The sequence below is a fragment of the Heterocephalus glaber genome, unplaced genomic scaffold, assembly GCF_053883595.1.
Source record: "Heterocephalus glaber isolate CG9 unplaced genomic scaffold, H.glaber_assembly_v1.0 deba00001460, whole genome shotgun sequence".
NCBI lineage: Eukaryota > Metazoa > Chordata > Mammalia > Rodentia > Bathyergidae > Heterocephalus > Heterocephalus glaber.
Genome location: NW_028258307.1, coordinates 10,369,333 through 10,856,919, shown reverse-complemented (window position 1 = coordinate 10,856,919; position 487,587 = coordinate 10,369,333). Strand labels below are relative to the sequence as shown.

At 41.0% G+C, this 487,587-nt stretch overlaps 3 protein-coding genes, 2 long non-coding RNA genes and 1 pseudogene across 31 annotated transcripts; 4 read left to right on the top strand and 2 right to left on the bottom strand.

Annotated features, from left to right (window-relative positions):
- The first annotated feature begins 16,053 nt into the window (after window positions 1-16,053).
- Window positions 16,054-83,451, top strand: Sh2d4a (SH2 domain containing 4A). Of its 9 annotated transcripts, XM_087216880.1 has the most exons (11): window positions 16,095-16,323; window positions 18,564-19,008; window positions 20,927-21,319; window positions 31,775-31,934; window positions 33,380-33,536; window positions 49,601-49,681; window positions 53,026-53,137; window positions 55,826-56,027; window positions 59,030-59,160; window positions 74,402-74,622; window positions 78,502-83,451. In XM_087216880.1, the coding sequence occupies exons 3-11, from the start codon at window positions 21,139-21,141 to the stop codon at window positions 78,598-78,600; spliced, it is 1,344 nt and encodes a 447-aa protein (XP_087073006.1). In that variant the 5' UTR covers window positions 16,095-16,323; window positions 18,564-19,008; window positions 20,927-21,138; the 3' UTR covers window positions 78,601-83,451. The 9 variants fall into 9 exon arrangements, with proteins under 9 accessions (XP_087073012.1, XP_087073006.1, XP_087073005.1 ...); XM_087216879.1 differs by lacking the exon at window positions 18,564-19,008; XM_004848245.3 differs by lacking the exon at window positions 18,564-19,008 and having other exon boundaries at window positions 16,108-16,323; window positions 75,053-83,451.
- A 620-nt stretch (window positions 83,452-84,071) lies between these two features.
- On the bottom strand, window positions 84,072-400,855 carry Csgalnact1 (chondroitin sulfate N-acetylgalactosaminyltransferase 1). 9 transcript variants are annotated; one of them, XM_087216875.1, is made up of 11 exons: window positions 400,758-400,831; window positions 250,484-250,640; window positions 250,156-250,243; window positions 233,199-233,345; window positions 171,637-172,514; window positions 126,508-126,724; window positions 114,077-114,178; window positions 98,246-98,424; window positions 97,292-97,386; window positions 88,664-88,745; window positions 84,072-85,972 (listed from the first exon to the last, which is right to left on the bottom strand). In XM_087216875.1, the coding sequence occupies exons 5-11, from the start codon at window positions 172,256-172,258 to the stop codon at window positions 85,683-85,685; spliced, it is 1,587 nt and encodes a 528-aa protein (XP_087073001.1). In that variant the 5' UTR covers window positions 172,259-172,514; window positions 233,199-233,345; window positions 250,156-250,243; window positions 250,484-250,640; window positions 400,758-400,831; the 3' UTR covers window positions 84,072-85,682. The 9 variants fall into 9 exon arrangements, with proteins under 9 accessions (XP_087073001.1, XP_087073002.1, XP_087073003.1 ...); XM_087216876.1 differs by lacking the exon at window positions 233,199-233,345 and adding an exon at window positions 203,787-203,891; XM_087216877.1 differs by having other exon boundaries at window positions 250,156-250,239.
- Window positions 196,225-197,180, top strand: LOC147826902 (mitochondrial import inner membrane translocase subunit Tim9 pseudogene; annotated as a pseudogene).
- Window positions 344,470-400,530, bottom strand: LOC147826901 (uncharacterized). 2 transcript variants are annotated; one of them, XR_015453395.1, is made up of 2 exons: window positions 378,456-400,530; window positions 344,470-376,625 (listed from the first exon to the last, which is right to left on the bottom strand). It is a non-coding gene; the product is annotated as an uncharacterized LOC147826901 (long non-coding RNA). The 2 variants fall into 2 exon arrangements; XR_015453396.1 differs by having other exon boundaries at window positions 378,611-400,530.
- A 4,097-nt stretch (window positions 400,856-404,952) lies between the features above and the next one.
- LOC147826900 (uncharacterized) lies at window positions 404,953-427,282 on the top strand. Of its 3 annotated transcripts, XR_015453393.1 has the most exons (6): window positions 404,970-405,048; window positions 411,162-411,262; window positions 411,784-411,867; window positions 418,669-418,795; window positions 419,409-419,489; window positions 427,110-427,282. It is a non-coding gene; the product is annotated as an uncharacterized LOC147826900 (long non-coding RNA). The 3 variants fall into 3 exon arrangements; XR_015453392.1 differs by lacking the exons at window positions 411,162-411,262; window positions 411,784-411,867 and having other exon boundaries at window positions 404,953-405,048; XR_015453394.1 differs by lacking the exons at window positions 411,162-411,262; window positions 411,784-411,867; window positions 427,110-427,282 and adding an exon at window positions 423,656-424,919 and having other exon boundaries at window positions 404,953-405,048.
- An 8,243-nt stretch (window positions 427,283-435,525) lies between these two features.
- Window positions 435,526-464,801, top strand: Ints10 (integrator complex subunit 10). Of its 8 annotated transcripts, none has more exons than XM_004848249.4 (19): window positions 435,526-435,756; window positions 436,141-436,208; window positions 437,423-437,526; window positions 438,222-438,361; window positions 440,198-440,279; window positions 440,718-440,858; window positions 442,378-442,549; window positions 444,048-444,217; window positions 445,075-445,208; window positions 449,206-449,359; window positions 450,504-450,586; window positions 451,690-451,842; window positions 453,678-453,786; window positions 456,403-456,482; window positions 457,585-457,747; window positions 458,990-459,083; window positions 461,116-461,190; window positions 462,038-462,115; window positions 464,413-464,801. In XM_004848249.4, the coding sequence occupies exons 1-19, from the start codon at window positions 435,628-435,630 to the stop codon at window positions 464,567-464,569; spliced, it is 2,286 nt and encodes a 761-aa protein (XP_004848306.1). In that variant the 5' UTR covers window positions 435,526-435,627; the 3' UTR covers window positions 464,570-464,801. The 8 variants fall into 8 exon arrangements, with proteins under 8 accessions (XP_004848306.1, XP_004848305.1, XP_012928902.1 ...); XM_004848248.4 differs by having other exon boundaries at window positions 449,203-449,359; XM_013073448.3 differs by lacking the exon at window positions 461,116-461,190.
- The last annotated feature ends 22,786 nt before the right edge of the window (window positions 464,802-487,587 follow it).

Below are 487,587 nucleotides of genomic sequence, written 5' to 3'. Positions count from 1 at the left end.
TGCCCTCAAGAGGATTTCAAAATAGCTTCCCATATAAAGTTTAGATTATGTGAGGACTGATGGTGTCAATTCAAGGAATTTAAAATCTTTAAGAGTTGTGCTACCATCACTGCATGCAAAAGAACTCCTTGCACTCTTGATGTCTAAAGGAAACTTATTTTCTACTCTACTATTTATTCCACTCTCCCTTCCTAATGATTCAAGAGAGCTTGTAGTTTAACAATTGATCTTTTAACTTCCACTCACTCTTATTTCAGCCCAAAGATTGTAACACTTTAGATATTTGGTTTCCCTTTGGTATAATCTTCCTTCTTATTTTGCTATTTTGCCTTACAACCTTAGAAATGCTTAGACTGTCCAGTGAGGGCCGTGGGTCAGTGTTAGAGTTGCTTCTTAATTTTAGACAAAGGATAGTCTTTACTCTGTCATGCTTCTGATATTGATGGTGTAACTGTGTAAACAGCTTTTAAAGAGCTATTAGAACTGTCTTTGTGTGGCCTTGTAAGTCTTAACCACAAGACCATAAAATGGCAGAGCCATTTGCATATACTACCAGGATGATGATAAGGGACAACGAGAGGGTTAGTAGTATCCTGGCACCAAGACCCGACTCCAGGATTTTTAATGATAATCTATTATTTTATTGATGTGTCAGAATTTAATGAAATGTCTACTGGATGCCAGGTACTTTATAAGAATTTGTGATTACAACAAGGAATAAGACAAATTTTACCTTTAAGAAATTTATAGCATAAAAACTCATTCCAATTTGCTCTTCATAAAATATTGAGCGAGTCTTTCAAAGAGTGTATAACAAGTGTGATGGGATAGCACTCAAAAATGTTATATAATTTTGGGGGCCAGGGTTTTAGCTCAGTGGTTTCACTGACTGCTGCACAAGCACAAGGACCTGAGTTTGATCCCCAGTACCAAAAAAAAAAGTTATATAATTTTACAGGGGAGGAGAAAAAGATATCAGGAAATGCTTTGTGGAAGAGGCAAGGCCTGTGGATGAGAAAGATTAGAATTAAATATTAGATTACTTTTGTTTTTGTCTTATGGAGTGGGGCTGGCAGTATGGAATGGAAAAGGGAAAAGCATCCAAGGCAAAAGAGATGCCATTGAACAAAGGCAGAGAAGCTAAAAATAGCATCGAGGTGCAAGAAAAATTATTTAGTGTTTTCGAAGCCAAAATTGTGAGTCGGGGTGGGATTAAGCAGTAAAGACAGACACAAGCTCACTGTGAGGATATGGAGCTTTGACTCTACTCTCCTAGTAATGGTTTTGAGATGAACTAATCTAATTGGCTGAATATTTTTAATGTTCCCTTTTTGTGTTATGAATAAGGTTGACTTAGAGAGGGAAAGATGGGAGAAAGGAGGTGGAAGGAGACTAGGCCAAGTAGAAATTTAAAAAGAAACGATGAGATACTGGACTAGTGGCAGCAAAATGGGAGAGGCTGTGAAGAATTCAAGAAATATTTAGGTAGTAGAACGGACACAACTTGATTAGAATTAACATGGAATGAATAGTAAAGGAGAAGCAGAAAAATAACTCGAGGGACCAGTTGATGCAAGCAACTAAAAGAGACTAGAATAAAGGCAAAAATATGAACTCTGTTGGTGCATGTGGAGTTGACATGCAGGTGAAATGTTTTTGTGGGTGTGTCCATCAGGTATTTTAGTATTTTCCCCAGGTGTCAGCCTTGGGAAAAAAGTCTGGATTACAAGTGCAGATTTAAGGGTATGATCATACATGTGGGTTTGAAAAATACAAGTAGATGAAGTCGCCAAGCAGGGTCATAAAGACTTTAAAACCAGAGAAGTCAGAGCCTGAAGGATAATACCCTTAGGAAAACAACATTTAAAGGGAAGTGAAAGAGCAGAAAAGGACTGATTAAAAGTCTAAAGAAGATCAAGGGAGTGGGAATTCACAGAATCTAAGAGTTGCAAAGGTTGAGAGAAAGGGGACATTTCAGGGATAAAAGCAGCAAGTGGGCACAGCAGGAGAAGTATTTATTCATGGTCACTGGACTTGTGAATGATCTGCCACTGTAACAGCAAAATCCATGGAGGACCAGTTTGGGATTCTTGAGTTATGGGCCAAGGTTTGATAACAATGGGTTGGTGATGAATAGCAAATAAGAAATGGAAATGATTAGTTAATTATTTCAAGAACTTAGCTTGAGAAGCAGATGATAGTAATTTAAGGGAGTCTAGAGAAGGATTTCTAGGAAGGGAGAAGCTTGCATTGAGATCTGTCAAAATAAAGATTCAGAGAACAGAAAAGAGAGGATATGGCAGCTATACTACTCAAAAGAAACAGCAATGGATGTGTTAAGTACAGAAATAAGGAGGACGATCTTCAGAGACTGAAGGCACTGCAATGGGGGCAAAAGAGACATAGATGTGTTTGGAGGTAGATACGCTCTTAGGTAGGGGGATGAAAAGCTAAGAGAGATGATAGGAGATGTTCGTCATATTTTACAGCATCCATGAATCTTTTGAACATCCCTATACAGCTGAAAAGTTTCCAACATTATCGATCTTGCCTCCCACAGGTAGAAACCAGGACTCATTCTCCTGGCACCCCTTGCTGCTGTATGCTCTACCTTCCATAAGTCAGATGCTTCTTCCAGGGCTGCTGACTTGGAAGGGACCAATGTGAGGAGGTAGGCACATGCAGACTTCAAGTTTTGCCAAGCACGATGGAGAAGTGTCCCCTGTGGTCACACTAGAAACAGAACTTCGGGCTCACACTTTTGTGCATCATGAATGCATTGTGCTAGCAGAGGTTTGGGTTCAGGCAGTGGTATTTACAATGGCAGCCCTCATGCTCAAGGCTGGGTCATTTCTAAGATGATTTTCTAGACCATCAGGAGATTTCTTTAAAATATGACATTCAATCAGCAGACTGAGTACTGTTGTCTGCTACAAATAACTCTGAGAGTAAGTTGAAGCATCACTCTTCTCAATGGAGAAGACCAGGTCCTTTGTTAAAAATGAGAGGCAAGGGGTTTGATAAGGACAATGATTGCTGGAGAAGTCAATGAGATCATCAGGTGAGGAACTGATTCAGAGGTGACTGAAGCATTGATGGGAAACTTAGAGTCCAGTGTTGATGATCAAGCTGAAGTGAGAGCCACAGATTTGCAGTAGCTTTTGTCTTTATGGTGATGTGATTTTCTTTTTTCCTGAAGAATCAGGTAGGGAATTGAGAGAATTTAAAGTGACAGTAAAAAGTCAACCAAGAGGGCCAGGGATTTAGCTCAGTGGTGCCAACGCCTGTCTTGCAAGCACAAGGTCCCAAGTTTGATCCCTGATACCAAAACGATTCAAAACAAAACAAACAAAAACATAAATCAACCAAGAGATCTGTACTAGGAGAAAAGAAAGTGCAAAAGGGAGCTGAAAAGACGGTAAATTTGGAAGAATGAAGGGAATAAAAGTTCCTTAGACCTTAAGAAGAGGTACAGTGTGAGTGGATTAATGGGAAATCTGGGAGAATTGGAAACTTTCTCCAGAAGTTACAATGTTGAAATATTAGACTTCAGAGGTAGAGAACATTGAGGCTATGAAGAGATCTAAGGTAGTAGAGAATATATCTAGAATTGAAAGAGACTCAGAAATCTGCATGATATGCTGCTGGGGGTGTAGCTTCTAGCTGGATGGTGAAATTTCCTAGGAATTGGAGTGAAGAAAAAGACTTTATATTAGATCATAAGATTATGAGTGAGAGACAATGTTTGGGAGCTGAGTAGATAACTGTGCTGATGAATGATTCAGTCTTATGGTCTGAAATGCACATGGAATGAACCGTAACACGAGAGCTGAATAGCAATATATCAGAAACCACATGGAAGGTGAAAGGAGATTTAGAAAGAGATGTATCAAGAAATAAGAATCATGAAACTCCAGAGGAGTAATAAAACAAATAAGTGGGTCAGGGGAGGTGGGGTGGTAGTGAGGTCTTCACTATGCTACATTAAGAGGTGATAATTGCCACAAGGAGACAAGCCAGACTTGGTGAGCAGTAACTGGCCTCAAATCTCCGATGTTCCTACTTTATCAAGGTATGTTTAGAGCTAAAATTAATTCATACCCCCATGAGACTCCCTCAGAGAACTGAGGATACCCCTAGCCTTCTTTTTGTTCAGTTCTTTAACTCATTTCAATTATTCACTCTTCCCTAGAAAAACAATGGACTTGGTTGCAATCGATGCCATCCTAAAATGGGCACTCAAAATAAAATGAAATTCTGCAGATGATGAAACATCTAATCTTTCTTTTCTACAGCCTGGAACTGTCTCAGCTGAGCCAAGAAAAGATGATGACCTCACTCTCTGTGTAGTTCCTCTTCTCTCTCCTTTCCCTGTCAGTGGGCTCTTGCCAAACAAAAATGTGGTTTATAGTGATAAGGAGAACAGTATTGATGATGATGATGATGAAACTTAAAGCAAGCTGTCGGTGACAGATATCTTATGAAACTAGCACTCATAATACAGGTTGTAGGTAGAAAGTTCATTTTGTTTTGTTTTTGTTTCTGTTTTTAATCTAAACCTTTTATATAAAACAAAGACTATCTGACTTGCTCAGGGACCTGCTGTCCCAATGTCCAGATTATTCCCTGGTTTAAATCAAGTAGCATAAGCTATGAGCATTAATATGACTTTCAGAGATGCCTAACTTATTTCTACATAATGGTCCATATATTGAGAAATTCTGACTCACAAAAAGACACAGCAGAAAGAAATAGTCAACATCTTGTTCCTATTTGGGATTATATTGTCTGTTATAACATTAGGATTAATGAAAAATAAAATCCATAAAAATAGACTTTCAGTTCATTTACAGTTACAAATTGAGCTTTTTAAATGTGAACCGATGACATCTTCTCTGGCAAACAGACTAAATGATTGTGTAGATAGTAAGAATATGTAAGAAGAACAAAGTAAATAAAAGTTAACAAACAGGAGGATATATAGTTTAGGGAATATGAGTGGTTCACTGCTATAAGATCTAATTTGAGTCCATTTCTCTTTAGTGTCTATACTCATTCATTTGATGTTAAACATGGTAGAAATGAAATTATTTAATAGTTATGAGTAATGCATGATTTTCATAGTTTTGAGAAGTAGAGGAAATGCCAAATAAACTAATTAGAAACATGGAAAACCACATAAAACATTACACAAAGTCCTCAAATGTGTACTTTAAAGTAAGTAAAGCTACTGGTAATTACAGATTCACAGAAGATAGGGAAGGAGGCAATTTGTGCAAAGTTCACTAGAGTGATACATGGGAGATTTAGCTTCAAAGTTAGCATGCACAATGTATTGCCCTTCCTGGTTTTCAGTGAGCATTTGGAGGGACTAATCCTAATAACTTGGGTCAAATATTCAAATGATTACACACACACACAACAAGTTAGATGGAAGGAAGGGTAAAGGGATGGATGGAAGAAGGTAGAAAAGGAAGGAAGGAAAGGAAGGAGGTAGGGAAGGAAAAAGAGAAGTCCTTGCAGAAAGCACAGTTTATGATTTGTCCAAACACTCCATGTCTTCAGAAACAAGTCATCCCAGGACACAGGGGAATTAATTCATATACAATTTTGAGTTTCCTTGACCATGCTGTTCATCTTCTGGAGAGATCTGTATTGAACTGTGTGATCCTGTTATACTAATGGGCCTCAATGAAGCATACCTCCCAGTATGCATGTCCTTGTGTACATTGGCTCCAGGCTTCACCCTGTGGCTTGCTTCAGCCAATGAGACATTAGCCACTGTCCTGTGTATGGGGTGGGGCTGGAGGGCTCTTGAACGGCTACCACTTCCATGTGAAGAAGCCAGCCTAGTCTCCTTGACGACGACAGGCCACATGCAGGAGAAGCCCAGTCATCCCATCCTGTCCCAGGTTCCAGCTGTCCGAGAGTGAACCCAGTCAAGGCCAGCAGAATAACCACTCAGTTAACCACCAACTCATGAGAAATATTCAAATGTTACTACTTGAAGCCACTAAATTTGGAGAATGTTTGTTATGCAGCAAAAGTTAATTGATACAAGTTGGAAAGGTTAGACCAGGTGACTCAAAATTTTGAATTAAGAAAATATTTTTAAAATCCTGGAGCCTTAAAATTGTACATGCTTAGCATCACAGACAAGTCCAACTGTCTCTGTGACTCTGCCCCCAAGAATTTCAACCATTCCCTTAGCATTAAGATGTAGGAAGAAGATAATTTAAAATAAATGTTATGTTCACCATTGGGGTTTACCGTAAATGAGATGAAAAGACAATAAAATATAACATGTGGACAAATTATGCTGCTCAGGCTAATTTCCTTCCAGGACATCTATTTGGGTCTTGATGTGGAGATTTTAGTCATAGGCTCTCAAAGAGGATGAGCACAAGGTAATATAACACACAGTTTTCTAAATGAGGACCAAGAACTGCTGAGTCTCTGTGCTTCTCTTTTATCTCTCACCACAACAGCCTGTGTGATGTTTGAGTCCTCGAATCTTGGATTTTCTAAGATTTATGAGGCTTTCTGTGCTTGGGCAAGTGGGATGGCTGAGTTGGATGACAATGGAGTCATAAATGCTTAACAAATTTAGTAGTAGCATTGATGTAGGGCCATCTAGCTTGGTGAGAGGCCTCTAATATTCTGGAGGGAGATGATTTCCCAAACCAACAAAGAAATTAGAAATTCATCCAAAAGGAAGAAATAATTGTAGTTGGTTACTGGCTAACTCATATACATTGCTTTCATTGGTTCCCTTGATTTCCAATGATACAGCAATGCACGGGTTGTACAATGTACTCTAATTCTCTATGGTATTAACTTAAAGCACATGAACGAACGCTGTTTCCTGTGTTCTTTCTCACACTGGCCTCTCTCCCTATTTCTGACTAGTACTGAAGCATGGAAGTTCTATCCGTTGGTGTCTTTTGTGTTCATTCTCTTCTCTCCATTCCTGCTATCATAATTGAAACCATATTATCACTTGATTTGAACAGCTCACCCTTAATCTCTTTGCTTATCTGTAAACTTTCAAGTTAATCTTCCTAAACCACAGCATTCTCCACCAAAGGCTCATCAACATTTAATTAAAAAAGTCTGCGAGTTTGGTTCTACATTTCTGTTTCACTTCAGTGTGGCCCGTAGTACCTCGCTGGTCATATCTTTCCTAACTCCAGCTCGCTGGAAACACAATTCTCTATATGAGGTTGTCTTTCTTACCTCCAAGTCTTTCCTTTTAGAATCTTCTTGTCTGTAATGCCTGTGCTTATTTCTGCTCAACTAAGTCAGATTCCTCCTTTAAGGAGCATTTGCAACTCCAGGTCCTCTGAGAAAACCCTGGTGATTTCCCCAAGTTGATGTAATCAATCTCTCGAACACCCAGAGCTTTGGCTCTGTAGCTTTTCTGGTACTTACACTCTCTATCCTTTAACAAAATCATTGTAATTTTTTTTACTCATAATATTTCCTCCTTTTAGCTGGCATGCTCAATGCCATTAGCTTGAATCTTTTTATTACCTTCCAGCAATAATAGGGATTTACAACATGTTTGAGGAACAAATAGAAGCCATCATTCATTTCCCTTTCACTTTATTAATGGAAACTATACACCACCAGTGTTTATGCATGTTGAATAGGAAGAAAAAGAAAACAGGAAGTAGCTCCCTCTGTTCTATTTTTTTTGCCCTACCAGCAAAAAGGTTCATGAGAAATAAACATAACTCTGAGAAAAGGTTGTGAGCAGTTAAGTAAAACAGAATTCTACCCCAACAGGGTATTAAGTTACATTAAGAGAGATTAAAAAGGGAATTCTCTCATGAGCATTTTCAAATCACACTAGGAGCCACGTCAAAGGAATACTACATTGATTGCCTTGATTGATGTACTCAGAAATTCATCTTTTTGGTATCATCAGCCCTTCATTTATCATAAGAGGGATATAAAATAAATAAGATACACAAGCTGTGATCTGAGGTAATGTACAAGCTAGTTGGGAAACCAAGAACAATGAAAATGTTGAATAGTAACTTATGATGATATATCAATAAAATTGTAAGACCAGTTATATAAGTGATCATTATTCTGGGTCAGAGTTCTAGAAATGTTATATTTCAAAACAGCATTTACTCAAATGCATGTCACTGACATGGTAGAGATAAGAGATTTATATCATTGCGTGTAATGAATGATAGTTTGAAAAATAATAAAACTTCAACAAAAAATAAAACAGAAGCATGTGATTCTGTGTTGGGCTAGTAATTGCACCTCTGTGAGGTCGTCCTCTTCTTTCACAAAGAATGGCACTCATATCAGTACATTCAAGTTACCCAAGCCACTCCTGGGCTTAAGAGAATTCCACAAAGCATAGTGATAATTTCTTAAGCTAATGAACCACTTAGGTTTAATTTCCAAAATGAACTTTGCCAGACCATGCAGGGAGGCAGTTTCTCTCTGCACTGCCCAAGTTTAGGTTAATTCATTCATTCAAACATATGACATGCATACTATATACTAGGCACTGAGTTGGCTCTGGTGATACGAACAAATAAGGCAAAGTTATGTTCTTTTTGATGCATGTAATCTAACAGAGAAGGGTGAGGGAGGGGAGCACTGGGGACAGCACCAAGAAGAAGGGCGAGCCAAGGACCCAGTGTTAGCAGACCCCCACTGTCGCAGTGACTGTGTAAGCCTAGACAGCCATTGAATTGCCTTTATTCCCAGCGTTCTCATTCATCAGTTAAGATCAAAAGACCTGCTCACCAAACATATTGTGAGGAATGAAGGAACTAACAGCTTGAAAGTGCTTTACAAAGTTAACCTATTCCAGTTTATGGTGTAGCCATGTATAACCACTCAGAGGACCAGAAACTATATCTGACCTTTAAGTGTCTTCCGTTTAGTGCCATGTTACTTGCTTAGAGTCCAGCTAGGGAATATTTATTTTTAAAAACATTGAGATTTGGGTCTTTCATTCCTGGGTATCTAATTTGACTTTTCATTTAGGTAGTCTAGGAGGGCAGCTCACCATATAGCAAAACTCACAATACAATTCATGCTTTTAAGCATGTCTGTCCTTCTGTTAAAGATTCTCAAAATATCTGGACATCAGATGGATTCTAGCTTGCTGCGTGAGCCACTCTTCTACAAGAAAGGAGTGGGGATTGGAGGCTAAAAATTTGACTGTGTTATATGTTTATTTTTTAGTCTCCTCCATTCTCCTTACTCTTCTGGTGTTGATTTCTCTGTCTCCTCATTTTCCCTAGTCCTCTCTTTTTTTCTTATGCTTTTCTCTCCACTCACACTCCATAATTTGACCTAGGAAACACGTGGATCTGATTGGTTGTTGCATCCCTACCTGCTTATCACAGAGTGGAGTCACAGCCTGGGCTCTGCTTTCTCCATAAAGAGCTCCAAAGCTTGGTGTGTGACCCACAGCTGGGAGCCCAGGCTTCCTCCAGAGCAGAGTGGAGCCTGCACACCCCTGGGCTGCCTCAAAAACACGCAGCTGTACAGGATGCTCCAGTCTGCTTCTTCAATAAGAGAGGTGCTCTGTGTTTGGAGACCAGATTGGATTTGTCTTCACTTTGCCTCCAGAGTTCACTGAGGTAATGAGCTAGTTATTTTAATGCAGTGTAATAACTATGCCAAGACTGCAGAACAGGAGCTCTTGGAATTCTTGTTTCTCGGTAAGGTGAACTAACTCTGTGATGTTTAACCTTTGTCCTGTTTTTTTTTCCAGCTGTAACATAAATCTAGATAATGTCTAGATGCCTCCTAACCCCAAAACTTGTACAATTTATTGTCTCTTAAAGGGGACTTGGAAAATGTAGTGCTCATTTCTAGTGAGAGTCGGCTAGTGTGGCCATATCAGCTCTCTATCGATAGAAACCTTTTCTCCTAAGAACTCAGGAGTCTTTCCTCTCTCATATTTCTGTATTTGTAGTTAATCTGTCATTTGTTGGCCATGTCCTTCTACTAGAAGCTATACTGGATGTTGCATGCTTTTCCTTGTCAAGTAAAAACCAGCATGTCTGTAAAAAACAACTTTCTGTTTCAAACTGAATTAAATAATGCTCTTTTCTATTGAGATTAATAAGCTGGCTATTACACATGCACTTGGTGTCCCTTTGCCCAGGGGCAGCCTGAACTTCATTTTTCAGTAGAGAAGAATCTTCAGGCAAGTATCCCTGGGGCAAATGCTTTGATGAGGACATGGGAGTTCTAGGGAGCAGGATGGTGCAACCCACAGGAAAAATGGACAATGAGTGAGGATGGCGACAATGGGGTATGGGTAAGAGAATCATTGTGGCCTGAGGGGACTTTAGAGTTTCATAAGTAGGAAGCAGTGAAAGGGAGAAGAGAAGCAAAATTTATATATACCGGGAATCCATAAGGGACCAGACACTGTCATCACACTCAATTTTCTCCCTATAAAATGACAGGCTGGGTCAGTGGAACATTTATCCCAGACTAATTTCTAGGACTTAGGATCAGAATCAAGAAAATGAGCATCCTGCCCCCTGTATATTTTAATGATGTCCAGGGGCTGCTGTTCCTAGTCCTTCAAATTTTCTCTTCAAAGCTTATTTTGTTTCCATGATTTCCCACCTTGGCTGCCCATTAGGATCTTTCTGGATACTTTGAGAAAATGCTGTCTGCTCCATACCATTCTAATCAAATAAGCCTCTAGGGGGAACAGACAGAGACAAATTTTTTTCTTTTAAAGTCTCTCTTGGTTATTTTAAAATTTGCTTGAAAATTACCACCATACTCACAGTAAACTTATTATAAAACTAATATGAATTTTTGCACTTTTTGCAAAAATTGCACACAAGGGAGTAGTTAGGAAATCAAAACTCAGCTCTGGGTCTGATCCAAAGAAGAGATGATTTTTTTAGGGGGGGGTTACCGGGGATCGAACTCGGGACCTTGCACTTGCAAGGCAGGCGGCGGAACCACTGAGCTAAATCCCCAGCCCGAGAGATGATATTTTGATTTTTATTGTACCTAATAGATCTACTCAAAGCTACCTGGGAAGACCCAAGGAATGCTGGAATACTACGAGGAACTTGCTTCTGCTGTTTCTCATAGCTTTGACTTGTGAAATTGCCATGGTTACCAGAGGCTACTTGAAGATGTCTCTGATCATGTGGGTAGGTGTTGTCTAATTCTACCCCCGTCTTCAACCCAGCAGTTCTCCGGGTCACAGGCTTTTTCTCACTGCATTATAGAAGTACACGAATCCAGAAAGGTCTTCCTAGTCAGCCAGACTGGATTCTAAGAAAACAATTCCATGAAGGTATCTCATAAAAAAAAGAATAATTGACTCAAAGTTAATGTAAAGACCAATGATTTATCTTGGTATTTATGAAGATAAAACAATAAATGCCTCCACAGGGTCATAAAGGAATGACAATAGCTCAAAATCAAATCAAACTGCTGTCAGAGAGCTAAACACATAGTAGATTATTAGTACATTTAATTTTTTATGGTTGATGGATTGGAAGAAGTTTTATTTTGAGATCTGACCAACTTTTAGTAAAGTTTACATGTTTTCATATTTTCTATTCATATCTAGGTCACATTCACTGAGGAACAAATGTATAACTTACCTCCTAAAGAGTTAAAAAAGTTACTGAGCTTTCTGATGCTGATAAGGAAATATGACGGGAAAATATTACTGGTGCATATTCTTCCTTTTTCTTTTTCTTTTTCTTTCTATCTGATGATACTAGAGATTCAATCCAGGCCCTTTGCACTGAGCTACGTCCCTCGCCCTTTCATAAATTTTGTTTTGAGACAGGGTCTCATTAAGTCCCAAAGTTGACCAGACTACTCTCAAACTTGTGATTCTCCCGCCTCAGCCTTCCAGAGTGCTGGGATTACAGATGTGTGCTATTGCACCCAGCTTTCACTTTCTTCTGTACTGGAAAAATTTGAAGATAACTTTTATTTTCTGGAGAACTGAAACATAAATTGACCTTTAATTTAGAAAGAGTGAAAAGTATCCTCTCATCTTTCTGAGAGGGTTGCTGTTCTCCAGTGACAACTCCAGGGGCAACTTATACATTGCAGTCTCTGTACTGCTCCCCCCACGCCAGCTCTACAAAAACCACACTGTGTGATTGTGTTTCACAGTCCTGGGCAGCAGTGTTCCCAAGTAGCATTCTAAAAGAAATGCCAAGGAACACAGCCATCAAAATATAGGCTGTTTGTTTCATACCTGTTACTATAAATAAGTGACAACGTAAAAATCTTACTACATTGTAAATAGATGTTTAGCTTTTTGAGCACAAGAGAGATGGAAAGGGAACAGTGAAAGAAATGGAGGAAAACTCTTGGTTCCAAGTTCCACGAACGATTGCAATATTTTTGTACAGTCTGTGTCAGTTTGGGCTAACATTCATTCAACTAACATGCACTGAATGCCAATGCCTACCTTCTACACTGGGTAGGATTCAGATTTTCCAGTAGGATACAGTCCTTACCATCACGGTATTTATGATTTTGAAGGGGACCTAAATATACAGATAGCTCGTGTACATGGCAGCAATCTGTCGTAATGACTTTCTCTTCACTAGACACAATACCGGACATCCCCAACCAAAAGGAGAGGTTTATTCTGGCTCACGGTTTTTAGAGGATTCAGTCCACAGTAGGCTGGTTCCCCGGCAGAAAGGACAAGGCAGAAAGGACTCATGGAGGACATCTGCTCATGACAGGGCAGGCAGGAAGCTGAGAGAGAAGGGAGGAGTCAGGGAGGGAATTACATCCTTCTGAGTCCTGTCCCATCCCAGTGACCCTCCTCTTCTGGCCAGGCCCTCCTCCTACCAGTACATTCCGCCATGGATTCCTCACTGGATTACTCCACTGATGAGTACTGGGCCCCCATGATCCTCCAGTCACATGAGGCTTTTGAGGAACATTCTAGATCTAAACCATAACAATATGGCAGTGCCATGGCCACAAGGACGCAAACTGTCAACTCTCAGATGTCACCCAGTGTTACCATAGGGCCTGGCACCTGGAAAGTGTTCCTGGAGTGGCTCTTGGATGTGTTCACTGCTAAATTTTGACAAGGACAATTTTTAAATTGTACTTATAAGAAAAACTGCAGCTTTAGGACACAAAAGCTATTCAAGCTTTTTTCCCTTCCAGGGAAAATTCCTTAGAGTCTCAAAGACAAAAAAATCTGTAAACTGAGCTCTGGGCCTGTGCTTCCTGCCTTGTTTTGAAAATTCTTTTTGTGTGGATGGAAGTCAGCCAACCTGAAATGCCCCTTAGGTGGAATAATTCAATGTTCCTCTCTCTGCTTTAGGGAAAAATCCTTGAACCCTGTCCCACATTACTGCATGCCTGGGACTAGCCTAAGCACATCGCCTGTGTTGTCTCATTTAATCTCATAACAACTGAATGCACTGAGCAGTGCTGCTATCTAGAAGGAGAAACGGAGGTACACAGAGGTGCACAATGAGACAGCTGTCATAAAGCCAGGCTTGGTGACAATGCCCATAATCCCAGCTCTCTGAGAGGCTGAGGCAGAAAGATTGGAAGCTCAAGCCCAGCCTTAGCAATTTAGTGTGTTTATTTGTGTGTGTGTGTGTGTGTGTAGGGGGCGGTAATAGCTCAGTGCAAAGGCCTGGGTTCAATCTACAGTACAAGGCGGCTTGTCAGGTCATGGGTAAAGACTAAGTGTACTCGAGAGTAACTGCCTATTATCAGTGTCCTGGGGGATTTTTCCTGGCTGACCACCACCCTTTGAAGTTCTCTTTAATTTTTTTTAATTAGTGCACGTTTGGAACATCAGAGTTACAATACTTTTAGGGAACTAGTATGCAGATATAGCATATCTTGGTCATTTTGGGTTCCTTTACTCCTCCTCCCAGCCTCCTCCTCCTCCCTATCCCTTTTCCCATCTCCAACAAGTCTATCTTTTTGTTGCCTATCATTTCTCCTTTTTTAATTCTTAATTTATGTTTTAGGCTTCTCATGTAAGAGAACCATATGATACCTAACTCTCTGTGTCTGTCTTATTTCACGTCTATGGCCACACCACCCTGAACGCGCCCGATGTCATCTGTCTTATTTCACTTAACAATAAGTATATGGTCTCAAGCTCCATTCCTTTTCCTGCAAATGGCAGATTTCATTCTTCTTACTCCATTCTGTATATACACCACATTGTCTTCATTCATTTGTCTGTTGATGGGCATCTAGCCTTTGGTCAGAGCTTCGCTATTGTGTGTAGTGAGTCACACTGCTATAAACATGGGTGTGTGGTATGTGTGTATCAATACAGTGTGATGTCTTTGACTCATTTGGGAATATAGTATCAAAAGTATAGCTGAGTCAAATTGCCAGCCACTTGGTATCATACACGCAGAGTTGTTTGCTTGCTACTGACCAAATCAAAGTAGGTCATTTTTTTTTTTTGGTAAAAAGGTTAAAGGATTTGTTCAAAGCCAGTTCTGCAGAGATGGAAGGGCCTACTTGCTTCAAATCACCATATCCCCATGTACAGGTGGGTTAGAGTTTTTATAGTAAGGAACAGAGAGGAGGGGAGCACAGAGAGACAATGAGGGTCTCCATGCTTGCTTTATAATTTTCCGCCATCTTCAGCTCACCGGTCCCTTTCTTGGGAATCGAACTCAGGGCCTCGTGCTTTCCAGGCAGGCACTGTGCCTCTGAGGTACATCTCTGGCCCGTGGATTCCTTTCTTGTGGAGAGGAACCTGGACTCCTGCCTCCTCAGGCCAGCACTTGCATATTCTTTTTCTGGGCTGACATGAAGAGGAGGTGTTGGATACATGCTCAACGGGAGGAAGTCTGGAGAAACTGCATATTTCTATAAGAAAACAATCTAATTTTCAAAGTTCTAATTTGCAATGCTGAACCTAAGCAGCTGTAACAAAATGAAATCACCACTGTTAGCTTTTCGAGGACTCTCCATAGTAATTTCCATAGTGGAAAATTTCCACCTTTGATGTTCTGTTTTAAATTTTTATTAATTTTAATTTTTATTAATACATGTTTGGAGTACACAATGGTAATATGCATTGTGGGGAGTTGGCACAAATGCATAACACATCTTTATTTTTGAAAGTCCTTTTCCCTCTCTCTCCCTCTCCCTCCATCTCTTTGGTGCTCTACCTGTTTGCAAAAGATGTATCTCCCTGTTTCTCATTACTGTATCTACCTTTGTCTTTCTGTAACTGTTCTGTCCAGGAAGTGCTAGGATTCAGCTCACTAGAGGCAAATCACAGCCGGAAGCACTTCTCACTTAGCAGGGGCAGCAGTTTAGACAGTATCCTGGGATGTTTCTGAATAGCTGGGTCTCTTTCCTGAGCATGTGAGGACATCTCTGCCCCACAGCTGTGACTCCCAGGCCATCTGCAGTCTGGAGAGGCAGGACTGAGACCGACTTCGTGTTCAGCCTGCACGCCTGGCTCCTGAATAGCCCAGGTGGCTGTGTGGAGTTCTGCTGTCTGCACCCTGTTTATTGTTTCGCCCCAGCACCCACAATCTGGGGGTCCCCAAGCCCGCCATTTCCCTCCCCACATTCTGGACGTTCCTCTACAGTGGGAAATGCTCTCCAACCTTTCCACTCTGCTTCTGCTCAACTCTCCTCCAAGATTTCCTTCGGCTGCCCCTCGTCAGCCTCCTGCCCTCTGGGTGACCAGCCCAGGCCTTTCTAGCTTCGATTCATAAGGTTCCTTTACCTTCTTGCCTTTTCTCCAGTTTTCTATTGCTTCCTCTTGCAGTAGGCTTTAGTCTCTTACTTCCTGGCCTTTCTCCTTCTTGACTTGTCCTGCAAAGCCACACCTATACTGACAAATGTCCGAGTTTGGGCCTACGGAACGGAGTAACCTAGAAGAGTCGTGGACTCCTTAGCGCGCGCTCTGCAGGGCCAAACGCGCCGGACCTTTGTTATTAATAAAAGTTTCAGGGCCCGAGAGAGAAGCGGCACGGCAGTCACAGGCTGCAGGCACCACCCGCTTAACTAGGGGAGGAGTGCGGGTGGCCCTGCCGCCCCGAACCGGCCAGCCAGCCTGAGATCGCGCGGGCCGCCAAGCCTCCCGGCAAGGGCCCAGAGCGTCTCCAGCGCCCGCGTGGGGCGCGGCGAGAGCAGTCAGCCACCCGGGCACTGGGCGCGGCGGGGCGGGCCGGACGCAGAGCGCCCTCCCGGCACGGCTGTTTGTCCAGCAGCCTGCAGCGCTCCTAGGCGCCGCTGCTTTTCCCCACTCTGCCCTTCAGCGACAGCCTCTGGCGGCCCAAGTGGACGTGGCAGGTTGTCCGGTCACCTGCCCAGGTGAGCCCAGGCGCCGGGGACAGGGCAGAGGCTGGAAAGGGGAACCTGGAGAAATCTAGGTGTGTGTGTGTGTGTGTGTGTGTGTGTTTGTGTGTGTGCGCGCGCGCGCTCGCTCGCAGGGGAAGCGGGTCTTCGAGGGGCAGCGTGGGAGGCGGGCGGCGAGGCGAGGCCAGGGTCCCTGCCATGGCGCTCCCCTCCCAGTCCCTCCTCCGCGCCGGGCGGGCTCAGGGGCGGAGGGAGCCGAGAGCGCGGCCGGTGTCCGGTGTCGGTGTCTGATGTCTGGAGCCGCGTGCTGGGTGCTGGGTGAGTGGGGCAGGAGCCCCCGGAGGAAGCGCGAGGGGCCTCGGGCGTGCTCCCGGCAAGTTTGCGATCTGGGCGCGGCGCTTGCTCACTCCGGGCAGGGCCCGGGAGCTGGGCAGCCCGCGTGGCCGCATGGGAGGATCTGAGTAGTGTGGGGTTTCTAGACGGTGGTAATAACTCAGCGTCCGGCTGTGCGCGCCCTGCTGTCGCAGCCTCCCGCGTCCTCTGTGTGCGCGACAGCCCGCTCCTCTCCGGCGGGTGGACCTGCAGGCAGCGCTGGCACGCTCACAGGGTAAGGCCTTGTGGACCTGCTAGGCGGAGATCCTGGGAACCGGTTTCTGCCTGCGCTGGCTGCACTCCCAGCACCTTCCCTGAGAAAGCACCCAGGGGCGCCCCCACGCGGGGCCTGGGCACGGTGGGCGAGGTGGGTGCGGCCGCATTGCCCTATTGGGTAGGGGACCCAGTTGAAGACTGACCCAAAAAAGCCCCCCAGCCAGTTGGGCCATGGCCTTCCTCACCTGAGTGAGCACCCTTGACCTCTCCTACTCTGGGGGTTCGTGGGTACCCTAAGGAGTCACAGTTCATACGTTTTCTGAGTGGTCTCTCTTTTCCCAAGCGTCTCACAGAAGCAAGGTGGCATCTGCCTCCTTCTAAGCAAAGATTCTCTTTGCCTACCAAAAGGCTTTCATTTGATTGCTTGTGTAAAAGAAACAACGTGGATACGATTTTTTAATTGAATAAATAAGCGGAAGACATAGTTGGGCATCAATTGGCACAAAAGTGGAATTTTCTAGGTAAATCTGCAGTTGCAGTAATTTCACATTTCTGAAGAATGATTCATATTTGCAAAATTTACCAAATTGCAGTCCTCTGTGCTAATTCATTTTATCCTCAACACAGCCCTTTGGCAGGTAGCTTAGTAAAATTAATTTAAATAAAGCAAATGAAAGTCCAAAAACAGAACTGCCTGTTTTAAATGAATCACAAATCAAACCATATTATTAACTTGAAAAATATACCACCCATACTTCAATTTTTTATGATTTAGGCTGTGTCTCGGACGTTTTTGTTTTTTAGGTCTCAGATTTATTAAAAACACCATTGTATCACTGAAGGGTGGCTATGGAATGTGTGAAAATCAGGTCCGATGTATGGGTATTGTGGAAAACTGAACTGGCCCTATGGGCCTTTACAAATTGGTCTTGGTATAAATGGCAGGTGTGGGCTTGTTGCTGGTCTTTTCTCTCTTTTAAGAAAGGGGCCACAGAAGAAGAAAACTGAGTTAGCTGAGCTTTTCTTTTTATTGGCTCTGGAATAACTGGAAGAGGGTGGGAATTGGAGTGTGAATCAGCATTGGTTGTGACTGTTTGTCCAGTTAGGGAGTGAGAGTGGGGAAAACCCTGGTTAATTTCCTCATTTCTCTTTCCGGTACCCTGGCTCTATGTGTCTTCATAACTTCACATTGTATTATATTATATTATATTATATTACCCCCGGATTATGTAGATTCTCAGACTGAACTGGACTTAGGTTCATGGCTGGGCAAAATGAGCCCAAGGCTATGAAGTGACAGCCCAAAGTGATAAGCTTCAGGCCTGCTGGTTAGGTACCCTGTGGGCACGTTGCCTGCTGTGCACTTGGCCATGGGAAAGCCTCGAGGTGGAGGGAGAGTTCCTTCACACCAGGTGGACTCTCGGGCACAGAGTGGCGTGCATACCCAGCAGCCTGGCCACAGACAGTTGTCCAGTGGGTTGCCTGGGTACTTCCTGAGGACACCTGTGTCTTTTCTTCCAGATTGACCAGTTAATTTTAATGCTAGAAAGCCATGTTTGCTACAAAAGGAGAAATAAAGCAAAATGAAAACTGAAAGAGCGTGGGCGTTTTGTCACAGGTGCCATGGAATTCTTCCCCACAGCGCTGTACCCTTTGCTCTGTTTCAGGCGGTTGGTCAGAAGGGGACAGCAGTGGAATAAGTGGCTGGTGAATAAACATCGGCACCAGGGCCACTGTGGCTATCAGAGCCCTGCTGTCCCTCCTGGCTGGGATGTTTTCGATACCTAGGAACTTACCTGCAGTTGACCAGGTTGGAGCTGTTGGTCCTGAGAGGCACTTGAGTCAAGTACCCTCCATTCAGCAGTACCTTACTGTGGGGATTTGCAGTTCTTCCCTCTGAAAGTTCACATGGGACACCACAAAGTGATGAGGTGCTGATTCTGGGTCAAAGACACAAAAAAGCCTTCTGTGCTGTGGGATACAGCAGCACAGTTATCATCTCAAGCTGCCTACCTGTGCCACATCCCAGCTAATGAACCTCTGGGCTCCATCTTCCACCTTTGTGAAATGGGACTGAACTCAAGTGCTGCTGCCAGGATGCAGTGAGTTAAGGCATGTAAAGTGCTCACGGGAGTGAGCGTGGGAAGTGTTGGCTTTGTCACTAGGGTTGCTCTGGGCAAGGGGGAAGGGAACAATGTGAACTGGGCACTTGAAAGATGTTAGGTTTTAACGACCCAACCCTGGAGTAGGATGCACCCCATTCAAAGTGCAGAGAAGCAGACTCACACTTCACTGGTCACTCATTTTCGGCCCTGCTTTATTCCTGTGGGAGTCAACCACTGCAGTCATGGAATGTGCCCACATAAGAATGTTTCCTGGAATGTTAAGGAGTCATTCACTTTGCTTAAAATCGATACATCAGGAAATCATTACTAGATGTCACTTCTGTGCTGTGGAAGTTTTTGAGGGTCATCCCAAAGCAAAAAAAGACATTAGCCAGAGGGCCCGGGAGGGGTGGAGGGGCATGATTGACTGAGATGGTCAGTGACACTGCTTTTATTTTTTTTCAAATGTTCTTTAGTATTTTGTTCCATTTGGATGCTGGTAGTCAAATGCTATGGGAGAGTACAGGGTGCAGGAAGAAGGGTGTAGTGTCAATGGCGTACACACCTCTCTGGTCCCTGTCTACTGAGTGTGCTCATCTCGAAAGGTTGTAAGAAGCAACTGTGCAAAGGAGAGGAGGAAGAGGGGAAGGAAAAGCCCCCAGGTGCTGATGGGAGCCTTAAAAACCTAGCTGTACACCAAAGTGAAGGAAATAAGAGGCTCCAAAGCCACTGTGTCCATCGTATGGCTGAGGGACCAGTAAGTCTCATGTTTGAGAGCATTTGAATTTAGCATAGAGAAACAAGATATTTGAGAGGGTGTGGCTAGAGAGTGAGATTATTGCCACATTGTAAACACGAAATTAAAAATCGAGTTTTTAGAACATAGGCGATCTTGAATCATAGTAAGGCATTGAAACAAATAAAATATCGGTTTTTTTCCAGAATGGAAAAATATAAACATAATTTCCTTTCTATGATACAAAAATGAAGGTTTTTGTTTTTTTTTCCTCAATTGAACCAAGTGGAAGTGTGTAAAGTAGAATGAGACCTAGCGGATTTGCTGCCTTACCTTACCTCTACCCCTACCTCTGAACCTACCATGTGTTCCCATGCCCATAGCATCTTTTAAAATGCACTTTCTAGTAAACTTTTCCAAATCAAAAATCCTTTGTTATGAACCGCATGACCTCTTCCTTCCCCCAGTGTATCTGACCTGTCGATTTAGATTTTATTAAATTAGGTTATCTGGAAAAGGTACGCCTAAAACCTGGTGCCCTTCCAGAACACATGAATGTTCTCTTTTCCTCCTGTTCTGCTCTCATGGCTTTAGCAGCCTGCCTGGAAATTGTAGCACCCTTTTTGAAGTTGAAAGCTCACCATTGCATCTTTTTAGCACTACTTTTAAGGAAAATGCAAAAAACTGCATGATGGTCTAATTTTTATTTCTGTTTTTGTCTTCTTTGAGCAAGGCTCTGTTTTGGTTTGGTTTGGGGTGAGTGCCAGTGTGAAATCTCACAAATAGTATTTTCTTTTGAAATAGGTTGTTTGAAGAGAGCCTTCAAATTTCTTCCTGGGGCTTTTTTGGTCAATTTTTTTTTCAGCCACACAGTCGGTGGGTTTGTAGGCTCTGAGGTAATAATGTGTTTGCCCAGTTGGGAGAAGTCCAAACCTCTGTTGGATTTTTGTTTCCCTGAGATTGACCCGTATAAAGTTAGGGTTTGTTCTACGTTTTTGATAAAGTATCTTTGGAAATTATGGGATAGAGGTTACACAAACTCTTCACAAAGTGTACCTCAGCTTTTCTTCTCTTTCTCCCTGAAATGAAAAATGATACTGTATTTCCTCCAAGCTTTATGTAGAAGCATGTGTCTGCCCAGCTTCTTTGCATTTTAATGCCGACTGATTTGGGCTGTTGATCTTTGCAGGATCCTTGAGCGGCGTTTAAGACAGGGTGTTTGGTGCCAGCTCCCAGGAGCCAGTTTGCAGAATTCCTATACCAGAGTCAGTCCAGATTGCGGGGTTGTGAGTCTCCGGGAGAGACTGTGGAGGTGCCCAAGTGCCACCCTGGGTGGAGCACATCTGCACGCCATTTTCAGGAACTTTTGCCACAGGTGTAAAAGACTCTTGACCTGCTAAGATGCTGAGACAGATACTGTCGGAGATGTACATAGATCCCGACCTTCTGGCGGAGCTCAGTGAAGAGCAGAAACAGATCCTGTTCTTCAAGATGAGAGAGGAACAGATCCGGCGATGGAAAGAAAGAGAAGCAGCCATGGAAAGAAAGGAGTCTGTGCCAGTGAAATCCAGACCAAAGAAAGGTAAACCTAGCCACTGCTTCACTGTGTTAGCAGAACAGATCCAGGCTTGTAACAGTTCACACCAGTCACAAGCTAGCCAGGTGTGAGTTGGAACTTGGTAGATGAATCCTAAATGTTATTGAGACAAAAGTAGTGCAGTTTATCAGCTTGAAACCTGCATATGCAGGTGAGCACAGAACTTAGCATGGAGTTGCAGAGCCAAATGCAAATCTCTTACTTGAAACTAGACTGACTCTCGACTGCAATCAGAAGTCACCTCTAGGGACTGGGGATGTAGTTCAGTAGTAGAGCACTTGCTTAGCATGCATGAGGCCCTGAGTTTTACCCCCAGTCTCCTCTGGGGTTTGACCTGAGGGGTATTAATTTAGGAAAGGTCTCTACCTCCTTATTGTTGTAGAGCATTCAAAGTATTTATATCAGCATCTTTACAGTCATTGTATTTGTGTTTCTTAGACCTCAAGAGATTGTACATTATTCATTTTAGGGAATACCCCCTCTTAAAATGTAAGGAGCTGCTATAAGGGAAAATTTCATAGTGTTATTTTTTTAAGGGCACTAAATTTTTCAAACATACTCCTTTGTAACTGAAGGAATCCCTGTAGTTTCAGAGGGTTCCTTTGAGGCCATGAGGGAGAAATTCTTTCTATGCGAGGATCTATCGTATATATGAGCAGACATTGAAAAGCACACACAAAGTCCTGCCCCTTTCTACCCTCAACACCCCCCAACCCATACACACAGATTCTCTCATAGGTGACCAGCTAAGTTGTTAAAAACTGTGTGGTTTCCAAGGTTGGTTACAGAGGCACTGAAGACCAATTTCTTCTTCTTATTTTTTATTGAACAAAGGAAAGTAAATTTTATAAAATCACTCAGGTTTTCAGAGACTGAGAAAATAAATCTTATTTGCATGCTTGGTATACACATAAGTTCAAAACGAAAGTCAGCTTAGTCACTTTTGCCTTACACTGTCTTTCACTCAATTTTCTTTCAATGAAGCTTTTATACTGATAAAGAAATAAACATGAGTATCTCATTTGTTATTATATTATAATATAAAGTGAGTACCTATAATCGCAGGTTCTGCTGATGTTTCAGTGTTTCTATGAAGCACTTTACATATATTCGTCTTCACACAATTTCTACAAAGTCAGTTTTTATTATCCAGCTTCATAGATGAAGAAACCCAGACTCAGGGCAGATGGCACTATGTTGCAAAGTCACTTCAATACATGTCCAGATCTGTCTGATTTCATATTGTACTCTCCAAAATAGAATTTTCCTTCAATAAGTAACATGTCCAGCCTGAAGCATAAGCCTTTGTCTTTTCAAACTAATTTTCACACCCCCTTGCATTCCTTAGTGAGAACTTATCAGATATAGCTGGGTCCCTTCTGGGCACCATGGTCATTGTGAACATAATATGTCGGTGTGGTGGGGTAACCTTGAGGAAGTGGGAGAGCTGAAAGACTCTTGCCCCTAAAGTCAATGGCCATAATCCTTTAGTAGACTGAGGGCTTCTTGTGCTTGGTAAGTTGCTCTACTTGTGATAACTTAAGATAATAATTTCAGTTTCCTTGCTTAAATTTTTGCTTTGTAGAATTTTGAATCTACCTTTCAGAAAACCTGTGCTATTTTTACAGTTAAATGACAATGAACAAAGTATGTTGATATACGTGGTGACAGTTCTATCACTATTTGGGGTCAAATGTTTATTACCCCCTTAACTTTGTTAACACCTGGAAAAATGTAGCTTGCATTAAACCAACTCCTCTTCTGATAACAGAAGGAGGAAAGATTTCTCCCACTTCCCCTAAACACAGTGCACTACTCCATTCTTCTATCTTCCTCTGGCTTTGAAGTAAAGCCTCAGACAGGCCAAGGTGGTACCATCCTGGCAGGTGCTGCTTAGAGGTGCTGAGTTAGGGACCTACTAAGCCTGTGGCCTTTGTGAGCTGAGACTTTGTGTGCATTTCCTCCTTTCACATCTGTGCTCTCTGCCTCCCCAGTCTATACTTAACCCCTGGCTTACTCTGAGCTAAATTCTGTTTTTTCATAGCAGTTGGTAGCCAGGTTATGGCTTTGGAGTTTGACATTTTCTCTGAATATAGCATATGATGTTCATCCCCCATTTCTTAACACCTTTCTGCTCATCACTCAGAAGTTCTTTCATTGTCATCTGGTCTTTTATTTCCCTCTCTGTAAATAGATAGGCCACTATGATGAAATTTCAGAGGCCATCACTACTGTGTTTGTGTATTGCATAGCATAGGAACGTGGCTATCGCTTCGTAATCGGGCTAATGTAGGAGGGGCTGGAAAACAAGCAAGATATGGATTTAAGCAGTAATAGAGCAGATCGTTCCTGATTTCGACAGTGGGAAATGTGATTCTTACAGTGGGAGAATGGTACAGAGCTCCTGTGCTTGCTGGGGAGCAGCTAGAGGGCTGGTGTTGTGCTGCCCACTGCTGTGGCCGGGCTGTGGCCACTGAGTATGTGGCATGTGTCTGAGCTGAGGTGTGCCAGATGTGTAGGCTGCTGGATTTCAAAGACTTGGTAGGAGGAAAGTAAAAATCACACTAATAAGTATACATTTATTATGTATTGAAACGATAATATTGTGGCTGTCATGCGTAAAGCAGAATCTATTATTAAAATTAATTTCACTTGTTTGTTTCATTTTTTTAATGTGGCAACTAGGAAAGTTATAATTAAGGATGTGGTTCACATTTAGACAGTGTAGTTCTGAACAATACTGGTTGCTCTGGCTAGCATTTATTAAGCTGTGTATCAGACTCTTAGCTGAATGCTTTAATATATTATCTCATTAAATAATAACAACCAAGCCTGAAGCATGACTTACTATTTACATTTAATCAGTAAGAAGAGTGAAGCTCAGGGCCATTCACTCACTTGCTCAGGGAAAAGAACTGGTAATTGAGAGCCCAAACAGACACTGAGTCTGATTCTCCCAAAACTGGCACTCTGAGCCAGCATGCTGCATGTGAAGCTTAACCGGGGCTTCATAAATAAATGACTGCTGTCTGAAGGTGCCTTGCACATGTCTAAAACATATGCTTGTGTTGGGGACCTGTCAAGGAGTCTTCTCCCCGTGTGTCTTTATTGAGTAACACAAGCAGAAGGTGGCCACTTACAGAGGGCTTTCCAGGACTGGTCCCAGTTGAATGAATGGGATCTAATGCAGCAGGCTGGGCTCTGCTGATTGTGCTGGGTAAAGGAGGGGCTGCGTTGTGCACCCTTAAAACAGATTTGGACTTGTGAACCTTCATTTGCTGGGTTCTCATTGTTACCAGAGAAAAGTTCCTTTATGCAAAGCCTTCCTTTTTCATGACAAACATGATGAAGCCATTGGTTTGTGCCACACCAGCAGTGTGTACATCCTCCTTCCCTCCTCTCTTGGGCCCTGGGCTTTCAATGAGACGGGCAGCATCCCAGGCTCTGAGGGGAGTTAGTTCTGGGCTTCTCCCCTCTGCAGCTGCATCTGACTATTAAGATGCTTCTCGGCTTCTCCTTTGGTCTTCCTCATGGGTCTCTTGTTCTTTCCCTGTTGCTTTTTCATCTCTGACTAAATATCTGTGTTCTTCAAGGGGTGACTCCCTCTACACTGGTAGTTTGTAACTTTCCCATGGGGTCGGGGGGTGTCGGGTTGCTCAGAGACTCTTTTGAAAATGTATAGAAAACTTGGGCCTAGGAAAATGCACGCTGACAACATTTTGTGTAGCATTTCACAATGTTCACAGGTCTTAATGCTCATCCCAGACTCCCAGGGCTTCTCAGGCCCCTGGTGAAGGTTAAGAGTCTATATTATCTCCTGGGGGCAACTCCTATGTCCCCAGATGTTAAGTACCACTAATGTGCCAGTGACTCAAGCCCATATCTCCAAGTGAGGCTTCTCCCCGAGCTTTGGTGTCAGTGTCAGTTATCTAGTGAGCCTTCTGCTCAGATGGCCCATGTGCCCTGAAAGCTGACTGCAAAACCAGATTGACCAGCACCACCCCAACTTTCCCTGCTGCTCCCTACCACCCTCCGGTCCTGCCTCTCGCGCTGTCCCTGCTCTATCCCTAGTCCCCGAAGCCAGCAACCCAGGAGCCACTCTGCTCATGCCCTGACCCTCACCCTCCCACCTAGTCACTGTGTCCTACAGATTTACTTCTGATCCATTCCACAGAGCTTTCCTCCTGCCAAGGGGTTGGTCTGTTAGTACGACCCATTTATGTAAGCGTTGCATTTATGTTACTTGATTTAATCTTCACCAGAATCTGGTGAGGTAAGTGTTGTCCCCTTTATTCTTACAAATGAGAAAACAAACTTGCCACACTCGGTGGCCTATATCTATAATCCCAGCACCTGGGAGGCTCAGGCAGAAGGATTGCAAGTTTGAGCCCAACCTGGGCCACTCAGTGACCTAGTGAGACATTGTCTCAAAATTTAAAAGAAATATATAAAAGGACTGTGGAGGAGCTTAGTGCAAAGGCACTGCGATCAAGCCCCCAGCACCAGAAGAAAACAAAGGACTTCAGATGCAATTTTATGAGAGAGTGTTTAAAGCAGGATTTGAACTGAGGTCCAGCTCCTTAACACATCTGTTCTCTACCACTGGACCGGACCTCTCGCCCCCTGCTTTAGTGCCTGTCTCGCTGAACACTGGCTAACAACTGAGCTTGTCCCCTCTGGTCCTGAGCTCCATGGACTCAGCTGGTCCCTCCCTCTGTTCTAGTGCTTCCTTCTGCTGTTCTACTGAAGGTCTCATTTATCTGGCCCACCATGGGCCTCCCAGAACTGGAGCACCCTGTTGCTTCCTCAACCTCCTATTGTCTCTGAAATAAGCATAAAAATTATTAAAAATTTTTACAGATTGACTTTGGCATTAATAATGCCAAGATTGTTACCCAGGTTAGCAAATACAGCAAACAATGGGGAAAACGAGTTGTACATAATTTGAGGAAGCCCTGAGAAGAGCATGGGGCTGGATATAGCCTTTTCATTCCCTGCCTCGTCCCTGTCCCCGTGGGATGGGAAGAACATGACAGTAACCCTACATCCCAACTTGCCCAGCAGAATCCTGTTTATATTTTCTGTCTCAGCATCCCTTTTGGTTGGCTCCCTTTTCATACAGTGTCTCAGTTTGGAGTACACATTACAATGCTGCCCTAAATGCAGGCTTTGCAGTCTCGAAGGCAAGTTGGAATTCTGATCCTAATATTCAATAGCTCTGTGATCCTAGGCAAGTTACTTAACTTCCTTGAGCTCCAGTACCCTGATCATAAAATAGGGCTAATAATGGCCAAGGGTGGTTTTTAGTGACAGACATGGCACAGGCATCAAGCAGTCAGAGGGAACGTGGTCATAGCACAGGGGTCCTGGGAACCCCACCAGCCAGCATTCGTCTTTGGTTCCTGGACCAGTTCTGGGGCGTGGGTTTCTAAAAGATGGGCCAGAGAAATGGAAGGCACTACTTGGCGCATTGCGGTGGTGGTTCATGGAAGTCAATCAGTATTTTACTAACCTTGTCACTGGCGGGTGCTATACTTATATCAGCATGGGTGAGACCTCCACTGTATTCACAATCAGCCCTTTGTATCATTGGGTTACACATCTGTGAGGTTAACCAAATTAGAATAGAAAATATTTTTTTAAAATTATGTCTGTACTGAACATGTACAGTCTTTACTTTTCCTTGTCATTCTTTTACAAATGTACTATAACAACTATTTATATAGTATTTATGCTGAATTAGGCAATAGGTCATCTAGGGATGATTTAAGTGTCCTGGGGGGTGAGTGTAGGTTTTGTGTAAGCACCACATCATTTTACATAAGGGCCTCGAGTGCCTGTCGATTTATTTATGTTTTTGTTTGTGTAGTTATTTTTCAGTGCTGGGGATATCACCCCGGACTTTGCCCATGCTAAGCAAGTGCTATGCCATGGAGCTACAGCCCCAGCCTGTCCAAGATTTTGGATTTTGGTATCTGCAGAGGGTTCTGGAACCAGTCCTCCATAAAGGGATGCCTGTAACATGTGAGGTCATTATCACAGTTGCTGACGTGTCATATGAGGCTACTGGTGTTGATTCTGTCTGGCTTCGGTTGTCTCAATCCTTGGTCTTCTCTGGATGGGAAGAGTAGAAGGTCCTCTTCCTTTCTCTTGATATGTCTCCCTCTCCTTCCATTCTACACACGCACATTCTACTATGGCACTCCATCTGAGTTAGGTCTAGTCATGGTGAGACCAGGTCCTCATTCCCTGAGGGCCAGTCTTAGTCTTGGGGCCTGAGACTGTCCCTCACCATGCCTGAGGATGTGGTCCACACCGATGGCCAGCTGTCTCCCTCTTGCATACCTGTGGACTAACCATATATGGGACACATCAGACACCAGTGCTGTGGGTGGCATCAGACTGTCCTATAACACTGAAATAGCCTAGGACATGTGCCACTCCATTTTTATGTGACATTTTACAATGTTGTCCCATTAGAGGTTTCATATGTGCTTCAAGCAGGGAAGATGTCTCTGAGAGCAGACTTCTTTGCAGAATGAGCTGTGAATGCGTGTCCCTGCTTGGAGGTTCTTTCAGGTGTAGTACTAAGCAGGCTGACCTACTTTTCTAGAAAAGGTCGTTTTAGAGGACCCTTTAGGGAACCTGAGACAGCAAAGGTGAAGAGCACTGCAGTGCATAGACATGAATCAAGGACTGGGTGGGAGCAGATACTTTATAATTATATAGAAGTGCCATGCAGAGGTCCCTCCCTCATGTCCACCAGTTTAAGAGTGTGTTACATGATTTCAAGGTGAAGTAGACGGAAAATCCAGGCTACCTGGTCGGTGTTAACTTATGAAAGGATTCAGTGTTTCTCCCACCAAGACCCCTTACGTTCATACTTTTAGCTTTTGTTTTGTTTTGTGTTTTGTCTTTGGAGACATGACTTTACTGTGTAGCCCAGGCTGACTTTGGACTTGTGGTGATCCTCCTACCTCAACCTCTGGAGTGCTAGGATCACGCGTGCGCCACTACACTCAGCTTGTACTTTACCTTAAAGAGGTGCACTGGGCAGAAATGTGCTTCTCTTCACACCTGTTATCAGACTGGACCTTTACTCATCTTGTTTTCTATCCTTTCTTTTTTACCTATTTTCTGTGACTCCTTTTACCCACCATTTCCCTGACTTGATCAGCAGCACCCTTACTCTCTCTCATCCCAACAACCCAGGTGTAAACCCTGCCTGCGTTTCTTCTATTAAAGAAATTTTTCAACTGTCATTGCTCTTAAACTCTGTTCTCTACCCTTTCAGCCTATGGAATTCTTGGAACATAAAAGGTGCTCCATGAATATCTGCAGAATACATGGCTGAATCCCGTTTCCTCCTCACAAACGGACTCCTCCATACCACATACCTGCTGCCTGCCTCAGTTCTCACCAGCCCTTCTGTCCTGCACCAGTCTCCTGTCCCCACCTGTCTCCATGTTACTATGCTCTCTGACGCCCATGGCTGCATAAGATCCTCCTTAATCCATATCGTCCCTTCCCCTTTCTCTCTCAGCTGCACGCCCCCATCTCCTTCCACATTATTTCATTGTCTTGGGCATCAGAATGTCCTGCCTTATTCATTTATTTATTTTTAAACCAGGACTTCCATTTCTCTCCCCTTTCTTCTGCCTCCTGAATGAAGTATATGCTTTTCCTAGCTCTTCTAGGCTTCATTCTTTTTGTGAACCCAGCAATGCCACTGGCTTCCATAAGAGCATCTATAAGGCCGTCTCCAAATGCACACAGCCAATCTCGACCTCACTTCTGAACTCAGATTCTGTATTCCAGATACCTCCCAAATATGTCCATGTGGTTTCTAGTAAAACAAAAAATGCTTTATTCTGAATTTCCAAGCAGCTCCTTATCTTACTCTTCAACCAGATTTATTTTCTTGATGTCACTATTTCCACCCAACTCCCACTGTCTCATCATCTGTGAGTCCTTCCTTGAATCCAGCCATGTGTCTTTGTGTAAAGCTCTCCAATTAGAATGTAGGCTTCCCAAGGGCAAGGACTGGCTTGTCTCATCATGAGTGTTAGCCTGGATCTACCTCAGTGCCTCCTAGTTAATAACAAATCATTACGTAAGTAGCCTGATGCCTTGCCCTTTCTCTCCTAGGGTCTGGGTTACTTGCAGGGGAATGGCCCTACCTGTTCGATCCCTGGTCTATCACCTGTGTGCCTGGCTCTGCATCTTGTTCACGGTAGAAACCCCATTTCTCCCATGTAGAACAAAGCCCAGCAATGGCCTCAATAGTCCTTCCCTCATCTTGGAATAAAGTCCAGGGTTTCAGAGTTGCTAGAGGGGCTTCCTTATCCTCCAGCAACTTCAGGGAGTGGTGGGAAACCACTTAAAGCTCCTCCAGTCTCTGAAGTTTCTGACCTTTGTGGGAGCTCTTGCAGGTGAGGAGTCAGACAGTACCATCAGTGCTACTTTGCCAGATGCCCAGCCTTGAGCACCTGGCCAAGTGTGACATTTACACCTAGTTCTCTTTCTTCTCACCACTATTTATCTTCACCATACTCTCACAACCGCCCTCCTTTTAAAACTTCTGGACTCTGGTTCTCTCCTTTGCCTTTCCTCTCAGCTCCTAAGCACCCTCCCCTGCTCATCTGCAACCCTGGGATTTCTCTCCCACTGTGGGCAAGACATCTTCCTGAGTTGTCTCTGCTGCCTGCCCACTGCAAGGCTCACTGGAGACTGTGTGCCTACAATTTGAGGCTGAGATGCAGAATCTCTTGGCTCTTCTTCTTTACCTACCCTGGTACTTTGCCCCTGTCCTCTCTGAGTGTCTTTCTCCTGATGTTAACACACACACACACACACACACACACACACACACACACACACACACATGAATAGAGTTACTTAGGTGACGGTTGAGAAGTGGACATAATAAAAACATGATTAGTTGTCCTGAGAGAGCATAATAAAAGGAGTTTTATGAGGTATGACAGTTTTCGAAGGTTAATGAACCATTTTGAAACAGCACCAGCATCAGGGCCCATCCCCCAGGGCACGGGATCTATCACTCTTTCTCCACTTGTGGAAACAGTGGCAGGGACATCCCCTTGTGAATGATACATTTACATCCTTTTGTAGTGGAGATGGAGTCTATTTTCCTTTTTCCCTAAGTGCTCTGTTTAGAACTGTCTTAGACAAGTTCCCCGAGAAGAGTAGAATGTGAAATAAAAGTGGAGTCTGGATTCACAGACTGCTTGTGTGATGCACTCTGAGCCAACAATATGTTATACATCAACAATACACTGCCATTTTCATTGGAGACCTTGATCTTCTCAGTGTAAGAAGACAAGACAAAATCCCAGTATAAACTTCCAACTATCGAGCCTGGCCAACTATGGCCTACTTCTAACTATGGCCTAACTATGGCCAACTATGTGTTCCTGTTGGGCGCCCCATATCACACACTCAACACCACTGGCTGGTTTCAGTCTCAGCTAGGACAACTTTGGATCACAATGACCTTGAGTGTGTTCACCCTGGGACCTTTAGATCTAAAAGTTGTTCCTCTTGGACTCTCCTAAGCACACTCCACCTTCCCTTGGTTTTAGGGTTGCTGCCCTGTGTGGCTATATTTCAGGAGCACAGGGACTAGAATGTAGTACAACCCCTGAGGCCAGTTGTAAACAAGGGTTATTTAAGTAGCTTCACCAAGTATCATACTACCTGCTAGTATTATCTTCTCTCAAACCTGTGTGAATCTCAAGGCAGCCATATAAGTAAATAATAGGCTGGCTGAAGATAGTAGTTAACCTCCATTGAACTCCTATTATGTGGCAGGTGCCAGGGGCAGTACTTGTCATCACTAGCCTGGCTGGTCTTCACTGTATTCCTATATAGCAGATATTAGTCTTCCCATTTTATAGATGAGGACATTGAATCTTCAGGAAATTAAATATTTTGCCCAAGTTACACAGCTAGTAGTTGGTGGGGCTAGGACTTGAACACAATGCAGCCTGACTCTAAAATGATACTTTTTACACACTGGTGAAGATGCTAATGACTGCGGAAACACCAAACTCCAGAGCAACTGTGTAATTCTGGGTTACAGGGCGATTCTTAGACTTAGGCTTAAGAGGTTGTGGTATTCAATGCTAAAGGCTACCCTAAAGGGTAATGCATACCATAAATGCTTTTCTTTCATTTTATCATCTTCACTTTCAAAGTGGACATGAGTAAGAGCCATACTCATGATATTTTTAAACAAATAGGACTATCAACCACTACTCACTGCCACCCCTCCCATTGGTACCTATGAATTCAGTTTATTCCTGAGATTAGAAATTCTTTGCCTCATGTAATCCCCCACCCTAAAGACCCTTTGTGACTGGGAAACAGTATTCCATAAAGAAAGGTATTTATCCAAGCCAAATCTTGTCTTGTTTGCAGAGAATGGCAAATCGGTCCATTGGAAGCTGGGAGCTGATCATGAAGTGTGGGTCTGGGTGATGGGTGAACACTCCCTGGACAAACCCTATGACAAGCTCTGCAATGAAATCATTGCTGAGAGGGAGCGGCTGAGAGCAGAGAAGGAAGCAGAAGAGCTCAGGTGGGAGACTGCAAACCAGTGAGACTGGCTGGATTTTAACAGACACTGCACAGATGCCTCTGGCTCACAGTACCTGGAGGAAGAGCAGGGTGGGATTACAGGGCTGTGAAAATTATTTTAGATCTTTCTGCAAAGTTTCTTCACATTTTCAGTGATTCTCTTTATTCCCACAATGCTCTCAAGTCAGCTGGCTCCTTTGCCACTTGGCATCCCAGTGCTAGTCTGCATGAGTATGCAGCTTCTCCACTGATCATCACTGGTTTCATAGAACAGTGCAGGCATCATAGTGAGGCATCAGGAGCATCAGCAAGAAGTACAATGATCGTCCAAACTTCAGGCCTCCAAAGATGAAGATTGCTTAGATGTGGGCAGCTGGATACACAGGCTCTTTAGTTGCTCCACTGTGTCAGGCATTGGGAATTCAAAGAGAGACAGGAAGCTTCCAGGCTAGAAGGAAAAACAGGAAGATGCAGCACCAACTGCAGCTGATGAAGGCTGTGCTGCCAGTTGTGGTTAAGATATAGATGGAGAAGTAACCTAGACTAGGTAAGGGTCTATCATTCCAATCCACACAAGAGGTGAATTCTAAGCTGAGCTGAGCCTTGAGGAATAAGCTGAGTTTCTAGCTACAGAAGGGTCAGGATGGACAGGATGGCGTAATTAAGATCCCCTGAACTTGACTTTAAACAGCTTCAGGGTAATGGTGAGTTCTTTGGAGTGTTTAGAGTATACCTGGGCAAGTGGTAGGAGACAGAGGGCCACGCTGTGAGGCACCTCAAATCCCCGGGTGTAGGGGTCAGGACCTTCTTCTGGGGGCAGTGAGGTTTTGAAAGGGACACGATGTAATCAACTGGACATAAAAGAAGGTGACTTGGAGGGCACACTGAGGCAAGCGGTGATCCTCTGTGTTACCCAGAGTGGCCTCTGCAAAGTCCTGTTCCCTTGGCCGCCTCCTCTAGCTCTGGGCAATGGTGTTGATAGCGTACTCTGAGCTGGAAAGCTGGAAATAGGAACAGACATGAAGACCTGTTTAGTCCCTAAGGGCTGGGGGTGCTGCTCCCAACTCGTGTGATCTTAAAAGGTAGTGGGAGGATTTGGTGCTGATCTTAGGAAGGCAGTGTACTCTAGCAGGCTAACTTCTGAACCAGGAGTTGGGCAGACCTGGGTTCAAATCCTGGTTGTGTCCCTGGAAGGTATTAGATAAATTATAAGATTTTTTTTGAGCTTCTTTACAAAGCACCTAAAACAAAGCCTTCCTGATAGGTTTATTGTGAAGATTTAGTTCATGTCTTTAAAGCACCTAGCAAAGAGCCTGGTAGATTATTAGCACTGTAATCACCAATCTGTTTCTGGTTTTCCTATAGTTTAAAAGTAGACATTTGGTGTGGAAAAGCTGCCCATGCTGAAGAATGCTTTTTGCTCATTTTGCTCTGATTTCTCCTCAGAAAATCTCAGTCCAACAAATTCACCAATAGTCTGAAAACAAAATCACATTACTACAATCTGCTGGCACCAAATAACATGTGTGATAGAGCAGCAGAAAAGGAGGAAGTGAGGCAAACATCCAGACCGACACCAACCTTCAAAGAAGACAAAACCGAAGTGAGTCGTGTGTGTCTGCAAATGTGCAGAATTCCAGAACGGGGGAGATGCAGATATTGGGGCCATTAGACAAACGTAACCATAGTCAGGACCTTCAGCTGGATTTCCTGAGAAAAATACCTTCCACCTCTAAGGTCTTGGCATTCATTGCATTTTGGGGAAACTGGCTCATGAAAAAGATAAAGCACCCCTCTTTTGTGGGACTGAACATACTAAGAGATCTAGAAATACAGTTTGGTATTTAAAGATAGTTTCAGATTTTTCCTCATTAAATGCGTTCTCGAACAGAGGCCAACAAACTTGTCTGTAGAAGGCCACACAGTAAACAGTGTAGGCTTTGTGAACAGAGGTGAATGAACATGGCTGCGTTCCAGTGGAACTTCACTTCAAAACCTAGTCACAGGACTGGATTGGATGTATTTGAGATTTACATTCTGTTTGATTGAGGCCCCCTGCCCCCCTTCTTTTACAGATTCAAAATGTAAGTGTCTTTTTGGGTTTCATGGATTCTGCCTGTGATTGCGGGGAACAGTTATTTCTCCAACACAATACAATTTTATCCTCAGAACTATTAACGAATTCTCTTGTGGTGCAGGTGGTTCAGAAAGCTCTAACATAATTTGCTGCTTGGATTATAGTTTGAAAGGACAACAAAAAATTCTATTATGAAGTGCCTTTTTCTGCCAGAAGTTTAATTACACTGTGAATTAATGGGATTTGCAGTTGTTTGACTTCCTTTCCAGTCTTCAGTCTTGCCACACTGGTGGTGTGTACTCTTGATGTCTTTGAGGCTATCAAGTGGGGATATAGTATCTGTGCTGACTGCTTTATGGGGCTGGTAATATTCTTATAATTAACATGGCTCCAGAGTTATTATACGGCAAGGCAGACACAGACTGGTGAGAGCGTCTTGATGCTCATAGGATTATGAAATAGTCTGCTTGTATTTGTCCATTTTATAGATGAGGAAACTGAGGCTTGAGCAACCTACCCAAAGTCTTATTCACACTGAGGTCTACAGGCACACTAGGTCACTCCTTAATATTAGCTCTTGTTCTTGATTACCTCATTAATACGAGACATGTAAAGAAGCTTCATAAAGCACTGCAAAGACAAGGTTCAAAATATTTAGTGCAAAATTCTAAACTTTGTTTTATGTCTCAGGGTCAGCCCTGAGGACTTTCTTCATATGTCCGTAAGGCACCCAAGCTTTCCCAGGCCTGGTATGTACTCAGCATGTTTAATACCACCCTCCCAAGCAGCCCCCTTTCTAACAACCTAAAAAAAAACAACAGCAGCAACAACAAAAATCCTCCTAAAGAGCATTAGTAATGTATACTTACCTTTGAGCTTGAATTACAGTATTTTCTAGTAAGTTTTTTTTGAAAGTAGGACAAAAGATTAAAATTGAAACTAAACAGATACCATCATTGTCATTCTTCAAGTATAACAGTACAGGGAGAATGGTGTTGCTCTATTCCTTAGAGGTCTATTTAAGGTCAAATGGAAGGAGTTGGGGGCAGAGGAGACAGAAACCTTTAGGTACAAAGAATATGGAAATGAATGAGTGAAGGAATTTTATACTTCCGCTTTTTGTCTTTCCCCATGTCAGAGAAGATCTGCCAGCATCACCCATGACGTTTGCTGAAGTTCCCTTTGTTGGCAGCTGCTGAAGAAGGCTGATGATCATCCCAGCTAGTGTAGACATTTAGATAGCAGGCCACCATCCACTTAATGGTAGATTTACATGTTTATTTTAAGCCCTGTGTTGCTATAGTAGGCTGGATACTGTCCCCTAAAATTCATGTCTATCCATAACCTCAGGATGTAAACTTATTTGGAAATAGGTCTTGCAAATGGAATTAAGTTGAGGATCTCAGGATGAGATCATCCTGGATTTAAGGTGGGCTCTTAATCTGATAACAGTTGTCCTTATGAGAGAAAGGAAGAGACAGATTTGAGAGACAGAAACACAGGAAGAGGTCAAGTGGAGACAGAGGAAGAACCATACTGCTCACATTGGTAGTTCTGGATAGAAGGTTGTCTTATGTGTAATTGTAAAGTACATACAATTTAATTTAGAGTTTGCAAAGATTTTTCTCACACAGTTCTTTCATTTCACATTCATTTTGCAATACTCCTGTGAAGTAAGTAGGGCAAGTATTAGCATTTCTTTTGTACAATGACGAAACAGGTGTTCAAAGAGACTGCATGATTTGCCCCTGAATCGCAGACTTGAAGGTTCTTGCTTTTGCATGTCTCCTTTGGATCCCACTGTTACCATAACTCTGACATATTTAAATCAGAGCTCATTTCCTTCCCTCAGACTTCCTTCAGATGCGAACTCTGGTGGGAAATCAAAGCTAGAGTGCTGAGATTCCTCCCATGTATTTCCAAAATGCAGTTCGGGTTTTCAGCAAAGATCTCCAAGTTTCAGGCTATCATTTATTTTAATTCTAATGTCTAAAGCACAGTGTGTTTAAAATTCCATTATCATACAAGGCCTAAGGTCCACTATAAAAAAAATCTCCAAACAATTTTTATTGAACTTAGTGATCATAATGCTTGTCTGCCCAACCATGGGAGGATTTAAAGAGTCACCAATCTTCTAGGATTATAAGCCACACTCAAGGAAAACCAGCGATGGATTTACTAAAGTAGCCTTATTAGACTTGCGATAAATTTCTCCATGCAGATCAGCATCAGAAACTGTGCCCTATATTCTAATAAAGTACTCCAGCCCAAATTTTCTCCTGGTGTGGTCCAAAGTTTCCTTGGGGCTGTGGAGAGTGGTGAAAGTTAAATTCAACCCCAGCACTGATGCACATTCACCGTGATAGAAGCCCTTGTGGGAGAGTTGCTTATTTACAGGATGTTGTGCATCTAGTTAATCATGGCTCTGATATTTGTGCCAAAGGATAAAAGCAGACTGAATTCCTGCCTCAGCATTGGCCAGTGTTTTTTAGCTGTGCTCTCATTACCTTATGAAAGGATTGAGGCAAACATACAGATTGGCCTATTAACTTGGAACCTGTCTCACAGTTTCTTCTTTATTATCCTCCCTCTTTACCCACTAATATTTTCTGTTTGGTACCAGGGATCAAACTCTGGACCTTGCGCTTGCGAGGCAGCCGGCAGAACTAAACTAACTGAGCTAAATCCCCAGCCCCCCATTAATATTTGAATAGGATGAAATCTGATTAAAAGAATCCCAAGGCTAACTTCAAGAGAAAAAAAACAGCACATCAAAGGAGTGTAGCTAAGCCAGGCACAGTGGCAAATACCTGTAATCTCAGCTACTTGAGAGGCTGAGGCAAGAGGATTGCAAGTTCAAGGCCAACTTGGGCAGCATAAGGAGAACCTGTTTCAATACATAAATGCATAAATGAATAGGGCTGGGATGGAGCCCAATACTCCTTGGATTCAATCTTGAGTACCACAAAAGGGAAAAAGAAAGAAAAAAGAAGGTGAGAAAGCGAGCAAGCAAGCAAGAGAGTATGGCCCGGAACCAGGCTTGTTAGTTGGTGAAACAGGTAGATCTTGGTGTTTGTCAGGGGGGTGGGGGGACAATGGTTGGGATGAGGAACTTGGCATTTTGGGTCTGTGTAGCCCTGTACCATTCCCAAAAGACTTACATTTACTGTTTCACTTCAGCCTCACGCAACCATCAAAAGAGTGAGACAGATATTTTTGTTCTCCCAGTGAGGGAGTCAAGGATAATGGTCTGTGCAAAGCACAGCTTAGAGAGGGACCTGGTGCTGCTCACTTCAGGTCCATTTCCTTCTCTGCCCAGTCTCTGCGTCTGTATCAGCGTAGTCATCCTGCCCTGGTTAGGGTTCGTTTGTGGCCTTCTTTTCCTGCTTTAGGCAGGAATGCTGTAGCCTTGCTGTTCTTAGCTTTGGATTAAATGAAACTATCCAATAAGAAATGGTGAAGAAAGGGCAAGAGGAGGCAGTGAGGAAGCAGTGGAGAAATAGGCAGGGTTAGATCTACTGCCTGAAACCTTGAGCCAGCCTGATTCACACATGGTGCTTTCCTAAGGCCACAGCTGTCGCCTTCCAATTCCCTCCCTGGTGGGCTTCTGATCCTCAGGATGCAGGAGTGAAACCCTCAGCATGGGTGGCACATTTGTTTGGGGTTGGCTGGGGAAGTCTCTCTGTCTTTTCCAGCATCTATTTCTCATCTATAAGAATGAGGACTTAAAAATACCTGCTTTAGAAGGATTCTAAGTTGGAGCCCAGCCTAGGCAACTTAGCAGCCTAGTGAGAGCCTGTCTTGAAATTTAAAAAATATATAAAAAGGGGCTGGGCATGCAACTCATTGCAAAGGCCCTGGGTTCAATCCCCAGTACCAAAACCAAAACCAAACCAAACCCAACAAAATAAAACAACAACAACAACAAAAAGAACCTACCTTGTTTATCTCATGGATTTTGGGGTAAAAAAAATCCATGAGATAATGTATTTAGAGATGCAAATCAGAGGAATCGGTGACTAACACCGGAAGCCTGGCCTCCTGCATGCCAGTCTCCTCCAAGGACTGCACACCTTACTATCTTGCCCTGTGGGGCTGGGTTGCCTTAGTCTCTGATTCTCTGAGGAATACTCATCCAGGGTTCCACCTGTGTGATGATGGAAGTTATGGAGCCACAAGGGAGACATAAGACAAGATCTTCTCCCTTTGGGAGTCTTAATCCCACTGTGGAGAAGAGAAGCAGTTAGAAGCATAGAACGAGACAATATTTAACCAGGCCCCAGGTGGGGAGGGGCCCGCTGGTTTGGGGAGGGCAGGGATGGAGAGGAGGGGGCGTGCTAGAAAAGTATAGAGCCCTGGGGGGAAAGGAATCTGCAGTCCTGGAGTGCAGAACATCAGGGAGAAAGAAAGTGCAGAGCATTCTGTATGTGCAAATATAGGCACGACAGCCCAACTGGATCATGTACTTTGGCTCCAACGCAGGAAATGAGTAGATGGTGAGAGTTCACATTCTGGAAGTGGGAATAGGCGTGTCCCATGTATTAGTTTTGGGTTGTTGTCATAACAAAGAGCCAAACTTGGTGGCTTAAAATAGGCCATTTCTCACCTCAGAGCTCTTCAGGTCAGAAGTCTGGCATGGCTGAGTTCTCTGTTTAAGGTCTCATGAGGCCAAAATCAGAGTGTTGGCCACAAAAAGCTCTTGTTGGGAGGCCCTGGAGAGGAATCTGGTCCTGGGCTTATTCAGATTGCTGGTCAGATGGGCCAGCTGACGGCTCTGCTTCCTGGCTGCCAACCAGGGGACAGTCCTCGCTCCCGGAAGCCCCTGCATCCTTCTTTTTCTTTTCATGTGGACCCCACCAGGAAGGGTGAATCAAGTCCCTCTCCTTTCTAGAATTTTTCTGACTTCCCATTCTCTCTCTCTCTCTCTCTCTCTCTCTCTCTCTCTCTCTCTAACTGGAGAAAGTTCTCTGCTTTAAGGGCTTGTGCTATTAGATCATCCTGTGAGATAACCCAGGATCCTATCCTTATTGTAAGGTCCATAGTTTGTAATTAACATCTGCAAAGTTCCTTTTGTATAATAATAGACTCATAGGTTCTAGGCATTAGATTATGGATATTTTTTTGGGGGGGTCATTCTGCCTATAGCCCCTTTCGGAAATGGACTCAGTAGTCCAGATCTGCCATCCCTATCTAAAACATCTAGGACAAAATGTGTTTCATGTTTGAGATTAGTTAAGATTTTTTTAAAAGAATACTGTGCATCTACTATATAATAGATACCCCCTAGCAAGGACTGGACATCATTTTATGATCAAACATAAATATTGTGAATACCCTCATGTTAGTTCAGGTCAGGCTTTCTCTTCCCTATGAGAGATACATTTTCAGAGTTTTTTTTGGATTTCAGGACTGTTAATAAAAGATTGTTTTTGAGCTTGGATAATGTAATGAGACCAAGTATAATGATTAAGTGCAGTCAGAGGGGCCAGGTTTCCTTCCTCTGTTTCTGCCAGTTTGTTTTCCTTATCTACAAAATGAGCTTTTGCACTGTATGGCAACAACAGAGCCTAAGTATGGAACTGCCTATGCCTGCACCTAGGGCAGACATCGCTAATTGATTGCTGCACTCTTTCCAGATGAGCCAGAGCAAGGCCTCATTCACATCCTGTCGGCAGTCCGTTCCAGGCAGCCCTACCACGCTTTATGAGTTAGCTGTACAAGTGGAATCTTATTGCTCAGATGATTCCTCACAAGCTTCCTTCTAGCACCAAACATTCATGTCCTAAACCAACACCATGCTTGCATGACCTGAAGAGAATCTTCTCTCATATCCCTGGCTGTTCTATAGGATTTCTATACAGTTTTCATGGACAAGCCATACCATGGGGTCTGGACTTTCATGTCTAAGCAGCAGTTTGGCAGGGATATGATGTGCAAGGGCAAGGTTAACTCAGTATCAGTGCTGTGAATACAACACAAATTAATGTCAAGAGGCCATCCTGTCTGGAGCTCCTTTCCACCACAGTTCTCCTCACCCGGCACTCAAAAACCTGTCCCTTGGCCCACCTGAGCTACTCTTCTCACTTCTCAAAAACATAGAGAGCCACACTCTTCCCTCCATGGAACAGTTCCTGAAGATTTCTAAAATACTAAACAGCCAATCTGTAGGTTTGCTTTTGGATTATTTCCTACATGTGTAATTTGAGCCAAAGCTTCATTAGACAATGGTTTCATTCAAGATAGCCCCTTCAGAGCAGTGAAAGATTTCTCTCAACTCTGGGAGTGGAGCATTTCTGCTTCACCCTGATAGCCACAGAAATAAATCTGGGGGTCCTGGGCAGTTATTTGACCCCCTGCTATGATGTTGAGAAAAGTTGAGGTCCAGTATCAGAGCATATTTCTATGCACCCAAGATAACTGCTACAAAAGATTTTCAAAAAGCAGATATTGAAACAGATGCAGTGGCACATGTCTGCAACTCCAGCTACTTGGCAGGTTGAGGTGGGAGAATTGCAAGTTTGAGGCCAGCCTGGACAACATAGCAAGACTTTGTCTCAAAAGAGAGGGGGAAAAAGGGGGCAGCACTGAGCAGTCAATCCCCAGAACCACCAAAAATTTTTACTTTTCTAAATTAAAATTTTTATTTTACTAAGTAAGCACCCCAAATTAAGACGACCCAATTAAGTGCGAGATACCCGGAAGCTGTGCTGTTAACACAGTAGTAGAAGACATATAGTCTGGGAATGTTAGTTTCTGCCCTTACAGGGAGCTCTGTGACTTGGGACACATTGTCCCCTGCAGTCCTTCAGTTATAAGCTGCTGTGCTTCTCTAGAGCCCAGCCTTACTTCTTCTCATTTCTCAGATGGTGAGTTGGAGGCAAAGGGAGGCTGGCTGGTTTGTCCACACCGAGGGAAGGCTGAAATAACACCCGGATTAGAACTGAGTATGTGGGTTTCCCTCTACAAAGCTGCTGCCTTCTATGAAATACCTGCCTTGTCCTTGTCTCTGGCAGGGACACGAAGCTAAGGGATCTCAGAGAAGATGCTGGGCTTCATACTCGGTGAGAGTGCTGTCGTTCTGAGCACTCAGTGTCTGAGCACTGCCCAAGGTGATGGTCAGTCTTAGGGCTTAGCTCTCATGCAACCAGCTCTGGAGATATGTAGGCTGGGAAGCAGAATCCATTCCCAGTCAAAGACAGGTGTGATGGGGAGCCAGTGGGCTACAGAGAAGATGACAGGCAGGCATTGTGTGAACAGGCTCAGCCCTGCAGGGGGAGTTGGATGGGAACCGGGAGCACCCTGCAGCCCCTGCAGCCCGGGGGGACTGTCAGTATAGACAGCACTCTGAATGTGCTCCACATGTCTCCCCTGTCCTGCAGGAGAACCCAGGAGGGAACGGAGCGGTGCTGAGTGTGACCAGGAGAATGGCAGTACATGCTAATGCAAAGATAAGGCCCTTTGTGTTTCTCTGCTTATGTGTAATTTGTAGGCTGAGAACTCATTGCTCAGTGGACTGACTGTCCTTGTTCCTGAAAGAGACCTTGAATAAATGTATATCTGTTCATTTTAAGGTTTTATTTTCAGAGAACTATTCACTATTTTTACAGAAATGGCCTTCAGAGTCGGCCACTCAACAAAATAGGAGATTAAAAAAGAACACAAACACCTGGATTTCAAACCATTACAAGGAAAATAAGCAAGGAGATTAAAAAGCCTTGAGCAAGAGTCTTCTCAGCCACATCTTCTTTAACCAGATGGAGTTAGAGATGAAACCTTTTGCCTCTCCACCCCTACGCAGTGCTCCTCCACATGAACATATGAACACACACCCAGCACACATATTGCATGCACACATGTGTGTGCACTTTCCACACTTCCCCATGGCTCTGATACTTGCTTTTAAATCCATCATTTCACTATGACAAAGTAGTGATAACAGAAACAATCCACTAAGATGTACATTGCAGTTGTAAACTTGACACTGAAGCTGTGGTGGATTTAGTTATATTTTTAAGTGTTATTGTAACTCAAACAGCATGTTCCTATAAGTAGACAGCAATTAAGGAGCCGCCTGTAGAAAAATTTTAAGAGATAACAAAAAAGTTTCCTTTAGGTTTCCCTTCTTTTTTTTTTTTTCCTTAAATTATTTATTGGTACATTTTAGGTAAACAGTATGTTTACATTTATCCTTGGGTGCTTGTACCTGTACACGATGCATCTTGGTTCTTATTTTTTCCCCATTACCTGTGCACCCTTCACCCCCTCCACCCTTCCCTATTTGCAAAGACTTTGTTTCCATCTTTTTTCTTTTCTCCTAATTTTTCCTTTCCCTTCTTCCCTTTCCTCTTCCCCTCCCACCACCCCTCCCCCTTTGGGCCTTTTCTTCCTATTTCAAATGATCAGTTATTCACTTTAATCATTTTCATCCTTATTTACACTTTCAGCTTCTCACACTTAGGTTTGTGTTCTTGCACACCTCTCCTCCCAACCAATTAACCAGCGATTTCTGGACACTGGATTTTAGTTGTTTTTGCTTCTATAAAGGAGTGATTCAAAAGTGAGTTTCTAAGATCAGATGACTTCTTTGGAAGAAAAGAAATGAATATGCTGAATTGATTTTTGGTTCCTTACTCATCTCGAAGTGCTGTTGCATGGCAGTGAAAGTTTAGGGTTCCACGTGGCTTGTGCTTCCTCTAAAGGTGAAAGAAAAAAAACTGTTCAAGGTGATCAGGCAGCAGTGAGCGCTGGAGCTCGGTGAGAAGGCAGGGTTGAGGAGCCTGGACCCTCACCTCAGTGCAGACACCTTGAGCTTGGAGCCGGTGGAACCATCGTGGTGTTGCCTGGATCCACCCTGCAGGCAGCCACATTGCCGGGGAGGTTGGGTACATGCTTATAATGAACAGAATGAGAAAATCCATTTCTCAAATGCAGGCTAGAATGTTGAGGATTGAATTGGATCTGAAGAAAGAGGAGGGACAGTCCTATCTCTAGTCAGTAACTGTTTTCCATGATGTATATCCACCTCTAGTACACAGGCAGGAAGCATTTTGATGTTATTTTTGTCAGAGATAAGGTATTGGTGTATCAGGTGGACACAGATGGGGAAAAGTTATGCTTACCGTACTGATTTGAGAGTGGACCCACAATTGGAGACTTATACAATTCCCTGAGTACTTTCCATATGACTAACAGAATGTCATGGTTGTTTGCAGAATGAAATTTTATATAAGGTAGAGGTACAAAATGGTAGCACTGAAGTCATTCAAGCTGCTGTGATTGATTTAAACAAAAAATGAAAATAGTATCTTAAATAAAAAGCTGAACATAGACTCAATTAGAAAAGAGGAAACAGATTTCTAGTTTTCAGCATTGTGCATTACAAAGCTGGTAAGTCACCTTTCTTTTGTTACCATCTTCCTAACCTACGACTGTATTGCAAGCGATATTAGTGGCGATTCACTGTGCAATCCTTAGAAGTAGTGTACTAGGAAGAGAAGAAGAAAGAGAAGGCATCCTGAGTCAGGGGCCCTGAGGTCAACGTCAGCACTTTGAAACCAATCATTTAACTCCTTGCAATTAATCTATAAACTGGAGGGTACAGTAGCTACATGTCATTAGGTTAATGTCAGAGTCAAATGAAACAGGATAGATGAAAACAATATTTTACAATGTACTATGTATGACATGAAAGTTATTTTCTATTATTATTTGAAGCTACATCCCTAGGTTCCATTGCATCAAGTTGTCCTGAATCAGTAAGAATTTTAAGACTGAATAGTTTCTCAACAGCCTTTTATTAGTTTATTCTTGTACTTTACATTTAACAATTCATTTATTTCCTTCACTTATCTTCTTTTTCTTTTTCATAAATAAGAATGCTAAGTGTGACCCTGCAAACTCTTGTATGAAGTGCTTTTCCCCAGCAGCCCTTCCCAGCTCTGCATCATTCCATTTCCTGCTGTCCAAGTCTGTTGCTTGCACGTTGATGTATGAGGCTGGAGGGAAGTGCAATAGAAGTGAACTTGTATTTATCTAGTATGACAGTTCGATATTCAGTGTTGAAAATGAACTCAGATATAAAGATGATATAGTATTCAAGGTGTGTCTTTGAGGCACACATCATATTAGAATTTGCTCCGTGTGTGCGTGTGTGTTACACAGGTGTATTTTGCACTGAGCTACATCCTCATTTTCCCTCCCCTCCTCTTTAAAATCTTGAGACAGGGTCTTGCTAAGTCACTAAATTGCCCAGGGTGAGCTTGAACTTGCCATCCTCCTGCCTCGGCTTCTCAGAGTGTAGGGATAACAGGCATGTGGCATCTCATTCAGCCTGAGTTTGCTGTACTTTTAAGTCAGAGTATTCAGTGGTCCCTGGCATGGATTTTAATGGTTTCCTCAGGTCTCTATTGTCCTGATTCATGTTTTGGTATAATCACTCCATAGGGAACAGGCATCATATTTTCAGTAATAAAATTTAAATTTATTATCTTTCTTTTCAACTTGTTGGTCTGTTAGCCTTAGGAAAATCTCTCTCCCCCAATCACTATTTGTAAATTTATCAAAGCACAGTTTTATTATTGTGCCACTCCTGTTATTGTAGAAGCAAAAGTTAAGTCTTGGTATGCTCAAAAGTTTGTTCGTGTTTTGGTCATGATGGGGAAATTCTCTTTTTATTCAAAATGTCATGGAAGAGGATAATCTGATTATTTCAGGGACCTGGTTCACAAAATGAGTGATTTGTAGACCGCTGATGTTCAGAATACTTGAATACAGTCTGATTTGATGAATAGTACATCAGATTGTGTATCTTTAATAATAGTGAACATGTTCATTCATTCACCAAGTGTTTATGAAGTTCTACTAAGTGCAGCTCACTGTTCTGTTGGCTGGAGGTCTAGACGGCAGTGAGTACAGCTGGCTTGGTATTTGCCTCATGGAGGTTACTATTCTCTCCATCACCCTGTTATCTTGGATCTCAGAGGTGTCAGAAAAGGGGTGAGTAAATAGTGTTGTCTTCTCAAAAATGAAAACTTGATTTTTCTCCTGCTAACTCTCCATTTTCATCTTTAGCACAAAAATTGAATGCTTAAAGACTTCTGTTTATTGGAACTTTCTGGTTTGAATAAAAGGCATTTGGTATTTGTCTGACTGCATAACTCTAATTTCAAACAAAGTGAATATTAAGTTAAAAGCCAGAACGAATGGCTTTCCAAACCAGTTTTAAAAGCAAATACAATTAGAATAATCCTTTTCCTATGACACCTATTCTCTGGAGAAATAATCTGTAGTTATGTGATATTGATGTCAGCAGCATCTCTTTGTAACCCATTTGCTTATGTAGATTGAATTGCTGTATTTCTGAGTTTAACTGTATTTTAAAATTACTATGCTTTGGCCAATCTGGGTGGGATACACTCCCAGATCTATTCAGGATCTTCATTCTGACTTGGGAGTCTGCAGGAGGTCCACTCCCTCTGATATTATTAGCATTCAATTTCTCTCTTTATTTTGGGGAGCTTTTGCATACATATTCATAGTGGTGTTTATTTTTATAAAGAGCAACTATGAAGCAGGTAAGATTTCTTTGTTTTTTGTTTTTGTTTTTTGGTACGAGGATCGAACTCAGGTCCCTCCGCTTGCGAGGTAGGCGGTGGAACCACTGAGCTAAATCCCTGGCTCCAGATAAGATTTCTTTAACCCTGCCCCTAGAGTGTCAGCAGCTTCCAAAATCTCTAACATAACAGATGGACAATAACAGTAGAGGCTGGTGTAGGTAAGTGCACACATGGGCTTTGACTGGCAGACCCCATGTAAGGAGCAAGCCTTAGACACAGAGGTGACATGGGCTCAAGTCCCTCTTATCACCTTACCTCCTTGGAAAAGGGATACTTACCTACTCTGACACCTGACAGGAAGGTCAAGTGGTGTATTAGACTTGAAAGTGCTTTGTAAGCTGAAATTATACAGATAGCTTTCTCTTTGTATAGGAATAACTATGGGGGTCAGTCCCTGGAAAAGAGCATCACATGGATGCTTCAGGGAGGACATTGTGCCTTTTCCAAGAAGCCTCTTCCTTTGGAAATGCGTAGAGTGGTAGTGATGTTTCTGAGGTGGTTTCCCTCTGGTATTGGCAACATAATTCATTACTTTTGTGCCTGTTAACCGGCTGTGTTTTATTAAGGAGAGTTTCTTTTTGATCACATTATTTTCGGTCTGTTACATTTTACTTGATGATTTATAGAGCATGTAAGTGTATCTGAATGAACCTGCTTTGTGCAAGTCTTATGTACTTCATATTATTTTAATACTTTAGAATAATGGCAAATCTTGGTTCACCTTGCAAACCAGATTTTTTAATAAATGTTGTTCTTAGTATGTGTGAATATTTTCGGTTTTATAGAATGCTCTAACATATGGAAGTATTTGAAGAGAAGAAGCATCCATCTCTGGGGTGGTTGCTATCTTACTAATTCTATGCTAAAACTCTTCTATTAAGGAATCAGGGTGTGAACTTGGGTGTACTGAAAACAGAACCACAACCTCACAGACAAAGAAGGCATGGCATCCCTACCCAGCACATGTACCAGGCGTTGATGGCCACGGTGATCACTTTATCCCTGGTATCAGGTCCTTCAATTCACACTGTCTGGTACACACGTCTGTGCTTAGTTTTGGGTTTTTGAAAGAATATTACTGACCTTGGAATATATGAAAAAAACCAAAGCAGTGAGCCCGTTGAAAGGGCTAGTAAGAAAAGGCACATGCTGATAAGAAAAAAATTTAAGATAAGTTTTAAAAAGTAAGTGGTGAGAAAAAATTTTTTGTGCATATGTGAGATGAGTCATTCAATTGAAGGAATAGTTCTGAGGGACAGAGTAACTGGGACAACATGTTTAAAGTGTTGTGCCCATGCAGTTGACATTATGTGGTAAGAGACAAGATGGGGGGGAACATTTGACAAAACAGAAAACCCTTTTGAATAGATGGCTTAGAAGACTCCTATCAAATGCCTGTCCCCCTGGTGCTAATTCAGGAAAAAACTAAGAGTTTGTTTAGAGTTCAAAGGCTGAGCGCAAGGAAGATGCTGCTGACAAAATCTTGGTCCAAGACTCCACTTGTTTGATGGGTATGCTAGTCCACTTTCATCACCACAGAACCCTGAGACAGTCAGTTTACACAGAGAAAATGTTTATTTTGGCTCACAGATTTGGAGGTTTCAGTCCACAAGTGGCTGGTTTCATTGTTTTGGGCCTTCGGTGAGGCAGCACTCATGGTGGGAGCACATGGCAGTGCGGAGCCACTCAACTCATGGCCAGGAGACAAAGAGACACAGAAGAAGGGGCTGGGATCTGACAGTCCCCTTCAAGAGCATGCACCTAACGAATTACAGACCTCTCACTAGGCCTTACTTCTATCTCCTGATAGTGGCACGGGCCTTTGGGAACATTTAGGATCCAAACTGTAGCAACAGCTCCAGGTTCTTCTCGTTCTGAGTACAGCTAGCATCTGTGGAGCTCTTACCTACAGAATGTGAGGACGTGTCAAGGGAGGATGGTTACCGCCACCGAGACCAGTGGTCCTTGTAACCATCCCCATGGGCCTTGGATCAGTGAGGAGAAGAGAGTGAGCCTGTTTCCACAGCTCACATTTCTTATTTTAGAAATGCCTTCAAAGATTCTCAGTTATCGTGGATTTTGAATGGACTTGTACAAAACCTGTTGGAACACTTCTAACTTGCTCATAATTAAAGGAACTGGTTATGGTACTGTTCTTTGTTAGATGAAAAGTGTGCTTTCACAGTATTACAATGAGAAAAGAGTGAAGGGAGGAGATGGTACGTAGTGATGGGGTAACCTCTGGACTTACTGCTTTGCCAAGTAATAAGCAGACGAAAGCTTTCGATCCACGCCTCATTTTCTCATCACTTCAATGTCCACAGAGTGGAAAAAGCATAAACTCTGGCCCAAAGCAGGTATGTGGTCCTGAGCAGACTACACAACTCCTCTGAGTCTCGGGTTCTTCATCTGAGAATTGGGCATTGTGTTGCCCACCCACCAGAGATGTTGCCTGAAGTAAAAATAACTTAATAAATCATTAATACAGCACCTGGCCATAATAGGTCTTTAGTGATAGTAGCCATTCATTAAAGTAGAATTAATTGAATCACCTGTGATGAGTAAAAATAGCTAAGAAGAGAGCTCAGGACATGCTACTAAAATTTATCGTGGCCAATTTCATCAGCTAAACTTTTGAAACAGAAAGACCCATTTTGTGTAATGGACAACACCCAATATAATTTTTCTCTTCTAACGTGCAGGAAGGGTGTTCTGGCTCAGGGGGGATCAGCTCCACACAGTTGTTCATGGCCTCAGGTTTTGGTGACCCCAAGGTCCTTTGCGATAACGTGGCTGTCACCATTGCGACTCAAGGAGGGGGAAAGGGCCAGGAGGAGTGTGTGAGGAGGGTTAAGGGCCTGGATAGAAATGGCGAATGCAGTTATCACATGCGTTGTGTTGAGCTAGTGTATTCGCCTGAACACACCTCACTGCCAGGGCAGCAGTGTCTCTGGGTAGCCCTGTGCCCAGTGGCTGTGAAAAGGGCATTACTGCAAGAGCTGGCAGTCTCTGCCACACTGATTTCCACGCAGCATAGTAGTGACCCCACAACACCCTCCGGAGTCCTCACTGAATATTGCTACTGACCTTTTGCTGATAATTTGTTAACGATTTCTGATCTGTGCCAAAATTTAAGACAGAGTCCTCAGTTACAAGGCATATAAATCATGGTGATGTGTGTGTGGGGGGGCGATATGAGGCTGTTACAGAGCACGTGGCCACCTATGCTGGGACTTAGTTCAGGCCTGTGCTCAGGCGAGGGACGAGGTGATGAGAGCTTGGGTGACTGAGCAGGTCTCCAGAGCTATCTGTTGTGATCCTGCCAGCCTGGTCACAATGCCAGAGAGGCCAGTGCTTGCCAGGGAGGAATGACTCTAGGGGATCCAGGAAATGGATCTGGGAAGTTCCCTCCTGGGAAACCCACCTGCAGCAGGGTACACCTAGCTACTGAGTAACAAGGGCAGAGAGAGAGCAGGGCTGTGACCCAGGCAGGGCTCTCAGGCACTAAGTGGGTGTCCGGGGCATATCTGCAGTCCTGGAGGGAGGCCCAGTGTTATGTAGCTAAATGCTGGAGACTGAGGTGTTGCTCTTTTCTGAGCAAACACAGGGTATACAGAGATCAAGCAAGAGGGGAATTTAACCTAGGAGGTAATGTTGGTGTCTAGGAGACACTGCAAGGCCTCCGGGGGCAGATAGGAGTCAGACACGCCGAACTCTCGGACCCCGGCTCTTCGGCGGTGCTCCGTTTCTGTGCCCTGCTACATGAGGTCGCCGAGGCTTCTCCTGCCTGCTCCTCAGGTCAGGTTTGGCTCAGGAATTCAAGGGCCACTAGGAAGGGAAATGTTGGTGTCTACAGCTGTGATGGTGGGGGACAACAATAGTGAATGTTGAAACTAGGAAAGCATTGACAGATTAGCTTCTGAAATGGCATCGCAGCTCTAAATGCTACAAAAATGTGTTTCATTTAATTTTTAGTCACCCTCCAGTCCTTCAAGAAATGTTCAACAAATGTTGGCAGATTCTATCAATTGTATGAAGGCTTATGGATTTCACCAGGTAAAAGACTTAAATTCTGTCTTCAGGGGGCTAAACGCACAGCCATTTCCACTAATGTGCTGCAAATTAGTTAATTAGTCTCATGCAGAAATGAAATGAAGCGGCAGAATGTGAAATCTGTCTCAAAAGCTGCAAACGCAGCTATTTATCATTACCCATTTAGCTGGAGTTGGGAACTTCTTGGATGTCGTGGAGAGAACAGATGCCAGAACTGAGCTTGGAACGCCTCACTCGGAAGCTAAGGCAGAGGCGAGATCCTGAGCTGCCGCAGATGTGGAGGGAAGGCTGATTTCAGAGTGATAAATGGCAGGCTCGGCTTGGCAGCCACCGGGAATTCAGTGAAGTCACTCGTGTGCCCGTTGTTTCCGTGCACCTGACCCTTGAGGGAGCAGCGTCTGGGCTGTCCATGTCCACTAAGCCAGAGCTCCTGCAGGCACTCAGTCACTTCCCTGTGCATCCAGATGGGACATTCTCCCGGCAGGCCCAGCCCCTCCCCACCGTGCTGCGTTGTCATCAGATCATACACTGCTCAAGGCAAATGAGACATAGACTGGCACTTGGGAACTGCAGTTGGATTCGACCCACAGAAAGTCTGGACAAGTAGGATAAGAAGGTTCTAAACACCCCAGTCCTGAGACTGGGCTGTGGAGGGGCCCACCCAGTCCTGCGGCCTCCATGACTGATTCCCTGATTTCTCCACAGAGATGTGTGGGGACTGAGATAGATTGCAGTTTTGAGACTTAAAGAAATTATGATGAAATTTTGGAATCCTGTGCCCTATATGCATAACAGTGAGCCCTCTATCCAAGAGTTCCATGTCTGGGGATTCAACCAATTGCAGATCCGAAATGTTTGAAAACAACATTGCATGTGTACTGAACATCTACAGACTTTTCTGGTCATTATTTCCTAAACAGGACAGTATAATAAGATGGATGTGGTGGCTCAGGGCTGTAATCCCAGCACTTCAGGAGGTTGAAGCAGGAGGATGCAAGTTCAAGCTCAGCATGGCAATGCTGGAGACCCTAATATAATAAATATTTATAGCATTTACAATGTATTAGGTGTTACAAAAGATGATTAGAGTACGTGGGAGGCTGTACATTTATGTAAGGGGCCTGAGTATACAGACATTTTGATATTTTCAAGGGTCCTGGAACCAGTCCCTTGTGGGCACCAACAGCTGTACGGACCTTTTCTAAAACAACAGCAATAAAAGATCTAAAGGAAATTTTCAGCAGCACTGCCCAGGTTGCATTATATCACCTTAAATGATGACAGTTGAGAAAGCCAATCCATGTTCTCATTCAAAATTGAGTGCCATTTGTGCTAGGCACTGATGTGGAAATGGGAGACACATTTTTGGCACAGCTTAGATAAAATTTCTGACCTCAGGAAGCTTGTTTTCTGAGTAGGGGAGACAAGTACTAAATCTGTGGAGTCAGTTGATCCTAAGCGCAGTTGGCGAAACCAAAACAGGATGCAGGGGCTGAGGGAGGCTGGAGGATGGGAAGGGTGTTTGAGAGGGGGTCCCAGAGGCTGTTCGAGAAGGAGACACTGGCGCAGAGAAGGAAGGGCCCAGGGAACAGCAGGCTCTTGAGGCGGAGCGTGCCTCGTGGTGTTAGGAAGTGCTGGATAACTGGAGAGAATGAAGGAGCAGAGCATTCCCCAGGCTTCTCTAGAACCCAGGTAATGAAATAGTTTCCTGCTCTAGAGATTGAATAACTAAAGAGGTCAGTGCCAGATCTCAGCGGCTGTTACTCTGCGAAGCTCATTAATGTTGTCTCCTTCCCCATTGTGCCCTGTAATTATGCTGCAGATTTGAAGTAGGAGCAGATGTACTAAACACAGTACCCTCAGGCATCAGCTGTGTGCTTCCTGAATGATTGTGCACTTACCATTCCTCCTCCATCGTTCTCACTTCTTGCTTATCCTTTTTAAAATTCTTGCTTAACCTAAGCCACAGTATCCATAATGATTCTAGTTTGAGGTTATAACTCTGCTTCCTAGTCCCTTAAAAATAAATACATATGCATGTGGGAGATGAACAGAGCTTCACTTTTAAGTTCTTTCTGTTTAAGCTTGGAAATTGCTAGCAGCACTTTTATGTATTTCAGACTTGTAAACAGCTTCCATGAGGGATGGCAAATTTTAAGAGTCATCTCAGACAACAAAAGTGTTCTCTGGTTTTCATCATGCACTGTATTGGCAAACAGAGGCACCTCACTCTAGGCAAGAAAACAATGTAAGAAAAAATAGATGCACAAAAGTTTAGTTACATCTGAAGTACAAATTTATGAATCACAACTACATTCACTGTGGTTTATGACTTCCGATGGTGATCAAAAACAAGTTTTACAACATCAAGCTGTAGATTTTAGTTGTGGTGAAATAATTTCACCTTTATCTTTCTGCAGGAAAATACAGAAAAATAAATCCTGTCCCTTGTGAAGAAGGACATAAGGCCAGGCTTTGCTGGCCCGCTCAGCCTGCTTTATTTCTTAGCTAACCAAGGCTTTTATTGATTCACCAACTTGTAAATTCAGTTTTGTTATGAATACTCAGAAGGCTATATCCAGATTTTAAAAAAAAATTTTTTTTAGGTCTAAGTGATTTGATGTGTTCATTTCTCTTCAGGATAAAGTGAATCCCCTTGATTGCACTTAACGCCCCAGAGCAGTGTACTTAAAAATGGTAAAGTTAGTAAATTTTGTTGTGTATATTTTACTACAGTTAAAGAAAAGAATTCCCTTTTAAAAGAAACACTCACATTTATTATTCTGTATTTTTCCTTTTAAAGGGTTATTTTTGAAAAATATTTTTCTGGTTGGTTTTGAACAAAAAATACTTTTTGAACCATGTGAGAGTGTGTGTAATGTAACATTTTGGGACGCATGGTTCCACAGCATGTGGAGACCTGGCTGAGATGGCTCTGGGAATGGCCAGTCTTTCTGGGGAACGGTCAGCCACTGCAGAGTGGTGTTCACACGGGCACCGTGAAATGGAGGGTGTACTTCAGGGAAGGATATTTGGACTATTCATTGAGCTCTTACTATGTGTTATCCTCTGTGCCTTGCATTTTCTAAAATTCATCTCTCACTATATCTCTACCAAATAGTCTTCCTCATTTTACTTAGGGGGAAACAGCCTGCAAGAGGTGCAGTGAGGTCCCTGGAGGAATGCAGACAGGTAGCAGCAGTACCAGCTTCCGGTATTGTGGACGTCAGCTGCCTCCCCAGTGGCCCAGAGTTTAATGAAGGTTGGGTTTGTGTAGCACCCTCATCCTGGCAGGAAACTATTGGATTTGCTCACCAGTGGTTGTTTATGTTCTTTTTTTTTAACAGAAGAAAGAATCTGTGAAGGTAAAACAAGATGAAGAAGTAAAACAAATAGATGACGAGAAAACGAAGCAGATTTATCAGAGCTGGAAGGAAGATTCAGAGTGGCAGGCATCTTGTAAGTACCCAGGGGCTTCAGTGGCATCTTTGAGCCTCTCAGCTGAATCTTTTACAAAATAAAATGATTCATCTAGGACGCACTGAGAGCGAGTCATCAAGTAATGTCTTAACACTGAATTGTACTTGAATGTTCTTACCAATGGATTACTAAAATGTTTATGAGCTCCTTTTGACTAGCAGAATGGTTCCTAATTCATCTTTGTACCACCAGAATGATGATATATCTAGGTAACGGAATGGTATCTAGCTATGAAAAACATGCTTTGGAAGAGTTCTTAATGACTTGGGAATATACCTTTATATCTTTATCTTGGAGAAGTAAAACATTTAAAAACAGCATAAAAAAAATCACTACTTTTGAAAGCCTAAGTTATGAAGGGAAAGAACTGAAAGATTATTAACATTAATTTTCGTAGAGAAGTGGGATTTAAGATCATTGATTTAATGGCCAATAATTACATGAAAACACGTTCAACATTGCTGGTTATTCAAGAAACGCAAATTAAAACAACACTACGATTCCATCTCACTCCAGAAAGAATGGCTGTCTTCAAGAAATCAACCAGTTACAAATACTAGAGAGGGGCCGGGAATTTAGCTCAGTGGTTCCAGCGCCTGCCTCGCAAGCACAAGGTCCTGAGTTCCATCCCCAGTACAAAAAAAAAAAAAAGAAACAAATACTAGAGAGGTTGCATGGAAAAAGGAACCCTTGTTCTTCGTTGGTGGGAGTGTAAGCTGGTACGACCACTATGGGAATCAGTATGGAAATTCCTCAAAAAAAGTAAAAATAGAAATTCTGTTTGACCCAGCTATTCCCCTTCTAGATATCTTCCTGAAAGAGTTAGAAGCATCCTATTACAGTACTACATACATACCCATGTTTATAGCAACACATTTCATAATAGCTAAATCTTAGAAGCAGCCTCTATGTTCATCAACAGATGAACAAATAAAGAAAATGTGATGTTTATACATGACAGAGTGCTACTCTACCATAAAGAAGGTTGAATTTGCGTTATTTGTAGGAAAATAGATGCACCTTGAGACCACAATGTTAGGTGAAGTAAATCAGACACATAAGCTTAACTATCCCATGGTTTCTCTTATATGAGAAACTCAACATATAAATAAAGTGCAAAATAAAAAATAGATAATAGGGCTGGGGATTTAGCTCAGTGCCACTGTGCCTGAGTTTGATCCCTGGTACACACACACACACACACACACACACACACACACACACACACACAAAATAGGGAGATAGATTTTTCTCAGACGGGAAGGAGATCAAGGGATCAAGAGATCTGGAGGGATGGAGAAGGGAAGGGGATGACAGAAGAATTAAGATGTGATATGTACATGTGCCAATCCCTATGAGGAATGTAATCATTATATACTGCAAACATGTACTAATAAAAATTACAAATACTATTTGAATTTTTACTTCTCATTCTTCTGGTTTGAGTTTCCCCCCCTAAATTTTCAACAGTGAATACATTCTTTAGAAGTTTTATTTTATTCTTAATCCACACATACTCATTGTTCTGATGAGGTATAGCATGATGTTTGGGTACATACAACTTTGTGATGTGAAGAACATAGGGATAATAAGCTGGATGTATATGTTCCACTAGTGCCTCTGACCCAGAGACCCCTTGCTAAGGTGGCATTGCCAAAGATAAACCCCATAGGAGAATAAGCCAATGCCAATGAGGGCTGAGCACAGGACACTTCAGAGAGCTAGAATTCAGGTTTCAGAAAGGATTAGGGTATCATGGACAGAGAAGTCTAAACTTTCCTTGAGGCAGGTCAATCAAGAGACCAGAAGTGGTAGTATTTGTAGGATATTGAAAATCTTAAATTGGTTTCCAGTCTCGTTACAACAAATGCCATTAAAATATTTTGGGGGAAACAAAAATATTTGCAAGATCCAATCAGTGACCATCTGTGCTATCCACTGAAATCCAGTATAAGGGGATATTTTTGCTATCTCTTTGAAGTCAAATTTAACAGAATTTGACCAGTAATGTCTGCAGTATAAGTACACTCAGTAAAAATTATTTTCCATTCTAAATTAGTCTTTAACACTATGTGGCTAAAACAGCCCCAAATCCCCTGTGTATTACAAAGTGATACTAAAAGGCAGCCTTGCAGTGTACTTTATCGGCACTGAGATGTTCTACAATGATCTAGAACATACTTAAGGTTAAGCACCCCTTTATTTTTTCTCATGTGGCCAATTCACATGTGTTTCAGCTCACAGCAAGCCTGGCTGCTCTCTGCCCTGTCCCCAGCCACATGGCACAGAGTGGTCCTGCCTGCCAGGTTTCTGCTAGGGCCTCAGGGCCATTGCACCCTGAACACGAGTGTGTGAGGGATGTGGCCCTGGCCTCTCTTTATTCCTTGCCCCTGTTTCTTTGAATCCTTGCTCAACTGGGGCTCCAGGAAATTCTTGCCCTTTCCTCTGCCTCTCAAAACCCCCAACTCCCAAATGAAGAGAGGAATTCTTCAGGGACTCTTGGGTGAGCCCTAAGATCTGGATAATAGGCATCGAGATAGTGACTGTTCATTAATATAAACATGCGATGGTCTCTGCAGCGCCTGCTCCATGCTCTCTTGTGCATTCCCGAGTCTCCCCGTCTCTGTAGGCTGATGAAGGCCTTTCTCAAACCTGTCGTTGTTCTAGTGCGGAAATCCAAAGCAGCTGATGAGAAGAGACGCTCCTTGGCTAAGCAGGCCCGGGAAGACTACAAGAGGCTGTCCCAGAGAGGAAGGAGTGGCGAGGGGCTGCAGAGCCCCAGTGGCCCACAGAAGCCCAGGAGACCTCCCCTCCCACCCAAGCCCCAGTTCCTGAGCCCAGGGGGCTGCCCTCCTCCAAAGCTGCTCGGGTAAGAAGCCACGTGATGGCTTTGTGCAGAGCTTGAGATGTGCCGATTAAAGACCAGTGTGCCAGGAGACCAGCGGACCAGCCAGCTGCTCATGTCTTTATCCTCACCACTGACCCTCTCTGGGAGTGCTGGTGTGGCCTTCACCCCCTTACCTGTGAAATATCTACAATATAATAATAACAATAATGATAATAATAGTAATCATACTATATTGCCAATAATATGGTGAAAATGAGCATCCAGTTAGATGACTTCCTGTGCCCCTCACCCTCCCAGTGGCAGCAGGCGGGCCAGTGAGGGGCAAAGGGGACACTGGGTTTCTTAAACCGTCAAGATGCTCTTCATATAAAAGAATAAACAGAGCCCTAAGGGCTTGCTGACTTCCACCTGACATCACTAGGACATTTCCTTGCTGAAAAGTCAAGGTCTGATGACTGTCCTTATACTGAGAAATGCAGCCAGGTTCAGATTTTGAGAATTTGGAAATTCTCTATTTTCTGACCATGGTACCTTTACCTCCTAGATTGTAGGGGCATTAGGAAAACAATTTTGGGGGGCAAACTTTTGAAGAAAAGTACGATAGTATAGCAGAAACCACCTACCCTTCATGTCTACTGATTATGAAGTTCTTTTTTTTCCTGGATACTGATACAGTATTTTTAGATAATTTAATTGTTATTTATTTAAGGGTGCTGGGAATTGAACCCAGGGCCTTACACATGCTAGGAAAGTGTTCTACCACTGTACTACACTCCCAACCCTAATATTTAGAGAGAAAATATCTCAAATCAGTTATTGATTGAATGATCCTGAATTTCCACAGCCTTGCTTTCTGAAATGAAAACTAAAAATACTTCTTTGTCAGGTGCATGGTGAAATGAAAAACAAGCAAAAATCTCCCTTTGCTTGGAGCCAATAGTTATTTTTAAGCTTCTTTCTTTCTTAATGGGGATTATGACCTCAGAGGAGACATGAAGGTGGACCTTTACCTCTACTGTAATTTTTTCTACTTAGTCTACTGAAAGGTTCTATTTTGAGACATAAGCACCAATTCTAAATGACCATGTTCTACAAAGTGACAATCTGGGGAATGATTTTTTTTCCTTGTGGAGGATAAAACAAGAAAGACAGGAAGAGTGTGTCCCCTTAGTCCCAGGCCACACAGCTACATGGACCTCCTGTTTCACAGGGGCTCATCTGTGTGCCCGCTGGCCACAGAGCCTGGCCCAGGGCTGTCGGTGGAGCTGCCCACTGTTCCCCAGAGTCTCAGGTAGTGTGGGAATGCGACTTGCCACATGTCCCTGTGCTACAGTGGTTTTAGAGCAGAGTGTATTTGATTGAATGGCAATGAAGTGGTCTATAAAAAAAGGAGCACTTCTCATAAGCTATGCTCGACTCATCTTTTCCAACTTCAGACACTGTCTGAAGTGCTCTTTGTGTGTCAGGCTGGATGGGCTTAGGCCAGGCCCCTACAAACCATGATGGCCAAGGACCCAGGAGCCAGCCCCGGAGTGGACAGAGACCGGCTCTCCCATGTCTTTGGTGCTTTGCTCTGCCTTCAAGGATTTTCTGGAGAAAATGAATCTCATTTGGAAGCTATTTTATGAAAATGTATCATACAATTTCATGTATATCCAGTGGCTACTTCTTGGGGAAGTCAAATATTATAGGATATTTTCTCCAAAATTCTCTGGAAATCATGAGATAATATCTACATGTCCATGTGTCTATCCGGCCTTCGTGTCACATGGAACTGATGCTAGTGTGTATTACTACAAAAAGCATAAAGAGCCTCAAGTTAACTTATATTACAGGAAATTCCAATTGCTTGGCCAAACATTTTGCCATTGTTGTTTTTAAATTGAATTTGGCTCAGTGGGCTATTATGTAGGACTTGGAAATATGTTTACTACATTGTAACTTTGCTTTTTGTAGTGGAATCCACTCACATTCCAGATCTTGAGCTCTGCTACTGAATTTATTCAAAATGATTACGTTTCTTACTTTTTCTTCCTAATCCTCAAGCAGTCTTCTTCCTCATACTTTATCTTTCTGAGACTATATTTTAGCAGAACTAAATCTCTTCAAAGTGTGGGAGAGAAAGCAATTTGGGAAGGTTAGTGGAAACAGAAAAAGAGGAGAAAATCAAGTAACAAAAATGTTAGGGAAGAAATTTGTCTTAACACATGTGATTTGTTTGCAAGTGTATACACTGCAGGAAAATACTTTTGGGGGTATTTTCCAAAGTTTTAATGGTTCTGTTTAATTGGGAGTTAATGGACCTTCTAATTCCTATTAAAAATGAATTTAAATATTATGTGTTAACACAGCAGTGGCTCATACCTAAGACTAACCATTTAGGACTGGAAGCCAAGTGACAGATTAATGTTCTTCCCTCTGTCTGCTTTAAGGAGTTGTATAATGGTGGTTTGTAGGGGGTCCGAGGTCCCATTAGCTCGGGCCATGGAATTAGATGTTGGAATGGATATAATACTCGCTTGTTCTGTCTCAGTGTTTCTCTCCATCTCTTTCTGTCTCCATCCTTGTTTCTCTCTCTCTCTGTCTTACACACACACACATACACACATTTGTCCCTCCATATCTGCAATGAATTCTTAACAGGGCCCCCAAATGTATCAAAATCTGAAGTCTCAAATTCCTTATATACAGTGGCATAGCATATACCATGTATACATCCTCCTGTATACTTTAAATCATCTCTAGACTACTTGTACTGCCTAATACATTGTAAATGCTATCTAAGTATTTATATTATATTGTTTAGGGAGTAAATGACAAGGAAAAATGTCTGTACGTGTTCACTACAAACACAATTCCTTTCTTTTGGATATTTTTGATGGTCTGTTGAATCCAAGGATGCAGAACCCAGTATACAGAGGGCTGACAATATATAATGTGTGTGTGTATGTGTGTGTGTGTGTGTGTGTGTGTGTGTGTACATATACTTAACTCTGATCTGGAAACTGTCTTACACATAACAGAAATCAGGGAGTGACGAGGGCGGTGTCTAGCTCTGCCCAGGAGGACATCATCCAATGGTTCAAGGAGGAGCAGCTTCCCTTCCGAGCTGGCTACGAGAGGACCTCAGACACCATTGCGCCCTGGTTCCATGGTGAGTGAGGAGATCTCCTCAGAGAGTGGCCGAAAGGCTGCTAATCCACCAGGACGGCAGGGAGAAAAAAAGCTTCCTTTTATTTGTGCTGTGCAAAAAAGAGTCAAATTATGTTCACAAAGCAGTTTTGCAGAGGTTTTCAGGGAGCCGCCTTCTCAGGACTGTTTAGAAAGCAGTGGAGATTCATAGTCACCGCATGTGCCAAGGGCTAATTCATCACCACAAACACAACCCTCAGGGCAGGTGGGAACCACCGGGCTTCGTGCTGACTCACAGAGGGCATTTGATCATGATGCCAGCACACAGCAACCTTCCTTCCGCCCAGATAGCAGCTGTGGCTGTTGGATGTGGTAGGGGAGGGAGTTGGTAGGCAAGAGGTCAGGCTCCCACCTAGCCCTCCATTCGGCAGTTGCATGACCGTGAGCAAACTATTTTCTTTCTCTGTAGCAGATCAACTTATTTGAGCTTCATTTTCCTCATCTTTTCATTGAAGGAATTGAACTTTGTGATCTTTAATTGAAAACTCCCTGGCTTTGATTCCTTGTTTCTGGTATGTAGCTAAGGCTGCAAGGTGGATTTATGGGATTTAGAATAGGTAACAGCTAATAAATCATTTCTGTATTTAACCCAAGAGACTTGATTAATTGAAGCTCTTTCTATGCAGCTCATACTTCACCATCCTTCACTTTCTTAGATTTCAAGAAAAGTTGATGCCTTCCCAAAGCTCTCAGTTGGCTTCTGTAAGGTCTGTGGCTGGGGTTAAAGTTTAAAGTGTAGCTGAGTGCTGGAGCACTTACCTAGCATGCACAAGGCCCTGGGGTTCACTGCCTACCACCACAGGCCTGCAAAAAAAAATCTAGGGTTCAATCGGACCAACTGTCTAAATATACACCAAAAGATGCTTTAATTTTTTTAAAATATTGATGTTCCCCCTCTAAGCACACTTCTCCTGGGGTACCTTGGTCTGAATTATCTTTAAGGCATTTCTCATTCAAGTAGCATTATTGCTTATGTAAATAGACCATAAGAAATCAGCTCCCAAATACATAGCATGCAAACTCTTTTGGCAAGAACAAAATTATTTCTGATAGCATTTCTCCTAAAAGGCTGCTTCTGCAGCCAGAAGGTTATGGGAGAATGGTCTGGAATCCCTTGAAAATATGTATTTTTCAGCGAGCTGACTTTGGTCATTGTCCGTTCCTGGAAGAGGCCCCTCCACTCCCAGGGTTTGTGTCACAGCCTCCTTTCTTTCTGATCTGCTTGGAAGACATTGTTGTCAAAGATAGGCAGAAAGAACCCTGGCCAGTGACCTGGGTGTTTGCTGTTGCTGTCTCTGCTGTCTGATGGCGCCTCTTCTCCTTTTAAGATAAACACTGAGGAAATCAAGCACTTTGTCACTTCTGTGTTGTTGGGCAGAGGATGCTGTCATCTTTGATTACAACAGTGGGAGTTGTTTGTAATGTCAGCGAATAAAAAATTGTAAGTGTTCATTGATGTTATTAAAAAACTCTCGTACTTGAACTGGCATTTCTATTACAAACAGTTGCTGAAAGAGAGGAAATCACAGTTGGGCTAAAAGTCCAGTTGGAACTGCAGTTCAAAAATATAAACTGTGGAGTTTTACATATAATAACCTATAAAATGTGCCATTGTTATTGATTTATTCTCATTTATACAAATTTTTTTCATAGTTATGAGCAAAATAAATATTATGATAATAAGTGAATGCACAAGTCAATATAAACCCTTATCTTCAGTTTTTAGAAAGCAGAATTGTATGTTTCCATGATAAAGAGATGATGGGTCATACTTCATCTATATGAAATACAGTTGTTTACTGATCAGGAAGCCTGTCTTGTGCCATTGGTGTGGTGGCTCCTTACTGGTTCACAATCTTTTTGTCCTTGTCATTTACTTTGTGAAATAAACCTCTAAAGATGCTGTTTTGCTCACCTTAATCTTCACTCCTCAAAAATTTGTACTTTCATCTTTTTCTCTTCCTTAAGTTTTAATTGAGGATGGGATTGGGTAAGAGGGGGAGGGAAATGAAGACTGCTGAATTTGTGGCTTTTGTGGCTGGGTGGAAGGTGGCCGTGCTATCCATGGAGAGAAAGAACATAGGAGGAAAGGAGAGTTGGGAAGGGGAGAAGAGAAGAGAGGAGGACGGACCGTTTGTGGTATGATGGTGTGTAATATGTTTGGGGCACTCAAGTGAAAGTATCATTCGGTAATCGGATGAATGGATCAGTGCTGAAGATAATAAATTGGAGTCACTAGCATGTAATTAAAAACATGGGAGAGAATGCGATGTTCTAGGCATGAGTTAGGAAGAATGAGAGGAGAGGAGGGCCGAGGACGAACCATGGGGAGCACGAACTGAGGGGCCTGCACAGGTGCCGTGAGGACCCGCAGCAGACACCCCTGATCTTGGCCCGAGGCCTCCTTTATCACTTAGGGTCCTGGTGTGTAGCTCCTAAGTGTCCTTGAGGATGCCTACCCTGTGATTAGTGAAATAATGGTCTTGTCTCTGGATTCCTAGATGTAAAATTTTGATGAAAATCTCAAGGCCAAGAGATCCTGAAATGAAGGTGCTGAACTCTACTTCCTGTGATATAGATACACAAAGTCTCCCCACATCTACTCCTCCATCAGCAAGAATTTAAACTTTCTCCATTCACTAGAAGCATTCATAGAAGCACTGGGTCTCAGATTTCACTGGACTTTTGGTCCCACAAGGGCACTTGGGCAAGAACCTTGTGATAGCCTGTTTTCTGTTGCCATAACAAAATACCTTAGGTTGAGTAATTGATGAAGAAAAGAGGTTTATTCTGCACTTAGTTCTGGAGGTTCAAGGGCATGGATTTGCATCTGCTGAGCTTCTGGTGCCCTGTTCATGGAGGAGAAGAGGAAGGGAGATGGCAGTGTGCAGAAGGGCCAAACATGTGGGCGGCCTTCCTTTAGAACCCACTCTTGCAAGAACTAACTCATTCTTGTGAGTGCAAGGACTCACTGCGCAGTCTCAGGGAAGAGGCGTAGAACTCTCATTTTATCTTGAAGTACCGGAGATTGAAGTCAGGGCCTTTGGATTGAGCTACTTCCATCCCCATCCTTTTCTTGTTTTTTGAGACAGGATCTTGCCAAGTTGCTAAGCTGCCCAGGCTGGGCTCGAACTTGCCGCCCTCCTGCCTCTGCCTCCTACAGTGCTGAGATTATAGGCATGTGCCACCACACCAGGTGACTGATCCCTCTTAATGACTTAATTTTCTCTGGGAGGCCCCGGCTGGCACTGAGGACTGAAGCCTCAGCATGAGTTTTGCTGGGGACAAACCTCATTCAGAGGGTTGCAGATCCCCCATTGAGCTCTCAAGCTCCTTGTCACTTTTGTTAATTTTCCACAGGGATAAAGCACAGTGCTAGCTTTCACTTGGGTTGATTCTGTATTAGGAAGCAGAAGGAATGAAGCTGACTGGCTGGCCGTCTGGAGGCTGCCTCCCATGTTCCTGGAGGGCTGGGCACTGATCCGGCCCTGTGCGCTGGGTCCTCTGTCCAGATGGGCAGTCTCGCCCTGCTCTGTGTGGCCACAGAACTGTGGACATAGACGCCCCAACAGGGGCGGTGGGGGGCCTTCCGAAGGAACTGTGTAGTTGGTGTTTTTCTAATTTCTCGATATTTTAAAATATGGTAATTTTACCTAATCTGGATGTTCCACACTCGCGGTTTGGAGGACTGTGGAGTACCCTGCCTCGCGGAGGCCCTTCCATGGGACAAGCTCTGGGTGGCACCGTGTCATGGATAACAGGGTGCGTGGTGTCGGTCTCTCTTCCGGCCTCCTCTCTCACCCTGACTGCTCTCCAGCTTTCCACTGCTGCCCTCCATCCTCCACACCATCAAACTGAACTGCTCCCCAGGGCCCTCTGATGCCTCCTTGACCTGCATCTGTCTCCTGCTTCCAGCCACCAAACCATCTCTCCCACCCCGTTCATGGTTCCCTCTACTCCCTGCCTCCTGTCTGTTCCCCCAAACACTGCACTTGTTCCTATCGTAGGGCTTGGCTGTTGTTCTTCTAAATGTTTCTGTAGCCGATTTCTTAAGAAACTGGCTCATGTGACTATGTCAAGTCCAAAAGCTAATGAGATAGGGCAGCCTAGAGAAGCAGAGAATGGTGCTTTGACCCAAAGACCATCTGAGGCAGAATTGTTCTTACTCAGAGAAGGTCAGCTTTTGTTCTGTTAAGGCCTTCAACTGATTAGATGAGGCCCACCCACACAATACTTTACTAAGTATTCACCCACTTAAATATTAATTTCACTCAAACAAACACAGAAATATCTAGAATAAGTTTTGACCAACTATCTGGACATTATGGCCCAATCTAATTGACATATAAAATTAATCACTAGAGTAACTGTTGTGGCAAGATTTTGTTGGCCTGCATGCAATCAACAACATTCATGTTAGGAATCGTCTCTTGAATAGCAGCTGGATTTAAATTTTCAGAGTGTAGTTGGATAAGATCAGCTTTTAAAAAATCCTCAAAACTACAGTAATGGAAAGAATTGTATGAATTCAGTTTTTTCCCATTTCCTCATTTGAAAATTATGTTTCTTGTGAAATACTATAAACACAAAGTACTAAGAAAAATTTAACTAACACTATGATGTAGGAAATGTTAGACCTATTCTGCAGATGTGTTGAATGTTAACAGCCATATTTACTTTATCTCTAGTTTTTAAAATAAAATATGACAGACAGCATTAAGGTCCCTGTGTTACTGCTTTCTGTATTCCATGTCCTCCTCTCTGGCAATGGTAAACCACTCTTCTGAGGCTGCTTCTCATCCATATTCTATACTATAAATATATAAACAGAGTCTGCCAAAAAAATGTATACACACTTCAGGAAAAGAAAAACTTGTATAAATATTTCAGTATTAAATTTATTGAGACATCATGAGATTAATATAAGTTACTTTGGGCCTCTGCAGTTATAAAATGTGCTCAAAGTGGTGTCATTCACTTCCAGATATTTATTAGAATGGCAAACTGCTGCCTGGGTAACCTTGCTCATTGGGATTGCTGCACATGCATTTTCAACTTCTTCTCTAAGGGCTGGGAGTGTGGTGGGTTTTCTATGATATATGACATCCTGTGGGGTCCCCCATAGGAGGGTAACACCACCTGTTGAAAAAACTTCACACTATTTTTCTTTTCCCAAAGTTTGTATACATTTTTTGGCAGGCTCTGTATATATATGCTTCTCTAAAAAATGCAGCATTATGTTTAATATCTACATGCTATCATGTTACACACAATGTTTTCTCTCAATATTAGGTTGTCTGGACTTGTCTTTTTTGCTAAATGGAGGCTGGTTCATTCATTTTGCATAGTGTTTTATTATATATATATTATACATATACAGATGTATTATTACTTATTCATCCCTTCTACATTTGATATGTTTTTTCTATTACAGAAAATGATGTAGAATGCACCCTTGAGCATGTCTTGTTGTACACATATATGATAATTTCTTCAGAGAATATATCCAGGAGTGGAATTGCTGGGAGGTAGGGTACGTGTATTTTTAATTATACAGTTTGAGCTTCCTTAATCCAAAAATCCAAAATCTGAAATGCTCTGAGCCAACATTTGCTCCAAAAATTTCAGATTTGGGGTCATTTCAGATTTCAGATTTTTGGAGGAGGGATGATCAACTGGTAAAGTCTATGCAAACGTTCCAAAATCTGAAAATCTCTGAAATCTGAGACACTTCTGACCCCAAGTATTTCTGTCAAGGGACCCTCGACCTGCACTGCAAACTGCAAGAAGCGCTCCAAAGTGACCACACTGTACACGCTCCCACAGCAGTGCCCGGGTTTCTGTCTCCCCACGCCTGTGCGTGGCACTGCTAGATTTCGCTTTCCATCCAGTGCATGGTGCACAGGCACACACTCTGGAATCATCTCAGAGTTCGCCATGAGAGATGTTGAGGCTGAGTGGCTCAGTGTTTGCTGGCTAGATGGGTGTTTTCTATAATCATTCTGCAGATCTTTCGAACATTTCCCCACTGAATTGATTTTTTATACTGATTTATATGACTTTATATATTCTGGATGTTAATCTTTTGTCAATTATGGGTTACATGTACCTCCCCCTGGTCAGAGATTTATCTTCTAACTTCCTGGCATATTTTGAAGCACAGTTTATTCTTTTAATTTCAATGACATTGAGTTCAGCTCTTTTTCCTTTATGGTTGTTGCTTGTTTTTATCATGCCCCACCCACTTATAATTTATTTTTGCTTATGAGATGAGGTATGGAGACCTTAGTTATTTAGATAGTATTTGTTAAAGTACATGTTAGGTAAGGTTTTCCCATTTAACCATTTCAAAGTGTACAGGTCAGTTGGGTCTGTTGTTCATGCCGTGTCTCGCTGTCTGGTTCTAGGCTGTCTCTATGCCCAGGACCAGCCTGAGGTGCAGACTCCCTGGTCTCCTCACATCCTTCCTAATCCTGTGTATTCCTTGGGCTTGTGCAGTTACTTTCTCATCTTTGCGGGACATGCAGTTGTTGAATGTCCTAGTCTTTCACGTGTAGCTCCCAGAAGGGAGAAAGAGAGAGAGAGAGAGAGAGAGAGAGAGAGAGAGAGAGAGAGAGAGAGAGAGAGAGAGAGAGAAAGGAGGTGTGAGTTTTCGAATATAATGACCAGATCCCTGAGGCTTGAGGTTTTTCTGCTATTAATGAGGACAATGATTAATACATATCATGGGTTTGTTTTTATGAAGCAGATTGGCTCATCCATGCGCTGCGCTCAGCATCGCCCCGGTACACACCATTTCTGCCGGGGCTTCCAGGATTGAGCAGCTGAGGATGTGCTCTCCCTTCCAGTCCTGCCTGCCCTCACCATACTCCTAACCCTGCCACAGCCTGTCATTCTGGCTAACGATATGGTCTACATGGCACAGGCAGTGCTTTAGGAAAATAGATCTTAATTACTGCAGAAACTGCCCTGTGCCGTGTCCACTGAAACTTATTCAGGGCCTGTCCTTAAAGAGCCAGGAGGTCATGTCAGAAGGAAACAGGAATTTGAAAGAACACAGGCCACCAGCCCACGCGCAGAGAAGGAAGCTATTGGGAAGTCCACAGGGCAGGCTGAGGCAGGAGAAGGCTGAGCTGGGCTGGGAGGAAAAGCAGGGAGGTGCGGATGGATAATCTTGGTCTATTTCCTTATGGAGATCACTTTCTTTGTTTTTGTTACCCTTTCTCCTTCTCCTGTTTTCAGTTGAGGCATTTCTTGACTCTTGAATCTGGTCTTCGTTTTTGCTCATTTTATCCTCGTATCTGGTGACTGTATCACAGTAGTCTTTACGACAGACCTTTTGGTCTTTGATGTTTGTATAGTAAGTGATAAAGGCTCGAAAGTCCTCTGACTATCTGTAGCATCCGCTGACTGACAAAGTTCATCCTACGTATTATGGCTCCTGATCATGAGTCTGCAAAGTGTGTAGGTTTATAATTAATTACACCCAGTAACATGCTCTGAAATCCCAGAGAAAGGGTCAAAGCATAAATAAAATTGAAGATCTGTCTAGAAACCCACAGATTCATTTCTTCGTTCTGGCTGCCAACATTTTCCCAGTCCTGTTAAATAGCAGGGAGTAGGAGCTGAGTAATTGGCAGGGGCTTGGACGGGAAGGTGGGCCGAGAGATAGAAATAAATATACAAACAAATTTCTGATGTAGGTATTTGCCAGTTGTTTCTGTTGCTGGAGAATTTGCATATTTGCTTTATGCGTGCATGGCTGATCATTTTCCCTCTGAAGTGTAATTAATAATTTCTTATTCAAATGTGATATGAGTAGACTGCTGATGAAATAGCTCTATCCTCATTTCTTGTGGATGTCTTTTGCAGTCATGCTATATAATTGAGCCTGTCCTCTAAATGCTTTAATCCCAGTAGTTTATATTTTAAGCTACTTAAAAAAGAAAATCTCTTTAACTTTGGTGCATCACCGGTGTAGTTCAGACTGCAGCTATTTTGACTGCACTCATTTTCAACACATCCCACTGGCTAGCTCGCTCTCGCTGGGAGGTAAATCGTCTCTATCTCTGTGGGAGCAGTTGTGCTCTGGAACTTCAGTTCCCTGGAGACGATTATCAGGTGGTGGCCTGTGTTCCTCCACTCCTCCTTGCCTGGCAGTTTGTCATCTTCCATCTCCTTCAGCACTGCAACCAGACACCAGCCCAGCCTGAATGTACCTCACTGAAAACTCAGCCTCCAAAAAGGCTCACAGATGCTTGCTGAGATATCTTTCAGGCTGAGACCTTAGCACACCTGTGAATTGATGCCCATAGGTGATCTGGGCTCCAGTGACTTTTCTGTGGAGTGGTGATTTCTTATTCATGGGGCCATCAAAATGCTGCCCACCCCTCACAAAAGCATCTGTCTTCCCGAGTATGAATTACTGACTTATGTAACTTCTCGAAGCCTTTGTGCCTAAGCCTCAGAAGAAGGTCTGCAGCTGGCCTCATTTACACACGGAGCCAGTAGGCTGTGGTCAGCAGCAAGAATAGGTTACTGCTGTGGACGGCAGGGAAGGGCAGCTGGAAGCCCTTTCCTGGTGGTCACTGCCCTGAACTTTTGAGGGACCAGTGAGGCTCCTTTGAGTGTCACCCTACGTATTTGTCTGGATTGTTCTCTGTGGTTGTCCTGTGTAACTACCGCCTATTTGTTCAGTTTGTTTACTCTGAAAGTAGCTGGAGAAGATTAAAGAGAAATCAGCTACTGCATGGATTTATCCTGGGAAGAACTAGCTGTTCTGTGGAAAATGCTATGCATTGCTGTTGTCTTCTAGACAGCTCTGAATTTTCTTGTAAATGAATAAGTGCAGCAAACTTGCTGGAAAAATGTGGCCATTTTTCTGTTAATACTGAGGTCCATGAATCAGGTCCGTGAATCCTCGTTCTCTCTTTCTTTTCCCGTGCTGGGGATCGAACCCAGGGCCTTTGCACTAAGCTACGTCCTCAGCATTCTTCCCTTCCCCTCCCTTCCCCTCCTGTCTCCTTCTCTCTCCTCCTGTCTTCTCCCATCCTCTTCCCTTCCTTATTCTTTGTCTTTCTTTTTCTCCTGGTTAATTCTGAGTTGAGAAATGGCCCAGGTTGGGCTGGAACTTGCGACCCTGTTGTTTCAGCCTCCCAGAGTGCTGTGTGCCTCACCACACCCAGCTGAACCCCTTTTTCTTGAAATTTTGCAAATGATGTGCTCAAGTCTTCATCCTGATACCAGTCCTAGGGTGTCAAGGCCCTGTGTCCAGGCCCACACTTCCTGTTACAAACGCCAGGACACTAGTCTTTTAGTTCCCGACTGTGTTCGTGTTGAGTCCTGAGGTTACCTAGAGGGACATCATAGGCCAGGGGTGGAGGGTGTGTGAGAGGCCAAGGAGAGTGACTGCTTTTTGGTGCCAGTTAGGGTTTCATGCAGAGAAGGGGATTCTGCTGTGTGGTGTAGTATTATTGGGAGACTTCCATTTGTCCACATGTGCTTTCTTGTGGATCTCTCCCGCCATGCCAAATGATGTTGGACACTGATTCCTTATGCCAGGGGAAGGGAGGCAGTGAAGTAAGTAGTGATCGAGAACACATCTCCAGGGCCACACTACCTGGCTTCATGTCGAGTCCCCACCCACTAGCTGTGTGCCCTTCGGCAAGTCTTATGACCTCTGTCCTTCCATCTGTCTCCTGTGTGGTGAAGATGCCTGAGGATTTAATACATGCAAGGACTCAGAGCTGTGTGGGGTACAGAGCAAGCCCAGGTAGTAAGTGTCAATCCCTAAGATAGTGAAGAGAGAACAAATAGTGCAAATCATTCTAATTTTGAATCATTAAGGAAACATTTCCAGTAATGTAAGAGTAATTTCCAGTAATGTGTTTTAAGAGCTCTGACCATTTTCCTCATCCCTGACCTCAAGGGGTGAGAGTTTATGGGTGCTTTCACCTCTTTCTAGATTGAACCTCAGGCAGGCCCCAGATCCTCTCCAAAATGCTGCCCTTCAGTGCAGAAGGTTAAAGAAAGCAGCAAGTGTAAGGAGCTTGTGTGTGCAGTTACAGTGCTTTCTTCCATGTGCAGGATGCAGGGGACAAGGTGTGCACTCAGAGGCAGACTGAGCTGCTGTGTGGAATCAGCCCTTCTTGCAGTCAGTTCCTTCACTCTTCCCTTCCCTGGGGAGACTGTAGTGTGGGACTTTGAGGTCCCTCTGGGGTATTATCTTCAACTGCTCCTCCTCTCACTCTTCCTGGGGGTAGCCCAAGAGGCAGGGACTGCAGGACAGATGACGGAAGGAAGGGGAGATGCCAGGGCGAAGAATCCAGGGCAGGCACAGGGCCAGCAGCTCCACAGTGGCTCCAAGGGGAGGGGAGGAGATGCTGCAGCCTGGGGTGTCTGCGGCCTCTGAGTCCTTGGAACTTGAATCCTGAGCTTGGGAGAGTGAGAAAGAGCACTGGGGATCTTCCCCAAGCCCAGGCAGATCACACTCAACTGTCACTGAGAAATGCATCTTTGTTTAGTGCCTCTTTGTGAAATAGGCACACATTTTATTTTCAGCTCATTCCAGGACTATTTCCTGAGTCAAGCAGTTTATAAAACAAAACACTAGAGTGGGAGATCAGGATGTGGAGCCATCACTAACCCTATAGCCTTGGGACTTCCCCTTTCTACCTTAATTTGCTCATCTGTAAAATAGGATGATAGCAATATCAGGTCTGCTTATTTAGAGTAGTTGGAGGATTCAGTGAAAACATAAAAGGTAAAGGGGAAACATTGTGCTGGGGTAGTGCAGGGATAGGTATTCAGGGTGGGTGTGTGGGTAGGAACTGGCTCTGGGCTCAGACTGCCTGGGCACATCCAACCTTCTCCTGGCCCACCCCAGTGATCCTAAGTTCTGCAGCTTCCTGTGACACAGGTTGGAGGCTTTTGTTGACGCTACTATTACTACCTCATTGCAGGCTTGCTGTGAAGATTAAACAAGGTATTCATACTTTGAGTCATTATTTGGTTATCTTTCATTTGACTTTTCTACTCTATTTTTCAGATGCAGGAAGTAGGTTGTACACCTGGTGATACTTCAGAGAAATATGGCATGCACACCTTGTCCCTGGCATAACAGTTGTCAGACTAGAGGCAGTGGCTGCTGAGAAGTGTTCTAGAGAAGTCAGAAGCTCAGTTGAGAGACAAAAGTGTTCCTTAGACCTTTTCTAGGCATCTTCCAAGCGGCAGTTGTGGAGGGTGTCATTGAAATTCAACCTGATAGTTGCCCTCTGAAGCGCATAAGGAAGTAGAGGAGGGCAGGGCAGTGGGGCAGAATGTGCTGGGAGTGCCCTGACCAGGCTGAGTACCAGGTGAGCATTCCGGTGGAGGTGAGGGCCAGGTGCTCCACAGGCCTGGAGGAAACTGTCTTACTGCACAACCAGGAGTCCAAATACTCCATGTCCTTGTGTTGGACCTTTCAGAGTGAGTAGGAGTTTTTCAGGAGGAGGTGTAAAGAGGGGCATCCCACTCACCTACCTTTTTCCTGTGGGGCAGTCATTGGCTCTTGGATTTCCAGCTAGGGCCTTGGTAGGGCTTGTGAGCTACTTCAAGTCTCGTAGGAGTCTGTGACTGTACTCTGTATGAAAAGTGCTTCTTCCGGGCTTGGCCTACCTGGGCCAAACCTTTACGTTTCAGAGGGCTAAAGCTACTCAGTACAGAGAAGTAGCCAGAGCACATGTGGCTCTCCACATCAACATTAGTGAAAACTAAATAAAATTAAAATTGAGTCATCAGTGATACTAGCTAGCTTCATTTAAGGGTCTCAGTGGTCACTTGTGGCTAGTGGCTACCACATGGCCAGCACAGGGGACATTTCCACCATTACAGGAAGTTGTTGTCGCATACAGGAAGTTGTTGCTCTGGAGGGAGCCCTGGCATCACACAGAGGGGAGTGAGTGGGGCATTTCTCCTGCTTGCCCTCAACTCCAGCTGTGTGAAGCTGCATGCTGAGTGTGCAGGCTCCCCAGGAGACCTTGTGCAGGGACATCTGCTGTGGTTCTGATGCTTTTTGCCTCCATCCAGCTTTAAGAAAGATCATGGATTGTCCTGGTAAAAATGTGGCTCATTAAATTGGTGAAGTAAATCTCTCATATCCCTTTTACTAGCACAGAATCCCTCCCGTGACCTCAGATCAGAGATCTGGTCGGAGGACTTAAGTGTCAGGGCCGTGAGGGGGCGAAGATCACTGCTTTGGAATTTGTAGTGAGTGAGGGGAAGCCAGGGATGATCAACACCGAGGGGAGATTCCCACGTCCACAGCCAACTGTACCTGGCATCAGAGTCTGCTTTGCACTCAGGAGCTCCCAGCCTGGGTAGACACTGCCCAGGGCTTGGTAGTGGTCACAGCCAGGGTGCCCTGAATGCACCCTTTGCCATGAAGCCTTTATGACAAAATCATATACACCAACCTGCACTTTTAGATCCACCAACAGAGTGTGCTCCTAAGGACCAAAAACCCATCACAAAGCAAAAAAAAAACGGAGAGAAATCACCTGCTTGGATCCCACAAAGCTCAGGGCCAATGAAGCTCACCTTTGAACCTGCCCCCTCTCTGTGGTGTACTCGGAGTTTCCATTACAACCTGAGATTTGCAAGAACATTTTATTGTGTTGTGGTATCTCAGGAACTTAGATAGTGCTAGTATAGTGTGTCAGGAGTGATGACAGAGATTACAGTGGTTAGGAGGCCTGCAGGCACCATGATTTATGGGTACTATCTGAGCTGATCTGAGAAGGAATTTTACCTTAGCCCGGGTTTGGTTATAATTTTCCAGAATAGCTTTCACTGTAGGAATCTAAATACATCTGAATAGCTTCCAGGTTTTATAAATTACAACATCTGCTCCATCTGTTGCAGGAACTTGAAATTTCAGAGTTAGCTTGTCGGTAAAGGTTGTAGGGAGACAGAACTCGTTTCTAGAGCCAGTAGGATTCTGCCAATCATATTTTCATGAGCCTTTCATTCTGAAGGGGGATTTCTCGTGCCAGAAAAGAATATGAGGTTTGGTAAAAAAAAATAATACAGTTAATGTTAAGAATTTCTTACAGTGAAAGCTACATTGCCATTAATCTCCTTCAAAATACTCCTTCTTACTCCAAATCCACTTATCTCACCTTTCTTGGAAGTTTCTGAAGCAATTCTGGGAGTCCTCTTTTGTGGGTAGTTGTCTGTTCTAACTGCCTCAATGTCCTGAGTTGATTCAAAATGTTTACCTTTCACGGTCATTTTGACTCTGGGAAAGAGTCCGAAGTTGCACAGTGCCAGACCCAGTGAATAAAGTGGGTGAGGAGCCACTGTAATGTTTTCATGAGTCTGCCTTTCCATTGGACGTCAGGTAGTCAGCAGTAGCAGTCACCATATGTTGTGATCGCTCCTTATGTCCCCGCTTTCTCAGTCTAATATGGTGTCTTCAGACCTCTATCACAGGAGGTCACTGCACAGCTGGTTGCTTGTTTCTGTGCTTCCACTTCTGGTTGCCACGTGTAACTTATCAGTGGCACCAGCTATGTTTGGGAAGGTGAAATAGACCAATAACATGAGCAGAAGCCTCTGTCTCCTGGACTCAGCCACCATTTGAACCCCTTAGAGGGTCAGCATCTGCATCGGGAGGCTTGCTCGGGCCACCCAGGTCGGTCTACATCTTAGCAGGCCAGTCTCATGAGGGAAAAGGCAGGCAGGCAGCTGGGGGGATATGTACCATAGACACGCATCGACATCCAGCTGAGTCAGTGCAGGAGAGCTGGGCACATGGAAGAGATGACACAGATTTTCTTCTGTTTCAGCGTCTTTCCTTCCTGTGCGCAGACTAAGGTGCTGAGACTTTCCCCAAATCTTAGCGCTCGACCTGAGCTCTCATACTGGGCTCAGTGTGGGGGACCTGCACCCCCACCCTTCTGAATGGTGCCTGGGAGAAGAGCAGGTGGCGCTGGGGGATCATCTTGGCTGGGGAGAACAGGCAATTTATCTCCTCCTCTCATTAAAAGTCTGTTTACAGAAAAGAGAACAGAAATGGTTTCATTTTACACTGTACTATAGGAGATTAGGGTTCACTTCTTAATTACTAAGAATTGGAAGGCCTACCCATTGCCTTTTCATGAGGAGGTTTTTTGCTTGCTTGCTTTCCTAATAATGAGGTACTAATCACTGGGGAGCTAATTGTGGAACAGGCGAAGTCCAGAGCTTCAGTTTACTGAAATGGAAAAGGACGTGAAGGGAGTGCTGCTCCTTCCTCCCAAATCAGAGCTCACTGAATAATTCAGCAAGTTGCTATGTTGGTGTTCCTTTTGTATGTTTACAACATTATCTATTCATCTGAAGAATTACAATAGGAATGAGGGGAACTTTGGAACATGAATCAAACCTCCTAAGTTGGGGAAAAGCTGGTGCAATTCATGCATCAAACTGACTCTCTGTATATTCTTATGCATAAGAAGTTACTCCTTCATATGTACATATTCCTGTAGATGCCGATGGATGTATGCATGGAGGAGCAATTGCAGTGGAAGGCATTTTGTAGACCAGAGTCCATCATGATTGTGTCACTAAATTGCTGAACCTCCTAGACCAGGCCATGTCACCTTTAGCACTATCAACACTGTGCACTGGCTACATCTTGGTAGTATGAGGCTGTCCTGTGCATTGAAGGATGTTTAGTGGCATCCCTGGCCTTTGTCTACTGGATGAGATTCCCAGTCCCATCCATGAAGACCAAAAATATCTCTCAGACATCATCCTGGTTGAGAGCCACTGTTCTATTCCAAGTGACATCATTGTCTAAGCCGCTGAGTCCTTTGTCATCAGTAGACTGTGAGGGATTGCACAGAGCATCTTAAGTCTCCCTCCAATCTGACAGCACCCCTCCCAGTGTGACCATCAAGGTGTCCTGCCATGTTTGGCTCCTGAGCTAAATGCCACCTGTGCATACAACTGGGAATGTGTTCTCCTTAAAGCTAACATAGCTCTCATTTTACTATCCACTTGCCTGTAGAATCTCTCACTTGTCCAGTTATCAAATGTACCTGAATATTTTACTATATTCCTAAACCCAAAATATAGTTACAGTGGCTCTGGTTTTTTTTTTTCCACTAAACTTTATCTATAAAGAAGACAACTCAGGATTTGGCTGAAATACCTGTTTGTTTGTTTTCTCCTTCCCACAGGAATTCTTACACTAAAAAAAGCAAATGAGCTCCTGAGCACAGGCGTGCCAGGCAGTTTTCTGATCAGAGTCAGTGAAAAGATCAAAGGCTATGCCCTATCCTACCTGTCAGAAGAGGGCTGTAAGCACTTCCTCATAGATGCCTCTGCAGACTCCTACAGCTTCCTGGGTGTGGACCAGCTGCAGCATGCCACCCTGGCAGATTTGGTGGAATATCATAAGGTAAAGTGATTCATAAACTCAGTTTGCTTTGTAAATTACTGTCCTACAGCGGCTATAACAAAGAAAGGCAATTACAAGCAAAGTAATTGAGATCAGTCATGAGAGGATTCATCTTTGATAATTCTCTCCAATAATAAGGATTCTTAATTGCATTTCTTTTATCACAAAACCTAGTTCTTCCTCAAATACTCAAGGAAACCCCACTGGGGCAGAGACTATCAGAGATGCTAACCAAGCTGTGCACATACTCACCACACCTGAGAATAGTCTTAAGTTAGAATTCAAGCCCTAGAGAAAAAGACAGCATGGAGATGAGAATCTCTTTAAAGGGTATCATAAACCAGCAAAGCTCTGTATAAACCAAGGATTGAGGAGGTAGCAAGGGCACCCACAGTGCAACCCATCCTGACTCTGTCCTTCTGGTTGACAGGAGGAGCCCATAACCTCCTTGGGGAAGGAGCGCCTGCTCTACCCCTGTGGTCAGCAGGAGCAGCCCCCTGACTACCTGGAGCTCTTTGAGTGACAGTGTCCATCCGGGTCACCCACGACTTTCGGCTGGGCTTTCCTCTTGACTTTTGTGTATGAAGCCAAAGTCACCCCGCAGTGGAGCCAATACAGAAAGTGTCCCTGAAATCCTCCTTGAAATCTCTCTTCTGCACAGACACTGGAGTCTAACATCAAGGAAAAACCACCTCTGTTTCCTCTACACTCTGAAAGTAAAGACGGAAGAGTCCTGATTTCAGCCATGACCTAACATGAAGGATGCGATGTTAATAATGGACATAATATAAAACAAACACAGAAGAAACTGCAACCTTTTAGGAATTTGAGTGTTCAAAACCAGTAGCTTGTGTGAACTTTTTGTGTGACTTCTCCATTCCCTCTTTGTATCTCAAAAGAACTCAGGGCCCTGCTCATATGAAATTCCACCTTGGCATGGGAATGCTGACAAAGAAGCCCTTACTGTTGGCTGCCAGGATCCTCAAAACATACCTTTCTCACTATGGGTATGGGAAGCAGAAAAATAACTCACAAGTGTAAAGCGTATTGGACATTTAAAAATGTAGAATGAGAGGCTTAACACATATAAAATACATATGGATTGGAGTAAAGCGAGCAAGCATCTATAAGTTTGTTTCCTCATTCTGAGGAATGGGGACAGTGCTTGTGCTGTCTCAGTGATGCATTGACAAAAACACAATAAGTCAGCTGTTTAGATACTACTTGTGGGTCGGATCATTTCCCAAAAAGATACCTTGGAGTCCTAACTCCCTATATGTGACAGTGACCTTGTTTAGACAAGGTCATTGCAGATGGAGATAATTTAAGATGAGGGTAGGACCTAAATCAATCGCTAGTATCCTCACAAGGAGAGAGAGATTTAGAAACACAGACACACATGGGGAAGATGGCCATGGGACAACAGAGGCAGACAGGAATGCTGCTGCTGCTGGGCAAGGACACCAGGGATTAGGGGCGACCCCCAGATGCCAGGAGAGAGGCAGGGAGCAGATTCTCTCTAGAGCTTTGGGAGGAGACATGGCCTTGTGGACACCTTCTAGCTCCCAGGACTGAGAGAGAAAAAATATCTACTTTCAGTCACTGAGTTTATGGTAATGTATTACACAGCTCCAGAAAGCTAATACAGTAGCTGATGTAATTATGAATCTGCACACCTCATAGACTCATTCATAGCTGCACAGTCATAATGAACTAAACATGGGCGATGGGAAAACCTTCCAGCTAAGTAGTCAGCCAGGAGTCCTATGTCCCATAGCACTGCTAACCACAACCTCTCGCAATCTGTGGTTGAACACTCATCAAAGAGGACAACTTTGGACAGAGACTGGGAGGCTGTACTGCTCAATATCACTTTTTTTTTGGAGGATGGAGATTTACTTATAGCACAGGCCTAACTTCATGCATCAGCATTCATTAAAATTGTCTCTCTGATGGTGCTGCAGTGTGTTCATGACATTGTCAGTTGTGTGGCACACTCATGCCCAGTGTAAAATGTGACCAGAGAAGAGGCTGGTGTGTGTTTCAATGAAAAAGCTTTTAAACATACCATGGTTAATTGTTTCTTGAAGTGTTTCCCATGGTTTCTATGGTTAGGGTTTTATAAAAACTCTTAGCTTTTGTACCTGTGAGTCAACCATTATGCAGAAACCTCCCTTCTGTTGGAAACTTTCTGTTTCCATCTCTTCCCACTATTTTCTGTATGATTTTGGACCAGTTTCTCTACTTCTCTGTTTTTGCTTCTGAAAGGAGACATTTTAAGCTGGGTGGTCTTTATTATTTTCATCCAGCTCTCAAATCTTAAGTTGTATTACTCACTGAAATGAATGAAATAACCCTATAGTCACAATAGTTATGAAGATGCATAAGATTTCAGCATCACATAAGTATGACTAGGTACACCTACACTACATGATGGAAGATTGAGAAAACAGGAAATGACCCCACTGAACTAACCTAATATTACAAGGGAGAAGGTACTTGAGTTTTATACTATTTTCCTGTTGATGATTGATACTCAGAGAAGTAAAGTATCTAGTGTCTGATGATATGATGGCCAGGAGTAATGCTTGAAATTCTTTGGGAAAGAGAATGGTTTGTAAATTCAGAAATTGACTTAAGTGGGGTTAAAGAGGCCAGGATTCAGTGTCTAATTCTATTGATGGTCCAAGGTGACATCCAGACCCTGGCCCTGGTCTCCTCTTTCTATTGCCTTACAAGCCCAGCTTCCTGACTCACCTCCCCAAAATCTCTTGGTCAGGGATGTTGCTCCCACGTTACTGCCCAGGTTCTCAACCCCAAGGACTTCGACCTGCAGACTTCAGAGTCTTTGAGTCTGCTCTCAAATGCTATTCTATATCTGAGCTGATTCTTCTCTCCCTCAATAAGACTCTGGAATCTCCCTCCTTCAGTTATCTCAGGTTTTCTGGTCACTGCTTTTGTATCACCAGAGCCTCTCTCCCAATCAGATCATCTGTAGGGCCCCTAGTTCTCGTCTCCTGCCCTATCCTGCCGTGCTAAATTGCACAGGAAAGCTTGCTTGTCCCTTCATGTCACCAGTAATGGTAGGCTTTGTCAAGATGTGTGAGTTGGCTCCAGCCTTGGCCTGGGAAGTGGAAAAGCACAGGTATAGTTAGGGAGAAAGAGGATCAAGAGAGAGAAAACATGAAGACGGGGAATGGACAGGCCACCAAAAATATCTCCAGGGCACTTATATTTCAAAAGTTGCCTATCTGAGCTAATGCTTTGGAATCAAACTACCCTTTTAGTATAACAGCATATACTAATATGACATGAAATTTGCTTTTAGGTTAAAAAGAGAAAAACTTTTGGCTTAAATTTTTGCAATTGCCCCTTCTATAGAGGTATCTTTCTTAATGCACTAGAATCCCAGTATGTCGCTTTCACACACTCATATGTTGGGGCCCCTGCTATTTGGTACACAGAGAAGATGCAGTGGTGGTTATGGGATATCATGGGTATATGTCCATGGGAACTTATTTGCTTTCATTTTTGTTGGTAACATGGTTAACACTTTCAAGCCAAAGTACATGTCTTTCTTAGAACACAAGTTCTGTACAATCATATCTTTCAGTCATACTTCTATGCGAACCGTGTTTTTCTCCTCAGGATAGCTATAAATCTTAGCTTTCTCTTGGCCTTCTGTTTGAGTAATCTCTTCCTCGTCGTTTTCATTTATTCTTTCTGATGGACTTTAGAACTGCTCGTCTCTGTCATTTCCACACAAAAGATTAAATTTTCTGCAATATTAATTCTGTACTTTTGTATCTCCAGTGTGGATTTTAGTACTACCGTTACATTTCCTGTTTAATTGCCATCCTTCCTTCTCTCCTGATGTAGGGATCTTTACCTCTCACTGCTGCCCAAGACTGGAAACTACCAGGAAGCTTAAGTAAACAAGGTACTCTCATTTTAATCTGTGATAAAAAGATTATCTGATAATTAAGTAGCTGGATAGAGAGAAAACCTGGAAGGTGCGGGTTTGGATCCTACCCGTATCATTAGCTATGTGGAATCTTGAAAAAAAAAATATTAGTAAGCCTGTGTGAGCTTCAATTTCTTCATCCCTAAAACAGGAGTTATTAAAGTCAGCTGGTTCTGAGGATTAGGCAAGAAATGTGTTAAGTGCCTGCCATAGAGAACTATTTCCCTGAACAGTAATCATTCCCAGGGAGGTGCAGGGCCAACAAGGCCAGCATCCATGCCCGCCAGACCCTCTTTATTGACAGTTTATGTAACCAACAGGATGTGAACCCAAGTGGCCTACTTCCTAGAGTTTCTGGGATGATTTTTAAGTAGAAAATGACTGACAACTCCCAGGTGACTGGTATCCTAAAACTGGCCCTTCACAAACTGACTCAGTTGCTCATGGATTACTGATCACAAATCCCCAAATGTTTGCCTCCCTTTTAGAATAGAAGACTTATTACTTTGGGACTTACTCTGTCTGTCTCGCCAGTAGATTAGGTGGAGCCAGGCTAAGCCTAATGGCTAGTGGGGGTGAGGCCCCATTGCCTTTGTCCATCTGAGTAACCTTTGGATTTTCTTCTGCTAGCAGGATGCACTGTATAAAGTCTTGTCATCAATTGTGTCAAGAGCCAGTAACTCCCCACAGCACTGGGCCCCAGGAACCAGACACAATGGTGAATGCCCTCTCCTTTGAGGGCAGGGAAACTGTCTTAATGGCGTGGCAGAGCCCTAGCAAATGCTTCCCAACCAGGCCACTCCTATTTCTGACAGCCCCACACACCACTGATCTGATTTTCACCTGGTTTTATTTGAGGTTAGAAACTAGAAGAAAGAAAAGTTTGTTAAATTAAAATTTCCCTTAGCCTTTGCTTGATTTTGAGGGTTTTTCTATTTGTTTGATTTTTAAAATTCTTTTCAAATGGGCTTCAAAGCTTTATTGTGCTTTGAATGTCACTTACTGTTTTTAAACACAAGTTGGACAGTGGGGTTAGATGCTACAAGGTCAGGACAGAGGGTGAGAGCTGCCTGCACTCTACTTACTGTAGTCCAGCCTACGGTGTTGGACTCTCTAGCTGCTGAGAAATGAGAAACAAGTCCATGTCACCAAATGGCCCACACCAGCTCGAGGCAGAGGTTGCAGGAGGTGGCCTGGCCATCCCTGACTCTCAGGTGACTGTGGAGAAAGGCATGTAGACCACTCTTCTCCCCAGAGTAACATCTGCCCACCCAGGCTGTGACCTTCCCCATGCCTGCCCTCCCTTTTACTCCACCTCCAGTCTCTGGTCCACTCTTTCTAGAACTGCCAAAAAGCCAGATGCAGCCCAGGGGATCCAGAGAGCACGTTGTCCAGCGCCTCAGCAATGCAGAGAACATCTGAAAGGCACCTCTGCCGACAGGAAAGAACATATTCTGTGTGCTGGAAAAAAACACCACCCAAAACCCTAACCAACTGGCACAGTCCTCACAGCTTTGGCAGCAGCAGCAAAGCCCTGGGCCCTGCCAGGAGAAATAGCTTTGAATTAAAATATAAAGCTGATCAGAATATGGATCACACAAAGCTGCCAGGTATCTGATGTGTGTTGTGCAGGAAACACACCCATCCTACTGAGAAGCTGCCCAAGGTCATTAGCTCCCCTAAACAGCTCTCAGAAACAGTATTAGGTCCTATTTTTTTTTTAGGTCCTTTTTTTTTAAACACAAGTAGTCCCACTTGCTCCCTGCTCCTACTCAAGAAGGTTTTAAAATTTCATATCTTGGAATTCTGCATGAGAGCTGCTCCTGGATCACTGTGTTAACAAATTTTCATTCCTTATTTGGACATCTCAGCAGGGCTGGAGATGTGGGGGCAGAGAAATGGTGGGAAACCAAGGCAAAAAGAGGACAGGCTCTGGACCCTTTCCAAGGCCAGAACTCTTTTCTCCCCCTGGAGTCGGCCATGGGATAGAACGATCACATCACATAGGGCTCACTTGATTCTGGCTGAGCCTCTTTCTGGACAAATCTTTTAACATTTCCAAACTTCAATTGTCTGCACCAGGAAAATGGAAGTAATGGTATTGTGAACATAAGGTTCCTGGCTATATTCCTTAATTCAAAAACATCTAATGCCTCCCAACTGCCTAGAGAAACCCTCAACTCCAAATTATTGAGCACAGAAATTAAGGTAGAAATTATCCATTGCATTTTACACTCCTAGTACTCTTCTCTGTGGTGTAGTGTTTTCAGAATGACGAAAACAATCTCTAATGCATGGTTGGTCCATAGTGGCCCTCTGATTTCATCCAGGAAGTGCTGGGCATATTGAGCTCAACACTTGCCAGATACAGTCATAAATGAGGAGTTGTGTGCTGAATACTAACTAGACATACACAACTGTGTGCCTGTTATGTGTGACATGTCCTGAATACATTATCCATATTGACTCATATAACCTTCACAATAATCCTATTAGATGTGATTGCATTCATTATTTATTACCCTGACTGAGAAAACTGAGGTACAGAAATATTAAGTGACTCATTTAAGATCATGTAAGTTTCAAGTGAAAGAACTAGAATTTGAGGAGCGGCATGGTACACATGCCTGAAATCCCAGCACTCAGGAGGCTGAGGCAAGAAGATCCCAAGTTCAAATTCAGCCTAGGCCACCATAGCAAGGCCCTGTCTTTAAAAAAAATTGGACTGTGGATGCAGCTCACTAGTAGAGTGCTTGCCTGGCATGCACGAGGCCTGACTTCAATTTCCAGTACCACAAGAGAAATGAAATAATATATAAAAAAAGAAATAAAATTTACAGCTAGGCACGGTGGCACATGCACCTATAATCCCAGCACTAAAATAGGGGTATCACAAATTGGAACCTAGTCAAGGCAACTTAGTGATTTAGAGAGTCTGTACAAAGGCCCTGGGTTCAATCTCCAAGTACCACAAAAAACCACAAACAAACAAAGATTGGAACTTGAATCCTGGTTGTCTGGCTGGAAAAGCCATGATGATATTAACCACCCACTGTACTGAATTCTGGTAAGATTAGATAAAATTAGACATCAGATGATTTTTCTTGAAAACAAATTCATAGAGCAGGTTCTGGGTACTTATTTGCATAGGTCAGATTCTCTCATTACTGATGTGTGGAAAGAGGCAAGTTGACCACATTATGACTAGCAAGAGGGGCTGGAAGGTAGAAAACTGGAGGCAAAATAGCACAAGGAGGCCGGGTACCTTCCTTGGAGGCAGTGGTGTTGGTAAATAATTAACAATAGGTTGGGGGGAAAGGTGTGTGTGGGGGGGGGTAGCAAGGCTTGATTAGTAAGTAGCATTTGCCAAATGCCAATATGCATGGCATAAATACTACTATGGCTTATTTCAAGATGCCAACCTGTCTTGGGGGAGAAACTGGGAAAAGATGCTAATTGGCTCTGATGCAGCTACATCAGTGCCAGTGGGGGAGACTCCAAGAATATTCTAGACTCAAGCTCAGAAAGATATTTGGTTAACAGGCAACTGATAGGAGGTAGATACAGCACGAGTGTGCAGAGTAGGAAAGGGTCTGCACCCAGCCCAAGCCTCAGCGTTTCCTGGCAGCATCCTCCCTGTGCAAGATACAACGTGCAGAGTCCTTCAAACTAGTTTCATTACTGCTTTCCTTTGCTGTGTGAGTTTTAACTTTCAGCATCCTATTTATGCATCAGTGGGGCCTTTTCTTTCACTTATGTCTCAGGCAGACCATGGAGACAGATCACTTGCCTGTATTTTCCAAGAGCCTTGTCCTTCGATAAAGCTGCTTTACCTGGCTAAGCTTTCAAAAGAAATAAAGAATCGAGTAGGTTATTTACCTCTTTGGCCACTCTCAGTAATTTTTAAACCTCAGTTCTTATCCACTGTCCTGGCCATCTGTGCCATGCAATGTAAACAAGCACAAAGGGCTGATTAGCCTGCAGAGCACAGGCCAGCACCGCAGAGTGGAGAAACTCTTAGACCCACCCAATTTCATGGTGTATATATTTGATCACTGCCACCAGGCTTGTTGGAAATGCATCCTCCTGACCCTGGTCAGTCACAGATCCATCCGGACCACTGTTGGGACAGGCCAGACAGTGTCCTGAAGACTCTAGTATCACCACAGTATATGAAAATATTAAGTACAGAGTGGAAAGGGGCCTTGGAAAGCACTACTGCTTTTCTGAATTTCCTGTAATTCAAAAGGCCAAGTACAATGTATCAACAGTTCAGGCTTTTCATTACGGTCTTCTTCTTCCTCTTGGTTGGTGTTGATTCCCAGGGACATCTGACAGTGACTGGAGGCAGCCATTTCCCTTCTAGGTGTCTAAAGACATCACATTACAGTGATATATGCATACCTGTATTTACAGCAGCACAATTCATAATAGCTAAATCTTGGAAACAGACTGTACGTCCATCAACAGATGAATGGATAAAGAAAATGTGGCATTTATACACAATGGAAATACTAATTTTCATAAAGAAAGTCAAATTTGAGTCACTTGTAGGAAAATGGATGCACTTTGAGACCACATTGTTAAGTGAAATAAATCAGAAACACAAGCTTAAATACAGTGGACCCTTGACTTATGAACTCAATTTGTTCCTGGGGGCTGGTTGTAACTCAAGTTGGTAAACTGAAAGCTCAGGCTCCTCTACACAGCCTTAAAAGTCTCTCTCCTGTATAAGGGCAGATCTCAATGTCCTTAGAGAGACATTGGCCCAGGATTTCTCAATTAACCCCACAAAGGAAAAGGATGTTGTAATGTTCCTTCCAGAACTCTTTAAGGATTAAATCTGTACCTGGAACCACCTGGAAGCACAAGTGGCCAGCATTTGATTTGTAACTCAAGACCCATAACTGAAGTTAAAGGTAAAATTCTGGTCATAACCCAAGTTGTTTGTATGTCAGGCTGGTTGTCACTCAAGGGTCCATTGTATTGCATGATTTGACACATATGAGAAACCCAAAATACGAACACAGAGAAAAATACAAAATAGATAATATCTCTCCCAAATGGGAAAGCAATCAAGGGATGGAGGGAGGTGGGGAGGGCAAGGAAGGAAAGGGGAGGAGAAAAGGAATTAAGATGTGCTCTGTACATGCAGCAACTCCACGCAAGGAATGGGGATGCCATCAACCATGAAGGGGGGGGGAGAGGAAGAAAGAGAGAAAGAGAGAGGGAGAGAGAGAGAAAGAAAGAAAGAAAGAAAGAAAGAAAGAAAAAAGAAAGAAAGAGCGAGCTTCGCAGCTTTGTAGGAGATACTTCCTGCATCTATTGGCTAGAGGCCAGGGAGAAATGCTCTTAAATGTCCTACAATGCCTAGGACAACCCCACCAATCACACCCACCAAGGAGTTATCTTGAGAAGTTCTGATTTGTGCGTAAAAAATGCTTTCCAAAAATTAAAGACATGGCATTATTATTCCAAGAAGAAATCAAATCCACAAATCATATTTTATTAGCTGTGCAATGCCACCTTCTATTCATGTCTTGCGTTTTAATTAAATTTTATGAACTATCAGTACAAATCAATACAATGCCTTTTCTTATACCAACAGCTTGAATGCTCTTGAAGCTTTTAAACAATGAGTTTACTGTAGGCAAATAGAAGGAAAGGAATCAGAGAGATAATTAGCTCATGCACCTGGTGCTGGCTAATAAATAAATAATCCTCACATGGATGTAGAAACCACTCAATGTTAACGGTACTTATTTTTTTAAAAACACTTTGAAACTGTAATAAATGCAATATTCAGAAGCCTCTTGGTGACTGAGTAGAACTGCTTAATTTTAAAAATAATTAAGTTACTTCCACCTAGCCTGGGGTGAGTGAACATGTAGCAAAAACTTCCATCTCACTGGACTCTGGCAGGTAGATTGAGTTTTTTTTTCTCCTGCTTTTCTTCTTATGGAAGCCAGAAGCCAGGAAGAGCACCCTGCTTTGAAAAGAGATTGTTTGGTTCGTAACTTTGGTTTATTTCAACAGGTAAGAAAGTGACTTTTAAATATATCAAGGTATCATCAGTCGGAATGCATTTCCTTTTCGGTTAAGGTCAAAGTGTCTTCTCCTTTTCCTCCAGTGTTCAGCTGTTCTCCCTCCTGCACATTCTTCAGATAAAATATCTACACACCTCTTTCTCAGTGGCCCCAGCTGGGCTTCCCCTTGGTCTCAAGGCCCTCAGTGCCAGACAGTATCTACATTTGGCAAGTCCTCGGATGTGCTATCAATCTATCAATCTGATCTTCTGAGCTGAAAGTTCTCACAATGCATCTAAAAAATACCTTCTTAAAAAACATAAACATATATATGCTAACTTGTGCTCTCTTAGTAAGGCTTGCAAATTGGTAATTAAATAAGCAGAATATAACTCACAAGCAAAAAAAAGTGCATTTTTAAATAAACAAATAGAGATGGTTAAAAAGATGACCAAAAAGATAAGCAGATTATTTTTGGTTAATCTTGGGGGGAAATGACACAGTATCTATGCTTCCTGCTCCATCTGGTCCATCTGATTTTGCCTGCGGTCCTCATGGTGCTCATGAGAGTGGATCTCCATGTTGGACTTGGTTTCTTCTGCAACCTTCCGAGACATTGGCATTCCTACAACTAAAGCCTCACTGATAGAAGAATCATTCATATAAGGAGAAATGTGCTTGCCTTTCACTCTAATGAACTCTTTACAAAACTAGTCTTAATTCATGAATATTTCAATAGGCATAGAAAACAACAGATCTCATTTTGTTGTACACACAATCAAAACCTGCTCACCATCAGGCTTATCATCTCCCAATCATTCTGCCTTTGTCACACTTCTCGGGTCCATTTGGGTTATGTTTGCAGGCACAGTGGAGATTTTAATTCCTCTTGCATAAAGCCAAATAGAGAGAAATTGAAGGCTCTCTGTTCTCATCTCCTACTAATCCGTCAGATTCTTTTTGCGCCCTTTATGGCAGTCTTTTCCTTGTTGCAAACATTATTATTATTATTTATTTTTGGTAATTGCAAAAGGAAAAAAAATGTCTCTCCGAATCCAGCCCCTAGGAGTTTATGTTTTTTTGCTGCTGATCTTCTGTTTCTGTTTGCGAAGGTGAGCCTCTATCTCGTGCCGGAAGACCAGCATCCCCAGCTGCCCATGGGACGCCTCGTTCATGGCCTTGGACTGCATGCACATCTTGTACTGCTCAGGGGTCAGCTCATCCACACAGCGCTTCTCGTGCCACAGGTGGAAGAGTCCCCGAACGGGAGTCCTCACCACTATGAGGTTGCTATGGAGATACTTTCGATACAGGTGCACGTCCTCTCCGCCCCAGCCTTTGATATCCAAATCAAACCCACCTGTCGGAGAGAACACACTGTTTAATAGCACCATAGGGGCGAATCTTACCTATCTTGGGTCCCCCACACTGCGCAGGTACAGAACTTTCCATGAGGAGCCATTGCGGGGTGTGCTCTACAGCTCCTCCAAGTTACTGAGTGGCCAACAGGTCAAGAGAGCCTGGAAATGCCCAACAGAAATGAGCTTCCTGGCAGACAGCACAGGTTTCTGGAGACAGCAAGACCCTGACCTGGAGCTAAGAGCTTCAGCAGCATCCCTACTTTTGAACTTGAAACCTCCCAATGCAAATACTTGGGCTTCTGTCTGGATGTGGCAGGCAGAATATACAGGGGCTTCCAGGGCATAGGAATGAGAGGAGATTTCAGAATGGAAGGATCATGCCCCCTTAAAAGCTCTTCTTTTCACAGATGGGAATGGCCTTGAGAGACTGCTTGATGGTAAAGTGAGTCGTTTTAAGGGGACTGGCCTCAGAGGTGGTTCTGATGTTTTACCAAAGAAACTGTATATAATGAATCCTACTGCAAAGTCTGTCATGGTCCGCTGAGGTCTCATCTTTGTAAACTTTGTAGACATCCTTCTCTAACCTAAGGCCCAGTGGGTCCCATGTAGAACCAAAGAAGCACTGGCTTTTTTGTCGTTGCTCCTTTCTCATCTAGGAGATTTATTCAGCTCTTGCAAGAAACGGCAAAGTGATTTTCAACATCTCTCCTCAGACACTCTCCTGTGGGTCTTTCACTCCCTGCACACTCCAGTCACGCTGCTCTGATTATAGCTGTGGCTGCAACTGGGAGCAGGGCTCAGGCACCGGAAACCACAACCAACCAAGGAACCCCTGATGACAGGGCTGATGACTGATGTGGCCTCTCAGTTAGGAGGCAGGCAAAGAAAAGGGACCAATTGTGACTCATGGGGCCAGAATTTGTGTCTTAGTCCTTTTAGAAGCTGCCACTTAAACGCTCAAATTTTAGGTTTTTATCTCTCAGTGAAGTATCATAACCAAGTAAGGTAGTTATGTATGGACCAGTGCTTGGATAACTGTAGGCGATTTATTACTGTTACTATTATCATTATAGCTTATTAAACACAAGGCGCACAAGCAGTACAAGAACAAGGCACCAATAAGTACAAGATTGCAAAGATGGGGTCTACCAGGACGCAGAGCTCTGAGGTCACAGCAGGGGCTTCCTCTTGAGGATGGGCGCCCTTCCCAGCCTGCCACACCCCATCTTTTGGAGCACAGTGACATTCATCTTTAGGAGAATCCAATATGATAAACATATCAGGATGAATCCAAATTTGATAAGCCTATGCATCCTCACAGATCATCTCTTCACAAAGAGTGAGGAAACGGTTTCTTGAAATGGGAATCTTTGGAAAATGTTGGTTAATATCATTTTGGGGAATCTGAATGGACATAGTAATTTAGGACTATTTAGAGGCATCAAGGAACACCTGTGGTCAGTTGTTGGGTGTCCTTAGAGCAGCCACCACTCAGACCAGACCCCAGTGGTCTGGTACCTCTTGTGGGACTTAACCTAAAGGTTGTTTGACCCCCCTCTGCCCTTTCTTCCTCTTTCTCCCTCTCTCCCTCCCTTCTTTATTTCCCTCTCCCTGCTTCCATCTGTGGTCTTTCCCCCGTGATCTGAGATAACAGGTACAGCATATACCACCATGCCCTCCCTTTGTCTTTTCCCTTCCTTTCCTTTCTCTCCCTTTCTTCCTCCCTTTCTCCTCCCTCCCTCTCTCCCTCTGGTCACTCTCTCCCAGAGCCTCACCCCTGCTAGACAAGGGCTCTACCACTGAGCCACACCGTCAGCCCTTCTATTTAACCTGCAGTCCAGGTCATTACTGAAAAAAAAACCACCAAAAAAACCCTGAGGCTGCTCCTATTCCCTGCTTTGAAATCAAGAAGTTTAGAAACTCCTTGGCCTTGGGCCTGAGGCAAAGGTGGGAGACAAGAGAGAGCAGAATGCAGTTCCTGGGGGCCTTGGAAGAGGCACTCCAGAGCCTCCCTGGCCACTCAGAGCCCAGGTCCAGGTTCCCAGCTGGTTATTTCTCCCCCTAGTGGTGTGGAATCCCATTCTGTTCTCTGCAGAGGTGTACGCATAAATACTGCTAAGGGGAGGTGGTGAGGTATTTCCAGGGGCACCCTCTGTGCTTATGCCATGTGCCTCACTTGCTGTGTGGCCTGGGGTGGTCCCTCTACCTCTGAGAGCCTGGGTCTGTTTAGCTGAAACCTGCATTTTTGCTCTATGCTCTGGAAACTCATGGATGTGTATACACGCGTGAATGTGTGTATGTAGTGGTACAACCGCACACTCAGGCTGGGCTTGGTGACATCTAGAACTTTTCCCACATTCCAAGAGACTCAGGTGGTCTGCACAGGAGGGCCCCCAGCCAGGACCCAAGCTGGAGCAGGACATGCCCAAGAATTGGCCTCAAAACTGCATTTGTACAGCACAGGGTGATATCTGGGGTCAGCAAGGGATGCTGGTGGAGGTTACAGGGACAAAAGTGCTGTAGACTCCCAAGGCCCCTCTCATCTACCCTGCAAAAGTGACAGGAGGAACACATTTTTAAAGGAAATGGCACCACCTTGACCACCAACTCCTGAGAAACCTGCTGGATTCCCTCAAGGGCTGTGTGCGGAGCGGCCTCCAGGTGGCAGTAGAGATGCAGCTGTGTCTCACCTATGTTGATGAAGTCTGAGCGATACTGACATGTCATCCCAAATCCAAAGTCTCTCCAAAATCCAGTTTCCTTCTTTATGACCTGCAAAGAAAGCACGGTCAGACTGGTGCATAAAACAGAGTATTCACAAACTCACGTGAACAGCATCCCATACAGAGCCCGGCCCAGTCCTGAGAAACAGCCAGCCACAGTCCCGAGTGGGAAAGAGATGCACCCGAGCCCATACAGACAGGAGCACTGTAACCTCACCCGGCCCGGAAAAGGGCCTTGTGAATTTTGGTTTTGGGATCTCTGGCTGGAATGTTTCTACACACACACACACACATACACACACACTGGCCCCATACCAGTGCCAGCTAGAAGCCCAGGCCCTGGCCCCTCACACAGGCCTGGGCAGGGAGTCAGCACAGGCTCAGGAAGTTGAGAGAAAGGATAGAGCACAGCCTGGAATTCAGCTGCCCTGGCACAGCCCACAAACAGGACTCCCTCGAGGAATAAAATGATGTCCCCAGAGACTGTACAGTCGTGTCCTGGCTCTCCAATTCTGCTACCTCTCTCTCAGGTAGAAAAGGGACACTCAGAGGGCCAGGTTCTGAAGAAAGACTCAGCTCATCCACCCCGACACAACTTTAGAACCCAGCTGCTCTGGAGGGCCCACACAGAGGTGCCGGCCTGCAGGGCGGCCGAAAGGCCATCCAAGCAACAACTATCTATTAAAAAAAAAAAAAAAAAAAAAAAAAAAGACCTGGCTTCGTTCAGTCTCTTACTTTGCAAGAAAATTTCCCATAGATTTTGCCAAGGTAGCGCAACATTGGGAAATTTTTATATATTTTTTGGGCAGAGTTGATTCTGGGTATTGTTTTGAGATCAAAATAGTTATTTTTTGGGATTTGTTCTTGTTGTTTGTATAGGTGCTCCAAGAAAAGAAAGTTTCTTTCCCTGGCACAGAGCAAGGGAGGCTGCAGCAGGGGCCCATTCTGGATGTCTGGCTCTGTTGGCCACCAATCTGAAATAGCAACATGACAGGGGAGAGGGGCAGCTGGCAGAGTCTTGTCCAAACTTGACCACTGATGAGCCTTCTCACCTCAGGCAGGTCCCAACACGTCTGCAAGCCCTGGTTTTCTCTGCTGTAAGATGAGGGGGGTGAGTGAGCTAAATCACCCCCAAGGATGGTTCCACCTTTAACATCTGAACATCATATCGCTGTTATTCCATCTTCTGGAAGCTTTGACATGGCATAAATTATTTTTGATGAACAGCTTGAAGAGGGGTTGAGGAAGCTTAAAAATTCTTTTACACTGGAACCTCTGAAACCATCTTATTTTCACCACAAGCTACAGGTAAATGCTGCCTACACGACTGTTAATGTGCATCGAGATCACCTAAGGAAAACCTGAGCCAGTGAGGTTTGTGGACCATGTTCTCCTATAGTCATATTTCTCCAAAACCCACTTCAGACAAATGGCTGTGTACAATGCCTCCCACAGGACAAGAAAATTTCATTAGTGCCAGCTGGAAGGATTCTTCAAGGCAGGAAAGTCTGGAAAAATCTACACTGGGTCATCTTTTAAAAATGGATTAGTACTCCCTGTGCTGGCCTGGATGCAGACAAGTCCCTCTAAGCTTCTGGACAAAAAGGGAGTTGGAGAGAAGCTCTAGTGTCCAGACTTTAGCTGTTTGGCTGAGGAATACATGGAATTTCAAAAGAGAAAGCTCCACACAGGAAAGGCAATTGCCCAGGGATTGGGAAGAAGAAAGAGAGTCTCCCAAGACTCTGGACTGAGTCCATGTAGTGCCTGACAAGGCTGAACAAGCTGAAGGGTGACCCTCACCTGAGGACAGTGTGACAGTGACACACTGATTTATGACCTGGGGAGCAAGCTATAGAAACAGGTACTAAAGTTGGGTTTAAAGCTGGCAAGCTGCAAAAAGCCGCTATGTAAAGGGCTCATTGAAATACAGCCCTTTTGGAAACCCATTTGGTTGTGCCCACAGCATATAATTTAGGGCAAGATGGAGTTCACTTATTAGAGGTTCCGCCACCGCAGCTGGCCATGCTGCTAACTGGAATGCTGCCCTCACCAAGCAGCTTAGTGCAGTGAGCCTCTTGAGCTCCTGTCCAATACTGCCACATTCCCACAGAAAGCCCTGCATGGCTTCTGGGTGCAGGGAGAATAAAATCCTTTAGTTCTCTTGGCCCTGCCTGCCTCACCCCATTCCCCTCCTCTCATTCTCCCTATTATACACAGCCCTGTTCCCACCCCACCACCAAACTCCCTAGGGTCACAGGCATCCATGGCAGGACCCCTACAGTTCACTGCCTGGTCACCCTTCCTCTGCTGCTCAGAGTAATTATCCTGATCCCTCTGACCAGCGTCGGTACACCTGCCAGCCACATGTCTCCCTCTCCCTCTCAGCCTGGTCTGCCTTCTCTGTAACACTCATGGCTTCCTGAAGATACTGCTGATGCGTGTGCTGCTTCTCTGTGGGTGGTCTTCAACCATCACTATGAGTGAATGTAGAAGTCCAGTCTTGGCCTCATTGGCTGCTGCATCTCCAGCCCCAGAACATTGTCCAGCACACAGCCAACAATCCGTAGATACTTCCTTGCTGAACAAAGGGGGTCCAGTCCTGGGCAGAGGTGGTTCCCTCCCAGGGAAACAGACATGCTTCAAGGAGGAGACACTGTCGGCAAGCACTTCAGCAAAGGACAGGAAATCCAGGGTGTCAACTCTCAGAACCGTGTGGCTCTAGATCAACAGGCAAAAACTGTTTTCACTTTCTTGGGGCCTAAGGTAAAGGGCTTGGTTCCTCAGGAACTTTGCCTTGGGCATAAGGAGCTCTACTAGGATGCTCTCTCTATTTGAGCATCAAAATACAGTTACCAATGGGGTCAACAATGCAGAAGGAGAAAATCCTAAAAAAAAAAAAGATTTAATTTGAAAAAAATCTCTTCTTGTCCTGAATTATACTGTCTTCAAGTGCTATTATTATAATATTATTATTATTATCTTTTGAAGTACTAGGGATTGAACCCAGAGGCACTCTGAAACTGAACTATATCCATCCCCAGCCCATTTAAAAATTTTTTAATTTTGAGACAAGATCTCATAAGTCGCCCAGGCTGTCCTTAAACTTCTGATCCTCCTGTCTCGGCCTTCCGAGTTAGCTGGGATTATGAGTGTGCACCACTATTCCGGCATGCCAACCTCATCTTTATAATGTGTTTCAAAAGCCCTGGCCTCATCCCACTCTCTTTGCACGCCTTCCCTCCCCACCTCAGAGCATGCAGGGCCTGAGTCCTCTGCAGAAGGACAGTTATCAGGCTGGCTTTCCCACAGGAAGTTTGCAGAGCCACAGCTCTGTGGGTGATCCACATGAAGGGTGATTATTTTCTGTTAGGACCAAAACACAAAGCACAAATCAGCGTCTCTCCCCAGAGCTGTGGAAAGTGTCCACCTTGCAGTTGCACAGGGAGCTGGAAGGCAGGCAGCACCTGGCTGCCTTAACGGGAATGGGGCTGCCTTGGACAACTGCCCATGAGGCAAGCTGGACCCTGAAATAGTAAATAACAAACACTCAGGCAGAGTATCTCCTCTAAAGCAGGCTTTACAGAGCCCCAGGACTGGTCTGGCCAGCCTTGGATTCACCAGGGACCCCTGTGAGCTGGACTGGGTATGGGGATGAGACCCACGCAGTCACACAGGGCCCCAGGCTTAGAAGACCCCACTCTTGCTGTTACTGTCTGAAAATTCTATAATACTTTTGGGAAAAGGGTCTCCATTTTCATTTTGCTCTGGGGCATATGACTTATGCAGCAGGTCCTTCCCTGTGAGCACTGAGCACCATGAGCTGTGAGCATTGCTGGGTCTGCCTGGGGACTGCACTGTATATTTTTTATTAGCCTGAGGGCTCCGTGATCACTATGCATAGGATCCAGGAGGGCTGCACGTCCTCTTCTTGTGGCCTCCTGCTACAGGGCTAGAAAGACTTGTTCACCTTCAATCAGCCTACTGCAGTCGAGTCCAGAGCAATCCTAAGATTGCTGTGGCAATCTCAGATCCATTTCTTGAAAAATAAGTACTTTGGAGCCACTCAAAGAATTCATTTAAGGATGAACTCAAAAGCCTCCTCCTTCCAGGTTTGTACTAAGTCACATTTTTCTGCAAGTCTTCTTTTATCATTATCTGCATAAAAATGATTTTTTTTTGGTACCAGGACATGAATTCAAAGCGTCCTCAGTGATCGACATGCTCAGCTCTCTTTTTTATTTTGAGACAGGGTCTCACCAAGTTGCTAAGTTGGCCAGGTTGGTCTGGAACTTGCAGTCCTCCTCCCCCAGCCTCTCAGAGTACTGGGATTACAGGCGTGTGCCAACATGCATAGCTATGATTGGGTCTTCTAGGTGTGCCATGCTGAGCAGGATGCTCTCATTTCCAGGATCTAGACTCTCTGTCATGTTCCAAGCACTCTGCAGGCAAAGGATGTATCTCCTGTCCCTCAGCACCCTCAGTCCAGGCTCAGCTCCAAGACTTGGCACCTGAGTTCCCGCCTCGGCCACTCAGCAGCTGTGGGAGTCTGAACAAGTGACAGAAGCACTCAAATTCCTCCTGGATGAACTGAAAACAATGATGCCTTACATAATGTGGGATAATGTGGGCACACAGTGGGCTCATGAAAGGGCAATGAATAATATTATTTTTGTTACTTAGTGAGTGTATGCTTTTGGAATAAATAACAATATACTGCAAGGATGTACTGGATGGACTATGCTCGGTAGGCAATTGTAAAAGGCTGAAGCCTGGATCAGCAGTAGTATATTGGTAGAAGGGAGTTGGAGGGGGTGAAGGCAGGAGCCAGCATACTGTTCACCCTCTGACCAGGGCAACACATGGCCATCAGGCTTAAGTGATGGGATCACCATGGGGCAGACAGACATGCTGTGTCAGACACTGAGGATACTAGAACTGGTGAGAGGGCCCTGAAGTGCAAGGACAGTCCAAGGACTAGGAGCAGGTGTGGCTTGCAGGACTGCAGCAGGGCTGGCTTGGGGGTCTATTGAGCTGGTACCAGGTGCCAGGTGGTGAGTTTATGGAGATTTTGTATGTAATCAGGTTGGGAATTTGTGGTGGACAATTAATCCCAACAAGGAATCAGGGCTTGTGGTGCCAAACTGGAGCCAGCTAGGGCCAGCTCACAAGGATGTGTGAGCTGTGTCTGGTGATGTCATATGGTAACCCAAGATAGGTCATGGTGGCAATATTTATGCCATGGAAATTGGCAAATGCCATCAATCAGGGCTCCATTCCCTCTTTCAGAGAGTGGGTTGTTAAACATTTACCAGCAGGTGACTGGCTTTATGCTATAAAGGATTTTTTTAATAGAAATAATTGGTGTTTTTGAAACATTTCTCTAGCAGAGGGTAAAGGGAAATTTGGAGTATAGAGGAGGGTCAGAATCTAAACATAGAACCAGTAGGTTCTTCCTGCAGGGACCTAATGAAGAACTAAAAATGTGTGACCAGAAGAGTGAAATGCCTAAAGGATACATTTACTTAAATTATAATCATACCTTTCTCTGCAAGTTGTGTCTACATTACAGCATTGGCAAGTTTTATCTCACATTTTAAAGCTTAAAAGATTATACGTTAGTATAAAATCCCATGATGTCACTTATTACTAATGATCTGTACTCAAAGGTAAAGAAACAAGTTGTCTGAACATACAGAAAAATCATAAATTTGTTCCTTTGCTTGTATCTGCAGCCAAACTATAAAATGACAGCAGCAATAGTCATGAGACGAAATAACCAGCACACTGACAAATGAGGTCATATTTGCAGGGCTGCTGGGGGAGGTTGTCTCTTATTTGCATAAGTAAGTAACTTTTATTACAGTCGCATTTTAGACCTGTGTTCCCCTTCATCTGTGATTCTGATGTATTCCAGGGGAAGGCTATCAGGATTTGTTAATATATGTGCAGCATCTTTTTCAAGACTGAGCCAAAATGTACCCTCAGGAGGAATCCTTTCCTAATTTATCTACCTCTGGTCATTACTTTTTATTTTATACCTTCTTATCACCTACATACTCTGCCTCCATTATATTAATTTCTGCAGTTTGATGTTCACCTTTGGAGTTTTTGTCAGGATATTTTCTTTACACTTCAGCTCTCATCTTGATCTTCAGCAAATCTATTTCCACTTCACTAGTGTGAAAAATCCTGGCTTGGGGCTGAGCTCTTCCACAGGCTAGTTGTACAATCTTGGACTAGTTATCCCTCCTTGATAGAAAGAAAAAGTAAGCAAAATCTCTCACAGAGCCCCTGAGGGTATATGAAACATTTGCCGTCCTCCAGCAGCAGGTGGATTCGCCTTTGGGAGGGAGCATGTGCTTATGAAATGCTTTGTCCAGCAAACAGCATACTCATATTTTTCTTTTAGGGTTCTTTTAGGATTGGCCAACTTTCAAGTTGCTGTGATTCATTAGCCTAAATAATCACAAATACTGAACTAGGAAAGTTATGAGGTCCGCGTGTTTTCAGAAGTAAATGTCAAAGGATGCAGGACAATTCAGAGCCTCTAGTGTGCACTCAAGGATTCTGAGTTGTTTCTGCCTTGACCACTAAGTCTGAGGATCTGAGAGACCTGCTGAAGCGGGATGTCTCTCTGACTTGCCGGTGTACCTCCTTCTCTGCAGAAGTAATAATGGAAGGATAAGACTTACAGGTTGTGAAATGAAAAGAGCTCCTTGGAAGCAAATAAAGTGTTCATGAGTTTGGACTGGAAACATTAATCACATCTGATGTCAAATTTAAAACCAAAGGAACACTGATTGATTGAAAGAAAACGAATGCTGTCTCTATCCTATTTCCCTCTTAAACTCTTAGGAAAGGAAACAAGAAGTTTCTGACTCCACGGGGGAGATACTGCTTGTAAGAAGATGAGAATTGGTTCTTGGGGAGTAAAAATGAGTGCTTTTTTATGTATGAAGCACAGATACAGATACAGCACATCGACAGATACACAGAACATCTATGATGTTAAAATATCACGGGGAAAGAGCGTGCTCTCTTCCCTGGTGTGCCACCCGGGTTGAGCCACTGAAACCAAGTGCGAATGTGAGGGAGAAACACATCCAGTTGTACACTAAGGTGCCCAAAGCATCCATGCTCTGGAAAGGCTCATCACTTCAGCTGCCAGAGGTTAACCGAATGCAGGAAAGTGAGGGGCATAGGATGGGCCTGCAGAGAACAGGTTTTGCTACTTCTGGAAGCTTAAACCCAGAGTCAGTCGCCTAAAAGAATTTCCTGGAAATACATGAAATCCATATTTACAGCGGAAACCTGTTTACTCTCGTGTGGCACAGGGGCAAGAGAGACTTGGTCATATCTATCTTCACATTCTGCACCGGAGCTCCTTTCTCCTCCCTGCGGGGTATTCAGTGGGGAGCAACTCGGCTTTGCCACAACAGGAGGTAGAGCTACCCAAGACAAGGATAACGGCCTGCTGAGACTCAGCCTAAGCCCGAACACAGCTGTGCACAAGCCAGCCAACATCCCTGCAGGAAAGACCACAGCCCAGCATGCAGATGCTGGCAGTAATAGAGTAGTCCTCCCTTAGCTGAGGTTGCAGCTACCAAAATCAATCACAGTCTAGAAATGTTCAATGAAGAACTGCAGCAATAAGCAATTCATGAGTTGTAAATGACGTTTACTGTATTTTCATTATTACTCTATTGTTATTTCTTACTGTGCCTAATTTGCAAATTAAAACTTTATTACAGGGATGTGTATGTGGGGAAAAGCAGGGTACATAGAGGGTTTAGTACTAGCTGAGGTTTCAGGCATCTACTGGGGGTCTTGGAACATATCCTCCACAGGTCAGAAGAGCCTGTGTAATGGGAAGTTGAGTCTGGGAGGGGCATGGCCACACGCAGCACAGAAATCACCTTTCAGTTGGCCTCATCCCCCTGCTGCCTGTGCTGCTCCCCTGGGGAATGGATGTGGTGACACAGACATCACTGTTCACGGAGACTCTGGAGACTGCATGGCTTCCCTACCCATCATTCTGCAGGCAGGATCTTGACTGAAGCAGAGGAGTCCCTCCTCGACTCCTCCTCCTCAGACAGCCACCTTGCCATGACTCCTCTGATGTCAATGTGCACCCAGGCACAGTGATGGGCACCAATGGTGACAGTGGGGAAGGCCAAGGGTCAGGGACGCACCCCCATGGGCCTGGGGTTGTCCACCCCTTTCTAACATCTATTTTCCACCTCACAATGGAAACATAAATCTCACACCTTTCTTTCCTGGCAAGATTTTTGAAAATGTGCTCCAGCCATAATGGAGTAATACGAGTTCCCCCAAACCATAGAAGAAAACTATGAAGGTGTGAAATTACCTTCCTGGAAGGTAGTGTTCCTATTTATTTTCCACTTTTAAATATTGCAAGAACTTTTAATCAACAAGACGCTGGGAGCAAAGGCCAGAACATCTCCCAAACTTAAAAGCTACTAAGGGAATCACTCCACAGATTTCCACTCGCCTTTCCTCACGGTCAGGTGCCCCTGGTAATGAGAGAGACATGAAAGGGAGTCACAAAAAGGCATCTGAGGGGTAATTACTCACCAGCTGCTGTTCCAGAGGTGGGATGGCATCGTGATGGCCGTAGATTATACCAGGGTTGTACTGACTAAAGAGGACTGGATAAAACACCTTCTTCCCTACAAACCAGAAAACACACATTGGCTAAATGTGACAGATTCAACTATTCATTTTGTTCATTGACATTCAGCCCTCTGCAACATCCCAGATATTTACATCCACTTTTCTTTTTTCCTTTCTCTCAACTCCAGATGCTAGAAGTGTAGCACTGGGTGGACTACGGATGCTTGAATATTTCCGTCTTCCCAGCACAGAAACAGTATGTAAAATATTAACAGTCAGTGGCTCTGGCCCTGGCATCCTCCAGAAGGAGTGGGTGTGGCTCAGAGTCGGGGTGCCCTTCCCCCAAAGCTGGCTCCCGAGGCCATCTTCAGGGCTGCCGGGGAGCCCAAGGGGACTCTGAGCAGAAGCAGACTTGGACAGCCCAGGTCAGTTGCCCTTCACCAGTTTACATGGAAGAATGTCTGTATTTTAGCAACTGACTTGGCCATGCCAGTAGCTCTTAGCTGATTATCAGCTCTGCCTGAGTCAAGCTTATGGAAGCAGTTTTCATATTGTGGGTTCTTCCTGCCCACAGCCCTCCCTCCCTTGGTATTTGCTCACAGGTATTTTTTCCCCTTTGAACCCAAGCAGCTTGTCCAGGTCCAAGTCCTCCCCACATTTTCTCCTGTGGATGATCCAGAAAAAACAGGACAGGGGTGAGACACTCAAACTTGATGCAAAGCCCTGAAATTAGTGTTTCACAGGCCTGCCATCCAGCACCCATTGGAAAAAGTCAAACCAGATGACTGTCTTTTTCGTTGTCACAGGGATAAAACGGGTTCACTCTGAAGGAAGACTCAGAGTAAACTGTGCAGCAAAAAATGCCTGGGGTGAGGGCCCTGAATGCACCCTGGACGAGAAACAGAAGCCCCAGACCTGGCTGTGTGTTCAGCCTGCACGTGTTGAGGAACTCTGAGGTGAAATAAATGTCCACGTCACAGAAAAATAGAAGGACGTTGCTGCCCTTCCAGAAACGGGCTCCGACATCGAGTCCCTTTCCCCGGGAAAATTCTCCATTCAGTTGGATGAATGTGAAGTTCCTGAAGTTGGCAGCTCTAGAAGGGAAGAGAAAAGGAAGGTCAGGTTCAGTCACTCCCGTGTCCATGCTGGCCAGGCTGCTGAATTCACACGGACAGGGACATCCACCTCTTGCTTTTTCTTCTGCAACCCCAAGGGCACTGGGACCACACAGGCATTGCCGGTACAGAATGGACCCAACTCAACAGAAACCACTAGGATTAGACAAACCAAGAATACCTAGAAAACTTTTAATCAGATTTTATTTCTTGTTTCTCTGGCAATTTCCCCATATGGAAATCTGTACTATCATCTGTAGTGAATGCTCTTTGTAAAGGAGAAAACCTGAAGCAGTGAAACTAGGAGCACAGTTTAGGAAAATCTCTATGCTTTCTCCAGCACCCAAATGAACCCACTCAGCCCAGGACATGAAATCACTATGGAAAGGCCTCTCCCACCATCTTCTCATCTGTATTCAAATCCACAAACCAGACAAAATGTTCTTGAGATGTATCTGTCTCAGTGCAGATTGAACCCTGGATTCCTTCCCCACCCTCAGGTAAAGAAGTAGAGCAAGGCAGGAAAAATGACTGGTTTGAAGTCAGAAGGCAAGAACAGCCTCAGACCTGACTTGTTGTTTATTAGCTCCTTGAGGCAGGCAAGCTCATTAATCTGCCTGCACCCTAGTTGCCTTATCTGCAAAATGGGAATAATAACACCTTCCTTAACTATTTCTCAGAGTGACTCGTTAGATAAGCGATGCCAAGAACACAAGGCATGCTTCAAGTACCAGCTATTGCTGTCATTAGCACTGGCGAGAATTCCCAGGCTTTGCATGGTGAAGCCAAGATATTTCCAAGAAACAGCGGAACCTGCCGAAATGCAGTGTCTTGAGCAAAGCAGAATGCATTTAGTGCAAGTGGGACAGGCACTGTCTTCCATCAGATATCACAAGAGGACCAGTTCCTGTCTCCTACCTCTTGCCAACATCATTGTTCTTTTCACAACAGTTTCCTCTACCCTCCCTCCCCTACCTGGTCCAGCCCCACCATTTCCCAACTTTTCTCTAGTCTTGCTGTGTTTAAAAGGCACGGGAGCCCATTTCTATTTTTAAAAGACTGGATGTATTCCCAGCAACTATCTTGGTTACAAGGTCAAAACAAATATAGTCATCAACTTTAAACATGCTAAGTTGTACTGGCATCTGGTGATTTAATAGGTAGAACCAGTTCTGCTCTCGCTTCTTTGACTTGTCCTCTTTCAGATCTGAGAAGGAGCTTGATTTTTTTATCTAGGGAATCTGTGGGCCCAACCTTAGCTGAGTCCGATGCTAGACAGACCTTTCAAGATAGAGATCAAGGCAAGAGGCCTTAGGATGAGAAGAGCACTCATCTATGAGTCAGGAAGCCTATATCTAGGGCATATAAGATGTACCTGGTCAACACCAGGTACTCACTCGTTGTTTCTGAATTAAAGAGTGAATGCATGAATGGTTCTAACTCTTGCTCTGCCTCTAATTTTTTCAGGACGGCACTCTCTCTCTTGCCTTGGTTTCATTATCACAAATCCATTGGTTACAGAGCTCTAAGATCCTTTTACAATCTGTTACTTTCTTTTTCTATGATCCTGTATTCACTTCAGCCCTGCTCTGTCTCTGAGCAATTCTCCTCTTTCAGAACTTTATCTGAGAACCCTTTCTCAGGATACATGAGCCTCAGTTCATATTCTGTTGTTAGCAGCACTGAAGTTATGCTCCAGAGCTTTTTGAGTATTAGGTCTGGCACTAAAGACAGCACCACTTCCCTGTTTTCAATGACATGTAGGTGGCAGGGGTCTCTGAAAGGGACCTTTGTATCGCCCAGCGCTTTCTACAGCCCAGCTGCTGTACATAAGCTCAATCCATTTCTCCATTCCTGTTTGTTCAGTTGCTAAGGAAGCTTTCCCCACAACACAGGCCTGGATTTTCACCTGTTCGTCTAAGGGCCTCTCCAGTCAGGTCTCAAAGGTGTTTGTCACCACCCAGAGTGCTTCCGTGCTTTAACAGCCCGTGAGAGTTCTCTTTCTTCAAGTTTACTGCCTTGGGAATCCCTGCTCCTCTGACCACAGAGATGTCTGCAGCTAATGTGCAGAGAAGAGAGGACATTCCAAAGCATAATGAAGGAGACAGCCCTTATTCATTTGGGTTGAATCTGACTCATAATTCAGGTACCTCTTCTGGGAGGGTTTCCAGAATAAACCACTAGAGACTTCAAACCTAAAAATACTTTTTATTTGAACAATAGCAAGTAACTTTTGCTAAGGCAAGAGGCATGCAGTTTCCTTAATACACTGCATTAAAGGAACACCAGGAATTTCCCCTTCTAATCATTTGTATAGATACATCAAATATTTATGAATGCTAAATCATATTGAACAGTTAAGAATACAAGGCAGCAGTAGATACTAAACTAGCAGTGTTGAAGGTATGACAAGCCTGTGGGTGATTAATCACGAAGGAATGCTAGAGAGAAGGTTGAATGCTACAAAGAGAAGACTAACAATCTAGTACATATACCTGCCTAGCACAGAAATTAATCTACTTCGTTCTGCACAAAATCCCCTAAGCCTTAGCTTGCACTGCCCCCTAATATATGCTGTTCTCTGCTCCACCATAGCAGAGGGCTGGGGCAAGGGGCCTGGACTAGCATAATACTCACTGGAGAAAGGAGAGGGAACAGCTCATGGGGTTTGAGATGGTTATAATTTGGAAGAATCAAGTTTAAAAAAATCTTCAAACATCAGCCTCTATGCTTCAGTGTATTGCTTCAAGATAGAATTCAGAAGTATGGGTACTGGGGAGCCCTTTATCTGGTCTATCACAAAAGGCAATTTCTATCCTTTCTCTTCATTCAACCTCTCTACAAGGATGAGACCCTCCATGCTATTTCTGAGGCACTATCTACTCTGAAAACGCACATCAATCCACACTCCAGTGTGTGCACAGGCCACAGCATCCCTCACCAGGACAAGTCTGAGAGTGATGGCCCAGGGGATGGATCCCTCTGTCCACGCCTTGTTTCCCTGGAGCATGTGCGGAACCAGTCCACAATGGCACTGGCCATCCCCTGTGCACACAGCACTCTGACCCCTGTGGCCTTGCCTGGCTTCCTCATCCACCCCAAGCAACCAGGCCAGGAGGCAAAGTACCCCATGACTGCTGGCCTGGCAGCCTGGATCCATGCTGGCCCCTTTCCAAAGCCCTGACAACTCGCCAGGTCCCGATTGGGCAGCAGGATGTGAGTCCACACAGAAGGCAGGGTGAGGACAGGGGCATGGCTGGTGTGGGAAGACCGTCAGCCAGTCACAGGCATGGGGAGGCCCAGAGTGCTAAATGTGTCATACATCTGTGGTTTCCCGCCTGGCCATCAAGGGCTTTAAGTCCATTTTCTTTAACAAACAATTAGGAAGAACCATTCCTTTTGCTTCCTGGCCACTGGGAAAGACCTCTGATAATCACTAAGCTCTCTGTGGGGAAAGGGAGCTGAGCTGGAAATAGAAGAGAAAGAATCAGGACAACTTCACTTCCTCCCTTTTCCAAAGCAGACAGAAGAATATATCCCCAAACCTCCTGGGCCCAGAAGTGGGGCACCCTCATCTCAAACTCACCAGCACAAGCCATGTGCCTCAAAAACACAGGCTGCAGCAGGATGACTAGCAATTGGCTTCTTCAAGCAAGTCAGGCCCCTTATCTCCACATTTTCATTGTGAAACACTGCTCATGGGGCACAGGGCCTGCACTGCTAGATGAAAGTGCACCCTGTCCATGCAGCAAGGCAATGACATGTCGGCTTGAAATACTGATTTGCCCAACAGTGTGTGGTAGGGTGGATCAGGGGTTATCCACACCATGGCTACAGGGCTACAACCCTACATGCAGACTGCTCAACTGCACAGTCAGGTACCAGGCTTGGTTCTCTGTCACCCCTTCCCACAGTGACCAGCCAGGAATAGATGTGCATGGTTGCCTAGCCACCAAGGCAGGGGCCAGCAGGGCCTCCTGTAGCTGCTGAGTGTTTCCTCCTCAGCATGTGCTTTCTTCATCCACTGCTGCGAAAATCTCATTCATTCAAGACCCATGGCTCATTTCAGGTCCATCCTGAAGGAGGTGCTGTCTGGGGATGCCTGTCCCTTACCAGGAAGGCACAGCCTGCTCAGGGGCCCCCAGGGAAGCCTCACTGTAAATAGACCCACACCACATCCCATATCAAAAAGAAGCTGTGACCAATGGATTCTGAATGATAGGCACAAACCTTAGCTTTTAAGAAGATGGAAAATAACAGAAAACCAGACAGCTGAGAAAAATAAGATGAAAACTGGTTTGAAATATTTAATTTTACCCAGCCAATGTAACAAAATATTTAGTGACACGCCCAGAGTCATGATGGAGTAAGACATGGGCTTTATCGTCATAGAATGGGGGTACTAATGTTAGATAATGTCCTATTATGAATCTAAGTACCCAATCCAAAAGACTATATGATTTGCTCATAATTATTTGTTCTTTTTTTTCTTCTTCAATCATATTATTAACTGATGAAACTCTTGAATTTCCCACTCAATTCCTTCTTCAATATAATCAATCTGGTGCACAGGGACTCCTTGGCTACACATCATCATTTTTATAGAGGTTATAAAGAGCAAGAGGCTGCTCCTACTGGAGATTTAATTTCCCTAATTGACTTGCATTTCCCAGAATTGCTGGATTAAACATGATAAAAGATCTTGCTGTCTAATATGATTTACCCTAATACGACTTTTTCCCACAACTGCAAGGAAATTCTCTTAATATGACACTTTGCACAATACCCCTTTATTAGGAAAAAAAACCCTTTAGAAATATACTCAGAGACTAGTGTTAAAGCCAATGTATAGTTTAAAATTTAATTATAGCTCTAAATACAAAAAATTATGAGCTCTACTTACTGAAGACATGTGAATGCAATGAAGAATTTGAAACTAAATATGTTATCACCTAGTTTTTTACAGTAAGCACTTTCAACAATCAATTTAGAATTCCCTAGATTCTGAGCTTCCACAAGCTGGTTTTAGCAAGATTCTTTGGGGAACTCTGTCTTTGGGTTTCCACTGGTTCTACAATTTCACATGAAAATGAAGAATGGCTCATTAAGAGGAGCAAATGATGTGCTTAAAGCCCAGAGTGGCTGGTTGTGATGCAGGACCCAGTTTATTAGAATTCACCTCGTTCAGGCCATATGTGCAGACTGCCATTTCTTTCTTCTTCACTGCAGGCATATTATTTCCCTTTTGTTTTGAATAAGAAAATCAAAGTCGTCATCGGCAGCTAACAAATTTCCTGATGCTCAAAAAAAGAAATTCAAAGGTTTGGCACCCATCATGCAGTTTAGAATAAAAAATAGGGGGTGGGTGGCTACATGACCAGAACACCAACTTTCCTGCCTCAGCTGCAGTGCATCAGGAAGCGAGGCTTCCTCCCCATTTAGGGAGCCCTCACTCCCTGCCCCGGGGGAAGCGGTCAGCCTGGGGGGGGAAGGACAGCATCACACAGACCGCGGGTGTCACTGTGGGGATGCACAATCTTTCATGCACCCACAGCTTCTCCTTGCTCCGTAATGCATGGATATATGATTTGATACACACTTCCTGCTTCTGCTTTTGGTCTTCACCCTAAGGCACGCTTTTCCTGCCTGCATGTCACCCATGTGTACAACACTGGGGACCTTCTTCTCTAGGCCTGGAGGCGGCTCCCCCAGCACAGCACCTGTGCATGGTGGATCCTGTGCTGTACTCTATGGATTTTCTTATCCTATGGATTTTCTTATTCTGGATATTTCATGTAAGTGAAATCATGCATTATTGATTTTTTGGGTCTGCCTTCATTCATTTAGCTGAATGTTTTTGAAGATTATTCACAATGGAGCATGTATCAATACTTCGCTGCTTTTTATGGCTGAAAAATGCTCCATTGGATGAATATAATGCATTTTATTTATCGATTATCAGCTTGAACATTTAGATTGTTTACACCTTTTGGATATTGTGAACAATGCTGCTATGAACATTTATCTATGATTATTTATGTGAATACATATTTTCCATTCAATTGGGTAAATTCTTGGAACTGGAACTGCTGGGTAGGAGGTAATTCTACATTTAACTATTTAAAGAACCGCCAAACTGTATTCCACGATAGCTGCACCATTTTACATTTCCAACAGCAATGGACAAGAGTTCCAATTTCTTCACATCCTCAGTGAGACTTATGACTGACTTGGATATTAGCCATCCCAGGGGTATGATTTACACTGTGGCTTGACCTGTATTTCTCTAACGACAAATGATGGTCACCATCACCACAAAGTATTCATTGGCCATTTATATACTGTCTTTGGATAAATGTCCATTCAAACCTTTTGTCCATTTTTCAATTGAGTCATTTGCCTTTTTACTGTTGAATTATAAATGTTCTCTCTATATACTTAATACTAAACCCTTATTAGATTTGAGTTGCAAGTATTTTCTCCCACTAGGTAAATTGTCTTTTTATTTTCTTGGTTACACAAAAGTTCAATTTATCTGCTTGTTCTTTAGTTGTTTGTGCTTTAGATGTCCTATCTATGAAACCATTGCCTAATCTAAGGTTATGAAGAGTCAGTTATAGTTTTTACATTTAGGCTTTTGAGCTATTTTGATTCATTTTTTATATGATGTGATATAGATATACTACATATAGATGACAACTTTTATTCTTCTGGATGTGGATGTCCAGTTGTTCTAGAACCATTCCTGAAATAACTATTCACTTCACATGATACTGGCTCTCCTGCTAAAAATTGACTATAAATTTCTAAGTTTTTTCTTGACTCTCAAATTCTATTCCATTAAACAATATGTCTATCCTCATTCCAGTACCACAATTTATAATACTATCATTTTATAAGTAGTTTTGAAATTTGGATGTGAGTCCTTCAACTTCGTTGTCTCTCTCAAGATTGTTTTGGCTGTTTTGGGTCCCTTGCATTTCCATGTGAATTTTAGGATAAGCGTGTGCATTTCTACAAAAAAAGCCAGATGCATTTCAGTAAGAATTGTATTGAGAACCTCAAATCAATTTGATGAATACTGCATCTAAACAATATTGTCTGTACCAAACCATGAACATGGGATGTCTTTCCATCTATTCTGCCCTTTTAAAAAATTCTTTCCTATGATGTGTTACAGTTTTCAGAGTAAAAGTCTTGCACTTCTTTTGTTAAATGTATTTCTAAGAATTTTATTCTTTTTGATGCTGTTAGAGTTCAATATTTTCTTAATTTCATTTTCAGACTGTTCATTGCAAGTACACTGAAACACAGTTAACTTTGTGCATAGATCTCATTGCTCACAACTTTGCTGATTTTGTCTATTAGCCCCAACTGTTTTTTATGGCCTTTTCATAATGTTCTATCTATAAGATCAGGTCACTTGTGAATAGAAATAGTTTCATTTCTTCCTTTCCAGTCTAAATGTTCAATTGTCCTTGCAAGACCTTTAGTAAAATGGTGAATATAAATGTTATGATTTGTGTTTCGATGTCCACCCCCCCAAAGCCTCATGCAGTCATAAGTGAGGCTTTTTCAGAGGTGGCTGGATCTACAGTGTGTGACACTGGAACTGATTCATGGTGCCATGCTCAGCTCAAGAGCACTAGGATTAAAGGTGTGAGTGCTACCTGCCCTGAGCAGTCTGGATAAGATAAAGGGGGAAGAAGGATACTGTTAAAATTCTTTGTTGCTTTTGCTGTCTTTTGCATGCAATGAACTGTTTCTCCTCTGTGAAGGCCCTCTGCCATGCCACTCTGCCTTGGAGCCAGCCAACTATGGACTGAAACCTCTACAAACTGTGAGCTAAATAAACCTTTTCCCTTTAATTTTGGGTGTCAGGTATTTTGTCTCAGCAATGAGAGAGACATAACTATGATAACTAATGAGAGCAATAATATTTTCTCTCATAGCTAGAGATGTTTGGGTATCATTTCTGATCTTATGGGGAAAGCTTTTAATAATTCATCAAGTCTACTCTTTTTATGTGAGTTGGTGTACACATTTATGCCCCTTATAAAGTTGAAGTTCTAGTCCTAGCAAGTTCAGTGCTGTTATCATGAAAGAGTGTTGGATTTTTGTCACATGCTTTTTCTATGTATTCTGAGTTGGACACATAGTTTTGATTCTTCAGTGTATTAATATGATATAATATGATAATAAATAAAAAATTGCGTTTTATATATTATGCTAAGCTTGCATTCTTGGGATAAACCTCAGTTCGGTACAGGGCATAATCCTTTTTTATAAAAAGTGCAAGAGTCAGTTTGCTAGTATTTTCTTGAGAAATTTTGCATTTATATTTATAAGAGATATTGGTCTGCCATTTTCTTGCTTTTTGATGCCTGTGGTTAGGCTCAGGGAAGTATTTGCTGAACAGAATAAGTTGGGAGGGGTTGCCCCCCTCTTCTGAGAAGAGACTGGTTAATTCTGTAGATAGCGGGTAGAAATCAGCCATGAATCAATTTGTGCCTGGATTTTCTTCACAGAAAATTTTGTTTTATTGTATTATGGGCTGAGGTTAAACCTAGGATCTTATGAATGTTACCCAAGTGGTCTAGCCCTGAGCTATACTCTCAGTTACCTTTGTGGGGAATTTTTTACTAAATCAATCCTTTTACTAGTTATAGCTCTAGTCAGATTTTCTATTTTTCTCTTGGAAAAGTCCTTAATTTCATTGAACAGCAAGCAACAACATGTTCCTCAATTTCCAATTCCCTTTCTTCTCTGATGTTACTGTACTACAAATTTCATCTTTGCACACTGTATGTTCATCAGTACAGATTTATTATTATTGTTTCATGTAATAAATCACTTAAATCAGCAAAAAAATGAATCACAAGCAAAAATACATTGATATTTACTTCTGTCTTTACCCTATTTACCCTGTCTTTACCCTACCCTACCTTACTGCCCTTACCCTATACCCTCATTTTAGCCCTAAAGACTCTTTTTAGTATTCTAGGGCATGTTTGCTATAGATAAAATCTCTCAGTTTTTATCCAGAAATATCATGTTTCTCTCTCATTTCTGAAGGATAGCTTTGCTGTTTAAAGGCTAACAGTTCTTCCTTCAGGATTTTAATATGCCATTCCACTTTTTGGCTTCCAGTGCTTCTCCTCTTGGTAATTGTATCACGGACACCAGATGAGTGACTTCTTTCACTTTTTAAAAATGCTTTCTCTTTGTCTTTGACTTTCAAGAGTTTGAATATGATATGTCTAGTGTAGATTTCTTCGAGTTTATTCTTCTTAGATTTTACTGAGATTCTTGAATGTATGAATAAACATCTTTCATCAAGTTGAGAAATTGTTTGCCATCATTTCTTCAAATATTTTTATGGCTCTTTTTTCTCTCCTCTTTTTTGACTCTCATTATGTGTATAATAGCTTGTTCATTTTCCTCATTTTTTTCCTTTCTGTTTCTCAGACTGGATCACTGTAGTTGATCCATCTTAATGTTTGTTGATTCTTTCTTCTGCTTCTTTAAACATGATGTTGATCATCTCTTAGTGAAATTTTAATTTTACTGATAACTCTTCAACTTCATAACTTGTTTTCTTCATTTTAAAAATGTTATACCTCTTTATCACTATTCTCTTATTTGATGAGACATACTAGTCATACTTTTCCTAAGTTCTTTAAATGTAGTTTCTTTAATATAGCTGATTTAAAGTCTTTGATGGTAAGTACAATGTCTAAGCTTCCTCAGAGATGATTTCTAATTTTTTTTCTGTGCATGGGCCATTATTTCTTTACATGTCTCATATTTTTTGTAAAAAAACAAAAGTGGACATTTAAAATAATGCAATGTGGCAAACATGGAACTCAGAATCTCTCTCCTCCCTCCAATTTACTGCTACTTATTTATTTAGTGAATTTCCTGAAAAAATCTTGTAAAGTCTGTAGCCTATGTTGTGTGTGACCACTTAACGCTGGACAAAGATTTCCTTACGTGCCCAGAACCAGTGAGCCTCCTCATCTCAGGGATAAACTCGGTACAACAAGGTAGCACACCTTCAGCCCCAAATCCAGCATCTGAAAATTTCCCTTCACTTGCTCCTCACACAGAGCTTTGAGGTCAGCTCCAGGTGAGCCCTCAGGGCCCAGTCAGGTCTTTCCTCTTCAAAACCCCTGTGGACATCTCATTTCTCAGCTTTGTTTGAGCTTTTTCAGTTAGTCTGTTGGCCACTATCTTAGGCAGCCACAAAGTTAAACACTTTCAATAATTGATTTTGACAAATACCCTTCAACCCCAAAGAAAAGGTCTTTTGCATGGGAAGCTCCAAACCAGGTCAGTAAAGACAACCTGTGAGTGGGGTTTTCCAGGGAAACCTGGGCAGTCCAGATGACAGTTCTCTGCTGATGCTTTCAGGATCTTCACTCCTATTCTGCCCCTCTGGTGACTCTAGGCTGTGTTGCTTGTTTGCTATGTTTGTGGCTGTTGGCTGCCAAGGTCACTACAGAGCTGGGGTGGGGGTGCAGAAAGTTACAATTCCAGAAAGTTCTCTTTCACATCAAACTCAGTCCTTAGATAAATGCTCTCTAGATTGTTACAAACTCTGGTTAATTTTTAGAGTTGTGAAAAAGTTGATTTTTTAAATCACTGTTCTCACTGGTTTTGAATATCTGTGGAAGTTTTTATATCAAGATCTTCACTGATATCACCCTTCCTCTTTTAACTGACGCAGTGCATTCCATTGTGTGATCTTAATATCACTTACTCTTTTTTTGGTAATATATTTTCCTCCAATTTTTATTTTGAAAAATTCTAAACCGTCAGAGAAGTTGTAAAAATAGTATAGTAGGTGCCACTTAGCCTTCACCAAGTGTTGACATTTTGCCATATTTGCTTTCTATCTCTCTCTGAACCATTGGGGAATTAGTTACAGACCTCATGACAACTTCACCTTCGAAGACATGTACCTGCTAAGAGCCAGGATGCTCTCCTCTGTAACACTGTGAAGTGTAATAATCATACTCCGGAGATTTAGCCTTGTCACTACCTTTCATCTAGATGCCATGTTCAGATCCCCCAAAGAACAACTCAGACTGCAGGCGCGAGTCTCTAAAGAGCTGGTCCACGGGGCGGAGCTTGCTTGGCCCCCCTCCAGGAGAGCTAGGCAATGAGCTGACCACAGTCCTGAGACACTGCCTGGATCACTGAGGTGCTGATTCAACGCCTCTGCTTGTTTGAGCCCAGGACTCTTTATCCTCATGGGAGGGACTCACCATGCAGCCTATTTAATTTAAGCAGATGAGATTTTCAAAATTTCATTGTTTAAAAAAAGCCAGAAACAAAAACAATGCTGCTCGAATCTCAGAGGAGCAGCTGGGGATGTAGCTGAGTGGTAGAGAATTGGTCTAGTCTGAGTGAGGTCTGTGGTTAAATTTCTAACACGAAAAGAAAGAAAAATATTTCCAGGAATGGGGCTTTTCTTCTAGAATGTCCTAATGAAATCAACCTGAGGGATCTGTCAGTCAGATCACTTCAAAGGGACATGACATGCTGATACACAAGACTGCAAGGCAGGTCCCCAGCAACAATAACCAAACTATAGCCTCATCCCATCACACACTGTGCAGAGCAGTGCCTCATTTCTAGTACCTCGATCTCAGACATGACCCCTCTGAAACAGGCCTGTGTCCTGAGCCCCTGTCCTCATGACTGGATAAGATGAACTCACAGTGTGTTAAATGTCAACTCATACCAATTCATCCACAAGTTCCACTTAAAAAAAAAGTTCCTATTACACAGCTACAACCCAATATCCACAAAGGTCAGTGTTTCTCAAAGCGTAGCCCATGGACCATGCACATCAGCATTGTACACAGAACCAGGTGGAAATGCTGGCTTCCAGGCTCCATTGCAGGCCTACTGACTCAGAATTTCTAGGGGCTGGATGCCAGAACTTGCATTTTTAAAGGCACCCCGGCTTACTCTGAAGCATATTTATATCTGAGGAGTGCTGTGCCAGGCTTTCACCTGAGATAAAAGGAAGATTGGAAGTCTGTGGATTAACACTCAAGTATTGAAAACTGATTTGCATTGTTGTCCATGGCAGTGGCTTATAAACATTTTAACCAGCATCCTTACAAAGGAATATATTATACATTATAACACAGCACCTGAACACAAAAGCATATGCACTGAAATTAAAGTTTCATGAAATGTTATTTACACTTACTACCCATGATTCATCCTGATTTTTTTTTTTGGTACCGGGGATAGAACTCGGGACCTTGCACTTTTGAGGCAGGTGGAGGAACCACTGAGCTAAATCCCTGGCCCCATCCTGATATTTTTTATCCTATTCTATTTCACTTTTTAAAATCATTGGACATAGTTCACTAAATTAATTTTGCAATCCTCTCATGAACCACAAACTGGAGTTTGCAAAACACTGATCCATAACAATCAGTTGCAATAGAAAGTTAACAAAGTCAGAATAAGCCTAGGGAGAGAGTGTGTAAAATGCTGCAAACTTGTTATTAAATATGATTTTATTTTTAGATACTCTTTTTTTTTTTTGGTACCAGGGATCAAACTCAGGGCCTTGCAAGGCAGTTGGCGGCACTACTGAGCTAAATCCCCAGCCCCTAGATACTCTTAACATGCATACATTTAGCTGGATTTAGAACAGTTTAATCACAATACCATTCTCCAAATGAAATAAATTTCATTGAGTCTGATTACAAATCTTATTATCTTCAAGTAACAATTATGGATTTTAGTAGGGGACACATAGGAGTGAAAAGCCTGATGCTATGTGAAACCGTGAATCCTGGACTTTAACCAGCGAGGCTTCTAGGGTGATCCTGAGTAACAACCTCGAAATGGGGCTAACGAGAGCATTTCTCTCAAAAGGCTGCTGTAAATATTAAATAATTCATGCAAATAATACTGATAATAGCTATTACTAATCAAAAATAAAATGCCCTTGTATTAAAGTTTTGCTACCTTAAAAGCATGACAAAAATATTCAAATAAATCCTCATATAAGTTTACATATTACTATTTGCCCAGGTTTATTAATTAACTGGCATTACCTTTCCCTCGATAAACAAACTTTGAACACTTTTTGTTTAAGGTGCCATGCTAAGAGCTGGAGATAGCAAGAGACAGGAGACATAGTACCACCTACTGAGGAGCTTATAATTTAATTGCAAAGTTAGGACAGTAAAAATAAATGTAAGTCACTAAAGCAGGTCCATGTACCAAATGCGAGGTGCAGAAAGTGAGGAGAGTTGGAGTTCACAGAGGGAAGGATGTGGAATCAGGGACAGCTTCTTAGAGGAGACATCAATTGGGATGGAAGGGTGGGGAGGTTTGAGCGAATAAATGTAAAGGAGAGTAGAAGGAATCCCAGTGGGTCTGCTCATTTGGTTGGTCAGCACTACAAGTAAAGATAAGGTTCAAAATAACAACCAGTTTAGGTAACACAAAGCAATGGGTGATGTGGGAAGACATATCTCTGAAAGGCAGAGTGTTGTGTGGCCATGTGGTGTCAACTCGGGGCTGCATTCCCATGAGAGGTGGCCGGACCAACGCAACACCATGGGAGGGGGAAGGATGTGTCCCAAAGCATCAGTGACAGCAACGCAATAGACATCACCAGTTAACCGAATGAGGCCATCAACACAGAAAAATGGGATTCAAATTAATTTTGTCAATGTTTATATAGCATTCACTACTTTAAAGCACCAACGGACCCCATGTCTAGTATGAAGTTCTCTGCATGGTAGAGACTGGTCTCTGGATGTTTTCCAAAGTTTTAGGTGATCCATCCCTATGATGCAAATCATTTCATTTCTGTCCTTCAGATTCTATGCATTCTTTGCTCACCAAGAAACTTTCTGGCTAAGAATTCTGTTTCCTGGTAACTTGATACGGAGAAGAATCCCATGATAAAACTTAAGTATTCTCATCACTAGAAAGAGTATTTCCCAGAACATACCTAAACTATCAATTAGACTCACATAAATTTTGTTATGTGTAACCATCAGCAAATGTCTGATTATCTTTTGGTGTGTGGGAAAGGTGTCAGACCTAATAGCAGAGAGCTTGTCCAGTCTAGCTGCTCATTAGAATCACCTGGATAGATACTTAAACTACCTCAGAATGGTTCTCATTCCTGGCTGCATATTTGAACTAGGAAACTTAAATCTATGTCCAGAATACTGGTGGAGATGTTTAAAGCCACCCACAGGCAGAGAACATGATTCTAATCACTCATAGTTTTCATTCTAGGCATAAATGACAAGGATACTGTAATGCATTGAAGTTGAGATTTGTTTCATTTACATCTAGGATATTGAAGTATTTTATTCTATTTTATCTCCTTTAGACACTATCCTTAGCTTTATATTGTAGAGTAGTTTTAAACTCTTAACTCTTTATTGCTTTAGAATGGGGGATAGCAATTTTTTTCTGTAAAGGGCTAGATGGTAATTGTTTAGATTTTGTGAGTCTTACAGTATCATAACTTCTCAATTTTGTAGTTGTAACACAAAAGTATCCCTAAATAACAGGTAAACAAATGGACCTAACTGCATTCCAATAAACATTTATTTACAAAACAAATGGCAGACAAAATTTGGCCCGTGAGCTATAGTTTGCTATCTCTGCTTTAGAATATTTGAAAAACTATAACAAGCATTCTGATCTTGCATCCACTGATACAAAACTAGTTTTAAAAAAAAGCATGGAAAAATATATGGAAAGTACTCTCAATCTTGCAATCTTATCCTTCAACTATCATCCTATTACTATTTACCAGAGATTCAAAATAAAAAGTCCTAATTATATCTAAACTATATGAACCTATTCAGACTATTTCTGCCACTACTATTGATCACCATCAAAGGTTCACTTACACAGAAAGTACCCACCTGACTGGTCACTCAGCTAAGCCCTGTAAACCTCCAGGGCAAGCTAAAGGGGAGCAGGATGGTCCCATTCTGGCTTCCTCACTGGTACAGGAAGCCATGGGAGTTATTTATTTTGGTAGAGAAAAAAAATCCATCTATGGTGCTTTTGAACATATTCCCCACACAAATAATGAATGAGGTACAAATATACAACCTTGGGTCTAAAAGGTCTGGTTAAATAATTTCTGTTCAACTGAGTAGTTTCAATCAAGGATGCCATGCCAGTCACCCCTTCTGGCTTCCCCTTCACATCTCTAAATACATAATGAATGAAAAGCGAAAGGCTGAGACCCTTTGCCATGTAGATGAGATGTGAACATGACAATCACTCTTGACTTGTGAAGCTGTGGCTGCGACAGAGCTCAATATACATCTGTGCTCTCCCTGAGTCCTACTCTCAGCGATCTCAGGGCCCAGAATCTCTGGGAGTGATCACCTTGGGTCATGTGGGAGCCCACGGAAGCCCACGCTCCCCTGCACAATGAAGACCAGCATCAGGCAGGTGGCCTCCTGGGAAGGAGGATACTGAATTTTCCTATACTAGACCAGCCATTAATCTCCCAGTTTCCCCGGTGTTAAGGAAAATAAAACTAAGGATTGAGTGTGTACTTCTGCACTTGGTGACCATGACACTCCTTGTCTCTGCTCCAGGCTGTACTCACTTGGAAGTGTTTTCAAGTATTCCTTTGACTTCATTCATTTCTTCTTTCCCAAAGTAAACAACGGTGAGATGAATTCTCCCATCTTGTTGGATGCACATTTCCCTGGAAAACAAACCTCATATATGTCAGTATGTTTGGTTCCTGCTTTCACCTTAGTAGGCAAGGCAAAAAGAAAGAACAAAACAAAACAAAACAAAAATGCTTTTGGGAATGGGAGTAAAAGGCAAAAAGGTTTGAAGTACTAAGTAAATTGCCTAGAAAGTGGAGATTGGGATCCAAGATGTTTCTGGTTGATCATCACAATTTCTGGAATTTGTATTTACCTTATCAAGAAAACAATGAAATTTAAATATTCAGATTTGGCAAATGGAAACTCAGATGCAAGACACCACAGGTCCCACCTGCCTCAGGCCTTGCCACAGGCAGTCACATGGTATCAGGGAAAGAGTGCTGGATCCTCACCCCCAGAAGAAGCCTCTGAAATACAGAAGTCATAATTCCACATTCCAGATGAGAAGGCTGAAGTCCAGAGAGGGAAAGACTTCTGTGCTTGTCAGTGGCTCTCTTTGGTGGTGTGGGCCAAACAGTCTCAAGGACTGAATGAGCCAAGGCAGAGTCATGCTTTTGTTTAGGATAATAGAAATCCATGCAAACATCCATCCAGTGATAGGACTGTCAACAAAATGACAAGGCCAAAACATGGTCGATGCATCTCACCCTCCCCAAGCAGATGCCATCGCCTTCACTGCTGGCCCCATTCTCCTCTCTGTGACTGATGAACCCCAGCTCCTGGCACCTGATGTTTGAGGGTCCTGACGAAGCAATCACTTGGCTCAGCCCTCTCAGGGCCAGGCCTGGCTTGACCTATTTCCCCAAAAGCTCATCTGTTGTTTGCTAATGTTTTAGTTTCTCAGAAGTAACACCAGCTAATCTGGTGAGGCCTTCTGCTAAGTTTACTCCATATATGTATGTGTACGTGTGGAAATATATATGAGTGTGCTTGTACATGTATGTGTATATAAGGGTATATATCTGTATTATGTCATGCTTAGGGATATGTGTGTGTCTGTGCATATGCATAATTTTAACAGGAATTTTCCAGAAGCAAGTTAATGAAAAGGTTCTACTGAGATGGTTTTGTGATATTTTGATACTTTGCATGTTCTTCCATTTTGTTCTTGTGTTGACCACTGTCTTTCATCCCCAAAGAACAATCCACATCAAACCTTTCCAGAAATATTAGAGCTCTACTTGCAGAGGCCAAGTTCCTCAAAATGAAGTGGCCACCTTCTGGGGGTTGCTGGGAGAATCCAAAGAAATAGCAGTAATGGTTTCTGGCTTTGGAAAACTTACCTGGGAAATAAAATGAACTCAAAATAATCATATCGCTTGGAACACTGAAAAATGTGTAAGGGGTTCAAGAGGTATGGCAAATCCTACAGGCTGGCACGGCTAGGGCCCTGAAGGATGGGCAGGGTTGAGAAAGGTGGAGAGAAGAAGGAAGAGGATCTAGTAGAAGAACTATCCGGGAAGCCCATACTGACACTGGACGGAAGGCACACAGGGCTCAGTCTGGTGCAGGCATGGTTCTAAGAATTCTGTTTCTTTTTTGTGAACAAAAGTAGAAGCAGCTTTGAGAATGCAGAGTGTTGGTGGAGCAGTCAGTAGAAAGCCAGGCACTGGCAGCAAAAGCTGAAGTGCGATGATGTGCTTCATAACCAAGAGCTCCTCCACAGACACAGTCCCGGCAAACAATCTCCACCTACCATCAACAGAAGTCTACACATGAAAGACCTCTTTGGCACATCTCCAGGTATAGCTTTACTTTCCCCTGCCAAGCCAGAAGAAAAACACATTGGGCTAGGCACCGGGGAAACTGTACTTTAAAACTGTGTGTGCAACTGGAATAAAAAAGCCATCGTGCATCAGGAGAGGCTCACCTGCTGAACTTAGTTGAAAAAAGCCCTTTCATTTTTCCAATAACATTTTTACTGTCTCCCTCTATGGTATTTTAACACCCATTCCCAGCAATTCCTGATTTTAAGAAATAAAAGAGAATCCCAGCACTCTGGGAAGTTGAGGCAGGAGGACTGCAAGTTCAAGTCTAGCCTGGGCAACTTAGTGACTTAGCAAGACCCTGTCTAAAAATAAATTTAAAAATAAGTAAAAAGGGCTAGGAATGCAGTTCAGTATGAAGCCTCTAGGTTTGATCCCCAATATCACAGATACACAATTTTATTTTTCTTTTCTAAAGAAAAATAAGAAAAATTAGAGATGTGCCGGACCTTTCACTCTCATGATCAGGTGAGACAGTAGCTCAAAAAGGGAAAGTAGACCAGGTATTCATGTATTACTTCATTCATTCATTCATTCAACAAACCTTTGTTGACAACATACCATGTATGTGACAGGTACTTTACCAGGGGATCTTAAGAACTGAATGAGACAGATACGTCTGCCCTTGGGGAGTTCTATGTCTACCCTTCAAGACTAAGGCTATCCACAATGAAATGAGCAAATGTCTTGTGAGAGTAGCACCCCAGCAGTGTGTAGACACAGTCATTGAGTCTGAATGCTCTCTATATTTCTAAAATCCATCTTCACTCAACCCCATCCCCTGGGAGGCCATGTGTGAGAAAGTACGGATATGGGTGACGGTGTACATGAGTATGTCTTTGCTTTGGTGATAAAAGGTTAAAAAATAAAGTCACAGGGACGAGACAAGAGGAAAATCTTACAGCTTTGTGCCATTGATTATTTGTACCTGGACACTGACATCCAGATCCCTGGAGGTGACTTCTGTGCCTCTATGGGCACAGAGACACTGTTGCAGTGCTATAAATGAAACCTCTGTAACCACCTCAGGGAGTCCGGCCTCTAGCACCAAAGCCCTGGGTTCCATTCCCCATACTGCAAACAAAACAACCCCTCCACCCCCACCAAAAAACAAACAAACAAAAGAGCAGTCCCGGCCTTTCTTTGCTCTCTGGCTTTGTTTCTCACCATGTGATTTTTCTCTTTCCTACTTGCTCCCATTTTGATGCCATTCATCCTCTGTCCTAACCAGAGCTCAACCAATGCTGGTGCCATGCCCTTGAATAAATCTCAAGTCTTTACATGTACTCAGTCTTAGGAATTTTATTGTAGTGATGGAAATCAGACTGATACATGCAATTTCAACAATAAACACCGAGTGAGCACAAGGGCTGTACAATGCACTATTCTCACTGGAGTACAAATTACAAAGGATCACCACATATAGTCCCCACTGGGGGACAATCAGCCAGTTTTGCCTGGGGATCTCAGGTTTTAATACTGAAGAGCCCACACACTAAGAAATCCCTACATCCCAGGCAAAATGGGACAACTGGTCACCCTACTTACCTCTGTAACTTTTTAGTTTTCAGAGGAATGAACAACTGAAGAGTTACAATTAATCTGGAATGAAATAACTTCTGTAACAGAGGGATAAAAAACCAAGAGGACACAGAGGAGAATGTGGTTAATTTCTGATGAGTGATGGGGAAAGGGGTATCAGGAGGAGGGAGCATCTCAGCTGAGCCCTGACAGGTGAGTAGGCTCCATTCAAGTTGGGAGGAGCAGAGAAAGGCTTTCACAGCTGAGTAATTGCATAGCTGGCAAGAAAGTCATGTCTCTATTCATTCCCAAGTCAATGTTTACTCAGATGTACCAGGTAGGAGAAGAAAATCTATTTGGACCTTAAGAAGTGTCCCATGCAAACAAAATGATACATACTACTAACCCATTAGTTCTCAGACTCTACCTATGTTGCTATGATATCAAGAAGAAAATTTCTCAGCCACAGAGAGACCATAAATAAGGAAAAGGTATATCTCTGGACACAGAGAGACTGGAAATAAGGAATAGGTATATTCCTGGAGAGGGGACAGGCGGTTAGTGAGTGCCTTCAGAAATGTTTTATTTCTTCCTTTTATTTCATAGGTCCTCTCTTCTCCCACCATGTCATGATCAATTAAAAGATCATTCTCCAAGTCCATTATCTATGTTATCACTTTTAAAAAATAAGAGTGAATTCTGACTCTCAAAAATCAAAGCAATTGGGACCTACTTTCTGCGTTGCCCATTTCAGAACAAAAATCAGATCATTTTCCAAGTAGCCAAGTTGTCTTAGATTCACGTTTCTATGCAACCTGTGACTCAAATCAACATCCATTTGTACAACTGATCTTAACCAAAAGGCCAAGAAAAGATCAAGATCCATTTCTGTTAAGCTCCCAAAGAGGAATCTTTACCCAAGTAAGGTATATGACACAGGTTAATGTATCTCAAATGTATTAATCATAACACTTTCTTTGGGCAACACTTGTGTATGATGGAGAGGCACAGGGGCTTAAGTAAGGTGGAGGATTATACCACACGAAACACAATACTACTATATTTCTTTTGAGAAACACAAAACCAGGAATTCATTGCTATCACAGTCCAACACTTGATGGTCTGAGGCCTTTCTGTTACCTACACTAGCCTAGCCAAAGGATATTCTAAAATCATAGCTTCATATTTATTTCCAGAAATTTCTAGAACCTGTTAAAGGTTCTATGATGACAAAGAGAGGACTGCTAAAGAAAAGTCATATAAAAATTTCTCTGATGCTTCATTAAAGTATCATAAATGCCTTAAGAGAGATGAGAGTAGAGGCAGAAGGAAAAAAGAAAGGAGTACAGTAAACCAAAAATAACGTACCCGGTCTGAGGAGGAACCCAGCAACATAAAAAATGGTTTTCAGTTCAGTTGGAAGAAGTCACAATAAAAAGCAAGCAAATTTGGAATGAATAGAGAAAAGTTTAAGGAAATCATGAGAAATATTTCCCACAGTTTTTTTTCCTGAGAACTCAGAGATAAAGACCCAAAGAAAACCTATAGCTTCATTATTATGAGCTTCTTCCTGGTTTAAAAAAAACACAATGATATAACAGACGAGCCTACAATCTATAACATGGAAGCTGAGAGAAACTCAACAGCCAGGAATAAAGGAAAGGATAGTTTCAAAGTCAAAACAAGGTGTTTCTTTTAAAACAAAGAAGAGCAGGTGGGTTGCAGTAGCCACTACACTACTGGGAAAAAGAGGAGAGGACCTAGATTTGCAGCCAGTTCTCCTGGTGAGCACCCTCTATTCCTGGCCACAGGCATAGGAGCCCTGTGATCCCAAGGGAGGAAGGTGGGACATTCACGGGATAGGGAATAACAGAGGGAGCCTGTGAGGTTGCCATGTGGGCCATGATGAAAGCACTAATGAAGAAGCTTGCTGAAGGGATCGGCCAACCGCCCTCCAGGACCAAAGATGGCGTCCAGGGCACGTCAGCCTGGCATCACCAAGAGCAAAGAGGTCTGTGTTGCTCCTATGAGAGTGTTTATTTTTACTTGATGAGATGACAATATTTAAGTGTTAGCATCACAATTTTTGTAAATCCTAGGATTATCATTCATTCAGTGTTCACTGCCTCTTAAATAAAGGCCTTTACAGTCTACTGCTACGAAAGAGTTCCTCTCGCCCAACAACAGGCAGACTTCCTGTCATTAAATATTAGAGGCTAAAGTAAACTAGCCTACATTTTCCCTTTTCTCCTTGGCTGCCAGGAGTTTCAGAAACCTGGCATTTTGAAGTGTTTCAATTGTTTCTGTTAGCCCTAACTTCTAAGTGTACTTATCCTCTTTTCAGTCCTTGTACATGGAACTTCATAAAAATGGTTTTATTAAATTTGTATTTTTTTTGTAAACACAAATGATTTTAAGAGTTGTTAATATGGTTATCATATCAATGAGAAGAAAGCAAGCACTTGAGTCCATCTACCCTATGCATCCATGGCCAATTTTGTCCCCTGGGCCACCCCAAACACAGCTCTGGAGCATGACAACCTGGCCTTCAGGCCCCTGCATTTGCTCACAGCATCAGCCCCTCACCCAGGAGAGCTGTCATCTGCAGACCCAGGCTTCCCAGGGGCCACTCTGGATCTCAAGACCAGGCCTGCTCTCTTGGGAATTCCAAGTTCCACAAGTTCCACAAGTTCCACATCGAGTCCTCTGCCCAAGAACAACTGAAGACGTATTTATTCTCAGCCCTAATCGAGTGTGTCTTTTCTAGGTGAATACTTAGCAATTTATGCTGCAGTGAAAACCTAAAACTATCTGTTGAAATGAACCAAGAGGTTCCAGGGGACCCTCCTGGACAATACTTGCATTTTGTTTAGAAGGCACTAAAGGTGAGGTGCTGGGAACCACATGTAAAAGATTCCTCAGTCAATTCAGAGCCAAGCAGAGGGTGCTGATATTAGAAAGGCCATGTGCTAGAAGGATAATGTTTAAAATAAATCATCTCAAAGAGTGAGAATCACGAACTATATGCCAAAAAGAGTGGAAAATGGCAAAAAATCTTCCCATCAATAATAACCAATGAAAGGGACACATTTTTCTGCCATGATTTTATAAAGAGGAGGCCAAAGGAAGAAATGGAAGATTCCATCACAGCCTGATGAAGCTCCACTCAGCAGCCAGGGGCTGAGGTGGTGATAATGCAGCCCAGGGAGCTCCAGGGAGATCGCAGAGTCTCCAGTGCCCACCCCAGGAGCACGGTGCCTGCAGGGAGCAGGAAGAGCCACAGCAGGACGTCATGCTGTAACTACATAGTGGAGAAGGAACCTGGGTCTGTCCTAATTATGCTTTGTCAACTGACCCTTACAAAAACAGTGGATCTGACGTGAATAAAGAGGGGAAAAGATAACTGCCTTTAGTTGAGATCCCTCAAAAAACTAAAAGTAGAAATTCCACTCAATCCAACTATTCCCCTTCTAAGTATCTTCTTGAAAGTTAAAGACAGTGTTATGGGCACACCCATGTTTAAGCCAATGTCTTAAGTTAATAAACTACCGGGAAAAGAAGACAGGACCTAAATTTGCAGCAAGTTCTCCTGGTGAGCACCTAGCACAATTCATACTAGCAAAATTGTGGAAATAGCCTATATGTTCATCAACAGATGAATGGATAAAGAAAATGTGGTATTTATACACAATGAAGTACTACTCTGCCATAAAGAAAGATAAACTTGAGTCATTTGTAGGAAAATGGATGCACCTTGAGACCACAATGTTAAGCAAAATAAATTAGAAACATAGGCATAAATAGCGTGTGGATTTTCCTTACATGAGAAACTTAAAATATAAATTAAGAGCAAAATACAAGATAGATAACAGGAAATAGGGAGATAGATTTTTTTGGAAAAGGAAAGGGGATCAATAGATGGAAGGAGGAGAAGGGAGGGGAGGGGAAAGATGAAAAAAGAATGAAGATGTCTTATGCATATGAACCAACTCACCACAAGGAATGTACCATTATGTACATATACTAGTAAAAAATAAATTTTTTTAAACTAAAAAAAGATCTTTCATCACAGCATGAAGAAAAGGGAAAGGAATATTGAGAGCCAGATGACATATATAATATATATTTCTTCTATGCCCCATAGAACTATTAAAAGAGCTGCCAAAACTTGCTTTTTTTTTCTCTTTTTGACTTGAAGGAATAGAAAGTGCTGGTGGGGAAGAGGGTGGCAGGAGAAAAATGAATAAATTGAGCTGATTCTTTCTGGGGTTCCAGGCCTCACCCAGGGACCCACTGTGTGAGTCAAAAACATCTACCCAAGGAAGAGGCAGCTTCTCGACTAGAGGCATGTCTGCTCCAAGGCTCTGAGGAGCCACAAGAAGAATGCTCACAGTTTGGGTGAACTTTCTCTTCACCACTCACTCCATACCACAAGAAAAGTAAACAAAACAATATTCAGTCCTCAGAATCCAGCCAGGAGTAGATGTATTTGGTTCTCAGTCAGGATGAGAAGTGAGTCGAGGAAAATCCACTCATTTCATGGCAGAGCAAATAGGAAACCTGGTACCCTGCGTCTGACACACAGGAAAGATGAAAAGCAACATTGCTGCAACTTCATCCACAGAGGAAGAATACAGAAGAGGACAGAGAGAGATTTAAGTAATAGCATTCAAAACAAATGAAAATCTAGTGTGCAAGAAAGTATAACTCAGACAAAAGATCTTTTTTTGCAAATGCTTCACCCTTTAACAAAAATGTACATTCAATTTTTAAAAAGAGTTCAAAAAGGAAATGATAAAAACAACAAAATAAGACTAACAGGTACATTGTGTGCTCAGGAAATGCATCAATAGCCCAAACAAACAGAGGTATTAGATTGGAAGTAGCAAGGTACAGAGTAGATACACCAGAAAATCAAATTACTGACAGAAAGGGAAGGTTTAAGTGCATGCAGATGATAGACTGAGGCACTGAAAACCAGAGAGAAGCTAATAATGGAAATGTGTGAAATATACAATTGTGTCTGTGCAGCACAGACCCAACCAATGGAGCCGGAGTACCCTGAATAAAGCACCAATCTCCCTGACAGCCATGACCCACAAAACAAGGAAGACAGCTGCATTCCAGGCAAATGGCTACAGAACAATAGACACTAAGACCACACAGACTCTAGTTAACTTACAACAATCCAAGACACAAAAAGGGGATTCTTAGGCAAAAGTAAATCACTTTCAGGAGCAATAAAAATAAGGGTCTAAAGACTTCTCCGTGGTGTCAGTCAATGCCAGAAGAATGTCTACAAAGTCCTAAGGATCATATGCCCTACCCCAAGAACTTTAAGCCCAGCCACACCATCCTCACATGGTAAAGACAGCAGGCAGATACTACATGCTCAAGCACTTACCCTGTAAATATGGCCCATGAAATACAGCCCACAAGGAACGTGGAAAGGGAGATGTTACTGTAAGGGGACTGCTCATGAATGTACTAAACTCACTTACTGTAGACCTAGCACTTTGAAGAACAGCATGTAAAGGTTGCAAACCCCAGCAAGGTAATAATAGGAGACAGCTAGCAATTAGAAGATGGAACATGGAGGAAGGAGATAGTATTAACTGTGCTGATTTCTTATTCTTACTGTAATTTTTCAATTCATTCCAGTCTAAAATTAAAATACATTATAAAAATATGTAATAATTCCAACAATTTTGCAAAATCACTTTTAATTTTAGAGGGATCTCCTAGGAACTAATATCTCTTATAGTGAAAAGATTTTCTAAAAGCTGAGCAATTTTTTTTGGCTATCCTTCAAATTCTCTTCTAGAAATTTGAGAAAGGTAAAATTAGCACTGTGGGAGGCTGAGGCAGGAGGATTGTGAAGATTGAGGTCAGCACGTGCAACTTAGTGACTTACCAAGACCCTGTCACAAAATTTAAAGAACAAAAATTAGAAAAGTCTGGAGATGTAGCTCAGTGCAAGGCCCTGGGGTCCATCGACAGTACCACAAAAGAAAAAAAGGAAAGTTTAATTCTTTCATTAGAAATAGGATATATCTTACATAACAGTGAATTATTCCGAGCTAGCAATCTATTCTTCCTTCTGCATACATGCAAACAGAGGTGCCTGGACTAATGATCAACTAATATTAATAATGGTCCCTTCTAAGACCCGAAGTCCCTTATAAAGTAACTCAGTCCCTGTAGTGTGCTATATTACACATCTTATAAGGGCCAGTGTTCCTTCTACAAACTGAAAAGTCATGCTTAAATTATAAATGCCAAAAAAAAGCTTCCACTGGATTTTTAAATAAAATATAAAGCATAGGGTAACTATATAAAACTTCATAAAGCAAATAAATAGAAGGAAATAGAAATCACTCATAATATCACCTTCAGCGTCAACCACAGTTAATGGTTTCCCATCTTGGGTTGGAAATAACTTCAGAGAGACAACATCAAATATTTAATAAATAGTCCCTTATATTTTATATTCTCCCAGTAATTTTATGGTTGTATTAATTGCTTCTAAATATTTAATGGATTAGAGTTTATTTTAGTTTTTGGTGTGAGAGCATTTTTCCTGTTATGCTTGTTTAGTTAGCCAAATGCCATGTTTTGACTAATGCTTTCTTTGTGGATCTGAAATATCATCTTCGTCAAGCTCTCACCAAGGACAAGTGACCCTCAGAACAGAGTACTCTGTCACGCCCCACTTTTGGGGGGCGCTCAGGAACTCCCAGCCTGCAGAGCAATCTCAGCCTTCTGCTCTGGGGCCCTCTGTGTCCCTGTCCCCATTCCTTGCCTGTGTCTCCCACAGCACTTACTTCTGTGACAGCAGATTCTACATTGCAGGAAGACAGGCAGCACATCTGGAATTCCTCCTCACCTTTCACATCTGGGCAGAGTGCCTAGCACAGTCAACAGGCTCTCAAAACACCTTGTGCTTCCCTCACCCCTTCCTACCTGCATGCTGCAGAGGACACATTATTAGCAAAAGCCAGGAAACAATGCCTAGGATTTTTGTGTATTTTAAACATTAATTAGAATACATCCCATTTCACCATCCCCATTTTTGAAGACTTGCAAGTCACTACCTTTACTTTTTTCAACAACATTTCCCTTCTAGTTGTCTTCCTAATAGTAATTACTTGCAATCCTCATCACACTGAAGAAAGAGCTGATCACATATGCCCAAGAGAATTCTGCTCTTCCAGGACCCCTGAGGGCCACACTGAGGACCTGGCCTTGTACCCACTACCTCACCAAGTCCAGCATGTTCCATGACCAGACTGTGTGTTGAAGGTGCAAATTCCCTCTGATCAATGTTATCATTATGTATATCTAAAATGTACTAATAAATGTTTTGCTAAAAAAATGTAGCCCCCCCCAAAAAAGGTCCCTCAGAACTCTGAATCCGCCAATCTATGGGAAGTTTCCTAGCCAAAGCAACATGCTAGAACCTAGTCTTAGCAGCAGAGAGTAGGATCTGACTAACTGCCTACTGCCAACCACAGGTTCAATTGTTCTCAGGATGTAATGCTGAATCCACCAGTGACACTCTGCCATTTCAAAGAAGAAATGCAATACAAGTGCAGAAACACCAAATGGGCTGCATTACATCCACATCGTTTCAGTGCTAGAAACTCAGCAGTGAAGTGACTGTGCACAAAGAGATGAGCTCTGCAGGTTAGGAACAGATGGAAGTTGAGCCCACTCACCCTGGATTATAGCAGGGCTAAAGGCAAACCTGCAGCTAAGAAAACAGTAGTTCAGAGCCAGGGACCAGAAGAAATTTGGGGGATGTGAGAGCTTTGTACCTGGAGAAGAGACAGGGAGGTTACCATTCCCTTCTTTGGATCCTTGGAAGGTTAGGATGGTTATGAGGAAGTGGATTTGTTCAGTCCTTTCTCCAGGTGCTAGAACTGCATTCACTGGATGAAAGTTACAGGGAGGCCAACTCCAGGCCAAAACAATGAAGAGTTTTCCATCTTGGCCTAGTCTAGACAAGGGGGCAGCCTGCCTGCTGTAGCAGGTGTTACCTGGTCCACACACCTTGCCTAGAGAATCACAAGTCAGGATTCTCAATTAGGAGATCAGGAGGGATGACTTCAAAAATCTCTTCTAAACAGACTATTTGATTCTCCTATTAAATAGCTTAATTACAAATGGGTTTCTCTTTAAGTTAAAAAAAAGTGTGTTTATCAGCCAGAATTTTGAGAGATATCAACTACATTCTGCCTTTTAATAATGTGAACTCAATGATTAAAGGTTAAAAGTAAGCTTGATCTTCTAAGATTTATAATCAGATAATATGACTTTGTCTCTTTGAAATAAGTTGACAAAATAAGTTAGCTGGGGAACTTCAGTGAACATGTGGATTTGAGACATAAAGACTTAAAAGATTCAATTCTGTGCAGTAAGAACTTCCAGACACAGGAGTAAAAACTACATCAGTGCATCTGAGAATGAATGAAACTCTACTGAGCCTTACTGAGTAGCTAAAAATGAGCCCTGGAAACCTTCTTGGTATAGTTCTTGATTCAATCTCTTAGGAGATATAGCTTAGAATAAAAATAGGTTCTGATTCAATCCTTTCCAGTCACAGCTACAGCAAAAGGCCCTCTGCTGAGCAAGGGTCTCTATTAGCACAGGTCACTGCAGACAGGACCTGGGTCACCAGCCAGTTCCTCAATGCTCCTAAGACTGAGAATGTCACCTACGTGTCCTGAAGAGTCTCAGTCCCCAGTGTCCCCAAACATGAGCTCAAACTCAAGTTAAAACCAAACCTCACAGGCACTGGGTCATCTTTGTACATCCTGACGAAAACCCAGGCCTTCTCGTGTTCACTCCAAAGGTAAATATGCTTAGTGGGGAGTCTGACATGGCTCTAGGGAAAGGCAAATACAAACGATAAACTTCATTTGAAGAAAACATGGTTTGAGCAGGCAAGAGAAAGGGACCTTTGTAGTTGGCAGGGGAAATGAGGGAGATGACGGGAAATGATATCAGCGTTCTAACTCGCACTGCACTGCGCTGCGCTGAGGAAGATAAATACTACGTGCAAACAAACAAACCTGAAATTCTGCATGAACTGCCGGAACTTGTCTGCCCTTTTGGCTAAGGGCACGATAACGTTAATAAGTGTGCTGGCCAGGTTGAGCTTTTCCTTTTTCACTTTCATGATTGGGCCAAACGGTCGAAACAAGACAAGTCGTTTGAATTCGTGTTTGTGGTCCCCTTTGAAGGTGAGCTCATACAAAGTGCCTTTATCCTTTTCTGTTCGATAGATCCCTGTTAACAGAAAAACAAGGAAAGGTAGTTAAAAAAAAAATACCTTGCCTGCTGAGTGCCTTTATAACCAAGATCTAGCACAAAATGCCTCTAAAAATTAATATTAAATTTCTGCCTCCAACAATTATTAGAAAACTTAAGATGCTCCCAATTAAAAATACTATAAAAATAAAAATATTACCAGTTTAAAAATTACAGTTTTGTGACTTCACAAAACATGGGAAAATGCTTATGTTGGACACAAAACTGTATTTATATTGTTCAGTTATTCAAAAAAGGGCTTGTAGGAAATATGCCAAATAAGACTGATTATGATGCAGCATAGGATGTGTCTTTTCTTCTCTTATCCACATTTTCTGCAATATGATTAGAAGAACATGAGCACTATTGTGTATTTTAAATGTGTGTGCTAAAATGATGGATTAGAAATCATAGCTATTCAGATGCACCGATCATGGTGATCTCTTCAGGGCATCTCAGAGGAGCTCAGGGCCAGTCATATGGGTCATGCAGCCCTCTGGAAGCTTCTGGAAGTATTAAAGCAAGCAACACATAAAGCGCCCTGCACGGTGGACAAGCACACACCATACACCACACTTAGTTTCGCCTCTTCCTTTTTCCCTCTAAGCAGTGTGGCTCAGCACTTCAGAGTACATACATTCAAGCCAGACTCCTTGGGTTCAAATCCCCTAGGCCCCCAGATTTACTGTGGAAAATGAACCTTCCTGTGCCTCATTTTTCCCATAGGTTCCCATGTAAAGTAAATGCTTCAATACATGTCAAGGTGCTACAACAGCGTAGCACACAGTAAGCAATACATGTCCACCACCACCTTTGCCCTGCCTTGTTCTGTCAGCCTTGTTGCAACAGGGCATACCGAGAAGACACTTGAGCAGGAGAGAAGTCAATTTACATTCCTTTCAGATTATGTTCCACCTCACGCTAGTTACTGAAACTCCACCGAGTGTCACTTGTCAGGCTGAAGATGGCATCGCTGCATCTCAGTGGCAGGATGAGCCTCCCCAGGACCAGTGTGACAGAATTTCCCTGTCTAAAGAGCAAACAATTTCCCTGATGGCTAGGATCCATTTCCTGCCTAATATCATTGGTATGATAGGTGCTTTTTACGCAGTCAGAAAAAAGAAAAACAAATAAAATTCAACACATCACCAGAGAAGCTTTTAGTTTTGATTTATACCATGTTTTCTAGTCTATTTCTCCTCCTTCCTTTTAATCCTCATGTTTGTTGGAAAAAGCACCTCCTGGGCTTTGGGTCACCACAAAAATAAACCTCCAGGGAAAAATATGTCTGCCTCTGGTAAGTTACAGGCTTTCAAGGCTCCTCAGAAACCACTTCTCTTTCTTTCCTTACTCTCCCTGTCCTTTTCTTTTGTGGGAACCATATGTCTTCTTCACAAACACTGCCAAGTTCTCTTCTCTGTTCTTTCTCTCATAGGAGCTTTTCATCCTCCATCCCTGGCCTTACGGCCTCTTTGATCCTGTTCAAAGTCTGGGTCTTCCTGAGGCACAGGCAAGAGTCTGGTACTGGGAGTGTTCAAGATGGCCTCATTTCACACTGCTGTCCCACAGGCCCGCCTCAATCATTCAAAGGCACAATCCCCAGGCAGTGAGCACAGGTGATTTAAGGACACTGGCACAGAAGGACAAGGGCTAGGTTCATTTCTGGAGCCTGTGCTGTGTCTCTGGATAACAGGGCACAGTGAGCAACCACTCTCAGCATCAGGGAAGCCGGGAAAGCTCTGGTGAGCTCATGCTGGAAAAGAATTCAGTCTTGGTGCAGGGAGCAGTCACAAAAGACAGAGAGGTTTATTTCCTTGGAAGTTCAAAGGTCTTCTTCGAAAACCTTAAGTGGTTCCCTTCAAAGTCTGTTAATTCTTTCAGGCAATTAGTCCCCCTTGAGGAAACAGGCTCTTTTCCCACCTCAAATACCTAGAGCAGCTAGTTAACCACCAATTCCCAGGGTCCCAGTGAAGTGGGACTGAGTCAGAAAGGAGTCCCAGTTGGTCACAGAGGGTGCATCTGCATAAGTGGAGCAGGTCGGTGGCTGCATCTTGTCACATTTTTGTCTCTGGATGTCAGGAGCATCGCTTCCCCTCACAGCGATGAACCTGGAAAAGGCTGCTGACAGTTCTGCGCGCAGATAAACATGTATGTGGGCCGGGAGATTGTTTTTCCAATTGAGTCATTTTCTTTCTCAGCACTCGGATAAGAATCATTAATTTTAAAAAAATCTAGATCCACCGAGTTGAAAAGACAGAGAGCAATATATTCAAATCTGCCTCCAGAGACAGATTGCTGTTCATAAAGAATACCGAGACTCTTGTTAACAACGACTTCTATAACTACATAACATTATCCACCTCAGTGGTCACCACCAGCCTCAGCCCAGGTGGCAGAGATCGCAAGCCGAGCAGCCATGGTGTGGGGGTCTCAGGTGTCCCTCGCCTCCCTTCAGGAAGGTCACACCGAGATTTAAGGTGCTTTCTCATTGTATTCCACACACTGTGCCTTGAAACAGTTGTTACATCAACTTATTAACATGTTCCCTCATATGCTGCCTAATTATTTTAATTATGTCTTCTAAATCTGATTGCAGATCCTTTAATTTAATTTATTTTAAACAGAAGTTATCTAAAACACTCTTGCAACTTGGGTCCACCGAAACCCACAGCCGGTCATGACGCCCACACGTGCAACCTGGCGCACTGCACAGAGTGAGTGCTCACAGTTTGTCTTCTGTTAACACAGGGGACACCTACGAGAGTCCTTCTGCCTCCTGGACTCTTCAGTGGTGGAAACAAAAGCGGGGGGGGGGGAGACAAAGTATTCTGAGGAACACAGAGATTTTTAGCCTAGAAGTTGCCAGCTACACTTGGCAAATGCCAAATAAATCAGTCACACAAACACCTTCCTTGTACAGACCAAGGGTCCCTAATGAGAAAATTTGAAGTCAAACTTTTTAAACACAGACATATGATGCTCAAAAGGTTTTGGGTTTCGGATTTGGGTCGGGGGGGGCCCTGAACTTGACAAATTTCTGCCTCAGCCAACCGGAGTGCTAGGATTACAGGAGTGTGCCACCACGCCCAGCTTGGATTTCAGATTTTTGATTCATATTGGTTAAGTCTATGCAAATATTCCCAAATCTGAAAAACTCCAAAATTAGAAATACTTCTAGACCAAAGCATTTCAGATTAGGGATAGACTCCCTGTAATATTTTATATTATACTATCACTTTGTGTACCATGTAAATTAAAAATCAAAATAAGAATTTAGCAGCTATCTTGGATCTTCTTTAGACACCATGACTGGCACCTCTCTGTCCTTCCTTACCTCCACAGATGTTCAGCTTACTCTGCGTGTGGTGTTTCAGCTCCTTGTGAAAATATCCCAATTCCTGGTTTACCTTATTCAAGGGGCTGGGCTCTGGGACTCCCAACTAGACAAGGGCATCTCCAGGAGTCCAAGAAATAGCTCAGCGTCCAGCTACAAAGTCTACTCCTCCAGTAGGGAAGGCACTAAGAAGGTGCAGGCCCTCTCCACGTCCTGTCTTCACTTTGAAATCATGACATTGAAGAAGGAGGGTAATGCTCCTTACTGTCACATTCCTTACCTTCACTCGATGTAGGTGGACTCAGTTGGTCACCAGTGTTGCACTGCCAAGTCCATACAAGGTTGAGCCCATGCAAACACCCTGCCTGCAAAACCCCTCTCAAAAGTCCCATTCATTAATATCTTAGGAATGGCCCTCACCAGTTTCCTGTAGCCTGCAGAGTAAGTACCAATACCCGACCTAGCCTTCAAGACTCTCCATGCTACAGACGCAGTCTACTGTCTTCATTGCACATCTTTCTGCTGCCTCACATAAAATCTGGGCTGCAGTCAGGCTGGTGTCTGCTGAATCTTTGTAAGCATTCTCTCCCCTAGAGAAACTGGAGGTGGGAATGCAAAAATGGCTCAGGTGCTGGAGAAACCAGTGTGGCAATTCCTCAAAAAGTTAAATATATGTTCATAGCCATATTATTCACAACAGCGAACAGACAGAAACAACACAAATCTTCATCTATAGATGAATGGATAAACAAAATGTGGTATACATTCACATATGATGGAATATTATTCAACCCTAAAAAGAAATAAAATTCTGACATATGCTACAACAAGGACTAACCTCAAGGACATTATGCTAAGTGAAATAAGCTGGTCACATAAGGAAAATATTGTAGGGTTCCACTTTTATTTGAAGCACTAAAATTAGATAAAATCATACAGGCAAAAAATAGAACAGATATTACCAGGGGCTGGGGAAAATGAAAGCAGGGAATGTGGAGTTAGTGAATGAGTACAGAGCTTTCATTTGGAAAGATGGAAATATTTTATAATGGCTAGTGGTGATGGTTGTACAACAATTTCAAAGTAATTAGTATTACTGAATTGAATACTTAAAAATGATTAGTGATCAATTGCATGTGATGCACATTTTCCCACAATGACTGCTTTCCTTTAGTGAGGTCTTTATTTTCACACAGACACACATACCTCCACAGTCCAGTTCTTACTTTGGGCCCTTCTAAGTCTACTCCTCCCTCTCTGGGAAGAACTTCGTAACACTCTCAATTGCAAGTGACCCTTCATCTTCCAGACACCTCCGTATTACAGCATTTACACCTTCCCTTTCTGAACTACCTTTGTGGCACCTGAGAAAATGAAAGGACCACAAAATCCATCTGGTCCAGACAGATGGCAAACTGAACCTGGAGACGTGTGGCTTGCCTGGTCGACCAGCTGTACAGACCCAGGTCAAAAGCTTCCTGCCTAGAGTCACTTTCATACGCAGCACTAACAACCCAGAGAATAGAAAAGAATCAAGAACATGGAAACAGCTTTTGAGAAGTTCGAACGAGCAATATAAAGTCTTCGGTGAAATCCACTGTTCCTGGCTCATTTACCCACAGTTAATCCCTACATCCACTCTTACTGCTTTTCTTTTACTTTACCATCTAATTTTGATGGTTGTTAAATAGCAGTTACTTGAACTCCCGATCTGTAAAACATTGAAAGTAGTAAATTTTGAAAGAAGGGAAAAAGATATTTCCAACAAGAAAAAAACAAAAGTACAGCCATCCCTGTGGCTGCAGGAAATTGGTTCCAAGATCCCCAAAGATATTAAAATCTAAGAAAGACACTCAAATCCTTTCTATTAAATATTATTTGCATGAAACATACATGCATCCTCCCATATACATTAAATCACCTCTGGGTTCTACAAAATACCAGTTTTGAGGTGAATTCTATGTAAATAGTCATTAGACTCTATTGTTTGGGAATAATAACAAGAGAAAAGGAGGGCCTCTCCACCTGGTGGAGGGTTTGGATGCTCTGATAGACGATGTCACTCTAGAACTGAAGATTGAATGGGTGTTTGGCAAGACTACCAAGTCAGAGAGGGGACGCTAAAGAGAGATCCATAGCATAAGCAAAGATACTGAAAAAAACAAACACAAAAGAACTTTTTCTGTTTGGCAGATTTGAAGCAGTTAAGCAAGGCCGAGTACAATGGGGATGAGAGGAAGAGAGGTGGGAGATGTAGCTGGAGGGTCAAAGAGGCCACGCCATCTTTGTCCAAAGAAGCACCATCCCCTGTCTGGAGCACAGAAGAGCCAGCTTGGCGTTTTCACAGGGGAGAGAGGAGGTCTTGGGACAGTCACCGCACAGCAGTGTACAGGTGGATCACAGGGAAGTAGCTCAGGAGTTATGAGGAAGAAGCCATCTGGTGTGGCAGGAAATGACAAGGGCCTGAACAAAGATGGTGGCAGTGAAGATGTTGAGAAGGGGAAGAGGCTGCAACAAGTGGTTGGAGAGTGGGATGGCAGGGGAGGGACAGGAATCATGTAGCATGACTCCTGCTAGGTGAGAAAGGACTTATGGGCTAAGCTTTGGATGTGCTGATTTGAAGAGCTGTGTGAGTAGGTCTGATCTCAGCGGATGGGCCTTTTTAGACACACAGAGTTGGGCACTCCCACCATAGAAACTGAAGCTGTGGGTATGGATGAGATCACCAGAAGAGTCCACGGAGCAACAAGAGGGAGTCTAGAATGTCCGGAAACAATCTGCCCCTCATGTTTGTGGCACTGTTGAAAATAGCCAAGATATAATAGAAATAAGCATGCTTCGACAGATGAATGCATGAAGAAAAGGCGGTGTGGCTCTTCACAACGAAATGCTATTCAGTCTTAAGAAGCGATGAAATTCTGTCACAAGTTGACAACATAGGTGGAGTTAGGAAACGTTATGCCAAGTGAAATCAGCCAAACTCAGAAAGACAAATATTGAATGTACTTGCTTATATGTGGAGTCTAAAAAGTTGAATTCACAGAAACAGAGTGGAATGACAGTTACCAGGGGCTGGGAGCACGAAGGGAAGGGAAAGGGAAAGGGAAGATAAGGTGTGGGCCAAACAGAACAAAGTCTCAGTCAAACAGGAGGAGTAAGTTTAGTGATCTATTGCACTGAATGGTGACCACAGGCAGTAATGAGGCATTGTATGTTTCATAATTGCTAAAATAGATTTTTTAATGCTCTTAACACATATCATAAATTGGTGAAGTGATAGACATGTTAATTAGCTAGATTGAATCTTTCTCTGATACATATAAAAATCAAAGCATTACATTAAATGCTGTAAATATATTATTACTTATAAATTAAAAATACATTGGTCGGTGGAGAGATAGGATGGATGGACAGATGGATGCATGGATAGATGGACGTATGGAAAGAAAGAGAGAGAAGAGGGGAGGGGAGGAGAGTATAGGGGAAGGGAGGGGAGGGAAAGGAACAGGAAGGAGGGGAAGGCGAGGGAAGGGAAAGGAGCCAAGCACTGTGACAAAGATGAGGATGAAACTGGCTGGGACAATCATTGGTGATCTTACCAGTAATGGCTTCAGAGAAGTGGCAAGGATGCCAGCCAGGCTGGGGGAGATTGGAAAGTTGATGAGGAATGAAGTGGCAACAGTAAGTTTTTATTCCTTCATTGTCTTGCAGCTGTCAAGTTTATTCTTGTGTCAGGACCTTTGGCCTTTCTTTACCCTATGCCTAGGATGTTTTCCCCAGGTTCTGGCTCAGCTGGATTCTTCTCACCATTTAAGTCTCATCTTAAAAGCCACCTCCCAGTTTCACTCTCACAATCCCCCTTCCCCCATCCAGTCCCTTTGGCTCCTCTTTCACATTGCCTCATTCCGGTTTCTTCATGGTACATTAACTGAATGTGTTTACATACCTACCTATTTATTTCTGTTTCCTGCACTAGAAGGTCAGCTCTGTGTAAACCAGAACTCTGTGTCTGCAACCCTGATGAACATCTGTTGCACCAAAGAGAGGGTGGGAAAAAGAAAGGGGAAGATACTTGACTAAAAATGGAATAAACACAATGGAGTCAAAGCTGAAGGGACTTACAGAGCTGACTGAGTGTTTGCTCTTTAAAAAAACGAGAAGGAGAAACATAACTTCTTCATATGCCAAGAGGAAGGGACAAACAGAAATGGATAACTTGGGATATATGAATGCAGCAAGAAAGAAAGTGGTGATGGTATCTACAACTGTAAAAGGACTTGGTATGGGTAGAGAAAGTCCTTTGGTCCCCAAAGCAGGACAGGAGGTGGAGGGTGGGGTTCAGAGTCTGAGTCCACAGAGTGAAGGATTGAGGGTAGGATAGTGGACTTGGGAGGACAGCTGGAGGGCTGGGTTGGTGACAGTGGAGAATAGAACACGGAGCTGAAAAAGGATGTGGAAAGGCGTTACAAAACAACACACAGGTACAGCTGGGCTGGAGATCATGAATCTGCATCACCATCCACAGGGATGCTCAGGGGCTCTTCTCCAGCACCAGGAAGAGCCCAGGTAAAGGACAGACAAGATGGCGACCCACTGATCCAGGGCTTAGCTCCACAGGACAGGATGGAGGGCATGGAAGTCTTGTGCTAGAAAGCCCGAAAAGGCAGAGTTAAAGAACAAGAAAGGTTCCAACTGTTCATGTGGTGAAAGTAAACAACAAAGAAAGAGACTGCAGTCAGAAATATTCAAGGAAGGAACAGGAAAAATGGATTCTAAGGATGTTTAGGTGTAAGCTGTTGCAGGCAATAAACAGGCACAGGATGTGGCTACCTTGAAAATCAGGCTTTGTTGTCCCTTTTCTCTCAATGCTATCTCAAGTTGGCCAGATCCAGACCACAAGCTGCTCAAGACCCCGGGTGCATAGGATCTCTTTTTCAAATAAGTTCTTTTCTCATATTTTTTCCTTTCCCTTCTTTCCTTTCTCCTACTCCTCCCACTTCCCCTACTCCTTTGGATCTTTTCTTCCTATTTTATATTATCAATTATTTGTTTTAATCCTTATTTACACTTTCAGTTTCTCACATCAGAGAAACTATTCAGTATTTACACCTTTATTTCACTTAAGAGTATGGCCTCAATGTGCATCCATTTAGCCATAAATGTTTCTAGTTTCTCATTCTTTATGGCTGAGTAGTATTCCATTTTATTAAAAAATCCCACATCTTCTTTATCCAGTCTCCAGTTGATGGGCACTTGGGCTGTTTCCAAGCTTTATTACAAACTGTGCTGCTATAAACATGGGTGCACATATATCGGTGTGGTATGATTTTTTTTAAATTTAATTTTATTTGGTACATTTTAGGTATACAATATAATGACATTCATCATTGGAAATTTGCACCTTTACAAAATCCATCATGGTTCTTATTTTTCTCCCTTGTTCTGCCCACCCTTCAACCCCTCCATCCCTCTCTATCTACAGATTTTGTTTCCATTTTTTCATTTTCTCCTATCAATTCGATTCCCTTCTTTCCTTTCCCCTACCTGTACCACTTCCCCTTTGCCCCTTTTCTTGCTATTTCACATTATCTATTATACCTTTTAGTCCTTACACTTTCAGTTTCTCACACTAGAGAAACTATTCAGTATTTACACATGTGTCCTATTTATTTCACTTAAGAGTATAGCCTCAATGTGCATCCATTTAGCTATAAATATCTCTAATTTCTCATTTTGTATGGCTGAGTAGTACTCCATTTTACTAAAAAAACACATTTTCTTTATTCAGTCTCCAGTTGATGGGCATTTGCGCTTTTTCCAAGTTTTAGCTATTACAAACTGAGCCGCTATGAACATGAGTGCACATATATCACTGTGGTGTGATTCTTTTAATTCTTTGGGGAAGATACCCAGCAGGGGAATAGCTGGGTCAAATGGGACTTCAAGTCCTAGTTCTTCGAGGTATCTCCACACTGATTTCCACAGTGGTTGCACCAGTCTGCACTCCCACCAACAATGGAGAAGGCTTCCTTTCTCTCAACAACCCTGCCAACGTTTGTTATTGGTTGATTTCTTGACAGCAGCCATTCTTTTTTTTATTAATTTTATTGGTACATTTAAGGTATACAATATAATGACATTCATCATTGGAAATTTGCACCTTTACATAATCCATCTTGGTTCTTATTGTTTCCCCATTTCCCTGCTTTCCCATCAATCCCTCCACCCTTCCCTATCTACAAAGACTTTGTTTCCATTTTTTCTTTTTCTCATATTAATTCCATTCCCTTTTTTCCTTTCCCGTACCCCAACCAATTCCCCTTCTCCTTTGCACCTTTTCTTCCTATTTCACATTATCTATTATACCTTTTAGTCCTTATTTACACTTTAAGTTTCTCACACTAGAGAAACGATTTGGTATTTACATGCATGTCCAATTTATTTCACTTAAGATTTATCACCTCAATGTGCACCATTTAGCTACAAATGTCTCTAGTTTCTCGCTCTTTATGGCCAATACTCCACTTTATAAAAGAAACCCAAAACAACCACATCTTCTTTATCCAGTCTCCAGTTGATGGGCAATTGGGTTGTTTCCGAGTTTTAGCTGTCACGAATTGTGTTGCTATCAACATGGGTGCACATAAATCACTATGGTGTGATTACTTTAATTCTTTGGGGAAGATACCCAGCAGGGGAATAGCTGGGTCAAATGGGACTTCCAATCCTAGTTCTTCCAGGTATCTCCATACTGATTTCCACAGTGGTTGCACTGGTCTACACTCCCACCAGCAGTGGAGCAGGGTTCCTCTTTCCCCACAGTGCCACCAGCAACTGTTATTGGTTGATTTCATGATAGTAGCCATTCTTTCTGCAGTGAGGTGGAATCTCAGTGTTGTTTTCATTTGCATCTCTCAAATGAGCAGTGAGGTTGGACATTTTTTCATATGTTTATTTGCTATTTCTATTTCTTTGAGAAATATCTGTTCATTTCAGATGCCCATTTTTGGATTGGGTCTTTAAATTTGGGAGGTCTGATTTTTTTAAGTTCTTTATAGATTCTAGATAGTAGACCTCTGTATGAGGGACATCTGGTGAAAATTTCTTCCCACATTGTGGGTTGTCTCTTCACATTGTTGGTGGTTTCTCTTGCTGTGCAGAAGCTTTTTAGAAAGAAGAGATCCCACTTGTTGATTGTTTGGGCTAGTTCATGGGCAACTGAGGTTTTGTTTATAAAATCTTTTCCTACCCCAATGTCTTCAAGAGTTCTACCTAACCTCTCTTCCAGCCAGTTTAGTGTTTCTGTTTTAATATTTAGATCTTTAATCCATTTCAATTTTAGTTTAGTGCATGGTGAGAGATATAGGTCTAGTTTTAATCTCTGGCAAGTTGAAACCCAGTTTTTCCAGCACCATTTATTCAAGAGGCTATCTGTCCTCCAGTGAGAGTGTTTGGCTCCTTTGTCAAAGAGGATGTGGTTGAGTGTGTCTGGAGTTGTTTCTACATCTTCTAATCTGTTCCATTGGTCCTCAGGTCTGTTTCTTTGCCAGTACCATGCTATTTTTATCACAGTAGCTTTGTAGTATAGTTTCAAGTGGGGGGTTGTGATACCCTCTGCCATGTCTCTGTTACCTAGAATTGCTTTTGCTATTCTAGATTTCTTCTTGTTCCAAATGAATTTGTGGATTGTTTTCTCAAGGTCCGTGAAGTATGCTGGTGGGATTTCAATTGGGATTGCATTGAATCTATATAGCAGTTTTGGAAGTATGGCCATTTTCACTATGTTGATCCTTCCTACCCAGGAGCAAGGGATGATCCATTTTCTGCTATCATCTTCAATCTCTCTTTTCAGAGTGCTTTCATTTTCAGAGAAGAGGTCTTTGATTTTTTGTTGTTGTTGTTGTTAGGTTGATTCCTAGGTATTTCAGTTTTTTGGATGCTATTGTGAAAGGAATTGTTTGCCCTATTTCTCTCTCAGTGAGTCTGTTGTTCCTGTAGAGGAAAGCTATTGATTTTTGTGTGTTGACCTTGTAACCAGCTACTTTACTGAGTTTGGTTATTAAGTCTAGAAGACTTCTGGTGGCGTTCTTGAGGTCTTCTCTATAGAGTATCATGTCATCTGCAAATAATGACAATTTGACTTCTTCATTTCCTATCTTTATTCCTTTTATTTCTTTCTCATCTAATTGCTGTGGCTAATGTTTCCAAGACTCTATTGAACAGGAGTGGTGATAGTGGATATCCTTGTCTTGTTCCTGATTTTAGTGTGAAGGATTTCAGTGTTTGACCATTTAGTATGATATTGGCTGTTGGTTTTTCATAGATGGCTTTTATCAGATTGAGGTAGAGACTGTCTATTCCAATTTTTTCTAGGGTTTTTATCATAAATGCATGTTGGATATTGTCAAATGCTTTTTCTGCATCTACTGAGATGATCCTGTGGTTTTTGTCCTTGGCTCTATTGATACAGTGTATTATATTGATTGATTTGCATATGTTGAACCATCCCCGCATTCCTGGGATGAATCTCACTTGGTCAGAGTGTATGATCTCCTTGATGATCTTCTACATTCTATTTGTCAGTATCTTATTAAGAATTTTTGCATCTATGTTCATTAGTGAGATTGGCCTATAGTTCTCTTTTTCAGTGTGGTCTTTCTCTGCTTTGGGGATCAAGGCGATGCTTGCTTCCAGGCTAAATGTCTTGATATAAAATTCAAGAATTCAAGAATTCAGCAGTGAAGGCATCAGGACCCAGGCTTTTCTTAGTTGGTAAGTTTTAATTACATTTTCAATTTCATTGATTGATATTGCTTCGTTTAGAATTTTTAGGTCATCTTCATTCAACTTTGGTAATTCATGCATATCTAGGAATCTGTCCATTTCTTCTGTATTTTCCATCTTATTGGCATATAGGTTCTTGAAGTAGGTATTGATGATCCTCTGGATTTCTGCTGGGTCCATTGTAATTTCACCCTTTTCATTCCTAATTGCGTGGATTTGGGCCTTTTCTTTCCTTTTTTTTTCTTTCCTTTTTTTGATAAGGTTGGCTAAGGGTTTGTCAATTTTGTTTATTCTTTTGAAGAACCAACTCTTGCCTTCATTGATATTTTCTATTGTTGTCTTAGTCTCCACTGCATTGATTTCTGTCCTGATCTTTATAATTTCCTCCTTTGTATGAGCTTTGGGTTTATCCTGCTCTTCTTTTTCTAGAAACTTGAGGTTGAGCATCAGGTTTAATTGAGCTCGCTCTGTTTTCCTAATGTGAGTATTCACTGCTCTGACTTTCCCTTGTAAGATTGTTTTCATTGTGTCCTATTGATTCTGATATGTTGTATTGGCATTGTCATTTAATAGTAGGAACTGTCTGAGTTCTTCTTTAATTTCCTCTGTGACCCATTGGTTATTCAGAAGTGTGTTGTGCAGTTTCCATGTGTTTATGAAATTCTTGCTGTTTCTTTTGCTATTGATCTCCAATTTCATCGCATTGTGGTCTGGTAATATACAGGGGATAAACTGAACTCCTTTGCACTTACTTAAACATGTTCTATGAGTGAGTGTGTGGTCTATTTTAGAGAATGACCCATGTGCAGCTGAAAAGTATGTGTATTCTGATTTTGTGGGGTGGAACACTCTGTAAACATGTTAAGTTCATTGTTCAAGAATTTGATTGAGTTCTAGTATTTCATTGTTTATTTTTGTCTAGTTCATTTATCTATTTGTCAGAGTGGGGTATTAAGGTCCCCCATTACTATTGTATTAGTGCTTATATGATTTTTCATGTCCGTTAGTATTTGTTTTATATAGTTGGGTGCACTTATGTTTGGTGCATACATGTTTATGCTTGTCATCTCTTCCTCTTAGACTGTTCCCTTTACAAGGATGTAGTGTCCTTCTTTGTCTCTCTCAATCAGTGTTGGTTTGAAATCCACTTGATCTGCAAAGAGGGATAGCTACTCCTGCTTTTATTCGGGTTCCTGTTGCATGGAGTATTGTTTCCCATGCTTTAACATTCAGTCTATGAGTTTCTTTTTGAATTAAGTGTGTTTCTTCTATTGTTGGGTCTTGCTTCTTGACCCCATTCTGCCAGTCTATTTCTTTTAATTGGTGAATTGAGACTATTTCCTTTAAGGCTTGAAATATGTCACTCCAAGCTCTTCTTGCCTTGTGGATTTGTGTTGAGAAGTCTGTTGTGATTCTGAATGGGCATTTCTTTGTACATGATTTGTTTCTTTTCTCTAACTGCTTGTAGAATTTTGTTCTTCTGTTGGGATTCTGGAATCTTAACTATTACATATCTGTGTGTAGATTTTTTTTTGATCACAGCTAGTTGGATTCCTACATGCATCACTTATCTCTATGTCAAGTTCTTTTCCCCTATTTGGGAAGTTTTCTGTCATTACTTCTGTGAAGTTTTTTTTTATGTCATCTGCACTCTCTCCTATTTCTTCCCTGACTCCCATCACTCTGATGTTATTCTTCTTTGCATCGTCTAACAGCTGGATTGATTTCTCGTGGTCCCTTACATTTTTTAAAAAATTTTCTTTTCCTAGTCACTAATTGCAATCTTATCTTCTATATGTGAAATTCTATCCTCACATTGGCTCATTCTGCTGTGTAGACTTTCAATGGAGTTTTTAATCTCCTGGAAATCTGTTTGCATCTGTTTTATGGATCCCATTTGTTTCCTATGTTGGGATTCCATCGTATTCCTCAACTCCTCTATTTTTTTTATCTGTGTCTGCTCTAGATTTATTAATCATGTCTTGTACTATGGGCACAATCTCTGCTGTTATCTGAGAAATTATTTCTGATTTCATTTTTTCCAGGTCCTCTTTCATTGCCAGTTCAGGGAGTCCAAGTGGTTGAGTATCAGTCTGTTCCATCTTGTTTCCCTTTGGGGTCTCCTTAGGTGATCTGGAAGTCTGATTTTGAGACATATTTACATGTCTTCTCATTTCAACAGATGCAGCCTGCTGTGTCTTTGTTGAGGCGACTTTTTGCTCACCCAGTGTTCTTGAATTCTCATCGAGCCACCAAGCAGCCTTTACTCTGCTGCTCACCAGTACACCAATTCCTGGGTTCAGAGTGGTGGCCTTCTGGATCCCTGAGCTGACCTGTTGTCTGAGTGGGCTTCTTGCTGGGGCCTGTGAACACTTGCGATGGTATCTAGGCATGCCTCTCACTGGGGCCCCTATGTAGCTGTTGTCTGGGAGGACCTTTGGCTGGGGGCTGTGTACCCTGGTTCCTGTTGTCTGGGCAGGCTTTGGTTAGGATCACCATGAACTTATCAATCACCATGAACTTATCGGGCAAGCTTCTGGGTATTGCTTGTGTGCCTGTACAGCTCTTCTCCAGGCAGGTCCCTGGCTGTGGCCAATGGTATGGCGGGCCTCTGGCAGAAGCCCGTGTGCCCATGCAGCTGATAGCAGCCATTCTTTCTGGGGTGAGGTGGACTGTCCATATTGTTTTCATCTGCATCTCTCGAATGACCAGTGATGTTGAACATTTTTTCATATGTTTATTTGCTATTTTTACTCCTGAGAAATGCCTGTTCATTTCAGATGCCCAGTTTTGAATTGGGTCTTTAAATTTGGGGGGTCTGACGTTTGAAGTTCTTTATAGATTCTAGACAGTAGACCTTTGTCTGAGGAACAGCTGGTAAAATTTTTTCCCACATTGTAGGTTGTCTCTTAGCTCTGGTGGTTGCTTCTCTTGCAGTCCAGAAGCTTTTTAATAAGATGAGATCCCAGTTGTTGACACCTTCAGTTCTTATTATTCAAGACTTAGGAATTTCTTACTAATGTTTATTTTTCAAAGAATTCTCACAAATATCTTGATTGCAAAGTATTTTCCAAAGAGGCAGACATATTATAGATGGGCAAATCAAGGTCTCTGGAGGATTTAAGTAGGTGATCTGTTCAGTTGCACATGGTGTTCTCACAAACAAAAAGGCATGCGATTGTGAATTTAGTGCAGTGTTGTGGGTAAGCTCTTGCAAGGTAAACCAACTTTACCAACAAAATGATGTTCATCAACATTTTCTGTTCTCCTTTTTTTTGGTACCGGGGATCGAACTCAGGTCCTTGCGCTCGCAAGTGGCAAACTACTGAGCTAAATCCCTGGCCCCTCTCCCTTTCTTTTTAAAACTGACTTTTGAGAATTAAAAAAAAAACTCAAGGATGATACTTCAAAAAGCGAATCAAGTTTCCAAAGCATAAAAGAAAATTTGGTCTTAAAACTCATCCTTGAAGAGTAAGATAATGTATTATCGGTTGATTCATTGATATCCATTTCTTTGTTTTCTAGATATAGGATTAACAATCATACTTCTTCATAGGGCCACTGTGAAGATTAAATAAATTAATTCATGTACAACCTGCATGCTTGGTGCTTAAGAAGTATGCAGTGACATGAGCAATAACCATAACAACTGGCACTACTATTATTATCGTGTCATTCCATTTTGTTCCATTAATCATTTAATGTATTATTTCTCTTGGTCAAATAAGCCCAGAATCCAGAACAAGCACTTCCCCTTGCTGTCTAGTATTAAATATGCTTGAAAGCAGAACTCAATGACTTATTTTTAAAACTTGCCACTGTGGACCTAGGGATGTGAACATTTTTGCTATTATGGTAAAAAGCCCTGTGATATACATAAAAGCATAAGTAATATTTGAGTCAAGATTATTTTTAGCAATAAGGTAATAAGATGTTTAGAAGGTAATTTAATATGGTAATTTAGATGTTGAGAAGCCCATTTTCAATATATAATGTTGACCCCAAAGCTCTTGTTAGTTACCATGACTTTTTATGTGTCTATAGCCCACCTCTTTAACTATCCATGGTGATTAGCAAAGCTGGCTCCATATTACACATACACAATCACTAGTATTCACTAACACAACTAAGAATAGGGTCCCTCCCTTTGCCAGACATACAGAGTCCTTGGCTCCTGCAGTTGGGCTTCTGCGGATGGCCAGTGCCTTGTGAGAAACTGACCCTGGCTTCACCAACAACTTTGTATCACCTTCAATAAGATGACTCAGGGTTCTTAGTTCCTATTTTTAGGAATTGGTTTACAGTGTACATTCTAAGAACCTGCTCTGTGCTTCAAAGAACATCATAAGTTACATTTCTCATAAGCATTGATTTTATTTGATTCATTTAATTAGTCAGTGGTAGGAATTCAGTTTTGATTGACAAATAGGCTTAAGATAGACTCCACTGGACATTTGGGTAAGGTGTATGTACATTTCCAAGGAACTTCTAAGCTACAGGTAAACCATGACCAGCTGAAGGTGATCTTAAATATGTATGCACTGAACAATAAAAGCCTAAAAATACATAGAAAAAACACTGACAAAATTGAAAGAAGATATAAACAACTCCACAATTATAGTCAGGGACCCTCTCTACCAAGCAACTGATAGAACTACCAGACATAAAATCAGGAAATATAGAAGATGTGAATAATACAATGAACCAACAGGATCTAATCAACATATACAGAACACTCCACCCAACCATAGCATAAAGCATGCATTTTTCAAGCACTCATGGAACATATACTAGGATAGTCTGTATCAGCCTATAAAACAAACCAATAATTTAAAAATATACACAGTATGTTCTCTGATCATAAAGGAATCAAATCAGAAATCAATAATAGACAAGAAAATTACTTTATACTTGGAAATTAAACAAAATACTTCTCATAATTTACCAGCCAAAGAGAGAGTCTTAAAAAGTTTAAAAATACACGCAACTAAATAGTTAACTTGCAGTACAGATTAACTGTAGAAGAGTTGATGTTGTAGGACATCTATCAAGAATAATTATTTTGACCATCTGCCCCGCAAGCACAAGGACCTGAGTTTGATCCCCAGTACCAAAAAAAAAAAAAGAATAATTATTTTGAATTGATTGTAATCATTTTTTTCACACAGTAAACATACATGCCTGTTGCCTGCTATGGCACCCATAATAGTTAAAGTACTGGGAAAATGTGCCTGAGAACAATAGAGGGGCTGAGTCAATATTTGCTGAATGAGTCAGTGCTTGACTATCTCTCTGCCTCTACATCAGAAAGGCATGAGACAGGGATATTTGGAAAGGACAGGCCTACGGTTGGATGCTGGGGTCAAGTCCCAGGTGAGTGCTCTTGGACAAGGTACTCAGCCTTTCTTTGCTCACTCCTAAAATAAAAGCAGCCCTAATAAAATGTCTATTTTACACAGTTGTTGAGGTACATGTGTAGCACTTTAAACACAGACAAAATAGTTCCAGCACTTGTACATGTTAGCTAAAATATTATTTAGATAACTGAAGAAAGACTTCAATTTTCCACAATGGTATGAAGCCATGTGCTCATTAAAGAGAGGGTCAACTCTATTTCATAATGTTTGACAAAGAGCATCCCATTTCTAGGGATCTCATTCCTGGAATAATCACAGGCTTGGCCACTATTAGCTGCAAGGCTGTTCTACCTCTAGATGTGGTGATTTCTTTAGCCATAGCTCATAACTGCGGCTGCACAATGCAATCACCTGAGGGCTTTAAAAACACTGACATCCTGGCCCCACTCCCACAGATTCTGATTTAATTACTTTGTAGTGCGGCTGGGGCTCCCAAAGAGATTGCAACGTGCAGCCAAGTTTGGAAGGCATCGCTTCAGGGAGTATCATTTCAATGCTTCCACAATCTAGTGATTTCCATATGGAGGCAAAAATCACTCCCAGGCAGTCTCCAGGCACCAGTACTTGGCTAGTAACATACTGTTACTCTTCAAAGCAGTTCTACAAGTTAAGTAATGGCAGAAATAATGCCTCTCCCTTCTCTGCTGCTGAATTGCTCTATTATTATATATAGAATAAGCAAAGGAGTGTTAATGTTACCAAAGCATAAAGTGACAGAGATATTTATCTTTTGAAGGCTAATATTCAAATGAAACAGGAGTGGAAAACACTGAAATCAAGAAGCACTTCCTGTTCCTGTTCATTATTCTCCTTAAGAGCATCCTTCAGTGCATGCTGCATCTTTCCCTTGTGTGTAACAATAATGATTCTGATGGGCTTTGCTTTTCCCTGTACATAAAATCCTTGTCATTTTAGGTGATTAATGTTTGGATGGTGGAAATTCATATGGGAAGAACATGTAGAGGAAATACTGGGAAATCTTGAGTGTCTTATGAATGACTTATGCAATGGTGCTACAGACGCAGAATGCAAAGTTAAAACCTCAAAAGATAAACAGTATTATTAATGACTGCTATTATGAGATGGAGGTGGTTATGATGTGAGGAAATGGAACTGGAACAAATAGGAGAAAATATTGTACTTTGGGGTAGAGATCCATGTGTAAAACTTGCATGAAACTGTCTTCTGCGTTCAGGGCCCTGGCTGTCAATAAGTCTCCAATCATTACATCTGTCATCGACATATAAAACATACCTCAAGAGCCACCACTAAAAAGAACAAAAAAACTTTCAGTCTCTGTCCCTCCTTATGAGAGTCAGTTCTCTGGGTAGACCATGACAAAGGCATCTCGAGGACTAGAATACTTCTGAAAGTGCCACTGGAGGTCAGCAGTCCAGGTGCCTTGCAGGATTCCCTTGGGTTTTAATTAGTGTGAATATCTGATACAGCCTAACTCATTCTTTTTCTTCCATTAATCTACTGTAAAAACCTGGATGTCACTTCACTTTTCTTATTAATTCTGTCTTATTCTCCTCCATATATTTACTATGTAGGACTGGAGGCTTACAAAGAATTCTGGTGCCATGGAAAAGGTGTAAGAATTCCTACTCTGACCAATTAAATATGAAGAATTAAGAGATGTTCATGCAGATAAAGTTCCCCAAGTCAGGGCCAGGGATTTAGCTTAGTGGTACTGCCACCTGCTTTGAAAGCGCAAGGTCCTGAGTTCCATCCCCGGTAACAAAAAAGAAATGTTCCCCAAGTCTTGGATTGTTAGTATTCCTCATTAAATACTTTTGGAAGCAGTGAGATTTAACAAGGATGTAAAATGTATTTCTTGTCTTCAGTAAAGAAAAGCTCTAATGGACGATCACATGAATAAATGCCTGTCTTCAGGAGAGAACTGTGCCCCACACTGAGACTCTGCTAAAGAACTAGGTGTGCTTCACACATCTGGGAAGACAGATACCTCCTTGAAGAGTACAGACACCTAAGAGATCACTTCCCAGCCTGGCAAACTTACTTTCTTTGGTTTGAATTATAAACAACTCCAGCCACACACTATGCAGTTCCCCTCGTACTTAAATTCCGAATAGGTAGTGTACTTTATACAAACAGCCAAAAGCATGGATACTGAAGCATCCCCAGAAATTTCTAATTTTCTGAGGTTTCAGCATCTGGAGGTTTGTGCATCATGCATGTAAAATGTCTATTTAGAAAGAGAAACTCCTTTCTCTTTTTGTTTCATATCCCCACCAAGCTTACCCCAGGGATGGGTTATCTTTGCAATCAGGACTCACACCGATGACATGGGAGAACACAGAAGGACTCTGTATGCCCAGTAAACATCTACTCCAAAGTTTTTAAACAGCTACACCGCAGGCAAGATCCATGCAGCCCACTCTCATGCTAGGCTGTGCTGAGTCTCCCGCATGTGGAAGGAAGTGTACGTCAGCATGCTTAGCATATTCCTGACTCAAGCACCCAACATGTTCTCCTTTGTTGGAAACATCACACTGAAATTCTTTGCCTAAATTTTAGTGGCTGTCATTATCAGATAATAGCCTTTTCATCAGACTGGTTCTCATGCATGGTTAACAAATATCATACTTGCTCCTGTCAATCACATCTTACTCCCACCCAACTTTACTGACTATACCACCAATCCACTGGGCTCTTCCTTATCCCCTGGATGCCTCATGCCCATTTAGCCTGGTGTCCTGAGTGTTTGTCCTCACAATCATCATCTTATTCTCTGTCCTGTTTTTATCTTCAAGTATGTACGATAGCTTGTTTTCCCAACTACAGTAGAGATTACACCTTATTTAAAACATTTCTACAACATCCTGGATCCTGGAAAATGGTTTGACACTTCGGAAGGCCTCAATAAACACCTGTGGACAGGTGTGATCTTAAATAATGCCATGCAGCCTGGAATATGGTCACAGGTCTCTAACCTTTCCCTAAGATCATCATCAAAGGCTACTCAACTTCCCCTGGGAAAAGAGAGTCCCAAAGTGGGCTCAAGCATGCATGTTTGTAGTCAAAATTTTACAGCCAAAGTTATGTCATTGTTTCTGTATCTTCAATGTCCAGCACAGTCGCCAAAGCATAGAAAAAAGTGCCGAGCACATGCTGCTATGTGAGTGTAGGATGTGTTCTATTCCTAGAATACTGCTGCCCCAAGAGCAGAGTTTAAATCCACAAGCATGTATCAACCTTATTTTATGTGCACAGCTAGAAACTATGCAGGTTCAGACACAAAACATTTCCTCCTCAGTAACTTTTGAACACACTTAGAAGTTTTTGAGGGTTTCAAAATGCTGGCAAGAGTGATCTTCTTGTCTACACACTACAGCTACTTGATATACAGGCAAACAAATGCATGAATTCATACATCAGGTCTTTCAATCAACTGTGAATGCTTTATGTCTCTCTCACTTCTCTCTCTCTCTCATTCTGAAATATATGCACTCAGTGCACCATACCTACTGCTCTATAGCTTTCCTTCACTGCTAAATATCTCTGTCACCATTACCAAACAGAATTTTCTGTGATGATAGAAATGATCTCAACCAATGCTGTCAGATGGTCGAGACACTTGAAATGTCTCATATTAAAGACCTGAATATTTAATTTTATATGATTTTAGTTCACTTGAATTGTAAACAGCCACACGTGGTGATTCACTACCATGCTGGGCGGCACAGTTTTAGGTGGCACGGTCTCTATCTGAACCCCACATCATCTCCTACCTTTGTTCATCCCTCTGCAATCTTAGATGTGCCCTTGCCACTCCATTAAGATGTTCTCAGCAACCTGGGCCACCAATGACGTCTTGACATTCCAGCAGACACTGTGGGAACCACCTTTCCTCATAATTCAATGCTAATGTTCAATCTCTGCATCTAAAACTGCTTTCTTTCCTTGGCTTTTAAGGTGCTCATGTCCCTTGGTTTCCCCTGGTTTCCCTTGGTTTCCCACTGCCCTCTCTGGTTGTCTCCCCATGGTCTCCTTTAGAGGTGCCCTATTCTGCCTATCACTTAGCTGCAGCTGTCCTCAGAATTCTGATCTCTTTTTGCTCTAAACATCTGCCTAGAGAATCTCATCTACCTCCGCATTTGAAATTTACATCAATACCCTCATAATCCCAAATTCTAGAGGTTCAAACTAGATTTCTGTCTTGAGCTCAAACCCATATTCCAGCTGTCTTGACCATCTCCCTTGTGTCTCCCCAGACACGCCTCAAAACCATGCTTCCAAACCACACAGCCACCTTGTCAGTCTAACTCTGCCTCTTCAAGGGGCCATGAATGACACCAGCCACAAAGCTGCCCACACTGCCCACACCCCTCCTCCAGCGCACAGCAAGCTTTACATAAATCTTCACTGCTATGACTGTCTGGTCATCATCAAGCCCTATGGCTTCTGTTCCCTCAGAATCTCTAGAATCTTTCACTTCTTTATCCAATTCTGCTATGGTAGCTCAGGCTGACAATTTCTACCACTGGAGTCACTACAATAGCTGTCTGTAGAACCTCCAATTCATTATCCCCAGAGCAGTCATGGAGATATTTCTAACTATAATTTTGATAATATTGCCCTTCTGTTTAAGCCCCTTCAATGGCTCTTTGGTATCAACAACACCAAAGGTATGTAAAGTTAAGGAACTCTGTTATAACTCCTTCTCAGTGATGTTTTTGGCCTCATCTCAAAATACTCTGACCCCAGACCCAAAGCTTTATTTAAGTGGATTCCAGCCATATGATGTCAAAGCTCTGCTTTGCCTAGGGCTCTTTACACTGCCACTGTTGGCTTCTTGCCCAGCCTCAGTCTACTTTTGCTTCTCCCTCTCAGCTTCCTCTCATTCCTCAAGACTCGGCTCCAAATATTTTCCTCTGGGAATCAATCTTTCACACCCTACAAAAGGGTGTTTGATATTCTTACTAAAATGAGGTTGTTAAGATGAGCCCTAATTGATCTGAGGTGTTCTTGAAAGAAGAGGAAATTTGGAAACAGAGGAGAGATGCTAAGGATGTGCACTCACAGAGAAGGGATGTTGTGGAGATACAGCAAGAAGGTATAATCTGCAAACCAGAGATTCTTCAAAAGACACCAAGTCTGCAGACACCTCCAACTTGGACTTCCAGCCTCCAAAAGAGTGAGAAAATAAGTTTATGTTACTTACACCACTCAGTCTGTAGTACTTTGTTATGGCAGCTTAACAAAGGAATGAAATCAATGATAACAAACAACATCGGTTGCATAGGGTCTACCCTCCCAGAACATATTGTGTGTGTGTGTGTGTGTGTGCATGCACACGCACACACACTTCTATCTTACACCATGTGCATGCACATTCACTCTTGCCACCTCAGTCAGTAGCATTCTTATGGTTGCTCACGCTGCAGTCCTCTGTTCCCTGACTCTTCCCTCTCTCTTCTATCCAATAACAAACCATGCTGGCTCTGCTTTCAAAATATGCTCAGATTCTGAAAAGATTTAACCACCTATGCCACCACCCAGTCCTGGGTACTTTCACCTGCTGCCACCCTGTGCTTCCCTACAGTATATTCTCAACACAGCACCCCAAAATAACCCTTTCAAATCTTAAGTGACATCACTCCACCCTTCTGCTTGGGTATTTCCATCCTGCTGAGGATACAGGTGAAAACAGCCCTGTCTACAAGGCCTCAAGGCCCCTCCCCTACTTCCTGGACTTCATCTCTCCTCTCCTCTCCCTTGCAAGCTGGCCGCTCACACCTTCCTCCCACATGGCAGGTAGGCTCCTCCCACCTGGAACCCAGGGGCTCATTCCCTCACTCTAAGTTTCTGCTCAGATGTCACTTTTTCAAGGAAGCTTGTTTGCTGTTTCATTTAAGACTGTAGAGCCGGGTATGGTAGCACACACCTGGAATCCTAGCACTCTGGGTCCCCGAGGCAGGAGGATCATGAATTTGAGACCAGCCTAGGCAACTCAGTGACTCAGTAGGACCCTGTCTCAAAATTTAAAAATTAAAAATGTTCTGGTAATGCAGTTCAATGTGGAGATTGGGTTCAATCTCAGCACACATGCACACACACACACACACACACACACACACACACACACACACACAGATTGTGATAAATTTCCCAGAAACCTTGACCCTTAGACTTGTTTATTATTCCTCTAATAAGGGAATTACCTTTCTTCAGGCTATATAGTTTATTTTCTTAGTTTTATATTTACTGCCTCCCCCAAGTAGAATACAAGTTCTACAGCCAGACTTTTTGTCTGGATTTCACTTCTGGATCCCCAGTGCCTATGCAGTATATGACACACAGTAGTTGCTCAATAATACCTGTTGAAGGAATGCTAACTAAAAAGACTGCATGGTTACTTAATATCTGTACAAATGGATGTCAGGATTTACTACCTGTCTTCTTAGGAAGCCAAAGCAAAGAGAAATCTTTAACCATTATTTTTAGGGAAAAGAGTCAACCTACATTCAGATGCCAACTTGCGCTTTTTTATACACTTCCCTTTTGAAGAATTACCCCAATTTTTTTCCAGCTGACAACTCTAAAGAGCTTAAATTTTATTCCTGAAAGCTTTTGCTTTAACGTTTACTCATGTTTGGCCCCTAGAGACTCATCTATCATGTTAATATCTTCAAATACATCATTGGTTTTAAAAAGATAAATAATTTCACTGCAACCAGGACCTCAACAAGAACATTTTACCCCTCTAGCAGTAGCTATGGTGTCTGGAATTAAAAGAACAAATTTCTTTAACTGCAGCTCTTCAGAGTCAAACCGTCTTCAGAGCACTGGACTCCCTGTCTCCATGACAGGAAGTCCCAAATGCAGTCAACCCATGGAGGAGGAAGGTATGGCAAGACCATGTAGGGCCTCCACTTACAGCAAAGGGTGAGACAGTTGAGATCTGGGCCAGGGAAACTAGATTCTAATAGCAATTAACATGATGAATGGAAAGTCAATAAGAATAATGAGCAAAACTCTAGAGAAGAAAAATGGTCAGGCTTCAATAAACTCCAATGGGTGAGAAGCCACAGCCCTAAGAACACTGCCTGTGGAGCAGTTAAGGTGCTCAGTGCATGTCTACTCTTCACATTAGTTCGCAGTGTATAAGCGTCCTTTTACATGCCAACAGAACATACTTCTTATGCCATCCATCTTCCACTGAGACTTCTAATCAGAAAACACTGAAGGGATCATGATATCATTGAGCTCTCTAGTCAATAAAGGTTTGGAATCTTAAAAGTCCAAAGAATGAATGAAAACTCACATTCCAAGATATGCTGAAAGAATTGTGAATTGATATTAACAGCCATTCTAAAGCCCAAATTCTCCATATTATAGCCTTTCCAAGGGACACTGGCTCACTCCAGTGGGTACTCTATGCACCAAAAAGATAATTAATATACCATTCAGTACCACCACGGAAAACCACAACATTAACATAGGTTTAGATCAGAATTCTAACCTTGTGAAGAGAACTTCTCAAAGATCCTCACAAAAAATGTTTCTTTTTTTATATTAAATGATATTCTGGAGATAACCCCCAAAAGGATATGAATCAACCACTAGTCAGTGGTGTCTTAGGGAAGATCAACTGTAATTCAAGAATGTGTGACGAGCTAGAGAAGGAGTCTTAAAATTTTCTGGGGCTATAAAAAGGCTTTCCCTTAAAGCTCATCAACAAGTAACAAAAACAATAATACTAACTACTAATATTAGTATGCTATCCACTGCTGCGAAAAGATTATGTATACTAATCTACTTATTGCTTACCACACAACCCCACCAAGTGGGTATTAATGATGTCAATTTTTCAGATAAAGAAAGTGAGAATACGACAGAGTTAATCAAATGGTTAAGATTTAAATCCAGGCAGCCTGACTCCAAACTGAATTTATGAGGAGAGGTAGCAGCAGGTTGAGATCACTCAAAAAATATTCCCTGCCCACAAGTCACAGTAGAATTGGAGGGTTTTCATTTTACAGAGCCAGGATTCTTGAAAATTATATGTAGTTATGATTATGTGCAAAGAAGTTGAAGAAGAAATAATGGCCCCCATTGGAAGGGCAGAAAATGTATCTCCTACCAGCCGAAAATGGAGATGGCAGACCAGGTCACCTAAGAAGGTTCATAATGTGACCACATGGGGGATATGACACCAAGTGTTCTTGGAAGACAGAAAAGATAGGAAGTGAATCAAGTGAGAGAATCAACAGGATTACTAAAATGGAAATAATGGGCCTATTATTAGCTTTCCACTTTAAGAATTAAATCAAAGAGCTAAGGGTGTAGCTCAGTAGTAGAGCATTTGCCTGGTACCCATCAAGCCCTGGGTTTGAGTCCCAATATGGCAAAAAAAAAAAAAAAGCAATATCAAAATACCCAAAGATAAAGAGGAATAAAAATGTCAAGTGAAATCATCAAGAAATATCCACTGAATATTTATCATGGTGGTTACTTCTAGTCTCTAAATTAAAATCAAATAAAGAAAAACTTACTCATCACTCTGCAGAGTCTTGAAGGAGGCATTTTCCTCTCTCCTTTCCAAGTCCAATCTCCTACCTGTGGTTTTGTTCTTAGCCCCCTGTGAGTTCATTTGTTCATTCAACAATCAATGTCTACATAGGAGGCACTCTGCTTAGTGTTAGAGACAGCAGTACAAGAAATGGTCCCTCATTTCAGTCTAGTGGGGGACGGAGTGAACTTAATCACAGAACACAAATGCTATCAACAGGCTAGTGTGGGGGTGTTTGCACACTAATCAACAATCATGGGACACAAATGCTACAAACAGGGAGTGGGGGTCTTTGTACCCCTCAAGTCTCCCATATTGTGTTTTCTGGCTCTCTTTATGATGGCCTCTTCCCCTGGGTCTATTAAATATAGGTGAATGCCGTGAATTTTAAATTAAAAACCAAACCAAAAAAATCTCTCCTTCAACCTTTCCACTAGGACCCCTTTGCTTGGTAGCCAGCTGAGCTGACATCTGTCAGCCGTGATGACACTTTCACCCATTGTGTTAGTTACTTTCCTCTCATTGCTGAGACAAAATGCCCGACACCCAAAGTTAAAGGAAGAAAGGTTTATTTGGCTCACAGTGTGTAGAGGTTTCAGTCCATAATCAGCTGGCTCCAAGGCAGGGTGGCAGAGGGACAACAGTTCATGGCAAACAGATAGTAGCAAAGCAACACGAGAATTTAACGGTGTCTTTCTGCCCCTTTTATCTTGCTCAGATTTCTGGGATTAGGGCTCTTGCAAACCAATCTGTGTAGTGATTTAGTAATCACATGCCCTTAACCACAGCATCACCACTCTAGATTCAGCCACTGCATGAAGCTTTGAGGGGACATCTAGACCCAAACCACAACGCCCATACTTTCCAACCCTGTGTATTCTAACCAGTTTCTCGCCACACCTTGAATGGCCTGAACAAGAAGCAAATTCCTGCTCCAAGCTGAGAAAATGACCAACTGCCAGTGCGGACTGACTAATTACCACATAGGACAGCTGCGTTCACGGACCATCTGTTTCCTTGATGTCCCCAAAATATCTCTAACTCCTGGGACTGGCAGATAAGAGCCAGCAACACTCAGAAGGCAGCTTCAGTCAATAGCCCTGCTCTTCCATCTGACTTTCCAGTCCCCCTTGGAATGGCACATGGATGGCTCCTAACTGAGGTGTTCTAAATATATGGTGCAGAATACAGCCTGGGCCACAGATGGCAGGCGCCACAGGACAGAATGCCATCGCTCACACTGGCTTTCACAAACTGACTGTAAAACATATTTTGGGAAAGAAGGGAAAAGGGAGAGACAGTCTGCAAAATAAAAATAAAAAGGCACTGTTGACAGTAGGGTCTTTTTTTGAAGAGCAGGAAGAAAGGGTGTTTTGTTCTCTTTCCTCTCGCCATTTAAAACTCCTATTCATCTCCTGGGAGTCCTGGGAAGGCTAATAATAGTTAGCACATATCCTGAGATGCTCTGATAAGAAACACCAGAGTCCTGGTTCAGCCCAGCTGCTGTTTAGAGGCCATACGGAAGTGAAGCCCGTGTTCTTGTAAAGCCAACTGGTAAACCTTCCTTGTGCATCCTTCTCACAGCTCTCTCCAGCACACACACCTGGGGGAAGCAACAGGCTCCGGAGCTCTAGGCACAAGATTCTTCCAAAGATCCTTTAATCATCTTATTCCAAGCCACTGCACCTTTGCAGGCTGCCTTGTCAGTCTTGATAATTAGGGTAAAGATTAGAGAGGATTGAAAAGTGATCTGTAATTTTGTTTTTCTACCCTGGATTCTCCACATGGAACGGGCAACAGGAGCCCACCCTTCAAATTCTGTGTCTGTTTCAACTGCTCCATTATGTCACATCTGGGGAGTCAAACACTGTCTTCTTTTTTTGTCATTCCAACATAATTTAAGCTTTGTCATATCTTACTGTGAAGTATGACGGTAATAAATTCTCCAAGTAGACTACACCGAAAATATAACATCACTTATAATTCCACCATTTAGAAAACATTATATGCTTTGATATAGTATTTTTCTCAATATTTTCTTTATATACCTAAAACTTTGTAATTATTTTCATAATTAAAGTTATAGTTTTTCTCATGGACCCGAGTAACTTAATATTTATTGAACAGATGACATGTAGTTGTAATACTCCACTATATACATAGTACATAGTTTTAAAGTTCTCCCATTGTTATTTATCTGGGCTGTTTCTCATTATGATGAATATTCTTGATATAAATACTCAGACACTTTGGAGAATAAGCTTTCAGAAATTAAAGTACTTGGAAAAATTATCAGCATTTTGAAGACTCTTGATACAAGTTACCTTAGAGAATGGTTGTACCAATTCATATCATTATTTCTAAGTGTAAATTTTCATTTGGTTTACTCTCACTGATATCATATATTGGCCCTGTTTAAAATTGTAGCAATTTAATGTACAATTGTTAATTTTTCTCTACTTTCAGGTATGAAAAATTGAATACTTTATTATGTTACCAGATACAAGATACCTGTATCTCGTCTTTTGTGGTCTATTCATCCCTTTCACCTGCTCATCTTTCATGATGTTTATCTGGGTTTAAGTTTAAGCAAGAACTTGTGTTGTCTTCCTTATGTGTATATTTAATTAAATAATGTAAGGCCTTTTTACATTTCACTCTTAGTCTGTGTTTCCCAATAATTTGCAAAGGACATGACTGATTCTGAATAATTTTAGTACACAGGTGAAGGGTAATAAGACATATTTTTACATTCCATATACTTTATTTGAGGCCAGTATCTATGTTTTCATGATTCCAGTGTAAGACAGTTTGTGGGCAGAGGTTATAGAGATTAATGATTTCATTAAGCATGAAGGCCAGGCCAAAAGAATACTCTGCACTATTCAAACTCTACTTATTGACCATAAACATATTCATAATTTGAGAAAGTTCAGCCATGTACTTGAAAATGAGTGTTTACATTATAGGAACACTGGTAACTACTGACAATCTTCCAGGAAAGGTCTAGAAATTTATAGCAGCTAAGTAACAAGGTACTACAGGTATGAGATTGAAATCTCCTTTTCAGAGAAGTCCTTGTCTAGGGTCAGGAGCACAGAATTTATCCTGAGATGAACCAACATACCCTGGAATTATGCTGGATATGTAGTCGGATTCAGTAAATGTTTGCTGAATAAATAATTCTCTCAGGGTCACAACTCCTTTGTGTTTTCTGGTTCCAGCACACACCCTGTGTGCTCCTGATTCAGCTCACATCTGCTGCCTGTCTCCTAACCTCTCTTCACATCCAGCCACTTGAAACCAGTGCCACTACTTTGCTGGGCAGGGCTGCTGGCTGGTACCAATCCTTGCCCATGGCGGACTTGATGCCCTCATCGGACTTGGGTTTTGCCCCAAAGGCTTACATGATAATGGCATATTCTACTTCAAGACCAGCTGGAGGCCCAGCTGTGTTTTGGTCTGGTAGCTTTTCTATCCCACCAGCCCTGCTCCTGGGCCTCTCTTGCCAACAGCCACTGGCCGAGCAATGGCACAGATGCTTTTGGTTAGTATGCTGGAATGTCTAGCTTCCAACTAGTGATAACATATTGAGGAAATTATTTCCATGGTGGAAACATGTCTTTATGGTGATAAGCTCAGTATGATCAGAAACAATGTAAACAGAGATTTCTTTCTTATTTTTGTCTATTGAATTAATCTTGTAATAAAAATAAAATCCACGTCTTCCTTCTTTTGGCATCTGTACCCTCCCTCTTTGTCTGCTCATATTTGTGTTTAACATAGGAAGATAAGATTCAGCACTTACCTAAGTGGAAAAGAGATGATATCAATAAATACTATAGCTTCTTTAAATTCTTTATTAAAAAACCATTATAAAATAAAATATAAAAATATAAAATAAAAATGTTCATAATAGCTTCATTAAACCCTCTTGAGAAATATCTATGGAAAATCCTAGGATACCATAGTGAAATAAAAAGAATTAGCATCTACCAAGATATCTAGCATCCCTGCTACCCTTCTATCCACTGAGGAGCACTTCAGTCAGCCTTAACTATATTTAAAGCATTTTAATTAGTTTCCCAGCTTCTACTTTCTTTTCTTTTTGAGATAGAGATCGTATCTTACTGTTTTAAGTAATTAATTTACTTAGACATAATTTGCATGCCATACAATTTTCCATTAAAAGGACACTAGCCATTTTTTTAGTATGTTCAAAGTTGTGTGATCATGACTACATCTAATTTTAGAGCATTTTATCACCTTCCACCCCCACAAAGAAACTGTACTGGTTAGCAGTCACTCACCACACCCACACTTTTAGAGCCCTAGGCAACCACTAATGTACTCTAGCTCCCTGTAGATTTGTTCATTGTGGACATTTTATATAAATGGAATTACACATACGTGATCTTTCATGTCTGTTTTCTTTTAGTTACCATAGTGCTTTCAAGGGCCATCAATGTTGAAGCATGTATCAATCCTTCATTTCTTTCTAGGGACAAAACAGTTCCTGTTGTGGGTATATGGCATATTACATCGATGAGTGCATCCACTAATGAGCATTTGGGATGTTTCCATCTTTTGGCTGTTATGAGCAATGCTACTACAAACATTCATGTCTAAGTTCTTCTGTGAATGTATGCTTTCGTTTCTCAGGGGTATATGAGTCATATGGTTTCTCTGTGTTTAACATTTTGAAGAACTGCCAGACTATTTTCCAAACCTGCTTTATCTAATTCACTCTACCCTATCAGAGTGACCCATGTAGAAAGCAGATGTAACACGACATTTAGTTCCACGTGTCCTGCAGAATAAATGGCAAACAGTATATAAGCCCTTGACAATCTCACCCCTGTGTAACTCTTCAGGGCTGTCACCTTGCCATCTTTTCTTCTCCCAACATAGCCTATTATGTTCCTACTTAACACTCTAGTATTATCTGATTACCTGTAGTCCTCCGGATATACCATTGCTCGTACTTCTCCACGTCGGCTGCTGAAAACACTTCCTTTCTATAGGACACACACATGCACACACTTTTCACCTGAATCAATTTATCTCATATTCCAAAGTCAAGTTCAACAGTTATCTTTTCCTGTGATGCTCTTCACAACCAGTCCGCCCAACATACAGTGAATTCATTCTCTTTCTTTCCCGTACCGGTACTGTTTGTTTAACGGATGGCCCTGTGCTGTCATTAGTCATGTGGTTGGTTGGGTGTTCCTCTCCCTGGTCTCTGGGGTTTGGGAGGGGAAGGAACTACATATAATTTGTCCATCCTCAGCACTGACAATGCCTAAGGCCTGCTCAATGAATACAGACCATTTAATATCCAAGTCTTTAAAAATATCAAAGCATAAACCTCACTGTATCCCACGACACAGGATCTATTTCTTCATTTAACTAGCTATGAAGTTTCAAGCAGCATTTAACCTAATTACCTCCTCTTGCAATGCAATTTCCCCTGGCTCTAATCTCTGCAGTCAGTATCCTCCCTACAAAAACCTTCTGCTGAAGTCACCTCTGAGAACTGTGTTCTCCATACCAACTGATAAACCACATGGAACCCTCCAAGACTGGAAAGGTCAATTTCTGCCCTTCATCTGTGTCCACAGTTAAAACAAGAAATCGAGGACAAAAGAGAGCCAGTAAGACTCAGGCAATAATCTCCATGATAGAGTTACTCTTCTTGATTTACTCCTGTCCCATCTCAGATCTGCAAGCCATGGAATGGGAATAAAGTTGCCTGGGCACAAGGCTCAGCAGCCCCTTCACTCTGAAGAAGAACAAGCCCAAAGCCCCCCTGGATGCCCACTTCTCATAATCAACCTCAACAGGAATGAATGGTGGGGGAATGTAGGAAGCCTCAGACCATTCTCTTTCTTTTAGTCAAAATCCTCTCATTGCTGTCTCCCAAGGATTCCTTTTCTCCAGGGAGATCAAGAAAATCCTGACTTATGGTCCAGGGTCAGAGACAGTGCCAGCAAATACAAGGAGGTATTTCTACTTATAAATGGGACATGTTCACAACTTTATTTGTAAGTTTCTCAGAACATACAGAGGCAGCTAGTGGTGTATGCCTGTAGTTCCAGCACTCTGGGAGGCTGATGCAGGAAGATGACAAGTTGTAGCACAGCCTGGACAACTTATGAGACCCTGTCTCAACATAAAAAATAAAAAGAGGGCTAGGGATGTAGCTCAGTGTGAAGGCACCAGGGCTTTCAGGGAAAAAAATGAAAAGAATGCACAGAGGGGATGTGATCTGTTGTGATGAGGTGCTCAGATACCTCTTCAACCCTTTGTGCGCCTGTGGCATGGCATTTATGGTGTTTGATACACACTGACCCAAGCATATAACTGTGAGATCCATCCACAGTTACAATTTAGAAAGTCAGAATGACGTCTTACAGAGGCAGTGAGAGAGGGAATGTCCCTTCCACAAAACAGCAAAAGGCACGGGACAAGGGAGCAATAAGCCACTGGCAAAGGCTCCCTGGAGCCCAATTCTAGAAGGTGGGGATGGGCATGGGGGAGGGAAGGAAAGAGGGCTGACTGCCTGGGACAGGCCCCAGAGAACGGAGCACCAGAGATTCCAGAAGGGAATGCACAGCCTCCAGGGGTCTTTAAGTCTTGGCTTTATATCCCAACCACAGGTTTGTGTGGGGTGGGGATAAAGGGACAGAAATGACGGAGACTTCAGCCACCCACAGTTTCCAGGCAAGCAGGGGAGGGGACATGCAGAGAAAAGGCAGGTAGTGGAGGCAGGAATAAGATAGTATCTTTTGTCTCTTTCCACTCTCACATAGGACTGTATCAGTACAGGAATGCCATAAAGGGACTCCGGGAGGATTGAGGTAAAAGAAGAAAGGGATGGAAAATCATGACCCCAAATTCTCGCAGTGAGGGAGACATGGCTGATTCCACACCACCAATTTGGACCAGTTTGCTCATCAATTATAAATGGCTACCACAAGAATAGCTTTTATGAGAATATAGCATTTGAGAGAAGAAATCCAAGTGCCCAACACTATTAACACCAAAAACAAAACAAAACAGGAATGTGCTACAAGATGGGTTTTAAAAAACAATGGCATTTCTTTGACCCATGGCCATAGGACACAGATCACGGGGTTTGAGGTTTTTTACTCCAAGTAAATGTTCCACTAATGGACTTCCAGATTGGGGGTGTGACCACAGCATTCCCACGCATGAGTAAAATCGATACAACTCAGTTCTTGTAAACTGCTGGGTTGTGCACGATGGTGGGTATGAGGGCGTGAGGTTGGGAGAAGAGGCTATTGATTGGTAGGGCGATGCAGGTCCACAAAGTAATCAATAGGTTTTAAATTATTATTTAAAAAAGGGTTTCAGGCTTCAGCTCCAGAATATAACAGGCTGGAAGAAGCATCTCTTTAAAAAGAGCTGGACTAACTTCACGTGCAAGATTTGTTTTTTAAAGAGCTGAAATTATGAAGCAAATGGCTGATACAAAAGCTGAGGCTAAGATAATAACTCCAGCCCGGGGAGATAGATTCAACTGTCCACTGATGAGAAGAAATCTACAAAAAGATGAAGGTCCAGTGTAGGCTGGCAGGACAGTGAAGCCCCTTGAGATTTCCAAAAATTAAAAAATGAGAAGTCTACACCTGCTTCCATGCTCTTTCTCCTGGAACCCCTCTGGGTTCCCACAGAAAGGTCGGAGAGAACCTTAACAGAGGAAACATCATGCAGTTCTGGAGATGTGGGTACAGCAAGAAACTCCTGAACCCTCTTTACATTTTCTATGGAACAAAAACCTTAGTGGTGGAGGAAGAGGCAAAAGACATTCTCATCCTTAGGAAACTGGTGAGAATTCACTGCAGCTGGGAGAAATGAGGGCTAAAAGCCTTTCTCCTGAGATGAAACAGGAAAATACCCCAGGACCTGGCACCATGGTGTCTGCATGGTACTGAGATTTAATCAGAGTACCAAAGATAAGACCACTTTCCATATCTAAGCTAAAGAGCTTTGAGTCACAAGTCATAGCAGAACATTTGCCAGGGGTTTTTCCTTAGTTTTGTTTTTTTGTTTGTTTTGACAGCAGAATGATGTACAGAAGGTACAGAGAGATCTTCTCTGAGATACAGAGCAAAGGGAAGACCTACATGGCAAGGTTGAACAGCACGCAGGCAAAACAACCTCCACCCTCTAAACCCAAGGTATCACTAAATGAATCTGAAGCCTGTGGCTCAAGAAGGGTAACCATAGCAACAACAAACCTCAGACCTAGCCCAGCTCCTGACTGCAAAAAGTCCCCGACCTACCAAGTATAAGTTCTATTTACACTTTTTTTTTTAACCTGATTGGGGTACAAAAGCATGCCCATTTAACCATCCTGGTTTTTACTTCCGTCTACTGCTCAATACATTACACAAGTAAATGCTTCATTATAAAACACACTTCGTTCTAGATCATTTTGCTCAAATGTGTTTTGAGTATATTTAAGATAGGCTAGAACAAGCTATAATACTATTAAATGCACTTCAATTTAGGATATTTTCCATTTATGACACATTGGTAGACCATAACCACATTGTAAGTCAAGGAGCATCTGTAGATGAAATCACCTTCCTTGGTCCTGTCCTCCACCCTCATACACACTAAGGACCTGGGAGAAGGAAGTGCCATTTACAAGCATAATTTATTTACCTCAGTCCTTGCTGCCTATACAAGATGTGTAACTTTAAATAAAAATTACAAGGCATAGGAAGGGCAAGGAACATCCATACACAAAGCAATCATCAGACCCAGACTCAGGTATAACACACGTGCTAGAACTACCTACCAGGGAATTTAAAATAGGTAGGATAAGTATGTTAAAGATGCAAATGGAAAAAGTAGACAACATGTTTGGTCAGATGGGTTACTTCAGCAAAGAGATGGAAACTGCAAGAATCAAATGAAAATTCACGAAGTGCAAAATACAGCAATAGAGATGAATACTGTCTTTTAACTGGCTGATTAAGTCTATAAAAAATAGTTCATCTGAGGTAGTCAATAAAAATTATCCAAACTGAAACAGGAAAAGGTAAAAACAAAGAAACAAGAAATGCAACAACTGAGACACGCTCTCAAACAATGTGTCATACAACTGGAATTCGGAAAGAAGTGAGAAGGAACAGGGCAAACAAAATTTTTTGAAGAAAAACTGGCACAAAATTTTTGAAAATGAATGACAGGCACTAAAGTGCAGATCTAAGAAGTTCAGAGCACACCAAGCAGGAGAAATACAACAACAAACAAAACATAGACTGATTTAGTTAGCAGTGTTGTAAAGTAGTTTCCCTTATCTGTGAGGGATACATTTCCAGATTCCCATGGACAGCACCAAACCCTAAACAGACCAGTTTTTCCTATGTCTACATACGTACTCATGATAAAAATTAATTTATAAGTTAGGTATATTAAGAGGTTAAAAATAAAGTAAAACAATTATGTTGATATCCTGTAATAAAATGTATTTAAAACTTATGAATCCTTTTCTCTGGAATTTTCCATTTAATATTTTCAGACTATGGTTGGCTATGAATGACCACAACTGTAGAAAGGAAAAACACAAATAAGAGAAGATGACTATACCAAGGTGATTTTCCTATTTTTGTTCATTATGCCAATATGAAATAAAATACTAGCATCGGGGGAAGCTGGGTGAAGGGAACACCACTGGAACTCTCTCTGCTATTTTTAAAACTCTTCTCTAATCCTAAAATTATTTCAAACTAAAAAGGTTGCTAAAAGTGGCTTTACTATTAGAGTCTATGCAAGAATGAACTACTAATGCCTAGGAAAGAAAAGGAAAATATCTTTCTAAGAAAGCTACTCTTGCATTCTCATATACCCAATGCCCACTACGAGTTTGGATTTATTTCAGATTTGGAGTCCATCCCAGGAATCTAAGCAATATTCATGGTATTACATCAATGCAAAATATAGTCCCATCCAAACAATTTATGAGGCGTGATTGAAAAATATGGTTAATGCTTAAATTTATTACAGTAAAAAACATCATTGTCATTAATCCTGCTCAAATGACTCTCCTTTTTTTTTTTTTTTTTTTTTTTTGGTACCAGGGATTGAACTAGGGTCCTTGTGCTTGTGTAGCAGGCAGCGAAACCACTGAGCTAAATCCCTGGCCTAAATGACTCTCCTTTTGCTTTAAACATGCTTCTCCCATTGTTCTTTCCACTTCCTGAGGCACATCTGGAAGTCTTCTTTTGCGAATCTCCTTAGCTGTGTTTTCATGACTGCCTCAATGTCCTGAATTGATTTGAAACATCTACCTTTCATGGTAATTTTGGTCTTGAGAAAGAGCCAGAAGTCTCATGACTCCAGATCCAGTGAATAAGGTGGAAGAGGACTCTATGATGTTTTTATGAGCTTGCTTTTCCATGGGAGGCACTCCAAACAACATTTACCATGTTTCTGATCACACCTCATAAAGACACTGACAAAAGAGGACTTCCAGAGTTATTTGCATAACTCTTACATGCAGTACCAAAATGTAGAGCAACAGGAAACTACGGTACTGTATGGTACAGTATAATCAGCAAAAATTACAGTACTGTAGAAGAAGCCACCATAAGGCCACATTGCTATTCATGTTCCTGCATCATAAGTCCAAATGTGGGCTGTAAATCTGAGTGGCAGGTCATAAATCCAAACAGTGCACCTTGGTCTTCTGAACAATTGTTAAACAGATAGGTTTTTTAATGAGATCTATCTATTTATCTATCTATCTATCTATCTATCTATCTATCTATCTATCTATGGCATCTATCTAGTGCCATGTGTACAACGGGATACAGGAGCTGAAAGTATGACAAAATGTGAACTCCTCTCAAGAAGGGTATTGTATAATAGGGGTACTCAGAGAGCCAGGACACCGGGCTCCTCTATTCACCAGCAGCAAGACCTTGGGGCAGTTACACTTCTCAAAGTCTCACATAGCTCAGCTCCAAAATGGCAAAATGCAGAACACAAAGGCTGCTGAGGGCTGTGCAATCAATGAATAGGGAAAAACAGCTTTTCAATTACTGCTGCAAGAAGTCATTGGTAAAAAAAAATCTTGAATGAAGGTCTAGATGGAGAAGTGAGAAGTGCCCTCAAGCACAAGGTACTACTTTGGAAAGGATGAAAGGGGACTTGGAGCTGGAAGAATCAGAAAAGATTTCAGAGAGGAGAATGTAAAACTGGATACACAGAGAGCTGGGCTTCCCACTGAGGCAATCTGCTAAGAGGAATGTCAGGGCACCACAGGAAAGCGAAACCACTCACTGGCAGGAGAAGGGTAGGAAAGGCCGATGGGGAATGAAGTTCAGAAGGAAAGTTGGGATTTGATCATGGAGTCCTCCAAAACTGTCTACACTGTTGATTTATATAAAACTTGAAATGTATGTATATAGTATTGCACTTTCGAGAATATGACAGAAATTCAGAGTGGGTAAGTAAGCATGCCATGCAGTTATTTAAGAGCACTCAAACAGGTATTTTGAATTCAATATTTTCTCCTGGTTCTTTTAAGTCTCTTTCCTTTCTCCATAATGCTGCACTGATTCTGAAAGAACTTCAGTGTTTGAGCAGAAATAAAGCTTTTCACGATAAATGACTGTAGAACACTTGCTGTGGTTTGAGTTTCCCCTCAAAACTCATGTTGAAATTTAATTGCCACTGTTACAGAATTAAAGAAGGGGACCTTACAAGAGATTAAGTCAAGAGTGGATTAATGACATTATTGTGTGAGTGGGTGTCTGATACAAAGGATGAGTAGTTCTTCCCAGTTTGCTCTCTCTGTCTTGCACATGGTCACTTGCCCTTCTGCTTTCTACCATGTTATATGATGAAGCACGAAGCCCTCATTAGATGCTAGCATCATGCTCTTGGGCTTCTCAGCCTCCAGAACAGTGAGATAAATAAGCCTCTATTTAAGTTACCTAGTCTGTGGCATTCTTTTATAGCCACCAAAAAACAGACTAATGCAACACTGCATATTATTCCATTGGTTAAGTTCAAGAATTTGTCTTTGGCATCTTCTTCCTGTGCCTCCTTGTTTGTCTCCCTTAGGATCTCACATTTTTCCTCCTCTTCTGACCAAAACTTCTTCCCAAGTAAGTTTATACAATTTTCCAGTGTGAGACCTCTCCCAAAGGTGTTTGCATGCCTTGAGTGTGTTCTTAAAAAGGTTTCCCTACATCATTTTGGGAGCATAAGTGAGCATATTTCGACTGAGACCTTTAGGGCATAAGAGTGGTCAGAGGCAGGGGCTGATTTCTAAGAGTTGCAGAAGACACAGGCACTGGAATCTTGGTCCTGTCAATCCCCACCTGGGGAACCTTAGTGATGTTACTTAACATCTTTGAACTTCAAATTACACATTGGCAGAGATTTCTTAGTATTTTCTCTGTAGATGATCATTTCATCTGCATATAAAGATTTTGCTTCTGCCCTGCCAATCCTATCCTAGTTGTGTCATTTTATTGCCAGACTATTTTGGTGGGGACTAGGTTTCAAAGTTTAATGGACAGATAAAGAGTAAGCATATTTGCCCTTGTTCCCCACCTTAAGGAGAAAGCATTGTATCTTCTCCATTCATATAAGGCATTCTCACTGGAAGTATGGAGTACATGTCTTTAATCTGTTGAGAAGGTTCTGTTCTACTTCTAGTCTCCTGATAGCTTTTACCATGAACAGCTGTAGAATTTAGTCCAATACTTTTTCTCCAACTAGTGACAGGATCATATGGCTTTTTCCTTTCCTCTGTTTAAATGATGACTTTTGGGGGTGGATCTTCCAATGCTGAACCAACACTGCCATCCCTATAACAAAACCACTTTCTACATACTGCCAGATTTGACTTCTAATAGTTTGTTTTGTTAAACAAATTTCTATCTATGTTCATAGTTTTTTCTTCTATTATCTTTATCCAGTTTTAGGATTACCACAATGTTGAGTTCCTAAAATGAGGGGAGAAGTGTTCCTTTTTTCTGCTTTAATTGTTTGATATAATTTATCAGTTAAAATGTTTATGAGCCTGCTATTGTCATATAGGTAGGTTTTCAAGCTAGGAATACACTTTCTTTAATAGGTGCTATTCAAATTTTATATTTCCTCCAGAGTTAGTTTCATTAATTTGTCTTCCAAGGTACTTCTTAGAAGTAGTCAAATTTATTTCAAAAAAGATTTTTGTAATGTGCTTTCTATATCCTTTTAAATTCTGTAAAATCTGTGGTAATGTCTCCTAGATCTTAATATTGTAATTTAAAAAATGTATAACTGATATTGTGTAACAGGAAGAAAAGGTCTAAAAGAGCAGGGGAATTAGGAGTGGTAGGGGAAGGGAAAAAAGGGAACGGAAAAAATATGAGAAGAGGAAAAAAATGGAAACAAGGTCTTTGCAAATAGGGAAGGGTGGAGGGGGTGAAGGGAGGGCAAGGGAAGGGGAAAAAAATTAAGAACCAAGAGACTCATGTAATGGTACAAAATCCCAATGATGAACGTAACTGTATTTTATAACTAAAATGTACCAATAAACTTAATGGGGGAAAAAAAACAAAAAAACAAAAAAACAAATTACACATTGCCAAAATGGAGCTAACATGAGTATCCAACTCATCGGTAAAGAGGAGATTAAATAAGAGTCTGCGTGTAGAATGTTAGAAATAGTGCTTCATGCACAGACACACAATCAGCTAGAATAAACCAGAACAACCACCATCTCTGCCCACTGTAATCTCCAAGATGCCACAGCTATTTGAGCACTAGGTACCCACAGCGAGTGTGATAAGGGGGTGTTTGGAGCAAAGGCGGCAGAACTATACAGTCCACCTTCTCAGTTCATTTAGTTTCTCTTTACTGCTCCCTCCTGTCCTCTCAAGCTTGGAGGTAGGACTATGAGGCCCAGAGCAAAATGAAACTGTTGAACCCCTTATAAAAGCTATCCAATATTTCAAAATATTCTACAATATGAGCATCTACCTTGGCGAGGGGCTCTCCTGGTTGTGCAGCCTGATAGAAGGCATGGGGGTGGGGTTCCTGGCTGTGCTGGCAGAAATCCAAGGCTGGGATTCTTTCTCATCATCACCACAGGAAGAATTCACTCTACAAAGTGCAGCCTCGGGCCACTTATTTGCATGCAAGCCTCGCATCTCTAGATTCAGAATAAGAAGCATTTCATCCTCGGGTACAGGAACATAAATCAGTAAACAGAAGGGGAGAGGTGGGAGTGGGAGTGGGATAGAGACAGGTGAAGTGACAGGAGCCTGATCAGAGCCCAAGCTGACATAGTTCTTTCAGCAGGACTGGTTCAAGCTCGGTCCTGAATTCTGCCACCATCACTTCTCTGGAGACAACAGTCAAAAATTTGGAAGCCTAACTCAGGATCTGACATCTTTTGCCGTCCTGCCTGCCTGCAATCTCCCCCCACCACACCCCAAACACAGGTGTTCACCCACTGGGCAGAATCCCCCCTCTTCCTCACTCCACACCAAGATCCCCAGTTCCTTTCAATGACCAGAATGCCTCGGCATGTCTGCCATACCGTTTCTACCCCCATGTCACCAAGTGACTAAGAGACGCATCACTGAACTGCACAGTGTGCAAAGTACCCGCATCCTGTCCACTACTGTCCCTGCCTCGTCACTCCCAATGGATTGCTCAAGTCCAGGCCTGTACATGTCCAGAAAAGCTGGAGCTAAGTGGTTACAGAGTGTCCCTTAGAGGTCACCTGGCAACGGACAAACAATGGAAGCCCAAGACTCAGTATCTCCAAGAGGTCCTGGTAGCAGAGTGCAAGAAGCTGGGGCCTACTCTGCAGCTTGTTAATAATATTTATGCCATCTCCCTAGGTTCTTGTTTTGAAATGTACCTCAGGGTATCCTTCTTCTTAATCCCTTTTGTGCTGCTGCAACAAAAGACCCCAAAATGGGTAATTTCTAAAGAACAGAAGTTTATTTCCTCACTGTGTGGAGGCTGGGAAGTTCAGGACCAAGGTGGTGGCAAGTTCGGTCATCTGTTGTGGCCAGCATTCTCAGAGGGCACAAGCGCTGTGTCTGCATATGGAGGAAGGCGGAAGGGCAAGCTAGAGAAGGCTGCATGAAGCCTCTTTGGATAAGGGCCTTAATCCTATTCACAAAAGGAGTCCTCATGGCCTAATCACCTCTGAAAGGCCTCAGCCCTTGATACTGTCACACTGGCAACCCCGGAAGTCTGGAGGGGACACACTCTAACAACAATGCCCTCAAAGTCTTCACTGTCTTGCAGATCACAGCTTAGTTCCATCTCATCCAAAAATGGAATCTTTTAATATCCAACCCCTCCAAGCACACTACTTACCCTGCAGGAGCTGGAGGAGGGTGAGATGCATGGACTGGTGACAGAGGAACCCCCAGAGAGAGCAGCCACAAATGGCCCACAGAGAGTTCCTGCTCTCAGATGTTTTCATTCCAAAAGAGGAATGATTCCCAAAGCTAAATAATTTCATGGAATGATGTCAAACTTACGTCCAAGTACTCTATTGAAAACGTGAAATCAAAGCCAAATGACATGCCATTGAGATTTCAATGCTCAAGTGTTTTTTCTATACTGAAGAAAGAACTAGAACACAAACACAAAGTAAGGGATTTTCTATTTACTCAAGGAGAAGAACAGCATCCCAAGGCATAGGACCTGATCCAGCTCTCATCTCAATTCTTTCCCCAGAGGTTATTAAAAATTAGCGCCACTATGGAAGAATCCAACCCAAAGGTCAGAGCCAATATAACATCGAGGAAAAAGGGGAAGGAAGTAAATAGCGTTCCCCTGGGTTTCAGAGATAGGTAATTAAGTCTCTAGGTAATAAATTACAAGTCATAAGTGTGGCATTCTCCCTCTGGGAGCTGTGCTGATTGGAAAGTCACTGAAGCCAGACCAGATCTTCAGAGTAATCTACCTGAATTCGGGCTTGTCCTGGGTTACCCAGTAGAGTAGGGGCAGAGCGTCCTCAGAGACAGTGGCCTGACAAAACTGCAAAACAAAGAAGTTGGAGTGTTTTGCAAATAAGAGGGGCTCAGAGGATGGAGCTGGGAGACTCTGTAGAGGCCGCACCCATTAAGTCTTGCTGACAGGGATGAGCCTGTGTCTCATATGCTTAAGGGTCTTGGTCAAAGTCACACAGTGCCCCATGCACAGGTCATCATGCCACTCGGCTCACAGCCACCTTTAATTGTCATCTGGAACCATCCCACCTGGAAGTGTTCAATGGACTTTTATTACTTCTTTATTATGTCTTTTCCTTTTTTGTGTGATGCAGGAGATTGAACCCAGAGCCTCCTGCGTGCTAAGCAAGTGCTCTACCACTGAGCTGCACCCCCAGCTTTATTATTTCTTTAAACACAAATAATATTTGTCTTGAGCATACTAGTTCAGGGTTTAGCAAATTTGCTTCTTCACTTCAAATCCTCTGAGTGCATACAGTACTACAGCCTCTAACCCAAAATTTTCCTAGATTTTTGCTGAATCGTTCTGACTTTTGGACTACTGACACTTTTCATACAAAACCATTCTCTCTAAGGGGATGTTCAGAAATATAAACAGGTTAAAGCTATAAGTCAGCCTTGTCATTTGCTCTAACTCATTAAAGAAGACAGATTTCAAATGAGACCTTTTCCATTGTCTTCTTCCTCCTTACTGAGGTATAGATAGAACTGTGATTCTGGGCTGAAAAGGTCCTCAAAAGTAATTCAGTCCAGCCACCTCTCTGAAGCAAGGATGATGATTTATAACTTTTTGGTCAAATGGCCCTCCAGGAGATGACAGAATTCGTGTAATGACAGGAACACCACTGTGTTCTGAAACATAACTATTTTTGAAGTTACTCCTTGTATTGAATTAGTTCTATCTCCTTCCAGCTTCTTCTGACTGGTAGAACCTCCCAAGTACCCTGTTTCCTGTGAATATAGAAGACTGCCTCCATAATTTTTGCTATGGATAAGAACTTAAAAAGTAAATAATCTCTCTCTGCTGTGTGTAATTATCAAATCTACACAAATATATTTGAACTGTTTTGTTTTTATTTACTCATATGAAAACAATTTATTGTGCCTTCATCAGATTTGGAAGATACATGTGGATTAAAGTATCTTCCAGTATCAGCCATGAAAGCAAGATCGGGCATCTTTGATGACAGTGTCTGTAACAGAATGCCAGATCTCAGAGCAAACAGACTCTGTGACAAAAGGCTGGTTTCACTGCTGACTGAAGAAGACAGGCCTTACATATCGTGTACACAGAAAAGCAGACAAGGATTTCAAAAATGAAAGCAGATGGAAAATCACCAGGGCAACATTCCAAACTGCAGGCATTGATCTGTAATTAAGTTCTTTTGAAATTGCTTTGTACGTGGGCAGCTCTATACTCCAGGGAAAGTGGCAATCACGATTTTTTTGAATGATGCTTAATGATTTTTCTTGGGGGTCAGCTAGCAACATATCACATGTGGAAATGCTCCATGAACTGTAAAGCACTATAAAATGTGATGTACATCATCATTATATTTTGAACTCTTTGAGCACATTCACCATATGCTTATTATTACACTGGTCAGCAGCTGAAGATCCTAAGTATTTTTTTCATATCGTTTATAAATGAGTAAAAAAAACCAAAACCCTCACACCAAAGCTTGATCTTGTAAATGATTTCTTTACTTGGCTCCAGGTATTTTAAAAAATGATGCTACATTAAAACTGCATGAATTTGTGGTTCAAATGTAAAGTGGAAAAAAGTCTTAAGGCAGGAAAGTGCCCCAAGAGAAAAGGCATAAATAGCAACAGCAGAATTTTTTCTATACCTAAAGAGATTCTGGCTTGCCTGTAGGACCATGAGTTGGTTTCATAACAAAAGAGGGAAGTGGGCTAGATAGACATAGCTATATTTCCAGGCAACCTGAAGGAGATTTTACCAAGAAATGGGGGGGGGGGGAACTAGAGGCTCCTGAAGGCATCACTTTTCCCATTGGTTGATTTTTGAAGCAGTAATAATGTGTAAATTAATAAAAAGACAGTAAGAAGCCTTCCAAGCAACTGAACACAGCTATTGTCTTCTAAAAGGAAACACAAGCACAAACTAATAGGATCCTTGTGCCTGTGAATAAAGCTGATTGTCTCAGTTTCACGTGCCCTGTCCTGTGCAGCATAGGATGGTGGTTAAGGACAGGTGTTCTGGATTCAGATTTGTGGGGTCTGAATTCTGGCTCTGCTACTTGCTACCCAAGCAAGCACCCTCAGGTATTTACTTAATGTATACCACCCTTCCCTCATCTCCTAGTGGGGTTCTTCCGAGGAGGAAAAAAATCAGTAGGTGTAAAGTTCCTCGTATAAGGCCCTGCACATGTGACCATGCTCCTTGCTTGTTCCCGGTCCTGAGACTGAAGTCTAATCCCTAGAACAGCCTGTCAGAAGGCATACAAGGAAAACTGCTATTGTAGTCTATTTGGATTTCAAAGTTTGATGTTTATATTTCCTTTCATTCTTTAAGAATGAAAGCAAGAACTGAGACCTTCTGCCAAACAGCAGGGAAATGGTGTACTCAATGACTCGTTTCCACGGGGAAGTAAGAGGAAACAGATGTTTCTGAAAAACAAAAATCCACGCTCTGGGTGTCGCTCACTTAGAAAGTGTCACCGTCACCGAGCCGTGTCAGTCACCTGACGGTCTCCTGTAGCTGGAACCTGCCTGGGTGCTGGAGGTACCCTGGAAACCATTTCTCCGACTCCCCAGCCCCTCCAGATCCCCAAGGTGCCAACCTTCTATGAAGTCCGAGGCCGTGTACGGACGCTGGTTCGGGCCGCTCTCGGAGGGGCTGTTCAGGCTCTCCAGGGCCGACTCGATGGCTTCCACCAGCTCGTCACGCTTGTCTTTCCTCGCCGGCTTCTCCTCGGGATGGCGAGTCAGGCCGGTCTCCAGCTGGTACACTTTCTGCAGGGTGAAGCTGTCGAAAGGCACCGCAGCATACTCGGTGGCCAGCTTGACCCCTGCGTGCACCTCGGCCTTGTCCGCCTGCGCGCGAAGGAAGGTCAGCAGGTCGGCCTGCGCCTGCGCTTTGGGATCGGGGCCGCGGCCTGCCGCCTCGCTGGCTTGGTCCTGCGCACCCCGCAGCTGCTCGCTGCGCCCCTGCAGCTCTTCCTTGAGCTGAGCGATCTGCCGCTTGAGGCTGCTGACATAGTTGCGGTGCTGTTCCTCGCGCTCCTGCAGCGCGGCCTGGTAGCCCTCTTTCCCTGTGGGACCGTTGGCCCTGGGCAGCCCCAGCTGCTCCTCGTCGCCTTTGGGGGTGCAGGCCAGCATGTAGAGGACGGAGATGGCGCAGCAGAGCAGCACAAGCAGGACCACCACCCGGGAAATCCACCCCAGCAGGCCGCGGCGGACCATCGTCACTCAGGACAAGGCCATGCATCCAGCAGGCGCCTCATCCCAGAGCCCAGGCCCCGCGGAAGGGCTTCCGGGACTAGACCGCAGGCTGTGTGCATCTTGGGCCCCCTGCGCTGCGCTCCTCCATTTGCGCTTTGCAGTCCACCGCCGCCGGAGACAGCTGTCCTACAGAAGGGTCTTCCAGGCTGGAGCACCTCCAAATTCTCCCATGCCTTCCCATCATAGCCTTTCTGATGTGCCTCAGACAAGGAATGACCTGGGGAGAGACAGAGGATAGGAACACTTAACACCTTCCTTCATTGTGGCTAGCCTGAGTCTGTCGACTTCTCTGAGGTTACAGAAAGTGCTTGGGGAAGATGACTCAATACTGTTGAGTGTAAATCAGAACACAAATGTTCCTCTGCTGTGCAGTGCCTTGTAAAGAAAAGAGGACACAGAGAAGACGGGAGGGAAACATCGCCAAGTGTGAATAACAGTTCTCTGGGGGGAAGGATTTTGATTCTTCTGCTGACTTAATTTTTTTTTAGTCTTATAAATTCTCCAGAACGGCGCACATTTTGATGATTTAAAAGGGAAAAGTAACTCTGGGAGGCAGAAGGAGGATCACAAGTGGAGGCCCAGGCTGGGCAGCTTAGTGACTTAACAAGATCCTGTATCAACATAACAGTTTTTTTTAAAGGGTTGGGGATGTAGCTTAGTGTGAAGACCCTGGGTTCAATCTCTATTAGCAAGGCGGGGACAAAACTTGAATGACACTGAAATTGCAGGCAGGGGACTATCAGGCAGGCAGGCAGGAGGATGCAGTCAGCTCCCTGAGTCGTCCGGGAGCCCTCATCCGGGGTGGTCCTGACAGTCATCAGAGAGGTCTCAAGCTTTTGATGCCCACACGGGGAAGCACCCAGAGGTTCAAATATGAAAGTAGTAAATCTATCTCAGAAAGGGTCGGGACAGTTGATCTCCTGAACTCACCAATCCTGCTGCAGACTGGGAAGGTGAGTTTGTCATGGAAAGGGATGGGGTTAGGGGAAGAACAGGGTGGGAATACTGTCTTGCCTGGACTCAAACCCTAGGCGTGTCTCTGTTCCAGGCCCTGCAAGGAATTCTGGGTCTTAACTGCTCAAGGGTGGCTCTCAAGCAGATCACACACCTGCACCCCAGCTCCAAGTCCCTGTAACATATGAGGACCCCGCAGGACAGGCCCTCGCCATTCTCTTCAGGGACCCTTCCTCCCTCCTCAACCACAGACCACATCTACACAGCATTCTTTCTTCAGCATTCTCCCCTTTTTAACCCTTCTTTTACATCTCCCACTATTCATCTTAGCCAGAAATAAATAACAATAGATTAAAGAAAAATGTTTACTTGGGAACATTTTTATAATTCCCTTCTAGATGCATCTTTCCATATCACTTCTCTTAAAAACAAGCTCCTGGGGGTATACATGCTTTGTCCTTTAATGAAAAGTTGACATTTTTACTAAGCCCTGTGATAACTAAATTATTCTTCAGACAGGTGCCACTGTCCTTCTTCCTATGGTGATGACGGGTTGACGCCTCCAGGCTCACTAACTTGATCTGAGCGTCCCCTGCAGGAAACTGTGTCCATACTCAGGGGTTCCTGGTTCATCACCCAGGACAGGGGCTGCCAAGCCACACCATTCCACCACCCAAGCACTCGATTTCTCCAACTTCCTTAAAAATTCAACACATTAACATTTTCTTTCTACTATTTTGGCTAGTATTTCTCTTGGCCTGAAGAGCTTCTCAACTATAATTTAGAACAATACACAGTTATTAGTGCTGACTTTAAAGTGCATATTTAGTCCTGGAAGCCTTTTCTGTCTGATGAAAATCTTGGGATTTGTATAATTACTATATTTCTGTGATTAAAATATCTCCGCTTTGGTGTTCAGGCACCTTGCTGTTTTAAATGAAATTTCTCAGATGAACTCATTATAACCAAGTATTAAATTACCAGTGAAGACATGCTATCAAGTTATTCTGCCATTTTAAAGGTCTTTTCTTTAAATAGGTTGCCATTAAAGACAAAATAAGCAAATAAAACAAAAACGAAAACAAGAAAATGGACCATATTTGTTATGCTACGGAAACTTAAAGTATGCAATCTTTTTAACAGCATTTTTATTGGAATAATCACTATATTTGCATAATAGATTGAAATCATGTTGGTTAACGAAAGCCATGTTATTAAAGCTATGGTTAGTATAGAAATTTAAAACTGTAGAATATAATATTTCCCTATAAGTATCTTCAAACTCTAGTTTCCCTTTTGAAATTCATGGGCTGGGAATGTAGCTCAGTGGTGCCATGCCTGCCTCACAAGTGCAAGGTCCTGAGTTTGATCCCCAGTACCGGTATGAAGAAAAGAAAAGAAAAGAAATTTACTAGCACAAGATTTTTTTTAAAAAAAGAAGTAAGATTTCAGATATTTAGGAAGAATAGATATTTTAAAAAATAACAAAAAGCTATAAAACTGCTACCAAAGCAGTGATGATTCTTTTTTCCTTTTAAATCTCTGAAGCAGATAATATATACCAGAAACAAACTTTGTGTCCATGAACAGACAAAATATGTTTTAATCATTCCAGCAATCTAATAATCCATTATCAAACATGGTTACCAGCTATGCTGTAGATGGTCGAGGTTAATATAAGGTATAGGAGTGTCTGCTTGCTGAAAGCAGAGGCCAGTTCTTTCGAGTCTTGCTCCTGTGGAGACTTCCAGTTTCTTATGTGGCAGCACAGAATGTTATTCATGGGAGTGGGTGTCACTTTACCAGCTCTGTCACCTTCAGAAAAGACACTCTGATGAGACATAACTGCACCCATGGGCAGCTGAGCTGTGAAGGCCCATGTAATCTAGTCTTCTTGTTTAGGCAGAGAGGTTGGGAGAATTAGAGTTAACATTTATAAAGTGTTTACTGACTTACAGATGGAGAACACCATGTAATTACTAAGCACTACTACCAGTCAGAGATGACAGTAAAAATATAGCTTTATGTGATCATACCAGCACTGTGCTACTATTTTAAAAACTTAGAAAAGGCACTTAGACTTTTAGACTAGCTCAGTCTCTTAGGGAAGCTGGGGGACAGGGGAGGAGTGGCGTGTAGGAGGAGGTCCCTGTCAATAACAAGGTGGGAGAGGACAGATACATACTTTTGGTTTTCAATTGCACAAAATCCTTGTGCCCATCTATTTTTTTGCTGCTTACATTTTTCGCTGTCTATCCTACTGCCTGCTTTGCTCAGTGCTCTCCTATCCCTAGACAAACGCCAAGGATAGTTTTGTGACGTCACACATGTGAAACACTGGATTAACTGATAATGTGAGGGACACAGTGGGCCTATGCCAAACAATGGATTGGGTTTCTTAAGACTCCAAGTGGAAGTTGCATAAAAACTCTGACACCTCTCGCAGACCAGGGGACAACCTGAAAGTCCTCAGACCTCAGTATAACATGGAAGTGAGCCAATAAGAGGTCTGTCTAGGATTCTATCTTTATTCAGACATATAACAAGTAGGTATTAAACACCTATTGTGTTTATAAGAAGTTATAGAAGAAGAAAAATGGAACCAAGTATGAATTCCAACATCAGCAAGCTTATAAACTTGTAGAGGAACTCAGGTATTCTCCAAGAACTATAATTTGAACCCCAAACAAACAAATGACAGTAAAATACATATAAAGTGTTAACAGATAATATAAAGTGGTTCATAATGTGTTCCCACCTACCATTGGGTGGGTGATGGGTGAGGTAGAAGAAGGTTTTAAAAGAAAATTATAAATAAATAAAACTTAAAAACTAAAAAAAATTTAAAATAAATGTTAGCAATCATTCATATTTGTTAATATATGCAAGTGGCCACCGTTACTGTGGAAGCTCTTTAGAAACTGAAACCAGCACAGGTCTAAGCTTAGTCTAGGGGCTACAGTTCCCCCCACATGTGGTCAGTAGATTGCAGAATTTCTATGAGTAGCAGAGAAGTTGCCACTGGGATTGGATGTAAGCATTTCACTCTAGAGATCTCAGTGGATATTTTGGTCATGAGAGTTGTATGCTGTCATAGCCTGCCAGAATATCCACAAGGCACTCATAAATCATGAGACTCCAGGAGAAGTCCTGCTGGTGACATGTTGTCAGGGTCAGCGGCAGGCAGAGGCGACGGTGGCTTCATGGTGAGACCAGGTCAGGCAGCACTACCTATTACAAGGACAGGCCTTGTGAGTGATAAAGGAAACTATTCAAGGAGTGGCAATAAATTCTACAAAACTTATTCACCCCGTATGCAGGCACAGCCAAGCAGGCTGGTGGAGGACAGAGGCAAGCAGTGTATTCTGGATCAGGAAGTGGTAGACCAGAGCCCTAGCACCACTGTGTGAGTCGGCTCTGCTTTGGCACATGCAGGCAGCTCTTTGATAGCAAGGAAGCAAAGGAACCTTTAGTGAAAGGATTAGCTGTACCTGTAGAATACACACTGAAGTCACATCTCATGGATAAACATTCCATCCGCTGTGTGTGTGTGTGTGCATGTGTAAAGAGTATCATGCAAGGATCTTATCCAGGGAGTTTTCAAATGCACTCCAAAATGGATATCAAGTTAACACTGAAAGCTTTATTTGAACATATGGTTTCATTTAGAATTCCCTCTGCCTCAGTTTAATTCCTGAATTCAGGGGATGGCACCCAGCTTCGAAGATGACCTCAATGATCCTATCACCTGCTTTTCATACCACTGTATGTGTGCTCCACATGTACCAGGGGCTTGGTGTGAGTGACCAATAACGTACACCACTCTGTCCTGCATAAGGTTATGTGATAATGGACTGCTGCTGGTGCCCTGACTTGGCCTCCTTCCACGCCCAGAAAGACACCATACTGTCAGTAGCTCGTGGAGAGGCCGTGTGGGGAGGAACTGAAGCCTGGAAGTGGATTCTGCAGCCACAGAAGCCTAGAGATGACTGAGAGCTGCCAGACTGAGCGCAGCCTGTGAGAAATTCTGAATGAGGACTCCCTAGCTGAGCTACTCCTGGATTTCTCACTCTGAGCCCCCAGGAAACAATAAATGGTGGTTTTAAGATGTTGCATTAAAGGGAACTGAGACAGTTGTTTTTTCTACATACAAATAGATAACTAATATCTAGAATTACAGACTTCAGAGTCACATAAAATGCTACCTCCAAGACAACACATTATTTTTCATTTTATTCTGTTGTAATATATCTTATATAATAAAATCATCTTGTGAGATGAGAAATAGGTTACTATAATCATATCTCAATCTGGGGAACTGAGATTCAGAGCATGACTTGCATCGTGCCCCGAGACCTGTGGGCTACAGAACCAGAGCTCAAACCCATCTTTGGCTCCAAGCCACAGTCCATGCCTCGGAAGCCCTGCAAGATTCTCCTCATGAGCAACACTCACATACAAAAATGCTTTTACTTCTGTAATGTCAAGGACTTGACAATGCAAGCAAAAATGTAATAGGTTTTAGGGGAAGCCTGACCAAAAGAGCCAGTAATGGAGCGTGGCTCAGAATTTGTTGACTATCTTAAGATTCGGACACATAACTGAGAGCTGATGCAGTACCCGGGCCACCTCGCTTCCAAGTGTCCTCATGGTGGTAAGAAGTGCCCGGCTCCACTAAGCTGCTCAGCTAAGACACACAGACGCCATCCCTAAGCCTTCCTGTTCCACCATGTTGTGCCCTTCATTTATCACCAAGTAAAAACAGTCCCACTTTGTAATAGAGCTCAGATCAATTTTCACGTCTCCACCTCCACCACCACTCTAGGCCTATCGTCCACTGCCTGGACAAAACACCAGTCCCTGAGTATCAGAGGGGGAACAAGGCACGTGGGACTTAGGAGAGGAGAAATATGTGGTTCAGAGAAGAATGGCAAATGCCTCAATTCTGGGGAAAATACTGCAAAATTCATCAGAAGACAGACAAGAACTCTTCTTACAAAGGCGGAAAGACCCTGAAATAAGCAAAACAGCTCATAATCTCACATCACACCCACCTCACTTCAGAGAGGGCTTCTCAGGTACCAGAGCTCTCTCCAGAATGCAGGTTTCTGTGTTCCTTTGAGTTATTCTCGTCTCTCCCCCTGCCAAGTGCTTTACCCTCAGGTGTGTTCCTGATGGCAGCTGAAGAAGTCGACGCAGAGAGGGAAGCAGCTCAGTATCATTGTGAATGGATTAAGAGGTGGGAGGTTCACCTTGGCCACAAAGTCCCCCCTACCTCCTCCAGCCGTGACACCAGGAGGCTCAGTGTGGACCAGCGGCTCAGGCCTCACACAGAGGGAGCTGCTCACAGGGGCACTGCTGTCTTGTGAGTCCCAGCACTTGAGATTGGCTGCCCCAAACTTACTGAATACAAATAGCATATTTCTGACAGTAAATAACTCTTCAACAAGTACTATAAATGCAAATGAATTCCTTTTACAGACAGGGTTTATAGTATTATTGGATTATACATTTATAAAACAATAGCTCTAAAATAATAAAATACAAAATATTTTTAAACAATATTTTCTTGCGGTCCTTGGCCCTGGGGGAGTTCTCTAAGTTCCCATCCACAGACCCTCTGACTGCACTGCAAAGTCCCACAGGGTGGAGCTCGTGCTGTGGCTGAGCCCAGGGCCCCAATGCCAGGCTCCTGCCTTTGCTGTTCACTGCTCGGGGGACTCAGCCTCCAGGTTGCCCCACTGCTTCCATCCAGGGTCCCCAACCACTGCCAGGACTCTGCCAGGATCTGCCTTCTTTCCTAACTAGCAGGACTCCCACTTAACTGCAAGATCCCCTCAATGTGCTGCTCTCCAGGGTTCCCCTTAGAACTAGGCTCCAAGAGTGTGTTCTCCCATGACCAGCACAGACATGGCCCAATGGCATGGGCTGATTCTTTCTCACCCAGGGACTCCCTAGCTGGATGGCATCCTCCAGCCCTCAACTCCATGTCGGCATTCTGGGAGAATCATTCGGAGTGCATTTTCCCAACTTAGATAGAGGGAAAAGAGAAAATGGCAAAAAGAAATTGAGGTCAGCTGATGAGAAAAGGAAGACAGAGATGAATCACAACTGCACACACTGAAAAGCGCGGCAACAGGCCCAAGTCTTTCTGGGTTCTTAATTTGCTAGTGACTTTAGGTAGAGAAGCCTGGATAGACAGGGTCTCCCTGTTGGTGGCTATCACTCCCAGCCCCACCCTTCACCATCTCCAGAGCATCGTAGCAGCTGCAGAGCCCAGGGGGTACAAAGAGAAGGGCACAGGCATCCACAGTCACCGCTCGGGCACCCTGGGTAGAATTGGAAACCTCTTCCCAGCAGTAGGATGGCTGGAGCCCAGACTCAGGGCTGAGTAGCACTGGAGCCTTGCAGAGGGACTGTCCAGCTTCTGTCTGTCCTGTGGTCCTGTGGGTTTCTTGAATGTCAGGGGAGGCAGCCTGCACTACAAAATGAGAACCCTTAAAACCGGGCTCCTTACACCCTCCTGCTGTTTCTAATTACACCCACTTGGTGAATATTTGCTTTGGGCCAGATATCATACTGAGCGTTTCATAAACATTATCTCATTTAATCCACAAAACAATCCTATGAGCTAAGTCTTATCATCCCTCCCGTGAAAGATAAGGAAATTGAGGCTTAGCGCAGTGGAGCGACTTTCCCAAGGTGTGCAACCCTCAAGCAGCCAAGCACAGCTCTAAGCCCAGCCCCAGCCAACTCTAAGCCCTTCTTTTACCCATGAGGCTACACTGCTCAGAAGCCTCAGTAACACCACCTGCTTGCTGAGGCCTGTTCCTGCCCCCAGCCTATCCAACTTCCCTTGTTTCTGAACTTAACGATGAGTCTTCTCACTTAGGAGCCTTTCTGGCCACTCAGGCATGCCATGAAGCTTTGTTTCTCTAGCTATCGCTGTTACACATCCCTGTTTAGCTGTGATTTGCATTTTCACATCTGTCGATGGCCATGCAAACTCATACTATCCTGACATATAATTCCTATCCCAGTCATCCTGTGTGAGTCTTGCTCTTTCCCCACAGTTGGTGCCAGGACACAATATCTCTGCAACATTCAAATGCTTCCGAGCAGAGGCCAGATGCTTACAGCCACATACCAGGTTTAAGATATCTCAATTAAAAGGCACCCTGGCAAGTGAAATGTTTAATTAACTGAGAGATGTTTTTATTTGAATGGAGAAAAGAGAACATCTCTGGGTCAGTCAAAATGATGGCTGGTATCTCTAAGGACTTTTTTTTCCTGACAAGAAGTGAGTTCCCTTCCTTCCTCTAGAGCACGACAAAACAGACACCCAGGGCAATATCCAGGCACCATGTGTCAGATTAGCACCTTCCCATGCAGCCAAAGACAGCCTGGATTGGAGGAGACTCGGGGAACCCTGTGGGAGCTTGAATCCTGAGGTCACCCTGCACAGCTTACAGGGAAATGCATGCTTTTAATTAATAAGGAGGGGACTAATTAAAAGTGAGCAATGCTTTGCAGCCAAGTTCCTTCTAGCTGAGCAATAAGCATAGGGCCCCGAACAGATTGCAGGCAGAGTTGCTGTGTGTAAATAAGAACTGCAAAGCGAGGTCAGAAGTGTGAATCACCCCATGCTGCGCTGCAAAGGCTCCTGGGTGAAACAGGCTCGACTTCATGGACAGTGGAAATCACCATGGAGAGAAGCAAAACAGAGCTTTCACCTTCACTTTCTGATAACAAGAGCCATGTACCACATTAGGGAGGAGAAGGGAAGTGGAGGATGAGAAAGTGTTTACCAAAGGCCTCTACCATGTACCAGTCAATGGTTTGAAACATTTTTCAGACACAGATCTCCGGGGACAAAGCAGATGAAAAGCCCAATTCATTAACAGATGAAGGGGAAAAGTGCTCAGTCTGAAGCAAAGCAAGTGACCCAAGACCCTCTGGGGCAGCCCTAGGGGGGGCTCCACAAAGGACAGCGGGAAGATGGCTGAGCCTAGGGCACTGCCACCAGTCTCACTTCAACCTCATGAGAATTTTAATGGTGAGCTGTGGATTCTCATCCTTAAGACTAGGGGTCCAGGCCTCGGCAGGGCTGGGTGACTTGCTGCTGTAGTTTGGATCTGATGCATCCCCCAAGGCCTGTGCATTACAGACTTAGTTCTCAGCTTGGCACCTTGAGAGCTGCTGGAAACTTTATGACATGGGGTTAAGGGGAGGTCTTCAGGTCATTGGGGATGTGGCCTTGAGGGAGACTGGAGACCCTGGCCCCTTTCTTCCTCTTCACTCTCTCTCTCTGTCTTCTGGTCATAAGGTGAATGGTTTTGCTCCAGCACCGGCTTCTGCCATGAGGTGCTGCCTCACCACAGGCCCAGAGGGTCATGGTCTGAAACCTCCAGAACAGACCCAAAATTAACTTTCTCTTTGGGTAAGTTGTCCTGGGTGCCTGCTATAGTGATAGAAAGGTGACTAACACACTTGCCCACACAGATAGCAGTCCCCAGTTCCTGCAGAACACCACAAAGGCCTTCCTCGCTCAGCTTCACATTTCAGAGAGCAGATGGGGCTACTCAACATATACAGACTTCATCAAAGAGAGTGAATGAAAGGCAGCACCCCCAAGCAAGGCAAAATAAAAGAGCAGGAAGCTGGAGTCCACGCAGCCAAGAAGAAACAGCCTCTAGAGACAGCCTACACACACCAGACCAGAAAAGGGAAAACACACTTTGACCTTAGGCGGAGGTTAGGGGTGCATGGGACATGTCTTTGTCCCCATCTCTGGCTTCCACAAGTGAGACCCTTTGCTTGGTACCACCAATGACAAACTAAGGGATAAAGCCTGATTCTTAGCCACCTGGGGCTACCTAAAGTCCTGGCATTCTGACCTCCCACTGGCAGTGCCATGTACCACCCAGCATGTGGGGGAGCCTATTGGACCCCAGCAGAGGGGGGCGAACTCAATGGACTCTCACCTCCACCAGGATACCCCAAAGCAAGGCCATCTTGGAGCATCCTAGCTGAAGGCAGTGATGCCCACATGGTGAGTCCTTGGTAGGGTTTTGCTGGCTGCTTGCAGGGAGGAGTTTTAAGAATAAAATGGCTACTTTTACTCAAGAGTTTAGTCAGCCTAACTCCTCCTAGTCTTCCTTATCCTTCCACACATGCAAGGGAGAAACCAGCACACAAATGAGGGGCTTTCTTTCAGAAAGTAGTTATTATAAACCAGAATTACTGTGCAGAATAATTTGAAAAAAAAAAAAACCAAGAAGCTACAAATCCTTCTCTCTTTGTAACATCTCTTCTCTCTTTCTGCCATCTGAGTTTGAAAACAGAACCAAAAATACAGAAAAAATTTAATAGAGAAAGCCAGTAACAAATAAATTCAGGAGGAATTGTTATTTTTGATAAAATAAAATCCAATTTGCAGATAGTATTTCTAAGTTTCTAGCACCAGCCTTTGGCACCTGGCAAGGACTACCTTAGTGTCTTTGTCCTGATAACCAGGTGGGTGCTGATTCATGTCCTCAGCTATCCCTGCTGGGGGGTTAATTGATTATTAATGTATTAGTTAAAAGCATTTGGGGATATTATACCTGTAAAGAAAGTTATCTTTAATATAATACAAGCTGTCCTCTTTGTACACACAGAGGAATGGCACCAAGCACATATTTAATAGTTTGTTTTGGAGTTTAATACTATTTAGCATTCCATCAATATATTTTCCCTGCATCACCATTAACACATTGCATGCTCTTTCTGTGAACTTCACCTTCCTAGCTATGACCAACTCCGCTTCCTCTTACTTCTCTGATGTCTCTCCTAGGAGACAGGCGCTATTTACATCATAACCATTTTTGCAGTTAATGACATTTGAAACGGGCTGAGATTGAGTTCCTTACAAATGACCCGGCAGCTAGATGGTGAAACTGGGCTTCCAGTCCAAGAAAGGACTCTGTGACTTGTGCTCTTCATCCCTCTGCCATGCTGTCTCTCCAGCCTGTACTGCTTGCTTTCGCAGAGGTGTGCGTAGCAAAGGGAAAACACGGAGACACAGGGAGAACCTGGAAGTGCGTGATGCCTACTCAAAGAAAGGTACTAAACCTGAACCATAAGGAGAAGGAAGAGCAGTAGTGGTTGGAGAGGTTTATAGCACACGGCTCTTATATCACGGCAGGAATCTAAGCTTTATCCCACAGGCAATGGTGAGCCAGAGACCGATCACCTGAGAAGCCAGAATCCACCAAAACAGTGCTCAGGCATTAGCCTGCATGATTCAGAGGATGGAGCTGTCACTGAAAATGACAACACACAGGGGAAGACTTAGCAGAAGGACCAGTTTGGTTTGGGGCATGCTGGCTGCGCTGCCTGCAGGAATGACAGACAGAGGAGAGAGGGCAGGGCTCTGGCAGGAAGCTTCTGCCTGCATTCTTCAAATTATCTGCCCCATCAACCATCTGTGTTGCCAAACCTGAGACCCTATAGGATGTCCCCTGTCAATTTATGACTGTCTAGAGAACTTGCATATCTTGTTCTTGTGATCAGCAGGCAGCCAGAGCCTCATGCACCCAGGCAAGCACTCTACCACTGAGCTACACCTTCAGCCCTGGTATCTCCTTTTGTCCTAGAAGTACAGTTCAGTGCTCAAAAGCACAGGTTCCAGGGCCAGGCCATTGAGTCCTGCATTATTTTGTTTCTCTCAGCCTTTGTCTCCCAAACACAGGGGCATAGAAGTGTCTGACCTATACAGTCTTCATGTTAAAAAAAATGAGATAGTTCATGTGATATACTTGGGATACTGCAGAGGATAAAGTTAGTAAATTCAATCAATGTGAAACAAAAATAACTCTATACCAGAGCAGAAAGACAAGCATGCTACTGACATCATTTTATTGAGGAGAAAAACTAACCTCCAAGAAATGTTTATACTTTTGGTGTTTATACAAAGTGACAAAGCTGGTCAAAAGCAGTCTGTACTCGAATCTAAAGCTCTAGACTTCCAGTCTCTGGTCCATAAACTGCACCCTCAAAGCTTTAAATGTAAATCCATTTGTCCCTTCATATTCACTGATTCCACATCCATGAATCCAATCAATCATAGTTTGAAAATACTGAAAAAATTATCTGTACTGAACCTGGACAGACTTTTAAATTTATCTTTATTCCCTAAACAATGCAGTTTTTACACTGCACTTGCATCATGTGATTTACAATATAAACGAGAATACCGGTATGTTATATGTCAACACTGTACCATTTTATATCAGGGATCTAAGCATCTACGGATTTTGGTTATCAATCAGGGTCCTAGAACCATTGCGAAATGAATGCTGAGCAATGACTGTAACTCTCTTATATTCTCATCAGCTCCCAAAAGTTCAGTTATTGAAGACAAAAGAAGAAGAAGAAACAAAAGGAAAGGGAAAAGGAGAAGAGAGGGGCAAGGGAAAAGAAAAATAGTGAATCTGAATTCCCAAACTACCACCTGGATAGAGAGGTATGGGTCTAATTAGCGTCCCTGGAAGATTAAAAAGGCCATGCATGTGGAAGGCTCAGCCCAGTGTCCTGGCACTGGGGAAGTGGGGTGGGCTCACTGGGTCTCAGGACAATGGATTTCACAGTTGTAAACCTGAGACTGGGAGCAGCAACCAAATTTTCTGCTCCAGAGAACTTACCAAAAGAACCCTGAGCTCAATTCCACTGGATTCTGCCCTGCAATCACCATTAAAAGGACAGCAGGTTCCATTTGTGAGAAATCTCAAGACTACCTAACATATTTTTGAATTCCAATTTTCCAGTAGCTCAGAATGACATTTCAGCTGCTCACATTAAATATATTCCTGGGATTCACAACACATTCTAAACAACAATAAAAGATGCTTCCCTCAGTATATGTCAAGATGTCTCTGGTGAGAGGAAGGGATTCCTTGATCCCCTCTTTTGACTGCAGATCATTACCCCGTTGGATAATGAGTTCACAGCTGCTCAGGATGGCAAAAAATGCCTCCATATGAATGATAAATTGGAATATGACTCTTGCAATTACACATGTGAAAGTGCAACAATTTCTGAAATTATTGTAACTGTGGTACAGTAATCCCAAAAGAACAAAATAATGGAAGCATTCTATCCCATGCTACAGGGACCTGTATTACAGCAGGAAGCTGAAGAAGATGAGCAGAGGTTCTGACACCACCACACGCTCATCCCACGTCTAACTTCTTTACTGGAAAGGTATATGGGATTCTTGTTAAGTAGCATATACTGTGTAGCACCACTATGTTACTATGTAATAACTTTTTGAAGTTCAGTCAGTGTTACAGTGAGTGTGACGGTTAATCTTGATTGGAGAGCCACTGAGGGAATTAGTAAAAAAAAAACCTCTGGGTATGTTTGAGTGGATCATGAAACTGTGACCTTAGAGATTCTATCTGGTCCCTGAAACCCTTCTCTCTGGAACTCTTCTTCTGTACTCTCTTTCCTGGCTACCATGAAGTGAGCAGCTTTCTCCAGCATGCCTTTCCCTCATGATGTTTCTGCTTTTGAGCCTGACAACCATGGACTGAAACCTCTGAAACCATGAGCCAAATTATACCTCTTCTTCCTTGAAGTTTCAAATGTCAGGAATTTGGTCCCAGCAAGAGGAAAGTTGACTGATACAGTAAATGTGAATTTTATCTATGTAATCATAAATATGTATTAAATGCTTAGTCTGTGAGAGAGACCAGATAAACTACTATAGGAGATAAAGAGAAGGGTCAGTCAAGGGCCCTATACTCACAAGCATAATGAGCAGTGGGTGAAATAGGTACAAGGTGATCAATCATTAGGGCTATACACAAAATGCCACTATAGTTCAGGGGAGAGAAAGATGTTTCTGGTTAGAGGAATCAGAGATGTTTTAGCTGAGCCTTTCAGTGTGTGCATTGAGAACACGTAAATCACCCTGGACATAAAATATGCAGCAGATCTAATTAAGTTTTTGCCCGTTCCACCCCAAATCCACTATTTAAGAATGCATAGTGTCTTACTGAAAAAAAGCAGAGAGCTCTAAAAATTCACCGCTTTACTGAGTGTGTCTAATATTTTTGTAGATTATTTTCCTAGCCTATGTCTCTCAGCTTTCACACATTTTTCTCATGTGCCCCAGGGCAATGTAAAAATACAGTGGGCTTGTTACTATCCTTATTTTTAATTTCTAAAAAATATTAGTTCCTTCTACGTAGAAAGAAGAGTTAAGAGGTTGTTTTTTTTCTTGAAACCAAGCGAATGGGTCTCAAGATTGATATAAATGCAATTATCCTGTGGAGCAGTGAACCCAAGGAGGGTTCAGCTTTTAATGAACATTGCTTTATCTCTATTAAGACCCTTATAATGAGATAATGTTTTCGAGGAGTTTCTGTAGCTATAGAGGGAAAACACTGTTGCTTGCCAAAGCGCCTCAGTTTTTTATTTCCAACTTTCTGACTCAGTGATAATGAGTGGTAGAGGCAAAAATATAGCAGATCGTACCTTTTTCAAACATCACACGGCCCCAGCTTACAAATCAGACAAAACATGCTAAGAAGACGGAGAGACCACCTACGTTGCAGACACTTGTAAACTAGCACTCAAGCTGTAAGACCAAAGGAATCTAGAAATAGTGCAAGACACAAACTGACCACATCTCCAGGCCTCATTGTTGCATATAACTTACTGCTTTGCTACATCTTTATCTCTAGCAATTCAGAAAAGTAAGCATGCCCCTTTGGTATGGAAACATGGTGCTCTTAATCAAATTTATTTGCCAGGCCAAGGTCTCCTTTCAGAACACACAATCTTAGGTGCAAAGCTGCTGAAAAATAATGTCCTTTGCCTTTAAATAAATGTATAAATGCTTTAGACCGTTCAAACTAAAATGCTCTCTATGGGTGGCACCTTTACTGCTTGTCTCTTCTTTATGACTGGCACAGATATTTCAAAGGAGTTTAGCTTAGAAAACCAAATTAGAGGTGATAAATCAGGGAAAAAATAAAGCCTGTGTACATAGGAAATACGGAGCAGTCAATGACCTGCCCTCACATCACAGACAACCTGCCTCTCCCTCCTTTTTCCTCCTACCTGGTCCCCTTGGCAGTGCCCCTTATGCATGCTCCCAGATTCTCACCTGCTGTAATGGTGTACTTTGAGGGGCCTTCCCCACCCCTGTCCCTGCCCAGATATCCACACTAACCCCAGTAGCTTCTCTCTGCTGCCCACTGAGGGGACACAGTCAGCACCCACCAAAGCTGCTCCATTGCTTACATCTTATATAGCTGTAGGATATCAAAACCAGGAGAGGGACATAACATAACATGTGCTCATTGCTCCATTTTATCATAAGTGTGGGGATGGGGAAGCATAAGATCTTTGCAACTTCCTGTGGATCTATTAAGTATTTCCACATAAAGAGTTAAAAAAGGGAAAGGAAAGGAAAGAGAAGGGAAGGGAGGGGAAGGGAATGGAAGGGAAGGGAAGGAAAGGAAAGGAAAGGAAAGGAAGAACTGTTCAACTATGCAAGCCCCAGCACCGTCCAATCCCATCGTCCATTCTGCTTCATCCAAACCCACCTTTTATGAGTTGGTCTCATAAAAATCAACTGGGTCCAGGGAAAAGAAAACAAATTAGGAGGGAGGAGCCTGGTTTCCATTCCAGAGGCTTGCATTTCTTAATTAGAAGGAAAGCATAACCATGACTTACAGATAAAATGGAAAAATTCCTATTTGCCTGATACTACTAGGAATCATAATCCAATGGTAATCTATCAGAAATGAAAATAAACCATTTCTGAAAATACCATGTAATTTAAGAGGAAAAAGCTCTACTCATCAAACTTCAATTTAAATACTACTCTAATGAAATCCAATTCTCAAGGAAAGCCAAGTTCAACTTTATCCATACTTAACTTACTTTTTTTTTAATACAAAAGTGACCAAATCCCTGGTCATTCCAGAACTGGAAAAATGCTGATAAAAATCTTTAAACACAAGCAGTTTAACAAGTATTTGTTGAGTATCTACCAAGTGCCAAGTCTCATTCAAGAAATATGATACTTTTGTGTAACTCTATCTGACTACCTACATACTACAGTTATAGATAGATCTCAATATATGAAGATGAATGTGTGAAGAGCTCCTGACCTCCTGGAGTTTAAAGCATGGTGGAGGAGACAGACCCATGAAGGGCTAGGTAAATCAACCAGGTAATTTCAATGACAGAGGAAAAAAAGGGTGAGGGGACATAGATGGGGATGTTCAAGCTAATCAGAGGGATCAGAAAAGGGCTCAAGGAGATGACACCTCAGATACATCTTGGAGGAAGAGTTCAGTCAGATAGAGAGAGGGCATAAGAGCTTTTCAGACAGAGATAACTAAATGGCACAGGCTCAGACGTGTGAAACAGCATTGTGCCTGAGCAGCCAACAGGGCAGTCGAGGGCACTGGACTGGGTGGTGCTGAGTTGGGGCAGTAGCATCAGGCTATGGGGACTGGAAACAGCAAATTCAGGGAGGAGAACATGAGTTTGTCCTGGGACAAGGGAAGTGGAAGTGCCCTGAGCCATCCAAGTTGATATGTAGAAGCATGTCGGAAAAGAGGTCCAGGCTAGAGAGAGAGGCCCTGGTCACCTCCACGTGGGCCGACACCAAGCCATGAGACTGAATGGACTGAAGGGGAGAGTAGAGAGTGAAGAGAAAATGCAGTTCTGAGTTTGGCAACTCCAACACCAAGGCCAGGAAAAGGAGATGAGCCTGCATACAGACAGAGAGGAACTTCCAAAGAGGCCTATATTATCATGAATTGAAGGGCAAGGCTGCTCGAGTGGCTTCACATAAACATTTCTGGGGCTGTCTATGACTGAGCAGGGAATGCCGCCTAGGTCTGGGTTTGCTCTTAGTTCTATGGCTTGGATGCATCTCCCAAAGGCCCATGTGCTAGAAGGTTGTCCCCATCGTCACAGTACCGAGGTGGTGAGGCCTCTGTGAGGCAGTAAACCCAGCATCCTTGGAAGCGATATATGTAGCTCACCTGGGAGCAGATTATTTCATGAGAGCAGCTTGTTACAGAAGAGCAAGCCTAGCCTCTCCTCAGGCTCTTTCTTCCCCTCTCACCATTAGACACCTCTCTCTTCTTCTCTGTCTCCCTCTCCAGAACACATTCCTTCCGTGCGATGCCATCTGCTGTGCTGTGATACAGCCAGGGTGACGCTGAGCAGACAGACAGTGAGGCCATGCTGTTGGGGCTTTCAAGCCACCAGAATAATGAGCCAATTAAGCATGTTTTCTTTATATGTTACCCAGTGTTACACATTTTCTTACAGCAGCACGAAACAGACTAAGACAATTAGGAGGCCCGCTGTTGTCACATACCCAAGCTACATTCTCCAAATTAGCTGATGTTGGTCCCATCTGCCCAAATACAGTCTCTGAACTTGTTCAGTGCAGAGAAAGTAAAGAAAAAGCCACCTCTGACATTCCGGAGCCAGACTGACACTCACAGAAGGTCATGTTATTCTGCTATTAGACATAAACCCTCTCCAAGAACAACAGCCTCAGACAGGTTACTTTGAGAACGTGATATAGAGAGATAAAATAAGACCACTTCATATTTTTTGCCTAAACAAACACAAAATCAGAGTAACTATGTTACCACATATTACCAAACACCGCCTCTCTGGGCCCAAATGATTGTCTGCTATTTCTTTACTAATTACAACTTTATCATCATTTTAGCCTACATCCCCATAGATAAGATTTCCTGAGATACCTAACCAGTGAATTGCCCTACTTTCTGGGAGCATCCAATCTTGAGAAAAAGCTCTTCTTCCTTAGACCTTACTGCAGTTCATCTAACCAAAACCCAAATCCATATTCTAGCACCCTCTTACTGAGACACGTTGTGAATCTCTATGGTGTATATTATCCACCACAGCAACCTGCCATAAGCCACACATTCATCTATGGTGTGTTCCTGATGGTCTTTGGCTGGAGGAACTGACAGAACTCATGTGTGGATGATAAATATATTGAGCTCTTAACCCCCATGGACACAAAGATTAGGACAGTAGTTACCTTTTGTGAGAGGATAGGAGGAACGTGGGGAAGGGATTGCAGCTCTGTGGAGCTCCACAGGGGAAGAGATGTTAAAGGTAGTAAGATTTTACTTCTTAAAGTGATTGGCGAGTATATGGACTGTTGTTCTTCATAATATTTTTAAGTCTAGAAATTTTGACAATATACTTTTAAGAAGAATGCAAAGGGCAATGATGTCAGGCGCTGCCGAGAAATCAAATAAGCTAAGCATAAAAGAACTGCCCGCTGAGGAGAACGATGTGGAGGCCACTGATAATTCCGTATGAGAGACAGATTAGAGTGAATAAAAGAGTGAGTGAGAAGGAAATGGAGAAAATGGACATATAACTTTTAAAACAAATTAGCTCCAAGGGGAAAGGGATGAGAGAGAGGACAGAGAGACAGAGAAAGAGAGAGACAGGAGAGGAAGCGAAGAAGAGAGAGCAATAATTGGAAAGATATCAACTCATCAAAACATATCACAGATGTTTAAATTTAAAAGGTATTACAGTAAAAGACACATTGCCATTAATCCCCCTCAAAATATTTTCCTTTGCTTCAAACACACATATCCCATTGTACTTGCCACTTTATCAAGTAGTTTGGGAAGTCCTTTTTTGTGAGTGTCTTTAGCTGCACTGTTGTAGCATTCTCAATGTCCTGAATCGATTCAAAATGTTTACTTTTCCAGGTCATTTTGACTTTGGGGAAGAGCCAGAAATCACTTGGTGCCAGAGTCAATGAATAAGGTGAATGAGGACACACTGTAAGGTTTTTACCAGCCAGCCATTCTCAGGTGGCACTGGGAAGCAACATTCACCATATTTTTGATCATGCCTAATAAAGACATTCACAAAAGAGGACTTCCAGAACTGTTTCAGAAATGGTAAGAATGATGGAATAAGTGTGTTCGATGTGAGGGAGAGTATTTTTAGGGGGCTAATGGCAATGTGTCTTTACTGTAATAAATTTTTACAATTTAAAAATTCACTATATATTTTGCCTACTTCTTGCATGTAACAGGTCAGAAGCCCTTCAAACCTGTTCAGTGGCCTCAGCCACTGATGGGCATCTGTCCTCCTGCTGGCTCCCCAAGTCCTGCTCAAGCTCGCTGGCAAGTGGGTGGGAGCTAAATCAACCATAGGACCTTATCTCTTTGTTTCATTTGACCTTAAGTTTTGGGCTCTAAATGACATTTAATAGATTATACTGCAACCTTTTCCCCATTAATAATAAGTATCTAGAACTGGAAAGAATAAAAGACAAAAGGAAAAGTGGTGCTTATTTACTAAGAGCCCAAATATGTATACACAAACACACGTGTTTATACATGTACATCATTTCATATCTGCATCTCTTTCTTTATTAACATAAATAGTAAACTCTGCAACTAAGACCCGGTCTCCAAACTTATAATTTGTAGCTCTGATCTGTAAGCATTGCTACAATGCAGTTGATGAACTCCTGATTCCAAAAAACTGTGAAATCAACAGCAAAGCAAAGTCAGCCTTCTGCAAAGTTAGCAAACTTGATGTCTCACGTCACAGACATTCTAATGAGGAAGAGACTGGTAAAGAGAAAGGAGTCGCACAAAATGGGAAACACAAGGAGCAGTTTGGTTCCATGCACACGTTTCACTGCAGTCTGGAACCTGTGACGGTATTGCTCCTGGCACAGCTGTGCTAAGGCTGCAGCTGCAGTCTCTGGCACTCCTGAGTGCTCCTGTCATATAGCTGAGACCAGCTGATCTGCAAGCTCGGAACTTCAGGCTGAACCTCCGAGAAATGGAATCACTGATTATTTGTTAAAGCTGCCATTTCCTGTTGCATAAAATCATGATGAATTTAAAGTGTAAAACCCTTAGATGACCTCCAGGGAGCTCAAAGCTCTGCACACAAACCATTCTTTAAATCCTCCTGACATCTCACTAACACTCCTGTGAGTGTAGACAGCTATCATTATTATTTTAGAGGTGGAAGGACCTGAGTCCCCAAGCCACCATCTTTATAGCCTAATGTAAAATAATTAATTAATTACTCTGCCACCCAGAGTTTTCACTCCTACACATGATTTTAAAAGCAAATGTAGGACAGATGGAAAGGACCTGCATTTTGTCATATTGGTCAGATGCTTTCTGGATGGGTAGAGACACTTCTGGATAGGAGGCAGAATGCCCAGTTCAGCCCTACCTAGGTATGCAGCTCTAGTGCATCCTTTTGTGTACTTAAGTTCTCTTGTTTGGAAAAATATAATCAAAATTCTTAATTCAATGTCATTTGTACATCCTGTTCCCACTACCGCTTACCAACTAAAATAGCTTTGGAAAATCACTGCTCTTTGCTGGTCTAAGTTTCTCAAATGTAAGTAAAATGGAGGTGAAACCTTATCACGCTCAAGGCAGCCGCCCTGAATGCCTCACCTCTTCTCCCTGTAGCCAAAGTGAACTTTTATAACAACAATGACTTTTGGAAGAAAAAACTTTATTTTGTGCAATCTGAATTAATTATGCCCTTGTCCCAAGTTGCATGGGGCAGATTACCTGTCCTATTTCATTTTGGAAAACTCACTACAGTGAATGGTTCTTTTCCATGAGATTGAGTGTATCAATCACTGTGCAATCTCGTGCTCATTACCTTCTGACAGTGCCTCTGGCTTTCTTTTGCCTACTCTTCCCTTCTCCCTAATGCACAGGCTTCTGGAAGGGAGCAGAGGAGCCTGTCCCCTCTGAACCTCTCAACAGCCTGCCTGCTGTTTGCATTTTTCTTTTCCATGGTTGGGAAGATGATTCTGACATCACATCCAGTATCGGTACTATGATGTACTCCAAATACTATGCTAGAATGTCAGCTTTGGCTTGTAGAACACATGAGCCCTTTGTTGTTCTTGTCTCTTTTCTAAGAAGTATGATCAAAATATACAGTTGAATTTAAAGTTTTAAAAATTATTGTAGTAAAAGACATATTGCCATTAACCTCCCTAAATACTCTCCCTTGGATAAAACACAATTATCCTATTGTTTTCGCTACTTTCTGAAGAAGTTCTGGAAGTCCTCTTCTGTGAGCGTCTTTATGCATTGTGATCAAAAATAGAGTGAATGCTGCCACCAAGCACCATCCAGTGAAAAGGCAGGCTGGTAAAAACATCACAGTGTGTCCTCATCCCCCTTATTCAAGAGACCTGGCACCGTGTGACTTCTGGCTCTTCCCCAAAGTCAAAATAACCTGAGAGATTGATTCAGGACACGGAGTCAGCCACAGGAGGACTTCCAGGACTGCTTTACAAAGTGGCAAGAATGATGGGGTAAGCGTGTTTAAAGCAAGGGGAAATATTTTGGAGGAGATCCATTGTAATGTGTTTTTGATGTAATAATTTTAAAAAATTTAAATATTCATCATATTTTTGATCATATCTCCTACCTCTAAAACTTCAACTATACACATCTCATATCATCTCTCACAAACCTAGCTTTTGGAAATATGAAATGCTTACCTTCAGATACTGTCTTGCTATGGTCTGACCCTGGATCCCCAGCCATGGCTGCATTAACCAGGCTGAGTCCACCCTCCTCCAGAAAAAAATAAACACCCAGCTCCAGTGGACAGGAAGCTGCGGGACAACAAAGAGCAACTGGTGATACTGAGAATGAGAACAACTGAGTCTGGAATTTTAATAAACGTTACCCATGTTACAAAACCTTTTATATCTGTTTTCTTTTCTGTTTTCTTAAACATTCCTGCTTCAGGTTCTGATGACTACAAAGACCTCCGTGAGCGGTCTTCCTGTTTCAACATCTCCACAGCATCACTCATGATGTTCTGAAAATAAGCAACTGCAAATCGCTAGTGTTCCTCCTGCCACATTCCAACCATCAGAGTGCTCAGATGACAAAAGGTGCCCGAGAGGTAACCAGCTCTCCGTCTTTCCAAATATGCATCCTTAGGCTGGGTAAACCCTTGGTAGAGATGGTGTAGAGAGCTGGACATAACCTAAGACACCTAGATTTACGATCCCACAGACCCAGGGGACAATGTTTATACAACTCTCCCCTCCTTTATGTTTCGCTCATATCCTATATTTTTGATGGTGGTGACAAGGATAGAAGCTAGGGTCTATGCATGCTTAGGTGGTGCTCTACCACTAGGTACATCCCCAGACTGATCTTATATTTGGGTGTACTGCAGATCCTCCTGAAAACTGTAAGCTCTTACAGAACAAGGAATAAGTCTTGCTTATTCTGTACATCAACAACATAGAGGACACAGAGTCATACTCAGTTTCAATTTGAGCTTCCTCAGTAACCTATCCTAATGCTCCTTGATGTAGGGGTAGGGAAGAAATTCTTAAAGGCCCTTTTCTTCAAGGAATATACAATTCTCATTGGAGAGAATGAAAAACAAAGCTTAGATAGAACTTTTTCAAAAGCCCAAAATAATAACATATTCAAAACCATGAGGAGAAGAGAAAAAGTCTTAAGTATTCTACCAAAATACAGCCTTCTAAAATTTTCTGTAATTCCCCACTTCCCTTCCCCCAAAACCAAAGCAACTGTTTTGAGGTGCTCAGATGTAGCATCTGGTCTTCCTTCCTTTCAAAAGTCTAAATTTAATATAAGAATAAAACTGAAAATATATTCAATGATACATGAAAATAGAGTAAAGCTTGAAAAAATACTTGATATTAGCAACCACATGGCTGGATACAATATTCAGCTGTATGGGGGAATAATAAAGCAGCAAATTCTTAGAGAACCAATCCCCAGCCCCTTGCATTGTGGTGGATGGTGACACATAAAGGAGAAAACACACCCATCATGACCCTTCAGAAGCTATTAAGCCAGGGGTCTGGAGAAGATTAAATGAAATCTACCAAGCACTTGGCAGGACTAAAAGCAGAAGGAATAGGAAATTGAATTAAAAATGGAAAAGCCCCAAGTGACCTAAACTCTCTCACATATGTCTAAAATGTACAGGGAATGATAGTTTAAAGGGGCATAAAAAATGCCTGGGAGAAATCAAATAATAATCATGAGCCATATATTAGGACTAATCTTACTTTTAACAATATTTTTTCCTCTTCAGATTGAGTGGGGGAGTTTGTTATCCAAATAGCCCTAGGATTATAACAATATATTTTGTGTATACCCATTGCACTGCACAATATTTCCTCCCTGAAGAAGCTCTGAATCCCTGAAAGCTGCGTATATATATATATATATATATATATATATATATATATATAGTAGCTGACACATCCAAAGGTGTTTTCAGGTTAAAGCAGATAAAGACACAAAATATCCAGCCAGAACCAGAGGGAGGAGTCACAAGGAAGCATAGCAAAGCTTTAAAACCATCTCCGGTGAGGGAAAATATAAGGGATGGGTTTTAAATTAATTTTAGTATTTTTAATCTATTTCCAAATTATAACTCCTGTGCCTATTACCAGCATGTGCACTACAACATTAGAAAAAAATGGAAAAGAAACATTGTCTCCAAAATTTAATTTTAAGAATGATTAGCAAAATTTTCCAGTTCTTTAGAAGCCTGCAAAAAAAACCCTTAAGGCTATTATTCCAACCTCAAAGAAGGATTCATCATCAACATGCCAAGTAAACTATTTTCAAACTGATGGTACAAAAGAACTTTGTAATTTGCAACTTCTGTTTCAATAACAGCAGCAAAAAATGAGATAAAAGTTGATTACTAATTAAACCGGACCTCCTGCCATGGGTGATTCAATGGCTGAGCTCTCCTGATTAGAAAGAAAGTTTAGAAATATACACATCTATACATTCATTTTCTTTTTTTTTCTTAAATTCTTTTATTAGTACATTTTAGGTATACAATACGATTGCATTTATCATTGGGTGCTTGTACCTGTACATGATGTATCTTGGTTCTTATTTTTTCCCCATTACCTGTGCACCCTTCACCTGCTCCGCCCTTCTCTATTTACATAGATCTCATTTCCATTTTATTTTTTCTTTTCTCATAGTTTTTCCTTTCCCTCTTTTCCTTTCCTCTTCCCCTCCCTTCACTCCTTTGTCTTTGGACCTTTTTTCCTATTTGAAATTATCAATTATTCATGTTAATCATTTTAACCCTTGTTTACACTATCAGTTTCTCACACTAGAGAAACTATTCAGTATTTACACCTGTGTCCTATTTATTTCACTGAAGAGTATGTTGTTCTCTGCCATTCTCCGGCCAAGGTGCCTGCTTTAACCTCGACAGGCCGACAGTCCTCGCAGTGCCCCCAGCCTTGTACAGACGAAAGCCAGTGACTGAGTAGAAATCAGGCCTCACCGGAACCCTGAGCAGAGGGTGGACAACTACTCAGGAACTCAGGAAACTCATGCGTCAGAAAAGGTGACTCATAAATAAACCAAAAGAATATGGCTGCACAGATAGCAGAATCTGATCAGATAAAACAGTTTAGGGAATTCCGGGGAACCTACAATAAACTTACAGAAACCTGCTTTTGGACTGTGTTAAAGACTTCACAACTAGAGAAGTAAAACCTGAAGAGATCACCTGTTCAGAACATTGCTTACAGAAATATTTAAAAATGACACAAAGAATAGCCATGAGATTTCAGCAATACCATATTCAGCAGAATGAAGTCCTGGCAGCCAAAGCGGGACTTCTTGGCCAGCCCCGATAGAGAAGTCCCAGTGGCTGAGCTCTGGGTGAAGGCTGCCGTGGCTGTTGCCCTGGGAAAGAGGACTCATCAGGTGGAATCCCTGGAAGTGGTGGGCACCATGTTGAACCATCTGTCATGACTATTTGGCAAATGGAAACCACTGCAAAAACAAAATTGCCTCTTCCCAGGAATAATCAAAATAGAGGATCTTATTGTTCAGTGAAAATAATAAGGTACAACATTAAGGTTGAGGCCTTAAAATTCAGTAGCTTGGTAACTTAATTAGAAAAATAAGCCACTGTTTCTTCAACTGTGACTGTTAATTTTAAAGCAAAATATGTGTTAAATCATGTAAGAGAAAAACATTACTGAAAGTGAAATAAATGGCAATATCACTGAAAAAAAAAGAGTATGGCCTCAATATGCATCCATTTAGCTATAAATGACTCTAGTTTCTCGTTCTTTATGGCTGAGTAGTACTCCATTTTATTAAAAAACCACATCTTTTTTATCCAGTCTCCAGTTGATGGGCACTTGGGCTGTTTCCAAGCTTTAGCTGTTACAAACTGTGCCGCTATGAACATGGGCGCACATATATCACTGTGGTATGATTCTTTTAATTCTTTGGGGAAGATCCCCAGTAGGGGAATAGCTGGGTCAAAAGGGACCTCTAGCCCTAGTTCTTTGAGATATCTCCATACTGATTTCCACAGTGGTTGCACCAGTCTGCACTCCTGCCAACAATGGAGCAGGGTTCCTTTCTCCCCACACCCCCGCCATATACATTCATTTTCAAAATCACTAGGCGATTTAAATGTGCATTTCTGCAATGAAATTTTAAACATTTAAAATTATTTAGCTGACGATTAATAGATTAGCATTTAAATGGAGACTTTAATAAGTGAGGCAAAAACAATGTTCCAAGTTAATTTCTAGAAATTTAAAAAGTAAACGTGGTTCCAACTGCAAGGCTGAATTAGTTCATGTATTTAATCTCTAATATACCACTATTATCATTAAAGCCAAAATATTCAACAAGCACTCACAATTTAAAGCCCTCAGAAAGCCAAGCTGAGACAATGTCTTCAGCTTGATAAAGAATATCTACAAAACCCTACAATGAGTGTTATACTTCATGCTCAAATACTAAATATTTCCCCCAAGAGTAGGGGGAAAAGCAAGGATATTCATTCTCCCAACTTTTGATAGACTGAGTACAAGGATGTCTAGCCAGTACAGTAGACAAGAGGGGTAAACAGGTTTGAAATGAAAGTTTGCAGACGACTTGGTTACCTATGTAGACAATCTCAGGTAATCTACCAAAAACTCCTAGAACAAATAATTGAATTCAACAAGGTCAAAGGATGCAAAATGAACATACAAAAATCAAATGGGTAGTGTAAATCATGGACTTCGCGTGATCACCATGTGTCAGTGTAGGCTTACCCATTGTAACAGAGGCACAGGTGTGGCAGGGGGCACTGGGGTGCGGGAGGCTGTGCACGTGTGGCAGGGGCAGAGGGGAAATCTCTGTACTCCTCTGAACTTTGCTGTGAACCTAAATTGCTATAAGTAAATGAAGTAGCAAGAAAAGAAAAACCAATTACCTTTCCCACATACATGGACATTGAAATTAAAAATACAAGTGCATTTACAATCATTTATTTGAAATATGTAGGTATACTAACAAAATATGTACATGACTTATGTGCTGAAAACTACACAACACTAACAAATGGAATCATGGACTGGAAAATGTATTCATGGAGTGGAAAATGACTTAGGGAATATATATAAGTTCTCCAAACTGATATACAGATTTAATAGAATTCCTATAAAAATCTCAGCAATATTGTATTATATATGCAGGCAACATTATTTTAAAATATATATGAGAAAGCAAAGAAATGAGAACAGCTTAAACAACTTGAAAAAAAAGAATGAAGTGGAAGCAATCTGCCTACCTATTTCCAGAATTACTGTATAGCCACAGTAATCAAAACTGTGTGGTATTGGCACATGGAACAATGGTACAGAACCAAGAACCCAGAAACAGATTAATATGCCAAAGTGATGTTTTAAAAGGTGCAGGAGTAACTCAATGGGGGGAAGAGAGCCTTCTTCCCACCCCCACCCCCCAAAAAACATGATACTGGGCTGCAGCAACTGAAATCTACTCCATAATCAAAGAATAATAAAATAAAATAAAAACCTTAATTGAAGTGTCATATATTATACAAAAATTAACAGAAATGAATCACATATTTAAATGGAAGTCATTAAACTTACATTTCTAGATATTCTATATTTAGAAAACATAGAGGAAGGGGCTGGGGATTTAGCTCAGTAGTTCTAGTTCCACTGCCTGCCACGCAAGCACAAGGACCCAAGTTCGATCCCTGGTACCAAAAAGAAAAAAAGAAAACATAGGGGAAAACCTTTGGGATCTAAGCCTATAGACAAAACATTCTTCCACTTGGCTGCAAAAGCATGATCAAGAACAGGAAAAGCTGATGAATGAGACTTTATCAAAATTAAAAACTTTCAGTGTAAAAATGTTATGAAGGAGAATGAAAAGATAAGCTAGCAACTAAGGAAAGTATTTTTAAACCACACATGTGACACAGGACTAGCCTCTGGCATCTAGAATATACAGAGAACCCTACAGAACTCGATAAACATCCCACACACACAGCACAATTAGAAAATGGGCAAAAAACATGCACTGACATTTCACAACAGTGGGCAATCAGCCAGGGGTCTAAGCCAATAATACTGGCAGAAGAAAGATAATTATGCTCTGATTTAAACATCATGCAATGTGAACAGGTATCAAAACATCTCATGGCACCTCATGAATAAGAATAATTTTCATGCTTTTCTTACCAGTTGTAAAATAAATTTAAATAAAGATGATTTTAACAAGGATGTGACAATGGATATAGAGAGAAGTGAGCTCTATATTGAATGCAGGGTTGAAGGACGGGAGAATTTAAATGGGAAAGTGAAAAGGGAAAAGGTTGACACACACTCTTAAGTGTGTGACAAGTTTATTTCCTGAGCCAGAGACGGAGGAGGTACAGGCATGGAGTAACAATGAGCAGTGCTTGGTGCAGGGCAAGCTGGAGATGACAATGAGCCCATCGGGGAAATGACAGGGTCTGCATCATTCTCGCTGTCAGGGTTTTAAGCGTGCCTTCTGTCCTGTCCCACTGCTCCCTGGGTGACTGCACACCGGCCTGTGGGGCCATCTCTGAACCACTGAGCCCAGCCAGCTCACCCCCCAGGCCTGTCTGGACTTCTCACCACCTGCAAAGCTCCTCCTGGATTCTGGCTGCCCTGGCCACCTTCTTAGCTGTTTGACCTAAGCCCAAGTATTTTCTCCTGAAGGACTCTGAGCTGGTCAGAAGCCAGAAACTAAATGATCACTTCTTGTTTCATTTTCTTTCCTTTTCTGAATTAATTTTAATTGTATATATTCAACATGTACAACATGATGTTTTAGTATCCATTTATAGTGAAATGACTACAACAGTCAATCAAATGAATATACCTCACATACTTGCCAAGTTTTCTGTATGTGTGTTAAAAGCACCTAATATTGTCTTAGCAAACTTTCAGGTAACAAAACAATGTTATTAATTATAGTCTTCATGCACATTAGATCTTTAGATTTATTTATCTGACATAACTGCAAGTTTGCACTTTCGACTTTCATAGAGAAAACTATCCCTAAATTATCTCGTTATTCTCTCATTTCTTGTCTGCCTTATACTCTGCCAGAACTTTGGTGCTTAGAACTGCCCCTGGCAATGCAAGCCACTGAGTAAGTACTTTTTGACTGGAAGGGAAAGAGGAACAGAAGAAATTTAAACCAAATTTCTCTATCACGATCATTGGGAGGATTGGTAAGTAGAAGAATGTTCTCTTAATACCACACAGCATAACACAACCAAGACTGTCCTGTGTGTGTGTGTGTACATATATATATATATATATATATATACATACATATATGTGTATATATACATATGTATGTATATGCCCTCCAGATCTCAGGCGGTCACAGCCCTACCGTAACTACACTAGGCAGACCACACCAGAGGTGGGTAGAGATACGTGACGTGACGCAGCCATAGCTATCCTTGAGGAAGAGGTGGGAAGAACTGAATCTGGAGAATGGTGACTGAGAATCCGGTGGACTGATTCCATGAGATGGTGCCCTCCACACCCCTGCTGGGGACAGAGGGATGTCTAGGGCTTTAGATCACAGAAGTCCAGTGAGATGCCATTGGAGGGAAGGGGAGGCCGGGGAGAAATGTGTGAAGCAGGTTGTCTAAGAGGAGTGGGGTGAGTGGCTGACCAGCAGACCTCTCTCTGCAATGAAGGAATACTGAGAGAATCAGCAATTGGATGGTAGAAGTTACAGAGACACACACATGGGGTATCAGGGCCACAAAACCCTAAAGATCACAAACTCCTGCTAAACCATGTCTCTGCAGTTGTCCCAGCCCTGAAAAGTGATTGCTCCTGGTTCTCAAGAGATTCCTGCCTTCTGTGTATAATATCCAAGCTCATCACATCATTTGGGAGTTTACTCCTTGCTGCCCAAATAATCTAACAACCTAAATATGCAATCAGAAAAACTATGTCCTATCTAGTCAACTATGCTCCTATTTGTTAGATTATTTCTTCCATTAAGTTTATTGGTCCATTTTAGGTATATGTTATGATCACATTCACCATTGGGAATTTGTACCTGCACATGATAGATCTTGTTTTTTCCCCATTCCCCTTCCTTCCTTGCACCCCCCACCCCTCCCTATTTACAAAAACTTCGGTTAGATTATTAGAGAGATGTTTCAGATGATTATTAAAAGAACTGTATGGAAACAGGGGACATGATATTTATAGCTTCTACCTCTCCTCTAGCTCCCCAGACTCCTGCCACACCAGCTCACTGTGCAGACACATAGATGACTACATGTGAGTTCACAGTTTCTGGCACCTCACATGGGCTTGCAAACACTTGTTCTGAATAAGTGTTTGTGCTGTGATCACAACTGAGGAGAGACCATTAAGCAGGGAAAACAAAACACAAAAATGAGAAATTTCCATCTTGTTCACATGGCAGGCTGGGTACTTTGTAATCAGATCTCTTCTTACTCACTATGTGGATTGCCCACTGCAGCCAGGGTGCCAGAGGTGCCAGAGGTGCTACAGCTGTGTCTATGTGGCCTGCTGCCTTCTCACCCATGGAGCCTTGTTCATTCTGTTCCTGTTACCTGGGACACCTTTCCCCTCCCTGATCTTTCTCCCGGTGCCTGAATGATCCATAGGCCTCCTCCAGCATCAGCTTACAATGCACCCTCCAGGAGGCTGCTGTGGGACCTGGTAAAATGTCCCTGGCACCCCTCACAGTGCACTCAACTCTCTCCATCTCCACTCACCTGTGCCCAGACCGCAGGTCACTTACAAAATGATTGTGTCCCATCCCAGGCAATTATGCTAAGGCCACAAATAACATAAGTCATCTGTACATACATATCTTTTTCTGGATGGTAAATTCTTTACTAAAGAATTTTTACCTTTGTTTGTTGGGCTCTCATAAGTTTTCAGTATTTAAAAATACACATGCATTTTGTAATAAAATGCATAACTCTTGAATGATTCTATATTCCCTTTCCTTAAAATAAACATCTGCCATGGAAAGATGGAGGACCATGTTTCCAACATGTCCTTTTAGGCTCATGTCAAACATTGCTTTTGGCAGTTTCTATTTGAATCTCATAACATTTGGCAGAAAAGGTCTTGAACTACCAACAAATACTGAAACAGAGACAAGACATGCTTACAAAAGAAGATGAATCTCTGGCATGGGTGGATCTTATTATGGCAAGTTTTCCTATCCAAGGAGATTGTCTATTTTTGATGGGAGGTAAAAGAATGAACAACAGGAATCCATTTTCCAAATGTTCTTGATTCTGACAAGAATTTCATTCCAAGGACCCAAGAAAAAAAAGAACAAACACAAGAAACACTCTCTCTCTCTCTCTCTCTCTCTCACACACACACACACAAAAAAAATTCTCCGAAGCTTATTAGCTAAGCCCAAAGGAATGCCATTTAAATTCCCTATAAAGAAAACACTGTCAGTCAAACTAGAGCTGTGTCATTTAAGCCACAATAAGAAGGGATGTTCATTTCACAGGAGATGGAAGCTGAGTTAGTGGCAAACGGATCATTAAATATTTCAGACAATAGTCTTAATGATATGGTTCCTTGTGACAGTCTCCTAAGTCCCAGATCTCACCACCTATTTTCTTTCTTTCCTCCACAAAAGCTTGCTGTCCTCCCCAGGTCCGGAATGACTCCCTGTGAAATCCTGATGGAGTTATAGAGACAAGAAACAGTGATTATTTTGTGCAGAATAGTTCTGAGGCTCTGTGCAGAGGAGCAAAACACATTTACGTCTCTCCTTATGAAGGCAAACAGGCTTCTTCTAGCCATTTCTTCACCTTTCCATCATTTTTACTTAATTACTTACCTAAGACCTCTTAATTCGATTTTTTAAAGAATAGCTGTTATTCAAAACAAAACAAGAAGAAAATGAAACTTCTAAGTTGCTTTAATTGCATAAGTGACTCTAAAATAGGTGGGTTAAGTTCATAAAAGTAATATTGTAAGCATTTTAAGGAGCCCATCTCTAGACTACTATTCTGTTCCAAGATAGTCCAATTGGTAGTCATATTTCAAGTAATGCAATGGCAAAAAGGTATGAGCTATTTCAAGAATATTTACCTGCAGGTTAATCATTCAGCAGCAAGCAAGAAAGCATGGTCTAAGCAACTGGAAATGGCTTTCAATTGTGTGTGGCTCAAGTCTGAGAATTTTGAAAGCAGTCATCTGCAAATGCAAAAGGTACCCCAGATCATAACTAGATTACAGTTAAAAACATCCCATCACTATATTCCAAGGTTCAGTGAAATTTACAAACTGTTAAGAAAAATGAAATACAAGCCTGTGCACAAAAATGTTAATGCAGCAAGCCAACCTCAAGCTTTGTAAAGACCTACTTGTGAGGTTGGCCTTGACTGGCATCTGGAACTCCGTTTGTAAAAAGTTCCCTACATGGAGAAGAAGAGTTCTCTAACTGATAAGGTTGTTTTTCTGTGAGTAGGTTGTTTGTACAAACACTGTGCTTCATAGTGGACACCTGCTTTCTTTTTGAGAGCCTGAACCTCAGCAGGGAGTGCTAAGAAGAGAATGTTCATGACATCTCCTATTAAAAATCCTAAACCTTGGGGCTGAGGATTTAGCTCAGTAGTTTTGCCGCCTGCTGTGCAAGCACAAGGACCCAAGTTTGATCCCCAGTACCAAAAAAAAATAAATAAAAATCCTAAACCTGGCTTCTTAAATGGGCTTCACTGGGCAAAAACACTGTATTATGTGGTCGAATTTTTCATAGTAGGAGTTGGTACATTCTGTGTGACCATCAGGAAGCTGCTGATAGATTCCTCCAGACTCTTCTACCAGTGTCTTTTCCCCTGGCTGTCACTGTGTGTTCTTGCTATCTCTCTGCAATCAGTCTCATCTGTAGATCCAACAGCATTCTGATTCTGAGTCCACCTAATGAATCACTAAAGGTGCAGTGTAGTCTTGGGAACTCCCAAGCAAGGCCTAAAACATAGCATTAGCTCTCACTGGCTAAACGTAGTTTTTCTAAAGGGGGAAATGCAGTGCCAACGTTATATCCTGTTCAATCAGTTTGGAGTTTTAGGATTGAGATATAAAGTTGTTTGTTCTCCTTTCACAAAATACATTAAAACTTGATCTGCTAATGCCACTGGCTTTCTATTATGAAGACATACATTACAACTGTTTTACAAGTTTCTTCCTGGGTTTTTTTGTGGGGGGTGGCTGCTATTTAGTTAATAGGAAAAGAATAGTCTGTTGACCACAAGGACATGGCTGTCAAACTGTAAATTTAGACAGAGCCCAAATAATCTACTCCTTGCTAGAGGCAACAAAATAAAGCAGAGCAGACAGCTGGAATATGTGCTGCCACCATGGAGCCTAGGCTTTTATTCCTCTAATTCAACCTTAAGAAAATACAATTTAATAGAACTCACCTCCACTTTAAAAAAAAAAAAAAAAAAAAAATATATATATATATATATAGTTTAAAAGATATGGGGGAAAATTAGTATTGAATAACGTTTATTACTGAAACATTGGACATATTAAATGTGAAAATTCGGATGTTTAATAAGAATAAAACATTTTAATTTTTTCTCCAGTAGAGAAGTATAATAACTATTTAGCTTCCTGGTTATTATGGGGGAAGAAAATCCTGTTTTGTTTTTTAACTACTTCAGAAATACACAAAACTAACTCCTGAATGATAAGCATTTGAATGAATGACCGTCTTGGTTTTTCACCTCGCTGATGTTAAAAATTCTAGAAAGGATCTGAAACTGGCTTATCCAAATATTTTTTATATTTCTCAGAGAAATGTGAAATATGGCCCCACAGGTATGCTGAAGAAATGATTCTGGGGTGGATTAATAAACCTTTAGCCACAAAAGTTTAAATGATTCTTGCACCAAGTTTTGACTTTACAACAGTGATCACCACCTTTCCGGGAAACTATGCACAGAGCACCTCTCTAAGTAGAAACTGTGACTGCAAGAAACAAAATCATCCACTGAAAAGACAACAAGGAAATAGAGCATAGTTCATAGAAGGGATTTCTGACACCTTCCCTTTCAGCAAGAGAAGTTTTCAAAGGCTGAGTGGGAACCATGAGAGAAGCCAGTCCATTCCTTCAGGCATCCCATTCTAGGAACTTTTAAGGTTCATCTGTAATTCCCCAGGCTCCTATGAGTAGCTCTGAAATGTGGCAAGGCCACTCCCATATCACCTACACCTTCTTCTTCAATGAACTGTTAAAATCGTATTTCTGGACTTGATTGAGTCCCTCCTGCTCCCAGGGAGAAGGCCTGTTCGCAACAGCTAGATGGCCACCAAAGTTGATCTCTCTCTGCTATCTATAGCAGGATCTAGAAGATCCACAGGGATGAGCAGAGATGAGATGAATGAAAGTCCAGGATAAAAGTTTTTTATAGAACAATTAGCATTTAAATGAAGATTTAAATCTGCAGGTAAGCTTCGCATGGAAGGTGAGGTTGGGAGAATTTTCTCAGACTTACCTTGGAAAAGTAGCCCCTTCCCTGTGATGGATTTCTTTGATAATAACTGATACTGAGGAAGCATAAATCACTATCATTAATTTGGCAGATAAATGATTGGGTGGCAAATTTTCCAAAAACCAGGATTTTTTTTTTTTTAATTTCTCCTCAGTGCCTAGTACAGTGCTTTAAACTAAGTACTCAATGAAATGAGACAATTAAAAAGATAAGGTATTTCACTTAGCATAATATTCTCCTGGTTTACCCACATTGTCTCACAGTGGCTATAATAAATAATATCTTATATATTTATTTCAAATTTGCTAAAAATAGATTTCAAAGTTTTTCACCATAAAAGTAAGTATCTAATGTGGTGAATTTATAAATTAGCCCGATTTCACCATTCCACATTGTAAACAATCAAATGATCACATTGTACCATATATATATATAATTTTTTTAAATATAGATAAAATTAAAACATTTTAAACTAAAACCAGATAATTAGTAAAACAAAAGAAAATTTTCTTCAAACAAATGAAGAAAAAACTCAGAAGAAAGAAACAAAATCAAATTGTCAGGCTGTATTATAATATGCTTTTGCTCCCATGATTCCAGGAAGCTAAGAGTGGAAGATTCTGGGAAGGGCTGGGGAGAAAAGGATATGGAAGTTGCTGTTGTTTTTCTAAAACAGCAAAACAAATCACCAAAAAGATAAACAAAGCACACAGTCTTCAAATTGCAAACACTGCTATGGATATGATAGAGTTTGAAATCCAAAAATTCCAAAAATTTCATATACATAGTTGTAATAGTATGTAGATCAAATTATTTCCATATTTTTTCTTAACACAAGAAAAATATGTCACAAAGAAATAAGGAAGGGCTCAATATATTTTACATATTTAATTCAACTGCACAAGTAGATTTATTAGATAAGCTCAGTAGAGTGGAAAATATTTAGTATGCTTTACCTAGCTTCTATATGCATATATTAAATATATTAATTTATTAAATCAATATATTAAAATATCAATATATTAAAACAGTCTTTCATCACATTTGATAAATGAGTTAAACATGGCTTTAATGTATACCTAGGTGTTCTATTCCAATATTAGGATTTTCAGTTTTCCCTTCTCAATATGGCAGCAAAATAACCATATGCCCACCTTATTCCCACTCCACCAATCAATTTCTGTGGAAGCTATCAGCCACGCACATCATTAACCTTCGTTCTTTCTAGCAATCATTCTGTCTTTACCTCTATGCAATATTAAACAACTGGGAACATGGATCTCAATGGGACTGTTAGAGACCTGTGCCTTATCACTCTTAAACAGGAAATTGTGGTTAAGAATTAAGAGTGGGTTATAAAGCCAACTAAAACTTTCTTAACCAACTAAGCATTAAATAATTTAGAAAGCAAGCACTTGGAATAGCTTAACAACACGCAGCCACATAAATTCTAGGTCAGGAGTTTCATGTATGTTGTCCCCTCTGGGATTTTCTCATTGCTGGGAATGAAAATGTTCCTGCATTTGTAATTCAAAGGAGGAGAGGCGTATTTTGGTTCACAGATTTTAGAGGCTCCAGTCCGTAGTTGGCTGGCTCCAAGGCAGAAAGGGTTTGATGGAAGAGCCTGGACATAGGACAGCTGCTCACAGCATGGCACCCAGAAAACTGAGAGGGAAAGAAGGAGCTAGGAAGAAGAACATGCCCTTCCATATCACACTGCCAGTGACCTCCCTCTTCAGACCCTCCCCCAAACCCAAGCACATTCAGCTTTGAATGTATCACAGAATCAGTGGATTAATCCACTGATTATAGCACACTCACGATCCATTCACCTTCCAAAATATATACCTCTGAAAACATGAGGATTCTGGGGGTCATTCTAGATCTAAACTCTAATACCCTCCCCAATAATTCCTGGGAATGCCTGAAATATAGAATTACTACTGTTGCTGTGGAGTTCCAGGAACAGAAGTGCGATACACAAAAACTAACCTAGATAAAACCTCTACAGTTTCCTATGTTTCCAAAATCCTGGTCTCTTAAAGTTTTCCACTGGCCCCTGAATCAGCAGTACTTTGGACTTTCTTGATTGGGTGTGGTTCTGGCCCCAACTGTGAACCATCTGAGAAACTATGGGTCAGGGTGACCGTGGTCTAAGCTTGGCTTCCTGCTCAACCTCAAACTTTTAGGAAAAGAGGAAAAGACAAGACATCTCTGTTTCTCCATGTGATGCTCATTTTCCTGCATGGCACTCACTGCTCCTTATTTTCTGCAATCACTTTTTCTTTGCAGGACAAAGTTACACCCTTCTAATACTCTTTCTTCCTAGGAAGGCATCCAAGCATCTCTTGCTGTGGAGTTCTTCTCAATCATGTGCGTTCTTGAATAACACCTGTAGATGTAAGCAAAATATTTTTTCCTCTCTGTGTTAGTCAGATTTCTGTTGCTACAACAAAATACATGAGAGAAATCAACTTAGGGGAGAAAAGGGTTTCAGAGGTCTCAATCCCTAGTCACCTTGGGCCTGTGGTGAGGCAGAACATCATGGTGGAAGCCCATGGTGGAGGATAGCTGCTCACCCCATGATGGTTGGCAAGCAAAGAGAGTGAAGAAGGGGGAATTCTAATACACCCTTCAAGAGCTCACCCCAGTGACCTACTTCTTTCAAATAGACTCCCACCTCCTAAAGTTTCCAACAACGCTTGACAGCACCATCACCCATGGACAGACCGAGCCCTCAATGCATGAGCTCCTGGAGGACAGTTAAGATCCAAGTAGGAAGAGTCTGGGCTGGGTTATAGACTGTAGAGAATGGCTTAAAACTGGCATTTCCACACAGTTTCCAGTCTAGAAATATGACACTGTGATGTACGCCAGATGGCTCATTTTGTATACTTTATGTGTGTTTGAGATGATGTTGGTGTTTCTGTGGATACTGGGATTTGAATCCGTGACTAAGTGGGCACCGTTCAATGGACTGAGGGTTCAGAGAACAAAAAGGCAGCGAAAAATCGACTTTTCCATTCTTCTCAAGCTGGGATACCTTATTTCTCCTGCATTTGGACATCAGAACAAGAGGTTCTTGGAACTTTGGATTTGGATTGAGAGTCACACCATCAGCTCCCCTGTTCCCAAGCCACTGCACACCTCTCACCAGGGAACTTTCTCCCTCTCCTCAATACCCTGAATATTTTTTGGCTTATTCTCTCATTTTGGTAGAGCCGCTCTTCCAGGAAGTTCCCAAGAAAGGGAGCCTGAATGCTCACCTGCTGAGACCTTTCCTGTCTGTCTGAGACTATCATTATTCTACCCTTGTGTCTGGTTGCAGTGTGGCTAGGGCCAGGACACAAGGTAGGAAATTATTTTCCCTCGGATTTAAATAGAGAAGCTATTCCTCAAGGCACAGTTCTTTTTCTTCTAAATTCCACCATTCTGTTGAGAAGTCAGAAACTGGTTAGCCTCCTGAACCTTTGTACGTGACCTACTTTCTCTCTGTGAAAACTTTTACAAAAAAAAAAATTTATTCACACAATTTATCACGTATGTTATGAAGGTGGTCTTGGTTCCATTCATTGTGCTGGGCACTTAATGTATTCTTTCCACAAGGAAATTCATGTTCATTTCTAGAAAAGTATTCACTATTATTTACTTCCTTGCATTTTCTTTGATCTCTTACTGAAACTCTTGGGATTTTAGATTTCCTGAAAGGATGTTTTCACTTCCTTCCCTTTTCTGTTTTCTACTACTGTATTTTCATTCTATTTTTCTAAGCCATTTCATCAACATTCCAACTCTTCACTGAATTTTTAATTTCTGCTACTCTACTTTTCCAAACCCTCTTTCATAGACACAATTATTTTCTTTAATCTCTCAAAGAATATCAAATCTTTGGCTATCTATCCTGACACCTAAAATAGCTGATCTTATGTGATATAGTTGGGTTAGAACCCAGCTATTTCATGAGGGGACTGAAAATGTCTTTTATCTTTATTTGGTCAGTTTCCCAGAAAACAATTCTGTGGTTCTAATCCAGGAATGGAGGAAGTTACAGCTCACTGTCAGAGTTCTGGGTGCTCAGGAGGAAGACAGCACCATTCTGAATGTAAATTCTCACATCAGACTCCATCTTCTCTACAGTGTCTTACCCATATTGTCACCTGAATATTTCATCTACATTTGTCATTTCTAAATCTGAAGCATCTCTGGGCTAATTTCTCCAGGAAACACCCCTACCAGGAGCACTCATCCAGCCACTTGGGATGCAGAGGTTATAGCTGCTCCTTCTGCAGACCTCCCACCAGCAGCCAGTTTCCACCCTTCACACCTGGCTCCAAGTCCACAGCCTTTCTGGTCCTGAGCACAAATCAGGCAGCTCAGGCTGGCTTCCCTCTCTGTGGGCAATTGGCTTTCACTTTTCTCTCCTCTGTTAATGCATTCCCCACACATACATTCGTCTCCACCTTGCAAAAATTTGTTGAAACCTTCATCCACAACCCTCAGAGCCCATTTTCTTTGTCTATATGGGTTTGCATTTTTTTAACTTTACCTATCATTTTCAGTAATCTTAGGAAGAAGCAATGATAAACAAATGCATTCAAACTGCCATATGTAGCTGTAGGTCCAAACATCTTTTTCTCAAAAAAATTCAAGTCAGAACACTTGCCGAGAGAAATCCCTAAAGCAGAGTATCATTGCTATAGCTTAGTTAGCATTTAAGAATAACTTGGCAAAAGTATTATACTCAGTTTTTGAGTCTACAAATCCAAATTTATAAGTGATGTGGATGGAATTTAGATCAGATTTTAAAAAGTAATTAGAAGATGTGGGAACTGCCATAAGAGGAAGAGCTGAACAAACAGATAATATAACAAAAAGAAGGCCAGTGGGGATTTAGTCACGCCCACCAAGCAGATGAAGGGTCCTGAGCCTTCTCAAGATGGCCCACCCAACTTCTGTTTCCCCTCCAAACAGAATAAGAAAATGGGCTTAAAACACAGCATAAGGAAATTACACTGCCAATGAAGTACGTTAAATATTAGCAGGGGAGAGTGTGGAATTTTCTCTTCTGGAGCTATATTAAAAGGAAGAATGGTCCATCTCTTTGAGGTAAAATCCTGCACTATGACATCTCAAATTCCTTCCAGCTGTGTATTTCTTTCCCTTCCAATAAACCTGCATGCAGAATGCAATCACTGCTATACCAAGCTTCTTTTTTTTAACCTTTCTAATAGAAATATTCTAATAGAATAAGACAGATCATTCCTAAAGCAAATTTAATTCAATTTCAAGATTCACATTTGTGGCCAGGCATGGTGGTGCACACCTGTAACCCCAGCACTGTAGAGGCTGAGGCAAAGAGTATTGCCATAGTTCCAGGCCAGCCTGAGCTACATAGTGACTTCAAGGCCAACCTAAACTAAATAGTGAGACCCTGTCTCAAAAAAAAAAAAAAAAAAAAAAAAAGAAAAAAAAAGTTCACATTTGCAAGTTCCAATGTTTCAGGGACTTTCTATATATTAAAAGCATGACTATATTAAAAAATTGTGGGAGTCACTTAGACATTGAGACAGAAGTTAGTATTGCTGGTGTTTTAGATTTTTCTTTGCAATAAATTTACTTTTAAAAAGTATGAGTTTCCTTGTACAAAATAGTCTCATGAAATTCAAGACCATTTATAGTGAAACAGAATTCTAGTGAGATCAGCAAGTAAAATACTTTTACTTTCCCACTCACCTGCCTGAGTGAGTAGAAGAGAGCTACTCCTTCCTGAAAGGATGCACTGACCAACAGCAAGGGGTGAGCAGCTGACAAGAGTCCACTGAGCAATACAAAGGCGGTGGGCAATGGATGTAGGATGGATGGGTGACTCACACATTGAGAGTACATGGCAAAGCCTCAGTCACCTATGGCTTCCCTCCATCACCTGCCTGATTTTTATGCTGTTGTTGTCAAAGAAACATAGGTTTGTGTGTATTTGTTTTTAGTGCAGAAATTTGCCTGACCTCATAACACACACAAGAAAAACTCCAGTTCGATAAAGACCTAAATGTGAGGGCTTTGTAAAGACAAAAGCAAGGATTTTACAAAAGATGTGAGATAATACCTCCTTGACCTTAGCTTAGGAAAAGATTTCTTAAAACAGACAAAGCACTAATCATAAACTCTGATTAATTGGACCACATTAAAATAAAAAGGACCTTCTGTTTATTAAATGATATCCTAAAGGGAGTGAAAGGCAAATTTCTTAGTCTGCTACAACATAATATCTAAGGTGGGTAATTTATAAAGGAGAGAAATTTGTTTCAGCTAATGATTCTAGAAATCCAAAATGCATGGCACTGGCATCTGCATGGATACTACTGAGGGTCTTGTACTATTTCATCCAGACAGAAAGCAGAGGGGCAAGTGAGCAGGTGTGAGTCAGGAAAAGGGGGGGGGCAAACTCCCTAGACAGCTAACCCATTTCCACAAGAAAGGCATTAATCCATTCACAAAGACTCTACTCCATGACCCCAAATTTCCCTCCATGCCCCACCTCCCGACACTGAGAAATGAGAGTTCCAACATGAGCTTCGGGAGTCACACCCCAGCCACAGCAGGCAGCCAGAGTGACAAAAGATGCACCCCCTTCCCATGGGAATGAAGCAAAATTTCATTTTGTGCCCTGCTAGTGGAGAATTGGCCTCTCCAGAGTGTCTGGTATTAAGGAATCCCAAGACACATGGCCTCCCACTTCACCTCACTGCCCAATTCCGGTCTCTCAAAAGCAAAGCCTGACAGTCAAAAAGTCCAAATCACTTACCTATAGCTCATGGCCAGCAACACCCAAGGATGACTGAGGCAGGAACCAGTGAGGAACTCTGAACTTTCCAAATAAAAAGAGAAGCATCAAGATAAATAAATGAGACCCTAAAGGTAATAGAGAGTTCAGGAAAAATCAGAAAGAAAGTTTATAAACCCAATCATTATTCTGAGAGCTGAAAAATGTTGCATCCCTAAAAAAATACTGCATCTTAAATATAGGACGTTATGGAAAAAATAATCACAGAGTAAAAGAAAATTATAAAATACCTATACACATATGCAACACAAGAAAAATTTAAAATCAATATGTTTGGAAGACAGATGAATATAGCAGAATATAGAAAGATAAGAAGACCATTTCCAGTTTATCCATTGTCCAATATGTAACAGGAGCCCCAGAAAAAGTAAAGAGAGAAAGTAGGAGAAAATTAGTAAAAGCAAAAAACAAAACACGAAAGAAAAAACAAACAGAAAACAAAAACACACACCTGAACACAACATGAGAGAATTTCAAAACCTCAAAGTCAAAGAGAATAGTCTAATGGTTTCCAAAGAGAAAGTGCAGATCACCTGCAAGGGAAGGAGAATTAGACTGACGGCAGACTTATCATCAGGAACACTGGATGCTAAAGATGATGAAGCAATGTCTTCAAAGCTCTCAGGAAAAATGAATTGATCTCTTCACCAAGTAAATATAATTGATATTAGAAAGTGGAAGTTCAGTGTTCAGGACAGAAGCAGATACAGAGAAGTGAGGAGAGAAGTTGAGGGGAGCAGGAGGATGCCAACATCCTTATCCCATCAGTCAGGAACCAAATGATGCCATCTAGGTAGGGTTATGAGGCAAGATATAAAACAGAACAATATTATCTATGTTACTTAAGTACAGGAACTGAAAGTTGTGATGCAACTGTATTGGGTAGAAAAATGTGGCAGGAAACCAGTAGACGCTGTCCAAAACTGATAATCAGGAAATAACAATGTGAGCACTGAACTCAGAGAAATGATGATAAGTGCCAGAAAAAGCAACTATGGAAGTTAATGGCAGTTCCCTTTGGCAGGAACGAATGGGGGTAGGTAGGGCTGAAACAAGGAAATTCTTGTTTTTATTGAAAATCATTCTGTACCATTTCACTTTTTACTATAGGCATGAGCTATGGTGATAAAATATTTAAAAGATTTTAAAGCATATATAAAATGAAACATAAGTAGGATTTGGTCACTGATCTGCTGTTTCAGCGATGATTGCAAGTGAATGGTAGGTGAGTGGGGCTACCGATCAAGTCAGTGCTCAGGGGAAGAGCAGACTGTGGGGTACATGGAGAGTGTGGCTTAGAACCTGCAGAGTTTGAGGTTCCCATGGCACAGGCAGGCAGAAATGAGTAACTGGGATGACTCAGAGGTACAGATGAAAAGGTCAAGGCAGAAGTTTGGGCTGGAGGTAACAGTTTGTCAGCCAACTGTCTATAGGTTAAAACCAAGGCTGTGAGAGAGACTGTCAGGGGAGAATATGTGGAGGGATTAAAGGAGTGAGCCAACCTTAGAGAAAAGCAATGTCAAAGGGAGAGGAGTGTTTGCAAAAGGAGAGCAGCAATGTCTGGTGCTATGGAAGCCAAGGGTCAGAGTTTGAAGAAGAAAAGGTGGACACTCTCAGATGCAACAGCATTCCAATTGCAAAGCACCATAAATCCCCAACTTATCAAGCTCAGTGTTCTCTGACCTAAGTATCTGAAATTTATCCAATAAAAATGAGGCATGATTCCTGACATATCTAATAAAAAATAAAACAAGACCTTGGCTCACCAGCAAGCATCTGTGAGCATTCAAATGCATCTCTGCAGATACAGTGCTGTGCAAGGCTTCAAGCTACACTCTTGGACTTCTTGGAGCATGTGACAGTGGGTTAAACTCCTAGGAAATTAAGAGCTATCTCAACTCATATTTGCTTACAAAATGCAATCTACGGTCACCCTGACAGCCTCTGCCTGAAATACAGTCTGTCCATTTTGCAGAAAATCTTCAGCCTGGCGTGCAAACTACTAAAAACTCGACTCTGTGGAAACAGCAGCTTCGCACATTCATTCCCTTGGTAACGTGGCTGCAGGAGGAGAGTCACAGAAACTGCCGAAGTGAAATGTTCCTCTCCATTTGTCTCTGGAGTCCCATTTTAAAAAGAGCCATCTGGAATGTGAACTCTGTGGTGTATTTTCCCCTCAGAGATAAGAACAACAGTAACAGGAAGAGTTGTGATGATAAGCATGAGCAACATTCTGCATTAGCAGTTTACACGCAAAAGATAATGTTTTCATGTGTGTTCTTTTGTTTTAGAGGGCTAAAAAAAAAAGTGACCATCAATATTAATGAAATCCAAAGGCCTTGCCTTTGGTGTCGATTCCGAGTCAATATTCAATGTCACCGCACCATGGCAACGGGGATTGCTGACCAATGGTGCTGTTCTCTAGGCGATTTAATGAGTTGGCACAATCAGAACTCAGCATTATTGGGGCTGTTCTGTATGCAAGCTTGTATCTGCTGAAGCAGCCACTAACTAACAGATTCTCTCTCTCTCTCTTTCTCCTTTCTTCCTTTCTCCAAGACAACTACTTCTGTGCCAGCACCCAGACCTACCTCAGACATACCAATTACATTCTTTCTTGAAGCAAATCTAACCTCAAAAAGATTTAGGTCATGCATATATGAGAGTAAACCATTATGAAGTTTCCAGACTTAAACTAAAATTAAACCATGTGCAGACATTTCAAATAAGTAGAACACAAAGTGACACTTGTGGGCAGGTGGGCTGTCAGGAAGCCACACCACTGCAGAGGAGAGGATTATCTGCCTTGCCAAACTGAGTCTTAAACCTAGATATAAGCATCCTTCAGACAAGAAATGCAAAATAGAAAATCTTGGAAAAATATTCTAATACAGGTTAGTCAGGTAAAAGAGAAATGACAGATTGTTGAAGTACCTGGCCCAGTCCAATTGTCACCCCCATTTCCCTTAACCCTCTGTCCCCCTCTGTCCTCACCACCATTGCCCCATCTCAGGTCCTCATTCATGGGCCACACTGTGACTCACCACAGGAGCCCCCAATCAGTCTCCCTGCCTCCCCTCATACCTCTAATCCACTGCTGAGAGCCACTGGATCCAGCCTTCCAACCAAGTCTGCTCAAACCCCCACAGGCCTCAGACTTCCTCACAGACTCCCAGTAACTCATGAAGACGAAGACGGTTGAGCCTTCTTGGGTAACACTCAACGGCCCCAATCTAACTTCTCAGCCCTTCTGTCGGCCACATTCCTCCCCACACGCCTGACTGCTGCCACACTGACCTCCTCTTCCTTGCTGAGACCAACCCATCAACACTCAGCAGCTGTTCGAGCCTGGAAGTCTGTCTGCACTGCTCTGTGCAACGAAAACCTGCCCTTCCAACCGGATTTAATCCTCTGGGACCTTCTCCATGCTGATTTGCTCTTTCTGCTTTAGGTACTCCAATGAGCCTTTGCTTAAACTCAAGCTAAAGCAGAGATTTCACTTAACATACAAACTACAACCAAACTCAGGTTTTTTCCCCCAAAACCTACTCCTCCCTCAGGCTTCCCTCAACTCAGTACAAAAAGCTACCAGCTACCTCACTGCTCAAACCAAAAAGCAAGAAATCATCCCTGATTCCTTCCTTTCTCTCCCGTAATTTACAATTCATCAGCTATCCAGCCAGCACTTTCTGCAAAACTTAGCCAAGCGGAATGCTTGTCTCCTGCCCGCTACTGCAGGCAGCTCCCAGAGTGGCAGCCACAGCCTCCTGGTGGCTCCACACTCGCTTCTCTCACCTTCTCCACACAGGAGACATACATCAGACCCTACCCGCCTTTTGTTAAAGGACTCCAATGACATTGCATTGATGTTAAAATAAAACCTCAATTTCTCACCTTTTCCAAAGCCTGAATCATCATGCTGGTTTCAAATTAGAATCCCTTTGGGAACAAAACAAAGTAAAAGGGCAAATAAAAAGAGCAAACAGCAACAGAAATTGATGCCTGGTCCCCTCCTCAGAGATTCCAATTTGATTTGTCCCCAGGTGACTTTTGAAAAGTTGTTTCTAATGTGAAGCCCAGGCTGAGAACCACAACACACTAGGTGACCAGCTCTCTGTAAACTCATTTTCCACTACAGACCCTCAGCCACTATGCTCCTTTTATTCTTCTGCTTCCTCAAAAATGCCATTTGTGCTTGGTGGCCTTTGAAGAGCTGCCCCCGCTCCCCTGTGGATTTCTCCACCCTGTCTAGCCACCTATCAGACTCACTGCATGTCCAATCAGAACTCAGCTTAAAGCTCATGTCCTGAACCAGGACTTGTTGGGCCACTCAATCAAAAGAAGCCAATAGTCACCCTGTGACATGGTATCTTAATTCTTCGCACAGTACTTCTCTAATACTCTTCTTATCTGTTTATTATCTCTCTCTCCCCATGGGAACATCAGCTCCATGAATGCAGCAGGTACTCAAGAAATGTTTGTTGAATCAGTGCGTGACAAGTGAGTACACCCATCTAGCTCACCTCCATCGGTCAGGCTGGGCAGGCTTTGCCTAAAAGGATCTCAATGAGTCCATTCTCTCCCAGGAACGGAAAGCAACCATCATCTTACAAATCTGCACAAACGTTAAAGGTTACAGTTATCCTTATTGAAAATTATCCTTTCTGACTTGAGAGAGAGAACAAAACTACATATTGTTTTAAGAACTGAAATCTAACTTTCAGGAAAGTTCTAAAAGTTGATAAACATCAAACAAAAATTATCAATATAGCTGACTCCTGTAGGAACTAAAAGTAAACAAACAAACAAACAGACAAACACAAGGACCCCTTAGTCTTCTCTGGCATAAACTATGACCCCTAGGCAATGGAGCATGACTGCTTACCCTCCAGGCTATAACCAAGACATTCTTTAACACCATGTAAATTGTTTTAAAAATTATATGTCTTGCTTATAATTATGACATTAATTCACATAATCACAAAGAGATCCCTTTCAAATTCAAAGTCCTCTACTAGTCAACTTTAGTGAAAAATAAATCAAAAGTTCAAAGGATAAATGAGAGACTCTCAAATACTATTTTCTCTAGCCCTGTTTTTTGGTTACTAAAGATACAGGGACCTCTATTCACAGTTTCAAGAATTTCAAGGATTATCTAGTCTTTAAGCACTCAGTCCTAACTATCCTAGGGAAATCATCATCTTGAAAATAATACCTTCCACTTTGCTGTGGGCTGAATCATACTCCTGAAAAACTATTGTCCATACCCTAATCCTTAAAAATCTGTCAAAACTGTCTTACATGGGAAAAGAGTGAAAATTACCCTGTATGGCACAAGACATAATTAAGTTAATGATCTTGAGAGAAAGCACTTATCCTGGATTATCTGAATTGCCCTCAGTGGGTAATCCAGTCACGCATTGCATTTCCTTTAAAGAGGGAGCAGAGGGAGCCTTGATACAGAAGAGGGTGAGAACATGTGACCATGAAGGCAGAGGCTGCAGTGACAGTGATGTGGCCCAAAGCCGCCAGAAACCTCAAGAGGCAAGCAATGATTCCATCCTAGAGCCTTTGGGGGTTGGAGGGGGGGCCGGTGAACAGCCCTGTGAGACCTTTCCCTATAACTTCCAGCTTTTAGAACTTCTGAGAAAACAAAACTGTCAGCTTCCCAGTTAATGGGTGTCATAACAGTCATGGGAAACTGATACACATTTAATGGTTTGTTGAATGTGTACCAGACATTATGAAAGCAAGGTACAAGAAATTTTACAGCTACAAAGAAATGTTTTTATATCAAAGAAAATATATTTCTTTTTAACATTTACCTTCTAAGCAGGTATAACTTAAATATGTTTAATCTCCAGTTTTCAGGTTAGATCTAAAACAAGGTGTTCCATTCTTGTTGTGACTTGAGGATATTTGCTTGATGTCCCTATGAAGTAGTTCTCTGTGCAGTAAAACAAGATTAAAATCCTCAACTCTCTCTGGGAGGAAGGGATACTATAAATGACAATAACAATAGCTACCCTTTGAAGATTCATGGAATCTTAGAGCTAAAACAGTCTTGGAAATGTGTTTAGAGCCACCCCTCCTTCTAGTGCCTCATGAGGAGCAGGTCAGGGAGGCTCCAAGTATCTTCTTTCTGGCTCAGAGCCCTCTGCACATTTCGGTACTGTTTCCAGAAGAGGGAGGATAGTATCCTCAATCCACTCATACTCTTGTTTATTCCTCCATTAATGGGTAAATTTTTTCTGGTTTAAGTGAAAAGACTCAAGTCTAGACCTGCTGGGGAAGGGGTGTGATAAAACAAAACCCTGTGATGATAACAGGCCAGTCCTTGCTCAGAACCAGATTTCTACCAGCACAGCCTTGGACAATTTCAAGTGTCAATTCTTGCAGGATCAGTAAGCTAGGAAAGAAGATGAAAAGGTCAGTTTGAAACCCAGTTCAAGAAATTAAAAAACCTAAAAGATCATGTCTTAATGCAAGTAGGTCAATACTGCCATCTTCCCACTTAAGAAAAAATGTAACAACAAAAGGCAAAGTGTGTGAAAAATTTATCCCTTGAGATTAATAGTTCCTAACTAGGAAAAGAAAGTAACCTTTTTAAGCTGGCCAAAAGTATATTTGCAAAACCCTACAAGACTATTACCACTTTTCCTCAATTTTTTACTCAAGATCTGAGCCTATTCAGTAGGGCAAGAAAAAAAATTAAAATTATGAGAAATAGAAAAAAAACCTGGCATTACTTAATGAAGTACAATTGCATGTATATTGAAAATCCACATTAGAATTAGTAAGAGACTTAATAATGTTGCTAGATATAACATTCAATGTAGGAAAAATCAATTGTTTTTCAATCTATCATCTCAAAGAGTTAGAAAATAAAATATTTTCAAAGATACCATTTACTATATCACCAAAAATATAAAGTACTTAGAAATGAGTGTAATGAAAGATATACAAAAACCTCTGCCAGGAAAAAAACAGAAACATATTGAATTTTCTAAAGTAACTCAGGTGTGTAAATAAGTTTTAGTTTCAACAAATGAAATAAAAATAAAATCAGATATAATCATCAGCATATCCTCTCATTCAAACATTAAATTTGAAATCTAGATGTGATGTGATGAGTTATGTAAAAATTCTGACCAGCTGAGTGCAAGGTAGGTTCTCATGGCAGGCCAGAATTCACATAATTAATTATACTAAGTTTTAGCCTAACATTGAAACAACATTTGAGTTACCTCACTAAGTTCTATGTGAATTGTGAAAAAGAGATAGGCCATAAGTCTTTTAATTTGGTAATGTATATACAGAAAAGTCCATTAGAATACAAGATTTAAACTGGCAGGCTGGGGATGTAGCTCACGTAGAGCACTTGCCTAGCATGTGCCAGTCCCTACATTTTTTTTTTTTTTACCTTTAGTGTAAAAATTGGCAGAATATACAAAACTTTAAAACTTCTGAGATTCTACTCAGCCAATCCATTCAATGTTAAATGGTCAAAACAGAAAGACACATATGGGTGTCAGTTCACCCTCATATTGGAATGATTTGAAATTTCTGCTTTTTTAGCCATTCCCTGTTAAAGCTACCTTTAAATGTAGGTAGAACTGATGGTTTCTTTCATGGTGGTATTTATGAAGAAAAAAAAACTTCTGAAACTCCACATTACTCTGAAAACATCAAAAATTTAATCTTTCAGCTAAGGCTAGAATCCATTATTAAAAAATACTTCTAGGAAGAGATAATGTAAGTGAGCAAATATCCAGTTTTAACACCACAATTAAATTATCTGATTCACAAGCAAGAATTGGGGGAATCAATCCTGATAACGTAGAGGAAAAAGAGTACTTTGAAGAAAACAGATCTGCAGTACATATTCCTACCCTCAGCCAGATGGGTTGGAACAGTGAAGTATCCTAGCAAGTACCATGTTGATATAACAGTGCTGAAGGAAAACTGGAAAGACACTGGAGACAAGCACAATGCACTTGACCAATCAGTGGAGGACATGGTACTGCTGTCAAGATGTGTTGGAGACACTATGGATTATAGTGCGCTATCAGATCCTGACTCACACAGCAGATGGGCTCTTCTCTACAGCGCCCTACGAAACATGGTAAACTGATAAAAACAAAAGTTATTTTTTCTTTTCCCTTCCAGAGTTCATGGCACAAGAAAACACTCTGAACCTAGTAGGCACCCAATAATCATATCACTTGTGATTTTAAAATTCATTTAAAAATGAATAGCTGAGCTGGGTATAGTGGTTCATTGCTGAAATCTCAACATTCTGGAGGGCTTAAGCAGGAGGATCATAAATTTTATCCCAGCTTGACAAACTTAGTGACTTAGTGAAATCTGTCAGGAAGGAAGGGAGGGAAGGAGGGAGGGAGGGAGGGAGAGAAGGAGGAAGAGAGGGAGGAAGAGAAAGAGAAGAGAAGTGAAGTAAAGAGAAGAGAAGAGAAGAGAAGGAAAAAACAAGAAAGAAAGAAAACCAGGGAGCCAGCCCAGGGATGTAGCTCAGTGTAAAGGGTCTACGTTCAAACCCCTGTACCAAAATAAGGAAAAAAAAAAAAAAGATAACTGACCTCTGGGTATACAAAAACATATTTTAAAATTAGAGCAAGCTTTTTGGTTGGGGGGAAACAGAGCTAAAAGTTGATTACTGACAATACTAAGTGCTGACAAACATAGATCAAGTGAAATTCATATTCCCTGTTGGTAGAGGAATCTAATTTGATAAACTCAATTTGGAAAACTGTTTATCTATGTGTTTCAAAGACAAAAAGATGGTCACAACCCCGTAAGTAAAGAATACCCATGTTTACCAGAAAACATGCACAAAGATGTTCAAGAAGCTTTATTCAAAATAGTCAAAGCCTGGAAAGCAAACTGCCCATACACAGTAAAATGAATAACTAAAATGTAGTGTAGTCATTCAATGGAATATTGCACAGCAACAAAAAAGAGCAAACTATGGCTATGTGCAGTACCATAGATTAATCTCGCAGACACAGAGAAAGAAGCCAGCAGACCTTATGATCTCATTTATATGAAGTTCAAGAACGGGTAAAACCCAAGGTGTTAGATTACATTAGAAGTCAGAACAGTGGTGATCTTGTGAGGAAAGGGTGGATGTGGAGCCTTTGGTGTTAGGAGCCTTCTACATCTTTATTTATGTGGTGATTACCTAGCCATTTCACATGTAAAACTTCACCAAGTTGTACACTTAAGATTTGTGTACTTTGCCTGATGTAAGTTACACCTCATTAAAATGGTAAATAAGAAAAAGAAATGTTGGCTGTTTCTCAACTGTTCATAGTTGTCTTACTCACTTTAATTATGGGAGCCAATTTTCTTTAAACATATTTTTGTTGTTAGCTACAATTTGAATGTCTGAACATTTGAAAGAATCCCTTAGCCAACCAAGTGTGGACTAATTCTCTCCCCCTTTGCACCGGTATTTAGCCATTTTAATTGTATCACCAGTTCACTCCTCACTGACATCTAAGAGAGGCCCCAACCCAATGCTAGACACAAGAGAGAGCAAGAGGTAGTGAGGACAGGCAGGGAAATGAGTGGCTCCTCCAACTCCATGCCTGAAGACCCCCAAGGTGTTCAAAGTAGTTGCTTATGCTATTGCTGAGGGTTCCAGTAATTTAATAAAACACATAGAGAAGTGTCTTTGATTTTGAAGCTATATAAGACTTTCATCTACTAAATGCTTTATCATATCTGAGCCAGATCTTTACTTACAACTTATTTTTTAGGGCATCACAGAAGTCTAGAGTGAATGGCATGTGAGGAATATTGTGGACTTAAATCTCATATCTGTATGATGAAAGTTCAAAAGGTAACCGAGAGCAGCCAAAAATCGGGATCAGGGAAAGAGCCACTGCCGGCTACCACCTCTTTTTCCAGGGACTGAAATGGCTAATATAGCATTTGCATTAAAAAGGTGCTAAACATAGTTTAAGTTAAGGATTAAAGCAGAAAGGTGTTTTTTTGAAAGTAACACAAGATGAAAATTACCAATAATGTGTTGGAAAATATTCCACTGGAAAGTCACAAAGAAAAGCATTATCTTCAGCTGTCACAGTCAAAGCCCCTTAAAAAGTGACCTCAGTTATTTTAGCCACTGACTTTTCACAGAATATTAAAGCAAACCAACAGTGCACCAGCTAGATGGGAACAGAAACCAGACAGTGGCTACCTGAAAAGCTCATGTACCAGAGGTCTCAAGTTCTTAAAAGATACTGTAAGGTTCCTTCCAGATATCTATCTATCTATCTATCTATCTATCTATCTATCTATCTATCTATATCTCAAATTTATTTCCAAATATTTGGATTAAAACTGTCTGCCCCATGTTCACCAATAAGCAGTCAATATTTTCTCAGGGCCTTTATACTACTTCCTGCATGAATGGATATACATTTATCACATGTCACAAGATAATTTCTTGTTTTAAATGGATAGATGCAATCACCCGCCATCAAGTGTTTTTCTTACACTGGAAAACAGCAAAATCTGCCAGTCAACCAGAAAAGCACCCATGACAAAAAACCAAAAATTTGAATACCTTGCCTTAAAATAATAATTATGTTTTCATTTTTAAAATTTTAGAGCTCTTCCAACACATCATAAATTCATTTCTGCCTCCCAAAAAACTGTTTATCCACTTATCTCTCAGATGAAAGGGATGAAAAACTTTAAAATCCATGCATTTAATTTTCTTCCTTTCTTATCGTTCTTCACAGATAGGGTGGAGTTGGGCTACCATGCTAATGTGATTTGCTTTGGGATCTCCCTGGAGGACTGCTGAAGCACACTTCTAGATGTGTCTGGGTGGCTCATGGAGTCTTGGCCCTGGGATCTACACCTGCTCCCTCCCCTGCCTCTCTGGCACTGTTGCCCGGCTCTGTTTCCTGGCCTCCAAAAGCTAAGCAGCTTTGCTCTACCATATCCTTCCACGATCGTGTTTCTGTTATGGAGTCAGATGGTCATGGACTGAATTCCTTCAAAATGTGAGCCAAATTAAACATCTCTCCCTTTCAACTGTGGGTGTCAGGTATTGTATCCAGTGACAGGAAAGCTGACTCATACAGATATGATGCAGTGAAAGAATAGTGTCTTAGGCTTAACACTGATTCTAAGAGAAAAGAAATCACAATATTTTCAAAACAGTTTTAACACAAGACAACATGAGACAACAAAAAAACAAAAACAAAAACAAAAAACCCCAGTAAGATTCAAGGGTCTCTCTGGGAAACCAGCCTTCCTCGTGATTTATTCTCAAATACCAATAAAGAGAAAAATTATTCTTTGGCCAGCAAAGGATCATTTAATGTGTATATACAACTCACAAAGTACATGCAATAAATTATTCCAGCAGTTCAAACTAATTCTATTTACCCAAGTATAAATAAAATTATCGATTATTTTATCCTTTGTGTGGATAATGTTGCAAGGCATATGTCCAACGCAAAAGAAAGGGAACTTAGTAGTAAATGTTTAAAATAGCATATGTTTATACACTTAATGTTTTATTATTTAGGGACATGTATGATAATTCACACTAAAGTTTCTCAAGGAAGTCCACAAAACACAAAGAAACTGTTTTTCACTCTGTCCCAGTGAAGAGAAAAAAATCTGTAATGAGATATAGTCAAATACTTTCTCTAGAAAATTGCTATGATCCTAAAAATTATACTAAAAAGTAAGATGGGGCTGGGGATGCAGCTCAGAGGTAGAGCACTTGCCTAGCATGCACAGGCTGCAGGTTCACTCTCATAACACCACCACCAAAAAATAAGGCAAGAAGATAGAATGAAGGATCCTGAATCATCACAGCTGTACTTGTTAAAACCAATGAGAATGATACTAAATGATAAATGATAAATACATGAGGGGTTGTGTCAGTCAATCTGGACTGTCAACTTAATTGGAGTAAAAAACTCCTGGAGAGGTGATTGTACCGTGAGGGCATGAGCCCCATAAATGGGTTAACCCACTGATGGGTACATAGGTAAATGGGCTACCAGGAGGTGACTGCTGCCCAGAAGTTGGTCATGGGAAAGTACTTTGGGGAATATATCTGCTCCCTAGCCCTTCCTCTCTGCTTCCTCCACTGTTCCTCTGCTCTCTGCTTCCAGCTGCCCTGAGGTGAGAAATGTTCTTATGCTATGCCTTTCCACTGCCACATTTCTACCTGGGAGCCAAACCAACCATGGACTAAAACCCTGAAACCATGAGCCAAAACTAAATGTGTTCTCCTTAAAGTTGGAGGTATCAAGTATTTTGTCCTAGCAATGGGGAAGTTAATACAAGGACAAAGGATGAAATAGACTGAAAGTGAGTTTTGCATCCCAGCGGCAGATCATGTGAAACGACACATCCCTCTGGATGTGCCATGCTAAGGTTTTACTTTAATTTCAAGACATGAAAAAGATGAAATCAACTGGTGCATCCTTTCTTCAATTTACTGTACTCAGATAGTTAGCCCTTACCCATTTCATTCAAACATTAATTGGCTGAGTAATCAGAAAGCTGAGTGACTACCAGAAACTGAATAAAACATCTATTCTCTCTCTCTGCTCTTTGAAAAATGCACAATGTGGGGCACCTTCCCTTGCTCTAGATGAAAATTCTGGGAAGTTCCAGGACCTTTCTGTTCACTCACAAATCACTAAGAGTCACTTAAAGTAATAAAACATTCCAATCCCTTTCAGTAATCAGTTCTTACAGGTTTATTTCTCCTTCCAGGGCTGGATTAAGTCTTGGGTAGGGGGCATATCAAGCTTTCCTCTTTACTGCTATCACTCCCCTCTGGCATTAGGGTGCAAAAAAAGGAGGAAGAAATGAGAATGAGACAGCTATGACTATGACTGGTTCCATCATAAACTGGCAGCTCACTCTGCAGGCCTGGTAGATTATTAAAGCTCATCCTGTCCTGTATGAATCACTCCTGGGCGGCCTTGGGAAACTTCTCTAGCGCCACTCCTCTGACCCGAGTGAAGGTATATTAGCACTGTGTTCTCTCAAAACAACTTCCACAGACTCTTGGCATCTGCCATACACTTCCAGCTGCTGATTCTTAAGGTCCCTCTGCAGGGTTCAATTTACCAGACGAAAGCCATGCTTGATGTTCTCATGTGTGTGGTCACCTCTTTTTGTTTACTTTTGTGCAGTCACTTAACCTCACTTTGTTTGACAAATGCCCCAGGGAGGCCCTAACATGACAGCGACCTATGTTGTACAGCATCAATAAAACAGCCAGCCCACCTCACACAGCCCAAGGTTCAGGAGTCCAGGCCCCATGTGGTAGCCCTGCAGCTGAGGGAGCCATGGAATTGCATCCCACTCCCATCCAGAAAGGCTGAGGATAAGAACAGGCTGTGTCTAAAATCTTCTTGCTAAAAGTCCCATCTCCTCTCTATCTTCTGATGATCTCAGAGATATGGGCCTGGGTTTCAAAACCATCTTATTCAAAATTCAAACATCTATTGAGTTTGGATCCTTGGTGAAAAATACAATTTTAACATTCCATCACACCTCTGCTCTATAAACAGAGTAGCTGAAGAGGCTCAGCTTATTGAGAATTCAGTGTGTTGACTTGTTTTTTTCCAGTAACTGTTACTACTATCTCCTTTTCCCTCTAGAAAGTGAATAGCCTTAACTCTCAGTCTGTCCCAAAACACTTTAGTCAAATTTTATTATTAAAATAATTTGGTATATGTAGTACCACTTATTATTCCTGTCTAAAAATAATTGAAGCAAAATCTAAGCAAATCTCTGAATATACTTATCAGCTTACAGGTAATACCAGGGATAGAGAAACAAGTTAAATGCCACCATTCAGAAGCAATCAGTCAAAAGGGTTTTTTCTTTCCTTTAAACAACTGCAAAGAACACAGATTTGATTTTAACTATGACTTGAAGGTGTTATAGAGATTTGAGCACAGAACCACCAATGCTTCCACTTACAATGTTTTTATTTGTTTTAAATACATTTTTCTTAGTGCTTATTAATTTTAAAAAATACTTGGTTTCAATGTGCTATTTCCAAACATGAATATTATATACTTTGATAATATTCATCCCTTCTATTAAAGAGGATAAAGCTTTCTAGAATACAAATAAATATTCTTCTCCATTAAATCAATGTCATGAAGAAAAAAGCAAAATAAAAGACTAACCACATTTACAAAATAGAGCAATCAAATGCAAAATGTGGATGTTGTTCATGTGAACATTTTAAAAGGAAAAATAAAAAAACTGAAACAACTGAGGAAATGTGAATAGAGATTGGGTATTATATGGAATAAAGGAACTAATACTACTAATTTTTTTAGGAACAATAATGGTATAATGGTTCTGCAAAAGAAAAAGTCTTTGTTAGAAATGTATACACAAGTATCTATATGTGAAATGGCTCAATACTGGGATTTGTTTTAAATTACTCATATAAATAATTTTTAAATAAAGTTTAGGAGGGATAAATGAAATGTGATTGGCAAAATTTTGCTATTAAGCTGGATGATATTTTTATGAGATTTCATATTCTACTTTTGTGTATACATAAAGATTTTAGTAACAAAAGGTTTTTAATAAAATGGACCGTAGTTCAATCTCGTGCCCATTTCTGTTCTCTTTTTTGCAGAGCAGGCTAAACTGGTGATCTAGTGGATCAGATGGGAAAAGTGGGTGGGCAGAGGGAGAGGAAAGGTACTCTCACCTCACTGCGCTTCAGCGGTTACTGTAGTGCAGCAGTCGTTTGCTTTGCCAGTATTCCATTCTTTTACACTGTTGACCACACACTGCACAGGTGGTAAGGCTGCTCTTGCCTTTCCATTGGTCATCATAGCTAATACAGATAGAGGCCAACAAGTCTTATTAGCAGGGATCTTCATTCTGCACAGTTCTCCTGGGCACTGATGATGGTCTTGTCTTAGATCTGACTGCATCTTCTAGTTGACCCACTGCTCACAGAACCAAGCCACATTTCTTTGATATGAGAAACTTACTATCCCACCTAGTGAAAGCCCAAGCTAGCCTTAGCTCTAGGAATAAGGCCATAGTTGGGCCTGCCCATGAGTGGGATCCCACCTGCATATCTCTCAGGGGCCATGAATTTACAGAGGCTGTCTTGCTTCTTCTACAACTGGTTACACCTCCACCACTTCTCTCAGCAACTCTCTTCCCCATGCTCCATTAATACTGGGGCAGGTGAGAAAGTACCATTGCTCTGTAGACATCCAGTAAGAAAGCACACAAGTAGTCTTCCCTTCTTACATACCCCATGAATCTTCATGCCCCCCCCACTTCAGCTCAGAAACATGCAAACATAGAAACCCTTTAACCCCTCTCCTCCCCTGTGGGAAGGACAGAGAGAGATAAACGTTATTCACTGAGATTGTACTTCATAAAGAAAAACCCCACTTCCTTCTCTATCCCAGGTCTCCTATTACCTACCTTCTTTTATCTGGAAATATAATGGAAGCTGTGTTTGGTCTTGGAGAATTTAAAGTTTTGTTCTCAACAGGATGCTGGTTCTACCATTGGGCCACAGATTGTGGTTTTAAAAGATTTCAATTAGTAACTTCCACCACCCTGTTGCATCTACTAGGCATCAAATCTTCATGCCAAGTAACTAAAATACAAAAGCAAGTGAGACACTCCCATTGGGTTTGAAATAACAGGAATGGGTGTGGGTCCAGGATTGAGTAAGAAGCTGGAGCAGAGTTTGGAGTTAAGATTGTGACTTTAACTGTAAAATGAGAGGTGGCTGGGATGACTCCCAGAGGTGTTGGAGCACTCAGGGGCAATGACTGCACCAGCTCTTGGTATAACCTCATAGGAGACAGGAGTCCAGCCCTCTGCGCAGTTAATTCAAATGTAAAATAAAGAACTAGTTGGCATGGAAGATAAACGGACCCTGTAGGTGTGGCTGCACTGAGTTGAGTGATGGAAAAAATTATTCCAGCCTCCTAGCCTGCTTCCACTAAGCAGCTGGGCTGGTGCCCATTCCAGATCAGCTACAGCCTTCAAGTTCAGGTGCAGGTGGCCCCACAAGGACATCCCTGAGCCATGCAGCAACACAAGGGCTGGTTAACACAAGCCATGGTTAAAGTCTATTCCCCTAACTGTTCACTATGCCACTTTCATTTAGAGTGAAATTTTATCACAATGTCTGTGTTATCTCTCCGAAAACCCAGCCCTATTATGAAAGCAAGGTCAGCACACAATCAACTAGGAGGTCCATAGGATAACTCATTGTAGTGGGCATATGTCATGTTCTGGGACATGGTGTGCACCCTTCTTCTATTGAGAAATCAGCCACCTAACCAAGAAAAGGTCACTTATTTTCCCAGCCTCCCTTGTATTTACAGTGAACTCCAATCCCTGCTCTTTATGTAGAAAAATTAACTTTTCTGTAAGTCACTGTATTTGAGGTAGCTTAGCCTGTATTTTAATACACAAGAAAAGAACAGATTCTGCACAGCAGGACAAGGGGATGTAATATTTCTGTGTATGCGTGGACTTACACAAGTTTGTGTGTGTGCGCCCACACGCACTTCTTGTTCCTTTGTCTGACTTCTGACTTCCATCTCCTGTGCACACAAACTAAGGCCAACCCTGGTTTTCACACTGCCAAATCCCAAATAATATTTTTGGTCCCTGTCTTACCTGATCTCAACACAATCGATACTTTCCATCACCCCCTCCTTCCTTACATAACACTTCTTCTTGGCTTCCATGACATCACCTATCCGTGGAAACCCCTGGACTCTCAGGCTCCTCTCTTTTACTCTCCTCTGGTATCTCCAGCTCCTCAGCCGAATGTTTCCATATTGGTAATTCCCAAAGCCTCACTCCTCTTCTTTTTGTCCTAACAAGCCCTTATGCTCCTGCGCTTTGTTCACAATCTTCTATAAACCTAAACCTGCCTACACTTCTCTCTGGCTTTCAGACACATTTATCCATCCTCGTACTTAACTGCTCTACTCAGATATTTAGCAGATTTAATAAAACCATACTGAACTCCCAAACCCCTGCCAAATCCCTCCTTTTTTGTGTTCTCCAGACCAGTAAATGGTACCTGCAGCCACCTAGGTGCTTATACAGAAAACAGGACATCATCCTGGAAGCCCATTCTCTCTCATTCCCTTCAGTTTATTCTAATTCCAGTGCCTATTTCCTTGTTCTATCCTGTCATCACTCACCATTATTCCTTGTCTGGACCACTGAACAGCTTCTTAACTGCTCTCCCACTTCCACTTCCACTCTTGCCACTTCTGATGTATTATCCACTCAACAACCAGAGTTGTCTTCTTAAACATGAAAACTACCATAACCCAAACCATGCAGTGATTCCCAACTGCATTTAGGAGAAGTGACAAAATCCTTAGCATGGCCTAAAAGCCCATTATGGTCTTGCTCCAGCTCCGAATTCATCTCATGTCCCTTTCCTGTGCCCATCACACTCCACATATCCTCCCTCTACACTCCTCACTCCTGAAATACCACTTAGATACTCTGGCATTTTGTCAGTTCTTTAAGTGAACCACATTCCTGGTTCTCAGGGTCTGTCTGCACATGTGCTGGTTCTTTTAGAAATCTCTTCACCTTCTCTTTGCTTCACTAATTCCTTCACAGTCTACAGGTTTCAGCCAACACTTCCAAAGGGGCACATTCTCTAAAACCTTTCCCCTTCCACTCAATTAAGTTACTTTTACTCTTTCATAAATCTCTTTACTTTTCCTTTGGAGCACATACGCAATTTGTAATTATATATAGATGTAGCTCTATGTTGAGATAGGTAGAGACAGAGTTAAAGGAGATACTAGACATACAGGTATGTATCTCTGCTCCTAGACTGTAAAATCTTCAAGGGCAGGGATTATGCCTATTTAGTTCACAGCAGTATTTTCAGCTACTAGCATGTTCACTAATGAATAATGAAAAATTAATAACCACAAAAGTATTGATTAAAAAGTAGAAACGTAGTTATAATGTTTTCTATACCCTTTCTTCAGGATGTAAAGCTTGTTATACAGAGGTAATAACTACCATACAAGTTGCATCCACGCAAAGTCTTGGAGCGCTTAATTCCAAAATGTAATGGCAACATTACAGAGTGTCCCCTGAAAACAGTTACAAAAACCATGAAGATGGGGGAGGAGGAGGAGGAGCAGCTGTTTGAAGCACTTGATTCAATCAAAGCAGACACATGAGGGGGCAAGGAAAACACAGCAGGTGAGATCTTCCTCTACTACTGCTTGCTCCTTTTAGGGCCATTGAGCAATGTCTGGCCTGTTCATAGCTTGGAGCAGTCTCACGGAGCAGAGGTAAAAAAGGAATCCAGGACTACCAATATACCCAGCACACAAGGTGCCAAGATTCTGGAGAAAAGAGAATTTAAGAAAAATGAACGAGCTTTCTCAGTCTTTGTATTCAAGGCATTTGCTAAATCCAAAGCTAGACATTATAAAAGGGGAAACAGCAGAAAGCTGCTGCCAAGAGACTAACGTGCTAAGCGAGTTTCTGGCAATTTCACTTTGCTTGAGACCCAAAGTTTAACATCTACCATGGACAAAATGTCCTGGTAAATACCCCCAGCCTTCAGCTGAGACCCCAGTGGGCTATGCCTTACAAGTTAGGCAAACAAAAACAGACGAGACTGGGCCTCTCCTGCAATCTTAATTGTAGGCTAGCTCTAAATGAACAGCTTTATTTTACTGCCCCCCCATTAAATATTCTCTGAAGAAAGACAACAGCGTGCAAATACCCTGCAAACATTTAAATTCTTGATGACAGGTACAGGATAAATAATCACAAAGCATGATGGAAAGCAAACACAAATGACTAAAAATCATGTAATTAAGATACTACAATGATCAAAAAGTAATGAATTATAACTATAATTATTAAATTCCAGAATACAGATTAAAGATGGACAATTTTTCTGGATTCCTGGAAGCTGCAGAAAAAAATAAAAACAAAGTACAATAATTGAAATTTAAAAACCAGAAATGTTTAACAGAAGATTAAACAGCAAAAAGGGCTTGCAAAAGAGTGAAGTAGATCTTGACAGAAAAATTTTAATCATAAGCACAAAAGGGAAAGTAGAATTGAAAATACAAGAAAATGAACTTAAGTAACATGAAAAATGCATAAAACTACTATCATATATGCAACTAGAATCCCAAAAGAGAACAGAAAGATAATGAGGAAGAAATAAGAGCTTCAGAGATAGTCACTAAGTTTCTCTAAGCTGATGAATGATACCAAACCCCAGACCCAAGATGCACAATGAAACCCAACTAAGAAACATAAATATAATATAAAGAACACACTCTTAAAGCCCAGCACAGGGAAACTAATAAAAATCACATATAAAGAGAAAATCTTAAAAGCAGCCAGGACTGAGGAGGACTGGGAGAGGAGGCAATAATGGCAGATATAAATACATTATTAGGCCTAACTTGGAGTCTTGTGCCTAAGTATGAAACTCTGATAGCCTCTCTCACCCACTTTGCTACTGAGCCAGGTAAAGGATAAAAGCTTTGATAATGCCCTCTTACAGTATCATAATCGAAATGTTATGTTAATTTAGAGCAGAAGTCTGCTAGCCATCAATTGTAGCATACAAATTTTTTGTTTGGTTTGTTTTTGAAACCTGTCACCTTCGTTGTGAAGAATGAAAAGATCTGTATTGAAGTCTGTTGCTTCTCAGGATCCAAGAATGAACACAGAAGATGCATCCACTACTATGCATCAACAACATACTAATACATATTCATGATTTCACTTTCCAGGAACCCATGCCTTCTGAAGTGGAAAATAAAGTGAGTCATCATGCTGTGTCTACACGATCTCCCAATATGTGGAATGAAGTCTGCAACTATAGATATTTAACATTGAGCCCATTATAATTTCAAAGGATTTAGAAGTGTACTTTGATTTTTCCTAACTTAGGAAAGTATTCATTTGAGAAAAGGAACTCCAATGCAAAAGCTTAAAGGTTATTTTCTTTAAAGATAATCATCTAGCAGTCAAAGCTGACTTGAGTTATCTCTCTTACTCAAAAGAGACTTGGAAATGGTGGGACAGAAAAATAAAATTTAAAAACAGAAATGTCCTGTAACTTACCTTCTTTTCTTTTTCTTTTCTTTATTTTTTTTCTGGTACCAGGAATCAAACTCAGGACCTTGCGTTTGTCAGGCAGGTACAGCACTGCTAAGCTACATCCCTGGCCCACTTAGCTTTTCTCAAGTAGATCATGGCTGTAATGATGTGCTGCAAGTGACAACAGGCCTCCATTTGTTGGGATTTTAGACACTGTCTCAATGAATGAGAGCATACTAAAAGAATATGATTATAGTGTTCAAATGATTCAAAGAAATAAGAATTTTATGAGGGAGTGGGAATAAACTGACATTCACTGAAAGATTGACTACTCAGACCATTCAAATCTATAATATACATTAGCAACACTCCAGTATGCAGGTTAAGAAAAACTGTTGCTTATCTTCCCTGTCTTGACTTTTTAATTTAAAGAGACTGAGAGTATCTACTAAAGTCAACATTTTCAGTAGCTCCTGTGTAAAGGAAATCATCCGCTTCAGGAATGATACACATGATCAAGATTTGACTGATTGAGTAATTTAATCACCCTGGTCATGGTGACTGGTTTAGAAATGGACACATGGCTGGGTCACAGCCGAAGAGAATCAGTAGTGGACAATAGCGCCAGGAAGACTGGGAGAGAGGCATGCACACCCTTCAGTTAGACTTAAATCTAGAGATGGTGTAACCTGTTCCTCCACCTAAAATGGAAGCCAACGTAAAGATCAGAATGAAGAGATCTGAGACCCTGGGTCAAGGCATCCCAGAAGCCAGGTGCCCTGCATATTTATAAGCCAATATATTCCTTGTGTTGCTCGAGCCAGTATGAGGTGGGTTTTCTATCCCTATACTAACACGAGGCCCATAATATGCTCACTCTGGTGAAAGGCAGCCTTTTCAACAGGTACCAACTCGAGGTGCCTCAAAAGACTTCCTAGCTGGAAGCCCTGGTAAATAGAGCAGGCCAGCAACCAGATTATGCCTGGAGGGCAACCACTAACAAGGACCCATGCTTTAAAGAAAGAAAATCTCTAAATGGCACTGGCTTGGTGCAAAACTATATCTTACATCTGGTACGAGACCAGCTTCCAACAGTAAATAAAGGTAAGACCATTTGATTTCATTCTAAGTGACATATTCCCTGAATTTAACAGGCTACCAAATTTTTCAATTTTTTCTGATAATAATAAGTATATCTCAGAGAACTGCATTCAATTTTCATTAAATTTCCAAATGATTATAAATCAAATTATTGGGATAATATGCCTGGCTTGGGATTAAGCTCATTTGCAAGTATTCAGTTTCAGGTTACTTAATTCTCCAGTTACCTCCCAACTACCTTGGACAAGCCACAAAGCCTCCACATTTGGGTTAAAACTACTGCCAACAAAGAAATGATTGCTTCTCAGTAACTTAACAACTGGAATAATATTTTAAAGGCTTTCAAACTCTGCTGGCCAACTGCTCTTACTCTGGGTAAGACCAATGAGGCTGAACATCGACGGCCATCCCTCCAGGAAGCCTACAGCTTTTGGGGTGGGTTGATGTTGCTTGGTAGTGACTAAATGACACTTCAGAAGCACAAACTGGGCCAAACTTAACAGCCTGCTACATTAATAGGCTCAGCTCAGGTGTTTCTGGAGAAACAACACTAATGCAAAATGAGATGTAAAGAACCCACCAGCCTCGTGACTTCTGAGAGATCATTCACCTGTGCAGGTTTTTGCATCTGTAGTACACAAGAGTCAAATCATATGATCGTGTCCAGAATGAACTCTGGAGAAGTCTTGTGATCTGTAAGCCTTCATACTTGGAATCCTGTGCCTCCCAAGTAATGTTATCTGATATTCTGTCACTCCATTACGAAGTCAGTTAACATTAGTCATACTGCACTTTTGCAACTCTGTGGTGATTTTTGTATTCAAGTGTCAAACTGAGCTGAATAAAGTTTTTTGACAGAGTAAATCTTAGCTTGGAATTTGAATTAAGAGAAAGCTTACGCTAATGGTTAACTTTGGATTAATATTTATTTTACTAATGTTAGTTTTATATCACATAGTGATATTCTATTTCCCCCCAGGGAATTGTTTATACCATTATAACATTCTAGCAAATGTCATTAAATTCTAGACATGACACACTGCTAATGAATACTATTAAGTGTCTACTCAAAAACTAAATAAAAAGAAATATAACCTAAATATTCTTGGTGAAAATAAATGAATGGATCTTTTGGCTTGCTACCATATTATTTTCTTTCGCAGTGTATCTGATAATGACTGCTGACTTCAAGCAGTTTCAGTCCATGGCTGATGGTAATATGCAATAAGCATTAAGCACTGATCATAAAGCATGTCTTTTTTTTTCTTTTTCCATCTAGCTCAACTGCAATGATCTTTTGCAATAAGACTGATGGCAGTACTGATGTGAGTACCAGCTATAGACAGCCAGACAGGGCAGGAGACACCAAAGTAGATTAGGCGTGGATTTAAATTTGAATTCCAGCTTTCCAGCTGTGTACTGTTCCACAAGGTATTCTATCTCCGAGTCTCCACGACTCATCCTTATTTAAGCAGCCAATAAGAAGTATAATTCCCAGGTTGTTGAAGAGAATAAAGGAGAGGATTCTATATGTGAAGTAGATTCCAAAGTGCTTGGACCAATCTACAGAAATTGGCTCCCTTTCTCTTTCCTATTCTTCTGACCTACCCTTCTGAAGGCAAATGCCTTCAGAGCACCACTAAGAGAGAATGCAAAGTGGCAAAGGATCTTTCCTCAAAGCACAAATTAGCAGTAGAGCTGCTTTTTGTTTGAATTTATACTGTCTAGTAACTATTGGCATGGTTTCTGTGACAAGGCTAGTGTCTTAGTCCATTTTTTGTTACTATATAAAGTACCTGAGAACAGGTATTATAGCTTAGATCTAAAATATCCCCCGAAAGTCTAATGTGTTCAGAGGTGGAGCTTTTGGAAGGTGAGTAGATCAGGGGGGTGCTATATTCATTATTGGATTAATCCATTGATGAGTTCATAACTGAATGTGCTATTAGGAAGTGGGGTCTGGTTAGAAGGGGGTCACTGGCAGCGGGATCTGGAAGGGTATATCCTTATCCCTGGCTCCTTCCCCTCTCTCTTTGCTTCCTGGCTGTCAAAGAGTGAGCAACTTTTCTCCACCATGCCTTTATGCCATGATGCTTCTGCTTTGGAGCCAGTGGACCATGGACTGAATCCTCTGCAACTGTACCCAAGTAAACCTTTCCTTTAAGTTGTGGGTGAAAAGTACTGTGTCTTAGCAACAGGAAAGGTGACTAATACACCAGATAATTTATAAAAAACAGAATTTTATTTGGTTCATGGTTGTGGAGACTAGAAAGTGCAAGAGCATGGAGCTGGCATCTGTTTGGCAAATGATGAGGGCCTTCTTGCTGCATCAGAGCACAGTGCAGGGCATTACACAGCAAGAAAAACCAAGCTTGCCAACTTGGGTCTCTCTATATCTTCTTGGGCAGGCACCAATGCCATCATGGGGACTTCATCTTCATACCTCATTAATCCTAATATTATCCCAAAGGCTTCACTCCTAAATACCCTTTCACATATGACTTTAGGGACTAATTTTCCAAGGCATGAACTTTCAAGGACATATTGAAAAATGCAGCTAGAGAACACATGTGACTGATGGAGGTAAGGTATGAACAGACTTCATCATAGTTCCTCATTGGCCACAGGAGCACAAGCTTCCTTCTCTCGCCTCTGATTAAACATTTAGTTACATGGCCATTTTTTGAAGCAATGACACACTCGCAACAGTGGCAAATGTCTCTGACATGGTATCAGTGCCCTAGTTCTCACCTAGATTCTTTCCTGGGAAAGAAGGTGTGGTTGAGCCATACCACTTTACCATGCCTGTTTTAGTTCCTTGAGTGGTGGCTATATAAACCTGCTATTCATCCTGAGCTATGTCCAGCCTAGCTTCTCACTGCATGATGCTGAGAATCAGAGATTCCATAGGAAGGTAGGCCATGAGGATTAAGATGAGAAGAACCCACAACAAAACCTATTTCTCCAAGAGAACTTCCAATCAGCCTCCAGTTACCAAATATCAGTTGTGTGGACAAAGCAGAGTTCCAGACCTCTGCAGCACCTGCCTTGAGAGACTCAGGAAAAAGCTCTTGGCAAAGGTCTCCTTCTTGACCACTTTTCAATGCCTCGTCTGCAAGCTCAGACTTTCTGTGGCTACAGAAGCAGGGAGAGGCCCCTGGCAGCAAGAACATTTGAGCCCTTACAGCATCTCAGTGTTCTTTCTAAACAAGCATAGGGGGAACAATGCAAAATGGGGACAGCTTTGGAAGTCTTGTAGAATAGAAATGGAGCTTAGAAACCTCTTCCACACAGTGATTTTCAACTTCTAGAACCTGTGGCACTTCTCAGAATTGCAGGTGACTGGCACCACACCTACACATACAGACTGGAGATGCTGGGCAGAGGCCTGGGCATCTGTATGGTTTTCAATCTCCAAATCACCTCACTAGTAGCCATGGACTAAGCCAATGTTTCCCTCCCTTTGATTTGGAGATTTCAAACCATAATTATATCTCCATGAAAAGACGCTACGGTGTCAATATCCATTTGAAAGGGTTCTCATGTTCTTGCCTTTAGGGCTTTTCTGAGTGTACATTTCTGGGGTTGAAGGAAGATCAATTGTTAAAAGCTGACTCCACTTGTAGAATCAGGTGGTGGGGATCCTGTTTGCCACATCTCCTCACCTGGGATACTACTCCAAACTCAGGAGTTTTCTATCTTGAGCCTCATATAAACAAGTGTAAGTAATAAATATGCAATAATGACTAAGTTGTCAGTGAAATTGGACATGCATCACTAAATTTCTGGGAATAATGTTGCTAGACACATCCACATTCTTGGCAGAGTACTGGACCTTATCACATATAGATGATGCCATAGGAGCCACATATATTACTCTACTCATTAAACTCAAGGGACTACAGTAGATATACAAAAGGGAGCTTTAAAAGGACCCAGAGGGGGCTGGGGATTTAGCTCAGCAGTTCCAGCGCCTGCCTCGTAAGCCCAAGGTCCCAAGCTCGATCCCCAGTACCAAAAAAAAAAAAAACGAACTAGAGGACATACAATGCCAATCAAGAGCAAGTCTTTCCTTTATTTTCTCCTCACCGGGAGAGTCAGAATTTTAAACACTCAACACAAGTAAAAGACTTCTAAGTATGACTGGCTTCACATCTGTACTCCCTTTGTGACCAGCATTACAAATATCTAAGGGCAATGACAAAATACCACAAGCAGGATATTCAGTTGGTAATGACAAGACTATTATTATCACAATCATGCTCTCAATAGCATACTGCCCCCAATGGAAGCTCATTACAGACATTATTAACCTTTTAGCTTATTATTTGATTCTTTGGAACTTATGAAATAAAGTTTAAGCAAACTTAGAGCCCTACCAGAAAATGAATTACCTAATGTAACTATTTACCATAAACATACCCCCATAAAATCACTGTGCCCGTGCACTCAGTTGACAAATGTTCTATTTCTTAGGCATCAGGCAATGGTCTACGAGTGGGAAGTGCAACAATAAATAATAGATAAAAAAACCTTCACCCCTCATGAAGCTTTTATTCTAGACCTAGGAATCCAAATACTTAATGATTGTCATTTCATTTTCTTGCAGGGTATATTTACTATCATAAGTCCTCTTATCCTTTGATCACAAAATTCCTGAAGTATTAAAGCTGAAAGTATTTCCGCAGCTCTTCCCAAGACATGAGTTTCAGACAGGTGGGAAGAGACTCAGATCCCAGGTGGACTTGTAAACATGACCTCTGATGATTCCTTTACGTCTCTGAGCCTCAGTTTCCTCATTTGTTCAACAAGGACTGTATTAGAGCCTGACTCAAGCCCAGGAATTGAGGGACATTTGTAAATGCGTGGGGGGAGGAAAGGCATTCTGGTTGACACAGCAACTCCAGGGTCAGGAACGCGGAATATCCTGTGTGTCACAGGGTCATGGGGCTTGTGAGGGCTGAGATCGCTGACACTTCCTTCAGTGCCCTTTTCCGGACATCCTGCCATTCCATGCTTGTAAGAGTTGTCTAGAGAGTGTTGTGCTCCCTGATTTCTGTCCCTTGGTTCATGCAGTGGAGGCACCCTGGACGGGAGAACCATCTGCCACTATCCTCTCCTCTAAAGACCTTCACCTGGGTACACCAAGCAGCTTCTACTTATCATTCTAAAGCCACGGAAACTTTCAGAATTCCCCCCAGATTCTCTTCATGAAAGTCTTTTCATAGCTGAAGCTCAAATCAATAAAATTAAAATGATCATGTCAGCCAGATCTAAGTTCTACTAGGATCTAGCTATTTTGTCTAGCCATCTAGCTATCTGTATCACTTGAAACAAAAAGATATAAATCTTATTATGCGAGTTTTTCAGAAGATTTATAGCATTCTTCCAAAGCCTGAAGTAGATAATGCTAAAATATTTTACAAACAAGCCACTAATCCAGAGAAAATGGGCAGTTTGTGAGTAAAACAATGTGTGAACCAAATCAAACAGGTTAAGTAAGAAAATCTTAATACATAAACAATGTTAAAAGAGTTTATAATCAGCCCTCTCAAGTTGAGAGATATACATGAAAGAATGACTTTTCACCTTCTGCCAATTACATCAAAATATTACCTATTATCTTTGCATCATGTCCATGTATGGTAGCATTATCATATCTCTCTTTACAGTTCTTTAGTCCCTAACCTGCCCTAAGACACATATTTGGGTGGCTGCAAAATTATAAAATATACCTAGAGTCTCTTACTAAATTAGTGGCTCCCAAACTGTCCAATGAGGTACCCTGAGGTGCCAATGGGTATGGTGCTTCTGGATATTTCAAGTTTTGATGCAAAACATAGTGATGCTGGACATCGTTCAAACCACTAGGTCAGGGTAGTTCACACTTCCAGCATTAAGTTGAGCTACATGCCTTTTGATAATATCACAGCTTTACAAACCGCCCTTTCAGTGGATTACTGCAACAAAAAGCAACCACCATGCAAAATGAGGTGAAGTCTCATCTGATTCCAGGGTTGAGATATGCTATGCCCTAAAGAAACACACATGGTGTAATGAAGCAACTGCGGTCATCAAAGAATAGGGCCGAACTATTTTTTCTCCTTCATTTCATTGTATTATTTTTCAAATAGTTATTATGTTGTTAGAATATAAATACTCATACCCAACAGACTTTTCTTAATTTTAAAAATGGTTAGTTATCTCTTTAGGCCAGTGAGAAAAATGAAGGAGATGGCAATGATACCATGGCAATGATACCAGGTTTAAAAACCCTGACTGAAACCTCTTGGTGGAAGAGAAAGGATCCTTTTTCAAAGAGCAGATATTTGAGAAAAGAGACACACTCCTGGACCCCTCCTTGGGAAGCTGAAGCAGGAGCAAGAGCTGCAGTAGCCACTGCAACCATCAGAAGGGCAGGACCACTAGGACAGCAGCTCTCCAAGACACATAGCTGCTGCCACCTTTGCTTCTGTAAGCACAGAAGAAAGGATCACTGAACTATATGCTAAATACACCATAAAAGCTCCGAGTGTGTTTTTGGTCACTAGGCTGCAATTCATCATTAGGACTTAAAGTGTGGCTCTTCCGAATAAATCACTAGGATACAAGGTATCAGCTTTCTGTACAACATCAGTGATGTTATTTTAAGTCCCTTTCAGCCCTTTATATTCATTCATCTTCAACTTACCTACCTGAGGTGCTCACCATATTGTAAGATTAGGTGAGAGCTTCAATATGAGCCAGATATCTTAATTATAAAGAGGAGGCTTCAGCATCCTTATTCCACTCTGGGCTGGTATTTGACTGATAGGTATCAAAAAAAAGGAGGGATAAAAGTAACTTATTTCTTATTAGTTTAAGGAGAAAAGTAGAAAGGACATAGTGAAGAAATTAGGTGTCACTTTGGCTGTGTCATCCTAATTAACATTGCCAACGAGGGACAGATACCATGTGCCTGTGGATGAGACACCCAGATCAGAACATGTCATCCCATAGGGTGACTTCATGCTAAGAATACATAACCTGAATCCAATCATGAGAATTTCTCATCTAACCCAGAGAATATTCTTTAAAAGAACAAAATGTTATGTGGCTCAAAAGCATCATTTTCATAAAAGACAAACTATGAAAATGTTTCAGATTAAAAGAACATAAAGACATAATAACTAATTGTAATACCAGATTCTGGCAATGGACAGGAAAAATGCTATAAATGTCATTATGAAATCAATTTACAGAACTGGAATAAAGGTAGTACATCAGAAAAATTTAAATGTTAAAATTACTGATGTTGACACCTACAATATTGCTCTGTAAGAGAATAGCCTAAGAGGAAATACATACTGCACTACTTAGAGGTAAAAGTCTGTGAGGTATGAACTTATTCTCAAGTAGTTCAGACAACAATATTACAGTTATTTATTTTCATGTATATATAGAGGGGGAGCACAGGGAGAGAGAAAGAGCACAAATGAAAAGCAAATGACACAAATAGTTAACAACAGGTCCATCTGGGTGAAGGTATATGAGTGTTTGCACTAGTCTTATTTTTGCAAATTTCCTATAATTTGACATTATTTCTAGAGAAAGCATTTTTAAAAAGTAAAGTATGGTGTGTACTATATCTGGATGCAAGAAGCCAATTGCTTAAGTAACTAAGCAGGATACTTGCACCAAGGATCAAGAAGGTATGCATCAGAAACCTTTGGTCTTGTGATGAGACACTCGCTATGAATCCACAGTGTGAGGGCACCAAGCGCACAGAAGTGGTTCTTAGGCACCAGGCTGCTAAAGGCAAAGGAGCTATAATACATGGCATGCAGAGTTAGTGCAAAGGATGGAAGAGGTCAAGCCTGAAACACAGCAGCTGAAGGCAGCCTCACTGCTGAGGTTTGCCACAAGGAAGTGAAGACATGGAAGAGAAGTTGGTGACATTTAGGGTGCTTCTGCGGGCGGGCCCCCCACACTGAGCTCCCCTCATAATCCTGGTTGGCAGACATGGAGCCTAGGGTTCCTGTTTGCTCCCCAGCAATCCCAGAAGACAGATCCAGGTGGACTATGAACCATACTGTGGGACGTAGGTTCAGGCTGAAACCTCTTTCCTGCCTGGGGAACCTCCAGCCCCCAGAGCCATACTCAAAGGACAGAAGTTTATTCTTTTAGAGGTGTCCGTAGATTTCTTTACAGGGTGTGAATAAGAATGATTTTCATCTTATATCAAACAAACTGGAGCCCAGGACACAGAAAATGGACATCTGGACTTAAAAGATACTGGAAGCTCATTAGAGTTCACCAAGATAATCACTATACACTCTCCAAGCATTTGGCCGAAGCACCATTTGGATACTGGTTCCTGTAGTCCTTCCTTCCAGGATGGGCAGGAGGCTCCTCTTCCTGCTCCTGAACCTCATGTCTCATGCCCTTTCTCAACTTGTACCAAAACTGTAAGATCCTCCCTGCCTGCGCTTCTGTGCCACCCCTTGAAGATGACCCTGGGCCTTCCTACATCTCCCACAATGTCTGCTCATGCCTACAGTCAAGCTAATCTGTGTTTAATTAATTAACTTATGAAAAAGTAATTGAATTCTTCCAAGCATGCAAGTTGGGAGAGGAAAAGGAAGCACTGATCGGTGATTGCTTTTTCCATTTAGAATAGTACAAAAGTTTGTATCACGTTAGTTAATACTGATGACAGTTTATGCATGGCTCCTACGTTCAAGGTATTGCCCAATCATTACTCGATCCTTAGGACTCCAAAAGGTATCGTTCACTTCCTTTTTCAAATAAACAAATGAAGTGCAGAGGGGTAAACTGTGAAGCAGATGAGAGGAAGAGAAAGTCTGGAATGCTAGGGACATTCATGTTTAAGGGGTAGAAAGGAAGACTATGTAGAAATAGCCAGAAAAGTACTACAGGAGCTTATTATCACATTATTTAGCCAAGGGAAGTGAGAATTTCAAGGACAGTGGTCAAAATGCCAAGCGCTGGAGAGAAGTCAGGGAATATTTAACATGCATAATCTGTGTATTTTTCCACTCTCAGTTGCTGTAACCAAATATCTGAAGTTGCGTACTTATAAAAAAAAAAAAACAGGTTTATTTAGCTCACAGTTCTGGAATTTCAAGGGATGGCGCCAGCATCAGCTCAGCTCTGGTGACGATCTTATGGCAAATGTTGTACTGTCAGGAGCGTGTGCAAGAGGGTGAGACAACAGTGCCAGACAGGAAACCAGAGAGGTCAGGGCATGAGCAGGCAGGAGCTAACCAAGGGGTCCCACAAGAATTATTTTAATCCCTCCCCAAGGCACACACTCAATGATCCAAGGACTCTCATTAAACTCCACCTCCTAAATGTTCCATTACCTCCTAACATCAGGAAACCAAGGACCAAGCTATCAACACGTAAATCTTTGGGGGGACAAAGCCATCCAAACTATAGCAATGCAGTACTGATTTGCAAATATAAAAATAAAAAGTAATCTTTGATTATGGTAAGATGAACGCTGAGACTACAACATACAGTACAGACTTCAAGGGAAGAAAAGTTAAGTGACCACGTAACACAAAAACAACCCAGGTGACCCACATCATTATGGTTTAGATCTAAAATGTCTCCCCAAAATCTCCAGTGGCCAGAAATGGGGCTTTTGGAAGGTGAATGGATCATTCAGACACTATCCTCGGCAGTGGATTCATCTCCTGATGCATTCATAGCTGCATGTGCAGTTAGGAGGTCTAAAGAGGCGGGTCACTAGCGTGCGACCGAGGAGGTGAGCTCTGATCCTGAGCCCTCCTCTCTCTCTGCTTCCTGGCTGCATGGGTTCAGCAGCTTTCCTCAGCCAGGCCCTTCCCTATGCAGTTTCTGACTTAGAGCCAGCCAACTGTGGACTGAAACTGTGAGCAAAAATAAACTGTTCTTCCTTTGAGTTGTGGGTGTCAGGTATTTTGCCACAGCACCAGAAGAGTGATAAATATCCATATGTGCTTAATTAATCCATGCCCAGGCACAATCCTTATTCCAGTGTTAGGTCATGACTCAAATGAAAACAGATCTGAGTTTTCTAAGGCTATAGGTAAATATTTTCATTCACTTTTCTACAAAAAGAGAAAGAAAAGAAAAGAAAGTTCAAAAAAATTCCATAAAGTCTAATGATATAAGTCACATATTAATTTATTCTTTTCTTCCCCTTGTCAAGACCTCTCTCTTTGGCAGGTATCCTATACGCTTCAAACAAAGTTGCTATTCACATGTTTTATAAAGTTAGTAAACACATTTCAACAAGTAGTCCTGGCTGCAAGCTTTTATGATACACAAGATTCTGGTTTTCTAGCATTCCCATCAATTCTGTTGAACATTTTTCTAATTAATTCCTTTTTGGCTCAAGTTAGTCTAGATGATTTTTGTTTCTTGAAACCAAGAATGCTAAATAATATTCCACATTTTATTTTGCTAATAAGTAAAGTTTTGAAAATTAACCCTCATTCATATAGTTAATTAGCCATCTTAAAAGAAGATTTCCATTTTAATAAATAGGAGAAAAAAGGCCAGAACTTCAAGGTAGAAGTTACTTCTTTAAAGGGAACATTGCTCTTTGAAAGCAACACACTCTTTTTCTCATTTCTCTGTGGATGGCTGAGACCTTCGGTAGAGACCTGTGTCCCAATCCAAGACCTGGTAGCTGGTAACCACAGAGCCCACAGAGATCCTAGCACACAGTAAGCCTCACTGTGTATCTAGACAGTTGAAAATATACAGTACTTTATTAAAACGTTTGAGTGTAATCCTTAAGTAATATTTCTGATTAGTGTGTATTTTTAATGAACGTTAGAAAAGAATTTAAAGTATCAACTTGGATTAGAAATTTCTTAGTAGAAGAGATGAACTTTATGAAGGGAGGACTAGACTCTGATTATGTTTACAAGGTTCACAAATAACACTGAGCTATGCACTTCCTGAAGGTTTATAATTCTTCCTCTGCTCTGTATTTTTCATCTCAGCCCAGAGCTCACAAGGCAGCTCCCTCACATTTCTGCCTGCCCTCCATCTCAGCTCGCAGAATCCTGGCTGTGATTCCAGCTTCCTTTTCAATGCTTCAAGAAAGATACTGCATCATGGGTCAGAACCTTGGAGTAGAAAGAAAACTGCTTCAAAACTGCTTTCAAAATTGCACTCTTTCAAAATTATAGCATTATTTGCACTTTCAGAGCCATGCTTCTCCATGAGAGAAGGTTTAATTATGATGAGGGAGAAAAAAGCAAAAAGACTAAAGTGGCTAGCTTCTTATGAGCAATCATATCAAGCCCTGGAGTCTGTCAGGCCCTCTGCTTGTGAAAGAACAAACATTTCTGCTCTTAATCATAAAATAATTTTTTAAGTGTCATACAAGTATTTCTGGATGAGCAATAAGATCCTATTATCTTTGCTGAAGAAAAACAGGTGAGGAAGTGAATAATTCTGAATCAGATTTTAACTTCAAAAATAGACAGCAATAAGAACAGGGATAATAAGGTCTAAAATTAAATCCAGATGATCTTACCAATATAAATATGGTTTGTTTTTATCACTGTATATTAAATGACAGATTTATTTATTTTTAAATAAAAAATGATTTAAAAATCAAGGCAAGGAGAAATAAAGCTCAAAAAATAAAAAAATCTCTAAATCATAGAATGCTTCTTATTTTTTTCTTATGAAAGAGCAATATCTTCATAAAAGGAAGCACTTTGACTTTCTATTTACTTTTCATTGTAATAAAGTACACATAAAGTAAAATTTACCATCGAAACCATTGTAAGTGCACAACTCAATAGCGTTAAGTACATTCACAGTCAGTTTGCTAAGTATATTCATTGATGTGCAGCCAACACCAGAACTTCTTCATCTTGCAAAACTAAACCCTACACCCACTGAACAAGTCCCCCTCTGTCCCCTACCCACCAGCGTCTGACAACTTCCCTTCTATTTTCTGTCTCTATAAATACTCTAGATACCTCATATAAGTGGAATCACACAGACTGTGTCCTGTTATGTCTGGCACAATGTCCTCAAAGTTCATCCAGATTGTAGTAAGTATCAGAATTATTGTCCTTTTTAAGGCTGATTATCATCCCAGTGTTTGGAGAGAACATTTTTTTCATAATCCATTCATCTGAAAAAGACTTCTCAGGTTGCTTCTCCTGTTCTTTGACTTAAACAACTGATTTAACTAAGCAAGCCCTAGTGCTGGAGTGAGACTTCCTGGGTTCAAATCCTTCCCCTTCATGGTGGCACAGAAAATAAAAAGTTAAAAAAAAAAAAAGACAGCAGCTGAGGGAAGAAGGTAGGCACACTGTCAAGCAAGGCAAATCAAAATGCCTGCAGCGATCGGGTCCAATGAGCGTTTCCAGATAGCAGAAACTCATCCAAACATTTGTTTGTGCCTATGAATATGAAAAGTCATATGCTAGATGGTAAAATGTAGAGATCATATCTCCTTCAGGGATAGGAATGGTGAAAGGATGGAATCTAACAAGTAAATAATTATAAACAATGGGGAAAACAGGCAAAAGAGGCACAATGGCCAGACCAGCCTAGGCTGGGGCTTAGGAAAGGCTCCTCCCCTGACAATGCTGCCCATGAGTGGGAAAAAGCAAGAGAAGCCCTAGACATGAGAGGCTGAAGAGCAGGCTTGGACACTTGAACCTAATTCCCTGCACAGGGAATCTGAATAAGCAGAGCCATACAACAGAATATGAAAGACATGAAACAAGGCCTAATCAAGTACCAACAGGAAGTATCAACAAGAAGTACTAACAGGAAGATGTGAAAACTGGACAGAAAGTGTGTGTCACTGACTATGCATTCTGGCACCAGTATGAACCTTCTAGTGCAGCCTCAAGGGTGGAAAACAAACTATGGCTCCGGAGTATAAATCAGAATCGAGGTGGTCAAAGCTGACACTCACTAAAAGCTTGCAGACTTTACACTGCACCTCATTCTAAGAAATGAAAATATCTTAAAAGTAAAATATATATAAAAGAAGCCCACTTCCTCAGACACAAACTGTTCTACTGATTATCTGCCTTTTCAAATATGCCGAGTTACTACAGGATAGTTTTATGATATTATGGACAAGCACTAGCTAACAATGGGAATGAGTTCTGAGAAATGCATCAAAAGGGAATTTTATGGAGCAAACTTACACAAATTTTGAAGGCTGCAATGTCCCTCACTGATATAATCTCATGGGACAACCATTACTGTGAATGGAAATGTCTGCAGGCAGCACATAGCTGCATTTACACCTGGTTCATTTTCAAGAAGACTGGATCAGTGACCTTTTTATGATATGTGGTAGATATTGCTCCTGAGCTTGCAGAGCTACTAAGAGCCTACAAGGTGATGTGTCTACAGAACCTTGATTTCCAGACACTGTGGAAGAGGTGGATGATCAACTGAGAAAGCAAAGTCTGCTCTCTGTTTACAAGACCATCTTGCAAACAGAAATGACAGAGACTCAGGCATGAGACATCTCTTTACTCACTTTCCACCTTTCATTCATTCATTCCCTCACTCACTCATACATTCATTCCTTTACGAGGTGCCTCACAGAAGCCAGGTCCTGGTTCTCAGGACTAAGCAATGTCTACAGAGGAAAGCTTCCCTCTCTCAGCTTCCCCAAAAGCTGTGGAGATGAGTTTTGAAAGATGAGTAGTTTTCTAAGGAGCTACAAGAAGAATGTATTCCAAGCAGAAAGAAGAATGTGGAGATAACACAGCTTCACATGGGGGAGGAGTGGGCTAGAGAGGGCCCAGGAAGGTGGAGACCTGAGCAGGTGGCATCAAAGCACAGGGAGGGGAAGGGACAGCCCTGAGACAGCAGCACATCTCTTCCTGACAGGAGGAAGGGAATTAAGATGTGGAAATGTGGAAGCATTCAGGGTAGGGAGCAGCAGAAAATATATCAATGAACTGTGACAAGCTACTGAATAAAGATAAATATATGGTGGGTAGCAATTAGCTGAGGAGGAACCGTACTGGGACAGGCTCCATGAAGGATGTGTTTAGGACACAAGGGTATCCCAATTGCAAAACTTTCATGGCCTAGCACTATTGAGTTAATTAACAATTAACTATTATTGATTAACAATAAACTATTATGAACATTATTGATATTATTATTAATTATTATTAATAATTGTATTATTTTTAATAATTATTATTAACTATTATTAATATTATTGATTAACAATTAACTATTATTAACAATTAACTTATTATTGAGTTAATTAACAATTAACTCCTGATTGCAAAACTTTTGTGGCCTAGCACTATTGAGTATTTGAATCAAACAACTCTCTTGCCTCTCTTGCCTCTCTTGCCGTCATTACTAAGCCCATGCAATGTGCAGCATCTGCTGACCAGAGGGAGAGCACTGCTATTCATCTCTTCGTAGGTGACACCTGAGTTTCTTGTGGGCCTGGGGAGGGTCCGCTGCTGCAGGACATTCAAACTCTGACTCCATAAAAGTAAGAAATAGTTCCTGGAAAAAGATGACGGCCCTAACTCCCCTGGATGGCCCTTGGCTCCCTGGCACTGTCCCCTGCATGTGTGCTGAGATTCAACAGCATTGTGACAGTCACTCAGATCCAACATACACTGTGCAGCCTTACGCTTCTGCCACCCAAGCACGTTATTCTAAGAACCTAACTTCAGAATATAAATCTCCTCTAACTTTGCATTTGCCGAGTAGAACTTAATCAGCTTTAGACTATCTCCCTATTTTTCTAAGTTTATTTTGATGCTTTTCTAACATTATGTCAAGGTTTTAACATTGTTCTCTTCTCCTCCACCCAAGTCAAAAACATTTTGTCAAGGTTGCTCATTTTTCTATTTTTAGTCAATCAAACATAGTTCCTTTTAAAACTCCACATACTCTGTCATCTAGTACAACACAGTTCAAATGCTCTGACTCCCAGTCTTTTATCTTGATCATGGTAAAGCATGAAGAAAACCTCCACAGAAATTTGTTAAATAAAGAGAGAAGGCAAAGGCCTCGTTTCAAGGACAAATGTGCATCTGGAGCACAACTAACCTGTCTTCATTTTTAAGTCAACTGAGTCATTTCTAGAGAGAACTATGAAAGGAATTGCTTCGCTGAATATAGGAGCCATATCCATACCTTCCCAATTTACATTGTTGCACTGCAACATTAATGATCCCCTCAAGGTTTTTCTTTTGTTTTTTGTTATGTTTTTTTAAGTTTAGTCTTGCCAGGTATAATAAATACCTTTCTGCAAAGAATCTCAAAATTATTGGTTCCTAAGAACAGAACTGAAACAATATTCCAGAGATTTATATCTGTTCGCCCACTGAAACCAACCACATAATCCATCAAGGTGCTCCTCTCAAAGAATTCTAGGAAATGTACTTCTGAGATGTTGTAAGTTTAAAAAAAACTCATTGTTTAATTTTCTAAACCATTGTATTTAAATAAATATTTTGTAGCATAGCCAAAATTGTTCTAACCATTTGATTACAGGGTACTGTATTTTAGAATGATTAATATTTTGTCCTAACTTGCAAAAAAGGACAAAAATGCTGCTTTCAATGAACACTTTTTATAAAAAAAGAATTATGTAGCTCTTGTAGCTGTTATTGATTTAAGTCATTTGCCACCCTGAGAAGAGATAAATACTTTAAAAAGTTGGCAAAATTAAATGTAGATTACAGTCTTTTAAAACCGAAAAAGAGGATTCAAAGCTAAGTAACTGTATTACTTGGAAAAAGTAAAGCTATCTTGAAATAAAAGCGTGTCATTAATCCAACTATTGAAAATAAAATGAAATTTAGCATATTTCGAATATACCCAGAGTACTGAATAAAACAGATGCACTTACCTGGAAGTACAAGCAAAGGTCTGAACGGCTACATCATTCCCGCACTGAGTACCAACTGTCCTGGCCTTCTCCTTGATCAGGAATCTAACTAGAAGGGGAAAAGTCAAGTGACACCACAAAGTGATCAAATGTTTCATGATTCATGAAAGTCTTACTCCCCCAAAGCAAGTACTTTCCCCTCTCTACTTGAATGAGTAAAATGAAAAAATACTTGTTTCAAAATTTAAAAATCAAAGTTTTAACAAGCGAAAGCCGCGCAGAAGACTGAGAAGGCAAGCGGAGCGCTTCCACGTGGAAAAGAACAAACAACAAACAAATAAAAGCTAACCTCGCCAGAAGGAAGCGCGCCCCGTGCCAACCGCTCCAAGTGGCACGTCTGCTCCCGAGGCTGTGACAGCGCCCGAGTCGCGCCGGCTTCCAGGGCGGGAGTCCGGAGGGAGGCGCTGCCGCTCGCCTCGCTGCAAGGACCGGGCTCAACGCCACCACTTAAAAAAAAAGCCATAGAATGCAGTGTTGAAAATAGAAAATCCTCACGTAAGCTTTCTCCAGGGAAGGGAGGAGTCCCCACGCTCGGAAAGAGGAGGCGGCCAGGCGCGCCCGCCCCTGGGCAGCCCGCCCAGCGCACCGTGCACCCCGCCGGTCCCCGGCAGCGCAGCGCGCAGCGGGGCGGGACAGCGCCAGCCGCCCTGGCGCCCGCGCTCCACTGGGGTCGCTTCCCGAGGAACAGCAGCTCCGGGAAGACAGTGGTCTGGGTCCCGCTGGGTGCCACCGCTGTCGGGCTACCTGAGGGGCGGGCTTGCAGCGCTCCAAGCTCATTTTATTCCAGCGAGAGACCCTGCAGGGGACAGGAGTGGGCACCACACCGCGCTGTCCCTGCCAGAGAGGACTTTCCTTGGAGGAAATAGATGTGTGGCTAAGATGAAAGCAGAATGGGAAAGGGGTAAAGGTAGGCCACTCTGGAATGGAAGGCCAGTGGGAAATACTGTGAGAACAGATCGAACTACCTGTTTGTTACCTGTGTTAATAACCCTGTCTTCATTTAACTCACACAGAGCCCACTTGCCCAGGAGTTTTAGCGATTTTTATCCCATCTGTCCTTATAACCCAGGAATATGTGTGTGCATACACACGCCGTTGCTTCCATTTCATTTGCCGGAGTAATAGTGTCCCTCAGGATTTGAACAAGCCCCAGGGCAAAGGCAGGTGAGCCTCTAGGTCTGTAGGCGCTGGTCCCTGAGTCGGGGCGCCTCCCGGGACTGAGGTGAAGGGTTTCTCCAGCTCATTGGCATCAGCCAAGTCAGTGGCCCTGGAAGGTGAAGTAGAGAAGTGTAGAGTCTGTTTTTCATCCACACTGTCTTCCCCTAATTCAACGTGGGGTTAACCCTGAGGTGGGTTGTCACTTGCCTGGGGCCCCCCTCGGGTCCTGGCGGTGCTGCCTCCTTTGGCTGGCTCTCACTGCCTTCTTCTGCCTCTGCCAGGCTAATTAATCTATGACTAAATGGAATTGCAGTTAGCAGGGAGGCACCAGTGTCAACGTGGAATAATCACTTGGACCTGACTCTGAATTGTTTTCCATCCTTGACAACCAATAATGTTACTTCACAGCCTGTAGGCCAAGAGTTGAAATAAATTTATAATTTGGCTTCCAATCAAGCTCTCATTTTCATTTTCAATCACTTAAAGTTTCTTCTCTCTTTTACCATGCAGAGGACAGCTTTGGAGGCCCAACCACTGGCATGGCCTTTATTGATATCCTTACTGAATATTCACTGCCATCTAAGTAGAAAGGGAGCAATCTCCATAAACCAAAAACCAAAATCATATTTGTTTTAATAATGAAAACAGACCGTTAGCTCATAGGCGCCATACAATCAATAACCTAACTTTACTTCTCACTGCAGCAACTTGAAGAGAAATGTTTATAGCCTTTTCATCTCCAGGCACAGTAGCCCACAGTCATCCAGCTTTGAGAAACCTACAGAACCAAACTGCATGTTGGAGGTAAAGGATAGCTCTGCTTCTCCCTTTTCTAGTGAAAGAACTCATTAAAACTCTGCTGCTGGGCTCTGGGAAACACACATCTCCTTAGTAGTTCCAAGCCTCGTGTTCTTCCAGAGGGATCATATCAGCTACTAGAGGAAAAGGAAAAATACAGGAAGGCAGAACCACTGGCAAAACCCTCTTAGCAATCAGGGTGAGAGAGGAACAACATCATGGAAGATTACAGAAGAACTGCCGGAGTGGCGGGGACGTGGGATGTATCCAGCGGGAAGAAAAAGAAGGAATACCAAGAGCACACCTGCAATGTGGCTCACACTAGGCTACTGCATTACATAGGAACTCATGCGACTTCCAGAATAATTCCTGAACTTGTGTGTTCACATTCTCACTTTTACAAATGTAATGTAATTAAGGTGTCAAGAAATCTTCTTGGGCGATCCAGGGTAAAGCCAGGATTTTTCTGAGTTTCAAAACTGAAACAAGCAAGCAAGCAGGAAGGAAGGAAGGAAGGAAGGAAGGAAAGGGAGAGAGAGAAAGGAAGAAAAAGAGAGAGAGAAAGAAAGAAAGGAAGGAAGAGAGAGAGAGAAAGAAAGAGAAAGAAAGGAAGGAAAGGAAAGGAAAGAAAAAAGAAAAGAAAAGAGAAAAGAAAAGAAAAGAAAAGAGGAAACCTTACTGTTTCCACTGTATTGCTGCCATGTACACAACTCCTATGCGTGGGTCTTTAACAGGGAGGATGGGGTATAGGTGGTGACTGCATGAAGTGGTGGCCAGGCAGAGGTCCTGCCTGTACCCAAAAGCTGCCATGGAGGCCTTGGGAACACAGCTGCCCCAGATCCCTGCTCTGTCTTTGTAAGAAATCACGGTGACAAAGACACTCTTGGACGAGTCTTCCTGGACAGCAAAGGATAAGACAGAATGTGCTAAAGTAAAAACTAAATCCAGGGAATAACTGCAAGAGGTGGGTGCAGAGCCTTCCTTGTTTTGTGCAGTTCAAAAAGTGACACAGGTGTCCCTCAGTCTAATTGGGTCTGGGTCCCCTCCCTGTTGTCTGAGGCACCCTGTGTTCAGAGAGTCTGGCCCAGAGAGTGAGATTCTGGGGGGGCATTTGTGGCCTTGCACATTTTAGTTGTGCTAAGGGATAGCGAAGAGAAGGCCACTGTACAGGAGAGTGGAGGGAGGAGTCAGTGGGAAAATCACACTCTCAGCCTGAGGAAGTTTTCTAACCGGGATCCTAGTGGTTGGGGATTCAGCCCTGCTCCACCATCAGAACAGAGCTCATCACACATTCATTCGCAGTCTTCCCTAAAGAACTGAGTAAGTCAGCTTTCATCCCTGTTACTAGAAAAAAAGGATACCACAACCACCCACTGAAAAGAGCAGTCAGGAACTTCGAACATGAGGTCATTGAGAGCTAGAGTGCTTTAGCAGCCTAGAAGTCCATTCTGGCCAATGTACAATTAACGAGTGAAATGTCTTCCCATTTTCATTTCCAGAGAGCTTCAAAAACAAAATTGGCATAGGATGGCCTTAAATTTCAAAGCTTCCTCACTCCCATCAATTTAAATCCTTAATCTTATGTCAACCTAAGCCAGTTATGTCCAGACATTGACTCCTAAAGTATGAGAACAGGGTTGGGGTGGGGGACTCAAATTTTAGCCTCTTCCCATCAGACTGCCCAGAATAACAAATGAAATGCATCATGCAGCGAGATAGAGGGCTGCCAGCTAGGGCCTCCCCTGAGAATTTCTTTCCGAACATGTGGAGAGTGATCTATGCTTCAAAACCCTGATAGTCACTTTTTAAAGATGGATAAGTCAATGGTGCCCTTCTGTGTCATATACCAGAAGCCGGAGCCAGGGCAGTTCAGGGGCTGTGTCCCCAACTTCTAAAATTAACATACTTCCCAAAACATTGTTTCAGAAAAAGAAAGTGTCCTTGGATGCTACACATTGCAAATAGCATATTACTATATTCTTAACCACATTCTTTCCACATTAAATAATTTTCTTGCAAATAGTATGTTTTACAGCACAACTGTCTTATTTAAAAGTCATGAGTTCTTCCCCCAAAAGATTATTCTTCTGTCATTCTAGAAGGGAAAAACAACAAAATCTCTGTGTCCTGGTCTGGAATGCACAGATGCAGATTAAGTGAGAAGATATCTATTTCTTAGTTTTAATCCTTCCGTTGAGGAGGGTCACCCTTATTGTATTCACTTTAGATTTGTATTCTGATACATAATCTTCAGGAACAAAATTATATTATTAAATTGTTTAAAATCTCTTGAATGTATGCATTTATTACTGCCTTAAAAGGTATCAAATACGCTAAATATTTACAAAAGCCTCCTAACCCGGGCATGGGTATCCCATGAGTCCCCAGTTTGAACCACTACACAGTGCCAACATATGAACTAACAACACTGAAAATGCAGTGACTTGTGTCCCATGCCAACTAGAGATACAAATAAAATGCTTTTAGAGCACAAAGAAAGGGTGACTAATTGAGATTGGAGAGGGTCAGAGTTATAACTAGTTTCTTTGAAGAGAACTAAATCGCTTCTAATTTGTCACTGGTTGTGAGCCAATAAGATCTTTCTCCTATATCAATTAAGGTACAGAGAGACAGCTGATGTATCTTAGCAGAAGCCACAGTTACTCTCTCATGCAGTGGTTCATTGTATGAGACAGCCTTTTCCAATAAACCCTTCTGGGCTGTCCCTGCCCCTGTTCAGAGACTGCAGCTGCTAGGCTTGGGCTTGATACCATCTCTGATGCTAACGAGGCATGAACAGCAGTTCAGGGAGATCTGCCCCACTTAATCCTGCCCAGAACAAGAGATTTGGCTTTACCCATTCATTAGGTTACTATGAGACTTTAGACGAGTCCTGTGAGTCTCCAGTTCCAGATCTGTAAAAAATAAAGGATTTAGACTAAATCAGTGATTGTCAGGAAGGGAGGATGATCCTTGAGTGTCACCTCCCCACTCAGAGCTAGGAATCCTTGTGCAAGAAACTAAGTTACAGATTGGAACAAGCTGCATGAGTGAGTGATGAGGATCCAGGAAAGCATTCCAACTCATGTGAAGACTAGGGAAGAGGGACTTAAAACCTCCCCTGACACTGTCAGTTATGGACTTCCTGGGTATGAAGACTTAGCAGGCTCACTGATTCAGAGTAGGTAAGACAATCAAATGGCACCACTGGTTTATCTCTTAACCAGGAGTACATTGTGTTGGGACCTTTCCAACACAGAGTTGGTGGGCAGAGTTAGACAAGCAGAGCCTTTCATTCAACAAAGTCAAGTCACCTCAAAGAAGACACAATGATCAAGAAGAGCTCATCTAGGACGCAATGTCCCAGGTAACAGGGACATCCCAAAGAAAACAAATTGTGCCATGCCAACCCCTTGCACACCAGCACACCAAACCCAACACAATGGAATACACAACACAGAGAGGACATAGGACTGTGGTTCAGAAGCTCCAGGCCCCCTCCCAGTTCTGACATTAGGAAATCACGTGACCTTGGACCAGTAACTTGCAAAACAAAAGTCTGTGACAAATCATCTCCAAGTTACCTTCCAGGACAGAAACTGCACTTACGTTTTATTTTTCTACATAAAAGTCTATCTGCACTCCTAGAACTCCTGTAGTGTTTCTAAAGTCAGTGTGTACATTTCCATTACTGGCTCAGTTTTTAAACTGCTGCATTCCCAGGTTTCTCGGGCAAGGCAAACACTCAGGACAACTGCCCAGAACACAAGTTTGTGATGCAAGACTGGGTAAAGTTTGTTTTCTCTGGCTTCTTTACGATTCTCTCTGACTAAATTCTACTTTCCACTCACTGCCAAGTATCTGCACTTCTGGCACTGAGGCTTGATCTATAGTATTCATAGTGCTGGTGACACTGTGATAAATGAAGAAATTAAAACCTTGCCCAAACTTGAACAGGCATTTTATTCTAAATGGCAATTATTATTTTCTTCTTTCATAAATGCAGGAATGTCAGTCGTTCAGAGATACCGTACTATGATGATGGTTAAAAAGTCATTGCAAAAATGGACTTGTCTCTCAAATGATTTCTCATCACCTTACAAATACATTACTTTTATTGTATCAGTGTTTCTAATGTATTTCATCTTATACTCTAACTACAAGGAAATTGAAAATATGCTGTCCACATTTTCAAAAAGTTTTTAACATTAACAAAATAAATATTTCACCATGAAATTGAACACATTGTGTAAATATTTATAGAACTGAATTTATTCAATCAATTCTTTCAGTTATTCAATTAGCTCATCAGGAAATGGAGAGAGAGAGAGAGAGAGAGAGAGAGAGAGGAAGGAAATACCAGGGAGACCAGGAAGAAAGAAAATTTTAATCTCAAGGTTTAAATAAATAAATATTGTTTATAAACCTAATTTTAAAAATCTATGCATACAAAACATAAATGAGTATTGCTGTCAGTACATTTGCTGTGTACTCTTTATTATGTATACAAGGAAACAAATGAAAAAAATAAGAGCAAGAACCATAGATGTTTAATCAATAAATGTTTTAAATCATTAAAATGTATTTTCATTCCATATCACAGCCAGGTAAGCAAGACAAGGTAAAGAGTGAATAAAGAAAAAGTACAGAGTACACAACAATAACAGAAGGAATGACCTAGTAGAACACATTATCAGCATGGATTGTCATTATATTGAGTGAAGGAAGCCAAGCAAATACTGTGGACTGTAAAACTCCATTTGCATAAAGTTTTAGCCCTCAGTTTTTGCTTGGGGATGGAGGTTGGAGGATGAGAAAGGTGAGTGGTACCCAGAGGTTTTGAAGGTGAGATTGCCACAGATGCCTAAAATCTATTCTGTTAATGTATTAGGTACGATGGTTTCAGGTATGTAGTATATAAATACATAAGACTAATCAAAGTACATCTTTTCAGTATGTGTGGATTTATAATACATCAATAATACCTCCATGATGCTATAAAAATTGAGAGGCAACTGTAGGGAAGAAAGGTCTAAAAACAAGTCGTTAAATTTGTGAGTAAGACAGCTACTGGAAGAAAAGCTATAGAAAAAAGCAAGCCATACTAAACATAAGAGACAGCAGAAGAAAAATTCCTGATTATTGAGAGCTCAATTTTGTAATAGAGAACATTTTCCTACGCACCAAAGGATTATGCCTACACAATACGCCCTCTCTTCTCAAAAATACAGTTCTTATTTTCTTAAGATTTGGGCAGAGGACTCAAATTGAAAGACCCAATCCAAAAATGGGCATCTGAAATGAACAGACATTTCTCAGACAAAGAAGTAGAAATAGCAAATAAATACATGAAAAAATGTTCAACATCACTGGTCATTTGAGAGATGCAAATGAAAACAATGCTGAGATTCCACTTCACTCCAGAAAGAATGGCTGCTATCATGAAATCAACCAATAACAAATGCTGGCGGGGCTGTGGGGAAAGAGGAACCCTGCTCCACTGCTGATGGGAGTGTAGACTGGTGCAACCATTGTGGAAATCAGCATGGAGATACCTCAAAGAACTAGGACTGGAAGTCCCATTTGACCCCACTATTCGACTGCTGGGGATCTTCCCCAAAGAATTAAAAGAATCATACCACAGTGATATATGTGCACCCATGTTCATAGCAGCACAGTTTGTAATAGCTAAAACTTGGAAACAGCCCAAATGCCCATCAACTGGAGACTGGATAAAGAAAATGTGGATTTTTTATAAAATGGAGTACTACTCAGCCATAAAAAATGAGAAATTAGAGACATTTATAGCTAAGTGGATGCACATTGAGGCCATACTCTTAAGTGAAATAAATAGGACACACATATATAAATACCGAGTAGTTTCTCTGGTGTAAGAAACTGAAAGTGTAAATAAGGACTAAATGTATAATAGCTAATGTGAAATAGGAAGAAAAGGGGCAAAGGGGAAGGATGCGGGAGGGCTAGGGGAAAGGATAGAAGGGAATGGGATTAATATGAGAAAATGGAAAAATAGGAACAAAATCTTTGTAAATAGGGAGGACTGGCAGGGTTGAAGGGAGGGCTGGGCAAGGGTGAAAAGTAAGAACCAAGAGAGACTATGTAAAGGTGCAAATTTCCAATGATGAATGTCATTATGTTGTATACCTAAAATGTACCAATGATTAGAATGAATAATTGATAATGTAAAATAGGAAGAAAAGGTCCAAAGGGGTAGGGGTAGTCGGAGGGGCAGGGGAAAGGAAAGAAGGGAAAGGAAAAATGCTGAGAAATGGAAAAAATGGAAATAAAGTCTTTGTAAATATGGAAGGGTGGAGGGCATGAAGGGAGGGCTAGGAATGGGGAAGAAATAAGAACCAAGATGCATTATGTAAAGGTACAAGTTCCCAATGAGAAATGTAATTGTGTTGTATACCTACAATGTACCAATAAAAGAATTTAAGAAAAAAATAAAAATAAATAAATCAATAAAAGATTTGGGCAGAGGAGCTATACAAAATAACTAGCTAGCATTTTTTGAACACTTGCTATAAAGTGGACCCCAGCCTACTGGATTATTCCATATAATCCTCACCTAAGGAGTCTAGCAGGTGGGATGGCTGTGGTGCTCCGTTTTACAGATGATACTGAAGTTCTGAAAGGCTGAGTGACTTGCACAGGGTCACATACCATCCCAAGTAGTCTGATTCGAGAGCTGAATCCTTGAAATTTAAACTTCACACGTCTGCTACACAGACAGTATCCTGAGGGACTGGAAGATGGAGGTCAGTGGTAGAGTACTTACCTGGCATTATGCAGACACATGCACGCACGCGCACACACACGCACACGATCCTGGAGTGATGCTGTACATTACAACTTTCTAACTCATGCCTCCAATGGCTTAGTCTGTGCACTAAACATCTACCAGATGTACTTCTGAGCCTGCAAGGTAATCTTTTGCAAAGTAGCAGCAGAAAAGTTTGGTAGCAAAGTGGTAATGGAAGGGGGGCGGGGGGCATATAGCAAAATATGGAGAAAAATTATGGCCAGAAATGCACAGAATTGGTTTTAGCTATGTTTTTATTGATACTGTAAACTTGAGCAAGATGTTTCTTGCACCTGAGCCTGTTCCTCTTTGGTATAACTAAGGGTTTGGACTAAATTCACTTCTAAGATGCCTTCCAGCTCTATGATTCTGCCAGTTCTTGCTTGGAGAATATCCCTTGCATTTGTACCTTGGGTCAAAAATTCTCCCTGAGACCAGTACATTTCAAACACAAAGCTTCGTCCATCCCTTGAAAGACCTGGCCCTTCCCTTACCTAGCAAGGCTCCTCATTATTTCCCAAAGGTAGTCTGTTCACAAGGAACACCCCAAAGGAGGGCCCAAGAGAAAGGAGAAGGGTCCCTCATCCAAGGACTGCCATGTTCTCCTGTGTACTCTAACAATCCTTTCCACTTGTGAACACTCAAGAGCTTACCTGGGCTTTCCGGAGATGAAGAAGCACCCCACCACCCAGCAGCTCACCCCACGTCCCCTGTCTGGCTTCTGACACTGGAGACAGTCACAGGTGCTTAGTGTGTTGTGGCTGTGGTCACCAGATGCCATTTGCTGTCACTCCCATTGGGTCTGCAAAGTGGCTATTCTCTCTTTGCACTACAAACACATCATTTTCTCTTTTTCAGTGGATAGATTTTGTGACCCTTCGGGGAGATATAAAAAAGTAAGATCGATTAAATAAGGCAATTGTAAGACATTTTGGAATCTGAAAAATCTTCCCCTTTATCACAAAAGAAAAGAAAGAAGAAAATGCAGCTGGAAAAAGCAGTGCAGCTGACAAGGAACTTGCTGTCTAAAAACAACTTCGTTCATGAATTTTCATCTCCCTAGTTTGGATTTTTTTTTTTCTAGCTGAACTGAAAATTATTTCTGGGAAAAGCATTTCTTATGTGTGATAACTATTTTCACAATGCATTGGTAAAGCAAACTAAAAAATTACAGGAAATATAATGGCTACCTTTCTATAACTTATCCTCCCTATATTTGCTCTGTATTTTATTCTATATTTTACATACACTGTCGATTTTCATTAACACTCTGTTCTGTCTCAGAATGTACAATTTATGTTTTTACTTTCTTTTTATTGACTCATTTACCAATCATTATGCTATCATAAACTGAAAATTAAAATGTAGATCACTTCTTTTCCCACATAAAACCAGAGATTAATAAAATTCATTTCCACCCTTTATCACTGCACAGCCATAGGTTTTATGTGCTTGCATTCACTATGCATATACTAGTTTCTCATTTTTTGTTTGAATTCTCCATATGTCTTCTTGATCCAGACACCTATCACTTTAAATGGAGCAATATATTCAGTTGTGTTGTAAAATACAATTTTATTAGCCATCTTCAGCCTAGTTGTTTCCATACATTATTGTAATTTGTCAAGCATTTTTAAACTAACAAATTTTGTTTTTCCCTTTTGAGCTATTCCCTTAGGCAATGATCAGAAATGTGAGATTAATAGCTTTAGAATCATAACCAGCTTTGTGATTTTTATTACAAATTGCCAGGTGACTTTCCAAAAATAGTACTAGAAATATGGAATCTTACCAGCAAAATATAAGCCTAGTTTTTTCTTCATAGTCTCTTTAACACTAGGATTTCTGGGCTTTATTCATTTTGGAGTGATGTCAAAAGAATGATGTGAAGTCGTTTAGTTCTTTAAATCTGTCATATGTTTATATAATACTTTCTGCTTCTTTTAAAAAATATGTATCAATCACTTACTATCAGGTTCTTTCTATGCTCTATAACTCATCCTATACTCCTGACTGTTTCATAAAGGAGATATGATAAATTGTGCTTTTATTAAGGGAACAAAAATATACAAGGTTAAAAAATGTGCATAAGATTCCAAGGCTAATGTGATGTTGTTAGGATTCAGTCTATCTACTTCCTGTGGATTTTCTCTTACATCATTCTGCCTTATAACACAACTTTAAACTTTCTGGTAGTTTCTTTTTCTTTTTTGTTGTTTTCATTTTCTTTTTGGTTTGGTTTTCTATTTTTCCTATTTACTGATGTATAAATGTGCAAGTGAACTAGGTACATTCACCTTAAAGGTGAGGGTCCATGGATTTTCTTACACATTTATACTTACATAACCATTATACAGATCAAGATATGGAATCTTTTATCAGCTTAGGATCTTTTATTTAATTTTCTTTTAAAATATAGGTTAGTTTTGTGCTTTTCATTCTATTTAGGGCCTGGCACTGAAGTTATTCAAATACAGTAGGTGCTTAATAAGCTCTGTTTGATCACAGAAGGTTGGAACTATAAGTAACATCAGATTGTGTTTATCAGACTTTTAAACTTACAGATATGGAAACTGAGACCAAGAAGGAAAATGATTCATCCTAGATTTAAGAATTCAGAGCCATATCTGCTCCATCACAGCACCCTCACTGGTGTGTGGCTGGTTACTCTCCACTCCTTCAGTGAAAGAACACTATGCAGCGAAAAAGAAGGCTGGATGCCAGAGAGAGAGCACCTTGAGACCAATGCCATAATTGTTATTTTTACCTTAGTCTCTTGAAGTAACCAAAAGGCCAGATTGGTGGAGAAATGTTCATTAAGCTGACCTTAATACAAAACATGATTTTTAACATAAAAATATCAACACTTTTATATCAAATGAGTTTTGCTCTTTATAGTGGATTACATGGGAGGATAGATACTTATTCCAAATAATCCTTTATTGGTTGTGACTTCTTTTGAACCTGTCTTTGAGATTGACCTTCGGAGCTAATTTGAATCAAATAAACCAATTTTATTTTAAACTATAAAATTGACACCAACTGAATAAACCTTATACATGAGCTTTTCAGATCATTAAAAGGGAAACAAAATTATAATCTAGATTAGAAAAGTAATAGAAAATAGCAAGAAGCACATAAAGCAGAAATATTTTAAATGATGAAAGATCAACTCTATTAAATACGCTGATAAATGTCAATAGGTTAAACATCTTTATGAAAGACAAAGTCTCTCAGTAGCTAACTGTGTGCTGTTTATGTGACAGGCCTACAACCAAATGACTCAGAAAATAAAAATATAAGGAGGGTATTGGGAAATATGAAGCAAAAGTCTAAAACAGGAGGGGAAGTGGGAAGGGTAGGGAAAAGGATAGAAGGGAAGAAGAAAAAAGTATGAGAAAAGGAAAAAAATGGAAACAAAGTCTTTGTAAATAGGGAAGGGTGGACGGGGTGAAGGAGGGCAGGGGAATGGGAAAAAATAAGAACCAAAATACATCATGTAAAGGTACAAGATCCCAATGATGAATGTAACTGTATTGTATACCTAAAATGTACCAATAAACTTAATGGAATAAAAATAAAAATAAATATATATATATGGAGGGGAAAATGTATCCAGAAAATATGAATGAAAGGCAAGTTTTGATGGCTATATTTATATCAAATAAAGTAGAATTTTGAGCAAATTAACATTTAACTGGGCAAAGAACATATGAAAAAATTGCAACCTTGGTAATAATAAAAAATCTATTTTTATAAATCAGTTTGACCTGTGACAAATATGTCACTGTGACCAGTGACAAATATTTTAATTATATTTTTATCATTGATGGTACAGCCAAATGAACATCTACACACCGTCAACTATGAAGAAGACAACAGGAAAGTGCTTGACATCGTGTGGTTATGTATGATGAAAAAAATGTAACCATGAAAAAACAGCTTTTACAATTATATGCTATTACATAGCAATGTATTTATCACCTAATAGTAAGCAAAAGAGGCACAACACAACATATGTACAGTGACACCTCAATTTATAGTAAATAAAATATGCATATGAAATAATTTTAAAACTAGAAAAAAACATCAAATGAACACTCTGGTTGAATTAGGGGATATCTTCTGTTCCTTGTTGTGACTGTTGAGCTTAATGGTGTTGGCTTGATTGGCTTGGGAACCACCCAGGGGATTGGTGGAGCATGTCTTGGGTACTCTCTCTGGTCCCTCACCCTTTCCTCTCTGGTGCTGCTTCCTCACTCTGCTTCTTGGCTGTTGAGCTAAGCAGCTTTGCTCTTCCACATCTTTCCACCATGACATTCCTGTCATAGAGTCTGCCAACCATGGACTGAACCCCCTAAAATTGTGAGCTAAGTTAACCTTCTCCTTCTGTAAGGCATGGGTGTCAGGTATTGTGCCCCAGTAATGGGAAAGATGACTAATAGACTTCTTTAGGCTACTTTTTCTTATTCAAAAAATGAAGGAGGATCTGAGGAACAAGATAAATGAATAGATACAATTATAGCGTCAGGTTCCTCAAATGAATTCAGGGTCCAGACATCCAGATGCAAAGTCCATCCCAGGACACTGACAAGGAAGTTGTAGAAAAAGTACTGGGTGACAGTTCTGGAGCTGGAATCATCTTGTTCTCTGCCAAGGATTGGTTAATGTTTAACTGCAAGACAGACTTATTAATTTTATTTCTTTACTCTATACTTTCCAAATGAACATATACTACTTTCATAAGCACAGTGACTACATTAAATAAATGAACAAAAACAGTAATACATGTCAATTACCCACTTTATTCACACATCCGTCCTAGAGAGCCATAGATTTTTCAGCGTTTAAAAAAAAAAAGAACGTGCCAAGTGCCCTAGGAGAATTCTAAAAAAGAAGTTCAAAAAATATGCTAAGCAAAGGCAGTCCCATAGGAATAGCTTTCCAAAGTCTCTCTATTGAATTGTTTTGCATTCATTTTCATTTATGTATTTTGACATGTTAGGATATCTTCAAATAAAATTGTACAGATTTATATTAACATGTCATTTATTTAATATTCTGAAGAAAGAATAATAGATAAGTTTTTACAAGAGGGTTTTTAAATCACTATATCTCTATATGCTTACAATGAGAAGTGTACTCAATTTAAGTTGAGTCATTTATTATGATCAGGAAATAATCAGATCTCTCAGGAAGCTTCATACCTTTGAGAAATACATTCTATAACAATTATAATACAATAAACTATAAACTGTGATTGTAAGGTTATTATACATAGATCTAAATGAACTTCAGCAATCTTGGCATGCAATTTCCCATTCTCCTAAAAACCACACTCCAGAGAGCTAGAATGATTTGTCCAAGTTCTTAGCTAGTACTTTCTCCTGGCACAGCTGAATCCATACAGTGTTCTAAATTTCTTCCTCTTGGTACATTTCATAATGTAATTATCAACCACAATCCATTTTATTCCACACTGAACTCTTTACCTCTAAAGTAGAAGAGAAGGATTTCATAGGGTAGAGGGCAGGTAACTGAACAGGCAAATCTCTCGACACTCATTTCTACAACAGAAATGACCAAGTGTCTCCAAATTGCCAAGCTCTATGATAGGACAACATTCTTTCAGTCATAAACCTCATAAATTATTTTCTCACTGTCCATGACCTGGAAGACTGTGGTCTCTGAAAAAGAATGCACAAGCAAAGAGCCTCTAATTAGATTGGCCTAATCCAACTCAAATCAGGTTATGGAAGCCAGATGAGGGAAGAACCAGGAGATAGGAATAGAGTATTGTAAGTAGGATGAAGGAACCCATGGAAAAACACAACATGGCAGGATTTGGGACCTGTAAGGAGCATCGGACACTTGCGGCAAAATAGAAGTGAGTGAGTCAATAGAGAAGGGTGGGAACCTCCATGAAGTGAAGGAACCACACCCTGAACACAATGAAGCCACTAAAGAAATTCAAGTGAGAAATTGAAATGGTCACATTTGTGACATACTTTTAAATGCTCATTCTGGGTGCTGATGAGGTCATCTGGAGAGGTGAAGACTGAAGGGGTAGAACCAACTAGGGGCTCCAGCAGTTACTCAACAAAGGAGGACCAAGAACCCAACTCCAGGAAGGGAGGCTTTCTAACCATGCAATCAGAGCTTCACGGCCATGTTCACATAGGCCAAGGGAGAGCAGGAAGTCAAAGGAGCCTTTTCAAAGTTTAACTTTCTTCTTTCCAAACAAATTTTTTTTGAATCATCTACATTCCACAATAATGGAACCTCAGTGAAGGGAGTGGATCATGAAGCCACGACCTTGAGGACTGTATCTGGTCCCTTATCCCTTCCTCTCTGGCTCTTTGCCTCTCACATTGCTTCCTGGCTGCCATGAGGTGAGCAGCTTTCCTCCATTACCTTTCTGCCATGAGGTTTCTGCCTTGCCACAGTCCTAGAAGCAACATGGAGTGAAACCTCTGAAACCATGGATTAAACCTTTCCCCTTTAGGTTGTTTATGTCAGGTATTTGGTCCCAGCAATGGAAAAGCTGACACAATGTAGGGGATATAGCATCACTGGGCTCAAGTCCAAATTGGGGCACTTGAGATCTTGGACAAGTTTTCCTTTTCAGTTTCAGTTCTCTTGTCTCTAAATTGAGGAACACACTGAGACTTCGATCAGGTGTTGAATGTTCCCCAAAGTCTGTGTGTTGAATGCTTGGTCTCCACAGTGGTGCTCCTGGGAGGTGATGGAACCCTAAATGAGTGGCTCTTAATGGGAGGCCCTTGAAGAGGGCTGTGGAACTCTGGCCCTTCTCTTCTGCTTCCTGGCCATCAGGTGAGTGCCTTTGCTACACCAAGCGTTCACACCATGCGCTACCTTAGCACAGGCCCAGAATAATGGGGCCAAAGGATCAAGGACTGAAATCTTCAGAAGGGCAAGCCAAAATAAACCATTTCTTTTTACAAATTATTTCAGGTGTTTGTTATAGCGGCAGAAACATGACTAACATGGAGATCTACCTGAAGAGGTTAAGAAGAAAGTGCAGGGCCGGGGATTTAGCTCAGTGGTTTTGCTGCCTGTTGTGCAAGCACAAGGACCCCAGTTCGATCCCTGGTACCAAAAAAAAAAAAAAAAAAAAAGAAGAAGAAGAAGAAAGCGCAAAATACAGCGTCTGACCCACAATAAACACTCATTAAATGAGCACTATTATCATACAGCATAGAGTGCTTCCTAGAGGTGTAAAGAATAAATCTTTCTTTAAAATTTAAAACATTAGGTTTTGTTTTTAAGATCCCCCGAGTTACAGGTATTAGGCAAAAATCAGAGCATCAGCCCCCTAGGAGGTGGCAGTTGCCTGGAAGCTGTGGCTGGACGCTCTTTCTTAGTGTCCACAGGGACATCACAGGCATGGGTCTCTCAGAGGGGATGAAAGTGACACCCTCGCACCCAAAGTCTGTCCAAAGGACACTGGGAAAAAAGAGCTTCAAAGGCAATGTCACAGTAACAGAAAAACCTTTTTGGCAAAAGGAAAATAATTATTTATTTTGCATTGTAAATATATAATCAGAGAAAACACTTCTAAAGGGTTGTAAAGATTCTGTAAAAAGATTGAGGCCTTAGTGGTTTTAATACTAGTGAAAGGAGGACAGCTAGTTCAAGTTCTAGGACAACCCTGAAAAAGAAATAAAGAAGCAATTGCTATAGTTAAATCAGTGACATCTGTAAAGTTTTATTGTAGGATTTCAAAGGAAGAATTAAGATATTATGCGCATGTACCAACTCCCCATGACGTATGTGATCATTATGTACTGCAAATGTGTGCCAATAAAATTTTTTTTAAAAGAAAGTCAGCAGACACAATAGCAAAACTTCTACCTGCAGTTGTGGAGGAGGGAAATCAGTGGTGTGCTGATAAATGTTAACAACCGGCTCTCCAGAAAGAAAACATACATATGTATCTTTACCTGTGTACATATATTTATGATAAATTCACTGATATAAAGAATGTGTAACTCACAGTTTACAAATAATAAAACATACAATACTTTTAAATTCCATATAACCAATAGATTTCTTAATTTTTGCCAAATTTTCATATCTATAGAAAACTTACGGTTGAACTGATGAAAAAGTGTAATTCCAACATGAATAATAGCTATTTTCTAGGCTGAGAATCAAATGATAGTTTGCTATCACTCATTCAAGCTAGCAAGAGTGACTTTGCTAAACCAGATAATTTCTTTTGAATATCAGAATATTTTTATGCTCTTCATGATGTAATGCTGTAGACAGGAGACAATCATCAATCTTCTCCATCATTTTCTTAAGTCTAGACAACAAAACAATAAATCAAGCCCTGATGTGTAGTCAATACTCCCAGGAAGTAAATAGTCCTTTGTGGGCAATTTCAAGCTCTAACATGACCAACACTTAACAAAGAGTCTGCAAGAAATGCACACTAGCACGCCTGTATATAGGATTTCCATTATAAAGGTACAATATACTCCACGGATGCACATTTATAAACTCCTTCTCACTTTCTCAGCCAGAAAATCGGTATCAATGGGTACTGATGTGCCCGTATTCATTCAACTTGAAAAAACATGGCAATTTTATTGCTTAAGACTCCCACATATTCATGTTTGAACACTGAGATGTTTGTAATCCCAGGGATTAACTTTACCTAACTTGGTTATAGCCAGGCATAGCGGCACATGCCTGTAATCTCAGCCCTCTGGAAGGATGCCATAGGAAAACTGCAAGTTTAAACCCAGCCTGAGCAATTTAGCAAGATCTTGTCTCAAAATTAAAAGAAATAAACCAAACAAAAAGAGCTGGAAAGTTGATAATGTAGCTCAGTTCAAAAATCCTGGGTTTAATCCCAGTACAAGCACGGTGAAGAAAAAAAAGACCACTTGGCTACAATTCTAAGAAACAATCTCATTCAATGATGTTACTTGAATCAGATCAAATGGTTCATGAGAAATAATTATTAATTTTTCAAGAATTTTGTAAACTGAATAATAGTTAAATATAACAATTATTTTAAAATAAACCATATAACCTTAAATGTAAATCAATTATTTTTCAAAACAAAGAGATTAGATACTAAAAATTCATCACTCCATATTCATGTCACAGTATTTTATTATTTTCTATGCCCTTGAAGTTATTCAAAAGAGTAGCATGTAAGTTTGGGAGGGATAAAATGGAATTAAAGTATTCTAAGTCACTTGCATTGCACAGGAAGGGGTAAAAGTACTAGTTCATATTAGCATTTAATCATTTAAAGATAAATAATGTGTTCACTCTAAGATAATCATTGAGACAGTATAAAATAATACATGCCTAATAAGCAGTAGAAGGGAAGAAATAAATTGGAAAAGTAAAAAGTAAATAGTCAGTTGAAAATAGTAAAGGAGAGAAAAATGAACAAAAATAGGTAAGATAAGTAGAAATCACATCGTAAAATGATAGATTCAAACCCAAATAAGTAATCTCATTAAAAGGTAAAGACAAAGACTGGCAGACTAGATAAAACAATAAAATCTAACTATACTGCTTTTAAGTGACATACCTTAAACATAATGATACAAAGTGTTTGAAATGAAAGGAGAAAAAATAGACACCATGCAAATACTAACCAAATGGAAACTCTCTTCACTGAACTCTGTAAAATTAAACTAGAAATCAATACCAGAAAGATAACTGGAAACTCCTAGGTGTTGGATGTTAACCAATGAACTTTTAAACAATTCATGAATCAAAATCTACTGGAATTCAGTGGTAATAAAAACATAAACCCTTCGGGAAGGAAAACTTCTAAGCCAAGAAGGATCTTTTTATGCACTCACTGAAAGTGGTGAAATATCTGCTCCCCTTCGATGATGCACTAACCTGAAATATCTTTCTCTTTCATTAAAGCACCATATACTTGAGACAGTGCCTAACAGAGGACTTCCACTTGATCCTGTCTAGGAAGTCATTTGAGGAAAATGGTTAAATATTTTGGATCTGGACCCTCGGCAGCTACCTCATGAGACACAAGAATCTTTTATTTTATAGGATGAGATAGGATAATTACGTGCTTTAAAATTTTCTTTCTTTCTCTTTGAAGTACCTGCCTTTAGATGATCCACCTCCCCTAGGCTATTTGGACCTCTTCAAGAGCATAGCCTCTGAGATTCTGTATCCCATATCCTCTGCCCCCTGTGTCCTATCATCTAGACTTTTACCTGATAAAGAGATCTAACTATGATGCTTGCAATTTTGCACATAAACCCATATTATGCACATAAAACCCATAAAATATTCTAGATCAAAAATGATTTGTATTTATCACAAATGAAGATCTCCTCCAGCTACAGCCTTCTCTTTTGAACTGCTTACATGTTTTTATGTACTTCCTGTGACTGATATAAATCATCAATTCTTATAACACTAGTATAAATATACTATGCAAAAGATAATTTTACTTTTTAAAAAACAGTCAACAGTACATTAATTGGAGTAATTAACATTAAGCTCTATAATGTATCCCCCATATCTCAGTGTTTAAGAACAACAAAGGTTTCATTTCTTTTTTAATCAATTCTCACATTAGTTAATGGAGTTTGCAGCATCCTCCAAATGAGCCTCTTTTCATCTTGTATTTTCACCATCCTCTTGCAGTGTCATCCTGGTGTCATACAGCCAGTAAAAGCAGAGAACAACAAGGAAAAGACCAATCAAATACTTGATCATCTCTCTCAGCCTGGAAGTGATACATGTCTTGTCCACTCACACTCCATAGCCAGAATTAGTCACATAACCCTGCCTAGAGGGAATGGGAAGAACTGTTGGCACTCCAAATCTATGATCAATAATATTGGAATTAGCCACTGCATGGATCAAAACCATTGGGGAAAAAGTGTCATGTTATTGCCAATATACAGTTTGGTCTGGGAGGGTAGTAGCTATACTAAATATGTACCAACAATTTTGTTTGTCATTGCTTCCTAAACATGACAGAGAAACACCAATTTACATGGCGTTTACATTTTATTTGGTCCTACTGTAAGTAATTTGGAGATTAGACATAAACCCAGGCCTATCTGACATGAAGGCCCATGTTTCTTCCTTTAATCTGTTTTCTCCCAATGTGTCCCACAAGCCACTTAGCAGAAGCTTTAGCAGTGCCTCTACAGATGATAGAGGCTTGATCCTCATATCACAGTCACTGAGTAAAAATATCCAAGGCCAGATTACGGGAACCAGCACTTGCAGTCAGTTTCCTAGGTGATTCCATGCTATACTTGAACACGCTCCCTCTGCAGTACAACAGTGAAATTCTAAATCCCTTTAAATAAACTAAAAAACATAGGGAAAGGAGATAAGGTCCGGTGGGCTTAAGAGAAGATGTCCCGTGCATACTGAAAATCTTACAGAACAAGGAGTGCAGTGAGCAACTATTCCTGAAGCCATAGCCTCCTGAGTAACCTAGGGCACATCACCTGACCTCACCACATCAGCTCTAAAGCAGTCTGGCACTGTTACCTTGTGCAATGTTGGACTCTGGCTAGATATCTCTAAAGCCTTTTAAAAAGATCTTTTTAAAGATGTAAAGATCTCTGCCTTGAAACAATAAAGCAAATAACAGAATGAAGAAAGCATCAACATTTCAAATAACAGCTAATCCCAGCAAGATGTTTTTGTAGCTATATACAAACATCTTCTAAAATTTATATGAAAACACAAATGAACTAAAATACCTAAAAGCAAATTTGAAAAGCAAAAATAAAGTTAGACAAATCACAACATCTACTTTTAAGACTTAGTAAGCAACCACCGTAATCAAGATAGTGTGGCATTGGCAGAGAGACATATAGACCAATGCAACAGACCTAAACATATAGAGACATATAGATCAATCCAAAGGACCTAAAAATTGCTGTGCATAAGTATGGCCAATGAATTTTTAACGAAGATACAAAAGCAGCTGAATGAAGGAAGAGCACTCTTTCCAACAAATGGCATAACATGAGCAGGCAAAAAAGGATTTTCAGTTGAAACCTCAAATCTTAAAAAAATTAAATCAAAATGATGTCCATGTAAAATGTTAAAATCTAAAACATTTTAGAAAAACATAGAGCACAAAGTCTTTATGGCTTACAGTTGAGCAAAGAAATCTTAGATATGACACCAAAAGTATGATCAATAAAATAAAAAATTCAATAAATTAAACTTGTTCTACAAAAGATCCTATGAATAGAGTGAAAAGACAAAAAACCAAAAAAGGGTATCTGCAAGTCACATGTCCAAAACAGTGTTTGTACTCAGAAGACAGAAAGAACTTTGTAAACTCCATATTAAAAAAACAAATAAGATCAAGGTCAAGGTCATTATATGGAGTGAAAAAGGCCAACTTCAAAAGCCATAATTCCACTTAGATGACATCCTCAAAAAGCAAGGGAGATCAGAGTAGTGATTGCCAGGCGGTAGAGATGCAGGGAAAGTGTCAGCATAAAGGCAAAGCAAAAGAAGTTCCTCTGGAGACTGGAACAATTCTGAATCCTGCCTGTGGTGTGGTTACACAAATCTAAAATGTAATAACATTTCATAGAAATGGATGTGCACATGCAAGAAGAACGAAACAAGTGGCACAGTGTGACTAAGGTCTGTGTTCGGTTAATAGTGTTCTGCCAATGTCAATGTCCTGCTTTTGATACAGTGCTACAACTGTGGAGGACATTATCACTGCAGAAAGCTGAGAGGCAGGTATCTGGGAACTTTCTGTATTTTTTAACCTCCTGCGAGTCTAAAATGATTTCAAAATAAAAAGATTTTAAAAATACCTAGTATCTGTTTCGTATTTTCTATGTGTCCACATTGTGTGGGGTACTTTGCGTATGTCAACATATTAAATCCTTAAATTTTTGCAGTAGATACTGTGTTCATCACATTTAACAGATGAAGAAACTTAATTTCAGAAGTGATCTCTCTGGCACGTTCTGCACCAGACAATCCCACGGGAAGGCCCAGGTGCCTTTCAATTGGCAAAGCTGCATTTCTGAAAGGCTGAGGAGGAGCTCGAGAGAGGTGAGGACCATTTCCAAAGGCATGCTCAGCAGCTTGGGTTTGTAGGTCAGGGAAATTGGGGTTATTTAATCTGGGGAAAGTCAAGAAGGTAGTTTAATTGCCACCTTTTATGAACACTTTTGCAAGCATGGCCAGAGGATATAGGACACATGGACGGAGACTGAAATTGAAAAAAAGAGAGTTTAGTTTGACATTAAAACTGTTTTCCCAACTATCTGAGCAGAATTAAAATGAGGACAGATTAGACTCTCTTTTGAGACATTCAAGAAGGAAAGAAGGAAACTGGTCATTCATTCCACTAAAAATTAAATCCAGGGAAGGTACAGCAGGTGCTGTGTCAGGCCCCATATAATGCACTTTGCATTTATCTGCTTTACTCCCCTTAGCTAAATATAAAGTAGATATGGCCATGCCCATTTTACGGATATGGAAACTGAGCTTCAGAGAAATAGGCACCTGCCTAAAGCCACTCAGCTGGCCAGCAGGGGAGATTGGAGCTTCAAATCCAGGTTTTCCTCCCTTCACAGTCGAGACCTTTCCACTATATTATGCACACTGTGAAACCTGTAGACTTAAAAACTTGGGAAGTTTCCCACGTATTGGCATAAAACTGAATCAAATAATCAATTACAGTCCCTTCTAGCTATAAAACTATCTGTGCCTCCCAATGCTCCTAGCCTGATTTTACATCAGCTCCAGCTCTGCTCATCTCTATCAAGCCCTGCTTTTAGGAACTTAATTTGGTCCAGTAAGTTGACCTATGCTTCTGCTGTATCATTCTCCTCAGAGCATCCCTGTGGGTGACAACAAGCTGAGATAGAAGAAACAAAAAAGGAAGAGTAAGCACAAACTTCCCATTTTACAGGCTGGAAAACGAATTGCCCAGTGAGCCAGGCATAGCATCAAAATTGTTTTAAGAGTAAAAAGTGACTCAGGGTGCGAGAGCATCCAACCTCCTAGGATTTCAACTAGAACTAGGACAGCCCAGAGGAATCCATGAGAGAATAAATGTCTCACTGGGTAGGGCTTGTCCCATGCAGCCAGGGGGACCAGATGGAGGTCACTGGCAGCCCAGCCTCCTCCTGTGCAGATAGATACAGGTAGCCACGGTCAGGATCCAGAAGTGTGTGTGTGTGTGTGTGTGTGTGTGTGTTTGAATAAAACTTTATAAACTTTATAGATACTGAACTTTGTTAGTTTCATATAATTTTTTGCTGATTTTTAAAGAGATTTTATTTTAGAGAAATTCTAGGTATACAGAAAAACTGAGCAGAAACTATAGAAAGTTCCCACATATCCCCAAGCACCCCCTTAGTTTCCCTTACTAGTAGCATCTTGGCATTAGTGTGGCATATTTATCACAACTGCACAAATAAGGATCACTATGATTAATTAAAGTTCATCCACACTTTACAGTAGACTTCCTTCTTTATGGCATAGAGTTCTGCAGGTTCTGTCAAAGGCATAACGCCATGTATCTACCCTTACAGTTAGTTTCACTTCCTAAAACTCCCTGTATGTCACTCTACATCCCCCTGCACCATCTCCCTGCAACAACTGACTATTTTACTGTCTCTATAGTTTTCCCTTTTCCAGAAAGTGGGATGATTGGAATCGTACAGTACATAGCTATTTCAGAGCAGCTTCTTTCACTTGGTAATATGCCCTTAAGCCTCTTTCATGTCTTCTCATGGTTTGATAGCTTTTTAATTTAATAGACTTTCTTTTTAAAAGAGCAATTTTAGGTTTACAGAAAAATCAGTCAGAAAGTAGAGTTCTTAAATATCCTCTCTCCTACATATACAGTTTCCCCTATTCTTTATAACTCACATTAATATCGTACTTTTCTTACAACTGGTGTATCAATATTGACACATTATTATTAACTAAAGTATATAGTGTATATTAGGGCTCAATGGCTTTTAATAACTGGAGAATGGGCCGGGGATTTTATTCAGTGATGCCACTGTCTGCCTTGCAAGTGCAAGGTCCTAAGTTCAATCCCTGGTACCAAAAAGAAAAAAAAGAATAACTATAGCATTACACATATCCCATCCATAACTCAATTCTTGTTATCACTGAGTAATATTCCCTTGTATGGACATGGCACAATTTATCCATTGACCAACTGAAGGACACTTTAGTTGCTTCCAAATTTTGGCAATCATGAATAGGGCTGACATAAACATTCATGAGCAGGTTTGGGGATAGAAATATTTTCAGCCTATTTTGGTAAACCAAGGATCACAATTACTGACTTCCATGCTAAGACCATGTTTAGTTTTATAAGAAAGTGCCAAACTGTTTTCCAAAGTGGCTGTACAATTTTATACTCCCAGCAGCAGTGAGTGAAGGTCCCTGTTGCTCTATTGCTCGTGGCATCTGTGGTATGAGTGTTTTGGATTTCAGTCATTCTATCAGGCACATAGTGGCGTCTTCTCATCTTACCTAAGTATGTCTTCCCTAAGTATGTCTTCCCTAAAGCACACAGCTCAACTGTCTAAAATAAAAAGTAAATCTTTAAAAGCTACCAGGATTCAACCTATAAGTATCATTCTCAGAAACTCCATTTAATCAAGCAGGAGGGCTCAGTTGAAAAAACAAAATTCTTTAAAACAATTAATTCTTATTGCTCAAGGCAGAGCTGGTATCACTTAGTATCTGAAATACACTGAGTTTGAAATACCAAATCAAAATTTATCCTTTCATCACTAATATATTAGAATGAACTTCCGTGGACACCTGAAACAGACAGGTAAAAATACTCTTCTGTTGATCACTACCTACATAAAGGCATTTCCAACTGGATTTTACTTTGTTTCACAGAACTCTTGTCAGATTTAAATATTGTGTGGTCCTCAATTACTACATCCCATTTCAAGGACACTGAAAGGCATGGGGTGCGAGCCTGGGATTTTCCTTCTTCCAGTTTATCCAGACATTCTCTAACACTTTTTATGGAAACTGGAGCAACAGAATAATTTGCTGTATATTATTACACCTGCTGTGGCTTAAACTTTCAAATAGTGAAAAGTATGTCTTACTATATTTATTTCAAAGGTGCATTTCATACCTGCATGTTTACATAATGATTTTGATACTCATTAACTCTACAAAGATCCAAGTCATAAAGTGCAAAAAAATTCCTGAAGTCATTCAATTTTTTGCAAGTGTGTACTTTCAATAATTATGACTTCATGCCTATGAAATTTAACAGAATCAAAAAACACATCTACCTTGAAAAAATTATTGGCAAGGATCTTAAAATTTTTCATGGTCCATTTTATGGCCCTATCCTTAACAAGCAAGATGAAGTGCTTTTTCCTCCACTACAGATCTGCTGTTTATGGCAGCTCCCCAAAAGCCTTGGCAATAGCCTATAATTAGTTGACAAAAATGCCTGAAAACTTTTCCAGAGCAAATGACAAAGCATTTGAAAGAACCATGAAGAAAGTATTTGCTGGAAATAAGCATAATATTTGAAATACCTTGTCTTTGTTTTTAATCACTGCATTTTATAGAGTACATTCAATTACTTCTGCTCTTAACCACTGGCCTCATAATAGGACCCCATTAGGGGTCCCTGGATTTCATATGACAACATCTTCTAGTACAGGAAACTTCAAGTAAAGCAAAAAAGCTACTATGGCTCAACAGCACTAAGAAAATTCTCCCCATTATTTTTTCATAAATTAAAGTAGAGTTATCATGCATTATGGAGAGAGTTTATAAGAGAGCTTGGGGGCGGTGATAAAACAAAAAATATCTTTCTAGTTAGGGACCTCTGGCCCAGGGAGTACTTGATTGTCACTGCTGAACAATGGTAAAGGTGTCTTTTCCATTTAATCATTGTATTGTGGCATATCCAAGATGGAAGAGTTCCAAGTAGCTGGTGGAGTACAGGTAGCTGAGGATTTTTGTCACCCTCTCTTTTCCTTTATCACCCTACTATTTAAAAATATACATAATAAATATACTTCCATCCACATTATAGATAAAAAATTTTCTAGTATCCTGCAATGGGCTAATTGGTAGCCCCTCAAAAGAAGAAATGCATGTTAACGTCCTAACCCCCACAACTTTAGAATGTGGCCTTGTCAGGAAATAGGGTGGTTGTAGTTGTCATAAGTGAGGGTGATGGATGTCACACTGGAGTAGGATGGGCCCCTCACATATGTGGCTGGTGGCCTTATTGAAAGATATGCAAAAGTAATGACAGGGACAGAGATTATAGAGCTGCTGCTGCAGGCAAAGGAATGACAAGAATCAGAAGCCACCCCAAGAAGCAAGGAAAACACAAGGACAAATTCTTCTCTACAGGTTTCAGAGGAAGCATGGCTTTGCCAGCATCTTTAAGATTTCTAAGTTTCACTATAATACAAAGCCACCATGATAAAAAAAACAGCATGGTACTGGTAAAGAAACAGAGCTGAGGATCAGTGGAATAGATTAGAAGGTACAGAAACAACTCCAGACACACTCAGCTACCTCATCTTTGACAAAGGAGCCAAACACCCTCACTGGAGGAAAGATAGCCTCTTTAATAAATGGTGCTGGAAAAACTGGATTTCAACCTGCCAAAGATTAAAACTAGACCCCTATCTTTCACCAAGCACTAAAATAAAATCGAAGTGGATTAAAGATCTAAATATTAAAATAGAAACACTAAACTTGCTGGAAGGTAAGTTAGATAGAACTCTCGAAGACAATGGCATAGCAAAAGATTTTATGAACAAATCTTCTGTAGCACAGGAACTAGCACAAAGAATAAACAACTGGGATTTCATCTTATTAAAAAGCTTCTGCACTGCAAAAGAAACCACCAACAGAGTTAACAGACAACCTACAATGTGGGAAAAAATTTTTAGCAGCTGTTCCTCAGACAAAGGTCTACTATCTAGAATATATAAAGAACTCAAAAAAATCAGACCACCCAAATATAAAAACCTGATTCAAAAATGGGCATCTGAAATGAGCAAACATTTCTCAGACAAAGAAGTAAAAGCAGCAAATAAATATATGAAAAAATGTTCAACATCACTGGTCATTCTAGAGATGCAGATGAAAACAACACTGAGATTCCACCTCACCCCAGAAAGAATGACTGCTATCATGAAATCAACCAATAACAAATGCTGGCGGGGCTGTGGGGAGAAGGGAACCCTTCTCCAATGTTGGTGGGAGCGCAGACTGGTGCAACCACTGTGGAAATCAGTATGGAGATACCTCAAAATCTAGGATTAGAGGTCCCATTTGACTCAGCTATCCCTCTGCTGGGTATCTTTCCAAAAGAATTAAAAGAATCATACCACAGTGATACATGTACAACCATGTTTATAGCGGCACAGTTTGTAATAGCTAGAACTTGGAAACAGCCCAAATGCCCATCAACTGGAAACTGGATAAAGAAGATGTGGTTTTTCTATAAAATGGAGTACTACTCAGCCATAAAGAATGAGAAACTAGAGACATCTATAGCTAAATGGATGCACATTGAGGCTATACTCTTAAGTGGAATAAATAGGACACGCATGTATAAATACTGAACAGTTTCTCTGGTGTGAAAAACTAAAAGTGTAAATAAGATTCAAATGGTATAATTGAAAAAGTGAAATGGGAATAAAAGGTCTAATGGAGTAGGGGAAGTGGGAAGGGTAGAGGAAAGGAAAGAAGAGAAAAGAAAAAATATGAGAAAAGGAAAAAACAGAAACAAAGTCTCTAAAAATAGGAAAGGGTGGAGGGGGTGAAGGGAGGGCAGGGAAATGGGGAAAAAATAAGAACTAAGATACATCATGTAAAGGTAAAAGATCCTAATGATGAATGTAACTTTATTGTACACCTAAAATGTACCAATAAACTTAATGAAAAAAAAAAGATTTCTAAGTTTCAGATTTTGGACTCTTCACCTCCAGATCCATGAGACAATAAATTTCCATTGGTTTAACAAATATGAAATTTGTTTTGGCAGCCTTAGGAAGCTAATACGTATACCATGTGAAAAACGGGACCTGGAATCATGGCTTGAAACCTTATGATCTCATGGGTACAAAGTCACGGCATTCAGAGCTCCCTGGGACGGTCATCACTCTCCCTGGGGACCTGACCCAGGGGAAGCACCTTGCTGCTCCTCTTCACACAACTCTAAACAGGGACACGGCCTCCAGGGACACTCCCCAAGGCTAAGGGCAGAAAACAGGGTTCCCCTTGGAGGGCTGGTGAGTATCTTTTTGCATTTGTTTGATTTTTAACATATGCAGAATAAGCCAAGATGATAGATGTATCATTTCACCTGAAAATTAAGACATATTTGGGATACTTTTCATCATATTTGTTAATCCTAAAATATTTATTATTTTTATACACATAAAATAGCTTTAGCTTAAAAATTGTTGCTATGGATTGAGTTATGTCCCCCCTAAATTCACATGTGGAAGCCCTAACTCTGCCTGTGATAGTGTTTGGAGATGGAGCCTTTGGGAGGTGCTTTAGTTTAAGTGAGGTCATGACACTGGAAGCTCATGTGGCTGGTTTTAGTGTCTTTGTATGGGAAGACACCAGAGAGCTCACTCTCTTTCCCCACCACATGAGGCCCCAAAGAGAAGGCAGCCTCCGCAAGCCAAGAAGAGTCCTCATCCAAAGTGGAATTGCCCCGTACTTTGATCTTTGGCCTCCAGAACAACGGAAAAAACAAATGTCTGTTGTTGAGTCCACTCAATCCATATGGAATTTTATTTTGGCAACCCAAGAAGAGTTAAGACAGTTGTCATATGTATAAAAGAACATAAAGCAATGAAATGATTAAGACATACTAAACACAGTAGTGAAGACCACATATAGTGTGGATGAGGACTCTCTCCCTGGAAATTGTAGATCTTTGAAGCACAACAAATATTTAAGTGAGTGTGTTTAAATTAGGTTGCTATGCTTCTTTGCTCCTGCCAAGGGCTGGGGTGCACCTGCTGGGCAGGGACAGACCCCTCTAACTCAACCCACTTTGTTCATGGAATCAGGCAGGTTCTGGTAACTACACAGCAGGCAGAAAGGAAGAAAAGGGCAGAGCCTGGGCCTCTCAAACTCTGCCTACTCCTAGGAATACTGTAATTTTTTTAAAAAAAAATGATGGGTTTTCTTCGTGTTTGAAGGTTCCGTTCTGTGCCCTCAGGTCGGCCAACAGGGCAAGACAGAACAGAAGGAGGGGGGAAGAGAGCTATGCTGTCCCGCCCAGAGCTCACACCCCTGGAAATTCTGTGGGCTGCTCCTGGGTACCCACCCACACCTCTCAGGCTCCAATGCTGTGCAAGGCCTTGGCTGCTGGTGTCAAGGACAAGGGTGGACCCATGCTGCTGCTCCATCCAGTTTCTCTGAAGCCTGTTCTTGCCTGCAACATTCCCTGACATCTATGGTTCTACTTTAGATGCCGAGTCTAAGTCTTACCTGTTGCTGGGATTCTCAACTCTTTGCCCCTAGGAGAAACAGCACTTCTGAAAATGGTTGAACTGAGGTCTTGGGCATCTGCAGTCTGCCTGCCAGGGTCAGGGGCTTGGGGGTGAAGCCAGGTTGCTTCTCTCTGCAAGTTCCCAGGTGCCTCCTCCAGGTCTGGTTCACCAGGAGGCTACTGCTCCTCCCTACACCACCCATCATCTCCCAAATCAGCTGTACCTCCCTTGGCATATTGGGGTCACTTTATAAAAACAGGACAGCCAGAAAGGAATGAGTATGAGGCATCCCTAGCAAGGCACTTTCCTCTTTTATTTTTTAAAATCTCTTTTTGAAAGGTTTTCCGCACAATTTCTCCAGTTTCATGGAAGTATTCCCTTTGACAATATATAAAAGCTGCCAAAACAAAGAGAAAACAGCGTTTCCAACATCATCTCCATTTTTGTGTAGCCAGAAATCACTTCATCAAGAAGGGATGGCCCTTTTGTATTTGTTTCTCTGCTCAGGAAAGTGTTGATAGGCCCTATAATGACCCAATCAGAGTAACATTTTTATACACTTGGACTTACATTTTCAAAATCAGTGTTCAACGCAGCTGAGGTTTACTGGTGTCAGATATCTACTCAGCCAAGAGTGGCATCCTCATTGAAGACAGATCTTTGTAACACTTTTCTAGGATTCTCTATTCAATACGAATACCTGGAGTCTTTCTTCTAAGAGATTTGTAATGTTTCTTACCTTCACTATGTAATGCAGAATTTTGAACCATTTGAACATGGATGCTTTTGTAAGCTAATCAGAATCCTTGATAGAATTGTTTCAGATGCATCATCTGCTAAATGACTTCTCTTTTGTCCTCTGTTTCCATTGCAGTCTTGAGGAAATCGTTCCCCCTTAAAAGCTCTCTCCCTTTTCTAGCTGAGAGAAAAACTACACCACCCCGCTTCTTTTCAATAAAAAAGCCACTATTCTTTCAGTTTAGAGTTAGTGGGTTTAGTATTTAGACACAACAGCAATCATTCTTTTTTATTTACCATATGCAGTTGGTAAGATTTTCATTTTTTTTTTTCAGTTTACGATAATGTTCTCTTTTTTGTACGGTAATGTCATCAGCCTAATTTTCCCTTCTGTTAGATCTTGATTATTCTCCCTATGGGCTGATATTAAAAATAAAAGCATTTAAAACTTAATGTTAACAGAACTGTTATGTGGTCACATGCATAGATGGGAAAATAAGCCTACAGATATTGTTAATATTATTCCATGCAAATTACATCTAATGCAGCTCATCTAGAGAGGAGCTTCCCTTCAGGGCTGATCTAATTATAAAACTGAGCTTAAATTTCGAAAAGGTAATAAGTAAAGGGGAGGGAAAATAAAAATCAGCTTATCTTTGCTACTGCAGGATTGACTTCCAAGTAGCATTTACATTTGATGGAAAACATTACAACCTAAAATTATACTCATTATGTCACAATCTAGTCTAAACTAACATGACTACCTGTGTTATTTTTCATCTTACTATTTTTGGACATATAATAATTGTACATATTCATAGAGCACATGTGATGTTTTAATTCATGCACACATTTGTGTATAATTCTATTCCCCAAAAACCGGAAGTAATCCAATTAAAATGGGCTAAAGACCTCAACAGATATTTCTCAAAAATGATATACAAATGACCAACATATAAATGAAAAAAAATTCTCAATATTGCTCTTATGTTTGGATCTTAGATGTCTCCAAAAGGGTCATACAGTCCTCGAAAGGCTTGATCACAAGCCAATAGTGCTACAAGGAGGTAGTGGAAACTTTAAGAGGTGTAGCCTAGAGGAAGGAAGTTAGGTCATTGGGAATGTCCCTCCTAATGAGGTATTGGGACCCTAGCCCCATCCTCTATTTCACAGCCTCCATGAGGTAAGCAGCCGCCTCTGCCATGCATTCCTACCATGACTGTATTGTCACAGACCCAAAGCAATGAAACCGTGAACCAAAATAAATCATTACATATGCCTTCAAAGTTATTTTCTCAGGTATTCTGTCACAGCAATGAAAATATGACTAACACAATCACTAACCATCAGGAAAATGCAAACCAAATTCACAACGAGCCATGACCTCACTCTAGTTAGAGTGGCTATTACCAAAAAGACAAGAAGATGAAGAGTGGTGGGAGAGACAATGACAGTGACTGGAAGGACAAAGAAGAAGAAAAGAAAGAAGAAGAAGATGGAAGTGGAGGAGGAGAAGAGGAGGAGGAAGAAAAATACAAATGTTGATGAGGATGCAGAGAAATAGGAATTCCACAGCTGGTAGAAATGTTAATTAGTACATACAATCATTATGGAAAACACTATGAAAGTTCCTCAAGCAATTAAAAATAGAACTACCATAGGAGCTAACAATCTCTCTGCTGAGTATACTGAAAGGAAATGAAATCTGTATATCAAAGAAACATGCACTCCCATGTTTACTGCAGCACTATTGGCAATAGTCAAGAAAGAGAATCAATCTAAGTGACCACTGATTGATGAATAGATAAAGAAAATGTCCTGCAAATATACACAGTAGGATACAATTCAGCCATGGAAAAGGATGGCCTCCTGTCCTTTATGATAACATGGATAGACCTAGAGGACATTATACTGTTGATTTTGTTTTGTTTTAACAAACACACCACAGCTGGGAGCCTGATGTAGACCTTAGCTGAAGTTGAAGAAGGATGGGTTAAACAACTCCCTTCAACATTTTCTGGGGCCAACTCACAGATTGGAACAGATGTTTGGATACCTATACCAGATGATGGGGTTATAGGAAGTGACAGTGGATCAACCTTCGTGGTTCTGGCCAACTTTTAAGAAGAAATGTTAAATAAAGCACAGCAAAAACTTGTCACTTCCTTGAGACCCAGAAAAGTCTTAGTAAGATTCATCTCTGACTTGCCAACCCTTAGCATGAGCTCAACTCCTCTGTGCTAAAATACACCTCCACAGCCCCATTGTATGGGTGTTCACCTCTCCTCTCCCCAAGCCTTCAACTCAGATGCTAGCTCCTAAGAAAGGCCTCTCTGGAACAGGCTCCTCAGCTGTACCTTCTGTCCCCCAAAGCAGGGCAGAACAGACAAGGGCAATCTAATGAGAAGAAAAGAACAGGAAAAAGACAACCTCAGATGACACCCACACTCCCTCAGTCTCATGCCTACCTGTCTTTGAGTTCAACCAAACCTTAGACCCATGCTTCTTTTTTCTGTCTTATAAGATTTTTAATCTCATTTGGCTCATTGTCCTAATTGATTATGCTTCTCAGCAGGATTTTTAAAAAATGTTACTGTAAAGTAAAACTAAAAAAAAAAAAAAAAACTAGAGCAGTTTGAAAGAGAACAATAGAAAAAGAGAAGATAAATGGGAAAGAGGTACTTGAAATGTATTATAACTGAATAAAATCTAATGCACAAAAGAGTGAACCCATCTGGCATTTAAATAGTTTTATGAGACCTTTGTAAAAAGCAATTATGTAAGAGAACTGAACAGAACACTAACAGAAAGGAGGTGTCACTGAGTGGTCACCTCCCCAAGCCCTGAAACATAGTGTCAGTCCACTGCTTACTGTTAGGAAAGAGCCAAACTGGGCTTCTGGGAAGGTATTGTGCAATTTCAGTAGATTACCATCATTTTTATAGACCACATTCTGATATTAAAGCACATATAAAGACTTATGCAACTTCCAAAGTCAGTTAAAACCACCACATAAATAATTTGTTAAGGGCTTTTAATACTGTAAATGCCTGCTTTCTTTGGGAGCTTTTTCTTATTTTTTATGGCTCACTAATAAAGAGAAGTGTCATGATAATCTATACTCTAATGAATCTTTCCTGAGTGCTTAGGACTTTGAAACTGAAAAATTGGGAATAAATGTCAATGTTTTCCCAGCCTCTCCAAAGTTATAAAATTAAAGAGGGTTGTTATCCAGTAATGAAAATGTTCTACTTAAAGGAAATTTCATTTTCAAGTGACCCAACTGGGAAACAATCAACAATAACAGGCTTTATGTCCAAATGAGAGAGGAGGAGAATGGCATAGCATGCTTGCCCTTGGTCAAGAGGGGTTATGTTTAAACAATGAGGGGTAAGAATGTCTATAAGACATGGTCTGGGGAAAATATGCAGACTATTTTTTTTTAATTATGGGAAGTTTGCTCCCAAATTTCCTCAGAAACTTTTTTTCTTTTCTAATCTTATTTGTTGTACTATCCCCACTACCCAGAAGTCAAAGTGTTGTTAAAAATCTAGGATACTGCATCGCAGGCAGAGGGGCTAGAGAGTCAGGACCCCTCCCCCAGAGAGCTGCTGTGCAGGACTGAGGAGAGATACATGGAAAACATCAAACCAATAGGACACAAATACGGAGAACTATAGCATCATCCTAAGTTTTGAGAAACAGAAAGGGGGGACTAGTGATATACCATATTTGACAAAAAATGTTTCCTTCTGTTGCTCACCTCCAGGGAAAAGGGCTGCTCTTCTTATTTAAGAGGAAGACAGCATGTAACAGCTTTGACACACCACATGTCCCCAAAAAAACCAATGGCAAAATATTAAAGAGTTTCCTGAATTTGCAGTGATACATCCACTTGCATTGTCTGGAAACACTCTCTGGGACACTTACTTTTAAGAATAGTTGTTTGTTTTTAATATGATAAAAAATTTAAGGGGAAGGGAAAATAGAAAGTTGAGAGCTAATACATCTTGTCAAAACTTCATATCCTTGCAGTCTACTAAAGACATTGCATCAGTTAAGTTAAACTTTCTACTGCAATTTATATAGCAGTCTTTTGTAAGGAAAACAATGCCAAGAACCAAGATAACTTAGTGGGCTCATCTGTTACATGAGAAGAAATTTTCTTATTAGAATCTTGAAGCTGTGAAAAACCCGCAAAAGACCAATTCAGAGGTGGGTGTCAGTATAACACCATCATATCCTTATACAGACTTTATACCTCTCCAGGTGCTATTACATGCATTACTTTATGTTACCATCATAATAATTGTTATTCTCATGTGAGAAAATCAACTCAGAGAAATAAATAACTTAGGTGCGTGTACAAGTGAGTCTTTAATGAAATCAGTTCTATAAACCGGGATCTGAAAGCCCCAATCCAATACTTTTATTATTCCTTTCCTCTTAATTAAGGAAATATTTGCTTAAGAAGGAAATTCATTTCCTTAAGAAAAGTAGCGCTGCATGGTTTGTTAAGACCATGGGCTCTGAAAATACACAAAACTAAGTTTCAGATCTTGCTTTGCGATATCTTAGTTGTGTAACTTTAGACAAGGAGCCTATCCCTGTGGGCCTGAGTTTTATCATCCACAAAATGGGGATAACTGCATAAGGAACTCATGCTGGTGAACAACAGTACAATAAAAACATTTTTCATTGAAATTAGTAGAACAATGAGAATAATTCTCATTCTTATGTGCCTGACAACCAACATTTCAAGATGTCAAACTACAAACTTTCCCAAGAACACAAGCACACCCCATATTTGATTGTCCTTTACAACAAAGGATGTGGATGCCAACAGCCAGCATCAGACCTTCCCTTATCACCTACCATAAAACCATCCCCTCCAGCTTCTAGTGCAGGCCCCTCTCCTGATGTCCCTGCTGTCTTTCATAGGGTGCACTTCAATAAACTTCCTTCTGTACTTATTCTACCTTTGCTAAATTCTTCTATTGCCCATGCCACCGACCTTCCATATGCTGTCAAGCACAGCAGCAGTATATACCAATTATGAGTCTTCCTCTCCTTCCCAGTATTCAGACCCTCTGCTGTTGGGTATGGCATGTGCCTAGTTCTGAGCAACGAAACAGGAGCAGATGTGGGACATGTTGCTTGCAGAGAAATCCATGCATGATGTTCCATCCTCTCTCATCCCCACTGTTGGACTGACATGGCAGAGTCTTACTGAGATCCAAGTAGCCTGGAGCACCTCAAGCCACCAGGCTGGATGGCAGTGGATTTCGCTCTGTTGAGTAGAGCTCTTGGAACCATAGAGTGGTGACTGCAGCATAACCTGGCATATCCTGACTACTCTGTTACTCATACAGTACATTGTGCAGTCATCAATTAATTAAAGTCAGCCCCCATTGTATTAATTGCACAGTAGCAAAATTTGGGAACTCAGATGATAATCTCAAGACCCCCACACATGCAGGCACGATGCAGGGAGCTGATACACTGAGCAAAATAGCATGTGGCTCATTCCACTTCCAAGACAGATCTCCTTTCTGAAAGAGCTGAGGTAGTTCCTCATAAATATGTAGAGATATGTGTTAATGATTTGAAAAGGATGGAATCCTTCCTGATGAGGGCTTAAGGTGTCACACCACCTCAACCCTGCCCATGAGCAGGGCTCACTGAACCACCCTGCCTACGGATGACAACTTCCAAGTTTAGTGCACCTGGCTACAAATAGCAAAGTTGAACAAGATCTTCAATTTTCATCAATTATATCATAGTGAAGAAATAAGTACTAGTACTGATATTTCACCTTACATCCCATAGCACTTGCTAGCCATGTCATCAGTGTAGTGGCAAACATTTGTATATCAAAAGACTTCAAACGCTTTGTGAAATTTATGCACGTGCATATAATTACATATATTACATATGTGTAGAAAATGACTGCAGATTAAGAAAATTTAAAGTGCATGACGCCATATATGCAAACCTATCAATTTTTAAAATCTCATTTTCTCTTTGATTCCTGAAACTGTACTTTTCCTAAGCAGGAAATTCTCCTGTGAGTCCTTGGAGCTCAGCTGCTAGGATACTCTTGAGTGGACACCAAATGGCTGCCAGACACATTTTCAATGCGATAGTCCCAAATGCAGCTATGTTTTCATTTATTTGAGTGAAATATTTACATTTGGAATGTAAACTTGGACTCAAAACTCAAAATCAGTACTCCATTCCATCAGGAAAAAAAACCCCAATATTAAATTCTGAGCAGATTCCTATAGAATTTAAAAGTGAGGCACTGTAGCATTTCTCAGTAGTTGATCTGTCACCTTCAAATCCAATTTAAATTTTCAACAATTTTGCTTTAGAAGTTTTCCCCATGAAATTTGGTCTCTGCCTGACTTGTCTGCTGTAAATTCTATTAACCAAACTCTTCACTGCCTTCCCCTTCTCTTGAATAAATCTACACTTTAAAAAAAAAGATTATCAAACATCTTTTATGTTTCAGAAAGTAAACTTAAGAGCTTAAGGCTTGAACTTTTGTTGTTTTTCCTTTCACAATACCTAAAAGGTTGGATTCAGTACCTAAACAATTACATTTTCCTAGACACAAGAGAGAAGCCCTAATGAAACTCATTCAGGTTTGGACACACCCTGTGAAACTAAATCTAAACATGGAGCAGAACTATTGTCTGGCTCATCTCCCCTACAGCCTCTCTTCCCATGGGGCTGTCAGGCCTTCCAGAGACACGGTCTTTACTGGTGTCATCAGTAGTGGACACTGGTAGACTCATTGATTCTTTTTCCACTGCTCGCTCTCTCTCTCTTCTTCACTCCTCCTCCCCAAAAGTCCTTACAAAATCTTCAGACTCTTTTAGGATACCTCGAAGCCTCGCCACTGTGGCTTATCCCATGGAGCCTAGCCTTTCTCTAGTGATAAAGGCATGGAAGATAATCGGATAATAAGCCAGGTTTACAAAATACCCTAATCTAGTTAAGAAGATGTCTTAGAAACAATAGGGTTCTAGATTTGCAGCATTAAGCAGACCTTGGAGGAATCTACTTTTGGAGCCTGGCAAACATTTCTGTAGGGACAACTGCTGACGAGAGTGGCCCTACTGCATGGGACAGGTCTTTAAATAAGATGAAGGGCATGAACCTTCAAAGAGAAGTACATTTTTTAAAATTTCATGCACACATTGGGTACTTTTCAAATGTATGAAAACATTTTGAAATATTATTGGGAAGAAAACAAAAGTAGAAAGAAACGAAACCAGAGGCATTCATGTAGAAGGGCTTTAAACACATTAAGCAAACAAAATACCTTCCAAGTCAAGGTGATGAAGGTGTAGAAAGTGATGATGAAAATTGATCTATGGCCTCCAAATGCCTCCTGCACCCATACTAAGACTCTGGGGCACAGGACGATGAGCAAACTTTTCATGTAAAGAACCAGAGAGTTAAATATTTTAGGCACCATGGGCTGCATATAATTTCTATTACATATTTTCTTTTGGTTTATTTCACAACTCTATAGAAGTGTAAAAATGAAGTAGTTCAGGGGCTACTTGATGGCACCACCTGTCCTGCAGGCTCTAATCTGTACATGCCTGCATCTCGTATCCTGGTACACACTGGCCATCATACCAGACACAATGACGAAAACATAGAAAACTAGGAGGCTTCTGCTCAGAAAAAGGTGCCTTGCAAGACAGGAACTAAAATAGAGTTTGATTCTGCATAACTCATGTTACTGGTTTTACACAATTCCAATAGAAATCCAGAGCTGTTTGTGTTTCCTTTTAGTTTTTATTTTGCTTGATTACTTTAAGTCAGGGTGCTGAGGTCAAGGGAGATAGGGGACAAAAAATTAGGCAAAATTGTACTGATTTAGATAAATAATTTAAAAAATTGAAATAATTAAGTTCTAGAAAATAACTGTCAGAAGGATAAATACAATCTCATGAAATAAAACATTATATAGCTATAATAATGAAGAGTATAAATCAAGAGTACACAAAAAACAGATCGATAAAACAAAGTAGCATAGACTCAGACCCTAAGCCACAGAAGATATCAATTCATGATAAAGCGCTGACAAAAGTCTGGTGGGGAATGCAAAGACTCAGCAAGTAAAAACTGCTGAGCCAACTGATCATCTCTGGGAAGAAAAACAGAGTAGCTTTTCTTTTCAACTCAAAATAAATGCAAAAATAAATTCTAAGTAAGTCATAAAGTTTAACAAGTCCTTTAAAAGAGCTAGAAGAAAATATAAGTATTTCTTTTCTTTCTGTATGGGGAAGTTCTAAAACTATGGCGGGAATCATACACACACACACACACACACACACACACACGATATACTTGACTAATCAAAAATAAAATTTAGAAAATTAAATTAATAAAATATATTATAAAATAATAATTATGTGTGTATGATACAGTAAACTTAACAATCATATATTATTATTATAGTTTAGATTTGAAATGTTCCCCCAAATCTCAGGTGGTTTATGCTTGGTTGCCAGATAACGGTCATTTGGGGAATGATTGGATTATGGCTTTAACTTCCTCAAACATATTAATCCACTGATGAGATCCTATTTTGATGGCATTATTGGGAAGTAATGAAAAAAGGAAGCAGGGCCAACTTGAGGGGATTGAATCATGGAGGTGTGACCTTGGGACTCTATCTGGTCCCTGCTGGCTCCTTGGTCTCTGGCTCTCTCCCTCTCTGCTTCCTGGCAGCCAAGAGGTGCAGCTCTCTTCCACTCTGTCCTTCTGTGATGTTTCTGCCCGGCCACAAGATTTAGCAATGAAGCCAGCTGACCACGGTCTGAAACTTCAGAAACCATGAGCCGAAATAAATCTTTCCTCCTTTAAGTTCTTCATGTCAGCGATTTTGTCACAGTGACACAAAGTGGACTAATGTAATTATTACTCTATATATTGTATTATAAAGTACAAATAATATAGTACATTAAAATAATAAATACTAGCCAATGATACATCAAAAAATAATTTTTTTAAAAGCTAATAACAAAGGCCTGGGATGTAGCTCAGTGGAGACGCACCTGCCTGGCACAAGAAAGATTTAATCCCCAGTACCAAACAAAGTTAACAACAACTAATTAGGAAAATATGTCTAACAGTAGATACAATGTCAATATCCTTAATCTATAAAATTTCCTTGTAAGATCTAAGAGGGATAATTAACTGCAAGAGATAAAAAAAGAAACTTTTTAAAAGAATAAAAAGTTAATACACCAATTAAAAATTAACTTCACTGGTAATACTGCAAATGAAGACAACATCACTCATTTTTGCTGATCAAATTAGCCATGCTAGCATGTGATACCTGTTGGGTGGGCATTAAATCCAGGTTCCAACCCACTGTGGAATGGAAATTGGCTCAGCCACTCCAGTAAATAATCTGGCAAGCATTATGTATTATGCATCTTTCCAGTGGTAATTTTACTTTAAGGAATCAATCTAAAAGAAACAATCACAAATGTAGACAAAGATATATATGCATCAAGATGTACATAGAACCATTATCTATAAACCTGGAAACAATTTAAATCCCCAGCACTAAGGAGTGTTAAGTAAATTATTGTGTAAACATACTATGAAACACTACATTACCAATAAAATTATGTTTATGAAAAGTTTTTAATAAGGAAGAATTTATTATGATCTCTGGTACATATCTCATAAATATAAATGCATATATGCACACAGGCATATACATAATCTCATACTCAAAGATTTAAAGGAAATATGTCAAAATGGTTAAAAATGATCATCACTACAATCCCACTGGAGGGCAGGATTATAGGTAACTATTATTTTATTCTTGATGTATTTCTGTATTTTCTACATTGTACACAGTAAATAAATTTTTTTTGGTACCGGGGATTGAACTTGTGACCTTGTGCTTGTGAGGCAGGTGGCGGAACCACTGAGCTAAATCCCCAGCCGCACAGTTAATAATTATTGATTTCATATTTTCTATAGATTCACAAATTCCACAGATTTCCACTGCCAAAATCACATAAATATCCCCAGCTCCAGGATACAAGGCATTTCTCTCTTGAGAGCCCACAGTATTTTCTTTGCATGTGTCCTTTAAATTCTGCCTACTACCCTTTGTGCCTCTTTAAAAATCAACATAATAATAATTAATTTCTTACTCATTTAAAAAAGAACTGAAAGGCAGACCTTGACTCTTCAAAAAAAGACAGGAGGAAAAGAAAAATGTTGACATTCATGAAGTCAAAAGTCATTCTAAACCAGATTTACAGAACTGACCAAGAACTCTGGCACTTAATCTAAGATTTTGTATCACAGATTAGAAATCATTACCAGTATCTTAGGAAATTAAGTACAACCTAAACTTATCAACCTCCTAACATGAGTCAGCCAGGTTAATATTCTGGCATAAACATCAGCACGATCCTCTGTACAGGCAAGGCAAGCTTAAGAGTAAACGGCCAGTTCTGATAGAAATGAAAGAATCCATGTAAAAGTTCTGCAAGCAGCAAAGTTAAACTCATTAAAAGAAAACTAATCAATAAGCTTGACTTTGATATTATTAGATTGTCAGAGCAAAAACCGATAATGAATGGAGACCTGCTATCACTGTGGCAGGAAGCTGGGAAACAGGACTCTCCAGTTACTTGATTTTAATACACTGAACAAAGAAAACAATGTACTGGGATTATTATAAATCAAATAGGGAAAATGAGTAACTCTAGGGAGCATGATGCAATAGTATTAAGACACAACAGCAGGGCACAACAAAGCACCCTCTAATTAGGACATGAAAGATACAATCCAAATGAAGACATCCAAACGTGTAAGAAACACTCCAGCACCAAATTCTCTTTGACAAAGAATAGGTTTTGAGTCACATAAACAAGGGGTGGAATCTCACCCAATTAATCCAGTCACTAATAAAAAGTGGAAGGTCTTCACCTCCCAGAGAACCCATCTCCTTTGCTGTCAAGCACAGGTGGATCATTAATCCTAAAAGTGGGGTGGACAGGGTGAAATACAGGGTGCCTGGTTCACAGCCCAGCAGCCTCACAGTGAATTTCATAGGCTGCCCAACTACCTTTAGCCCTGTGGCAAAAGATGGGATGACACAGAGGCCAGCTGTGGTTCCCTAATGAGGTGGGCACCGCTTTCCTCAGCCTGCCCAACTTGCAGGCCCAGGAAAATGCCTTGCTTTGTGCTGGCAGCAGGACTGGGAAAGGTAAGAAGAGGGTGAGGATCCTGAGAAGTCCTGGACATTCCCCCAGGCTGAGCAGAACTGAATTCTGCTCGCCACAACCGAGCCCAGATCCTGCACGTTGGGACGCATCTGAGAATAGAAGGATGAGAAAGACAGCAAAAAGCTTCATCAGAGAAGGAACAGTGCAACTACGGAAGGGTGGAGAGAAGGCACATTATAAAAAATACAATAAACCTTATAAGTAAATGAAAATTAACAAGACATAAATTGAAATCAACAAATCTAGAATAAGCCTATTGAACAATACTGTAAAAGAGATGTTGAACACAAAGGCCAAAGAAATTTGGCAGTGATGGGAAGATTTAATGAAGACAAAAATCAATATTACTCAGTAGAAAGATAAAAGAAAAGCACTAGCAACACAATATAAGTGTGTGTAGAGTTAGAACACTGTACAGCATGCATCAGGATCCTAAAAGAATTAGACGATGACCTTGCTGAGAGAGAGAGAGAGAGAGAGAGAGAGAGAGAAACAAAGCTCCAGCCACTGCCAGACACTGATGAAAGATCCTGTGTGATATTGCTGATCGCTGAAAGTTAAGAGGCAATGCTGACAACTTGTCAATGATGAAGCCTCAGTTTTCAGAGAAGTAATAAAGATAATTTTAAAAGATGCTGAAATCATTAGCAATATTAAAATTGACCATAATTACATTAAAGGTAGTTGAAGCAGAAGTAATAAGAGTCCTTATTTAGAAGAAACAATTGTGTTTAACTGATGTGGTGGTGCCTTACAGCGTTGGAGGCATTTTTGTTTTCCACGGGAAGACTAGCATTGTGCATGAGGAAGCACAGAGTCAGCGTGACCCGGGCATGGGTCTCCATCATCTCCTTACTGGTCTGCACACGTCACTTCAACTTTCTCACACTGTTTCTTCGTCTGTAAGAGGGATATATCGGTATCTGTCTTATTGATGTTTGGGATCCTTAACAATTAATTGACAAAAGACCTAGCATGTAGTAAGAGCTCCAGAAATGGTAACTACTGTGATGCTTAACAGTATCCACCTTGTTGAGTAGATTCTAAAGAAACGGAAGAAAACACACATTTCCTCAGTGTCCATTGAGATGTTGCCAAGTTTCTAAGAATGAGTGGTAAGTAACTACATTGATAAATATCGCTTGGTGCCTAGCTCCTCAGATAATGCTTTGTCTCCTTGGGCCCTTGAAGCATGGTATGTGGCTGAGTGATTCAGCTCACCCTGAGCATCTGTGAGTCCTATCTGTCTCTTGGTTCACTACAGAAGAAGCCCACCTAGGCCAAGAGCAAATCTCTCAATGGGCCTCACAAGCCCACAACGGCCAAGTACAGCATCACAGGCCACCTTGGAGTCATGCCCTGGAGCCCTAAGGCAGCTAGAACATTCCCACCAGGTAGGGAGAAGTCAGCCAACAGTCAGTCCACTGCTTTTCACCTTGACCTAGTGCTATGTTCAACATACCACACAGCCAGCAAGTGATGCTGACCACCAAAAGTAGCCATGTGTTTATCTGCCTCTTGGAATGCTCTTTTTTGTTTCCCTTCTTTCAATTCCTTGGCTAATCTGCATATTCAAATACAGCCTAGTGATATGTGCCAAAGGGATTAACAATGTGTATCAGTGCAAATCCTAATTCTCAGCACAGATTACTTATGTGCCAGGAGAGAAGCACATTATAAACTCTGTAGAATGCAATGGCTGAATTAGTTACAAAATGTAAAATACCTAAGAAGGGGATTGCAAATATTTTGGATTGCCCAAAATTTACTAAGGAAAGGTCAAGTAGTACAAGATACTAGGAACTGATGGAAGCATTGGGTCTTACAGAGATTAATATTTGAAAGTATTTGGAAAGAAAAAAAGAAAGTATTTGGAAGAAACTGTTTCGCCCACGTCCTAAACAAAAGCTGTATGGTCAGCTCAGGCAGCAGCAAGAATTGCTACAATAAGATATTTGAGTAAAAGAAAGAGGTTCTGTGTTGTAACCGTCACAGAAACTGGACGTAACAGATAATCCTGCAAAGCTGGACAAGTCAAGGAATATTGAGGTCCAGGCCCTGATGCAAACTGAAACAAAATACACTGTTGTCCCATTTTTTTCTTCCAGACTCCTTGTGTGTGTGTGTGTGTGTGTGTTTGTATGTGTGTCTGTTACTGGAGACTGAGTCCTGGGCAGCCTTCGTACTGAACTATATCCTCAGCCCTTTTTATGTTTCATTTTGAGACAAGTCCTCACTAAATTGCCCAGACGCAACTCAGACTTACGACCCTTCTGCCCCGGCCTCCCAAAGTACTGAGATTACAGGCATGCACCACCGTACCCGGCTTCAAGAATGCTTTGGAAATTAGTGAATATAATGACAATGTGTCATATATTGTGCAATTCCTCTAAAAGCACTCCCCTATGCCACTTGTTTCTCCTTTTAATACTTCAGGTTAACGGCCTCCTCCACCTACTAAAATGTTCCAAAGAATCTAAAAACCCTAATCAAATTCCCAAATAATTATGGGTATTTTTATTATTCCTGAACAAAACCATACTTTTTAAAAAACTAAAGTTAAAATCTGACTGTCTAAAACAGGTATTCTTATGCTTTTCTGGTAGAAGCATATTATTCCTGTGGGAAGTAACTCATAAATATCTATCAAAAGTAAAACTGCAACTCTTCCTAGATTCCATTTCTGGAAATTTACCTTACAAACACTCTACCACTTGGCCATATGCCACATCCCAAGGCTCTTTATTCTACCATAAAAATGGAAGCAATGTAAATGTTCACCAATTGAGGGCGAGACACACAAACTACATTCATAAAACAGAACACCATAGCACCACTAAAAAGAACAAGGCACCTCTGAGATTCATATAATAAAATGAGCCAAGCTCCAAATCATTAAGTGAAAAATCTTATATGTGATAGAAATACATATATTGATCATTAATATTTATTGACTGTATTCTGCATGTCAAAATTCTTCTGTATACTTCACATGAATTATCTTCTCAGTTCCCTTCGGCAACTCTAATATTCCCATTTTTCAGATGAGAAAACTGAATCCCTGTGAGTTTAGTGATTTGCCTACAGTCACAAATTCATTGGCCAGGCCTGGGCCCAGAGCCCACCTTCTTCACTATGACCAGAAAGAACCTCCTAGTGCATATAATATCTCTGAAAATGACTACAACAAGCCAGTAAGAGCAGCCACCCCAGAAGAGGAGACCGCAGGGCTAGAAGGTAAGAATGGGAAGATTTACTTTTCCATGAATCTTTAGACTTCTGTACATGAACATGACTTGTCAAAAATAAATAATACAGTAATTTTTTTACTCTGACTGTTTGGACTAATTATCATGAAGAACAACAGGAACAGTGCTAAGTATAAATCATGTATTTTATTTTATTTTTTATTTATTTACTTTTTTTTTTGGTACTGGTGATCGAACTCAGGACCTTGCACTTGTGAGGCAGGCGGCAGAACCACTGAGGTAAACCCCCAGTCCAAAATCATGTATTTTAAAGAAACGCAATTTTATTCCTATATTTACTTGTAAAATTGATCCCTCAGTTTTTTTTTCAAGGACTTAAAAAGCAGGAAATATAACTTCATCCCAAAAGCAATCCATAGTTGTGCGTCTAAACAATTTCAAAAGTAATCAAAAGGAAGTGATAAAATATGTATATACACAATTAATGAAATGAATGAAAAAAGAAATCAGCAGTAATCCTATTGCTGTGGGTGAGGGCTGAGGTCTCACTTCCAATGGATTATCAAAGAGGGTAGAAGCTTTGGCCTATATTTCTACACAAAGGAAGAAATGCATTCCAGAGTAATTCCAGTAATAAAAGTATACTTGCTCTGTTGGTTCTGATCTGTCTCCATCAATTATAGAAAACGGCAAGACTTTTCTGATAGAAAAACATTTATCATAAAATATAAACTACATCATATATATATATATATATATATATATATATATGACATATCTTTAAGAAGTCTGTGAGGTAGGGCTGTATTTGTCTGTTTTTCTATAACACAAGATCAATAGCCCAGAACAGTGCTTCTCAAACTTCAATGAGTTTATTTATCACTGGGAATCCTGTTGAAATGCAGGTTCTGATTTAGTAGGTCTGGACTGGAAATCATGACTCCACGTTTATAACAAATTTCCAAGTGATGCTAATATTAATGGTGAGCAGGCAACATTTTGAGCAGCAAGGTGCTAGACAATACATCCAAAGTATAGCTCTAATTTGAGAAATCAAGTTGTAGAACTAAATTGCAACTATTAAAGTCTCCATTCTTTCAAAGCACTGGAAAATCTGGCAAAGAAATAAGATTTGAATAAATGTATACTATTATCACTTAAAAATGTGAGAAATGTGAAATAAAGAAAGAAAATGTACCTGTAAGTCCCTTTCTTTTAAATTTGGTCAATAATTCATAGCCGATTTTAAAACATTCAGAAGGGAATCTGATTTCAAGAATGGTGGAGAAGAACTGGGAATTAGCTCATCATTTTATGGATTTTATGCATAAGTGAGCCGTTTTGAAGCACTTAAATTTTTTCAACTTAAAATTCATCTGATGAGCATCAATAATGTGCTCAGCAATTGAGAACCTAAGATGCTAATGACTACAGACAGACTACGCTGGAAAGCGACTGGAAACAACCCACTGACACACTGAGGAAACTGACAGCAAAGAAACAAAACCATGGAATAAGGAGAAAGGAATATATGCGGGCGGGGTTGCTACTGAGTTCAGAGAGGAAGTGAGTCTTGGCTTTTCAGAAAAAGTGAGCAAAAAAGATACAAATAAAGCAACTTCAACTTGCACGTTCTGGGTCATGAAGATACCAGGCTCTGGCAGAATTATGGGTTGCATCCCTGAACTCAGCTCCAGCCAGCACCAAGACACAGTTGTATATCTGGGATGGGAGCAGGACAAGTGTGAATTTGATCAAATGCACAACTGCAATTGCTGAAAGTTTTTGAGAAAGGAGGTTCCACACAATTCTAAGAAATTTCACAGCTCAAGAGAATTCCAGAGGACACAGAAGAGAAAGTGGCTTCCGAGAAGGCCAGGGGTGGGGACATGCAGGGGGGTTCTGAAGTCAGCATTTCCTCTGCGCCTTCATTTTATCAAATTGTATGAGGGTCAGAAAACTTTTCAGAAAAGGGTCAGATAGTGCAAAGTTTCGATTTTCCTGGTATTGTACACAAGTCATGAATCACGTTCCAGTAAAACTTTATTTACCAACTTCTGGATTCTGTCAAGGACCCTAATTGTAAAATGGGAGTGGTAATGACTTTCCCAGCATTAAATATTTGGGTGTCGAGATCAAGGACACTGTGTACCAATTTACATATTCCCTGACTATGACCATCTATCTGTGTACATCTAGGAACAGACGCATTCCACAGGGAACGGCTTCATCCCTACTAATCCACTGGATGGAGCTTCCTTCTCCCACAAACTTCCTGCTCTCTTTGGAACTTCACTCTTTACAATTTCTCTCCATTGCCCAAGCGCAAGGACCCGAGTTCGATCCCTGGTACCAAAAATAAATAAACAAATAAACAAACAAACAAACATAAAACTTATCTCCAGTATCTTCAGCCTCCCTCTTCTGCTTGCCTCTTTCCATCCGAAGACGGCAAAAAAAATAATGACCAACTCCTCTTGACCATATGCTTCTGTATCTACCACACTTTACCCAAGGGCAGCTGCAGACAGTGTTGTAGTGTTTTCTCCACTTCTTGCTCTTCCATTTAAAAGGCCTGTTTTAACTGAGTTTTGACCTCACCACTCTTCTGTATAAATCTTGGTCAAATCCAGGAGACCTTTATCAATTGTTAGCTAACTTGACCCTTCTTCTGTAGCAATGGAAAGTGCAGGTTTTCCATCAAACTTGCTCCCTACTGATGAACCATATATGTCCCTGGACATTCAAACCAGGATACTTCTGTTTTCTAGTTTGATTTTCCCTCAACCCACCTGTCCCACTGGTGGTCATCTCCTGTCAGTTTTAGCCTTCTCATATCTTGCTAAATGAATCCACTGAATGTTTGAGTTTTCTAGGGCTTGAGCTCTCAGCAGTCTTAACATCATGGCAGCCCTCCCTTTTCTGAGGCCCCACTCTCCTCTGCAGGCTCCACTTTTATGGTCTACTGTGGGCCCCAATGGCAGTTATCTGACCTCATGAAGTTAAGTGCTATCTAAAGACTCTAAACACTAAATGTAATCTTGGATCTTACATACCTCCTAAGCACCTGACCTCTCCATCCAACTACCCACCCACATCTCCTTGTGGTTATCATGAAGTACACAAAAAAGGCTGCAGTGTTTGGCCCCTGACAAGCCTCCATGCCTCTTCTTCCTCTCTAACAGAGCTCCTCCTCCTGTGAGGAAGCCCTTCCAGATGATTCTGGCAAGACAAACCTCGGCCTCTCCCTTAGGAACACAGGGCCTGGCCCTGTAACTCCTGGGGTGCGCCCAGCACACAAAAAGCTCCTTGTTAAACCATCCCTGAAAATCATCCCCACTACGACATAAACATGAGTCACTGAGTCAGTAACAGTCACCAAAAATAATATTTTCCAGCTGTTTCTTCAAAAACAAAATAAACATGAGAAACTGGAAGTGCTCAGTCACTTCCCTGCAAGGTCATTTTCTGTTACTATAAGACTGAGCATTGAATTTCAAATGAGAGGATAAGGTGTTTAAATATATTTAATGTTTAACATTCAAAATCTGACCAAACCCTACCATAGTTACTCAGTGAATGTGTGATGTACTAGAAAACTTTACAGTCAGGGGAACTGAACTCTAATCACAATCTCCCGAACCCCCATTAATGCTGAAGTGACCAGGACAGGTTATTTTGCCTCAGTTTGCTCATCTTCAAAATAGAACTCTTAATATTTAAAGATGGAAATCAGGTAATTTATAAAAGTGCCAGTACACAGTCAATTTTCCATACGTATCAAATAAAAGAAAAATGTTAACAAACTGTAGATTAAAAAAAAAAAAGAATTTCTCCAGTTCTGCTGAAAAAAAATCTAAAATCACCCAAAGGTGAGAAAGAATTGGAAAGAAAAAAATGGTGACATATATTCATTTAGCAATTGAATGAAATACATTGAGTAAGAGTCAAATAAATTTCAGAGCACTAATTTTTGTAGAACTGCATGGCCTAATCTCTCTTTGAAAAAGCAAAAATAGGTAGAAATTATTGTTCTGGAATGGTACAAAACTTCACCACAGCACATGTCTCTGACTCTACTATGAGAGGATGGAAGTCTTGCCAAACTGCTTTCTTCTTTACACACTGAAATGATGCAAGAGGAGATCTAAGCCCACTGAGACATAGCATACCATCATCAGGAAAGGCTTTCACTATTCTGATGGCCTTTCTGAATCACACAGCCAAGACTTACAAAACCTTTTATGCATGGTCCCAGTTACTAATTTTTTGTTTTAAAGCTTTGTGTAGTAGACTCACATCCTGTTAGTCAACTAAATTATTCCATTTAATTATTGAACAAAAATATTCCAACTGTCTTTTTCAGGGAAAGGAACATAGAAATATGAATGAAAAACGCAGCTCTGAGTCTGGTCATCGGGATCAAATTAACAGAGAATAGCTAGTAAAATGTTGTTGATCTGTGATAAATGCACCCCATTTACACTGTGTCAATTCAGAGAAGGGGCACCACTCAGGGTAAGAGTTAAGGAAGCCAGGGGTGGCTTCTCAGACAACAAAGTATTTGAGTTAGACTTAGAAAGATGGGCAGAGTAGATATGGGTACATTTCAATCATGAAAGGGCAATTTGTGCTTCTCACAACTCGGAGGATGCCATCTGCTTCAAGTCACCTTGGATTTTAATGTCATTATGAAAAATATCTGATCAATAGCAATAAAGTCTCCTGAAATAGAAATGCCTTTTTCTAATTTACACAATGTCATCATATCAAGCAGCAGTATGGCCATCTCCCAAAGACTGAAGAAAATTTGTCTCAAACCTTGTGAATACATACAAGGAAGAAAATCTCCCTTAGCAATCTATAATCAAAATCTAGCCCAATAAAGGGTCTCCAGTCCAATTCAGTGCCTGTGTGGCCTGACAACCTCAAAACAAATATTTGTGGCTAATACCCCAAGAAACACAAAATAGAAAAGATAAATTTTCTACAAAAGAATCTACTTCAGTGTAGAGTCTATGGAGATCCATAGGTAAGTACTTAAGAAGCTGAATTCATACTTACAAAGACACAAAACACACAAAACCAAGAGCCAGTACACACACACACACACACACACACACACACAATCCAGATAGGCAAAGATTCTAGATATTAAAATTATATGTACCAATTTCCCATAATTAATGTATTTATTATGTATCACAAACATATACTAATACATTTTTAAAAAGAATTATCACATACAAAATCTAATTATGTTTAAAGAAATAAAATCAGTATGGAATAAAAAAACCATTAAAAATAAGCAAGACTCAAAATATAAATAATTTAAATACTAAAATAAAGAGCCATGTTAAGAAATAGGGAGGTACCCTAATGAACATAGATACAAAAATCCTCAACAAGATACAGGCAAACAGAATACAGAGGGTCATCAAGAAGATCATACAACCTGACCAAGTCGGATTTATCCCAGGGATGCAAGGATGGTTCAACATTCGTAAATCAATAAATGTAATACACAATATTAACAGAGTCAAGGACAAAAACCACATGATCATCTCAATAGATGCAGAAAAAGCATTTGACAAAATCCAGTACCCATTCATGATAAAAACCCTACAGAAAATTGGAATAGAAAGTCTTTATCTTAACCTGATTAAGGCTATCTATGAAAAACCACAGCCAACATTATACTAAATGGTCAAAAACTTAAAACTTTCACGTTAAAATCAGGAACAAGACAAGGATGCCCACTATCACCACTTTTGTTCAATATAGTTCTGGAAACATTAGCCACAGCAATTAGAAAAGAGAAAGAAATAAAAGGAATAAAGATAGGAAAAGAAGAAGTTAAACTGTCATTATTTGCTGATAATATGATACTTTACATAGAACACCCAAAAAACTCTGCCAGAAGACTTCTAGACTTAATTGACAGAGTCAGTAGAGTAGCTGGATACAAGGTCAACACTTAAAAATCAATAGCCTTCTTGTACACAAATAACAGACTCCCTGAGAGAGAAATTAGGGAAACAATTCCTTTTACAATAACATTCAAAAAAATGAAATATCTAGGAATCAATCTAACAAAGGAAGCAAAAGACCTCTACACTGAAAATTACAGCACTCTGAAAAAAGAGATCGAAGAGGCTACAAGAAAATGGAAAGACACCCCTTGCTCCTGGGTAGGAAGAACCAATGTAGTGAAAATGGCCATACTTCCAAAACTATTATATAGATTCAATGCAATGCTGATTGAAATTCCAACAATATACTTCACAGAACTAGAGAAAACAATCCAAAAATTCATTTGCAACCAGAAGAGACCTAGAATAGCTAAAGCAATTCTAAGCAACAGAGACATGGCTGGGGGTATCACAATCCCCAACTTGAAACTATACTACAAAGCTACTGCGATAAAATCAGCATGGTACTGGCAAAGGAACAGACCTGAGGATCAGTGGAATAGATTAGAAGATGCAGAAACAACTCCAGACATGCTTAGCCACCTCATCTTTGACAAAGGATCCAACCACCCTCATTGGAGGAAAGATAGTCTATTTAATAAATGGTGTTGGAAAAACTGGATTTCAACCTGCCAAACATTAAAACTAGACCCATATCTATCACCATGCACTAAACTAAGAATGAAGTGGATTAAAGATATAAATATTAAGACAGAAACACTGAACTTGCTGGAAGATAAGTTAGGTAGAACTCTTGAAGACACTGGCATAGGAAAAGACTTCATGAACAAAACCTCAGCTGCACAGGAACTAGCAGAAAGAATCAACAACTAGGATCTCATCTTATTAAAAAGCTTCTTCAGTGCAAAAGAAACCACCAACAGAGCTAAGAGACAACCTAAAATATGGGAAAAAAAATTTTAGCAGCTGTACCTCAGACAAAAGACTACTATCTAGAATATATAAAGAATTGAAAAAAAATCAGACCCCCCAAATTCAAAGACCCAATTCAAAAATGGGCATCTGAAATGAACAGACATTTCTCAGACAAAGAAGTAAAAGCAGCAAACAAATATATGAAAAAACGTTCAACATCACTGGTCATTCAAGAGATGCAGATGAAAACAACGCTGAGATTCCACCTCACCCTAGAAAGAATGGCTGCTATCATGAAATCAACCAACAACAAATGCTGGTGGGGGTGTGGGGAGAAGGGAACCCTTCTCCATTGTTGGTGAGAGTGCAGACTGGTGCAACCACTGTGGAAATCAAAGAACTAGGACTAGAGGTCCCATTTGACCCAGTTATTCCCCTGCTGGGTATCTTCCCAAAAGAATTAAAACAATCACACCACAGTGATATATGTGCACCCATGTTCATAGCGGCACAGTTTGTAATAGCTAAAGCTTGGAAGCAGCCCAAGTGCCCATCAACTGGAAACTGTGGTTGTTTTATAAAATGGAGTACTACTCAGCCATAAAGAACGAAAAACTAGAGTCATTTATAGCTAAATGGATGCATATCGAGACCATACTCTTAAGTGAAATAAATAGGACACACATGTGTAAATACCAAATAGTTTCTCTAGTGTGAGAAACTGATAGTGTAAACAAGGGTTAAAATGATTAAAATGAATAATTGATAATTTGAAATAGGAAAAAAGGTCCAAAGACGAAGGAGTGAAGAGAGGGGAAGGGGAAGAGAAAAGAGGGAAAGGAAAAACTATGAGAAAAGAAAAAAAAAAATGGAAACAAAGTCTATGTAAATAGGGAAGGGTGGAGGGGTGAAGGGCGCACAGGTAATGGGGAAAAAAATAAGAACCAAGATACATCATGTACAGGTACAAGCACCCAATGATAAATGTAAATGAACTGTATACCTAAAATGTACCAATAAAAGAACTAAAAAAAAAAAAAAATAGGGAGGCAGAGTCAGTAGAGATGGCACAGGATATGGGGAAAGAGGGACAGAGGAAGGGAGGAGGATGGGGTAATAAAAATGATCAAGATGCAATATGTATGTACATCGAACCTCCAAGCCGAATGAAATCACTATGCAATGTAAGCATGTACTAATAAAAAATAAAAATAAAAACGCATACAAGGCTTAGGCCTATAGCTCAGTGCCAGAACACATTAGCCACATGAAAGGCCCTGGGGTTTAATCTCCAGTACCAAAAAAAAGTAACTAAAAAACTTTAACAAATAAAAGCATGTAAAATAAGTGAAATTTAAAACACAATGGATATGTTTACTAAGCAAAGAGACAATTTGTGAATTTGAAAATAGAATTACAGAGAAATAAACCAGAATAAAGCACAGAAAGACACAGATGGGGAACTGAATGAGAGAGGTCAAAGAACATGCGGAGGTTGAAAATGTCTAACAGAGCCAAAGGGATTTCCATGAGAAAAGAAGAAGAATGGAGCACAGGAAACATATGAAGAAACAATGGCTGGGAGCTTTCTAGAGCCAATGAAAAACACCAACAGAATGCTGCAGAAGACTCAATAAGCTTAAAACTGAAACATTAAAAGACCCCCACAGCTAATATATCATAGAGATGCTATGAAGGACCAAAGACAAAGAAATCTTTAGAGAGCCAAAATGAAAAAAAGACAAGATTTCAATGGAAGTCAAAAGCCAGTGGAAAATACCTTCAGTGTGATGCGTGAAAATTAAGTGTCAATTCAGTATTAGTACCACCCAAGGAAACATCTTACGAATAAGGGGAAAATAAATATTTGACAAAAGAATGTTCTGAAAAGTGTTCTAGCCCTCAGGCAGAGTGAAAAGAGATAATAAGGACAGAGAAATAGCACGGGGCAAATTATGATCAGCCCTTCATATCTGTGAGTTCCACTAACCGTGGATCAAAAACATTTTTTTTTTTTTTGGTACCGGGGATCGAACTCGGGACTTCCCGCTTGCAAGGCAGGCGGCGGAACCACTGAGCTAAATCCCCCGGCCCATCAAAAACATTTTTTAATTGAACATGTACCGACATTTTTGTTCTTGTCACCATTCTCAAAACAATATGACAAATATTGACACAGCATGTACATTGTATTAGGTATTAGAAGTAATCTAGATTTGAAGTACATAGCCTATACACAAATACTACACCATTTCATGTTAGGGACTGGGGCGTATCCACAGATTCCATTATCCATGGTGGGGCTAGAATCAAGCCCTCCCAGATAAGCTCACCAGAAATCAAGTAGGCAACTTTAAGGACCTTCACTATTCCACCCCAAAATTTAGTAGTATCCAGTAGACCACTTGACTGAGCTCTACTTTGCTGAGGGTGTCCTGGCACTGATTAGATGCGCTGAAGACTCAGGTATCGGCTTTGTGACCTAACTACATGATCTCTAAGGTGACTATCTTGGAATCTTTACTCAGGCAGAACAGCGATAGAAATAGGGTTAATTATTCCTATGGACTGAATACTGTGTCTTCCATGAAAGAAATTCATGTGCTGAAGCCTAGCCTTCAATGCGACAGCATTTGAAGATGGAACCTTTAGGAGACAACTAGGTTAGATGAGGTCCTACAGGTGGCCCATCTGAACTAGTCCCCTTAAAAGAAGAGAGGAGACATAGAGATAACACTGTCTTTCCCTATGTGCGTACACCAAGCATAAGCCACGAGGACATGCAGCCAAAAGGAAGCTGTCTACAAGAGCTCACCAGGAACCCAGTAGACCAGCACCTTGATCTTGTACCTCCCCAGTTCCAAACTGTGAGAAAATAAGTTTCTAGTGCTCATGGTTCCCAGTCTATGGTATTTTACAGCAGCCCAACTAACACAATTGTCATTCTACCAACTAAGGCGTAGTAAAATTTGTTCCAGATAGTAGTTACCAGGAAAAGTCAGGAAGAGGAATCCCAAAACCAAGCAAGAGCTACGCTTCACCAGATTTCCAACAGCTGTGGAATTTGGCAAGCTTCAACTTCTTTAAGAGACTTTTGAGAGTAAAATGTAACACCCACTGTTCACCTTCAAATATGTATCAACAGCTCTTTGGGGTGGTGTTCAAAAATCAGTACCTGGTAGCGAGTTACATTTGTTGGAGCTGTGAATAACACGCTTCATAAATTTATACTCCACTGATCTAAATAATAGTATCTCTTGTTTAATTCTCATTTTAAAAAGTTAAATTTTTAAAATTCACGTCATAAACATTTTCTACAAGATTTCTTTGTCGTTTTAATGTCTGATGTACAGGATAATTGTATTTAATGTCTGATGTACAGGGATAATTGTATTGGAGACAAATTTATTAAGGTACCTCACAGAAAAGGGCACACAATGGTGTATCAATGCCTACCAGGATAGAGCTAAACTTACTCAACAGTGGGACACTGTAACCCAGTCTCACTTTCTTTTGTGTCTCTCATTATTTCCCACCTGTAACTCCAAGCAACACTCCCTTTGCCCCAACTATGTCAGGCTCTTTTACTTGGGCTCTTTCCCTTGTCCTGGATGCTGTCCACACACTCTTTGCACCAACTCCAAACATTCATTCTCATTGCCCACTCAAATTCTTCTGCGTAGCCCTCTGCAACAAGTTGTGTTTCCAACACAATTGAATGTTGGCCTGGAGTGGACAATTAGTTATATGTATCCCTCAGAACTTGTTATCTTTATACTTTTAGTAACTCAAAAAATATTGGAATTGAATCTGCCTGAACTTTACAAATTACCACAAAAGTGTTTTTCAATAAAATCGGTTATCAGCTTAGATGATCATTTTCTCCTTGGTATAATAACAGCACAGAATACACATCCTGTTAGTCTCTGCCTCAATTGTGTGCCAAAGCTTGGCAGGTCACCCAGCTTTTCCTGTTGCGGGGAGCTTAAGGTCACCTGCATAATAGGCTGCTTAGAGAACTGTCGGCATGCCCTAACCACGACTATCAAAGCATGTAGCCCTCAAGGGGAACGTCAAGGGGAAGAGAGCTTTGCTTCCTGCCAACTACAGACTCTCCTTGTTCTCTATTCTATTCTCTTGCCTGAGATGACAGCAAGTTATAGCAAAATTAATAAGGCATCACATTTATTGAATATTCACCATGTGCTCAACTCTGTTCTGATTTCCATGTAACAACTGATTTAATACCTTAACAACTCCAAGGTAAATACTATTATTAGTGTCCCTGTCCTACAGATAGGGACACTGAGTCATATAGGCATTTAGTAACTTGCCCAGTCTCAGAGTTGGGATGTAGCCAGGCCATGACGTAGACCTGGTTGATCCACTAGGCTATGGAGTTCACTTTCTTATCCATAATTCCACACACTTATCTTTAAAGGGCACCCTGTGTAATCCCCTACGCTCCCCTTCTGATAGAATTTTTTAAAGTATTCCTGAAAAAGGGTGAGAGTGTGCAGCAAATCTTATGGAGTATAATCTTGGAACTGGAAAAGGTTGTGTTATAGTCCTGGTTCTTAACTGTGCAACCTCAAGAAAATTAGTTAAATCTTCCTAAACCTCAAATTCTTCATCTCTAAGCAGTAATATCCATTACTGCTGTTCAGTAGCAGAAGTAGGGCTCAATCCCCTAATCTTTCTCTAGAAGTTTCCAATCTTTCAAAATCTGGGGGAATACCAGTATATATACTGGCTGTTTGGGGGCAATTGTACCCTAAGCCAGAAACTCCTGGTCCCACTTCACCTGGGTTCCGAATTAATCATTATGCGATACATAGGACACACTGGATAGCAAGGAAACACCTGCTCGTACTCATGAATAGCTCCAGTTAGCAAAAGGTTCGTCCTCAGAGCTTTCCTCCACATAACGCCTGGTGTGAAAGGCAATAGTGCAACAGAGGAGAATTTCCAACCCCTAACCATCAATATATCCACTTTCCATAACAATACACTCTTTCTGCACACAGGAAAACACAAGGTTCTCACACAGAGTGTGCCTGCCCCAGACCTCCTGCAATGACTTCATGCTACAGGGAGAGGACTGTTCAGTTCTCCCACCCAGGAGCCCCATTCCGGCCATGTGAAGGCCTGGAGACAGGGCAAAGGCCCAGCTCAGAGCACGTGAAAATGAGTCACCGAGTGGGAGGCACTGCTTGCTGTCACCCAACCCAGTTCCTCAGTGGAATGCTGAAAAATCCTTCTAAATACCTGCCATACAGCACCCAGGAAAGTTGTTTATGAAATGGAAGTAAAGAGTTAAATTGAAAAACTATGTAGAATCCAAGGAATGCAACAAACTGTGACAGAGTCTGTGAGGGGTGGAGTTGTGCTCCACACTTGTTTCAGGACTTTTCACATACCCTCAGTGTAGTACTAGCATTGCTATTCAGAGGTCTGAAAGTAACACAGGCAATGTGCAGGCTGGATTGTGAGACAGAACTTGTCAGCCATGATTGATTTTCACGGTCATCTATTTTATGCTCCCTATAAAAATAATAGGCTGGATACATGGAATAATCTGTTAGCCTGAAAGGATATAGTCATCCCCTTTAATAAAACCCCAAAATGTTAGGTGTGTCTCTATTTCCACTAGATGTGGCTCTGCCACTTACATGTAACATCATGGGTGAATCTTGCCTTTCCACCTCTTCAGTACTACATTTCACTAGTATTGGGCAGCCGTGTGGGTATAAGTAACAAACTTATTTTTTTTTAAATTTTTTAAAATAACTTTATTATCAAACACACACACATACAAAAAATTAAAACCATTCAAAGAAGAACAATGCAAGGGGAAAAAAACTACAATAATATTCAAATATAGTAGAACTCAACCAAAATAAGACTGAAAAGCACTTAAACATTTTTCCATATAAGTTAAAAAAGCATCTCAAGCACCAACAAGACACCAGAGGATGTGATTTGTTTCAGAAAGATCCCCAAAACCAACACTGAACAAATAATGATCTGGAGAAAACCTCCAGTTAGTTAGCAGACTCCACATAAGCCAAACTTCTCCCTAATTTAAATTTCGGTACAGTCATATGACACGTGATGGAAACACAATCTGAGAAATATGTTACTGGGCAATTTCATCCATGTGTATCCTTATTTACACTTGTAGTCTCTCACACTAGAGAAACTATTCGGTATTTATACATATGTGTCCTATTTATTTCACTTAAGAGGATGGCCTCAATATGCATCCATTTAGCTATAAATGTCTCTAGTTTCTCGTTCTTAACAAACTTATTTTGATCCAAGACTGCCCATCACCCTAACATTTCAAGATCTGGTGAACAAGTGTGTATTTCAAATCATTCGTTCCCCTTCCTAATTTTCACTCTTCTGGGGTTAGAGGTTAGATATTTTTAGACTGCTGCTGCAGCAGCAACTCCTCTTCCACTATTATTTAAATTGTCCTGTGCATTTTCACAGAGCTCAAGCTCTTCCTTGTGATTCAGTAAGCAAAACAATTGCAACATCACTTTGTGTTCTATGTTCTTACCGATTTAAAATTAAAGTTAAAATATTCCAGTGATGCTCCGCTGAAAGGTCTGCATCATCCACTAATAGATGCAACCTTAGTAATTAACAATGATGAATTACTAGTAGACAGCATTTCCCCCTCATGGGAAAGCCTCCTTTTATTCTATTGTTTCCTCTTTCTAATTGGAAACCTTTAAATCCTTATGTGAAATAACTTTGTTAAGTACCCACTGAGGTATGTGGAGTAAACATACCTGAAAGAGATATCTGTGTGGTTTCCACCCTTTGCTCACAGTGGCCAGTGCTGGTAATTCTCTCACTGGGCTCTGTTTCCATCCAGCAGAGATGGTGAGGCCATCTGCCTGGACCAGCAGAGCCACCGTGTCCTCTCCCCTAACAGTGGCTGCATCACACACCCCGCTGCTGTGAGTCCTCAACCACTCCCAAGGGAAACTGGCTTCCCTGCAGGCAGAAACCTGGGAATCTTCCTAGAGTATTGGGCACATCTGAAGTGAAGAAAAGAAAAGGAAGAGAAAAAACTGCCAGATCTACACAGGCCTGGAAGGGTATGCGGAGCAAAGTAAGATGCTCCGTGTGCTCCTATTGTGGTCCTCATCCATCAGGATCAGCCTGCCTCCACAGTGGCACACATCCCTCCACATCCTCCAGGTGGGGAAATGTTGCCATCCAACTACATCAACATGTTAAAAAGACACCTTTCCATCTTCCATTTTCCATGATTTAGGATCAGGCCCCCACTTACTGCATCTCAAGTTTATCTCCTATTAGAGTTTAAGGATAAAGTAGTATGAAAACTCTTGTTTTCTTTGGTTGATTATTTTTCCTTTAATTCCTCCAGAATCTAGAAATAAAACTTACTGAAAATAACTCACCCCAACTAAATATATTCAGAGCAAATCATACATTTAAAAGAATCCATGACTAAAAACCTTTTAAGTTTCCTTTCTCCTTCAGGAAGGAACTCCTATGAGGGGCCTGCTTTCAGATTCTATGGTACTCCGCTCTCATGGGCTGCGAAGGGACAGGAGCCTGCTGAGGCCTTGCTGACATGCCAGGGACCATGGGCAGGGATGGCCACCTTTCCTTAAGCTCCTGCAGCTCTAACCTTGGACAAAGATGTAAAGCAGGGATATCCATGTGGGTGGGGGAGGGGCGATTAGGGGAAAGTGTGTGTAATACCTAAAACAACTTGAGGGAAATGTTAATACTAAATTTATGCAGTTTTAAAAGTCCCAATTCATTAAGAAGGAATCTTAGGTATGAGAATTGATAAGAGCCAAGCAGATAATCCAGACTTTCTTCTCCTTTCTTCTTCCTCTTCTACCTCCTTCTTCTCCATACTGCAATCATCTCTTCTTAATGTTTGATATGGTCCTAAAGTGGCGTTCAGGTCTGGTTTTGAGCAGACACTGGCAGCTTTACGACAACAAACATGTATCTCATTTTATAAAAGACTACAGATGACACTCTCCTCCCAGGGAAGACTTCCAACTATAAGCAGAAGGGCCACTCCTCTCTGGCCCGGACATGTCCTCAACCAGACACCCTCTGCACCCTGCCAGCTCCATGTGCAGTGGCACTGGCTAGCATCTTGCAAATGGAGCTGTTTTGTTCCCATTACCTCTTCATTTTTATACACTTTCCCCAAACATTTCTCAGACTCACATTTTACACCAAAAATTTTTTTCAAAGCTATAAATCTCTAAGAATAGAATGAAGACATTACTGGTCTTGCCAGATTGCTGGATAAAGAAATAGCACACACACACACACAAAAACTCAGCTTCAAGCCCCTCTGGTGGAAAAATGTGGGGATTTAAGGAAACAGACAAAATGTTTGTATAAGTATTCACTACTGAATTATATTTCTAAAAAACATGGTCCTTTGATGCTTTTAATATAATATTTGAAGTCATTACAAAATGTTAAGTTATAAACAGTTTGCCTCCTAAGATAATACATAGGAGCCAAAACTCAGAAGGAAGTTGAACAAGAGGGTACTGTAACTGCCTCAAAGTACTCAGGCTATGTGTTGCCATTGGGTGGAATAAATGGTCTTTATTTGTGGCCTGTATTGAAATCTCCCTGTTGAGGATGATTCACCTGCCTATTCCTGACATCTAGCCATGAGAAGTCCAGTCATCGGTAACTCACAGCCCAGGGCAAAGCCACAGTCCACCTTGCACACTTTGGCTCTGCCATCAGAGTCAAGGATAAACTGGTATCCTAGGAAAATGCAGACCTCTCCCCTACTAACTCCACAGATATAAATGTTCCCCAACACTGTGTGTTAATGCATGATGTAAAGGTGCGGTTTCAGCACATCTAGAACAATGAAAATATCCCCTAGGTACAAAAAGTGCATCACAAATCTGACATTGCAACTTTCCCAGGGGCTCACCTCCCAGAACACGTTCAACAGGCCCATGTTTGCCTAACCACATTCTGAAGGTTTTCCAGACTTGTTTTTCATCTTTTCTGCTGAAGATTCTTTACCTTTTTAGATGTGTTCCCAAAGCTCAGGAACTAGGTCTCCACTCTGGAGGAAACGGTGCCCACGCTCAATCAGGGCTCCCCACGGTGGAAGCTCAAGTCCCTGTACTGCGGAACTCTGGCCATAAAATGCTAATGCAGTATGGGAATTACATGTGTGAGGTACGATTGTAAAATACTGTGGATGTTTAAATGTCTTCGAATTTATTAGCGTGAAAGACATATCACCATTATTTCCATTCAAAATACTTCCCTGCCACTTCCTAAAGCAGTTCTGGAAGTCCTCTTCCGTGAGTGTCTTTAGTCATGCTGTCATGGCTAACTTGATGTCCTGAATCAATTCTAAATGTTTGCCTTTCATGGTCACTTTGACTTTGGGGAAGAGCCAGAAGACTCATTGTGGCAGATATGGTGACTAAGGTGGTCGAGGATATCCAGGAATGTGTTTACAAGCCTGCCTTTTCATTGGATGGCAGCAGCACTGTATTTTTGATCATACTTCATAAAGACACTCAGGAAAGATGACTTCCAAAACTCCCTCCGAAATTCTCAAGAATGATGGGACAAGTGTGTTAGAAACAAGAAATTAGAAAATAGAAAAAAGAAGCAAGGAAGAGGATCTTGAGGAGGATTAATGATGTGTGTTTTTAATTTTTTTAATCTAAACATTCACTGTGTATTTCAGTCACACATCATATCCAGCCCAATGCTCTCACCTCACAAGTAAAGAAACAGAGGGTCCCCAAAATTAAATAATTTGCCCCAGGTCCAATGTAGAAAATTCATCAATTCTATTTCTTCCTGCTACAGTTGGCTGCTTCACGCAAGGTGTCCATTAACATTTTCTGCTCAAAGCACATCATTTCTAGTCTACCTTAGTATGTTAAATAGAATGTGATTTAACTTAATTTTCCCAACACGGGAATTTCCCTTGTTGAACCACATCTGACTGATGTAAGAGGTCAAGGTCTTTAATGCAACATGACCACAAAATAACAGTAAGGAAAAGGTATTTGAAACTCACAGCCTAATGTCTCTCCCTCAAATAAGGAGCACTTTTGAAAAGCTGAAACGATCACTTGCTGCTTCATCACACAGAATGTGAAAATAATAAGCCATAAATCACTAAAACTCACAGTGCAGGGGACGGAAGGTAAGATTATACCACCCATCCATTTTCATTACAAGAGTATTAAACATTGGAGAGAATTTAAGAATTTGATAAAGCATGTGAAAAAAGTATTAAACTCCACTAATGATCATGGGATTTCCTTCAACTAGATATTTTAAAAGGAAATATAATTAAAGCTCAGATTGCAGCTCTGAAAATGACGATAGTAAAGTTGAACTGAAGGAACTGCAAAAATTCAAATACTAAAAGGAGCAGCTGGACATAAAACTAAAAAATAAAAACCTGACTGTCATATATGTATCCTTTAATTTCTCCGGGGAGGAGAGAAAAAAACTTACTGTAAAATATGGTAATCTACACATGAAAAATCATTTTCACACATCTTTTTTTAATTCAAAAATGTAAACAAAAGGAAGGATAGAATCACATGTAGTCTTACCCTTTCTTTGTAAAGTACAAAAAGTAAGAAGTGATTGTCCTCCCTGTATTTCTTCAATCACACCTCCCCTCTGGAGTCACCCTGAGGGTGTCGTTTCGGGGTGGCTACTCCTCAACGTGTACTCCACGTGTCAGAGTCTGACACACATGCTCACATGCAGAGCCTCACGTGCACCCTCACAATCACACACAACTTTACGAAAATATGTTAACATTTCACACGCGTCCCCAATCTGTCTTTATTCTGAACAGATTCAGAATTACAAAACTGAAAAACAAGTAATAAATTGAACCTTTCATACAAAGGAATCTTACATAATTAATTGCCTCCTGGATACACTCACAGAGTCCTAGAGGTACTTCTAAATTGCTAACCTATTTCAAATCAGAAATTTATACAAACACACACAATATGAATACTTTCTTGAAATACTATGTAAACCCAAAATAAAAAATAATACTTCAATAATTTCCAATGATCATGATCTAGATTGCTTTCCAAAATGTTTTCTTTAATAAAATCTGTTACGGATGACTGTATTAATTGTGAAACAACATCTGCATAAAGCAATAGAACGAAGTAACACTAAAATCAGAACTCTCAGGCCACACACACAGTACTGGTCATACTGATAACATCTGAGAATCATCACAAGGTCTCAGCTATAGCAGGCTTCTTAGAGATCAGACACATGGGTTTTATTTAAAAGCAGTCTGGTAATTTTTTATATGGCTTAGAGAAAATAACCAATTGAAATTTACCTCCATTTCCTCAGTAGTAGCATGAGCAAATTTGAAAATGCAGACTCTAGTCCAACCCAGTGACTATGCACACAGGAGAAGAAAGAAAAATAAATAAATAAACAAATAAATAAATAAATCAAACACATTTATGAAAGCAAACAACTTCCTCCTTGATTTTACTTACCATCACTTAATAAATTTCATTCTGAGATGAAGGGCACTATCATAAATACCAAAAGGATCAAAAGCATATGGGTACTCTTTATTTGTCAAACCAAACAAAAATAGTAAAGCTTTTCTTTCAAAACCCATTTCTAATGCTGCAGAACATCAAAAGTCCCTCAGAAGGCTGAAAGGAGTTTTTTTTTTATTAAATTCTTTTATTGGTACATTTTAGGTACACAACACAATTACATTTCTCATTGGGAACTTGTACCTTTACATAATGCATCTTGGTTCTTATTTTTTCCCCATTCCTAGCCCTCCCTTCACCCCCTCCACCCTTCCCTATTTATAAAGACTTTATTTCCATTTTTTCCATTTCTCAGCATTTTTCCTTTCCCTTCTTTCCTTTCCCCTGCCCTTCCCACTACCCCTACCCCTTTGGACCTTTTCTTCCTATTTTACATTATCGGTTATTCATTCTAATCATTGGTACATTTTAGGTATACAATATAATGACATTCATCATTGGAAATCTGCACCTTTACATAATCTCTCTTGGTTCTTATTTTTCACCTTGCCCAGCCCTCCCTTCAACCCTGCCAGTCCTCCCTATTTACAAAGATTTTGTTCCTATTTTTCCATTTTCTCATACTAATCCCATTCCCTTCTATCCTTTCCCCTAGCCCTCCCACTTCCTTCCCCTTTGCCCCTTTTCTTCCTATTTCACATTACCTATTATACATTTTAGTCCTTGTTTACACTTTCAGTTTCTCACACCAGAGAAACTATTCGGTATTTACACATATGTGTCCTATTTATTTCACTTAAGAGTATCACCTCAATGTGCATCCACTTAGCTATAAATGTCTCTAATTTCTCATTTTTTATGGCTGAGTAGTACTCCATTTTATTAAAAAAACCACATTTTCTTTATCCAGTCTCCAGTTGATGGGCACTTGGGCTGTTTCCAAGTTTTAGCTATCACAAACTGTGCTCCTATGAACATGGGCGCACATATATCACTGTGGTATGATTCTTTTAATTCTTTGGGGAAGATCCCCAGCAGAGGAATAACGGGGTCAAATGGGACTTCCAGTCCTAGTTCTTTGAGGTATCTCCATACTGATTTCCACAGTGCTTGCACCAGTCTACACTCCCACCAGCAGTGGAGCAGGGTTCCTCTTTCCCCACAGCCCCGCCAGCATTTGTTATTGATTGATTTCATGATAGCAGCCATTCTTTCTGGAGTGAGTTGGAATCTCAGCATTGTTTTCATTTACATCTCTCGAATGACCAGTGATGTTGAACATTTTTTTCATGTATTTATTTGCTATTTCTACTTCTTTGTCTGAGAAATGTCTGTTCATTTCAGATGCTCATTTTTGGATTGGGTCTTTAAATTTGGGAGGTCTGATCTTTTTAAGTTCTTTATAGATTCGAGATAGTAGACCTTTGTCTGAGGAAGAGCAGGTGAAGATTTTTTCCCACATTGTGGGTTGTCTCTTCACACTGCTGGTGGTTTCTCTTGCTGTGCAGAAGCCTTTTAATAAGAAGAGATCCCACTTGTTGATTGTTTGTGCTAGTTCACGGGCAACTGAGGTTTTGTTCATAAAATCTTTTCCTACACCGATGTCTTCAAGAGTTCTACCTAACCTCTGTTCCAACTGGTTCACAGTTTCTATTTTAATATTTAGATCTTGAATCCATTTTGATTTTAGCTTAGTGCATGGCGAGAGATATAGGTCTAGCTTTAATCTTTGGCAAGTTGAAGCCCAATTTTTCCAGCTCCATTTATTAAAGAGACTATCTTCCCTCCAGTGAGGGTGTTTGGCTCCTTTATCTAAGATGAGATGGATGAGTGTGTCTGGCGTTGTTTCTGCATCTTCTAATCTGTTCCACTGGTCCTCAGGTCTGTTTCTTTGCCAGTGCCATGCTGTTTTTATCACAGTAGCTTTGTAGTATAGTTTCAGGTTGGGCATGGTGATACCGCCTGCCATGTCTCTGTTACCTAGAATTGCTTTTGCTATTCTGGGTCTCTTCTTGTTCCAAATGAAGTTTTGGATTGTTTTCTCAAGGTCCATGAAGTGTGCTGTTGGGATCTCAATTGGAATTGGATTAAATCTATATAGCAGTTTTGGAAGTATGGCCATTTTCACTATATTAATCCTTCCTACCCAGGAGCAGGGGATGTCTGTCCATTTTCTGATATCATCTTCAATCTCTCTTTTCAGAATGCATAGTTTTCAGAGAAGAGGTCTTTGATTTCTTTTGTTAGGATGATTCCTAGGTATTTCAGTTTTTTGGATGCTATCGTGAAAGGAATTATTTGTCCTATTTCTCTTTCAGTGAGTCTGTCATTTGTGTAGAGGAAAGCTATTGATTTTTGTGTGCTGACCTTGTAACCAGCTACTTGACTGAATTTGGTTATTAAGTCTAGAAGACTTTTGGTGGAGTTCTTGGGGTCTTCTATATAGAGTATCATGTCATCTGCAAATAATGACAATTTGACTTCTTCATTACCTATCTTTATTCCTTTTATTTCTTTCTCTTGTCTAATTGCTGTGGCTAATGTTTCCAGAACTATATTGAACAAGAGTGGTGATAGTGGACATTCTTGTCTTGTTCCTGATTTTAATGTGACGGATTTCAGTTTTTGGCCATTTAGTATGATATTGGCTGTTGGTTTTTCATAGATGACTTTTATCAGATTGAGGTAGAGACCATCTATTCCAATTTTTTGTACGGTTTTTATCATAAATGCATGTTGGATTTTGTCAAATGCTTTTTCTGAGTCTATGGAGATAATCATACGGTTTTTGTTCTTGGCTCTATTGTTATAGTGTATTACACTGATTGATTTGCATATGTTGAACCATCCCTGCATCTCTGGGATGAATCCCACTTGATCAGGGTGTATGATCTTCTTGATGATCTTCTGCATTCTGTTTGCCATTATCTTATTAAGGATTTCTGCATCTATGTTCATTAGTGAGATTGGCCTATAGTTCTCCTTTTCTCTGCTTTGGGGATCAAGGTGATGCTTGCTTCCAGGAATGAATTTGGGAGTATTGCTTCCCTTTCAATTTCATTGAAGAGATTAAACAGTAGTGGCAGTAGTTCCTCTCTAAATGTCTTGTAGAATTCAGCCGTGAAGCCATCAGGGCCTGGGCTTTTCTTAGTTGATAAGTTTTTAATTACGTTTTCAATTTCATTGGTTGATATTGGGTTGTTCAGAATTTTTAGGTCTTCTTCGTTCAACTTTGGTAATTCATACATAGCTAGGAATCTGTCCATTTCTTCTGTGTTGTCCATCTTATTGGGGTATAGGTTCTGGAAGTAGGTATTGATGATCCTCTGAATTTCTGCTGGGTCTGTTGCAATTTCATCCTTGAAAAGAGTTTCTTGTTCCAGCTCGAAGGCCTTCCTGTGTTCTAGCTCCATCCCCCCAACACCTCCATGTTCCTTTCATTCTTGCCCACAATGCTCTACCTTTGCAAGTCCTCCTTCTTAGATCTTTCTGATTGGATTATTTGCAGGTGGAAACCTTTATTTCTCCCATATCTATCTCCCACCTGCCAACATTTTCATAATTCTGTGGTTATCACAATATCCTCACCCATGGGCATATTCACTTGTCCCCAGCTCCCATGTCATCTCTTCCTCTTTTAGATATTTAATAATATACTTCTCCTATTTGTCTTGACCATTGCTTCTTTGCTTATAATCCTATTTTTGGGGAGCACATGGCTAATTTTTAGCTGACATCCTCAATTTCCTTCAATGTCTACTGCAGTAACTTATAAACAGTAGAATCTCAATAAGTACTTACTGAATTGAATAATCTGTTATATAATATCCTGCTTTCTAAAAATCAATCTGTGTCTCTAGAAACTATAATTTTAACAGCAGAGGATAACTACAGCCAAGTTATACCCTGAACATTTCTCTTGCGTTTCTCAGTATTTTAAATATTCATAAGAAAATATCATCAAATATATATGTGCATACATATATAATGTCTTCTAAAGCACTCAAATCATTGCCCAATGTTATTCTTATACCACCTCTGAAGGGTCAGGAATATTCATTTAATATATGGTAAACCAAGGACCAACCAGCTGACAAGCAGGTAATATCCACGTTAAGGCCAGAACTGCTTATGTGCTACTGAAGATAAGAAAAGTCGAAAATAGAAATCTTTTTCTCAAACAGCTTGTCACTTACTTGCAGAAAAAAGATAACGTATGAGACAATTGGAGCATATGTGCTTAAAGTATTTCTATGGTTTCTGTCTTAAAATAGACTCAGCCAGATTCCACTCAGCTCCCAGCAGTAGTAGCGTTTGGCCTCCTTGGCCAAAGTTGGTGGTAAACATGGCACTGTGAGGCACAGCTGTGGGACCTGCACCAAGTGCTGGGCACACCTGGAAAGTGCCAAGGGAGCCTGAGGAGAATGGGCCAGAGTCAAGTTGGCACAGAAGACCAAAAAAAGAGAGCAGGACTCAGACTGGCATTTGAAGAAAATACAGAATTTGAAATCAGGAAAAAAGCAACCCAGGAAGGAGCAAGTTGAAGTAGTGCTGGGGCAGTCATCAGCCTGCCTGGCATGAGTGCAGGCAAGGTGAGTCAGGGCACTGGCCTGCTGGGCACAGGAAAGAGCAGCAAGATGGTGGGCAGGTAAGGCAAGAGCATCTCAAAGCCCCGTGGTCAGGCAAGCGCGGGACACAGACCTGAGCCCGAGGTCCTGGGCTCTCTGTTGACAATGTTCTCTACTTAAGACCAGAAGGTTTTGATGCTGCCCTGTCCAGTGGGCAGTTCCGCCATCTCCCACACACAGCCTAGTTAGATCTACTGAGGAATTCATAGGCAACAATGTCTTTTTAAAGTTTTATTTCTTCTAATTACAGAGATAATACACAATTATTGCAGAAAATACGGAAAGTTCAGAAAAGTTATGAAAAGAAAAGATTAATGGTCGCCCTGTTATCATCTAACCACGCTACTATCACTCACTTATTCAGCAAGTACAGTCTTTAATAGGACCTGCTGGTACCAGACGTTCTAGGCTTTAGGGGGCATCACAGTGATTAATATAGACAGATCTCTGTCTTTCTGCAACTTCCATTCCATTGGGAGAGAAAGACAGTAAGACAGGGTGCAAAGCAAATTGTATGGTAGAAGGGAACAGATGCTACAGAAAGACAAAGGGCGGAGCAGAGTGAGAGGATGAAGTGTGCACAGTCAGGGTTGGGGACAGCTGCAGATTCCATTAGGGCATGAAGGCAGGTCCAACTGAGAATGTAGCTCTAGGAAATTGAGGTCATACTGTTTTATAGGCTTTCTCCCACTTATATTGTGAGTATATCCTGGGTCATTATTCTTTTGCAATATGTCTTTTGATGATGATAGAGAATTCCAACGCATGAATGTATCATATTAACGTAACTATTCAGTTCCATGAGGCAATTATTTTTTTTTTCTTTCTACAAAAAATAATGTGCCTATTAAGAGAAATGTAAAGAAGTAGAATTACATAGAACTGAGAACTCCTAGTGTTAAAGCTCACGATGCACTCCAACTGCACAAGGCAGCAGTATCTTAAAGCAATGTGCTCCAATTCTTTTTCTTTCTCTCCCTCTTTCCGTCACGGTTCTTACCACCCACATGTGACAATCTTTTTATCAGCCTCGCAGAACTTTCTGGCTTTCCCATTTCTCTACCATCAGCTTTTCTGCATATCAGAAATACTCTCTATATCAGAGAGGAAGTCTTCCCTAGACGCCTACCTGGCACAGTGACTGGTACAGAAAGGTACATGCAGTAAGTACCTATTAGATTAATAAATGAACAAAACTGAATGAGTATTCATAAAACATTCTGCCTTTTTATATAGCCAAAGAGATGTTTAGAATTTTTTCCCTCCCACTAAGGCTTCCTTCAACCGAGAAGAGTGAGTCACAGCTCAGACACATTTAGCATCTTCTTAATAAGGCTGCAAAGCATTTCCCTGAATGCCTCTGGGATGCTGGAAACTGTCCAATAACTTGGGCAGCCAAAGAATACTATTAACTATCTAAAGTAAATGCTGAATAACAGAGATGATGCTGAAAACATTTCCTTTATTTTACCTCTTTCTAGTGAGTTAAAGATTAATTATATAATTCCATATTCTTGAAACATAAATGAGAAGTATACTTTTCAAAGTTCATAAACCACCATCCACCTTAAATTCCAATCATAGCATTATTAAGCTGTTGCTCTTACTAAGAAAAAATATACAAAAATATGACTTGTATAAAATTTGGAAAACAGGAAAATACTGCACTCCAAAAAATGCAAAACAAACAAACAAAAAACCCAGGATACATCAATTATTTATCACCTAAGCTGGTTCATTGTGGGGCCATGCTCCTGAGAAACAACAGTTTTATTGTTGAGGCAAAACAAAAGCCTGAGCTCTAAGCACTGTACTTTGCTGCTTCTAACATCCTCACAATCCCCTTTCCTAATGCCAACTTTCTAGAAATTGGAAGTAAAATCAGAAAGCCATCTCAAAAGATTTCTTAACTCATAATGTAGCCTTAGAAGGAATAAGGAACAACATCCTCTGCCACATAACCAGGCATGAGTACCTATACCGTGGCACAAGAACACACACTCTGGATGACAACTGTCCTTTGTGAATAGCCCAGGGGTCATCCATCCACTGCACAAGAAATGGACAGAGATCCAAGGAACCAAAGTGATATGAATTTTAGAGTTTGTGTTAGATTTGGGGGTTCAAGTATTTGAGCTGTTTCCTTCCCATATCTTCGCAACCAACCCGCCTGTGTTCAGGAGGTGCTGAAAGCAGACGGGGGTGAGGATTTGAGCCATAGCAATGGATAGTTAAAATTTCTCATATTCAGATCTGCAGATCTGCAAAACAGCTCCTCACTCTGTCATTCATGATCTTGGGACCTGGTCACAGTAGGGCCAGTGGCAGGTAGAATGAGGCCAGGGTCACTATGTGCAATGTGATCTGCAGTGGCTTCTGTACTGCTGTGTTCCACTCTTGTACTTCAAGATGTAGTATGGGATAGAAGAATGAAAGCTGAGTATTTCTGTCTTTTTTTCTCATAGCTATTCTTAGAAATGGTCAGGTGGAAACCAAGAAACCCAGCCCAGGTTTGTAATCTACCGGGAGTGCACTACTGTACTGTACTGTAAAAGTGGGCTTGTCGGCACTAACATCTTAGAATACTTTTTACCAAAACAATTTCTGCATCTTTCTTCTAATACAGTGTTTTTGAATATGATCAGAAAGTAATTCTACCAAATTCCTTTTTGTGAAAAGTGTATCATTTATCTTTCAGTTCATTCATTTAACAAATACTTAATGAGTGCCTACCCTACAGTAGGCACAGTTCTAGGTGCCCAAAATACAATACTGAAGACATTTGATTAAAACAGGGGAGTCATCCAAAAGATTATGTTAACGAAAAGAAAAGACAAATTGATTGTAAGTCAGGCCAAGTAACAGGGGAGCTAGAGAGAAAAGGCTAAAGCTAGAGAGAGCCAGGCTCTCTGAGGAGGAGATATTTGGAGCAGAGATTAGAAGGCTGGTGAAGGAGGTAGCTCTGCAGACCTTTGGAGGAGGAGCACTGGAGGCAGAGGCAGAGCTGAAGAATAGGCAAAGTTGTGTGACTACAGTGAGATGCATAAGGAGAGCAACGGGAAAAAGCAGGAATGGGACATGTTAGCGATCACCTATGACCTTAACAGTCACTATGGGGCCTTTGTCCTCATCCACAGTGGGAGAAGTAGTCACTGGTGGGAACAGGGGGTCAAATAAAGCTTGGCATGCTCTGACTTCCTACAGAGTGAAGAACAGATTTAGGAAAGACTGCAAGCAGGAAGGGCAAGTAGAAGGCAATTATGACTCCGTACATGAGAGATGACAACAGGGAGGAAGTGGTAGATTAGAAAAATAATTAAAATATATATATTGGATAAAGCTATCGGAATTAGCTAATGATTTGGAAGCGGGGTGTAAACCAGAAACTCCAAGGTTTCTGGCCTAAACAACAGAGACAGACATGGATGGCTGTGTCCATTGCTGAGATGGGGGCAGACCGTGAGAGGGCCTGGAGCCAGGAGGTGAAGAACCCAGCTTAGGTGTGGAGAGCTGACACATCAACTCGACCTCCAGAAGAAGATGCTAAGATCCAGGAAGAGATTCAGGCCACAGATATCCATTGGGGAATTAAGATGGAGGCATTTAGATCATGGAACTATCAAGGTGATGGTCCAGAGCAGTCTTCCTCCCTTTTATTTGAACTAGGAATTCCAAACAAAATACAAAAAGCAACTACCTGAGAACAACGAAAAGGAGTCAAAAGCAGGCAGACGGTGGAAAGAAGACAAAAGGTAGAAAACTGACTTTTAAAGGGGTTAATCTCAGTATCTATTTGGAAAGCCCGAATAGAACCACAGAGAGAAGGGGACCCTCTAACTCTCTGTGTGACCCCTCCCAAGTTTCATGTTCACCCTTGAGCTGCACATGTGGTACAGACCCAAAGCAACGTGACAGAGACCTGAGAACTGCACTCGGGTGAAGCAAGAGCCAAGTAGGAGACTCATCCCTAGCGGTGAGTGTGCAGGACGGAGTGAAAGCAGGAAACAGACTCCAGGACTTCCACTCACAGAAGGCAAGTCAGAACTGTGACCTGAACTTAACCATCTTAACTGCTGGTTTAAAAAACAATTCTGGGGTTACCAAAGGATCAAGGGTTTATGCAATATAATTTCACAATGCTCAGGACAGTGTAAAATTACTCGATGTACAAAGAACTAGGGAAACAGGACCACTTCCCTTCCTGAGGGAAAAGATGGTCTACAGAGGCCACGCCCACAAGACCCAGATGTTAACATTTTTGAGCAGTCTTAAAGCAGCTATGATAGCTACATTCCAGAAAATAAATCCTCTTGAAATGAATATAAAGCTGGAAATTCCCAGCAGGGAAACAGAAACTATTAAAAAGAACCAACTAAGATAAAAGTATAGAATTAAAAACCAGAATATCTGAAATCAAAACTTCATGGGATCATCTCAGTAGCAGAGTGGAGATGGTAGCTGAGAAAAGTCAGCATATGTGAAGATCAGCAGGATTAACCAGTCTGAAGAACAGAGAGAAAAACAACTGAAAGATAAGTTTAAAAGGCTCAGGATCTTGAGGAACAATATCAAAAGATTTACACATGAGGTAGTATAAGAAGGAGTAGAGAAAGAAATTAAGACCTAAAATAACCCTGGAAGAAATAAGGCCCTAGAATGAGATAAGAACATCTTTAAAGTAAGTGAAGAGAGGAAAAAAAAGAGGAGGAGACACAACAACCAAGCCTGGTGTCTTTAATGTTTAGATATAGGCAGGAGGAAAAGAAACCATCAGCACAGAGGAATGAAAATACCGGAAGAGAATGGGGGTGCTGGGGCAGAAACCAAAGGGAGAAAATCAAGGAGAAAGAAGGGAGCCACTGTGTCAGACACTGCAGATGAATCAAGTGGAGTGAAGACTAAGAATCAACCACTGGATGTAACAACGCAAGGGTTACTAATGACTCTGACAAGATCTTCTGGGTACAGTGCTGGGTCAAAAGCCAAACTAAAAGAGAACCCAAGAAAGGGAGAAAGGAGAGGCGTGGAGATAATTATTTCCAAAGGGTTTTCCGTAAAGGAGAAGATAAAATGGAGTGGTCGCTCAGGCTACTCAGAAGTGGGTTCAAGGGTGTGCTTTTTAGAGATAAAAGGTGTTTCTGTAGGCTGATTGGACTGATCCTAGAAAGAGGGAACCTTAATGAGCTAGGAGAAAGAGGTCAGAGTTACTGAGACGGGGGAGGATCCAGAGGGGGCAGCACAGGTCCGAGGCAGGTATGTGGATAAGAGCGTGGATATCTAGCAGGAAGGAAATCAGCATCCAGGACAGAAGTGTGTAGGCTCTCATGTTAGTAAGAAGTCCTCCAGTGTTTTTATTTTCTCAGTGATATAAGCAACAAGGTCACCAGCTGCCATGAGGGAAGGGTGAGGCAATGTTGGAGGTCTGAAGAGAAAGAAAGTCACTGTGAAGAGTGACAGTGTCGGGACTAGGGACATGGGTGGGGCAGAAACTCCAAAGAGATTTAAGTCTGACACTTTTTTTGGTAGGGAATATTAAAGGTCACAAATGACCAGACCTTTTTTAATTGTCTGAAAAACGTGGTGCCCCATGACCTAGCCATTTTACAAACACAGGTCCTGAACCATTTCTTCGGGGCGGGGGGGGGGGGGACTCAAATTGCAGGGAATCACTGTAATGGTAACACACAGCATTCTGAGGCAAAGAGGTGGGGCAGGCTTATAGCCAGGGCTCTGCATGTGTAGTTTTCGGCCTAAAGAAAATCAGATGGTGCAAATCCACACCAAATACCCAGTAAACAGGCAAAGTTGGGAGTGGGAGATGGAAGTTCCAGATCCAACATTCTCCAAATAACCAGTAACACAACACAAAACTATTCCAGGAGAAGTCAAAGAGCAGGGTAGGTCACTTTTGGAAAGCATCATCTCCTTTTGACCTCATAGCTGAGTTACTAGCCAGTTTGAAGTAAATACAAATCAAGCAGCCAACAGGGAAAGTAAATAAATTTAAGGAAAATCCCTCTGCTCTCAGCTTACAAAGAAAACAAATGATATAAACGAACATGTCAGGCAAAAAGCCTATGAAAGGACTTCAAAATCACAGAGAAAAATCAAGATTAGTCCCTGTAAACCAGGCAGAGTGGCCCATTCCTGTAATCTCAGGATTACAGGGAGGACAAGGCAGGAGAATCACAAGTTTGAGCCCAGCCTGGGCAACTTAGTAACTTATCTAAGATGTTGTAGCTCCCAGAATGGGGCGGGGTGGGGGTGGGGGGCTAGTCCCTATGAGGTAACAAATCAAAAGTCTTTTTAAAATTTTTAAAAAGAAATTCTGTGCCTCTTAACCCATGAAGAAAAACCACTTCAGAATATGGAACAGATTCCTCTGGAGAAGTTAAAATAATTCCAAATTGAGGAGGAAGCACCAGAAAAAAGTAGGAAAGCCAGGAAGGAGCAGACAGGAAGTGAGCAGACTTAGACAGTGAAGGGGAATCCCTGGCCACAGTGACATCTGCAACAAAAGAAATCACAGCAACTGGTGATCCTTACTGCAAGTCAGACCCTGGGCTGGGAGCTTTGCGTGTCTATTGTCATGTAATCCTGACAGGATTAAGTAGGCCATTCATTACCCCTCTTTTATAGAGGAGGAAACAGCCATGCAAATGTTATGCAATCCATACTACAGAAGACAAATTTTATAAAGCTCTGAAAACCAGCACTCATTATTCTATACAAAAACTTACTTGGCAAGAAAATTCACAACTGCTGTAGGGCCATAAAAAAATTCTAATGATTTCATATGTGCATCAGTCTCATTCTGAGGTACTGACAGGTACTGACTGGGACGCTGGAAATGTTGATGAAATGACCACCGCTGTAGCAACCTTTAAGCTCTAAGGAGCTCCACCTCTAATTGCTCTTCTTCAAGTATCCTTTCATTCTGGGAAATAAAAACGGCACTCAGGTTCTGACAGTAGAAAGAGTGCAAGAAGGGAAAATCAGAGGCTGGTTCTCTCATACCCAGCTAAATTACATAGAAATTAATCAGTCAGGGAAGGACTTGGGCCCTCAAGGAAGTTGGCAGAAAACTTAAGACATCAGAATTGTGGCTGGAGGCACATCTGAAGAAGGCAAGACCCCAAGATAAAGTCCCAATGGCCAGACTTACATACCTTCCTAGGGGATAAGCAGTAATTAGTACCACCCAGTCCCTTAAGTGCAGATATGTATCAGACACCCAGGTGGGTGACAAGAACATCTGGACCCATCTCTTTCCCAAAGGTTCTTGTTTTAGGGGTCACAGATCAGCCAAGGTTAACGATGCTAGCCATATGACCTTGCTACACACCCTGCTTCCCTATTGGATCAATATTAGCTAAGCAGCTATACTTGTAATCCTACAGACTGATTATAGTTGCACCCACATGTCCCCACATTGTGACTTTGCTGTATGAATTACCCCCGCCCCCCACCCGGACAAAAGGCCTCAGTGGCAACCCATTCGGAACTCTCCTGTCTCTCAGGACCTATTCCTATTCCCCAATAGACCTTTCCTACTCTTAATCTCCTTTGCCCTTTGGAATTCATCCTTCGATTACAGGGGACACAAACTTGGCACATTTGACATCTACAAGGTTGGGAGTTATATTTCTCCTATATCACTTCCAGACAAGACTTTACACATTTGATTTTATGTAAGTCACTCCACAGATTCTGATCTTAACTTCCTCATCCATAAAAATGAGGGAGGTGGACTAAAATCATGGATCTTTGGAGCTAGAGAGACCCCACACATCAACTTAAGAGTGGATAAAACCCATCTATTGAGAGTGATAGGTTCAGAGCTCCCTTCCCTAGGCAAAATTCTAAAAATAATGCTCTGAAAGTTCACTTATAAATCAGTTATTTGAGACTACTGCTACTAGAGATAGTTTCCACACCAAGCCACAAAAGCCTTTCTAACTTGTAAAATACCTGAATATAGTACTACTACTATAATATCACAGAAGCTCCCTAGGATATAAGGAAAGTATCTCTTACCTCCCTGTAAAACCTCTACTGCCCCTGCCTTTGCATCTGGAAAAAAGAAATTCTCAGGCAAAGAAAGAAACAGAAAAGGAGAATGGGAATGAAGTGGAAAGATGGGAATTGGGTGGAACAGGGTGTAGAGACAAAAACAAGAACCAGACCAACAGATGGGGAGGACAGAGAGAAAGGGGATGCTGTCATCCTCCAAACCTCCTTTTCCTCATCCTTCCATCACACCAGACTTGTTACCACCAGCACTGGAACAACGCTGCAAGGAAGAACCAGGGACCTGAGGACTAAGAGAGAGAGAAGTAGAAAACAGGTCCAAGATATGCCCATTAGATCTATATCAGATAAATGGTCAATCTACAGGTATAGTGTCCGAAACCAGAAGCAGGTAAAGGATGTTTCTAAAACCACAACATGTGGCATGTTCCAGAGTCCGCTTGCTGAGTGTCCCAGGCCTCACCCCTCCCAGCATCCCACCTGCCTAGATGTAGTTCCAAGACCCCACCTGCTCCCTCCAGCTCTCCCATCTTCAAATGTTAGGCTGGCCAAGAGGCTGTTCTCATGCCCAGGCACCACGTACAGAGGGCCCCCGCTAACATGTCCTCTAGCCACACCCTGCCCAGAGGGAACAAGTGATATACAGAGCTCCCAATGTGTCCCCACCAGGCCGCATCCCATGCTGCAGTTGCCGGGACCTGCTTCAGTGCCTATCTGGGTCTGCTCTTTCAAGGACAAACCACTTCACCGGTTTGAACAAGAGATGCTGTTTGTAGCCAGATGTAGACAGATACAGAACCTGTGGCCACAGATGTCTACATGTACCCCCAGGGAGACTTGGACAAGAACTTGAGGAGTTCAGTGATTCTAAATTTGAACCTGGCTGTCCAAGATAAGTATTTCTCAACACAACTTACGACCTGAAAACAGTTCCCTAGACATGTCATATGAGCCTTCACTGATACTGGTCCCCTGGGCCCAGCAAAGGTTAGGAGTGGCCTGTCCCCTGCTCTCTGCTCCTTGCCACTAGGCAGTGTCCCCAGCAGGAATCAGAATGTTTGCTAATGAGCTGGCAAGCTATGGTTTTCTCCCTTCCTAGGGGTTCTTCTTAATTAGAAACAAAATGGCCACCAGTGCTTCCCCAAACAGAAGGTTCCTCCACTTTCACACCCAGCGGGAAAATCTCTCCTCTGCCACACACCCACAGAGCAGAACAAAAGGAGCAGGAGCCTTGTTGTCATGGAGATGGCCCTGAGACTTTGCCCCTCCTCTGACCTCATCAATGCTCCCTCCCAGCTCCCAGTGTTGGCAGAAGTACTCACTAGGGAGCTGGGGACTGGAGCCCACCGATTATGTTGCTTCCACATGGAGCAATATTCAGTCTATGCCACACGGAAACCACAGACTTGATTCTCAGCTCTTCGTTCCCTGTGAAGCAGGGCCACACCACAGCACAGCCGGAACCCGGGACAAGACACTGTGCCTACATCTGCAATCATATTCTGCAGCTGCTCCCGCAAGTGCAGATAAGAATGAGAGAGCCTGGGCCCGAATCTGGAGGCAGGGAGCTGCAGCAGGGCCCCTACTCCTTGGTGAAGTCCTGGCAGGTGAGCTGGTTTATCACTCATTCAGTCCTTTACAGTGAAGGGCAGGTAGAACGAGGCCACCCTTAAGTCAGCATCGCTTTCAGTGAGCCTGGGGCTGCCCACAATGGCAGGTCTGTAGTTGGTCACTGACAATCAGGGTAGGTTGTTCGATCCACACTACAGATGAGCCTGTGCTCTGCTGATTCTTTACCCTACTTTCACCCCATCACAATTCTTCCATTAGGAATCCTACTTAGTGTCACCAGGCCCTTGTCACCTTTCTGGCCAGTTGTTACGACATTTTATCAGGGTCTTATTCATCAGAAACTTCAAAAATGGATTTTAAAAATAGAAACAAGGTAAAAAGTTCTGATAGTAGGAAAAGTATTAGAATTACTAAAAGGGGTGTAAAGTTCTTTTAAAAATAGCTTTTCTATGTAAACAGCCAGTTAGAAAAGATTATGGGAGAGAGATATAAGATCCCCTTCATAACAAAAATAAAAGTAACTACTACCTAAAACTGAACATAAAAAGAGCTGCCAACTGGGTATGTACAGTGGCACATCTGCAATCCCAGCTACTTGGGAGGCTGAAGCAGGAGGATCACAAGTCTGAGGTCAGCCTGGGCAACTTACAAACACCCTGTTTCAAAACTAAAAACTAAAAAGAGGGGCTGGGAATGTAGTTCTCATCATTCCCTGGGTACAATCCTTAGCACTGGGGATAAAATAATTGCCCCCCCCAAAAAAAGACCACATAAAAAGAAAAATGGAATAAACTTTTTTTAAATACCGTATTTCTGGAAAACATAACTTCATATTCTAAAGATTTCAAGTCTTTATAAATTAATCAAAAATGAGTACTAATCCGGTGAATTTCTTCTTCTAGACCTTGGCAAAAAAATGATACTTAAGATCTCCTGGAATAATAAATATGTGACAAAAGTTAAGAAAAATTTTTTAAAAGAGAAAAGCTATTGAGGAGAGAGGCCTCATCCTAACAAATATAAAAATGTACAATGAAATTCAATGATTAAGTAATGGCCCAGCGAAAGACAGACCAGTCAGTTTGACAGACTAGAAAATAAAAAATCAGATCCAAGTAGAAATACATAATAATCTCAGATCAACAGGAAAGGTAGATTAGTGAATAAGTAACATTTAAGCAATTTGACAAGACCTGGGAAAAAATGATGGCAAATTAGATCTATCCTCAGAAACACTCTCCACATTAAACAGTAGATCTAACAAAGACCAAAAGAAATGACACAATTATGAAAAGAAAATGGAAGGGAATATTTACAGTTCCACCTTGGAGTGGGACTGGAATTGTTCCACTTCTGTGAGGAAGCGATTCTGTGCCCCACGGCTCTCAGATCTCAAGAGAGAAAGAAAGAGAGGCCTCCTCCAGTCCCACCGCCAGGGCCAGGTCTTCCCCACAGGCCTCCAGCCTCTTCGGGCTCCCACTCCTCCTTGGGGCCGAGTGGAGCATAAGCAGCAGCGTCCCCCACTTTTCATGGCCCTGGGCATCCAGCTCTGGGCAGGGAGGAAAAGCCAGGCTCTGCTCAGGAAGCCTTGGATGTAAGCTTTTGTGGTCAACTGCCTAAGAAGAGCTCAGAAGAAAAATGCAACCTGAATCTCCAAAGCGTCCATGATTTCTTGAGATTTCTTCTCAATCTAAGTAAATATTCACTTTTGTTTCTGATTTTATATTCATAGTTTTATATTCTTTTCTTAAAGAGAAACCGAAGTTGCCTAAGTTTCCGTCACCCCAAAACCTGGATCCATCCCTGGCCCACACTTTCCACTGCACTCTGCAGATCCTGCACACAATTACCTCACTGAGGCAGGAACGGCTTTTAGAGGGATACTTGGTCAGAACTCGTTAAATAACAACAACACATAGCAAGTGCATTTATTTATTTTTTAATTTATATATTTACTGGTACATTTTAGGTACACAATACATTTACATTTATCACTGGGGGTTTGTACCTGAACATGATGTATCTTAGCTCTTTTTTTTTCTCCCATTACCTATGGCAAGTGCATTTATGATTACAGTTAGAGCACAATCTTTGAAATTTGAAGTTAGGAACAATCAGTGAAATCAAAGTTTGTAAAATTGCCAAGAAGAGTAACAAATCCATGGCAATAAAAATCTAACAGAAAGAAGGTCCAGAAAAATATATGTGAAGGTGGATATTTCCAAGAGACAAGATGAGAATTTTTTTCTTTACTTCTTTTAGTTGTATTTTCTATCTTATCACCAAAGCCCACATACTATTTGATAAGAAAAGAAGGAAAAGGAAGAGTTAATTGAGGATAATCCTTATAGGATTAATGAGTTCTTTTTTTTATTAGTTCATGTTTGCAGTTCATAACGCTTACGTTCCTTGTGTGGAGCTGGTACACGTACAGAACACATCTTAATTCCTTTTTCATCCCCTTTCCCTCCTCTTTTTTCCTTCCCTACATCACTTGATCCCCTTCCCACTAGACAATGATCTACCTCCCTACTTCCTATTATCTTTCACTGTGCTCTTTATTTATAATTTGAGTTTCTCATGTAAGAGAAACTATGCAATATTTAAGCTTGAGCCACATGTCCCCAGGAAGCTCAAAACAGCTCTGCTATGTCATCTGATACTGCTTGGTATCTGCTCATGATCTTCTGTACCTCATAGGCATCATGTTTCCCTGGAAGAATGTTTCATTGCATGGCTTACTTTGACACCAATCAGAATGAGTGTGAAGAGGTGGCTTTGGAGTCAGGAGGCCTGGCTTAAAGTTCTACATCTATTAGTTAATAGTCATGCGACCTGGAGCAAATTGCTTTACTTCACTGAGGCTATCTGGTCACCTGTAAAACTTGGGTAATGAGATCTACCCATGCTCATACACCATCAAAGTTATCATGTGCTTACATGCCCTGCATGAACTGTGAAGGTCCCACAGATGTAGAGACCACAGTGATGACTACCTTTGCAGGGATGATTACACAACAGAAACACTCATTCTTTTCTTCTGGTGGAGAAAACGGGAAATGTCAGTGCCAGGCTTCTCATTCGAAGCAGGAGACTGTCAAGGATGCTGTCTTAGTTATTTTTCTCATTGCTGAGACAAAATACCTCGACACCCAAAATTAAAAGAGAAAAGGTTCAGCACACAATGTGTAGAGGTTTCAGGTCATAATCTGCTGGTTCCAAGGCAGGGTGGCCTGGCAGAGGGACACTATAGAAGAGAAAGAGTTTATGGTGGGCAGAAAACATAAAAGCAGAGAAATAGTGACGAAGTATCAGCAAAAAGCAACAGCAGCCTTCTTTCTGTGCCTAATATCCAGGCTATACACCCTTAAGGCAGGTAGCACTCACACCTAGGGAGCCTTCCCATTATCCACACTCAGAACTATGTCAAACCAATCAGTGTACTAATTTAGTAATCACACACCCTTAATCTTAGCATCACACACCCTAGATCCAGCCATCTCTGAAAAAGCCCCACCTATGACCACATGAGGCTTTAGGGGGACACCCAGACACAAGCCATAACAGATGTCCAGATACTAGAGGACCAAAAAGGAGTCAGAGAAAAGTGGTTAAGACAGAGACAGGGGTGTGCATGTCAGTCAGGATTTCATTAGGATAAGGAGGGATGAAAAGAAAACTCTCAGTTTAGAAAAATTTAAAATTAAAAAAAGATCACTATCATTTTACCAGAGGAGGCGGTGCTCTGGAAGCCTAAGAAAGCTCACTCCACTCTCAGGAATAACAGGAGCGCTGCTGTCACTGCTGAGATAAGTTCTGTGCTCCTTCAGATACAGTGCCCAAGGAATGCATCTGACTGGCTCTTGGAGGAGATGTGTCTGTGCCTTGCCAGACTGAATGCCTGCCTGGCAGAGAGGGGAGACCCAGGAATGGAAATGAGAGTAAAACCAAAAATAAACATCTACTGAGGTCTGCAGGTCACATGCGGTTCACATGTAAACATGGGCCATGTGGAGATTAAACTAAGACTCCCTCAGGCACTCAATAGTGTAAGGGAAGACAAGCTGGCCAGGGCAAGGTCATTAGGGAAGTACCAACCCCAGAGAAGTATGATATCAATTCCCACCACTCTGGGAAAATGATGCACTATCCCAGGCATCACAGTGGATGCCACATACATGGTGCACTGTGTCTCTCTCCTCTGTGACTCCATACCCAGCTTGTTACCAAATGGCCACTTCTCAATGTCACACAGAGATTTCCATCTAGGACAAAATTCTATAGAACCCAGAAATCTCCATACTGGAAAGGCTTGTGTGTCAGGATGCCCAAGTGGTCTAAGGTGCCAGACTCAAGCTCCGCTTCCATGTTGGAAATGCAAACAACAAAGGTCTGTTTTTCAAATGTCCTCTATATTATTTAAATATTATTATTGTGGCTTGAACATCCAGTAAGAACTGCAAAAGTGCACACAGTATAACAGTGTCTGTGACTTTTGTCCCACCAGAGTGTGGTAGATATCATTGGGAACTCAAAACCACCAATGAGCATTTCTCTAGTTGGGCCTCCTAAACACCCCTGACAACTTCTCAGCCAAACATTTAAACATCATTGTCTACATCTGATCATTTAAACACACCACTTTCTCTACCAAGTAGAAGAACTTAGAAAATAAATGCACAATTGCCGTGCATTATACTGCTATAATAGTACAATACCTTGTTTCCACTATAAATTTTGCTTTAGAACAGTGTGGTTCATCTGAAAGAGATGCCCTACTAAATGGTGTATACATACATATCATAAAAATAATTTAAATGCACGGTGCTGTACAGATATGATACAAGTTATTAAAAGATAAAATTACTTATAGTCGTTAATTAGTACAAATTATAAACTGGATCACATTACTCTCTCCATGGTTTATGCCTCAAACTATTACCACACTAATCTGAAAAATTCCTGAAAAATCTTCAACCATTTTTCACATGTCAGAGAAAATTTGGCTTCTAAAGCCCTGCAGTTCCAGAGATGAAACTCTACTGTTTACCCAATCAGTAGTTTTTACTTCTTACAAAGAAAGAAAAAGACAACATAAAGAGAGTACTATTATTACTGTGTCTATTACTACTATGCATCATGAAGCAAAAAAAAGTATTGCAATGTTCAGATGCTGGCATTTGCAGACCAATTTCTTATATAAGTCCAAAAAGATGGAAAAGTGACTGAAGCAGCTACCATCCAACCCTCATAGGAAAAGCCATGTTTCTAAGGAAATGTAAACAAGACAATCAGCTCCTTACATTTCCATTGTGCTTCACAGCTCACAATTTTAGAGATTAGAGAGTGCTTTACAAGAGCGATCAATCTCTCAACTCTCACTTTTCAACATCCCTCCAAGGTGAGTGTTCATTCCCCACTTTCTAGATGACCAGTTGATGCTCTGGGAGAAGAGGCCGCTGACAGGTCACTATCTGATCCCTGGGGCTACTGGTAGGGGCTTCTTAAAGTTCTCCATACCTTGGGTCTTTCTTTGGGCTGTTTTGCTTGAAAGGGTAATTTGGCAAAATAGAGTTTGTTGGTAATGTCTTTGAGGTCAACATGATGCCAAGAACTCATACCCATTTGGAGGTCACAGTCACCAACCACTTGGGAGACTGATTTTATGAAAAATCTGCTCATTCTATTGTGAAACAAAATGACAGGCAAAGGGCCAAACCTGAAGTGGAAAGCAGGTCCTGGCAGGCATGGGCAATGCCGTAAACCATACTGGGATTCGCTGGTTGTACAGCAAATGGTTATTAAGTGTCTACTGCATATGGCCCAGTGCCAGGATCCCTGCACTTAAAAAAATCTGGAAGAGAAATTAAGTCATACAGGTGAATAGGAACAACAGCATCTTACACTTTATATTAGCTCCTTCCCTTCACCCTACAAATTCTCCCATCCTTAAAAATAAAGAAAAGGCTCGTGTAATGGCACAGACCTATAATCCCAGCTGCTCAGGAAGCTGAGGCTGGAAGATTTCGAGTTTGAACCCAACCTAGCTCAGCCAGACCCTGTCTCAAAATAAAGACTAAAAAAAGAATGAGGATATAGCTCAGTGGTAGAAGGCTTCTAGGTTCAATCCCTGGTAAAGAAAGGAAGGAAGAAGAAAGGAAAGGAGTGAGTGAGGGAAGGAGGGAGGATAAATCTCTCTCAGCCATGTTCTCCTTCTTGTTACTGCCCTTTCTCCCTTCTTCCTGTCTGGACTAAGCATTTTTAGAGCACTGTCTATCCCTGCTATCTGCACATCATTATCTTCCCACTGTTCCTGGCGGATCAGCGGGCTGATTCCCATCACTCACACTCCAACAAAACTACCCTTGCCAAGCTCACCAGGCCTACCATGAGCAAACCTGGGGACACTGCTCAGTACTTACCTAACTGGACCGAGACAGAGTCCCACTAGGTTATAGAAGTATAGATAACACTGCAGCCTCACCCTGCTCAGAAAGGACCAAGACTCTTTAATCAAAAAGCCACAGTTTTGCTAAATTAAAGGTGAATTCGAGTTTTCATATGGGGGTATGGCAATTTTAAAACATGCCATCAAATTCTTTGGTATTTCTCTCAATCTATCACCTACTGTCCCCTCCCCTTCAATCTGGGCCCACCAATAAAGCACAACAGAAGTGCTTCAATGACAAGTATGCCATGCTCTTAAAAATGAGCCTAGGTCATAAAGACTATATTATCTCTTTGTACCTAGTTTTTCTGGGATAGTCACTCTTAGAACCCAGCTAGCACAGCATGGGAAAGTCCAGGAAGCCTTGGAGTGTCTTAATCGAGGAGGTCCATTTGGATAGGAACAGAAGTCTCTGCCATCAGTCTCTGCTGAGCTCCCAGTCTGCAGCTGGTCCCAACTCGCCAGCTATGTGATTAGCCATTTTGGAAAGGAATCTCCAGCATCTTGTTGAACACTCCAGCTGACAAAGCACAAAACCTAAACCTTCCATGCCAAGCTATTCCCAAATTGTCTATTTCTGAACTCAATAAATGACTGCTGTTTTGAGCTACTGTTTTGGGAAGGTTTGCTATGCAACAATAAATAACCAATACAGAAGGTTATATAAGACTCTGGCTTCTACTTTAAAATTCTACAGGAAAGATGGTGGGAATTTTTATGTGTTAAACTATTAAATAAGATTTATAGCAGACATTGACTTAGACTGAGCTCCTGCACTGGACCCCAACAAACCAAACCAAAATGGTGTTACTTGTGCTCAAGTTTCACGTCACCAAACCCAGTTAAATTGTTTGGCTGACCTTCCCAGAAGTGAGTTGTGATGATAGCTAAATCCCAAACAGGCCAGCTTTACTCAACAGGATAAGAAAGTCCCCTCTGCTCTAACCCTTTTAAGGAAAGAAACCCACAGTAACTCAATGTTAACCAACCCATTTTTTGTGATATACTGTTTCTTTGATGCTGTTCGAGCTACCTTAATAAAACCATAACCAACAGAGCACCTTTTCTAAATCTTTAGATTAGATGGTTCCCAATTCATGAATCACTCAACATTAAAACCAATTTGATCATTAAATTAAATTTGTTGCAATTTTGTTTTTTAACAAAACCCATATTTAAAACATAATACTATCTTTTAGACTCAATTGAGAAACTGAAAGTATAAATTTATCAGAATCTTAATAAAGCTGTGTTTTGAAAAAAAGGTTGCAAGCAGTTCTTTTTCAATTATTTCCTAATAGTGACCAGGCAATTAATACATGAATTCTTCTGGAATTAATTTCTAAAGTTATTGAAAATATAAGCTTATCTCTTTCCCTTTCAGAAGGCAATACTGACTAAATTTAAATTGTTTTAAAAATCTCTATTATCCACCCATCACATGGAACCCAGCAGCTCTGCCAGATCACGCCACACAGCAGAGGTGCCAGGGGGAACACAAAGGCCATGGTTATGAGCCCCAGAAAATAGAGCAGAAGTGAACAACAGAGAGGGCCTCTCTGAGGCTTCTCAATGAAAATTGAAGCCCACTGAGAAAGTGAAGAAAATCTCTTCAATAAAGCACACTGGACCATCGTGGTTGGTAAGTTGGTGGGATCAGGATCTCCCATAGAAACCCGGACTCACTTAGGGGGAGGGGAGCTGGAACCTGCAGTAGAACCTTGCAGAGTTTAATCTTGCAGGAGGTCAGGGACCTCAACTTGGACCTTGCAGCCAGAAATCAGCCTGAATCTCAGTAGACTACAGCTGACTTGCTGAGACTAATAGACTTAGACCCGCACACTGCTGCTCACACTCTGCTGCTCACACTGTCTACCAGGACAGCAGAGACATATCCTGAGGGAGAACTTTTTTTTTGGTTTGGTTTTGTGTATGTACATATACATATATTTTTCTTTTCTTTTTCTCTCTGTCCCTCCTGGCTCTATATTTCTCTTCCTCTTTGTTCCTTTTCCTGTTCCATTTTGAATTGTTTCTCTCTCTCTGTCCTCTCAGATTGTCATGACTATAGGAAGCTGAATACAATTCCTAGCTTCCCTGTTGTTGTCTCTTTGTTCTGTAATTGTCTCTGTTCTTTTGCTGTCTTTTCCTCCTATCTTCAACAGATTCCCACAATTTGCATGATCTTCCCATATCCTCTAGCCTTACATCTAACCCTTCCCTCTCCCTCTGTCTCTCTATCCCTCCCTCCCCAACTCCTTCTAAATCCTTATCCCAAAGGGAAAATTTGCAATATTGAATGGTTTACTTACTACAAATATATTTTGGGTTGGCCCTAGATTTTGATCTAGCTTGCGAGGTTAAAGGTGACAAATTAACTGCTACCACAAATTGTCATTTTCTAAGCTGTGTTTGATGCTACTGTTGATGCTGATTGTGTCAGTTGGGCTAAAGTGTCATGATTGATCCAATCAGTTGTCCTCCCTGGTATACTGAAAACGAGATTGCCTAAGAGTCATTACAGACTCAAAGCCTAAAAACTCCAGCTGTACCTGGAAGATATCCCTGAGAAGCAAGCACTCCATAGGAGCTCTAAACACTAGTAATAAAGATAATCACAATAAGAAATATTGAAGTATCAGCCCAGGAATTAAAGCAAAAAACAGCACCAACAACAGAAATAAAAATGAGAAGTAACCTTGTCAGGACACAAATCCAGACTTCCAGCTCACCAAAAGCAAATTCTGGGGAAACAAGGTGGAAAAACATGATAATCAACCACCTGAACACCCTGAACTGATAGCACAGGAAGTAACCAAACAGATGAATGAGGCTCTAGAAAAATTCAAAACAGAAATAATTTTCCAGATAACTACAGAGATGGTGAGCAGAGTGAAAGACATGTTTAGAGACTCTAGAAGAGAAACAGATTAAAAAAAATAGATGAGCTCAGGACCATGCTGGAAGCCATGAATGCCCAGCATAAGAAAGAAATTGAATCCATGAGATTCAAACAGATATGCAGGAGATTAAAAACTCCACTGAAAGTATTCACAGCAGATCGAGCAAATGTGAAGATAGAATATCAGATATAGAGGACAGGATTGTGGTTAGTGACCATGAAAACAGAGATTTCTTAAAAATAGTAAGGGACCATGAGAAATCAATCCACCAGCTGCTAGATGATGCAAAGAAGAATAACATAAGACTAATAGGTGTCCATGAAAAAGCAGGAGAAAGTACAAATGACATTAAAAAAAATGTTCTCAGAAGTAATAGTAGAAAACTTCCCAGACAGAGGTAGAGAATTTGACACTCAGATAAGTGAGGCATATAGAACTCCAACAAGCCATGATCAAAAAAATCTACACCTAGACATATAATAGTCAAGATCCCAAAAACCCAACAGAAGAACAAAATCCTACAAGCAGTTAGAGAAAAGAAACAAATCACCTACAAAGGAAATCCATCAGAATCACAGTAGACTTCTCAAGACAAACTCTCAAGTCAAGGAGAGCCTGCAATGAAGTATTTCAAGCCCTAAAAGAAAATAACTTCCAACTTAGACTGTTGTATCCTGCAAAATTATCTTTCAAAATTGATGGGGAAATCAGATACTTCCATGACGAAGAACACCTGAGAAATTTCATGAACACCAAACCAGCACTCCAAACAATTCTAAGCAATATCCTAGAAAAAGACAATGAAGGTCACAACTCCATGAGGCCCAACAGAGTGAAGCCACCAGCCAAGGCAAGAAACTAAAGGGAAAGAGGGAAAAATAAAAAATAAAAGAGCCAACAACAGTAAAACATCATGACAAGGATGAGTCAGTATTTATCAATTACACCCATCTATGCTAATGGCCTCAATTCAACAATCAAAAGAAATAGACTGGCAGAATGGATTAAGAAACAAAATCCAACAATATGCTGTATACAAGAAACACACCTAATTCAAAAATAAATTCATAGACTGAAAGTAAAAGGATAAAAAACAGTTCTCAATGCAACAGGAGCCCAGAAAAAAGCAGGGGTAACAATCTTATTTGCAGACAAAGCAGATTTCAAACCAAAACTAATTAAGAGAGACAGAGATGGTCACTACATCCTTGTGAAGGGAACAATCCAAGAGGAAGAGATGACAATCCTAAATATATATGCACCAAATATGAATGCCCCCAACTATACAAAACAAATATAAATAGACATAAAATACAATTGTAGTGGGGGACCTCAATACCCTACTATCACAAATAGACAGATCATCTAGACAAAAAATCAGATCAATAACATAAGAAACTGCAAAACCCCTGCAAACATTTGGAAATTGAATAATGCTCTCCTGAACAACCAATGGGTCACAGAGGAAATTAAAGACGAAATTAGACAGTTTCTACAAGTAAATGATCATGCCAGTATAACATACAGGAATCTATGGGACACAATGAAAGCAGTTCTACCAGGGAGATTCACAGCAGTGAATGCCCATATCAGGAAAACAGAGACCGCTCAAATAAACAACCTAATGCTGAACCTCAAACTCCTAGAAAAAGAAGAGCATGGCAAACCCAAAGCTCGTACAAAAGAGGAAATTATAAGGATCACAGCAGAAATCAAAGCAATGGAGGCTAAGAGAATGAAACAAAAAAGCAATGAATCAAAGAGTTAGTTTTTTGAAAGAATAAATAAAATCAGTAAACCCTTAGGCAACCTTATCAAAAAAAGAAAAGAAAAGGCTCAAATCCATGCAATTGAGAATGAAAAAGTTAAAGTCACAACATACCCAGCAGAAATTCAGAGGATCATCAATACATACTTCAAGAACCTGTACTCTAATAAAATGGAAAACACAGAAGAAATGGACAGATTCCTAGATACATATGAAATACCAAAATTAAATGAAGAAGATATAAAAATTCTAAACACCTCAATTACAATCAGTGAAATTGAAAACGTAATTAAAAATTTACCAACAAAGAAAAGCCCAGGTCTTCATGGCTTCACTGCTGAATTCTACAAGACATTTAGAACAGAACTATCGCCATTACTCTTTAAACTCTTCAATGAAATTGAAAGGAAAGCAATACTTCCAAATTCATTCGTGGAAGCAAGTGTTACTTTAATTCCGAAACCAGGGAAAGACCCAACCAAAAAAGAGAACTATAAGCCAATCTCCCTAATGAACACAGATGCAAAAATCCTCAACAAGATACTGGCAAACAGAATACAGAGGGTGATCAAGAAGATCATACACCCTGACCAAGTTGGATTTATCCCAGGGATGCAAGGATGGTTTAACATATGCAAATCAATAAATGTAATACACTGTATTAATAGAGCTAAGGACAAAAGCTATATGATCATCTCAATAGATGCAGAAAAAGCACTCGATAAAATTCAACACCCATTCACAATAAAAACCCTACAGAAAATTGAAATAGAAGGTCTTTAACTCAAGCTCATTAAGGCTATTTATGAAAATCTAACAACCAAAATCATACTAAATGGTCAAAAACTGAAAACTTTCACGCTAAAATCAGGAACAAGACAAGGATGTCCACTATCACCACTCCTGTTCAATATAGTTCTGAAAACATTAGCCATAGCAATTAGAAAAGAGAAAGAAATAAAAGGAATAAAGATAGGAAAGGAAGAGGTTAAATTGTCATTATTTGCTGACAATATGATACTCTTCATAGAAGACTAAAAAAACTCTGCCAAAAGACTTCTGGACTTAATTGACAGATTCAGTAGAGTAGCTGGATACAAGGTCAACACTCAAAAATCAATAGTCTTCTTGCACACAAATAACAGACTCACTGAGAAATTGGGGAAACAATTCCTTTCACAATAGCATCCAAACAAATGAAATATCTAGGAATCAACCTAACAAAGGAAGCAAAAGACCTCTGCACTGAAAACCATAGCACTTTGAAAAAAGGGATCAAAGAGGATATAAGAAAATGGAAAGACATCCCTTGTTCTTGGGTAAGAAGAACAAATATAGTGAAAATGGCCAGACTTCCAAAACTGCTACATAGATTTAATACAATGCCAATTGAAATCCCAATAATATATTTCACAGAACTAGAGAAAACAATCCAAAAATTCATTTGCAACCAGAAGAGACCTAGAATAGCAAAAGCAATTCTAGGCAACAGAGACATGGCAGGGGGTATCACAATCCCCAACTTGAAACTATATTACAAAGGCACTGTGATAAAAACAGCATGGCACTGGCAAAGAAAAAGACCCAAGGATCAGTGGAATAGACTAGAAGATACAGAAACAACTCCAGACATACTCAGCTACCTCATCTTTGACAAAGGAGCCAACCATCCTCACTGGAGGAAAGATAATCTCTTTAATAGATGGTGTTGGAAAAACTGGATTTCAATCTGCCAAAGGCTAAAACTAGACCCATATCTATCACCATGCACTAAACTAAGATAGAAGTGGATTAAAGATCTGAATATTAAAACAGAAACACTAAATTTGCTGGAAGATAAATTAGGTAGAACTCTTGAAGGCATTGGCATAGGAAAAGACTTTATGAACCAAACCTCAGTACCATGGGAACTTGCACAAAGAATCAACAACTGGGATCTCATCTTATTAAAAAGTTTCTGCACTGCAAGAGAAACCACCAACAGAGCTAAGAGATAACCTACAATGTGGGAAAAAATTTTTACCAGCTGTACCTTAGACAAAGGACTACTCTCTAGAATATATAAAGAACTTAAAAATATCAGACCCCCCAAATTTAAAGACCCAGTTCAAAACTGTGCAACTGAAATGGACAGACACGTCTCAGAAAAAGAAGTAAAAGCAGCAGATAAACATATGAAAAAATGCTCAACATCACTGGTCATTCGAGCGATGCAGATGAATACAACACTGAGATTCCACCTCACCCCACAAAGAACGGCTGCTATCAAGAAATCAACCAATAACAAATGCTGGCAGGGGTGTGGGGAGAAAGGAACCCTTCTCCATTGTTGGTGGGAGCGCAGACTGGTGCAACCACTGTGGAAATCAGTATGGAGATACCTCAAAGAACTAGGACTGGAAGTCCCATTTGACCCAGCTATTCCCCTGCTGGGTATCTTCCCAAAAGAATTAAAAGAATCATACCACAGCAATATATCTGCACCCACATTTATAGCAGCATGACTTATACTAGCTAAAGCTTGGAAACAGCCCAAGTGCCCATCAAATGGAAACTGGATAAAGAAGATGTGGTTTTTCTATAAAATGGAGTACTACTCAGCCTTAAAGAATGAGAAACTAGAGACATTTATAGCCAAATGGATGCACATTGAGGCCATACTCTTAAGTGAAATAAATAGGACACACATGTGTAAATACTGAATAGTTTCTCTGGTGTGAGAAACTGAAAGTGTAAATAAAGATTAAAATGAATAATTGATAATGTGAAATAGGAAGAAAAGGTCCAAAGGGGTAGGGAAAGTGGGAGGGTAGGAGAAAGTAAAGAAGGGAAAGAAAAAATTATGAGAAAAGGAAAAAATGGAAACAAAGTCTTTGTAAATAAGGAAGGGTGGAGAGGGTGAGGGGAGGGCAGGGAATGGAGAAAAAATAAGAACCAAGATACATCATGTAAAAGTGCAAGTTCCCAATGATAAATGTAAATGTATTGTATACCAAAAATGTACCAATAAAAGAATTTAAGGAAAAAATATATCTCTATTATCCACATTAATTATATTACTAAAAACTCATCAATTTCTATAATTTAATCCATATCCCAAAATATAGTTTTCTATTTCAGATCTTAATTCTCTGTTTCTGCAAAGGAAACAAGATATAAGCTTCTGAAAATGTGAAATATGGAACTATTAGATAGTAAAATAGCTCATGTTTCTCCTAGCTCAGAATGTGACTACAGTTTACCAAAAAAAAAAAAAAAACTAGAAACCATACATAAAACAGACCTTTTCCTCTATAAACAAAGCCCACTTGTAATAAACTACATGAGATTTTCAAATGTGCTTGATTATAATAGAGCTGTTAAAAAATACATGTCTGGAATTCACATTTGCAGTTTGCAGATGAAACAATACAGATACTCTGAATTAATAATTAATGTGTGACTTAAATCCAGTAGGGGAGGCGGTGGTGCTCAGTGGGTACTTTGGGAAATTCAGTAGACTTTGCTGCTAAGATGTCTGAGATCACGGATGCAGAGAAGAACTCACTGCTCTGTGAAGGGCACAGGTAATGGCTTCAGCCTCATCAATGTGAAACCCTGGCTTATTAAAAATCCAGGTTTATTATACAACAAAATCTCAGGGAACAGGCACACCCTGAGGGGAAAGAAAAGAGGTCTGAGTGTGGAGGCAAGTGCTCCACATTGCAGGTGCCTGGCCCCAGGTGTCCAGTAAGCCCTGGAAAGGCCCCAAACAGCCCATCCAGCTATACACAGGGCCTCTTCCTGACTGCCACCAGGTGGATTCTCCATCTCATGGCTCCAGACTTCCTAGCCAGCCTCAGCTAATGGGCATTTGTACCAAAAGGTAAAAGACCACTAAACAGAAAGGGCCCATTTCTTAAAAGATGCCCCTCATTTGACAATCTCTAGGGTTATAAGAGCAAACTATAAATTTCACAGGTGGCCAAAGGCCTGACCCACTGAAGGTAGAAGCCACCTGGTCCTGCAGTACTGAACCCTTGATGACGGAACAGGCCTGACCATGAGGCACAGATGACATAGGGGAACACCATCAGCTGATCCAAGTAATCACCTCTCTCCCACTACCGGTTCCTGGCTATGTGGTGCGAACTGGTGACTTGGCCTCATCAAGCCTATGGCTCTCTCTCTGCTATAGGATGGAGATAACAATACCTGCCCAGAACCTTGGGAGGAGCAATGTGCAGTGACTCCACAAGTGTGTCCCTGGGAACCAGCGGGAAATGCAAATCCCTAAGCTTTACCCCAAACCCATTAAATCCTAAATAGAGTGGGAAGACTTGGGTTCAGGAAATACCTGCATTTAACAACTCCCTAGGTGATTCTGATCCACATTGAGGTTTGAGAGCCACTGAGCTACTACTGTCTTAAAGCATCATGGTCATTGTTACAAAGATCTCACTTCTCTGCAACTCAGATAACACGACATCCTGCTTAACAGTGTGTTCCATGTCTGTGATCGTGCACTGAAGGTGTGATGATAACGATGGGGAAGAGTGACTAGACTGACTAAGGCAGGGGGCAGGAAGAAGAAGACGCCCTAACTCACGGCTGAGTATTTAAATGGCTAACTCAGAAGACTCCTTCTTAGCCATCTAGGGCATAAAATGAGGGATCTTTATTAAAGAACTTTATTTTATATTCATCATAATGGAATTTTCCGTAGTTCATCTATAGAGCTATTTAACGGAGACTTTTTTTTTTTTTTTTTTTGGAGCCCTGATCAAAAGTACAGCTGCTAAGACTTTACATGGTGGTGAGAATCTAACAAAGAATGCCTGGATCCTACAAAGGACCAACCACCCCCAAAGCTGGCTAAGATTCCCACAGGCCAGAGAATAAGCACCCATTTAATAACACAAGGGCTCTGGGCAGATGAAGGCACAAGCCCAAGCCTTGGAAGACCCAATGAATCTCAGGCTCTGGATTCCTTATCACTGCAGAGAAGGCTTGTTCTGCACTCCCTTGAGGATTCACTAGGCCATGGCCACCCATCAGCACATCTGCCCCAAGTCCCTCCAGCCCTGACTTTGTCTCGTGCCCAAGTGCCAGTCACCTGCCTACTTGCTCTTTGATCTGTTCCTTCCATTTCCCTGCAAACTAGCTTTTCTAGACTCACTTGCCACTTAGCTCCAGCTAGGTTCAGGTGGAAGCCTGGGGATGAGAAGAAGGTAGAAGCCAGAGTATTTCCTCCCCTCCCTGTGCTGTGGACAACCTCTTCAGCAATGGTGCTATGGTCTGAATGTGTCCCTCAGCATCCACCTCTAATGCAAGGGTGGAGAGTTGGGATCATGATTAGGTCATGATGGCTCTTCCCTCACAAACAGATGAATGTATTAATTATGGGTGTGGGTTCCTTATAGACTAAGAAGGCTCCTTAAAAAGAATGAGTTCAGCTGGGGGTGGTGGCACATGCCTGTAATCCTAGCAACTTGGGAGGCTGTGTCAGGAGGATCTCAAGTTTGAGACCAGCTTGAGCAACTGAGGAAGACCCTGTCTCAAAATAAAATTTTTAAAAGGCTGAACGTGTAGTCCAGTGGTAGAGTGCCTTGGCTTCAATCCCCACTACTAAAAAAACAAAAAATGAGTTCGACGTTCAGCCCCTTCTCTCTCTCTCGCACCTCCTCACCTTCCTTCCTGGGATGATAGCCCCTTGACTCTGCACTTCTCAGCTGCCAGAACTATTATCCAAATAAATTTCTGTTCCTTATAAATTACCCAGGCCATGATATTCCCTTATAGCAGCAGCACAAACAGACTAAGACAAGTGGCTTTGTCTCTCAGATAGTTCCAGCTCTGCCAGCCAGGCTTCCCATCATTGGTCACAAGTGCTTCTGGGATCCTCCATGTGGATTCAGCTCTTGGCTGCTGGTGACACCACTCCTTGTTGTCCCACCAGCCTTTGTGGTCATCGTGGTCTCCTGTTGTTGCTAATCTCTGAATGACCTCAGCTTATACTGTTTGGCTTTTCAGATCTTTCAAAGATCTTTATAAATAAGTCCATACACTAAGGTGCTTCTGTCTGATTGCACAGGCCATAACTCATGCAGCCTCCTTTCATATCTCCAGGCTTGGCCATGCCTTACCTAATGCCTACCCAACTGACTCAGTGTCTTCTCCAAGACATTTCCCAGAATGCTCTTTTCCCTATTCACATCTATATCTTTAGTTCTTACCTATTTGTGATCAAAGGGTATTGACACCAGCCCCATGTAACTGTACCCTAATGCTGGCCGAAGCCCTGACCATACAGACATTATATCCACTTAACTCCAGATCTCTTGCTACCAGCCAGTTTCTACTGGTATCTGCCCCTCTTTGAACTTAGGCATGTCATTAAGTGACTAATTGGGTAAAAGGAAATTTTCTACTTGAAATCCATGTTTAACTGGCCCCAAACTCACCTGATATTTTCACAACTTTCTACTTCCTTTTGGATACAAAGATACAGCAGATGCATAAACTAGAGCCAGAACACAGTGTTCCACAAAATGATTATGTTTTTGGCAACTCCCCACATAAATGCAATAAGTACAGTATAATGACAGTCCTCTCTGATGCTTCTTGTTTCGCAGAATGATTGGTCTCCATTTCAGGTCTTGCATTCCAAAAGAAATTGTTGTATTATCCTTAACAACTAACCTTCAAAAGTTCAACTCTCTTAATTAATTTTTCAAAAAGTCTTTAAAAATAGAGACAACTGCATATAATTAAGATCATGGTGTTGCTGACTCAGGATTGGAGCCAGGACTTACAAATTCAGTGGCTTTCCTAAGCATACAAGCATTATATTTACACATGTTGATGTGGAAAAACTCATTTATATGGTGCCCACGAGATAGCCTAGAATAGAGAAGGAAAAGACATGGGTTTCATTAAATGTTAAACACACTGTTGGAAGTGATCAGCATCCTTAATATGGACCTCTGAGCCCTTCTTTAGTTGTTCAGCTATTCACAGTTTGGCCCTAAGAAAATGCAGGCAGCTATCTCAAGATAAAGCACATCAACACAAAGCAGACAGACACAGCCATAGATCTGCATGTATTTTCTGAAGTGATCCACTGCATAAATGCACAAGGTGCCCAAGAGTTTGTGCCATGCTGCCCAGGTAGCAAAGCTGCCACACCAAGGCGTGACTGCAAAACAGCACCACCCCTTTCATGCAACAGGCCCATGAGATGTTGCTGAGATGTCCCTGGGCCAGGAGAGGTCCCCACCCAAGGCTTGCTATTCCCCTGCTCACTTGTATTTGGATGCTAAGAGACTCTAGTAATTGAACAGCAGTTCACGGTGATAGAGTCCCAATAAAATCTATCTATGTAAACATCAATGTGAAATTCAGTGTGTTTTCAAAATACATTGTTAGTTTCCTAAAACCACAGACCTAACTGCAAGTTTCTAAGGAATTGAAAGTCATTAGAATCACAGCACTTTAATTTAATTTCGATTTCTATTATTTCTTCCCATCCAAGTGTCTGGATGGTTTTATCCCTGGAAAACCTATGAGGAAGAAAGAACTCAACTAGCATGTTTTAACATTTGAGTTTTATCATGGCTCCTGTCTGCTCTGCCACTAACTCATCATGTGAGGAAAATGTATTTCACAATCTCTCTCCCTGACCTCAGTGTCTTCCTTGTAAAACAAGGAGGTTGAACTAAACAAGGCCGAGGTCCCTTCCACATCTAAGACGCTTCAATTAATTTAACTACAGGACAGACTCGAGTAATAGCTTAAGAAATGCAGATTTAATTCTTGGCAAAATTAAATCATGATAAAGTAAAAATACTGGGTTTTAGGTTTCTAAAATTATTTTGAAGGTTACACTACAGCTTGGGGCAGAGATTACAAATTTAAAAGAAACAACAATGTCAAGATAAAGGAACATGGGTGATTTAGAATCGCCTCCAAAAATTACTAAGGTTTCATATGATGTAATGCACATGTTTTTTAAAAAATTGGGAGTCAAAAGCTTTTTCCTTCAGTACAGAAGATGTGGTAATATTTCTAAGTGATCTAGCCTGACAGCATTTGAGGAAGAAAAAAAATCAAGCATTACACTGCATGAGATTTCACCCTGTCACAAAGCCATTAGAGCTAATGAAAAATGATGGCATTGTTCAGTTTTATTTATAGTTTCTCCTTAATAAAATGAGAAATGAACAGGAAAACACTCTGCACATAAATTTTTAAAGACTTTAAAGATCCAAGACCAGCAGCAAAAATATACATGTAGACGTAGGCTTACAAATAATCTTTTTTTCTCTAATGCATAGAAAGAACTGCTTATGGCTACTGCTGAGTTTTCCCTTCCCTACAGCCTCATGAATAATTAGGTCCCCTGTAGCCTGCTGTCACTGTCACCTGGGAACCTAACAATGTGAGAAATATTCTGTCTCCAACCCAACTTAGTTCATACAATTTGTTCTAGAACCACCTGATTAGCTCACAAATAACCTAGTAAAGCAAGGTACTATCTGCCATATTTTTAGTCATTTACCAACCCAATATTCGTTTCACTAACCTAGGTTGAAGAATAGGAAAGAGGAAAATAACCTCATTTATTAAGCTCCTGCCATGCCCGGAGCTTCACAAAATTCATCCCATTTAATCAGTCAGATGTGTCCAAAACATTTTACATTTTTTGAATACCCAACCCTATCACAATACCTAATAGCAACAACAGCAGTGTTGTTATTTAAATAGCAGCAAACCTTCCTAGTAAATGGCCAGAGGTCAAATATTCTAAGTTTTGTGACCCAAGAAGCAATATCCAGGATATTATGTAGGTACTTAAATAACAAAAGAGCAAACAATTTCCTCAAATATGTTATTGATGAAGTGTAAAATATAGTTAACAATTGAATAGAATTTTTTATACTACAGCTCAACTATTAAGGAAGAATGGGATTCTTTGGAGAGAGATAACATTTCATTTCACTGTGATTCAGAGTTAGTGTTCTCTACTATCAGACTGCAAAGGTTCATCTGCAAAAGCCATTCCTAGCTGGTGGGCCACACCAAAATAGGCACCAGGGCAGATCTCCTTGTAGTTTGTCAACCCCTGCTTTAGGCCTTACACAATTCTTTCACTAGCCATTCACTCGAGTACCCTGATACACTTGCAGTTACTCTTCCCCCACAAAATCTGATACTAGGTACAGAGCCAGGTGCGGCACTGAACCACGGGGGATACAGAAATAGGCAAGTAAGGGGCACTGCACCAAGGATACAGTGTGAATTGAAATCAGACTTGTTCTCAAGGGGCTCATTGTTTGCCAGGAGAAAGGCATTTAACGTAACTAGAACAGAGTATATGACACATTATGATGTGCCCCGCAATTTTACTTCCAGGTGCAGATCCACAAGTACGGAAAGCAGGCTCTCAAAATACTTGTACGTTCATGTTCATATCATCATCATTTACAAGAGCCAACACGTGGAAGCAACCCAAGAGTCCACAGATGAATGAATGAATGAATGAATGGATAAATAAATACGCAGTGCAATATTACAATGAACCTATAGTGAGATATTATTCAGATTTTAAAGGGAAAGAAATTCTGGCACATGCTATAACATGGACATTATGCTAAGTGGAATAAACCAGTCACGAAAAGACAAACACTATACGATTACACTTCTAGGAGCACCAGGAACAGTCATATTCACAGAGACAGAGTGGGGAAATGAAGAGTGGCGGCCAGGGGCTGGGGGAGGGGAGAAGGCAGTTAGTGTGTCCTGGGGACAGAGTTTCAGTTTCGCAACACCAAGAGTCCTGGAGACAGATGGTGGTGACAGCTGCACAATAGCATGAATGTGCTTGATGACACTAAGAAACACACTTTAAAAACTGTTAACCTGGTAAACTGTATATTAAATGCACTTCACCAACATTAGAAAGACTTATGTGGGCATTATTTCTCACTTTAAAGTAAGAAATAAGGTCCCAAAATGTAATTTTTTAAACTTATATAAATCATTTATAGCAGATCTGGGCTCAGAACCTAACTCTCTTACTTCCAGGTGTGTGGTCACAACAGACAGCTTTCGTGGGTTTGCTTTCAACTTTGACTTAAACTTGAGGTTAGCAAGCCACGGTACCTTGTTGCCGTGGAGTCCCTCCCTTGTGTATAAACCTCGCTAGATGATCTTTGTCATTTACAGAATCAAGCTAACTGTCTTCTTTCTCTGAATCTCAGGGTACACAGAGTGTTTTCATATTACTGTCAAAATACCTATGCATGGAAATAGGACAAGACATGAACTGGGTGACAAAGTTATACCTACATTTAATGAAATTAAAGCATCCTATCAATTATTTAATTAAAATACCCTAGGTTCCCATTTCTTTCTGTAACTATCTTCACTTTCTTAAACTTTTTAAAAGTAGAAAATCAATATATGCTAAAATTAAATGATTAAATCACCCAAAGTTCTCAATCTGGGAGAAAGCAGTCAATTGCTAAGTTAGAAACAAACGGAATTCCTGGAAACCACTGATATGAATTTCCTATACTAAAGTCCCATGTGGCAGGACCCCTTTTTTCTCATATGAGATCTATCTTTCTCCTTTTTCTTAGTAAAAGAAGTGAGAAATTTCTTGTAGAAAATTACCTTCCCCAACATGCACTGAGAATAGGGATGGCCAAGGAGACATCAGAGGAATCTGCAGGGTTTCTAATGGAATATTAAAGAATGCCTACACAGCTTGCAGGTACCCTCTGACCTTCCGCCCTACCACCTCTTCCACCACTGAGACACACATAATGGCTGGGACTGCTGCCGCCACTTTGAACCCATGAAAAGAGACCAAGAGAATGCCAGTCACCCTGAGATCTCCAAGACACCAAAGTAATGCCACCAACTGTCTATCTCCAGTCTTCTTGGTAATAAAGTAAAACACAAGGAATTTAAGGCTTTGTAGCAAGGGAACTGTTACTCTCAACCAAATGCAATTCTTAACATAGTACCTCTAGGATACTGAAAGGTCCTATATCCCTATAAATTAAATATCTCTATAAATCCCTATAGTATCCTTGTAAATTAAGTAACATACTTAATTTATTATAAAAAATGTTACTGGATGACGACGATGATGATGATGGTGATGATGGCAATGATAATAACAATAACAATGATGACGCTATTATTATTTTTGAAGGTCATCCTAAATACTATGAACTGAGGCAGTAATCTACCCAAGGTCTCATGACTAAAGTAGTGAGGCCAGGCTTTGAATCCAGGCAGTCTGGCTCCAGAGTCCTCGCTTTCAACCAGACAATAAAATCAAACACAAAAAACTAATAGTCACAGTACAAACTAATCTATGCAGATATACCAATCTTAAAACAGCTATGTCGATGCATTAATGAAATTTCTTATCACATGTCATCCCTAAATTGCCCCTCTATTTGAGGAATTACTTCTTTTTGGAACTGAATTTCTTGTAGGTCTGGCCAAACATTTAATTATCTCACAGTTGCCTTATGTGTTACATTAAATATTGCTTGGCCTACTGTACTGCCACAGCCTCCCCTTGCTTCTCTGGTCCTTTCTGCCCACCACCCAACACACCCACTGTTGCCACACACCACTACCCTTTCAAAAGGTCTTCAGTTGATCCTTGTTGCCTAAATAAAGCCCACACTGCATCTTCTCGAAGTCCTCTTTCCACCTTCTCAACACCCACTTCCTATCCACTCCTATGCCTCCAGCCGATCTAAGCCCTTAGCTATGCTCTGCAACCACTGGGACTTTCCATGTCAGACTCTGTCACATACTTCTCAGGCAACTAGGATGCCCATCCTTCCCCACCACCGTCCACCTGTTCACACCAGATCTGGCCCTCGGTACTCAAGTCAGTACGTATGGAGTTATGGTTCCATGGGAGAAATAAGTTCTGGTTCTCTATTGCAGAGTAGGGTGACGGCAGACAATGATAATGTACTATACATCTCAAAAATACGAGAAGAAAAGATTTCAAATGTTTTCACCACAAAAAATGATACATGTTTGAGGCAACAGATATACTTATCTTTATTTGGGCTTTACACAATGCATACATTCATCACAACATCACATGGCACCCCATACGTATGTACAATTTTATGTGTCAATTAAAAACTAAATATATTTTTTAAAGTCAAATTGAAGAAAACTAAATGTTTTTTGGATTGACCTATTAAGAACATGTTAAATGTATATAATAGGACATATAATCTGAAAAGGGACATATTCTAGTTAATTTTCTATTCTAATTGTTCTATTAAAATGATTATTCTTTTTATAATATGGTAAGCACTTAAAATGGAATTCTCGGGAAGAAAACTTCAACTCAAATGCCTCCCTTGCCATGTTAATCGCTCCTTATGGACAAAGGTTCAGCTGTCATGGCACTAGTTCAGGAGGAAAAGCTCTGGGTTTCAGGGTCTCCCCAAGGAGAACAGGTGTTGTCCAGCCCTGAGCAATCCCCACATAGACCAAGGGCAAGGACTAAAACCTTCTCTTCCCACCCACCAGCAATCTCCTGTTTGGGATTATTTCATTTCCCTCTGTAGCTCATCTGCAAATAATCACCATGGACAGTCTTCAAGCCAACACCACTTCACAAAAGGGAAATTTATAACCTAAGAATGCATAGGAAAGAGGAAGAGGAGAACCACGGGGAAGCATTTACCAGTGCCCAAGGGACTGTGCAATATGAGCTTACCGCCTTTTTGATGTTTTGACCCAAACAACCCAAGTGAGATCAGTCCAGCAGGTAACTCGCTCAAGGTTGTCTCATCCCAAGAAGGGGCTAATCTTTCATCGGCTTGTGTTACTTCCAGGACCACCAGGCAACTGGAGAAGGGATTCCTACTGACTGCGTGGCAGTGTGTAGGAAAATAAAGTTCAGTCAATATAAGGAACCCCCTCACCTTTTGCAGGTCTCACTGATTGATACAGAGTTATTAATTCATTTACTCAAAGCAATATATTGTCATCTAAACCAACTCATGCACAATATCCATCCCTAGAGCTATTCAGTAAAGTTTAGTTCTCCTCAAGGAAAGTTGCACCCCACAGTGTTGTTCAGAAAACTGCCCATTCACCTGCTTTCTCCTCTCCTAGAAGCCCCTTACACTGGGTGCATGGCTATCTGGCATCCCACCTCTTCCGTGAGCTGTTGAGTTCTTGCAGGCAGCATCAATGACTGAGCTGCCTTTCCAATCCTCAGTAAGACTAACATTACAATGTGCATAGGAGATTTCATTTTTAAAGTTTTGAATGAATGAAAGAATGAGAAGATTTAATGGTTAATTGGGCAAGTCAATTAGTCATTCTCCCTCTCCCTTTCTCTCCTCTAGCTCCAAGCCTGGAGAAAAACAAAGCACTAGATATATGTGCTGCCAAAGAGAAGAAAGGTTACTGGTGCATTTGAATCACACCACTCTGGATACCTCATTACATTATTAGATGGAGGAGAAAATTTGTATTTTTCCAAAATATAGTATTCCATTAATGCTGTTTTTTAAATTTAAAAACAGATTTCTTGCCAATCAAAACCAGGATATCACTTCTCACCACTATGAAAAAGTCATAAAATAAAAAGTGTTGTTGAGGACTTGAAGAAAAGAAAATTCCCACATTGCTGGTTGGTGGGAATGTAAATCAGTAGAGCCATAATAAAAAACAGTATTGATATTCCTCAAAAAATCAAAACTAGAACTACCATATGATCCAACAATTTCAGTTTTAGACATATATCTAAAGGCAGTAAAATCACTTCCTCAAAAAGATATCTGTACTGCAGCATTATTTACAATCACTAAGAAAACAACCTAAGCACCCATGGATGAAAAAACTGATAAAGAAAACATGGTATATACCACAGCACTCTGTAAAAAGGCAGAGCCATTGCTCCTGGAGTTTGTGAAACAAAGCCTGGCTCAGCCCATATCTGCACTGTCACACACAGAACTTCCTCAACATTCTCAAAGCAAGCTTTACTTCCTAAAAGGAAAACTGCAGTAGAGTCCGATGAAAACCTCAGAGAGCACTCCGGCTACCTCAGTGCAGGAGGCCAAGCAACCGAAAAATACAAGCACTAAAATCCAAAACTGAAGGACCCTGAATCAGGCTGAAAGGAGTGACTTTTCCCAGCCCAAAGTCCACAAAACACCTAGAAGCACCTCATGTTAGCCTCAAACCACAAGGAAAGAAGAGGAATCATTTTAATGGGGTGGGGGCAGTAGCAATAAACAGCAGCAGCAAGCAGCAGGGGCATCTGGAGGTCAGGGTCCTCTGGGTGGATATGAAGTCCAAGCTGCAAGCACTGTGCTGCGTGCCCTCGCTTCCCCTCCTGAGAACATAAGGACAGTCCCCAGGCTAAAAATGTTTCACAAAAGAGAAGCACGCCACCCTAAAGATGTCTGAGAAACAGGAAGGATAGAGGCAGGGGAAGCTCTTACCAGCGCTGCCAAGGGGTCCATGCAATAGGAGGCCAGACTTTCTGATCTATCGACCAAAACAATCCAAGCCAGGTAAATCTAGAAGGTAGCTCAGGAGAGGAGGAGCAAGAAGTTAAGCAGGATTTGAAAATACTAAGAGGGTCAGTGGAAATACTGGCACTGAAGCCAGGAAATTCTTGGTTGGTTGACAGATCAAGCAGTTCCATGTCCAAAGGCATAGTATCATTAAGCTTAACAAATTACAACTTTTAAATCCCAACTAATACCTCTCTGAACCCAGGGACCCAATAAAATCACAGCAGCCAATTTATTTATCCATTATTTCCTTTAACATTGTCCAATTTAATATAATGACATGCAAATGCAATAGGTCAGAGGGCAAAGAGTGATCCCTCTACTGTGTATATCTGAGATGGGAGCTTTTTTTTTTTTTAAAGAGTCACTGATTATTAATGAGGGTTGCAGAGAAGATAATTCTGGAATAAGAGTTCTTTTACAATTATTATACAAACCAGTATACTTTGAAAGTAAAAGGAATCCCCATTGACAACTGTATTCAGAACACTAATACAAACTGAGACTGTCACAGACAAACCAAAGTGTAAAATCACCCTCCTGAAGGGCCACACACAAATAAAATCAGTAATGGAGAACTAAACAAATAGTATATGCTTAACATGCTTTTTTAAATCTACAAAAAGCCCTTAAAGCTGTATTAGATATAAACAACAAAATTTCTCTGTAGCTCCATACTGAGAAAAGGTGAGTTAGGCAGGTAGTGAGGAGGAGAGAAGTAAAAAGGTGCCAGAGGAAAGCAGTTTATTTTGGTTCTTGGGTCAAGGATGGTAACTGGTCACATTGCTCTGCTTTTTATTTTATTGGTTGAATTATACCAAAGGTTTTCTCCATGCAAAGGAATGGGCATAGCACACACATACCCGTTAGAAGCAGTTATGGCTTGGATGTGGTTTGTCCCCACCAAAACTCATGTTGAAATCCAGACTCCCACAGAACAGTGTTGAGAGGAGGTGACAACTTCAAGAGGTGTCTGGGTCATGTGACTGCACCCTCATGAGGGATTAATGCCCTCTCATGGGCGTGGGGGCCTTCTCTTGGGATAAGATTAGTTACTGCAAAAATGAGTTGTTATAAGCAAAAGTTCAGCTTCCTTGGCTCTCCCTGGTTTCCTCTGCGTCCGTTTGACCCCTTCTTCCCTTTCACCATGCTATGAATCAGTATAATGCCTTCCCCAGAAGCCAAACCAATGTTGGCACCATGCTCTTGAACTTCCCAGCATTCAGAACCATGAGCCAAAACAAACCCCTTTGTCTTACAAAGTACCCAATCGGTAGCACTCTGTCATTGCAATAAAAAAGGGACTAAGATGGAAGCATCTTAGTAAATTCAGCCTCCACAAGTCCATCCCCCCTCATCCAATCAGAGCAGCACCAACCCCACTGTATCAGGCGGGACACCCATCAAAGTGAGTTATTGTAGTATCTGTCAACCAGGCACTTTGCAACTGATCCACTGGTGAATGCCCGAGACTTCAGGATCTTTTCCTGAAACCCATGTGGGTTCTACCATGATTAAGGCACTCAGCAGCACACAAAGGGAGAAAGGCTTCCCTCAGAAGCCACTAAGTGAAATAAAGCCGAACAGTTACAACTCTTCAACTACAAAACCTGTTACCCAATGGCTCACAGAAGGACAAGAAGGTCATGTCCACGGGTGTATGAGAACTGCTGCATTAAAAGTACTGAGTTTCACATGATCCACTGATGCTTAGCACTGAGTCCCAAGGGACAAGGTGCAACACAGATGGCGGGTGGTCAGGAAAGCATCCCCCTCAGGTCTCCTTCTTCCCTCCACTTCTATTTACCATTACTTTCTCTTCTTGTGAGGTTTTAAGGCACAGACAGCACAGAAACTCTGGAGGAAAAAGCAGTTATTCACATGGAGTGGATGAGGCAAGTGCTCCCTAATCCCAGCAAGGTGTAGTCCTTCTCATTCTTCTCAAGTTTTCCCAAAAGAGACATGACTTCTAATCCATCACCTCTCATATAAGTGGACTTGGGAGTATTCTTCAGCTGCTCTGTTCTGAGCTTGTTTCACCAAGTGTGGCTGGTCATATGCATCCCACAGGAAAGATGTCAGAGTATGGAACTGCACCTGGAAGCTGACTGTTGTTGTATTTATGTTTGTGTCTGTGTGATAAGAACTTGGGAGATGCTGAGGTAAGATCAGGAATAAAGGCCAGCGCTGGCTCCAAGAACACGCTGCCTTATACACTGATGAAGTGCTTGCAAAGAGACAGGGACATCTTTTCAAGGAAGAAGTTAGCTCATCTTTAGATCTTATGAAAAGGACTTACCTATGTTCAGTAACCCTTCAATGCATTTTGATATTAGAATTCATTCTCATTTGGCAAATATTTTATTCGCACAGTTATAGTTCCCTTGGTAGAGGGGATGCATTCTGAGAAATGCATCACTAGATAACTGAGTCCTGTGTAAACATCATGGGGTGTACTTATGCAGCCTAAGATGGCTACAACATTACCGAGTGACAGAATCTTTTAGGGCCATCACTGTAGACACTATCACTGGCCAAAACATGGCTATGTGGCATGTGACTATCTATATAATGCTGGGTACTGTCCTTGGCTCCAAGAGCAAGGCCCTACCCTCGAGGGGCATGTGTTCCGGGGAGGGGAGGAAAAGACGAGAAAGCAAACAATACTCACAGGCAATTTCCAATGACTCTAGTGCTCAGAAGCAAATGAAGGGGATAAAGCTACAGCAGCACTGGTGGAAGTGGGACGCTTGACCTGGGCTGGTGAAGGAAGGCCTCTCTGAGAAGGCATGGTTTGAACCAGCAGGCTCGAGTCCTGTAGGACCAGTTGGAGTGGCACACACCTGCAATGCCAGCACTCTGGGAGGCTGAGGCAGGAGGATTGCAAGTTTGAACTCAGTCTGCAATTTAGCGACCTATTGGCACCCTATCTCAGAATTTTTTTAAAAATGTTTAAGGGCTAGGGATATATCTCGGTTCAAAGGCCGTGAATTCAATCCCCAGTAATAAAATAGTGATAATAACTTGTCCTGTAGAGGCAATGACAAGTGCCTCTGAGGCTGAGGAGCCCCTGCCAAGCTCAACATCCCAGCGAGCCAGGAGGGCTGACTCTGTGAAGGGGAACATCTCACGTGGGCAGTGGGTGCTCTCACCAGGACAGGCCTGGGACCTCCCAAGGTTTGAGTTTGCCCCCAGAGGCCCAGGGGACTGTGCACCCCAGGGGTGGCCCGGGCACGGGGAGCTCTCCAGGCTTCTCTGGTTGTTTGGATGCACAGCCCTCTGCAGAACCAGCTGAGGCGGAATGTGTGCCCGACAAAGCCCTGGGCCCTCCAGGCTGGAGGCTGTCCGTTTGTCTCCAAAGGCTGTTTGAGAACATTTGCTCCAGCCAGAAACCAGACAAAATGCACAGCCAAGGTTGTGTTAGGGCTGCAGCAGTGTAAATAACTAATTACTCCTTGTTCTCACTTCACAGCTTGCAAGGAGGCAAGACAGTGTGTGTGAAATATTTACTCCCTGTAGGCTTGATTTTTCCTCCTTAAGGAATTCTTGGATAATATCACAATTAAGCAGCTTAATCCATATCCCTGAAAATTATCTGTGAGTTCTGATTTAAACTGTTAAAAAAATACTCCTAAAAGCCATAAATTAATTATAATTGTCTGTCATTCCATAAAACGCATAATTAAAAATTAACACAGCATGGCTATATATGGGGAGTGACTAGAGTTTATAATCTATGTGTCAAGAAATAATTACTGGCTGAGAGTCCATTCGCCAAGGTTGCTGCAGTCATCTGGTTTATTTTATAGCACATATCATAACACAGTAAACTTGTCTGTAAAAAGGATGGGTCCTGTTAAAGAAGTAGATCACCTTAAGGAGTATGAGCTTTGTGGCAGGAAGCACATCAAATTCAGGACAGTCAAATGGAGAGTCTGCGTATCCGAGATATTTTATTTCTTTCATGTGAAAACACTCTGAAGCAAAGATGACACAATGCTAGTATTTGTTAATTCCAGGGAGTGGCATGTGAGCACCTGCAGTCTTACTGTGCTTTTCAGTATGAAAAGAGAGAAAGAAGGATAAAAATCATTCACTTAACATGGCTTGCACAATGTGTTAAATTGGGCAGAAACCCTGTAGTTCTTCCAGCACTGTTTGCCAGTTTCAGAGGCAACGCTCCCAAATCCATCACTAGCATTTGTGCTCTCACATGAGAACCAAGGAGGGTGCTGCTGAATGCTTCCTGGATTGTCCATGTCACACTGCCCTCCTGGAACCCACTGCATCCCTACTGTAAGCTCCTCCAGGAATTCATTTCCTAAAACCACTGCCGGAAGGAAGAATGGGTCAGACCATCCGCACATTCTTCCCGGAAGACCAGCTCTGCGGTCCACAGCTCTACCAGCTCCCTACTGCTGTTTTAGAAAGCTTGGGTCAATCTTCACATATTCATTTTCTTTCTTAATTTATGATTTCAATAGAAACATATTTCCAAGGGCAATCTAACTTTAGAATCTTACATGTCTTTAAAGGATAATTCATAGTCCTTATGCTAACTCGGGCCCAATACAAAGTAGTCACCCATAAGAGTTGTGCTGGGGGGAGGGGCTGTAAGTTTTAATACTGATATTTTTATCCAGAAATGTTTATTGATCACATTTATAGTAGTAGAAAATATTTCCCTCCTGAAGGAAGGTGGCTCAAGGAAGATGTAGAGAGACAGAGGAAGAGATTCTAACAAGTTCAGCAATAAATTTTAGGAGGGTTCACTTCCTTGATGACATAGAGTAGATCAAATCCTATGTGCTGAATGGCAGCAAGTAAGGTATTTCAACACTGTGGCTTCTATGTAAATGAGCATCACAAATAAAACTTATTTGGAAGATTTTACAGTGTGAACCCCTAAATCAACAATAGTATCACCTTTAAACATTTGTATTTCAGGAGCTTAACTGCCAAATGTATCAGAGGCTGTAAAAAGACAAGGCAGAGGAGAAAGATGCCCAGGAGTCTGCAGACTGCAATGGTTGGTGGGTGGAATGCTGACGTGGCATCTCACTGCAGACTGAGCCTCAAGCACAACGTTACTTTTATACCAAGCTGGTGGCCCATGGGAATCACTATTATATGTAGCATGCCCACCGAGGGACACACCCCCAATTCTTGTCATGGTGTCCTGTATACTTTGTTATGGTTTGGATCTTAAGTGTCCCCCAAAAGCTCATGTGCTGGTGGCTTGGTCTTTAATGCCATGTGTTTAAAGGTGGGCTTCTGGAAACTGATTGGATCATGGGTGCTAATTTCATCAGTGGACTAATCCACTGATGGAGTTATAGTTGATGGCATTGTTGGAAGGTGATGAGAATTTAAGAGGTGAGGCTAGTTAAAGGGACTGAGTCATAGAGCAGGACCTGGGAGTACTACATCTTGTCCCTGACTTTTTCCAGCTGTCTCTCTCTCTCCCTTTCTCCCTCTCTCTCCTGGTTGCCATGACATGAGTAGATTTCCTTCTCCGTGCCTTTTACCATGATGTTTCTGCCTCACCATGGGCTAAAAGAAATGAAGCCACCCTACCATGGACTGTAACATCTAAACCATGAGCCAAAATAAACCTTTCCTCTTTTAAATTGTTCTTTTCAGGTGTGTTGTTATAGCAATGGAAAACTGACTACCACACTCTTCAAAACTAGGAAAGGTGCCAAGTGTGGTAGCACACACCTGTGATCCTAGCAGCCTGGGAGGCTGAGGCAAAAGAATAACAAGTTTGAGCCCAGCTTAGGCAACTTAGGAAAACCATTAAAATTTAAAATAAAAAATTTAAAATTTAAAAATAAAATAAAGAGCTAGAAGTGTAGCTCAGAATGAAGGCTTGTGGTTCAAGTCTCAGTGCCAAAAAAATTTTTTTAACTAACTAGAAAAGGATAAATTAAACAATGTGCTGTGTTTTTGACTTGTCAGATCCAAACATCCACTGTACTACAGCACACCAGAACTTACTCCACCTATCTAATTATAACATTGTACCCTCAGCCTGTCTCTGTCTGTACCCCTTCTCCAGAACTCTCCCCAGCCTCTCGCAACCATCATTCTACTCTCAACATCTACAATATCTGCTCTTTTAGATCCCATATATGAGTGAGATCATGCATTACTTGTCTTACTGTGGCTGGCTTATTTCACTTAGCTTAATGTCCTCCAGGCTCATCCATGTTAATGCAAATGACAAGATTTCATCATTTTTATGGCCCAATATTATTCCATTGTGTATATGAATCAAATTTCCTCCCTCCATTCATCTGCTGATGGGCACTTAGGTTAATTTCATATTTTGGCCATTGTGAACACTGCTGCAATAAATGCAGGACTGCAAATGTCTCTTTGAATACTGATTTCATTTTCCCTGAATATTTTCAATGCACAGAGTCAACCTCCAGTCACTACCACTCTGTTTCTGAAATTCATTCTGCTTGTCCTCCAAGTATTTCTTTTGCTTTTACCAAACTCTGCACAGCACCAAGACAGCCCTAAAAAATTCTTTTATTTCCATCAAGCCTTCAATCATTACCATCAGAAAACAGAAGCATCAATCACTGGATTTCTTAAAACTACGTTCCTGGCCCAAACAGTACCAAAACCAAACAAAAGAAAAGTACATAGATGAACAACTTCTGCTACCTTACTAAAGACAGTTGAGTGTCTCACTGAGATGACTGAATGCACAGACATATATCCAAATAACTGCAGAAGGCCAAGCCTGGCAAGAAGCATATAGAGTCTAATTATAAACAATAAACCCAGTAATTCTACAAACAGATGTAATAACTCAGGGTGAATTCCTTTCAGAACATGCAGAAATGTCATTGTAAAGAAGCATGGTAACAGTAAGGAAATATTTACAAGAAACATTCTGCAATGTTCTTTTTTTGCATGTGTTCCATCTTTCTAGCACCTTATCTCCTCTCTTTTAAGGAAGTCCACCTGATCCATCTCCTTGCTATTATGGCTTGTATCTAGATGTCCCCTTATGCTCTTACAGGTGGGGCTTTTCAGAGATGGCTGAATTTGGGGCATGAATATGGATTAACAGTGTGTGATAACTAAATTAGTCCACAGATCAGTTTAGTATGATTCTAGGTATGGATAATGAAAAGCCCTACCATTGGTGTGGGTGGCACCATCCAATAGGCTTGTACCCTGGCTGGGATAAAACAAAAGAAGGCTTGTTGCTGCTTCTGATGTTTTGCTGCTTCCTGTCTGCTCTGCCATGGACTGTTTCTGCTCTGCCATGCCACCATGCCTTGGAGCCAGTTGACTATGAACTAAAACCTCCACAAACTATGAGTTAAAATAAACCTTTCCTTCTTTAAATTTACGTGTCAGGTTTTTTGTTTTTGTTTTTGTCTCAGCAATGAGAAAAGTAACTAAGACACACTTAGACAGCCCTCTCATCCTAATTCCTCTTAATTCCCAGATAATGGTTTGTGTTCTCCTGAGGGATCCTAAGTCATTTTATAAAGAAGTCCCTCTAGGCACTTTGAAGGGTACAGAGAGCAGGTGGAAGATCTGTGACCTCAAGAAGGTGAGCCACATAAAAGATATAACTTATCTGGGAAAAATGGATGAAAGCATTGTAGTCAGGGAAAGTCATGAAGGCTTCAGGAAGGAGGTAGCATTGCAGGGAGCATTAAAGGATGAGCTAGATTTCCTCATAAGTAAAATTAGGAAAGAGGGGTAAAGATTTGCTAGGTGTTATAAGTTGCATTGTGCTCCCCCTGCAAAAAAAAATTATAGTGACGTTCTAACCCCTAGAACCTCAAAATGTGACCATGTTAGGATACAGGGTCATTGTAGATGTAATTAGATGAGGTCATATCAGAATACAGTGGGACCCTAAACTAACATGTGTCCTCTAAGAAGATGGCCAAGTAAGAACAGAAACAGGAAGAATGCCATATGACAAATGATACAGACATTCAGATGCAGCAACTAAACAGCAACTAGACAAAAGCTAAAGCAACTAAAGGGGGAACAAAGATTTCTGGCAAACCACAAGAAGATAGGAAAAGTCAAGGAAGAGTTTCCCTACAGCTGTAAGAGGGAGCATGGCCCTGAAGAGACCTTGAGTTTGAGTCTAGCCTCTGGAACTACAAGACAATGACTTTCTATTGTTTTAAGCCACACAGCTTGTGATACAGGTTGAGTATCCATTATCACTTGATCTTAGCCAAAAGGCCGAGAAGCCATGAGTATCCGTTATCTAAAATGCCTGGGACCAGAAGTGTTTCAGATTTGGGAATTTTTTTTTCAGATTTTGAAATATATATGTAGACTTTACCAGTCAAGCATTCCTAATCAGAAGATCCCAAATCTTAAATGCCCCAACATCAGAACACGATGCTCAAAAAGTTTCACATTTTAGTGCATTTTAGATTGCAGATTTTCAGATTAGGGATGCTCAACCTGGACTTGGTTATGGAAGTTCTAAGAAATTAATAAAGCAGGGGACTGGAAGAAGGAAGGAAAAAAAAAACACTGTGAAAGGAAGCCACAGAACACAGTCAGAAAACACCTTTCTCTGACTCTGCAGAAAACCCGTGTCCTACTTCACTTACAGGGTGCAAGACACATAGGAGGAGCTCACCTCAGTATCCTCATCTCTGCACACGAAGGGTTCTCTAGCTTCACTATGCTTCTTTTCATCCTGTCTTTCAAAACATGAGCTCGTTCTCCTTTCTAAGTCTTTCTCACCTATAAATTCTATCCAATTACTTCCCACTCCTCTCAATATCTTGCTCCAATAATTTTTTGTTGTCTGTTAGGTAACCCATGGATATTTCCTGCAATTCTTCTTCCTCTTCTTCAATGGACCCCCTACAGACATTTCATTTACCTTTTATTAATTCCTCAGATTTCTTACCATCCACTCAAAACTCAAAACTTTGTCACATTGGGCTCCCTTGACCAGTCTATTGAAACTACTCTGGAAGCATTCTAAGCAGGTGGCCTGATCACAGACTTCTATAGACACTGTGATTGTCCTTCTACATGAATTCTCTGTGTTGCTTAACACCAACATCCACTTTCTTCCTATCTTAAATGCTCTCTTTGTCTGGCTCTTGGAAGGAAACATCTCCCTAGTTCTCCAGCCACCTTCCTGATTGCACCTTCTCTGTTTCCTCTATTGGCTCAAGATAACTAAAGTGTTCCTATATCATATGCCATGTCTCCACTGTACTCAGTGTAAGCCTTTGTTTAACCTATTACTCCTAGTATTTGCCCTAGGGTTTACAATATACACCTTTAATATATCAGTTTACTTTTGAATACTCTACTGGTCCACATCTATTAGAAAGACTTTACAAAACTATATTCCTAATTCCTCTTTCCCATAATCTGTGTCACTGTCGTACATTTTACTTTTAGGTAGGTGAAAAATGCACAATATATTGAAAATATTTTTACTTTAGATAATGTTTTCTTTTAGACTAATTAAAAATTTAAAAATTAAAGCCAGGTCTGGTGGTGCATCCTATAATCCCAGTATTCTGAGAACCTGAAACAGGAGAATCATTAGAGCAGCTGAGCAATTCAGGGACTTAACAAGACCCTATCTCAAAAAACAAATTTTTTTTAAAGGTTTAGTAATGGAGCTCAGTGTGAAGGCCATAAATTCAATCCCCAGTACTTAAAAAAAAGAAAAGAAAAAATTAAACTTTATTTTGCATTCATTTATTCCATTTTCAGTGCTCTTTATTTCTTTGTATAGATACAAGATTCTTTCTGGTATCATAATCCTGCTTAAGGAACTTCATTTAACATTTCTTGTAGAGTAAACCTATTAGCAATGAATTTTCAGTTTTGTTTGTCTGAGAAATCTTTATTCCTTTTTGATTTTTGAAATAGATTTTCACAGGAGATAGATTTCTAGGTTGATGGATTTTTTTTCTTAGATTTAAAAAATGTTACTCCACTTTATTCTAACTTGCATAGTTTCTAAAAAGAGATCTGCTGTAATTCTTATTTTTGTTCTTCAGTGTGTCTTCTTATGGCTGCCTTTATGATTTTCTTTTAGTTTTGTTTACAAGTGTTTGAATATGAGATGCTTTGTTTTGAGATGTGCTTGGTTTTGTTGTATTTATCCTGTCTGATATTCTCTGAGCTGCTTGTATTTGTCTTTGGTGTCTATCACTAATTTAGAAAATTTCTCAAATTATTATTTCTTCAAGTATTTTTTTTTAGTATATGTGCTGCTGAAGCAAGCACTCTTCCAAGTATTTTTTATCCCCACTCTCTCTTATATCACCATTTGTCATTCCAATAAAGTATATATTAGACTGATATTATGCCAGAGCTCTTAGATGTTCTTGGATGTTCTGTGCTGTTCTTGTTAGTTTTGCTGATGCACTGTCTTTTCCTTCTCCTCTTTCTTAGTGTTTCAAGTTGGATAATTTCTACTGAGGTTTCTGATCTTGCATATTGCTCATCTTTTCCATTTAAACCTTTAAATGGAAATCAGTCAGTCATAGTTACTTTTTCTGTTTTGTTTTTATTTTTGGTTTTGGAGACAGGGGCTCATTATGCAGCCCAGGGTGGCCTCACATTCACAGCAATCCTCCTGTCTCAGCCTCCCAAGTGCTGGGATTACAGGTGTTATGCTACTACACTTGGTAGTCATAGTTTCTTTAAACTCTTTATTAGACAGTCCCTACATCTGTGACAGATGAGTATTGTTCTAGTGATTATTTTGTATTTTCACAGGTTTTTTTTCTTTCTTTTCAATGTGCCTACTAATTTTTTTAATGAAAGTGCAGGGGGAGACTGAGGCAATTACTTTTTACCCTGTTAAAAAATGTGGAGGATTAAAGGTTTGTGATTAGTTTCCCTCCAGGCTTCACAGTCCTCTAGTGATACCTGTGCTCTGGACAAGAGTCAGCTGAAAAAGTCTGTCTGTTTCCCAGTGATTGCTATACCTTCAGCCTTTAATTCCCACACCACCCTCAGAGAAACCCTGCCTCTTGCAAAGTATTTGGTGCTCCATGCTTACTAGGCTGATGTGGGGAGGAGGGCTGGAGGGTCTGACCTGGTACTCTGATTAAGCTTGGCATTTGACAATTCTACATCTCTGGAAGCCAGCAATGATTTTTGCAGTAATCCAGTCCTAAATCCAGCATAGTTCTAAATCCAGCATAGTCCTGAATCCAGGTTGTAACTTAGGCCCTCCCCAGGGTGTGAGATGTTTTCCATATTCTCTTTCCCTAGCTACAGTTGACTTTACCAGTGCCTTAACGGTGATGGTGTCTCTTAGCTGCTACCTCAAATTAAAGCTTTAGTTCTACAGGAGAAACACGGAAGAGGTTAGGCAGAGTTTCTTCCCCTCCCCATTGCAGCTTCTGTTTCCCCTACAATTCTGCCCCAAGAGGAGACTTTCTCTGAACTTCCCGTCTTTTCTGTGACTGGTGAGTAGAATTCATGAAGGAAACACCTTCAAGACAATACGGATTCTCCCATATTTTCAGCTGCTCAGGACTTCTCTCACTGTCACCATGCACACTCAGCCAGCCTTCACTGATTTTCCAGTTCCCCAGACTAAACTCTACTGGTTCATGTGAGGCAGTGTCCTGCCTGGGTAAGCCGCCTGCCTGGCTTTTATTTATTGTAAGGCTGGGAGGAAGCTCTTTCCATCCTTTACATTTCCAACTAGAAACTGAAATGCCTTTTTGCATCTTCTTTCTTTTCCCTCCACTAAGAGTGACCTTCTTGCTATCTCTAAATATCAAAATCCATCTCAAAAATTACACATCCATCAAAAATCATTCCTCGTTCCCACCCATATGTCATTCCCCCTCCTGCATTCTCAGAGCACTACATCTGCTTCCTCTCTCTTTGTAGTCAGTGCACTCTGTCTGGCAGATAACTTATTTCTTTTTTTTTTTTTCTTTTTTTTTTTTTTTTTTGGTACTGGGGATCGAACTCGGGTCCTTGTGCTTGTGCAGCAAGCAGCGAAACCACTAAGCTAAATCCCCAGCTCCGATAACTTATTTCTTAATAGATTTTATCTCACCAAACAGAATATAAGGTCTTCCTCTGATGTCAATCTTGGCTTATTATTTTATAATTGTCCTACTGCTTATCTTGAACCTTAAGCAAAACCATTTCTTCTATGATAACATAGTACAAATATTTTCCTTTTTTAAAAACCAGCATTTCCCTTTTGCACTTTCTTATACTCTACTCCAACCTCCAAATACACAAATAGCACAGAAGGTCAAGGTTCACGTTACCCTTTTCTTTCAGTTACCAGAATGTAGCCATAATTACACATGATTAAGGGCCAGTGATCCTATATTAGTGCCTCTGTTCTCTTCTCACTAGCTGCCTGGCCTTAGGCAAATGACTGAAACTTTTAAGCCTCAGTGGGGATAAACAGGGGAACAACTAATATTTAATTCACAAGATTGTTGTGAGGATTAAGTGAGATTATGTGTGTGATAGGCACTATGCAGAGGTTAGAAGGGTTTTTTTTGGTATAATTATCATTCTGGAAAACAATTGCTTTTGGCAGAGAGAAGGAATGAGATTAACTTCTACTGAGTTCCAGGCATAACACTCGGTCATTTTCATTCTCTACCTAATTTAAAATTCACAGCTTAGAAGGTGTATGTACTACTATTAATCTGGTAGTAGGACAGGTGAAGTATAGACAAATCCACTTTGCCACTGTGGACATGACCAATACAGCAGTGGATTATTACTTTCTTTTTATGACCAAAGAAAATAGCCTCTGTGTTCAGTGCTGGGAGTTCTATTCATGTCTAAAAGGTCCAAAACAGCATGCTCTCCATTTCCTACCCATTTTCCTGTTTACAAAGGAGAGCCAAAGGCTGAAGGTGAAACCAAATTGCACAATTCCTATGCTATATCGACGAAGCACGTGGTCATAGGAAGTGTTATCTTAGTTTTGAAAATGATCTGGTTAAACACATTCTCTTTTCTTTTTCCTTGCTATCAGTTTGTATTTTATATGACTGATAATTATCATATGCACTATTTTCTCATTATGAGTACTTAGTAATTTCCAGGAACACCGATTTCATCATGTCACTTCCCTGCCCCAAACATTTCAGTTTGCTGTTGTTTATATGATAACATCCAGACAATGTAGCCATCTGTAAATATGCCCCACCTGCCTCTCACAACTCTCTCTTTCATAAACATCTCTGCTCTGGTCAAACAGAACTAATTTCCACCTACACCATCCCAGCTCCTCCTGTTATTGTCACCAGCCACAAGCAGCTCTCTCAGACCACTGTGAGCAGGAGTGAACTTCCTCCCTCTCCTAGATTCTTCCAGCTCAGACTCCTCACCCTCTAAGGCACTCTTGGGTGTTCTGGCTATTGACATCATATCTCGCTGCTCTACAAGATTTCTCAGAAGACTAAAAAAGACCACCACTGTCCCAACTACCCAGCACCAGCACCAGCACCAGCACCAGCACCAGCATGCCTCTCACAGGTTGGGAGCATGACAGATGGGAACTTGTCCTTGACATTCCAGAGTTTAGTGGAAAGAGTTGTGTCTTCTCAATTACTGTCTGTCTCTGCCCCATGAACACTGTGGCCTGGATCATGGATTCTTTCCTCTTCCTGACCACTGCTAAAAAACAGAGTTAAATTTTCATCCTTCTTCTAGGAGGTATAAAGTACTTTACAGTTCACATTTTGTATAGTAACATCAACCTCAGGCATGGCTCAGGGCATAGCTTCCCACCTTATTTTCTCTTTGACTCACTTGTCTTTCTGACTTATAATACATTTTATCTGGCTAAGTTCCACGCATTTTTTGCAGGGAAAAAGAGAAGACAAGAGGGAGGAAGGGATGAGCTATGCTCGTTCTTGGCCATGCCTGGCACAGACTTTCTGATTCCTTGGATATGAAGTTGGCAAGAAGGGTGTTCACATGCTGATATTTGCCATTATATCAGAAGGTACCTGGAAGTGAGCACAAGACTTTCAGTCTGCCAGTGTTTTGACCAAGAACTGGAGGGCTCTTAATCCTGGGTATATTCAACAACAGTGAAGTTTGCTGCTCATTCTGCAAATACTTATTTGAGTCACCTCTGTGGAGGAGTATGCCACACAATGTTAACCGCCCATACTGTGTGTTATTTTCTACTTTACCAGTACACTTCCAACTTTGCTCCAGGAAGCACCATACCCGACTTTAAAAAGCACAAAACAAAACAACAATGAATTCCCCTTATCCCCACTTCCTTGGCAGGTAAGGAAGGCAGATTTCTTTCTGGTCAGTGACATGAGCAAAAGCCTAGTGATAAGAGCCTTCCAGGAAAGCTATCATTTTCCTAAGAAAGATTGAACACCTCTAATTCCAAAGTCCAAAATCTGAAATGCTACAAATCCTAAAACTTTTCATTGCTAACACGATGCCACACAAGTGGAAAATTCCACAGCTGACCTCATATTGCTGTCAAAACACAGACACCATGGCAGTTTATTTAGTGTCCCCAAGGGAAAAAAGAACCTCCCATCACTTCTCACCTGTGCTATCTTTTCTACGTGGCCCAAGTTCCCTCACAAAAGACACCCACAAAAGCTGCTAAAATGAATATATGCCGACCTACATGCCAATAACGGGCTTTCCACATGGGACCAAGATCCACATACACTGGTCTCTGTGGTTTTTTGCATTTTCTCTTCTCTATGATACAAAAATATCGTTGAAATTATCAAAATATGAAAATATTCTGATAGCCACAAAAAAATCCTGAAACACTTGTGGTGCGAGCATTTCAGATAAAGGATGCTCAACCTGTAATAAAAGTAGTGCAGGCAGCTGGCCCAGAGCTCTTAACCTCACTGTTTCCCTGTCATACCGCCCTGGGTGGTGGTGTAATGACAGAAGTACAAGTCATTTTGAAAACCTGAGAATGATACAGAAAGCAGAACAGACAGCTCAAGGGACACTGGGGACAAAGAAGAGCTGTTGCACCAGTCCTGGCCACCACCCTTGCACCTCTTACTTCATAAAGAAAATGAGCCCCTAAATTTCCAGCCAGTGTTTTAGGTTTCTCTTCATTACATGTCACCAAACTCAATCCAGTGATCAGGGAAGCAGAGTGCTAATAATAAGAGAGATAGGTAAGATGAGATCCCAGTCTTGAAATGATTATCATCTGTCAGAGGAAGATAAGAAACGGGAACAATTCCAATGCCACTGCCTGATGGAAGATGACAAACACATGAGCCACAGCTAGAGTGCTCAAGAGAGGGAGGGATGGCTTCCAGCTAAAATGGGGGTTAGGTCACATTAAGCTACTACACTTATCCACATGGACAGACTCCATGCAGCCCAAAGGAATAAATCTTTGCTGGTGGAAAGTGCACACCCTAAGGTTACTGTTAAACAGTAGCTCCCCTTCCATCAACAGGGCTGAGGAGCAGGGTTGGCCAGGTGGAGACAGGGGAGTGAGTCACTCTAATTGTCTCTCCTCTTTCCCTCTCCTCTCCCTCCCTCTGCCTGGCAGAAGGTCCTAAGCATGTGTTACCAGCACTCAAAGAAGAAAAGCTCCCCCATCCCTCTCTAGGCAATTCTGGGGGCTCATGGCCAAGATCCCCTAAGGAGCAACACCCCAGAGAAAGCTTTCAGCCTCAGTTTGTTTGTTTTTTTATCACTGAAGAGTTTTTAAACAATTTTATTAAGGTATGATTTCCATATCATAAAATTCATCAACTTAAAGTGTGTACAGTTTGGTCATTTTTAGTAATCTACAACCACTATCACAGTCCTGTTTAGAATATTTCCATCACTGTAAAAAGATCCCTTATGGCTATTTGCAGTCAGTCCCCGTCCCCATATCCAGTCTTCATTGAGGTCTTTCATACAATTTTAGCTTAATTATTATGTATATTCTAAGTGTCTAGTTTCATTTTTTAACATGTGGATACTGAATTGCCTTGGTACCTTTGTTGATAGTCATTGGACTATGAGTATTTTGGCTTGTCGATGTACACTCTAATGATCTGTACATTTATCCTTGTGCTAGAATCACACAAAATTCAGAACGTTGGGCCAGGGATTTAGCTCAGTGGTTCCGGCACCTGCCTCATAAGCGCAAGGTCTCGAGTTCAATCGCCGGTACAAAAAAAAAAATTCAGAATGCTTTTGTGCCTGTTGGGGGTGGGATGCCCAGCAGACAGGGTAAGAAGAGTTCCCATATGTCAGGCACATTGCATAAGGTGCTGTTAAGTTTGCAATGTCCAGCCCCAGGATGTGGTGCTTGGGTCTTTACTCCAAAAGACTGCATGGTTATGTCTCCGAGGGTTATCCTCAGACAGTCCACTCTGATGGGGTCCTCCCATCTCTGTCCTGTACCATTCCTGTCCACTCGGCCAGGGTCAGTCCCCATTGTTAACCCTGCCCATCAAATATTGCAAGAGACTTCTGTTTATTCTGCAGCATCTAGACAAAATATGCTCCATAAGCTCTATTTGTATACTTGGCAGATTGAACTTCACACAACTGAAAATATAACAAAACTTGCCATGCGGTAGTACATGTCTGTATACTCAGCTATAGGGAGGCTGAGGCAGAAGAATCACAGCTTCAAGGCCAGCCTGGCAACTTAGCAAGACTTTGTCTCAAAATGAAAAATAAAAAGGGCTGGAGGTATAGCTTAGTATAAAGCCTGGGTTCTATCCTCACTACCAGAGAAGTTCCACTCAATATAATGCTAAACTAATCAGCCTCAGTTTTAAAACCATCACAATCAAACCCTTGATGAGGAATCTGGACCTGACACCTGCCCTGAGGGAGCCTTCCCGGGACACAACAGCAACCACTTGCAGAGCCACGAGACCCATGAACCTCTCGTCTTGTGGAGGAGCTGCCAACCCACAGAGCTCTTTAAAGCAGTTTTCCCAGACCACCATAGGCCACGGCAGGAAATAAGGATCAGTGCGGCTGGTCTCCTTTTGTTCTGCTGGAACTCAGCCACCCTGAAATGTTTCCTGTTGGGTTCTCCACTGAAAACTGACACCCAAGAATGATGTGCAGGGTGTCTGTCATGTCTTCCTCTCAGTCCCAGTTCTCTGTCACTAACAATCTCCCAAACCTACTGCCTGCTGCCTGCTGGCCTCTCTGTCCCTCTTGACTCACTGTGACTCCCCAGTGCAAGAGCCAACCCTCATGCTGCCCTGCACACCACACAGCCTGCCAGCAGGCTTCCCTACACTTTCTGCATCCACCCCCAGCCTCCATTCAGTTTCCACATGTGCTCTTTTGAAAAGTGCCACTGGCCCCTTAGAACTCAGGCTGAGTTCATGAGCCTAAGTTGGTATAAAACACGCTTCCTGTGTTGGGTATAAAACACACTTCCCCTCCAAAGCTGACAGTTTCAGGGCCTCCTTCCCTGATCTTCATCCTTTGTCCAATGTCCCGTTGGTCTTCCTTGAAAACAACACCCTGAAGAGAAGAAATCTGGTCCTCCAAACTCGCCAAATAAGCTTGGCTCCCAGCAGAGACCTCATACCCCCTGCCTACCTGTTCCATACCTACAAAAGTCTGGAAACCACTGTTCTCACTATGAAATCAGTAACTACAAAAATATTTTGCCTAAAATGCATAGGCTGTAACAAGTTAAAAGAATTCTGTGTTTGTCATCTAAGGCATTAAATTTGAAAAGGCAGCCATGTCTCATCATATCACACAGTCAAAAAATATCATCCATTCCACTGAAAACAGTCTAACAAACTGGACTCCATATGCAAATGAATACATGCAAACTGGTTTTGGCTGTTTCTTTTCAAAGTCAATATTTCTATGGATCATTAAATATATTCCTTAGCATGCTCATTTCAAGAGAAAAATTAATGGCTATCAAAACAAATTCACTAGGACAGCTGATGTAAAGATCAAACCGAATATGCTGCAATAGTAAAATATCTTAACATGCTTGCTACCAATACATAGTAAGTCTTCAATGTAAGCAAACCCAGAAATTTTACATTGTATTTTCCCCACAATTTAAAAGTGATTAATTGATTCTGGTTTAAGTGCAGTTCAATGTAAATATTTTGCTTACATTTCAAATTGGTTTAACATGATTATCTATCTATGGATTTTTCCCCCTTAATTAGATGAGTAAAGAACATAAAAACCAACAAAGCAGCAAGAAGAATCAGGTCTGGGAGTTACACTGTCTGCCCTGTTGACTGCTCTCTCCCTCAAAATTCACATGGCATAGCAGCTGGTGAATAGAGGACCTTACTCAATATTTTTATATAGGTAAATGAGTTAATTACTTGATTGGCTACATGCAGTGTCTTATGATCCCTTTCCCTAACTAAGATGATAATAATAATAATAATATCAGCTAAAATTTCTTTGATGCTTACTATGTTCAAGGTATCCTAAAATATAGGTGTTCTACTCTATTTACAGATAAGAAAACTGAGGCTCAGCACGGTTAAGTAATACGTGCAAAGTCAAGCAGATGTTAGGTGTCAGAGTCGATATATCAACACAGGCCTGAGCACAAAACTCTCCCAAAACCTGCAAATGGTTTCTCCAGCCTAGTGCCCAAGGGTGGTTATTACAGCAGCGCACAAATGGGAGCCCACACCCACCGCATACCATCTGCCTGGCCACCCCACAGGAGGCCCTGTGGTCCTGGTGCATTTGCCAGAGTCCAGAGTCATGAGGAATCCCTGGCCCTGCACACTCAGCGATGCAGGGTCACCACACAGAGAGATTCAGGTTAGCTGTGCTCACAGGGTCAGAATACCAATTCTCCTTGTGCCATGGAAATAACATCAAAGGAGCGTATTCTCCCCACTAGCAGAATCTGCAACAAGGGAAGCCAAGTAAATATCAGAATGTTGCTGGGGAAACCAGAAAAAGGTAGGTACAACCACTCCACAGCCTCTTCAGAGCAACTAGAATACTTGGGTGTTATTCACTGTCACTATCTCATACCAACATCTACTCTGGGGACAAAGATTACACAGGCAATTATAATGTCCCTCTGAAGATTTTCCCTTTTCTAAAGCCAGGTGGGAGGCACACACCTGTAATCCTAGCATTCAGGAGCCTGAGGTAGAGGATTACAAATTCAAGGCCAGCTTGGACTATACTGTGAGACCTTGCTCAAAATAAAGAAACAAATAAATAAATAAATGGAAAGGACTACAGTTCCCAGGCAGGCCTCCAGCATCCAATACTCCTCTGCAGGAAAAATAAAAATTCCCTTTCCAATCAACTCTCTGTCCATTTCATGAGTTTATCCTCAAGCAAATTTCTTGGGCTCTGACATCTGAAGACTCAATGAATTGACATCAAAATTTAAGCTCAGTCTTAATTGTAAAATAGACAGAAAATGTCTAAAGGAATAGGGGAAGTCAGAGGGGAGGGGGAAAGGAAAGAAGGGAAAAGAAAAAATATGAGAAAAGGAAAAACATGGAAACAAAGTCTTTGTAAATAGGGAAGGGTGGAGGGGTTGAAGGGAGGGCAAGGGAATGGGGAAAAAATAAGAACCAAGATACGTCACGTGAAGGTACAAGATCCCAACAATGAATGTAACTGTATTGTAAACCTAAAATGTATAAACAAACTAAATGGAAAAAAAACTTAAGCTCAATCTTATTTCCCTTATTCTTAAGCCCTTATAATGGGGGAGGGATGGTATAAGACTGGAAATGATAACATATGTGTATTTTTAATATGCTAATGAACACATGGGCCAATAACAAAAAATTTTTACAATACGGATATAATTATTACTTTATCACTGAAAATGTCACATCATTGTCATGCTGTTTGAATGCTAGCTATTCCAGGGGAAAAAATTGCTTATCTCAAGCCTCAAGAGTTGGTGACCGTTATTTCTCAAACTGTTAAGAACAGACATAGAGGATGGGACTTATAAAGCTGTCACTGCTGAACAGATGCTTCTGGATAAAGAGCAGAGGAAGGCATGGGGAAGAGGGCACATCTGCAAGTTCACTTCTGGTTACAGGGGTACAGAGGTCCCAGTTGGCTCCTCTCACACTGTGACTTTCTCTTTGGAAAAAGTTCCTCCTTTGAGAGGCTTATAATTAAGTTTAATGATACACTTGCACCACTGAATGGTACTGTGTATGAAAAAAGTTCTAAGAACACTTTGGAAAATTCAAGTGGCTATCTCATGATCCATCAACAGTCCTAGTTCCAAATCCAAATGAAAACATGAACAGTTGGTCTGAAATAGAGCTCTGACCTTTAGTTCCATTCTTAGTCCAAAAGCCTATTTTTAAAGAGCAGAAGACGTTTTTCTATCAATAGAAGTACTATACTATATTTCCATTCCTTATGGGAAGGGAAGGCCTCCAACCTCCCATTTCTAAACCCTCAAGATATTCTGGCTCCTAAATAATGTGAGTGCCTCAATTCCCCCCAAAAGGCTGAGTTTCTGCATAAAACCTCCATTCTGCTTGTCCAATTTCCAACAGTCTAAGCAAGGTTATCCAGAGAATCAAGCCCACCCCTGGGCAGCAGCATATTTGTATTAATTTCCTATGGTTGCTGTAATATTGCTGTGAACTTGGCAGTTTAAAAGAACATGAACTTATTATCTTCTGATGCTGAAGTCAGAAGTCCCAAATGAGCTTATACTAAGGTGTCAGCAGAACTAGAGTCCATCTATGGCTCTAGGGGAGAAGCTATTCTTTTGCCTTTGCCTGTTTCTAGAGGATGTCTGCATCCCTTGGCTGGTGACTCCTGACTCCATCTTCAAAGCCTGCAGTGACTGGCCAAGCTTTCTCACCTTGCATCATTTCTTTGCTTTCATTCTCACTTCTCTTTCTCTGTCTCTTTTAAGAAGCTTTGGGATTACACTCACCTCCTCAGAGAATCCAGGGTCATTTCCCCAGTTTAAGATCACTAACTTCATCATATCCTGAAAGATTGTTTTGCCACAAAATGTAACAGACTACAGATTATAAGGATTAGGATGTGGCCTTCTTTGGGAGATCATTATTCTACCTACCACAATACTCTCACATAGTAAAGAAAGGTGTAAATAGACACGATGAAGGTACGATGAGTTCAAAACAAGCCACAGATATGAGTCTGTTCTGCTCAGATATTTTAAGACCCACAGTGTTACAGTTTTCCTGTGCAGAGCCATTATGTCTCTGACCTTTCAGAGCCATTATGTGGTGACCTTTCAGGATGGTGAGAGGGCTGGCACAGGCAGTCCAGTGGAAGGGACAGAGTACCATGCGCTCTTAGTGCTGTTGGGGCCCATGCCATGCTTCAGCTAGCGGTGTACAGCTATCCAGGCCACTCTGCACGAGGAAGCTGGACCTCAGCATCCGCTGGTGCCCACTGCTTCTGATCATGTGTCCCTGGCTTCATCGTGTCAGTCTGACTCAGGAATGTCAAACCTGCTTTTGCCTGTACCTCCCTCCACCTAACACTCTCTCACCGCTGCCATCTACCTTGGCCCTGATTTCATCCTTATGCACTGGGTTATATCAGATCAGAAATGAGCACAGGATCTTCCTCGAATTATATGTAGAGCTGCCCACTTATCTCTGCAGCAGGATTCTTAGGGCACCAAGCTGTGTGAACATTTCACCAGCACAGCCTCACCTCCGTACTAGTTACAGTACCACATAGAGCAATTTCACTGCCTTAAACCTTTGCTGCTTCCTGAAGCCCTGTATTTTTTTCAAAACCCCTATGGCCATAATACCTACAGAACATCATGGGGCCTTGAACTTCCTAACAAAAATACTGGTAATTCTGCGCAAACCACCTGTATGGTAGAAAGCACAGAGGCTTCAAGTATTTGAATCTAGAAGATATTACAAAAGCCTTTGCAGCAATCCCAGCACTCTCGGGGGCTGAGTCAGAAGGACTGCAAGTTGGAGCCCAGCCTGGGAAACTCAAAATAAACAATTTTAAAGAGCTGAGAATATAGGTCAGTGCTAAGACCTGGGTTCAATTCCACTATTGCAAAAGGGGAAGGTAATTATGAATAGTTATAAACTTTAAGTGAAAATTAAGTCTTTTGCAACCATATATAAGAACTTTAATAAATAAAATACCGCCAGGGTCCTAAAATGATATATAATAAAGGAAAAGGTGTTTATTTAGGATACAAAAATTAACTCCCTTAAAAATATGGACCACTCATGCAATCAATATTCTATAGCTACTTTCATAAAATGAAAAAAATACTCATGTTTTTCATAGATTTATTTTGTTTTCACTTTTATTTTTTGTTTCACCCTCTTCATTAAGGAATAATTGACAAGTAAAAATTGTATATAGTTATAGCATCCAAACTGATGTTTTGATATACATATATATTTTGAAGCAATTAAGATATCTATCATTTCACATACTATTTTTCTACTGGTAATATCTACTATTATTTCAGTAATTTTTGAATATAGAATACATTATTAACTATAGCCATCATGTAAAAATATTTAACAATAGGTATAAAACTGTGTGAACAATACAGTATTGACTATGTGCATATATATTTTAGAAGACAATAGAAGGAAAGTAAAAGAAGTGTCAGAAATTTCCTCTGAATAGCAACTGTATTGGTGAGAGTTTGTTAGTGGCAAAAAATAGGAATCCATTCCGACTAACTTCAACAAAACAGGGTTTCACTGGGTCACAGGGAGCTCAAGGGATTGAAAAGAGGGAAGCCAAGCTTAAAAAGTAACACAATTGCAGTTCTAGAAACTTCTAGACAGCAATTCCAAGAACATCTTCACATAGGAATACAGGTCAAGGTGCCACCAGAAGGAGGTGTCACCAGCACTTTTAATATCTTTGTCAGCTCTCCTCGAAATTCAAGTTCTTGGGAAGGAACATTCCATTCTCCTAGTTTGGGGCTAGAGGAGAACAAGGCAAGTGGTTCTCAACCGCGCCAGACTCCATCTTCTGGAGGAGAGATCCAGTTCCCCACAAGGAAATCAGGGAGCTTGTGAGAAGGAGTGGTCGTTGGGTAGTTTGTCTGTTTTTCAAGTCCACTTCAGTGGAGTTAGAAGTGATTTTATCCCATTTTTATACATTTTCTTTCCTTCAAGATTTCTTAGAGTGATGATAGGCTATTTTTATGGAGATAATTATGTGCTCCTTTTTTACATATATAGCGGGGACTGCAGACTGACTACCCACCCATCAGAATCTGCTCTCCTTTTCTCCCAATACCATAGCTGGTGAGCATTGCCCAGCCTTTCTAGCAGGTAGGTATAGCCATGTGACAAAGGTGGCATGACTGAGTTCTCTCCAATGAAAGGGGAGCAAAAGTATCACAAAGTTATCACAAGCAACCTCTGCTTTCTTCCGTTCCCCGGGCAGAATCTTCTCAAGGCTGTCAGCCAGCTCTATCACAGGGAAGATGATGGAGCCATGAATTGGGAGGAACCTAGGTCCTTCAAAGACTCCATGCAGCACAACTACTCTGCCCATCTGGAATGCTCCCCTCAGACTTACCTTTGCTAAGGCACTAAATTCACACGGAGTCTCTTTGTCACAGCATGTTGATTTTCCCCTAATTAACAGAACAGAGGCCATAGGTCATTACAAGGGCTACCTTCTGAGAGGCTGTGTCATGTAACAGTGAAAAGCCCACATTCAGGAGCCAGATGCCAAATTCCAACACTAGGACTTATCAGCAGTGAGACCTTAGTGAGGTTGTTAGCCAGTCTGTGCCTCAGCTTCCACATCTGTAAAATGGGACTAAGGGTAGTATCTATCTCACGGGGTTGCTGTGCAGACTAAAGAGATTCATCTATGCAAAACACTAATTGGGACTGGCACACAGGAAGCCCTGTTACAATTTCTACATTACTTCAAAAAAAGTAGTCTCCGTTTTTGCAGTTGCAGTTCAGCTATTTGATTTGGAAAAAATTAACACATCTACAGGTCAGCCCTAAAAATAAAAAATGAACAAGGATAAAGGCTAGAATACCAAAAGTTCCCTGTTCAAGCTGTAGAAATTATTAATGCAACTGTAAGAATGATCTATTTGAGAAACCCCAAGAAATGCTTACACTCCCTGGAGCTGAAGACAGAATTTCCTTCTAAATTCTCCTGTCTTGGAGTTCTGTGGGTGTAGGGAGGACTTCGAGCCTTATTTGCACAGGCATGTTCTAATCTGAGCACACGCACACACCCTCACTGATTCGGGCGCCACTTGCTCACTCTACATTTCAACCCACAATTTATGCCGTTGTGGAATAAAGTGCTATTCATTCAGTGAAGAGACACATCGCTACTGCATAAAAAGGTGGCTTGTTAATTCATTTCTCAAGTTTTAATGCTTTCTTACAATCTCTACCAAAAATTCTGGAGTATTTTTAGGTATGTATTACTGCACTGTAGATAAAAAACTTACCTCTTCCTCACTCCCTAGACTTAATTCACCCACTTTCAGCTTGGGCTAGCATTCAAGGGGAAATGAGAGGGAATGAACATAACATCATCCTTCAAAGCAAGCAGCCTGACTGCTAAGAAGCCATAGGTTACAAATACACCACTAAACATGTTTACCAAGAAAAAAGTTTATACTGTTGCTCTTTTTTAATAAAAACTGGTAAGACTCCTCAAAGGCAATTAACACGAATGTCTTCTTATTTCTTTTCACAACCCACTCCATGGGTATTTCTCTAACAATAGAAGACAGTGAATTTGACCTATTAGATACAACTAAGTGCACTGAAATGTAGCACTAGTACTAGGAAGGAGAGTTAACAGCCTTTTGAAAATTAATACCTATTAAGCCAAGTAAACTCACTCTGACCTCTGCATAGCCATTCGTTTTTCTGCTTGCTTGGTTTTCATGGATTGCATGCACACTGGCAGATGGTGCCCACATGCAAACTGGAACCCTTTCCCATGCATTGTTTCTATTCTTCTAAGGGGCACAATTTAAGGTCATTGGTGAAGGTGATAGAAACCAACTGGAACACTTCCATGTTGGAGCATCCAGATTCAAATGGCCTGTTTGGGGAAGCAATGAGTATGGTATCCCCAGGAGTACTCAAGCACAGACTGGACAACTTGGAATGCTGTAGAGAGGCTCAAGTGCCAGAGAGATCAGACACAGACTCCTAGCTGGGAAAGCCTGGAATTCCAAGACACACTTAATTTCATTTTGATCTAGCACTGTTCCTCCCCTGCACTTCCCGGCAGCAGAGATATGGAATACATACAATGAATATGATCAGAGTGTCCTTCCTCTTTCCTGGCCCTCTGCCTTGACCACCCAGAGCCACATGCCCAGGTGCCTGGAGAGGCTCCTGAGCTCCCTCCTCCAGGGCACTCTCCAGCAGTCAGGAATAGCTGAACAGCCCCAACCGAATTTTCAGGGAAGAATCACCTTTGGATGAGGAAGCATCATTGTTCATTTCTTCCAACACCGCCAGCTCTCCGCAAAGAAAGAGCACATAAAAAGGGCCAGAATGCTGCTGTGCCCTCCTGCCCATGTTGGTGCAGAGTGGGAGACCTCAAAGGAGTATTGTGGAGTCTACCAACCTAGAGACCTCCCAGGTGAACCTTCACAGTCTTGCTGAGAGTGTCCAAAGGATGTTGAGAGATCTCTCTGCTACAGTCACAACTTTCATCTGCATCACAATAGAAAAGCAGAAAGCTCATTCCTGAGAAATGCAAAGCACAAATCATACAAAACATTCTCATACTCCCTTCTTTAGATCTCACTGTCACCAGGCCTAAATCAGAATACTCTGAACCACTCAAAGGCTGTGAAGTTCAAGACAAAACAACTCCTGCAAGTAGGACACCTGGCTCCCAGAACAGTCCCAGGCTAGCTAAGGAGGAGCTTGAAATTGCAGCCTCTAATAGAACTGAATAACTTCCAATCAATTGTCTAGTAAAGATACCTGCTTATGCAAGGTGACTGAAAATGTTCTGCTTTGTTAAATTTGTATTATGTATATGCTAAGGTTGGAATTATAATGTTTAACCAGCCTGCTACTCTGAATGAACTTAAGAAATGTACTCAAAGATAAGCAAAAACCTTAAATGTGTAGGTGAACCCACAGGAAGGAACAAGTAGGTCATCACTGTCAGCTGAGTGCTGTCTGTCCTTGGATGCAAAGCCACAGATGTGGCATCTACCTGGAAGACCTCCCAGGTCCATCCAGCAAAACAAAGCAGCCTGGACTCCTGTCCTCATGAGCAAAATGGTTCCTGATCATCCTAGAGCAGGTGTTCTTTCATAAATTGCTGGTATTTACCGGTCAGTGACACTGAAATAATTCTCTTGTATTGTGTCATTCCAACCATCTCGCAAACCAGACTGCAACTGCCACTAGCCAGAGCTTCTCCACCAAGCCCAAATGCACAGCCACCTGGCAGGCTGAAACCAGCTCCATTGCCCCTGTCTTGATGTAAGCACCTGAGGAGGAGGAATAGGAAGCTCCATGAAGTCTTAGGGAATACAAAACCAATGTTTATTAACTTTTAAGTTAAATTTACTTTATAGCTAAAAAATGTAATTATACATATTAATGGGGTAACATGATGCTTCTGTATATGTATGCATTGTATAATGTTTAAGTCAGATTAAACATATCTACCTTCTTAAACATTGATCATGCCTTGATGGTGAAAACTTTCAAAATCCTTTCATTTAGCTTTTTGCAATGTACCAAATCAAAGTCAGTGCTTAGGTTCCATGTTGATCTTATGGGGAAATCTGACTCAGTTCTCATCCAGTTCAGTTTGCGACCAGAATCGTGGAGAGAATTGAGTTCACGAGCAGAGGGTCCACTGTGCTGTGCATTGGCATCCCAGAACGTCCTGCTTCTACCTCGGACTCAGGACCCACTGATCAATCTTCCCACAGCCCACCCTCTCCGCTGCTCTCCCCAGCCTCTGACAAACCATCTTATAACTTCAAGACCTGAGAAGCTCATGTGTGATGCTCATAAGGAAACTTCATCAGGCTGGGCTGAACACAGCACCTCAGAATTACCAGCCATAAAAATAGGCTTCTGAGAGTACCCTGCAGATGGATGACGGGAATGGTTTCACGACGTTTCGTGAATGTACTTCATACCACTCAAATGCATACTTCAAAATGGTGAAAGTGGAAAGTTCTCTGATATGCGTGGAATATTCTACATAATTTTTTGTAAAAACTCCTGCTTAGGTGTTAATTCTTGATAAAGACAACAGATATTTATTTTTATGCATCCTTCATAATTTATATTAAGAACTCTTAAACTGATGCCATGGTTAATAATTTAGAAAATAAACTTAAATGTTGAATCAAGTAATAGCCACGTTGTCAGACTACAGGCAGCTCTACTTTGGCATTTCAATTATGCGTGGCACTAGAGGTTCGGACTCCATAATGTCCAGAGAGTAGCCACAAAACCAGACCATTTCTGAGAACGTGTCATTTGCCAAATGCTTTCTCAGCACCAATTCTAAATCTTCAGAGTTAAGACAAGAAAACAATATAAGCTAACAGTGCAGTCTGAATCAATCTAGCTTGAACCAGTTCTCCACTTTTTCTAGAAATTGGTGTGCTAAAAATGACATGGTTTCAAATGAACTAGTATAATGATTAATTGTATTCCTCCTGCTATCTTTCATGGCTATTAACTAACAAAAAAAACTGCACTCAAAAAACACTAATTTTAATTTTTTAATGGACAGAGAGTAAAGAGTTTTTAACAGTATTTCTATAACAAAATACATCAACTTAAAGTCAAAAACATTTCTATGGTAGTAATCTTCTTTTATTAGTTGCTATAAAGCCTGTGCTGAAATTAGTGCCCAAGGACCATCTCTAGAAAGTAAGAATATGAAAACACATTTCTGACTCATATTCTGAATATGAAAACTCATTCAATAATTGATCTTTCACTTGATATTAAGTCTTTCCCAATAATAAAATTAGAATAAAAAGCAGCCATGTCTTCATGAGATGTTTTCCCATTACCGGTCACTTAAGTAATAATAAAATCCTATCCATATACCCTAAGCACATGGTTTCATCAAGCTCTCTTCTCCATCTGGAATGTGCTCCTTGTGGAACGTTAGCATTACAAGATCACATCCAAGGCCCATGCTTTACCAATCGCCAATGTGAAATTCTATTTAAGCATAAAACAGATTCCATTATTTCCCACTTCAAAACCCTACACTTTCCATTAGTAAGAATAAATCAATTCCCTGTCCAGGATAACTACCAAATCAAACCCCATTGTCTCTTCCTGAGTTAGAAGCCAGCAGCTGTGTGACACATGAAGTATCATGCCAATATGGATTATCACTAAACTCCGCTACAGTTCCTAAGGCTGAATTTTAATCAAAAGGTAACAAAGGGGATGCACAATGCACTCTGCGTGCTGAGCACTCTCTGTCCTTCTGCTGACAGAGGATCACCCACACCAAATTATGCATGCCTTTCCATGTGGCCAAAATGTACTTACATGCACTCTGACCTTTTGCAAGCAAGACTAGACAAAGTGAAAATTCTACACTTGACTTCAGCTCCTGTAAGCAAACACTAAGCTTTACTTGTTGTCATTAATGACCTTTTCTTTTTTAATTTTATTGCTTCTGGAATTAACCAGGGAGAAATTCTCTGCCACCCACCGTAGAATAGAAAAGTAAGGAACAGATAATCTCCAGCCTCCTCTCAACCATAGCAGAATGCATGCTCGAACCCAGAGGTACACATCCAAACCACACGAGAGGGCTGGATATCTCTAAGACGTGTACTTAAGGTGGTGTGGGGGTGTGCACCTGTCATCCCAGCACTCTGTGAGGCTAAGGTAGAGGACTGAAAGTTCAAGCCCACCCTGGGTAACTGGTAACTTAGTGAGACCCTGTCTCAAAATTTAAGCAAAGAACTCAGGATATAGCTCAGGGGTAAGGCCCTGAGTCCAACCCTCAGCACAAAAGCATACAAACATATATACTGTATACATACTTTTAAAAGTACACCCAACCAGCAACATAGCACACCAGGGAGCGAGGGCAAGCTCTCCACCTACCACCACTACGAGACTCTGCATGTCCACATCCAGGGGAAGGTAAAGATCCAGGCTAGAGCCAGGTCCTTAAACTACAGCAACCTGAAGGACTGCTCCTCAGCTCACTCTGAATTCTGTATCAAGGCTTCTGAATCAGACATGAAAAATGCCAAAGTAGCAGCCTCTGCACCACTAGCTGAAGTCCATACTTTGTACCAATTGTTAAACTGGATGAAAGTGGCCTACACTTGCTTCCATACTTTGAATCACTATGTAATTCACAGAAACTTATCTTAGTATATAAATAAAGTACAACCTAACTGAAGAATAATTCTTGTAACAAATAGCTAAGTAAGCTTCAGCCAGTTACCAGCTGCCAACTGATGAGACAACACACAAGGAAGGCAAAGGCTGGACTGTAACCAACCAAGGTGTTCCTGAATGTCATGTCCTTCCTCTGTCTATAAACAAAACCTGCCCACATTGCTGGGTGGAGCTCTCTGCTAGTTCAGGGTGCTGCCCAACTCATGAATAATACTTTTCTCAAGCAAACTCTGACAAATTTAACCTTTCTAAAGTTTTTCTTATAATACGAAGAAAGAAGAAGAATTAGGAAATACTCTTTTCTTTTCTATTAGTGTTTACTCTCAAGAATATCTGAGAGGTCACAGAAATATTTGAAGAAGAAAAAAATACAGCAAGACCCCCATTACCAGTAATACAGTAGACCTCAGAGATGAAGAACATCTATACAAAACACTGAGTTACTGAACTTTAGAAAAGATTAAGCACATAGACTATATACTTATGTTGGGCATGTGGATATACTGAATATGTATGTATACTATAAATGCACATCTGAATGCATAGTTGTGATCTCCAGAGCCCTGAAATGATGATATCCAAAGAAGTAAGAAACATTAAGTTTGCCCTTAGGATCTGGTGGTCTGGAAATCAATTTTACTGAGCAACATAGAGAAGAGAGGAGACAATGTTGTGGCATAACTATGGCCAGAAGGTACCAAAGGGAATCTCATGTATAGAACGGGGAATCCCAAAATGCAAAAGCCCACCAAGAAAGTAAACTAGAAAAAGATGACTCCCAAAAAAGAAAGTAGAGATACTTGCCTATCTCAGCTTTGGCTTTGGGCATAATGTGAAAAAGGGTTCCCTTGAGAATGCCTAACTACAAGGCTTCCCTCAAATAGCCATGAGCTGAAATTAACCCTCTGTGGCCCCAGTATTTCTGGTCAAAGATTTTATTTTGAAAGACATTGGAAGGTAACAATGCATTTTCTGTTGTTGTGATAAAATACCCAAGGCTGGCAGTATAGTATGTAAAAAATAGAGGTGTATTTAGCTTAAAGTCTACAATCAGGTGGTCTCATCTGGTCACTCTCTGGTGAGAGCCTCCTTGGCTGAGTCACAATGTGACCAGAGAAATGAAAAAGGAAGGAAAAATGATGAGAAATGGAAATAAAGTCTTTGTAGATAGGGAAGGGTGGAGGGCGTGAAGGGAGGGCTAGGAATGGGGAAAAAGTAAGAACCAAGATACATTATGTAAAGGTACAATTCCCAATGAGAAATGTAATTGTGTTGTATACCTACAATGTACCAATAAAAGAATTTAATACAAAAAAAAAAAAGGAACTGGATGTGTGCAGAAAGGTTAAAAAGCTGTCCAAGAGCTATATCTTCCTCTCTCCTGCTTGCCATGTTTACAAAGCAAATGTTTTGATTTATTCAAATATGGAGCTGAATTCAAATTTTCATGTCAGGATTCACGAACTAGAAATGACTACTTTTATAAATAAAACTTTATTAGAATACAGCTGTGTTCATTTATGTACATATTGTCTATGGCTTCTGTTTAGCTATGATGACACAGACCTGGGTTGTTATGTCATACATTGTATGGGCCACAAAGCCTAAAATATTCACTACCTCTGGTCCTTCACAGAAAAAGCATCTACAGGATAGTCTCACTGGAAATGATTATGTTGAGTACATGCGTAACTATGTCTATTTCTGAAATCCTAATGTTAAAACATCGCTTTCCACAGGGTTTTGTTACATGTGCTTGACATAAAAAGTGATTAGGCCCCCAAAAGAAGTCATCAAAACATGGTACTACTTTTCAAAAAGCCAATGAAAAGTTCTTATGCACATCAAGTCTATAAATTGAAATTAGAAACTTAACAGATGGTCTAAATATCGTGTTGGGCCTGATCACAAAGAGAATCTGTAAAACAGGAAATAGAGTTAAAGAAATACCCAGCAAACAGCATGGGGGTGTAAAAAATACGAAATAAATTAAAGGATAAAGAGAAAATCTACAGTGCATCTTACTGGAATTGGAAGAGTGGGACAAAAGTTTACCTTCAAGAAAAAAAAGCTGAGACTTTTTCAGGATTGATGATAGATAATTATCTTTTGCCAGGAAGCCCACAAAATTCTAAACAGAATCAGTTAAAAGAAAGACCCTCACTCATCACATCAAAAAACATCAAAAAGGAGGGACCAAAGGTAGGGACAAGAAATATATTTAGAGCAGCTAGAGGAAAAAGGCTTATTTCTACAGGGAATAACAGCTAGGGTTAAAACTTCTCAAAAATGAGTGGCAGGGGCCGGGGATTTAGCTCAGTGGTTCCGGCGCCTGTCTCGAAAGCGCAAGGTCTCGAGTTCGATCCCCGGTACCAAAAAAAAAAAAAAAATGAGTAGCATAGGACTTTTGAAGTACAGAAAGTTAATGACTTCCAACTTAGAGCTCCACATCTAATGAAACCATCTTCCAAAAATGAGAATAAAATAAAGCCACTCTCTGATAAACAAAACTAGAAGAGTTTATTTCCAGCAGATCTTCACTGTAAGAACTTCTAGATAATATACCTTGAAAGTGTATACCTCACAGAAGCAAAGTCTGATATGGGAGAATAGTTGCACCATAGTATAAGTATATTTAATGCCACTGAACTGTACACTTAAAGTGGTTAAGATGATAGCTTTTATGTAAATTTTATGACAATAAAAATGTTTTAAGGATATACAAAAATAAAACGTCTAGAGGCTGGGCCACTGTCCATCTCAGCATCACTAAAAATGGACAAAGACACTGAGCTGATTCAGGCAAAAGGCTACTCATACAAACTACGAATTATTTTCATCTGAAAAAAAGAAAAATGAAACAGTCTAATTAAATCTCTAGATAGAAGTAAAGTTGATAAAAAATTTCAGAAGCTAAAAAATTAGCACACAACACTTATAAATGAAGAGATTTTAGAGACTGAACAATCGAATGTGATATGTGTCCCTGCTATGAATCACAATTCCAACAAAGACAGATGAGTGAGGAAAGTGTAAACAAAGTCTGGGTATTACTAGGTGATTTTTAAAGAATGATTACTAATTTTTAGGGATTAAAATGCCATAGTAGTTATGTATAATAAAGACCTTATCAATTGAAATATTTGAAATATTCAGGGGGTGTGTTTTCCCTTTGCTAAGTAAGGAAAAAATATCTAGCGGGCTGTATAATTCCCAAATGGCAGAGGCTGCTCGCCTCCCAGTATCTGTTGTCCCCCTTCTCTTTACCAAAGGACCCCAATTTTCAGCTGGGCCCACTACTGTTCACTATTAAGTTTATATTTCCTAGCTTCTCTCTTGGAACTAAGTATGACCATGTGACTAGGCTCTGGCCAATAAGATAAAAGCAAAAATGTTGGGTGGGTATCCTAAAAGTGTCCTTAAAGAGCAAGAGGCAGTCCCATCCTCTGCTTTTCCTTTCCTCTTTTCCCAGAACATAATGTAATGGCTGGAGCTTTTGCAGCTCCCTGGGAGGACCATGATCACAGGATTTGAGAGAAGTGAAGCAGGAGTCTTGCTCCTGATAACCAAAACCACTCCATTTCTGGATTGCCTACTTACTAGCTTATTCTATATAGGACAGCATACATTTCTATTATGTGTTACTATTATTCTTTCATTTAGGTGCAGGAAAGCGATCCTCACTGGTGCAAAAGTCTGCACATTTTGTGGACCAGCATATATTCAAACCAAGATTCTCTCCCTCACCTGTTTTGCGGGGTCTTTGGTAGCTCCAAAATCCCTGTAACGTGGGTGACACAATCAAGACCTCTGTTTGCACCCCTCCCCCACCAGCCCCTGAAATTCACTCCCCTGCTCCCTGCAGGCTGTGCCTCTTGGGGAGATAAAATTACTCCAGGCTGGCTCTCCACTCTCACCGGACCATATCTGGCCCATAGGAATCACACCAAACCACATGCACAAATCCACCAACACACTTGGCAGGGGAAGCCCTATCCCAGCCACATACACCACCATCCCACCTTCATCACAAGAATATTTCACAGGCACCAGCCCAGGGCTCCCAGGGACATGGGGCTGAGGTCCAGGAGGCCTCCCTGCAGGCCAAGTTGAGGGGAGCCCCCTGCCCCAGCCAGCGTCCTCAGGAAGAAGGTTGCCTGCCAACACAGTCAAAGCATCTTCACACAAATCCCATACTGATATCTTTTATACTCTCAGAGCGAGGAGGATTTTCGAGAACTGTGAAGCAGATGTTCTGCTCTTTCCCCTGAAAAATAGCCATTTCAGTCTTTCTTGAAACAAAGTAAGTTTTGCATAACTGCTCTCTAGTGCATCTTGAGGCGTTAGTCAAATTTTCCAATTCAACAGGCTATCTCAAAAACAATACACAACTTCACAACATAAATCTGTGGTAAAAACTCTAAAGAAAAGCAAACAAACGGTTAACAGTGTTCTAAGAGCAGTTACCCTTGCTGTGTTGGAGACGAAAGAAAGACGGAAATATGACCAGAAGTACATGTATGGGCTTCAAAGGGAATGTCCTGGATTATTATGGATAATTACTCATTTTATTATTTTAAGTTATAATGTATATACATGTAACACATATAAATATGTATTCATAACTTATGAATTTAAAAGGAAAGAAAAGAACAGACACAAGATAAATCTAAACCCCATGCGTAACACTTTGGAAATGTGATGATGCTTTGAGAATTAAGCTATGAACTCAAGGAGGAAGCTGGTCAAAACCGACTTAGAAGTAGGTCAAAGGCTTTCCTGAAAGAATCGGGCTGCTGTTCTTGGGGACTTCTGGAGTAGTGGCTGGCTTTGTGACTAGGCAATTAATGCCCTCAACAAATCTAACATGCTGACCATCTAGAAAGAGAGGTTAGAGGAAAAAATTTCAGAGTGGATCCTTGGTACCTCATCAGTAGGAAAAGGAAGGAGCCCTCAGAGTAGAAAAGAAGTCTAGACCAAAAGATTCAGGGAGCTGATCTGCCAGTAGGCTCACCTGTGGCTCTATTATGGCCCTGTGGGTGACAAGGACATGGGATTGTCTTCACGATACATTGTACAGTACTTTCAAAACTGCCAAGGCAAACTTCTGATTCTGATCTAGCTTCTTTGGAACTTGTCTATGGGAAAAAGAAAGTACTGGTCATATGGATCGTATTGTTTCTGCTATTAAGGCAACATAAGCTTCATTGTAGTTAACAATGAAAGCTAATACAGTATTTCAGTATGCTTATACCATCTGATTCTCATGATGACCTTAATCCTACAAGGAGACAACATAGGCAAGTGTTAAAGAATAACAGATGTCCAGATCCAAATCCTGGCTCAACCTTGAATATGTTACCTTGGACAAAACATTAAACCTCTTTGGGCTCAGTTTCCTCATTGTAAAGTAAGGATAATGGTAGTACCACCTTATAGTATTGCTAGGAGTATTAAGTGAATTAATAGCCCTAAAGCATCTGATACACAGTGAGCAGAATAATGATTAGAATTGTTCTCATTTCACAGACAAAACAACTGAGCTCAGGGTGGTAAAGTAATTTACCCAAGTTCCATAGGTAGTAAATGGCAGCTGGTCTAAGCCAAATAGGTTAGACATCCACCATATGCTTAACTACCATATTGCATAAACTTGACAGATATTTGTCAGGCAAGTTAACCTTCTGGGTCCTCTTCAACCGTGGGGCATCTTGGTTAGGTGAATTACTCAGGGCCTGATAATTGCCCTTGCAGGCCAAAAAAAGCAAGACTGTAGACGTCTGAAGTGTGACTCTCTAGCTGAGACCCGGTGTGGCCCAAGTGCAGCAAGCCCTCCCTCCAATCCTCCCCAGGCAGCTGTTGGCTTCCCTGTCTGACTCATTACTGAATTCTACAACTCTCAAAGGCTGCACTAGGATTCTTCGTCACTGAGCTCTTACTTCCAGCAATATGCCAATTAAAATATAAGATGTAAATGTTTCTGTAATCCCAGGTAGATTATATGGGCCCCATCTTCAGCTGCCTTCAATCCTGCCTTCAAAGCCTTTCCAACCTGGTTACATGAAGGGCCTAGGGAGTGGACAATGGTTCCTACATCCTCAATGATCTCCACTGTTACGGAGCCAAGTGCAGGAGCACGGGAAGTGTGACAAACGCCTATGAGAGCTTGGGCAAGCCACACTGCCTCCCTGAGCACCAGTGTCTCCTTGTGTGAAGCAGAAAAGTGCACTGGATGATCTGTAAGTTCCCTTCCATTCTTTGATCTTCATATCCATATTTTAATTCACAGCCAAATCTCATTTTGATTTGACCACATTCAAAAACAGCTTAAAAGAATTCTCATTTTGGTGAGATACACATACTGATTTCCATAATTTATAAATAGAAAGCGATGCTGTTGCTATTTGCAATTGTGAAGGGATAAAGGCACTTTCAAAAATACCAATGTGAGCTACTAGGACCACTGAGTGGGGAAAACCTATTAGCCTGATAACCATACATTACATGAAATTTACGGCTTAAAAGCTTTTCTCTCAGCAAATAATAAGGAATGAACTAAGCCTATTCCTTACCTGGTTCATGCTAATCCGCCTCAGACTACTTGGACATGTGTGTACCTGTATGTATGTGCATGCACACAGCATACTGAAGATTTTTCTCAGAAATTTAAAAAGTAAATGAGAAAGTTCTGTGAATACCTAAAAAAAGGGCAACATTCTTTACACTGATGATCTCAAAATGAAGTGGAATAACTTATCAAAGATACTAACTAAAGTAATTCACAATCTTATTCTTGGCCCTGTATTGATATAATGCTGACTACTAAACCAACGGTACAAATAAATTTTTGAAATAGACTTCAAAGAAAGCATCAAAGTCAAAAAAAAAAGTAAGCAATAGACCACTGCATATTCTTTCAGGTACTAGTGGTTTGATTTCTGAAAACATTCTTTTGATCAGAAACATGCATAAAATGCAAATACTTACTGATTGGTTTTCTCTTCTTGCAAATATCATTGCAAATTTGTACTTTCAACCTTTAAAGCTATATGAAGATGGCTTACTTTAATAAAATTAATGTCATCAAATAACCAATATATCTTCAAAAGCCTAATCCATGAAAAATGCAAATAAAGATGATAAATTTCTCCACACATGTTCAAAAAGTTTCAAACTCTTTGTAGCATGAGACCTCTTATTGTCCCAATAGTACAGAATCTTTCATCAAAAATTTGTATTTGGTACAATGATGCTCTGGTAGGGAAGAAGGAAAAAAGGCACATAATACAGGAAGCTGAGGTATGATGGAGGTAAAGCCCAGGCTATTAGTCCTAGTGATAATGCCAGGCTTACCCTGAACACTTGGCCTAATTAGGCTTCACGCAGAGGGAAAATGTTTTAATATTTAACAAGTATGATGGTGCAATCAATGTACACAAATCAGGCCTGATAAGGAGCATCACTTATTAAAGAGAAAGACAGATGGCTATGGGAAAGGTATAATCATTAAATGTAAAATTTCAGAGGCTCCAACTGTGAATGCCAGCCACGTACTTTAAAATCACCACTTCACCCACAAAAACTCAATACATTATTTAATCCTGTCTTCTGGCTCTGTAGACTATAGGTACACTCACACCATAGATTTAATTAAAAAATAACTTGATTCAAATAGATTGTCCTTGCTGTTGTTCAAAGCTGAGTCTTCTAAGCCACTTTTGCTGATGTCAAATCCCAGAAAGTTAAGACGTTCAACATTTTGCTCTTATAACTGTTTCAGATAGATAATTAGCCCTCTTTTTTATTACCTTCAAGGTCACATAATGGGTTGGAAGGCTTCCTGACTCTATTAAATCCACCCTACCACAAGATTATGAATACATACTTTGTTTATAGGTAGCTTTTAAGAAAATGCACATTATGCAGGGATATAGTTTAAAACAGGTATGCTAATAAACTACAAATAAGAGTGAAAGATTTCTAAGGATGGTTTTTCCTTTTATTTTACCCACTGTCAGCTTTACATTAAAATACAGGAATCCTTGCATGTGATTTTCCCATTCAGAAACAGATTCATCCTACCCGTTGACTATGGAATTGCTGGATTTGTTCATTCTACACATACGCATCTAGAACCTACCATGCTACACACTGTGCTATACTTGCTATAGTCTTTGAAAGCATCAAAATATCATGTAAACTTTTGTCCCTATTCTCAGGACTTCATAGATTATTCCAATGATGATATAAAGCAACTCAAGTGCTGTTCACCAAGTTTTTCCTGGTACATGGAAGTTATCACAGCGGCTTTAAGAGCAGTAGATTTACAGGCAAACAGACATATGTGCAAACACTAGTTCTGTCTAGCACAGTCATCTGATCTATCTCTCTGGACCTCAGTTCCCCAAGTATTTTTGTATGTATTAAATAAATTCTACCCCAAAAGTGCTTTAAATACATAATATTTAACACATAGGTTTTTTCTTAACCTTCAATCATTTCTACATTACCAGAAAAATAAGATTTATTTTAATTGAAAAATCAATTAATTCAACTCCTGAGTTAGGTGCAGTGATACACATTAACACATTTATTTCTCTTTGGGTATATACAATCCCATTTTCAGTTTATGTCCTCAAACTCCTAGGAACTATTCTTGCCAAAGAGTTTCCAGAAAGAACGTGGATTTAAAATGCACAGAACAAAGGATTTCAAATTTTAATCCACTAGCTGGACGTACACAGAAGCTAAGATCATTTAGAATCAATTTATTTTGATTTCTGATAAGTAAAATCAACAGGAAACAAACGATAATCTTCAGGTCCTTGAAGTAGGCACTCAGCGCTTTTAAACCCCAGGAAAGATGTTTTACATATTGCTACTCTGTAGCATGCATGGTGTATTCCCTTCTTTGGAGTATTTTGCTCCCCTGTGATCTGCTGAGGTCAGAATCCCCTTTCTTCATCTGCATAACTCTAGCAACAAGCACAAGGCCAGGCACACAGTAGGAGTTCCTACCTAGATTCTGAACAACTTGAGAGCAAGCAGCTGTGTGGCTGGCATCTTGTAGGGGCAGCTAAAATTACCTATTCATCACACCCTGTACCTAATGACGTCTCATAGCCCATCAAGAGCAGATGATGGGAACAAAGCAACTGAATCCCATTTCTGACAATATCACTCCACTAAGCAGGTGGGTCATCATAGATAAGTCACTTTGTGTCACTGGGCCTCTTCATCTTCCCTGCAAAATATAAGAATAGTCCAGATCACCTTACATGAGTTATTATTTCTGCAAAATACTAACATTAGACTAATGATCTCAGAAATGTTATTATTTCCATTGATATAATCTTGCTAACTGGTGGTCCTTTCATTACTTCTAACTCCAACAAGTGATGATGGCGAACCCTTTAGAGCTTTCAGTGACAAAAACAGCCCTCTGCAGTTTGAGTGCCATAGGTTTGCCACCACTGGATTAGACTATTAAGTGAAGTCTACAATTCCTCCAGGAACAAAGTAACTCTTCTAAATGCACAATTTGGCTATCCCACAGATTTCTAATTCAGATAAATTAATTGAATGAGCATGATCGACTTTATTTAAAGCTTCTCTACTCATTCCCCAACTTTGCTCCACAGTGATAAAGAGCAACAGCCATCCCTGGCCATTTCACATTGGCATGGCATTCGCGCTAAGAATAAGCCAACAATCCTGATGAAGACCAGAGAAAGGAGTTTAAAGAAACTGGTGCCTCCTGTGTACCTTCACCCAGTCCAGGTTAGCTCCACAGGTCAAAGGAATATCTCCTCATGCTTTGGGGCAATCAACTTTACAAAGGACCCACATCCACCTCCCACCTGCCCAACCCTGGTGAAAAATGTAAACGTGCACAGGTCACCCCTGGGCCACCAATAAAATCCCTCATTTTGAGAGGACAGAGAAAACACTGTGGCCCTAATACCAGCGCGCAAGAAATTTCTACAATTGGTTTGTGAGATCACGGTCTTGAGTGGAACAGAAATCAAAAAGCCTGTGTAGTTCCTGCTCCCCTCCCCCACTCCCACCAGACACTAACCATGAAGACACAGTTCTGCATAAAGGGCCTACAGCCTTATCCTCCGCAGCCTCTGACATTCACACTAAGAGGGGCTCACGCCCTGGTCCACAAGGGTTCTGGAAAGACAGCAAAAAGCTAATTCCAGTGAAGCTGGCTAAATTCCCCTGTACACCCAAGGATATTAATGGACAAAAACCTCATGATTTTTAATTATTCAAGTGAATAATATGTTGTTTACAAAAAGAAACTGCTTTTGAGACAACCTAAGACCCCAGACATCCAACCTGCTTTCTTAATCCAACAGAGTAACTGGTTTTCTGCTCAGATTTGGGCTTCAGCCACCATTCAGACTAATAAATCGATTCACAGGCCACAAATTTCATTGCTTTATATTTAAACAGCATCTGCATCTCAATGATTAAATTCCTACCTTATGGATTAAGAACTTGTCCATGTCCACAGAGTGAGTAGCTCTAGAATCGTTTCTCCACCAACCTAGTTTCCTGCTCTGGCAACCAACCATCCTACAAATTCTTCAATTCTGTCCTGTTACCCAGGCTCAGGGATCTTCAGGCCATGAGTTTAGTGAAAAGCCAAAAGGAAGCTCCTGGCATGCTCTTGACAGAAGTGGGGGCAGGGAGGTCACAGATACTTCCCAAAAAATGTCACCCAAAAGGCACAAGTCTTTTCCCTTGGCTGCCTCTTATATAGCCACAAATGAACTCAAATCTAATTTCTATTTACACAGGCATTCTGAGTTACTTATGTCCATGGAAGTCCATGAAGTACCTATTTCCTATCCACTTGTACGTAAGTGGAAGTCAAATAAGGAAAGGAAGGCTATTATCTTTCGAACAATTAATTAAAGTAGCCAAAGGACACCAGGAACTCGTTGTTCAGTACCAAAGTCCAGTAACTGTCTCACAACCCTCAGTCTAAAGCTTTAAGCTACGTAAGGATACCCAGGGTGGTTTTCTTGGATTCATCTCCACACCCAAGCACCTCATCATAGTGGCAGGTGCAGAGTGGGGGTCCAAAGACTTATTTCATTATACCAGCTTAAGATACATGAAAAACTATCCAAGAGTGCAACTAGGAGATTCAGGGCCCAGGGGAAACACAACATTCTTCTAGTCTTCCAAATTCTCCTCCAAAGAGACAATTCTTATTTTGTGTTAATTATTTACCATGTGCTGCACAGTTTACATACATTATCTCAACCAGCACACGACTCAATACGATAAAGATGATTATCCCTGTTTTTTAGCTGATAAACAGGAATATAAAGAATTAAGGAACTTTCCCAAGATCACACAGGTAGAGCAGAGTTTTGATCTCTTGTGAACTGACTCCAGCTCCCAGGGCTGCTTCTTCCTCATCCAGGCCAGGGATTCCCCACTTAGCAGGACACTCACATGCTTTCATTATATGAATCTTCTCACAGCTCAGAATTTCATCTCCTGTAAAGTTCTCCTTCTGTGACCTTTTTAGAGCTTGTTTGTTGATTTCACTTTAATACACTATGATTTCTAAACAATGGGCCTTTGAAAATTGCGGTGACTTACTCTAAACAAACTGTTCTCCAATTTGATACTGTTTTTAAATTTTTTGCATTTGTTAGAAGCCCTGGATCTAGCTTCTCCTGCACCTGGGAAGATTCTGTTTGCTTACACACAGAAGGGCTGGTTTATGCCTATGTGCCATCACATAATAAATAATGACTCAAGGCCTCCTGCTCTCGGCTGAGGTAGATGTTCTCAAACTGTAATGATTTTGTAAAACCCACATTCCCTCCCTACCACACACAGCACCTACCCTGCACTCCACACAAGGTGGCTCAGTATCATAAAACCACCAGGAACATCTTGGGAAAGCCCACCCTGCTTTCACAACACAGCCCACTATACAGGTTATGCCAGCAGGACCCAACCCAGAGGCCCGCCAGGGATCTGGCTCCTTGCCGAGCAGTGAAACAGACTTGGGTGTATTTAACCAAGTCCCTGAATTGAAAAAAAGGTAGAGGATTCATTTCTCCAGTGACACCAGCTACTCCTTGAAATCTCAAGTGGGAACTGGCAGCCAACTAATAATTTCGACTTAGCTACTTGCTGGCAGAGGAGGCACTGCCCTCAGAAAACTTTGCAGTCAGCACCCTGGGAGTTAGAAGTGCCTCACAGGCAATGCACCAACCTGGGGGTGCAGAAGGGCTGCAGCTCTCCTGTGAGCTCCTCACAGACCCCATCCAACCCAGGGCTGCAAGTCAGAGCCTCTGACAGACACTGTCATCCTTCAGGGACAAGCTGCTCGGAGCCTGCCTTGCTGGTCCCCAACACCCCACACCCTCTCTGCTTGGCCTACGTAAAACTTCGTTTCTGACTTATTCCAAATTCCATAAAACCTGAGTTCTTAATTGATCCTCAAACTGCTTCCCCTTCACCTCTCGGATCCAAACTTTATTCCACACCATGGGCAACGAATGACTCTGGGCTCTGAGCTGCTCTTGTCTGCTGGGTTCAGCTTTTCCTGGCCCACTCAGCTAACAACCAAGTGCAACAGGAACCCTGAGCTGACTCACAGATCACCAGTGCCTCTGCCAGTTCTGTCCCAGAGTCACGAGAAGAATGTGAACATAACATTTTCATGGCACCAATCACCACACTCTATCTTGGATTCAAGATACCCTTATACCTCCACCCCCTCACCTAGCTCCCTAAGTGCTGGAGTAAGAGAGGAGAGAAGAGAGAGGGTGAGAAGAGAGACAGAAAAGGAGAAAAAAAGGAAGAGAATCACTATTGCTTAGTTCTTGCCACCTACAAGTGGCTTGGTGCATTACCTGTACATATCATTTATTTCTTGCACCAAGAATATCATATGTTACTATTCCCATTTTTCACACAAGGAAACTAAGTCTCATAGATATTCAGTAAGGGGACCAGGCCCCTTCAGCTAGTAAGTGATGCAGCCAGGACACAAGCCCAGGACTGTCCAGATCGGAAGTCTCAAACACTTCCCCCTTCCCTGAACCAGCCTCCCATCTTTATTCCCTGGAGTCCGGAGCAAGTGCTTTCATATAACAAGTGCAGAAGCAATGCTTGTCCAGTCGATCCACAAATGGCTGGCTCCAGCCTTCACACCTTAACATTCTGCAACCCACACACTAGATAATATTTAAATGCTCTGTTTATAATATGCCTGCAAAGTGCCTTGATAAGAAATTAAAGGTTGTACACAGATATTGTTCTCCATTATATTTTGAGCTACTAGACAAAACTTCATACACAAACCCACAAATAAAATGTGCTGCGGCGGACTCGCTGATGAAAATGCATTTGTTATCTTGCTCTATCATGCCTAGAAAAAATATGAATATAATAATTTAAGGAAAAATCAATATTTCCATGTTTAGTTAACCCTCAGAACTCTAAGACATTTTTCCAGCTGCCAGTTCAATGAGTTTACGCTGGAAAAAAAGAGCAAAGAGGTTATTTATGAGCTGGAGCCCAGCAGAGACAGACTAAGTAAGGCCCAGCTCCACCACTAACCAGCTGAACTTGGACACGAAAGTTACCTTGTAAACACTGGTCCATGTGTCTATAAAACACAGACAATGATGGTGCATTCTGTCTAAGGTTGAAACGCAGATAATAACAGTGCACCCCACCTAAGGGGCCTGTGCTGATTAAATGAAGAGCTCCTATCCCACACCTGGCACGCACTGCTATGTAGTTAAGGGCTCCATCAATGGAGCCACTTTTATCATGGGAAGGGAAGAGGTGCAGGGGTAGTACAATGAGAGACCCTGGATGAACTACTTGCCCTTACAAACACTGTTAGAAGCATCCGATTCACTGGATGCTCTGATTGATATTATCGTGATTACTAGAACGGTCTACCCTGAAAGCAACTCAGTCAATAATAATAACCACCAGCAATTTTATATGAGTGTGCATGTGCGTGTGTGTGAGTGTGTGTGTGTGTTACTATGTGCTGGAGACTTTTCTAACCACTTTTACAGATAACAGCATCACACACGGCTACAGAGAATGTAGCACACAAGAGCCCAGCAGGGAGATGAGACGAGCAGGCGAGAGTCCAGTCCACTGTCTGTTTACCCAGTTTGACCCCTGGCATAGGACATCCAACCACAGAAGGGTTGCCCAGTGCTAACTTGCACAAAGACACCTCACAGACGAGCGGCAATGCTGTTTACATAAATTATTTAACAAATACATTAACTTTAACAAGTATCTAACCCATGGGAGACAAAAGTAGAAAGTCACTTTGGAGGACACCTAGGACCTAATCCAAAGACCACCATTTTAAAAGCAGATTAGAAGGTATTCACAAAAATCACCCATGAATTCCTAATAGGAGGCTGCCCTCGGTGCCCATGTGCCTTGGGAATGCAAAAAGGCTGGCCTCAAAGTTCAGTATAAATAGACATTCACATCCACCTCCTCCCGGTTTCCTGCTTCCCTTTTCCTCACTCAATTCAAATGTCCTTTGTGTGTGAAAATAAAACGAAGCAGCGGATGTAACCCCAGGATAAACCAAATGTTATGTTTTGCACTGCCTAAAAACAACGACAAAAATTATCTGCGCAGCAAGGGAATGTTTCACTAAGTGATAGGTTTAAAACATTTCGTGGAAAATTCTAGCAAACAGTTGTCATTCCTATTCAGGTGGCACTCCCAAATGCAGGTTTCTAAAAATGACTCCCAGGTATAAAGACCCATTCATTTTCTCCCACCTCAAGCATCTATAATCTTGGTCTGCTCGGGGTTCTCACCCAAGGGAAATCATCATGTTCTGCATAAAGCACTATATCTATCATTTTGGCTTAGGTTTACCTTCAGTACGGGCAGAGGAAGGAGTCAGGAAAGTGTCATCCCCTTCTCTAGTTGGGGATTTGGAAGTAATAACAAATCTCTTCCGGTTCTAGAAAACTATTAGTTCTTACAAACAGGATCTGCATAACTATGACATGCACAGAATCTTAAAAGCAATTCAAAAAATTCACCCTAATCAGAGAAAAGTGATAAAAACTACCTACATTTTCACACAGAAGTCATTCCTATTACCCTTTCTCTAACGAGGACTGACCTAGACCTTGACAGAATAACATCAAAAAACAGATTGTCTTGTTGAAAATTCCACCATATAAAAAATGAGAATTGGATGTCTGATAATTTTCTGAATTCAGAGACATTTTGCTATTAAATAAGGTTAAGAAACCCCTAGAAAGGTTTCAGGCCCACAATGTGCTGAACTTTTCTGTCATTGTAGTTAACTTTCCTTTATAGATTGAAGGTGTTTAGTTTGTCACTATAATTAAATTTCACAGGAAACCTGAAAATACAATGTTCTCTTACTCAATGGCAAACAATATGGCAATATTGTGAGTTATAGTGTTTGTTAAAGAGTACATTAAAGAGTTAAAGAGTACATTATCTGTACTCTTTCTACCACATAGCAAATTATATCTGGCAAATAAAAACAAATAAATAAAAACACTTTTAAGTTGTCAGTGAATATTTTCAGAGCTGACTAACTTCATTCAAACTAGAAATGAGAGGGCTTTCCCAAAACTCACACAGAAGAAAGGCGCCTTTCAATTATACGTCTTGAAATATGACAAAACACTTTTAATGGTGGAATTTAATGGGCTGCCCCTTTATTAAAAAAGGAAAAGACACCAGGAGCTTCAACTGGCGAGACAAAATCCCTTGAGAAATAATTCACCTTGCTGTTGTTGCTGCAAACACCCACTGAGATGAGGCAATTTTAAACATCAAAAGATGAAAATAAGCTCCATCAAAGACACACACACAAAGAAAAACTTTAAAATTACTAGATCAAAATGTATATATTAGATTCGTTTTTAAGTTTTAAGAAATCATGTATCTGAATATTAGGATATAAAAGTAAAAAGCCCAACTCTTAAATCTCCTTTAAACCTTTAATATTATTCAAAAACCGTACTGAATCCATCATTTAAGACCACTTTCATTTATTTGCGAGTCTTTGGTAATGATTTTCACACAAGGTTGCCTTTTTCTCATACGGTATTCCATGTGGAGTACCCAGGAAGTTAAATGCCTCTACTACTTCAGAGGGCAGAGGAATGGTGCTAAATGACAGCCCAGGGTGATCCGCTATGCAGAAGAGGCCCCTAGTGGTGAAGCTACTGCTCCAACCTGGCTTCACACATTTTATAAGACTGCTTCATCACGAGGGCAAAATCAATATGTAATAAAGTCCACCTGAGCTTTGCTTGCTGCTCCCTCTATGAGCCCTAATATATAGTAGGTCTATATTTTACAACCCCAAGATGCTTTCATCAAGAATATAAAAGGAAGGATGTGACCTGCAGGATATCTTCATTACATTCTGAATTTCAAATCAACTCACATTCATTAAGCCCTTGCTCCAACCCAGGCACCAAGCTAGACATGGAGATACAGACAAGCAAGAGAGATGAGCAGCCCAACAGTGTGATAATATCACATTGAGAACAGAACTAAAACAACATAAAGATAGGAAAGCCCAATTCATTTTCATATGATCTGATGAGGAATTCTTACCAATGGAGTATTGCCGACTACCTCCCCCCAAAAATGTCAGCTCCTCATTTCAAACACCCATACAGGGCAGCACCTGAGCTTCTTTAACAAAGATGGGTGGATGGATAGTTGAAAAGTAAGGCTGCATAAAAGAAACTATCACAGGTTTTTAACATGTTGACATATGCCAGAATCATGGATTCCTAAAAGTGAAGACAGACAAGAGACATTAGGAAGGGTAAACTGTGCTCTGGGTACCAAGGATAGGTTCCAAAATATTTTTCATTCTGCCCAACATTTCTATTAAGTGGGGAATCATATTGGCATTTAGATAGATCCAAATGATTAGAAGTTTCGCTTCAAACCTGATTAATACAATTTACAAATAGGTATGAGTGATTTGAAACCCAAAGATGATCAGAATTGAAGTATTTCCATATTGTATCATTTGGAGTATATATAGTGCAGCAATCCAATGCAGACTAATTATTAAATATTTACTGACTTTCCACAATGGAGCTGACCCATCACTCGTTTTCCTGGTATTGAGATTCCCCTGGAGCCCAATGGAAGATTCAAGTCACTTTTTACACGTACGGTATAAGACATTCTCTGACTTTCCAAGTTTGAAAGATGCTTCTCTTTCCAATTAGCAAATGACAGTATCACACGGGACTTATTAATGTTCACTGTTGCAAGTAATACCATAATTGTGACTTTCTCGCGTGAACAATATTAACGAAATCCTGTAGAATTAAATTTACATTTCTAGTTTTATTTTTTAAAGTAAAATGACAGTTGTCTTTATTACCGAAATGCATCCAATGACATTTAAATGAAAACTGTGTCAAGGCTCTGAAATCAGAATAAAACTAGACTCTGCAAAACATAACCACTCTATGATTCATTAGCATTTCATTTATCAGCGTTTCCAGAGGATCACTGTTTTGGCGTCTACGGTGCATCTTTTCCTCTCCCACCATTCTTCCTCTGCTCACAATGAAAAGATAACTTCAAAAATCACTGACAGCATCGCAGGTGCAGGAAGTATCTCGGAAACAAACAACTTTGCCTTCGCTTTGTACTGATTTCCTCCTCCTCCTCCTCCCGCCTCCCCCACCCCAACCCGAGACCATACCCTGGGACGGCCTCCTCCACCCACCGCGAGAAACACTTCCCCGGGGCACCTCGGGTCGCCGCGACCCTCAGACCCAGTCACGGTGACCCTGGTCCGAGGCAGGAGTGCACGCTGTCCACCAGCCACCCTCTCCATCACAGCAAAAATGATACAACAACAACAGCAAGGTAGTCGCGTGGACACGTGTAACGGCTACTTTCGAGTCGGTTTTCGGGAAAGTCATTAAACATCTCCGCGCCCGACCGACGCAGACAGATCCCACTGACCCCGGCGCGTGGTGGCCCGGGACCCTCACTGGCGCCTCCGCGCTATCGCGCGGCCACCTGAAGGCGCGGCGCCCTCCCCGGGCCGAGCCACTCCCAGCCCCGGGGACGCGCAGCCCCCTCCCCTCCCCTCCCCGAGCCGGGCCGAGCCGAGCCGAGCCCTCAGCCGCGGCCGGTGGCTACAGAGCGAGGCCGGGCGCGGCGCGGTCCTCCCGCGGACGAGCCACCCCGAGGTCGCGAGCTGGGGCGCGCGGATGGGCGAGCTGCACCGACGCCCCCGCGCGGCGCTCCACGAAGCCAGCGCACGAAGGGACCCGACTCACCCCGAGGCGCCCTCGGGCTGCCTGCCCGGCCTGGCTCCCGCTGCTCCGCCGCCGCCGAACTTTCCCTCCGGCGCGGCGGCCGCGGGCTCGGCTCCACCTCCCGCTCTGCCAGCCGCGGAGCCTCCAGGGACCCGGGGGGCGGGGAGCGGCGGCGGGCGGGCCCGCGATCCCGCCGCGCGGTGGCTGCGGGCCGGGGTCGCGCCTGGCTGCGCCCACCCGCTTCCCCTCTGCAGTGCGTCCCAGCGCCCCGTCGGAGCGGGGCGCCCTGGCCGAAGCCTATCGCTCTGCGGGGGCCACGCTGCAGGCTAGGGTCTGCTGCGGGGGACGGTTTGACGTGACTGGTCCCCGAGATCAGGGGTTGGGGAAAAGAGCTAGAACCCTAAGGAGCGGCCCGTGCCCCAGGAGAAGTGGCTGTGTGTCCATTCTAGAAATAGGTGCAGCTTCATCTTTGGGGAAGGCTCCCTAGACCCCATCCGACCTCTGTGTTTCTTTTGCCCCTACCGGGCTACGCTAAGCCCTTTGGGGCTGCTTGGACACACAAACTTTGAATGTTGCACTTCGGAAAATTAATTCTAGAGCCCTTGTCTTTGCTGCCCCTACCAGCTGTGACGCCTTCATTAGAGGGCTTTTATTTACAGTGAAAGTCACAAATCCCTTTAACTCTGGCAAACCCCGTCTGCGGAAAGTGACGTCTGCGGGGACCCCTGGCGGCCACGGGGAGCCCTGGAAGAGAAGAAGAAGAGCTGGAGGAAAAGTATGAAAAGCAGGCAGTGGGGAACTGAGTAAGAAAAGATCCCACCCCTTCCCTCCACACGCACACATCGCAGACACCCCGCCGGAAACTCCACCACTGCTGTCCCAGTGAGGGACTTGGAGAGTACTGGGATCCCCAATTCTCAATATAACAGAAGGGTCCCACGCAGAGTCTCAGCCTGGAAGAGATCCTCTCCACCCACAGCTAAGCAAGGTGCAGTGGTCCCACGCCTGAGCTGCGCCAAAAACCGGAGCTAGCAACCAGTCCTGCTTTTCCTGGTACAATGCTCCTTCTACTACCTGGCCATCAGAATGCTCCAAGTCCCCAGCCTAACGTTTTCAGGACACCAGACTTGTAGGTGGACCCAGGGTGGAGGGCTGGAGGCAATAAGCACAGTCTAGAAGCGGCTGGTTTTCGTTTAGCATCTGATTACCTGTAGGACCATCCCGGAAGCAAAGCTTGCTTCCTACCAGGATTCCTCAAGCAGCTCTGTCACTGCCTCCAAACCCCAAATAAGTTATTCACCCTTGACTCCTACTGTCCCCACAGCAACTTAGTTGAGATCTGGGAAAGAGGGAAGAACCAAGTGTTTGCAAACGAATAAACATAGAATGGCTATTATGTTACTGTACTGCCTAGAAATGCTGCGTGACCGTGGCGGTGATCGTTAAGAGCATAGTACATAAGTGGGTACGTCATCAACCAAGTTCATCCACACATTATCTCTGAGCAATGTGATGAGGTAAATAATGCAATAGCCCCCACTTGGAGGGTAAGAGGAGCGCACCACCGGAGGCTGGAGTTGGTTATGAGTTGTGCAGACATTAGTGCTTTCACAATCGCCCGCTGGGTAGCCAGGTAACCAACCTCTTTAGAGCCCTCCAGCTGCCAACGTAACACTGTCACATCTCCATCCGGAAGTTGTTAAACAACTGATGTTTCTGTTGGTTTGCCTATTTGTTTTTGACTTTTGCTTTTTGGTTACTCTTTGGCTTTGTTTGCTTTGCTGCCCAGGCTGGACTCAAACTCATAAGCTCAAATGATCCTCGGTTCTTCAGCCTCCTGAGGGGTGGGAATAAAGGTGTATATATACCATTGTAACTGAATCTAAAGCACTGATTTTTTTTTTCATCTCCTGAAATATTCACCATCTCTCTGGTCAGTGATGTTGAATTATATAATAGGGTTAAGTGTGGGTTCTGGCTTGGAAAACAGGCCAGAAAACTTGAGTATAGGCCATCATGGAACATCAGAGACATGCACTCTTAGCCTGAGCTTCAGGGTACTATTTTTCCATCCCACCTCATATTTTTATTTCTTTAAAAATTTGTTTCAAATAGACACTGCATACCTAGTAAACTTTAAGCACCGAAAGATTTCACATAGTTCAAAGTCAGATTTCTCAACCTCACCAGGATCTTTAAGAACCTTGACCCAGAGCTATGCAGAAGCTGAATGAACAGCTGTGAAAGTCATTCATTACAATCAAGCGACTTACTATCTAAAAGACACATCATGTCGTGTAGACCTCACTTTAAACATCTGTCTGGTAGTCTGGGTGATCTTTTTTCTTAGATCACAGTGCGGTGTAGTCAGATACAGGTCATTAGGTGGAAGAGGTCTGCTGTACTGAAGCACTCAGACCAGCCCAACAGTACAGACAAAAGTCACTAAAATATGACCTAACTGCATTGCATAAGTCTACTTAAGGGATCTTCCAAACATGAAATATACCTCTGACTACATTTCCATTCTAAGTGACCAAAGCAAATAATATTTGACCCAAAAAGATAATCTTTGTTTTGCTACAAAGAAAACTCCACATGTACAAAAGCATTGTTATCAAGCACTCAGGGCTCGATGAATGTTTATTGGCTGAATAAGGGATTCTTCTAACTTCCTCTGGATGCCTTCTGTTAATCTTTAAATAAACACATCAAAATTAATTGGCTGTTTCACACTATGTCCAAATTTACAGTCTTATTGTTTATGCCTTTTTTCTCTGGGTCAATCCAAAAGAAGTGAAAGGAGGAAATATGCTGCTGGTGTTGCACCAGCAAGCTCTCTTCCCACAACAGGTGAGACAAGCCATCCTCTGACACAACATCTTCAACAGTATAGCTGAGACCTCAGGTGAGAGCCAGGAAGTACATTGAGGGCTTCACAGGTTAGCTTTCCCATTCCACTTCTATGTACTCAGCATCCTCACTCCCTCTGGCTATAGAGGAAAACCAGAGCACTACAGAGGGACCTACAGAACAGTGAGATGAGTGAGGCAGAGAGCCAAACCCACATGTGGCTGTATCCCCCTGAGAAGACTCGGATATCTAAGCACATATCTGCTCTGGACTGTGTCTTTTCTTATTACTGTCTTGGCATTAACCTTCTGATGTGCAGATCTAACTCAGCCAGCCATTATTCATGAATACAAACACTGGTTTTCAAATATTTCCCCTTTGATAATTCAGTTGTCTATAGGTTAGGGAAAGGGGTCTTTTAACTTTCATTCCAGCTTTAATTTTTGAACTCTGGTGGATAGGCTATTTTAAATTATTCTGTCCAAGCATTATTAGCATCTTTTAAAAAGTGGATCATTTATTATTTCAGTCAATATCTGCAAAATCTTATCCCACTTTTAGATCTTACTCTGCATTCTTTCACTGCTATAAATATACATGATGGCAAGCCCTTCATTAATAGGAAAATGTGTTTCAGTGACATGCATTATTGTAAGAATCTTTATTACCAAGAGTAGAAACAGGACACATAAAGGTGTACTAAAGGATATTAGAATAGCAGAGCTACTATATAATATACTGACACTGAACAGGGAAAACAGCCTGAGGAAGGACAGGATGAGTACAGTCAGAATAAAGAGGTCCAGAAATAAGAAGTGCCTAAGGAAGAGAGATACATGTGGCACTTAACAAAAAGTGAAAAAGACATGGCAAGGCAAGGATGCTGGTATGGAAGACAAGCTTTACCAATGGCAAGAACAAAGGTATCTCCTTTCTATTTTCATATGTACTTAAGCCCCATATGCAGAGAGGCCTCCTCATGTACAGCCACAAACACATGTAGCTGAAGAGGGACTTTGCCTTCAACCAAAGGACAATGGTGTTGCTTCACGAGACATGCTTGGCTTTTCTGTGAACACAACCAGATGTTTTAGTCAAATTATTACTCATCCATCAACAGTAGGTTAGATAGTTACTGGGTTCCGGGCACTGTGGGAACAAGAAAAATGACTAAGCACTTCTCAACAAACCTAAAATCTAGTAGAAGACTGAACCTAGTATTAGAGGAGTTCAAAGGCAAAAAAGAAAGACCCTTGCATTGCAACAGATGCCTTCATGTTCAGAGTGGCTTTTGAGAGAGATCTTGAAACGTGAGCAGGATTTTGATGGGTAGAAAAAGGAGGGGGTGGGACTCAGAAAATAAAACAAAACCAGCAAGGCAGAGATGGGAAAAGTCTGAGCATGTCCCTGAAAAGAAAAATCCAAGATGACTGGAATACAGAGATCAACTTGTGAAAAGGTAAGTCTGAAAGTGGCCAGCATCTAGTTGATAGAGGATGCTGACTTCAAGATAGACTTTATTATGTTAACTTTAGTATAGTAGGAATGTGTGGATGTGAGCAGATGCTGTAAACTGCCTAATCAGCTTTCTGTTTTAGTAGAATTTTAATTTTGTTCAAACCCTGTCTCCATTAGCACTCACCCAAGTGCCTTGGGAGCCTAAAAGGAAGGTTAAAACTATCACTAGCTGTAGGAGGAAGTAAGACAAATTACAGTCGATTTAAGGCAAGGAAAATCAATGTGAAAATGGCTGTACCTTTATCTATGGGACACCTCAGAGGAGAAGCATGTGATCAAGTAGATATTGAGATCTAAAACTCAGGAAAGGGCAGAAGTAGAGCTATAAAGAGACAAGGAGTCCTCCAAGTACAAAAATGTCATCATTTGAATAATGAGAATGAAAAGATCGACTGGAGAGCACAGTTCAAGAGCACATTAAAATCCTTGGTTCAAGAAAAGAGGATTCTATAAAGGAAACTGGGAAGGAAAGGCAGAAAAGACCGGAGAACCAGTGAGATGTCTTGGGAATCAAAGTGTCAGAAGGTGAGTTGATGGTTACATGCATAAAATTCTGTGCTATTCACTCCTTTGTCAAGGAGTTTCTTTCGTTGTATGTGAGCCATTATCAGCATTTAAAAAACCATCAGAGAAGGTATGTTTACCCACAGTGCAGCTCTATGAGCTAATTATGCCAAAAGTTTCTCTGGTTTTTACTAGAATTGTAAGAATCGGTGTGTTTGTACTGACTTTTTCACAATGAGCCCAAGCTGATTTGCTGTTGATGACTTCCTAGGATAATCTGGGATGTGAATGGTGACCCTGTCACTATGCACAGATATCCAGCATGCCATCACCCTTGGCCTAGAAACCAGCAATAGCCAGAAGTCAGAAACAGTGAGCAGCCCATAAATAATTATATATTTGCTTATCCTGATTGCTTTTACTGTAACAATCATGTCAGCAACATTGTAAGTTTATTATGTACCTTTGTTAATGGTAAATCTTTGGTTAAAACATAGGTGGATTAGAGATGAAATAGAAAAATATTAATAGAAATGGAAAAAATCACTTTTATAAATTCCTTCCTTCCCCACCCCTGCATGCTCTCAAAATTTTTCTTCTCCAGGTGCAGGCACTTAGTTTATCCTAAACACATGTGGGAACAATAACCCCCAGCACCATGGAGCAGGGTGCGCTCTCCCAGGCTGGTCATTCCCTGAGTCTCTGCCTATTAGCCAATGTACCTCTCCCCTTAATACCCTCTTGTCATGGGCAGTTTTAATGATTAGGCTTGGTTTTTGCAGATATGTGTTATGGATTGTATTTAGATCACGTGCTCATAGATGGGGCTTTCTGGAGGTGGCTAGATCTGAGTATGTGAATGTGGATTAAGTTTGTGATAATTGAATCAGTCCACCAATCAGGTTAGCATCATTTCGGATGTGGGTAATGGGGAAATCCCACCTTGGGTGTGGGTGGCATCAACCAATAGACTTGTAGCCTGGATGGACTATAAAGGGAAAGATGGAAGGCAGGCTTGCTGCTTGCTGCCTTATTGTCTACCCTGCCATGGACTGTTTCTCCTCTACCATCCCACTCTGCCTTGAAACCAGTCAACTATAGACTGAAACCACTACAAACTGTGAGCTATAATGAACCCTTCCTTCTTCAACTCGTAAGTGTCAGGTGTTTTGCCCAACAATGAGAAAAGTAACTAAGACGGTATGACTCCTCTTCTGGGAACAAACTCTACATTGAAGCCTGGACTAATGGACTGGAGCCCTAATATCTTGGGTCTTCTTTTTTCTTTTTCACTTTTACCTCCCCTCTACCTTCAGTACTACTCCTTATCTAAATCCTGCTGTAACCTTGACAGCCAAGCAAAATTAGCATAGGCCTCTGTACCACATAGACCTCTGCCTCCAACCTCCTACTGCCCATTCCCATACTGCCTTAACTATACCCAACATCACTCAGACCGAAGCTTACTGCATTCCTTTAGGCATAGTAGGAGACACTGTTAGTCAAATCCCAGAAAGACCAACCTTTCTATCAGTTCAAATAATGGCAAGAACAACAATGATAACAAGGCCTGGGGGTATAGCTCAGTGTTAGAGTGCTTGCTTGACATGTGTAAGGCCCCGGTTTCAATCTCTAGCACCCACCCCGCCACACACACACACACAGTGGAAGAATAGTATTACCAGCATCATCATGATATTATTAAAGATTTTTATCTTTACTGTGTTCTAGCCAATGCAGTCAGTCATCTAATTAATACATGTGTGTCACAACCTTCTAAAGAAAGTGGCCTTAAAAAGGTCAGGTAGCTTTCCCAAGGTCATGTAGCTAGTGAGCTATGGGGCCCACTTCTTCCCCAGAGTCACACCCTTGGACTTCCCATATTTTATAGCCAGATCAAGGAATTTAAAAACTATGAAAATCTTTCAAAACATTGTATCTACAGGGCAGAAATAATAACACAAGTATTTTGCTGTGGGAAATCTGGGAACCACTGATCTCTCCCATACTGTCCTCTGAGAAAAAGATAAATCTGAAATGAGCATCCAGCCTCCTGATTCCCAATCCAATGCTCTGCTGTACCACATGGGTTCTTTTAATATTCTAAATATAGTTTGATCCAAGTAGTAGGAAGTGAGACAATGGACAGTTGGTCCTTCATATCTATAAGTTCCAGATTCACGGTTCAACTAACCTCAAATAGAAAATATTTTTTAGAAATTGTGTCTTTACTGAGCATATTTAGACTTTTATAGTATCATTATTTCCTAAACAATATAATAATAGTTAACTTTGAATTAGGTGTTATAAGTACTCTAGAGGTATTTTAAAGCACACAGGAGGACATGCAAGGTTCTACACAAATACTTCACCATCTTATATAAAGAGCTTGACAAGCCATGGATTTTTGTATCTTTCGGGTGTGCTGGAACCCAGCTCCATAGATACTAAGAGATGACTATAGTATAGTGAATAACTAAACAAGCTTTTAATTCATGAGGTCTGCTTCTTCAGGCATTTGCTCAATTCTTCAGTCACATCTTATCATGTTTTACTTCGAGGTAATAATCAATATCTACAGTGTATTCTCAATTTCTTAAGCCAACCACTAGAGTCATACCAACCATGTTTACATAACCGGATAGAGAAGCTTTTGTTTCTTTTCCTTCCCACAGAACACAGACTTCTTCCTAATTTTTTTTCCCCTAGCATCTTGGAAGACTACCAGTCCCAGGATCTATAAACAGGGCTCCCCTTCAGATACAGCTTTTATTGTGATTGGGCACAGAAAGACAGATTGCTCCCTCACTGATAAAGGGCTTTTTGAAGACTTTTATATAACTCCTGCCATGCTTTGGAGAAATAATGCCTAGGACGGGGGGACACAAATGTTAAACTTTTATTTGCCACGTGTACAGTTATATGTTTTCAGAGTTACATGGTGATGATAGATTCCTCAAAGAACTGGGCATCCATCCACTCATTTTTTGCCTCTTTCCCTAAGAAAGGAAGAGGCTGCTGGAGCAGCTCCTCCCCCCGCAGTCTGTCAACAGCTGCAGGAGTGTTTGGCATTGGCTGAGCTCATCCTGGCTTCTAAGCCTGCCACCAGCCAACCCATTCTGAGAAACTGTGGGCAGTAACACTGTTTCCTGAAGTGACACTGTTTCCTGTTTCAGACCTGTGGGACACAGGGAAAATGCTTCCTAGTGAGAGTTCCCTTGTAGTCATGGCCTCACGGGTGCCCTGTGAAGCTCTGAATTTCGAGTTGGAAGTTAACTGTAGCTATGCTATTTTAGATTGGGGGTTTGCACAGTCTGCTTATATAATGATAGCATACCTAGCCTTAGCTTTTTGATTTGCTTTCTTCAAAGGCACCACTGCAACCCAGAGAAATTGACCGAATAGCTAGGCAGCTTCTTAGAGCAACAGTCTGTAAGAGTAGACTAACATACCACTAAAATACAATAAATCAGAAATATAGGATCAGCCTGAGTCAAATGTAATCAGCCTCACTACTTCTGAAACAGACATTCTTGAAATAGATGTTGGCAAACAAACACCACACACACACATACACACACACACCTTGAGCATTGTGGCAGTGTATGTGTATTGCTATATAGTAATTAATTGCCGTCAGCTGAAATTCTGAAATCAAAATAATGTGTGGCATAATATTTACTGAAGTAAATGAATATTTTATTATCTAAAGTTTAAAGCCATTTAATAACTTCCTAAGATGTCTGGTTCAGAAAAACCAGGAAATAAAATGGAAATGCAAAAAAGAACTACAGAAAAATGTAAAACAAATTCATCATCAGCCAATAAGGAAAATGAAATGACTCTAACTCTATGCAATGTTCATTAGTAGAAACAAATTCACTCCCACTCCCACTAAATAAATGTTAAGTAATTATTTAAAGAATATAATGTGAGGTGTGTTGCATTATTAACTAAGAAAGGAAGGTGTGAAGGAAGGAAGGAAAGATAGGAGGAAGGAAGAAAGAGGGAGGAAAAGGAAAGAAAGAAGGGAGAAAGGAAAAGATTTGATATCTGTCATTTGGCAAAATATTTAGCAGTTTCTTCTAAAGCTACACTTGTAGCCAGCCACGGTAGCACACACCTATAATCCCAACACTCTGGGAAGCTGAACCACAAAGATCACAAGTTTGAGCCCTCCCCCTGGGAAATTTAGTGACTTAGTGAAACTTAGACTCAAAAAAAACAAAAAATAAACAAGGGCCAAAGATACAGCTCAGTGAGAAGGTCCTGAGTTCTTCAATACCTAGTAACACACACACATGCCAAACATGTAACAACTATATGACACAGCCATCCTACTTTTAATTGTTGACTTAAGAAAAAAGAAAATAAATATCCATACAAAAATTTGTACAAAAGTAGTCATAGCAGCATTATCTGAAGTTGTTAAAAACTGGAAACAACCCAAATATCCTCAGAAGTTCAGTGAATAAAAGTAATTGTGGTATATTCATAAAATGAAATACTACTCCATAAAAAAAAGGATGAACTCTTCAAACATTCAACACCATGAACGAATCACAACATGAGTATTCTAAGTGAGAGAAGCCACACAAAGAGAATATATCCAGTATAAAATTCTGGAAAATACTAATATATAATGACAGAAAGCAGATCAGTGATTGGTTAGTTGTGGAGTAGGCAGAGAGGGTGGAAAGGTAGAATGAGAAAACCTTTAGGAGTGATGGATACATAGGGTCACAACCTTGATTAGGGTGATGGTTTCACAAGATATACACAGGTCAAAATTTAGCAAATCGGATACTCTAAGTATGTGCCATTTTCTGTTTGTTAACATGCCTCTGTAATACTATTTTTAAATTAATTTTAAATTTTAAAAAAGACCTCTACATTTGAAAGTACACATTCTGTATTTTTCTTTCAGCAAGAATCAGGAAGAAATCTTCAAAGACTAAATTAAGTGACTCTGATCCTTTTGCTCAGTGTCTAAAACAGTGATTCTCCAAATTTGGGATGCCTAAGAATTCCTGGATGGTGATTTGAAAGGCAGATTCCAGTGTTAATCCCAGATGTATGCTGAAACATCATATTTTTCTGATAAAAAAGGATGTATAGCACACAACTTATGAATAATAATACAATATTCTTTGTTATGAATTTCATATATCTAATGGATTTTTCAGAGTGTTTTTGCTGTTTTGCCAAACTCTTATACCTAGAGCCAACCTGTGCCTGTGATTGATGAACAGTGTACTCCCAACATGAGCATTGATTACTCATTTTGTTTACACTGACAAGCATCATCTATTTTCCTTACATTATTAATGATTTTTATTAATAAAACATTAATTAGTAATATTAACGACTTTGCTGAATCTGATAACCTCTTTTGAATATTACACTATTTCCTCAATTTTGTACTGTTCATAATGTAATAGCCACAGGCATGATTCACATTAATCTGCATCATTAACATTTTTTCCATCATCATCTAGGCAATCAGTAAAGAAATAAATTCAGTGTACTTTCTTCTGTCAATTTCCATAGTATAAATTGTAAGAACTCCCACATGGCCAGTTTCACGCTACCACTGGATGTGGAGGTGGAAGAAATGCTCAGGAATGTGCCACATACTCTCTCCCATACAGGTACAATGGATATGACCACAAGTGCATATGTAACATAAAAATACAGTTCAAGTTCATAGGAAGTGCTAGGTTTTAAATATTTATTATTTTTAAATACAAGTTGTGTAGATTTATGTGTTTTAATTTGTAATGACTTTTAGTAATTGGCTCCTAAAATTCCTTGAAATTTAATAGTTAGATCTCAAGAACTGATATAAATAGGCTCCAAGATTCCTGGCTCCACTACAGACCTAAGGAATTAGATTCTCCCACTTGGCTCAATAATTTGTATTTTTAATATCTCCCAAAATATCTCTCTGATTTAAAATACTGGTGAGAATCTAATTGGATTTTTTTTCATTTTAGCTAGTGCCATTGTCTGAATATTTGTGTGCACCCAGAAATCAGACTGAAGTATAGTGCCCAATGTATGGTATTAAAAGGTGGTGATTAGATCATGGAGGCAGAACTCTTGTAAATGAGATTAATGTCCTTATAAAAGAGTCATTAAGGAGCTTATTTGCCTTTTACACCATGTGAAGACACAACTAGAAGATATCAACAACTCCTCACCAGACACCAAGTTTCCTGGCACCATGATCGTGGACTTCCCAGCCTCCAGAACTGTAAGAAATAAATTCCTGTAGTTATAAGTCATTCAGCCTATGCCACTTTGTTATAGCAGCCTGAATTGGCTAAGCTAATAAATAGGCAAGTTTTAGAGACAAGAGGTTGTGGAGAAAATACAAGATTAAGTATTGGTTTTCTTTAAATACTTCAGGAAATAAGAGGGAGAAATGTCAGATTGGGAGGTAATTAACATAGATTGGCAAAATGTTTTGGTTTCGAGGGATTTATTTATTATATCATTATTTATTATATCATCCCTTCCACTTTTGAATATGTTTGAAACTTTACATAATATAACTTTCTTACAAGTCACAACAATCATTCTAGGATCTTTTCTGTTTTTAAAATATGCTACACATCATCTTCCAGTTCCTAATTTTGTTAATAGAACAAGAAGTCAGGAATTTGTGGGCTGGGACTTTAGCTCAGTAGTTCTGCCACCTGCCTCGCAAGCGCAAGGTCCCAAGTTTGATTGTCTCTAGCAAAGCAGTGACTGAGCCAGGATCCAGATGAGTCTCTGGGCTCTGAATCACACAAGGGTCTTTTCAGGTACTCCAAGGGTGAGAGGGTCCTGCTGTCCCATGGTGGCATCAAATAGAGGCAGGGAGAGAAGGAGAATTAATGTGGGGAAGCTGTTGCACACCTTCTAGGTCAAGCTTGCTTACTTATTCAGAATACATCCTGCTCTTAGTTACATGTAAAATTGGGGACAAACATTACTGAGGGCAATTAAAAAGCCAGTCACAGATTATCCTCTGAGCAAATTCTGGACTGTTGAAAACTATCATTTCCATTTCTGTCATTTCAGAATGAAAATAGAAAACAAAGGGTGACATAATGCAGGTCAAGAGGGTTTTTTCATTGCATCACCTGGGGTGGCGTGTGATGCAGGGTTAACTAAATAGTACAGATTCAATAAATGTATTTTCCTATATCTAGGTAACCCTAAACATTTTCAGCTATTCCTGCAATAGATACTTAAGTATCTATTGTGTGCAAGGGAGCATTAGAACTTTTATATTGTTGCATAATTTAGTATTTTGGTGTATTTAATTATTACTAAATTATTATATCAATAATGCTGACAAAAATGTTCAGTTTTGGGCCCAGGGATTTAGCTCAGTGGTTCCACCGCCTGCCTCACAAGCGCAAGGACCCAAGTTTGATCCCAGGTTACCAAACAAAATAAAGTTCAGTTTTGGATTCTTAATGTCCCTCCTATTTAAGTTCCACACAATAATATTAACTCTATTAGCTTCCATTAAAAATCTCATTTTTTAATTTGTTACACTAATTTGTAAAAAGAGAGAAATAATTATATACTGTTGACAAAAAATCAAACATTAAAGACATAGGTAGGACAATATATACTATGCAAACTCTAACTGAAAGTTGGGGTATCATATTACTATAAGACAATGTAGGCTTCAGAGCAAAGAATATTATTGGAGCTGTAGAGGGGAATTATATAATAATAAAGCAATAGATTAGCTAAAAACTAATCCTATATGTGGATGCACCAAACAATAGAACTTTGAAATACAAGAATCAGAACCTGATAAAACCTAAAGGTGAATTAAGCAAATCCAGATTTCTTGAGCTCACCACAAGGTCTGGAAGGAAAATCTGAGGCTCTCACATTGATCTGAGTCTGCTGAAGGGATTTTAAATTATCCCAGATAAGAAACATCTCCTGGCACACACCAGAAGGTAAAGGAAATTCCAAGGAAAGCATTTTTTATTTAAGCCCTCAGGATTCCAACTGATTACAGTCAACCACAAGTTCATTGCACAAGATAATAAAAAATGTAAGGAATTAAGCAACCATGAATAAAGGTCCAGAAACAATAATTTAGACCCCCCCCAAATTTTTGTGTTGGAATTATCAGATACACAATGCAAAATAAATTTATATAAAAGGGAACAAAAAATAGTTGGTAAGCAAGCAACAATCATATCAGAAATAAGCCACCAAGTTAGAAATAGATTTTAAAAATATAATTAATCCACACTAAGGTCTCAATGGCTAACATGGCAGAGTAGAAGTAACCAAAAAGAGAACTGACACACTTGAAGGTAGATGAGACAAAATAGCACAGTATTCTGTGAATCTATGGAGGAAAATAAAGAGTGTGCCATGTACCAAGTGACATGATTAAAATAAACCTAATTCAAGAAACGTTTTAGTGAAACTGAAGGACACAAAAGGGAAGATTATCTTAAATGGTAAGATAACCATATCATCTATTGTCCACACTGAGACACTTTTGGGGAGCATCAAAGAACATTCTCAACTGTTACCCTAAGACCATAGGCTTAGCACAGCTGCTCTACCCAAACCCAGAGAGCAGGACAGCCTATTTAAAAGCAACCAGTGAGAAAGGATTAGCTATACAGAGAGATGGATGGACTGACTGCCAGCAGGCTTCTTGCTGTGATTTCAATGGAGTTTGTCTCCCAAAGAGTCACATGTGGAAAGTCGTCTCCTATAGTGGTGAGAGACGGTGTGGAACCTTTAGAGGTGGGTTTTGGTGGGTGATCCTTGGGTCAGTTGGTCAAGTCCTGGAAAGGGATTAAGGCAGATCTCTCCTGACCCCTTAGTAGTTCTTACAAGAGAGTTTTGGTATTTTTAAGTCCAAGCCTGGGGCCCTCTACTCCTGGCTTTTTGAAGATGTGACAGCTCCCGTAGGTGCTCTGACCAAGATGCAACACCACCATCCACACAGCCAGGCCCTCATCAGAGGCCACCTTTCTGGGCTCTCACACCATAGCCCAATTTTGGACTTTCAAAACGCTGCAAATACGAGCTAAATAAACCTCTTTTCTTCATGGATAAGCTGCCTCGAGTATTTTATCACAGCAATGCAAAACTGAGTCATATTCTTCTCAGCTGCCACAGTGGAAGCCAGAGAATTATCAAATGACAACTACAAAATACTGACAGCAAAATATGGACCTCAGATTACGAACTCAGGAAAATTACATTTCAAGAATAAAGCTGAAGTAGAGACATTTCCAGGTAAACAAAACTGAGATTTATTTCTAGTGTATCTTCACTAAAGAAACTTCTAAGGAAAAGAAAAGCAAAAGAAAATAAAAGTGTGGCAGGAGGAAAGTGTGAACTATGAGACAGAATAAATTCAAAATTAAATAAAATGTAACCGTGTATATATCTAAAGGAGATTACTATCAATATAAAATAATGATATCTAATTTGATGGATTAAAAAAAAAGAAAAGCAAGGATCAAAAGTTCAAGCCCAACCTGGAAAATGTCACAACTTAGCAAGACTCTGTCTCAAAATTAAAAAGAATAAATTAATTTTTTAAAAAGGCTGGGGATGTAGCTCAGCGTAAAGGCCTTGGTTTCAGTCTCATGAATGGAAAGGGAAGGGGTAGGGGAAGGAAAAGGAAAAGGAAGGGAAGGGAAGAGAAGGGAAGAGAAGAAAGGGAAAAGAAGGAAGGGGAGGGGAGGGATGAACAAGAATGACATATAAATTGGGAAAGAGCAATCACTAGCAGATTTTCCAAAGCTCTTATTTGTCCCTGGGACAGAATGATGCTGGCTAATGTTTGATTAAATATGTAAAGGCAACCACTAAAATACAAGAAATACAGCATCTAGCTTCCAAACTAGCAGATTAGGTAGGAGGAAATAAGAAGAAAATCCTTTTAGAAATTTTAAAGCAAGAACAGAAACAATGAAGAAGTATGACAGTACCAAGCACTAGCAAGACTGTAGAGCTGTGGAAATTTTATACACGTTTTGGAAATTTATTCAGCATTATTTAAGCAAACTGAAATGTTTTCAGCTCATTGTTGATAGCATTTAATACTAGAAACAAGTCTTATTTGCTTGTTAGAGTTACTATGACACAATACTATAGATTGAGTGGCTTAAACAAGATTATTTTCTCACAGTTCTGGAAGGTAGAACTCTGAGATCAAGACGTAGGCGAGTCTATTTCTTCCGAGGCCCCTCTCCTTGGCTTGTAGGTGGCTGTCTTGTTACTGGGTCCTATGTGGACACTCACTGTTACTTCCTCTGTACACACATCCCTAGTGTCTCTCTATGTCTAAATTTCCTATTGCCTATTTCTTTTAATCTTTTTAACCCATATAAATTAATAATTGTTATTGTGTATTCATATTGAAAGCTTTATTGCCAACGGGCTTCTCGGCATCTATTGACAACTTGAGCCTGATTATTTTTTGTTGGGAATAGCAGTCCTGGGCCCAGTGTAGGATATGAGCAGCATTCCTCATTTTCACCACTAGGTGTCAGTAGCACATCCCTGCTCCCCACCCCTTAGTCAAGATTTTTTTTTAAAAAACGTCTCTGGACGTTGCTAAATACCCTTGGGACAAAAAATCCCCTGCAGTTGAGAACCACCGTCCCTGATGCAAATAAATAACACCTAGACACTCTACACTGAAATTATTTTTTCATATCTCATTCCATTTTCTCACCTTGAAAAATCCTGTTTTGTTCCTTAATGTAAGATTTTAGTTTACCACCAAAACAATGTTGACCACATTACCACATTGAAACACTTGTGAATCATGAAATTGATTTCTCTTTCATGTCACACTTCACAAAAGAGCTGTGACTATAAATGAAGGCGCCTGAACTTCTCTGTGTTGTCTTGATAACAAATTTTAATCTTCTCTGGCTGTGGATGCAACCTATGTTTTTACTTAAACTTTCCCAGTTATGTCACAGGGACTATAAAATACAGTACAGAAAGTTTTCTTACCACTTTTTTTCATATAAATCTCTTTTTATAAGTATTCCTTATAATGGATTTACAAAACATAAAATTATTGGGTCAAGGTTATGAATAAGTTGCCAAATTGTTTTACCTAAAGGTTATACCAGTTCACACCACCATTATATGTGGATTGAAACAATAACATTGACTCTTCTAAATGACCTACACTTAGAATTTTTCAGTTTTTCTCAGTTCTTTGAAATGCTTTCCAATTTCTAGACACTGTTATTGCTGTGATCAAAAGTGAAAACCTTGTTTCATGGTTTTTCATCTAGCTTCTATTGATTGACAGTGATCTACTCTCTAGGCTTTAAAGTATCACCCTCCCCACCTCAAAAAAATTCAACCAGCCATGCAAATAGAGAAACAGACAAGTTATGGGTAATTTAAAAAGGAAAACAATGGGGTAATAAATCAACTAAAGAGAACACGAAATGTAAAAATTCTCTCCTTAGTCCATTTTCTGCAGTGTTACGACATTCAGCAATGTGACACATCTGATATCATGCCTAAAACAAAAATGTCACATCTGGATGCTATTGCACCAAAGTCAGATTATGTCTTATTGTGATGCCTGGAAATTCCCTGTCCTGGAAATACTGCAAACTCAAATCAAAAGCCATACACTTGTTGTGGCTGAAGTCACCGGCAAAAGCCCTTTATCCTTCTTTTATTTTGTGAATTAAAGCAGCTGCAAATTTTTGTTCTAAAATTTTGATCCCAAGATTATCCTCCTGAAACATAAACTGCATGAGTTGAGAATAATTTTAGACTTAACCATTTTACCCTTAAATTTTATTTTATGGTCTTATATTATTTATGCAATTATAAGGGGAAAAAACCAAACAGACATCACTACCAATTTGACAGAAACAAAAAGAGTTACAAGAAAGTACCATCAGCAATTATATGTCAACAAATTGGACAGAGGATAAGGATGTGACCCAGTGATACAGCTCTTCCCTAGCATACACAAGGTCCTAGGTTTAATACCAGCATTGGAAGGAAAAAAAAGAAGATGACATGGAAAAATTTCTCTCTAAGCACACAGTCAACCCAACTGTGTTAAGAATAAATATCAAACATGAACAGACCTGTAACAATTGGTAATCAAAGAGATTATACAAAGAAACACTCACAACTACAGAGCTTTACTGGTTAATTCTACCAAATATTTAAGAAGAATTAACATCAATCTTTCTCACAGTCTTTCAAAAAATTGAAGAGGAGGAAAAATTTGGAACATTTCATATGAGGCCAGGATTTGCCCCTGATTCTAAAGCCAGACAAAGATACTGCAAGAAAACTACAATTCAGTATCCCATATGAATGTTGATGCAAACATCTTCAACAAAAGATTCACCAACCAAATTCAGTGGCATACTAAAAGGGTTACCTACTATAGGCTTGTGAGATTGATTCCCAGAATGCAAAGTTATTTCAACATATGAAAATCAATCAATGAAATATATCACATTAAAGAATAAACCCAATTGATGCAGAAAAGCATTTAACAAAATTCAACCTATATAGAGTGAATAAAAGACACATTGCTATTAACATTCCTCAAAATACACCCTCAAACACATCCCATTGTTCCTGTCACCTTCTGAAGCAGTTCTGGAAGTCCTATTTTGTGAGAGTCTTTAGTTTTGCTGTCATGTCTGCCTTGATGTCCTGAAATGATTCAAAATATTTCCCTTCCATGGTCATTTTGACTTTGAGGAAGAGCCAAAAGTCTTACAGTACCCGATCTAGTGAATAAAGTGGATGAGGATGCTCCGTGTGGTTTTACATGCCTGCCTTTGCTTTAGACGCACTTGGCAGCAGCATTCACCATACTTTATATCACACCTCATAAAGATGCTCACAAGAGATTTCAGAACTGCTTTAGAAAATGGCAAGAATGATGAGGTAAGTGTGGTTGAAGTGAGGGTGAGTATCTTGAGGAGGATTTATGGCAATATGTCTTTTACTGTAACATATTTTTTGTTTGAGCATACTATTTTTCTATCCGCCTTCTTAGTGTACATGTACAGTGTTTACAGCGTCTACAGTGGAGCACGGGAATGTCTCACATTTTACGTGTGACATTTTCTACTCACTCACTGACTTTCCCAGACCAACTTCCAGGCCTGCAAGCTCCACTTCTGGTAAGTGCCTATTCAGTGCACATTTTTTACCTTTTATACTATGTTTTCACTGCAACCTTTCTGTGTTTAGATATGTTTAGCTACACAGATACCATGGTGTTACAGTTGCCTTAGTATTCAGTTCAGCGACACACTGAATAGGTGTGTAGCCTAGGAACAATAGGGTCTGCCGTGTAGCCTACCTGTTACAGGCTATAAATCTAGGTTTGCCTAAGTGCCATCATGGTGACACAACACCAAAACTGCCCAATGACACAATTCTCAGGACACATCCTCACACTAAGTGATGCGTGTCTCTGTAGGAAAAGGAGAAGGCAACACATTGAACATCTCCTATGTACCAGCCCTGGTTGTGCTTTTGTCATTATTAATGGCACTAAGTATCTCTTTCATTCTTTTATTTTTATTTTGTGTACCTGTAATACTTTAAAATAAAGACCAATCTTTTGAAAGCATTAAAAGTTAATGGTAGTGTTAGAATCATGGGTAATTTGTGTATTCTTTTTTGTTAATCTGCTTTTTCTGGATTTCATACCAAAAATCCCACAAATTTTAAAGAGTGTTATGACTTTTAGTTTTTAACAAATACATTTAATATATGTGGTTTTTGCAGGTCTGGATGTATCACCATTCTCAAATTCACTGTGAGCCGACTTACTGAAATCATATTCCCTCTAATATGTTTAAAATAGAGGTAAGTGTTCTGAGGAGGTGAGAAGTGAGACGTGTGTCGTGTGTGTGTGTGTGTGTGTGTGTGTGTGTGCACTTGTGCACATTTGCATGTATTACTGGAGACTGAACCCAGGGCCTTCATACTGAGGTGTATCCTCAGCCTTTTTAATTTTTTTTTTTATGAGACAAAGTCTTGATAAATTGCTAAGATGACCAGGCTAGGCTCAAAACTTGCAAACTTCCTACCTCAGAGTGCCGGGATTATAGACATATGTCACCATGCCTGGCTAAGATGTACCCTTTTTACACTATACACTTCTGTAAAGTTTTTACATTCTTATACTGAACATATATAAAAGTATTACCAATGTAGTTTTAAAAATAATTTAAAAGAAAACAAAAACTGCTTTGTTATCAAACTATAATTGGGCACAAAATTCTCTTGCTACAATTTACAGAGTAATTATGAACTGATAATCGCAAATAAATACCTAACTTTTAGGATGAAGATTACTATATTTGGAAGATAGTCCAGAAAAAGAAAAATAAAGCCAAGTAGCTAGCTACTTTGTCGTTTTGTTGTCTTGGTAACTAAGGCAGCTGTATAAACTGTTTTCTATTATTTTCCAATCCTGTCACAGAAAGAAAATTTTCAAATTGGAAAGCAGATGTGCCAGGGGTATAATTAATCTCCTTGAAAATGACCCATTAAATTAATGTCAAGGGATGTAAGGAAGAAAAAGAATCCAAACAAAAGAACTAGAAAAGTATAAACCTAAAGCCAAAGAGTGTTACGTGTTTCATTCCCTTTATATAGTCATCTGAAAGATTTTCCAAAAGGCCTCAAGTTTCTACAGCTGGAATCTAAGGAGGCCCAGGCAAGCACGGCTTACTCAGAAACCAGAGTGCGAAAAGCTACCTGGTGCCAAAATCACTAACACAGAGGAATAAAACCTCACTGCTGAAAGCTCCAAAGAGGAAAGGGTATGACTTCATGGGATAAATCCTCCTAATCAGAGTCTGTTTTCAACAGCCATATGTAAAATGTGAAGTTAATCCTAGGGAACCCCATCAAGAAAACAAAATCTGGAGCAACTGTATGCAACGAACCTCACAGAGCCTCATTAGTGTAACAGCACAATGGAAAGTATTTGCGCTCATGAAAGCAGTCAGATTGCTCTTGGCTGGGTTAGCCACTTGGCTAGCTTTTAGTCAGCTGGATGTGCCACACTTGGAAAGGCCAACATTTTTAAGATTAGACTTTGAGGGTGTAAAAGAGAATAAGGATCTTTTACTATTTTTCCCTCTACTGTCTGTAGAGCACAGCACAGGTGAATAATTTTTTTAGTAAATCAATAAACCAGTTGGGAAAATGTCAGAGATACTAGTTAGCGATTGAAAGAGAGAGAGCTTCAAATTCAAGAAATTGATGGATAAAATAAGCAGCATTGCTTCATGAGTGGGCCAGCTTCAAAACATTTTAAGTTAAAAGCAAAACCCAGGTAAGAGCTGGGTATTTAGCTCAGTGGTACCACACCTGCCTTGCGAGTGCAAGGTCCTGAGTTCGATCCTTGGTACCAAAAGAGAGAGAGAAAGAGAGAGAGAGAGAGAGAGAGAAACCCAGGTAGTCCTAAGAACTATACTATCTGGATTACCCACGACACAGGAAGAGGGAGAATGAATTTAACTACAGACCGTGTTTTTAATTTAAGAATAAAGTTTCTAGTTATTTTTTTATGACCAAAAATAATTGCACTCATCAACCTCAACTCCCGAAGAAGAAGAAAGAGGAAAATGAGAATGAGGAAGGCAAAAGAAAATTGAGACAAGCACAAAGAGTAAAGAAACTGAACACAGGCCCAGTCTCCCAGTGCTGGGCACTGTGGATGATTTTATCGTAGGCACAATCAGATTTCTTTTGCAAATTACCCCTCACCCCTATATACATGGTTTGTTGTTGTTGTTGTTGTTGTTACAGTCTCTTCATTCAAAAATGTATCTGTGTCTTCCTGCCTGCCTTTCTCTTCCTCTTTTCCTTCTGCTTTCCCTTATGAACAATTTGGTCCAAGAGTCATGACCTGGAGGAGCCAAGCAAGATCTGCCTATAGGTGAGGGTGTGCAGGGCAGGGTGGGGCAGGCAGGCTGTGACAGCCCCAGTGTAGCAGCCTGTCAGAATCTGTGTGGGGGTGGGGGTGACGTCACAGCCCTTATTGCAGTGTCAGAATCCAGCTGGGTGAGGAGGAGTCTGAAGCCCAGTGGCCCCTTGCTGGGTGACCAGAGCATCACCCTGGCCAGTGGGGATGGGAGCTACGCATACATACACACAGAAGGAAAAGAGAGCCAGGCTTCTCTTTGTTAATGAAGGAAGACCCTAATATAGAATAGAGGAAGACTAGAGTGAAACTTGTGGTTGTAGATTGAAATCAGAGAAATAAGAGTCAATTAATGAATATATATATAAATATTATTATATAATATATAATATGCATAGAAGTATATGTATATATGTGTATAATACAATAATAAATGTCTATTAGATGTTATGTATTCCCAAAGCTAGGAATAAATATATATACATATGAATATACATATATATATATTTCATAAGTGCCCTAGATGTATCATTTTTATCTTTTATCTATATATTTTTACTGCACCTTTTTCTATATTTAGACACACAGATTCCATTGTGCTATGGTTGCCTGCAGGATTCAGTATAATCACATTCAGTATAGATTTGTAACCAAGGATCAATAGGCTATACCAGTGATGGCAAATCTAAGGTGCACATGTTATTTGTTTTTCTTTTAAGACAAAAGATGTTAACATATGAGTTGTTTTTTCTAAACTAAATCCTCAGTATTCAGGTTGAACTGCAGTATTGGCACTTTGTGATAAAGAAGTGAGTTTTGGGTTGCGGTTTGGGCATTCGTCTCTAAAAGGTTCGCCATTCCTGGGCCATATAGTCAAGGTGTGCATTAGGCCACACCAGCCAGATTTGCAGAAGTACATACTCTATGCTGGTCACACAATGATGAAATTATGTAGTGATGCATTTCTCAGAATAATGTTCTCCTCATGAAATTGTGCATGACAGTGTATGAAAAATAGAAATAATAAATGTTTGGCAATATGAAATGATTAAATGAATTACATTCAACCAGTACTAATGAATGTATATGTATTGTAATTATTTATTTGATACACATCTTTAGAAATGCTAGACATTAGACTTCAGCTAGGGATTACTGAGCCAAGAGGCCTTCATTTAAAATTTTGCATACATAAATTGCCAAACTGCCTTCAGGAACACCAGATTCTCCTGCCACCAACAAATGCAAGCCATGACTGAAGGAAAAATGATAGGCCACTGCTCAGCCAGAATTGACAGCTCCTTAAATGCCCTGCCTGGCATTGAAATTGTCCAGAATCTAGCCCCAATTTCTCTTGCCTACCTTAAACTTTTCTCCTGGTTAACAAGGTGCCTCGATGCCAGACTAATGTACTGACATTCCATGCCCTTCAGTGTTCAAACCACATGTGTGAGCTGAGATGGGAGTTTGACTTGTATTTGACTATCAGCTCATCTCAGCCACTTATTAGGTCTACTAGTAAGGAAAAACTACTTACCTGGAATACAGTTTCAACCATAGTATGTGGTTATATTCAATTCTGAGTAATATAATTTTAAAATTAGAAATTACAAAGTCTCATGTATTGGTTCTGGTCCTCCGAGAAGTGGACACGACATGGTATTAACATTCAAGGACTGTTTTAGACAAAATACCCATGGGAGAAGATGGATGGTGAGCTAAAAAGGGCTGGGAGAACTACTGACTGCAATGCAAGGAGAGTGGACCCACAGGAAGAAATGGAGAAAGGAAGTTCTAGTGGAACACCCTAGACTTCCATGACAGTACATCCTAAGAACAGTTAAGCAGAGCTTTGGAGAAGCCCAAGCCAAAGTCAGCTGGCAGAGGAGTCTGCCTCCTAGGAAGGGGCCTCCCTTGGAGTCTCAGCCATACCCAGTCAGTGGCTTTCCTGTGGGAAATACGACTTCGTAAATATAGCAATGGATACTAGAGCCCAGCAGGTCTGGCCCTTGAACATTTGTGTTCCCAGAAGTTAGACTGCTACAAGGCACATGCTTGGGATGCTCACAACCTAGTTTACTTTTTGCCTCTGCAGGTTTCACTGGGGCAATGCAACCCTTCACCTCATCTGGGAAATCAGCAGCCCATCCTCTGGAACCTGCTTCTTGCAGGAATCAGATAAGGAAATATAGAATATATTTTTAATTTAAAAATTGGAGGATTTATAGAAAAAACTTTATTGAATTTATTGAAACAACTTTACTATGACCACAAAAGCTGACTAGAATAAATGAAGAAATATATTCTTTTCTTGAGAGGAAAACATCCCTGGTTATGAAAATATCATTACTCGCCAAATTGTTTGCTATTCCAGTCAAAATATACATGTGGTTGATAAAATTTTCTAATATTCATCTTAAAGAATAAACAGAAAAGAATAGTTGAGAAAGTGGTGAAAGACATCAACAAAAAGAAGATTCTTGCACTTATCAGATACAGAAAAGTATAAGTTTGGGTTTAAAATACTGTAATGGGAAAAATATGCTGTTTGCACTGGAGCATAGCTCAGTGGTAGAGCACTTGTCCAGCGTGCACTAGGTTCTGGGTTCAATCCCCAGCACTGGGGAAAAAAGCAAAACAGTGTAATGGGGGTCAGACAGAAACGACTAGAGCTTAGCCACAGACATAACCACTAACACTGCTTAGTCCATGATAAATGAGGCTTCTAAAATTTTAGTTCTGAGATCACTGAATAAATGGTTTTGGAAATGGCTATTTGGAAAAATGAAAGGTAGTCCCCAAATCACATCAAACACCAAAATAAATTACAGATGGTTTCCATTTTTTAAAGTACAAATATAAAACCAAAAAATGTATTTAAAGATATATGAAAGGTTGCTCATTTGAGTTGAGGATGGAGAAGCCTTTCTAAGCATATAAGCAGAAATATAAAACCACAATGCTAAAGAATGGTATATCTGACTACATCAAAATTTAAGACTTCTGCAGGTCAGAAAAGATTCTCACAAGATGGTAGTGAGATGACATGGACTTCGGTGCTTCCTGAATTGTCATGGAATAACAGTTAAAAACTAGACAACAAAGTGAATGAAAATCATGGGCCAACATTAACAGCACACTTGGGGAAAAGAGTTATCTTCACAAGCCTCAGAATGCAAGGCACCAACTGCCACAGCACCTGTCTGGGCTGAGCATTTTCACAAGAGGGAACAGGAGGAAGCAACAGGATATCTGATGGGTCTGAGAATGAAACCTGCATATGACAGTCAACAGATATTCACTGTAAAACTCAACAGAACATCTTGAGAACAGATACTAAAGCCAGGAGGGATCCTACTAAAACATAAAACAAACAAAAAAGATATCTTGAGGGAAGGACTAAGAAGCCTAAAACACAAAATGTAGAAAATGACCCTGTGGTGACTTCTTATACCAGGCAAAAAGAAAGCTGTAAAAAAGCACTAGGGCCATGAGGAGCCCACTTGGCATGCATCCCACTGGCCAAAGATGGGACAAAAGACTGTCGGTTAAAATCCATCAATAAAATTACATCTAAGAGTTCATAATACTACCAAATGATATTCCTCAAATCAAATTTAATCACTTTCACGGTTCAATAAGAAATCAGTGAATTATTTTGGAAAACTGATTAATAAAGGAAATATATCATACATGTATTTTTCCTCTCCGGTATGGATTGTGTCCTTATGAACTACTATAGCCAAAATTATATTTAAAAATATATTCCAGCCAGCAAATGAAATAGAAATGCTAGAATTTGAGTATCATCATTTTTCAACCTCAAGTGAATTAATGGATCGAGCCATTAAGCGTCAACAGCTGCTAACATTCCAATACCAGACACCATCCGACATTATGTACCTCTTGATGAAGAATACATCCTCCATTTAGTCTTGCCAAATATGTCTAACCGTCCTGATCCAGTCTCTGGATACAGCTGCCCATTTGCAGGCATGAGATGACACTTTAAACTTCACCATGAGTATCCACTCAGCAAAGCCAAAACATGGGGGAAATCTATAGATCAAAAAGTCTGGTTTTCTCAATAGGTAAACTGTTAGGAAAAGAAGGGATGGGGCAGCACTCTAGAATAAAAGAGCCTTAAAAACCATATTAAAACAAGGAGGCTTGGCAAGGAAATTGGAACCCTTGGACATTCCTGCTGGGAGTATAAAATGATGCAGATGCGGTGAGAGCAGTTTGGCAGTTCTTCAAAAACTTAACCATAGAGTCACTATATGACCCAGCAATTCTACTTCCCCCCAAATTGCAACACATGTTCACACAAAAAACTGTAGCAGCATTATTTATACATGCCAAAGTATAGAAACAACACAATATCTAGCAGGCCATGAACAGATAAACAAAATGTGATGTCTACATACATGGCATATTATTTGACTATAAAATGAAGTGAAATACACGCTAAATAACATGGGACAACTTTTAAAAAATTATGCTAAGAGCAAGAAGCCAGACACAAAAGTCATATTTTGTAAGATTATATTTGTATGAAATGTCCAGAATAGGCAAATCCATAGAAACACAAGTAGATGAGTGGTTGCCAGGGCTGGAGTGACTGCTAGGGGATACAGGGTTTCTCCTGGGGGTGACAAAACTGTTCTGGAGTTGCAGAGTGATTGTGCTTGCCTAACAGTGAGAAAGTACTAAAACCCATTGAATTGTACACTTTACAAGGGTGACTTTTATGGCATATGAATCACATCTCATTAAAAATAGTAACTTAGGAGAAATATTAATTTTAATGGATAATACTAAACGATGTCTAGGGATGCACACTTGGATGATAAAACTATTCTGATACACAAGTAAGTTCTTTCATAATAGTCAGAATAGCACATATTTGTGGGGAATAAGACAGAGGTAGCTATGGGCACATGAAGAGGCTTCTGGGGAGACAGAATTCTACTTCTTCACTGGGATACTCATTACAAGGATATCTGCCTCAGAATAATTCATTAAGCTGTACTTCTATTTTGTGTGGTTTTTCTATATGCATGTTTTATTTTACAGCAAAAATATATTTTAAAACATCAAAAGCAAGGTTAAAGGGCACCCAGGGAAAAGTACATCTAAGACAGCAAAAGATTAATGTTCTTATTTTCTAATAATCTTTTAAAAATCAGTAAAGGAACATCTAAGAATAAATTTAAGAATTACATTTAAATTTTTTCAAATGAGCAAAGATATTTCATAGACTATCCACAATGGCCAATAAACATATTTTTAAATGGTCAACTTTGCTAAGAGTCAAAAACATGCAAATTCAAACAAAAATAAGAATGTGGTTGGTCAAATTGGAAAATATTAATCAAATAACCATACCTAACGTTGTTGAGGATGGAGAGAATTGACATTCTTCTACAATGCTGATGGGAATCCAGTGTGTGATAACTTGTTTGGACAGTAATTTGGCAACATTTAATCCAACTAATAAATGTACAGTGCTATTACAAACATTCTTCTATTTGTCTTCTGTTGTACAGGAGTGCATGACTTTGCTGAGTATTTAGGAGTGGAACTGCAATACGTAGATCTTCAGCTTTGATAGATGTCAGAGTTTTCCAAATGGCAAACCATTGCCACTCTCACCAGGACTGGGAGTTTCCTTCATTCCACATCCTAATAGTAGGACTTATTGTCAGTCTTTGGGGGGGGGGGTACTGGGGATCAAACTCGGGACCTTGTGCTTGCGAGGCAGGCGGCAGAACCACTGAGCTAAATCCCCAGCCCCTGTCAGTCTTTTAATTCTGATAGTTGTATGATTATTTAGAAGGATCTTGTTTAGATCTTAATTTGCATTTTCTTTATTTCTAATGGATTTATCAGTCCTTTAGAATTAGTCTTTTATGAAGTGTTTATTCAAATTTCTTATCTTTTATTCCTATTAGAGTGTTTATCTTTATCTTTAGAAGTATAGAATATAAGTGAAGAAAAATATTTTTAAAGACTGCATGGATATTTCATAATGACAAAAAGTTATTTCTCTATGATCAAATTATGGTGATTTATATTTTCTTCTAGTGCTTTTCTTCATTTTCCTAATTTCCTATAATGATTATGTATTATTTTTGGAAAGTTAAATGTTGTCCAATTCTAATAAATAAATGTAATGGCCTTTTGCAAAGATACTTCCTAGAGAATAAAGTTTGAATGATGAACTATTAAATTTATGGGATATTTGAATGATTTATGACAGTGATTATCAAACTGTTACAAGGTGTTCCATGGTTAAAATTGAATTATAGTTCCCTTTTCCAATTTGAAATGGTTTCATTTATTTTGCTTAATGACTTAGAACAAAATTTAAAACATTGAGTTATCAACACATGTAGATGCCAATGAATTATTAATGTGCCAAATAGTATGCAGCAGAAATAAAAATTATGGGAGAGGTTTGACTTATAACTAGGACAGAAAAACTTCTATATGAAGATTTTCTGCTTTCAATCTCATCAGAACTCTAACAGTAAATGTATCATCTTCTAAAATAAAAATAGTTCCATCCTGATAAATCACAAGATGAAAGGTGTTAGGTTTCTTACACCCAGGATAACTGTTAAATATTAGTTGAACAACAACTGTCACCAATAGTATATAGCATTAAATTAAAATATGATAGTTGACCTCAAAGAAATTGTCATCTACTTGAAAAAACTAATCAAGCCACTATTGTTTGTCTCCAAAAGATTCATGTGTTGCACACTTCGTCTTCAACTAACTATACTGAAAGGAGGTAGAATCCTTAAGAGATGGGGCACATGGAAGGTAATGAAGTTATGGGAACTTGACCCTCATGAATGGATTAATGCTGTCTTTCAGGAATGGATCAAGTAATGGTGCTCGATTAGTTCCCTATCAAGAATGGTTGCTTGGAAGTGAGTTCAACCTTGCTCTGCCTCGCACCGTGTGATCTCTTTTTGCATGTTTGTGCTTCTGCTATTGATGCCATGTGCCGTGCCATTTGAACTTTCAGAATATTGCATCACATAAACCTCTTTTCTTTATAATTATCCAGTGTCGAATATTTTGTCACAGCAACCCAAGAGACTAAGACAAGCTTTTATATTAAAATGCCTGACGATGATAAATGATCCAAAATCAAATAGATTTAAAACCAGGATAAAGCCATAAAAGACAGCTCAACACACAAAAAAACCCCAAAAAACATTCTGTGTTTTTCCTTGTTATTAGAACTCTATACTTAGTCACTCTTTCTGGTAATATATGCCACCATACAATGATGAAAGATTTTTAAATCTAAATTTATGTTGCCTTCACAATAGTGGCAATTCAATGATGAAAAGATAACCTCAAAGTTATAATTTTTCAGGAACCCAATCTTTTTCCACTGCTATGCTACATTTATGTCTTTTTTACACACACAGTCAAGCTTTCTTTCTCCTTGGACAATCTGGAAAATAACCTGAAAAAGACCTTAAAATGTTGTTAAAAATTAATTTCCAGTTATAGCTCTCAATGATTTTAAACTCCACATACCAACTTTTCAGTCAGTTTTCATAAATGTTAAATTAGAATGTTGGCACTGAGAATGTAAAATGAACCATAACAGAATGTAAGGCTAAATAAGATTGGGATGGCAGAGTAGAAAGCAATCTTTCTCTCTACCCATACAATTGTACCGGTGGAATGTGTCTGATGTAAGTATTTTTAAATCTGTAGTCTATTGGATGGTTTGAAGCTTCCAAGGGAAGTGGCCAGTAACTTGTGGTTACTTTTAATCTATTTCAGACTAGTACAGTAGCAACTATGAATCCTTCTACCCACACACCTTTAGCAAGCAGTCCCAGTGTTCCTCAAGTGGTTTGCAGGAGTCAGAGTAGGCAAAAAGGACTTTGACCTCAAAATGCTAAGGACCTGTGTTCTCATTACTGGTGCTTCTGATCCCAGAGAAGCAGACTTCAGAGGCAAACAGCCATTGTTGCAATGCCGATCACACCACCAAGGTTTCATATCCCTCCAGATGCACCAGCTACCAGCAGATTTCAACAGATATTTTTCAAAAATTATAATGCACTTAGTTTAAAGTTCTAATTGGCTTTTATTTATGATTCTAGAATTGGGTACCATTTCATTCTATGAGACAGAATGAGTGTTCCAATGAGCTATTCAGAGGAAGTTGGCTCCATAGGCAGAAAACGGCTGAAAAAAGCAGAAATGAAGTGAAAAGCAGATTGGTCATTTCAGTTATTTACCTTGTAAGGTTAAAATAGTGGAACTTTCATATGCTGGGTCAGGTACACTGGGCTCCTTATTTGTTACTGTGAATTTTCTGACTTTTTTCCCTTACATTCTTTTATTGGTACATTTTAGGTATACAACACATTTACATTTCTCATTGGGAACTTGTACCTTTACATGATGTATCTTGGTTCTTATTTTTTCCCCATTCCCCTGCCCTACCTTCACCCCCTCCACCCTTCTCTATTTATAAAGACTGTTTCCTTTTTTTCCATTTCTCATAATTTTTCCTTTCCCTTCTTTCCTTTCCTCTACCCCTCCCACTTCCCCTACACATTTGTACCTTTTCTTCCTATTCTGCATTATCAATTATTCATTTTAATCATTGGTACATTTTAGGTATACAATGACATTCATCATTGGAAATTTGCACCTTTACATAGTCTCTCTTGGTTCTTATTTTTCCCCTTCCCCTGCCCTCCCTTCATCCCGTCAATCCCTCCCTATTTACAAAGACTTTGTTTCCATTTTCTCATATTAATTCCACCCCTCCCACTTCCCCTTCCCCTTTACCCCTTTTCTTCCTATTTAACATTATCTATTATATCTTTTAGTCCTTATTTACACTTTCAATTACTCACACTAGAGAAACTATTTGGTATTTACACATGTCTGTCCTGTTTATTTCACTTAAGAGTATTGCCTCAATGTGCATCCATTTAGCTATAAATAAAAGTCTCTAATTTCTCATTTTTTATGGCTAAGTAGTACTCCATTTTATTAAAAAAAACATTTTCTTTATCCAGTCTCCAGTTGATGGGCATTTTCTGATGGGAATTTTCTGATGTTGTTTCCCAAAAATGGACCTTCTATTTTGGGATAAGCTAAAGCACTTTGTTATATTTAACAAAGTCTATCCACGGGAGAAACTATTTAACCTGAACTTAACCTGCTGGGGTTTTATCAAAGCTGAACTGACCTATGGGAGAACACAACACAGTCAGATCTTGTCTTCCACATGGGAGAAGAAAAATACTGAATCTCAGCACATGCTAGGCATCCTGTCCAACCCGAGGACAGAGAAAACTGAGAAATACTTGAGAGGTTCATGCTGCAGAGTTACAGACTCACTGACAGACAGAGACCTAATTGTAAGACTATAGAATGCTTCCCCTCTCCCTACACTACCGATGGTGAAACTTTTAGAGCTTTCAGTGATAAAAACAGCCTGCTGCGGCATGAGTGCTGTAGGCTGGCCACCACTTCCCTACACCCTACCACTATATTACCGATGGTCTTTTTATAGCAGTTCCCTTTACCTAGTATATCAATGTCCAACTATCAAAGGAAAATTATAAGGTATGCTAAAAGAAACACACACACACACACAAGTTTGAATAGAGAAAGCAAGCTCCAGTACCAGACATGCCAAGAATACTGATATTATCAGACACAGAATTTAAAACTATGTTTAATATACTAGAGGCTCTTCCTAATGGATAAAGTAGAAAAATGCAAGAACACATGGGAAATGTAAACAGAAATGGAAATCCCAAGAAAGAACTAAAAAGAAATGCTAGAATAAAGAAACCACTGTACTAGAAAGAGCAAATGCCATCGATGTACTTATTGGTGGACTGGTCATGGCTGAGAAAAAAAAAATCTCTGACCTTGAGGATATATCAATACAAACATCTAAATGTGAAACACCAAGAGTTACAAAGGCTAAAAAACACAACAGATTATCCAAGTTCTTTAAAACAAATACAAGAGGTGTAACATATGCATAATGGGAATATCAGAATAAGAAGGAATAGAAGAAATATTTGAAACACTAATGGCTAAGAATTTCCCTAACCTATTGGAGATACCAAACCACAGATCCAGGTGGCTCAGAAAACTCAAGTTAAATTACTCAAAATAAATTACAGAAAGAAAAAAAGCCTATACCTAGGCATATTATTTGCCAGGTATAAAAAATAAAATCAAAGATAAATCAAAACTTAAAAAAAGGGAAAATAACACCTTACCTACAGAGGAGAAAAATATTATATTCAACTTATCTTCAGAAACTATGCAAGCAAGAAGGGAGTTGAATGAAATATTTAAAACACTGAGAAAAAATTAACCAACCTAGATTTCTATATCCTGTGAAATTACCCTTCAAAAGTGAAAGAGAAATAAAGACTTTCTCAAACATAAATTGAGGAAATTTGTTGCCAACAGACCTTACAAGAAATGTTGAGAAGTTCATAAAAGACAAGGAAAATACTGTAGGTTAGAAATCCATACCTACACAAAGGAAGAACTTTGAAGATAGAATAAATGAAGGTAAAATAACTTTGGTTATTTTTATTCTTAATTGATCTAATAGATAATAGTTAAATTAGCAATGATATACTTCATTATATATCCTTATATATATCATGTATATGTATGTTACAAATGCTTAGTGAAATGAATGATAGTCATGATACAATAGACAAGAGGAAGAATTAGAATTGTTATTTTAAGGTTCTCACACTACTAATGAAGCAATACGGTGTTGTTCTGAAAGTGGACTGATATCCATTGCAAACTCTATGGCATCCACTAAAAAAATGCCGAGGTTTGAGCATGTACCTCAGTGATATGATGGAAACTTAATCCCCAACACAACAATGTTGAGAAGTAGTATCTCTAAGAAGTGATAAGGTCTATTCTCATGAATAGATTAAAGCTGCTATTGTGCACGCTAACTCCTGATGGTTGTTTGGTTCTTCTCTCTCCTTTCCTCTCTCTTCTCTTCTTCCTCTAGAGATGTGGCTCAGTGCAAAGGCCCTGGCTTCAATCTCTAGTACTGTCTCCACCCCACAAAAGGCACTGTGAGGCTGGCAGTGGGGAATACCAGGCAGAGCAGAGGTGGTATACAGGAATGTGTGGAGATGACAAAGAACATACCATATTCAAGAACTAAAAGAAGTTCTGGGAAGAGGAGGTGGGTGGCAATAAATGATGAGGCAAAGCTACAAACCTGATACCAGATAATGGGAAAGCATCAGAGGATTTTGACAACACACATGGCCAGATGCATGGTTTTAAAAGACAAAGAGAGGCATGGTGTCCAAAACTGAAGGAATTTAAGGCTTGATGGCCTCAGTCTTCTCCATAAAAGGCAAGGTCATCTGCTCAAGGTGAAGAAAATATGAACACTTGGAAAAAATGACAAAGGCTGGAAATAGTGGCTGAGAGGCTAAAATGGTGCTAAAACTTGACATTCATTACAGCATCAACTTGTGTGTTTGTATGTTGTCCTCCGGCACAACTCAAGTCATCCACCCCAATCGTGGCTGAAAGTGTATTTATTGAAGCACCTGCTATCTCAAGCCAGTCTCAACATTCAGGAAGATGTGCCCTAAGGTGGATATAGAGCTGGTAATGTGGGTCAGAGACAGGACAAGAAGCAGAAACTCTGGAGGTACTGAATGTCTGAGCACAGCCACATGCATAGAAACAGACTGAGGCCAGGAGGAGGCAACTACACTAGGAGAAAAACATTGGTGTCATGAGAACAGAGATTTATGAAGCTAAAATTAAGGAGGAGAGAAATAAGGATATTGCTGAAAAGAGCCAATAAGAGAGTTGAAGGCAGGAAAGTCAAAAGGGTATGTTAAAAATCACAGGGTTTTCAGAATACATAAAGGAAGAGAAAAAGCAACACAGAGAGTAATACAAATCACTGAACTGAGTTCCAGGAACTTGAGGCTAGGCTAGGCTACAGCTTAGAGAGAAGATTATGAGTGAGCGAGGCAACCAGATTCTCTTGAGGCTTCAAGAAAACAACAAAGAAGCCAAAAAGCTGTGAACTGGCTTGGTGTGGTGCCTTCATTTGCCAGAGATGCCTACGTGAGCCCAACATGTTTAGGTGGAGAACGCTCAAAATTAAGAAGCTGGATTGAAAATAGCTGCAAATATTGTCTTATTTTCTGGTGAAAAGGCAGAGGCAATTTCATCTGGTTGGTGTCTAAAATACATCCAGAGTTCAGCCCCTGAATTTAAAATTTTAATTTTCGGTGCTATGGAGCTAAAGATTCAGGAACAAGTACGCAAGGTTTTGCTTTTAATTTCAAGAGAAAACCCAGAAAATTTAATGACCAAATCAGTCATTTTTGCCATTTAAAAATTCTTACATAACACTTCATATACTAAAATCCATGAAATAATGAAATGATCAAGCTTTTATTGTAAGATAAAAATTATTATTCTGATCTCTATTTAAATTTCCTATCTTCCTCCACTCTATAAACCCAACAATATTCTATCACTGAGTAGGTCTTGGCTACTATCGATCACACAATCAGGCTGTTCATGGCACCACCAGGAAAAACAAATAGCACCCAGGGAAACAGTTCTCTGGAGCCCTAATGCCCCAAGAGGTACAGCACAGAAAGAGGTAATGCACGAACCTTGCTAACCTTAGCATAACAGTCGGGGGCTTACTAAGGAAACAAATTCAAGTTTTAAGCAATCAGTAAGGGGGAAGGTTTTTCAAGTTTCCTTAACTCTTAAAGAACAGCAAAATGAAAGAGCTTGGCTGTTGATGGAGTGCTTTAGATAGTATCTGCTCCTTTGTGTACGCACTTTGATAGTTATGTTCACTAATTCAAACTTTAAAATCGGACATTTATGAATTATTGTAATTATTAAACGTATATTTTACATAGTACCATAAGTAGTAAAGTGTATATTCATATTATTTAAATGTTTTAGTATGTATATTTTAAACTAACGAGTCCTCTTAGTTTTAGATGAAAATCGGAAGCAACAGAAGTTGCTAATTCCGAACATAGAACTTGGATGAAAAACTAAGACAATTCAGGACTCACTTTCTGATAATTTCTTCCCATTTAGCAGATGAATACTACTTTCTCAACAGAGCCCACACTTTTTTTTTCCTTCTCTAAAAGGGAAACCAAACCTAGTGAAAGTGAATTGATTCTGGTTAGAGGCGATAATTTAAATTGTGTTATTTTTTCGCTGGCCAAAACATAAACCCTCGTGATTCGGTCACCTTCGTAGTTCCTTCAGCACTGAGCAAAATATTCTCCAAACGCTAATTGTAGAAACAGTAATAGTATTAATGATTTTTCAATAGACGCTCTTTGGAGAAAATAGTGAACAAAGGCGAGACATGCACAAAACGCACAAGGGATAAAATGCACCAGACCCGACTAAGCGGGGCACCCCGAAACCCCGCCCCGGGTGCCTCTGAGCACCCCGAGCCGAGAGGGTTCACCGGTGGCTCCGGACCGGCTCTCGCACCCGCGAGGGCACAGGGCTCCGTTCCTCCCGCCTCCCTGCCTCGGCGTCTCCTCTCGAACTTGCTCCAGGCCTCGTCCCCGCAACCCATACTCAGGGACACCAAACACCCAGAGCCGGCCACCGACCCGCCCGCCGGCCTCGCCCACGATCCCCAAAGAGTGAGCTAGGAACTCAGCAGATGCACCGAGTGAGGCAACACAGAGCTGCTGCGCATGCTCTCTGACTTGACGAGATCCCTCTAGACCCAAATCCACTTCTCCTGAGTTTCCAGGCGACCCGCAAGAGTCCGCAGGCTGACGCCCGCTTCTAGCTTTAGCTGAGCGGCGACAGGAGACGGCTGCTTACAAACACCGGAACGTCCTCCCGTCCACTCCTGCGCAGCGCGCCGGCGCTGCACATGCGCAGTGGCCCCGGCTCAGGCAAAGGAGGCGGCTCCGGCGCTCTGGTCTCGGCGCCGGAAGGTCCGGCCACTATAGGTGACGGGTCCCTGGCACCGGGACCATGTCGGCCCAGGGTGACAGCGAGTTCCTGGTGCAGCGAGCGCGGGAGTTGGTGCCCCAGGACCTGTGGGCAGCCAAGGCGTGGCTGATCACGGCCCGCACCCTGTACCCGGCGGACTTTAACATTCAGGTGAGGTCCGGGCCGCGTACAGCGGGGCGGGGGCGGGAGCTCCTGGGATGCGCGGCCACCCCCGCCTCCCTTTCCTCCCGCCGCGAGCCGGGCCCCGCAGGTCGGGGCGGGTGGCCTGGGCTGGGTAGCTGGGTCTGGCCCAGACGGCACCGTCGCGGCAGCCGTTTGTTCAGCGCCTGCTGCTTTGAGACGCTGTCCCACGCCATTCTGGGAGCCGAGCCTTTGGAGAGGCCCCTGTCCCACTCCTCACCCTGCGGCCAGGCCGCGCGGAGTGGGGCCCGGGCCCCCGCGTGACACCGTGTCCTCGGCGCCCGCCTTCGCACGGGGCTGCAGGTGAGCGCGCAGGTGGGCGCGGGGCGCTGATCCCTCCGCCGTGCTTTGCAGTATGAGATGTACACCATCGAGAGGAACGCAGAGCGGACGGCCACCGCGGGGAGGCTGCTGTACGACATGTGAGTGAGCCGGAGGCACAGCAGCTTTGGCTGCGCTGGGTCTCTGGGGGGAGCTTTTGTTTCTGTGAATCGGAAGCTGGGAAGTGGGGCGATCTCCAAGTACCCAGAGCTTGACCGGTGATGACGCTGGGTCTTACCTTAATTTCTGACATACCTTTTGCGGAGAAATCTTTACCCTTATGTTTTATTGTTAAAACTTCTATCTAGTAATTTATTTGGCAATAATACATGCTCATTGCAAACGTTCAAACGCTATTTAAGTAACTGAAAATAAAAAGTGAAAGTCATTCCTAAACTCAACTAGTGTTAACACATCATACTGATTAATATGCCTTTGGGAGGGGTTACAAAAGAGAGAGCATACTCAGTTTTGAAGCTTCTTCACCCATTGTCATGGAACCCTTTCCAGGTTTTTCAGGCCTTTAGCATTTCATAACCACATATTTTTTGGTGGACATTTAGATAGTTTCTAGTTATTTGAAATGATGTTCAGTATTTGAAAATGATGTTGTTATTTGAAATGATGTACCCATATTGTATTTTTCTGTGAAAGGAGATTTTAAGACATATATTGGCATACTGTAGTTAAAAGATACACATATGAAACGCTTTTGTTCATTATCAAATTATTATCTGAAAAGGAATATCCCAGCATGTATTTCCACTCTGTTTCCCCGAGTGGTCTTTTACTCTTGGGCTCAAGTGATTCTCCTCCCTTAGCCTTCTGAGTAGCTGGCACTCCAAGCATTCATCACCAGTCCCTGGTCTATCAGTCTCCTTAATTCTTGCCAATATGTAAGAAAATATGGTATCTTGCTAGTTGGATTTTTAAATTTTTACTATTTATACTACAAATAAATAGTAATGACGAATGAGTATCATTTCATCTGTTCTTGTTGGCTATTTGTATTCTGTGATTTGAATTTGTCTATTTTTTTGTTTTGGGTAGTTTGTTTCATTCTTGATTTTTAGGAGTTCTTTATGTATTAGGGTTGCTTGTGTTTTCACTTATAAAAACCTTTAGAAACTTTTATAAGTTCTGTCATTTTTCTAAGTCAATTAGTGTTTACTTTTGTATTTTTATTTTGATTTATTTTGACATATCTAAATGTTCACTTAGAATAAAGAAATTTTTCCTTCAAATGCTAATATTCTTCACTTTTTGAGTACTGTACAGTCTGAATTTTAATTTAATACTTTCATTTTTAAAATAGGTTTGTGAATTTCCCAGACCAGCCAGTGGTATGGAGAGAAATCAGCATTATTACATCAGCATTAAGGAACGATTCACAGGATAAACAAACCCAATTTTTAAAAAGTAAGAATGGAGTAATATCTTAGCTGTATATAAATTACTGTTTCTGGAATATCAAATCATAGACAGAAATTTTACTAAGAAGTCACGTGTGTGGTATTTGTACCCATATGTATGTTTTGTTCTTGGCAACTGAAGTCTGTAATAAAGTCCACTTGGTCCCTTGAGCATTTGCTTTGAACCCTGTAAACTTCCTTAAAGGATGTGAACCTATAAGTGAGGCCAGGGACTTGAATATATTAGTAACATATTTTACAGTAGCCAGAAAGCATCTATAGAAAAACCAGATCTCCACAAAATAGAAGAGAAACTTTTCTAATTTGTCACCTTTCTCTTTAAACTTTTGTGTTGGTTGCTATAGCAATCAAAGATTGCAAATTCCAAGTAGAATAGAAAGTAGCTAGTCAGCTCATTTCAACTTAAACAAATGCATGCTCTTTATCTTAACCTACAGCAATCAGTGTTGAGATTCTTCACACGTATCTTTCCTGTCTTCTTGATCCAGTAAGGGCTTCAAATGTTTTATGATTACTCAGCAAATATCTTGTGCCAAATATGAAATTCAGAAGCCTGCCAGGCTACAGGTGAAACCTGATCACAGTGATTATTTACTATTCCTTACATGAAAATGCCTTCCTAACCATTTTGCTGTAATATTTTCTGAAAGAATTTCTAAAGGTGAAATGTGTTGTATACAGGTTTATTTGAAACTCTTCCTGGCCGGATCCAGTGTGAAATGTTATTAAAGGTCACGGAACAATGCTTCAACACATTGGAACGATCAGAAATGTTACTCCTACTTTTGAGGCGCTTCCCTGAAACAGTAGTGCAACATGGGGTAAGAATTCCTTCTTTTAAGAGAAAATAAAATTGATTATCAATGGATTCATCAGTATGGTTAGGAGCTCTGGTGTATATGATACTAAAGCCGAGAACCTAGGAGCCTAGCGTTAGATTAAACTTACATCAGGAGATTCTTTGTCAGTAAAGCTAAGAAGACAGCATTGTTATCAAGCATTGATTATACATCTCCAGGAGAAATGTCAAATGGGTGTAAGGAAATAAGCACCAAACTCTTGACTGTAGTATTTATTTGCAATCTGTAGAGTTTAAAATAAAAATCCTTTTCCCCTTTGATTTGACATTGTGATTGAGTTTAAATGAGAGCCACAGTTTGTGGTCTTAACAGATAGGTTATTCATATGCTTCTGCCCTGCGGATCCCATTTTCCTCTATTCTTCCTTATATCTGTGGTAATCACTGAGTGCTGTTGGCAGGCATTGGTAAGTGCTAGGTATTTGCTAAAGAAACCACATCTTAAATGTTTTAGCAACTTCTCATAGCCAATCAGTAGTCAGGATTTAAACCATTCTTTGCATTCAGAGTCTGTTGGTTACTCTTTCCCATGCCATCTTTCTGGCTTCTAGCCCTGGGTGACCTTTTTCATACTTCGTTGTATTAGTTTCAGGGACTGCCATTACAAAGTGCCAGACATAGAGTAGAGTAAAACATCAAAAAATTCTCTCACAAGCCTCACAAATTCAAAAGCTCTCATAAGAGCAAGGTGTTGGGAGGACCGTGTTCCCCCTTAAGCCTGTAGGGAAGTTGTCAGCCGTCTCCCTCATTCCTTTTCTCTCAGTGACATCACTGCAGTTACTGCCTCTGTCATCACTGGTCTTTCTCCTGGATTGTGTCTTTACATGGCCTTCCCATAAGGACACCACTTGTTGGGTTTCTAGTCCAACTTAATACAGTATGACTTCATCTTAACCAATTATATCTACCAAGGCACTATTTTCTGTAAAAGTAAAACATACAATCATGTAGCCCATAATGATGTTTGGGCCAGTGGAAGACTTGTATATTTGACAGTGGCTCCATAAGATTACACCAGCTAGTGACAGCAGAGCCATTTTAATGTAAGTAGACTGTGATGATTATGCAGTAATGAAATCACCTGAAGACACATTTTCCATAACTGTCCCCCTTGCTAAGTAGTACATGACTGTGGTTCTCAGTGGATATGAATTTGGGGGACACCATTCAAGCCAGTATAGTTCCTGATCATTACTCGGACTCTTTACCTTCTGCGTAATGTCATCTTTTGCATTGTTCTACCCCTACCACAGAACATGCCTGTGTGATTGCAAGGAAGATAATATAAACGTATTGGTAGAAGTTTGATAAATAACCCTCTTATTACCTTAGGGCATAAGTGATGGAAAGGTGGCCTTGAAACGCAGGCATTTCTGTCCAGTTGTTCCCAAACAGTATGACTGGTGACTCCTGGGAACTTTCGAGACTGATAAGTTTTGTCTTTCACATATATCTTGATCTAAGAATAAGTCAGTTTCCACTTTTCTTAGAAAATCTCCCCATTTATATCATTCTAATTCTAGTTCCAGTACTTCCCTGTAATTGTATAAACTCTTTTAACATCTTAATTTTGCTAGTTCAAAGGAGAATAAACCTGGACCATAGTGACCAGTTCGGTGAACTTGGCCCTCTGGTCTGTGTTGTGGATGCATTGTTACATTTTCTAGTCTTTCAAGTGGGATTTTTTTTCTCAAAGAAGTTTGATTACACAAAGTGCATGATAAATAGAAGAACCCTGTTTACATAATTTTGACATCTTAAACTACATATTTAAGTGATTTATTTTATCTTGAAACAGTTTGGCCTTGGGGAGGTACTATTAGAAGCTGAAACTCTTGAAGAGCAAGAGTCACCTGTTAACTGCTTTAGAAAATTATTTGGTAAGAAAAATCATATTTTGTATTATTTCCTGATGCTAAGTAGAATACGATGAGATAAGGTTATTTGTGGAAAGAAAAGGAGTTCTTTGTATTATGAGATTTAAATCTTTGTTTATCTTTGCAATTCAGAAAGAATTTTAAATAACTTGTAAACTTTTATTTTGTAATATTTCATACCTCTGAAAGCATATGGGTAGAAACTACCACTCAGTGTAAGCACCAGACCTTTACCCATGATGACGAATCTGCTTGTGAGTTTCCTCACTGACACCTTCCACTTGTATCCCTTTCCATGGCAATCTTTAGATAAATGTGACATAAGGGATCCCCCCAATATATTTTAGATGCTACATTAAGTGAACTCTGAAATGAACTTTGTTTTTGCCTGAACCCTACAGTGGACAACCTGATCTTTTTTTTTATTTTTCCCTTTAACAGTTTGTGATGTACTTCCTCTAATAATTAACAACCATGATGTTCGATTGCCTGCCAATTTATTATATAAATACTTGAACAAAGCAGCTGAATTTTATATCAACTATGTCACTAGGTCTACTCAAATAGAAAATCAGCATCAAGGTAAGTGGGAATATCCTGCAATTTTATTTAGACAGGATTTAGTAAAATTGCTAACTCCGAAATCCCTTATTCTGATTTTTTTCCTTTGGATGCATACAGGTGGATACTGTAGTTTTTCTTAAAGATTTTACCTAAAAAAATAAAATGCTGTAGTCACAGTATGAGACTTTCTTTTGGAACAGTTTAGTGCACTAAACTTCATAGGTAACACAGTTAAAGTTCATTTTTTGCTTAGTCCAGTGGCCTGATGTTTATAGTCACATGTTGCTTAATGAGGGGGTGCATTCTGAGCAGTACACTGTTAGACAGCTCTGTTGTGTGAACATTGTAGAGTATACTTACACTCCTGGATGATGTAGCCTGCTCTATACCTAGGATGCCTGGCATGGCCTATTGCTATAAGGCCACAGGCCTGTACAGTATGTTACTGTACTAACTACTGTAGGCAGTGATACACAGTGATAAATATCTGTGTATCTAGCATACCCAAACAGAAAAGGTACAGTGAAAATACATTATAAAATAGATAAAAAATAGTAAATATGTTCAGGGTACTTAACATGAACACAGCTTGAGTTGCATCAGGTGAGTCACTGAGTGACATGTGACTGTGAAAACCTAGGACATTCCGTACGCTGCTGTGGGCTGTGTAAACACTAAGTTTAGGCTACACTACATTTATAAGAAAAACGTTTTTCTTTCTTCAGTAATAGATTAACCTTCACTTATTGTAACTATTTTACTTTATAAACTTTTTAATGTTTTTATCTTTTGACTCCTTTAACACTTAGCCTAAAATAATAAATACATTGTACACAGAAATATTCTCTTTATATCTTTAAGATGTACACACACTCGCCTTGGCTGTATGGGGCCAGGATCCTTAATATCACTGTCTCTACCTGCACATTGGTCCCATTGGAAAGTCTCCAGGGGCACTGACATACACAGAGCTGTCAGCTCTCATGATGACAAAGCCTTCTGGGATCCTCCACAGAGACCTGCCTGAGACTTCTGAGCAGGTGTCACTCTGTTCAGAAATAGTTCGCAGTGTTTTTTTCTCTTTCCCACTTCTTTCTATCATAGATTTGCTTGTCAGCAGAAGTTGCACCATGAACTTTCCATTAATAAAAACCTTTGGGTGTTGGGGTCAATGTTTTCAAACTCTTTTGGGAGCTTGTTGGATATTGCAAAAGCTGACGCTAAACCCATCATTGTGAATTTTCTTGGGAGTTCTTTTACTGCTGCATGTTCCTTTGTTCTTGCCTCTTCTTCAGCTCTTTGTGTTCACTAGGCAATAGGAATTTTCAGCTTCCTTATAATCTTTGGGACCACCATTGTATAAGCAGTCCTTCATTGATAGAAATATTGTTATAAATTATGCAGTGCGCAAGAGTAATATGTTGGGGTCTGTACTTCTTTCTTTTGAATGAGGAGTGAGGCTTTCTTTCTCTGTCCAGTACTAGATAAATAATAAATAGTGATGTTAATGTAGGTTACTTTTTCCCTCACATCTCAGGTGCCCAAGATCCATCTGATTTAATGTCACCCAGCAAACGTAGCTCCCAGAAATATGTCATAGAAGGACTGACTGAAAAATCATCCCAAATTGTGGACCCTTGGGAGAGGTTGTTTAAGATTTTGAACGTTGTTGGAATGAGATGTGAATGGCAGATGGATAAAGGAAGACGGTAATAAATAACCTTTCTTCTAGAATTGCCTTCAAATCTTTTGATTATATGATTTCAGTATCCTTGTAAAAGCAAAAACATTTTTTTAAACCAGTATAATCCTAGGTGCATTTCTCTTTGGACAGATTTTTTGACACGATATTTATGCAAAAGAGGGTGGATTTTCATTTTACCAGAAGATTCCTAACTGAAGCATGAATTCATAAGATGATACTGAATTTGAAGCTCTGCTTGGTAGTTCAGAAAAAAGAGAAGTTACTTGACATGTTTCTTTCATGAATCTTGGGCTCTTCACTGCCCTAATTCAGAAAAAGAAATTTGCCATTCAAATGCAGACAAAAAAGAATAATTTTAATATGAATGGGAACTTTTTGAATTTCTCAAAAGAAATTCAAATGGCCAAAATTTATTTTAAAATGTTTAACTTCATTAGTCTTTAGGGAAATGCAAGTCAAGCCCACAATGTAATCGTCTCAGTTAGAATAGTAATATCAAAAAGACAGAAAATGACAAATGTTGATGAGGGTGTAAAGAAAAAGAAAGTTTTTTGCATTCTTGTTGGGAATTTAAATTAGTACCACCACTATGGAAAACAGTAAGGAGGTTGCTCAAGAATGCATCCACTGTGTGATCCAGGTCTCCACCTCTGGGCGGGTGTGTAGGCAGAGAGGATGATACCAGCACATCAGACACCTGCATTTCCATGCTTATGGCTGCACTATTCATAGTAGAAAGACAGATACTAACACTCAGATACTCAGACAGATACTAACACTCAGACAGATTCCACATTATTTCTTACATGTGAGTGTTTTTTTAAAAAGTTAGAATGTAGAATAATGACTGCTGGAGGCTGGAAAAGGTTGGGGTGGGAAATAATGGGAGGTTAGATAACAGACACCCAAACACAGTTAGATAGAAATAAGTTCTGATGTACAAAACAGTGGGGTACTATCGTTCACAATAAGTTTTTTGTGTGTGTGTGGTGCTTGGAATCTGGCCTAGGGCCTTGTGCATACTAGGCAAGTGTTCTACTCAGAGCCATGCCCCAGCCCCACAATAAATCATTAGCTATTTCATGAGTAACTAGGAGAGAGGAGCTTGAAGGCTCCAAACATGAAATACTGATAAGGAGATGGACTTAAGTATCCTGATATGATCAGTACGTATTATATAGACTTAACTGAAATATCACAGTGTACTTTGTAAATATGTACAATTATTACATGTTAATAAAAAATGATTAAAAATATTTAAGGAGATGGAAATTTTAACTGCCCTGATTCGATCATGGAACACTGTACATGTATATTGAATTACCACATTGTAATACATAAATTTGTGCAATTAAAATGATTTTTTAGAATTTAATTTCCAAAAGGCATAAATACTTAGAGCTGCATTTGGTAAACGTAGAGACTGTATCAGAGCTTTTCTTTAGAGCTTTTGCTGACAGGCCCAGACGTTTAAATAAGTTGTGTCCTCCTTTCTCTCGCAGAAGCTATAGTGATATATTACACAGGATGAAGGATCTCTGCAGATACATGAACAACTTTGATAATGAAGCGCATGCAAAATATAAAAACCAAGTGGTTTATTCCACTATGTTGGTCTTCTTTAAGAATGCATTCCAGTATGTCAACAGCATACAGCCGCCTCTCTTCCAAGGTTGGTTTGCAGCTCTTAGGAATCCAGATTCAGTGGGATAGTGGGGAGGACAGAAGTGTTCTCACCATTGCTGCCAGCACTCTGCTTTGTAGGTGATGATTTAGTTTGGCTGAACTCCGTAGTTTTTATGTAAGAACATTTGCATTAAAATTCCCATATCAAAAGCTACTCTGTACTGTGAAACTGAATGCAGATACTGAATGTCACTATTCGAAAAAAACATAAAAAATTTTTGAAGTATATTTTTACAAAGACGTGATAACAGGGAAAGGTTTAAGTAAAATACAGTATTATGTCATGTAACATATAATGTATATATATAATGTGAATGTATATCCTAAGAAGTCTCAAAAGCAAGTAAGAGGGTGAAATCCACAATCCTTTCATTTTTGTGTATTGTCTTATAATTTTTCATATATTTAGGTTATATTTGGTATTTATTTATTTTTGGTACTAGGGATCGAACTCGGGTCCTTGTGCTTGCACAGCAAGCAGCGAAAACCACTGAGCTAAATCCCCAGCCCGATATTTGGTATTTCTAGCCATAACATACATGTAATTTTATAGTCTTTTTATGACAATTTATGATTTTGTGGTCATTAAAAAAAAATAGCAGATGCATGAGAACCAATATGTTTGTTTTCACCACTGAGAGAGAAGGTCTATTAACAGTTTGGTGCATATCTGTGGAGTCTTTTCCGCTGTAGATGTGTACTTGTTTGTTTACCTAATTGGGATCACACTGAACATAGTTTTGATGGGCTTTATTGTCATGTGACAGTTGAGCAAACTTCTTGCTGATACTAAGTATTTTTCTTTCTGTATTTCTAATGTTGGTGTTTTCTGCCCATCCATAGGACCTAATGCTCCAAACCAAGTTCCGCTGGTCCTCCTTGAAGATATATCAAATGTGTATGGTGATGTGGAAATTGATCGTAATAAACACATTCATAAAAAGAGGAAACTAGCTGAGGGAAGAGAAAAAACCATGGTAATCCTTTCAGATATAATTATTTAACAGATTATTTTTATGGTTTGCTAGAGAAGAATTTTGTAAAATACGCTTTTGGAGATAAATTGATAAAAAGTGTTGGATTTTAAATCATGCAGTACAGTTACTGAAGGGAATGGATCTCACTGGAGGCAATTTTGCCCTGTAGGGGACATTTTACAGTGACTAGAGACGTTTTGTTTTGTCACATCCCTGCTCTTGATGGGGAGTGGTTGCTAATTAACATCTAGTAAAGAGAGGTCGGAGATGGTGGCAAACATCCAAACCACAGAACACCCTAAAGGTCAGCAGTGACAAGGTGGAGAAGCTCTTGTACAACTATTTGGCTGTGTTTTGACTGGATGACATTGATTAAATTTATTTGAAAAAGCCAGACCTTCGTTGAAAGTCTGCAGCAGGCTCCTGTGGTGGTACTGGCCTCAGAATTGACAGGGTTGAGGCGTACCGGGCAGCCTGAACAACATGAAGTGCAGGAAGACTTTCAGGAAGCAGTGTTTGAAGTCTGGAAGGATATGTAGGATTGTCAGTTGGAATTGGGAGGCAGATTTTGTTAAAAGGGGACATTTTATACAGAGATACAAGAGACTAGAGAAGGTGAAGAACCATCAGTCTTCTCACTTGGCTGGGCAGTGAGCCTGTGGAAGGCAGTTACTATCTTTCAGTAAAATCCTTAGTGGACACTCAGGGTGACACAGAAGTGAAGATGCTCTAGTTTAGGAGGCAACACCTGTTTTGTCAGTCTCCAACTAATAATATTTTTAGCTGTGCAGACCATATGGCCTCTCATGTGGCTTCTCATCCCTACGATTGTAGATGCAAAACATCTAGAAGCAATGTGTGAACAACTGGCATGGTCATGTTGCAATAAAGCTTTATTTGCAGAAGTCTAAAGATCATAGTTTAGTAATCCCTGCTCTAGTTGACATGCCCAAAGGGAGCCAGGAGCCTTAGCAACTTCTTGTCCCTTCTCCCTATTTTCAGTACACTTATTCCCTTTTTATTCCTTGGGTAGCATTTTACAGGACCCTGAGTGTGATGAGAGATGTGCATTAAGAGGAGACTAATTTGACATCTATAGGCTGTGTAGTATAGGAGGGATTGGAGCCAGGCAGACAGAGCTGTTGTGTATGTGTGTAAGGTTATTGACCCTTCTGGTAAACTTCCTCCTCAAAATGCATGCCTGCACATTTTGCAGATTATTTCAGTGGTTGACAGGGTGCTTTGAAACCCCACCACAAGCCCAGGTTGAGAACTCTGCTTAACGGACTCACTTAGATCCTCTCTGCCCACTCTTTACTTCTTGCCAGGCATTTTGGTTCAGGAACGCTTCTGCTCACAAACAGTTCTGTTCACAAGAGAAGCATTCAGCAAAATTTTCCTTCCATTTGCAAACTCTGCGTGGGTTAATGAACACAGCTGCAGCCATCTTCCCCAGAATCGTGGAATGAATTAAGTCTGTGAACCGAGCTACCACTGTGTCTCTTTAATGCTCTGGCTTATCCAGAAATTCCATATGAAGGCCCAGACATGCTTTTTTTCCATGTAGATAAACATGTTGGGTACTAATAGTTTTAACCAAAAGTAGTGATGTATCCTTGTATAATTCTGAATATGTAACACAGCCCCAGTGCACCAGCTTCTTTCTTATCACTGCCTCTGTGGTTCAGTCTCCTTGCTAGGCAATCAGTGGGCATTCTGTCTCCCTGCTTTCTTCCTTGCACCTTAAGCCTCTTTTCTAGCTGGCCTCCAGGGTGATCTTTCAAAACATGAATCAGACTTTGCTCTCTTGCTGTACAGTGTCTGCGTGCTTCCTGTCACACTTAGGCCGAAACCCAGAGCTTGTGGAGTGCTCTTGAGCAGGCCCCTCCTGGCCGCAGACACACAGGTCTCAGTACAGCTCTTCTCCTCCGAGCCCAGACCTGCCTCTCAGCCTCTGCCTTTGTCTAAACTGCTCTGCGAATGGAGTGCTTTTCCCTTAGGTCTGCCAGCCAGGCTATGTCCTTGCCAGTCAGGTCCCAGCCCAAATGTTTCTCCCTCTGGGGCTTCCCCTGAAGTCACTGCCCAGTGTGTTCTTTTTGTTCATTTTAATTCCTACAAAACCCTCATTGCTGTCTGTTCTTGTTCGTTTGTTAACAGTTCCTGTCTGTCTCCCTTCACTGGAGTACAGGCTCCTTGGAAGCAGGGACTGTCTGTCTTGTCCGTCACTGTGCCCTGGACATCTGAACAGTGCCTGAGCCACAGCATGGGCGGTGCCTGTGCTGTGGTGGACGTTCAGCAAGCATCTGGTGAGGGAGTGAATTCCCGTGGATCCCGTTCGGGTTGGTGTGCAGGCTGTGGGATCTCGGGAAACCTCCCGAGTGTCTCTTCTTCCTTCTGTCTTCTGCCTGTCATGTGCTTCTCTGCCAGCCCCACACTCATCCTCTGGCCTTCCAACCCATCTGGGATTTCTATCCATTTTTATTTTCGTTCTCGTAACAGATTTCATCCTCGTTTTTATTCCGTTTCCATCCTAGTCTGCCTCCACCTGATGCAGATCCAGCCAGGTCTCCTGTCACAGCACAGGACAACCTGATGGCTGTAAGCTCAGTTCACAGATGTGTCTTGCTGTGCTCATGGTTTTGTTTTTGTTTTTGTTTTGTAAATCACTTAGCATATAGGAATTAGAAACATAGCATTTCTCATGATAGCCCAGATTTCTGACTTTCCCTTTTACAGTGGCGATATCCGTAACACTGGCCCAGGATGGTGGCCCGCAGCTGGAGTTGAGTGTGGCCACCCATATTAGACAGGCTCATGTGAGGAGCAGATGGCTGGGGCGTGGTGGTCCCCTCCTGTGGGCATCTGTTCCCACTTGGCACGTGCTTGTGTATGTTCCCTGTAGTTGCACTGTTGTTCAGAGCATCCCCACAGAGCTTCAGAGTAGGTTTATGCATTTCAAAATTGATTTCTCAAAATTTTACCAGCTATTCGTAATGCCACACTATTCCCCTACATCTGGGTCCTTTCATAAATTCCTAGCCTCATTTGAGAGACAGAAATGTTTTCTGTAGGCTCCAACGCTAACAGATACACTGTCCGTGGATGGTGTGTTGGTGTTCGATAGTGGATTGCCACTACTTGGCACGGAACAGGGCTCTGATGAAATGGGGTATGTGACACGTGGGTTTTGGTTGGGCAAGTGTGTCATTAACACAGGAAAACAGGTGGGATAGGGTAGAGCCCTCAGGCACAAGGAACAGCAGGATACTCAGGGGAGCAGACACTGCCTGTCTTACGTGAGATTGGCTCAGGGGACAGAGCTTCTAGCTAACATATTGCTACATATTTCAAAATGATTTTAGTGCAGTAAAAATCTGTAGGAATAATTTGAGTTTTTGAGACAATAAAACAGCATAGGGGAATAGAAGATTCAAGACATTCTTAGCAAAATCATCCAGTGGAGCTGTTTCACCCCTCTTGCATTTTGGCATCGTGACAGGTCGCGGCCAGAGGCATCACAGGTGGCTGTCTCAGCAGCCCTCGCTTTTCTTTGCCTTGTCTGATTGACAGGAAGAGTGAGCAGAGTAGAAACAGTTACTTCTCCAGTGGTGTGTCTTACGGACTCCACTGCGTGATAAGCTGTTCTTTGGGAGCAGATTAAGTAACACCACATATTGGAGTGCAAAAGTAAACTATATAAAGTGAATGTTACTTAAGTTTTATCTCTCCATCTAAGAATCCAATTCTTGGCTTTTATACTAGTTTGGCTTTTTTGATGATTTGAAGTTGTTGGAAAATAAAACTCATCTAAAAAAATAAACTTAAGGAGTAATTGAATGTATGATTCATTTTTCAAAACTAAATTTAAAAATTATACTCATGTTATAATTCTGCCTATTATATTTAATGTAAATAGGCAGAATTAGCAGCAATAAATAAATGTTGCAGTATATGACTATAATTTTAGTTAATTAGGTCCTTCGCATTCTTTAAGCAGAGTTCAGATGATGAAGATTGTTCAGCAAAAGGAAGAAACCGTCACATTGTAGTCAATAAAGCAGAACTCACTAACTCTGTTGAAGTGTTAGAAAGCTTTAAGTTGGCCAGGGAGAGCTGGGAGTTGCTCTATTCCCTAGAATTTCTTGACAAAGGTAAGACTATTCTTGTCATATTGGTGTTTAATTTTTTATGTAAAATCATTATGCTACAACAATTTTTATGCCACTTGAAATGTCAAGTCTCTTATGGTTAATTAGATTGAGTATATATTTTATAATATTCTTTTTGAGCAAGAAACCTAATGAGTTAATATTCAGTAACTGTTTACTTCTTAGCTTCTTTACTTCTCTGGGGATGAAATTTGAGGGAATTTTTGGTCTTTTCAGTATTTGCACTGCTCGCCTTCTGTTTCTTTTGTAGTTGTTCTTTTCTGTTCTCCTGTGTCTTCCTCATGCATAATGTGTCCAAGAGGACCATGGCCTGGAAAACTCCAAATCCAAAAGCTGCAAAAAGCCTTTTATTTTTTTAGTATAGACATACAACTAGAGGGGGTTTTATCTGCATAATATTGAAGCTTAGAAGTCACTAGCTTTGCTGACCAGTACAAGTTCATGATGTTGTAATCCAGGCCCATTGCTTTGCTGTTAGTTAGTGGACGTTCATCCCCTGATCTGTCCCATGCCCAGACAGAGCCCTTGGTCAAGTGTGTCATGTCGTGTTTCCCAGTGAATCTCGCATCATTCGTTTCTTCTCTGTTGCATCTAGAATTATGAATGCGTATGTAACTATTTTAGAAAATTTTTTTCCTTTTGTTTCAAATTAAGTTTTTAAAAAATAAATGAAACCTGTTAGTGTCATGTGTATTTTTAGTTTTAACTGGGTAAATATAAAATGGAAACTTTACTGAAGAGAACAAAGTAGTTTTAAAGATAAATGAGGTAATACATTAAAAAGCACTGTTCTTAGCACACAATATGTCCTTATAAATGTGTGTATAAAAATATTGTTTGTGAGGGACTGGGGATTTAGCTCAGTGTTTTTGCCGCCTCTGCAAAAGCGCAAGGACCAGAGTTCGATCCCTGGTACCAAAAATATATATATTGTTTGTGCATTATTGGTGTTAGGCTCTAATTTAGACTCTGAAATTCTGAACATTGTTATAAAAATTGGAATCTAATTTTACTATACATCTTTTTATAATTTGTCTCTGCCTCTTGCTGGGCTTGTTAGGTTTTTGGTTTGTTTCCTGCTTCTTTATTACATATTTTTGATGAATTTGTTTCACTTCTCACCCAGAATTTACAAGAATTTGCTTGGCATGGAAGACAGATACTTGGCTGTGGTTAAGAATCTTTCTCACCGATATGATCATCTATCAGGTAGAGTGATAACACCTTTTGGGTACCTGTGTGTCCAGGGGATGACGATTCCTTCAAACCAGCTGTAACCAGTGGTTCTGAACTCACAAAGACCCTCCTGCCTCAGCCTCCTGAGTGCTGGGATTACAGGTGTAGACCACCACGCCTGGCTAACGTTTTGCATTTCCCGTTTATGACTGTGTTCCCTCTCTGAGACAGGCCTTCCTTGTTCAGTGGTGTTTAGTCTTTAGTGGGTGAGGGAGTATTGTCCACTTTCCTCTCAAAATACCTCCAAAACGATGAGGCCATCCCTTCCTTGTTACTTCTGGTATGTCTAATCACAGCTCTGTGCAAAAGTAAAATTTTTACTTTGCAAGAGAAGGTCACTACTTCTCAGCCTGCCTCCCTCTGTCCACGCTGCTGGAGTCCTGCCGTGCTATGCTGTCCACGAGAGACTTGGTCCTAGTGTGCGAGCACAGACCACTCATTAGGGAGGTATTGGCCTGGACAGGCTGCCCCTTCCGCCCTCTGTGAAGGAGCAGTGGTGTAGCAGAGGATGCTTACACGGGAATGGCAGGTCCAAAATGTGTATTGTCACGGGGCTTGTGCTGCTTCATTTAGTTTGAAGACTTAAGACCAGAAGGATTAATTTGTACCCTTGGCCCCTCACCTGTAGTTCCACACCCTCAGCCTCAACCAAGCAGGAGTAAAAATGTCAGAAAAATATTGCTGTGCACTGCACAGACATTTCTTGTCACTGTTCCCTAAACAATACAGGATACCGACTATTCACACAGCACTTCCGTCGCGTTATGTGTTGTGAGTACCTAGGGTGGTTTTGAAAGTGTCCGGAAGGATGTGTGCAGGTTGTGCGTGGAGGGGCTTGAGCCTCTACAGGTTTTGCTGTCCACAGGGGTCCCAGACCCATCCCCCAGGGATTTCCGGGATGGATGCACGTAGAAATGACTTCTTCCAGCTTTAAGTACGTGGGTTTCATTCTGTTGCTAGGCCTCCTTTTTCTCCTCACATGATCATACAGAGCTACTTTATTTCTAATTACTGGTTGCTTAGTTAACTCTGGAGTTGGTAATGTTTTTTCTGTCCTTGCTGTTCTGTCTTCTAAGGGTCAGTATAAAAAGGCAATAACCAGCCTGCACCATTTGGCAGCTCTCCAAGGGTCACTTTCTCAGCCACAGATCCCAGGACAGGGGACCTTGGAGCACCAAAGGGCGCTCATCCAGCTGGCCACGTGTCACTTCGCTTTGGGGGAGTACAGGGTAAGCACTGGGCACTGGCATGGGGTCCTTACGGGGACTGCATCACCTGGGCTTTCCCTCTTTCCTGGGATGGCTCAATTCCCTACGTGTTTGCTTTTCCTACCAAGTTGTGCTACTTAACCTATTGGTGAAAATCACAAAGATTTTTTTTTTTTTTAGCTTGATTTCCCCTTTACTATATGACTGTCATAAAATTTTCACATTTCCTTTCCTTTCCTTCTTTCTTTCTTTCTCTCCCTCTCCCTCCTGCTCTCCCTCTCTCCCTCTCCCCTCCCCCTTTATCTCTCTCTCTCTCTCTCTCTCTCTCTCTCTCTCTCTCTCTCTCCCTCTCTCTTTCTTTCTTTCTTTCTTTTTGAAATAGGGTCTTGCTATGTGTTCCAGGCTGGCTCTGAACTCACTAAATAGCCTAGCCTGGCTTTAAACTCATGGAGATCCTCCTGCCTCAGCCTCCTGAGTGCTAGGATTGTAGGCATGTGCTGCCTACTTTTCACATTTCCAATTCATTCTTCTATTCTATTGGAAGATGTTTTGTTTGTTTGTTTGTTTTGTTTTGCCCTTTAAAGCTTTGATCAAGATAACCTGCTCTAAGGACCGGGGATTTAGCTCAGTGGTGCTTCTGCCTGCCTCGAAAGCGTAAGGTCCTGAGTTCGATCCCTGGTACCCAAAAAAAAAAAAAAAGAGATAACCTGCGCCAAGCATTTCCTGCTAGTTCAGCCTGTTTGTATTTTGGCTGTGTTTTACATAATGCTTCATAGCATACCACTTCTTGATTGATTTGTCTGTTGAGATAGTAAATGTTTGTAAGCCAGACACTCTTTTGGATGCCACTGTGCTATTAAACACATTGGTAGTTTCAGTTAATAACATTAATTTTATTCTTCTGTTTGGTTTTGTTTTTAGCACAAATAATGGACTCTTGTACCTCTTGTACATAGATTCAGTCTTCCTCTTACTTTCTCTGTTCACTGTTGATATTCATGAAGTTCCTAAGGTGCTCTTTGTCATGAAAGTATCTTATTTCTCCATCCATTTTGAAAGATAGTTTTGCAGGGTACATCAATCTGGGTTGGAGGCTGTTTACTTTTAGGGCTTCGAATATGTCACTCCAAGCTCTTCTTGCCTTGATGGTTTGTGTTGAGAAGTCTGCTGTGATTCTGATGGGCTTTCCTTTGTATGTGATTTGTTTCTTTTCTCTGATTGCTTGGAAAACTTTGTTCTTCTGTTGTGTTTCTGGAATCTTAACAATTATATGCCTATGTGTAGATTTTTTTTTGATCAAGGCTATTTGGAGTCCTATATGCCTCACTTATCTGTATGTCAAGCTCTTTTCCCCTGCTTGGGAAGTTTTCTGTCATTATTTCTGTGAAGAGATTTTTTATGTCATCTCCACTGTCTCCTATTTCTTCATTGAGCCCAATCAGTCTTATGTTTTTCTTCTTTGCATCATCTAGCAGCTGCTGGATTGATTTCTCATGTTCCCTTATAATTTTGAAGCAATTTTTCTTTTCCTGGTCACTAATTGCAATCTTATCTTCTCTATCTGAAATTCTGTCCTCACATTGGCTCATTCTGCTGTGTAGAATTTCAGTGGAGTTTTTCATGTCCTGGAAATCTATTTGCATCTGTTTTATGGATTCCATTTGTTTCCTATGTTGGGATTCCATCATGTCTGTTCACTGTTGAGCAAGCAGCGATGATCACAGAGGAAACCACTGAAGCAGAGCCAGACCACCATTGCCTGTTGCCTGGTGTTTGCTGCACATGTTTGCTGTGATGCTTATTTGGTTTCAGTTCTGGAAGCTTCCAGTTATTTCCTTCGGTCTTTTCTCCCCTAGATGACATGTGAGAAAGTCCTGGACCTGATGTGCTACATGATCTTACCCATTCAGGAGGGAGGCAGATCCCAGGAGGAACCCGCAAAAGTAAAGCCCAAGTTTAGAAAAGGTATAGTGACGAGTTTGATTATTATTTTGTGAGTAGCTTTAGGACCCATGGCTGAGAAATGTTTTGTAACCCTGGTGAAGTACTGGTACTGTGGTCACAGGGCTTGACAGATTGTGTTTTGTGAAAAATTAATTCTGTTCCACATCTTTTCTTGGCTCCAATCTCAGAAGCAACTGTAAATCTTTCTTTCACTTCATTTCTGGGTTTAGTACCTCTTTGAAGAATGAGTTAACAGTTTTTTTCTGTCGTGACCAATTCTAGGAAACTTGTAGATGATCGATTAGGAAGTTTCCCTTAGTAAATCTTAGTTAGACCAGTTTGCGTTTCATCTTAAGTTTCACATTGCTTGAAAAACTATATTCCTGTTTGTACATTAAAAATTAGACAAAAATAAGAAATTATAGGGAAAGTAGAAGAAAGGTCACAATCATTCCAAGAGCAAAAATCAATAAAATAGAAAACAAGATAGAGAAAACTGAAAACTATTTTTATGAAAAAAATTTTTGTGAAATTGATAAACTCTTAGCAAGATTGATGAAGAAAAGGTGAACATAGATCAGCAGTATAAAGAATGAAAAGGCAAGTGTCACTACAGATCCTGTTGAAGTCAAAAGGGCAGTGAGAGAATAAGTTATGAGTAATTTATCCCAATAAATTTAACAATTTAGATAAAATGGCAGAGTTCCTTGAAAAACATAGCTCACCAAAACTACCCAAAATGAAATAGAAAAACTGAATATTCTTACATCTAGAAAGAAGTTGTTTTTAAAATCAAAAACCTTCCCACATAGATAATGATCTCAATGGCTTTACTGGTGAATTACATCAAGAATTTAAGAGGGCCGGGGATTTAGCTCAGTGGTTCCGACGCCTGCCTAGCAAGCGCAAGGACTGGAGTTCGATCCTTGGTACCAAAAAAAAAAGCAAAACAAAAAGAATTTAAGAGAACTAGCACCAGTCCAGCACAAATTCTTTCAGAAAATAAAGACATTCCCAACTCATACTTTACGCCAGCATAACCCTGATGGCAAGACAAAACAAGAATTTTATAAAAATAAAGGAAAGGGTTAGAAAATTTAGTCAGATTAAAATTAAAATACTAGCAAAATATATTATGGTCAGAGTGAAAAGCCCTAGACTGCCAGAAAATTGTCTCGCACACGAAATCAACAAAAACATCCCAAAGTTTGAAAGTGCTTTGTCAGATCAGTAAGAACCAACGTCCTGTAGAAAAACAAGCAAAGGATATGAACAGTGGTTTGAGGGGGACAGAAATTTGCATAGCTAGAAGCTATTTTTAAAACATTCTCATTCTGTTAGTAATATGGGAAACATATTACTAGCATTTTGCATATATTGGAATTCAAAAATTAAAGAGTAACAATACTGATTCTCATGATCTGAAAAAAACCATTATCCTTATGCTTCTTGAAGTTGTGTAAATTCATATGACCACTTTGGAAATCAGTGGAACATTACCAAACTGAACATATTGTTACCTGGCAAATACCTCATCTCCAAATTGTATATTTTAGATCAATATTTTTCAGACGAGGTACTCACCTACTGGGTAATGAGTTTCAAGTAAGATTTTTTTTTAATGAGATAGAATATAAATGACTGCATTCCAAGTAAAAGGATAAATATTATTTCATAAGCCTTTGATTTTGTATCTCTAAACAGGTGTTAAATATGTGTATATACAATCCCCATGTAAAAAATGTATTTTGGCAGGGATTGGCCAAAATAGAAAGGATTTATTTCTTATTGCTCCTTGCTTCTGGGTAGAGAAGGATTTACACTATATAAAAGCATAGCCATACAGGAAGAGATCTTGGTTTGAATGCCATTGCACAATAAAATTATATGTTTACTTAGTTCAGCATTGTTTTTAATAGTGAAAAATTGGATTTCTCATTGTCTACAGAAGGAGGACAGGTAAATCCATTAGACATGTAAATGGCAGGATGCAATAGAATACTGAGATGAGCTAGGGCTGCATGTATTCCAACTGATAACCCTGAAACACATAAGGTAAAGTGGAAAAAGCAGTTTGCAAAGGGATTTATACCCTCTGACACCTGTAAAAGAGTAGACCGAAAGCATGCAGACCTTCCTCTGATGTTTATGCGTACAAATGTACATGGTAAGAGTATGCACTATGCATGGGAACATTATGAACCACCACGTTTAGAATTACACCTTCCTCTGGGAAGGGTGAAGAGAATGGCATCAGAAGGGTACGAAAGGAACTTCAACTGATTTTCTGACAGTTTGCATTAAAATCTTTAAAATTAAAATGTTAACATTTTATAAAGCTGAGTGTTGATTACACCAATGCTTGTAATGCTCTCTGTAATTTTTTGAATATTTTTAGTGTTTTATAATAAAAAGTAATTGCGTTTTGGAAAGAAGATTGAAAAATGAAATACAGAGTCCATCTAAAACCAATTTCACCATCACAAAGAGTAGTTGTGGCTTGACTGTATTAGAAATCATGTGACTGTTGCTTATTTTTATTTTTGGAAGGAAACCATCTTAAACATTTACTTTTCAGCGGTGTTTTCTCTGATGGTAATATTCATTAACATTAAAGTAACACTGTGGACTTGTTAGGTTCGGATCTGAAGCTCCTGCCCTGTACCAGTAAAGCTATTATGCCATACTGCCTGCATTTGATGTTAGCCTGCTTTAAGGTAAGCCTAAAGTTGATGAACATTTAAGATACTGTGTTGATGACTTGGAATGACTTGAATTGAGAAGCTCATTAATGATTGTGAGTTTAGTATTTTAAAAAAGCAGGTTGATAATAGTGCAAAAGCTAAGAATGGGCTAAGAATAAATATTTATTAAATAACAACCATGCTAGATGAAGATGAATGAGAAATTATCTTCATCCTCAAAAAGTTTACACATAACAGTGCAACAGATATGCACATAACCTTGGATATAGTGGTTTAGTAAATATTTTATAAGTTAATATATAAGTCAGAATTTATTAGCTGTAGAAGAAGGGAACATAAATGCTGTTGGGTTCATAGGGAGAGGATGAGTTTGTTATCATCCAGATAAGGTGGATGACAGCATTTTAGTTACCAGGATCAATAGCAAAGGTCCAGCAGTGACAGGAAGGTTCACGGACTGTGGAAAGGACACCAGGGCCCTTGCTGCAGGTAGAACAACCTTATGGGAGAGATGCTTTCACTGTTGCAAGAGCGAATTAAGTCCCTAGTGCAGTAATCCCTGTCCTCATTATCATCCAGCCACGTGGGGCAACAGGAACAGCTTAAAGTATGATTGTCTTTGTAGCTGGTCATTTAGAATACAGCCTTTTGGAGATTTTTCTAGCTCATGCTTCCTTCTTACTCCTTTCTTTCTCCCGAACCCCATGTTCTCCTCCAGCCCTTCTCTCCCAGAGGACCTTTCGCCCACCTTCCACTCACAACTGTCCCCTAAAAGGAAACCTCTGAATTCCTTTCTGTGTTATATAGGATGACTCAGCTTCCTCTAGCCCCGATTCTCACATTCACAAGCTTGAGGCTCCTCGTGCCTGTCCAGCTCCCATCTAAGCACACTTCCCTCAGGCATCTCCCGTGAGCCGCCACCCTCCATCCAAGGCAGTTCTGAGGTCTGCCAGCAGCTTTACTTTCTGCTTCGTTACCTTCTCACTCTAAGGACCTTTATCACACAACCACACATTTGCATATGCAGCATTTTTTAGGAGTTAATAGTTGCTGTATTTTATTTGGTTTCCCTGTCTGTGATTTCCTTTCCCCTGTGTAAATGTTTATTTTACAGCTTAGAGCTTTCACAGACAACAGAGACGACATGGCGCTGGGGCATGTGATTGTATTGCTTCAGCAGGAGTGGCCACGGGGAGAGAATCTTTTCTTGAAAGCAGTCAATAAGATTTGCCAACAAGGAAATTTCCAGTATGAGAATTTTTTCAATTATGTTACAAGTATCCTTTTTCTTGTTGAAGCAAAGAAAATTCTGACTTACTAGAATTAATGAATCCATGATACAAAAAAAAAAAAAGAATGAACCATTCTGTCTAGAAATACTGGTTTTTACTACTTCTGAGGCAAGGAGAGGGATGGTGCTTTTAAAATGAGACTGTGCCAGTTGATCTTAAAGCCCTAAGTGGCTTTAAAGGTGTAATGCAGGGATTCAGAAGTATTATCAACCATTTCCATTTCCACTTCCACCTGACTTCTCAGAAGGCACCCAAGATGCCAGAAGTCCTAAATAGCCTACGGGTTCTTGACAGCCCAGAGTGATCGGGTCAGCCACAGAATAGAACAGTTCTGTGGCCCTCATCTGTCATAAGATGCCTTCGTGGCCTCTCCTGGGGCACTGTTGTTCCCTGGATGAGACGTTAGTGCCCCAGGTCACAGCCATGCGGCCCCAGGGGCAGCAACACAGGTGCCGGCCTGCACGCCAGGTGCCTGCTGTGCTAGGCAGGTGCTCTGTTCATTTGAGAAGACCTTGCTTAGTGCATTGTTTTTAGCCTTCAGTTGCAAAACGTATGCTGTCTCTTTTTTAATTTCCTGTAGCAATCACTTTTAACCTATTTTGGACAGATACTGTTAGAGAATCTAATGAAAGTTATATACTTTTGTTTTAGTTAAAACTGTTTAATGGGATAGGTTTCTTAAAAGTTAAATCTTTAATAAGATAGTTATTTTTAGTTAAAGCTGGGAAGTTATGTAACTTCGCAAGAAAAATGTGTATGTGAATATCAATGTGTTGCATGAAATTTGCAAGACTCGTAGAAGCTTCCTCCCCTGAAGCCTCACTAAAGCCTTGCCCAGTAGGTATGAAGAAATAATCACTATATTGATGATTCCTATTCTGTAACCAAAAGCAGTCCTCCTCATTCCTACTTCTTTGACTTCTCATTAAGAAAAAAAAAATCGCTCTCATGATCCTGTAGACTGTGCTAAATTATCTCTAGAGGAAAAACATACTGTCCTAATGCCCTTTAGCCTGGCACATCATAAGCCAAGAGTTCTCTTTAGAAGCAGTTTGGTTGGGCCAAGAATTAGAGGTTTTGGAATTAGGTAAACACATGTTCAAATCCTCACCCTACAGTAGTTAGTGGAATGGTGATGGGCAGATTATCAACTGCTCAGAGCCCGTTTCCTTCCTGGGAGCGCGAGGAACCTTGTTCTCCATGTGGTTAACCTGAATCTGACTGCAGACATTGACATGCTGGAGGAATTTGCCTACTTGAGAACTCAGGAAGGTGGGAAGATCCATCTGGAATTACTCCCCAATCAAGGAATGCTGATCAAGTAAGCAGACTTATCTTTTGCTCTTCCAAGCTCAGTGTTATTTTTTTGTTGTTCTATGAACTATTTGTAAATTTCTGTGTCTTTCGAAAACTTAATAGAAATGAATCTAAACCTAGTCTCTATTTTTGAGAGTCAGTTTTACTCTGAGTACTTTTGGAAAGATTTGTTTCCTTAACTAATTTCATAAAAAACATATTGTTTAAATTGGAGTATTTATGTTACTTTTTGAAACTTTTTCACTGGTCAGAAGTTTCTTTCCCGATATCTTTTCCTTTTCAAATTTACAGACTGGCCTTATAAATGTCTGATTAGGCTTAAAATGTGCTTACAAGTAAGAGCAGCCATGATTAGGAAAGTCCATTAGGAAAAATAGCATTTATTTATAAATTATATTTGAACCCCCCTAAGCAGTTTTCCTTGCTCATAACACAAAGTGGGAAAGCAGGGTCTAGTGCCTCCGAGAACACACTTGCCCCTAGCAGTGATGGTGGGCATGCTTGGTCTCAGGCAGACACCGCCCCCCACAGAACGCTGCTGAAATGTCAGGGTGGCCCGGATGAAAGTGTCAAATTAGTGACCATTTATGATTTTTAAATAGCTCATGAATCTTGCTTCTCTCCTCAATCCTCATTGTAGTTTGGATAATATATCCTCTCTGCTGTAAGTGCCACGTGTAGCTTTATTTTCATAATTCCTCCTTTGCTTCCTGCACATTTAATGTGTCTGTAAGTCAGTGTTAGCGATACTGCAAGAGATGGAACCTCAGTGGGAAGAAAGTATTGCTAAGACTGGAAATATTTTCTTTTTTCCCTCAGTTGTGGAATAAAGGAATGACTTGTTAAAAGCAAAACTTTATGTCTTTCTCTTTCTTTGTAGAGTCTTAGAAATATTGAGGGAAAGAAATAGATGTTCATTCTAGATTTCTAAAGCCTCAGGAATTTGGTGCATAGCAAAGGTATCTTTTTATGTCCTACCAAGAATAGGGTCTTATGGAATTGGAATCCATTCTAAAAAATGGAAAGATTATTTTTCCCTTGGTCTTATAAATGATATTAAATATTCTAAACATTTAAAGTAAAGGAAAAAATACTCCTTTTTGAAAATATGAGACCCTTATACATTAGGTTGCTTAAGCAAGATGGACTAGACATGTTCACCTTCCCTTCTCCATGTACTTTCCTGAGATTATGAATCAAGGCTCTGGGGAAAATGACTGCATGGTTCAAAATATTCTTAATGTTGTATGAGAATAAGGATTACTTTTGGATATGGGAACCCAGGTAATCCCTCTTGTGTTATGATTTCTAAGTTTTGAAACTGAATATGCAAGCATACCTTTAATAAAGCTTTTTAGTTAATCAGCAGTCACCATACAAATTGTCATAATGTAGAGACAGCCCTAGTGGAACCAACCTCCGCCCACGTGGACATAAACCTACAGAGTCTCATCATGTTCCTTAGAGACGCTTAACTTTTGTGGAAGTGTGAGGGATGGGTTGTCAAAAGCTCCCCAGCTGCACCTCAGACTTCAGCTACTAAGCCTTACTTCTTGTCCAGTTTTTCTGGGCCTGAACAGTGTCATGGGTACATGCAGACAATCCCTGTGACGCCCACATAATATCCCAGGAAGGGATTATTTGGGTTGTTTGTGTAAGGGATACCCAATCTGCATTTCTAGACTTTTGAAGGATAATTCCAGGCTCTCCCACTTTGTTTAATCTGACCCTTAATTTCTTCAAACTTGCTGAGGAGACGAGCCTCCTAGGAAACCTGCAGTTTCATCAGTTTGGAAATGGGAATAGGGATTGTTACCTGCGGATCTGACCTTGTAGGAATTTTCTGGGTGTTCCCTGCCCATGTGGGTGTCAAAGTGAATTAGAAACCTACATATCATATAATGGATAGCTAAACTACAGTAGGGGAATAAAACTTCGTCAGACAGAGAGCTTTTACTAATTGAGGTCTGATTAGACTCTTGAATAAAACTATCTATATTCCTTTTCCCTTTGGGTTCCAAACAAATTCTCTGAAGCCATTGCAGACCTTTTGGGTGGTCCCTCCAGCTGAGTGGCAGATGTTGTGAGCAGAGTTCAGCTCCTTCCCTGGGGTAAGGTTGTGAGTCTGTCCTAGTTGTGGCATCTTGGCTGCGAGCAGGTATGGTACAAACACGGGCACCCGGTGCCTGACCAAAAGGAGGCATCAGCTCTTCATGTGTCATGTAGACATGTTGCACTTGTTTTAAAATAGAGAAATGTTTCTATGCTGATATTTTCAGTATCTTAGTTGTGTTAGACTGGACTGAAATGGAAAATAATAATGTCCTATAAGGTGATCACAGCTAACATACTAAATCTTTGTTGTTACAGAATTCTGCAAAGCCATGGGTCCCAGACTCTTTCCCTCCCTTTTTCCATCAGTGGTTTTTTCAGTACTTGTTTGAACTTCAGACACACCCTTTCTTTATTAAAAACATTGCCAGGCCCTCTGGTCCTCTTGGAAGGGTGTCTCATTCGGGGCTTCAGTCCTGTCAGAGGTGTCACACAGAGTCACCAGGTGTGTTTCTGGGACTGCCATGGGTGTGAGAAGAGTACAGAGTCGAGGAGGCTGGATTTGAAAACGCGTCCTCTCAAAATGATAACCCTGTCCCCCTGCCATCCAGGTGCATGTCACTGTCCTCTTCCTCGCTGGTGGCTTTTAACACCAAATCTCAAGTGGGTTGAGTTCTGGGGCCAGGAGCCAGGAGGCGTCTGGACCCGCACCGCAGCCAGCCGGTGCACTGAGGTCTCGCTAGCTTCTCCCCAGCCTCCCTGCAACACACCGCCGCCGGGGCTTGTCACAGTTACAGTCTCTGTGCAGTCCGCTTCAGTCTTGTGTATCTTCTCCGGAGTGTTGTTTTTGCAGTGCAGGGTGAGCCGGTGTGGGTGTTTGAATGCTGCTGTTTGCTGTTTTTGAAGGCCTTCTAGCCCTCCCCCGGGGTTACTGCAGCAGGAATTCCTGCCTGTGCTTCAGCCCAGCATACAGACTGCTGACAGGTACCACGTGGAACACCTGCTCTCATAGTGTGCTGTTTGTCCACATGCTTTCCAGCCCACGGTTTCAGCTCTTCGTTCCTCAGCGCTCTTTTCCATGCTTTGTTTATGTTTTAATTTGTTCTGCATTCCTTGGCAAACCATCTGGTTGTAATATTGTGACATTTCTTATTTTTTTCCCATAAGTTGCCAGTGTGTTTGTGTTCAATTTAAAAATCATTATGGATCTGGAAAAAAAATGAAAGTTTTATAAAATTGTATTAGATTAAGTGCACATTCAATTAAGTGCTAAAGTATGATTCTCTTTTGATAAAACATAAGGCTTTTGGTCATAAATTCTTGATGCTGAAGTTTACTTGAGCTAAATTCTTATTGAAGGATTTTCATGTTAGGGACCAGTATTGTGTTGGTCCAACTGGGCACGAGCACAGTTTTCTCCAGCCACTGGTACTGTTTTCAGACCTTGACTTTCTGAACTGAAAATATTTTGGTAAGCTAAAATGATGCCATGCTGATTAGCTACTTTATCCTCTTCTCAAACTGAAAGAGTTAACTACAGTCACGCGTTACTTACCTGCAAGGATATTTTCTGGAAACGCATCATTGGGTGATTTCATCGTTGTTTGTGTGAACATTGCAGAGTGCACACACACAAACCCAGTGGGTCTGGTGACCTGCTACACACACCCAGGCTGTGTGAGGACAACATGGTCCTCGTTGAGTGAAGCATTGTTGTGTGGCGCATGACTGTAATTCTCGTCTTTACCCAAACTTATCAGAGGAATGGAGGCTCTAATGGAAATGGAAATGAGCTGTGCTGCTCTTTGTATATGGAAACAATACCACCAGACCATGATTGGCAGAGTGTGATAGTGGTCATATTTTGGGTCGTATTAAGGGCACCGTTTGCCCGTCAGCTCACTGCCTGCAAATGCCAGTGTCTTCTGCTTGGTCCAGGTTGGGGTCGCAGCCCAGGACCTGCAAGAGCCGTGTCTCAGGGCAGCACAACATGGTTTACGTCCACTCCCAGAGGGACTCAGAGCCTCGGCCTCACTGACACTGTCCTGGCTGTGGATTTGAGATGCCCACACAGAACTGTGCATCTTCTCCATGGCCCTCCTGTGTCACCACGTAGTTCTTTAAAATGTCCATCGTCATTGTAGAGTATTTTGTAATAGCTTCACCAGTCTAACAAAGCCTGATGTTTTTTCTTCCATTGTTTTGCAACCTTATGACTCGTTTACTTACTTTTTATGATAATTAATGTGTTTTTAAAAACAAATATTTTAGAGTGACTTCAACAGGTTATTTTGCCCAGTTCATAAAAGTCTAATGTTGAAATGTGGTTCCTTGCCTGAGGAAGTTAGGCAGCAGTAGGGGCAGGGGATGGCAGTGGATTTTGTTCGTCTAAATCTACCATGTCATGGAACTACCACAGCTCAAACTCCTTCCCCCTAACTGAGCCCACTGATTTTTGCTGCTTTTCGTTTCCTGTCTCCATTTGGTTGTCTTCAGTTTTCCGGGGTTTTGTTTATGATTTCCTTTTCTAACATACAACTTTGGGGGCACAGTTAGACACTGCTTTAGTTGTGCCCCACCGACCCTTCAGCAGACACCCTGAGCGCCTGGACAGAGCCTTCTTCCTGGGACTTGGCAGGCCACTGGCTCTTCTCAGTGATTCTTCCCCCTCCCAGTCTGTGCCGCCTCCTTGCCTCAGGACACCTGAGCCCCTGCCTTTTTTTAAGTAGCTGAGAGCCTGGATGAGCCCAACACTCAGGCACTGCCCTGTGCTGGTACCATGGGGAAAGAGATGCCCCAGAACCCCAGCAGCTGTGCAGAAGCCCTTGGGGGAGCCCCAGCCGGGAGGGGGCCCTGGCAGGGACCAGCCTGCCCTGATCTCTTTCTCCCTGCTGCTGCTTCTCCAGTGCTGGCCTGGCTGGGTGCCAGCACTCTGTGGCCAGTGGGGACAGCAGCCTTCCCACCCCACGTAGTAACTGTGTGCGAGCCAGCAGCAGGGATGCGTAAGATCAGAGCTTTAGCAGTTCAACAGCATTTCACGGAACATAGATGTTTCAAATAAATTGTATGGGTGGTAAAAATGCCTCTCTAGTTTTAAGTTGCTGAGCAGGAATGTGTAGCAGTGGTTGTCTGGTTGCACCTTTTCTTTTTAAGTTTGATTTACAGTTTTTACTTATGTGTACTTAGACATGATGCAGGCTTTATTCCCACTTAAGTAGCGCTGGTCGGTGATGCTGCTGCTAATGCCTGGCCTCTGTCTGTTTCCCTGTCGCTGACCTCAGGCACCACACGGTCACTCGGGGCATCACCAAAGGTGTGAAGGAGGACTTCCGCCTGGCCATGGAGCGCCAGGTCTCCCGCTGTGGTGAGAATCTGATGGTGGTGCTGCACAGGTTCTGCATTAACGAGAAGATCCTGCTGCTCCAGACTCTGACCTGATAGAAGACCTTTGGGCCAGAGGCAGTGGTCGCTGGTGTTGTGAGGGGAGACACAGCAGTGATGTTTCAGCTCTCGAAACGAAGAAAGCACCTGAGTTCCGGCCCCTTGGCTGCTTAAAAGTAGCTCATAAGAGTCTGAGATGGGATTTCTATTTTTAAGAGTCGCTGTGTTTTGTAATTTTTGTAAAACAAGAGAAACTGTTTTGTAAATAAAATTCATCCTAAAATTTGAAGTTTTAAAAAATGTAATTCTTACCACTTTCTAAATAGGGGTGCGTTTTTCTTCTACTTTGACAAACATAGCAAGAGGAAAAGTCCAGCACTATTGAATGTAGATCCTTAAAAAGACATGTGCGTTCTAGGATCTCCAGGATTTACTTTCTACAGTTAAATGAATGTTGTGATCAGTGTAATATTTGACCTTTTCATTCAAGGTGTTTTAAATATCAAAAACTTTACGCAGAGTTGAACTTAGGCTGTTCTGTGCCCACTGACAGTCCTCTGAAGGAACAGCACTCTGGGGCCTCTGAGGTGGAAGATAGAAAGAAGCAAGGGAGCGGACACCTCACTGCTCAGGGCTCGGGAAGCCCTGCTGCTGCGCCAGGCAGGACAGCCCAGCCCAGTGGGCTCTGCATAGGGGCTCTGGTGTAGACTGCCTGGCTTGGCATCAAACCCTGCCCTTTGCTTACTGCGTGACCCAGGGCAGCTGAACTTCTGTGTGCTTCACTGTGCCTTGAAAAGTCACCATGTGCATACATGTGTGCACCTGTACACACACACACACAGAAGCAATTGAATACTGTATTCAAGGTAGTGTATGTTGCTACAGACACCGGGGGTTTCTATTTTCTTTTTTTTAAATTAATTTTATTGGTACATTTTAGGTATAGAATATGATGACATTCATCATTGGAGATTTGTACCTCTACATAATCTATCTTGATTCTTATTTTTCCCCAGTCCCCTGCCCTTCAACCCCTCCATCCCTCCCTATGTACAAAGACTTTGTTTCCATATTTTCATTTTCTCATATCAATTCCATTCCCTTCTTTCCTTTCCCCTACTCCTCCCACTACCCTGTCCCCTTTGCATCTTTTGTTCCTATTTCACATTAACTGTTACACATTTTCATCCTTATCTACACTTTCAGAGAAACTATTCGGTATTTACACATGTGTCCTATTTATTGCACACAGATCCCACTGAGAAGCCGGTGTGGGCCAGAGCAGCGCGGCTGCAGGCAGGTCCAGCCATGTATTTTCTAACACTCCGGAACATTTTAATTTCCTCCCAAGGCAATTCTGTACATCATTTGGGTCTCACACAGTCTACCTGGGCATCTACCACAAAGGTAAAGGGTTCTTGCTGAGCTGACTTCTCTGGTTTAGACCCCCACAGGGTCCATGTATTATTTTAGAAGCTTGGTCTCAATGGTGGTGCTGCCAGAAGTGTTTCATGTGATTGAAGATGGCTCATAAACTGTCAGTAGAAAGGGGGTTTTCCCCCTCCTTGATAATGCTTTATAGGTCCCACCAAGCTCTTTAGGACACAAATTGATAAGCTGGAAAGGAAACAAAGTGATTTTATTCTCATATTGTCCATATTCCAATAATTTAAAAAAGAAAATCTCAGGTTGCACAGAGCCACTGTCCTTGGACCATGAATTACCTGACTTCTGGGGTACAGTCAGTACCACATGTGTGTCTCGGGGCACAGGATCTATGCTGCTGGGGTTCTACCACCCCGCTCTGCTGTGTTGTCCAGCTAAGTACGTGAAAACACCCTCTGGACAGCAGCTTTCAGTCTGAGATGGAGCTCAGTTTGCATTTCATAAGCAGCTAAATTAAGGTTATGATTTCTGTCTTACTGATGTAATGTAAAATAAGTCCTGGACTAGTGTTGGGTGGAATCCAGAACGAATGCTAAGTGACTTTTCCCCCCTAAAAATAAGTCACACTACAAAGAAAAAACAATAGTGGAAACAGATGATAATAATTTGTAAGCCAGATGCCAGCTGCTCCACAATCTTCCAGCATCCTTGTCTATACGTTGCATGTGTGTTCTTGCCCTCTCTTGTCTACTGCAGGATTCTGCACTTCAAGTTTTTCAGAGAGGACACATCAGTAGTGAGAAACCCTTATTGAAGAGTTGAATGTGTATAATAGGAGGATGAATAACCAAAGTAAAAGACTCAGACACGTGGATAACCGTCCTGTGTTCTGGAGCTCGTTTTTGTTTTTTTTTTGGCCCTGCTATTGAAAGGGTTTTCTTCCTCACTCTTCTCTTTTTGTTAAGTGTTAAGAACACTTGTTGTGAGATCCAGCCTCTGCGAATTTTGAAGGGGCCAGAACAGTATCAACTATGGGCACGATGTTGTGCCGTGCTTCCTGGCAGCTCCTCACCTCCCAGAGCTAAAGCTTTAACTTGATGAACAGCAGCTTCTAGATTCCTTCTCTCCCTGTCCCTGGCAACCACCTTTCCACTCTCAGCTTCTGTGAGTTGGATGGATAGAGAAAGTGTGATCATAATGGATAATTATCAGGCCTTTAACAAGAAAGTAGTCCTGCCATATGCAACAGTGTAGATGCTCCTGGTGGACATTAGGTTAAATGAAATCACAACCAGAAGCAGAAAGGAATAATTAATTCTTAATTCTACTCTGAAGCACCTCATTCTCTTGTGGAGCTTCTCTGGCTCCTTGTTTTTCCTAAAGTTTTGTCTCTCTCCAAGTTTAATTCTTCACTCTTTTATTAAAGAAAATGCGTTAGTAAGCTCTTGACTTTTCAGTTGTACACTTAGCGCCACTGCAGACGATAAGGGATGTCTTATTAACAGGATCCACTCTTCTTAGAAGTGGTTAAAATAAAAAGGAAAAAAATTCTTTTGTCAGCAGTTCAGCACAACAGTGTTGGCAGCTTAAGGGTTTTCCTACTAAACTTGATACTCAAGATAATATTAAACACCACCTTAGTGGTTTTAAACAAAAGTTCAGACAGGTTTGTTGCGGAGCATTGTCCATGGCCTACCATGGCTCCTTTGCAGATTCAGTCCCTGAACACACTTCTCCTTTTGATAGGCTTTGTGTGTCTCAGGATTCTGCCAGAGTGGCTCTTTTCTGAGAATTAGCAACTTCAGGTAAGAGAGGAGAGCTTGAACTGAGATCAGCTTACAGAAAATTAGGTGATAAACTTAACTCTGATAGACCAAATTGTATAGAAACAGTTGGTACTTTTTAACGGACGGATTAAAGTAATGTCTAACCTTTACTGATCATTAACTATATGAAGCACTGTGCAAAGTATTTCACATATGTTTTCCCATATTCCTGACAACCCTAGGAGGCAGAGAGCACTATGTATAGATAACAAAACTGAGGCTTAGAAAGTTTCAATCTCTGGCATGAGGTGACATAACTGGTAACTAGTAGACTTTGATCTCTACCTTAAGGATTGGATTCTAGACCCAGCCATTGTATTTGACTCCTTGAAAGCTTCTTTGTGTTTGTTGCAGTGTTGGACTCTGGGGAATAAACAACTAAAGACAGAAAAATAGAGACTCGGTGTGTTTTCTACCTAGAGGAAGTTGGCAATGGGAGACTCCTGTGCAACTCCCATAAACTACGTTATCTCTGTTAGTTGCATTTTAGAGATGAAGCCCTGAGGAAGAAGGGAAAGATGTGTTGGGCAGGCTTTACCAAGATGGACTTTCTGAATTTTGAAATATGAAGTGCATCTTTATTAGATGGATAAGCATCCTGGAAAACGTGATAACATTTAAAAACTCCTTTTGGATGCTATTAAGTAGTAGGCATTGGGCCAGCTTGCTGGAGGCATTAGGATGAACCATGTAGGAATGGTTCACAGAATTAACAGCCCAGTGATCATCCCACCTCCATGGGCTCTGAGTTCCCTTGTTGGCACCCCATCCCACCCTTCCCAGTCCCCTTGGGCTTTCTTAGCATTTCAACTTCAGTGTGAGCCTAGAGCTCATCCTAGTTCCACCTGCCCAGAGACATAGGAGCTGCATCACACACATCTTCATGAAAACTGCTCTACTTTTACCTCTCCCACGATAAAAATTACCTGGCCCTAATGGAGCAATTTCAAACATCATGTCTCCCTGATGGGGAGTTTTCTAAATTTCTCTTCATCCCTATGGATAGCAATTCCATAGGCCTACTGGAGACCTATTGCAAAGAGTGGATCAGGGTAAATGTTCCTTCCCCAATTTTAATCTTGTAAAAACAATCCTCATGAACTTTCTCTTTTGTAATCTCTTCTTTTCTACCACATCTGCAGAAATTTTCAGGCCCTTGGTATTAGTTTCCTAGGACTCTTCTAAAAAACTACAACAAACTGGGTGGCTTAAAAGAAAAGGTATTTATTATCTCACAGTTCTGGGGGTTACAGATAGAAAATCAAGGCATCATCAGGGCCACGTGACCCCTGACACTGGTGGAACCCTCTATCTGTCCTTCGATCTGATGGCAGCAGTGGCTGACATCCCTTGACCTGCAGCTGCATCACGCCGGCCTGTCCCTCCGTCACCCCTGGGGCCCTGCCCATGCCTCTGTCCATGTCCTTTCCCTCGCCCTCTCTCTCCATGTCCCTCCCCTGCCCCTGTCTCTGTCAATGTCCTTTCCCCTCTTCTCATGAGGACACCAGACATTCTGGAATTAGGACCTGGGTTGCTCTGGAATGACCTTATCTAAACTAACTGCTTCTACAATAACCATATTTTCAAGTAATGTCAGAGTCTGATGTACTGGGTTTTAGGACTTCAACGTATATTTTGAGGAGACACAATTTAATAATAGCCTTGGAACCGTATTTTCATCTTTTGTTTTTTTGTTTATATAATTTTACAGAATAATATCACTTCCTCCATGTCTCACAGAGCTATTCCAAATTTTCTTGCACCCTCTGTATCCTTCAACTCTCCTCTTCCACATAAAACAGAAAGCAAGGGCACAAACCAAGGGCAAGTGTTTGCACTTAGACAATTTATGCATTGGATTTTTTTTGAATGGACAACACTGGAATATATGACTCTCTCTGGATGCCCTTTCATTCTATTCCAACATAAACTCATAGGAGTGGGAGGATGTAATTTTAGAGTGACACATTAATCACTTTCCCTTAAGGGCACCTGCTGGAGGTGAAGACAAAGGTTCACAATTAAAAGTTAAATAATTTTCTGTGTCTAAGGAGAGAAGCTTTCTTTTAAATTAACTATCATTTTGTTTTTTATAAAAAGTTTAAAAGCTACATTAACTATTTCAAGGACATAGGAAGGGGAAAGAACATAATGGATTTTAAGTGGGTTTTTCTCATGAGTGGGAGTGTATATTGAAACACTTTTATGCATCTCTAATTATTTGGTTAACATCTCTATTTGGTTATTTTCTTAGCCTACAGCTAAGAAATCCAGTTACATCTTTTTTTATTAGTGCTACTTCCTTTTATTAGTTAACTACGTAAGCTGGGACCGAGGGTGCAGAAGGAAAAGGAAAGACTGAGCAACCACAGTTCCTTCCCATTGGTTCCTTCCTTACTCCTCTGTCCTGGACAGAGAGCAACAGGAAGCAAAGCTTAACTCAAGATGGGATGGGGTGTGGGGTGGCAGCTGCTCATGGCAGCCAGGAACACTAAGGGCAAAGAGAGTACTGGACAGGGAGCTCATAAGCTCTTCCTTCCTTGGAGGGGGAGTCTAGCAGACCTCCCCAGGGACATCATAGACTCCTAGAATTGCTGGAAGACCCAACAGTGGAGTAACCAGAAGAGTCTAACACTGAATTACTTGCCAGTCTTATGGGAGAGGTTTTGATCTTATTCTAACATGAAACATAAACATGACATGACTTGGATCCTAAGCACCATGTATTAGTTAATGCCTGTTCCACCAGCAAATACAGGGAAGCAACAAGTCACAGGAAACAGACTTCCTGTAGAGGAAGAAACCATGGCTCCAAAACACCTTGAGTCGGTCTCATTTCTTGATCCCACTCCAACCCTCTGGTGACTCAAGTTTGGCAAGATCATCACAACCTTCACCTGAAGCCCAGACTTGTGTCTGGAATAGTTCTTATTTTTCCTCCATAAATCATGATATGCTGGAGCCTCTAAAGAAAATTCCAAGATGTTTCTCCAAGAATATACAGAGCAGCACTGGCACCCCTGGATTAAAGACAGATTTCCAAAGTTACTATTCTGAAATGTCAGCTCTGAGTTATGCCAAGTTGTACATTTAAAAAGGTGATGGCCTCAATTTATAATAAAGGAAAAGTAAAGAAATATTATTTCAGAACTTAGTATGTGCATAACCACCAGTACCTCATTTAGCCACTTACAGATTACTGAGTAGGCTATATCATTCTCTCTCTCTCTCTCTTTTTTTTTTTACAGATGAAAAAGTTGATTCTCAGAACAGTTAGATAATTCACCCTAGGTTGCCACATCCAAGAAGTAGCAGAGCTAGGACTTTGGACCACAACTGATTCCCAGACACAGGCTAATTCTGCCATACAACTCAACTCCCAGACTTTGTATAAAGTCTTAAAGTACACTGAAAGGTCAATTTCATGGTTCATAATCTATATGAAATTTTTCAGGCCCATTACACATGCAAATATATTTTATAGGAAACATAAATGATGTATTTTAGAGTTTACTAAATAATCACTACCTTCAATGTTCTAGGATCGAATAATAAATAATGAACACACAGCACTGTCAAGCTGTGGAGGAACATTATGATCCCCCCGCCCGTGACATTGGGAGCTTCTGAGGCCCAAAACTTCCAGGTTTGGTGATTTGTATCAACTAAGCTACTTTCTCATAAACAGCATAGCTGGTGTTCCCTGGATCTACGCAGCAACCATCCCATGATAAAGTGCATTGTACACATGAGCCCTTATGCTGCTTGTATCCATTCTCTTCTTCTACTTCCCCACCCCCTCTCAGTCCCCCGGACAGGCTCCCTCAACTTCACACCGTGCATCAGGCTGTGCTGTCTCCCTGAAACAGAGCTCCATTGCCTATTGAAACTCTGTCCCTTTTCCATGGCCAACTCTCATCTCTCCCAGGAAGAGTTCCCAAAGAGATGCCTTGCCATTCCCAAAATTTGTCTCTTCATACCCAAAGGTAGAAACAGGGATGGCACAGACTAAGTAAAACTCCAAATCTTTCTTAATAGGTCTTTTGGGGAATGCACTTTAAATCAAGACCTTTTGGAGAGAACTGACTTCAATAATTATTAGTTTCCAAGGACAGTTTTTAGAGGGCAAGATTGTGAATGATAGTCTCTGTATACCCCAGTGTGTGTCCAATTTGTTGCATCTACCTTGTGAATACACACACACAGGAAGACCCTTATAATAAAGTGTCCCTCGGCCTGATTCAAGTCTCTTTTTCATCTGTAAACAGCAAACACTTTACAATTCTTCAGCTATATCTGGTTTTTTTTTTAAATTGAAAATCAAGACTTAAGTAAATACTCAGAATATGTTGGTTTAATTCATTAAATCAAATCAAAAGAACCTCAGAGGAGCTGGAGAAGGGGCAGATGTGTAAGGAAGATACCTTCACATTTTTCCTTCTGTGGTGTTAAAGTCACCTTCACTCTCGCTGCCTATGAGTAATATTAAACAGGGCCCCTACCAAACTCCGGTACCTGTAAAAAGCCAAATCAACATGAAAATTATAGTGGAATTTCATTCAAGGGAGAAAGCACTCAAATCTTTTACCTGGGAATTCTACCTGTGATGACTTGTGAGAGCAGCCTTGTTGATTTGCAGTTTTTACTCCTGTGAAGAACTTACCCTGTCATCAAGTGATCTTTGTCACCCATTCTGTTTATCCTTCAGGGAGTGGTGACATCACCTCACCCCCTCAGATATCCCCACCTATACTAACTGTACAGAGCAGCGTGCCAGCTGCCCTGCCAGAGGCCGGGGCAAGACTGTAGCAGGCAAAGACTTTCCTCTATGCTTCCATCACCTAAGAGGAAGATAAAAATAGCTCATTCACACTCATAGGTTACAGAAGTGCTTTCTGCTCTGGGGTATTTTTACTTTAAAAGAGCAAAGCCACATCCATTTATGGGACAGAATAAATATTTACTGATCAGCTTCTATGAGCCAGTTAGATTGACAGGTGTTGAAAAAGAAACAGAAAGAATGCAAAGAATTATCATAATCCTGGGGCAGGGGGTAACAGAGCAAGAAATGTTTTATAGGGAAATTTCTTTTCTAAGTAGCCACAGGTAGTTGCTCAACCTGGCAAGGTGTTATGGCCTATATCTAGACACCCCTTCAAAGCCCAGTGTGCTCCAAAGGTGGGGCTTTTGGGAGGTGACTGGATTATGTGTGTGTGACACCTGATTAGTCCACTGATGGGTTCATAGCTAGGTGTGATGTTGGGAGGTGAAGCCTGGTGGGAAGAGGTGGGTCACTGTGGGCGTGGCCTGGAGAGTATCTGTCCCTCACCCTCCCTTGATCCCTCTCTCTGCTTCTTGCCACCATGCCATGAGCTCTTTCTCCTCTGTGATGCCCCTCTGCTGTGCTGCTCTGCCTTGGAACCACATGACAATCGATGTAAACTTCTACAAATTGGGAGCTAAAATAAATCTCTCATCCTTTAAGTTGTCAGTTTTGGCTTGTGTCTCAGTGATGAGAAAGTAACTAAGACACAAGGCTATGCTGCGATGGTTGGCCAGAACATAGCAAGTGAGCAAATAGTGTATAAGATTGGAATGCTACATTGGCCCTATATAATAGGTCCAAAACATTAAGATATTTCAAGATATACCTTGTATCTCCTCCAAGAACTTACTATTTGTCAGACCATGACCTGATTCTTAGATAAGATGCTTCTTCATATGTATTTCTAGTATTTATTAGACTTGACTTCCCTAAGGACTGAAATAAGAAGGTGATGAGGCCACAGACACATGGAAGCTGCAGTAATGTCCATCAACACCAGCACCTTGTTCCATGTTTTGCAAAAGGGAAGGCTTTTTTGAACTTTTATTACCCATTTCCAACATTTCCTGGTCTAATAACTTGAAGGACTTCTTTAGAACTTCTACATCACCTCAAAAAAAAAAAAAAAAGATAATGTCTACTGCTTAGAAATTTAGGAATTTAAAATTCAAATTCTTTATCATTTGTTAGGAAATCACAGAAATCATTACATTTAGAGTCAGAGAGACGGTGTGGTAAACCTGGCTCCGGTATCGATGAAAGAAACTGTCATTTATCAAGATCACACATGACTAATATACCTCATCTTTGCTATGGTTCGAGTCTGTCCCCTAAGAGTCCACCTCCTGGGAGCTTGGTCTCCAGCATGGTGGTGTTGGGGTGGCGGACACTTTCAGAGCTGGCCTTGGTGGAAGGTGCTAGGTCATGGACATCGCCCTGGGCAGAGATGAATGCAAGTCTCACAGGACCAGGTTGGTGCTGTGAAAATGAGTTGTTACAGAGTGAATGTGGCTGTGTCAGCTCTGTCTCTCTTGCCTCCTGTGTCTCTGTGTGATCTCTTCTGCAAATGCTCCTGTGACTGTGATGCCTTCTGTCATGAGACCTTCTCCAGAATGGGGTAGGTGCTAGCACCAGGCACGAACCACTAGAATTGTGAGCTAAACAAACCTCTTTTCTCCATAAAGTACTCAGCTTTGGGTATCTCGTTATAGCAACAGAAAATGGACTAAGATAATCTTCTGATTTTACAGAAGAAGAATCTGAAGCACAAAGAACTAAGTAACTTGTTCTGGCCAAACAGATCACGAAGGATTCAAATCCAACAACCTTATCTTAGAACTCAGTCTTGTAACCACCTCCTTATACAGGCACCAAGTTATCTAACTTCTTAAATCTCAATTTCCTTACCTATAAAGTGATAGCTCTATTATATTTATTAAAAATAACATAAAACATTTATAATAGTACTCTTACTAGAAGGAGGGTCTCTTGGGAGTTGTTTCCAGGTTCTTAATATTCTGAACAGAGAATTAAGCAGGATACTCAGGGAGAGTAACAAGAAATCCAAAGAAGTGACAATACACTCCTCAAGGTGGGTGTGGGCCAGTGGGAAGAGCAGGTACTGGGTCTCTTAATGTCCTGCGATTGTGGTTGGATCTATGGGTAGGGATTGACAGGATTAATGGCTCAGTGGGGATCTGACTTGGCCCCACCATCAGACAGGTGAGTTTTTGACCATACAAGATTTCTAGAGGAAATGCCATTGTATCCAAAGTCCATGGGGCCGGGGTCATAAACCACAATGGAAAATAAGGTGGGATATGGGGCAAGGTCATGCACTTTTGGTTTTGAACATAGCTGAGGATCTTAGGAGGACAGGATGTCCTTTATCTGTTAGTCTCCTGATATTTTGACATAGTAATCCTTGCCCTGCCTTGTTCCTCAATCCTTGCCCCATGGCTTTCTGTTGTTTACTTGTCTTTGCTCTGCCTCCTACTTTAGTGTCTGATAGATTATAGGCATTAAAAAGGAAGTACTTTGAAAATTGTAGACTATGTTCTATTTATTCTAGTTATCACAAAAGGCAATCACTGGCTATTACAGTTGTCAGGATAATTGTCATGATTCAGGACACAACTGTTCATATTTTTATTTAGTATACATTTCATAAGATACAAGATGAGGCCAGGGATTTAGCTCAGTGGTTCCACCGCCTGCCTTGCAAGTGGAAGGACCCAAGTTCGATCCCCGGTACCAATAAAATAAAATAAAATAAAAATATTGATAGTGGGGTTTAAAAAAAAAAAAGATACAAGATGAATTTCTAATTGTGGAAAATTGGCATTTCCAAAGCTTCATCCTCTGTCTCCTTGAATGAGTGATTGAATCCTAATTCATGAACTACATGATGATGTGACATGAAAAATATTCTAAGAAAAATGTTATATAAATAAACAAAACCATACTGTAAAAATGCAAAGACAGTTGAACAGTTAGGGGAAAACAACTCAGAAAAACAATAAGAAAATAAATTAAAGAAAAGAATAGTTAGCAAAGGATGAGTGCAAGCAACAGAGGAAAGTAACAAAAAAATCAGAGGGATAAATGTTTTCTTCCTATTGCTAATGATTTAGGAAAGTTATTTGCCAGCTTTACCTAAGGCATTAAACCACTTCCTTAATGCTACATTCCTGGGAAATATCCAATCCTTAATTTTATATAAATTTATCCTTCTAAGGTGTCCCAAATCCATTTGTGTGAGCACATACAGTCTTGCTGCTCACAGGCTTCTGCTGCACGGAAAGAAAGATTGTATGATTATAGATCTGCTGAGCTTTCTGAAAGCAACTCAGGGAGTTTTAGATGCTGCATTATTCTTCATATTACAATATAAGTGCCTTGGGCTTTAATTTATTTTTGTTATTTTGATAGCCTCAAAGAATTATAGAAATTTCTGCACTATTATTTTTTCTCATAATAGATGTATACACGTAATTACCCCTAACATAAGAAAAAATAAATAAATCATATAGAGGAAAGAAAATACTTCTGGGAAACCTAAATTCTTGATATTTAATTACAGCCCTTTTGTGCAATTTCTATGCTCTGAATTTTTGTAAACCTCAGAAGTGATTTTATTGCCTCATTGTGACAGATGTGTTTATAAAAGTAAACAAAATATAATACTGAGAACCGTGCCCTTCACGAGTATATGGTAAAATGAATTGTCAAATTTAACCCAATTGTGTATCCAGTGTTGACATCATAAATAGAAACTTTCTGCGTGCCCCATGAAATCACACTACCCACTCTTCTCACTGCTAACATCGTGCATTTGTTGTAACTGTTTATGAATTTTATGTATTCTTTTCCACCATTTTGTTTTGTGAGGTTCATTTGTGTTGTGCATGTAGAAAACTTCTGTTATAAATGGCTAGCTAGTGTGTGTTTTGGGCGTTCAGGAGCCTAATTTGAGTCTTGGTTGTGACTCTCTGCCATTAGAGTGAAAATCAGCCAGAGACAACATAGATATGAATGAGTGTGGCTGTGTTCCATAAAAACCTTATTTACAAAAGAGGCGGTGAGCCAGACTGGCTTATTGACAAGCCCTGTGTAATGTTCAGTCGGATGAATATATCACAGATCTTCCTATCTAATGTGAAAGGGCATGTGGACATTTCCAACTTGGGACTGCTGTAAACCTGTGTATTTTGGTGCACGCCTGTCTGCATGAGTGTAGCATGTGTATATGCAATTTGAATAGAAACTGGCAAGCAATTTCCAAAGCCATGCCATTTTATACTCTCACTAGAACACGAAAGTTTCAATTGTACATTCTAGTGCACCAGCTGTACTATCATATTGTAGTTTTAATTTATATGTTTCAGAGATATAGGGACTTTGATATGTTTAATGTCATTTTTCTGTTTTGTGAAATTCTTGTTACAGGCTTTTTCTTATTTTCTGTTGAGTTGTCTCACTCTTGTTTGCTTATTGAAATTCCTTAGATACTTTTTTTAAAAAGCAGATATATGTAGGTATATATGTAGATACATATAAAGATATATAAATATCTTTCCCCAATCTAGACTTGATACAGTATTTTATTTTATATATCCCATTTCTATGCATTTTACTGTTTATTCTATTAACAATATCTTTTAAAATAAAAATTAAGCTTAATGTTCAAAAAGGGGAAAAAGTTTTTCATTTCCTTTTGGTCAATAATTTTTTCTTGTTTTGTTTTTTACCAGGAATATAATCCACTATAATTTCCCACAGAAAAGTCATGGCTTTATTTTCTACTTTAAGTCTAAAGCCCACTTAAAAATTGATTTTTAAAATATGGAACAAGGAAAAGAATCATGATTCTTTGATTTCCCCGATGGGGCCTCTTTTCCAAAGAGTGATTTGTTAAAGTCTATCTTTTCTCCAATAAACTGCAGGGGTTTTGTCATAAATCAGCTAGTGATATATATGTGTATGGATAGAGACGTAGATGCTTCTACATCTCTATTCTCTATTCGATTCTGTTGGCCCATTTGTCATGTTTACATTAATTCTACACTGACTTAATTACTGTAGCATTGTGGTAAGTCTTGGTATCTGACAGAGTAAATTATTCTTTATTTATTTTTAATATGGTGATTCCTATTTTTATTTTAAGAGTAACAAATTTCCATAACTGAAGCATCCAATTTCTTATAAGGTGCACAGTGTTGTTTTTTTTTTAAACAAACGATACAAAATGAAAAAGCAAATAAGAAAATTTTATCATCACTTAGGCTTTGGGTCTGTTCTGCTTTAAAACTATGCTGTTAATCATTCTGTGAAGGTTACTGAGCTTTGTAAAACAGAAATTAATCACCAGGCACTTGTTAGAAATGGCAAGGCATATTCTATTGAAGACGACTGTAATGGGGAGAGAGATTGAAGTCAACAAGTAGAGATTTATAAACTATGAATAAATGGGGTGCATGGAAAACTACTAAGAGAAACTTCGACTAGGTATAATGGAGCAAGGAGAGAAGAAGAAATTGATTAGATACAAAAGTGGTGAGGAGGAGCGATTAGATGTCAAGAGGGTGGTTCTGGGTAGACTGCCTTAGTAGGGTTCCTTGCCGAAACTGGACTCAGTGGCCCATGTCTGAAGCCAGGCAGAGCCTGACTTCCTCCCTTTAGCCAGGGAGGGAGTTTTTGTCATCTTCCAGAATAAAATATGCCAATAATTAATGTGACTAATTCTTTGTAGTGAACATAATTGTTGAGTAATACATTGTTTTTTCCTATGGGATTTCGGATGGGATACAATTGGCACTATTAGCAATGGTAACATGATTTTGTCCCCTGGATCAAGGCAGATATTCATTTATTCAATATGTCAAGGTTTATTAAGCATCTTAGAATTTCAGGCAATGAAAAATGTCTCTTTCCACCCACCGGAATGGAGAGGCAAGCCTCTGCACAAATACTTTTAATCATTTAGAAATTCTTCTCTGGCAGTATATACCCTATAATCCTTATTAGTAGGGGAGTGGGAATCTATGCATGGGGAGGAGTACTGAGGATGACCTCGTATAGAGGGTTGCTGTTGAACTGCTCCGTGACGGCAGGCAGCAAAACCCCTCCACTCTTAGCAGAACATCCCCACTGCTCTTGGAAGAAACCCCAACTCATTATGCCACAGGACTTCTGTGAACTGACCCCTGGCTACTGATGCGGTCCTGTTTCCGGCCCCTCTCTCCTTGCCTCCACATCTCACCTCAGAGGCTGTATTTCTGCTTCTCAACCAGGCTGGGCTCACTGTCCCCTAGGTGCCTCCGTAGCTCAGCTTGCTCTGCCTGGAAGGCTGCTTTCCCAGGGTGCCATGTGCATCAGTCTCAGTCACTGTCACCAAAAGTCCCCCCACCTAAATAATGTGACCCCTCTCTCCTAGGGTCCCTACCTCTACTCTTGTTCTGATTTTCTTTCTCTTTCTTTCCTTTTTTTCTTTTTGGTCTGTGCTTCAGAATTCTTACTGTTTGAACTAGTATCTTTCATCTGTGTACCAGTGTCCATATCCTTCCCCCAGAAACTCTATAATGTAGCTCTGAAGGCAGGGGTTTGGTCTGCTATGTCCACAGCTGGGTTCCAGAATGTTAGAATACCCACTGGCATGTTTTCCATGGAAACACATAGAGAGAAATGGCCCTCATCTGCTTTCACCCACGTCCGGGTTCCCATTCGCATCTGTTTGATGCCGTTGCAGGCAGCAGGTCAAAACCAAATACACTCTGGGTCTGGACTGGCTATGCCCCTACTGACCCTCAGGGTGGGCATCATCTGATACCTCTCAATTTAAAATGAGTGATTGGAATCGATGGTTTTCTTTTCTTCTTTTCCTCCTTCCTTTCTTCTTCCTCCTCTTCTCCTCTTTCTCTCACTGAAGAATTTATTTTTCTAAACCTACTCGTACATAGAAATTCATCTTGTAAAACTGACAGTCATGATGCTTTTAGACTATCCTGGGGGAAGAGACCAGAGCCTGCCTGTCACTTCTGTACCCATTCCTTATGCACCTGTCAGCACCCAGCTGGCACGCCCATGAAATTTCTGAATCTCCAAGGGGCAGGGCATGGGGACAATTAGACTGGCTGATCCTTAAAGCCATTTCCAACACTAAGGTTCCAGAAAATTTTAAAGGAGGAATAGACTAAGATGAGACCAGAGAGGGAGACAGGGAGAGGGCTGTTGGTCAGTCAAATGCCAAACCAAAGATTCAAAGATTCAAACCAGGGAAGTGATATAACATGATTGCATTTTAGGAAATGTTTCTGGTTAAACAATGTAGGTGGCTGTATGTATTACTCCTTCATGCTGAGCTGTCTATAACATGACAATAGCTACAGGTAAGGAGATAGAGATACAGAGATAGCAATAGAGATCTAACCCCACAAAAGCAAAGACAAAAGGAGAGAATGCTTAGCAATGAACCTGAGGTTTTATAGATAGATTGAATATAGATGCCAATAAAAACATGTTGGTGATTGACTTAGCTGAGTGGAAAAGGCTGTGATTTCAATCATAGACATGGGGAGACAGCCGTGAGCATGTGTGTTGCATAAACTCACGAAAATCTCAGAGTTGGAGACCCAGGTACCAAGAATGCAGGGTGAGGCTCTGGACAAAAATTGAAGACCTGATTGAAAGTTTGTTTAGAAGCTGTTGCAAACCCTACTCCCACCCCTGTGCCTTCCAAACCCATCCTTACCTTGCAGGAGACAGGAAGTTTTTAATAAAGACAGAACTGGGCTCCTAGACAGGGAAAGCCAGATATAGCAAAGGGGGAGGAGGGACAAAGAGCTCAAAACAACAGGATTAGATGTGAGTCTTCACATTGCACTAGTGAAACCTTCTAAACTACTTTTCCTGTTCTGGCCCAGGAAGGAAAAGTGCTGCCAATTGTCAGACAATGATGAGTTTGTCACTAGAAATGCTTAGTGGCCAATATAAAAGACTAAAATAATAATATTTAGGAATTCCCTAGTGAAATAATTCTCACTGTCTGGTAACCTTAAAGTAAAATCCAAAATTCAACAAGCCTGACTAATGCAGAACTTAAAAGAAAGCATCCAAAGAAACAGTATTATATCCTTAAAGAAATGCCAGAGGAGAGTGATCCAGAAAACATGATCAACATGCTGGAGAAATATAGCTCTTGGAAATAAGAAATGTATATGGTAGTATACAAAGTAAGAAAAACTAGAAAATTAAAGACACAGAACATTATCAGAAAATATACAATAAGATAAAGAAAGTAAGAAAAAAGAAACAAAAGAGAATATTCAAATAAGAGGTCTAATACCCAATTATCCATGGGATTTGAGGAAAAGAAGTCCAAGGGAAATATAGGGAGAAAATTATTAAAAGTAGAATACAAAAAATTTGTAGAATTGAAGAGCACGATTCTTCAGATCAAAAGGACTCACCAAATGCTCAGTAAAATTAATTACAAAAGTCCTGAAGCAAAAAAAGTAAATTGAGTTCAAAACATGGGAGTGGAGGTGCTAAGTACATCCCGAGAAGAAAATAGATCACTTTCAAAGGAACAGAAAACAAAACATTAGATACAATGTCATGGATGCAAGGGAATTGTGTGATTCCTTCAAAATCCTGGGGAGACTGCTTTCAAAATATAATTGCGTGCTTAGGAAATATCAGTCATGTGTGATGGTGGGAGGAATATACAACCATTCTTAGACGGTCTCAATAAATCACTTCTCATGACCCCTTTTTTCCAGGAGCTACCCAAACATATTTTCTAAGGAGACTCGTGGCTCAGGAGAGAACCACAGAAAGGTGGTCTAGAAGGATTTAGGATGGCAAGTATAGAGGTGGCCAAAGAGCAACTAGCCCCAGCTCTAGCAGGAGGAGGAAAGCTCCAGGAGGGAGGACTCCATGGAAGAATGGAACTGATGGAATATCTAATGTGTGTGAACATTTAGAAACAAACCATGAGCAGGAATTTGATAACATTCATGGGAAAAATTAATACAAAAATTAACAGGAAATTATGCAAACAAACACAAAGAGGCAATTCAGGAAAAGCAAAGAGTAACAGGAGGGTGCCAAATTGGTGTAATATTTCCTTTACAGAAGGAAACGGTAACAGAATACTGTAATATCATAAGGCCATAACGTAAACCCAGGCCTAATTTAAACAACAAAGTGAATATTTAGACTGATGGCAGTAAGGAAGAAGAAAAGTAAATCAGTAGTTTAGAATAACATGAAATCAACATACAATCCCTAAAAAGTGACAGAACAAAAGTAGCAGTTTAGGATTTTTATCAAAGTGATATATAAAAATAAATACATGAAAACACAGCTAAAAAGGCTGATTACATCTAGGAATCATGAGACCGGAAGAAAAGAGGCTGTGAAATTGTGAGGGTTCTTTTATGTGTTAGCTTTTGTTGATTTTAAGAGCATGCTCTGTATTTTATTTTCTAGATTGAAATAAAATTATTTTTAAGAATTCCAGCCAGGTGTGGTGGTGGACACCACAATCCCTAACCCACCAGCTGACCTGATCATGAACAAGCCCAATGCCCCAGGACAGAAGGTAAGTTCTCAAGAGTCAGAAAAACTCCAAGGAAAAATGATGGCCAGGGCCAGCAGTTCTATCCCAAGAAAACCCCACGGGTCTTGTAAACCACACAATCATTGTGGAGGTTTACACTGAAAGTTACTCACTCATGGCAGACTAGAGTTGGAAAATAAACCCAGTGCAGTGTCCACCACACTGCCAGAAAGTGTTTAATCAGGCACCATTTTGGAAAGGAGCTAATAAAGACGACAGACACAGTTCCCACCCTCCAATGTAAGAAACCAGCCCTGGCTGGTTTAGCTTTTGGGGGTGACTAGATCTGAAAGTGCTGGTATAAAGTCCTTGCTGGAACACTTGCCCTGATGGCTGTATCTTACAGAAACCAGTGGTATGATTGCTTTTCCCATCCACCAACATGAGCAACAAAACACCTTGGCTTGGATAATTGCCACCATCTGGGGTGTACAGACAGAGGGGGCTCGGGAGTGGGGTGGGGTGAGTGGGTTGGGTGTCTCACACACCCACAAGCCAAAAGGCTAGTCAGAGAAAATTGTGATTCGGTGAGTTACAGAACTGCAGATCCTAGAAACAACCTACTTATTTTAAAAAAAGAGAGAAAATTTTTTTACTCATTTCCCCCCCATCATTGCTTTTTTGAGATTTTCATTTTTCTCCTTTTTTGCTTTTCCCCTTTTAATTCTCTTTTAAAATTATTTTTCTTTATTTTGCTCTCTATCTTTTCTTTTTCTTGTTCTTTTCTACTACTTTTATCTTATACTTGTATCTAATACTATTAATTTGCTTTTACTCCTCAATTCTTTATTTCAATTTTTCTCCTTCTTATCTTCCATTGATTAATTTTTCAAGATCAAAGAGGACATCAGAAAATGGAAAAGATAGCTCCTATTCCTGGAGAGCCAATTTAGTCGAAATGCCCATGCTTCCAAAACTGATACACAGATTTAACATAATCCCAATCAAATTACTAACAGCATTCCTAACAGGACTAGGGAAAAAAAGCTCCCAAAAATTCATATGGAACCAGAAGAGACTCAGAATAGCAAAAGCAAGCCAGGGTAACAAGAGCAAAGCAGGAGGCATCACAATCCCAGATTTTCAGCTATATTACAAAGCTAAATGATTTTTTAAGAACCTAGCATGAGGCCGAGGATTTAGCTCAGTGGTTCTACCGCCTGCCTTCCAAGCGCAAGGTCTGGAGTTCGATCCCTGGTACCAAAAACACCCCAAAACACAAATAAAAACCCAGCATGATATGGTACAACAAGTGACACATGGATGAATGGAACAGATAGAGAAAGCAGAAACAACTCCATGCACAGCTAGCTATCTGATCTCTAACAAAGGAGCCCAAAGCATACATTGGAGGAAAGATACCTCTTTAATAAATGGTGTTGGGAAAACTGGCTCTCCATATGCAGAAGATTGAATCTAGACCTATAACTCTCATCATGTACTAAATTAAAACCAAAATGGATCAAAGATCTAAATGCTAAAGCAGAAACAGTTAATATGCTGGAAGAAAAACAGACAAAACTCTTGTGAACATAGGCACATGTGAGGACTTTCTGAACAGAACCCAATTACACAAGAAATAGTACCAAGAATCAGCAAATGGAATTGTATCAAATTAAAAAGCTCTTGCTGCACAGCAAAGGAAGAACCAATAGAGTGAAGAGACATCCTATAGGATGGGAAAAAAATTTGCCTGCTCTTTCCTCTACAGGTAACTAATATCTAGAATATACAAAGAACTAAAAGAAAATTAGACCCCCCCAAATAAAAGACCCAACCAAAACATGAGCAGGTGAAATGAATAGACACTTCATAGAAGAAGTACAAATGGGCAATAAATACATGAAAAAATGTTCAACATCTCTGGCCATTAGAAAAATGCAAATTAAAAGAACACTGAGATTCCATCTTACTCCAGAAAGAATGGCCATCATCAAGATATTAAGTCATAGAAAATGCTGGCAAGGCCATAGAAAAAAGGAACACTTTTACATGGTTGGTGGAAATGTAAACTCCTACAACTATTATAGAAATCAGTATGAAGATTCCTCAAAAAACTAAAGCTAGAAATTCTATTTGACCCAGCTATTCCCCTTCTAAGTATCTTCTCCAAATAGTTTAAGATATCATGTTACAGTGATATAGCACGTTTATAGCAGCACAACTCATAACAGCTAAATCTTGGAAGTGGCCTATATGTCCATCCACAGATGAATGAAGAAAATGTGGTATTTATATATAATGGAGTACTACTCTGCCATCAAGAAGGATAAACTAGAGCGACTTTTAGGAAAATGGTTGTAACTTGAGACCATAATGTCAAGTGAAGTAAATCAGACATATGACCTTAAATATCACATTTTCTCTTATATGAGAAATCTAAAATATAAAGAACAAAAATTTTTAAATAAATAATAGGAAATAGGGACATAGATCTTTGGGAAATGGGAAGGAGATGAGGAGACTGAGGGAGGGGGAGGGGATGAAAAAGGAATTGAGATGCGCCATGTCCGTGCACCAGCTCCCCAGGGGGAATGTGATCTTCATGTACTGCAAACATGTAATCACAAAAAGTAAACACAAGAATGGAAAAAGTTCCAGCCTGATCTTGTGGTGCATACCTGTAACCCCAACACCCTGGAGGCCAAGGCAGGAGGATCATGAGTCTGAGGCCAGCCTTGGCTGCATAGAGAGATCCTGTCTCAAAAAACAAAAACCAAAAAGCAAAAACAAAAATCCGCCCTCCCTGCTCTTTGAAAGAAAATGAAAAGCATTGCTACGTGATGGCCAGCAGGTGACACTATTCTCTAGCTCGTAAAAGGAATATTTTACATGCTGCCTGGTCAGCTTTCCCCAGATTGATTTCACTACATTGAATTGTGGAACCCTTTCTGCCCAAGAAAGGAAGTACAAGCCCAGACTGATCTTTGCTGAGAAAATTGTCTCTGCAGATTTTAGGCAACAACAAGCATTTTTATAGTGACTGTGTGTACTAAATTGAGATTACCAGAGTATCTAACAGTCCCTCCCCTCTGCTATCCGCTGCCTTCAAGGTGTTCTTTTTTCCAGCCCATTTTTCCTCCATGTTAGTGACTGTCATGGCCTGTAGGGGCTGGGCAGGGCTGGGCAGGAGTTTCTGTACCTTCTCCTTTTGATGATGCCTTCCAGACAAAAGCACTTCTCTCTTGTCACCTGGGGTGTTTACTGACACATTTCAACTCCACGTGAAGAAAGAGAACGCACAGCAAAGGGCCGGACAAAAGTCATGTCTCCATGGTGCTTCCAAGAGGCATCTGGTGAATACATGAAAAATTAAACAGGCTGGTTTTTATTTTCTGATAGTGAGTAATTTGTGATCTGTTCAATGGCAGAGGTTATTTTTTGCCTCAGTTTAAAAATGAGCTGTGTGAATTATGAGACCTGGCTGAAAGCAACCCAGTGAGTATTAGAGTGAGAAAAAACCAGAGAATTCTGAGTCAGGGGACCTTCTGGCTGTCTCCACTCCACTCAGCTGAGTGACCTCAAATAAGGCTCTTTTCAGTTCAGTTTGTCAGCACTTGGTTTTTTATGAGACCTAGCTATACCACTCTTGGGTGTATTTACAAAAGAATTAAGAATGGGATAGTACAGTAATATACACACCCACGTTTATAGCATTGCAATTCACAATGCCAAGCTGTGGAGACAGCCTAGCTGCCCATCAACAGATAAATGGACCAAGAAAATGTGGTATATATACCCAGTGGAATATTACTCAGCCATAAAGAATAATGAAATCATGTGATTTGCAGCAAAATGAGTGGAACTAAAAATCCTGATGTTCAGTGAAATTAGCTAGACTCAGAAAGTTAAATATTGCATTTTCTCTTATATGAAAAACTAAAAAATACATAAATTAATAAAAATTAAGACAAAAGAAAGAGGACAGAAAACAAGATGGTAGTGGAAGGGGATAAACAGGAGTGGGGGAGAGAGAGGAAAGAGGGTCAAGGGGACTGAAATTGATTAGAGTATGGAAAATGCACACAGGAATTTCTCAAAATAAACCCCATAACATGTACTAAAAAAATTTTTAAAAGAGACAATAATACACATGTCTGAAGCACAAGTTCTTGGTCTCGATTCTCTGTTTTTAAGATCTAGAACTTTATCCTACAACTCTTGGCAATTCCCTTCAGCTGGAACCCAATAAAGAGCTTCTGGAAAGAAAGAGACTTGATAGGGTATTTGCTTGGTGATGGAAGGGTCATTACGTATAAATGTAAGGACATCCTTTGTACCTTCGGAGGTAATCGGGGGATTTGGCTTTGTGACATGGTGCTGGGCACAGGACTTCATACCTTCCTTTAAACTGACTGACCTAGCCCTTGATTCTCATTTGCTTCCAAAAGTTGGTCTGGTCCACAGCATTGTGTGGAATCCTCCTTTTTCCCAGTCATGGGTTGGCATTGTCAAATCACTTGTCAGCCAGGATGTGTTTATTCCATCCAAAACGCTATTTGTATTTCTAGGTTCAGGGGCTTTGCTCACTTCTGATAATCCCTTGACACATGAAGCACAGTGAGGTTTTACAAACCAGCTCAGAGAAACAGCCTTGAGAAAGAATCACCATTAGCTCATTCTAGATGCAGCGCTTGGAGTTATCTTAATGGAATCCTTATTAAACTGACTTTTTCCTTCTTTTGTGAAGTAGCACTTCTTTGTTTTTCCTTGTTATAAACCCTGGTGTTAATACTCTGGTTTCTCTTCAGATTGTATAAATCTTTCACCTTTTAAACCCAGGGATTTAGAATGAGGCTCAAGTATGTTGCGAATGCTTGCCCAGCATAGTGAATAGATTAACTCTGGATGGAGCTCTGCATTCTTGGAGGAGAACTCCGGAGAATGAGCCCTCCTTGCTCCCAAGCACAGCCTCCTGTCAAGTGCTCCTGCACTGCCTCCTTTTCCCCTCTTCCCTCTCCACTCCCTTCTGCCCACTTCCTGAGTCACCTTCTGCACTAGTGTTTTACTGCTGCATAGCTAATCACCACCACGGTCAAATCACCATACCGTTATTACCTGTATAAATGTAAAACCTGTTTGGTGAGTCAGAGGCCTGGTGAGACCCACTGAGTTCTCTGCTGAGTTTCTCACCGGGCTGAAAGAAACAGAGCTGTCAGTTGGGCTGGGTGCTTCTCAGGAGACTTCCGGAAAGAATCTGCTTCCAAGCTCATTCATGCTGTTGGCAGAGCTTGTTTTCTTGCAGCTGCAGGACTGAGGTACCTGAAACCCTAACATCACCTGACTCATTCTCAGCTGCTGGAGTCCATGCTCAGGCTCTTTTCTCTCTCCTTTCCCCAAGCTTGGGAAACGTGTTTCAAATCTCCCTGGTTTCCCCCTTCTGCAACCAGCCCTGGAAAATTTCCTACTTTTATAA

Excerpts from the sequence above, each read along its gene's own strand:
- Ints10 (XM_004848248.4), top strand. The coding sequence starts at position 435,628 with ATGTCGGCCCAGGGTGACAGCGAGTTCCTGGTGCAGCGAGCGCGGGAG. Across the intron at positions 440,280-440,717 it reads CTGCTTTAGAAAATTATTTG|TTTGTGATGTACTTCCTCTA; the intron begins GTAAGAAAAATC and ends TCCCTTTAACAG. Across the intron at positions 457,748-458,989 it reads TTTTTTCAATTATGTTACAA|ACATTGACATGCTGGAGGAA; the intron begins GTATCCTTTTTC and ends ATCTGACTGCAG.
- Sh2d4a (XM_087216879.1), top strand. The coding sequence starts at position 21,139 with ATGCTGAGACAGATACTGTCGGAGATGTACATAGATCCCGACCTTCTG. Across the intron at positions 49,682-53,025 it reads AGGCTTATGGATTTCACCAG|AAGAAAGAATCTGTGAAGGT; the intron begins GTAAAAGACTTA and ends TTTTTTTAACAG. Across the intron at positions 56,028-59,029 it reads CCTCCTCCAAAGCTGCTCGG|AAATCAGGGAGTGACGAGGG; the intron begins GTAAGAAGCCAC and ends TACACATAACAG.
- Csgalnact1 (XM_013073455.3), bottom strand. The coding sequence starts at position 172,258 with ATGGTCCGCCGCGGCCTGCTGGGGTGGATTTCCCGGGTGGTGGTCCTG. Across the intron at positions 126,725-171,636 it reads GGCCTCGGACTTCATAGAAG|GGATCTATCGAACAGAAAAG; the intron begins GTTGGCACCTTG and ends TTCTGTTAACAG. Across the intron at positions 88,746-97,291 it reads CACCTCTGGAACAGCAGCTG|GTCATAAAGAAGGAAACTGG; the intron begins GTGAGTAATTAC and ends CTTTCTTTGCAG.